At 35.2% G+C, this 544,861-nt stretch overlaps 5 protein-coding genes and 3 long non-coding RNA genes across 8 annotated transcripts; 7 read left to right on the top strand and 1 right to left on the bottom strand.

Annotated features, from left to right (window-relative positions):
• Positions 1-5,485: 5,485 nt before the first annotated feature.
• OTOGL (otogelin like) lies at positions 5,486-170,529 on the top strand. The gene is made up of 58 exons (XM_050749267.1): positions 5,486-5,619; positions 6,964-7,003; positions 8,069-8,117; positions 13,570-13,636; positions 15,767-15,865; positions 18,064-18,218; positions 25,335-25,456; positions 28,929-29,134; positions 35,113-35,240; positions 35,586-35,692; positions 41,287-41,393; positions 41,669-41,794; positions 43,066-43,174; positions 44,060-44,106; positions 44,569-44,714; positions 45,849-45,972; positions 47,200-47,377; positions 51,364-51,488; positions 54,365-54,574; positions 55,784-55,949; positions 56,598-56,672; positions 59,151-59,203; positions 60,806-60,968; positions 71,380-71,487; positions 72,246-72,384; positions 90,184-90,318; positions 96,523-96,672; positions 99,160-99,279; positions 101,981-102,097; positions 105,274-105,430; positions 106,100-106,126; positions 110,353-110,520; positions 112,205-112,483; positions 115,340-115,457; positions 118,058-118,137; positions 118,436-118,504; positions 122,704-122,777; positions 125,797-125,974; positions 126,256-126,398; positions 126,654-126,677; positions 126,769-126,861; positions 128,917-129,106; positions 132,798-133,012; positions 143,318-143,459; positions 144,380-144,565; positions 147,101-147,313; positions 147,784-147,888; positions 148,179-148,286; positions 149,615-149,716; positions 150,042-150,146; positions 150,231-150,271; positions 158,144-158,207; positions 159,146-159,324; positions 159,789-159,893; positions 162,201-162,320; positions 163,676-163,721; positions 168,706-168,785; positions 169,430-170,529. Exons 1-58 carry the CDS (start codon positions 5,541-5,543, stop codon positions 169,628-169,630), a joined length of 7,062 nt encoding a protein of 2,353 aa, XP_050605224.1. The 5' UTR covers positions 5,486-5,540; the 3' UTR covers positions 169,631-170,529.
• Positions 170,530-193,945: 23,416 nt separating this feature from the next.
• On the top strand, positions 193,946-196,649 carry LOC126931251 (uncharacterized). The gene is made up of 3 exons (XR_007717804.1): positions 193,946-194,105; positions 194,234-194,539; positions 196,390-196,649. It is a non-coding gene; the product is annotated as an uncharacterized LOC126931251 (long non-coding RNA).
• Positions 196,650-238,656: 42,007 nt separating this feature from the next.
• Positions 238,657-451,410, top strand: PTPRQ (protein tyrosine phosphatase receptor type Q). The gene is made up of 44 exons (XM_050749268.1): positions 238,657-238,748; positions 239,089-239,197; positions 239,851-240,077; positions 246,034-246,103; positions 248,018-248,217; positions 249,386-249,635; positions 251,270-251,398; positions 254,251-254,397; positions 260,430-260,602; positions 269,296-269,476; positions 270,955-271,116; positions 271,216-271,395; positions 272,003-272,110; positions 272,253-272,534; positions 282,289-282,471; positions 282,798-282,899; positions 286,532-286,652; positions 307,642-307,802; positions 308,536-308,681; positions 313,432-313,600; positions 315,220-315,510; positions 315,756-316,031; positions 316,398-316,549; positions 320,207-320,348; positions 323,111-323,380; positions 362,240-362,563; positions 378,605-378,726; positions 384,573-384,759; positions 387,950-388,194; positions 390,502-390,568; positions 394,011-394,169; positions 394,790-395,012; positions 396,706-396,779; positions 407,380-407,479; positions 410,221-410,349; positions 424,790-424,871; positions 427,953-428,043; positions 430,249-430,325; positions 440,704-440,838; positions 441,039-441,164; positions 442,342-442,490; positions 445,157-445,292; positions 450,582-450,705; positions 450,970-451,410. The coding sequence occupies exons 1-44, from the start codon at positions 238,695-238,697 to the stop codon at positions 451,005-451,007; spliced, it is 6,873 nt and encodes a 2,290-aa protein (XP_050605225.1). The 5' UTR covers positions 238,657-238,694; the 3' UTR covers positions 451,008-451,410.
• LOC126931242 (40S ribosomal protein S18-like) lies at positions 379,513-380,062 on the top strand. Its single transcript, XM_050749266.1, has one exon. The coding sequence runs from the start codon at positions 379,554-379,556 to the stop codon at positions 380,010-380,012; it is 459 nt and encodes a 152-aa protein (XP_050605223.1). The 5' UTR covers positions 379,513-379,553; the 3' UTR covers positions 380,013-380,062.
• On the bottom strand, positions 395,930-479,261 carry LOC126931248 (uncharacterized). Its single transcript, XR_007717801.1, has 4 exons — positions 479,142-479,261; positions 451,404-451,643; positions 427,483-427,560; positions 395,930-399,510 (listed from the first exon to the last, which is right to left on the bottom strand). It is a non-coding gene; the product is annotated as an uncharacterized LOC126931248 (long non-coding RNA).
• A 274-nt stretch (positions 479,262-479,535) lies between these two features.
• On the top strand, positions 479,536-481,522 carry MYF6 (myogenic factor 6). Its single transcript, XM_050749261.1, has 3 exons — positions 479,536-480,271; positions 480,561-480,651; positions 480,881-481,522. The coding sequence occupies exons 1-3, from the start codon at positions 479,753-479,755 to the stop codon at positions 480,997-480,999; spliced, it is 729 nt and encodes a 242-aa protein (XP_050605218.1). The 5' UTR covers positions 479,536-479,752; the 3' UTR covers positions 481,000-481,522.
• A 7,506-nt stretch (positions 481,523-489,028) lies between these two features.
• On the top strand, positions 489,029-491,801 carry MYF5 (myogenic factor 5). Its single transcript, XM_050749260.1, has 3 exons — positions 489,029-489,681; positions 490,476-490,551; positions 490,965-491,801. The coding sequence occupies exons 1-3, from the start codon at positions 489,181-489,183 to the stop codon at positions 491,153-491,155; spliced, it is 768 nt and encodes a 255-aa protein (XP_050605217.1). The 5' UTR covers positions 489,029-489,180; the 3' UTR covers positions 491,156-491,801.
• Positions 491,802-536,500: 44,699 nt separating this feature from the next.
• Positions 536,501-544,368, top strand: LOC126931255 (uncharacterized). Its single transcript, XR_007717808.1, has 3 exons — positions 536,501-536,543; positions 540,121-540,191; positions 543,258-544,368. It is a non-coding gene; the product is annotated as an uncharacterized LOC126931255 (long non-coding RNA).
• The last annotated feature ends 493 nt before the right edge of the window (positions 544,369-544,861 follow it).

The following is a 544,861-nucleotide window of genomic DNA, read 5'->3' on the forward strand; positions in this document are numbered from 1 at the left end:
AGGGAATTCTTGCACACACCAAAGTTTAAGAACCACCTCTGTATTCTCAGTAAAGCTGATAAGCTTATCTTGTTAGAAGAGAAGACTGAAGAAAACCTTCCAAAGGAACTAGTGTATTTTCACTGCAGCTTTTGGGAGATAATGATAACAATTTTGCATGTAACTCAGTAAGACTCTAATTCAGGCTGGGGGAAGAGGTGGTCATGTCAAGATAAAGGGGAAGCCTTTTTATGGGCTGATCAAGATTTTTTTGACTCTCAAATCTCAATGAAGGGCATAGTTCTTTCTAAGTTATGTTTTCATACTGATTTGTGCTGTGTCAAATATCATAGTAACGCCATATCTCCAAAGGCAGTTTACCATATCAATCTTGCCAATATAGGGGAAGCAGAAGATGACGGGCTAACGTTTGACACTCCAGTGGCTCTTGTCATAGACCAGATTGCCAGGGGTCTGATTTGGAAACTTGCTGTTGTATAAAGTAATCCAATCATGACATTTTGGGATTTGACAGGTTTTGTTTTATAATTTAAACAATTGGATCCAAGTATAGCATGCTTTCTTTACAAATTTACAGTTACTTAATTTGAAGAACTTCTGTTTGTAAGTAAGCTAAGTAAGTTGTAATTAAGTTGAAAAAGTAAGAAAGAAAATATATAAAGTAACCTAGAAAATAAAATCATGTAATTTTTGATGCTTGGTGGTTTAGTTTTAATAATATGGCAGATTACATGATATAAAAATCTTCTAAGTATAAAGTACTTGGAAGTACTGAATTTAACAAAATAGTCAACCATGTAAACGGTTGAGTGAGTTCACTAGGATGTAAGGAATATTACCAGAGACCAAAAACAAAACAGAAACTGGACTTGGTTTTCCTTCACTTTATGTTTGGGATTTGAATTTATACTCTGTGGTCTGTGAACCCTTAAGCTAAGAAATTAACGTGAAACTCCCTGGAGCACTTGACAGAAGTTGGTACAAAATCTTTTTTGGAGGGCAATATCCTCAACTTTGGTGGTAAAGGATTCCCATAGAAAATGCCCTGCCAGACATGGACCCCAAATTCAAAATTACAAAATCCATGAAGTCATCTATCCTAAGTGAGAGAAACAAACAACAAACAACAAGATTAGAACCACCCCTACTGCCACTAAAAAACTGAAATAACATTCTTTCTCAACAACTCTAAAATGAGTACATAAAAATTATTGAAGATATAAAGGATTTCAGAGCATGAGAAACCAACTTTATGGCATAAAATAGTGCCTTACATTAATATTTTCACTATGTGGTACAAGTGCAATGTGTTATAGTAGTTCAGAGAATGAAGACAGCTGCAGAAACTGAACTTGATGCTAAAATGTTGACAAGATAAAATTTAGTTGGAGAAACATTACTTCTTTCAAGGTATCACTTAGATATTGCAAATCAATGGCATCACAGCAAGTTGAAAAACAAATATCACTATAAAACATAACACATTAATTTCTGGGGATGAGTGTTAAATTGAAATCATGACCAACACAGATACTGTTTATGAAATATAATCATATCCTTATTCAGAAAAGGTAAGATAGATGCCACTTCTAAAATTATATGAAACATCCCAGAAATTGCCAAGCAATGCACATCCAGAAAGCATAAATAGAATACTACAAACCATCTTACAATAAGACAGTTACATTCAGAGGGGCAAACATCATCTTAAAGATATAGGATTCTATTTGCTGGCTCAATGATAACATAAATTCTGGATAAAATCTACGAACTTGAAATGTGTTAGGTTTAGTAACACAAGTAAAGAGTATTTGCATTTCACTAGCAGAACGCGATATTAAGGGAGTCAAAGGTTATCTACTTGAAATTTGTTGTCAGTTGATGAAAAATGAGTGTTGTATAAATCACCAAACAAGTTAACTTTCTTCAAAGATGATGAGCTTCATTACAAATAGACCTGTTATTATCATTGACATACCTACTATTCGATAAAAATTTTCCCATTCTTGACAGTTGTTTTAATGTGTTGGATTGAGGCCAATAGGCTGTCAGGTGTCAACTTTCTAAAGATCATATTCCATGTGGGAAAATGAGCAGTGCTTTTGTAGCAGAAAGGGAACTGTTTATTGCTTGCATTATGTAGTTGTCTCAGACTTCTTATGAACTTAATATCACTTCACAAGCTGGTGGCTGACTTACTTTTTGCCAAAGTTCCTTTGTCAGGGTGGAATGAAATATAAAAGCTGTCAATTATGTTTTGACAGTAATAATTACATGTAGCAACAGTCATAAATTGCATTTTTTGTGGCTCTGAGTCTAATCTTTTATCTAAACTCGCATCTATTGTAGCTATTTAAGGAAGTCTATTTTGCTTATTTTCACGCAGGCTACCATTTCATGTATCGAGTTCATAATGTAGTTAGTTGAAAAAGGACTTGGGATTTTTGTTACTGTTCTCTTTGCCATTGTTCATTCTCCTTTTCTAACATTTTTTCCTACTATGAGCCTGGATGGAAGAGGAGCAGAGAGAAGACATACACCAAAGCTCTATGTATAAAATAATAGCAACCCTGAAGCTTCCTCTTACAAATTCTACTATTTTTTCTTTCTTTATTTTTTGAGACACGGTCTTGCTCTGTTGCCAGGCTGGAGTGTAGTGGTGTGACCTCAGTTCCCTGCAACCTTGACCTCCTGGGCTCAAATGATCCTTCCACCTCAGCCTCCATAGTAGCTGGGACTATAGGAGCATGCTACCATGCCTAGCTAATTGTTTTGGTTTTTTTTTTTTTTTTTTTTTGTAGAGGCAGAGTTTCATCATGTTGTCCAGGCTAATCTCAAACTTCTGAACTGAAGTGCAGCCTCCCAAAGTGCTGGGACTACAGGCGTGAGCCACTGTGCCCAGCCAAATTCTACCAGACAAAACAACTTAACAGTTTTTAAATACGTATAGTTCAAAACAGAAAAATAGTCACAAAAACATCAAGTAATAGAGGCTTGCACTTTTCAACTTTATTCAGTGAAAATGACTGTGATGCTTTCGAATAACAACTTTAAAGTACTATATAAAACTTGAGATGAAAAGTTCAGAGTTACTACATGTTAATTAAGTACATAAAAATACCAAAGTTTGTATCAGAAGCACATAATTTTCACATGACTTAACATTGCTGCCTAATACCCTTTTTTACTAAGTTCTAATAGTGTTAGAAATAGCTATAATTATTATAAAAATGTTTATTTTATTGAACTATAAAATTTAACTTTGGTTTATGCTTGAGATTTTTCCATATGGCTGTTATTTTTGGATTTTTTTTTTCTTTCTTTCTTTGAGATGGAGTTTCATTCTTGTTGCCCAGGCTGGAGTGCAGTGGCGTGATCTCTGCTCACCATTAGCTCTGCCTCCTGGGTTCAAACGATTCTCCTGCCTCAGCCTCCCAAGTAGCTGGGATTGCAGGCATGCACCACCACTCCCGGTTATTTTGTTTTGTGTTTTTAGTAGAGACGGGGTTTCTCCATGTTGGTCAGGCTGGTCTCAAAACTCCTGACCTCAGGTGATCCGCCTCCCTTGGCCTCCCAAAGTGCTGAGATTACAGGCCTGAGCCACCACACCCAGCCCTGAGTTTTGGAAATTTTTAAGTCAAGCAAAAAAGTCAAACAGTTAGTAGATTAGGAAAAATAATCCTGAAGTTGATTTATAGATTTTTCGTATTGTAGGTTAAGTTATATGGGAAACTGTGAAGACAAGAGAAACTATTGTAAAATAAGGAGCAGACTTAGTAATGCATATTGGTTATGTACATTTCAGCTCTTTTCAGAAAGAGTCAATAAACATTCTGCATAAACAAAATTAATTCCCTTAATTAAAAATATTTTGTTGGGGAAAAGTATTGTCTTCTAAACAGATTTCAATCTTAGCCTTTTAATTTACTTTATAGTCACATATTCTCAAGAATCTAAAATATTTTATACTTTTGCTTGTGGTTGAGTAAATATATATTTTGGACTAATATTTAGAATGTAACTATACATAAGTTAATTATGTTAGACTTATAAGATTGTCTAATTAGTTCAAGAGTAATAGACTAGTAACCTTTCAATAAATAATATTAAATACATACTGTACTTCAATTAATTAAACCTATTAATTAAAAATTCAAAATGACTGTGAATGTGTGTGTACGTGTGTGTGTGCTGGAGGGGGGACAGGCACATAGCTACTTTATAATTTTAGTGAAATTTGTTTGTATTTTCATGCTTAAACTTTTTCCTTTATAGACAAACATCTGTTGGCTCATGGAATTAGCTATTATTTCAGCAATGGAAAGGCATTAAGGTCATCTAGAGCAAGAGTAAATGATTATCGGATTTGGAACACAAACAGGAAACTGTATAATGAACATTGGACCATGTAACATTAGTTAGGATATCAAGAATACTTAATAGAAAAGACTCAGAAGTCATTGCAGGAGAATTGTCTGGGCACAACAGGATGTTAACAACTGCTGTGCCTTTTTGTTTCATAAAGTACTTCTGTGTGGTTAGACATTCCTTACTACTGCACACCTGTCTGTTAAATGACTTTGATAATAGTGCAGTTAACTCATGGGATCTGCTGTAGAAATGTGCACCCGCTATATAAGAATGGTTTTCACTAATGTGTGGAGCTCAGATCTATAAAGTTCGTTATGACATATTAGAGCTCTTTTCTCATGCCAATGTAAGCAGTCAGTCCCTGTTGAAGAAGAGAGCTCCTAGTGCTGAAATAATAAGTCTGTTGTTTAATTGGATATTTGTCACAGAGGATGGAAAAACAGGGTGTGAAGGGAAGGTTTTCAGGGCTGGGTGAGTTACTTTATTTTCTTTTTAAAGTCAAGTATAGAATATTATGTTTTTTTAAAAATTGCTACTTATGTTGCAGAATGTTTAACAGAAATATCTGTGGGCCCATGATCATGTCAACTTAAACTATACTGTAATGGGACTTGAAAATATATGCATGTAGTTTTAGTGTACTTTTTAATTCCTAAAGCAGACTTTTAATTCTTAAAGAACATGTAGACATTCTAGGAAAGATGGACAGGGTTTTATTTCACCCTTTTTCAAAGGACAGTAATTATTTTATGAATACAATTATAAAATGCAATTAGATCAACAATTAGGAATAATGGTTATCTCTTATGGCTTCCGGAGATTTCAAGAGGTGTTTCTTTTTATTTTAATGCTGCTGTCTTGAGAAGGTAAAAAGGTTGATATAGGCTAAAAAGGCCTATGATGTGCAGGTGTGGGTGTAACTAATACGGGCTCAGGTAAGAAGCTGCCATGCATCACTAATGAGAGACTCAGCCAAAGGGTTGTCTGCAAGTTCTAAAGCTTCAGATGCTGTATGTAGTTGGAAAGCTTGGAATTCCTTTTTGAATTACTTTATTACATAGCTATATTTATTAGAATTTGAGTACACTACAACTATGCATACTTCTAAGATGCCATCATAATAAAGACCATCAATTTGGTTACATTTCAGGGAGAAAGGCTACACTGAAATGAACATTGTAAGAAAACTCAATTTAATGATACCGTGGAGTATATTCTTGCTTCATGTACTGCTGTTTTCATTACAAGGTAAGAACTCAGATTAAATGTTTATGTTAATTTATTGTATTTTTGTTTCTCTTACAATTTATACAAATAGTTTTCCCTTATAAAGCACTTTGAAGTCATTAGAATGAATTGTACTAAGTGATACTCAGATCACCTTTTAAAAAATTCTTAATAATGTAGATAATTTGGACCTTTTAGTTTTCATTTTTTGAGTCTTTGCAAAATGGCTAGTTAAAAATCATGCTTTTATTATGATATGCAATTGTATTAGAACCTTTTAGTTTTCATTTCTTGAATCTTTTTAAAATGACTGGTTAAAAATCATGCTTTTATCATGATATGCAATTGTATTAGAAGAAGCTCTGATTCTAACTTTTTTCTTCTAAATTATGATTTAAAATAATTGTCTATTTGCAATTTAAACATTTGAAATTTTATAATAAACTAAGAGCAATTGAGTACTTAAACTTTCTTCATGCCATCAACCCAAAGAATAGTAAAAAAATGTTTTAAGAATGACTAACATCTGGGGCTAAAAATTGATTTTAATTATTTTTATAGTAATTTTATTAATAAATTTTCTTGCTATTTGATTTTTTTTTTGTTATGGAAAGCTTATAGACATACACAAAATTTAAATGAAATAACACACCTTCATGTGCCCTCACCCAGGTTCCATAACTATCAGCATTTTGTGGAACTAGTTTTACGCTGTTACACATTTTTTCTTGGAGTATTTTAAATTCATGAAATACATATTATATATTTTTAATAGATAAGCACTGTATCATACCTAACAAAATGGGGAAAGGATTTATTTATTTTCAGTTGTTGATTTTTAATCCCTGTAAAGGTCTGTATGCTTTGGAGCTTGTAGACGAAATTGGAGAAATTGCTTAAGTACAAAAGACTACAGAGGTCAAAGGTGCTATTTTCCAGTTCCAGTTGTAACTGAAACCCCAAGGAGAACGACGTCACAGAATCATGAGAGCTGAGGAGACTTTACAGATAACTTGTCCAACACCATCATTTTATGGTGTGCTTGGTATTTTGTTTAAGCTTGGCATGTACTAAGTGGTAGCACTAGAACTAAAACTTGGTTCTCTGATTCCAAGACTAGAGCCTGTTCAATTGCATGGTGTCTCTGTGTAAATCCATGTATACTGCCCATTCTTTTTAGCTTATCAGTCATTCAGTGTCTCACAAGAAATGTGCTGGTCAAATCCCTCTAAAAAATGCAAAAATACCAGCAAACTTCGATCAGAATTTTAGAATTTAGGTTAAAATGTTCTTTTAAACAACTAGAACATGTAGCCAACATATTTGGATAATTTTTTTTCATTCTTATATATTTGTCTCTGGCAGAATATATCTGTGCATCATCTATATTGATGGGAACATCAAAGTGAGTATTTCTTGTTCTTTGTGTCCTCTAAAACATAAAGTTAATGGTAATAAGCAAATCTCAGCGGGCAACTAGATCTGCTTTTGAAAAAAATAAGTGAAATGTTTTACAAAAAAGCGTGAAATATACTTTAAAAAACATTTCTACAGATTAAAAATGATCTAGCATTCATTTCTTTATTTATGAAAATACTTCCTTTCCTTTTAATTACAAAGTATTTGTTTTCATTTTAATTATGAGGGGAGTCTTTGGTGGCTGTTGGTACTAAAAAGATATTACTTTCATTTCAAAGGTTTGTAATAAAAAGTTATATTCCATACTATTATCCTTTACATTATTATTAATATACATTATTGATAACAAATGTATTATGTTCATTTTTAGCAGAGTCACACAGTTTTTAATGATAAAAATAAACAATTGTTTTAGCAGTAAATAATGAAAATCATTTTTTGTACTAAACTGATCCGCTTAATAAAAAGCAGAATTCTATTCACCATTTGATTTTTTAAAAATAAAATGTTTATTGATAAATATAACACAAAAACAGAAAACATTATAAAGCAAATATATACTTTAGTGAATTATTAGCCATTTGATTTTGATAAATTACAATTTGATGTTCTTACTTACATTAATGTTAACTTGCCCTTTATGACATAGCACAGGAGAGAATTAAGTACTATGTTTGAAAAAAGGGAAGGTACAAATACTGACCTCACTAGATTTGCAAAATCATGTGGAGAAAATATTGCAAGGGTTGGTGCTACAATGTTACACTCTTTTGTTTATTTTTCTATCTCAAAGTTCCTTCCTAAAAGTCAGTTTACATCAAAGACTGGAGAAATTTGGGGACACTCCTGAATTTTGTAAAATGAGACAGCACCACCACCCAAATCTAACCCTTCCAGAAAGGGGAGGGAGGACCTTTTAAATGTTAAACCAAGAAAGACCTCTTTGATAAAGTGATGGAAATCAGGAGAAAAACACCAGCTCTCTCGGGAAAGGCTTGTTCAGGTTGCCTAGGGGCCTTTGACTATACAAGTTCTTTTTGTTTTCTTCCAGAAACGGGTTTAATGAAAATCGACAGAAAAGAGCTCTTTTAGCAGCACAGGTAGGTTATGCTTCAGGTGGAGAGAGAGGCAGAGAAATAATCCATTCTGTGTTGGACTCTGCTGTCACTTCAACAATGAGACCTTTGTGGAGGGGAATAAAATGCTAAGAACAAGATAGGAAGGAGGAGGAAGAAGCAAAGTAACCTCTATTGCTTTTCTACGACCATCAAATTCATGCTCAGGTCACATCGACTTGTTTGGAATAAAATACATTTCTTTTTGCTATTCAGCTCAGTTACCTACTAATAGACTTGAGGCATTTAATCCCATGTACTTGCCAGAAAATTAGAAGTAGTTTAAAAATTAAGCACAATATCAGTTAGGACAATGACAACAGTATAATGTACATGGAAAAAGGGGCCGAAAAAGGTGTAAATAATATGAATTAAATACTGCAAAAGGGCATCAGATACATCCTGATGTCCTGACAGAAAGTTTTTATAATGTCTGATAAATCTAAATTGTGGGTATCTCTGAATAGGTAACTTTTTTTTGGAGGGGCAGTGTAGCACTGCATTTGAGGAGACCTTCTTGCTTGGTTGCCTTCATATGAAGGATATTGGATAATTGCAATTTCTTCAAACTGGTTGGAATGCTCAAATGGATGGGCTTAAAAATATTTCTCTATAAAAGATGGATGGTAAAATACAGAATCCTAACTTAGCAAAGGCATTTCTTTGAAAAGGAATATGATTTGAGTATTTACATAGCAAGCAGCTTAAATATTCAAGGAAGTCTTTGTTAAAGGTTGAATTGCAAATAGTTTTTGTTAGCATTTTGTGATAGATGTCTGAATTTGTGTATTTTATAGTGTTAATTGAAGAGAATTAGTAGTTAAATAGAAGACAGATCTGATATGCTGTTGTGTCTGGTTAGAAGACAGAACTGATTTATTCTTATCAAGAGTAGAGACCTTTTTTTTTTGTACCAGTGTTACTGGAAAGGGGTCCTGACCCAGATCCCAAGAGAGGGTTCTTCATTCTCATGCAAGAAAGAATTTGGGGCAAGTCCACAGAGTAAAGTGAAAGCAGGTTTATTAAGAAGGTAAAGGAATAAAAGAATGGCTACTCCATAGGCAGAGCAGCAGCACAAGCTGCTTGACTGAGTATACTTGTAGTTATTTCTTAATCATATGCCAAACAAGAGATGAATTATTCATGACTTTTCCAGGAAAGGGACAGGAATTTCCCGGAAATAAGAGTTCCTCTTCCTTTTAGACTATATAGGGTAACTTCTGGATGTTGCCAGGGTATTCGTAAACTGTCATAGCATTGGTGGGAGTGTCTTTTAGCATGTTAATGCATTATAACTAGAGTATAATGAGCAGTGAGGACAACCAGAGGTTACTTTCATTGCCATCTTGGTTTTGGCAGGATTGGGCCAGCTTCTTTACTGCAGGGTCTTTATGACCTGTATCTCGTGATACTAGTCCTGCTGACCTCTTATCTCATCCTGTGACGAAGAATGCCTAACCTCTTGGGAATGCAGCCCAGCAGATCTCAGACTCATTTTACCCAGCCCCTATTCAAGGTGGAACCACTCTGGTTGGAGCGCCTCTCATACCAGAATAGGCAAAGGATTGTCTATGGAATGGAAACATATTTTTATTTTTCTTAAAAAGTGTTTTGTGTACTGATATACTTAAGTGTCAAATTGGGGTTATACTGTTGTCCATTTAGATGTTTTCAGGATTTGTATACTTTACTCCCTTTAGCAAGAATGAACAGCAGGAGACTTGTACTTCTATTTCCTAAGGCTAGAAAACGTGTCAAAATCATTTATTTTCAGAACAATTTTTAAAAGAAGAGGTTTCAACAGCGGGCAATGAGGTCATAATCTTGCACTGCACTGTTTAGAATTGGAATTTCATGTGTTACAAGGCCATTCTTATCCATAGATTCACTCTTCTGCTCTAGGAAAACAGAGCATCAATAGGTAGATAAGTGTGCAAATAATGACTCAGAAATATGTTGGCAATGAGGTGAGCAAGAAAGGGTAGGGGACGCAGACTTCTGTAAATAGTGTATTTGTGCGCTGCAATGATTTCCCATCTAAAGACTGTATTTCCCTGGGCTTCTCTCCATCCTGGGGAGGTGTAATCAGGAAGGAGGAAGGATGGGTTGTCCTCTTTTATCAGTCATGTGAATACATGCACCTACTGCCTGGGACTTTTTTGCATTTGCATTACATTCCAAAAATTCCTTTCCTGAAAGCAAGCCCTAAGACATAGACTTAGGTGCAGGTCATTTATTTGGAAGTGTACAAATAAAGGAGAAAGGAAAATGATGTGAAGAAGGGAGAAAATAAAATATGGGGTGTATTAATGAGGGGCTTTCTGCTGTAGGCAGCTGGAACTCAGTCTTATTGGAGACTTCTGAACCATGTAGAATGTGTCCTAGAAAAATTTCTAGCTTGAGGGAAGCCTCTGGAGAGCCTAAAATCTCCAGGAAGGCACTTTCTATAGTCTTTTCTGCTTGGACTCTGCCGTCAGGCAAAGGCAGAAAGAACCTAGTGCTGAAGTTGGAGGCTTTCAGTGTACACAGAAATCCAGATGAATTCCAAGGTGAATTCAGAGGTGGGCTGAGAGGATGTGAGGAGAGGCATCAACAAAGTCTGAGGGAGTCTTGGCTCTAAACACCCTTGGGAGACAGATTCCCATTTGAACCATGTCTCATTTTTCAGTTGGTATTTGTTGATGACATACCAAGGACAGTGCTAGAGATAGAAACAAGAATAGCAGTGCCTGTTACCTAGAAACTCCATCTGTTATGGAGGTAGTCTGATGAAGAAGTCATTTCTGTGCAACTGGTTCATTGAATCCAAGACAACCTCAATCATTTGCCATTATTTATATGACATAAAAAATAAATATGCTCCAATTATAAATGTAAGATGCCATTCTGACTTCAAATATGTCAATAAATAAACAAAATCTGCATGTCACACATTAGCCTTGGTGAAATGTATTATGATGTATGGGATGCTGGATAAATAGGATATTGTTGTAGCCAGAAAGGTGGTGTGCTAGGGAGTCATTCTAATTTCCATAAACAAGATGTGGATTGAGTTAGGTTAAAGGATATAGAGCGAAAAACAAATTATATACTTTTATCTTCCTCTAGTGTTATCCAGTGTTTTCAGTTTTTGCCTAATAGTAAAAACAGGTAGCATGTTTACAACTCTTTTCCTTTTTTTTTGAGACAAAGTTTCACTCTTCTTGCCCAGGCTGGAGTGCAATGGCCTGATCTCGGCTCACTGCAACCTCCGCCTCCTGGGTTCAAGCTATTCTCCTGCCTTAGCCTCCTGAGTACTGGGATTACAGGCACACAACACCAACGCTGGCTAATTTTCTGTATTTTTAGTAGAGATGGGGTTTCACCATGTTGGTCAGGCTGATCTCGAACTCCTGACCTCAGGAGATCCACCCACCTCGGCCTCCCAAAGTGCTGGGATTATAGGCGTGAGTCACCGCACCTGGCCTGCATGTTTACAACTCTTATTATGTGCCTGGCACTATTCTTGGTGTGTCATTCACATCATTTCACTGAATCCTTACAATTCTGTGAGGCAGGTACTTTTATAGACTGGGAAACTGAGGCTGAGCTGGTTGAATAATTTGTTCAAGGCGATAGGCCCTATGAGGTAGAGTAGAAGTCATTATACACTTTTAGTGAGTATCAGAGATGATTGGCTTCCATTAAAGGGATAGACATAAATCATTTCGGAGCCAAAGGAAGAAGGTTTTGGTGTCCAGTAATATCCGGGGCTGTGTCAGATTTAGGCAGCCAGAAGCAATGTGGCTGAAGAGAGAATAAGACTTGCTGTCTTGAAGGAATCGAGGTCATAGACTGTTGTTGCGTCTAACTTAGTTTGAAGGCAGAGGCAAGAACAAAAAGGGGAGATTGAACAGTGAGGATAAAACCTGGGAGTATTGAGAACAGGAGACAGTGAACTTGAGACCATTGTGTGGGGCAAAGAGTTCAGAAAGAAATCTTCGAAGAGTGAGAGAATGTGTCTTTTAGATAGCATGGACTGACATGATGGCGCGCGCCTGCAGTCTCAGCTACTCAGGAGGCTGAGGCAGGAGGATCGCTTGAGTCCAGGAGTTAAGCCCAGCCCAGGAAACTTAGCGAGACCCATCTCTTAAAAAAAAAAAAAAGATATAGCTTGGGTAGATTTTCCTGTTAAAGAAAAAAGTACTGAGATGGAACATGTCAGAATAAAACTTAACATAAGAGAGACGAGAATCTGCTGAGAAACAACTTTGTTCCTGAAGTCACATGGCTCATTTTCCCATTCTTCTTATCTTTCCCCCTTCTTCAGTTTTTCTAATATCATCTACTACTTAATTTGACAATTATTTGGCAAGTTTTGAGTGTGTTTATTCTGGTGAAATATAAGTGCTATTGGAAAGAATGTTGCCCCAGCCCATACACTCAACTGCTGTGGAGTTGGAATAATAATCCACAATCAATTAGTTTTAGTAAGCCACAACTATTTGCTACTAAGCCATATAGATCTTTTAAAAACCTTACAATTTCATCTGGATTGCTTAGATTGATTGACATAAATCTCTTTATTGCTAATTTTCTGTGTGAGGCATTATGTATGTAAGATTTACGTACATGGCTTTAATTCATTATCCTAACTATGCAACGAGGGAAGTGCCATTATTGTTCCCCTTTTACAGATGAGTAAACAGAGGCACTAAGAGGTTAGGAAACTTGCCTAAGGGTAAGTAATTACGGAGTCAGGATTCTAATCCAGCTCCGTTTGATTCAAAATTCATGCTATTTACCACTACTCTGAACTACCTTGGGCTCTATAAAAAGATATATTTAAACATTCTATGAACTTTAAAGTGTGAGTCAGCTCTTTGGAGCCTGAAGGTAACACACTGGCACCGAAACAGCAGATGCTTCTGTGGATGTTTTCTTTACCAATTGGTGTGCAGGCAGGCAGTACATCACCGTCTGTAGGTCTGTCAGCCCTACACATTTTTTTTTTCCAAACCTGTCTGCACCTGGAAGTGTCAGAGAACCGCTATTTCTGCAGGCAAAGCAGTCAATAATTCCAAAGGTTAGACTCCAACCAGGCTTCTTTCATGAGGTTGCGAGGTAGGTGGAGGGATTGGGGGCTAGGGGAAAGAGTGGGTGATGGGAAGGGGAGGGAGGATGGGAAGTGAGAACAGAACAGAGAGCAGATGAAGTAAATGACTTGTCAAAGTCATGTAAGAGGCAAAACCAAGACTTGAATGAGGTGTTCTCACCACAACCTCAGAGGCACCCTTTCTGCCTCATGGAGATGATAAGCCTCAATAACCCCAGAAAGTATAAAGTCAGCACTTTATCAATTCTGCATTTGTAGTTATTTTCTAGATGTACCAGTTTGCATGTTTGGCTTGAATTAAATAATTTAACTGTCTTGCGTTCTCATTTCTTTCTTTCAAAGTTTGAAGCTACTTCTCCGAGATACTTTTTCCATGATGCTATTAATTGGGGTGAGAGCAAAATAAAAGGTCAGTGTTTATACTTAGGTTTTCATATTTGCTTTCTCAGAAAATCCCTTTGGGGGATATATTGAATCAAGTATTTATTGTTTCCATAAACCACATGAAGGAAAGTGAGTCAGGATGGTAATAATACCTAGTAATAATTTAAGTTCACTTCTTGGAGAAATTTGAGTTGTTTCTGAGAATAACCAGGGCCAAACATTTAGACAAACCTGATAACTGCATGACCAGGGAAGATGTCACTGAATATCAGAAACTGTTTTTTTGTGTGAATCAATTACTTGATCCCTATTTTTTGTTACCAGTTCCCCATTTCCATTAAGAAGAATGCTGATGGAAGTTTGAAATTTAATTTGAGTGGTAACTATGAAATAGAAATTATCATTGTTGTGTTTAAAATAACAATGATCCTCACCAGTTTTCATTTGATACTTGTTTTCAGGAGAATAAGCAGGACTGTAAATACATTTTTGAAGGCAATACATTTGTTTATCTAAATATTTAGCATCTCTTCATCAGAAAAATGCAAGACTGTGATCTAAGATAAACGGTAAATATAGATGTGCTCCTAGTGGAAAAAACTGCTTTTAAGTTTATGAAGAACATCATTTTTTTTTAACCTGTATTTATGGACTAAGTTAAAACAGCATATTTTTTCCTCACTTAAGATATACTTGGAGATTTGTGCATTTTTAAAAGTAAAGAGACATTTTAGATCAATGGATCTTAAGGTGGAGAGGAATCATACGGGTTTTCAAATTCTTGCCTTTGGCAGAACTGTGGTCAAATGATCAATTATATAACTATCTTCTGGGAATTAAGATGTTCTCTCTTCTCCTCAAGTGTTAAATTCTTCCTGCTTGAGTTTTGCCAGTTGCCTCTTATTCTCTCCTTATTAGAGGAAATTTTTTCACTGATTCATTTGCATTTTTAAAACTCACTTAGGAGATGATGGTAAAATTAGGGTTAGAGTTCACAGTTACTTGCTTCCTCTTTTTAACATAATTTGTTGGGACAATTTTATAATTTTTCTTTCCATGAAAGAAATAATATTTTTGGTGACAGTAGTGACTTTGGCTTCTGCTTCATCAGAATTTAAGCATAGGTTTCTTTTCCTTTTTTCTTTTTTCTTTTTTTTTGGAGACGGTCTTGCTCTGTCGCCCAGGCTGGAGAGCAGTAGCATGATCTCGGCTCAATGCAACTTCTGCCTCCTGAGTTCAAGTGATTCTCCTGCCTCAGCCTCCAGAGTAGCAGGGATTACAGGTGTCCATCACCACGCCTGGCAGCATAGGTTTCAAAGAATGTGTCATTTGTAATTGAGCCTGAGGATTAATATACAAACCTCAAATGAAATGTTTAATCACTCTCTTCAAAAGCAGGAGTCTCCCTTTGAGTTTTATGCTTTGCCTGATCCCTCAAGTTAATGATAGTCCCGATTCTTTTTGTTGTTGTTGTTGAGACAGAGTCTAGCTCTGTCACCCAGGCTGGAGTGCAATGGCACAATCTCGGCTCACTGCAAACTTCACTGCCTGGGTTCAAGCGATTCTCCTGCCTCAGCCTCCCGAGTAGCTGGGACTACAGGCATGCACCACCACACCCAGCTAATTTTTGTGTTTTTAGTAGAGATGGGGTTTCACCATGTTGGCCAGGCTGGTCTCGAACTCCTGACCTAAAATGATCTGCCTGCCTTGGCTTCCCAGAGTGCTGGGATTACAGGCATGAGAGACCCTATTCTTTAATAGAGTGTTTGCTCCTGTAAGAGTAGCTGATGGGATGTGCAGCCAGCACCAAACTCCATCAACAGAATCATCTGCAGCTTGTGTATTTCTGGTTCTCATCATCTGGGACAGAGATTCCTTACATGGGAACTTGACCTTTGATTTGCTTGAAAGGGGCTAACCTTTGCCCTCAGGGTAGTTTGAGATGTGAAAGCCTGCCTTTCTTGCTTCACAGCACACATAATAAAATGAATTAGACAGAGACTTATTGGGTTTAGTTCTTTAGCTTAGCAAGGCAAGAGGCCGAGGGTTCTGTTTAAGTTAATAGTAATTACAATTTGTCCAAGCTGTATCTTGACATATTATGCTTAAAAGAAGAAATGGATGCCAGAAGATAACTTTTTCTTCTCCCTCTCAGGTTCTTGTCCTTATGAATGCCTTAATGGAGCTTTCTGTTCTAAGACTGGAACATGTGACTGTCAAATATTTCAGGCTCTTGGGACAAGATGCCAGATCAGTAAGTTTCAGAGATGCTTATGAGAGAATTATGAGATACCAAGGAAAAAATTAAGGCATAATTTACTATAATAATGTTCATCCATTGGGGGTCGTATATTACCTAGAGAGCCCACAATTCATTCTCAGTTATTTGATGTAATTTAGAAACAATGTAAAACAAAAGTACATAGGGCCACTATCCCTTCTCATTGAACTCTCTTATTGCTTCAAGTATTTTTTCCACTTTCTATACTAATAGCCTATTATTATTATTGTTATTATTATTTTTTGAGACAGAGTCTCACTCTGTCACCCAGGCTGGAGTGCAATGGCACGATCTCGGCTCACTGCAACCTCTGCCTCCCGGGTTCAAGCGATTCTCCCACCTCAGCCTCCCGAGTAGCTGGGACGACAGGCACTCGCCATCATGTCTGGCTAATTTTGGTATTTTAGTGGAGATGGAGTTTCACCATGTTGGCCAGGATTGTCTTGAACTCCTGACTTTGGGTGATCCTCTCACCTAGGCCTCCCAAAGTGCCGTGATTACTGGCATGAGCCACTGCACCCAGCCAGTAATAGCCTATTAAAACCAGGTTCTCATTCATCTCCCTTTTGCTTTATAAAACAGATTTTTTTATTTGGAGCCGGTCATTCTTTTGGACCTTTAATTAATTGGACATTTTGTATGTTAAAAAATAGTACTGAGACTTCTCCAAGGGCAGGGGCTTTTTTTTTTTTTTTTTTAATAAACCTTTTATCCACAGTGTCTAAGAAAGGATTCTATGTCAATCATAATCAATAAATATTCATTTGTTTAATCAATATTTACTGGCATCTAGATCCCAGGCTAGGCATTAGGGATACAACGGTGAATAATACAAACCTGTTCCTGTCCTCCTGGAGGCTGCAGTCTAGAGAAGGTGATAAATACGCAACAGATACACAATAATTAAACTTGTGACAGGTGCTGTAAAGTAAAGTACAAGATGCTATGAAAATATGAAGCAGAGGTGAGGCATACTGTCAGGGAAGACTGCCTGAATAATGAATAATTCCGTGTTTTTTCCTGAAAAGGCCACAGTTGTCCAAGGCTAATAAATTTAGGTGGGAATCACAAAAATACAAGATGTAAAGAGTCACCCTTATCTTTATGCACCCCGCCCCAGAGTGTATCAAAATGTTTTACACGTATTGAGTGCTCAGTGAATGTTACTGATTTTCATATTATTCTAAAGAGAAGAGTTTAGAGAACAAAAATGGAATAGAAGATTATCTACAAGGGTAAGAAAAAAAGGTAGACATGACAATAGGAGATGCAGTTGTATGATTTAAGATAAATACTGCTTGAAATTTGGCCAGTTTGAGGTCATGAATTGTTAAATTCCAGCATACCTTTTTTTTTTTTTTTTCTGGAGACAGAGTCTTAACTGTCACCCAGGCTGGAGTACAGTGGCGCCATCTTGACTCACTGCAACCATCGCCTCCTGGGTTCAAGGGATTCTTGTGTCTCAGCCTCCTGGGTACCTGGGATTACAGATGCGTGCCCCCCACCTTGCTGGCTAATGTTTTGTATTTTAGTAGAGACAGAGTTTCACCATGTTAACCAGGCTGGTCTCAAACTCTTGAGCTTAGGCAGTCCGCCCACCTTGGCTTCCTAAAATGCTAGGATTACAGGTGCAAGCCACCACTCCAGCCAAATTCCAGCATACTTTGAATGACTAATGCTCCCCACATCCAGGTCCCAGACACATAAATATGACTTTTTTTTGGTCAATGGTTATTTTTCTCTGTGGATACCATAAAAAAGCCATTTTTGAAAGACTAGAATACTCTGATGCTGCGTATGCTAATCTTTAGGACACTCAGTGGTGACATTTGTCTCTTTTCTGAGCCATCTTACTTGCTATATTACTATCACCTTTTACTGTATTATTTTCCATACTCCTTTTTTTTTCTTCTAGAATCTTTTTTTGGAAACAAAAATTCAGGAACTTTCTAACATAAATCTTCTTCACAACTACTCGGAAACCCTGTTTTATCAACTACTTTGATAGTTTTGAGAACAATTGGTAATTTTATGTTAGTTATTTCTTCCTGTGATATAGACCAAGGAAGGAAATTTGAATGAAAATTAGAATCATTTACGATGACTGACTGAACACTGCTAGAAACATGTAATTCATTTTGTCTACAAAATATTATCCTGTTTCTTTTCAGTACCAAACATGGGCAACGGCAGAGATGGGATTTGTAAAACTTGGGGACAGTATCATTTTGAAACATTTGATGGCATCTACTATTACTTCCCAGGAAACTGTTCTTACATTTTTGCAAAGGACTGTGGTGATTTGGAGCCTCGGTACACTGTATGGGTAGGTGATTGTAGGACATAATTAACTTAAAAATATTATCTCTGGAAAAGTATGTATTTTTAAAAGTACTTGGCAAATGATGCAAAATATATACTAATCATAGAATGAATACTTACTTTGAAGAGGGTTTGCATTCAGGTACCAACCGTATTACTTACGCTTCCTTCCTTCCTGATACTTCCAGTGAGATATGTCCAGCTGGTTTAATTTTTTGAAATGACACACTCAGTATGAATCAGAGGCTAACATTTATAAAATGGAGTGTATGAGTTACATAAGCACAGGCTATAGGATGGGAAGACGGACAACTAATTGCTAGGTAGTTTGATACTATATGACTGAGCTCAGAGAATTAATTCTTAGTTGCAGAATTCTTGACTCAAATGAATTCTTAGGAGACCTCTCAAAAATATAAGCTGTAGAGTGGCTCTAGTTGAATAAGGATATCAAGGACCTCTTTCCTTTGTTACCATCTTCTGAATTTCTAGGTATTTCAATCATTACCAGGAAACTGCTATTTTGTTCCATTTAAAAGCTACAGCTCTCCATAGCCAAAATATGTTTGAATCTCTGTTATGCTTTCCCTTTTTACTTATGTTGGGGCTGCCTACATTCTCCTCCTCTCTAAGGTGATACAAACATTAAAAGTAGTCCCTGAAGCTTGTTTTTTTTCCATAGGTTTTTGGGGGAACAGGTGGTGTTTGGTTACATGAATAAGTTCTTTAGTGGTGATTTCTGAGATTTTGGTGCACCCATCACCTGAGCAGTGTACATTGTACCCAATGTGTAGTCTTTTATCCCTCACCACCCTCACCACCCCCAGCCTTTCCCCTTGGTCCCCAAAGTCCATTGTATAATTCTTGTCCTTTTGCAGTCTCATAGCTTAGTTCCCACTTACGAGTGAGAACATGGATGTTTGGTTTTCCATTCCTGAGTTAGTTAACTTAAAGTAATGCTTTCCAATTCCATCCAGGTTGCTGCAAATGCCATTATTTTGTTCCTTTTTATGGCTGAGTAGTATTCCATGGTGTGTGTGTATGTGTACATATATATGTGTGTGTGTGCATGTGTATGTATATGCATGTGTATATATATGGTATATATGTGTATATATGGTATATATGTATATATCTAATATTTTCTTTATCCATTCATTGATTGATGAGCATTTGGGCTGGTTCCATATTTTTGCAGTTGTGAACTGTGCTGCTATAAACATGCATGTGCAAGTACCTTTTTTGTATAATGACTTCTTTTCTTCTGGGGAGATACCCAGGAGTAGGATTGCTGGATCAAATGGTAGATCTACTTTTAGTTCTTTAAGGAATCTCTACACTCTTTTTCATAGTAGTTGTACTAGTTTACATTCCCAACAACAGTGTAAAAGTGTTCCCTTTTCACCATATCCACACCAACATCAATTATTTTTTGATTTTTAAATTATGGTCATTCTTGTAGGAGTAAAGTGGTATCGCAGTGTGGTTTTGATTTGCTTTTCTCTGATAAATAGCGATGTTGATCGTTTTTTCATATGTTTGTTGGCCATTTGTATACCTTCTTTTGAGAATTGTCTATTCATGTCCTTAGCTCACTTTTTGATGGAATTGTTTGTTTTTTTTCTTGCTAATTTAAGTTCCTTGTAGATTCTGTATGTTAGTCCATTGTTGGACATATAGATTGCAAAGATTTTCTTCCACTCTGTGACTTGTCTGTTTATTCTGTTGATTATTTCTTTTGCTGCATAAAAGCTTTTTAGTTTAATTAAGTCTTGTCTGTTTATATTTGTTTCTGTTGTGTTTGCTTTTGGGTTCTTGGTCATGAATGCTTTGCCTAAGCCAATGTCTAGAAAGCTTTTCCAATGTTATAATCTAGAATTTTTATGGTTTCACATTTAGATTTAAGTATTTGATCCATCCATCTTGAGTAGATTTTTGTATAAGGTGAGAGATAGGATCCAGTTTCATTCTTCCACATGTGGCTAGCCAATTATCCCAGCAACATTTGTTGAATAGAGTGTCCTGTCCCCACTTTATGTTTTTGTTTGCTTTGTCAAAAATCAGTTGGCTGTAAGCATCTGGCTTTATTTCTGGGTTCTCTATTGGCCTATATGACTGTTTTAATACCAGTACCATGCTGTTTTGGCGACTATGGCTTATACTATAGTTTGAAGTCAGGTAATGTAATGCCTCGAGCTTTGTTCTTTTTGCTTAGTCTTGCTTTGGCTATGTGGGCTCTTTTTTGGTTCCATATGAATTTTAGGATTGTTTTTTCTAGTTCTGTGAAGAATGATGGTGATATTTTGATGGGAATTGCATTGAATTTGTAGATTGCTTTTGGCAGTATGGTCATTTTCACAATGTTGATTCTACCCATCGATGAGCATGGGATGTGTTTCTATTTGTTTGTGTTTCTGTGATTTCTTTCAGCAGCGTTTGGTAGTTTTCCTTGTAGAGGTCTTTCACCTCCTTGGTTAAGTATATTCCTAAGAATTTTAATGTTTTTTGCAGCTATTGTAAAAGGGGTTGAGTTCTTGATTTGATTGTCATCTTGGCCACTGTCGGTGTATAGTAGGGCTACTGATTTATACAGATTAATTTTGTATCCTGAAACTTTTAGACCCTGAAACATTTAAGGCTACAAATCTTTGTGACCCAGAAAAGAAGCACAACTCGGTGACTACAGTCAATAATATCTTAATTGTACATTTTTTAATAACTTTAAAAGTGTAATTGGATCGTTTGTAACATAAAGAATAAATGCTTGAAGGGATGCATACGTCCTTCTCCATGATGTGATTATGTAACATTGCATGCCTATATCAACACATCTCCTGTACCCCACAGATATATGTATATACACGTTCGATGTAACCACAAAAATCAAAAATCAAAAACCAAACAAAATAACAAATGTATTTAAAGTAAAAAAAAAAAAAAAAGAAATGAGATTTATTGAAAGTTAACTTATGGGGCATAAGAATAAAAATTTAGAGGTCTCTTTAAATAGGGAAGTTGGCGAAATGCATCTTCTATGCTTACAGGTCTCCTGTTCTTGGTTCTCTCATTTACTACTCCCCAACCCCTCACTTGTTTTATTGCTTGAACACCCTTTGACCATCTCTTTAAAATGTTCTTGCTCAGTGTCTCACTCTTTTGAGGACTGAGGTATCAATGAGATAACCTGTTCTTTGTTAGTAACACACAATGCTGAACTATGCTTCTGGAGTTAGTAGATATTGTTTCTGTGTGGCCTGGTTTTGAAGAGTAAAATTTGCTTTCAGATAAATACATCAATTTACTTGAAATGTCATATTTCCCCTTGATTATAAAAGCAGTTCACTTCTTTTGTAGAAAATTTGGAAAATTCAGAGAAGTCTGAAAAATGTTAGAATTATCACTTAAGAGTTACCATTGGTTAACAGCTTCATCTATTTCCTTCTCAACATTTTTCCTCTGAATTTTATACATATTTATAACATTTAAACTATAGTTTTCTGCCCTACACTTTCAATTAACATTATGTCTTCAACTTCCTTCAATGTCAAATATTCTTGATACATCCAAACACAGTTAGCTGTATTTTTTCCAACTTCTGTAATAATTAAATTTGCTTCAAATAATTTAATGATGTCCTATATTGGAAATGTAGATTTTTTTAAAATTATAATTTCAAAGGATATATTGATAAACATTATGATACAGATATCTTTATCTATACCCCCTATTATTTTTTCCACCTTTAAATTCTATTTTATTTTTATGAAAATAATATATGTGTATGGAGAAAGATTTCATCCCAGAATATACAGAAAAAATAGCCTCTGCCTTCTTTCATCTTCTACCCTAGCAGAAGTCTGGCTCTCAAGAGGCAATTACTTCAACTAATTTAGCTGTTTCTTCTAGTTTTTATCTTACACATCAAAATATGCCATTATCTCTTTATTTTTCAAAGTTAGGCCTTATTCCTTCACTTCCTATTATGGAAAATGAGAAATTATCTTAGTTATACCACCCTTCCTGCTCCTAACACACACACACACACACACACACACACACACACACACAGACACACACACACACACACACACACACACACACACACACTTCCCTTCTCTCCTCCTAACAGAGGAGGAGAGATAAATTATTTTTGGTTAAATAATTTATCTTTTTTATATTATTGTCACTATGTAAATATTGTTTAGAGCTGATCCCAATAGGTTATGATGATTTTATGTCTCTACTTGTATATTTTTCTAGAGTAAACAGTTATCCCATTTTTTCTTTGCTGCATTCTCTTTACTCCAGTCACTAATATTTTTCCTAACTCTCTCCTTCTATAAAACTCTTCAATATGGTCAGATGCATTAGGCAAGCTATCAGCTTCTCTTTTCCCTCATGAGACAACCCTTCCTCAGTTTTTCCTTCTCATCTTTTAATTCAGACTAGTTGCTTTTGAAGTCTACTGTACACCTACCACTTCGGATTTCTTTTCATCATCCTACTGGAGAATTTTATTCTTCTCTCTCCTCAGTTTTCCTCTTTCTTGGTTCCCACCAATGTCTAGTGGTCCTTTAACTTTGTTCATACTAGAGAGATAGGTTCTGAAAAGCTTATTGGATGCTCTGAATATGTGGCCAGTGTTTGTAGTGGTGATTAAGCAAAGACCCATTTCCTCTTTGTTTACTCACTCATTTTAATTGACTGAGTTGGTTCCTGGAAAGGGAAGAGACTTTCCTGGAAAGTGTGCATGGGAAGAGAAGTTTTGAAGCCTTGATTTTAATTTAAAAATCACTTTCAGAATTTTAAATCTCAATTCACTCTGATTTCTGATCATTTTGCATATAACCTTACCCAACCTCCAGAAATTTTTACCTCTTTTAATTCCCAGAGTTCTGATATTTTGTAAATATGTGAATTTCTTTTCCCATTTTTTTTTTTTTTTTTGGTGCTGGGCACTTGATGGGATTTTATATTGGAGCTCATATATTGGAGCTGTGGGGTGGAGTGATCCCTTAATTTTATCATTGATTCTTGCCTATTTTCCACCTTTTTCCTTTTCTGTTCTACATTTTGGGGTATTTCTGTCCAATTCTGAGATGTTTATTTTCCCACCTTTCTACTTCAGTTATACATTTCTCCTTTTATATTGTCAGTATTCAATTGTTTTTATTCTTTGAATTTCGTTTTTAGCAACATTTTATTCTCAGTTCAAGGATGGCGTATATCATTTTTCTCTCAGAAGATGTCAACTATGTATTTTTAAAGTTTTTGGATTTTTCTAAATTGTTTTTTATTTCTTTGATTCCCTTTCTTTTGTTTATTTGATGTCTTTCATGTCACAGACTTTCATCAAATGACTAATGATTCACGAATATTTGTTCACATTTGAGAATAAGGCTCTAAAAATGAATTGGAAACTCTGGATATATACATGGGCGCTTGTTGAACTAGTGTGAGAGTGAGCAAGGATCTTCTTGTTTCATTAGATAAGCCCCCAGATATTAGTAACTATATGTCTTTTTTTCCATTTTGTTTCCTGAAAGAAGAATCCTCCTATATCTAGTCTGGGGTCATGTGGCTGGATTCCTGGATCCTGAGAACATTTTAGGCCTACTCTTACCTCAGGCTTTTGTACTTGCTATTTCCTTTGCCTAGAATGGTATTCCAGATATCCCATATGGCTTGCTCTCTCTCATATTCCATCTTTACTAGAATTTCATCTTTGCAGCAAGGCCTTCCTTGGTCACTCACTCCAAAATTGCCCCCAGACCTTGACACATACATAGCGTATCCCCTTTCCCTGCTTAATATTTCTCCTTAATGTCATCTAACATAGTATATATTTTAGTTTCACATAGCTATATTTTCTGTTAGCTGTTTTCCTCTAATAGAATACAAGTTTCATGAGGCAGATATTTTGTCTGCTTTGTTGACTGATCTATCCCCAGAACCTAGAACAGTGCCTGGTACATAATAAATGATCAATACAATTTGCTGATTAAGCATAAAACTAATATGCATTAAATTACTACAATATTAAAACTATATTATTGAGGCTGGGCACGGTGACTGACACCTGTAATCCCAGCACTTTGGGAGAGGCCGAGGTGGGTGGATCACTTGAGGTCAGGGGTTTGAGACCAGCCTGGCTGGCTAACATAGTGAAACCCCATCTCCACCAAAAAAATATAAAAGTTAGCCGGTTTGGTGGTACACGCCTATAGCCCCAGCTACTCGGGAGGCTGAGGCATGAGAATCATTTGAAACCAGGAGGCAGAGGTTGCAGGGAGCTGAGATCACACCACTGCACTCCAGCCTGGGACAGAGAGAGACTATCTCAAACAAACAAACCCCAAAACCAAACCAAACAAAAAACCCCTATACTATTGATAATTTTTAAAATCACTTTTAGGCTTAGAAAGTTCTTTTCCACCTCTATAGTTGTAATCTCTGTTTTTTTTCAGTTATGTCATGGTTTAGACATTTATACTTTACTTTTTGGACCTTTTGAAATTAATTTTGGTATAGGGTGAAAGAATCTAAGCTTCCTCTTCTCTTTTCTTCCTTGCATTCTTTTTTTTTAAAACTAATTTTCCCGTTAATATTTTGAAAAATAATCTCTCTCTTCCCTAACGTGTCTGGCAATACATAAAAATAAAATCAATTTTATTTTTAGTGAGTTCATGGTCACTTTTCAACCTTTAAATATTGCTTTGTGTAGCGCTCCATTCGAAGCTCTGTTTTATGATTCTCTAACTGGTAAAAAATATGGACATAAAAATGACAAACGTGCTTCTTTGTGGTGCTCTACAGTTTTACTATCAGAACTAATTTCTCCCAAAGCATACCATGTACCTTGAGAATATTAACAGCCAACATGTGAAGATTCAAATCGTTCTAAAAATATGCTGATTAATTTGTATTTTAGGAAGTTAATTTTGTTGCCCAATTTCTGAGGTAAATATTTCTTTTCTCTCAGAAATCCCAAATGTAGTTATAGCGTTATAAAGTGTCATGGGACTAATGAAGCTATATGATTGTAAACATACATTGTGGTTTTAGTAACTCAAATTTGTTATTTGTTCCTATGCTTTCTTTTTGTTTTTCTCCCTTTAAGGTTCATAACAGCCCTAAATGTCTTGGTTCGGTGTATTCTTGTTATCGGTCAATCAGCTTGTTCTTTTCAAACCAAGAGGAAATTCGAATTTATGGTCATGAAATAAAAAAGAATGGAATCAGGTAGGATGTGGGAAACAGTGAAATGTCAATAACACCACAAATTAATAGAATTTCCAAACATCGCATGCTGGAAGTGAACTGTGGAGAGTAGGAAGAGAGAATTTCTTCAACAATACTCTTAAAGGTATAACATACAGACATCAAAACTTCAGAAGGCTCTGAGGCCAACCACATAGTCAGGAGTACAGTAAGTTTACCCTTCCTAATGCTGTGTGCAGAATATAAATATAATATGTTGACATGGGTGGAGATGAGAGTCTGTTTTTTTTTTTTTTGTCTGAGAGATTCAAGAGATTATCTTAAGAGTTCAACTCTTGATTCTTTTTGCCTTCTTTCTTAAATATTTTCTTCTTTATTTAAAGCAGAAACTTAAAAATCTATTTTCTTTTATTTGGAAAGGATTCTGGAAGTTCTTTCCAAGTTTGTGTGAATGGGGTTTGGGTATCACCTGAGATTTTCCATGGAAGTTCTGACAGACTGAGAGCCAACAACTGCCTGGCCTCGAATAGACCAGAGAGAAGCCCACTTCCGGTTTCCTATCTGCCAAGAACATGACATGAGAATTTGGGGGCAGGGATGTTTCCATATTTGGCAAAAGGTTTTTTTACGTTTTAACCTAGAAATACTGTGGAATAATCTACCTTCCAATCTAAATAATTATAGAGATACTCAATTTTTAATATTTCCTGGCTGGATTATGCCAGAACAAGTAAATTGTAGGCTGGAACAATTCCATTCATCATTCAGAATTCACTAACAAGTGTTTGAGCCATAGGAATACTTTCCAGCACAATGAATTTATCAACCCGTGTTGCTTTTTCTGGGTTTAGATTCCTCAAAAGGCAGCAGGTGGTAGCAGAAAGGGCAGTGGAGAGAGCACCAGGGGAGCCTTGAAACAGCCAGACAACCCAGAGCAGCTTCTCCCCCTGTCTGAGGCTTATTTTCTTGGTCAGCTGGGTTCTGTACTTCTCATTTTCTCATAAAAGAAAGTTTAGGCATTTGAGTAAGAAGATAATACAGTTACCCATGTATTTCCTAGAGCTGAATTTAAATAGCCATTTAGTATTCTCTATATGGAATCTTGGGTAATACAATGAACATTTAAAAATTTGTTATGTTTTGTAAAACAGACTTGCCATTCAGATTGATTTTCAAGAATATTCTTTATTAAAGCAGGGACATAATATTTAATTTTAACTCAGAGAAAGCATTTCTATGAGGATTTCAGATTGTGTGATGGAAAAAGGGTGATCTTATTATTATTCAGCAATATTGCTTATACAAATGCTGTTCCTGGCTTGGGGCCTAACTCATAGCAAATGCTACAGAAATATTTGCCATAATAAAATCAAATATGTGGCTCTGTGCATGAAGCTTTACTTCTCTGGATTTCAGTTCTCTCACCTGTGAAATAAGGAGTTTCAGTACAAATGAATCCCTCAATACTTTTCAGCATTCAGTTCTGCATTCATTTAGGTTTACATTTTAATATTTCCTGCCTAGGTTGCATGTTTTTCTTTGACCTATTGGATATTGTCTAGTTTAAACGATTATCTCCTGTCTCCACTAGCATCCTTCTATGTTATAAACTTCAGGATAATCACAGTTATCCACCTTTATTTTCAAAAACGGAATATTTAACTAAATTTACTGTTAAAGAGACCAAATGACCAAGTGACAAATGAAAAAAGTACGCATAATAGTACAACTATACTTCCATAAGATTAGCATTCCATTACTCGGAAATATATTTATAAACATGATTCACTTCTTTTAAGTATAGTTTTTATAAACTTACAAACTTAAAAGAAGTGGTATTTCTTTAATGTTATTTCATATTGACTTTTACTATGAATTCCTCATATTTATAATTTTTAATAAGAACGTATTATGGCAGTAGAGTCTCTTTTATCTATTCTCCAATTTAAACTTTTAGTTATTTTTCTATTTTTGTAAATAATTTTCTGTAAATAAGTATCTGTAAACAAATTTTTTGTGCAAATGGCTACAGATATTTTGAATTGTTTCTTCGGGGATTATCCCTTTGTTAATTAGTATGCTTAATTTTGTAGTTTTTGGTCCATTAAACCATGCTCTTCCTGGAAAGGAACTCACTAATTTGCAATTTTTGAGAGAAACATATGAATATACCTATTAACTACCCATATTATTTACATTATGGTATATATTTTTTGTTTGACACGGCTACCTTTTTAAAAAATATTTTTATTTTTATTTTTGAAATGGAGTCTCATTCCATTGCCCAGGCTGGAGTGCAGTGACGTGATTTCAGCTTACCACAACCTCTGCCTCCCAGGTTCAAGCGATTCTCCTGCCTCAGCCTCCCAAGTACCTGGGACTACAGACACGCGCCACCACGCCCAGCTATTTTTTTTTTTTTAAGTAGAGACTCGATTTCACTATGTTGGCCAGGCTGGTCTTGAACTCCTGACCTTGTGATCCACCCACCTTGGCCTCCCAAAGTGCTGGGATTACAGGCATGAGCCACCGAGCCCGGCTGACATGACTATCTTAATAGAAATGAGTTTTTTCCAATTTCTTCAATTATTAGTACTTACTCTTTTTGACAGTACTGATGGATGAAAGGATAATTGTGTTCTTTCAAAAGTATTCTAGGTGCTTTCAAATATTCAATTGTTTAGTTCTCTTCAGTTACCTTGTATTACCCACTTCCTTTATATGTGCATATGCTTGTGAAAAATGGAAAAATTAGACATTGTATCAGGAGCTTAAATATTTTATGTGACCCTTGTTTAAACAGGCCAAAAGGTATCCAATTAAAAAATTTTGAGTGTCACCTCTATGCAATACTGCATGATAAAGTATATTATATCCCTAATATTGTACTTTGCAGTATTAAAAATGTAAGTTATAATTCATCATCCTTTGATATTTTTTAGAAAACAATGACTCATGTCGAGGTGTCATTTTAAAGATAGAAACTTGTATTTCCTTATAGCCATGTTTAAAATAAAATTAAACAAAATCAGAACTCAAGCATCATGTTCATATATTTTGACGATTGTTCGTCCTTACTTCAAAATTGTTGAGCAGTATTTTTAGATCACTTTAAACTCTGGATAAAAAAATAATAAATACACTTAAGCTCTAAGTATTCTAAATAGGCAAGGTTATTTTCCAGATTTAACAAATTGCCAGTATTTAGCAGCTGTGTTTTTGGTTGGTTCAGAGAAGCATCTAATTGTAAGTACAAAATCTAAATCAATATAAGAAAGCAGTATCATTTTTGTTGTTTTTTTTTCAATACTGAAGTTTTCAAAAATGTTGAGATTTTCCAGAGGATGGTTGCTTTGGAGCTCTTGCTGCACAGTTTATTCAATAATTTCAAGTAATCATTTTATTTTAATTATATCTCAGTCGCTTAAAAGTATGTCATCTGTAATTGAGACTTTATCATCATTCTTAGGTAGCTTTTGTTCTGTTTTTCAAGTTTAACATTGCCTCAGACAATTGGACAGGTTTTCATCGAGAAACTAGCTGACTACGTTCTTGTGAAAACAACCTTTGGCTTTTCATTGGCTTGGGATGGGATATCTGGGATCTACCTCAAACTGTCTGAGGACCATAAAGGGAAATCATGTGGCCTATGTGGAAACTACAATGACATTCAATCTGATGATTTCATAATTCTGCAAGGTAAGTGAAGCAGAATAAATGCGTGAGTGCCTTCTAAAGCCTTCTTCTTCCCCTGACCAAGTTGTTTGTACCCAGAACACTTGTCATAGATTGGGGACAATTTGTGGCTGTCACTTGCCTGCTTTAGTGCTTTTAAGCAAAGGTTGAATAGGAAGATATTTTGGTGTAATTCTTGAAAACCATGAACTAGTTTACCTTTGCTAAATTAGCAGGAAGCACTTACTCACATAACACATTTTAATAGAGCATTTGCTTTGTGTCAGAAGGTTGGGATACCTCTGTATCTGCTGCTTTAGGAACCTGGAATACATCATTGAACAAAACCTTTCATATCTTCAAGTTTATATTCTAGTGATTCAAACCCATTTGGGTCAAATATGTCTATGTTAGGACAAAAATTATTTTTATATCCCTTCTCGATAGGAATAAATTGAATAATTGACAAATAATAGTTTTGCAAAAATAATCAAATGTGAACAGGAAAGTTGAATAGTAACTTGGAAAGGTTTTATGTACCTACTAGATCATCTATTAAATCTAAGTTATGAAACTAAAAGTAAGTAATAAGAAATAGGTTCTGTATCAATTCAGACACTAGTGTGCAATGGCAATAGAATAAGAGAATCACACACCATAATCATGACTTAGGTCCAAACAAAGAAGTGCAATAAAAAAAGAATACTGTTCTTAGTACTGGTGAACTTGGCTTTGAATCTCATTTCAACTTTTATAAGTTCTGTAATTTGAGGAAACTCATTTAATCACTTTTATGCTCAGTTTCTTCAGCTGTAAAATGGGGCTATCATAATTTGGAACTCACAGAGTCATCAGTAATAATAATAATATATCTCGATAATATTTATAACAATAGTTAGTTTGAGCACATAGCTATATTATACCCAACACTCAGAACATCCTATAAGGTGAGTAGCCTTTTCTTTCCTCTCATTTCCTCCCCTTTCTTTTCTTTTCTTCTTTTCAAGATGAGGTCTTGCTATTTCTTTTCATTAAGATGCGGTCTTGCTGTTTTGTCCAGGCTGGTCTTGAACTCCTGGGCTCAAGTCATCTGCTGGTCTCAGCCTTTCAAGTAGCTGAGACCACAGGTGCACCATTGCACCCAGCCAGTATTATTTTCTTAATTTTATGATGAGAACACAAGGTGATGTGTCCAATGTAACATAGCTTGTAACTGATACTGTCAGGGTTGGATTACAGACCTGACAGGCTCCCAATCCTATGCTTAGATAAGTTCTTGAGTAATTGCCACTGAAGCTGTAAAGTGCTATATAATACTTCTGTTTTATATTATAAAATTAATAGAGATGATTTGCCCCTATGTTGTGTTTTAAAGGATGGTGAAAGGACTACATAGAGTGTGGGCTCTGGAGTCAGACTGCATGATTCAAATTCAGCTTTATCACTTATTAAACTTTATAAGTTTAACAAAATAGTAAGAGCATATACTTCATAAGGGTCGCAAGGATTAAATGAGACAATTGGTGTAAAACACTTAGTACAGTACCTGGCACATAGATAATACTCAATACATTTAATTTAATTTATAGTCATCTCCAAGTATTTCTTCATAAGCCTATAATGGGGCTGAAATAAAAACGTTTGAAAATGTCTCTACATTGCTTTGAGAAGCCTTTATTAAAATGCAAATGTTTTGCTCAAGATAATACATCATCAGGATTAGTTTACTAGTAGCTAGAGTGGAGAGCAGGGCTCCAAAAAGTCAATTTCCTCATATGTAAAATAGAGATAATGATAATGACTCTGGGAGCTTCCCAGCCAGTAAATATTGAACGAGAAAATGTAAATGAAAGTGTTTAAAAATCTCTGAGCACAATACAAATGTATAGTACTGGGATCATCTTGAAATGGTGTTTTGCACCCAGTTGGCATTTGCAATGAGAGGGGTCACAAATTTGGAATCTTGAGACTGTATTAGGAAGTAGGGTTTTGGAGGCAGGCAGAATGAGTCAGATGGTAATTGCTGATTTCTTTTTCTTCTGTATCAAAGCTTCATGAAAAAAAAAAAAAAAAAAAAAACTTAGTCCAGTTCTCTGTGTTAGAGTTAGAAAAGATTGCTTTGGGGTAGGCCGGGTGTGGTGGCTCACACCTGTAATCTCAGCACTTTGGAAGGCTGAGGCAGGTGGATCACCTGAGGTCGGGAGTTCAAGATCAGCCCAACCAACATGGTGAAACCCTGTCTCTACTAAAAATACAAAAATTAGCTGGGGGCGTGGTGGCAGACACCTGTAATCCCAGCTACTCGGGAGGCTGAGGCAGGAGAATTGCTTGAACATGGGAGGTAGAGACTGCAGTGAGCAGAGATCATCATGCCACCGTACTCCAGCCTGGACACAGAGCAAGACTGTCTCGAAAAAAAAAAAAAAAGAAAAGGGAAAGACTGCTGCTTTGGGCAACTCCTCCTGGGATGCCCAGGGAACATGGTATGGAGGTCAGGTTAGAAAATAACATCTGCTCTTGTTAGAGGCAGGAAGACTTAGATTTGAGTTAAGGGCCAGACAGACTTATACATTCCAGATAACCTGGAACATAAAATAGTTGTTCACAGTGAGCCAACTGGGCCAGCATGCCCAAGGGTGTCAGTGGATTAGAAGTGGAGGAAGACTGGCAGTAGGCAATTGAACTGAATTATGGCTAAACTGGCAGAAGGCAAGAAGGATTCCGGAAAGTATATGGGAAAGACCTAAGGAAATATTTCAGCTACTTCACAATGTTATTTACTTCACAGTATAAGGCAGAGTAATTTTTTTAAAAACCTGACTTACAAAAAACTTTGACAAGAAACTGCCTTTCTATTTCCTCCCATAGTATAATAATGCAAGAAAATAGCTACAGATAAGCAGTATTACCTTTAGCTTTAAGAAGCCTGATATTCTCTTGAAACTCAACCTGTATTTTGCTGATTAGAAGTCTTTAGAGAAAGTGAGTTTGATTGAATGCCACTGAATGCATAGTTTCTTAATGGTGATTAAAATTGCATTTCTCTCTGCATTCCAACTCATCCTTCAGGGATGACTTCACAAAGAAATTAGACTTGTCAGAATTTCTGTACACATAGGAAGAAATATAATTTGTTGTCTAGTTGAGAATTCTGTTTCCATAATTCATGTCTACATCTAGCTATGCGACAATGTAGAAGTCCTGGTCTACTTTCTTTTTTTTTTTTCCCAGCATAATAATTAATAATGCCTCCCTTTCTCTCTCAGAAATGTCCCAATATGGACAATAAATTACTCTACTTAGAGCATATTTTATACAAAGTATTTTAATTTTAGTTTAGCAGGCTCCCGCACCACCATTAGATATGGATTTAAAAATCTCCTGATAAACAACTTTTAGGACCCTTGATGCAATATAAAATAGCTAAATACGTAGTTCAAAAGCTGCAATTAAAGTGAACTCTAAGGGATTGGCCAGGTTGTTTAGAAACATTAAAATTCGTATGTAAGCATTGAAATAAGTGGGTTTTTAGAAAATATTTTTGTGTCTTCAGACCTCTAAAAAATGTTTTGAAAGGAAATGTAACTATAAGTGTACTTAAAAAGGACATCAGTTTTTCCATTTTTAAAAAGTATATTATAGCAGGCCCATACTTTCCTCAGTGTGCAACATTTCAGTGATATCAGAGACAAAGCAGCAGGCCAGACAAATTAGAAAGCCCTCGGATTCTTTTTGTGTTTGTTTTTCTTTTTCTCTTTCTCCTCCTCCTCCTCCTCCTCCTCCTCCTCCTCCTCCTCCTCCTCCTCCTCCTCCTCTTCTTCTTCTTCTTCTTCTTCTTCTTCTTCTTCTCCTCCTCCTCCTCCTCCTCCTCCTCCTCCTCCTCCTCCTCCTCCTCCTCCTCCTCCTCCTCCTCCTCCTCCTCCTCTTCTTCTTCTTCTTCTTCTTCTTCTTCTTTCTTCTTCTTCTTTTTTTTTTTTTTTTTGAGACAGGGTCTTGCTCTGTCACCCAGGCTGGAGTGCAGTGGCGCAATCTTGGCTCACTGTAATCTCCTCCTCCTGGGTTCAAGCAAGTCTTGTGCCTCAGCCTCCTGAGTAGCTGGGATTATAGGCGTGCACCACCATGTCCGGCTAGTTTTTGTATTCTTATTAGAGATGGGGTTTCGCCACGTTGGCCAGGCCGGTCTCGCACTCCTGGCCTCCCTCCTGTGATCCACCCACCTCAACCTTCCAGAGTGCTGGGATTACAGGCGTGAGTCACTGCACCAAGCCCAAAAGCCCTAGGATTCTAATAATCTCTTTAATAAATTTCACAAATTCCCCTATATGTATTCATTCACTTATTTAGCAAATATATTTTGAGTACCTACTATATGCCAGATACTACTCTAGGGATACAACAATAGAACAGCTGAGACAAGCTCTCTTCCTTCATGTAGTATGTATTGTAATGGAAAATAAGATAAACAGAGCTAAATATAATTTTTGTGAGCAATAGCAGCCATGAAAGAATAAAAGTAGAGAAAGAAGGTAAAGAATGATGGAGCAAGTGTGTGATTGGTGCTAGTCTAGATCACATGGCAGAGAAAAGAGTACATTAAACAGAGGCCTACATCAAGTAAGGGAGGCAACAGTGAGAAGATTTTAGGAAAGAGTGGTTTTGAAGGAGGAAGAACAACAGCAAGTGTTCTGAGGTGGGAATGAGTTTGAGTGTTTGAAGAACAGCACAAAGTCAATATGACTGGAGTAGGTTGAGCAAGAAAAGGTGCAGAAGATACAGGAAGAGCAGAGCGGGGTGGGAGTAAGGGGAGAACAGGGTCCAGCTCATGCAAAGTCTGCTAGGCTATGGTAAAGTTTAAGATTTTACACCAAGAGAGCAAAGCATTCTTACATATATTAAAGTCCCTCATCTTCCCAGTGTTTGGTAACACATTATTTTTCTACTTTGAAGCTATTCAGAGAGAGTGGCAAACATTTGGCTTGAGATTTCTGACTCTAGTGGTGCAATAGATTGTCATCAGTTGTTGACTTGTGACCATGCCAATCTAGGTGGTGGAGAACTCCAACCTCAAATCTGAAGTCTGTCTTACATGGGACTTTGAGATGTCATCTTGTTTGGTTTTGCCGAGTCTTTGAGGTTTGAGATTCAGCCTTTGTCTGAATGGAGAAGGGGAAGGATTAATTTTTGCATCATTCCCTGAACTACTCAGGTAGAGAGACAACTTAAAAACTTGATTTAGAACAGAGAGCACTCTGTTACGGAGTCAGAGCACTCACTACCAAATATCTGTTTGTTGTTCATTGTTGCCCACACATTAACTCCTGAATCTTGCCTGAGATGAATGCTGGATTAGCTTCCATATTCTCAATAGGGATGTCTTTCCTGAACATGTTTCAAAACACTGTTCATCATATTTAGATGACATAGATACGCTTCGTAGTCTTCTCTTCTATTGATGTGTTTTCTAGTCTTTCATTGTCTATGTGACTGTCCTCTGAAATGTCCCAAAGAATTTGACAACTTTTTTTGTGCGGACCCTCCCCACCAAATATAACTGCAATTTTAATAAGGTTCTTACTAATATTAAATATAATGAGAGAGCTGTCTGATAATTCTTGCACTAAACTTTTATTTATGTTTTTTCATTTTATGCATATTTTTTCTCCTTTCAACAGTACTGATTGAACACTGGCGATTAACGCTTCACCAGTGTGTACACTGTACTCACTCACCTTCAGTCCTTCCCTATGTTGTTTGAATGCAGTTTCCTTTTTCTTTCCAATGGAACCAACTTTTATTTGGTACCCACATTTTTTTCAATTTGTTTTTATTATGTTAAAGTAATAAAGGTTTAGATATTAATATCTAATATCACATTGGTAATTATAAGGTTACTGAGTTTAATGTTTTGACCAGGAAGTTTGTGTTGAAGAACCATGTCTATGTTTGTGGAAAATGATATGATCACACCTGTTTGTGTGTGTGTGTGTGCTTGTGTGAAATAGAGGACTATACAGAAGACATCGCTATGTTTGCAAATAGTTGGTCGGTGCAAACTCCAGATGACACCAAATGTGTACGCACACCCTCAGATTTTCCAAATCCGTGCTCCAGTGGAATGCCAGCATTTGAGGTAAATTTGATGTGAGAAATGTGGGCATGTCAGACAGAATACATGTATATCTTATTTGTATAATTAGTTAGGCATTTTAGTGTAAACACAATGTAATTTGAAAATATTATATCAAGGAAATGTAATAGGAAATCACTTCAATTTTAGAAATAGTGAATGTTGTGAATTTCATAAATGCAGTACTCATGAAAATAATGTAGTTAGAAAATGTTGGTTAAAATGTATGAGTTACCATCTTTTTCCTTGTGAGAACTGAAAATTTTGCAAATAGATGTGTAAAAATAGTAGAAGACTATACGCATACCATGAAATATATTCTAGTGACTGGCATCTTTTTTTGCACAGGCAATCTTCTTCAAGTGTCAGATACTGTTGCAGTTTCCTTTTCTGAGCTGCCATGAGTATATTGATCCGTATTTATATATTGCCAGCTGTGTTAATGATCTTTGCAAGTAAGCAAAATGATTTGTAGTTGTAATAAAATTTTCTTTGTGCAAAAAGACGACCCACAGCCACTTCTGTTACTTAACCATTTCAACTGATCACAAAATATTATGGGAAATGTAAAACATAAACTACAAACAGCTATTAAAAGTTTGCTATATAACAGTCACAGTCTAATTTTTTTTTATTGATACATAGTAAATGTACATACTTTCAGGGTACATGTGATAATTTAATACATTCATGTAATCAAATAAAGGGAATTGAGTATCTGTCACCTTAAATAGTTTTCTTTATGCTAGGAACATTCAAATTATTATCTTCTTGCTATTTTAAAATATACAATTGATTTATGTTAACTATAGCCCCCCCCACTTATCTATCCAACACCAGGTCTTATTTCTTCCTCATGTACATCGTACCCATAACTAATCTCTTTTCATCCCCCACCTCTCTCCAACCCTTCCTGGACTCTGGTAACCACCAATCTACACTCTATCTTCATGAGATTCACTGTTTTAGTTCCCACATATGAGTGATATTTGTCTTTCTGTTTGGCTTATTTCACTTAACATAATGACCCCCAGTTTCATCCATGTTATTGCAAATTACAGAATTTCCTTCTTTTTTATTGCTGAATAATATTCCATTGTGTATATATATACCACAATGTCTTTATCCATTCATCCTCTGATGGACACAGGTTGATTCCATATTTTGTCTATTGTGAATACTTCTACAATGAACACAAGAGTGCAAATATCTCTTCCATATGTTGATTTCGTTTTTTGGGGGATATATACTCCTTAGTGGATTGCTAGATTATATATGGATGGTAGTTCTAAATGTTTTACATAACCAGCATGAACAAAATACAGTGGCTCTTAAGAATTTTTATGCCATGAATCCCTTTTGGGAGTCTAGAGAAATTTATAGATCCTTTTTAAAAACGGTGTTTGAAATGCACAAAATAAAACACATAAGATACCAAAGAAAACTAATTCTAATAAAGTAGTTATCAAAATAATAAAAAAATGAGTTTCTGATATATATGCTTTTTTTTTTGTTTTTTGTTTTTTTTTTTTTTTTTTTTTTTTTTTTTTTTTTTTGAGACGGAGTCTCGCTCTGTAGCCCAGGCTGGAGTGCAGTGGCCGGATCTCAGCTCACTTCAAGCTCCGCCTCCCGGGTTCACGCCATTCTCCGGCCTCAGCCTCCCGAGTAGCTGGGACTACAGGCGCCCGCCACCTCGCCCGGCTAGTTTTTTTTGTATTTCTTAGTAGAGACGGGGTTTCACTGTGTTAGCCAGGATGGTCTTAACACAGATTTAACTACTGCAGTTTGACATAGTGATTAGCGTAAACAGTGCTTTGTGAGTCTGCAAAAATGGAAAATGAAAATAAAAAAATATGAAAAAAGGACATATGAGACACATGGTGACAAAGTCACAGATATTGCTAAGAACATTGTGATGTGTTACCTATAGGCATAATTGAAGGAAACACTAAGTTTCCATTGGAGATTAGTGAAAATAAGCATGTAATATTTTTTCTACCTAAGGTCACAGATTCCTGCATTCTGTCTCAGGTTACGAACATCTAGGATAGGTGGTCACACAAGCAACAGATTTAATGAGACTCATCATACTGTGTTCATGGATGATAGTTCAATGTAGAACCTACCATAAATTATCCACAAAGTTTTTAAAAATTATTTTTCTTTCAAAACATTACAAGTATATGTGATTACTCATCTTGAACATTCAAGAGTATCTAAAGAAATTTTAATATGTCGGCCGGGCGCAGTGGCCCACGCCTGTAATCCCAGCACTTTGGGAGGCCGAGGCGGGTGGATCACGAGATCAGGAGATCGAGACCATCCTGGCTAACACGGTGAAACCCCGTCTCTACTAAAAATAGAGAAAATTAGCCGGGCATGGTGGCGGGGCCTGTAGTCTCAGCTACTGGGGAAGCTGAGGCAGGAGAATGGCGTGAACCCGGGAGGTGGAGCTTGCAGTGAGCTGAGATCATGCCACTGCTCTCCAGCCTGGGCAACAGAGCAGACTCTGTCTCAAAAAAAAAAAAAAAAAAAAAAAAAAAAAAAAAAAGAAAAAGAAAAAAAAAAGACATTTTTTAATATGTCTGTATATTTTATGAACCCCAAGAAGTATAAGTGATACATAGAAACTTTTAAAATACAGAACCAGACTAGTTTTTAGTTTAGTAAAACCATTTAAATGACATCTTGAGTAGCTCTTTAAGAGGTTTATAAAAGGTGAGAACAAAGAGGAAATGTTGAGGTAGTATGAAATTGTGTTATTTATAACTACTACTCTTTAATTAAATTGAAATTATTACAAAAATAATAAATATAATATTTCCCAGATACTAAACTAAGCTTATTTGTGACATCTCTTACTTTTGAATAGAGTGCAGTTATACCTAGACTTATATGTGTAGTCTCTCAATTTCAAGGATTCCTGAACTAATGCAGGAGCCTTGAAAGAGCCCCCACTCTGCCTAAAATATTGGCTAATGACCTTAGTATATATTTTTAAAAACTCTCTTCCCTATTTGGTTTCATTTTTAAGAGCTACGTGCTATAGCTCTTTTTTTTTTCTCTCTTTTTTAAGGATGCCTGTAGGTAGGCCATAGTCCTTATTTAGCCATATATATGGAATTAAAAATTGTTCTTATTCCACAGTGTCTCAGTCTCAGACTATTCTCCAATCATCTTTTCAATTGCCTTATCTTTAATATCTTTAGCACCCATTTGTCAAGTAGTCTGAGATAAAATATTGTTTTGTAGGTCCAGGAAAGTCATTCTTCATTTTTTAGTTCGGGATATTGTTTAGCTGCTTCAACAGCTAAAATGACTGTGACTTAAATTAAATAGAATGTTTATATTTCTCTTATATCCAAATCCATGCTGGTTAGTGGTCTTGGATTGGCATTGTGGCTCTGCTCCATGAGTTTTCCAGTGACTGAGTGATCTTGTTGCTACATTTTTCCTTTTGTCAAGGGTATTATTTTCAATTTCATGGCCCAAACTGCATCACCACTATCATGTCCACATTTTAGCTCTTAAAAAGGGAGGAAAAAAACCCAAAAGGACTGGCATCTTTTGATCTGGAAGTTTCATGCATGCTTCCACTTTTAACCTTGTGGCCAGAACTTGGATACATGGCCACACCTAGGTGCAAGAGAAGCTGAAAATGTTGTCTTTGGCTGGCAGCCATCTACCTGGCCAAAACTTGGATGTTCTCATACTAAAAAGAAGGGGAAACTGGAGGCAAAGATCGGTCTCTGCCACACCCACTTCATCTGAAATTTCATCATTGAGAAATTAGCATTTTTGTCTTTTGAAATTTTGATAGTTTTTAGACTTTGACTTTTGAAACTTTGATGCTTTCTCCAGGGAAAATAAAAATACTAGGATAGATAAACAACTTGTACTCGCTGAAATCAGCTGACACCTTAAGAGATACCTTTGTGGTAGAGAGACTGGGTTTAGGGGCAAAGCAGGCATGTAATACCAAAGGAAGGATATTATAATTAAGTGGACACTGATAAAGTGGAAGTGGGAAGCTGCTAGAGCCAGCATTTCACTCCCCTCAATATTTCATTCAGGGCCAGACCTATTTACATTCCTTCTTCCATTCTGTAGGAAATGAATGATTCTCTTCATTTCCTGTATTAGGGGACTGCATCCTGAGGGTCCCATACCATGAGAATGAAAACGTGAATTGGTTGAACACAGATTAATTTCCTGCTTCGGTTATGATAGTGTATTGAATTCAATTCAACACACATCTTTTGAGCATCTATTCTGAGCTGAGTATTTTTCCACCCCTTGGAGAAACAGAAAAAATTTAGACATGATCTGTGTCCTAAAAACTCATATTCTAATAGGACAGATAAACAGGTCTCTAAAAATGACACAGTGCCCTAAATGCAAAGTGCTTTGGATGCAGAGGACAGAACTATTAACTTTATCAGAAAGCGCCTACACAGGCTCCATGGAAGAGATAACGTTTGACTTGGAAACTTGCATGATACTCTACCAATCCTTGAATTATGCCCTCCTGTTTCTGCTTCTAAGAATGCCAAACCCAGCAGCAAGGAAATGATTTTAATTTTGCCATGCCAAAGCCAATTGATGTGAAAATCAAGATTCTTTAATGCCCATTTTTCTTATTAAAGTTATCATTCAAAATGGAAAAAAAAACCCTTTATTTTCCCCTTAGTAAATTATAATTTCTTTCTTGATAATAATTTCTTTCTTGCCCAATTATTGTGTGTTTTCATGAGGTGTCACATATTAATGTGCCTGTCATGATTCCTAGAATAACGTAGACAACAAATAGTGAGTATTATAGCAATAGTTGCATTGGGTTGGAAAACTAATATTCAGTTCCTTTGCTAGCTTTTAAAACCACCACTAATGTAGGAAAGAATGCACATATTGGAAGGTAAATCATAATTGTAACGTCTTTCCAGGAATTTAGCAATTTTAGCCTATACTGTTTTGAAAAGACTTTTCTTTTTTGTAGGTTTAGAATATTTTCTGAGCCTCTGGAGTTTATATGCTCAGTCCTTTTTTCCTTCTAAAGCTCAGTTAATTGGACTAGATAAGCTGCAGGACTCCCATTACAGTAGCACAGGATAAAGGCAATTCGAGATGGTGGCTTTTACAATAGTGACACTGGAAATGTTAAGCCTCATAAAATGCAACATTCTTAAGGTCATTATCTTCTAAGATATTTAACTATTCAATTTTGAGTTTGGATTGTCTTGAAAACAAGCCCTCTACCTTGGTGTAAATCTGCTTACTTGATAAGCGCCTTGTTAATCTGCTTTGGGAATTTTCAGAGCTCTAATAAGAAATTATTTTGGGGGGAAGCTGCTGAAGTGATTATAAGAAAATAATTAAATATTATTTAGTCTGGCAGTGTTATAAAAATAATTAGCTTTAGTAATTTAAATTTGAAAGAATTCAAAATCCTCTTTTAAGTCTTAAGTTAAATGCCATTTATTCAATCTTTCAAACAACCCAAATGCCCATCTATGATAGACTGGATAAAGACAATGTGGCACATATACACCATGGAATACTATGCTTTAGATTCTTATTGCAAGGACTGCTGAGGAACCATTAAAATATTTTTGAGTACTATAGCTTATTGGCATAGGTTTTATTCCAGTATGTGGACAATCAAGAGTATGATCTTTTGGAAACAGCTTTCATATTTATTGTTTTTGTTGTAATAGAATTTTATCTGTTTTAATGGGACTTATTCTAAAAGGCCTGGAATATTGTGTGTGTGAGTGAAAAAATACATACACGGATTATGGGGAAAATGGTATAATTAAAATATAAATCTTTTTCATTATAGTATTCCTTTGACTCAAAAGAAAAGTGACAAAAGTATTAAAATGCTTTGATAAAGATTATTGGTCTTTATTATTGTTATTTTTCTCTTTATTATTATTTTTATTATTATTTATGATTATTATGCACTCAGCATTTCTAGGGATCAAGACCTCAAGTATGGTTTCTGTCAATATTTCCTATGTGATTCTGGCTCTGTCTTTTCACTTTTTAGAACTGATGATGATGAAACCTATTGTCGAGCAGCCACTGAGTATGCTAGAGCCTGTTCTCATGCTGGCTACCCTATTCAAGACTGGAGAGATGACTTTCCAGCATGCAGTATGTTTTTTTATTTCCCAAGTGTTGTGTACTTTCGCCAATTTTGGGTTAACCCTAAAACTCAAAACTCACTGTACTACTAAATACTAATGAATTGCAAAGATTTGTTATTGATATATCTATGAACTTGCATACTTTTTGAAACAAGTATGCATTTTTTTGCAATTAAAAGTTATTTTTTGCAAATAGTTTTTTGTAAAAAATAAAATTATAATTTTTAAAAATAAATAGAGGCTAATAAAATTGACCTAAGTTCCCCTGTTTGCCCCTTTTAGCTGATAAATGTGATGATAGCTTTGTCCATCGGGACTGTATCAGTTGTTGTCCACCAACCTGCACATTTGAGAAGCAATGTCTTGGGAGCAATCTCCATTGTCTTGATGGATGTTACTGCCCAGATGGTAAGTGCTTCATGAAGAAACCATGTGTGCACTCATGAAAACTAGTACCCAGTGATCTAAGGATCACATCTTCGTTTTTCTGTCCTCTCGCAGGACATTAGACCTATTGCAATTTTCTGTTCTTGTAGAATTTCGTCCTTGAAGTGACGAGGAGGAATGGCTACTTTTCACTAATAAAATGCTCATTACTTTTTAAAGTTCCCAGGAAATTTGGAATCTATAGTCCTGAAGTTACCCATGAGAAATCTTTTGTTCTATCAATAGTTAATGGTATTTAACAATTTATATGACTTCACTTTTTAAAAAAGGAAAGGAAGTTTGAGAGAAAGCCTTCACATTTTTCTAGCACAAGATTTAGTATTGATATAGTTTTAACATTTGAAATGAAAATAACTTAGCAAGTGAGGGAGGTAGGATTTAAAATTAGGAATGAATCTGCTATACTGGTAACTGTTTCTAAACAATGCTGAGGATTTACTCAAACCCTTTTATTTTTACAGATTAAAAAAATAGAATCACAGAGATAAGTGATTTTCCCATTATTCTCATTAACTGAGTGAGGATTACTTGGAACCAGATCTGTTTGGCCTCTGTTCATTGTTCGGTTAGTGCTACTCAAAGTATGGCAGACAAGTCCTAGTTCGAGCTGTTTGTGACCTGTCATTAACAGGATAAGGATAAGGCATTTGCCCCAGAATGTAAACTCAAGCACCAAAATAAAGTCAGTGCTTTCTCCTACAGTCTTACCATGAAAAAGGTCAGCTGAATGAAACAGTATGCTTAGTAACATGGCTGATTTAAGTTCTGGTTCAACCTCCTTTACTTGTTGGAGAGAAGTAACAAACGCATTCCCATGGTCTTGGACATTTGAGGAGCTGTACCTAGCTCTTTATGATTCTGTATGACAGTGTAAATTTTTCTCATCATGGAATGAACAGAAACTAAACTAAAAATGTACTTTCTCCCGCCTTCTCTCCCTTCCTCCCTCAAATGCAAGGAAACACTCTTTCGTTTCCTTTATTCTGTATGGTGAACCTTGAGTTTTTGATGGCAAGTCATGGGATAAGAAAATTGAAAACTACTGAAATAGATCCTTTAAGGTAGCTACTGCCTGAGAGTCAGGTTGTCAGTAATCCCACTGAAAGTAAAGAAATTTGTATTTCCAGCACCACGAGTAGGTGTTCAACAGAAGTTAGTTGAATTTTTATATTCAAGAAATACAATTTTTATTATTTCTTTTGAAATTTTGGTGTGTATTTCTTCTCAAATAGGCCTCATAATGGACAATGGGACTTGCATCTCCTTGGAAAATTGCCCGTGCAGTTTTCATGGATTAGCTTATTCGGTTGGTTCAAAAATTGAACAAGAATGTACTGAATGGTATGTGATCAGCCAATTATTTCTGGGTACTTGGCTAGTTGACAACTTTACCATGAGAGATGTTTAAAGGAACATACTCATTACTAATTAGCTTCCCCAAATTCCAACACAAAACTTGCATTTTATTTAAACTCCTTGGGGGAAGGGAAATCTGTATTTCTTTTTATGATGTAATTCTTATCACTTACCTTGGTAATTCTATTAACATCTTATATCCACATGATGAGTCTGTTGCATTTTCTTATTTGTAATCACTAATTTGCACATACTTTTAGAACTTGATGGTGCTTCTGGGCTTCTCTGTTTCATACTGTAAAACATGACTCTCCAGGTCACCAATTTTTGGTCTGTGATTAGAAACATTTAGAATTCCATATTAAATTTGCTAACTAACACTGTTAGCAGACATGAAATCCCTGCAGGACAGTCCTAAAAGGAAACAGAGGTCTAAATGTTGTCAGATGCTTTTCCCTTTAGTGTCAGTGTATATAGCTGAAATGTAATAGGATAACTAACCACGTTCTCAGGTGCTGATTCTGTTTCCATTTTACAGGTACTCTGCTTTTGTCCTCTAAAACTCATACCTTTGTCAGGGTGGAAGGTAGAACTTGTCTGACATAAGAGGAGATCTCTTCTCTCTTTTTAATATCTGTTGATCTTCATCATAGTCAGTGATTTTTAAATATGACACACAAGAGATAATAATTTAGGTGCCAGCCAGCTCAAAATTACCAGTCAATTGAACTTTTGCAGATATGTTTTTTAAGTCAGATTATTCTGAACCTATAAACATGGTATACTTTGGTACATTAATCAATACACTGATGCAAACATTAATACAGTTTCTCTATGCCAATAAATTAACATTTTTATAATTTCTTTTAGTGTGTGTGTTGGTGGAGTTTGGAATTGCACTGAGCATGACTGTCCAGGTAATCTTTTAAAATGTTTTTATAGAGAATGTTTCAAATTTCTTTAAATTGGGGAGAAAGATAGCACTGATCTTTATGAAGACATCTCATATATACCAGGGGCTATAATAATCTGTAAATGCAGTTACTCAGAGGATACATGGAAAACTGCGCAAATGATAGCGTTGAGTGGGCAACTTTGGTAAAACTTTATTAAAATAGTGTAAATATTATAAAATCTAAAAAAGTATGTAGAATAAATATCATTTTATAAACATTAAATTAAATGGGTTAATATAATTTAGTCTAGTAAGTTTGTCAAACCAGTAAATTTTAAACAAACACAGTAGGTGTTCAAAGTTTTGATGCATGATTATTTACCCTAAGTTGATCTGCTTTTAAAGTATTAACCTAATCATATCATCCTCCTCCTTCTCCTCCTCTATCTCCACCTCCTTTTCTTTATCTTTGTTTTTTTGGTAGTTCAATGCTCAGTTGTAGGTGATTCTCACTTTACAACTTTTGATGGTCAACATTATTCTTTTATTGGCATGTGCCAATACATCCTCGTGAAAGGAACTGGAAAAGATAAATTCACTATTACTTTACAGAAAGCTCCCTGTGAGCAGGTAAGAACATTTCAAAATGACCAGAGGAATATGGATTCATTGAGTTTTACTTAAACTTCATTTCAGACTAAGAATTGTAACATGAATGGATATAGCTATTTTCTTTAAAACTGAGATGACGTTGATTATTAAGATACATCATTATTCTACATATTAGAAAGAAGCATTGATGATTATTGTATGACATACCATTGGTTATATGACGCATCTTGATCTCAAAGATATTAAGCTGTGAAAACAAGTATATCTTAGACTAAATACTATATATTTAATTGCATTTTCTTTTTAAAAAAGTAGTGTTTGTATGTACAGTTTTTTGAATATTTTATGCATGATTTTACAGTGAATCTAAGTTTTTTATTGACTTCAATCTAGCTATTTTAAAGGGATTATTTTTGACAGTTTTGAACTGGTTTCATAGCATTCTAAACAGATATGATGAATTTCTTAACATATTGGAATATTTATTTATTTAGATCTTTTCTTGAAATAGTAAGCTCATCAATAATTTCTAAATAAAGAAATCCAGGTCTTTCATTCATCTCTCTAAAGCAGGTAGTCAAAATTTTGCCAAAATATTTAAGTTTCTAGTTTTATTCTAATAGAAAATAATTATTTCCAACAAAAATTCTGAACTGCTTTATTTGCTTCTTTTCCAGTTTTATTTTTTCTATGTAATATATTAGAGTCTGAATTAACTTTCTATGTAGAAGTCTAATTCTCTTGGTTCTTTGCTTTACTAACTTTTTATGTCTAATATGCCAGTTGAATGAATTTAGAGAGATACTTTACATGCCATGGAAAACATAACTATTGGTACTTTACTGAAAGACTTCAATTTAATGTTCTAAGTAAAATGTATGTATACACATGATATATTTAATGTACTATATAAAGTTATATTTTATTAGGAATGGGGCTACATAAAACGGGTTATGTATCAACCACTTTATTATATTACTTATACTCAAGCCTTTTATATATTAGAAATTCTGATTTATATGTATTCTCTTTCTTTTTTGTTCTCTCCTCTCTCTTTCTCCCCTTCTGCCATCTCACTCTCTATCTTCCTATCTCTTTCCATGACTCTATCTCTCTCCCATTCCTTTCATTGATAATTTGATTTTTATGCAGAATCTTGGCTTGGTCTGCCTTCAGTCTATAACTCTGATTCTGGAGGATGATTTTAACAAACAAGTGACCCTTGGTAGGGGAGGACAAATTCTCACTAGTCCTAACCAAGGCTTCAACCTGAATGGTAAGAAGCAATGCTACAGATAGTGATGATAATCATGTTTATGGGACCTAGTGTTTACCTCAAGTGACCTAGACTTTGGACGGGAAGAGAGACAAGCAAGCAGCCACTTACAATAAAATGTGATAAACTCAAAGACATACATAAAGACTTTGGGAGTGTAAATGAGGTGCAGCTCACTCAGCCCTGGAGAAGGGTGTACTGAAATGGTCAGGAGTGTTTTCTGAAAGAGGTTATTGTACAATGATTGTCTCATTGAGCATTTAAGGATAAGGAATTGCCGGGTTGAAGGGGATGGGGAAAATGTTTCATGTAGATCAAGGAGGTGTCAATTTTTGCAGCATATTTAGGGAGAACCAGAACTAGATTGGTATTGCTACAGCAGAGACAGGGTAAAGGAGAATGTCTGAATGTAGGTAAGGATGAGAAAGGCGTATGGAGGAGACATTTTACATTGTGGATTTCTAGGGCATGTCCTGTTCATGCCTGCATTCCAGCATAGCTGTTAACACTCTCACTCTCAAAAATGTCCTGATTTATCTTACAAATTGCTTGCTCACACTACTCAGGTATCAGGCCAGGGAAGTTGAACTTGATATGAATCAAATATGTAATTGTCATTTTTGACCATTTTTATTTACAAAGAGGGCAATCTCATGGTTCAACCGAATAAATGGTGAGTTTTTAAGGAGGTTTTTTTTTTTTTTTTTTTTTTTTTTTTTTTTTTTTTTTTTTTAATGGTAGATGACTATGACAACAGTGTAGAAGTGACTTTGAGAGTTGCTAGACAGGAAACATGGACAACAGTTAGGACGTTATAAAAGTCATGCAAGGAATGAAGAGGAGGTCATCTAAGGCAGTAATGGTAGAGATGGAGAGAAGAAAACAGATTGAAAAAACATTTAGGACAAAAGCCTGAACTTGGTAATGAATTGGATTTCAAATGTCTAAGGACTGCCTCCTTCCTTGTGAGATGCTTGCAAACTGAAAGTATGTGTTGACCTGAAAAACTATTAAAAATGGCTGCTGAGGGAGAAAAAGAGAGGAATAGAAGGGAAAAAAGGCAGCCATGGGTGGCAAAAATTGGCCCTGAAGCACAGGCAGGAACCGCTAGCCTGCCTCCCCTGCTTCCCTTGTATCCGGGGAGGAGATTCCTGGTGGTGTACCCTAGCATTTCAGAACATCGTCTGTGAATGTCAAAGCTGATTTACATATGTTCTTTTCCTGCAGGTATTGTTGAAATTCAAACTCTGTCATCCTTATTTATACTTCTAAGAACCACATTTGGTTTAAAGATTCTGTTCGCCATAGATGGGGAAAGAATTTATATTCAGCTCACTAGTGCATGGAAAAGAAGAACATTAGGTCTGTGTGGCACTTTTAATGGGAACATAAGGGATGATTTTCTGTAAGTATGATTTCTGCATAGTTAACATAACTTGATGACTGGTCATTTAAAGGATATAAATTCATTAAAAATGTTTACTTAACTAATAATAGCTTAGCTGTCATTATGCCAAGAGATTTACATAGATCATCATATTTAAAATGTATAGCAATCTCTGATTAATATGTTTATTTTATAGATAAGGAAACTAACCAAGGCCTCAAAGTGGCAAATAAATCATTCAAGATCACTTAGCTCACATGCAGTGGAGCTGGGCTTTGGATGTAGGCAGTGTGGCTCAGCTATGCTCACTGCTCCCCACTATTCTCTTTTCTACCCCTATCAACCTTAACATATTTTATTTTTGAGACATTGCTGCCTAAAAACAAACAAACAAATAAACAACAACAAAAATAACAGCTCGATATCATTATGCATTAGTGGTAGTGAATGATACTCTATAAATATTGATAATCATTTGGTAATATTAATACTTCTAAAGCAACATTTTGTTATCTTGCTAGATATTGTGATTGTTAGTGTTTCATTGGAAGAGAAGCAATAACATATATTTGTACCCCTTGTATTAACCAGATACTTTTCACCTATGTGTGAAAAGAAGCAGTTTATAATTTAGTGTAAATGCTTTGCACACTTGTTATCATGCTAAAAGCACAATGGGAGCAATTTAAGCAGTAGGCCATGGTTCTCATCCTCAGGAGCTTTGTGTTGCAGATCAGGAGAGGATAATAACCTTTAAGAAATATGTGGAATCTAAAATAGTTGAAATCACAGAAGCAAAGTATTATAGAATGGTGTTTGCCAGGGGATAAGGGTCGGGGTGGGAGTATGGGAGGATGCTGGTCAAAGGGTACAAAGTTTCAGCTAGATAGGATGCGTAAGTTTGGGAGATGTTTTGAGATCAATTAATTATATAATGACTATAATTAATGTAACGCGTACTTGAAAATTGCTAAGAGAGTAGGTGTTAAAAGTTCTCATAACAAAAAATAAGAATGTGAGGTGATGGACATGTTCATTAGCTTGATTTAACCATTTCACAATGTATACCTTGGAACATCATGTTGTACTCTGTGAATGTACATAATTTTTTTAGCTATACCTTAATTTTAAAAATAGCTAAAAAATGAATATTTAATGTTAGGCAAGGATCAATCAACTATATATATGTATCAACTATTATATATAAAAATCAGCTATATATATAAATACTGAGGTGATTCTAAAAATTAAGTGTTGGGGTTTGTGATTATGGCTCGAAGAACAATAGAGGGTTCATTTTGGGCTGGGTAGCCAGGGGACATTTCATGGAGAAACTACTCTCCAAATACTGTTTTGTTTCTTTTTTCTTAAATTTAATTTTATTTATTTTATTATTATTTTTTTATTTTACGTTAAGTTCTGAGATACATATACTGAACGTGCAGGTTTGTTACATAGATATACATGGGCCATGGTGGTTTGCTGCACCTATCAACCTGTCATCTAGGTTTTAAGCCCCGCATGCATTAGGTATGTGTCTTAATGCTCTCCCTTCCCTATTCCATACCCACTGACAGGTCCCGGTGTGTGATACTCCCCTCCCTGTGTCCATGTGTACTCATTGTTCAGCTCCCACTTATGAGTAAGAACATGTGATGATTGGTTTTCCGTTCCTGTTATAGTTTCCTGAGGATGATGGTTTCCAGCTTCATCTATGTCCCTGCAAAAGACAAGAACTCATTCCTTTTTATGGCTGCATAGTACCACATTTTTTTTATCCAGTCTATCATTGACGGGCATTTGCATTGGTTCCAAGTCTTCGCTATTGTAAATAGTGCTGCAATAAATAGATGTGCTTTTTAAAAAACACTCTTGCACATACCCTCCTTCCTGCTTGGGTTCTCTCCTGCTCCTCATCTTTCTTGTGACCTCCCATTTATTGTTCACCCCAATTCAGACATTTTTTGCCTCAAAAAGCTGATTCATATCCCACCATACAAAGTTAAATCTGACAATGTGTTATCTATGAAACTTTATTGTTTATCTGTCTCGTTTCTTGTCTTGTTTATCTGTTAGGGCTTTGAGACTAAGAGTCATGTCCTTGGTCATTGTATTCTTAGGAACTAGCATAGAACCTCACATATAGTGGACAGTTAATTGAACTGAGGTAGAATGTTTAGTGGGGCATCATGAAGATAGTTTGGATGGGCAAGGGGAACTGGCATTTAAATTTTTTTAAATTTTAATTTCTTGTATCTTGTCTCCTTGTCTTCCTGTACCTTGTTTTTTAGGTAATTTAGTTTTTTATTTATTTGTAGGTCAAAATATTGATATCTTCACCACATTTGAGAAACAGAAACTACATTAAGTGGCTTGGCTATGTTCAGAAAAGACATTATTCCCGCTTTCTCTTCTTTATTTGTCAGAATGGGTCAGCAGTCAATATTTAAGAGATGGCAGATCTGTCTGCCTCTTTCTAAGGCACCAGTCTCTGCCACGTATAAACATTTAGGTGTGATAAGAGTGCAGGATGATATTTCAGAGTCAGAGATAACTTGTGAACAGTGTTTAGCTTTCCAACTTAAGTAGTTAAAATTCTTTCTTCACAAAGGTTAATGTGAATATGCGGGCACAGTGGAATAGAAAATATTAATTACTTGAAAACGTATTTTGTATGCCTTATTATAGTAAGTCGACTATGGTGAGCTGAAAGGTTATTTTATAAAATGAAAGACAATAAATAGGTCCACATTTTAGCTCCTATTTTTAAAATTTATTGTTTTAAGGTAAACTAAATGAAATCAGAGAGCCAAGCTCCAAGTTCCACCTGGAAACCTTGACTACAAGTATCATCCTGACCTATTTTATTGTCCTTCAGAGGAGCGGAGAGAGAAGGAAGGGGAAAGAATGAGAAGATATAAACTAGCACAAACTATGCAATTACTTTGAGTCTCAGTGTTCTTAAATAAACAAAACGAGATTTTGTACTAGGGTGTTTGTTGTGGTTCTTTACCGTTATGGGCTAGTTTGATTTTGAGGAATAGGAAAAGGAAAGAAGGACGAAACGGTGGCGACAAGGAAATGGCATGTGTTGCTCCCTTTTTTTTGTCCTCTCTCAGTCACTCTGTTGAGCAACTCCAGTGAAAATAGTTCATCTATAAGGACACTAGAGAAAGCTGAGATAATGCCTACTCTTCCACTTAGCCCTAGTGGAGGAGTTAACACAGTCAGGGTTGTGGTGTGGTCAAAAACTTCCTGCGGGAGATCTAGTTTAACCTGATTCCCTAAGAAGTTTTGACAGTGTCTGGCACATTGTCCAATAGGGGTTGTCACTTAATAAATGTTGGTTGATGAAATAATACATCGGAATGGCTGCTGGGGGTGGAATTGCAGTGTTTGTCTCCTAAACGCTGTTGTAGTTTTGAGATAGATGTTTTTCATTTGGTTTGCCCACTTCATAATGGAATCTTGACATTTCAGATCTCATAATGGAAATTGAAATATTGAACTGGATATATAGACTCTTTATATTTTGAGATATTTGTCTTTACTTTGAAAAGAATTGGGTGAAATACCCACACTAACTTCCCCACGTGCACCCTAAACCACACACACACTAAAGTTTTGGTTGTGTGAGTATGTATGGTTTAGTCAGGGAAAACTGGGTTTGAATCGTGGCTTGGATACTTATCAGCTTAGTGTAATTTAATATTTCTCTGAGCTTCTGCTTTGCTTTCTCTGTAAAATGGGGAGAAAAGATATTTTTCTTATAAGATTGAGATGAAGATTAAATAAAATCATGTATGTCTACAATTTGGTACATTGTAAAATGTCAGTAATATGGAGCTTAATACCATTGTACTTTTATTAAACTGGTAGAAAATTTCAAGCTCTAAGATTTCCTTGTACATTATGAAAAATAGTATTCTCTTATTTAAATATCTGAAGGATATGAACAAATAAATGAGAGATACATGAAGGTAAGCATTATCTTTGCTTTCTAGTTCTCCATCAGGCATGATAGAAGGTACACCACAACTTCACGCAAATGCGTGGAGAGTTTCTTCTACCTGTTTTGCACCTGTTCATGTCCCAGTGGTGGACCCCTGTAACATCAATCAACAAAACAGTAAGTTTTGCATGTAAACTTCCTTTCTGCTGTAAACTTAGGGAAAAGTTCTATGTATTACTATAATTTTATAAGATTAGATGGTGAGTTTAAATTCTGATTTTCTTCATTATGGTAAAATCAATGCCATTCCTCATGTATTTTTTTTTTTTTTTGCTTAATATTATGCCTTTACATATGTCTTTTCATGTAATCTAGGTTGTTTTTTAAGAACCTGACAAAGACTTTTATTTCCTATTTTTCATTCATAAATTTTCTTATTTTAGGTGTTTAAAAATCCCTTGTTTGCAGATGTGGACTAGCATTTGGAAGTTTTCAGAGTCTTTAAATGCTAAAGAAAAGCCTCTGGGAATCCTCTGAGAATGCTGTGATAGTCCAGGGATGTTCGATGTTAGTTATTACCATCTCATTACAAGTCCCTACTCATACCATTTATTATGGCTTTATAAGCAGGAAGCCAGTGATCCAAAGAGGCTTTGGGCCATCGAGTGGGCAACAATTTGAGATGGTCATGCTCCAGAGTTCCACTTTGTAATGACAGGACAACCCACATGCTAAGAATTTTTGACTTCATTTTTTAAAATTAAGCCCCAGCAAACCATGTTAAAGTCTAGTTCACTTTGCAATAAAAAAGATATACATGTATATATTCAGATGGAAGATATACACAAGGCACACACAAATATATAATTGTGAAAAAGTTAATGTACATGCTTAAATATTCTTATAATTTTATTTTTTCCTTTAATCATCTTGGCTAGTTCACTATTCTGATGTAGTTTTAAAAAATGCATTATTCATATTGGTTGAGCATTCATAAGAAGCCAGCAGTTTATGGATTATGTGGTGGTTATTGGGTGGATTCTGTTGATTGCCATATTGTTTTTATTATTAACACGGAATTCTGGTATGCTGGAAAGAGCACTAGATACTTTTGCTCTTTGTGCTAATTTTTTTTTTTTAATCTAAGCCAGCTTTTAAACTTGAAGAAGTTTGGTAACCTCTTTGATCATTTTTCTTATCTATAATAACAGGGCTAGACTAGAGTTTTTTAGTTTCATGAATGACTACTTTTAATCTCATTCCCATTTAACAATACCTTCCTCCATTCTGTCCCCAACTTTTAACTAATCTACTCCTCCTCCTTCAGCTACTCTTGTTTGGTTTGTTTCTTTCTTGGATTCCTCCTGGATATTATAGCAACTTTAGTTTTTATTTTTTATCAACATGTTAAAGTTGAAGTAGGGTTCAATTGATAAATTCAGTTTCCCAGTGGTCATTTTTTAGTTACCTCCTTTATTATATGCTATTTTGCTCTATTTTCTACCACTTTTCTTCCCATACCCCATGTCTTTTATATATATATGAAACTGAAATATTGAACTGGATATATAGACTATTTATATTTTGAGATATTTGTCTTTACTTTGAAAAGAATCATGTGAACTACCCACACTAACTTCCCCGCATGCACCGTAAGCCATACACATGCTATATACATGCATATATATTTGATATTAGTTTTTTTTAGCTTTACTATGAACTGTGATTTTTTAAAAACAATTTCAAATAGGTAAATTCAGGAAGATCCCCAAAGAAAGGAAAATAAATAGACAAAAGTCAATAACTCTGATTTAGATTCTAAAGGATATTTTTTTTTCATGAGGATCTTCTTTAGTTATCCTTAACTTGTCAGTGGAATATACTTTGATCTATAAATTATTAGGCCTTTTTGGTGGATTACTTTGCTCTTTCAGGATCCTTGGCATTAAGAATATATATGTAAACAGTATACCCCTATAGTTTAAGTCATTTGTTTTTATATACATATACATACTGAATGCAAAAATATCATACTTGAGCAATTACCATGTTTTCTTACCAATACTAAAATATGTATACTCAACAAAATAAGTTCAGTATAATTCCTTAGTAGTGAAACAACTGATCTCCAACAGCTTATCTAGTCTGTCAAAGACAATGACAATGAAAAGATTGATTAATTTTATCTGTTAGGAAACTGATGCAAACTAGATCCGATATATCAAGAAACCACAAACCTACCCTCTTTCAGAAAGATGGAATCTGAATTGTTTTGTCAAACTTGGTTACTTCTATAAAGGATTATATACGATAAGTCATTCTCAAGGGAAAAATCAACAGATTTCAAGAAATGATTACAGAGATGTCCTCCCTTCCTCAGGTGATTTTATAGTTATATCTCATGGCCTTTAGCATATACCCCAATCCCCAATTTCTATTCATTATTCACTTATTCATGCATTTATAGATTTATTTATCCAATATTATTGAGCTCCTAATATCTGCCTGGCATGTACACTGTGCATTGTGCAGACATTGAGTTCAATGACTATGTGGCATCTGACACATTACCATCCATTTCAGAGACTCCACTGAAATGAGATCATTCCCAATTCTTCCTAGACAATTGTGTATTACACAGAGTTGCCATAACGTCCACAATCTGGAATCACTTTATTTTGTGTGGATGTCTGGAAATAAGCCTCCCAATATGCCCCAATTCTTTATAGTAGGTTTCCTAAGATGATCCTCATGCAATAGGATGGTTGAGGCCACTGCTTCTCTCAACCCTTCAGTTACTCATGCTATTCAGGTACAATACACTATTGTTTTTCCTAAAAGACTGTTGAATATGGATTAAGTGCTGTTACCAATATTATAAAAAAACAAATAAAAACCGTATAAGCTGAAATTGTTCACTCTAGTATTAAAAGTAATATGCACTACAGTATATTTCCGAGAAAGTGAAATGCTTGGATAAATCTGGAACTTGATACTTAGGGGTAAGATCTGAACTGTTAAATAAGATGCTAATGGGGCTCTTTGTCTGTTAGTTGGGTATGCAGCACACTGTGATGTCATCCACCAGGAGCTCTTTGCTCCTTGCCACATCTATATTAGCCCTGGCCTGTACTATCAGCTCTGCCGCCATGATGCATGCAAGTGTGGAAGCTCCTGCCTGTGCAATGCTCTTGCCCACTACGCCTACCTCTGCGGCCAGCATGGTATTCCCATTGATTTCAGAGCTCAGATTTCTTTCTGTGGTGAGTACAACAGCACAGATAAAGACTATCAGATAATACCTTAGAGACCTCTATGTTTGTAATGACTGCTTTTATTTTTTAAATGAAAGGTCAATATTGCATGTAAGTTGTTTGAAATATTCTCATTATGTACAAACATGAAAAGCAAATGAAATACTTAATTTCTTAAGATCAGAGATATGTTGGATAAGACCAATAACTTTTAACTAGTTTTGTATTAAACGAAAGTATTGTAACTATGCTTTGAAATATGCAACAAATAATTTAAAACATTTGAAAAATCCTTATCATGGAAATATCATATCTAAATATTGGAAAGTATGGAAAAGATTATGTAATACAGTGACGCAGTTGACTTGTACTTAAATAGATGTTATGCAACAGGCAATTATTATCAAATTGTCGGGGCTCTAATTTTCACACTATGTTGTCTGCCATTTTCATTCATGGTACATTGTTTCCTTGTGTGTTTTATAATTTTTTTTATCAGCTAATTTTTACCAGCACCCCTCCACCCCCATTAGAATCTTTTGTGACTTAGGTTTTAGGGGTACCACTCTCTCCACCTCGTCATTCCCTCAGTGGGTTTTTCCAGTTATTCCAGGGGTATCATTGGCTGGTGTTGATGTTCATTGCTCAATTTTGGCTTTCTAAGACAAAAATAATGTAAATATGAAAGTAATGTAAATTCATATACCAAATTTGTTTAGGATATCAGTCTAGGATTTTGATTTCTTAGAGGTAACTTTTTAATCGCAGACCCAGCAGTTAAGAGAAGCTTTTCTATCATCTTTCTATACTATGAGCCAATTTCTTCTAGTCTGGGGGTTGACAAATTACAACCATTGGGTCTCCCGCATTTTTGGTAATAAAAGTTATTGAAATATAGTCATGCCCATTCGTTTGTGTGTTGTCTGTGGCTGCTTCTATACTACAAGGGCAGAGGTGAGTAGCTATGACAGAGACTATATGATCTGCAAAGCTGAAAATATTTCCATTTGGCCCTTTGCAGAAAAAGGTTTCCAACTCCTGCTTTAGTCCTTCATTTTCGCTGAGGATGATGCTCTCTGAGCATCCAAGTTAAGGGTCTCCCAATTCCTTGCCTTGTAATGGGCCAGCTTTCATTTTCTATCACAGACCTCTAAGCAGGCGTGGAATGTTTCTGTGTGCCATGGGAATCTTTCTCAAGCGATACTCCTTTGTCCTTAGCTGTGGTGTGCCAGAAGGGCATGCTGTACCATCACTGCTCCTCGTTCTGCCTCCGTTCCTGCATTTCTCTCTCTTCTCTGGAGCAATGCAATGATGACTGTGCTGAAGGCTGTAATTGTCCGGAAGGCAAATTCTATGAAGACACTCTTAACTTTTGTGTACCCATGTAAGTCACAGAAACAGGTTGGCAGCATCCTGTTTTAATCCCTTTTTCTTCTTATGGGCTAAATGAGCTTTCATGGAAGTTTTTGAAAAATTATTTCTTATCATCTTTACTTAAAACAAAACAAAACAAACAAAAAAAACCCTGCACATGTTCATCAATAGCTACAAAAAGAGCTAAGGAATCTCTGATGGTTGATCTTGAAGTGTACTCCTGCTTGTTTTTACCATAGTCAAATCAATAACAAGGTTTGTGTTTCACTGTCACATGGCAAACTTTAGTAGCAGGACTTTAATATCTCAGCACTCACAGATTTCTCAATTCACACATGAAGTAAAGCCTTTTGTCTTAGACATAGTGTTAAATGATATATCAGTTATGTTTCTCTGAATTGCATTCAGTGATTTTTCTTGTGTCTAAAACAACACAGTTTGTGAGTTGTATTTTAGAAAACAAAATCTGGAGCCACACAAACTTCACGTGTAAGCGTCTTCCGCCATTTGTGTGATAGGATTGCATGCAGTCTTGTAGAATAACGCAGACCTTAGAGTGTACCTTACAGTGACCAATGGAGAGCACAGGGTCGGCTTGAATTTTAGTGGTTTTCAAAAAAAATTATATCCTATTTAATTTGTTTTTTTTTTCTTATAGATTCCACTGCCGGTGTCATTATAGAGGCAGTGTTTATCAACCTGGAGAGCTCATCCCCACACCCTCGGGCTTATGGTAGGTTTCAATGATGGGGATTGTGTTTGACAAATGATGTATGTGCTAAAATACAATTTCTTAACCCAAACTGTAAGTTGGAATAAGACTTCTATAATTAAAAAATAAAGGTAACAATGTAATCTTTAACTATGTTATGATCATATGATTGTATATATATGTACAAACACAGATATACATAATACATGCATATCGGACATTTCAAAGTGAAATAACCAAGTTTTGTACTCATAACTGCAGAAAGGAGTTATGAATTTAAGTATTTCAGAGTGAAATGAAAGTCCTTTGATCATTTTTGGTTATTAGATAGAAGTTAGGGGTGAAGTACGTGTTTAAATACTACAGTATTACTGAAATTGCTCAAAAAAAGCAATGTTGAAATAGATTTGAAAAATGTCCTGCACAGTAGTAAGTGTGCCTCCTCCCCAGGCCCATCAATACTAGAAAGATAACACTTAATCACAGGATAACACTCATTCTGGTTATAACTTTTCTGTTGAAAATCTAGGCGTGTCCATGCAGCAGTCCATACTTACATATAATTCCTAACCTCCCCTTTTTAGTTGCCCCATTGGTGCCTACAGATAATAATAGACAGTAGATAATAACAATAATAATAATACCTAACAATTACTGTGTACCTTCTTTTGTGCTGGCACCATTCTAAATGTTTAATATTTATTATTAAAATACTTACTCATCACCATAACCCTAAGAGATAGGCGATGTTGCTTTATCCTGATTTACAGGTGAGGAGAATAGGATACAGGTGGCTAAGGACCCTGACACTAAAGCTGGGAGTTAGTCCCAGGCAACCTGGCTCTGCAGTGCTTGTCTCCTGCCTGATTGCTCTGCAGCTGATTTTTGTATTCACAACAGAATATTGATTATGTTCAATTTACCTTTATCTTTATCTCCACCTATTTTCCTCTCCACATCAAGACACAATGGCAACTAGCTTTTGGATCTTTCTGTGGTAGGCAGTACTGCTAGTCACAGTTTTCCAAGGCAGAGCTCTGGGAATCATTTTCGACTCTTTCCTCCTGCTCAAAACAGCTAATCAGTAAATACTCAGCAACTTTAGATTTTACTTGATTTTACTTTCTACGCATAGTCAAAAGCCATTTCTTCCTTTCCATCGTCACTGCTTTAGCAATCAGTGTGTCTTACTCTCTCTTCCCTGGACCTTCCTCTCTGGTGTTCTTGCCTCTAGTTTTCCCCCTCTTTCGTTCTGCCGAGGTGTCATGTCTTTTTGGATTTAACATAATTAATGTATGTAAAGTTAGCAAAAACAAAGTAACCATCTCTCCTCAATGAAAAAAAAAATCAAAATTCACTTAATATAGTGACTTTGTTAGCCATTCCTTTTTAAAAGCCCTTGTCCCAGAATAAGTATTATATGGAAGACCTGGATGTGTGATCTGAGACCTGTCTGTCTCAGTTCCTCTGTGCCAAAGTGTGAGCAAATTCAATCAGAGGTGACTCACTCAGTGGTGAATCACACCTCTGAATGTCATTCTAGTGTTCAACTATGCATAGCATATTTTTCATGTGATGTGGACTGTATATGTGCGTCAGCTTCTTCATCTGGGCTTAAATATAGAACATATGATCTGGTCCAAAGCTGAAAGAAAAACTGTATTGGAGTTATTGAGAACTGATGTGTTGTTTCCTATCATGTTATCTTCTTCAGGGATTTTCAAGGTTAATTTTTCCTATATGCGGCTCTTGGCTTCTACCCTGACTTTAGAATGTAAATTGCAAGGAAGCTATGACTCCACCCTATCTTCAATGCTGCTGCTAAAATGATTCAAAGCAACCATATGACTTTTCTGCTTAAGGTCTTCAATGGCTCACCTCGTGGTAAAATCTTAGCATCTTTTAGGAGCTAACCTCTGCCTCTTTTGACATTCTCACAGCCTGTCCCTTCCTGCATTGCACTTTGCTATGTAGAATGTGGCTTTACTTCTTCATATTTATGTGTTTCCACTGAGTGTTATAGCCTTCCTACCTTAGGTGTGCCATAACATCCATCCACTCTTCAAAACTTTTCAGACTTTACTTCCTTTGATTCCCTGTTGTTGGTTGACAACAGACTTTAAAAACATTTTTTCTTTGTTTTACTTCTATCTCTTAACATATTTCTATATTGCGTGTGTCACACTGCATACATTATTTATTTGTGTATCTTCCCCTCCTACAAGACAAATTATGTTAAGGACTATGAATTTTGGTGTTCGTATCTCCCATGCCTATCCCAATGCTCCACACTTACAGGTGTTTGATAAAAAGTGTGTTGAAATAGCGCGTTCCTGAAATCGGACCTAACCCAATAGCTTGTAAAAAATTCTGTGGGAAAAATTGCATTTGTATAATGTACTCAATCAATTCTTGTACATTAGATTGTTGTTGAAATTCAGGAAAAAAACAAAACAAAACAGATTTGGTTCCATAAATTAACTATTTATTTACTTCTAGCCAGTGTTCAAATGGGACTGTGAAATGTGATGAATTAGCAACGCCCTCTGCTGGTAAGATGTTAAAAGACGTTTTCCTGAAGGAGGATGCAGCTCTGATATCGCCTCCGCTCCTGGCAGAAGTTATCAGTCACCTCTCCTTCCCAATGTGCATGGCTATAGCCTTGGGAATGTTCTTCAACATGGTGTTCCAGTGCTTCCCAACTTTTTCCACATTGAAAATTATAATTTTAGGGCAGTCTGGGTTGAACATATAAGTCAGCTCAGGGGCAGAGCAGATCAACCCAGGGATGCTGCCTAGATACTGCCGGCCGCAGGACCACCTCAGGCATCCCAAGGACTTTAGGGATATGTATCTAGGCAACTATTGTTACTGATTTGTGGGACAGAAATTGGGAAACTCTATTCTAGACCATCACTTCTCAGATTTTAGTGTGCCCATGTGGGGATCTTGTTAAAATGTAGATTCTGATTCATTAGATCAGGGGTGATACCTGAGATTCTACATTTCTATCAGTGGCCAAGATAACATTAATACTTCTGGTTCCTGGACTGCATTATGAGTAGCAAGGCTCTGGGACTAGTAGCAATAAATTTAACATGGCATGTAAAATGACATTCACTGTCATCCCTTCAGAATGTCATTTTAAATATCTTTCCTCAGATCTTATATATTAGGACCATATGTATTATTTATTTTCATCATATAAAGAGCCTCAAATTCTCAGTTACTGTGGGCAAATTCTAGGCACATAATAAAACAACACTTGCTTTCATAGATTTTAATGGGCAGGAAGAGTGTAGGCTGATAAAAGTAATTGTGAGCTATTATTGCTTTGTTATGTACTTGAATGGCCTGGTATATATTATTATTAGAGAGCTTTGAATTACATGCCCTGAATTTACTTTACAAGGGATTCAGACAAGCCTAGGGCTTCTTTACAAGATATGTTTATGGACCACACACGTTCAGTAGCTGCAGGGCCATCCTGACTCTGCCCCATTTGATTCAGAGTGACTCCGGGTCAATGAAGGGAAGCCCAGGTGGCTAGCCTTCTCACAGAGGAACCCACAGGATTTGATCCCTCTGGCCCCACTTGAGGAAATTTATTTGATCTCTAAGAGCCCAAAAGCTTTCTGGAAGAATATAGAGCCCCTGTCCTGACTATAATTATGTCTATTTCTGCACTTCTGTGGTAGAGTGAGAACTGATACAAACAATGACTCGAGGTGAAGCGAGATTTAGAATAATCATGTGTTCATTGTAGCTTTGTAAAAGCCACAATGCTTTTACATTATGCTTAAAAATTGATAACATATGCTGAAAAATTGATAATATGTGTATGAATTAATAAAAATATCCTGTTTTTTGACTTCACAAAATTATATTCTAGTTAGTTACTGTCTTATGGAAGGCAGCTAACATTCTCAAACTCAAAATAGGGTTAGAATAAACCTATTTTGTGACTAAAGGGAATCTGGCTAGGGGATATTTTCAAGTTCCTTAAAAATCACGGAGTAAGAACATCATCTATTAATAATTGGTAAAATATTGTATGGTGAATTTTGTTTTGATGATGAGTGCGTGCCAATATGATTATTTATCTATGGAGCAGATACAAGTTAAGAACATTTTGTCTATGCTTACATCTGAAGTTCACATCTGCCCAGAGGGAAAAGAGTATTTTGACTGCAGATTTCCTGACCCTGAATTACCAGCTGGTGGTGTTAATTGTGAGACTACATGTGCAAACCTAGCCATGAACTTCACCTGCGCCCCGTCCTCACCTTGTATAAGTGGCTGTGTTTGTGCTCCAGGGTAAGCCTCTTCTTCATAATACAGAACATTCAGGATTGGCCTGAAAGCACAAGATCTCCTGAAAACATTCTTTACAGAAATAGCCAGAATTGTTGTTCTGACTAGTGGTTAACTGGGTTGGTAGCTAGAAGACTATTGTAATTATTTTGCTTGGCTCATGTGATATTGTGAAATATTATTAATAGAATACACTGAATTGAGGAGAAAACTCATATCTGGATGAAGCTGGAATTTCTCCCCGATGAAACTGCAATTTTGAGAAAGTGACACAATTAATCACTCTTCATTCAAAACACTCTTCAAGTGCATTTATAAATATTCTGTTGTGCAGTTACTGGTGTTGATGTGAAGTTGTAATAGCGATGCCAACTGTTTTATCTTAAAGAAAATAGTGTATTGAGGCTACAAAGGGCAGTGGGTAACAGTGGGAACTCTGGCTTCAGACACACCACTGCTCAAATCCCAGCTCTGACACTGTTAGTGGAGGGATTTTTCTGCAAGTTCCTTTTAAGCCTCAGTTAGGCATTGTGATATGTGGAGTGTGTGTGTGTATGTGTGTGTTTAATAAATATGAGCCACTATTTTGTGGCAGCATATCTTAATCTTATCTTCATAAATATTCTTCCATCGCAGAAATGCTTAGTATGCGTGAAAGACAAACACAGAATGTGGTGGCTATTGGCTTCCTCACAGGGACACATATAATCTGGCCTCCCTGGCCCTCCCTCTTCTGGTGATGAAATAGAGGCGGTGCAGAGGGAGTGCCATCTAAGGCAAACAGGTCACTCATTCTTCCTCAATGAACATGTTCACACAAAGGGATTCCTGGGATCAGCTCATATAAACCAGGAGCAAAGAAGAGCAAGGTCTTGTGGTTTGTTTCCCAGGAGAATTGCATTTGTCTAAATGGCCCGCATCTGGAAGAGTTTGAGGAGCCAAGTAACTTGGGACTGGCATTAATCTCTTTAGAAAGAAAGGACATAGCAGGCAGAGAAAAGAAGGTCACAAAAGAACAAGTGCCCATGGCTGGGAGAATAAAGACAGGTAGAAATTAGGCCAAAGAGCAGATAAGCAAGGAAGACATTTTAGTAAAAATGAGAAGGGAAATAAAACCTTTATTATGGTAGAATAATTAAAACCCACAACATTGCTTGATTTAGTTGATTTGATTGTGACTCTTAGGAATGCATGACTAATTAAAGCCATATCCTAATTTTGTTTTATATGCTGTGCTTAAGCTATTATCTTTTAAAATGTATTTACTGTCACCTTTGACGTTTAGTTGGACAATGATTTATTTACTGGCTAAATCTCATTATAAAAAGTTAAGGAGATTTCCTCCTACCTTCTCTGATTGTATTGAAATAAATGTGGTTAGAATTGACTTAGAGGCCTCTGATAGATTTGGAAATATTTCGTTAAGATAGCTTTCTCTTACAACGTTGTTTTTGGTAATGTGATTTGCCATGTCTTCTGTGTGACCTTGTCTAGCTCATTTTGGCACAACAGTCCAGTGTGACTTATTTCATGTGGCTCCTAACAGTGCCAGCAGTTTAGTGACTATAAAAGGACCACATAACCCTAATTGAGAAATCACTATGGATTGAAGAAATGGAAAGTAGTATAGAGGAAAAGTCAGATAGAAACAGCTTCTATGCTGGCCCTCCTTATAAGCTGAAGCACCTTACAGCAAGTTACTTAACCACTTGAAATCTCAAGTTTCTCTTTTTAAAATGGATATAACAATATATTTACTTGTTGGATGACTGAGTATGTGCTGCACATCAGTTATATAGTAAGTGCTCAGGAAATGTTTATTTCCGATCCCACTGCCCAAACCTGCTTAAAGCAGATACAAGCATACCTTTGTTTCGTTGTGTTTTGCTTTATTGCACTTCACAGGTGTTACATTTTTTACAAATTGAAGGTTTGTGGCTATCTTGCTTCAAGCAAGTCTGTTGGTGCCATTTTCCAATAGCATGTGCTTACTTGGTGTCTCTGTGTCGCATTTTGGTGATTTTTGCAGTATTTCAGAACTTTTTCATTATCATTATATCTGTTATGGTAATTCGTAAACAGTGAACTTTGATTATCATGTAATCATTTCAGGGTGCCGCAAACGGTGTCCATATAAGATGGAAAAATTAACTGATGAATGTTATGTGTGTTTCAATTGCTCCATGTTTAGGCCCTTCCACCATCTCTTTCCCTCTTCTCAGGTCTCTCTATTCCCTGAGACACAATACTGAAAGTAGGCTGGTTAATAACTCTATAATAGTCACCAAAAGTTCAAGGGAAAGGAAGAGTCACACATATGTCACCTTAAATCAAAAGCTAGAAATGATTAGATTTAGTGAGGAAGGTATATTGAAAGCTGAGATAGGCTACAAGCTAGTTCTTTTGCAACAGCCAAATTGTGAATGCAAAGGAAAAGTTCGCGAAAGAAATGAAAAGTGCTGCTGCTCCAGTGAACCCACACACGGTAAGAAAGCAAAGCAGCTAGCTGATATGAAGAAAGTTTTAGTAGTCTGGATAGATCGAATCAGCTGCAACGTTCCCTTCTGCAAAGGCTTAATCCAAAACAAGGCTTTAACTCTTTTCAATTCTCTAATGGTTGAGAGAGATGACAAAGCTGCAGAAGAAAAGTTTGAAGTCAGCAGAGGTTGGCTCATGGAGTTTAAGAAAAGAAACTATCTCCATAACATAGAAGTGCAAGTGCTGATGGAGAAGCTGCAGCAAGTTATCCAGAAGATGTAACTAAGATAATTGATGAAGGTGACTACACTAAACAATAGATTTCCAATGTATATGAAACAGATTTATATAGGAGTAAAGTGCCATCTAGGACTTTCACAGCTAGAGAGAAGGCAATGCTTGGCTTCAAAGCTTCCACGGACAGGCTGACTCTCTTGTTAGGGGCTAGGGCAGCTGGTGACTTTAAGTTGAAGCCAATGCTCATTTACCATTCAAAAAATCCTAGGGCCCTTAAGAATTATGCTAAGTCTACCCTACCTATGCTCTTGTAAATGGGAAAACAAAGCCTGGATGGCAGCACGTCTATTTACAGCATGGTTTACTGAATATTTTGAACCCACTGTTGAGACCTGATGCCTAGAAAAAAGATTCCTTTTAAAATATTACTGCTTATTGTCAGCGCACCTGGTACCTGGGAGCTCCAGTGGAGATACAGAATGATATATTAATGTTGTTTCTATGCTTGCTAACACATTTATTCTGCAGCCATTGATTAAGTAGTAATTTCAACTTTAAAGTCTTATTATTTAGGAAATACATTTCACGGGGCTATACCTGCCATAGATAGTGATTTCTCTGATGGATCTGGGAAAAGAAAATTGAAAATATTTTAGAGAGTATTCGCTATTTGAAATACCATTAAGAACATTAGTGATTCATGCGCAGAGGTCAAAATATCAACATGAACAGGAGTTTGAAAAAAGTTTATTCCAACCCTCATGGATGACTTTGAGGGTTTTAAGACGTCAGTGGAGGAAGTAACTACAGATGCGAAGGAAATAGCAAGAGAACTAGAATTAGAAGTGAAGCCTGAAGATATCACTGATTTGCTTCAATCTCATGATAAAACTTGAATGGATGAGGAGTTACTTCTTATAGATGAACAAAAAAAGTGGTTTCTTTATTTTTATTATTATAAGTCCTAGGGTACATGTGTACAACGTGCAGGTTTGATACATATGTATACATGTGCTATGTTGGTGTGCTGCACCCATTAACTTATCATTTACATTAGGTATATCTCCTAATGCTATCCCTCCCGCCTCCCCCCACCCCATGACAGGCCCTGGTGTGTGATGTTCCCCTTCCTGTGTCCAAGTGTTCTCATTGTTCAATTCCCACCTATGAGTGAGAACATGCAGTGTTTGGTTTTTTGTCCCTGCAATAGTTTGCTGTGAATTATGGTTTCCAGCTTCATCCACGTCCCTACAAAGGACATGAACTCATCCTTTTTATGGCTGCATAGTATTCCCTGGTGTATATGTGCCACATTTTCTTAATTCAGTCTATCATTGATGGACATTTGGGTTGGTTCCAAGTCTTTGCTATTGTGAATAGTGCTGCAATAAACCTACGTGTGCATGTGTCTTTATAGCAGCATGATTTATAATCCTTTGGGTATATACCCAGTAATGGGATGGTTGGGTCAAATGGTATTTCTAGTTCTAGATCCTTGAGGAATTGCCACACTGTCTTCCACAATGGTTAAACCAGTTTACAGTCCCACCAACAGTGTAAAAGTGTTCCTATTTCTCCACATCCTCTCCAGCACCTGCTGTTTCCTGACTTTTTAATGATCACTGTTCTAACTGATGTGAGATGGTGTCTCATTGTGATTTTGATTTGCATTTCTTTGATGGCCAGTGATGATGAGCATTTTTTCATGTGTCTGTTGGCTGCATAAATGTGTTCTTTTGAGAAGTGTCTTTTCATATCCTTTGCCCATTTTTGATGGGATTGTTTGTTTTTTTCTTGTAAATTTGTTTGAGTTCTTTGTAGGTTCTGGATATTAGCCCTTTGTCAGATGAGTAGATTGCAAAAATTTTCTCCCATTCTGTAGGTTGCCTGTTCACTCTGATGGTAGTTTCTTTTACTGTGCAGAAACTCTTTAGTTTAATGAGATCCCATTTGTCAATTTTGGCTTTTGTTGTCACTGCTTTTGGTGTTTTAGACATGAAGTCCTTACCCATGCCTGTGTCCTGAATGGTATTGCCTAGGTTTTCTTCTAGGGTTTTTATGGTTTTTAGGTCTAACATGTAAGTGTTCAATCCATCTTTAATTAATTTTTGTACAAGGTGTAAGGAAGAGATCTAGTTTCAGCTTTCTACATATGGCTAGCCAATTTGGCCTGCAGCATTTATTAAATAGGGAATCCTTTCCCCATTTCTTGTTTTTGTCAGGTTTGTCAAAGATGAGATGGTTTTAGATGTGTGGTATTATTTCTGAGGGCTCTGTTCTGTTCGATTGGTCTATATCTCTGTTTTGGTACCAGTACCATGCTGTTTTGGTTACTGTAGCCTTGTAGTATAGTATATATGTATATAAGTCAGGTAGCGTGATGCCTCCAGCTTTGTTCTTTTGGCTTAGGATTGTCTTGGCAATGTGGGTTCTTTTTTGGTTCCGTATGATCTTTAAAGTAAGTTTTTCCAATTCTGTGAAAAAAGTAATTGGTAGCTTGATGGGGATGGCATTGAATCTATAAATTACCTTGGGCAGTATGGCCATTTTCACAATATTGATTCTTCCTATCCATGAGCATGGAATGTTCTTCCATGTGTTTGTGTCCTCTTTTATTTTGTTGAGCAGTGGTTTGTAGTCCTCCTTGAAGAGGTCCTTTACATCCCTTGTAAGTTGGATTCCTAGGTATTTGATTCTCTTTGAAGCAATTGTGAATGGGATTTCACTCATGATTTGGCTTTCTGTTTGTCTGTTATTGGCATATAAGAATGCTTGTGATTTTTGCACATTGATTTTGTATCCTGAGACTTTGCTGAAGTTGCTTATCAGCTTGAGATTTTGGGCTGAGACAATGGGGTTTTCTAAATATACAATCATGTCATCTGCGAACAGGGACAATTTGACTTCCTCTTTTCCTAATTGAATACCCTTTATTTCTTTCTCCTGCCTGATTGTCCTGGCCAGAACTTCCAACACTATGTTGAATAGGAGTGGTAAGAGAGGGCATCCCTGTCTTGTGCCAGTTTTCAAAGGGAATGCTTCCAGTTTTTGCCCATTAAGTATGATATTGGCTGTGGGTTTGTCATAAATAGCTCTTATTATTTTGAGATATGTCCCATCAATACCTAAGTTTTTGAGAATTTTTAGCATGAAGGCTGTTGAATTTTGTCAAAGGCCTTTTCTGCATCTATTGAGAAACTCATGTGGTTTTTGTCTTTGGTTCTGTTTATATGTTGGATTATGTTTATTGATTTGCATATGTTGAACTAGCCTTGCATCCCAGGGATGAAGTCCATTTGATCATGGTGGATAAGCTTTTTGATGTGCTGCTGGATTTGGTTTGCCAGTATTTTATTGAGGATTTTTGCATCAATATTCATCAGGTATATTGGTCTAAAATTCTCTTTTTTTGTTGTGTCTCTGCCAGGCTTTGGTATCAGGATGACGTTGGCCTCATAAAATGAGTTAGGGAGGATTCCCTCTTTTTCTACTGATTGGAATAGTTTCAGAAGGAATGGTACCAGCTCCTCCTTGTACCTCTGGTAGAATTCGACTGTGAATCCATCTGGTCCTGGACTTTTTTTGGTTGGTAGGCTATTAATTATTGCCTCAATTATTGCCTGTTATTGGTCTGTTCAGGGATTCAACTTCTTCATGGTTTAGTCTTGGGAGGGTGTATGTGTCCAGGAATTTATCCATTTCTTCTAGATTTTCTAGTTTATTTGCGTAGAGGTGTTTATGGCATTCTCTGATGGTAGTTTGTATTTCTGGGGGGTCAGTGGTGATATCCCCTTTATCATTTTTTATTGCATCTATTTGATTCTTCTCTCTTTTCTTCTATATTAGTCTTGCTAGCGTCTATCAATTTTGTTGATCTTTTCAAAAAACCAGCTCCTGGATTAATTGATTTTTTGAAGGGTTTTTTGTGTCTCTATCTCCTTCAGTTCTGGTTCTGATCTTAGTTATTTCTTGTCTTCTCCTAACTTTTGAATGTGTTTGCTCTTGCTTCTCTAATTCTTTCAATCGTAACTAACGAGCAAAATAACCAGCTAACATCATAATGACAGGATCAAATTCACACATAACAATATTAACCTTAAATGTAAATGGGCTAAATGCCCAATTAAAAGACACAGACTGGCAAATTGGATAAAGAGTCAAGACCCATCAGTGTGCTGTATTCAGGAGACACATCTCACGTGCAGAGACACACATAGGCTCAAATTAAAGGGATAGAGGAAGAGCTACCATGCAAATAGAAAACAAAAAAAGGCAGGAGTTGCAATCCTTGTCTCTGATAAAACAGACTTTAAACCAACAAAGATAAAAATAGAAAAATAAGGCTATTAAATAATGGTAAAGGGATCAATTCAACAAGAAGAGCTAAGTATCTTAAATATATATGCACCCAATACAGGAGCATCCAGATTCATAAAACAAGTCCTTAAAGACCTACAAAGAGACTTAGACTCCCACACAATAATAATTGGAGACTTTAACATCCCACTGTCAACATTAGACAGATCAATGAGACAGAAAGTTAAAAAGGATATCTGGGAATAGAATTCACCTCTGCACCAAGTGGACCTAATACACATTTACAGAACTCTCCACCCCAAATCAACAGAATACACATTCTTCTCAGCACCACATCGCATTTATTCCAGAACTGACCACATAGTTGGAAGTAAAGCACTGACCACGTAGTTGGAAGTAAAGCACTCCTCATCAAATGTAAAAGAACAGAAATTATAACAAACTGTCTCCCAGACCACAGTGCAATCAAACTAGAACTCGGGATTAAGAAACTCACTCAAAACCACTCAACTACATGGAAACTGAACAGCCTGCTCCTGAATGACTACTGGGTACATAACAAAATGAAGGCAGAAATAAAGATGTTCTTTGAAACCAATGAGAACAAAGACACAACATGCCAGAATCTCTGGGACACATTTAAAGCAGTGTGTAGAGGGAAATTTATAGCACTAAATGCCCTCAAGAGAAAGCAGGAAAGATCTAAAATTGACACCCTAACATCACAATTGAAAAAGTGCTTTCTTGACTTGTGATCTATACTTGGTGAAGATGCTGTGAACATTGTTGGAATGATAATAAATCATTTAGAATATTGCATAAACTTAGTTGATAAAGCAGTGGTAGGGTTTAAGAGGACTGACTCCAATTTTGAAAGAAATTTTTAGGTAAAACACTATCAAATGCATTGCATGCTACAGAGAAATCTTTTGTGAAAGGGAGAGTCAATCAATGTGGCAAACTTCACTGTGTCTTATTTCAAGAAGTTGTCACAGATATCCCAGCCTTCAGCAACCACCACTCTGATTAGTCATCAGCCATCAACACTGAAGAAAAACTCTCCTCCAGCAAAAAGATTATGGCTCCTTGAAGGCTCAGATGACCATTGACTTTTTTTTTTTTGCAATAAAGTATTTTTAAATTAAGGTATGTATATTTTTTAGATATAATGCTATTATGCATTTAATAGGCTATAATGTAAATATAACTTTTATATGTACTAGGAAACCAAAAAATCTGTGTGACTTGCTTTATTGTGATATTAACTTTATTGCTGTGGTCTAGAACCAAATTAACAATCTCTCTGAAATACACCTATAATTTATAGTGATTTAAAGTTTTCCTTTTCCTTCTTCCAGTCTTGAGTAGTTATGAAAAACTCATCAGTCATTAATTAGCAAAGCCAGTTAAAACCATGACTTTGGCTGGTGATATAAGAATTGTGGTTCATTTTGGTGAGGTTTCCCTCACTTAAACAACTGAACAATTAAAGTTTATGAAGTGTCTAATGTTTGAGGCATTGTGTTAAGCCTTAGGAATGGGGGGTACTAAAATACATTTATTAGATAGTGATAGAATCTACCTTAGGAGATTATCACTAGGATAAGATCAGTTAGTGGCATAGTTAAAATGATTAGAATAGTACCTTGCCATAGTAAGCAGTAAAAAATATTAGTTTTGTTATTGTTCTTATTATCACTATAAGATATTTAATGAAGTACTTAACAGTTCATTGTGATAAATCCTCCAATAAAGGTTCATAAAATTGCTAAGTATAGGGAGTATGTGAAGGAGCTGGGGACATAAAAGATTGCATCGAATTGAGTCTTAAGTGATAAGTTTGCCAGACAGAACATGCGAGAAGAATTTTCCAGCAGAAGAAAAATTCAAAGCTCAGGATGCATGGCTAGAAGTTTGGGAGGGCCAGGGTGAGAGATTTTAGAATCGAGGGCATTGTTGGTCTGAAAGAAAGAAATCTAAATGAGATAATCCATCATTTATATAAATAAGTTTCTTCAGTTGTCTTCTATGTGCTACATTTTGTGTGACATGAACATTAACAAGATATTTATGGTCCTCTCAAGTGAAGCTGAAAGTCTAGTGGACAGCATATACACTGAATAAGGAATTACAGTGCTGTGTACAAAGAGCCATGAGAGAGAAAGCAGAGAGCTAAAACAACATGAGAAGTTATTTCTGTTTTAGAGAATAGGCAAGAATTCAGGGTTCCTGAATTCCATGTTAATTTTTATAATCTTGAATTTTTATATTTTAAAGCAAAATGTAAAAAAAGTTTTATACCTTATCTATTTTAGGAGCTTTTAATTTTTATTTATTTATTATTTGTTATTTAAATAATACATTATAGATTAATTCATAATAACAAATTATATAAATAATGACAACTAATTTTCAAATTTAAGGTTATTTTTATCTTTATTGTTATTTTATATATTTATTATATTTATAATTTATTACTAACAAAATTATTGTTATACTATTTATCCTTATTTTAAGTTATTAAAACTTTTAGAGAAAATTGTAAATATATTGAAATATATATTTATATTAAAGGATTTGATGTTATATGTAATATATATTTAATCTTCATAGCAAATATTTAGATAACACACCAAAATTAATTCTTCTCTGAGATTTGTTCAATTTTTATATAAAATTTTATACTTAATTATGTATTTATATTTAAATTGTATGTTAAAATATAACATTTGTATATGTTTAACTTTTATAGTCATAGACATTTTTAGACACTATTTCAGGGGATAATCTTTCAAGAAGAAAACAATACTTGAAAGAAAACCAACATTCGAAAGTTATCACATTAAATAAACAATGTGAAACACTTAATATAATGTTTTTTAGTTCCACACACACCTAAGTTAAACTCTCCTGATTTCAACTTTCAGCACTCAGAAAGAAGCTTTCGATTACTCTCTACATCATGTAACAAAAATATTAATCATTTAATAATTTACTATTTCATCAAAAAATTGTAGGCCCTACAGACTCTTTTAAGTAGCAGATATTGAAGAACGGGACTCTCACTTCCTCCATAAATTTTTTTTTCGGAATGACTCACTTTATTAGAAATTTAGGCTTCTGTCTTCTTTTCATGCACTCAGTGAATAGCAAAAAGGTCAACAATCTAGCCATTTGCCTGACATTTAGTACTGTGATATGTAAAGTACTATGTGGAAAAAGTGGGGAGAAAGACTGGATTCAACTCCTCAATAGGTTAGATAGAGTGCCTTAGACAGCTCTAATAAATATAGATGATAGTGTTAATATGCTAAGATTATTGATATTTTAAAACTGAAATCTGTAGTTCATACTAAATAGCATTTTATTCTTCATTCGGAAGAATGGCAGAACACAAAGGAAAGTGTTATGTTCCTGAAAGCTGCCCATGTATCTGGAAAGATTGGGAGTATCTCTCAGGAGAAGTGATTGCTACACCGTGTTACACCTGGTAAGGAGATCCATTTATTTCACAAATATTTTCCTAAGTAATTGTGTTAATTTCAGTCATCTTGTAGTATTTATTTAATGAGACTGACATCAGCAAAAAGTAAATCAAGCCTGAGCAAATAATTTAAAGGCTTGCAGGAGTAGGTGGACAGTTACTATCTGCAGGGAACTGTACCATTATTTTTATGCATATTTGTTCAGCCCAGAAGAAAAGTGTAAAAATACAACAATCTAAAATTTTAATAGGAAAAAATATCTCATGTTTATAAGAAAGTGCTAAATGTTACAAAGAAAAGACCATATTTAATGGAAGGTTTTCAGTGTCAAGGTAAATCAAAAGAATACCATAAAATAAAATTTGAAATATAATTTCCCTAAAGTAAGGACAAAAATTCTAAAGTCATGAGCAATGTCATGTCTAATGCATTTAAATGTACTCAAATATGGGAGACGGAATTGTGCTCTGTCAGTTACCAGCAGACCTGTATTCAGTTTTTCATTCTATCATCTACTTTCTGTGTGACCAATGCACAATTCCCAGGCTTGGTTTTGGTGTCTGATAATTTATTTAAACAAAGTGAAAAACGTATGCCTAATTCGTCAATGTAATAGGTGGTATCAGAATGAATTGGCAGTATTCGTAAGGGATATTGGCTCATGAGTTCTCTTGAATACAGACATTCCAAAGTTACTGTCACTTGAAATCACTAGTTAGAGTCAAGTTTCTTTAGAAAGGTAACTGGTGTTATTTTTTAATAGCGTTTGTCGACGAGGAATGTTCAATTGCACATATTATCCATGCCCAGCAGTGTGCACAATATATGGGGACCGGCATTATTATTCTTTTGATGGACTAGAATATGACTATATCAGTGATTGCCAGGTTTTTTTGATAAAGGTAGGTCACAGTTACACATTTTTATTTGCATTTGTGTAAAGATTTAATGTAAAAAACAAGTATGCTGCTCCCTGATATATCGAATTCATGTGTTATTTATAAAACCTATAAAACAATTATATCTTTTTTCAACTTTTATTTTAGGTTCGGGAATATGCTTGAAGGTTTGTTAATGTGGGTAAATTACATGTTGTTGGGGTTTGGTGTACAAAGGATTTCATCATGCAGGTAGTAGCATAGTACCCAATAGACAGTTTTTTGACCCTTACCCTCCTCCCATCCTCCACCCTTAAGTAGGTCCCAATGTCTATAGTTCCCCTATTTGTGTCCATATATACCCAATGTTTAGCTCCCTCTTATAAGTGAGAACATGTGGTATTTGGTTTTCTGCTCCTGTGTTAATTCACTTAGGATAATGGTCTGCAGCTGCATCCATGTTGCTGCAAAAGACATTTCTTTCTTGTGGCTGTGTAGTATTCCATGGTGTATATGTACCATATTTTATTTACCCATTCCACTGTTGATAGGCATTTAGGTTGATTCCATGATTTTGCTATTGTCAGTAGTGCTGCAATGAATGTACATGTGCATGTGTCTTTACGGTAGAACGATTTATATTCCTTTGGGTATATACACAATAGTGGGATTGCTGGGTTGAATGGTAATTCTGTTTTAAGTTTTTAAAGACATTGCCACACTGCTTTCTACAGTGGCTAAACTAATTTACATTCTCACCGGCAGTGCATAGCAGTGTGTAAGCATTCCCTTTTCTTCACAACCTTGCCAACATCTGTTGTTTTTTTGACTTTTTATTAATAGCCATTTTGACTGGTGTGAGATGATACCTTATTATGGTTTTGATTTGCATTTCTCTAATAATTAATGATGTTGAGCATTTTTTCATATGCTTGTTGGCTGCATGTATGTATTCTTTTGAGATGTGTCTCTTCATGTCCTTTGCCCATTTCTAAGGGGGTTGTTTTGTGCTTATTGATTTGTTTAAGATCCTTATAGATTCTGGTTATTAGGCCTGTGTAGGGTGCATAATTTGCAAATATTTTCTCCCATTCTGTAGTTTTTCTGTTTATTTTGTTGACATTTCTTTGGCTGTGCTGAAGCTCTTTAGTTTAATTAGGCCCCACTTGTCAATTTTTGTTTTTGTTGCAATTGCTTTAGGTGTCTTTGTTATGAAATCTTTGACAAGGCCTACATCCAGAATAGTATTCCCTAGGTGTTCTTCTAGGTTTTTTACGATCTTAGGTCTTACTTTTAAGTCTATAATCCATCTTTGGCTGATTTTTGTATTTAATGAAAGGAAAGGTTCCAGTTTCAATCTTCTGCATATGGCTAGCCGGTTATCCCAGCTGCATTTATTGAATGGGGAGTCCTTTCCTCATTGCTTATTATTGTCGGCTTTGTCAAAGATCAGATGGTTATAGGTATGTGGCTATGTTTTTAGGTTCTCTAACCTGTTCCATTGTGTCTGTTTTTGTGCCAGTACCATGCTGTTTTGGTTGTTGTAGTCTTGTAGTATAGTTTGGAATTGGGTAGTTTGATGCTTCCAGCTTTGTTCTTTTTGCTTAGGAATGGCATTGAATTTGTAGATAGCTTTGGGAAGTATGGCCATTTTAACAATATCAGTTCTTCCTACCCATGAGCATAAAATATATTTCCATTTGTTTGTGTCGTCTTGATTTCTTTCAGCAGTGTTTTGTAATTCCTGTTGTAGAGATCTTTCATTTTCCTGGTTAGCTGTATACTTAGGTATTTTTTTGTGTGTATATGGCTATTGTGAATGGAATTACAGTTCTTGATTTTACTCTCAGCTTGAACGTTATTGGTGTATAGAAATGCTGCTGAGTTTTGTACATTGGTTTTGTATCCTGAAACTTTACAGAAGTTGTTTATCAGTTATAGGAGCCTTTGGACAGAGGCTATGGGGTTTTCCAGGTGTAGAATCATATTGTCTGTAAAGAGAGATACTTTGGCTTCTTCTTCCTATTTGGATGCCTTTTATTTCTTTCTTTTGCGTGATTGCTTTGGCTAGGACTTCCAGTATTATGTTGAATAAGAGTGATGAGAGTGGGCATCCTTGTCTTGTTCCACTCTCAGTGGGATTAGGTCCAGCTTTTGCCCATTTGGAATGATGTTGGCTGTGGGTTTGTCATAGATGGCTGTTAATGTTTTGAGATATGTTCCTCTGATGCCTAACTTTTAGAGGATTTTTAATATGAAGGGATGTCGGAATTTATTCAAAGCTTTTTCCTGCATCTGTTAAGATGATCACATGGTTTTTGTTTTTAGTTCTGTTTATGTGATGAATCACATTTATTGATTTGTGTATGTTGGACCAACCTGTCATTCCAGGAATAAAGTCTACTTGATTGTGGTGGGTTAGCTTTTTGATGTGCTGCTAGATTCAGTTTGCTAGTATTTTGTTGAGGATTTTTGTGTCTATGTTAATCAGGGATGTTGGCCTGAAATTTTCTTTTTTCATTGTATCTCTGCCAGATTTTGGTATTTCTTTAACTCATTCTTAACTTTTACTATTTATAGGTAATGGGTTAGTTCTTAAACGTTCTGTGCCTCTGTTTCCTCATCTATAAAATGAGAAAAATAGCTGTGAAAGTACTTCTGAGGATTAAATAAACATATACAAAAGGCTTAGATAGTGTTTAATATAAAGTGAGTGTTCAATAAATGTTAGCCATTTTTATTGTTATTAATTTGGTTTGGTGAATATAAATATAACACATTAAACCACAACTGGGTTATACATTTTTTATGGTTATAACAATAAAAAGATATTATGCTTAATTCTAGAAATGCTATTTTGATGATATGCGTTGGTAAACTCCAGGCTTTATATATCTGATAAAATCCTTAAAATTTCTTACATTGAATGCATTTGGATTACCTGCATACTCAAATTTTAGACATTACTGATCACAGATTTACATTTCTAAATGAAAAATGTGAGCTTTAGAAAGAAGTTTCACAAGAATAAACAAAATAACATCTTTTCCTCCAGCAAACTAACCTATGAGTAATGCATTTTTTTCTGGATATGACTTTTATATTATTAGAGGTTTGTATGTGATTCTGTTATTTAAGCCTAAGTCAAGAAAACAGACTATCTTACATTTTATATTAGTTCTGTTAAATAAAAAATGAACAGTAAAATCTGTAGCTTTTTGAACTTAAGCAAGGTTCTTGCTTATGTTTTACGTCATTGGATTTTCCTGTTGGTACCTGTCTTGGCTTCCTTTATGAATGATTTTAAGTTTCTTAAAGAATAAATACCTAGCAATGGATTTGGCAGTCATGTAATTACAGAGGATGGTAAGTTGCCTGTAGGTTTTTTTTTTTTTTTTTTAATCTTGTGATGTTTGGATTATTTTTGGAGCCTAAGGAAGGCACACTAATGAATATACTTTCTCTAAGTATCCTCTTTGAACAAGCCTGTTTTAGCTAACAATTTAATATTAGAATCCTTTCATCCCCTGAGGTTTAGAGTATAAATTTAGAGACTTAGAAAAGTAGATAACAATTTAGAAATTTGAACGCATAAACAAATACACCTTTCAGGTTGATTTTATATCAAATCCTCATTTTCCTTGAGATTTAGGTGCCTCCGACACTCCTTTAAGTTACCTCCACCCTTGACTTTCTGGATATTATGAGTCTTTCAGTCTCTCTCTGGTTTCTTCTTTGTCTTGTGTTGTCTTTTCCTCTTATATAAGTCCCCACTCAGAGATGACTGATTTGGTTCCTTCAGAGCAAGGAGCAAGTTTTGCTCCTCCATGTTTCACAAGGGAGGAGCACCATGCTGGGTACATAGTTTCTCACTGAATGTTTATTGAACTGGACATCTGTTTGTGGTTCTCTACCCCTTTTTCCTGGTGCTTGATGTGTTCATCCACTTCTAAAATCTTAGCCACACCTACACACTGATGAGTTCCAAATTGATATGTACAGCTCTGCCCCTTAATTTCTTGGCTATATTTCTGACTCAAGTTCATCCTCACAATAATATACTATTTCTTTCTATTTATCTTTCTGAGACTCATATTGTTATCATATCATTGCTTCTTAAGAACTACGACTTCCAATGGCCTCCAGTGGCTTCCAATATTGTCATAAAGTCAAACCTCCTACACCAGTCTTTCCAAGGGTTCTGTCAACTCCATCCCTCATCTATGTCTTTTCTCAGTGTACTCTCTGTATCTGATTTCCTCTGCTCCCTCAAAGTCATAGTTTCAGCTCACACTTATCTGTCCTGTTCTTATATCCTATTGTGTTTATAGTCATCACATCAAAATTAAGCAGCTCATTATATTCTGATTATTTTTATGTACTAATCTAGATTGTGTATTATTTTATGTCAGAACTATGTGGTATACTTCTGGATTCTTCATGGAACTAGCACAATTATGGCTGAATTAGGAAGCTAAAAAATCACTTGTATGACTTTTTTTCAACAGTCTCCACTTGACAATAGAGACCACAAGCTTAAACATTATTTTTTAGTTCTAGCAATCTAACACTTGTGGTAAATGCATACACAAGCTTTCAATGTGAAGTTTTTAGAACAGCACTTCTTAAACCTTAGTGTGCATGCACATCACCTAGGGAAATTGTTAAAATATGAATTCTGTTTTCATAGGACTGCAGTAGGGTTTTGGGTTCTACCTTTTCTTGCCTTTTCTGTTTTTAAATTATACTTTAAGTTCTGGGATACATGTGCAGAACGTGCAGATTTGTTACATAGGTATACATGTGCCATGGTGGTTTGCTACACCCATCGACCCATCATTTAGGTTTTAAGCACCCCCACGTGTTAGGTATTTGTCTTAATGCTCTCCCTCCCTTTGCCCCCCTCACCCCCTGACAGGCCCCAGTGTTTCATGTTCCCCTCCCTGTGTCTATGTGTTCTCATTGTTCAACTCCCACTTATGAGCGAGAACGTGCAGTGTTTGGTTTTCTGTTTCTGCATTAGTTTGCTGAGAATGATGGTTTCCAGCTTCATCTATGTCCCAGCAAAGGACATGAACTCATCCTTTTTTATGGCTGCATAGTAATCCATGGTGTATATGTGCCACATTTTATTTGTCCAGTCTATCATTGATGGGCATTTGGGTTGGCTCCAAGTCTTTTCTATTGTGACTAGTGCTGCAATAAACATATGTGTGCATATGTGTTTATAGTAGAATAATTTATAAATCTTTGGGTATATACTCAGTAATGAGATTGCTGGGTCAAGCGGTATTTCTGGTTCTAGATCCTTGAGGAATAGCCACACTGTCTTCCACAATGGTTGAACTAATTTACACTCCCACCAACAGTGTAAAAGCGTTCCTATTTCTCCACATCCTCTCCAGCATCTGTTGTTTCCTGACTTTTTAATGATCACCATTCTAATTGGTGTGAGATGATATCTCATTGTGGTTTTCATTTGCATTTCTTTAATGACCAGTGATGATGAGCTTTTTTTCATATGTTTGTGGGCTGCATAAATGTCTTCTTTTGAGAAGTGTCTGTTCATATCCTTTGGCCACTTTTTGGTGGGGTTGTTTGGTTTTTTTCTTGTAAATTTGTTTAAGTTCCTTGTAGATTCTGGATATTAGACCTTTGTCAGAAGGATAGATTGCAAAAATTTTCTCCCATTTTGTAGGTTGCCTGTTCACTCTGATGGTAGTTTCTTTTGCTGTGCAGAGTTCTTGAATTTAACTAGATACCATTTGTCAATTTTAGCTTTTGTTGCCATTGCTTTTGGTGTTTTAGTCATGAAGCCTTTGTTCATGCCCATGTCCTGAATGGAATTACCTAGGTTTTCTTCTAGGGTTTTTATGGTTTTAGGTCTTATGTTTAAGTCTTTAATACATCTTGAATTAATTTTTGTATAAGGTGTAAGGAATGGGTCCAGTTTTAGTTTTCTGCATATGGCTAACCAGTTTTCCCAACACCATTTATTTAATAGGGAATCCTTTCCCTATTACTTGTTTTTTTGACAAGTAATTTTTTGCCAGATTTGTCAAAGATCAGGTGGTTGTGGATGTGTGGCATTATTTCCAAGGCCTCTGTTCTGTTCTATTGGTCTATATATCTGTTTTGGTACCAGTAGCATGCTGTTTTGGTTACTGTAGCCTTGTAGTATAGTTTGAAGTCAGATAGCATGATGCCTCTAGCTTTGTTCTTTTTGCTTAGTATTTTCTTGGCTATATGGGCTCTTTTTTGGTTCCATATGAAATTTAAAGTAGTTTTTTCTAATTTTGTGAAGAAAGTTAATGGTAGCTTGATGGGAATAGCATTGAATCTATAAATTACTTTGGGCAGTATGGCCATTTTCACAATATTGATTATTCATATCTATGAGCATGGAATCTTTTTCTATTTGTATGTGTCCTCTCTTATTTCTTTGAGCAGTGGTTTGTAGTTCTTGAAGAGGTTCTTCACATACCTTGTAAGTTGTATTTTATTTCCTAGGTATTTTATTTTCTTTGTAGCAATTATGAATGCAAGTTCACTCATAATTTGGTTCTCTGTTTTTCTATTTTTTGTGTATAAGAATGCTTGTGATTTTTGCACATTGATTTTGCATCCTGAGACTTTGCTGAAGTTACTTATCAGCTTAAGGAGTTTTTGGCTGAGATGATGGGGTTTTCTAAATATACAATTATGTCATCTGCAAACCGAGACAATTTGACGTTCTCTCTTACTATTTGAATGCCCTTTATTTCCTTCTCTTGCCTGATTGCCCTGGCCAGAACTTCCAATACTATGTTGAACAGGAATGGTGAGAGAGGGCGTCCTTGTCTTGTGCTGGTTTTCAAAGGGAATGCTTCCAGTTTTGCCCATTCAGTATGATACTGGCTATGGGTTTGTCATAAATAGCATTTATTATTTTGAGATATGTTCCATAAATACCTAAACTATTGAGTGTTTTTAGCATGAAGGGATGTTTAATTTTATTGAAGGCTTTTTCTGCAGCTATTGAAATAATCTTGTGGTTTTGTCATTGGTTCTGTTTATGTGATGGATTACATTTATTGGTTTGTGTATGTTGAACCAGCTTTGCATCTCAGGGATGAAGCCAACTTGATCGTGGTGGATAAGCTTTTTGATGTGCTGCTGGGTTCAGTTTCCCAGTATTTTATTGAGGATTTTCGCATTGATGTTCATCAGGGATGTTGGCTTGAAATTTTCTTTTTTTTGTTGTGTCTCTGCCAGGCTTTGGTATCAGGATGATGCTGGCCACATAAAATGAGTTAGGGAGGAGTCCCTCTTCTTCTTTTGTTTGGAATAGTTTCAGAAGGAATGGTACCAGCTCCTCTTTGTAACTCTGGTAGAATTGGGCTGCGAATCCATCTGGTCCTGGGCTTCTTTTTGTTGGCAGGCTATTAATTACTGCCTCAGTTTCAGAACTTGTTACTGGTCTATTCAGGGATTTGACTTCTTCCTGCTTTAGTCTTGGGAGGGTGTACGTGTCCAGGAATTTATCCATTTATTCTAGATTTTCTAGTTTATTTGGTAGAAATGTTTAAAATAGTCTCTGAAGGTAGTTTGTATTTCTGTGGGATCAGTGGTGATCTCCCCTTTATAGTTTTTTATTGTGTCTCTATGCAAATAAACTAGAAAATCTTCTCTCTTTTCTTCTTTATTAGTCTGGCTAGTGGTCTATTTTGTTAATCTTTTCAAAAAACCAGCTCCTGGATTCACTGATTTTTTGAAGGGTTTTTCGTGTCTCTGTCTCCCTGAGTTCTGCTCTGATCTTAGTTATTTCTTGACGTCTGTTAGCTTTTGAATTTGTTTGCTCTTGCTTCTCTAGTTCTTTAAATTTTGATGTTAGGGTGTCGATTGTAGATCATTCCCGCTTTCTGATGTGGACATTTAGATTTTTAGGGGCATTTATACATTTGCCTGTAAACACTGCTTTGGCTGTGTCCCAGAGATTCTGGTACGTTGTGTCTTTGTTCTCATTGGTTTCAAAGAACTTATTTATTTCTGCCTTCATTTCGTTATTTACCTAGTAGTCATTCAGGAGCAGGTTGTTTAGTTTCCATGTAGTCGTGCAGTTTTGATTGAGTTTCTTAATCCTGAGTTCTAATTTGATTGCACTGTGTTCTGAGAGACTGTTTGTTATGAATTCCTTTTTTTTTTTTTTTTTTTTTTGCATTTGCTGAGGAGTGTTTTACTTCCAATTGTGTGGTCAATTTTAGAATAAGTGTGATGTGGTGCTGAGAAGAATGTATATTCTGTTCATTTGGGGTGAAGAATTCTGTAGATGTCTATTAGGTTTGCTTGGTCCAGAGCTGAGTTCAAGTCCTGAATATCTTTGTTAATTTTCTGTCTTGTTAATATGTCTAGTATTGACAGTGGTGTGTTAAAGTCTCCCACAATTATTGTTTGGGACTCTAAATCTCTTTGTTCATCTCTAGGAACTTGCTTTATGAATCTGAGTGCTCCAGTATTGGGTGTGTATGTATTTAGGATTGTTAGCTCTTCTTGTTACATTGATCCCTTTACCATTAAGTAATAATACCCTTCTTTGTCTTTTTTGATCTTTGTTGGTTTAAAGTCTGTTTTATCAGAGATTTGGATTGCAACCCCTGCTTTTTTTTTGCTTTCCATTTGCCTGGTAAATATTCCTCCATCCCTTTATTTTGAGCCTATGTGTGTCTTTGCACATAAGATGGGTCTCCTGAATACAGCACACCGAAGGGTCTTGACTCTATCCAGTTTCCCAGTCTGTGTCTTTTAATTGGGACATTTAGTCCATTTACATTTAAAGTTAATATTGTTAGCTCTGAATTTGATCCTGTCATCATGATGCTAGCTGGTTATTTTGCACATTAGTTGATGCAGTTTCTTCATCATATGTCTTTATATTTTGGTATGTTTTTGCAGTCTGGTACCGGTTTTGCCTTTCCATATTTAGTGCTTCCTTCAGGAACTCATGTATGACAGGCCTGGTGGTGACAAAATCCCTCAGTATTTGCTTGTCTGTAAAAGATTTTAATTCTCCTTCGTGTATGAAGTTTAGTTTGGCTGGATATGAAACTCTGGGTTGAAAATTCTTTTCTTTAGGAATGTTGAATATTGCCCCCCACCCCACTCTCTTCTAGTTTGTAGGGTTTCTGCAGAGAGATCTGCTGTTAGTCTGATGGGCTTCCCTTTGTGGCTAACCCAACTTTTCTCTCTGGCTACCCTTAACAATTTTTCCTTCATTTCAACCTTGGAGAATCTGACGATTATGTATCTTGGGGTTATTCTTCTCGAAGAGTATCTTAGTGGTGTTCTCTGTATTTCTTGAATTTGAATGTTGGCCTGTCTTGCTAGGTTGGGGAAGTTCTCCTGGATAATATCCTGAAGTGTGTTTCCCAACGTGGTTCCATTCTCCCCGTCACTTTCAGCTACATCAATAAGTCATAGGCTTGGTCTTTTTTCACATAGTCCCATATTTCTTGTAGGCTTTGTTCCTTTTCATTCTTTTTTCTCTAATCTTGTCTTCATCCTTTGTTTCATTAAGTCGATAATCAATCTCGGATACCTTTCTTCTGCTTGATTCATTTGGCTGTTGATCCTTTTGTGTGCTTCACAAAGTTCTTGTGTTGTGTCTTTCAGCTTCATCAGGTCATTTATGTTCTTCTCTAAACTGGTTATTCTAGTTAGCAGTTCCTGTAACCTTTTATCAAGGTTCTTAGCTTCTTTGCTTCTTTGCATTGGGTTAGGACATACTCTTTTAGCTCTGAAGAGCTTGTTCCTAGCTACCTTCTGAAGCCTACTTCTGTCAATTCATCAAACTCATTCTCTGTCCAGTTTTGTGCCCTTTTCTGAGAGGAGCTGTGATCATTTGGAGGAGAAGCAGCATTCTGGTTTTTGGAATTTTCAGCATTTTTGTGCTGCTTTTTCCTCTTCCTCGTGGATTTATCTACCTTTGATCTTTGATGCTGATGGCCTTTGGATGGGGATTTTGTGTGGGTGTCCTTTTTGTTGATGTTGATGTTATCACTTTCTGTTTGTTAGTTTTCCATCTAACAGTCAGGGCTCTCTTCTGCAGGTCTGCTGGCGTTTCTTGGAGTTTTACTCCAGACCCTGCTTGCCTGGCCTGGGTATCACCTGTGGAGGCTGCAGAACAGCAAAGATTGCTGCCTGCTCCTTCCTCTGGAAACTTCATCCCAGAAGGGCACCCACATAATGCCAGTCAGCTCTCCTGTATGAGGTGTCTGTCGACCCCTACTAGGAAGTGTCTCTCAGTCAGGAGGCACTTGAGGAGGCAGTCTGTGTGTTAGCGGAGCTTGAGCGCTCTGCTGCAAGATCTGCTGCTCTTTTCAGAGCTGGCAGGCACAAACGTTTAAGTCTGCTGAAGCTGTGCCCACAGCTGCCCCTTCCCCCAGGTGCTCTGTTCCAGGGAGATGGAAGTTTTGTCTATCAGCCCCTGACTGTGGCTTCTGCCTTTCTTTCAGAGATGCCCAGCCCAGTGAGGAGGAATCCAGAGAGGTAGTCTGGCCACAGCTACTTTGCCATGCTGTGGTGTGTTCCGCCCAGTCTGAATTTCCCAGTGACTTTCTTAACACTGTGAGGGGAAAACCATCTACTCAAGCCTCAGTAATGGCAGATGCCCCTCCGCCAGCCAAGGTTGATCGTCATAGGTTAACTTCAGACTGCTGTGCTGGCAGCGAGAATTTCAAGCCAGTGGTTCTTAGTTTGCTGGGCTCCATGGAGGTGGGACCCGCTAAGTGAGCCCACTTGGCTTCCTGGCTTCAGACCCCTTTCCAGGGAAGTGAACAGTTTTGTCTTGCTGAGGTTCCAGGTACCTCTGGGGAATGAAAAAAAAAAAACGCCTGCAGCTAGCTTGGGGTCTGCCCAAATAGCTGCCCAGCTTTGAACTTGAAACCCAGCGCACACAAGGGAATCTCCTGGTCTGTGGGTTGCAAAAACCATGAGAAAATCGTAGTATCTGGGCTGGATAGCACAGCCCCTCATGGCTTCCCTTGGCTAGGGGAGGGAGTTCCCTGGTTCCCTGGCCCCTTGCATTTCCTGGGTGAGGCCACGCCCCACTCTGCTCCTGCTCGCCCTCTGTGGGCTGCACCCACTGTCTAACCAGTCCCAGTGAGGTGAACCAGGTAACTCAGTTGGAAATGCAGAAATCACCCACCTTCTGCTTTGGTCTCGCTGGGAGCTGCAGACCAGAGCTGTTCCTATTCTGCCATCTTGCCAAATCCCCCAGGTTCTGCCTTTTCAATAAGCTACTAGATAGTGCTGATGCTCCATGTCTATGGACCATATTTTGAGTAGTAAGAATGTAGAACATTTCACTTTCTTAACAACCTGATTTTAATTGTTTTTGAAATTATTCTCTTCTTCTGCATAGTCAAATTTAAGTTACATTCAGAACAAAGAAAGTTTCATTGACAATATAATGTCAAACATTAAATGTTCCCACTGTATATATCATTACTGTTAAAGATATTTGTTTATGGTATCATTTTAAGTAGTAAGACAAAGATTCTATGAAACTTTTTCATTTTGTATATGGAAAAAATATTTGCACATTTCTACCAAAAGCATTAAAAGTCTTATTTATGTGTCAGCATCTCTACAAACATTCTCCAATGTATGGTGGTGATCTTTGTTCACATTATTATTTCATTCATTTAATAAAACAATTTTAGAGGCCTATTAAATATAAAGCATGCCAGTAAAGACATATCTACTATGTATACTCCATGTAAAGTATATACTCCAGATTTCTCTAAGAAAATTCTAAGGTTTTGATGGTGGCGATAGTACGTTATATTTCTTATTATTCTTTCCAAGTCATTTTGCAGAATGCTGGGCATTTGGTGAACTCAGTAACTACTTATTAGTGTTTTCTCCTGTTACCCTTATTTTCTTTTGTAGTAGAGAAAACATAACATTTATCATTGTAGTTTCAAATAGTGATTGTGCAGAAAATACTTCAAGTAGAGTATTTGTCTTAACTCTGAGTCTTGGCAAGAGGAAAGTATATTCTTGTGTTTGTGTTTAATTGTAGAGAAATAATAACAACTAAGAAATAATGGACAAGGCCACAATCTAATAAAAGATGTACCATAGTTTCTTTTCAAATGATATTCTTTTTCTCTCTCTAGTTCTTCATTTCTTTTTTTTTTTTTTTTTTAATACTTAAAGTTCTAGGGTACATGTGCACAACGTGCAGGTTGTTACATATGTATACTTGTGCCATGTTGTAGTTCCTCATTTCTATGAAAGACAAATCATAACAGGACCAATTTACTTGCAAAATAAGTTTTAATTGTAATATGTATGGCTTGATTATTTGCATAAAGTACAGGAAGAATAATTATTGTTCATATAGGCTCTTTTATGTTGACTTTGTTGTAACTTTTTCATAATCTCAGGTTAGACCTTTTAAAAACCTCTTGAGGTTAGCCAAGCTAAGGATTTATCTGTGCCTGCAAATACCTATATGAATTGGATTAATTTCTCTCTTCTTGAGGTTCCAGAATAACTTGGGGTTTCTAGTCCTGTCAGAAAGTGATGTGTTTCACTTACTACAGGTCACAAACATTGTAAAGGAATTGCATAAACAAGGTGCTAGGCCAGTCTGTACAAGAGGCTTTGGTCAGCTCTATAATGTCAACTTAAATTCCCCAAAGCAGTCCAGTCATATCTGTAAATATTCCATCCTAGTCAAAGCCATGGTAAAATAACCAGCATCTCCAACTGTGTCCTGTTACAGCAGAAAATAGATTCTTATTGAACTTATGCAAATAGCTATATTGCCATACTTTAAGAATACTCACAAATAATTTTCAAATTCTGGAGAAATCAGATGTTAAGAAATATGCCTCAAATTTTGCTCACAAGAGCATGCTTTACTCAATTTATTTTAAGCCATAAATGGCTCAAAAGAAAGGTTTTCTTTTATTTTTCTTTCTTTCTTTCTTTTTTTTTTTTTTTTTTTTTGAGATGGAGTTTCACTCTTATTGCCCCTACTGGAGTGCAATGGTGCAATCTTTGCTCACCACAACCTCCACCTTCTAGGTACAAACAATTCTCCTGCCTCAACCTCCCAAGTAGCTGGGATTACAGGCATGCACCATCACGCCCAGCTAATTTTGTACTTTTAGTAAAGATGGGGTTTCTCCACGTTGGTCAGGCTAGTCTCGAATTCCTGACCTCAGGAGATCAGCCTGCCTTGGCCTCCCAAAGTGCTGGGATTACAGGCATGAGCCACCGCACCCGGCAGAATTGTTTTCTTGACTTTAGAAAACAAAACAATAAGAAGCCCAATGTTTCAAACAAAAAAGTCATAGGAAAATATTTCTGCCTTCTATTATTTCAGTCCCATGCTGTTAACTCCTGTTCTGCCCAGTATTGGGCCAGCAATCCTCACGAACACATCTGCTTTCCAATGAGAATCCCAGAAGTTTTCTCTCTAGTCTAATGACACAGTCTCCAGAATAATAAGAAACCTGCCTTCAAGAGCACCTGTCAGAGTCCTTTCCACAAACTTCCCTAAGGAAGCAAGTTGTGGACTGCAGCTGATTATAAAGTGCTTTCTGAGAAGAATCAAAGTAAAACAATAATTGTCTGTGCATGACAGAAGTCTTAGAATAGCAATGGTTAAAGGCACAATAGACAAGGAAATTTGATTACTTCTGTGGCATACAATCATTTAATGTAATAGTCATAATTATTCCTGATAACATAGATTAAGACATACAAGAATTATATGAATCTCATATAATTTTGGAACATACATTAATGACACATTCATATAAAAATAACTCAAAGAAAGTTAAACACCATTTCGTATTTGACAATGATTCTGGTATAATTTTAATGTACCAATGAAGATTAATATGTCTGTCTCGGACTTCAGGAGCCCTAATATCCAAAAAGTTAGTTTGAGGCCAAAAGACTGAATTTAGAATTTGGAAAGGTTATCAAATATCAAAGACTTAAAACACTTGATATTGCAAAATAGAGTCACAGATCACTGTAAAATTAGTCATTTATTTAATCAAAGTGATAATTCAAATATTTTAAAAAGCAATAACCTTTACTCTTTGGTAGAGAGGAGACTCAGTTTCCCAAATAATCTTAAAACTTAATATTAAGATGGTTAAAAAGGTAAATTCAATCTATCTCTCTCTTCTCTTTTTTTTGTTGCCATATACTCAAAAGGTAAATAAAAATCTTTTACTATCTCTTAATATTACACAAAAATCTTGTTCAAAAGAGAAAAACAAATTTTACCTTTACATTGTGCATTATTAACACTAAAGTTAATTTTAAAAAATACATCCAATTTTAATTAGTTTGATCACAAGGTAAGATCTTCATAAACTTTTTGTAACCTTTTACAATATTTACCATTCTTTTTTCCAACTTTTTATGTGTTCTAACAAGAACCTCATGAAGGTGTCAACTGAAGGGTGGTTTTGGCTCCAGGCAGCAGAGAGTCATGGTTGACCTGATGTCATTCTTGCAACTTGGACAATCTCTGTGGGACTGCCCTATTTTCTGCTTACTCAGGCCAGCGTGTCTGACTTTCTTTTCCATGTCTTTTCTCTACTTTTTCTTCAGTTCAGTCATCCTTTCTACTTCCTCATATGTTCAGCTTGTTTTTACCTGGTCAGCTCCCGCTGTTCCTTACATCCTTTACGTGTTTATTCACCCTCAGATCTTACTGCAAAACGTTAAAAAAAAAGTCAGTATTTTCTGGTTCAAATTTGAGAGAGAATTGAATAGAGTATAGTTCGTTTTTTCTGCCAGCATTGAAGTCTCTTTGCCCATAAATGAATGTGCTGCTTTGGGACATAAACCATGGCTGCCTGAGGCTATGGTATCAGCAGAGACTTTGTGTGGGATAATTACCCTTAAAAGGCTGGGGCTATGACAGGTGCTGAGACTGACATGTCAAGTATAATTATATACGTCCTTGAAAGGTGCTGAGTTTCTGTTTCAGAGTCATTTTGGGGCATATTCTGTATTAAAGCTTTTAGTACCTGAGAATAAAGGGTTTTGAGGAGCCCATGTGGCACATTGATATTGACCTTTTTCCTCCAGCTTTGTTATCATTATTACTGTGTTGCTTAGCAACTCTGCGGCATTATTTCTAAACCTAATATTAACTTGAAATATGTCAGAAATGGAAAGTATAGAAATGTGACTTTTAGGTATAGTGCTATTGTTTCCAATTACTGTCAGCATAACATGCTATTATAAGACAAACCATATAGATAGAATATTTCTTGACATTTCAGATTTAATATAAAGGATAAAACTAACATTGAGGCACTTTAATTAATAGTAATAAAATATAATGGCAATAGAAAGCCTTTCAATCAGCTTTTCACATCCCTTAATATAAATAACTTTTCCCAAGAGGAAGAGCAAAGCAAAACCCTAAATTATGTATTTTTACTTCTTTGAAAATTATGCAGAAAGGCAGAAAAGTATGACATTATTTTTTTTTTGAGTAGTACAATGCCATAATCATCATAATGACCCTTATTATTCCACTTTTCAAAATTTAGGCAATGCTTTGCAAAAGGATTGTTTAAAAAGCAGCAAAAGCTCCCAGCATCTATGAAGGAAAAATGGGTTACAGAGGGACACATTAATTACTCCATCAATACCATTCATTAAAAACCTATCCTCTAGTCACTATAACACTTATTAACAAGGCAGAAAGAATTTAGCCAAAATAAGAGATGAATTGAGCTAGTTTTCATATTGCCAGTGTTGTGAAAAACTAAGTGTGGAGAATTTACATCAAGAACTCTATGATCATCAGGCAAGGTGACTTACACCTCTAATCCCAGCACTTTGGGGGGCTAAAATGAATGGCTCACTTGAGCCAGTAGTTTGAGACCAGCCTGGGCAACATAGTGACACCCTGCCTCTACAAAAAAATTTTAAAAATTGGTCACGTGTAGTGGCACACACCTGTAGTCTCCCAGCTACTCAGAGGCCAAGGTGGAAGAATTGTTTGAGCCTGGAAAATTGAGGCTGCAGTGAACCATGATCATGCCACTGCACTCCAGCAGCCTGGGTGACAGGGCAAGACCTCATCTGAAAAAAAAGAAAAAAGAAAAAGAAAAAACAAACTGTATGATTGCCAATTTTTTTTTTTTTTTTTTTTTTAGACAGAGTCTCACTCTGTCACCCAGGCTGGAGTGCTGGAGTGCAGTGGCATGGTCTCAGCTTACTGCAACTTCAGCCTCCCAGGTTCAGGCAATTCTCTTGCCTCAGCCTCCCAAGTAGCTGGGACTATAGGCACGTGCCACCATGCCTAGCTAATTTTTGCATTTTTAGTAGAGACCGCGTTTTGCCATGTTGGCCAGACTGACCTCTTGAACTCCTGACCTCAAGTGATCTGCCCGCCTTGGCCTCCCAAGGTGCTGGGATTACAGGCATGAGCCACCGTGCCTGGCCTATGATTGCCAAACATTTAATGACTTTTTCTTACTATAAAAGTAAACGCTGACCCATATATCTCAAAATGGAAAAGATTCAGGAAATATGTGTGGGCCTTTGAAAACTGAACATTGAATCCAAGGAGAAATGTCACATTTCTTCCTTTCCTTTTAATGAAATCTCTACTGTCCACTATTAGTGAAAGGGCTCTTCAAACAGTAGCTTTTAACTTTGGGGGAGATTAAGACCACTTTGAAAATCTGACAAGAAGCATGTACTTTCTTCCTAGAAAAATGGCAAGATATGAATTGATGAATATGTTAGTTTTATTTAATTATTTCACATTATATACATATAACATCCCTTTGTATCTCATAAATATGTACAATTATAACTTGCCAATGAAAACTTTTAAAGAACCAGATACAAACAATATTTTAGAATGAAATTTCCAGAGTCAGTGCAACTGAAGAAACCTATCCATTCAACTGGGGGAGAAAATTAGAAACTTTGATTCTAAAGAGTGACTTAGTGGATGCAGTGGGGAGTTGCTAAGGAAAGGGTCTAACTGGAGGTGGAAGTGTGACATTTAGAGTAGAGAGACCAAATAGTGTTCCTTGAAGTTAGGGATTCCCTATCATCTAAAGTTGTCTCTCTCCTCAACCATTTCTAGACCCTTCTTAATTTCTTTATAAGTGGCATCAACACAAACAAAACAGATTAGGGATTTGAATTCTGATCCTCCTCTTATTTGGCAAAGCGACCTCAGATAATCAATTAGTCCGTCTTAACCTCAGTTTCCTCATCTGTAAAATGGAAATAATACCTAATTCAAAAAGTTTGCCTAAGAACTAAATTGGGTAAGATATGTAAAATGCAAAGTAAGCTCTCAAACAATACACATTATTTTATTTACTAACAAATACCAAAGTTTTGTAACTATTTGTGTTCTTATGTATAGACAAATAATTATTCAGCCAGAAATATCCTTTAAATAAAACCAAAGACATATATCCAATGAATATTTTTTAAGATTTCCCTAAGTGACATATTGTTTTGTTGATTATTGACAAAGAAAATGATAATGGTTAGTACATTTGAGCTATAGAAATAAAATGGTAAACTTGGCTGGAACAAAATTTTAACAGAGATATTATAGGTGTTTAAAGATTGAGGTATCCTACTATATTTCTATAAAATTCTTCACATTATTAGTTAAAAATAACTTTTTTTATAGAGGTAAGTTGTTTTTCAGGTCTAATGCAATCCATTGTCAATATTGATCTTTAAGATTTCTTAATAAAAATAACTAAAATAATATAGGTTGTATATATTTGTATTAATAAAATATTTTTGACATTTCAGAGTACAGATGATTCAGATATATCCATCATTGCCCAGAACAAGAAATGCTTTGACAACGATATTGTTTGTTCTAAAAGTGTTTTGATTTCAGTTGGGGACACTGAAATTTACCTGAATGATACTCCTTACAAACAGGTTAGTGAATTATTTCTTTCAGGATCATTTGAAGTTGTCCTGAGGATACTACAAATAGAATAGAAATGATTTGGGCTACTTCTCTCTGTAAATGGTTATGAGATCTATGTTGTTTTTTCTTTTCCATTTTGTGTGGCTTCAGTAAATTGTGCTTCACTTCTCTCTTCTTATTTCTTAACTTGCCTTCTCCATATTCCAATTCATTCCTCTTGCTTTCATTCCCATAGTTGCCATTTGGGCCCTTGCAGCCCTCACCTATTGCCTTAATTACTTCAGTGGCTTCCAGGCTAGACTCTTGGCTTCTAGTTTTAGTCTTTCCCCTCTAATTCATCCTCACATACTGCAGCATAGGTAGTTTTACTTGTATATGTTTTTTTTTTTTTTCTTTAGACAGAGTCTCACTCTGTTGCCCATACTGGAGTGCAGTGGCATGATCTCGGCTCACTGCAACCTCTGTCTCTTGGGTTCAAGCGATTCTCTTGCCTCAGCCTCCTGAGTAGCTGGGATTACAGACGCACTCCATCACTCCTGGATAATTTTTGTATTTTCAGTAGATACGAGATTTTACCATGTTGGTTAGGCTAGTCTCAAACTCCTGACCTCAGGTGATCCACCTGTCTTGGCCTCCCAAAACGCTGAGATTACAGGCATGAGCCACTACGCCCAGCCTTATATATGTACATTTTTGATGGAAATCTTAATATGTCACTCTGTGGTTCTTCAAGACTTTGAGATGCCTTCCCACTGCTCCTCCAAGGCCTTGCCAATCTGGCTGTTACCCACCTCTCCTGCCTGCTCTTTCATCACTTTCTGCTTCAAGCCCACATTCCAGAAGGTGGAGCATCTTATTAGTCCTTCATTACTATTATTGCTTCTTCCTGGATCTGTCTTTCCATTTAAATTATTCTTATGCAATATGTCTTACCATACCTCCTCCAGGGAGCTCCTCCTCATACCCTATTGGAATGTGTATCATGCTTTAATGAAACTACTTGTGAGCTTGTCTTCCCCAATTGTCTCCAAGTTCTTGTTTATTGTATCCTTGGAGCCTGCCCAATTTAGTAGAATGAATAAATTTCATTCATTCATTCATCTCGTACCTTCTTTTATAATGTTTACTGAATATCAAAACATGTGCTAATTGTTGGGACTACAATAGTGAAATAACACTGTGCTTGCCTTTAAGAAGTTTCTGCTCAGGTGACGGATACATTCAGGTAAATAAGGATGCGCAGCGTGGTGTCCTATGGTAGGAATTTATGTAGGATAATATGGGAACTGCTGGGAAGAACACCTAAAGAAACCTGGGGTGCTTAGGGTGATTGTTAAGAGCATAGACTTTAGAGTCACTCAGTAGTAACTTGGAGCCTCTGTTCCATCACCTGCTTGCTCTATAACTTTGGGCAGGTTTACTTAACCTCTCCAAGCTGCAGCTTTTCCATCTGTAAATTTGGGAAGATTTTAGAACCTACTTCTTTAGTTTGTGTGAGGATTGAAATGAAAGTATAAATTGATGGATTTGAAATGATTCTTCTTATTTCCTTTACCCTCCCTATTGTTGAAGGCTCAGAAGACATGCTGTGGAGGAAATGATTTGCACTGAGTCTTAAAGGATGATTAGGCATTAGCCAGGTGAAGAGAGGGAGTAGGGTGGCAATCAGTACAGACGAATAAACCCACTCAGTAGAGCAGAGCTGAGAGATGGAATGGCATGTTTGGATAACTGCAGGTGGTTTAGATTGGTGGAAGCACAACATATGAGACAGTGGATGGAGGGAGTGGCAAAGAGACTCAGGGAGGAGCGTCCTGATCAGCTGTCATTCAGGGAGCATGGGGTAAAGGCAATAGATGAGGGGGCTGAGTCCAGACTATGGAGGCTCTTGAATGGTGCAAGATATTTGAACCTCATTGTACAGGCAAGAAATTTCAGAGTTAGAAAGTACATGATTTAACAAATGGGCTTTAAAAACTGACCTATATTCTGAGATGTTTAGAACAGTGTTTCTCTCAGTTTGGTCTGCCAATATTCATTAAAATCAATCAATTTTTTTCTTGTAAGTGCTGGTTTTTGGTCTGACTTCAGTAATTGGAATGGCTGTTGCTGAAAACAAAATTGACATTTTCAATGGTACCTGAAATTCTTGTGCACACTAAAGTTTGAGAACAATTACCTTAAAACATAACTATGTTTCAGTCAGAAACATTGAAACTAACTGGGCAGCAATCAACCTTTGGGCAAAACAGAGTTTCTACAATCATGTTGACATGTTTTTAAAGTAATTACAGCGGTTTGTCATAACCACCAACCAGATATTCATCTATTGATGAAGGTTATTTCTAAGAAAAAAGAAGGTTATTTCTAAGAAAAGCATATATATAGTACTATATATGCTTAACTGTACATCTTGTTGAAAAAGTTATAGGGGCTATAAGATTGGCTTGAAACCAGTTCTAGGGGGTTCGACTCTCTCCTTTTTCGTTTAGTTTAATATAGGTTGGTTAAAAAAGAAACAAGAGCAAATAGTAAATGCTCTTATAAAGACAGTTTGACACATCTTTGAAGTGGTGATTGCAACTCCACCTAACTTTCAACTTCCAATTTTCACTTGTATGTAGGTGTTAATGAGTCTCCTTTATATAAATTGTATGACATAAGATTAAGAAAAGTCATAAAAACAGTTTGACCCTAAAGAAATCCCCTGCAATATTTTTTTTCTCAAACATCGAAAGTGAAAAATAAGCACTATTTATTTCATGGTAGATGGACCACCCATTCAAGGGAAGAACAAAAAATCACCTCTGTAATTTTATTATTTTATTTTATTTTATTTTTTTGAGACGGAGTCTTGCTCTGTCGCCCAGGCTGGAGTGCAGCAGCGTGATCTCGGCTCACTGCAAGCTCCGCCTCCCAGGTTCACGCCATTCTCCTGCCTCAGCCTCCTGAGTAGCTGGGACTACAGGTGCCCGCCACCTCGCCCAGCTAATTTCTTGTGTATTTAGTAGAGACTGGGTTTCACTGTGTTAGCCAGGATGGTCTCGATCTCCTGACCTTGTGATCTGCCCGCCTCGGCCTCCCAAAGTGCTGGAATTACAGGCGTGAGCCCCCATGCCCAGCCCACCTCTATTATTTTTATATATTATATATATTTATTTTATATATTATATATTTTTATTTACAATTCTAATTTTATCAAATGTATAAGATATAACTATTTTATTAATTTATTTAAGCTGTACTTTAAATATTTTAATTCTCCATATTTCTAACATATCTTGCTAAAATCACTAGAGTTTGTTTAAAGTGCTCTAATTCTCATCTGAAGTGGAGATCTCTATTTTGGACAATTCATAATACCTCACTGTTCTAATGAACAGCATTATTTATGAATCTGAAAAGTAAGGCGTATGGCAACTCCCTTTGACTACAGAGGATTTTCTTGTAGTAAACTGCCCTATCTAATGAAAATGAAGGATTTTATGTCTAAAGACAAATAGAAAAGATGTGCTTTTGTATCAGGATAACTGATGCAAAACCAAACTGAGCAAAAGAGAAACAAATCAAAGACAAGCAAGATGATAGAAAGATACTAAAGAGTGCAGTGAAAACAATAGAATTAGTTTCTGGTGGCAGAGACCGACTTGGGGGTAGGGCAAACTACGCAATTTGTTCAAAACAGGTAAAATGTTTCATTTTCTTGTTTTGTGTTCTGTCTTGATGTGTCGTGGTTTTTTTTTTTTTTTTTTTTTTTTTTTTTTTTTAAATCATCATTTAATGCCATGCTCACTCAAGCATAGGGATAGTCCTGGGGTGAGTGCACACCACACACCCTGTCAGTGCTGAGGGCCTTCCTTGCCTCATAACTCTAAGTTGGCATTTGGGTATGCATGCCTAAGTCCAAATCATCCTGCCTCTGTGTTGCAAGTAGAGCATAGCAGTGGTCTCTGGGTGGCTGCAGAGATGCAGGCATCTGAGAATCAATCCCAGGGAGGTTGGGCAGACAGCAGGAGATGTGAGCCAAGGCTTCAAGGCCCAGACACATGATTCTTTGTCTCACTGACCTTCACTGACAAAACACGGATTCACACGTAAGATCAGAATTTCAAGACGGCAATTACAGACCATTAAACCCCAAGTGGTGGCCCACATCTGAGCAAGGGACTGTCCTTGCTCAGAAGAGCATTGCGCTGTCTAAATGCCTACCAATCCGGCTCATCTTGAGGATGAAATTTCTAGTGGGGCAATCAGGGGAGGCCTCACAGAGGAGGGAGCATATGGGTCACAACTGATGGGAATGAGGCCATTACGCTAAGATCTGGAGTTCCTAGCAGGAGGAACACCAAACACAGGACTTGAGATGGGTAAAAGCTTAGGTAAATTTGAAGAACAGAAAGAGAGCCAGCATAGCTGAAGCTTAGTCAGTGAGGGTGGGGATTGGGAAGTGGAAGGAAATGAGATCAGAGAGAGCCAATCAACAACACATATGGTTATATACAATATATACTGTTCTATACAATATACCGTGTACCTATTTTAAGTATGACCTTGGTCTAGGAGACTGAAAACTCCTTATGGATGTGACTAAATTTATTTCATTTTCCCTTTGAAATATTTATTAAAAAGTCTACTGTGGTGTAGTATTTTCAAACTATGCTTTTGTTATTACTTGAAGGAGAAAAGTAACCAAAGAATTTCATATCTCCTTCACAATTTTTATTTTGCTTCTGGCTAAATTTGTCTTACTTTGATGTTAACTGTGCCTTTTTGAAGTTATTATATGAGTTAATTTCAAGGTCAGATTCAAATCAATATAGCCATGTGTTGCCCTTGCTTAATAAAGAATATTGTATATTCCTACTTTACAATAAAAGTTCTCTAACATTTCCCGATATGTTCCATCTCTCATTTCTCTCTGCTTTATCCTTTCTACTGCATAAATTATGTTCTTTTAATATACAACCATGGTCTGATACTTCCTTGTTTGAAAGCTTTTATTGACCACATTTTGCACATGTGATAATTACTCTGGATAACTTGGTTGCAAAGGTCTCAGGCTATGATCCATCATGTAATTCATGCTCTACCCTTTTGGTACTCTCCTTAGTTCTGAAAAAATCTTTGACTTTCTTGTCCCTAAGTCTTGATTCAAGCCATTTCTTTTGTTTGGAAGGATTTCTTCTCCATTCTCATTCTCAACCCCCTATACCTTGCTGTGCATATCCTCTTGCAGATCAGTTCACACCCACCCTTTGCAAGAAGCCTTCTGGAATCCCTTTAATGGTAATTCACCCCTTTCCACCCTGCTACACACATACAGTAGTTCCTCCTTGTCCATGAAGGTTAGGTCCCAAGCCCTCCAGTGGATGCCTGAAACTGTAGACAGTAGCAGCCCCAATTGCCAGCAATCAGAACATGTTTCTGTTCATGCTTTTTACCCACAAATTTAATGCCTTTTCCATCTTAACTAAGCACTTACCATGCACTGTGGCTGTTGGTTTTGCAGTTTAATGTACAGCAGCAAAACTAGCTGAATTTCTTTTCCCTTCTTCACAATTTCACAGATAGAAGATTCATTCTTACTGTAGATCTTAGCAACCACAGCATACAATTTTTTTTCTTTCTTGTTAAGTTGAGAACTTTCTCCTTTTCACTTAAAGGAAGTACTTCACAGCTTCTTTTTGCCTGAATTGGGAAGGCAATGTCTCCTACCAAACTTAATGATTCTGATTTTCAATACATTTTTAATAAAGTCAGTAGACTATTTGCATGCTATCATTAGCTACTCAGAAACATGAGCAGGACCAAATTTCTCTCTTTTGCAGGCAAGGCCATACCTTTTTTAGTTCTGTCATATTTATTCATCACAGATGTAAAATTTCTGATTTGGCGGGGATATCATTTAATGTCTTCTGTTTCCATTCCCTTGTTTTGCTCTTCCCCATATGTAACTGAAATATCTTTTCCTTTTGTCCATTTATCCATGTGGGGTCCATCTGCTAGTTTGTGTCTGGTAATCAATATTTATGTTTTTACGTATTTTGTGCAATTGTTTTGTCTTTTCTTACAGAATTCAGAAAAGGCATGACCAAGCAACAATATTAGCACATAGATAGTTGTTGGTAAATATTAACTAAGCTAATTTGATATATTTTGGTTAGAGAACCTAGTACTCACTTTATTTCTTCTCTTTTCTTTTTTTTTTAAAGAAACGATCAGGTTTTTTCCTGGAAAACAAACCTACCTACCAGCTCTGGAAGGCTGGTTACTATATAGTAGTATACTTTCCAGAGAAAGATATCACTATTCTTTGGGACAGGAAGACAACTATTCATATCAAAGTTGGGCCACAGTGGAAGGTAGGTTAACCTAAGCTCCTAGTGAGATGTAATGAATAAAATCACATTTAGTTTTTGATATTTGATGAAAATAAAATAATTAATGTTTTCCTTTAAGAACTAGGTTATATTTTCAGAATTACTAACTTATACCCTTGTGAAGAAGAACTTTACCAACTATGTACACTGTTTGTGTACAGTTCTTTTTGACTTTAACCTTGCAGTATCCACTTTTCCAAGATTACTTAAGCCAGCTTTCTTCTCTTTTTCTTCAGCTTAACTATTTGATTTGTTCATAGTGCAATTAGATTCAGTTCTTACAGTCTGCATTCCATGTTTTCCTCCACATTCTGGATTTTTTTTTTTTTTAAGTTTACGTGCAGTAAAATTATTTTTAAAATGTAAATAAAAGTTACTCTTATTGTATCCAGGTCTATGGATTTTGACAAATGCATTGTATTAGTCCGTTATAAAGAACTACCTGACACTGGGTAATTTATAAAGAAAAGAGGTTTAATTGACTCATAGTTCTGCATGGCTGGGAAGGCCTCAAGAAACTTACAATCATTGTGGAAGGCAAAGGGGAAGCAATCACCTTCTTCAAAAGGTGGCCCGAAAGACAGAAAGAGTGAGGGGGAAATGCCACTCTTTTAAACCATCAGGTCTCGTGAGAACTCCCTCACTATCACAAGAACAGCTTGGGAGAAACCACCGCCATGATTCAATCACCTCTCACCAGGTCCTTCCCTCAACATATGGGGATTGTAATTCGAGATGAGATTTGGGTGGGGACACAGAGCCAAACCATATTGTGCATGGAGCCTTATATCTGTCACAACATTTCTACGTAGAACATACCTGTCAACCTCCAAATATACTTCTTGTTGCTTCTCTTTTGTCAACCCCTACATTTGCCTCCTAACCTCAGACAACCACTGATTATATTTTCCACTGCAATAGTTTTATCTTTCTCAGATATCATATACATGGAATTGTACAATCTGTAGTCTTTTGGGTCTGGCTTCTCTGACTTGGCAAAGTATATTTAAGATTCATATAAATTGTTGTGTGAATTGTATACTGTTGAGTAGTATTCTGTTGTGTGGATGTACCACACAATTTATTTATCCATTCATGGTTGAATATCCAATCTGAGTTGTTTATAATTTTTGTCAATTTATATTTTAAATTATTTTATATGCTATTCCCTGCTAAATATTTTTATTAAATATTGTTAAGTAGTTTGCTATTTAAAATATTTCAAATTTGATTAAATATTTTGAATATTTATTTGAATATTTTGAATTCATATTTTAAAGTTGTTTGCAAAAACATTGATGTATTTTTATTAATCTATTTTACCTGAAATTGAGACTGAGACTCATGGATATAATTTTTGTCAAATTAAAGAAAATTGGAATATTAACAATATCTTCTCAAAAATACAGAAAAGATACATTTTTTAAAAAAGATTTTAATATGATGTAAAATATGATTGTATATTGAAGTTATAGTCTTTAAGTCTTAAGGAGGATAAAGCCCAAAAATCTATTCCTAGGTTTGTTGGCATCTTGAATTTCTTTGATGAACCGAAATAACCTTCAGTCATTGCTGTTTTTCTTCAACAAATATTCACTGCCATTATTCATCCAATATCCTTGTTTCCAATAAGAATAACAATGTATTTTACTGCTAGATGAAGGAGGAGAACTTGCAGTGATTTTCTAAAAGCAGTAGAACTACTCTTTAAAACCTTGAATGTAAAGATGCTGAATGCTCTCTTCAATATTGAAGAATAGAATCCATCTCTTAATGGTGAAGTTGGCTGCCTGTATCTCTAGCAAAGCAGACAATAACCATAGAATTACATCTGCCATAGCCACTTATTACCATGAGATCTCTGTTTTCTGGAATTACATCTGTTCAAAGACAGTGGCCATTACTAATAGTCGTTATCCTAAAGCTGAGGCATCAGGAAGGGGGCTGTGAAAAAACAAATGGTTAACTTGTATGTAGGCAAATCAGGTAGGCAATATGATCTATTTCAACAAGCAGGGAATATATCTGCCATTCTTCATCCTATATTCTTGTTTCCACCAAGGATGGGAATATATATAATTATGAATTATATATATATACACACACACATGAATTATGTATATACACACATGCACATTTGCATACACATACACTCCCATATGTACTGTCTTGTTTGAATTATACTTTTCCAAGTTATTTATGTCATTAGTTGTATTAATGCCAAGACACTGGTAAGTGTGGATAAATAGGACTTGAAATCGGGTAAAATATTTTTGCAAATTTAAAATAATCACTAAATATAATTAAATTGGTATGAGAAAATCCACTTCCTCAAGTTAATTTTTTTAAATGATTGCTATGAAAATTCTTAAATGTATATTTGAAATGTCTCAAAAGTTTTAATGAACATGAGTCTTTAAATGTTAAAGTGAATATAGAATATTTCCTGGTGATTTTCTCTTACTTTAGAACAAGCTATCAGGATTGTGTGGAAACTTTGACAAATGCACTTCAAATGACATGACCACATCTAATAACTTGGAAGTGAGAAATGCTCAGGTATTTGGAGATAGTTGGGCATTAGGACAGGTAAGTTACAGAAATGTACTTTAGAAGTCAACAGAAATTTTTAAGAATATTTTTTCACTAGAACATTTTATTCTTATTTAGGTAATATTATTTTACATACTATTTTCATAGTAATTTATAGCTGATAAATGTTCATATTTATCTTCTCATGTAATTTTTCTGATTACCTTATATAAAGGATGTTTTCTCCTTATTATAGATGAAGAAATTGAGGCTCAGGGAGGTTAAATGACTTGTCTAATATTATATGGCTAGAAAGTAGCAGAGGTGACATGCCAATTCATCTCTTCTCCCTCATGTTTTCCTCACCATAGCAAAATGCCTTATCAATGTATCTGCATTTTGAAGGATGGTGGAACTTTTGCCAGTTCAAAGCAATAAATAAATGAAGACAGAATTTCTTAACAGCCATGTTACTGTATTATATGAAATAAAGGGGGATGTGTGTGTATGTGTGTGGGTGGGTGGATTGTGGTCAACTACCTTTGGCGGCAGTTGGATAAATTAACTTTTACATATTTTTCTTTCAAAGGGTTTCTTGAGGCATTATAAGCCTATAAAGGAGGGACATGTTTGAAGGATTGTCTAAACTGACTGACATAATCTATATTTTTATTTATTAGTTCTCAAGGAAGTAGTGTTATATGAAACACATTTTGAAAAATTCTGAACTCAGAAAACAGAGTCAAATTGGAAATCGGTTCTATTCTTTCTTCTACTTTCTTTTTTAGCCTGTTGTTCTTTTTAACTGATAGCGGTGTTTGAAACCACAATTTCCTGATTGATTGCCATTTGGTTAGTTACTTCTCTACTTTGCCTAGTTTACTAATATGTCTAAATCTCTTTAAGGAATAAAGAGGGGATGGGGTAGAACATTTATTCCAGTCAGTAATATTTGAGTGTGGTCTAAGCTTAAGAGTACAAAAGTGTACCTTTTAATACCTAAAATATCTACTATATTGAGAGAGACAAAATCCTTTTAACTGTGGCTATCTTATATCTTGTTACCTTTAGAATTTTTTTTTAAAAAAAATTGTTTTACATTTTTGTATCTGCAAATAAATTAAGAAGTAACTATTTTAATGGTACTTAAATATTAGGAGTAGTCAAATAATTTTAAACCCCCTCAAAATAAGTTTTTTATTCACACCTGATAGACAAAGCTAAAACTCAGGTCATTTAAAAAAATTCACTATTTTTATTTAGCACTTAATATTTTCCATTACATACAGACACATAATATGGATAAATCACAGTCTCTGCCTTTAAGGAATTTAGAGTCTAGAGGTGGAAAATTTAGAGGTTAAAAAATTAACAGTCAGAACATAGTAAAGTAGTTGCTTTGATAGAAGTGCACACAAAATGGGGATTGTGATGGTCCAAGAAAGGTTTCTGGAGAAGGTACCCTGGAGGTGAATCTTACAAGATTTATAGGAGCCAAGAAAGTGAAATTTATCGGAAAGAATTTAACAGGGAAAGGAGGGAGCAGCCACCTAGAAGGCGTCAAGAGGCTGGATAGAGTATGGTTGCACAAAGTGAATTTCAAGAAGTTAATTTTGGTTGTGGTGTAGGCTGAAGTGCAAAGTATAGATCTGTAAGATACAAGGGCCAAGAGGCTCTTATAATCCAGCTAGAAATATTAAGTCAGTAGAGATTTAGAAAACTGTACAAATTTGGGAAACATTAATGATAAAAATCATCAGCATCTGCTGAAAGACTGTGTTATGAAGGATGAATTTCGAGGTTTCAAGAAGGTCTCCTACTTTCCTGGCTTCCTGGGTGGATGCTGGTGTTCCTCCCTGAGGCAGGGCAAAGAGGAGGAAATGAATGTAGATAGTCGGGGAAGGACAATGGTATAGAGGTAGGGATGGTTAGGACCTGCTGAGAGAGAAGTGACAGAGATATTTAGGTGGAAATGTTTAGTTCTGAAATTCAGGAAGGAGATGTGGGATGGACATAGGGATTGGCAGTTACTAGTATATTCAGAACGTTAAAGCCAGGACACATGTACCGAATGAGAAAAATAGAGATTTGAGAATTAAGCTTTGCAAAGAAAGCAGGGAGAAAGAGATTAGGGAACAGCAGCCAATGTAGCAAGAGGAAATCCAGCAGAAAATTGTGTCACCAAAGCCAAATGAGGAGAGACATTTAAGAAGGGTAAAGTATTAAATAGAATCAAAAGCAGCAAAAGTCAAGCAAAATGGAAGACTGAAAAATTGCCTTTATATTTAGCAATAAAGAGGTCATGGATGACCTTTTTCAGGGCAGTTTCAGGGGAGTGGATTAGGAGAGGAAGAGGCCAAATTGCTGTATGTATGGGAATTGAGTCTGCAGAGATTTGAGTACATATAACCTCTCAGATGATTTGTGACAGAAATAAAGAAGATGAAAATGAAAGAAACAGGTCATGCTCATGTAATTTTTTAAGTCATGCAAATGCTGTGTTTAAGATAATTTAAAAATCATTTATCACCACTCTATCTCTAATATTGCCATGATTTTAATATTCTTTTTAGTTGCTTTCGAAAATAATATATGCAATTAACATTGAATTGGATGTGAGCAGGTGCTTTACGCAAATCCTATCTAAAAGGATGAGAATATAGTAGGTGCAATTGTAATGAGTGAAGTCGGATAGGTTACTCTGCTTGAGAACTTATCCCTTGAAAAACTTCTTTTCTCTCTTATATTTTTTCAACAGTGTGAAAATCCAGATGAAACCATTAAACCCTGTGAGGCACATCAAAACAAATTTCCTTATGCCAAGAAAGAATGCTCCATTTTGTACAGCGATGTTTTTGCTTCTTGTCGCAATGTGGTAAATGAATACTTTAATGAACTCTCAAGTTTAAAGATGTTCTACTGTGTCTATAATACTGAGGTGAACATGACACATAACTGGGTGACCCACTGGCTTTTTAGATGTACCACCTAACTATTGTTAGGGGGACTTATGTGTTAGTTTGTTTTTCTGTACAACTGGCACATTTAGTTGATTTATTTTCTCCCTTACTCCATCTAATTTAACAGTGTACCTTTGTGCATATTTGTAATAATTTGTTCTAGTTTATGGAACATTATTTACATACATCATTTTATGATTAACAGCATAAATGTTTACTTTTCTTTAGAGAACATTGTCAAATGGGCATTCTCAACTCAAAGTACAGTTTAAAAGTATTGCTTGTAGCACATTTGAAATGGTTTTAGAAGCACATCCCAAGATGGAATGTAACTTATATAGAAATTTCACTTTCAAAGCTCCTTCCTAGCATGATTATTTTAGGTCCCAATAGAAGTTTAAGCAATACTTCAATGTATTGGTAAAAAATAGGTAATATAATATTTCTGCTGCATACAAAGCTATGTTAGTGGTCTTGAGGGAAGTCACTTGCATGACTGTTTGACTTGTGAGCTAAGATGGTTGTTTTTCTCTTGGAATGCCATTCTATTTCAAAGAACAAATGATATGTGGTTATTCAGACAGTCAGACAGGGATATTTGGCAGATATTTTCCTTCCTTCCTTCCTTCCTTCCTTCCTTCCTTCCTTCCTTCCTTCCTTCCTTCCTTCCTTCCTTCCTTCCTTCCTTCCCTCCCTCCCTCCCTCCTTCCTTTCTTCCTTCCTTCATTCCTTCTTTCTTTTTCTGATGGAGTCTTGCTCTGTCATCCAGGCTGGAGTGCAGTAGCATGATCTTGACTGACTACAACCTCTGCCTCCTCGGTTCAAGCGATTCTCCTGCCTCAGCCTCCCAAGTAGCTGGGATTATAGATGTGTGCCACCATGCTCAGCTAATTTTTGTATTTTTAGTAGAGGCGGGGTCTCATCATGTTGGCCAGGCTGCTCTGGAACTCCTGACCTCAGATGATCTGCCCACCTCTGCCCCCCAAAAGACTGGGATTACAGGCATGAGCCATTGCGCCTGGCAGATATTTTCTTGAAATGTGTGAAATGAGTCTGTGGCTTTAAGGAAACACCTGATGGTGTCTGTTGTCTTTGATAAAATTTACTTTCAAGGAAAATTAGAGTTTTGTAAAAGTTAGATCCACCCCTGCTAGCTTATAAGGTTTTTGATACTTAATGAGTTTTTTGATGATCTAGATGATGATATTAACAAACGTGACTTGTAGCTATTGTATGTAATCAAATGCATCAACATTTTGAAGATATGCACGGGTCCATAAATTTTCCACATGACCAATGCATGATGTTACAAAATCATGCAAAAGTAAAAGATCCATTCAAAGGGCAAAATATAAAAATAATTTTAACATAGCAAAGTTAAAGTTTATTGATGTGGTTTTAGATTTCACATTGCAACGGCCTTTTTGAAAATGATATTTTTTTGAATTTTGATATAGTGTCAAAGAATATCACAATTACCTGAAAAAGATATTAAAGTACTCCTTTGTTTCCAACTAAATATATGTGTGGAACCGAATTTTCTTCATCTACTTCAACGCAAACCCAAACAAGACAAAAACATTATGATAGACCAGATGAAGAAGCAGATATGAGAATCCAGCTGTGTGCTATTAAGCCACACATTAAAGAGATTTGCAAAAATGTAAAACAGTGCACTCTTTTCACTATTTCTCGGCATGTATAAGCATTTTTCACTAAAACCATGTTATTCATGTAAACATATGTCTATTGTTATTTTTAAATGTCTCATTTTTAATGTCTAATAGAGTAAATATTGGTAGATATAATCCCATAAACAAAATCTCCTTGGGGATCTCGGTGATTTTTTTAAGAGTGTAAAGGGATTCTGAGACAGAAAAGTTTGAGGGCTGCCGTATTAGAGCCACATAGGTAGACTAGAGTCTTGTTTATAGAAAGGGTTGCTTTTGAGACTTCTCATAGTTTCCAAGGATCACACCTGCTTGACAAGAAATATTGTGTCAAGTCTGGAGTCCTGAACCACGGAGCCTGCTGGTTCTTTTTCACTTGAAAAGAAAAGTTAACCCATGAACTGACCTAAAAAATAAAATACAGCTCAGTGACAGCAAACTGTGCTTCTTTTTCTTTTCTTTTCTTTCTTTTTTTATTTTTTTTTGAGATGGTGTGGCCAGTGACTTGATGTCGGCTCATTATAACCTCCACCTTTTGGGTTCAAGCGGTTCTCCTGCCTCAGTCTCCCACAGCTGGGACTACAGGACGTGCCACCATGCTCAGCTAATTTTTGTATTTTTAATAGAGACAGGGTTTTGCCATGTTGGCCAGGGTTGTCTTGAACTCCTGATCTCAAGTGATCCACCTGCTTCGGTCTCCCAAAGTGCAGGGATTACTGGCATGAGCTACAGCTCCCAGCCCCTTGCTTTTTTTTTTTTTTTTTTGAGACAGAGTCTCGCTCTGTCGCTCAGGGTGGAGTGCAATAGTGCAAGGGCGCAATCTCGGCTCAGTGCAACTTCCGCCTCCCGAGTTCAACGGATTCTCCTGCCTCAGCTTCCTGAGTCTCTTGCTCCTTTTCTAATGCATTGTCAGTATATTAAATTTTGTCAGCTACTTAAATATAATGCAAATAAAATAAATAAAGTAAATAGAATAAGTTGTTTTTAAAGATTGCTATTACCATTAATAGCCATTAGGATGTTGCATAAGCGGGGACAAAAAAGAAAGGAAAGAAGGAAGAAAGATACAAAATTATATAAGATTACAATTGGAAGCAGAAGATGCCCTTATTTTAATGCCATGTGATTACGTCAGTAATGAAAGAAGCTTCCAAAAATTAATCTGTTATATTGCCAATGTTGAAGTTTTATGTATTTATTAATCTTATTATTTCCTTTGCTAGTTCTTTGATGTGACATTTTCCTAATACATTTTTTTCTCCTTTGGGCAATAAAGAAGTTTGAAATAAAGAGAACTCTCTAGGTGGCAGTGTTAAGCTGATAATACGGAACTTTGAAAACACATAATCTTCTTTTAGAGGGTTGACTTTAAATCATAATCAGTATCTATTAAAATTAAGTAATCTTTCACCATGTTTCAGATTGATGTTACTTCTTTTGCCAAAAATTGCCATGAGGATACGTGTAACTGTAATCTTGGTGGGGACTGTGAGTGTCTGTGCACTAGTATAGCCGCGTATGCATACAAGTGTTGTCAGGAAGGAATATCAATTCATTGGAGATCATCTACTGTTTGTTGTGAGTACCCTACTTAGAACATCTTTATGTAGAGAACTGATAAATAAATACATATTAATTGTTGATTTATCTTAGAAATAATGCCAGGAAACTCATGGAAATAGAATTAAATTAAAATGATGAAATTTTATATTCCTTTGACAGTCATAAATTATAGAATACCAAAAGGACTTATAAAAAGAAATTGTGAGATAATATTTTGTTCTGTGTTTGATTGCTGTCATTGTACCATTTGAAATATAAATTATTTAAATACCATCCTTAGAGAAATTGTTTATGACTTTATTTCTTTTATGCCTATGAAGTTTCATTGTTCTGATGATAAACATATTTTTAAAAAATCACCTTGAATTTGCTTCCAGATTTGACTCTTTAAACTTTTAATTTACTTGTGTAGGTGGTAAGACATCTGAACAAACTTACAATTTGAACACTTTCAGTTGAGATTTCTAAATTGGCAGGTATATTTTCCTATTTTAAAACAATTATATGAAATTTAATTACAGCACAACACTTAAAGAATGTTCTTTGCTCAGAAAAAGTTCCTAAATAATACCATTCTATATTCTTTCACATAGTTATTGATAAATATATAGCCATATCTTGCCCACATTCAGGTAAGCGATTGGCTTCTTAAATAGTTTAATATTTTTTCTTTTTTTCTTTTAGCACTTGATTGTGAATACTACAATGAAGGTATGTGACATTCCAATTAAAAATATCACTATAGTATTCTATTAGGTGTATTTTCAGGTTAAAAGTTTTTGAACAACTTATGCTGTGAACAAATTATAAATAGTTCACAACTATATAATGCCATAAAAGCTTTTAAGTTTTAAAATTTTCAAAAATTTCTGAGTATTTGTGTTAAGATTTATTTCCTGAAAACTAAAATAGTGTGTAAATTAAGTTCTCAGAATTTAGGAGGCCCTCAGTACAGTTTTGGAATGACATGAATGAATGGATGGGTGAAGTTAGTTAATTTTTTAGATAAAAAGGATGAAAGATCTATAACAAAGGCATACCTTTACCATTATTTATAAATGTAAACATTGTTCAAATGTTTTTTACAATTTTATCTTATTTTTAAATTGAGAAATATAATTGTATATATTTATTGGGTACAATGTAGTGTTTTGATACATGTACACATTGTGGAATGATCAAATCAGGCTAATTAGCATATCCATCACCTACAATATTTACCATTTCTTTGTGGTGAGAACATTTGAAATTTTTTCTTTTAGCTCTTCATTCCTTAAAAACCAAGAAATTCTATCATTTGCAACAACATGGATGAACCTAGGGAACATTATGCTAAGTGAAATAAGTCAGGCACAGTGAGACAAATACCATATGATTTCACTTATTTGCGAAATCCAAAAAAGTTGAATTTTTAGAAGTAGAGAATGGAACTGTGGTTACCGGAGGCTAGTGGTGGGGAAGTGGACAGGGAAAGGGCAGATGTTGGTTAAAGGGCACAAAGTTTCAGCTAGATGGGAGGAATAAGTTCTGTTATCGATTACACAGTGTGGTGACTACAGTCACATTTTTCTTACGTTGTGGAAATCAAAGAAACAAAGTCTAAATGCACTGACATAAGAAATAATGTAAGGAATTTAATTTGCCATCATTGCAGGCAAAAATCATTCTTTACACATTACCAGAATGAGAACTTATTGATACAATAATAATTAAAATCTCCAGGTCTCAGCAAACATCCAGATTTGCAATAAGAAATCTGAGAGATGCTGCTGTCTAAAACTAAGGTATAGATGTAAGAAGAGACAGATAATTATGTTTTTAGTGAAAATACTTGAAGATAGCAGAATTGGAGTCTTTTTGCAAAACTATTTAATGAGGAAGGCACAGGCCTCAAAACCTAATTCAGACAAGTAAAGTGATCTAGGGAAGTATCCATTTTGTCAGTAACTGGGCAAACTCTGGATCCATGATGGATGTGTCAGTTAGAATAATAGTTATAGGAAATCTGGGCCAAGCAACCAATCTGAGGCACTTCAGGTGGCTTATTGGAGAAATGTGTCAGCTAGATAATTTCAGAGAAATAGAGATAATGATTAAAAAGAAAATTGGCATTTTTGATTTTAGTTGTATTTGTTACATTTATAGAAGTTTGATAGAGGAGGCAAATTCAACATTAAAAAATATCTGTGGTAGTTAAAGAAAATCTAACTAAAAATATGTCCTGTTCAAGATTGTGAAGAGACTGCCATACACGTACATGCATACACACACACACACACACACACAAAAACACATCAATCTTTGGATTCCATAATTAAAATGTGATTTATTGCCTATTAACAATAACAGAAGCTTTTGTTGTGTTAACTGCTTTCTCTAGATCCTATAATTTAAACTTCAAAATATGTTATTATTTTATTATCAGCATTTTGCTATTATCAACACTTTCAGAGGAAATTGAAGCAGAGAGAGATTAAATAGCTTTGCCAAATTCACTTAGCCAAAATGTGGCAAACTGGGATTTGTAAACAATTTGCTTCAGGGCCAGTGAGCATGACCTCCATGCTACATGGCCTACTGTATGGTTAATACATCCTAGTGTAGGGATGATCACCGCACATTGTCATCACAGGTTCTACATAATGTACACAGACAACACTCTGAGAAAATGCTCCAATAACTTCCTCACTCAGAGATTCCTGTCTCACCCAGTTCTGTTATGACAGTCTCCATCTGTGCCTTTGTATTTTCTGGCATTTCTTCTGCAGACTTGTGTACCCAGAAGCAGAATTTTCCATGCATATTGAATCTCTTTACCTCTTGCTACTTGCTACATTTTGCTATCTGTTAACAAGTCTGCAGTACCTCTAGTGATGGTTCATTCTTCTAATATGTTACAGAATCCTTCAAACCTGTTCTTCTAGTTTCATTTGTAATACTGTATTGATAATATCAGAGCATGAACATGGGGCATTTGGCCTTCATGAGACACTGATTGGCTCAGTGGAGTGGCAGATGAATAAATTTCCTATGATCAGAGTAATAGGGAAAGGCATCAATGTGCCAAGGGGAGTTAGAATTTGTAAAAGCAATGCAACAGTGATAGACGTTGAAGGGGAATATAAAATTGTGATGATTGTGGAGAGTGATAATGAATAGAAAATGATTTTAAATGGTTATTCTTAATTTGTTTCATCCCAAATAAATTTCACAGCCCTTGTAAATTTACCTAGTCCTTTTTGGGCATTTATAGCTGGCATATTTCTCCCTTTCTTTATTTGTTACATCCCAGACACTATGTAATAACATACTTATAAGATACTTATAATATTTAAAGCACATACATAAATAAATAATTGTGATTCTGTAGGAAGAATTCTAAAAAGTAGTAGAAGAATTCAAAGGTTATTGCTGAGATTATTTCAATAATTCTTAGCACAATGATTCTATATAATATCTTTGTGTTCATTTATACGATTTTTACTAAAAATGTAAAGCTTGCATTTGAAATGCTATTTCTGTAAGTGAGGGAGAACTTCAATTTCCTACTAAAAATTGTTACATGAGTTTTAAGTTCAGAGTAATTTTATTAGATAGGATATGCTCATTTCTGTTTTTAAAGAATCACTGCAGGAAATGATTGCTTTCAGTAGATGGTGGAATTGTACTTCTCCCTGCCTAAAATTAATGATAAGATCAATGACTTTTGTCTCCCAGTTGCTGGCGAAAATAGTCCAGAATCAAGCTACCAATTAACTAAGAGTCAATTCAAAAGCTTTAGGTTTTTATACAAACAGATTTCTCAGATGGCAATTGTCTCTTCAGGTTGCTGTATTAAGGGGCATGTGCAGCAGGGGAGAGGTTTCGTTTTGCTCTCCTTCTCCTTTCTCATTCTTATGTTGAATATTCATAAGGGTGCTTCAAGTCCTCAAGTTGTAATTGTATATACATCTTCTCCATTTTGAATTGTATCTCATTATAATTCACTTATCTTATTATTTGTATATTATTCACATATTTGTACAAATCTACATATTTATACTTTGAAGTATATTTGCATCTTGGAGGTTTGTGTCACTTTCCTCTTGTCCATGCTAGAAAGTTAGCCATTACCAGGTAGAGACTATTGCTGTAATTTTCTTTGGTCCTCATGTATTTTGGCTTATGGAGAAACACTGCATTTGTAACATTTGTAACTGTGATGGTGAGTCTCCTGCAGCCAGGTTAAGAAAAATTGTCCACTGTTTCTGCTCAGCTCCACCTTGATGTGGGGGCAAAGCTGTTTCAGGTTTCTATCTCTATACAGGGTACCAAAGTCCCTAGTGAAGCTCTTTTCCTCATCGTTTAGAAGGGTCCCCAGCTGCTCAATGTGTCCCAGATGATGGGTCAGCGAGGAGAGTACACCTGAAAATAGTGTATCCTCTCAGTCTTTTTGTTCTTCTCCTGGTCTTTATGGTGGAAATTTTGGTTCTCCTTCCCCTTTCCTAATTGGAAGACTTCTTATCCCTCCAATGCAATTATCCTTTCCCCTTTATTTAGGCCTGGTCTTAAGTCCTTAAGGGGAAGAAAGTCTTGCCTTTACATTCTTTGAATCTTTTTTCTCGTTCTTCAGCATGTGCTGAGTTAAATTGGCTTTGAGACAAAAATGAGAGAAGAGGGAAAGTAAAATACACCGAGAGCAGTAAGGTTAAACTTTTATGAAACAACCGATCACATGTATATCAACATTTTACATAACCCACAACACAAACATATACATATACATCATTATGTATATACATCATTATTTTTGAAGAATTTAGTTATTTTATTAGTGATAAATTTCTAATTGCTCAATATTTTTAAGTATTTTGTTATTAAAACATTTCTTTGAAATGACAGATTGAAATTTTAAAAATCTGTGCCAATTTATAATTCTCATATTTGTACTTAACTAGGACTTGGAGAAGGACCATATATGCTGGCAAGCTATGGGCAGAGTGGCCTTGTTCTGGGGGTCAATATGACCAGCAGAAGCGTTTTCTCTTTGCCAAGAAGCAGTGTTCATACCAATTTATTTTTTTATTTTATGATCACTCCAGGCCTTTTCAAAGAGAAGGTATCATGTAAGTATAATTGAAAATAAGAGTTTAGCTTTCCATTTACATTTTAAGATTTAGCCACTCAGTAAATATTAATTGAGAATCTAATATGTTCATGGCATTTTTAAAAAGTGCTCTAAGGGATATGAAATAAAATATAACATTGGCACAAGAGCCAGCTTTCTCTTTTGTATACAAAATAATTTCTTTGTTTATTTATTGGCATATATATGTTAGAATGACAATTGTTTGAGTTTTTGGTGTTAAATAAAATATAGCTAAAATTTTCTTAATATTAGTCACAGAACTTAGTTTGATGTTTTTGAAAAACCATCCACTGATTCTTAACACTTGAAAGGTTTTAATGCCCCCAAAAGTAAAAGTAAATTGTGAATTGATACCAAAGAAGTTCTATATGAAGAACATAAATCAGAGTGTAGACAGTCATTGTGACAGTCTGTTATTCTATTATCCTTAACTGCCTTGTCTGTCCTGGTTCCTGGACATGTCCTCAGTGCCCTGAACCTAGTCCTACTTTTACTGGTTTGCACCTGCAGGTCTGTACTGATTGTATCCACCTGGCACCTGTTCTGATTGGTGGTAGTTTCCCTTCTGATCCAGTGATGTTCAGTCTACTTGGAACCATGCATGACATGTTTTATCAGCTTAGGAATTTATTTGTTGGATGAATCATCAGACTTAACTTTCGCTTGTTCTGAGAATGCTCACAATTCTCCAGTTAGAATAAATTATTTCTTTCCTTTAAAAAGAACTCTTTTAGTTCTGAAAACACCTATCACCATCAAGTTCTAAATTATGTTGGTTACATTTTTTTCTCATATAAAAATTTATTTTATTATTCTTGGCATCTTTTGGTGCTCAGCAGAACTTAAATTTTACAACATGATAAATGCCTTTGAAACCATATTGAATTTGAGAAAACTCTTCGTTTTACAATTTGTAATAACTAATGGTTTTACTAGAAAAAAATCCAAATGATGTTTAAGAAAATCAGCCTAAAATCATCTCAATTTAAAAACCTTTATTTCATGAGTTTTACAAATATAAGGTAAATGTTCAGAGCTCTAGCTAAAAAAAGGTGATAATTCTTCAATGCTTTGTAAAGCCCAATTGCCCATTAGCCATTTGATCATCTTTTGGGAAATTGACAATAATGTTGGATAAATAGTCCCTTTTTGGTACAGTAAACTCTCTTTCAAGAACATTTGCTCATTAAAAGAGCCCAGTGATACTGAAATGCAGTTACGTCCCTAAATTGATCTATTTCTCTATTCCCTTTTTTATCATCCAATTTAGCCGTTTGTAGATTTTGTACATTTGTAAATGTTAAAGCTTGCAAACACAAATGTATGTCCAATTAATCATTCAGTTTCTTGTATAAAATTGTACATTCTGGAGTCCTCATTGACATTTATTTTTTCCCCCAAGGACAAATTATTTAAAAGACAGAAGTTACCAAAGACTGATTTTTTTTTCTTTTTAGTGATATCACTGTTATTCACTGAATTTAAAGTACTACTTTTTTTCTTCTTTCAGGCATCTCCTAATTTATTCTGAAATATTAGTGATCAGCCCTATGTTTGGCAATTGTGCAGTAGTATTTTGTTTACTTTATAAGTACATTTTGTGATACCAATGTTGATGATCTTCCTTCTTCTGAGAATCTACACTGTTCTATGTTTTACAGCATTGGCACTTGTTTCCTTGGAATCTGCTGAAAGGCCAAACTACTTTCTCTATGTCCATGACAGTGATACTCTTAGCTTGGAGCTGTGGGAGGCAAATTCAGCCTTTCATCGGAGAGCAACATTTTTCCACCATCAGGGCCTCTGGATTCCTGGTTACAGTGCATTTGAATTATACAGCAAGAAAGGCTTTTTCATCATATTCACAGGTGCTAGTGTCAAAGCATCAAAATATGATGATTCTGAAGAATTTAAACATTTAAGTAGCTTCAGCATAGAAGGTATGTTTCCTGAGATGTCCAAAAAGAGAACAAATAGGTAATTTATATTAGGCAGAATATTTATGTATTTAATTTAAAAACCATTCTTACTGTATATAAGCAGATGGTTTTATGACCTTAAGTAAGTTTCTTAACCTCTATACCCTCTAGTTTACTGAACTATAAAATTGGAGAAATAATAATACCCACTTTATAGGGTTATTGTGAGTGTTGAATAAGTTGATGTACATTGCTTAGAACAATCCTAAATAACCTGATTTATTATTATTACCCCAATTATTACTACCAGTGCTGTCTGGACATTGGAATCAGGGCCCACTCATGTGGCATTGTTGTCTAATGTTTGTATCTACTTTTTCTTTCCTAGAAGGCAAATTCTTATTAATCTGATTCTTAGTGATAAGGACAATATGTTTATCTCTGTCAGTTGGATACAGGGTATCTGTTTCCATTGACCTCTAGAAGATTTATCTAGTTCAGCAGAAGCCTAATCTTACTTCTAGAGAGCCTTTGAGGTCTATAGCTATTGAATTTTCTGAAGTGAGCTTTACTTCTTTATGCAATGTTTAAAAGTCATGCTTTATTTTCAAAATCCAGGAGGTTGATATCTATCTTGAGTCTCCCCAAGAAATTGTCTCATCCTTGTGAGCCCTCCTAAAGCAGTTCAAGAGAGCAGTTAATTTGCCTTTTCTGTTGAGGGTATATTTCTGCAAGCCCTTCTAATAATGGATTTTAAAAAGCACAAATTGAGCTTCAAAATTTTACCTATTGAATATAGTTCCTGTATACAAAGGTGCCTAAGTCTGGCAGGAGGTTTTGTGCAAACCCAGATTCCAGAATTCTGCAAGGGTTCTTACTCGGGCAACGAGCTCAGAACAAAGCAAAAGAAGTTCTAATATCTCTGCCATTTGCATTATTAGATGTGGTCCATACATTCTTTAGTGTGGTGACATACTCACAAAACAAGTCAGGCAAAGGAATTTTACTACTTACAGATAGACGGCAAGAATCAACAGAAGCCTAGGATTCATGGTGAGCCAGTCCTCTAGGCTCAGAAAAGCCCAGGGTGAACTGAATCTTGTCTGCACATGCTCCATGTTGCACTGCAGTTGAGGGACCCTGAAAGCAGTCTGCTCTGGATTTGATACTTCAGGTGCAACTGGAATCACTGAGCACACACTTTGCAGGACATCCTGTTGGGAATGGCAACAGATCCTGGATTGTTTCAGAAGATTCCTCCTTACCTCAGGATAACTCTCAGAATATTTTGCAGTTGTTTTTAGAACTGCAAGTGGGAGAGAGAAAGCAAGGAGAACCAAGGGGAGAGCTGTCCTCCTGCACTGTGCTCTTGAGAAAAGGAGCCACTGACACATCTATATAGCATTCCATAGAGTGGATGTGATTTGCTTACTTCAATTTACCTACATTTGACCTTTCCAGGCCTCTATTTCCCCTCTGCTCTAGAAATCTGTGCTCTTAGAACCAGACCTAGTAGTCCTATTTGAGGCTTAGCACGTGGCATCATCAGAATATCAGAAGTCAATCTTTGTGGGCTTCTGAAACCTAGGAAACTCCAGGAGCCTATTGTAGTCTTGGAACCAGTCCTCTTTCAGGATGCATGGGACCAGTAACTCAAGTTCAGCAATTACTTAAGTCTTTAGATACATAGATGCTTTCCAAAAAGACTTATTTTCCTTGCTATAATTTGGAATTGAATTCTGTATCCAGAGTCCAAGAAACATACCTGCCTCCTGAATTTTCTGTCTTAAGAGGTTCTCTTGTTCAGAGATATCTTTGAACTGCTACACAAGGACTTCTCTATGCTGTGGGAAGGGGAGAGTATTAGCAGACCTTGCAGGAGAAAAACTTCAATCAAGGGAGATTTTAGAACTGTATGCATGTATTTTTCAAATCCGCCCATGTATTTTGTATTCAAAAACTACTTATCTGGTACAAGGCAATGTGCTAAGTTTTGTGAGAAAAACAACAGAATATTCTTCCTAGATTTGAGTTCATGAAATGTGTTTGGTCTTGTCATTTTTCTAATTGTTTGAACTTGCCAAGTTTCTTGGCTGCTGTGAGACTCAATTTCCTCATTTATAAATTAGAAATAATATCTACTTAATAGGGTTTTTGCAGGATAAAATAGAATAATGGACGGACAATCACTTTGCAAAAAGTAAAATTCTAAACAAGTGTTTGGTATTATGATGTGAAGACAGATGAAAACCCACTACATATATATATATATATATATATATATATATATATATAAAAAGAATGCTTTGAATTTTCCTCAGCCTCCTCCAACCCCTTGCTTTTTTAAATCTTTGGAAGATAGGTGTACATCTAGATATTTAATCTGAGCATGTAATGCTTTGATCACCAAGAAATAACAGTGTTTTTTTCTTCAGTTCTGTCTTTCCTGTAGCATTGTCGTCAAAGAAGGGTCAAACCCTAGGAGGGTTCATTTAAGAAATTGTTAGTTTTTGGCCAGGCGCAGTAGTTCACACCTGTAATCCCAGCATTTTGGGAGGCCAAGGCAGATGGATCACCTGAGGTCAGGAATTCGAGACCAGCCTGGTCAATATGGCAAAACCCCATTTCTATTACAAATATAAAAATTAACTGGGCATGGTGGCGTGTGCCTGTAGTCCCAGCTACTTGGGAGGCTGAGGCACGAGAATCACTTGAACCCAGGAGGCAGAGGTTGTGGGGAGCCGAGATAGTGCCACTGTACTCAGGCCTGGATGACAGAGCAAGACTCTGTCTCAAAAAAAAAAAAAAGAAAAGAAATTATTAGTTTTCAAGCTATGTATTAAATATGCACACAATCTAAACTTTATTTTTTCCCAGAAATCCAGACAGCAGTGCCTTACAGGAGGATGTGTGAATGGAGATATGAACCTTGTGCAACACCCTGTTTTAAAACCTGTAGTGACCCTGAAGCAGTAGCATGCGAATTTCTTCCACCGTAAGTAATGTTTATCAATCAGTGATCAAAGTCCAGCCTTAGCAAATTCTGTTTTTAGTTAATTTTTTCAAGATTTAAAAACAGCCATTCTGAAGTTGTATATGTTATTAATTTCACTTAAATCAAGAAGTAGTTATTGAACGTCTACTATGTGGTAGGCAATCTTCTTGCTGCTGGGGAGACAATACTGAACAAAATAGACAAGTATTTGCCCTCATGAAGCTTCCATACTGTTGGATTGAGCAGAAAATAACCAAACAAAAATGTAAATATATAATGCAACATATTGTTATGGCGGATATGTGTTACAGAGAAAAATAAAGGAAGGTGAGGGAGACAGCATAAGGCGTGTGTGTGTGTGTGTGTGTGTGTGTGTGTGTGTGTGTGTGTGTGTGTGTTTGCTAATTAATATTGGTGGTCAGGGAAGAGCACCCTGACAAGGTAACATCTGGTCAGAGATCTAAATGTAGTGAAGGGGCTGGCCAGGTGGATATTTGGGGAAGAGTCTTTAATTTGAGAACAGTGCAAAGGTCTTGTAGTGGGAATGTGTTTTGTGTTTGAGGATCAGCAAGGAGGTAATAAGTTAGAACAAAGTGAGCAAAATGGAGAGAAGTGGGAGATGAGACCAGATGATAATAGTAGTGGGCAAATCATATAAGGCTTTGTACCTGTTGTAAGGACTTTGCCTTTTACTGTAAGACAGAAGACATGGCTGTTAATGGTTTTTTGAAAAGTATTTTACAAGGATGGCTGTGGTTTTGACTTGCATCAAACAACTGCAAAATAGTTGAGTTGCATAAAAATTGATGTTGACTCAAATAAACAATAACTAACTAGACTTTGTCTTTCAGTGATTCAGTAACTTCCATTTTTCTTTTTTCTTCCACTTCACAAAATTTAGAGGAGAATAAGAATATCATATGCTAGTTAAAAGTTTTATTACTCAACTTCATTTTATGAAACAAACAGTTATATAAGCTAAGCTGTTTATGTTTTAAAAAAATCACTTGTGAAGGAGGTATCCAGGAGATGGCTAAATGTGTTTCATTAAACCTCATTAAGACAGAAGTTAACTTTTCTTGTCTTTAAAAAGCGTTGCCTGGATTTGCCTCCAAGAACAAGGGTCTTCTGAGCAGCATTTACCTTTAGTGCCAAGTTAGTTTGTTTCCATCTGGAATGAAACGAGACCTTCAACACTTTTAGTTCAAATTCTTTACAGACGAGGCAATGGAAATGTTTTTAAAATATTTAAATATATTAGTTAAAACTGCTAGTATATTCTAGAGGCAGACGAGCAAGCCTTTTTATAGCAATATCTGTATGAATTCTCTGTAGTATGTATTAATACAATAATTAGAGTTGGTTGCACCTGAAGGATTATATTTTTTTCCTTTGATTTAGAATAAATTGAACTCTGAGCCTTTATTGGACATAGGAAAATGCCCTCTCAGTCATTATTTTGTCTCCATTCCTTTAGCAGAAAAGCATTCTCATGTTCCTTCCTGTCTTTGGCCCACAACATGGCCTCTTGAAATTTGAGACTCTTCCTTGGCTTCTGTGCTCCAAACAAGGACTGGGGATTCTTACCAAGGCCAGATATCCTAGGGCTTGAAATAGAATCTCTTCAGGCTCTTATACAACCATGTCGTTCCAGAGCACTGCCCCAGATTTGGGCACAGGTCCTAATATTCTTGAAAACTATAGCTTCTGCTCCTTCCTTTCCCTGTTCTCAAAATAACTACAACCATGTTCATCCCTTCCACCTAGAGATCACTAATATCTTTTCAGTGAGTTTAGGATTAATAACAGGCAGGGAGACCACTGAAGATGCTGTATTTGTTCTACAAACACCGTCAAGGCAAGGATAGTGTCAAAGAACATGCCAATCTGCTTGGACGTGAGGGGAGTATAAGAGTGGAAAGCAACAGTGTAATCAATACAGGTTGAAATCTCAATAAACTGGCAAGGTGCCAGGGTTTATGCCTGTAATCCCAGCACTTTGGGAGGCTGAGGCAGGCTCATTGCTTGAGCCCAGGAATTCACCATCAGCCTGGGCAACATGACGAAACCACATCTCTACAAAAAAATAGAAAAAATTAGCCAGGCATGGTGACACATGCCAGTAGTCCCAGCCACTCAGGAGGCTGAGGTGGGAAGATCACCTGGGCCCAGGAGGATGAAGCTGCAGTGAACCAAGGTCATGTCACTAACTGCAGCCTGGGTGACAGAGTGAGACCCTGTCACAAACAGCAACAACAACAACACCACCACCACCACCTTAATAAATTATTCTTGCACATTTCCACTGACTCGTGGAACATGGCCTTAGTGTGCCCCAGACATAAGTGTATGGTTCTAATATTCTGTGTTCAAGTTCTGCCTTAATCTTAATGCTATTCTCTTATCATCCTCTAGCTTGTGATTTTATAAAATGAAATATAATGGGTTGGTAGCAGATGGAGCAGTTCTTAGTGCTTGACAAGGGTATATAAAAGCATTTTAGGAAGAATATATCTTAGTTACATATGTTAAATATAGTCCTTTTTTTTTTGTTATTTCAAACTTTTTTTCACTTTGATTTACTCTTTTTCCATGTAAAGGGTTGAAGGATGCTTGCCCTACTGCCCTAAAAATATGATCCTTGATGAGGTCACCCTCAAGTGTGTTTATCCAGGAGACTGTAAGTGTGAACCTTGCTTAATTTACTCTGAAAAATGATACGCTTGCATATTTTTTCTCTGAGGCAAGTGGTTGTAAACAAGTTTTAGACAGACAACTCTCATAAGATTATTCTTCAATATCTCTTACATAGCTTTTTTTCTAATTACTTTTTAAATCATGTAGATCTTCCACTAACATCTCTCCTGTTTTCTCTTTTCCAAAACGTTTTCCTTGATGCTAAAGAGCCCTGTATGAAATATGTGGGTCTCATTTTAAGCAAATATAGTTTTAAAAAGAGCATCTTTGTTTCTTTGTAGGTATACCTGTGATTCCCACAGAACCAACATTAATGCCACCAACTAAGCCAACTGTGCCCATGTTTACAGGTATTGTTACAATTTTAGACAACAAAAGTAGCACTATGTAATTTAAGTGTTGGCACGCTTATCACAGCTGCTATTGTTAATACTATTCTATGGGCTAGGAAACCCAGCAGTCGCTTTTGCTTCATTAAGCTTATCCATTGGCTCAGCAAGCCATGTTTTCTAGAACTTCTGGCCTCAAAGGATTCTCCTGCCTGAGCCCCTCCAAGTACTGGGATTACAGGAATGAGCCACGCCGCACTGGGCTGCATGCCTCATTTTCTGAATGGTTTCTGCATTTGGTCCACCTCATTCTTTTCAGTTAGTGTAGATTCCTTGGACTTCCCTCATATCTAAAAACCTAAATTCTACTCTTAGGTTTGATTAAATCCCACCTAGATTTTCACAGTGATTAAATTGGCTCTCATGAAACATAGACACAAATCAGGGTTTTCTCTACTGCGTCCATTTCCATGTTTGAGTTCTGTCTCAGGCTCTGGAGGAGGCATTCTGGGTTCGTAACCTTGCTTTCCTCCCGCACTGTGAAACTTGCCTCAGGGAAGGATTTAATAAATCTACTCACAGCGAGGCTCGACAAACTTAAGGCATTATTCCTCAAGGTATTATAATGTAGGCCAAGTTCAGATATTTATTCTTTCAATTTATTTGACAAGCTTTAATTGAACACCAATTCTACCTGGCACTGTCCTGGCCCTCAGTGAGGAGGTATGATAAACAAGTCACAGCTCCTAGCCTAAAACTGCTGATAGACCAGAGGCTATTGCAATCTTATAACAGGGGTAAATACAAGCAGCCCACAGGAGGGCCATCATGTTTATTTTGGAGGTGTGGCGTCAGAGGTTAACTGAAGACAGGAATTGGGTAGGCTAAGAGAAGGGGGAAATATGTTCCTATTTGCAGCATGTGCAAAGTCTGGAAGTGAGAGAGAATATGTCACATGAAGGAATCTTAAGCAGGTCCAGTGTATCTTGAATGTGCAGTTTGAGGGGAATTGTGCTGCAAGATAGAGTGGAAGAGATTACCGGGGACAGGTCACAAAGGACTCATGGTAAGAAACTGGATTTTTAAAAAGGTATTAATAGCCTCACTATAACCATCGCTAGTAACACTGCTTCTCTGGTTAGCTACCATTTGAGTACTAATTATATGCCAGGTATTGGATTAAGCATTTAGCATACATTTAATCCTGAAAAGAGCCCTATGAGAGAGGTGTTACCCCTGTAGAGATGAAGAATTACTATATTGTTGTGAAATTTTAGGCATCAGTGAATTTAGTATAATTTAGAGCATGCTGTGGGAGAGGGTGGAGGTACTTCACCTACATCATTCAGTTTATAAGGGGAATAAGTCTGTGAAATAAGATTGCATGTTTTAATATCTGGGGCATAGACTGTTAATTATTCTAAGTATTGCTCTCTACTTTGAGCTCTCTTATATGCCCCAAATTAATATTCAACATATATCTCAAATGTGTAAAATGATTTATACCACCACAATCTATATGCAGAGAACACAAACTATATTTCATTACCCTCAAAGATAAGAAAAATAAAGCTATTTCTACATCTGTTTGCAGATGTCATGATCTTAGGTTATTCTAAGGGATCTGCTCAAACCTATTAGCAATATCATATGAGTTCAGCAAGGTTGCAGAATACAAGAGCAATACGCAAAAATCAATTGTATTTCTATATACTAGTCATGCACAATCTGAAAATGAAATCAAGAAAACAATTGCATTTATAGTAGTATCAAAAAATAATAAAATCCTTAGAATGTATGTAGCAAAAAAAGTATAAACTTGTACAATGAAAGCTATAAAACGTTGATAGAATAAAGAAGCTGAAGAAATTCCATATTCATGGATTGGTAGAGTTGTTAAGATAGCAATACTCCCAAATTGTATTTATAGACACAATACAATCCCTATCAAAATCCCAGCTACTTCTTTGCAGAAATTGATGTTAACCCTAAATTCATATGGAAGTACAAGGAACCTAGAACAGCCAAAACAATCTTGAAAAATAACTAATTTGGAGGACTCATACTTCCAGTTTCAAGACATACTATAAAGCTGTAGTTATCAAGACAGCTTGGCCATTGTAAATCCACACCCAGATAATGTTTGTAAGCCTTTGATGATTTTAGATAACAGTGAACTCCTTCACTGTTAGGACCACTGAACTTCCCAGTCATTATAATTTTTTGTTTTATTTTTTTTTTGAGATGGAGTCTTGCTCTGTCACTCAGGCTGGAGTGTAGTGGCATGATCTTGGCTCACTGCAACCTCCACTTCCCAAGTTCAAGAGACTTTCCTGCCTCATCCTCCCCAGTAGCTGGAACTACAGGCGTGAACCACCGTGCCTGGCTAATTTTTGTATGTTTAATAGAGACAGGGTTTCGCCATATTGGCCAGGCTGGCCTTGAACTCCTGGCCTCAAATGATCTGCTCACTTTGGCCTCCCAAAGCTCTGGGATTACAGACAAGACCCACCGCGCCTGGTCAGAAATATTAAAAGTTTTTAAAATGTCATTGTGGTATGCTGAATAATGGCCCTCCAAAAATGTCACTGCCTTAGTCCCCGAAATTTTTGAATATATGACCTTGTATGGCCATTCATGTGGCTAAATTAAGGTGCTGACTGGCTTATGCCTGGATCATGAGATGGGGAAATTATCCTGGAATATTCATGAGGCGCCAATGTAATCACAAATGTCCTTATAAGAGAGAGGCAAGAGAGTTGGAGTCAGGGAAGGTGATATGACAACAGAATCAGAGGAAATAAGGGGAAAGGAAGGAAAGGAAGAAGGGGAAGAGAGAGAGAGAGAGAGATTGATTTGCAGATTTCGTGCTGTCGTTTTGAAGTTAAAGGAAGGGACCATAAGCCAAGTCCAGGTAGTTCATAGAAGCTGGAAGAGACCAGAAAGCAGAATCTCCCTTAGAGCCTCTAGAAGGAATGCAGTCCTACTGATAGATTGATTTTAGGACTTACTGTGTTTAAAAATTAATTAATTAATTTTAAAAATTGACAAAGAAAAATTGTATATATTTATTATGTACATGTTGTTTTGAAATATGTGTGCATTGTGAAATGGCTACATTGAGCTCCAAAACGGCTAATACACTGGTGTTGTTTTAAGCCACTAAATTTGTGGTAATTTATTACAGCAGCAATAGGAAACTAATGAGGTTATTTTTAAACACTATCAACTCTGGGCACTGCAATTATGGCTGAGAATAGTTTCAGCCATTCGTTGTGGCTCTTCTGCAATCTTTCGGACTGAATATTTTAGAGATAGCTCTGATATTGGCACCTTAGAAGGTGCCTCACAGATGTGTTTACCAATCACATCTCCCATTTTCATGGGTCACCCCTAAATCACACCCATCAACTAGGGTCTCCACATGGTCCACATCAGCATTTATTCTGCTCGCAAGGAACACATTCTTAAGGTTCACCAAAATCAAGGGGTCAGCCTCGTTACTTATTTTCAAAATGTAACAAAAATTTTAACTCCTGAGGAATGGTTAGTGATACTATTAATATTTTTTTTACCTGTTCGCACAATTGTGTTGACACCATTAAGAAAGTGAAGGTGGGCCGGGCGTGGTGGCTCACACCTGTAATCCCAGCACTTTGGGAGGCCCTGGCAGGCAGATCACGAGGTCAGGAGATCGAGAGGAGGCCATCCTGGCTAACAGGGGGAAACCTCGTCTCTACTAAAAATACAAAAAATTAGCCAGGCGTGGTGGCAGGCGCCTGTAGTCCCAGCTACTTGAGAGACTGAGGTAGGAGAATGGCGTGAACCCAGGAGGCGGAGCTTGCAGTGAGCTGAGATCTCACCACTGCACTCCAGCCTGGGCGACAGAGCGAAACTCTGTCTCAAAAAAAAAAAAAAAAAAAAAAAAAGGAAAGAAAGTGAAGGGGTTTATAGAATGGTGATTAAAAGCCAAATTTCTGAAATCAGAATTCATTTCCAAGTTCAAATTCTGTCTCTGCCACTTAACAGCCTTACTTCTCTACAGCTTAGTTTGTTCATCTGTAAAATGCCGATACTATTATTACCAACACCACAGGATTCTAGAAAGGAATACGTGAAATAATCTATATAAAATTTCTTAGTACACTTTCTGTCACATATCGATTCCATACAAGATAAATACATTCCACTAATGAGGATTACCTTTTCATTTCTGACAGTTATGGAAATGATTACTCCATCAGAAATCACTGTGTTTGATATGCTAACACCAACTACAGGCTTGGAATGTGAGGTATGACTGAGCAATATCTTGCAGCTCTTTGTCATTTCCATATATCATCCACTCAAATTACTGTGTCAATGTCCAAATGCTACTAAACTTTTTTTTGGTATGTTCTCTAGTCTATCCTTGCTAACAGATAATAAGAAATATGCGTTTCATTGGAACAATTGTAACTGATAAGATATTTCTTATTAATTAGCTTCTAGTCACACTAAGAAAAACAAAATTGAAATAAGATCTTAAGTCTTAAGTGTTATTCCTTAATGAAGAGTTATCTAGTATGGATTTATCTGTGAATCAGGCATTCATAAAATATTTATTAAGCATCTACTCAATGTCAGTCACTGTGCAAGATGTTAAACATACACTGGTAAGCAGAAAAGGTAAAAGTCATTGGCTCCTAGAGCTAGTAGTTTTCTCTCCTAAGACTTGGGCAGAGATCTTCTTATTTCAAACATACCATTTGCTCTGATAAACTAATTATTTATTCAACCAATATTTATTTGGCACCATTTCTGGCCAGGCACTATTCAGATCCTATGGAAAAAATGTAAAAGTAGGCAAACATTTCTGCCTTTCCAGAGTTTACGTTCTATTGGAATTTCTGAGATAGCCCATAAGCAAAATAAATGAAGTTATATAAAATGTCAGAGGTGCTGGTCAGGAGAAAAATAATACTATTTTTAATAAGATGGTTGGAAAATCTTCACTGATAAGGCGACCTCTAAGCAAACGATGTGCAAATTTGAGAGAGTGAACCCATGTAGAGGACTGGGGCAGCAAAGTTCCAGGTAGAGGGACCAGCAAGTGCAAAGGCCTTGAGGCAAGAATGTACCTACTGTATTAAAAGAATGACAAGGAGACAAGTAATAAGAAAGGAATAAAATAGTAGACAATAAAGTAGATTATGTTAGACCTTGTGTTGTCAAGACTGTGGCTTCTGTTCTAAATGACTTGGGAAGGTGCTGTATATTTTTGAGTCAAGGAATTACACCATCTGAGTAGTTTCAAGATCATTTTGGCTGGTGTATTGTGGGTAAGGTGTAAGGAGACAATATAACTGGTTAGGAGGCTATTATAGGAATTTAGGCCAGAGATGATGATGGCCTGGTTCAGGTGATAGCAGTGAAGATGGTGAGAAGTACCTGGATCCTGGATATATTTTGAAGGTAGAGGCCACAGACCTTACCGAAAGATTAGCTGTGAAGTGTGAGTAAAAGGGAAGCCACAAAGATTCTAAAACTTTTGCTTTCAGCAACTAAAAGGGCTGGTGTCAACTAGGATGGAGAAATCATGGGAAGTGAATGTCTGGAGTGGGTATAATCATGAGTTTACTTTTGCCATGTGAAGCTTGAGATTCCTCACAGACAGCAAAAAGCTGTGGTCATACAGATTTGGTGGACATACATGGAGTATACACAGGTCATGCTAAGAAAAAATTTTGGGAATTCTCATCAGATAAATGGTATGAGACTGGGTGAGATAATAAAGGGAGTACAGATAGAGAAGTGAAAAGGGCCACTGCAACTTTCATAGGTTGAGAGAAGATGACAGACATGCAAATAATGTTAACCAGAGAAATAGGAGAAAATGTTGGAGGCTGCAGGTGATCTGAAATCTAAGGAAAAAAGTATTATAAGGAAGGTGGAGTAAAAAGCTATACTGAATGTATTAATAGGTCTGAGATGAGGTCTGAGAACTGATCATTGGATTTAGCAAGGTGAGTTGTTGGTGACCCTGTTAAAAAGAGTTTCAGTAGAGTGGTAGGTCTAAAATCCTTTGGGTGGTTTAGATGTCTGTGAGGTTTTCTTGTAATTGCTTTCATTTTTCTGGCTAAATGAAAAGCAAGGTCAATACCTGAGAAGTGATACAACTTTCACAGAGAAAATTTTGGAAAATTGGACTCTTAAATTTTGAAGTGCTCACTTAAGAGTCTTATTATTTAGAAAATTAGTAATTTCTCTTAACCTTATTGTTAAAATCAAATATTATATTGGATTGATAGAAACTGATCCAAAAGATTTAGGGAGAAGCAAATAAAAAAAGATACTTTATTAGTGTATGGTATGTAATAGGTGGTAAATAGTTGTTAATTTTTATTCTCAAATCCCTAGACATGCAGTAGAGTATTGGTCAAGAGTACAGATTCCTGAGTAACAATGCCTGGACTGAGATGCTGTCTCTACTATCTTCTATCTGTGGGACCTTGGGCAAATTACTTTAACCCCCACACTGTTTACTCATCTATAAAATAAATATGAAATAATAGTATCTACCTTACAGGGTTATGAGAATGAAATGGGTTAATTAGAAAATGTCTAGTTTAGCATTGCTATAATTATTACCATAATTTAAATGGAATGTGATTTATAAACTTTGAAACACCTACCACTTATTTATTTATTATTTGTTTACCACATTTTAGTTTTATTTATTTATGATTATTTGTTTCAAACTATGACATTTTTTGAGTTACATATAAGTTGTGAATTCTTTTATTTTTAATTTATTTATTATACACGCTGTTCTAGTGCAGTGATCTGTCACTGCAAGCTCCGCCTCCCGGGTTGATGCCTCCTGAGTAGCTATATAAATTTTTAGTATGAAATATCTCCTTTGTGATAGATTAGGCTTAAGTTGTGATTTTTAAGTTGACATTAATGGAAGTTATATTCATAGGCTAGCTTTACACAACATAATGTGAAAGGTCAGCTGTCATTTTATAAATATGCTTGCAAAAAAACTAATCTAGGGAATTTAGGAGAACATTGCTTTCCTCAGATGTTCGAATATATGGGTAATCTAATACACAATCAATATTAAGATAAGGCTTACATTAAACACATATTGAATATTATAGAAAGGGTACATCAATAAGAAGTTGTAGTGAAATTTTAATTCTTTATCTTTCAAAAGTTTTTATATTTAATAAATGTACACATGGGCAATATTAATGTGAAATTTAAAAATCAATTAAAAACATTAATTGAGAATGGAAAAAAAACCCCTAATCTTTTTTTATTAACAGCCTCAGCAATTTGATCCTGTTTATAATTGTAGCCAATACATATGCCTTAATATGGAATGGCAGTTATACAACTGGTCTCTTAATTGCCCAAAGGAGGTAAAAATGCCTGACTGTGGTTTCCGAGGAAGGCCAGTTCAAGTGAACAGTGATATCTGCTGCCCTGAGTGGGAATGTCCTTGTAAGTTTGCATTTCTTAAGTGATGATCTTTTTTTTTTTTTCCCAATCTGGAGGGAGTGTTACTTTTTTGAACCTTTCACCTCATCAAGCCATAGTTATTGTTTTTGAGTTTTCTTTATTGGATTTATGATTTTGGCTCAGAGTATATAACAGTATAGTATCATAGTATATATGTTGTCAGCCATAACAAGGCTAATTTAACAGATTTTTTTAAAAAGTGCAATTGTTACTAAAAATGCAGATAGTTAGTAGACTAAATCCACTTTCTACCATTTTTGTAGGTCGGTGTTCCATGTTGTCAGAGCTGAGCATTATTACATTTGATGGAAACAATGCAGCATTATATAGCATGGCTTCTTATATCTTAGTAAGAATTCCTGGTGAAATTATAGTTGCTCATATTGAAAAATGTTCCATGAATCAGGTGGGTCATAATTCATTTTTGCAGTCATTTTGTTATAAATCTATAGCTGATGTCTATTACAACATCAAGGATTCTCATAGGAGGAGGGACCTCAAGAACTCACTGAGATACTGAGATCGGTCTTCTGATAATGTTTCAGAAACATTTCTGAAAACCTTTCATATCAATCTATTTAGAGGCATATAATATTAATCCAAATAATGTTTTAAAAAGTCAAATAATGCATTTAAAAGTATTTTCTTTATTTTTTTCCAGAATGGAAAATCCTTAAAAAAGCTAGTGAGTATTTGCAAAGTGTTTAGTATATTCATTCTGTTTGTCACTACAATTATGTTTAACTCTGTAAAGTTTTAATTTTCTTCAAATTAAGGCTCCCTCTGGAAGAATCTCTGGACTTTGTTTTAAGAAGTTAAATGTGACAACATCCATACATAAAATAATTGTCAGTCGGTTAGCAAGAAAGGTAAGAACACTAAGTTAAAAGTTTTTATCACATTAGATGAAAATAAATTATATAAACAGTTATTTCCAATAAGAGGGAAAATTAAGCATATCAATGGAATTTAATTGTTATTATATATACTAATCATTTCATGGACAATATAAAATGTGTTTCTTAATATTATATTTTATCTCAATAATGTGCCAATTATTGCAAATATTTTCCCCTGTGAGGTTAACTGCAGGAACCATGTTAAATACACTAGCGACTGGTGAGATAATGTGATTGACCAGTCCTCTTTTTGTCAGAGTTAATATCACGTTTCAAATCAGACAGAGTGGAAAAGATATGAAGGAGAGGGATGATAATGTTGAAAAGTATAGTAGCCAAGAACACCAGAATAAAGACTGTTAAGAACAGATGGAAGGAGTGCATTTGAAGTATTGACATAATTAAGTTTTTGGTAAAAATAAGATAGCTAAAATAAGAAAAAATATGAAAAAAAAATTTAACTTTTTTGAAATAAATTGAAGAAGCACAATGCATTATAAAAAAGCAATGCATTATAAAAAAATGAAAGGAGCCTTTTGCTTTTACAGGAAAAACTCTTATCCCATATGTTTGCCAAACAGGAGTGAGTTATGAACTCAGTGTTTCACTCAGTTCTAAGTCATTCTCTCTAAAATATGAAAAAAAATGTGTACAGATTTTTCTTAATATGGCTGAGGTACTATGCACTTTCTGGAAATAATTCCACCTGTTAGCATAGGTCCATAGATTCTAGACTGAAAATAATATTAAAATGAGCCTAAAAATGTAAGAAGATATTTAAAAGGTTTAATTAAGTAAAACAAAATATATAAATAAGGTACTTTTTAAAAATGGTAGCATTTGCGTATACCTTTGAGTTTGATGAGGTTGATATACTTAAAGGAAGTGGGTGAGAAGTAAACACAAAGCTGGTCAGTGTCATTATTTGTAGCATTTGGGTGGAAGGACTTATTTTTGACCCCAGATGAACTCATCACTGGTCATTCACTGGTCAGGCACTGTATTCAGCTAATGATGAGTTATTTTTGAAAATCACTTAGTGAGAGTTTAACATGAAAAAACCACATAGGTCCTGATGTCAAGTAACATATACTTGTGCATGATTTGCATAATGTAATTATCTGCTGATTAGAAAGCAAGAGGAGGTACAGTGATAGAATTATGACCAAGATATCATAGAAATAAAAAGAAGAGTAACTTAATGTTTTATAGTTTATAGGCGAGTCGAACAGGTCTTTTTTGGAGGAGGTCACACTTAAGATAAATCTTAAAGAACAAGTAGAAAGAAGGAAGAGAAAGAGAAAGTATGTTTCAGCTCAAGGACAACAGTATGAACAAGATATAAAAATGAGAAATTGAATGGTTGGTGAGGCATAGCTTCGAGAAATTTCCTGCTAGTTATAGCTCATGGCTTCATGTCATTGCCATTATTTAAAGCACTATTTTTCAAAGTATAATCATTGGATTGCCTACATTAGTATCACCAAATACCTGTATAGACTGTCTATGCTTATTTAGTACATGCTAAAAATACAGTCTATAATCCAATGCAAACCTGGAAAGTCGAATCACTGGGAATCTTGATCTTTAACAAGCCTGACAGATGATTGTTATGAACACTGCAGCTAAGCAAACAATGATTTAGCAGATCAAGGAAAGAATCCAGATTAAGAAAAACATCCAGAAAATAACATTATTATCTTAAATTCATATTAGAAGGATGGTGTTATTAATATAAACATAAATCGAAGGAAACAGACATAAAAGCATACATAACATAAAACAGTTAAATTTAGAGGAAAAATGAAAGGCAATGACATTAGAACAAATACTGACTAGAGCAAGGCACAGCAAAGGAACAATAAAAGAACTTAAAGGTTCTGAGAAGTTGTGGCAGCAGTAAGAAATACTTTTTTAAAATTAAAAAACAGTTTACATTAAATCAGAATAAAAGAATAATCTGTATTCTCCTAATTTGTATATTTAAGTAAACATTTCTTAACAGTTGTATTTATGTTATTCTAGGTAGACGTGGATTCCATTGTTGTGCCTTTGCCATTTTCAAGTCAGGAACTGTCCATAGACGATTCTGGTTCAATGTATGTAATTACTACTCCAGCTGGACTAATCATAAAGTGGTCTCATCTTACAGGAATCATAGACATTCATTTTGGCCTCCGATTTAACTTGTCATCCTACACAGAAGGACTTTGTGGTGAGCGCTGCCCTTCAAATCTTGATTTTTGTCTGTTATTATTATTATTTTTTTTCTATTCACGCTATACCATTTTGGGCCCTGTTGCCCCATTTTTCAGATTTGAGATGTGATATTAACTTTCAGTTCCCATGTAAATACTGAAGGAAGCAATGATTTTTCCATAAATGCACTAGGAAGCAGGAAATAACACTTCAATTTGGGTATTTTATGAAAATATATGCTTACTGCTATTACTACGATGCTGTTTGTGTTTCCACTAGCTTGTCTTTATTAGGCATTAATGAAGCATCAGGCATTATTTTACATATTTTAATTCACTTAATTTTAAGATCTAGTAAGTAGATAATAGTGTTATTTCAATTTATAAGTGATACAAATGAGGTGTAGAAAGTTTAAAGGCTTGTGTATCTTTGTTTCCTCTTAATTTTTTTAAAAGTTTGAAATCAGAGAAAACTCGTTTAAGTCATCTTGAAAGAACACAATGTTCAGAATATTTGTCCTAGTTTTATTATGAAATGCAAGGCTTAGATATACCATTACATCTAGGTTTAATATTGTAATATATTATGCAGATACATAAAGAGTTTTAAGTCAAAGGAAACAAATTAGAAATATCTGTAGGTACATAATGAAATAAAAAGAGTACCGGCTCTGGTGTCTGCTAGAAAGTTGAACACAGGTTATTATCTTTACAGCTTTGTGCTCTTAAGAGAATGTCAGTTTCCTCATCTTTAAAAGGGGACAGTAATGTCTATTTTCAAGATTGTTTGGATTACATGTGAAAGTTAATGTAAACACAACACATAAATACACACAGTCAATAAATGTTGATTTAGTACAAATATATCTATTTTTAATCTCAGTAAATCTTAGTTAAACAAAAGTTTATGGATCACCTTCTGTGTGTCTGACATTACCCTTGATGCTGACAACTCAAAAATGAGTGGCTAAGTCCTTGCCCTCAACAAATTACACAAAATATCCACAGTTCCTGTTTTAAAATGTACACATTTATTGGAAATTTTTGCTAAAATGGTTTTCTTAGTTCCTCACTTGTTTACAGCATGCTAAACATAGCATAAATTTCTATGGTGACTTAAGGTTATTATTTGGAAATAAGCATTATTGAATATATACTTAATTTAGTATATATATGTACTAAATCAGTAGTTATTATTGAGTAATAACCGAGACTGAAAATGCATGTTTTCTCCTATAACTTATCACTGTTGAAGGGTATTATTTCTGTTTGATTTTTATGTTTTTTATCCTTCTCTACTATTAGCTCTTGCTTTCATGTAGACAGCCACTCTGCTAGCTGAATTCTTAACTAAGTGCTACAGAGAGAGGGCTAGGATTACCTTTTTGCTAACCAGGGCTCATTCCCTAAATTCCTTGACCTCCACAATGAGAGAAGTATGCTTAATTAAAGGGAAATCTGGGTGCTGTCAGGATCACTAGGCTGGGTGCTGGCTGAAAAGCTTCTGGTGAGTAAGACTGTTATCCAGAGTCTGAAAACTGGAGTGAGAGGCTTATATTGACATCTCATTCTACACAGCACTATGAAGTCTGGAGTGGTGACTGAAGTTGCAGTGAAAACATATTTTTACTTGCAATTGCCTTTCTCTAGAAAAGTTTAGACTTAAAAAATAGTAGCTGCTTTACAATGTAGTTCACTTAATTTTTTTAAATGTTTAATTGCACATAGTACCCTGTGTATTTACAGAAGTGAGGCATTGCAACCTTTATTCATCCTGATATATCTCCTTGGGTGTAGGGAAAAGAAAGAGAGATCGGACTGTTACTGTGTCTATATAGAAAGAAGTAGACATAAGAGTCTCCATTTTGTTCTGTATTTGAGATGCTGTTAATCTGTAACCCTACCCCCAACCCTGTCCTTGCAAGAGACATGTGCTGTGGTGACTCAAGATTAAATGGATTTGGGGCTATGCAGAGTGTGCTTTGTTAAACAAGTGCCTGAAGGCAGCATGCTTGTTAAAAGTCATCACCATTCTCTTAATCTTAAGTACCCAGGGACACATACACTGCCAAAGGTCGCAGAGACCTCTGCCTAGGAAAGCTAGGTATTGTCCAAGGTTTCTCTCCATGTGATAGTCTGATATATGGCCTCGTGGGAAGGGAAAGACCTGATCGTCCCCCAGCCTGACACCTATGAAGGGTCTGTGCTGAGGAGGACTAGTGTAAGAGGAAAGAAGGCTTCTTGGCAGTTGAGATAGAGAAAAGCATCTGTTTCCTGCCCATCCCTGGGCAATGGAACATCTCAGGCGTAAAACCCGATTGTATGTTCTGTTTACTGAGAAAGGAGAAAACCACCTTAGGGCGAAAGGTGGGACTTGCTAGCGCAATGCTGCTCTTTATGCCCTAAAAAGCTTTATGGAGATGTTTACATATGCATATCAAGGCACAGCACTTTTCCTTAAACTTATGTCACAGAGATCTTTATTCATATGTCTTACTGCTGACCTTCTCCCTACGATGATCCTATTATCCTGCCACTTCCCTTTTTCTAAGATGGTAAAGATAATGATCAATAAATACTGAGATACTGAGGGAACTCAGAGACCGGTGCCGGCGTGGGTCCTCTGTATGTTGAGCACCCATCCCCTGGGCCCACTTTTTCTTTCTCTATACTTTGTCTCTGTGTCTCATTTCTTTTCCCAAGTCTCTCATTCCACCTAACAAGAAACGCCTGGAGGTGTGGAGGGGCAGGCCACCCCTTCACTTGGGGATTAAGATTTGATGTTTGAAGAAAATCTTTATTCATATATTTTATAGCCCAGAGTCTTGGGAATTAAGAAAAATTATGTCTTAAAGTAGGATGGGATTCAGGTAAGGTATGATTATAGATCTGATCTCATTACTTTCCTGGCTCTGCACTGCATTTGATGAAGAGTAAGCTCATCCACAATTTGACTTTTCTCCAGGAAGATAGAGGCTGCAGCAGGTCAAGGCATTATAGCTATCAACAGGTCATGTTATCCCAAGGAAGGGAAATTGCCTGTGTCCTAGAATTCCCAGTTCAAGTCTTGAACTTGATCAAAGTTTTCCCTATTTGAATAAATTTATGTGCCTAGGTGACTACTACATGCTTGCTGGTTTATGCCTGGATTACCTGGAACAGTTGCTGATGCAAGGGAGTGAAGATTACCTTTATGTCAATCAGAGCCCTCACCTGGAATGATGTCCTGCACTAGGTGATGGAGCAGTGATAGCTCCTGAAAGAAAAATATTTAATATTTTCAGGCATAGTTTTCACAGGGAAGTGGAAGCCTGGGAGCAGATCACCAAATATCCATTACTGTGGGAAGTACCTTGCCAAACTCAAAAACTAGTTACTAAGTTAGAAGACGGTGGTAGTAATGGAAGAGTATAGGAGCAGAATGAATGTCTTCTTTCTTAATCTTCTCTGATCTCTTCATGTATCTTGACTTCTAGGCTTTTGATATCTTTCTTATTGGGTTATGGCAGTTAGTTGTACACGATTTTATCAAAAAATCAGAACATAATTTAAAAAGTTCTTTCGATGTAAGAGTTCAAGGATACATAAACTTGGCACCTCATACAGTAAATCATTCATTCATTTAAAATCTATTATTTAACTGATTTAGTTGTGCTGTCTACACTGGTTTAAGTTTTATTTTTTCTAATTGTCACATATTCTTTCAAGGAGTTTGCAATGAAGATCCAGATGATGATCTAAGGATGCAAAATGGCACAATTATTACAAATATGGAAGACATAGGATTATTTATTGAGAGCTGGGAAATTGAGAAATCATTTGAAGTAACAATGAGAAGACCTGTTAGGAATTGTACTGAGCATGACTGCAGCCACTGCATTGAGTTATTAAATAGAAGAATTTTCATTCCATGTCATGATAAAGTAAGTTGGAAGCAACCATAAATTATACTTTCATGTTAGATATGTTAAGAGTAAAAGCCAATACGTTACTCTTCTTGCTGTGATGTTCTACTGAAAACAAAACCCCCAACCTTCTGTCAGTATGCTTTGGAATTCAGAATCACTTATTGTTTATAGGCTTACAAGCACAGGAAGGATAATTTTATTTCTTTTCTTTATGCTTTGTTAGAAATATATCTACAGCTTTCAAAAAATGAAAATTTGTCCTATGAATAAATATCTCGAAGAGACAGAGATCAATGATGTTTGATAATCCAGTATCAAAACCAATACAGTGAGGCTTTAATCAATTCCTTGTGATCCTGGCTTCTTAGGCATATGCTTGTAATAGAATCTGTCACTCACTCAATTTACTTGGTCTTTATTAGTCTCCAACTTTCTGAGTTTAAGTGATTAGTAGGCATTTTAAATAATCTATATTGTCAAAATGATCCATCATTAAAGACAAAGGACAAATACAGTATTTTGTGAATCATTTAACTAAATTTAGTGAGCATCTAGTACATAGAAATCACTGTGTTAGATTCCTGTGATAGAAAATGAAAAGGACGCCTAGTAGGAAGTGAAGTCTGTGAGCAGATACATTAAAATATACATTATGGAGATATATAGGAGATAGGAGCCCAGGTTTAGAGAAAACTTTATGGAGTTTTAGATATTTTTTCTTTTTCTTTCTTTCTTTTTTTTTTTTTTTTTTTTTTGGATGGAGTCTCACTTTGTCACCCAGGCTGGAGTACAGTGGCACAATCTCGGCTCACTGCAACCTCCACCTCCCAGGTTCATGCCATTCTCCTACCTCAGTCTCCCAAGAAGCTGGGACTGCAGGTACATGCCACCACATTGGCTAATTTTGTATTTTTAGTGGAGACAGGGTTTCACTGTGTTAACCAGGATAGTCTCGATCCCCTGACCTCGTGATCTGCCCACTTCGGCCTACCAAAGTGCTGGGATTACAGGCATGAGCGACCATGCCCAGCCCAGAGTTTTTGATCTTTGAAGGGTTTAGAAGTATGAGTTTGCCAGGAAAGAAGAGGGAGGGATGGAGTTCCAGGCAGAGATAACAATGCAATGGCCCCTCAGTATCTGTGAGGGGTTGGTTTCAGGACCCCCACAGATATCAAAATCCTTGGACACCCAAGTCCCTTTCTAAAATACAGTATAGTATTTTCATATAGCCTGTACAATTCTCCCATATATGTTAAATCATCTCTAGATTACTTATAATACCTAATGCAAGATAAATGCTATGTGAATAGTTTTTACACTGTATTGTTTTTTACATTTTTATTATTTTTTATTCTCGTATTATTTTATTTTATTCTTGCTTTTATTTTTTTCTTGTTTCTTTATTTTATTCTTGTTTTTTACTTGATTTTTTTTTAGGGGGTTGTACTTGTCTAACCTGTATTTGAGGTTGTAATGTCACAGGCATTTGAACTGTGGGTGGAGAAGTTGATGGCCATTATGGTTTAGGCTCTGATGGCCCCAATTATTTTATTTTATCCTTGTTTTTTTACTTTCTTTTTTTGAATATTTTTGAGAGCTTCTTTGGAGGTTCTAGCAGGGGAGTGCAGCTACTCTTATACCCTTGACTGAAGGCTGGTCCTCTGTCGGGGATGGGCGTCTTTTTATGTCCGGAATTGGTGGGTTCTTGGTCTTGCTGACTTCAAGAATGATGCCGCGGACCCTCGCGGTGCGTGTTACAGTTCGTAAAGGCAGCGTGTCTGGAGCTGTTCATTCTTCCCAGTGGGTTCATGGTCTCACTGACAGAAGTGAAGCTGCAGACCTTCGCGGTGAGTGTTACAGCTCTTAAAGGCAGCGTGGACCCAAAGAGTGAGTAGCAGCAAGATTTATTGCAAAGAGCAAAAAAACAAAGTTTCCACAGTGTGGAAAGGCACCCCAGCAGGTTGCTGCTGCCTGGGTTGGGCAGCCTCCTTTTATTGCCTTACCTGGCCCCACCCACATCCTGCTCATTGGGCCATTTTACAGAGAGCTGATTGGTCCATTTTGACAGAGTGCTGATTGGTGTATTTACAAATCCTGAGCTAGACACAGAGTGCTGATTGGTGCATTTATGATCCCTTAGCTAGACATAAAAGTTCCCCAAGTCCCCACCAGACTCAGGGGCCCAGCTGGCTTCACCTAGTGGATTCTGCACCTGGGCTGCAGGTGGAGCTACCCACAAGTCCCTAGCTGGGCCTGCACTCCTCAGCCCTTGGGAGGTTGATGGGACCCAGCACTGCGAAGCAGGGGGTGGTGCTCCTCGGGGAGGGAGGCTTGGGCCTTGCGGGAGCCCACCGTTGGGGAGGTTTCGGCATGGCAGGCTGCAGGTCAGGAGCCCTGCCCCGTGGGCTGGTGGCTGAGGCCCAGCGAGAATTTGAGCGTGGCACCGGCAGTGCTGGGGGACTTGGTGCAACCTCAGCAGCTGCTGGCCCAGGTGCTAAGCCCCTCACTGCCCTGGGCCAAGTGGCACCAGCTGGCGCTCTGAGTGTGGCACCCACCGAGCCTGCGCTGGTGCCGGCGGGAAAGTGCCTGCAGGAACTTGTGCTGGCCTGTGAGCGCCATTCACAGCTCTGGTTCCCGCCCGTGCCTCTCCCTCTACACCTGCCCAGAAGCAGAGGGAGCTGGCTCCGTTCTGGGCCAGCCCAGAGAGGGGCTCCCACAGTGCAGTAGCGGGCTCAAGGGCTCCTCAAGTGCTGCCAGAGTGGATGACGAGGCCAAGGAGGTGCTGAGAGTGAGGGCTGCTAGCACATTGTCACCTCTCACTTTCAACCAAATGTGCACCTTCAGGAGGGAGGTACATGGAGCACTGAGGGAGGAAGGGTACACTTGTCTAGTAAGCCAGATCAGCCAAATCAACCCGGGCAGTCAATGGGGTGACAGATGTCGCAGCCAGATATCTCTCATGTGGGATTTTCTGAATATTTTTCATCGATGGTTGGTTGAATCTATGGATGTGGAAACCCTGGATAAGAAGAGCTGATTGTATGTGCAAGAGAAAGTATTGTTTAAAGGCCATGTGAGGAAAACATTGAAAGAGTTTGGTGCAACATCTATGAAGGGAAGAGTCAGGGAAGGAAAGCAAGGGAATTGTCAAGTCAGGAAGGAGCTCACTGTGCTGCCCTGTGCATTCCCTGAGGGAAAAGACAAAAGTATGAAGTCATGGGATAAAAATGGCATGTCTTTTTGGAGCTTCAGTTTTACATGGAGATTTGGATGCAAATAAGTTTTCAATGTTCACATTTTTTAAATGCATGCACATAAACATGAAGAAATAGCAAATACTTTAAAACTCATTGCAGTGCCACTTTAGTCTGTCTTTTTAAAGCATCATGATTTTTTTAAATTGCATTTTTAACTGGGAACTTGAAAGGTTGATTATATCAGGAAACTTTCAGCTTGACTATTCAAGGCATAATGAAGCAACACAGGATACCATTTAGTCTGTGATGGCTTCCACTTTTCTCTTAAAATCCTCCAGTATACAAAAATTAGCTGGATGTGGTGGCACACATCTGTAATCCCAGTTATTCAGGAGGCTGAGGCAGGAGAATTGCTCGAACCCAGGAGGCGGAGGCTGCAGTGAGCCGAGATTGTGCCATTGCACTCCAGCCTGGATGACAAGAGCGAAACTCCATCTCAAAAAACAAAAAGAAACAAAAGAAAAATCCTCCAGTGAATTTGACAGCAAAAAAAGAAACCTGAAATCCGAATATACAGGAGGAATTGGACACTAGCACAAGTGGCTAATCTAACAATTATAATAGATACCTTAATGCTTAAAGTGTGGGTTTTGTTTATTGTAGAAATGTAAATGGGCACCAAGTTATGTTGTGTCTTATGTTGGAAAATCTGAATCAACAATTACATAAAACTATTCCTAGGGTAACATCTAAAAATCAGTCATGCAGAATTTAAGGATAATTATTAGAATATTTTGCTTGATTGTTTATTTTTATAAATAACAAGTAATCTTGTCTCAAAAGGTTTCTTCAGAACTAGTTTTAGAATCATGTGGAAGGTCAGGCTTGTCCACCATGATCCTCATTTAACCCAACATCACTCTCTTCACTAGGAACATTTTGCTTTTGTATTTTCATAGGCTGTTCAATGATGGGATACATTTTTATAATTTTTTTAAGTATTATAGTTTGAATATCTCTTTCAACAAATGAAAGTTAGTTTGCCATTTTATCTGCTGCATAGATATAAATAAATTTAAAGAAGGTAGTGGCTATCTATAAAATATATATGAAATATATGTGTATATATATATATATTTTTTTTTTGAGGAGTCTTGCTCTGTCATCCAGGCAATGATGTCATCCAGTGCAGTGGTGTGATCTTGGCTCACTGCAGCCTCACCTTTCAGATTCAAGTGACTCTCCTACTGCAACCTCCTCCGTAGCTGGGATTACAGGCATGTGCCACCACACCTGGTTAATTTTTTGTATTTTTAATAGAGATGGAGTTTTACCACTTTGGCCAGGTTGGTCTCGAACTTCTGACCTCAAATGGTCCACCTGCCTTGGCGTCCCAAAGTGTTGGGATTACAGGTGTGAGCCATCATACCCAGACATGGCTATAATATTTTTACAGTCGGAGTTGAAAATTTATTTGTCATCATGGAAAGAAAAGATAAAAAGTAAAACCTAAATAATATAAATGGATTATTTTAACTGTAATGGTAAAGAAGAGCTCACAAAATTGGCTTATTTTGCAGATTTTTTTTCAAGAGTGACCAATTAAAAATATAAAAAAAGTTTGAGAATAAGATAAAATAATTGACTGTAGGAAGTACTAGCACTTTCAGACTCTCAAGTACTCAAAGTCTCTAGATGTGTTTCCTTGAGAAACTAAAAGAGACCTTTACAAAGCTTATGAGGATTCTATGCACAGTAGCCTGTGTCTTCAGACAATGTCTTTAGCTGCATTCTGGTCATGATGATTCAGTGATAACTCTGGCACAGTGCATACAATAGTGGAAAATGCATTTTCTTTTTACCCATATAGTTCTTGGATATTGCAAAACTGAGAAAGAGAAGACATAGTATTGCCATCATGCTGAACTTGATATTTGGCCTTGGATCTCCTCAATTCACCGCAGATTTCTTACATGGATATTTAGGGATTGAATGCAATATCAAAGTGCCCATTAAGTCATGAGATACGCAGGGTGTATTTCTTTTTCTTTCAAAGCCTGAAGTTGTAAGACATTATTTTTATTTAAAAGACACAGACTATTAAATACCAGAATGTAAAACTTGCATGACCTCAAAAAAATACTTTAAAGAAATTTTGAGTTTATAGTGACTTCTTTGGGCTGAACTCTAATCAACCTTGAGATAAAGTTTCCCTTTCTTTACCCTTTTAAAAGTTACTTTGATTGAAGTCCTGTTGCAAGAAAAAAAAGAAAGTTAAGAACTAAAAAAAAGGGAGGGTCATGGCAATTTGCTCTATAGATCTGTATGAAGGTCTGAAGAAGATGGGCTAGGCAGGTATAGTAAGGTAGCTAATTAAAAGGTCTCTGAGTAGTTCTTATTTATTTTCTTGTTTTAACCTTTTATTGTGGTAATGTTTACATATTCACAAAAGTGGTGGGAACAGTATAAGAACTTTTTGGTGTCCATCATATTAAAAAATCATTTAAAAATTGCCTCTTTTTTTCTGCCTATCTTCTTCACTCCGGCCACACCCCGCCCCTGTTGAATTCTTTTAAAGCAAGTCTACTTTGGGAAAATGATGATGGACTCTGCTGGTCGTGGGAAGCAAGTGAGGATAGCGGCATGTTCAGAAAAGAAAGATGGCATTTGGGAGACATTTGGGATATGGAATGGGCAGGATTTAAGGACCAATTAGATGTTAGTGCTAAGGGAGGGTGAGCGTTTGTAGATGACTTCAACTTTCTAGCTTAAACAAGGTAACATATCGAGATAAAGAAATTCTTGATGACTTGTTGATACTCGGTCTCTTCCATCCAAGCTATCACCAAGTCATGTTGAGTCCACTTCCAAAATATATTCAATATCCATGCATTTCTTCCCACCACCATTTGAATCCAGACAAACATCACCTCTTGCCTGGTCCAATGACAAAGCTTTATAATTCAATATTTTTAAACAGAATGTCAGATAGTTTAATAGATGCTTCTCTTGACTTACATCTTCTTTTTTTTTTTAATTATACTTTATATTCAGGGATACATGTGCAGAACATGCAGGTTTGTTATATAGGTATACATGTGCCATGGTGGTTTGCTGCACCCATCAACCCATCAACCCATCATCTACATTGGGTATTTCTCCTAATGCTATCCTTCCCCTAGTCTCCCACCCACCGACAGAGGGTGTGTGATGTTTCCCTCCCTGTGTCCACGTGTTCTTATTGTTTAACTCCTACTTATGGGTGAGAACATGTGGTATTTGGTTTTCTGTTCCTGTGTTAGTTTGCTGAGAATGATGGTTTCCATCTTTATCCATGTCCCTGCAAAAGACATGAACTCATCCTTTTTTATGGCTGCATAGTATTCCATGGTGTATATGTGTCACATTTTCTTTATCCAGTCTATTATTGATGGGCATTTGAGTTGGTTCCAAGTCTTTGCTATTATGAACAGTGCTGCAATAAACATAAGTAGAATGATTTATAATCCTTTGGGTAATACCCAGTAATGGGATTGCTGGGTCAAATGGTATTTCTGGTTCTAGATCCTTGAGAAATTGCCACGCTGTCTTCCACAATGGTTGAACTAATTTACGCTCCCACTAACAGTGTAAACGCATTCCTATTTCTCCACATCCTCTCCAGCATCTGTTGTTTCCTGACTTTTTAATGATCGCCATTCTAACTGGTGTGAGATGGTATCTCATTGTGGTTTTGTTTTACATTTCTCTAATGACTAGTAATGCTGAACTTTTTTTCACATGTTCGTTGGCCACATAAATGTCTTCTTTTGAGAATTGTCTGTTCCTATCCTTTACCCACTTTTTGATGGGGTTGTTTTTTTCTCGTAAGTTTGTTGAAGCTATTTGTAGAGTCTGGATATTAGCCCTTGGTCAGATGGATAGATTGCTAAAATTTTCTGCCATTCTGTGGGTTGCCTGTTCACTCTGATGATAGTATCTTTTTCTGTGCAGAAGCTGTTTAGTTTAATTAGATCCCATTTGTCAACTTTGGCTTTTGTTTCCATTGTTTTTGGTGTTTTAGTCATGAAGTCTTTGCCCATGACTATCCTGAATGATATTGCGTAGGTTTTCCTCTAGGGTTTTTATGGTTTTTAGATCTTACATTTAAGTCTTTAATCTATCTTGAGTTAATTTTTGTATAAGGTGTAAGGAAAGGATCCAGTTTCAGTTTTCTGCATATGGCTGGACAGTTTTCCCAACACCATATATTAAATAGGGAATCATTTCCCCATTGCTTGTTTTTGTCAGGTTTGTGAAAGATCAGATGGTTGTAGATGTGTGGCATTATTCCTGAGTCCTCTGTTCTGTTCCGTTGGTCTATGTATCTGTTTTGCTACTAGTACCATGCTGTTTTGGTTACTGTAGCCTTTTCTACCACTGAGCTTCATCCTCGTTTGCAAATCTCTACAAAGCAGGAAAAATAATATCTTAAAATTATAAACAGAATGTGTGATTTCTCTACCTAAAATCCTTCACTGTATTTCACTTAGACTACATTCCAAAGTTCTTATCAGGGCTGTCAATGTCCTCTATGATATGGCCCACCTACTTCTCCAGCCACGTCTTGTGCTACGCTCCTCTTGTTTGCTAAGCTCCAACATTGTTGCCTCCTCTCAGCTTTCTTCATATTCCAAGAGTTATTTTTTTCTGTCAAAAGGCTATACTTCTTGCTGTTTCCCCAGCTGGAATACTTTTTTCTTTCAATCCTTTCTAGCATGGTGGCTTCTCTTCATCTTACTCAAAGGCTTTGTTTTTGTAGTTATTGAGATCCACAAGCAGAGAACAGGTCTGTTTTATTTACCTTTATTCTTATGCATAGTACAGTGTCTGATATGTAGTTAGGTACCCAATAAAAGATGAAAGTGTTCATCAGTTAACAAGTAAGTAGAGGATACAGAAGAATCAGCTTTTGTGGGCTAAGTAGAGAAGGGATTTTTTTTTTTTTTTTTTTAAATTTTGGACAGATTAAGTCATGTGCATCATCAGAGTGAAAACATTGAGCAGAAACTCTGGAGCATAATTCGGGAGCTCAGAGGAGGTAAGTTGAGGCCAGAGATCAGGTCGGAAGAGTTATTAGTATATGGATTTTAAGAATAATGATAATTTATGATGTGTCAGGGTTTTTTTTTGTATATTTTCCATGTATTAGCTCATTTAATTTTCACAGCAATCTTAAGTAGTAGTAGTTGTTACTATTAACTCTACTTTACATATGAAGAAACCAAGATAGAGAAGATTTAAATGCCCCAAATGGTGATAGAAACCATGGGAATGGATGAGCTTGGGGAGAGCATTTTCAGTGACAGAACATGACCATTGAGAATGGGATCTAGTAAAACAGAATGAGAGGCAGGTAGAAGAAACAATGACCAAATAGAAGGAAAGGCAACGGAGTGTGGTACCTTTGAAGTTCAAGGAGAGAACATTTTAAGCAAGTGGACGTGCTAATGGCAATATAGGTTTCTGAGAGGTCAGGGAGGGTTTAGAATATCAGTTTCATTTCATTTGATTAAAAGGAGGCTATTAGTGACTAAAGCAAGTATTGTGTGTAAAGTAAGGTGGTTGGAAACTGAGAAGATTTCACAAAGGACATTGAAAAGAAAGTCGATTCCTAGGGTTTTTTTCTGCATCTTTAAAAATATCTAATTTTATTTTTGTATTGACAGATAAAATTGTATGTGTTTACTGTGTACAACATGATGTTTTGAAGTGTATATACATTGTGGAATGATGAAATCTAGCCAATTAACAAATGCATTACCTTATGTGATTTTCACTTTTGTGATGATAACACTTTACATCCACTCTCAGCATTTTTCAATAGTATAATATATCATTATAGTCAACATGTATGATAGATCTCTTGGACTTCTGCCCATCTAAATGAAATTCTGTACCCTTTAACAACATCTTCCCAAGCACTTCAATCCCTGGTAACTATAATTCCTTGCTCAATTCTATATGATCAACTTTTTTAGTTTTTACATGTGAGTGAGATCATGTGGTATTTGTCTTCCTGTGCCTGGCTTATTTCACTTAACATCATGTTCTCCGGGTTCATTCATGTTATCACAAATGACAGGATTTCATTCTTTTTAAAGGACAAATAATGTACCACTGTGTATATGCACCAAATTTTCTTTCTTCATTCATCCATTGGCAGACCCGCAGGTTGATTCTGTATTTTGGCCATTGTGAATAATGCTGCAGTAAACATGGATGTGCAGACATCTCTGTGACATACTGATTTCATTTCCTTTGGATATGTACCTAGTAGTAGGGTAGCTCGATTATGTAATATTACTATCTTTAATTTTTTGAGAAACCCCCATATTGTCTTCCACGATGGCTGTACTAATTTACATTCCCAACAACAGTGCGCAAGGGTTACCTTTTCCCTACAACCTCGCCAATGATCATTATTTTTATTGGATACTTTGGCCTGTATCAGAATTTGGCATCTGAATTTAGATACTTAGTATGTGCCTACTGAATAATGAGTTGAGAGAAAAGTGGAATAAATATTGTCACATGCTACATTATTTATATTTCAGGTATCTCTAGATCAAAATGGAACCTATTCTATAGGAACAAATGAGTCTCTAATTAAATTGAGGTGTGCCAAATTTTACAAATCATGTAACCAACATTGAATATTAATAAAAGTTTTGAGAAACATTTGTAACTTTATTTAATAATCAATACTGTATACCATTATAGAATGCTTTGTGAGCTTACGACTTAATCTATACTTCTTCAAACTCTTATTCAGTATATAGAAAGGGCAATCGTAGCCCACAGTGGATATTAGAAATAAATTTTTGCTTGGCTCCACATACTGTTTTCTTTCCCACCTTTATAAGAAAGATGTGTGTAGATTAGTGCACATGGTATTTGTCTTATTTAAATGTGTTTAGAGTGATGTTTAATATTAAGAATTTTTGAAAAAAGTAAGGTCTATGATGAAGTATAATGAATATTAACTTGCTACCCTTTGATTCTCCGAATAATCTTAGTCTAGCTTAGGGCTTTCAGAGAAATAAAACAATATAACTTATTTCAAAGCAAAATGTTTCTCTAGGTTTCACCGAAAGACTTTTGTGAAAAGATGTGGATCAATTATACCTATTTTTGGAACTATGAATGTGATGCACTTTCTGCATATGTGGCTCTGTGCAACAAGTTTGATATCTGTATTCAGTGGAGAAAACCTGATTACTGCTGTAAGTAACTGTTAACTGAATAATATTTTTAAATCATAAATAAATATCACTTTTGCAATCACTTCTTTCCTTCTTTTTCTTCATCACGAATGAATTTAGTAAGCATAAAATGCACAGAAGAAGCTATCACAAACACAAGTTGCATCACTCAATTTCAGAAATAAAACGATTACACATGAAGCTCCCTATGTGCCTTCTCCAGCCCTTCCCTCTCTCTTTTCCCTGAGAGGTAATCACTATTCAAGAGGGGCCTTGCTGATTCATTGGGAATGAGTGTCATCCCCAATTTCACTAGACAGTGTCAAATGGTTCTTCACTGAGATTGTACCAATTTATAACCCCACCAGCTGAGCATTCAATTTTTAATAGTATGACTTTTTACAATCATTGACAATCCACAAGGCTTTTCTAAAACATCATGTATAAACTGCTCAGCAATAGTAATTTCTTTTGACAGTGAAGGATCAAACCTAAACATAACAGCATTTTTCTTTTTTATGATTTGGTTGAGTTTTATATACTGAAAGTGTATTTCGGTTATAATTCTAAGTAGACTGTTATCTCTTCTTACTGCACAGAGCAATAATTTCATAATAGTTGATTGTATATTTATGCCAACCAGACTTGTGCTGCCTGTTGGTGATATTTATTTGTTATACATCTGATAAGTGTTTCCCACCATAACAGCTAATACTAGTAGACCCTTGGAAAATGCTTAAAAATTACAAAAAATGCAAAAAGCAAACACATTGGTGCCTTTGTTTCTGATGTATGGTTACAGAGTAAATGAAAAATGGACTTTGAAGAGACTAAAATTTGCAAAATACATTTTCTGTAAGAAATCTGACATTTCTTTCTTTTACTAGAATTTAAATAGGTTACTTTTATCATTAGCAAATTTTGTCTCCTATTCTTCAAAGCCCTGAGTTGCCCAGAGGGGAAGGAATATCAACCCTGTGTGCGACCTTGTGAAGCAAGAACATGCCTGAACCAATGGTTCTATGGACACTCTTCCTGTTTGAACTTAAGAGAAGACTGTGTGTGCAAAGATGGAACTATTCTTCACAGGCCACATTCAACCCAGTGCATTCCAGAGAAACAGTGTGGTAAGACACAAAATACAAAATGACTTTTCAGGGATCCGGCAAACAGACACAAACGTTTTTTAGATATTGCAGAGATGTGCTAACAAAGATTTATCAAAGACGGCCTGAATGTTGGAAAGGAAATGAGTTTGTCTGTAGTTTGATTTTAATATGAATTCAAGAGAAGTTAATTGTTATAAAAGCTTTAGTGGTAATGTGTTTTAATCTTTACATCTGCCTATAGTAACTGAGAAAAAGCATGGGAAGTCAAGAATTAAGAGTGTGGATTATGGACTGAACTCAAATTCAAGTTAATTCATATATTAGTGGTTCACTTTTACTCCTATGAGTCTCAGGTTATGCATCTGGAAAGTGAGAAAAATGATAGTACTTATAAGGTTAGTGTGGGGCTACGTAATTTAGTAAAAAGCATTTTGCATTTAACATGGTGCCTTGAGAAAATTAGCATGTAAGAAATGGCAGATGGTACTATTATCTGGGTGCTATGATTTGGATGTGGTTTGTCCCCACCAAAACTCATGTTGAGGTTTGATCCCCTGTGTGGCAGTGCTGGGAGATGTGGCCTAGTGGGAGGTGTCTGGATCATGGGGGCACTGCCCTCATCAATAGATTAATGCCTTCTCAAAGTTGTAAGTGATTTATTGCTCTTGTGAGACTAGATTAGTTCTAGCAGAAATGGAATCTTTCCCTCAGGTACAGATTGTTATAAAGGGAGTTTCCTCCTCACATTTGATTCATCTTCACATCTGTCCACTTCTCCTTTGACCTTCTGCCATAGTACAAGGCAGGAGAAAAACCCTCACCTGAAGTTAAGTAGATGCTGGCACCATGCACCTTGAACTTCCCAGCCAGCAGAAGTGTGACTAAATGAATCTTTTTTCTCTATAAACTACGCATTTTCAGGTGTTCTCTTAGAGCAACACAAAATGGACTAAGATACTGGAGGAACATATTTAGTATTTCTAATTTTATTTTCAAACAATGTTATTTTGATGCATTGTCTCCATGGTGGTGGCGGATGAAAAAGTGCAAAATTGAGATGATTGTAACACAGGAATTGTCAGTCATAGGCCTCTTCATTATGGTCATAAGAAAATGAATTGACTAATAATTAAAGAAAAAGGCAAGGAGGAGTGAAATGCATATATAGTTTCAGAAATAAGCTAGTGTTTGCCATTATAGAAAGTATCTGTGGAAGACTTTGAGGGTGTACAGGTGTGCTTATATTTATTGTTTAGAGATCTATGAGATTTAGTTTGATAGTAAATAGGATAAGAGTTCCCTAAAGGCTGGGGATGTGGTTGGTAACTACATTTATCATTATTATTCCTCAAAAGAACTACTAGATGGTCATATTTATCATAAAACTTTTACTTACAGATAATAGTCACTAAATAATATTTTGCCTGATTGCCTACTTTTTACTTTTAGATTTTAAAGCAGAAATATTTTGAATTTTCATATGATATAAATGTTATATGAGGTAGGGGCTACCTTGCTTTCTAATCCCACTCATTTTTAACAGGTACTATTTTCAAACTAATTTGAATTTATATTATTGAATTTGTTTAGGTTAAATAAATTATGTTAACAGGACTTAAAATGTGTCAAAAATAATAGAACATTTCATTTATAGAAGAAGACATGCAGATTTATAGATGGTGGTAAAAGGAAAGAAATTTTTTCTCTTTCTTTCTTTCTTTCTTTCTTTCTTTCTTTCTGTCTGTCTTTCTTTCTCTTTCTCTTCTTTCTTTTCTTCCTTCTTCTTTCCTTCCTTCTTCCTTCCTTTCCTTCTTTCTTTCTTTCTTTTTCTTTCTTTCTTTCTTTTTCTTTCTTTCTTTTTCTTTCTTTCTTTCTTCTTTCTTTCTTTCTTCTTTCCTTCTTCCTTCCTTCCTTCCTTCCTTCCTTCCTTCCTTCCTTCCTTCCTTCCTTCCTTCCTTCCTTCCTTCCTTCTTTCTTCCTTTTCTTTCCTTCTTTCTTTCTTTTCTTTCTTTCTTTCTTTCTTTCTTTCTTTCTTTCTTTCTTTCTTTCTTTCTTTCTCTTTCTTTCTTTTTCTTTTGAGACAGGGTCTAAACTGTTGCACAGGCTTAAGTACAGTGGTCATAGCTCACTGAGACTCAAACTCCAGGCCTCCAGTGATCCTCCCACCTTAGCTTTCTGAGTAGGCATGCCACTACACTTGGCTAATTATTTTTCTTTTTGGTAGAGACAAGGTCTTGCTCTGTTGCCCAGGCTGGTCTCAAACTCCTGGCCTGAAGCAATCCTCCCTCCTCAGCCTCCCAAAGTGCTGGGATTATGGGTATGAGCCACTGCATCTGATCAGGAACAAAATACTTTCTGTGGACTAAGTATAAACTTCCATTAAAGAAAAGTGTAAGTTAGTGGGTGATGAAAGAGAAATCTGAGAAAAATAATAGACTTGTGACATATCATCTGTGTCACTGGGCCATGTCACAGTCTGAAACCAAAACATGGTGGCATGATTTACTTTAGTGCCCAGGTTATGAGTGTTATAATACTGTTGATCTTTTTAAGCATGCACTGATAGTGAAGACCAACCTCGCACTGCTGGGGAGATTTGGAATGGGGGCATTGATGAATGCGCTCTATACAAATGTTTGGAGAATGGAAGTATTATTCCTATAGAACCTGACTGTGATGAAGAGCCCACGCCAGTTTGTGAACGTGAAGCTGAAGTTGTCATGGGCATCATTGATAAATGGACCTGCTGTTCAAAGGAAGTTTGTGGTATGTATGAAGAAGCCTTATACTCAATTGATTCCACAAAATATGTTGATACTCTTTGTGAAAAAGCAGAGCAGAGCATATATAATGCTTTGTATTTAAAAAATGTGGCATAAATGCCATTTTCTCAAAGCAAGTTTTGTTTCGTTACAATTTTGTTGAATACACATGAAAAACTGTGGCTATTCACAGTTAATAACACTCAACAAAACATGAGAAGAGAAAAGAACTGGGAATCTTTGATTTATGAATCAAGGGTGAAAGGCAATAATAGAAAAACCTCAAAGCTGCTGCATTTTCATATATGCCCATTTTGTTAGCTGAATGGGTTAATTGCAGTGTAAAAACATGCATAAAGAGAGTCGTTTCCCCTCTTTGAGTTTCCTGCTTTGAGTTGGCAGTCATTTCCCTGCTTTGAGTTGGCAGATTTCAGTTGTGTTCACTAATATTTTAACAGTTTTTCTTATTTATAGGATGTGACACGACTTTGTGTGAAACTACCATCCCAACATGTACAGATAGTCAAAAATTGATTGTTGGCCACAGTCCTCTTTCTTGCTGTCCACAGTACAAATGTGGTAAGTAATCAATATAGAAAATTAAGAGTGAGGTTCATTGTTTATTCAGAACAGTGGATTAGATTCTCATTCTTTGTGTCTCCAAGACAATGATTTATTATAAAAGATTGTGGAGTTGTCTTGCTAATGTTTTAAACCTGGTATGTATCTTTCATATATATGTATATATATATGATTAAAAACTTTAAAATAAGTTATTTATTACTAAATTCAAAGAGAGGTAAACACTATGTCATTTATTTTATCATCTCATGCTATACACATTTTCTAATATAATTGTGTTTCTGCAGAATGTGACCCATTGAAATGCCCCAGTATTTCAACACCAGAATGCAGAGAAGACCAATTCATGATTCAAGTTCAACAGGAAGAACCTTGTTGTTTTTCCCCTCTTTGTGGTGAGTATTCTAGAGATAATTTCTTAGAAGAAGAGAAAGGAATCAGGAAAAAATCTCTAATTTGATGTGAATTTTATGAGACTGTTGGTAAGCAATATTCTGATGTTATAAGAATTCAACTGAATGAGAACTGTTGTAAAGAATGACATTTTGAATGACTAGACAATCATAACAAATACCTTCCCCCATCAACAAAAACTATATACCTCAGTCCAAATATGACCAAGATTTTTAAATCAAGCTTTTTAAATAATAAGGCCAATACTTAAGTTTTTCGAAGAAAAATTTAGCACTGGCTTTCCTCGAAGAACCAACTTGAATAATGAGCTCTGCTAAGACTTTATAAGATGTCTTTAAAACTTCATGTCCTGCATATCATGTTTGAGGTATGATGATCTCAAAAAAGAATGGCAGAAACAAAGGTGACTGGAAAATGGCTGGAGCTAAATGTTCTGCCCGGTGAACTGAAGATTGAAATATAAAGAATTCTCTAATTTTTTAAAATGAATCATTATATCCATGATTCCTTGGTGATTAATGTAAGTTTCAGAAGTAATCAAAACAATTTATTAGCACCAGTTAAGATTCATTGGCTGCAAGTGGTAAAACTGATTGATTCTGGCTAGCTTTAGCACAAGCTGTTATTGGAAGAATCTGGGGAAGTAGGATCAAAATTAAGCAGAACAGTCAAGCCCTTGGAAGGAGAGAAACCAGCTGCTCTAGGTAGAGGTCACTAATGATTGAGCCAACTTTATTTTTTTCTTCACTTGATGTGTCTCTATATATGACTCAAATTCCATCGAAAGGGATTCTGATTACTCCTATGTGGGTTGTTTCTACAGAGTGGCCCGGTGATGTGAGGCACCTTTAAAGATAGTCACTCAAAAATATGTGGGTGGTGCATTTCCTCAAGGTCATTCAGAGAGTAGTTACCAAAGTTGGGAGGGCATGCTGAAACAGCCCAAAAGAACAAATGCCTACTACATTTTCATCCCTAAATGAGAGTAATCAATGGTAGTAAATTAAGAAAACATAAATATAATAAATAAACAAGTGACATTTTGATTCTAATGAGAACAAATTACCTAGGAAATCTGAATGTTCTACTTTTCTGGTAAGATGGTGTTCTATATGTCACTGTGCTTGGAAAGCATAATGCAATATACTCAGACAGTATTATTGTTTTTATGACCAAATAAGGAGATATACCTTACATTTCTTTTACTATTTTCTTAAACAAAATTGATTTATGTATGGTAATTTAAGCTCATATTATAATTCATGGTTTTTAGCTCAGCTGTGACTTTTGGTTTTTTGTTTCACCTTAGTTTGTGAATCTTGCACCAAACCTGTTCCACTATGTCATGATGGGGAATTTCTCACAGTAGATCTTAATAGCACACACTTCTGTTGTCCTCAGTATTACTGTGGTAAGTGTATATTAACTATTTTAAAATATTTAGATGTCTCCAATGTTTAAGAAGCCCAGTGCATCTTAGTTGGCTGTTACATCAGACCCTTTTTCAAAGTTTTTCACTTGATGAGCTATCCTAGCACCAGTACTCCTTTTGTACCTGTTTATATGTCAGTTGTTTTATCTTCACCAACAACACATGGCAATCTGGTGGTGGGAGAGGTAGCACTTGGGAAATATGAATCCATGCATTATTGGTTATGGCAGTGAACTAAATGGTAGGTAATAAGAAATGGCAACTCTATAAAATCCATCTTTACCCATGTAATTTTTCTTTTTAGTATGTGAGCCAAACCTTTGTCCTATGCCATTACTCACCTGTGCAGAAGATATGAATCTTGTGAAAGAAAATGTATCTGGTCAATGTTGCCCAACATGGCATTGTGGTAACTAATTTTCGTATTTTAAGTTTTCATTATAATAAGTTAATTATTTTGATCAATGTAAATATGTTGATTTTTGCCTTTTAGAATGTAACTGTGAAAACCTTGTTATGCCAACTTGTGAAGTGGTAAGAACACATATTTTGATTGACTTGTCATATTTATTTAAATCTGTTTATTTTTCCTTTGTTTCTCTCATTTCTAAAGTCTTCTCAGAGTTAAAATTATCCACATTAAATTGTACTGAAGTAGATTAAAATAATGTGCTCTGATATTAAGAAATAGTAAAATAAGTTACATTTTACTTGAGATAGGAAAGTACAATACATTAATTTTTTAACTGCTGATAGAATCTGCTAGTCTTGTATCTACTGAAGTTCACTGGTATTAAAATGAAGCAAAATATTGAAAAAAAATTATCGAGTGGTGTCTCTAATGATTCTTTAAGAAAGTGCGCTAATAATGCCTCTGTTGTAGAGAAGGGGATATAAACATGGAACTGCCTGTTTCTTCTTAAGCATTATCTGCGAATGTGCAAACCTTACAGAAATTTCAAATATTTAATTTTTAGAAATAGCAAGGATAACTCTGGTATCACTTATTTAATCCTTAAACGTATCCCATAGTTCTTTACAAGTCTTTGTTTTCTTTAACTATTTATCTTCATGATACACCGATAAGGCTTGAGAAAGGTAATATATTCCTGGCCTTATTTATTAGAGAAGACACGCTTTATTTCACAAAGCAGTTTACTTTTCTTTCCCTTCTCAAACAATGTGTACACTTAGAGAATTCATTCAGAATCTCCAGTTCAAAACTCTATTATGAAGAAGGAATGAGGTACTTTTTAAAATAACAGAACCCCTCCTAGGATGCCATGGTTTTATTTAAAAAGCATTAATCCAACATTTGCTTTAATGATGCTGTCATCTATAGTTTACAGAGAATGTTTAACTTTACAAATAACTTTCATAATAATTCTCTCATTTGATTATTTTGTGTGTACACTGTATATACATCTACACGAGAGTAGAATGATAATGCCATGTATTTCTCTAGTCCTTCACAGTTACGTAACGAATTCAGTATACTATCTTACTGAATCTTTACCAAGTCAGTACTTTAGCTCATTTTATAAGTGAGAGAGATGAAATCCAAGGGAATAAATTATTGACTGAGATTTTCAGGATTCTAACCAAGGATTGCTTTTTGTGTGTGTATGTTTGTGTATTCCCTATTCTTTCTACTCTGCCTTAACTCTTTATTTCCCTTAGAAAATGTAGCCAAGGCACAATTTGAAACAAGAATGAAAGAGAATGTGAGACTGCCTTGTTCTACCTTTCTCTTGCTGTGGCTCACTTCTCTCATTTGGAATATAAAAATAATAATACCTTATAGGCAATAAGCAAATATAATTTAAATGCTTAGTGTCTGACATATAGGAAGGGCTCAATCAGTATTAGTTACAAGTATTAGTTTTTTTGACACATTAAAACGTCAATTTCTTAATTTTTTTTTTTTTCCCTGTACAAGTCTGACCTAGCCCTTTTCTACTTTCTATCTTTTTTTCTGGGACACATAGGTTTTCTTTCTTTCTCTCTCTCTCTCTCTCTCTCTCATTTTCTCATTTTCTTTTTCTTGTCTTGTCTTGTCTTGTCTTTTCTTTCTTTCATGGAGTCTTGTTCTGTTGCCAGGCTGGAGTACAGTGGTACGATCTCTGCTCACTGCAATCTCTGCCTCCCAGGTTCAAACAATTCCCATGCCTCAGCTTCCTGTGTAGCCGGGAATACAGGCACGTGCCACCACACCCAGCTAATTTTTTGTATTTTAGTAGAGACGGGGTTTCACCATGTTGGCCAGGATGGTCTCAATCTCCTTACCTCGTGATCTGCTCACCTTGGACTCCCAAAATGCTGATTTTATGGGCGTGAGCCACCGTACCTGGCTGAGACACATAGGTTTTCTAAAGACAAACGAAGCATTATACAATCTTTGTGTTTAATTGTTTTTATTTTTTATTTACTTATTTTTAAAATTGACAAAGATTGTATATATTTATTATGTACAACATGTTAATTTAAAATATGTATACATTATGGAATAGCTAAATTGAGTTAACACATGCATTACCTCACAAAATCATTTTTTTGTGATGAGAACACAGACTCTATTCTCTTGACAATTTTTAAAAATACAATACATTGTTACTAACAATAGTCATTACATTTTACAATAGATCTCTTGAACTTATTTCTCCTATCTAACTGAAATTTTGCATCCTTTGGCCAACATGTCCTCAAACCCTACTCCCCTACCCTCAGCCCTGTTAACCACTATTCTACTCCCTACCTTCTATGAGTTCAACTTTTTTAGATTCTGCATATAAATGAGATCAGGTGGTATTTGTCTTTCTGTGCTTGGCTTATTTCATTTAACGTAAGTCCTCCAGGTTCATCCATGTTGTCTCAAATGACAGGACTTTCTTCTTTTTCAAGGCTGTATGGTATTGCATTGTGTATATATACCACAGTTTCTTTATCCATTCATCCTTTGGTGGACATTTGGGTTGATTCCATATCTTGGCTATTGTATATAGTGCTGCAGTAAACATAGGAGTGGAGATATCTCTACAATATAGTGATTTTATTTCCTTTGGATATATACCAAGTAGTGGAATTGCTAGATTATATAGTAATTATATTTTTGATTTTTTGAGGAGCATATATACTATTTTTCATAATGACTGTGCTAATTTACATTCTCAACAACAGTGTGCAGGGTTTCTTTTTGTGCATTTTCACAAACACTTGCTATTTTTTGTCTTCTTGATAATGACCATTTTAACAGGTATGAGATGATATTTCATTATGGATTTAATTTGCATTTCCCTGATTACTAATATTAAGCATTTTAAAATATACTTGTTGGGCATTTATATGTTTTCTTTTGTAAAATGCCTATTCAGGCCCTTTGCCCATTTTAAAAACCAGTTTATTTGTTTTTCTTGATATTGAGTTGTTTGAGTTTTTTATATATTTTGGATATTAACCCATTATTAGATATATAGTTTGCAAATACATTCTCTCACTCTGTAGGTTGTCTCTTCACTCTGTTGATTGTTTTCTTTGCTGTGCAGCAGCTTTTTAGCTTGCTATACTCCCATTTGTATATTTTTCTTTTGTTGTCTCTACATTTGGGTTCACAGCCAAAAAGATCATTGCCGAGACCAATATCCTGGAGCTTTTCCTCTATATTTTCTTCTAGTGGTTTTATAGTCTCAACCATTATGGTTAAGTCTTTAATCCCCTTAGAGTTAATTTTTGTGTGTTGTGTGAGATAAGGGTCTAATATAATTTGTCTGCATGTGGACATGCCATTGTTCCAGCATCATTTATTGAATAGACTATCCTTTTCCCATTGTTTGTTCTTGGTAACTTTGTCAAAAATTAATTGACCATAATGCCTGGATTGATTTCTGGGTTCTCTAATCTGTTTTATTGGTCTATGTGTCTGTTTTTATGCTGGTACCATGCTGTTTTGATTACTGTAGCTTTGTAGCACATTTTGAAGTCAGGTAGCATGATGCTGCCAGCTGTGTTCTTTTTGCTCAAGATCGCTTTGGCTATTTGGTGTCTTTTGTGGTTTCAAGCAAATTTGAGGATTGTTTTATCTATTTCTGTAAAAAATGTCACCGGAATTTTGACAAGGTTTGCATTGAATCTGTAGAGCAATTTGAGTAGTATAGATATCTCAACAATAAAATTTGGGGAGCACATTAAAACTTAATTTCTTAAATTACTTTATTATAATTGATTACAAGTTAAACGTGATGCTCAGAGTGTTAATCACATTATAGAGATCATTATAAAGAAGTTTCCAGAGATGGTGACCATCAAGAAAAACTTGGAAGAATGTGATAGGTTAAAAATAATGGATGAAAGCAGTTGAGCTATTTCAGACAGGGGCTAATAGAAACAGAAGTTGATTTACAAAGGTATGAGGTAATAGTTGTATGCTGAAGAATAATAACCATAACACCCTCTCTCTTGCCTGGAGAAAGAGCTAACTGAAGGAAGAATGAGAGATAAAAATCTACACAAATTGGTATATTTGGGGAGGGCTTTATTTTTTATTTTTATTTTCTAGAGACAGAGTCTGGCTCTGTTGCTTAGACTGAAATGCAGTGGCACAATCATAGCATCACTGAACTCCCGAGCTCAAGTGATTCTTCCACCTTGGCCTCACAAAGTGCTAGTATTACAGGTGTGAGCCACTGCACCTGGCCAAGAGGGCTTTAAAGGCAAGGCTGAGGAAAGCAGATTTGATTTATTCATTTATTATTTTCATTTATTTATTCAACCAACATTTGTTGAAGATCAGTTATGGGCAGTCATCATGCCAGACACTTGAAAAAGCACAATCCTACCCTGAGGAGTTCCGTGCAAATTTTATATGATAGGAGCTGGAAAGAGTCCTACATAGGATGAAAGTTATGATGAAAATGGTGTTTGAGGGAGATGTTTCTATTTATGCATAGCAGGATATGAGCACTAAAACATTAGTGGTCAGGAGATCAGCAAAGAGACTGGTGTAGCTGTTCATCAATGAACATCTTGGGTATTGTGAGGTTGGTGTGAATTTAGGAGGGCAAAATGAAAGACTTTGACCTTTTGTAACAAATTGAACAAATGTATTGGTTGGGAGAAGAGGGGGGAGAGAGAGAGAGATATTAAAAAACTTTAAGGTTTCAAGCCTTGCACACCAAGAGTCCAAGATTACGAGGTCCTTGAAAAACATTACGATGGCCAGTGGAGCAGCTGAGAGTAGAGGTCCTAGTATTTGACTTGTAACCAGCCTCATACAGAGCTCCCTTTTTTTTTTTTTTTTTTTTTTTTTTTTTTTTTGGCCTGGAAAAGGCAACATAGCATCTTGAGTCATTTCAATAACTTTCAATGTAACAAGAAAAACCTAACCTTTCCTCGTATGGGATTTTATACTTCCTGTGTTCTAGACCCTTTGAAGCTTTTTGGGGTAGCAGTCTCTATGTTCATTCATTAACCTTGGTCTGGTTGTGACCTTAGCTCTGTATTTTTTTTCCTAGTGGATTTCTACCCGTCTCTACTTTCTCTTTTCTTGTGCTAGATGCTGGCCCATCTAGCTTATTTCCCTCCCCAGCATTTGTGCTAGATGCTGGCCCATCTAGCTTATTTCCAACTCAACCCTCAATGTCTGAATATTAATTGTGAATCATATTTTGACATTCACTATTCCAAGCATTTTTAAATGATTATTATATTATTAGCACTGTGCTAGGCACGCAGAACATAACTAGTAGCTTTAATATCCTTGAACATCTTACCCAAATATACATAACCCTCCATCCATGATGATTTAGTTTTAACATTCATGGCTTTACACAAGCATTTATCTGACTCATTGTTCCTGAGTACTCACTCTGAATAATGGCTAATGTTTGTTTCGGTGACTAAGGTGATTTTTAAAAATATCGCGGCCGGGCGCGGTGGCTCAAGCCTGTAATCCCAGCACTTTGGGAGGCCGAGACGGGTGGATCACTAGGTCAGGAGATCCAGACCATCCTGGCTAACACGGTGAAACCCCGTCTCTACTAAAAAATACAAAAAACTAGCCGGGCGAGGTGGCGGGCGCCTGTAGTCCCAGCTACTCAGGAGGCTGAGACAAGAGAATGGCCCGAACCCGGGAGGCGGAGCTTGCAGTGAGCTGAGATCCGGCCACTACACTCCAGCCTGGGCGACAGAGCGAGACTCCGTCTCAAAAAAAAAAAAAAAAAAAAAAAAAAAATATCGCATTAGTTTATTCACATAGACAAATGTATTTCAACCTGGGCCTTTGCAATTTTTTAAAATAAAACTTTATTGAAATAAATTCACATAACATACAATACATCCATATAAAGTATACAGTTCAGTGGCCTTTAGTATATTCACTGAATTGCACAACCATCAAGACAATCAATTTTAGAAGAATTTCACCAATCCAAAAGAAACCCTGTACCTACAGCAGTCATTCCTCATTCCTTTCCAGACTCTCCAGCCCTCAGAAATCTCTACTCTACTTTCTGTCTCTCCATGTATTTCTGTTCTTGGTATTTCCTATAAAGAGAATGGTATAATATGTGGTCTTTGTGTCTGGCTCTTTTTACTTAGCATAATATTTTCAAGGTTAATCCATGTTGTTGCATGTGTCACTACTTCATTCTTTTTGTTGTTGATAATATTCCATTGTATGGATATACCTTGATATTTATCCACATAAGATATACAGATGACCAATAGCACATGAGAAGATGCTTAACATCATTAAGTATCATTTAAATACAAATCAGAACTACAGTGAGATACCACTTCACATCTCGCCCAAATATACATAACCCTCCATGTATATTAACCCATTATGTTAACTTACTAAAAAGACAAAAAATAACACATTTACAAGACTGTGGAGAAATGGAAACGCTTTTACACTACTGGTGGCAATGTAAAATGGTGCAGCTGCTTTGGAAAACACCTTGGCTATTACTCGGAAAGGTAAACATAGACTCATTATATAACACAACAATTTCACTCTTAAATATGTACTGATGAGAAATGAAAACATATGTCTACATAAAAACTTACACTTGAATGTTCATAGCAGCACTCTTCATAATAGTCCAAAGTGGAAGCCCCCTAAAGTGATTTCGCTGCAGACTTTACAGGAGAGGGACGTTCATTTGGGAGTAAAAACTACCATATTTTTTCAGGTAATATTTAGGATTGGTAGAGCAATCAAAGAGGTATTTCCTTTTGGTAAAATTGGCAACTTAGAATAAAAGCATAATTGAATATGTGGATAAGATCTCAAAGGAAATGAGCATGGAAGAGAAGGATAGAAGATTTAAGCCTAAGCTCGAGGAAACAGAGCTAACATTATGGCTTTAAGTATTAAAAAACAGGTACATATGTTACCTAAAAGAGTTAGTGTCTTTTTAAAATCTTTGGAGTAGTCATGCACTGGGAGAATTCGATTTATTATTTTTTTTAACTCCATTGTTCTAACATTTATTTCCAGTCCCATTGGAATTGTCTAATGACTAAAGTCCTAAAATATCAAATGAATTAGTGTTCATAAAACTACTTTACAACTTATAAGGCCCTATAAAAACAAAACATTATTAGCTTATGAGGGAAAATGCCTTTTATGTGAATTTATTGGCATCATTTATTTGTGTCAAGAATAAAATTCATTTTATTACTGATGTCATACGAAAATTAAATGCATCCAGGAAAAGCTGATGCTTTAAATACAATTCTTGAAACTTTAAGCCTGGTCCTGTATTTGGTGGGAAGAATCTCTGTCAGTCCTGATAGGGCAAAGTTTGTGTATCTGTCATAGTAACAATGTACTAACAGCAAAAGGCTCTATAGCACTTTCTGTGTGTCAGTCCTATTGTAAACTCTTTACATATATTGATCTATTTATTTCTCTCAACAATCCTAAGAGGCAGGCAGTATTATTATCTCCATATTGCAGATGAGAGAAGTGAGGAGCAGATTGATTAAGTAATGTGCCCTAAATCAAAAAGTTAGTAAGTTATGGAGTCAGGATTGGTGCAAAGGCAGTTCCATTCCTAAGACTGTGCTATTAACCACTATACTATACTTGTGTTGCTGTTGTATATATTATAGCAGCCTTGTGCAGATGCAGACATCAGAGTCCTAGGCTGCCTCGGTAGAGCAGGTCAAGAACATTTCCATGAAGCAAAGTTCCCAGGGTTGGCAAATGTTGTCTTTGATTGCCCTGCAGAAGCTCAGAATCAAACAATATGATTTTAAGGTGTATGACTGTGTGATAAGGGACTTATTAGATGCTATCACTGAGTATGTATGTGTGTCTATATATATATATAAATTGTTTTTTATATATGTAATATAATAATGTAATAAGCTAAATGATAAGTAATAGTAGTTTTTTTCCAATAGGGAGAATTTACTGCAATAGACCATAACTTCCAGAGTGATTGTGGATGCATACAGTATCTCTGTGGTAACTATGTCTTTTATAACTTTTAAATTATAGATGAATATCATTAGTATCTGTTTTTCACTATTAACAAGTTAAAAATCTCATTTTTGAGACACATATTATACATTTTAAGCCATTTGCCAGTATTTGAGTATAAAATGCATTATTATGTTTCAATTTCCTCTTTTGTAATATCTCTAAATGTTCTGAGAATGGAATAACAGAACAGAAATATAAATATTTTTTCAGAGGCCTCAGAGAATTTTAAAGTTGGCATTAGGCTCTTTTTAATATGTCTGTATTTAATTTAAAAATATAGACATCTAAAGAGTATGAAGTTATGCTCATTATATTATTATTATTATTAATGTATTTTTATTAAGACAGGGTCTTGCTCTGTTACCCAGGCTGGAGTATAGTGGCTCCCTCCCAGCCCACTGCAGCCTCGAACTTCTGGGCTCAAGCAATCCTTCCGCCTTAACTGCCAGAGTATCTTGTACTACAGACGTGCATCACCACACCCAGCTTTTTTTTTTTTTTTTTTTTTTTTTTTTTTGGAAATGGGGTCTTGCTATGTCGCCCAGGATGGCCTCAAACTTCTGGTCTCTAGCAATCCTCTTGCCTTGGCCTCACAAAGTGCTGGGATTATAGGTGTGAGCCACTGTGCCTGGCCAAGAACTCATATTCCAAACTTGCTATAAAATATGGATTTTGGAGGAAGTTCAATCAGTAAACAGCAGTTGATTTTACAGATAAATTTTTATTTTATGTTAAGAAATAGTGTACTACATTTTTAAGTAAATATTGGGTTACTAAAAATATGTAAATGTGAAAATCTTCATTAGTTTTGAAAAATTGGCACATCAGAATGACAACATAAACTCAAATATAAGTTCCAATGATGGATTAGTAAAAATCTCAACAGTATATTTTCTTATTGACTATTTTTTCTGTTTTAGAAAAGGATGATGTGTGTGTATTCCAAGAAGTATCAGTATTGAATCCTGGACAATCCATGATAAAATATTTGGAAGAAGACTTTTGTTATACTATAGAGTGTCTGGAAGAAAAAGATAACCATACAGGCTTTCACACTCTGAATTTTACAGTGGTGAATTGTTCAAAAAAATGTGATGTTGTAAGTATTCTTTGTAAGTTATTCTGGTGAGAGTTAATACATTCAAAAATGGCAGAGTTATGGAATTAGAAATGGTGAATACTCCATTAGTTAAAAATAAACATTGTATAGTTCTTCAATAGTCTACTATTTTGTAATGTATCTATAAAACATAGACTTTCACTTTCCTGTGCATAACCTTGAACTTCAGGAGTCTTATTATATACAGCTTGCCAGGTTGCCTTACCTGAGGTTGTTACACCTGCTTGATGAATTTGGCTGTTAGAAGTAAAGGTTAACATCTATCTCACTTCTAATATAACCATGTAAAGTCAATCATTATTGGAAGCTTCTCATATTCAACCTTAGAAATTCTTACAGTTGTCTGGAGAGAGCTAGTAGTTATGTTTGGAAGAAATAACTCTCCAGAAGTAATTCATTAAAATATTGATATGGTGTCGCTAATCTAATATCATTATATGCAGCACCAGGTATATACTCCATCCCCAAGTGATTATGATTGTTGTGGTACCTGCAAAAATGTATCCTGCAAATTCCAGATGGAAAATGGAACATCAGTTGTATACGCGGTATGTTTCATGGAGAGTAACGCTCTGTGCTATTTTCTGAAGGAGGTGTTCTTGAGTCAAAGTTTGGAAAATGTCCCCCCCACACACTGTACTGCGTACAGCAAACACAGTACACCTACATCACACAAGCCACAGTTACATTTGTTACATTTTAAAGTATCTGATCATTTATGTTGTAAAGAAAAATGCTTAACTTGTGACCCAAATTTATTTTGTCATATATCTTCACTCCTTTTTTCTAGATGTAAGGAATAGGCTTTGAGAAATGCTGATTGCAAAGGAAAGGAACAATTAATACTTTTATGTGACAGCTAATTTTCGATTTCAGATAAATTACATATTACTGTTTCCTGAATTTGAATATTTACAGATCTTTTCTAATTGAGGTTCACAGAAGACCTTAAGCTATACATAAAATTAGAATATAAAACAAGAAAGTAGTCAAGTTCATCAGAATTCTTTACTGATCTGTAAGGAATCTTCAAGCCAAAGTTTGACTACTACTACTATTATTATTATTATTTTTTGCAAATTCCAAAAATATAATTCTATCTCTTAAAGCAAATTAACAGAGGTATCAACAGATTAGCATATATATAATCTATCACAGAGATAGAATTCTTTGGAATAGACAGTTGACATTTTTCTAATCAATACATATTACGTACAAAAATACACTTGATTTGGTAAGAAAGTAGTGTCAAGGAGGAAATATATATACATATATATGTATATGTATATGTATATCTATAATACACATGTATATTTTTATTATGTTCAAATCAGTATTGGTTCCTTCACCCTTTCTTTTTAAAAATAAATACTTCATTTGGTTGCAAATGACATTTATAAATTTAACTCATGAATTTCTCAGCTTTGACTTAATTAAATATGCAAAAAAATTAGAAACACATATTTTTTTAAATGCAAAAGGAAAAATACCTGAATCCAATGAGCTTATTATGTTTAAAAATATCTAAGAGCATGTAATGTAAGGTTTCATGTCTTTAAAGTGCCTTCTCCTTTCCCAAACTGTCTTCATGACTGCTGAAAATCCTTTAAGATTATATGTATAGATTGGCCTAATACTTGATTAAACAAAAAGCCTATGTTGTACCAGGTTAAATGGTTGACTATTTAGGACATGCTTACACTTTCTTTAAATGGTTTTAAGAGTGTGACGGTTACTGTTCATCTGAAAATAACCACAAAGTGTCAACATCCTGATTCAGAACAGGGGTAGATGTTTGAATCTCCAGTAGTAGTAAGGATGGAGTGGCAATAAAAAAACCTTATGATACAAAGTGTTTACTTGCACAGAATTAAGTCAATTTGTCCAGCACCATGGAAAGTAACTTGAGATTCAAAAATGTAGCCTTCTGCATCATAGCTGGCGGCCTGGTCTGGTGTATAAATTTATCAAGAGAATGGCCTTAATTAATTTAAGGTAAAATCTATGAGAAATTGAGAAGGCCTAGAACAACACACCCTCCACCGTGGTCAATCTTCTTAAAGTAGAATAAAATGAAAAAGAGACATATTTTCCATCTCTTTTATGAATTTTCCTTTTTGCCTAAGTGATGAGGTAATGCTGACATTAACTACTTTCATTTTTTAAATGTGAGTTATAAAATAAAAATATAGATTAACAATTATTTCAGCTGACTTTTAAATAGAAATTCTGAAATCAAGAATGAAACAGTTATTATATTTAAATACTTCTTGAAAGAATAGGGATAAATTTTTAAATAATGTAAGGTATGCACAATTAGAACCACAAGCCAATAAACACTCTCATTTAAATATTTCTTTAAACTTTTTGGCGATAAGGGAGTAGAAGGAAGAATAAACACATCTCAAGAAAGGAGGTATATAAGTAATAAGATTTGTTGTTTTATAATTAGTGAGAAAATATTAGAGCAAGACCTTTGACACTTACTTAAATTAGATAATTTTGTAGTAGAAACAGATACCTATTTGCTTCTTCATTCTCTATTTATTTCACATTTACCTTGCAGTTCTAGTATGAAACCTAGCATATACAAATACACCATACATGTGTATGTATTTTTTATCATTTTAGTTAAGTATATACCATACATGTATATTTCTAATTATTTTATAATTACATACACATGCATTTCTAATCATTTTAGATAAATTTAAGGTCATTTTCAGATGGAACATTTTGTGTCACATGAAGCCTCTGCATCTTGATTTGACTTTTTATTCAATAGAGTAATATTGTACTTAAGAAATACAGCAGATTTTAATATGCTAAGTAGTAACTTTCTTTTTATTTTTTAGGAAGGGAGTACCTGGCACTATAACTGCACCACATATGAATGTATTAAAACTGATGAAGGAGCAATAATTCTGAACTACACTATGGTCTGTCCCCCTTTTAATGAGACTGAATGCAAAATGGTTTGTACTTTGTTATATCTAAGAAAATTTAGATAATTATATAATTAGAAAATTTATATAATTTAGAAAATATACATTAATATTGTCTAAGGTCATACTTACATTGTGGCTTATACATAATAGGTAATGTGTTATTTTCATGAATAAATAAAAACTCTGTTCTATTTTTCCCATTTGAAATTTTGAGTTATATACAATGTTCCAGGTAATTCTGACTATCTTTGAGTAGATACTTTGTAATCATTGGGTTTTTATCTGTAGATCCAAAGATTATTGAAAAATCATTTGATCAGCAGACTTGGCCTTCCCTTTAATATGGATTAATAAGCTAAGGAATCAGAGCTTGGGAAATTTTCTTTCTTAAACAAACAGTGAGATTTGTGATGTCATTCAACTTTAATGCATGCTGGCCTATGTGATGCTTGCCTTAGCTTTTCTGGTCACAGGCCACTGAAAAATTTAGTACAAGTCACAAGATTGCCTATTCTTAAGTTTTGCTCTATAACTTTCCCTATTCTCTCAGAGAAGAGTTTACTGGGAGAGTAGATTTGTGAACGTGATATAATTTTTATTTTGCAAGATTTTTGTAGCTTTATTTATTTAGACATAATAATTCCTAATGAAAACTAAGCTTTGTTCTGTTGTATAACGAAATAGTACAGTCTAGTCTCATTGACATTTTTTTTCAGGATGTACCTTTTCAATGATGATGGCTGGCTGGCTAGCTAGATATAACATGTACTAAAGTCACAGAATTTCTGCCCTGGAAAAAATTTGGGCATCATCATGTTTCACAGACTAATATTTATAGAGTAAATCATTCTCTTATTTCAACTGCAGTTAGCAGGTTGCTAAAGCAATTAGTAGTTCTTGTAAAAGTTTAGTCTTAGACGAGAGTCCTTCCAAGGAAGGAAACATTTTTTCATAATAAACTATTAAAGAAAAAGATGTACAATTTTAGCAGTCAGTTATATTCAGAAACTCAAGTCAAATGGAAGTGGTTTAGGTTATTTCAAGGAGTTGAAAATATATAATGGTCATTATTTAGAATAGCTATTATTATTTTGTTTCAATAAAAATATTTTGTGGCATTTAAAGTGTCCTTTTTAGTAGAATAATCCTTTTACACTGTTTTCCATAGTACCAATGTATAAATAATGTATTTTTAAGCAAACTATCTACTCTAGATTTTAAAAACAAATTCTTTTTAGTAATAGTTAAATTCCAATTATTCTTCTATAAAGACTTTGTGATATTTGATAGAAGTTTTAGAAAAGTTAGTTTTCTTGTTCTAGTATAAGAGAGCATGGATGAACACCATATTCTTGGACTTTATTCATTTTTTCTCTTTCTAGAATGAAGGGATTGTGAAGCTTTATAATGAAGGCTGTTGCAAGATCTGTAAGTGAGAGCATATTCCATGCATTTACTTGATAGATTAGTTTTAATTGCTCATAGTGAGTATGGTTTTTCTCACAAAATTCAATTCCTATGATGCAAAGAGGAAAACAAATTTTATAAAGTGTTTTTGTATCCTATGTTTTCGGTATCATATGGTTAATAATTTTATAAATTAGTCTTTAACTTCTGGAGTGTAAAGAAAGTGTTTTCATTTAGATTAATTTTAATTTAAATATTAAATTTTTATTGTGGCATATTACAAATGGTATTTCATAAGATTTCAGTGTATTTAAAATTTAAAAGTGTCTTGTGATCATATTTGTTTGCACCATGCTGAACTTACACAAACAAGTAGATTACAGTTAAAATGGCATTGTGACTCCAAAAACAACATATGGGGTGCAGTACTTTTCAAACCTGTTTGAACAAGTATATAGTTTTATACAATAAATTTGGATAATATCATTTTAGTAAATAATATTTATATCCTTTTCATAAAAGTTCTCATAGTTGTTTTCATAATTAAAGCTATCTGAATGCAATATATTTTTTATTAACTTGGATTATAAGGTTTATTTCATAGTAATTTTTTTTATGAGACAGGGTTTTGCTCTATTGCCCAAGCTGGAGTGTAGTGGCATGATCTCAGCTCGCTGCAACCTCTGCCTCCTGCGTCCACGCAATTCTCATGCCTCAGCCTCCTGAGTAGCTGGGATTACAGGCATGTGCCACCATGCCCGGCTAATTTTTATATTTTTAGTAGAGATGGGGTTTCAGTGTTGGCCAGGATGACCTCAAACTCCTGGCCTACCTCATCTTCCCAAAGTGCTAGGATTACCATTTCTTAGTAATTTTGAATATTTTTAAGGACTGAATAATTTGAATAATTTTAAGTGGGTTATCCATGAAACCACATTTAGTTTTTCTTTTAAAAGTGTTTATGAATTTATCTCAATATAAAAATATAGAAATTTTGAGAAAATTGGCATAGACAGTAATTTTAAAATTTAGAGAAGCTTTTAGGAAAGGGGCACAACAAGGTTCAATTTAATAATACCATGCTGTAACCACAGCACTTTGGGAGGCCAAGGTGAGTGGATTACGAGGTCAGAAGATCGAAACCATCATGGCCAACATGGTGAAACCCTGTCTCTACTAAAAATACAAAAATTAGCTGGACATGGCAGCACGTGCCTGTGATTCCAGCTACTTGGGTGACTGAGGCAGGAGAATCACTGAACCCGAGAGGCGGAGGTTGCAGGGAGCCAAGATCATGCCACTGCACTCCAGCCTGGTGACAGAGCTAGACTCTGTCTCCAAAAAAAAAAAAAAAAAACCAAAAACAAACAAACAAACAAAAAAAACAAAACAAAAAACCGTGGTATAGGGCCAGATTCTTAGATATGAACTGACATGCCTCTTGAGAAAGATTTCTGAACTTCTTTCATGAAAGACTAAATCCCATAAATATGTAAGACTAGTCTTATATTTTTAGATCCATAGAGTCATATTGAACAGAATATTAGAAAGTATTAAAGTGTTAATACAAATACTATATAATATATACTATCTATGTACAATATATAACATGTAATATATTATAATTTATTCCCCCCAAAATCCAATGAAATAGGTTCTGACGTTATCTTGATTTTCTGCTTGGTGGGGTTAAATAATTTGTCCAAGTCATACCTCTTATGAGTGATAATGCTAGGAATCTACTGCGGGCCTGATTTCACATCCTGCTTCTTAACTCTTCATGGTATTCTGGAACATTGCCAGGACAAGTTTTAGGAGAGGGCAGAGACTGAATGATGAGCTCTGCTGAAGTGGCAGGGCTAGAATGACTGAATTTTTATTTACATAATGTCTAAAAAGCCAAATTCAATGCACACCTACACATCGACAACAAGCAAAAAAGTCCAGCATAGGATGGCCTGACATCTAATTTGTTATTATATTAGTTTGCAGGGCTGCTGTAACAAACCAAAAAGTGGTTGAAATAGAAATTTATGGAGATTAGAACTCCAAACTGAAGATGTCAGCAGGGTTGGTTCCTTGGAGGGATTGTGAAAGAGAGTTCTGCTCCAAACCTCTTTCCTTGGCATGTAGATGGCCATCATCATGCTCACATGGTGTTTTCCCTGTATGTGTGTCTGACTCCAGATTTCCCCTTTTTACATGGACACCAGTTATACTGAATCAGCAACCCCTAATGATCTCATTTTTGCTCAATTATCCCTGCAAAGATCTTGTGTCCAAATAAGATCACATTCTAAGATACACAGGTATTTTAAAAGACACCATTCAACTCATGATAATTATATCGGGAAGACTTTTAGGGATAATATAATATCACCTAGATATTTTTAATCACTAAGGCTTTAATTATATACACACTGATTAAAAACGTTCTGTTCATTAGAAATAAGCATGGTTTCATTCAGAATTCTTTAAATCAAATATAAACTAATATGAATCAAATAGTCATTGTATCAGGAACTCAAATAATGAAATTTAACTTTAGAATATGAGGAAATTTAAGATTTCACTTTTTTTTTTTAAATCTTCTTCTTCAGAGTCTAGACTCTTCCTTAGGTATGAGATGCAGGAATAGAGTCACATGGCAATGTTAAGGCCCTGGCTTCTGTATCCCCATGTTAATTATTAGAGAAGTGAGTATATTTATGATAACTCAGGGAAGACAGGGTTATATCTCTGACTAATCATATGAATGACCAGTATTGGCTGCCACACATTGACACTCTATTAAGCACATTGCTGACACGACCACACGTAATCCTCACCACAGTTCTGGGAGACAGGTATGTTTTCCCTACAGACGAGAAATAGAAGGTTCAGAGAGAAGCTGATCACACTATTCAATAATAAATTTAGGTCTGTCCAGTATCTGGGCCCAGGGTCTTTCAACTTTGCTGAGTTCTTTGAAGTTGCAGAATAATAACAAGCCACTTCAGTTTCTCTCATCTGACGTGAAAGGACTCATAATGTAGTTTCTGCTGGCCTATTTGAAAACCCTTTTCTGCTGTCTTTGCTTTCTGAAGACCAGGCTATGTTGAAGAGATTGTGGAGGTTGGATACTATCATAGGTTGGATATTATTGAGTAAAATCTTTTACAATAAAGTTTTTGAGGAATGAATTAGAAATGCCTCTTGGTACAAACAAACTCAGCTAACAATAAATTAATGCTTCCCCGGTTTCATTTACGGAATGAATTAACTTGTTGGGTTTTTATTGGGTGCCTACATGATGAACATCTTTTTAACCACGGGGACTATAATAGTGAATGAAGCAATATCTGCATGGAGAGTGCTCATTATCAAGAAGGGGAAGAAACACCAAACTCATAAATGTATTGTAATATGTCACTTAGTGATGAGTGGTATATAGAAAAATAATGCAGAATAAAAGGAATGGAGAATGAGAGGGGCTGGGTTGCTAGCTTAAGTGGGGGCTCAGAAAATGTCTTGATGATGAGGCGTCATTTGAGTAGAGACTGAGTGTCCTTGGGAAGCCACCCAGATGGTGAAGAGTGTTCAAAGTGGAGGAAATAGCAAAATGTGGCTGTTGCACAGAAAGTGAGAGGAGGAAGGTGATAGAAAGAAGAGGGTGAGGCATCTTATAGGTCATGGTAAAGATGATTTTTTTTCCTTGACTATTCTTATTCTTGAACTTACATAAGAATGGAAGGGCTAATGAAATAATCACTGAGTGAAGGCACCATAAGGGGCAGAACAGCCTGCACTCAACCAATAGCACTGAGCCTTGAGTCATACCATGAGCAAGAGATCAGTGAAAAGAGAGAGAACCAGCATAGGAGACTGAGGAGCAATGGGTGAGACAGGATGAAAACCAAAGCAGGTGAGCTCAGGAAGCCAAGTGTGGAAGGTATATTAAGGAGGACAGAGTGATAGACTGGGTCAAATGCTGCTGAGAAGTCAAATAGGATGAGAACTGAGAGATGATCTTGAAATTTAGCAATTTGGAGGTCGTGAGTGACCTTGAGGATGGTAATTTTTCAGTCAATTTTAGCTACCCATCTCTCCTTCAAGCAGAGTAGCTTAATCTTTATCTATTTTACATGTTGAGATTGTTTTAAATAAGGATTTCATGGCTAACTGTATTTGAAAATTGGGATATAAGTTCACTCTTTTGTAAATAAGGAAACTCAGCAGGATAATTCAGTGATTTTCCTAAAGTGATAAAGCAAGTTGGAATAGAGAGAACCTTGGTTTTTGCATCTTGATTCAGGGATTACACCCACTATCACACATCATTAAATACAGATGCTTGCATGTAATAGCAAGTGATAATCCATCACACACACAGACACATATTAAGATATTATGAATGCATACAAAGTATTTTCATTTGAAATTATAGAAGACCATTTCAGAACCGTAAATTCAAGTATGACTCATCCATACATTTCAATATGGTTAAGTGATTCTATTAAAATTTTGCATTATTTTATGTTAATGTCCATTAAGATAATGTGGCTTTAAATCTCTCAATTTTTATTTTAAAATTGATGTATATATGTAGTTATGCATTAATTACATATGTGTGTATCTGCTTATACACTTTATGGTTCATTCCAAAAATTATTTTAAGCACATATATGCCACACACCGGTTGAGGTTAGCATTATTACATGTGTGGATTATTTCTGATTTCTGATTATGATAATTATTCTAAGATAATAAGATATAAAGTGGAAATCAGTAAGTGTAAAGCTTATAAGAAAATATATAGAAATCTGTAAGAAAATATAAGAAAATCTATTTAGAAGGTGAAATAAATATTGCACATAAAAATGTAAGAGGGAAATTTAAAATATCTTTCAATATTGGAATATATTTTATATAAATGCACCAATTTTCAATTGTAAATATATTAATATGTTTAAGAAATAATTTAACATGGGCCTTTGATGAATAAATGCATTTTATATTTTATCAGGCAAACGAGAAGAAAGAATATGCCAGAAAGTGATCATTAAATCGGTCATAAGGAAACAGGACTGTATAAGCCAAAGCCCTGTAAGTGGCAAAATGTCATTTGCTACATAAGTGGCACGCATCTTTTTAGAAAGTATATGTGTTACAGAACGAATAAGTTTGTAAGCCAACAAAATGCCAACACTTACAATATTTAACTGAGATTATTCCTACATTCTAATGTTGCCATATTCTGTTTGTGAAGAAGTATGAATTATTCTTAGCATAATCAACAGTTCTGAATGATGATTGCAATCCAGAGGGATAGAAATTGAATCTAAATGTATTTGACTACATGTTGTCTTCACTATGCAATTTTACTCAGCAAAAAGAGTCCTACTTCTAACTTTGTCCCTTTTAATATGACCTGCAGTATACTTGAGCCATGATATAACACAGGTTACAATAGATTATTGTGATTAACATATTCCATATATATATTTATGTCACGTTATATGTGCACATTTAATGCTTTGAATGTTATGTTGAGCATTGCCATGGAACATCCCTTTGACTTATGTGAATGACGTTTCACTTACTGTTTTTCACAATCTTCCAACATGCAGAAGCTTGAGGGTTGGAGTGATGAGGAAGAAACCTTTTCATCTGATTTTCTTAGTGAAATCAAATAATAACCAGTACTTTTAAAAGTTTAAGACTTTTTTTCTCACTGTCACTTCTTACAGATAAATGTTGCATCTTGTGACGGCAAATGCCCATCAGCTACTATATATAACATCAATATTGAAAGTCACCTAAGATTCTGCAAGTGTTGTCGTGAAAATGGAGTACGAAACTTGTCTGTGCCTCTGTATTGCTCAGGAAATGGCACTGAAATTATGTACACTCTCCAGGAACCCATAGACTGTACATGCCAGTGGAATTAAACTCTTGGGTTCCAAGAACTCTGTACAACATCATAATGTCAAATAGAGTTAACTTTTATTACTATTACTTAGGCATGTGGCAGATTTATGTTGTTTTAACAATACTGTATTTTTCAGACTTGGAATGTGGAAATTTAGCACTTAGTACAAAATATATACAGTTTCAATAGCAAAATTAAATTTATTGCCTTACTCTATTTTAGAAAATCAAATGACTGTAAGTTGTTCAGCTGAAATGCTGTTATGTATTTAATTGCAACCTGGTGCAGATACAGTATACTCTCATCAATTGGAAGGTTATTTTGCAAAATTCCTTCAATTTCACTCAATAGCTCTTTTTTTCTTAATTTACAAAGCCTGCTACAGCTATCCAAATTAAGATACCCTTTAATATGTACTCCTTAGTCTGTTAATGTGATCAGTTAAAATAGGCATCTAGATAGCAATAAAGAGTGATATGCTTAGAGACAGATAATAGATTATTTAAAACCTGAATGGTTATTAGGAAAGTCATTGTAAATTCCCCTCATTTTGCAGATGTAACAGATAACCAGAGAAGCTGTGTGACTCGTACAAATTTGTTCAGTGTAATAATATAGTAAATTCATGTTAACAGTTGGGTTAAATTCTAGGTCTCTCTTATTCCAGTACTATATCACTTTTAAAATCCTGAGCAGTATATAGTAAGAGTATATCACATAATCTTTCATTCTTAAAGAGTTTGCATTGGATAGAATTAAGTATTTTAAGTTTGACATGTTTGAAAAATGCTCCGCATACACTGTTATTCCAATAGTAAGGAACAGGGAAATATAGCATCATTTGCTAAATAGAGGAGATAGATCTTGACCTTTTTTTATATCATTAAAACTGCGATTAAGTGTGTTGTCAGTATTTAACATGTAGTTACTGTCTCATTAACATTTAATTTTGAGGATATACTTGCATACTATTGAAGTTGAGTGCTGTTTCGCTGTTAATGCTGCTGCTTTGCACTGAAGAATGAAATAAATTTATCTGAATGTATTAATAACTTTACAATGGAATGCTGCACTTTTAAAATGTGGTAGATTATTGACATTTGCAAGAAGAATGTCTTGAGGTCTTTGGAAATCCCCAAATTCTTTGCCACCTATAATTAAAAATTGTCTGAATTTTCTCCTCAGCATAAAGAAGTGAATGCCCTGCTTAGTGTAATTGTGAGTATCAAATGAAGCCAAATATCAATAAAAGAACAGTAAAATCGCATTGCAAAGCAGATACGGGGCTTCAATTAGATTAGGCTTGAACTAGATTATCTGCTTTCACATACTAATGTTTTCATTTCAAAATCATGTGTCCCCAAAATATTGCAACTTACTAAATATTTTAGATCTCTTGGGTTACTTAAATATGTGTGAAAAAATTAACATTGCATCTGCAAATCCCAGTGTTTACTGTATATGAAATTGATTTATCCTGTTTGTGCTTAATGTAAGTGTTCCTGAAATGTTAACATTTCAATATTCTCTGATTCCTGTTAACATATATATATATAAAATTAAATGTTTTTTGTTAAAATATATTAAATTTCACTTAAGAGAAAATGTTATGTATCTCAAATAGAAGTAACTAATGTATATTGTCTATGGCCTCTTTTTATTTTCATTTTCTGTAAAATATTTGTTATTAAAAATATTAAGTAATCTTTAAACCTATTTGTGGAGAAATGGGAAACATTCTCCTAGAACTTTATAAACATTCAACAAATACAACAAATATGCATTTAGGGCCTACATGTGCCAGGCACTATTATAAACTCTAGGGACACAGGCCAAACTAAACAGACACAGTCCTAACCCCCATGCTACTTAGAGTCTCCTAAGAAAGCAGGCCTTAAATAGCCATACATATGAGAGAGTCCAGAAAGAGATTCCAAAACTTATTAGAATGTGTCATATGATAAAGATGACTCTGAAATCAGTGGAAGGGTGCAAATTGGCTTTTAACAAATAGTGTTGGGACAACTAGATGGTTACTTAAAGAAAAATTTGAATTCATACATCCATTGACATTAGGATAACCTCCAAATGAATCAGAGATTTAAATGTTCAAAAACAAAAGAAGATAGGAGTTTGATAATAACACAAAATTGTAGGTATCCTAGGAAAAACCTAGCAATGTATACTAATATTAGAAGTGCTTTTTGGTTTGACCAAAAAACAATCTAGAATATAAATTCTAGTAATATAGTAATATATTGCAATCTAGAATATATATTCTAGCAATCTAGAATATATATGCTATACAAACCTGTACAAATGCAAAGTGGTATTTGTGAAGGTTATTAATTGCAGCATTGTTTATAATAGAAAAGAACCAACAATAGTTGAATAAAGTATGTTAATCCACATATGGAATACTATACATCTGTGAAAAAAGAATGAAAAAGAAATGTATATATTGGTGTGGGACGATTTCTAAAACATATTTTTAAATTGAATAAAGTATTGAAATCTAGAACAGCATATTAGAATTCTAGGTGTTGTAAATTAAAAAGGGCCCAAATAAGAAAATATAATCATATTTACATAAGAAGTAAACAATGAGCTAACAAAATTACATAAACCAATGGTGGAGGTGGATCAGGGTAGATGAAGATTGGGATGGAAACAAGACTTCTCCATGTGTATCTTAATATACATTTTGATTTTTGAATTATGAATGTATTGCATTTCAAATATTTAAATTAGATATAATACATACTAATATAAATAAATGAACAATTCTAAGTTATGATACATACTGCAAGGGAAGAGTAGAGGTTGCTGAGATAGTGACATAACAAAATCTAATTTGGATTGAGTGAGAAGTAAAGGGAGGCCTCTGAGAAAATGATGTGTAAGCTGAGACCTGAAGGATGAGTGTGAGTCAACCAATAAACCATTTCCAAGAGAAGGGAACAACTTGTATTAAGGTCTTTTGAGAGGAAAGGACAAGGGCTGACCAGGGAACTGATAGAATTTTGTTTGTTTGTTTCTTTGCTTTGAGTAATGGGGAGTGTGGCATAGAATGAGGCTGGTGAGATGAACTGGGAAGCCAAGCAATAAACAAAAAGGTTGTTATGATGCTATTGCTATAGAACAGGTGAGAAATGGCAGTGACAGTACAGATAGGAGAAACTGTACTATATAAGATACATTTCAGAGGTCAAGTCGAGGACTTGGTAGTCATTATGATACAGAAAAGTGTTCTGAGAATGCTTCTGAGTTTGATCAGCAACTGGATGAATGGAGGATAGAAACCTTGGACAGAAAGGTGAATTTTAGCTGTGGGATGGGGAATGTTTAGAATCCGTTTCTGAGCGTGTTGATATGGCTGATTAGACAACTGAGTGAAGTTATCAGAACGTGGCTATCTATTGGTTTGGTGCTCAAAAAAGTATTCACTGAAGTATTTTTAGGATTTGTTAACATATAAATTGTATGAAACTATGAGGATGAATGAAGTTATCTAGGGCAAGAGTATATAGTGAGAGGAAAACAGGATCCAACACTTGAGTCTTGAAGACTTCTTATATCTAACGGATCATATAGAAAAAGAATGGCCAGGGAAAAGGACTGAGAAAGAATAGCCATAGAGGGTGAAGTAAAGCCTGGAACCTTGATGGAGGTCATAGACCCAAGGGAATACAAGGCTATACATGGGACTGGAGTTACAGTCTGTCAAATGATGAAGAGTCACTGAATTTATAGAAAGAAGAATTGGCGTTTCTTATGGACAAACGCATAGTGAAGTGAGTTGAAAGCGGATTGGTAGGTGATAAATCGTTCTCGATACATGCCTCTCTCCACTTCTGCTCATGCAGAGATTCGCTTAGGCACATGCTCATGTTTCTGCAGCTGGTGGTGCTGGACCCGCTTCTGCTTCCACACTCATAGTAGATTCTTTCCAACAGGCTGTGGACACGGGAACAGCTTCGCACATGCGCAGCTGATCCAGTCCCCACCATGGGCCTCCTTCCTTTCCTCGGATCACTGCTCAGTCTACTTCTGCGGAGGAAGGACTCCATCCCTGCCCAGTGCCTGCCATGGGAGCTCTAGCTTCCACCACTACTTCTGGAAAGAGGCACGTGCCCTCATGAATGCCTTGATGAGCTGAGTAATGCAGCTGGAAAGAGCAGAGGAGTTAATATCCTATGGGGTGAACTCTGACCAAGGAGTGGCAGGCCCAGGAGTCAGCCAGTAAATTGCTCACCGTTGCTCCTCACTTCCGGCAATCTTTCCAAGATGTAGGGGTTCCATTTGGCCTTTCCAGGTACATCTCTGTGAGTTGTGGCCTGCTATCTAACAATCTGCCTTGTACTTGCTTTTGATCCTCTCTTACCTCATCTCACTTTCCTTAAGTTACTTCCAGTCTTCCCCACCTCAGGTTCTACTTCAGCCTCTATGGCCATTCTTTCTCAGTCCCCTTCGCTGGCCATTCACAGATCTCAGCACTGCATGTGTGTGTGTGTGTTTGTGTTGTGTGTACATACACATACGTATATACTTCCTGATAGGCTCAGAAATAAACATTAAAACTACAAGATGCAATTGTTTGGTTATTAAATCATTAAAGACTTTTACTGTATACTCTGTCATGTTGGGAGGGAGAAGAGTAAAAAACAGACTCTCATGTATTGATTGAAGAAAGTAAAAACAAAATAGCCACACAAATAATTTATTTCGAATATCTGATTATTCATTTTTGCCTTTCTCTCTGCCTCTCCTGATCTTGAACATATATTTCTGTAACTTTTAAATTTAGAAAAATTCTTATATTCTTATGCACTTTTTCTGCAGCAGAGATTTTATATGCTATACAGTAGTCCATTAAGTGAATATCACAATTGATTTAGCCAGTCTATTAAAGGATATTTAATTTGTTTCTATTTTTTTCATTTAAATAAATCCTTAAGCGTGAAGTGGAATTGAAGGATCGAATGGTATCAACATGTGAAAAATTTATTTTCCTGTTGCCAAATTTGTCTTCCACAACTGATGAATCAACTTTTGCTCCCATAAACACTATGAGTTTGTTTCCTTTATCATCAATATTATATAGTAACAGATAAACTCATTGAAATAATAAGCAAAAAATGTCAGCTCATATGATATTAGTATATGTATCTGAGCTTGCCACTGAATTCAAACCTTTTTACATACTTACTGTAGTTCTTCTTTTGTCTATTTTTCCTTTGTCTATTTTCTTACTTGGTAATTTCAAACTATGCCCTATAAGGACAAACAATTTTACAAACTTTAACTTACCTAACACTACCTTTTAAAGGTTATATTACAATGAATGTAACCTAAGAATTGCGATTCCATTTTTAAAAGTTAAATTATTAACAAAATAAAACCTGTCATTCATGTTCATTTTAACAGGTGAATCCAAATTAATTACTAATTCATCAATTCAGTGAAGCTGAAAAGGAGAAGAGACAGACAGTCTCTTGAGTTGCTATGCCTAACAGGAGAAAGGAGGTTCTTAATAGGAACTGAAAGGTTTTTGAGATTTTTTTTAGACAATTAATTATCATGCAAAGTTTTATGCTTAATGTTCACATTACACAGAAAATAACACTAAATTTTTGAAATCTAGATATTTCAACTAATTAAAATTGATATATTGAGAAGATTTGTGGTTATATTGTTGACCAAAAACAGTAAAACTGTGAAATTTAAAGAGGTTTATTCAGTTTATTCTGAGCCAATTGACTATGGCCAAGGAACAGTCTCAAGAGATCCTAAGAAAGTGTGCCCAAGGTGGTCAGATTACAGTTTGGTTTGATACAGTTTAGGGAGACAGTAGTTACAAGCAAAGACATAAATTAATACATGGGATGTATATGTGGGTTTGGCCTACAGAGGCAGAATATATTGAAGGTGGGGGCTTACAAATCATAGATAGATTCAAAGATTTCCTGATGGGCAGTTGGTTGAAAGAGTTAAGTTCTGTCTAAAGACTTGAAGTCAGTAGAAAGAAATGCTTGAGTTAATATAATGGTGGTTGTAGAGACCAAGTCCTTGTTAGGTAGATGAAACCTCCAGATTATAGCCTTCAGAGAGAGTAGATGGTAAATGTCTTCTTTCAGACCTTAAAAAAGTGTCAGGGCTGGGAGCGGCAGCTCATGTCTGTAATCCCAGCAGTTTGGGAGGCCGAGGCAGGCAGATCACAAGGTCAAGAGATCGAGACCATCCTGGCCAATATGGTGAAAACCCATCTCTACTGAAAATACAGAAATTAGCTGGGCATGGTGGCACGCCTGTAGAGGCAGGAGAATCTCTTGAATCTGGGAGGCAGAGGTAGCAGTGAGCTAAGATCACGCCACTGCGCTCCAGACTGGGCAACATAGCTAGACTCCATCTCAAAAAAATAAAATAAAAAAGTGTCACACTCTCATTTAATCTCTTGTAGATCTGGGAAAGACCTAGAAAGGGAAGGAGATTCTCTATAGATGCAAATTTACCCCACAAGAGAAGACTTTGCAGGACCATTTCACAATATGTCCAAGAAATATATTTTGGGAAAAAATTTACCTTTATTTCCTTTAGGGTCTGCTATCTGTCATGTGATGCTATACCAGACTCAGGTTGGAATTTGGTATCTTATTGCCACACAGAGTCTGTTTTATCAGTCTTATGGTCTTCATTTCAATGTTAATGCTGGTCAGTTGTACCTAAAGTCCAAAAGGGAGGAGGTATAATGAGACTTGTATGACTTCCTTTCACCTCGTGGCCAGGAATTCAGTTTTTTGGGTTTCTCTGGGGTCCCTTTGGCCCAGAGGGGTCTGTTTAGTTGGTTTAGGGGTGGCTTAGGATTTTATTTTCATTTTACAACATATAGATTCAGATAATTTCAAAATACATAATAAGTATCATTGACTAGAGGACCTGTAGCTCAAGTGGGTTCGGGTTTATATTAGTGCTAATAAACCCAGACAGGGGCTGTGAATGGTTGTACAGTTTGGGCATTGTATAAAAGTGCTTATCTTATATAAGAAAAGTAGTGCTGAATTGTAGGTCAGGCTCTTCAAGCCAAGACGTGTAACTTGACAAGGGGCTGTTTCTACCTAAAGGAAGGAATGCCTTTTTTTATTTGCATGAAGATGAAGGTACTGTCTTCTTATCAAGCCAAACACCCAAGTTTGGGGCTGCATCTTCCCAGAGGGAGGAGCCTGTTTCCTATAACTCCCGAGGTTAGAAGTGGACCAGACATTATGTGTTTTCCTAATGTATTTGAGGACGCACCACGTGGTAATTTGTACAAAAGTTAGGTACTGTTGTGTTACTAGCCTTCATTTTTTTTCTAATAAAGTCTTATAAATGGCTGTGGTGCTTGGAATATTGCTTTTTCATTGCATCCTTGCGGAGGGAAAAAAACTTACTTAGAGTTTATTCACTAACAGCTGCTAATGAGAAAGTTTTAAATGTCTAGCTAAAGATAAAATTCTATTATATTATAAAAAATATTATCTATTTTAAAAATACAGCATTTACAGAAATACAGGGATGGATTAAAAATATAAAACTATGTTTTTTATGAAAGAATATGTAATTTAATGTTTTCTGCCTTCATAACCATATGTATTTTACATCAAAATTATATTTAATTATGTCTGTCTATATTAATATTTTCTATCAAAAGCCGTATATGCATGCACATAAACACACAAACACATAAATAAGCTCAGTTTTGTAACCCAACCTAATAGTTCTATATGTGAATTAGCTATAACCCTTACTGCCAGGCCTAATGTCTCCATTACTGAATTGTTGTTTGCTTTATTTTGTGGTTGCTTGATATGTAACATCAAGTAATTTTTCTCTGGAAAGGCACATGGATTGTATATTCTAAGGTTTTATTCACAGCATAGCATGACAGCTAAGGTCTCAGATTCTCAGATCAAATAGGTATAACGTCAAATCTTTATACAATTATTTGTGACTATAAGTAAATTGAACAATTTTACACTTCATATTTTTTCAAATGTCCTATAGAAATAGTGTCAGGCTAATGAGAATAACATATGTAAAGCAGTTAGTAGAACTTTAAGCACATACAAAGGACTTGATATATATATATATCAAGTACAAGATATGTTCTTGATATATATATATATGTGCTGGGTAGAAAAATTTGAGGTTATGGTAATTTTCAAAAAAGTAGACATTGCTTCACTGTGTTTGGACATTTTAGTATTGCAAAAGAAAAGTGGTTCTAGTTGATATTTGGTTCCATTATAGTTATATTACTTATGTCTCCTAAATTGTTGCTTATTGAAATTTTCCGTCAAGGTTTGAATTCAACAATATTGTGAAAATGTGTATGGTTATGGTTCTCTATCCATTGATAGTCCTTAAGACGTTTTAAGTCTTTCAATATTCACACATCTTTTTCTAAATACATAAAATGTATTCTATTACTAGTATGTTTTATTTGATATGCTTTCATTTCAGTTAAACTTGTTTTATACTTAGGAATATTATAATTATATGTATGTTGTTTATCTTTCGTACTTTTGACATTTTCTCTCATATTTCATCTTTTTGTTCTGTATAATTATAGAGGTTTTCAAGTTTTCCTTCCACAATACCAATTTACACTTACTTTGATCAGTGTAGATTTTAATTCTGTGAATGCAGAATTTTTAGTTTCCTTGCATTAATTTTTTATCTAATGTCATTTTCATATCATCCGATTTTTTAACCGCAAGTTGTTTTATATCTGTGCTAGACTGTTTTTTCCTCTAAATATTTTTCAACATGTCTTTTGCATCCTTTAGAGAAAACCAAACTCTCCTGTACTTTGTTCCCAAATTTTCCAACATGGTGCTTACCCAAATTTGTCTGTTATTCCTCTGATGTTTTAGGATGCTGTTCTCTTTCCCTTTCTTTGCAGTAATATTCCATAGGTTATATGGCTTATTTTCATGTCATTTTGGTTGTTTATTAATGATTAGGGTATATGGATTACTCTTGGTTATAGTCTATTGCCACTTGAGGAATTGTCAACTTTTTATTCTCATATCTCCAACTATAGGGCAGGATGATAAAGTTGATTCCTATTTCGTTTTCCATATTTTAGCTAGCATTTCCTAATATTCTCAATTATACAGAGGTGGCCACTTTTCCAAACTCTATTTGTGCTTCTCCAATATCCGGAATTGTCAAAATATAAGGCAAGTTCCAGTTCCCTTCATGCACAACTACTGTTATGGGTTTTTGTTTTTCCTGATTCTTTCTAAATCTACCATGTTTGTCTCATGATGACCAACCAATAAAATACAGTGGGCTAGAATGTGTTGTTTCCTGGGAGCTATGATCTCTGAGTAAGACTAGAAAGCCAGGGAGATAGTTGGAGCGAGAGAAACTTTAGCTACTTTTAGATACATGGTTGTATAATAATGTGGTCTCTGACCAGTTCCTGTTAGGTATAGATTCCAAAACTCTGAGTTGAAGAATTGGAAATGGATATGATAGCTATCTCCTTTCATTTTTCTTGGTTGACATTTTTTCTATTTTACAGGTTTTCTTTTGAACTAAATTTTATAGTTACACAATTTTGGTTGTGATTTTTTTTTGTTTTTTTCTATTTTTCTTCAATGTTTAGAGAAACATTAGTCAGGTATGCATTAAGGAGTACTGTCATGAACACTTGAAGATACATTTGAACATTTTTCTGATATCAAAAATTTGGAAACAACTTAATTATTCTATAATTCTATTTTTTGATTATTATATAAATTGTGACATTTTTAACTTGGATTATTATGCATAATTCAAAATCATATTTTAAAAAATTATTTACTGACACAAATGTTTTGTGAAAAAACAAGAGATATATAACTGGATTGTTCCAATCTTGCTAAAAAAAGATATATATATACATTGCACAGAAAGTATCTTGGGAAGAAACACATGTGTATGTTCAACATTGGCTGGTGGTATTTTGGGTGAATTTCTATTTTTTTTTTACTTGTACGTATATTCGAAGTTACCTTCAATAAGCAAGTGTTTATTTTGTTTTGCTTTGTTTTATTTTTAAAGAGATAGTGAGGTTCTTAGAAAATAGTGATTTTGGCAGAAGGTTAAAAAACCAAAATTACTCCAAGGCATAAACTGTACTATTTAAACAATACGTAAACAATTCTCATTTGACTTTTTTTTAGTATTAGCCATTTTGAGTAATCCCAACTTCAAATAAGTATTGCTAACTTTTTGCAGAAGAGAAAAACATTGGCCAGCTGAGCAAAGGAGGCTGCGTTGTAATTTATGTGGAATTTGTAACTCGTATTTGAAGATAATAATGTTTGTTTGTATTTAAAAGAGAAACTCCCACTGGCCCTTTAAAATCTGCCAACATCATAATTGTTTTGCTTCACTTAGGAATTAGAAAACATTGAAAAAGGTCACTGCTTATATCTGTCATGGTAAAAACCTGACCATGTTCAGCAGCTTGATTTTGGCTAAAATAACATGCATATGCTGCATGTCTATGTGGCACACCAAGTTGAATTAGAACATTGTGCTTTCTCCTCATCTGTGATGAACATTTAGTTTTTAGTTTTTTTATTTTCCAGAGAACTATTGTAATTCATATAGCATACTTTTTTTTTGCACTGCAAGTCTTATCACTTGTTTTGTTTTAGAACAGCACAAATTTTGAGAATCAAATATCAACATTGTACAAAAGATCCATAAAATTGTGCAGCGGAGTCTTAAGGAAATAAGCTGACTGTAATATTAGGATAATAAATGTGTAATCAAATACATGAGAATTATTTGCTGTTATAATAAGTATATTAAAATCAACGTGTGTGTGTATGTATATGTATATATGTCTGTGTGTGTGTGTATATATACATATATATGTATATATACAACTTTTTCTTTTTTTGAGACAAGGTCTCACTTTGTAACCCAGGCTGGAGTGCAGCCTGCATGGCTCACTGCAGCCTTGAGCTCTTGGGCTCAAGCAATCCTCTCACCTCAGCCTCCTGGGCAGCTGGGACCACAGGCACATGCTACCATGCCCAGCTAATTGTTTTGTATTTTTTTGTAGAGATGAGGTTTTGCCATATTGCCCAGGTTGGTCTCAAACATCCTGGGCTCAAGCGACCTCCCCACCTTGGCCTCCAAAAGTTTTGAGACTACAGGTGTGAGCCACCATGCCTGGCCAAGTCTACATTTAGGAAATGATTTCTACCTGTAGAATAAGTACATAGGCTATATACACATATTAAGGTGTATGCTAAAAGTAGTGCCAGAATACATCTAGTTATAGTTATATTCATTTCCTTGCTCTAACAGCAGCTGGTTTAATTATGTCAAAGAAGAGGGAATTAATTACTTAATCACTAAGGAGATTCTATAACTCTTTATGTGATTAGTGGTAAGGAGATCAGCCTCTAGAACTAGACTGAGTTCAAATCCCAATGATGTTATTATATTTACTTACCCAAGGGAGGTAGTGGTTGTGGCATGAATTCATTCCAAGAGATGTACTTCAAAGAAATTGAGATAAATATTGCCTTCTAACAATAACCAAACTTAAGATAGGCAGGAGAGAATGAAATGTCTGGACTTGAGTGCATTAATCTCTGCTTCTCTTGCTCTGCCAATTTTGTTCTTTCCTACCTCATTGCAGGTTGCTCCATGGGCAACTGCAACTTTGTACATGGCCCTTTTCCTTTGAGGCAGCAACCTTTATGTATTTGCCAGCAAAAAGGAGAGAACATCTGTCTCTGAGCTCTATTTCAAAAAATCCAGTGCAATGACTGGCCAATCACAGTGACTGTGAGTGTATTACTTTTCCATTGCTGTGAAACCAATTACCACAAATTTAGTTGCTTAAAACAAAATACGTTTATGATCTCAGTTTCTATGGCTTGGGAGTTTGGATGTAGGTTAGCTGGGTTCTCTGCTCATGTCGTACAGCCTGAAACTGAGTTGCTGGCTGGTTCTGTAGTTTCATCTAAGGTTTGGAGTCCTTCCAGGCTCATTCACGTTGTTGGCAGAATTAAGTTCCTTGTGATTGTAGGACTGAGATCCCCATTTTTTTTGGTGAGATCTGTCAGCTGGGGTGCACTGTCAGCTACTAGAGGCCATGCTTATGTCCTAACCACCTGACCCTCTGACATCTTGGCAGCTGAATTCTCCAAAACCAGCAGGAGAACCCCTCTCTTGTTCTGTTGCAATAAAGTCTTATATAATGTAACTTAATCATGGAAATGACTATCCCATCACATTCACTGGTCTCACCCACCCTCACAGGAAGAGAATTATATAGAGTGTAAGTACCAGGGAGTGGGAATCTTAGGTGTCATCCTAGAATTTTGCCTATCATAGGGGCTAGAGATTTGCACTTGGACCAGCCAGAGTCATTGGCCATTCCTATGAGCTCACAGAGCTCACTTATCCTCTACTCTTCTCTTTTTCTCTGACATTTCAAAGTGTAAGGATAATGAATCTTATTCTCTGGATATAAAGCCTTTGCAGGCAGTCAGGGTTTTGCTGTCTTTTCTTTCCTGTTCATGCATCCGAGATACTTTCTTCATCAGAATTTCTCAGTAAATGTTTGCTGAACCGAATCCATTAATTAAATATGTTAAATGTGCTGATAATCTCTTTGAGAAATAAATTCCCACCTGTCCTGGCATACGCCTTAAAAAAATCTATTAGTAAAGCTATAAATGGACCATTATAGTAAAGCTATAAGTTACTTCACAACCACTACCAACTCAGACATAAAAATTCTTTTTGTTTAGTCGCAATTTTCGACATGGTATTTGAATTTTAACCCACAACAATGAATCCAAATATTTATCTTGGATTTTGACGTGAAGCCACTTTATCAAATATGCCATATTCACGCAAAGTAAATTAATTTGGATTAATTTGGTTGATTGAATATCTTTTCATATAAGAACTGTTGGAATAACTATTTTTATACTGTGTAAATGAACATGCTAGAAAAATAATACCACAAATTTTTAGGAAATTTTACATTGTAGAAAAGGCCAAGCCTAGTTATAAAACTAAAAAAAAATAAACCTTCTGGCATCACATTTAAGAAACCAAATATGGATGAAAAATGCTGCTAACCCATCTTTTATTTTCTTTCTCTTATAATTTATGCCACCAAAATAAAGCTTATGAATTTTTTAGCAACAATGGCTTTCCCTTAAATAGTGATAGAAATCTGGCTAATTTTTAAACATATTACAGCTTATGAAAGTGTTATTTTTGTGTCAAAGTTTTGAGTAAAATGTCTTCTTTAAAGGAGGACAGCAACAAAGACTTGCAAGAATAGGAAACACGATGAGATCAGGAAAAACAAAAAGCTGTACCATTATTTTTTTCCAGGTTTAAGGAAGGATGTTTTAATATTAGTCTTCAATTCTTGAGCATGATTTCATTTTAACCTTACAAAAGTTCAGTTTTACACACTCTGGAATGTGATGGATTTTGGCTTCTCTAAAGAGTAAAGCATCAAGAAAGAAAAGCCCTTATGGATATTGGAAAGAATCATATGATAGGATAGTAGTTGCCTCCGTTATTGCCTAAATGTCTTTTATCTGTGCTTCTCCATCTAAAAAATAAATTATTTTCCTTAGGAATCATGTTGAAATATCATTAAAACTCTACTTTTTTTTCTCTTGAAAGTGAAAAACCAGAATTTTCTTAAATATTTCACTTAATTTCTCTATACTTTATTTGTTAGGGCCTAATGAAAGGGTAAGGCAGGAACAAAACCACACTATTTCAAAGGACATCCTTCAGCAAGGAAAACATTTTGCTTGCTGGTTAGGGAAACCCTATTGATTAGCTTGCTACCTACTTGATTGACCTAATGGAGATACTGATGTAAACCACAGGTGATGATAATATTATGAAGGCTACTTATTTAAAATGACATTGTTTACACAGCAAATGGGAGGCAGAAGGCCATATTGAAAATACATACCCATTATTCAATTTACTTGATGGATTTTGAATTTGATCATATTTCTCAAAACCTAGAAGCTAATTCGATGGTGATAAGATCATTTTGTGGTATAATTGCCTTGACACCTTCTAATTTTATTTTTAGTTTTTTTTTTTTTTGAGACAGGATCTCACTCTGTCACGCAGGCTGGAGTGCAATGGCGTGATCATGGCTCACTGCAGCCTCAACCTCCTGGGCTCAAGTGATCCTCCCCTCTCAGCCTCCCAAGTAGTTGGGACCACAGGCACACACCACCATTTTATGTTTTGCAATTACAGAGATGGGTTTGTAGAGATGGAGTTTCCCCATGTTACCCAAGTTGGTCTCTAACTCCTGGGCTCAAGCGATTCAACTCTCTTGGCCTCTTAAAGTGCTGAAATTACAGGCATGAGCCACCATGCTTGGCTAATACCTTCTACTTTTAAAGACTCAAAGATATGCAGAATCCCCACGAATTAAAACAGATATAGTTCACACCTATAACTGTGCTTGAATCCTTGCCATCGTGGAGTTCCTAATCTAGCTGAGGACATAAATGTATAAAAAATAAATTTTTATGCTGCAGTATAAACAAAGATCTACAGGAAAACAGAGATGTAAATTTTCATGTCCTGTTACTTTATTGAGGGTACATATAAGTCAGGGTGCCAACGAGGAGAGGAGAGAGATGGGGTTGAAAAGCGATTTTGGTGAGAGGTACATTATAGACAACAAAAAGTCACAACAGGCTTTTAAGTACCCTCCATGCGTGATTATATGGTATCGTGTGTATTTCAGAAAGATCACACTGGCTAGCAGTGAGTAAGACAGACTGGCAGTATCAAACAAGGAGACATAATCCAAGTGTTAGTGTATTAGCAGTAGCTGCAGTGAACCAGTGTTGGTTGTCTTTCAGTTAAGTATTTACACTCTACTAAGCACTCTTCAAGCTTACTCTTCACCACAGCCAAATTTCCAAAGAGATGCTTAGCTAGTCAACGGAGCCACAGGATCTGCGCTGAGGTACAAACCCTTAAACATGATACATGTTTTCCAGACAGAGATAGCAAGAGTGAGAGCACACATGCATATATGTGTGTGTGTGTGTGTGAGAGAGAGAGAAATTTAAAGTTTTCAATTAAGTCTGTAACAGTGATAAAAATGAATTAATCAGCCTAGGAGGCAATTTAGGAGTGGAATCAAAGAGATTTGCAGGATAAAGTGGCACTGGGTGGTGAGAAAAGGACCTGAGGACGAAGAGGTGGTGATTTTCGTTTGGTTGTTTGGGTGAAGGATCCTTTCCTCAGGAAGAGCTGGAAAAGGAGTTTATAAATTTAGGTTTGAAAATACGGTTTTGAATCACTTGTAGGGACATCCAGATGGAGATGCCCATTTTGGAGCTATAAATACTTCTCTGAAGCCTGGAAAGACATGAAATCCAAGACGGAGTGATTGGAAATGTTGAATATGGTTGAAATCACAAAAGTGAATGAAATAGCCCACAGTCAAGGAAGGCACCACAGGTCAACTCAGTTTTTAAGCTGGCAATGTCAGAGGACGCAGTGATGCAGACTAAGCCAATGCAAGTGCCAGGCAAGGGAGATGTCAGGGAAGCTATCTCAGGGTTCAATTAACGTTGTCAAATACTGCAGACACACACACACACACATACACACGCACACACACACACAGGTTAACGAGGAGTGTGGCTTCATACAAAGCCACGTATTTGATCTTAAGCCAAACTGGACTATTCACAGCCATATAGTCGACTTCTGCTTTTTGCTTTGTTTTGTTTTTTTAAATGAGATGCCAATGTGTCCCACTCGTGTTCTCCTTCATCGCCCTTCCCTTTCCTCCCTTCCTCCATGAAGAATGCAATTCTCCTCCACATTTCAATGTTTTGGGACTTGCCTCCCACTCCTCTCCCTTCCCAAGGCTTCCTGTCTGTCTCCATGGAAACCTTCGCTTAATTAACCCAACGCAGGAGGGCATCGCTGGCCCAAATGAAAGCCGCCAGAGCAGCTGCAGCAAAAGCTGGAGCAAAGCGCGAGAAGGGGGCTAGAGGGAGGCAGGCTGCGAGGTGGGCTGTGACCCAGGAATCGTGGGCAGTTTGGGCCGCCGCACCCAGAGCAGTGCCAGCACCTCCCAGGCCAGTTGCCCCGGCACCGAAACTTGCAAAGCACAGGCGCCGCGTGGCTGCAGGTCCGGGTCCGGGTCCATATGGGGGTTAGGACGGATTGCAGAGGTGCCGCGGCACCTGCGACTTCTCAGCCTTGCATCCCGGGCAGTTTGACTTCCAGGTCTCAGTTCTTTCCTTCTTTCTCCACCAGTCTAACCATTCTTTAAACCGCAATCCTTTCTTTTATACTCTGCCTCTCTCCCCATTTCAAAAGTTGGCGCTTTTTAACTCTAAAATAGTGCGCATTAGGACAGGGGCTCTTTACACACTACCAGGGCAAACACAAAATTGAATTTGAGTGGGGGTTTGGACTTAAAGAGCGGGCATCCCGGAGCTTTCCACTTTCGCATTTTTATTATAGCACACAGCCTTCAAAATTATAGTTTATGCTTAGGTTTAGGGGGGAATTAATACCATAGCCCTAGAACACTTACATCAGGTTGCTTGGAAAAATGGAAAAGGTTAAAGCTTTGCAGTTTTGTGGAAGAGTCTGGATTTAATTATTAGGCATTTCTTTTTAACTGGGTTGCATTTTATCTGAGGTAAACACCTACTTAATAAGAACTAAAGAGGATTCTATAGGAATAAACTTGCTTTACAGTGAGCTTTCAGGAGCTTTAAAATTGATCCTTGGAAACTGTTTACTATTAAAATAGTATTTTCAGTTTTAAAAACATATAAAATACAGGGGTATTTTCTTTTTCTTTGTATCTTAAGATGAATATAAAAGTTTTTAGGTCCTCAGGGGCTCCAGGTTCCCATGAAAGGCTAGGCAAGCTTTTTAGATGAATGTATTTTTAAAACAAATTGAGTTGAAACGACTATTGAACATTGTTTCTATTTAAGTTTCAGTTTCATGTATTTTGAAATATTTTTCATGATGATGGTGTAATTTTAAAATGTGAGGAATTAGTTCCAAAGAAGCAGCAGTTGTGTAGGTGTTCTAGATTTCCATTAATTGAGGTTAAATAATTTCACACGATGCAATGTAATTTTGTGTAATTGCCTGATAATTCATTTTATTTCTAACACCTCCTTTATATTTAATTAAAGCAGTTTCTAGAAAAAAGTTATTTTGTTATTTTTTGGAAAGTACTAATGTTTCCAATTTTATTTAGTGGAAAAATTATGCAGCACTCACCTATTAATGCCTTAACATTCAATGGGATGAGTAGTCACTCTACATTGAAAAGACATGACATTAAAATGATATACATACACTCCATTTAAAGAATGTCCAATAGTTTAGTTTTGAAGCTAAGAAATACATGTTTAATTGAACTGAATACACTTTACTTTCTAGATGGAGAAATTAATTATTCTACTGCTCTGGTTACAATATGTTGTTAAGGTAAGACATTTTTGAGTGCACCCTCTTTGGAATAATTAGCTAATGGGCAAGATGTGATTGCATTGAATCTATCATTCTGGAAAATGAGGAGTATATTAAAGGGAAATAATACTAAATATCAGGTTTAGTACCTACGAATAAACATTTTCTTTGCTAGGTGTCACTCGCATATGTATTTTTATTGCTTAAAAATTGTCTTGGGGATGATCATGGAGATAAGTCAGAATTTGGGAAGAAGACAGGGTATAATAAGGCATTTCAGAGTTGTTTTTGGTAGGAATTTTGATACATATATTCTTTTGAAAGTTGAAGTGCTTTTTGTCATTGAGGGAACATCAAGGGTCTCTGATCTTGAGGTCTGTCTTACTTTGCTAATATTTTAATTACATATAGATGAAATAAGGATCTAAAATGACTTAGTGTCAAACATTTTGTACCCAAATGTATTTTCTTTGCAAATATGTTGTCAATAATGTCTGCAAAATAATTCCATTTTGTAGACATTATCACCAAGATTCACAATTGGCACTCTAGGAAGATTTGCCGTGTTTTTCTCAAGACTTTGAGTCTCTGCCTCTTCCCTGACCCGAAGGACACAATGTTTCCTAGTTACAGAGACAAGGATCTTAAATTTCCATGCTCTTATTTTACTTGCTTTACTGAAGTCATTTTCAAAATTATATTTATAAATACAGTAACTGACAGAATAATTCATGTGTAGACACTGATACTGCTGAAATGTTTTAAAATTATAATTTGATGTATTTTAGGTGTCATTTTAATAAATCTGCTTATAAAATAACAATCAAGAATGCATTTTTACTGTTTTTTACAGTTTCTTCTCTTTTCCATTTTAGATCTCAAAAAATTTTCATTATATACCAGTGAATAAACAAACAACAGAAGTTTTAATCGAATGGGATGAATTTCCTAAGGGAGGAAATCCTGAATTTTATTTTTTTAAATATCAACGTGTTAATGATTTTGCTCGAAAAGTAAGGAATCTTTTCTTGGTTCTGATAAAAAGTAAGCATAGTATAAATCTGTTATTACCAAGTGCCACATTGTAAATAGTAACCTAATAGTTCTCAGGGTTTCTTATTTTATTAATATATAAAATGTTAGCATTTTTTGAAATATCTTTAATAAGTAATTGATCAAATTAATATTTAAGTGTTTCATAGGAATGACTACTTGTCTTTTTAGAATTTATGTACCAAAGGAAAGTAATCGTTTAAAAACTGTCTTTTATGTAGAAATAAACATTTCATATATATGTTTATATTTCATATTGAAAAACTACTTTTTATTAAGGAGATATACAAAAGTCAAATTTGTAATTAATGTGCCTGGCTTAGAGATAATGTTCAATAAACATGTCTTAAGCAGATGAATCTAATTATTTGCAGGATGTAAAAAGTATTCTTGCAGACTCACAAAGACATCAGAAATTAATAATAACACTAAAGGAAAATGAAGATTATCACATCATTTTACAGTCCATGAGATATGGACAAATTTTAAGTGAAAAGTCATTTCAAATTCGTAAGTAATGTATATGTTGATCAGCTATGTCAACTTTCATTACCAGATAATTTAAATTTTACAATGATTAACAGGTATATAATGGTACTGTAAAATTATAATAGTAGTATTTTTTTATATAACGCAAATCTCAGAATTTAAAGAAAATTATAAACTAAGGTAAGAATATAGTTTTCAGTTTTGACATTTTGTGTGTACTTGTATGAATGGATAGGTAGAGTGGAGATTTTACGTGTTATCCAGATTATGTAAAAAATATAATGTGGTTCTGTAATCTAATTCATTCATTCTATGTAGAATAGAAGAAACTCCCACATAGTCTAGAAAATATTTTATGGGTAGATAATGTTCTCCCATCATGGCGAATCATGTAACTTAATATCCTTTGTGTTTCATTCAATTTTATTTGAATCTGTACTAATTATTCTCCCTGATTTTTTAGGTGGAATCTCAACTAGCAATATTAGAACAATAGCAACAAGTACGAGTGTTTCTTTTAACTGGAGTGTGCCCTCTTCCAAAGATATATCAGTGTCAATATCTTTCAATAATTCTTCACAAATTATGCAAAATAATGTTATGGTTTATGAGTGGGGTAATTTAAAACCTGCAACTTTATATGCTTTCACATTTGAATTTAGACAGTTACATTTGGATTTCATAAATATGTTTCAGAGACTGGATGTTCAAGTTGAAACAGGTATATAGACATTTGGTTCATCATTCATTATATATTTATTATATATTTTGTAGATAATTTGGCAGTTGTATTGGCCTTTTTGAAAGTGATCTAGCCAAGTATTAATCACTGCAGGCTGCATGTAAACAAATTAGCATAGTCTCCTTTTTTGACTGTATCATTCTGGTATCTGACTGATTATTGAACAAGCTGGACTTAGCGGAGTAATGGTAGAAACCAACTTTATAACTTTATTTTCTTCCCAGCACTTCCTTTAAACCCAAGTGGGTTCTCTTTTTCTTAACTCTGACAATGAGTCATACAAATTCCATAGCGTTTTAGGTTACTTTGGTGAGTCAACAAACAGTCTCATTTTCAGGTATTAAATGATCCATTGCAATATATTACAAACACACTGACCTTTCATTGTATTTAAAGCTTCTCTATTACTCATCTATGATCAGACCTGACCAAAATTAGGAAAAGTTTCGGGGAAAGGTGAATGTGTTCAATTTTGGGGGTCTTCCTAGTTTCATATCTTTCTTCCACAAGGTGGGAACAGGTAGAAGGGGACAGAATCATAGATGGCCGATGAGGGCAGGACACTCTTTGTGACAGTCTGAGAGTCCCATTTTAATATCCCCTACAGGAATAATAAAAAAGACACAACACATGCATTGTACAAGTGAAGTATAGAAACACTCAAATAGTAAGAAAAAAATACAATAAGGTAATTAAGTGTCCTTTCTCCTGTGGGGGGGAAAAAAAAGACAAAAGATCTTCAGAAGAACCTTCTCACATATTCCTACTGTGTTGACTTCAGGCACTGGTAGAATATTAACATGAACTGATGTGCAATATTTTCTCTGAACAGGCTGCTATTTTCTCCAGTCTCTCTGGTACATAATCTTGGAGAATAAAGCTAAGCAGCCATTCCAGCTTTCTTTCTGGAAGCTAAACACTTTTGAAGTCAAAGTGTTTGAGTCAAAAGTGTTTGACTGAGAGCAAAATTTTTAGCAAGCATTGTGTCTGCTACTCCAAAATAAAAAGAAACCTGAAATATGATAAAAAGTTTGCTACCAGTACAAAAGTAAGGGAAAGGAAAGGCAATCTAAAGTAAGGTTTTCCTTAGAAAGAAAAACATCTTTGTTTTTTTATTTTAATGAAGTTATAATTGGACAATAATTCTGCATAACTAATTCTTACAGCTATTTAAAAAACTATGTTAATTGGTGGTAATTTATTGCTACTTGATTAATAAACAAAGCTTTAATATTTTTATTGGTTTGAGAGTAGTATAGGGAAGGTGCACACTTAATACTATGAGGTTTTCATAATTGTATACATGTTAAGAAATATAATTATGAAATGTTATATTACTGGATTTATCTTTAACGGGATTTTTCTTTTGGTAGGATCGTGTTCACAAGGATGGGCAGCATTAAAAAATAACTGTTATAGGATTAACAATGACAGTAAGCCATGGAATATAGCCCAGCAACATTGTAAGTTATCCTTAAGTTCTGCACACCTTGTGGATATAAAAAATGAAGAGGAAAAAAATTTTGTATTTTCGTATCTCAAGTCAAACAATCAAATAATAATATGGACTGGTCTTAATGATCTGAAGGTCAGTAAATGTAAAGAAATACATATATTATGATAAATGAAACTTTATTATCCATATTCATTCATGCATTCTTTACTCATTGATTTCTTCCTTCATTAATTCAATACAGTTTCTCTTTCTATAGATACCCATTTCAATGTATTTTTGTAGGCATCTTTTTTAAAACCTAATTTCGCTTTAATTTTGGTATTCCCCAGACCATTTCTAAATTCATTTGAGTGATCTCATCCATTTCTTCACTCCATTTACCACCTAAACCAATTATTCCTAACTTCTTTATCTAGTCTACTTTCCTCTTATGAGTCCAGACATATATCTAATTTTCTTCTAATGATCCCTCTGGCACTTCTTGCAGACACTCTAACATTGCCAAGACTGAACTTGCCTTCTCCCTCTAATCAAACCTGTCTCACTTCCTTTATTTCTCACCTCTGCAAACAGTGCAATAATATGAAACCCGAAACATGAAAAGTTTTTTCCATTTTCTTCTTTTCACTCCACACATCAGGCTTGTGAAGCTCAATTTTACTAAAAGCAATACAGAAATATCTGGAGATTTTATTTAACACTAGTGAAATAAGGAATGTGTAACATTTTTCTTCAACATTCCTAGCACTTTGGAATGTCTCATGAAACTTCATTTGGTCAGCATTTTGTAGAGAAACTCAAGACCTAACACAGTAATCTCTTGCCTAGTCTGTGTTTTCTTCTTGGTGATCCATTGACTTTTATTTCCTGGCACTCAAAGATAAATCTGTTCTCCATGAGATATCCTTATCTATGGTGAACTAAGGCAGATCCTACCAATTTGATGCCAACTTTCCTGTGGAGCTTTGCATAAGCTTGGGAAAACCTCTAGGAATCTTTAATTGCATTTAAAAAGTATTCTTTTATTGAATTTTCTTCATCTTTTAGTAGGCAATGAATTACATTCTAATAAAGATTCCTTAAACCACAATTCAACTTAGACATCTCAGACTCCCTCTCAGACTCCCTCTCCCAGCATGCCAGTCTTTTAGCAAGTAGACCAGTTAATGTGTGTATGTGTGTGTGTGTATATATACATATATGTGTGTGTGTGTGTGTATACACACACATATATATGTATATTTGTTCACTACTGTTAGCATGATATATTAGGAAATTGGAGCACAGGGAGATTTGCTTGCCCATATGGACATGCATCAGATGCTACCCTTAACCACGATATTTTGAGGTTGACATCAAAGTTACCTGCTACATCATAATCCCCATGGTAGGTTCAGAAAGCAATCACTCCTTTAAGTAAATCTGTGCTGAATAAGTGCAAAATTGTTACTGGACTTCAAGGATTAAGAGTGTGTCTTATTCAGCATTCCATTCCTAGCTTCAAACTGGGATTTGGTACTCAGCAGGAACTTAATGAATGAAAGATTAATAGTCTCTTTCTTCCCTTTTAGGGCACCTGCATAGGCAACCTTCATTTACTTCTCACCTTATAGTTGTAGTAGGTGCTATCATTATTCCCATTTTATACAGGAAAATAGATCTTAGAGAGATCCTGGGGCACATAACTTACCAATGCCCATTCCAGGCCTTGAACCTGTATCTGTCTGACCAACTCTCATGTCTTAATCACTTGAAATACTGTCTCTGATCCTATGACTATTTTTAAAACTACAGCAATACATATGCAATAAAGCAGACTTTCTGAGGAAATGGGATTTCTTCGTTCTGTTAGGTGGAATTTGAATGTATTGTTTTAAAATCTCTTTAAAATGTTCAGAGGAAACAGGTCTCTTTAATTCTCACCCATGCAGCTAGGGTGGCGCTGTGCTTGATTTTGGGGATGATCTGATAACCAAAATATAGATATAGTATCTGTTTTCGTAGTGTTCATTATCTCTATAAGTATTACATTTATTTTTTAAGGAGCTGTTATGTGTTTGCTGTATTACAAACATACTCTCTAAACCTATTGACAACTATGCAAAGTAGTCATGATTATTTCCATTGCATAGGCAAGAAAATTTAGTTTCTAAGATTAGTAGTTGCCCAAGAGTAGATAGTAAGTGTCAGAAATATAATTATTATGCAGGAGTATTTTGTCAAAGCTTATACTTTTTTTAAACTACCCCTTTCAAGAAGGGTAGATATATAACAGATATTTATTACTCGTGAAAATTGGGTTGGTGAGATTCACCAAGGACATCCTTTAGCAGGAAGGTATCAACAACCTCTCCAGATGCATGCAATTTATTTGATGATTTCAAATGAAATAACTAACATTTAATGAATAATTTCTCCGTGCCTCATTGTGTTGAGCCTTTGAAGGTACTGCCTCTTTAATCATTACAACAACCTTAAGATGTAGGTTCTATTATTATACTCATTTTACAGATGAGAAAATAGCGGCTTATTGTGAGATTTGCAATATGGCTGATGAGTAAATGAAACTGAACTCTGTTTCTTGCTGCTTGCTGCTGCTTCTCCTTCTCCTTCTCCTTCTCCTTCTCCTTCTCTTTCTCTTTCTCCTTCTCCTCCTCCTCCTTCTTTTCTTCCTCCTCCTCCTTCTCTTTCTCTTTTTTCTTTTTTGACATAAGTCTTGCTCTGTCACCTAGGCTGAAGTGCAGTGACTGAAGCAGAGATTACTGCAGCCTTAAACTCCTGGGCTTAAGCCATCCTTCTGCCTCAGCCTTCCAAGTAGCTGGAACTACAGGCATGAGCCACTGGCCTGGCGCCAGCTACTTTATCATGAAGGACATCTACATAAAAATTTTAAACTGGCTGATGATTTTAAAATCTTAGAAAATTTTATAATAAAGTTATGATTAATTAAAATTTTCAAATACACATATTTGAAATGCAGTGACTGAATATATCACACTTTTCCTTTTAATTGGCTTAATTTGTTCATCTTATTACAGAAAGAAGGTCTTCTTACATGGGCAGATGGATCATCTTTTAGCCTTAAGAAAAATGAAATATTTTCTCTTTCGTTGCTATCCGAGAATGAAACACATTGCTACATTTTACAGCAAAATGCAACTGGATCAAACTATTTCTTTACAAGATTTTTCTGTTATGTTCCGTTGCCATATGTTTGTGAATATGAATGTAATTATTTTTATTATTCTTTCTTATATTCATGCAGCTTTTTATTATTTAATTTTAATTTATTTCATTATTTTCAGTATGGAATTATAATTTCTAATTAAAAATAATTATCTTTTATGTTTTTTCAGTACCTTCTCTGCAAGAAAGCTTTTTGCTTTATTTAAAGGATGTTGGAACAACTGAAGTTGTATTTAGTTGGAATAATTTGAATTTTTGGAATAATTTGAATAAGTGGATGAAATTGGGATATAAGATTATCATTAAATATTCTTTAGATTATACAGGAGAACAACGTTTTGAAAGCATACCCCCAAATACTACAGAAAAAGCAATTACCCAACTGTTTCCTGGTCATATTTATAGATTTTTACTCTTCGCAATAAATGAATGGGAGGCAAAAACTACTTTCAGTCCAATATTCACTATAGAAACGCGTAAGTTACAAGACACCTGAAAATATAATTTAAAAACTTTTTAATTCTGTCATTGGCAGATATTTTATGAGAGTCTGGTATTTTCTCATATAACTCTGGAGATACCTCTATATTTAATCATTTTAGGCTTGGTGCGGTGGCTCAAGCCTGTCATTCCAGCACTTTGGGAGGCTGAGGTGGGTGAATTGCCTGAGGTCAGGAGTTCAAGACCAGCCTGGTTAACATGGTGAAACCTCATCTGTACAAAAAATACAAAAATTAGCCAGGTATGGTGGTGCACGCTTGTAGTCCCAGCTACTTGGCAGGCTGAGGCAGGAGAATCACTTGAACCCAGGAGGCAGAGGTTGCAGTGGGCTGAGATTGTGCCACTGCACTCCAGCCTGGATGACAAATCAAGGTTCAGTGTCAAATAGTAATAATAATAATAAATTTGCAATGAATCTGTTTATGTGTGGGTTTTCTGTTAAACTACAAACCTCATGAGGACATTAACTATGTCTTAATTGTCTTATAGTACCAGCTAAACTACTGCCTACCTCATAGGGGATGATCAATAAATTTTTGTGGAGCTGAATTTCCGATATGTGCTGAGAGCAGGAAAGGGGGAGCTATGCATCCCTGCCTTTAATCGCCTTGCACTGGAGATAATTAGTAAAGAATAAAAACAGAAGCAAACAAAACTATACAGCAAAATAATAACCTAAATATCCAACCAGTGGTGCATTTAATAAATACTGACTTGAATTCATACAGTAGATGACAGGAGAAGACTCATGGAAAGGAGAGGCTTAGACTCAAACTTGAAGGAGGAAAAAGCATGTTGTGAGCAGAAGTGTAGAGATAAGAATTTGTAGAAGAAGCCTTGACTAGAAGAAGATTGACTAGAGAAGACAATTTCCTTAGGCATGAGGGTAAAATCAGTGTGGGAGGTAGATGGTGCCAGACTTGGGATTGGCAGGGGTATCTGCCTCAGATGCTTGGACTTGACCTTGGAAGCGATGGAAATTCATTAAGACTATAGTTTCTAAAAATTGTTTTACATTTTACAAAGCACTTTCAATTCATTATCTCATTCAGTCCTTGCCTTAACCCTGAGAGTAGCTATATACAAATGAGAAAACTGAACTTCCGGAATGTTAAGTAAACTGACTAGAGTAACATGCTGTGTTAAGTAACCGAGCTACACAATAACCTAGATGGTCTTATTGTAACTCCTGAGCTGTTGCTCCTGAAGAAAGAATCAAGAATGTGTTAGCACATGTATATTGAGGAGTGGGGGATGGGTATAGGTTTGAGGCCATTTGCAAGGTACAATATTAAGAAAATTAATCTGGAAGCATTAATTAGGACAATCACTGGCACTGAATGAAATGGCCAGAGTAGGGAAACATTTCTGTAAAAGGATGAATGCCTGCGTTGCAGTGATAATGAGAATGAAGGGTGAATAACAAAGTCTCTGCTCTCTAGTCTGACAAGACAGAAGAGGTAAGAGACATATATAATGCATGATCGTTGAATGCCATACATGCTGTTTTGGTGGTGAGGATAGTAAAATAATTATTGAACAATAGCGTGTGGCAAACACCGTGCCAAGTGTTTTACATTCTTCATCTCATTCAATCTTCACAAAAGCTTTATGAGGTACCTACTAATATAGTTCCCATTTTACAGTCAGAGAGGGTAGATAATTTTCTCAGGGAGTGAAACTTGAAAGTGGAAGAGCCAGGACTCAAACCCAGTTTTTGTTTCTTTTCCAAGCTAGAGTATTTGGAAATACTGAGAAGCGAGAGATTATTCTGCCAAATCACGTCACTAATACAATGTATTTTTTGGTTGTTTTTATCTCCCAGGCCCTTTGTCAGCCCAAAATTTCAGAGTTACACGTGTTACCCCAACAGAAATATTTTTACACTGGGATCCTCCAGATCCTGTATTTTTTCATCATTACCTTATCACTATTTTGGATGTTGAAAACAATACATCAGAAGAGGTGTTTGTTGAAAAATGCAACACAGCAACAATAATTAGAGACCTCAAGTCTTTTCATCATTATCTAGTATATCTATTCAGTGTAGCAGAAAGAGGAACTTTAAGTTGCTTGGAGAAACCACTTTCAGTCATTACAGGTAAGCATGGCTGCGTATTGCCTTTTACTAAAAAAATCTAAACTGATAGTTCTGTTTCTGTGCGATTTCACTGTTGTCCAATATGTCCATGTAACCTGTACACTTACCCCAAAATCTAAAATAATAAAAATAGTTAACTGCATTTTTCAAAATATTATTTTGCTGATATTTAATTATGTTGATTCTTCATAAGTACAAATACAGTTGAACATGTTTTTGAATGTTGAATCACAATTCTAAGCATGTATTCAAAAATACTAAATTTATTTAGATTTACATGAACTCTTTAAACATTATTCCAATCTGCATTTTTTTTTCTACCAAAGTCCCTAGAAAACATCTTCTTTGTCATAGCCTTGGATGGAAAATAAATTTATCTTTATTTGTCATAAGATAAACAAATTATCACATGAATATTAGTTCACCCAGTTCTTTTTAGTAACACTAGACCCAACGAAGAGGTCTGCATATTTTCATCAGTTTTACTTGGTTCTTTATTTTCTCACACAGTGTAGTGTGTTGACCTCTAGGGGGCAGTCTCATCCTAGCATTTTTGACAAATGCATTTCTATCCTCCTCTTAACCTCCACGTAGCAGTTTTTGAATCCTTGTCCAGAACATAATTGTTAATCGATTGTTTAATAATTCTATTTATTCCCTAAAATATAAGGATGTATTTTTTAAAAGATAAAACATTATCTTACAAAACAATGCATAGTGAAGCACATTTTGCCAGTACATTCTTATAAGTGTAGTGTGTATTGTGTGTGTGTATTTGACATGCTGTGTGCAAAGTTCTTTGGAATTTCAACAGCTAAAATGTAAGCACCCTAGGGCTGAGGTAGGTGGAATGGAAAACCTGTATGTGCAGAGCCATAGATTAATTAACCTTCCTATACTTATTGGGAATATTTAAGATTCTTTGAAAATAATAACAATAATAGATACAATTTAATGCTTACTAAAAGCCAGTGCTTAACATACAAGTATTCAGTACTGCAAATCCTAATAAAAATATTTTTCCAATTGGATACTAGCAGATGTTTTCTCTTCCCCAAACTTAGACAAGACGAAGTATCCTTCCATTGGCAAATGCTTGGTCGGTTGGGTCCTTTACACTTTAGGAAGGCACATTTTTAATTGACAGATGGACTAGAAGGATTTCTCACAGATTTATTAATTTTGAAGTCGACTTAAAATCTTCTAGGACATATACCTATTTATTTCATAAAAGGTACAATGTGAGTCTGCACTTTTAATTTTTTTGGGGGTCATTTGCTGTGTATATTTACTGTAAGCTGATATACCAGTGCATGTCCAGGATTTAGTAATCCAGTGTTCCTTTACTCTCTTAAGCTTGAGGAATTATTCTTTTTTTCATGCATTATTCACTCAGTGAATTATTTTTCAGTATCAGGAACTGAGCTAGGCACTAGAGATACAAAGATGAAGAAGACCTAGTCTCAGTAAGTTTATGCAGTAATGAAATGAGGCCAGTAAGTTAAGAGTGATAGTGCTGCATTATAATTGCTGTTATAGCAGTTATACTCTGGATACTATGGGAACATAGAGAGGGATCAAACTCAGGGTGTGGATGGTCATGGGTAAGTGATGGTTTTAATCATGAAGGAGTAGAAATTAGCCAGCAGGTGACAGTAGGGAGTCAGGAGGATGCTGCAAGTAGAGCAAGCGCATGCGCCTAGGCAAAGGCCAGAGAGAAGACATCTAAGCCGACCTGGGAAAGCTAGAGAAGGCGTTTTGAAGACACTGACACTTGAACATTAGGAATGACTAGAGAACAGAGGGGCATGTAGGGAGAGTCTAGAAAATGTAAGCTAGGTGCAGAATGTGAACACCCTTGATACATACTCTGGAGTATATTTTATTTGGTGACATTGAACCTTTGTGGGGTCATGGAACCTCTTGAGAATTAAAAAAAAAAAAAAAAAACTCTTTCTCATGAAAATGCAAATGTATGCACAGACGATTTTGTAAGCAAATTCAGCGCTATCGCAGACCCACCAAATCCCAGCATTTCCTCAATCTCTGCTTATATGTGGCATTTGGTAGATTATATCTAAGTCCTCCATTGTAGTAAATGTTTAAATAGATTTTTAGGTTTTGCAAGGATATATGAATAATTTTCTGAAGTTGTTTCACCCTGGAATCTTATTGGATAGTTTGTCTAATTGGATTACTCTGGCATTTTCTGATAATTTTACATAAATAATTAATTTAAACATCAGCTACAATTTTGTGAAATGAAGACATGGGATGCAGACTAAGGGTTCCACCCAGAATATTTTCCTGAGAAGTTAAAATGTGATATTAAATTGTACTGATAAAGAAGTCAACTCTAAAACAGATAAAAGTTCAAATTATAGGTTCTGCAAACTATAAAAATCATAGAGAATTCTTTAAAGATTTTTTAAGTGAAACTACTAAAAAGCTTAAAATTGCATAATTATCCTTAGAGATATGAACTAATGATTATTGTAGCTGAGAACTATTAAAAGATCAGGAAAAACATAATATAGGATAAATAAGACCATAAGGAAAGCATTTACAATTTCCAGAAAACTGTATGATAGGAAAAAAATCAGAAGGCTTGGTATTCAATAAAGAAACTGTGCAAGGAGATAAGCTGAAGTATCATCTTCAGCTATTATTATAAAATATCAAGAAGATTCTTCTGCAATGATATTATTTCTAATAAATATCATACCTTTCAAAAATCAGAAAAGTAGTATAAAGTTGGAACTATTTTATAATAAATACCAGTTCTGAAACTTTAAAGACATCTATATGTCAATGACTCATAAAGTTATGTCTCTGTATAACTTTATATAAAGTCTAGACTTTTGTCCCAAACTCCACATTCAATCATCTAACTGCCTATGCATTATCCCTCATTTGGATATCTATGAGATGTTTTACATTTAACATGCCCAAAACTGAACTCCAGGTGTTTCCACCCAAATCTGCTTTATCCACAGCCCTTCTCAGTTCATGGTAATTTTTTTCATCCAGTTGTTTAGTCAAAAGCCTTGAAGTTGTTCTTGACTCTTCTGTTTCTCTCACAACCCATTCCCAATCTGTCAGGAAATCTTGTTTGTTCTATCTTCAAAATAAATCCAGAGTCACACTATATCTCCCCACTTCCCTGAGTGCTGTTTTCATCCAGGCCACCATTCTACCTCACCTAGATTATTGGGCTGGCTCCCTGTTTCTACCACTGGCCCTCCATGTGGCCTGTTATTAATGTCATGGACCAAGTAAGTCTTAAAAAATAGGAATGATCATGCCTCTGCATATAACTCAGAAGTTGCTACCCATTTGACTTGGAGCAAATGCCTTTGAGCCCTTGCATGAACTGGCGTTCTATTAGCCTCTGACCTCATCTTATTCTCTCCTTCTTTCATTCTAGCTTTCCTTCTGCCCTTGAACACACCAGGTAAGCGCCCACTTTAGGGATTTGGCTTAGCTGTTTCTTCAGTTTTAATACTCTTCTTCCAGAAATCCATATGTCTGACTCTCTGACCTCCTTCACCTTTTTACTGAAAACCCCATCTTTTGAAAAACGTCTGCCCTGAAATCCTTTCTTCATGCCACAACTTCCTCCTTAAAGCCACCATACTCTCCATCTCCATCACCCTGGTTTACTTTTTATTTTTTCTGTAGCACTTATCACCTCTGAAGTTCTATGTAACATAGGTACTTATTTTATGTATTGTTATTATCTATTACACCTATTAGAATATGAACTCCATAAGGACAAGAATCTTTATTTTTTACCCATGTACTCTATCTGCCTAGAAGAGTACCTGGCACTTTGTAGGTGCCCATGTATATTTGATTAAAACATGAATAATCTCAATAATGGGAACATTACTCTGATGTCACTCTTAAAAGTATGAAGAATTTGCCAAAAACTTGAGGATTATATTTCTGTTTTCCCTTGACTTGTAATTTTTATGTTTAACCATTTTAATAAATTTTGCATAGTAATAAGAAGATACACTTTTCTCAAAACTGGAATACTTTCCAAGACATGGTGACATAAGAAATAGTGAAATTTACTTTGAACATTAATATTGAATTATTTTCACTCAGTAGCATGAATAATGCTAACTAATAAGCTGAGGTGTGTGTATCTATTTATTTGTTTACTTAAGGTATTAATCCATCTCAGAAAGTTTTCATAAAACCTGAAGATGTGGGAGAAGACAATATAATTCTTCAGTGGGAACCTTCACAAGATGGCCATGAGATCTACATTCAAATTAAATCCATATCAGATCCACGGGAAGTCATGAATAGATACAAGATTGATAATTTAATCCCTGGAATGACATATAGCATTGGAGTGGCCACAGTGATTAATGGAAACTTGAGTGAGTGGTAACTGTTCAACAAACTCTAAGTGACAATCAGATACTTTTCATTCTTTTTTTTTTTAAAATTTATTTATTATTATTATACTTTAAGTTGTAGGGTACATGTGCATAACGTGCAGGTTTGTTACATATGTATACTTGTGCCATGTTGCTGTGCTGCACACATCGACTCGTCATTTACATCAGGTATAACTCCCAGTGCAATCCCTCCCCCCTCCCCCCTCCCCATGATAGGCCCCGGTGTGTGATGTTCCCCTTCCTGAGTCCAAGTGATCTCATTGTTCAGTTCCCACCTATGAGTGAGAACATGCGGTGTTTGGTTTTCTGTTCTTGTGATAGTTTGCTAAGAATGATGGTTTCCAGCTGCATCCATGTCCCTACAAAGGACACAAACTCATCCTTTTTGATGGCTGCATAGTATTCCATGGTGTATATGTGCCACATTTTCTTAATCCAATCTGTCACTGATGGACATTTGGGTTGATTCCAAGTCTTTGCTATTGTGAATAGTGCTGCAATAAACATACGTGTGCATGTGTCTTTATAGCAGCATAATTTATAATCCTTTGGGTATATCCCCAGTAATGGGATGGCTGGGTCATATGGTACATCTAGTTCTAGATCCTTGAGGAATCGCCATACTGTTTTCCATAATGGTTGAACTAGTTTACAATCCCACCAACAGTGTAAAAGTGTTCCTATTTCTCCACATCCTCTCCAACACCTGTTGTTTCCTGACTTTTTAATGATCGCCATTCTAACTGGTGTGAGATGGTATCTCATTGTGGTTTTGATTTGCATTTCTCTGATGGCCAGTGATGATGAGCATTTTTTCATGTGTCTGTTGGCTGTATGAATGTCTTCTTTTGAGAAATGTCTGTTCACCTTTGCCCACTTTTTGATGGGTTTGTTTGTTTTTTTCTTGTAAATTTGTTTGAGTTCTTTGTAGGTTCTGGATATTAGCCCTTTATCAGATGAGTAGATTGCAAAAATTTTCTCCCATTCTGTAGGTTGCCTGTTCACTCTGATGGTAGTTTCTTTTGCTGTGCAGAAGCTCTTTAGTTTAATGAGATCCCATTTGTCAATTTTGGCTTTTGCTGCCGTTGCTTTTGGTGTTTTAGACATGAAGTCTTTGCCCATGCCTATGTCTTGAATGGTACTACCTAGGTTTTCCTCTAGGATTTTTATGGTATTAGGTCTAACATTTAAGTCTCTAATCCATCTTGAATTAATTTTCGTATAAGGAGTAAGGAAAGGTTCCAGTTTCAGCTTTCTACTTATGGCTAGCCAATTTTCCCAGCACCATTTATTAAATAGGGAATCCTTTCCCCATTTCTTGTTTTTCTCAGGTTTGTCAAAGATCAGATGGCTGTAGATGTGTGGTATTATCTCTGAGGACTCTGTTCTGTTCCATTGGTCTATATCTCTGTTTTGGTACCAGTACCATGCTGTTTTGGTTACTGTAGCCTTGTAGTATAGTTTGAAGTCAGGTAGCGTGATGCCTCCAGCTTTGTTCTTTTGACTTAGGATTATCTTGGAGATGCGGGCTCTTTTTTGGTTCCATATGAACTTTAAAGCAGTTTTTTCCAATTCTGTGAAGAAATACATTGGTAGCTTGATGGGGATGGCATTGAATCTATAAATTACCTTGGGCAGTATGGCCATTTTCATGATATTGATTCTTCCTATCCATGGGCATGGTATGTTCTTCCATTTGTTTGTGTCCTCTTTTATTTCACTGAGCAGTGGTTTGTAGTTCTCCTTGAAGAGGTCCTTCACATCCCTTGTAAGTTTGATTCCTAGGTATTTTATTCTCTTTGAAGCAATTGTGAATGGAAGTTCATTCCTGATTTGGCTCTCTGTTTGTCTGTTACTGGTGTATAAGAATGCTTCTGATTTTTGCACATTAATTTTGTATCCTGAGACTTTGCTGAAGTTTCTTATCAGCTTAAGGAGATTTTGGGCTGAGACAATGGGGTTTTCTAAATATACAATCATGTCATCTGCAAACAGGGACAATTTGACTTCTTCTTTTCCTAACTGAATACGCTTGATTTCTTTCTCTTGCCTGATTGCCCTAGCCAGAACTTCCAACACTATGTTGAATAGGAGTGGTGAGAGAGGGCATCCCTGTCTTGTGCCAGTTTTCAAAGGGAATTTTTCCAGTTTTTGCCCATTCAGTATGATATTGGCTGTGGGTTTGTCATAAATAGCTCTTATTATTTTGAGGTACGTTCCATCAATACCGAATTTATTGAGCGTTTTTAGCATGAAGGGCTGTTGAATTTTGTCAAAAGCCTTTTCTGCATCTATTGAGATAATCATGTGGTTCTTGTCTTTGGTTCTGTTTATATGCTGGATTCTGTTTATTGATTTGCGAATGTTGAACCAGCCTTGCATCCCAGGGATGAAGCCCACTTGATCATGGTGGATAAGCTTTTTGATGTGTTGCTGAATCCGGTTTGCCAGTATTTTATTGAGGATTTTTGTATCGATGTTCATCGGGGATATTGGTCTAAAATTCTCTTTTTTTGTTGTGTCTCTGCCAGGCTTTGGTATCAGGATGATGTTGGCCTCATAAAATGAATTAGGGAGGATTCTCTCTTTTTCTATTGATTGGAATAGTTTCAGAAGGAATGGTACCAACTCCTCCTTGTACCTCTGGTAGAATTCAGCTGTGAATCCATCTGGTCCTGGACTTTTTTTGGTTGGTAGGCTATTAATTATTGCCTCAATTTCAGAGCCTGCTATTGGTCTATTCAGGGATTCAACTTCTTCCTGGTTTAGTCTTGGAAGAGTGTAAGTGTCCAGGAAATTATCCATTTCTTCTAGATTTTCCAGTTTATTTGCGTAGAGGTGTTTATAGTATTCTCTGATGGTAGTTTGTATTTCTGTGGGGTCGGTGGTGATATCCCCTTTATCATTTTTAATTGCGTCTATTTGATTCTTCTCTCTTTTCTTCTTTATTAGTCTTGCTAGTGGTCTGTCAATTTTGTTGATCTTTTCAAAAAACCAACTCCTGGATTCATTGATTTTTTGGAGGGTTTTTTGTGTCTCTATCTCCTTCAGTTCTGCTCTGATCTTAGTTATTTCTTGCCTTCTGCTAGCTTTCGAATGTGTTTGCTCTAGCTTCTCTAGTTCTTTTAATTGCGATGTTAGAGTGTCAATTTTAGATCTTTCCTGCTTTCTCTTGTGGGCATTTAGTGCTATAAATTTCCCTCTACACACTGCTTTAAATGTGTCCCAGAGATTCTGGTATGTTGTATCTTTGTTCTCATTGGTATCGAAGAACATCTTTATTTCTGCCTTCATTTCGTTATGTACCCAGTAGTCATTCAGGAGCAGGTTGTTCAGTTTCCATGTAGTTGAGTGGTTTTGATTGAGTTTCGTAGTCCTGAGTTCTAGTTTGATTGCACTGTGGTCTGAGAGACAGTTTGTTATAATTTCTGTTCTTGTACATTTGCTGAGGAGTGCTTTACTTCCAATTACGTGGTCGATTTTGGAGTAAGTACGATGTGGTGCTGAGAAGAATGTATATTCTGTTGATTTGGGGTGGAGAGTTCTATAGATGTCTATTAGGTCTGCTTGCTGCAGAGATGAGTTCAATTCCTGGATATCCTTGTTAACTTTCTGTCTCGTTGATCTGTCTAATGTTGACAGTGGAGTGTTGAAGTCTCCCATTATTATTGTATGGGAGTCTAAGTCTCTTTGTAAGTCTCTAAGGACTTGCTTGATGAATCTGGGTGCTCCTGTATTGGGTGCATATATATTTAGGATAGTTAGCTCTTCCTGTTGAATTGATCCCTTTACCATTATGTAATGGCCTTCTTTGTCTCTTTTGATCTTTGATGGTTTAAAGTCTGTTTTATCAGAGACTAGTATTGCAACCCCCACTTTTTTTTGTTCTCCATTTGCTTGGTAAATCTTCCTCCATCCCTTTATTTTGAGCCTATGTATGTCTCTGCGTGTGAGATGGGTCTCCTGAATACAGCAGACTGATGGGTCTTGACTCTTGATCCAGTTTGCCAGTCTGTGTCTTTTTAATTGGAGCATTTAGTCCATTTACATTTAAGGTTAAGATTGTTATGTGTGAACTTGATCCTGCCATTATGATATTAACTGGTTATTTTGCTCGTTAGTTGATGCAGTTTCTTCCTAGCCTCGATGGTCTTTACATGTTGGCATGTTTTTGCAATGGCTGGTACCGGTTGTTCCTTTCCATGTTTAGTGCTTCTTTCAGGGTCTCTTGTAAGGCAGGCCTAGTGGTGACAAAATCTCTAAGCATTTGCTTATCTGTAAAGGATTTTATTTCTCCTTCACTTATGAAACTTAGTTTGGCTGGATATGAAATTCTGGGTTTAAAATTCTTTTCTTTAAGAATGTTGAATATTGGCCCCCACTCTCTTCTGGCTTGTAAAGTTTCTGCCGAGAGATCTGCTGTTAGTCTGATGGGCTTCCCTTTGTGGGTAACTCGACCTTTCTCTCTGGCTGCCCTTAAGATTTTTTCCTTCATTTCAACTTTGGTGAATCTGGCAATTATGTGTCTTGGAGTTGCTCTTCTCGAGGAGTATCTTTGTGGCGTTCTCTGTATTTTCTGGATTTGAATGTTGGCCTGCCCTATTAGGTTGGGGAAATTCTCCTGGATGATATCCTGAAGAGTGTTTTCCAACTTGGTTCCATTTTCCCCCTCACTTTCAGGCACCCCAATCAGACGTAGATTTGGTCTTTTTACATAATCCCATACTTCTTGCAGGCTTTGTTCATTTCTTTTTCTTCTTTTTTCTTTTGGTTTCTCTTCTCGCTTCATTTCATTCATTTGATCCTCAATCGCAGATACTCTTTCTTCCAGTTGATCGAGTCAGTTACTGAAGCTTGTGCATTTGTCACCTATTTCTCGTGTCATGGTTTTCATCTCTTTCATTTCGTTTAGGACCTTCTCTGCATTAATTACTCTAGCCATCAATTCTTCCACTTTTTTTTCAAGATTTTTAGTTTCTTTGCGCTGGGTACTTAATTCCTCCTTTAGCTCTGAGAAATTTGATGGACTGAAGCCTTCTTCTCTCATCTCGTCAAAGTTATTCTCCGTCCAGCTTTGATCCGTTGCTGGCGATGAGCCGCGCTCTTTTGCCGGGGGAGATGCGCTCTTATTTTTTGAATTTCCAGCTTTTCTGCCCTGCTTTTTCCCCATCTTTGTGGTTTTATCTGCCTCTGGTCTTTGATGATGGTGATGTACTGATGGGGTTTTGGTGTAGATGTCCTTCCTGTTTGATAGTTTTCCTTCTAACAGTCAGGACCCTCAGCTATAGGTCTGTTGGAGATTGCTTGAGGTCCACTCCAGACCCTGTTTGCCTGGGTATCAGCAGCAGAGGCTGCAGAAGATAGAATATTTCTGAACAGCGAGTGTACCTGTCTGATTCTTGCTTTGGAAGCTTCCTCTCAGGGGTGTACTCCACCCTGTGAGGTGTAGGGTGTCAGACTGCCCCTGGTGGGGGATGTCTCCCAGTTAGGCTACTCAGGGGTCAGGGACCCACTTGAGCAGGGAGTCTGTCCCTTCTCAGATCTCAACCTCCGTGTTGGGAGATCCACTGCTCTCTTCAAAGCTGTCAGACAGAGTCGTTTGCGTCTGCAGAGGTTTCGGCTGAGTTTGTTATTGTTTACTGTGCCCTGTCCCCAGAGGTGGAGTCTATAGAGACAGGCAGGTTTCCTTGAGCTGCTGTGAGCTCCACCCAGTTCGAGCTTCCCAGCCGCTTTGTTTACCTACTTAAGCCTCAGCAATGGCGGGCGCCCCTCCCCCAGCCTGGCTGCTGCCTTGCCGGTAGATCACAGACTGCTGTGCTAGCAATGAGGGAGGCTCCGTGGGTGTGGGACCCTCCCGGCCAGGTGTGGGATATGATCTCCTGGTGTGCCTGTTTGCTTAAAGCGCAGTATTGGGGTGGGAGTTACCCGATTTTCCAGGTGTTGTGTGTCTCAGTTCCCCTGGCTAGGAAAAGGGATTCCCTTCCCCCTTGTGCTTCCCAGGTGAGGCAATGCCTTGCCCTGCTTCAGCTCTCACTGGTCGGGCTGCAGCAGCTGACCAGCACCGATCGTCCGGCACTCCCCAGTGAGATGAACCCAGTACCTCAGTTGAAAATGCAGAAATCACCGGTCTTCTGTGTCGCTCGCGCTGGGAGTTGGAGACTGGAGCTGTTCCTATTCAGCCATCTTGCTCCGCCAGATACTTTTCATTCTTATGAGGTATTTGCTGATTTGAGGATATTGTAAAATACTCCCTGATATACCCCTCCAGTAGCTAGTTGCATCTTTTCAAGTAGATTTTGGTGTGCTTTATCTAATGGTAGCCTCCGAACCCGAAGCAATTTGCATCTTGTTTTTTTTTTTTCCTGAAAAGGCTCCATGCTTTTCTGAGGCAGCATTGCCTTGTGATTAAGAATTTGACTTCAGAGCCACAGAGCCTGGGCTCAAATCTGGGTCCCACTATTTGAGTCACTCTGGGCAATGTACTCAACCTGTTTATGCCTTAGTTTCTGTATTTGTGAAATGAAGAAAATAATAGTATGTATTTCATCAGATTATTCTAAGAACAGCTGATGTAATAAATGTAAGGACTAAGAATAGTGCCTTACACATAGTTATATGTATATAATTATTATTATATTCACAAAGACATACCCTTATATTATAGCACATTGAAAAAAATATTAACAGTATAAAAGGCTTGGAACCAAACTAAAAAATATTTCCGGCCAGGCGCGGTAGCTCTTACGCCTATAATACCAGCATTTTGGGAGACCGAAGCGGGTGGATCACCTGAGGTCAGGCGTTCAAGACCAGCCTGGTCAACAGGGTGAAACACCATCTCTACTAAAAATACAAAAATAAGCCCGGTGTGGTGATACAAATCTGTAATCCCAGCTACTGAGGAGGCTGAGGCAGGAGAATCGCTTGAACCTGGGAGGTGGAGGTTGCAGTGAGTCTAGATCAAGCCACTGCACTCCAGCCTGGGAGACAGAGTGAGACTCTGTCTCAAATAAATAAATAATGTTTCCATGTTTTTCTCAAATATGATTAATTCACTCAATAAATAATCATTGAGTAGTTATTAGAGAGGAAGAAAAAATAATATTAGTAAATTGAATAAATAAATACAATAAATATTTGTAGATTGTGATAAATACTAGGGGGGGAAAAGGAAAGTGATGTGATTGAGAGTAATTGAAAATGTCTGCTGGGTTCTACCGTAAATGGGCTGTAATGGAAGGAAGTTATATTTGAACGGAGGCCAAAGGATAAGAAGGATCTGTCATGGGTCAGGATGGAGGAAGGGTACTCCAGGCATGAACACAAGCATAAAGGATGCAAGATTCAAAAAGTTCTTAGTGCATTTGAGAACAAAAAGTGCAGTGTATGCAGTGCATCTAATTAGGAGGGAGAAAAGTAGAAATAAATTATCTTGGAAAGGTACCCAGGAGTGAGATCACATGGATCCAGTAGACTACGCTTTTGAGTTTGTTCTGAGGGAAGTGGGAACCATAGAGGGTCTTATGCAGGAGAGTGACAATCTGACCTATGTTTCAAAAAGTTCCCTCTTGCTCTGTTTAAAGAATGAATTGTGAAGAGGCAAGACTGAAAGCTGAGAAACTGGATAGGATGATATTACAGAAACCCAGGCAAAAGATTATGGTAACCAAGGGTAGGGACAGTACAGAAGGAAAGGAGGAGATATATTTTATTGTGTGGAAGTAGGAAGTCCAAGATGGGCTGCTTGTGATGCATGAAAAAAGGGAGAAACTTAGGCTTTTAATTTGAGCAATTTGGGTGCTTGGTGATGACACTGAAGAAGAGAAAATTATTGGACCTTACAGGCATTCTAGCTAACCATACAGGCAGTCTGATTGAAAAAAAAATTGATCCAAAAAATTATGCAATGATAATATCCACACTCAACCAGGGCTATACCTTCCTATTTTACCATCCAAAGACTAAAACTAAATTTATGTGTGGAACTTCCAGGCTTAAATTTCTAAGAAAACTACCTAAAGATAATTATAATAAGAAGCAGTTATAAAAGAGAAAACTAAGAAAGAGATGTTACCAAGAAGAATTATTTCATGCCTATGAAACAACCCTCTAAATGATTATTGGCATAGCAGAAGGACTAAACTGTGAAGATGGAAAATGGTTTTTCTTCTTAGTTCATGTTTTAGCAGTCTGAGGTTAGAGAATGTCCCCATGTCATCCCGGGGTCTGTTTTCTTTCTCAAAAACTTAAGACATTTAATATGTTATTTCTAAATTTCCTTCCAGGTCAAAACCAAAAGCCTCATAATTCTTTGCCTCTAGGGTACTTAGCATATTTCATCCATCTGCCATGTAAAATGTAAACTTGTTTTGCCTCTCTTTCTAGAGCTCTTGTTCAGCTCCTTATCTCCAGCCTAAATAGAGTTCCTAGCTCTATGTAATTCAATTATTTGTTTGTCAAGCTGGTATTCAACATGGATGCAGAAACACATATTAACATATGCAAATCCTAAGAATGATAATAGCATTCTGGGGTTTGAAATTAGGACAGAGATCTTGCCAATGCTCTCATGTGATATGTAATTCCCAGCACAATATCTCTGGTCATTCAGGGCTTCTGTAATTCATTTCCAAAATTTTCCCCATCATGGTCCTAGTCTACTCTCTAGGACATCAGAAAGCAAACCCACTCTGAGGTTCACATGACAGGCTGCAAATGTTTAGAGACATCCATAAGGTGTCCCTGGTTCCTATGTCTTCTTTCCTTCTGACTAATTATCTTTAGTTCCTTCAAGCACTCCACTATTTCTCGTGGGTGTTCTATGCAGTTTGTAGGCTTGCTATCAGATTTAGCATCACCAGATTATTTATCAGGCATCGTTGTTATTGCTTCAAACATCCTAAAGCAAATATTAACCTGTCCCAAGGTGCATAGAAACAAGTTTTTTGGCATACATTCATTCAACAGATATTTATTGTTACATGTAATTTACCACATTGTATTTATCTCTCTGCCATATACTTTGAAATAGCCAAGCAAGAGAGGCATTTGCCTTTTATGGGCATGTAGAAGAAAATATAATTTACACATACTTTTTTTCCCTTTCCCCTTTGCAACTTATCTGTCTGTGCCTCTCTCTAATTTGTCCTGAACATAACCAGCAGAATTTGATCTCTAGCTATGATTGTGCACCTGAACCATCAAATGTTCCCTTGGGAAGAAGGCAGCGCTTATGAGCGCAGACCATGGAACCAAATTGCCTGGGTTTGTATTCCAGCTCCATGGTTTAGCCGCTTCTTACATCCTTTGCAAAGTCACTCAGGCTCTTTGGTCCTCAGCTTCTTTCTCTCTAAAATGGGAATAATAATAATAATCTTATCCATTTTATGAAGGTAATGTAATTTAAGGACTTGGTGCCTGGCACCAAATAAGTGCTATAAGAGTGTTTGTTGTGATTTTTATTTCTCAATAGGAGTGGAGTGGTGGCCTTGGGGAGCTATGGCCATGCACAGTGGGAAGTAAAGCCATTTCAGCAGTCTGCGTGATCTTTCTTTGTTGGAGGAATTAACTATACCCAGGTTTTCTTGAGGGAGAAAGAGCTATTGGAGAGCTGGTGTTTGAATTTCCCTTTTTCCCCTCTTGACATAGGAGAATACATTTTATGATAGGAGCATCCCTCAGACTTTGTTCTACCTTGCCTATAATAAAAGCCTTTGAAATTGGCCTAGTTCAGTTCACCTCATATTGAAAAAAAAATCTTAAGTAGCCCCTGATCTTACCATTTCTTTTGATAAAGCTTTTGCAGGACAACGGATCAGGATAGAAATCACAGTCCAGAGGTAGAAACTTGCCGAAAGTCCCCAGTATGTGGCAATATGTTTCTTTTATTCTTTTTTTTTTTCGTGAAATCTTTTCTCATATGATTTTTCCAGATCAGGATATAACTTTTAAGACAAGACAGAACTCTGTCCTATTCTACACCTTTCCAGCTTTGGTGACTATAGTGTCATGCATTACACAGTTTGACTTATTTTCTAGGACAGGTGGAAATGATGGAAAACCCCATGTTTACCCACTAGAGGGGATGACGCTGATTTTTATATACTTTTAGAACCTACACTAGACCATGCCTATTTAAAGTCTCCTCTCTTTTTTAGAAAATGTTTTCAGTGCCCAACAACATGGAAATGAATTGGCTCTATGACTATACTCATCACTCATTTACCATCCCAAGATCTTTTAATTCCTGCTTAAGCCACACTTGGAAGCTTTCATAGATCATTGTCCACAGATCCAGATGTATTAGATGTGTGTGGGATGTTACTCTTGTCTGGGGAATGTCATAGTAACTGTAAGACCTTTGTAACTGAAGGGGGCTGTGCAGAGTTTAAAGAGAAAACCCACAGAAGATATTAGTGATGATGGAAAAATAAAAGTTAACATAATGTAACTGGAGAAGGAAAACTATGATAAAAGTGCCTTGAAACCCAGTAGTACACCATATGGAATTGGTTATGGTTCATTTATTGAACATTTCCTCATCACCAGCAAGAATGGAAAAGGCAAAAAAATTGCAAGTTGCAGCTCACAAAAATGTGTAGAGCTATTGCACTGATTTTATGTTCTGGAATTCTCATTATAGGTGTGTGTGGACATTCTTTCATAAAGTACTGGCTCTGGGTAAAGTAGCAGAATAACATTATCAAATATTTAACAGTAACTTGGAACAACTTCCATTGTATCAAACCAGATGTCGCAAATAAAACTGAAAAGGAAAGGCCATCTAATTATGCTCTGGAGGGAAAAAATTCATTTTCAGATTGTATATTTTAGGAGAAGATATCTGCTTGGGAGAAATGCAGGCTTAAGGAAATACTGGATGCTATCCCCATCACCCACAAATCGTACTGAAATTAAAATTGACCTGAGAAAGAAATAATGTGACTAGAAATTATCTCAAATTTTAAATCTGCTTTAAATAGCACAGTAGAGAATTGAGGTACAATCAAAATCTTTAGCAGAGGTCAAGGAGAGTGTAAAATGTAAATGAATCCTTCCTCCAAACTGTTGCCAAAAATGTGTTTCTAAAAATGAAATTACATGCCTGCTCAAAATCCCTGTTGCCTCCAGGATACAGTCTGACCTCCATAGCATGGCATGCAAAGCCCCTTACAGATGCATTCAGTCTCAGAGGTGGCCCTTGTATGCCCAGTCTCATTCCTCCCATGCAGTCCGTCTTTCAGCCACCCAAAGTGCCTGCTGCATGCCTGACACTACTCTAAGTACTTTATATATGAATGCAATTTCTTATGTAATCAAAACAGTGACTCTGCAATGTAGATACTAGTCTCCTTCCCATTTTAGAGAAGAAGACCAAGGCAGAGTGGCTAAGTAACTTGCCAAAGAATATCCTGCTATTAAAGAGCTAAAAGAACTTGGTATTCTTGAACACATGACAATGCCCTTTTTGGTTTCTATGCCTTGCCCCTGATTATCTTTTTTTTTTCCTGGAATTCCTTCATTACTCCCCTTTCCCCTTCACACATACTGTTTCTGGTATACTTGTACTCTTTCAAGACTCAGATAAAACATCGTTAACTCTGGAAAGCCTTCCCCAATTATCTCTGCTAAAATTGGTGATTTCCTCCTCTGTTCTAAGCAAGTTTTTGTTCATGTCACTAGCTCAGGTCTGACTATTTGAGATTCTAGTTAATAACCTACGAATCTCTTTCCTGAGATTTGAGAACTCTTTGAAAGCAAGAACCTGGCCTTATTTACTTTATTTGAGCACTAATCCTTGTATATAGGTTCTCAAAAACATTTACTTAATGAATAGATTAAAAGGTAAAACATAATGAAAAAATCTCAGATTTGTGTTTCTTGTGATTGTTACTGATAATCAGTAAATAAAAGTTAATTATGTACTTTCAATTTCATGTATGTATAACCTGTCAGAATATCTACCTTATTTCTCTGTCTAATGCTAACATAGTAGACATAAGTTTAATGCATAAACATTTATATTCTCACAAATTCTGGAACATGCTAGATAAAATGCAGAGAAATATGATTGACGTTTAAAAAAGTACTAATTATAAATCTCGTTTTTATCTTTCAGAGCCCAAACCAGTCTGGATTGTTATCCCCTGTGAAAGGTGTAGTACCTCTGTAATCTTATTTGTTCAAATGCCCGACGTTGGAGTGTTTGATGGAATACGTATTGTAATGGAAGGAGGGGCAAACGTGACCATGGCTTTACACCATGGTAATAAAATAACTGTTGACAATTTAGCCCCAGACACAGAATATAATTTCTTTGTTTCCATTATCAGTGGGACTAAATTAAGTGATATGTATTATGTGCCTGCAGTAAAAACATGTAAGTATTTTAAGACTTGGAAAGCTTTTTCTTGATTTCAATTTTGTGTACCATTTCAAATGAGGAGTCTATACTTAGTTTAATGTAATCATTTTCAAGGATCTTTTAAGGTAATTTTAAATGCCTTACTATTCAGCCAGATCTTTCATTGCCTGTATACAGGTAGAGCTAAATCTATGGAAAGTTGAAACTCTCTGAAGAATTTTTTTATCTGTCCTTTCACAAAAAGAAATGCTTGCATTTAAACCAGAACTTTAAATGACTTAATCAAAGAGCAAGGAATGTGACTAATTTTAAGCCAATTATGAGAATAAAATTTTATTTTTTGAGCCTAGGAGACCTGATAATATCTTAGAGCACATGATCTAAGACTGTGCTTGCTATTCCCCATACTGACATTTGTCTGGAAAAAAGTGTATATTTTCCTAAGCTTTTTGAATATTTAAAATTAATGTTTGTTCATGATTTGGCTCTCTATTTGTCTGTTGTTGGTGTATAAGAATGCTTGTGATTTTTGCACATTGATTTTGTATCCTGAGACTTTGTTGAAGTTGCTTATCAGCTTAAGGAGTTTTTGGGTGGAGATGATGATTCACAATTGCTTCAAAGATAATAAAATACCTAGGAATCCAACTTACAAGGGATGTGAAGGACCTCCTCAAGGAGAACTACAAAACACTGCTCAGTGAAATAAAGGAGGACACAAACAAATGGAAGAACATACCATGCCCATGGATAGGAAGAATCAATATCATGAAAATGGCCATACTGCCCAAGGTAATTTATAGATTCAATGCCATCCCCATCAAGCTACCAATGACTTTCTTCACAGAATTGGAAAAAACTGCTTTAAAGTTCATATGGAACCAAAAAAGAACCCGCATTGCCAAGACAATCCTAAGGCAAAAGAACAAAGCTGGAGGCATCACACTACCTGACTTCAAACTACTACAAGGCTACAGTAACCAAAACAGCATGGTACTGGTACCAAAACAGAGATCTAGACCAATGGAACAGAACAGAGTCCTCAGAAATAATACCACACATCTACAGCCATCTGATCTTTGACAAACCTGAGAAAAACAAGAAATGGGGAAAGGATTCCCTATTTAATAAATGGTGCTGGGAAAATTGGCTAGCCATAAGCAGAAAGCTGAAACTGGATCCTTTCCTTACTCCTTATACGAAAATTAATTCAAGATGGATTAGAGACTTAAATGTTAGACCTAATACCATAAAAACCCTAGAAGAAAACCTAGGTAATACGATTCAGGACATAGGCATGGGTAAGGACTTCATGTCTAAAACACCGAAAGCAATGGCAGCAAAAGCCAAAATTGACAAATGGGATCTAATTAAACTAAAGAGCTTCTGCACAGCAAAAGAAACTACCATCAGAGTGAACAGGCCACCTACAGAATGGGAGAAAATTTTTGCAATCTACTCATCTGACAAAGGTCTAATATCCAGAACCTACAAAGAACTCAAGCAAATTTACAAGAAAAAAACAACCCCATCAAAAAGTGGGCAAAGGATATGAGCAGACATTTCTCAAAAGAAGACATTTATACAGCCAATAGACACATGAGAACATGCTCATCATCACTAGCCATCAGAGAAATGCAAATCAAAACCACAATGAGATACCATCTCACACCAGTTAGAATGGCAATCATCAAAAAGTCAGGAAACAACAGGTGCTGGAGAGGATGTGGGGAAATAGGAACACTTTTACACTGTTGGTGGGACTGTAAACTAGTTCAACCATTGTGGAAGACAGTGTGGCGATTCCTTATGGATCTAGAACTAGAAATACCATTTGAACCAGCCATCCCATTACTGGGTATATACCCAAAGAATTATAAATCATGCTGCTGTAAAGACACATGCACATGTATGTTTATTACAGCACTATTCACAATAGCAAAGACTTGGAATCAACCCAAATGTCCATCAGTGACAGACTGGATTAAGAAAATGTGGCACATATACAGCATGGAATACTATGTGGCCATAAAAAAGGATGAGTTCGTGTCCTTTGTAGGGACATGGATGCAGCTGGAAACCATCATTCTTAGCAAACTATCACAAGAACAGAAAACCAAACACCGCATGTTCTCACTATAGGTGGGGATTGAACAGTGAGATCACTTGGACACAGGAAGGGGAACATCACACATCGGGGCCTATTGTGGGGTGGGGGCAGGGGGGAGGGATAGCATTAGGAGATATATCTAACATAAATGACGAGTTAATGGGTGCAACACACCAACATGGCACATGTATACATAGGTAACAAACCTGCACGTTGTGCACTTGTGCCGTAGAACTTAAAGTATAATAATAATAAAAAAATTAATGTTTGTTATTATATATGTGTGCTGGGTGTTTATTTATATGAATAGTTGCATTTTTAGATTCATATTGTTTTATCTTCTCTTTAAATCACTTACAAATTCTGCGTATATTAATATTGAACATTTGGAACGCATACAATTTATCTAAAATATCCATCCGGTATATGTCGAAATTAATGATGAAGAGTAATAAATGCCATACCAACCAAAATCACATGGAGTCCTAAAAACATAATTCTGACTTATAACATGTCCAGTTACCTTATTATTTGCTCTTCCTGTCTCTATGTATATCCATCTAGGTCACGAGGCTGCCATGTATCTTTGCTCCCACAAATTGTAACCTTTCCATTTCTGTTTAAATTCAACTTGTCTACAAAATACTCCCAAACTGATGTCAGAAATCACATTATTTTGACAGCATTTTAGCATATTTATAATCATTTCAAAACCTATTTATATTTTATTTTTGCTTTCAATTTCTATGTACTTTTTATATCTGTATTCTCTGCCTGTCTTCATTACTTTATAAATCATTATGGGCTACAGTCTTTGTATTTGGCAGTTCTTGTCTTTAAACAAAATTACTACCTGATTATCTAAATACATCAATACTGTGATATCAATGAGCAAAATAAATCAATATATAAGATGATAGTTTAAAGCTGCCATTTTCCCCATCTTCTGAAATAATTCTTTCCTTATGCTAGATTAAATCTTTAAAATGGGAAAAATAAACATTAACACTCATCAGATACAATTTATTTTTAGCTTCAGCAAATATTTGATACAAAGGGGATACTTTCACTTCCTTATCTAAAATTCATATTTCTTTCTCTGTTGTCGTTTCAGCTTATGTTAATAGTTTTAATCTCTTTTTGTTTTCTTGAATATTATGTGTTTTCTTCAGTGAATTTGTTCCTATGCAGTTTTTTGCTACAGCATCAAAATTAGCTGTATGTGATGGTATTTACAATGGCTTTCAGTATTGGAACTGATTACCGTATTTTACAAACTGTCATTGAATCTGTAAACAACTATTTTTAATTAGGATAGAAGCATAGATTAATTAATAAACTATTGTTCTTTTTGTCATTATGTTTTTTATTCACTTTTAAGAGATAAGTTAAAAAAAATTAGGAAATTTCCAAGAGGAATTTAAGTTTGTTGTGTGTTTGGATAGGTCTGGAAGCACAACTGAATATCCATGAAGGCAAAGTTACAGACTCTTCTATAGAAATTCTCTGGAATCGAGCTGCTGGGAATTTCCAGCATTATGAAATCACATGCATAAACTATGCTGCTGCTTTCATGGTATGTTATAAAGAGCTCTTGGAGGAATTAAACTTGAATCTTTCATGCTGAAACCAACATTACTGCATTCTTACATTGTATAGTAGTGAAACTAAATAATTCCTAATTGTGTTCAATTGTGGAGTTTTTCTTAAACACATACTTGATAATGTATTCTTTTGGATTGATAGGTTCAGAAGGTTGTTCAAGAAACAGCAATATTCTCTAACCTGGATCCTGCCACAGTGTACACCTTTTCAATTCGGACTGAAAAAGAAGGTTTTAAAGACATTTCTGCTAACATAAAAGACATACAGACAGGTAAGCCTATGTAGGCACCTTAGGAGTTTCTTTCATGTTCAGATATTTCCTTGGTCCTTTAAGGGAAGGTTAGTAAGTAGTTCATTCCTCCCAGGTTTTCTTTATGGGCAGTGTCTCTTGTATCTTTTTCTTTTTCCTTAGTATGAGTTATCACAACATCCTTTTAAGTATGTATTGTCAGATGGTAGCATTGCTAACTGCTTATTGTCTGGCCAGAGTTTCCATTTGTGATGTAATTACCCCATTTTCCATTAGGCAGATAATGAAGTGCCACATTGCCAGTGTAAACATTTTATTCCCGAAGGCAGATGGTGATCTATCCCATGGTAATCATATGAAATAAAGGATGACTGGGAAAGATGCATGCAAATGTATAAGGTGTCGTATCTAGTAAAGTAAAATTGTCAAGTATTCTACTAAACTATTTTAGTTATTCTTGACATTGATGCAATGGGTACATTGATTTATATTTTTAGAACCTGTCCATGTCTGGTATTCTTTTACTGTAATAAGAAAGAATGAGATTGAGAGAGAATATCTTCACAATTTGATTCTTTTCTCATATATGGGAGAATTTTAAAGAGAAAACAATACGCCCATTATACACTATTTAATTTAACTTTTTTTCCCTCAGGAAAGAAGGGAGGCATTTCATATTCAGATTGCAATTAACTTTCCTGCTAATTAGACTTGGCACTCTTTGGTATTTAATTAGGATGAGTCCTAAAAATAATTAAATATTTCTGAAATCAGTGATTACACAAGACTAAGGTATGATCTACTTCCTGCATATTAGAGGCCAGGGACATTTTGAGTTCAATGCTACTGGGACACATTTTGTGCCCTTAAAACACACATGTATTTTATTTCAAAGTTTAAAATAATTCTGGCTGTTTTAAAACAATACTTTTAACTTCTCATATCTAGCAGGTAGAATAAAAGGAAGCCATTATCCTCAGCAAACTAACACAGGAACAGAAAACCAAACAGCGCATGTTCTCACTTATAAGTGGGAGGTGAACAATCAGCACACATGGAGACAGGGAGGGGAACAACACACACTAGGGCTGTCACGGAGGTGGGGCAGGGAGAGCATCAGGATAAATACTTATACTTGTGGGGCTTGATACCTAGGTGATGGATTGATAGGTGCAGCAAACCACCATGACACATGTTTACCTATGTAACAAACCTGCACGTCCTGCACGTGTATCCTGGAACTTAAAATTAAATTAAATCAAATTACATTTTAACAAAAAGGAGTGCCTCGGTTATCCTCAGGGTTTGCATAGAGTCAATTCCTGAGAGCAGTTCAGGGCTGGCAGGTGCTTTGTGCTATAGAAAATGTTCTCTTACTGTCTGTTTCAAATGATATAGCCCCAAGTGCAGCTGAATTTATGAAACATAGCAGAACCCTAAGTGCAGTAACTGTTAGCTGGCCTTCAGCTAGAAGTCTTCTGGATGGTTACATTGTTTCCATATCCAGTGAAAGCTTGATGAAAGAAGAAGTTCTGCCCTCCACTAAGAGGTATGAAAATATTGAAAAGAAATTATATCCAGTTAACATGGAACACAAATTAACATCTTATATATGTTTTTAGAAAGCTCTCTTAATGGGATAATACAAACAGAAATGAGAAAATTTTGCAAGATAATTTTTGGACTACAATGTGATCAGAATAACTAGGTCTGACATATTGTAACAAATTATTTCTGAAAATAAATAATGAATTCAGAATATTATCATATGTATGATACATTATTTTTTACTTAAAATTTCTCTGTAAGAAGATATGATTTTTGATTAACCATTTGTGCCTAAGCATAGCAAATTATTTCCATGATAGATATTTTAAAAATGAAACATATACAAATTTTTCTGCAGGTGAGAAAATGGAGTTCTCCAAATGTGTTCGAGCTAAATGTTTTAATATGTCACTTTTCTTTAACCTGTAGCACATTCACATTTAAGAGCCTTTCTCCAGGGACTGAATTTTTAATTGGTATTATGACTAACAAGGGACTGAAAAGAAGCCATCCTACTGTCCTCATGGTTAGCACTTGTAAGTTCATTTTATATTTAATTAACTTTTCATGGGTAAAAAGAAGAGAGACATAGTTGTATTTAAGGACAATGCCTAATTAGAAATGAATGACTAGAAAGTGGTTTATATATGCTGGAAGAGAAGGAGCACTGCATTTACATCGAGAATGCCTGAGATATATTCCTGCCTCTATCACTTATTAATTATGTGACCTTAGGCAAGACAACTATGTTCTCACTTAGGAAATGAGAATAATTATTCCTGCCTAGGTAAAATAACCTGTTACTAAAGTGAAATGTGAAACTCTTCATGAAAGTGTAAAGTACTTTAAAACCCTAAGGTATTATTGGCATGAAATAATATTTTTCTAGTACTTGGACTATATTAACATTTTATGAAAATAAACTTGGGGCATGAAAAAATATAGACTTTTTAAATTAAAAAAATACTGTCTTTTTGATTGAATTATTTGGGTTCTGTTTGCCTCTTCTGACCTTATTAGCATAACTTGACTTACATGCTTGCTCTGAACATGTGTAGCTATTTCAGAAAGTCCTTTCACTTGTGGGGACGAGTCCTATGAAAGTATGCTCAAGTACCAAGGTCCTCTTAGTTATGAGAAGAGGCTCGATTGCAGAAGTTGCAATGTAAAGGAAGGGAAGCACTTAAAATGCAGCAATGGTCAAATCAATTCTGTGAAAATAAACTAAAAAATTGAGGTATGATTATACACCAGCATGGTATTATGTGCTTCAGTAACTGCATCAAATCTCTGCAGGCTACCCAAAATGTAGGTTAAGGCTCAGAGGTGTTCATAACTCATTGTTGAAGGTGAGATTTTATCCCAGGCATCTAAAACTGATATGACCCTGCTGACTCTCATAAAGACCATTCAAAGAAACATCAGATATAGATGAGAAAAGTTTTCAGTTTTTTAAAAAAGATAGCTCATTATTATATATCAGTGAAAGCTTAGTTGCTGCTTAGATTTGGGTGTTGTCATTCTCATTGTCAGCATCATCACCATGGCCATCATCACATTGATTGCATCACATTGAGAGCCTCTATCAGGTACTCTGCTAAGCATTTTCTATGCTTTATATCACTTCATTCTGAATGACAACCTTTATTCTACAGATCATAATGAGATGTATATTTTGTACATGTTTTTCAAATGAAGAAGCAACAGAGCCTTAGAGAATTTCAGTCACTTATACAAGATGATAGAAATTTGAACTCACATTTCTCTGACATCAAATTCTGACTTTGTAATCCTTGTGCTTCAGTGGAAAGGCCACTATGTTATAGGAAAGACTAACTCTACCCATTCTAGCTCTGTGACTTTGTGAAAATCATATTCCGTTTGCACTGCAAGTTCCTTATTTCTAACCTGAGGTTAATAATAATACTTTCCATTGTTCATGATGTTGTTGCCTTTTTGACTATGTTTTCTTAAACAAGGCTGGTAACCTTTCTTTAATGTCTCCCGTATTGCAATCTGTCTTTTGTCTTCTATTATATATTATTGATATTTTTATCTTTTTAGTTACCTTTGTTTATTTGCAAGTCCTCTCAAGTCAATTTGGAAGTAGATGGAATATTAATAAATGTACAAAATAGAGTTAAAATATATTATGGGACAATAAATTAATTCCAATTGTAAGGGAATTGCATTATAGAAACAGAATATAAAGGAGTATGAGTCAGTGATTCAGGTTAAATCTACCACAGGGATGAATTCTAATAAACTTAAATCAGTATGTAAGTAGGGGCAAAAAAATTCAAAATTTGAATTTTTAAGGTGAAATTATTTTAATAAAATGTTAACATTACATTTCTTCTAGCAAAGGAAGGCAATACAATAGTTTAATTTGCAATATAGGTTTGAAATAGAGGCATGTTGCCAATTTGGAAAATAAGCTTCTAGAACTATCTCAGGTAAAGTGGTTACAGAGAAAAGGAATTTGTGAACTTAAAGAGGGGAGATATATTTCTTTATTCAGTATATAAATTACAAGTAAACAATATCAATTGTAAGAACTTAAAGTTGAATTCTGCTGTGAGAAAAATAAATGGGAAAATCCATAATTTTATTATTGGAAAAGGCTTTCCAGAAATTCTTTTTTCTCTTTCCTTGTAGAGATAGAGAGCTTAGACTTGGGGTAAATAGCTTGCACATGGTCACTTAGTGCTAAAATTGACTGGATAAGCCTAGGTTTTATGTCTCATATCTACTACTCTTCAAAGTCAAGGTTATTGGTTCAGCCTAAATAATTTAGTGGTAGAAATGTCTTTTAAAAGATGTCCTGGTGTCTTATTTCATTTCTTTAGATCCAGACTCATCAGATTTGCTAATTTTGGGGCAAGAAGGAAACACGGTATGTTTGTCTTGGAAACTACCAGAAGGAGGGTTTGACAAGTTTCAGGTAAATAACACTGATGCTCTCATACCATCTTGATGTTTATCCAGGTCTTTATTTCACTCCTTCTTTTTGTCATTCATTTTACATTAATGGTTTTAGAAATTATTGTGCCACTTCGTTAATGTAGGATTTCTCCCCCACGTAATTCTTGTATTTACTTCTTTAAAAGTACAGAGTTGTTATGGAAAGTATTTAAATGTGTGTAAAACTGACACTTGATTTTCGAGGAGTTGGTTTTTTGGTGGACATAAACAAGTACATACGTAGTTACGTAGTACCAAGAAAGTGAATAAAGGAGTGGTGGTGCTGGAGGATAATGCTCCTGTGACAGCATTGGCTGGCACAAAGACTCCAGAATTCACAGCCACGTGATTTGCCACATGCTCTTTCTGTCCCATCCTAGAGATTTAATTGGATGGAGACTTTTAGCCTAGACAGTAGAAGACTTTTAGCCTAAATAGCACTTTCCAACTGTCTGTTATTCATCAGGTAAATATGTACATTTTCACTGCCTTTTTGTTAATAATGTAATCTGGCAGTGGGCATGAGGACAAATTATACCCGTTCTATATCTTATGGTTTGCAAATGGAAATGCTTCTAGTATACCATTATTGCTTGGTAGTCTGTGGGGGCAATCAATGTTTCCAGTGGTAGGAGATGGTAACTTTAGTTCAAATAACAGAAAACAACCTAAAATAGTTTAAGCAATAAAGAAAAAAAAATATTAATGCAAGAGTCCCTTATGAAGACCAGTAGAACTGGATGTTGGAAAGAATTGGAATCAGTTATTTTAAGGTCATTGAGAACCCAGGGATTATTTTCTTTTTGTCTGGTTACTTCTTTCTGCTTATTGGCCTTATTGTTTTTTTTTTTCCCTGAAGACCAACGTTTTCTGCTGAGCAATTCATGTGGTGAATAGAAGAATGCCATATACAATTTCCAAGCACAAATGGGCACCAAGAAAGATAATTTCTCCCTAAATTCCCAAAGAAGGGAATGTAATTATCTCAGGTTGGAATAGAAAGCCAATCCAGATCCAGTGAAACAAAACAAATGGAGTTGGTCTCTTTATTGTTATGCTTAAGATTTGAAGAAATAAGCAACAAGAAGACTTTTTTTTTTAAATGAATGAGGGTATTATGTATGCCTATAGACTTAGTTGAATGATTTTGAGAACAAAAATAATTTTATTAATTTAACAAATTCAACATGCAAATTCAAAAAATTCATTCCTTCAACAATTTCTTGTCCTTGTGGTATATTCTAGAGAACTAGAGGAGGTTAGATCAAGCCTCTGAATATCTTTAGCCTTGGGAAGAGCAGATAACTCTCTTTCCCTGAAACCAAAAGGAAGGGGTCCTATGTGTTAAAGATCTGATTGATTCATCAATGTAAATTTCAAAAGGGAACAATCTTAAACAAATACCGTCTTCAGTCACCAAGTATTATCAATTCTACTACTGCGGTGTAAATTCCATTTGTCTCTGCAGGGTCCTCAGAACACCAAACTCTCTAAACATTCTCTAGCAATGTAAAATAATGGCGTCTGTGCAGCATGTAAGATCATTAAAGTCTATGTTATAGAGAACGTAAGGACACACATACCTTAAATTTTTAACAGATTCACATATATTAACTTCAATCAATTTTGTTGTTTTCAGGAGAAGAAAAATTCAATTTTTTTTCAGGAGAAGAATTTAGCTCTTAGTGATATACTTGCGTGTAATATTCTGGTAATAAATTTGAAAATATAAGTTTCTTTACAAAACAGATATCCTATTTTGTTTTGCCCAGCATTCTGACAGTTCAAAAGATAAGGACAAACTGTGAAATTCATTTGAACACCAAATATGTATTCTAGTGAGTAATTCCCTGAAAGTATTAGATTGCCGGCTTTCTTTTCATGAATGATGGGAGTGCAGAGATTTATATCCTTTAAAAGAATCTCAGAACTGGCTGGGCATGGTGGCTTATGCCTGTAATCTCTACACTTTGGGAGGCTGAGGCAGGCAGATCACTTGAGGTCAGGAGTTCAAGACCAGCCTGACTAACATGGTGAAACCCCATCTCTACAAAAATACAAAAAAACCCAAAAAAACAAACAAAAAAAACCCCCAAATTAACCAGGCATGGTAGCACGTGCCTGTAATCCCAGCTACTCAGGAGGCTGAGGCAGGAGAATCGCTTGAACCTGGGAGGAGGAGGTTGCAGTGAGCCTAAATCATGCCACTGTACTCCAGTCTGGGCCTGGGAAACAAAAGCAAAACTCCGTCTCAAAAAAAAGAAAAAAAAAAACTCAGAACTGTAATGGAACTGAAGGTATAGTCTATTCCAAGCATGAAAATAAACGTTGGCATGCATATTTAAGACCCAAAAGGATTCATTGTGAATTTAGAAAACATCAGGCAGTTGACACAGAATATTTATGAAAGTTTGCCGTTTTCTTTCTTATACCTTTCAGCTGTTTTTTATGAACCCTGAGTATATTTTTATTATAGGCAGCACTGTCCAACAGAAATAAAGTATTAAGTGAACCACAAAAGTGAACCATATGCACAGTTTAAAATTTCTAGTAGAAATATTTTAAAAAGTAAAAAAGTAAAATTAATTTTAGTAATATATTTTATTTTACCTCAATGTATTCAAAATCTTAACATGTAACCAGTATAAAAAGCATTAATGAGATATTTTTACATCACTTTTTCATACGAATTCTCCAAAATCTAGTGTCTGTTTTACACTTAGAACACATCTCAATTGAGGCTAAACACATTTTAAACACTCAATAGACACAGATAGCAAGTGGCTATCATATTGGACAGCTTAGTTACAGAGAGTGACTATTGTCATCTGGATTAAATGATAAAGTGAAAGAATGGCAAAAATTGGCCCATCAGTGTCCGGCTGAAATCCCATTTCTTCCCAGATGCCTCTCTGATCCCATCTGCAGGGAGTGACATTTTCTTACACAGAGTGTTTTATGAAACTTTCCTTTAACTTTTTCTGTGTTACTTTTAACATGCTGTCTTTGATTGTTATTATTGATGCACAAGTGCTAACATCCCTATGCCATTTCCTTGAGGAATCTTTTAGCTTTCCTTAAGAGTGGAGTTCCAAAGTTACTATGTACTGAATAAAGCAGTACTTCCTTTTATTTGTCCACAGTTTCTTCCTTCCAGACCTCAGTGGTAGCCTTCTAATGCGAGGCAGTCTTATATACATGTGCACGTTCAGTTTGTCTGTAATTTTACAAGGTGTGGTAGGCAGTATAGTGCAATGACCCTGGAATTCCTTGCTTTAAATTCTGACTTCACTCCCTACTCTGAGACCTTGGGCAAATCTTTATCCTCTTTGGTTCTATTCCTTCATCTAACAAATGAAGATTATTTTTATTACTCTACGAAATTACTGTGAGAATTCAATAAGATAATGCACTTTGCAAATGCCCTGACATGCGAATTCCCTGTAGTCAGATGTTTTGTCTACTTTGGTCACTGTTATATACTATTACTGAGACCTATGTCTGAGGCATAGCAGGAATCAATAAATGTTTTGGTGAATGAAAGGTAAAATTTGTAGTTTTCCTTTGTTCTTCAATCACTTGCTCAGCTGTCTTTGATTCCTCCTATCACTTATCCATCAATCTCTCAGCTATTTTAGCCATTTCTACCTCTGAAACAGCTTCTGAATGTGTTCACTTTTCTATCTCCTCTGCACTTCTCTTGTCATGGTCACTATCCTTTCTTTTTTACTTTTACTTTTTCTTCTTTTTGTTTCTTTGTTTGTTTTTTTGTTTTTTGAGACAGTCTCACTCTGTCACCCAGACTGGAGTGCAGTGGTGCCATCTCGGCTCACTGCAACCTCCCCACCTCCCAGGTTCAAGCGATTCTCCTGCCTCAGCCTCCCGGGTACCTGGGACTACAGGAACGCGCCACCACACCTGGCTAATTTTTTTGTATTTTTAGTAGAGACGGGGTTTCACTATGTTGGCCAGGCTGGTCTCGAACTCCTGACCTTGTGATCTGCACGCCTCAGCCTCCCAAAGTGCTGGGATTACGGGCATGAGCCACCACGCCCGGTCCACAGTCACTATCCTTTCTTACCAAGACCAGCAGCCTAGATGATGAATGATAGCATTTCTTCTCTTAACTGGTTTCTCTATTTCCACTTGTGATTTCCTTACAATTCATATAACATTGGTTGAATATCCTCTAGTGGATTTCCATTGCTCTTCAAATAAAATCTACACTTGCCATGGTTTCCAAGATCTCACCTGATTGGATTTTTGTCTAACTATCCAGCTCACTCAGTTACTATGTGTTAATCGTATATATCTCTCTCCTCCTCAAACATGCCAAGCACACCCACCCTACATGGTTTTAATGCTTGACATTCCCATTGCACGGGCATCTTGCCTCCAGTTTTGGTTAACCTTTTTCTGTCACTGAGTTCTCAGCTCGAATATAATCTCCCTATATCCTTCCCTGATTACCAAATCTAAATAAAATCCCTCTTAGTAGTCACGCTATTCTTTAGCTGAGTTATCACATTCATTTGTTTATTTAGTTGCTTGTTATCAGGTGCCACCAGAGAAATGTAACTTTCCTACAATGAGAAGCCCTTTCTGTATTATTTACACCGTATCTCTAGTACCTAGAATAATGCTAACCCCCTTTAATAGATGTTCAATAGATGATGAGTAAATAACAGTTTATATACCTAGTGTTTCCATATATGCTTGGAGTGATTATGGAGGGAATATATCAATACTGAATATAGTTATCAGGAAAGGGTGGAACTTGAGATGACCTTTTAATAACAGGTAAGATTCATGCTCATGGAAAAGAGGTGAGGATACTCTACACTAGCAAGGTCACAAAGTCAGGGATTAGTATTCTATTTGTCATTTATAAATGTCATCCAATGATAGGGGCATCCTGAATAATAAATCACTCATGAAAAATTCCATCCTTTCCAGAATGATTCAATTCATTCCTATATTCACTATAGGTATTCTGTAATGAAAAGCCTAAGCATTTTTAATATTAATTGTAAAAGATTTATGTTTCTTAACCTTTTCTGTTTGTTCTAATTCTTATATCTTAAGGCAAATGTCAAATGGAATGATCTTCTGTGGGGTTAACTGAGGCCATAAATTCATTTGTTGTCAGTTAAATATATAACCATACAATTACTTTTTACTCTATTTGGGCACATTTTTTTCAGAGATATAAATTATGTATGTTACTACGTGAAACTGATTTGAAGGTAACATATTAATCTTTAAGGTTCAGAATATTATTATTGAACACATTATATCACTAATGGTTATCTGATTCTTTCTTGGTCAATTAGATTATTTGTTAAATTTTAATGAATTAGGTAACAGTATCCTGGTTGCTTAGCGAAGTGCACTTGGATAATTGGGATCATTTCTCTAATCATTTAAAATTAATCATCACATGCCTCCAAACTATGCTTTAAAAGTGGAAATAAAGCACAAATTGAATTTCTATTAGGCATGTGTATTCTACATAATTTTTAGAGGGGATAATCATCTATTTTTTGAATTACATTTAAAAAAATTAGTCAAATACTTTTATCATTAGATCACTACAGTTTCTTTTTCTTCTACCCTTTGGTAATGTCTTAATGTGACTGTGCCTGAACTTAGCACTTTATTAAGATTATATTCTACTATAATTGCATGACATTTTCTCCTACCATCCTTTTTCATACCAGAAGTTCTCAGCATTCTACTCACTACATATGTTAGACAAGTAAGGTAATTATCAGTGACACCTTATGAATCAATAAGCAATGGTATGCTTCTAGACCTCAGGATTATCTTCTTCATTAATGAAGCACTTTTCCCACAAGACAGTGATAACTATGTCTGCTTAGGAAATTTGTTTGACTTCTACCACATAATAGCTGTTTTTCAAAGCATAATAAAGTTTAAATAACTTATAAAATTGACATATCTTTCTTTGCATTCTACAAACATGAAGTATGGAATAAAGAAGAATAAAAATTGTTATAAGTAGCTTTTAATGAATTAAAAAAACTCCAGGTTATTGGAATTATCAGATTACACCACTGAAAATTTCTAAAGGCAATGCTCACTCTCAGAGTTTTAATGAATAATATGTAGACTTGGCTTAGGTTATGATGAAAGATGGACCAGAATGTAGTGTAAATTTATCATTTATTCACTAATCTATACAACAAGAACTTGAAGTGCCTTTTCTATTTCAGGTGTCTATTATTGTAGTTCTCTCTCCTGTTGTTTTTTACTACTCCCCTGACTATACTGACTGGCTTTCACTGACATCTGTTTGACAGTTCTTCAAACACTGGCTGTCTCCTGAGGCACATATGTGAGTTTTCTGGAGAACCTTGGGGGTTATTTCTATTGCCTATTTCCTTGACTTGGCAGACCCAGCTTGGGTTCAACATTTGTAACTCCTATTAGCGCCTTCCTCTGGCATCACATCTCACTGGTTTTTGCTGCTAGGTCTTCTTGCACAGTGACCAGCCTTCTTGGGTTGGGTAATGGTAAGATGATCCAAGACTGATCACTCTCAGTGGTCATACTTGACCCATGGGAGACTCTGGCATTTTTGTTCAGGCAAAGGTGGGTGTACAAATTGCTCCACAGCAACATTTTCTTTGTTCTGCTTTCTCTTTCTATTTCCCCTTTGCTCTGCTACGTAAGGAATAAGGGAAGAGCAGGAAGTCTGCTGCCTAAGTATCTGTCCAATTGAGAGATGTCAATCCCTCTAGCAGGCACTCTAGATGTATGGTAGTGATACACATGGGCCCCTCCTCATTTAGCTGGAGTCAGAATGTGTGCAGAAGCAACCTATTTACCATTCTGTGGGCAGCCACGGAAAAGCCATGATATTCTCTGCTAGGCCAGAAACTTGGGACTCCATTGATTTTTTTCTTTCTCTTCCTATAGTCTTCTGTTTACATGGAGTTGAGAGAGTAGGTAGTAGGTACTATCCATAATGATTAGCTATCTCTAAAATACATTTTTACATTTTTTTTTGTTTCAGGTGTGCAGAAGAGTAAGTCCTACTCATTATGTAATATATCTATTATATGCGTATACACTTAAAAATCAGTATATGTGTTTGTATGTGTGTATATACATGTGAACTTTAAAAACAGATGGAGTCTATTGGTCTTTTAGTGCATAAACTTCTAAGACAATCGACTATGCTTATTACTCTGTGAACTTCACTGAGTTATTCTGCCTCTACTAGCCTAAAATTATTCCTTAGTGAACACAGGAAGGATCACAACCTCTACCTTGTAGTAGTAATTATGGTAAATATGATTATTACAGAGTTAGTGCTTTTTAAACTTTGGAAAATATAAATTTACTTTTCTCTTTCTCTAGATATCCTACTGCATGCCATCCAGAAAGGAAAAGCTGATTAAGGTCATTGTTTATGGCGACAAAGCCAAAGTAAAAATAATGACTCTGGGCATGGACTACATGTTTCAAATGAAGACAGTTAAAGACAAAGATTACAGTGTATCTGTAATGAAAAAAGTGACTACAAGTAAGGAAGATCATAAATAGCATTTAGTTTTATAGTCCTGTAACACTTGAAAGTATTTTGGCTAAGCATGATTATAGTTGTTTTAAGACACAAAAGCTGATAAATAATGATGATCTTAATGTGATTAAGAGAACTCAAAAATATGTGAACTTATAAAAGTATTTGTATATCTAGATATACTGAGAGTGACACAGAGTTTTTAAAAATAATCTGAAGCCAAAAGTACGCATATATGTTTGTATGTACATATTGTTATATATGTTACATACATGGAATATCTATGTATACACATGTATATATATTATGCCCTAATAATATAAACACAATTCATTTTCTACTGACCTGAGGGTTGATAAACAGAGTACTTCTGTTTTCTCTTTCCTGAAGTTTGTAGATTTATTGTAAATTGGTTTTGTAATGTTTCTGGGTGAGGTGGAATAATAATATTAGTTATCAACAGTTCTCGTGAAAATTTGTGAGGTTGCCTCTCAGTGGAGACTAAATGATAATGCAAGGAGCAACATTTAGTTCCATTGATGAACAGATTAAAAATGCAGCAATATAGGAATGCTAAAAACTTTGATGTAAACAAAAAGAGCCACATTTGGAAAAGCCCTTACTCCTAGCCCTCACACCCTCTATAACTTATTCTCTTTCATCTTCTTTGGCATCTAGCTATCTGCTTGGTGGTAGCTAACAAAATTCTGATTATGTTATATAAGGATATTTATGGCTATAAGAGACACAAAGCTAAAGGAATGTCTTTATTACGAGTGATTTATGATTGACTAAGGAAAGATATTTGGGAACTAGAGAGAATATTGTTGTGTCACTTAAATTAAAACCCATATGTAATATCTTATTTTTCTGTTTGCAGAGATAAACATATAGAACATTATACATGAAAAAAAGAGAAAAGAAAAAGAAAAAAAAGAACATTATACATGAGTAAATTAAAGGACTGTTACATAGATATTTAAATTATAATATTCATAATTGCTCTATTTTTACTAATATATGTGTAATTTCTATTTACATATAATTTACCTTTTCATTAGAACCATCTAGGATTTGTGGCTTAACCTTGAAAGCTGTGAATACTTCTTCAAATTTAATGTGGAATACAACAAAGACCAATTTCACTCATTATAAGATTTATATATCAAATAGAACATTTGCATTTCCCTCTTATTTGGGAAATGGTGACTGAGCACACAGTTACAGGTGTGACTCATGGTGTAATATATAACATAATGGTAGACAGAATAAGAGGCAACCTTGGAGGATCTGGCATGTTTACCAGGGTTGTTGCAGGTATGCAAATTATCTTTGATATTTAAGAAATTCACATTTCTGTTATATATTGTATTGTTCAAGGTAAAATTTCAGTGGAGTTTTTTGAAATTTGAAAACTTACAGTCTATAGACTATTTCAGAGGATAAAAGTACACATTTTAGTGGGCTGTTCTGCAGATTTTTTTTTTTTTTTATAAGACGGAGTTTTGCTCTTGTTGCCCAGGCTGGAGTGCAATGACGTGATCTCGGCTCACTGCAACCTCTGCCTCCTGGATTCAAGAAATTCTTCTGCCTCAGGCTCCTGAGTAGCTAGATTATAGGCACACACTACCTCGCCTGGCTAATTTTTGTATTTTTAGTAGAGACGGGGTTTCACCATGTTGGTCGGGCTGGTCTCAAATTCCTGACCTCAGGTGATCCACCCACCTCGGCCTCTCAAAGTGCTGGGATTACAGGCATGAACCACTGCACCTGGCCTGTTCTGCAGATTTTTGAGATGACATGTGAAATATAAATTGAATAAAACATTATTTGACACATAGTGATCAATAAATGAGGTTAATATTATATTCAGTTTCACACTGAATTAGAGATCTAGCTAGTGGAATTATGTGGTGTATTTGGGGATCATCTATTCTCCTAAAAATGTGTTCTTTGTCTTTGGCATCCTAATATGTGTTATACACATGAAAAAGCATAGTCTTATGACAGCCACAGGATAGTAAAGAATACAAGCATAGAAACACATGTAGGATAAGTCAATGCAACAGGTGAAGCAATGGAAGTATGTCCAAACTTACTGTAGTTACACAGAAGAGGGAAAGATTAGCTCTATGGCCTCGATGGAGAAAGCTCTTTGGGGCTGGTAATGTCTGTAAAAGGATTAGGAATTTGCTAATCAGACTAGAGAGGATATGGAGTGTGTGAAAAGGAGGACTCCCAGAGTTAGGGAACAGCCCATGCAAAATTATGGAGGTGTAAATGAATATGATGTATTTTTGGAACTATAAGCAATTCAATATTGAAAGACTTTGTTTTTTAATATGTAAAGAGAATAAAATCCTATCCTGAGTAATTTAGAGAGTAATTTTTAAATCCAAAGGAAGCTATGAAGCCTATGAATATTTTAAATTTTTCAAAAAAGTACAAGATTGCAAGAGTAACACATGAGAATTACTCTTAAGTGATCTTGAAGGCTATGGATTGGGCAAATGACCCAGAGGTCGCAGACATATGGTGATAATTCAGGGTATGGGTATTTATTATTTTGCTGTCAACATTTTCTTAGTTTCTTATTTTTGCTGTAGCAAATTATAACAACTCAAATGTATTATCTCATAGTTCTATAGGTCATAAGTCCAACATACTTCTCTCTGGTTGAATCAAGGTACTAGTAGGGCCGTGTTCCTTTTTGTAGATTCCAGGAGAGAATAATTTCCTTGCTCATTCAAGTAGTTTGCAGAATTCAATTCCCTGTGGTTGTAGAACTGAGGTAATTATTTCCATGGTGGCTGTCAGCTGACAGCTGTTTCCAGATTTTAGATGATGCCTCATTCTTTGACTTGTGATCCTCTTCCAACATCCAACAAAGGAGGGTCCACTGCCACTTGGGCTTCAAATTTCCCCTTTCCCCCCATCATATGTGACTCTTCTGCCTTCCTCTTTTACTTTTATGGGCTGGTATGATTAGATTGGGCCTATCTGGATAATCCAGGTTGATCTCTGTTTATGGTTTATAATCTTAGTTCCATCTGCAAGGTGCCTTTTGCCATGTAACACAACATATTCACCATTCCAGGGTTTAGCATTTGGGCATCTTTTGTGGGGGTTGGCCTTATGCTGCTTAACACATACACTATTATCCTCCCAAATGTGATATATATGTGATAATGCAAAACAAGGAATGAGTTTAGAATTCATGTACCAGCTTTACTCCAGGATTTGGCACTTGTTAGCTAAGTACTACTGGGCAAGTTACCTGATGTCTTTGGGTATCAAGTTTCTGAGAAATTTAAATTAGATGACCTCTGAGATTCTTTTTGACTTTTAAAAGAGTCAAACACTTTGTACATTTTTGTTCTATTTATACAGATAACCTATGACTTACAATGCTTTAACTTACTATTTTTCTACTTTACAATGATGCAGAAGCAATATGCATTCAGTACACTCCTCGACTTACATAAGGGTTACATCCAATAAACCCATCACAAGTGGAAAATATCGCATCAATTGTGATGGGTTTATCAGGATATAACCACACTGTAAGTTGAGGAGTATCTGTCTATATTAATAGATACTATATACCTTATCTATTTCTAAAAACCAAATATGTTAAATCATGTGTCAAATGTCTTCTTCTACAGAGTATTATGATAGGTAAAGTATACAATCAAATACACTAAAATGGGACCCATTCTAGAAGTTTTAGTCTGTGGCAGCATTTCTCAGCCTTACCACTATTGACATTTTGGACTGAGTGATTCTCCTTTGTGAGGATATGTCTTGTTAATTAGAGAATGTTTAGCAGCATCCCTGGCCTCTACTCACTAGATGCTAGTAGGATCCTCCCAATTGAGCCAACCAAAATTTTTGTTAGAAAATTGCTACAAGTCCCCTATGTGGCAAATCACAACTAGTGGTAAACGCAGATATGTTTGGTTAGATACAAAGATCAAATAGATCATTGAGCAAAGATTGAAGAAAAAAATATGAAAAATTATTTTGTTTATACACAGGTAAAGGAAAGAGTACAGTTAGTGTGAGTGACAGAATTTGCTCACTTAGAGAAAATTTTGTCAGAGGAAAAAGTAACCAAGGTCGTATCAATATCAGGAAAGTTTCATAAAAGATACAGAATTTTGTTTTCATTTTACTTAAAGAAAAGAGCACTTTATAAAATAGTAGGAACTTGATGTTCTGGTTGCATAGTGCGGTTTAGGTGATGGTTTTGAGATATTGCAGGTAAGTAATTGAAGTCCCTGTTAAAACAGTACGGTGACTTAAGAGATGAGTATAATAAGAGGAAATGGGAAAAGATGGTAATCTGGGTTGCCTGGTGGTGGTCTCCAGAGCAGAAGGACATTTTGCTGTCCTAATTTTTATAAATAGAAGAGTGATAATGATGGAGCAATGCTTGGGGATCCATTTTGAGCAAAGCACTGAGTGGATATGAGGAGGGGGCTAAGCTAAGAAATGAAGAACAGGTAACATGAAGGTTTAACTAAGAGATGACCAGGGCTTTTAGAGAAAAATAGTAGAAATAGCAATAGACTATTAATCATAGCTTACATTTGTACTTAGTTCTTATTATCTTCTAAGCACTTCACATGTATTAACTTATTTTATTCTCACAACAAGGTGTGAGGTGTTATTATCCCCATATAGATGAGGCCGGTGAGGTATGGAGATGTTAAGTATTTTGCCTAAAGTCTTGTTTACAAGGCAGAGTCAGGATTTGAACCCAGCAATCCAACTCTAGGGCCTGTGCCCAGTGTCTGTATTAAAAATTGATTTTTACACCCTGGTGGCATCTGATATAATGCTGACTTTTTAGAGGATGTTTATTTTATTTATAATTTATTCCTAGCCTATTTCTTAAATATGAGGAAGCTACAGGCACTTGATAAGTATACATTGCCCTGGCATGGGACATATTTAGATTGAATCCCTTAAGCCAAAATTAGAAGTCCTTCAAATAATAATCTTAGGCTTGAAAGAAAAATTGTAGATCATCCAATTTTGCAGTTGAATCTATTCTAAAATATTAATTAATTCATTTAGGATTTTAAAACCTGCTGTTATTTATAAGCCACTTTGTGAAAGTTAGAGGAGCACACAGTTTTCATAGTGATTGAAAACTTGAGACTTTGTCTCTGGGTCTAAATCTTGGCTCTACCATTTACCTATTAGCTATGAGACTTGGTGGAATACTTAAATTCTTTGTTCCTCACTTTTTAAATGTCAATAGTAGTATTCATGGTGTTGTTGCAAGTGTTACATAAAACAATATATGAAAGTGCTTAGCACAGTGCAAAGTGTGTCATAAGCTTAAGTAGGAGTTAGTTCTTTTTATTTTGTAAATCTACTGTTTGTATATCTCATTATCTGTAATAGCATATATTATGTCCAACCTATAATGTAATCACAGAAAAATTAAAAAGTGAATTTCAAAACTTATCAGATACAGTGTTAGTGCAGAGAAAATATAAAGTTAACAATGATGATGAAACTTTTAAAGTCTTAGTAATTTATTTTAAAATATCTGCCCGTTGTACTCTTTAGCTTTCTTGATACCATTTTGATAGGTCTGACTCTTTTTGAATGTTCTGAGATATGTAAGATTTTGTTTATATTGGACGTCTTCCCAACTCTGTTGAGCTGTTTCCTTTACAGACACAGACCATCGGATCTTATTTCTCAGCTTCTTAAAATAAAATTTAGGTAAATTCACTGCAATGCCAAGGGAAAAGTTAAGAGATGCTATAGTTAGAGCTGTACTGTCCAATATATGGTGTTTGGCAGCATGTGGCTATTTAACCTTGGAATATGGCCAGTCCAAATTCAGAGGTATCGTAAGTTTAAAATGTATATGAAATTTCAAAGAGTTAGTATGAAAAAAATAATGTAACCACCTCAATAATTTTATTATAATTATATGTGAAATAATGCTTTTGATATATTGGGTTAAATAAAATATATTATTAAAATTAATCTTACATGTTTCTGTTTACTATTTAAATGTGGCTACTAGAAAATTCAAAATTGCATGTGTGGCTCACTTGGTAGTTTTATTGGACAGTGGTGGTTTAGAGACTCACAAGATATATTAGCATATCTGAGGCTTTAAAATATCCTACAATAAAGAAAGCTGCTTAACTTAAAAAGAACTTACTTGACAAAGTGGTTTGATTACAGAACATCTCTTAAGCTCTAATGATACAGGGTTCTGAGGATTCATTTTTAGGAAATTAAAGTCTGGAAGAAACATGTAATTAAACCTAGAATTCCTTTTGCCAGCCCTAATTAAGTTGAATATGAAATGATTTTTTTTCCTCTTAAAACTCCAAACATTTCCACTTCACAATGTTATTTTTATTGGTTAGTAAAAATTAGGTTGAGAATAGTATTTTTGTTTTTTAGTTTCTTATCTTTTGAGAGATTAAATTCCATGGAGAATAAATTATATCTTTGTTATGGAGTCTATTTTCAATTAATTGAATCTTCTAGCTCTTAACCAGAAAGCGGCACTCTTCCATAATGATTTAAGCGTTGCTGTAGATCTTCCACCTTTTTCTGAGGACAAGCTTCCCTCCTCTCAGCCTAGAGTACCATGATTTCCTACTAATTAGCTTCCTGCTCCCATTTTTACCTTGCTCTAATTTATAGCCCATATTACAAAATTATATTTTTAAACAAAAAACAAGCCCCATGGCTTTCCTGCTTAAAATTCTTTGGTGGCTTCCCACTGAATTTAGTTTAAAAACCCTAAAATCTCTAGTATGACCTACATGATCATCAGTCTGTTCCCCTTTCTTATTTGATCCCAGAATCTCTGGCTTTCCTCAGTTACTCCTATTCTTTTTCATTTCCAGGGCTTCCATACACTTTGCTATTTGGAAAGGCCTTTACCAAACCCTTGTGAAGATTCCAGGCCTTCCCTCTTGATCAGATTGGCAATTGTCCAGACCAATATATTCTTCCTTCTCTTGGTGAGACACCGTTCATTCGTAGGCAAGGGTTGTTCAGTCCAGGAAACCACATCCTGTTTCACCGCCATCCCAGTAACTAGTGCTTCACTTCTCACATCTTCCTTTTTCTTCCAAAGTCTTATTCCATGTCTTCATTAGTTTCTTGTCTAATACTTCATAGATACTAGTTACTGTCTGGGGTCCCTGAAACAATAGTATTAAACCCTCACGCAAATCAGTAAATGTGAGTAGCAGTTGGTTAGATAGATCAATCATGGTAGATTTTTGTCTATTTTAATGTAGCAGATAGGAGAATCAAGATTTTTTTCTCTCAAGCTTGAGAATACAGAAGGCATAGGTCTGATTTACCTTGGAAAAAATGTCAGCAGCTAAAAAGAAATTCTACCCAACACAGGCTGGGTATTTCTCTGATTTTTTGCCTTGGGTTTACAGTATTCTTAGAGTTACCAGAAGAATAGTGGACAATTAGCGGTTGATGCCAAGAGAATGTTTGGAACTCTGAGAATGTTGGGGTGGACATTAATCAATTGATATAAGCTTTGGGTATGCAGGACAGCGTTATGTTATAATCATTAGAAGAACTTTCAAAAGAGATAAAGAAAAACTATTTCAGAAACATTCTTCCCCAAAACACCAAGAAAACGACCTATTATGTTAATATTTCTGTTATATGCAATGTGCCCTGTTAGTTTTGTTAGAAAATGTATATTTCATTATATACATTTTCAAATCGTTTCTGGTAGTGGGGTTTTAAAATGATAAATGAGGTTCAAAATTAATTCCAGCCTCCTTTCGTTTAGAAACAGTGTTAGCTTGAGTCTGCATCAGACATGTTTTACATGCCTGGCTTCATAATCTTTCTTCCTCCCCCTATATTGTTTGTCTGGAATCTGCACTAAAGATAAGGCAGAGTGCATACCTGACTCATGGCAACCAATCAGAAGAACTTTATTGGAAAACTCCCTTCAAGGAGGTACAGGCAGCATAAACAAAAGTTTTGAAAAAGTCGAAGCAAAGGTAGAAAAATATGGTTGAAATGGCTATAACAATTGGTACTTGTTTTAAAACTATATTTCATTTCTGATATGAAACCTTATCTTTTCTTTTAAAGAAACACCTAACAAAATATTTATCAGATCAGCACCGTAGAAAAGGGAAAAAGACATTAAAAATTTAAAAAAAGATAAAATAACAAATATTTATCAGAAATGCTAACCCTTTAAAAAATCTGGAAAATTTTGGTTATATATTTTTCCAATTATTTTCTGTTTGGTAAATTTCCAAGTAATTGGATAAACAGTTTATATTTACTTTGTTTTAAAATGATTCAAATTTTCAATTAGAGCATAGGCTTTCAAAAACAATCTGGTCAACCAGCAGATTTTAGTAAATAAGAAAGATTTTAGAAACAAAATTAATTGTTATATTATTTATGATAGTTATACCTAAAACCTAGGTGTTGTTAAATGTTTACATGTCTAACACCCAAATATAGTTAGAGATCATTTATTGTACTCAGTGATTTATAACAACATGATTATTTTGGAACTTGAACCTATACTATTGCTTTACATTTTTTTGAAACTTTGGGAGAATAATTTTATTTTAAACCTCTATTTTTCAATATCAGAACTAGAACAACCTGAGAAACTTAGAGCCTTCAATATTTCCACACATTCCTTATCTCTGCACTGGAGCCTACCCTCTGGTCATGTGGAAAGGTATCAAGTGGATCTTGTTCCTGACAGTGGCTTTGTTACTATCAGAGATCTTGGAGGTGGAGAATATCAGGTATAGTTTTCATTATTGTACTTGCCGAGTCTACTTGTATTTATATTTTGCTCCCAATAGGAAAGTTCTTTATTTTATGAAACCTATCTACCACAAAAACTTACTGCTGGTTGGGTTTTTGAAAGCATAAGTTGAAGACAAAAACGTTGATGTCAAACTGATGAGTGTAAGTTTCAGCATCGGTGGACTGTTACCTTAGCAACATCTATGCTGCTTTTTTTTCTTTTTTAAGTTCACCCTGAACCTACAGCCAGTCATCCAAGGGTTCATGAATAGTTTAACAAAGAAAGGCAGAGCTATTGAGTAATACAGGCTCATTAATTGTGTACTTGCCAGAAGGATCTGTCTTTAAATCATTAATGCAGGCAACATTTCTCTCTAGAGCCATCAATGTGATTCTACTGCCTGAAAAATGTAATAAAGATGGATTTTCTTATCATTTTTATTTTACTTTTTATTGGGACTTCAGAGACACAGGTATTTTGTATACACTCTTTAAAAACAAGGGCTAAGCCATTGGCTGTAGATTTCTCAAGACTTGAATAGTTGTTCCTTGTGACAGTGAACTAGGATAGATAGAAATGCTGACTTAGGCTGTGATAACACAGTATGTTTTATAAGTTTTTATTTTAAAGTTATTTGGTAAAAAGTTATATAACAAATCTGTATTTTACAATAGTATGGAACTTATTGTGATGTTATAAACAGTGCAGAGTTATATAGGGAAGTGTTAATTTTTGTTACAGTGATATATTTATTTTAGCTTTCTTGCTTTCCAGAAAGAATTTTAATGCAACATTTGTTTGTGGTGTTCTAGGTTGATGTTTCCAATGTTGTTCCTGGTACTAGGTACGATATAACCATCTCTTCAGTTTTTACAACATACAGCTCACCTGTTAGTAGAACAGTGACAACAAATGTAACAAGTGAGTATATGTTTTAAATTACTTTATAAGTAAAGTATGTGGAGTCAGTATAATTCTACTGGATGGAAATACTTATATTGGCAACATGTACATTAAATTCATGAAAACAGTATAGAATAATTAAGGCAAAATGGAAACTTAAGAAAGTGATCTGCTTAGAACCTGCATTCTGCTGTTTCTTCAGCTTCCTTTACTTTCAAAGTGCAAAGATAATTACTCTATACTTGTTTGTGAAATAGATCAGAGAGACTGTTAATGCTAACATTTAAATAATACAGAACCATGAAAATAAACTGGTTACATTTGCTCAGGAAGGATTATTCCGTTTGTAAGACTGTTTCGTGTTTTCTTAGTTTTTCTGTGTAAGCCTTGCATTAAGTGAATTTCTTTTAAAAATGATTTGGCATCAAAAGTATATTTGGCATGTAGTATTTAGTAGCATTCCATTTTTCACATTCTTATAAAATAATGTGTTTGGTATTCCCCATAGTATTTTTTTTTTTTTTTAAATAGTAACAGAGCTGTCGGGAGTATAAACTCATATTGCTCTTTGGAAATTTCAAATTTTACATTTGTAAATACTGTTATTATGTGTTTTTGTGAAAATGCAACAATTATTTGACCTTTTAACAAAGTGGGTTTTTAACAAATAGAACCAGGGCCTCCAGTCTTCCTAGCCGGGGAAAGAGTTGGATCTGCTGGGATTCTTCTGTCTTGGAATACACCACCTAACCCAAATGGAAGGATTATGTCTTACATTGTCAAATATAAGGAAGTTTGTCCATGGATGCAAACAGTATATACACAAGTCAGAGCAAAGCCAGACAGTCTGGAAGTTCTTCTTACTAATCTTAATCCTGGAACAACATATGAAATTAAGGTAATTATTTTGTATGTGAATACTTAGTGTTCAAACATTTCATTCATTTTAAAAGTGTAGGAGGTTTTTCCCACCTTGTCAAGCCTTTACAGCTGAATACAGTCCATGACTGACAAACAATGTTCAGAATCATGGCCTCACATCCACCTGGGATTTTAACACTTGGTAAAATGTTATCGTCTCTTTTCATTTCAATTTTTATGCATATTTGTATATTACCTATTTCATTTTTTCTATGAATATTTTTGCATATATTTATATACGTGTATGAATATAATACAATACTCTAGAAAATAAAAATTATGTAAAGTTAAAGAAGGAAAAGTTAAATGCAAACAAGAGGCCAGGGTAGTTTGAATGCAGGTATGTAAACCACAGGATGTTACACAGTTATTAAAAATTGACTTACAAGTTTTATTCTCCAATTTTCTAGAAACCAAAGTAAAAAGGGCAATAAATCTGTTATACAATTTACGTATGAAAATTGTATAATAGTTGCATAGAGGAGCTCAATTTTTTTTTTCTTTTTTTTTTGTTGTTTTTTTTTTGTTTGTTTTTGGTGCTTTAGATTGGAGAGAAAGTCTTCGTTGAAGGATTAATAGCTGCAGGACTGGATTTTGTAAACTTCTTTCCATAACAGCTAAGGGTAAAATAATAAAACCAAACTTAGTAAAAATAATTTTGCCAGGTTTTGAGAGATTGTGGTCTAAGAACATGGCCTTGATCTATATATAAAATTTAGACTCCAAAGAAATGTCTTTTTTTAAAAATTATTTTTGATTCAGGGCGCATGTGCGCAGGTTTGTTACATGGGTATGTATAATGGTGGGGTTTGGGCTTCTAATATACCTGTCACTCAAATAGTAAACATTGTACCCAACAGGTAATTTTTCAATCCTCACCCTCTCCCACCCTCTCCATTTTTGAAATCCTGTGTTTACTATTTCCATTGTTATGACCATGTGTACTCATAGCTCCCACTTGTAAGTGAGAATATGTGGTATTTGACTTTCTATTTTTGAGTTATTTCACTTAGGATATGTTCTCCAGCTCCATCCATGTTGCTGCAAAGGACATGATTTTATTTTTTTATGCCTGCATAGTATTTCATGGTGTATATATACCACATTTTTTTTTTTTTTTTTTACCCAATCAACCATTGATAGATACTTAGGTTGATTCCATGACCTTGCTATTGTGAATAATGCTATGATAAACATGGGTGATGGTGTCTTTGTGATACAATGATTTCTTTTCCTCTGGATAGATACATAGTAGTGAGATTGCTGGGTTGAATGCGGTAGATCCATTTTTAGGTCTTTGAGAAATCTCCATATTGCTTCTCATAGAGGTTACATTTCTAGCAACAGTGTATTAGTGTTCCCTTTTCTCTGCATCCAAACTGCCATCTGTTTTTTTGACTTTTTAATAATAGCTATTGTGACTGGTATAAGATGATGTCTCATTGTGGTTTTAATTTACATTTCTTTGATAATTCCTAATGTTGAGCATTTTTTTATATACTTATTGGCCACTTGTATGTCTTCTTTTGAGAAATATCTGTTTATGTTTTTTGTCCACTTCTTAATGGGGTTTTTCTCCTTGTTGTATTGTTTGCATTCCTTGTAGATTCTGGATATCTGTCCTTTGTTGGAGGCATAATTTGCAAATATTTTTTCCTGTTCTGTAGGTTGTCTGTTTACTCTGTTAATTATTTCCTTTGCTGTGCAGAAACTTTTTAGTTTAATTCAGTCCTATTTAAGTCCATTTTAGTTTTTATTGCAATCGCTTTTGATGTCTCCATCATAAATTATTTGCCTAGTCCAATATCCAGAAGAGTTTTACCTAGTTTTTATTACTAGGATTTTTATAGTTTCAGGTTTCATATTTAAGTCCTTAATCCAGAATGTGTTAATTTTTGTATATGGTGAGAGCTAAGGATCCAGTTTCATTCTTTTGGATATGGCCAGCTAGTTTCCCCAGCTGCATTTATTGAACAGAATATCCTTTCCCCATTGTTTATTTTTGTCAACTTTGTCAAAAATCAGTTGGTTGTAGGTATGTGGCTTTATTTCTGGGTTTTATATTCTCTTGCACTAATGTGTATGTGTATTTTTGTGTCAGTACTGTGCTATTTTAGTTACTATAGCTTTGTAGTGTAATTTGGAGTCAAGTAATGTGATGCCTCCAGATTTGTTCTTTTTGCTTAGGATTGCTTTCACTATTTGGGCTCTTGTTTGGTTTCATATGAACTTTAGGATTGCTGTTCTAATTCTGTGAAAAATGACGTTGCTAATTTCATAAGAACTGTGTTGAATCTGTAGATTTCTTTGGGCGGTATGGTATGATGATTCTTCCAATCCATGAGCATGGTATGTTTTTCCATTTGTTTGTGTCACCTCTAATTTATTTCATGAATGTTTTGTAGTTCTCCTTGTAAAGATTTTTACCTCCTTTGTAAAATGTATTCCTAGATATTTTATTTTTTTGTGGCTATTGTAAATGGGATTGAATTCTTGATTTCATTCTCAGCCTGAATGTTATTGGTGTATAGAAATTCTACTTATTTTTGCACACTGAATTTGTATCCCAAAACTTTATTGAAGTCGTTCATCAAGTCTAGGATTATTATTTTGGAGTAGTCGTTAGAGTTTTCTAGATTTTGCACACTGAATTTGTATCCCAAAACTTTATTGAAGTCGTTCATCAAGTCTAGGATTATTATTTTGGAGTAGTCGTTAGAGTTTTCTAGATATACAATTATGTCATCAGTGAACAAAGATAGTATGGCTTCCTGTTTTCCAATTTGGATGCCTTTTATTTCTTTCTCTTGCTTGATTGCTCTTGCTAGGCCCTCCAGTGGGAGTGTTCAATAGGAGAGGTGAGGGTAAACATCCTACTTTCCTTCCATTTCTTAGGGGGAATGCTTTAAACTTTTCTCCATTCAATATCATGTTGACTGTGGGTTTGTCATATATGGCTCTTATTATTTTGATATATGTTCCTTTGATGCCTACTTTGTTGAGGGTTTTTATCATGAAGGATATTGAATTTTATCAAATGCTTTTCCTGCATCTGTTGAGATAATCATATGGCTAACAGGGTTGGGAGAAAAATACTGAAGAAAAAATCTTTAAGTTTAATAAAAAGGTAGAATATTTTTACTTACAAGACTTATAAAGGCTAAATTTAAACTTATTTTATTTTCCAAAAAATAGGTAAACTAAAGCTTTTAAAAACAGATAACTTCGGCCGGGTGCAGTGCCTCATGCCTGTAATCCTAGCACTTTGGGAGGCCAAGGCAGGCGGATCACCTGAGGAGTTCAAGATCAGCCTGGCCAATATGGTGAAATCCCATCTCTACTCAAAATACGAAAAATTAGCCGGGTATGGTGGCGAGTGCCTATAATCCCAGCTACTCGGGAGGCTGAGGCAGGAGAATCACTTGAACCCGGGAGGTGAAGAGTTGCAGCGAGCTGAGATCGTGTCATTGAACTCCAGCCTGGACAACAAGAACAAAATGCCGCCAAACAAAACAAAACAAACAAACAGAAAAACAAATAGCTTTTGTTATCTTTGCACATTGTACTTTATAAAGTGTCTTTATAAAGTATCTTTTATACTTTATGAAATAGATAACTTTGGTTAATTATTTAAAAAAACTTTAGCTTAGTGACATTTTTCAAAAATAAATTAAGTTTAAATTAAATAATTTAGCCTTTACAACTGAAATACTTCATTTTTAAATAAAACTTATAGTTAGCTTTTCATTTTTCTTCCAACCTTGTTGTATTTACATGTCTGTTGTTGACATTTTGGATATTGGTTTGAACATTTCTAAAGAGCCACTTTTGCTAAGAATCATGAACTCAATGTAGTTACTTTCAACAAATATTTGTTGAACATTTACTATCTCTTTTGCATTTACAAAAAATGTTTAGTCCTTTACATAGTTGGGGTTTTTGTTTTGTTTTGTTTTGTTTGTTTGCTTGTTTGTTTTTGAGACGGAGTCTCACTCTGTCGCCCAGGCTGCAGTGCAGTGGCGCGATCTCGACTCACTGCAAGCTCCGCCTCCCGGGTTCACGCCATTCTCCTGCCTCAGTCTCCCGAGTGACTGGGACTACAGGCGCGCGCCACCACGCCCGACTAATTTTTTTGTATGTTTTTTAGTAGAGATGAGGTTTCACCGTGTTAGCCAGGATGGTCTGGATCTCCTGACCTCGTGATCCGCCCGCCTCTGTCTCCCAAAGTGCTGGGATTACAGGCATGAGCCACCGCGCCCAGCCGTCCTTTACATAGTTAATATGCGAAATTTAACATCGTCTTACTTGAATGCTACAGAAAGATGAGCTTATAAAAAGCAGTGCTAAATTAGGCCACAGGAAAATGCTTCCAGTTAAGGGATATGTATGACATTTCCAAGGGATAATAAAGAGTAAAGATATCTTCTGAATCTTTCCTAAATATAACATCAATATCTTCTTTGAGCTTTGAAAATAATTAAATATAGAGAAGGAAATATATAAAACCTGTGTAAATATGTGATTTTATACAAATGAGACGCTCTTCCTAGAGGATAAGAAATATTGGGAGAGATTTTGCCAGGAAGTTTTTTCTTACTGGAAGTATGCCTATTTGCAAAATTAAAGAACACGATCAGAACTGGAAAGCAAATACTAATAGTATGATTCCCACAGTGAGAAAAGAAAAAAAAAAAGTTCATACCTATGTAGAAGTCAAAATAAAAGATTTGTGATGACTATTTTATGAAGAAAACATAACTTAAAGAATAGGCAACCTTTTTCTAACTGACATCTGAGTATTATATAATATAGGTATTTTCTGTCAACATGCACACGTTCAGATTAATTAACATGTCAATATATGCTATTGAGGATAATTAAAAATTTTTAATGTGCTATAAGAAACTATTGCTCATAGGAAGGTGATTTAGTCAGCCTAGTTCTGCTTAGATCTATTTTTACTGAGTTTGAATTTTTATTCCTTTGAATTCTCTTATTTAAGATCTATTGGGAAGCCCTTACTCTCCGTTTCATCTTACACTTTATACATCATTCTTGTGACCTTTACTCTGTTCAAATAAATGTTAGCCATTGTAGAATTCCAAAGGGTATTTGGTATGGTAAATTTGATGTCTTTAGTATAAGTAATGTTACGGAAAAAATCCTGTTAAGTATTTTACATGTGCTATTTCATTTAGTCCTCAGCACAATCCTACAACATAGATACATTGTTATTCCCATTTTAAAGACAAGAAAAATGTTACTTACAACGTTAGGTAAATTACTCAAAGCTACTATCTGGGAATTGATAGAACTACAGTTAAAACAAGGTTATGATTCCAGTCATGGCATTCGCAAAAGCTTGAGTCTTATTCTCATTAATGACATTTTTCTCTTTCTATTCTAATCTATTGGAAGAGATTATTCAAATCAATTTTTTTATCTTTAAAATTCTAGAATTCTTAGTTTAAATTATTAATTAAACCTACTTATTTTTAAAACAGTTTTTTTGAGTATTTATTTGCCTGATTAGATTGTGAACTCTAAATTAAGGTACCATGTACATGGCCTCTTGCATTTGTTACAGAAATAATTGTAGTGTCTTTTATGTAGTGGATATAGTAGAGAAATACTGAGCTTTCAAAATAAACCCAACAGCTGCTGGATTCTTGCTCTACCATTTATTCCTGTGTGACCTTGGGCAAGGTATTTGACCTCTCTCAGCCAGTTTTCTCATCTATGAAATTTTGACAATAATACTTTATATGTTGATTATCTAGATATCTTCATCTTTACCTTCTTCCTTGAGAGTATTAAAAAAGCATCTTTGGCATTTATCTTATGGATAAGTCAATTTTTTTTTTTTTTTAATTTTAGATTCTGTTTTTTCAGGGAGTAAAATGTTTGAACACAATCCTTTTGGTCTGTTCTAGGTTGCTGCTGAAAACAGTGCTGGCATTGGAGTGTTTAGTGATCCATTTCTCTTCCAAACTGCAGAAAGTGGTAATTTTCCTGTCATTTATTTTAACTTGATTTAGTCATGAGTTTGTCACTTAAGATAATAAAGAACATAAATAAAAGCTGACAGTAAAATACATACAATTCTCAGTAGCATGGCCACTCAGTTTTAGAGTTCTTTCAGAGAGCTAAGTTATTCATTAAAATATGTATTATTCTTTCTGATTATACGAGTAGTAATTGTTATCTTACAAAACTTTGAAAAAACAAGAATAAAAAATGAAAATTATCCACAGACTTATCATATAAAAAACTCTTTTATCATTTTGATGCATTTCTGGCTTGTCTATTTCCCCCATTAAGATATATTATATGACTATACATTAATGAAAAGTTTGTGCTATGTATGGACGTTTATATTCTGACTTTTCTTTTTAACATTAAGTCATAAGCAGGTTATAAGACTTTTGGAAACATGGATTTTAATAGTTATTATATTATTCTGTAACATGCAGCCATTACCAAACCAATTTAAGATACCTCCATTCTTTGGGAGGCTGAGGTGGGTAGATCACGAGGTCAGAAGATCAAGACCATCCTGGCTAACATGGTGAAACCCCGTCTCTACTAAAAATACAAAAATTAGCTGGGCGTGGTGGTGTGCACTTGTAGTCCCAGCTACTCGGGAGGCTGAGGCAGGAGAATGGCGTGAACCTGGGGGCGGAGCTTGCAGTGAGCCAACATCGTGCCACAGCGCCACTGCACTCCAGCCTGGGTGACACACTAAGACTCTCCCCCCTCCCTCCCCGCCACACACAAAAAAATTCCTCCATTCTTCCAGGGGCATAGAGGAAAAATCCTCATGTCACCTGTGGCTCTTTTCTCTCACAGTACACATATAATCTATCAGTAAATCTTACCAGCACAATCATCAAAGTGTATTCTGACTCTCACCCTCATTGCTAACATCCTGTCCAACATTATTCCCAATAATTGTTGCATTGTATTTTATTTTTATTGGAATGCAACTGTTCTAAAGTCCCTTAATTCCTACCTTATAAGTCTATATTCATATAGACCTCCTTCCAAAGATCTAACTTTCTTATGTAATTTATGTGGCTATTATTTATAAATTATATTCTAGCATTCTTTTGTACAATGTAAACCCAAACTTTAGTTATTTGGCATCTTAATACTAGGCATCTTTATTATCACTTTTTTTTTAATCTCAGACATTTTGTTTCATTTTGATTTCTTTCAAAAGTGACTTGTCGTGTTTGTTTTATATTCTGAAGGATCTTGGTTTTTTACTCTATCAGTTTTACATACTTTACCATGAGGTTAATGGAAATAATTTCTCCTAATTCTAGCTTCATATTGGCTTCATGCCAACTCAGATAGAACTCAGATTATTATTATTACTCTATATAATTAATAATTGATAGAAAAGCATAATGAAATTCTGAAGAAAGCTGATTTTGAAAATTTAAAATACAATAATCACAACCAATTGGAGGGTATCCACTTGATATTAGGCACTAGACATTTATAAACATTCCAGAAATGTGCTTTTTGGTGAAAATGGTTGGATAATTGATTCAGTTTGCTACTTTTTTCATATCTAATGAAATTACATTATTCCAAAATAGTTAAAGAAGTAAGAAATTTATCCCAACTTATTTGTATGTTCATAACTATTGATTGAATTTTTTTCATATTTATTTGAAACATTTCATCAATGCATGTATTAGCCCAGTTATCCTAAGGTAAAGTTGATTTGCCCCAACTCCAGTTTTTTTATTTTAGGCAAAGTTCAGTTAAATATATTTATAAAAATCTTACACAAATAGATTTTCTGCAATGTATTATATATTTAATTTCATGTACCATGAAATTATATAAATGTAATTCTAAGTTTTATAACAAGGTGTTTTCCTTCCCAATCTTTCTCTTCCCCAGCTCCAGGAAAAGTGGTGAATCTCACAGTTGAGGCCTACAACTCTTCAGCAGTTAACCTGATTTGGTATTTACCTCGGCAACCAAATGGCAAAATTACCAGCTTCAAGATTAGTGTCAAGCATGCCAGAAGTGGGATAGTAGTGAAAGATGTCTCAATCAGAGTAGAGGATATTTTGACTGGAAAATTGCCAGAATGCAATGTAAGTACCACAGAACACTTTCTATGTCTCGAAAAATCTTAGATAAGCTTATATTTTCACATTTCTAGCATCTAGATATTACATTTTTACCAAAGTTTTACTAGTTATTTGATTAGTTATGGTATCATGTTATACACAAAGTTTTATTAGTTATTTGATTACTTAGAATATCATGTTACACAATTGGCCTTATTCAGGCAGAATACAGGAATGGTTTGAGAACTCAAGAGTGAGAGATTAAAATCATTTAGGGAATTGTGAAAAGACTTCATGAAAGGAGTAACATTTGTGATACACCATGGAGCAAGGACAGATAGAGATTGTGTGATGGTGGCATTCCCAGTAGAGGATACTTTATAAAGCCCTGAGGTGGAAAAGTATGAGATATAATTGTAGAAAATATTTTACTTCCGTGTGACAGGAGGGAAGAGTACATGTAGGGTAATCGTCGAAGTTAAATTTGCAGAAGTAGATTGTCATTGTTGTGCATATCTTGGGTAAATAATTTGTTGTTACTCTGGTCATTGATGATAAACCTCATAATAGTAATGCTTTATTATAGAATAAGTATCGTAATTTTTAATTATAAGATAAGCATAATAATGCTTTTCCTAAAATCATTTTAGTAATCTTTGTGTTATTATTAATGAAAACACAGTCAAACAGTTATTTTTGTTGTAAATACTTTAAAAAGTCTAAAAATCTTCCTTTTCAAATTATGATATATTTCTAATACTTGCACACACCTAACATATGAGCTAGTGGCATACTAGTACTTTTTGGGACTTACGAGAAAAAAAAGATCATTAACAATAAGAAGGTGGCATTTGAACATACACAAGAGTAAAATTATTTCAGCTCTTTGGCTCTTACACTGTTAACGTGAAGCTTAAAAATTCTTACAAATGATTTTGCTGTAGTTTTACCTTTATTTTAAGCCACTTGAAATTCTATTCATAAAGGTTAAGGTATAAGGAATACAATAAATATGTTCTCTTCTAAAACTACAGACATAAATGGGTACAATTAAAATCTAGCAAATTTGTCTATAACTTGCATGTTATGTTTGTATAGCATAAAAGAAAAAGAAATGAATTACATGTTCTTATTCTCATGTCCACCAAGAGATACAGCATTATTTCTCTATTGATATTATTTTATTTACTAGGAGAATAGTGAATCTTTTTTATGGAGTACAGCCAGCCCTTCTCCAACCCTTGGTAGAGTTACACCTCCATCGCGTACCACATATTCATCAAGCACGTTGACACAGAATAAGATCAGCTCTGTGTGGAAAGAGCCTATCAGTTTTATAGTGACACACTTGAGACCTTATACAACATATCTTTTTGAAGTTTCGGCTGTTACAACTGAAGCAGGTTATATTGATAGTACGATTGTCAGAACACCAGAATCAGGTATGGTTCACTTTTTGTAGATAAAAAGATTTAAATGATTTAGAGAATAATGTTTTATTTATATACATATTTCTTTTTAATTTTTACCTTTCAGCAACTTTTTCCCCTAATAATATACCACAGGCATCCCATCAGGGGTTTCTTCAAATTTCTATACCCTTTTATATTATAGCACAAAATAAGTATTTAAAAGGAGAAAGAAGATTTGCAAGAAACAATTCTTGAGCTGCTGACCCTGATCTTCATATAAGCTTTTGTCATTTTATAATCTCAGCATTTTTTTTGTAATCACCTTTGCCATTCTAAATGATTTAGAATCATCTACACCTTCTCTCACTGTTATTGCCATTACCAAAAGCAAAAATACCTGCACTAGCAGAATGAGTATGTGATTCACATTTTGGTATCAGATACGAGCAGTAGCTAAAATATATACCCACTTAAATCCCATTTGCACTGCAGTTTCCTCATCTGAAAAATAGAGACAGTAATAGTACCTTCCTTAGGGTGCCAGGGTTAAAATTAAATGAGAATAATTAGATATTATTATTACCACTAAATTTTATGAGAATGTATTTTCGGAATGGTATTCATACATTTAATTATAGTACTATATCAGTATTCATGTAAATATATGTATTTATATATTTCATATATTTATAAAATTTCATGGATATTGATATAGTCCCATAATACATGAGGTATTTATTATATGCATAATACATAGTTGACGTATTAGATATATCGTAATGTAGTATCAGGCATTAGGTTGTAATTGCCAATTTCTGAGGTTATTGAAAATTATTGGTAGAGTAATTTCACTAAAGCATTTTTTTCTAATAACATAGCTGTTGGCTTCTGTTATTTTTCATTTCATATAAGTTTGAAGTTTTTTTGTTGATTTAAATAACCTTCTTTGAATTATACCATTTTCTTCTTTCATACTCTTTACTTTTTATACAATAAAAAATGATTTCATAAGGGTCATACAAGGAGAAATTTGGTAGATAATAATTTTGTTTTGAAAAATATTTGGAATTGTTTTATTTCAATTAAAAGAAAGAATAAACATCTATGAAAAATAGAGTAATTTAAAATGTCATTATTCTTTTCATATGTTACCAATGTTACATTTGAATCCTCCAACTGTAGGGTATAAATTTCTTCTTAGAACAAATACAAATATTGATAGAAAAAGTAAAAATTATTGCTAATAATTTTTGAGGCTTATTTTCTTGAAACTTCTACCTGTGTTAATAAGAGAGAAAATGTTTATCAAGCCAGATATCCAGACTTTGTGGAACACAATATATATGCAGGTATAAATGTTTCAAGATAATGTAGCACTGACAATAAATATATTACAATGAATATTAGAATGAAACTGGCACAGTGCAATAATATACAGTATTAAATAAAGTAGTAATTGTTAAAAATAAGTTTATCTGATGATCCAGCATGTGTTATTCACAATTTTCAATTATATTCCATTTTTTTTAAGTTAAAAAACTCTTTGCTTTCAAGTGTGATATTTTATTTTCCTTCTTTGCCTTTGTGTTTTATTATGTGTATTTAATAGGGTGCACTTTAATTTTAAATATATATTATGTATTTATTTTCTATGATTATTTTAGTGCCTGAAGGACCACCACAAAACTGCGTAACAGGCAACATCACAGGAAAGTCCTTTTCAATTATATGGGACCCACCAACTATAGTAACAGGGAAATTTAGTTATAGAGTTGAATTATATGGACCATCAGGTAAGCCTTAATTGGTTTTGTGTTTGCCTTTTGGTGTGAGAATAATAAAATATGTTACCAATATCAAACTCTTTTTAAAAGTATCAGACTCTTTTTAAAAGACCCTGATGTTGAAACAAACAATAGGAAAGTCATAAAGAAAGTGAGGTCCTTTGATTTTTTAATTCAAAACCATAAATGAGTATAAGAATGACAAAACACTATTCATATTCCACATTTCATGTGATGCATGTGAAAAACTAGAGATAACTCCTCAAGAAAAAAGTGTTAGTGGAGATATACATCTTCAAATATTTGAACAAGAAGGCCTTGGCTTACATTCATGAAGAACAATGGACTTTGACTATATTAAATTAGATTTCTATTCACTGCTAGGAGCCTAGTTTTTAATCATTAGAAAGAGCTCTCTAAAAATAACATGGAAAATCTCTGTATCTTCTGCTCTATTTTCCTGTGGACCTAAAACTGCTTTAAAAAAGGAAGCCTATTAAAATTTTAGGCAGCTTTATAAAGTGGCAAGTTCTCCATCTTTGTAAGCAAGCAGGACCTGGGCATCCACTTGCCAGAGATATTTTGAGAGGTTCGAATATTATATCATTAGAAGTGAATTATGTAAAGTCTAAAATTCTCTCCTGATTGAGATCCTATGGTTCTATGAAAGAAGTTTAATTCTAACAGTGATGAAATAACATAAAGCCACATATTATCATTTATTTGGGGGCATTGAAAAAGATACAAAGTTTCAACTCATTTTATTTTGCAATTTCTATGGTATGAATCACTGATCACCATCATGAGTAACTTTTATCTTTCATCCCTAAGTAACTTATGCTCTTAAAATTCTGAAATACTTTTACTCTGTAAAAAAAGATAATTCCCTCCACCCACCCATCCAATACACAGAAACAGACATGGATACACAGCTCCATCTTTTCTATCTGACAATATTGTTCAATACTTGGCTGAAGTACTCTTTCATTTGTGAGACTGGCTGATAAATCAAGTGAGAGACATTTAGCAATAATTGCATTTAGCCTAATGGGAGTGATCATGTGCTTCCAGTATGGTGGAACATGTGGGGTAAATACCTAACTAATTAGTTTAAGAGCGAATGGAAGAAGATCACTGGAACAGTGGGTATTAATGGAAATGAGGAAAATAAGGAAAATATTAATGATATAAGAAAAACGAGAATTACTGGAAAGGTATCTGTGTGAGTAGAAGGTGAGATCTTTTGCTCAAATGTAGCCATTGGTTTGAGATAAGAATACAGATAATTTGTCCATACTAATAGATGATTTGTCCATAATTTGTTCTTATAGGCTGTAAGGCAGAGTATATGGGTATAGATGCTGGTAAATATATAGTTGTGTTGGTGGGAGCCTGTGGCAAATGTTTTCTAATTGGTTTACTTTTTTCAGTGTAGTGGGAAGCAAGACCCATTAGTTGGGAGTGAAGATAGGGCAGAAAGTATTAGAGGTCTGAGCAGAGAAGAGTAAGTGTAAAATAATCATCTAGAAGAGTAGAGTGATTGGACCATTGACTATGTAAGTTGAGTAAGATTCCAGGCACCATGTAGGGCTCATTTGAGGTTTGGCTACAAATAAAGTGATATCAATTAATGGTTTTGTGCTGTAAACCAGCTCCCTTCAACTAGAGAAGGGCAAGGGAATTGGAGGCCTGTGTAAGGCAGTGATTATAATTGAAATTGACACTGAAGCTGGGTAAAGAGTGGAAATCAAGTGGTGAGGGGCCAAATAAAAGAAAACAAAAATAAAATACGTGATTAAATCAATGGATTGTTGATTTCAGTGGATTTAAAGAATTATCAGTTCAGGATTACAGAGGAAGTGTAAAGGACATAGGCAAAAGTGGTTAGAAAAAGTTGCGTGAAATTGAGATTCTTAATGATACAGAGTAATTGATGATAGTAGTGTCTAAGTTATGATCTTGAGGGAGTGGCTGAAATTCTGGAAAACTAGATTATTTAAGGAAATATCTAAGTAATTTAAGGATTATCTCTCAGGATATTAAAATCAGCACAAATTAAGATGGTAGCCTTGAACCAAAGCTGGACCATGAAAGTAAATGAGAGTAAATGACCCTCAGGTTAGTAGATTATGACAACTGTGAGGGCTAGTGGATGTCACTGGTAATATAGTATTTAAAGCTGTGGGCTTTTATAAGGAGAGACAGAGGATAGTGAATAAAGTGGAGCAATGAGGAACAAGAACAACACTACACCTAAAGGCCTGGTTACTTGAGAGCTGTGGGGTGAAAACAGACTGCCACCATTTGGATTGGCTGCAGGGGAACAAAAGCAGTGTTCTTAGGAAAAAGCCAGTTTGTAGTTAGAGCAAGAAGGTAAAGGAATCATTTAAAGCAAAGTCGAAGATTTAAAGAATGGTGCTGACAGACTAAGGAATTTTGTTCAGAAGCTAAACTAGAAATATTTTATAAATATATGCTCTTATAAAAGATAATGAAATTATTTAGCATTTTAATTGAATAAATTTGAGTATAAAATCTGGTCACTTTTGGAATCGATAAAATTTGATGCTTCCCTTTTCAATATGTCAAAAACAACCTGGTAATTCAAAAGGACTTTATGATTTAATAAAAGTAATTTTAAGCACTGGAACATTTTCATGTTCTTTCATTTATTTTCGTTAAATTGATATCAATGTACTACTAAGCCACATGTTTAAAATATATCCAGTTTTGATATTATAATAACAAATTTTAGTGCGTAGGTTAACACTTGAATTGTTGTCCTTGGCTCTGTACTTAAATGTGAACATGATTGCATGCTTGATAAAAAATAATCCACAGCTGTCTTCCACTTTTTGCAGGTCGCATTTTGGATAACAGCACGAAAGACCTTAAGTTTGCATTCACTAACCTAACACCATTTACGATGTATGATGTCTATGTTGCGGCTGAAACCAATGCAGGGACTGGGCCCAAGTCAAATCTTTCAGTATTCACTCCACCAGATGGTAAGAACAGGGAATGAGTGATATATTTTTGGTATGCTTATGAACTTCATGAACTGGTAAAACATGATATTAGAAGCAATTTGTTTTATATTTACTTAAATCATATTTTTCCTTATTAAATTACTACCTAATTCATTCTGATGTGTGTTCTCCAGAACATTAAACTCATAGCATGCTTCACCATAAAAGGAACCCAAGATCAGGTAAGGTTAGGAAATACCATACATAGTATTGGCCAGTTAGAGATTCACAATAAAATTTAGCAAAACCTCAAGAAGTCATAAGGTAAACAAACACATTTAGTATGGTTTGACTACATTTTAAAATGTGGAATCTATTTTTTCTCACAGAGCTAGTGTTTAGAGGAATTCCTATATTCCCAATGCTTTCAACAAAATGTGTTTATAATCAAAACGGGATTCTAAGCAAGTGAAGATTCTGAGTGGATGCATGATACAGATTTACCAGTATTTACTGAAATTATGAAAAGAGTATTTTTCCTCAAGAAACTTCCTTCCTATACTTTAAAAAAATTGTTTCCATACTATTTCACAACATACCTTTCTGGCCCACACTGAACTTGCTAAATGCCTTCATTTCTATTTAGGGATTGTAATTATGGAGAAAAATAACAGTAACTTCTTATAACACATTAACACTTGGAAAAGTTTCCAGACTTTGTTTGTGTGGAAGCTAACAGACAGTAACTTATAAATGAAATGTACACATGTACACACACACACACACACACACACAGGTCATACATTCATCATTCAAGCATTTGACCATTAGAGGGCAGTAACTATTAGGAAATGTTGTACTTCTCCCCTTTAAAGAAATAATCATTGATATTTTGTTGAAAGAACATAAAAGTTACGTTTTATCTATTTCAGATGAAAATTCTGACATATATATAGTTTTAGTATACATATAAGAAAGTTATACATACTCATAAGGAAAATGTTATTTTTTTGTATTAAAATTTTACCATTGTGTTTCTATCAGAAGAATCTTAGCATTGTGTAGCTTCTCCCTTAAATCTTAAGTTTTCCTTCATCTCCACCTAAAAGCTGCTCTTAAGCATTTCCTAGGAAGCTAGACAGATTTACAGATACTATCAAATAAAGCAGAGCCCTCGATTTTGGTCTTAATAGAGTTTTCTCAACCAACTCAATGTACCCACTGATTTCTATTCTTGTTATACAATTAAGTAAATCCTGAACTACTGTCTTCTTTCAAGACCAGCTGATTTTGGTGCTTCCACACAGAATCCACAACTCAATAAACGTATTTTTTTATTGTCATCATTCTTGGACTACAGCCTTTGATAAAAATGGGGAAATAGATAGTGCATATGCCGTGTACAATGCAATGTTATTTGTCTTGGATTATTTTAAAATTTACTTGCCTTAATTTCTACATTTTTTATCCAGAAAAAAAGTAGAATCTTAAGGTCATCGTTAAGTATATTTCACAAGGCCTATTTTTCACACCAAATCATTTTAAGTCGATGACTCCATTAGCCTGTATAAAAAGCAATTTGTCCTGTGTTTCGTTCTGTTATCTTCCTGAGTCACTCCTCCTGTAGACCACACACTGGTGGGTCTTAGAGGGGCCTCCTGGCAACTGGTGGGTTCCACCAAAGGCAGGGTTGGCATGGTTCTTATATCCTCATGCCAGCCTTCATCCATAGAGTTCTCTGGGGATAGTTCAGCCTCGGGAGCTGCTTCAATGGAATACTCTGTCAAATGCAGTAAATGTAGCTTTCTTCTTCTGACACCACTAATTAATCCTGGTTCCAGTATTTAAAACTTTGAAATACATGGATCTTTAAACTATATGAGAACAATGTGATAACTTGTTAGAACTATCTACTTTCAATTTAAAAATGATTTCTTAATTTTATATTATCCTTTTCATTAATACAACAGGGTTTTTAGTATTCTAATTAAAGTTACTTATTTTCTTCTCCATATTTAAACCAGTCTATCATCTATTTAAAAAATAATTAGGACTAGCTTGCTTCTTTTAAATTACCTTTTAAAACAATTGGTGCTCTTATAAATACTCATAGAAAAATGTTGCATTGACCTCTTATAGAGAATGTTATGTGCTATTACATTACAGTGGAGTTTTCATTACCCCTGGGGATGTTATGGTCCATAGTCTACTTTGAAAGAAAATCAGCATCCTATTATTTTAGTAGTTCTCTTATATATTTCCTAAGCCTTCTATATGTCTCTTAATATTTTGATGAGTAGATTTCTACATAGGCATGAAAATAAATGATTTTGGAAAACAAGATAATAATCTCCAAAGCTATAAAATGTCATAGAGTTGCCTATTCCAAAATCAGATAATGCTGACAAATGTAACATAGGCAACAACATTCTTCTAACTTGTGTGAGGGGTAAAAAAAATAAGCAAACTGTGATGCTTCAATATTGTCTAATAACTTTTCTGTCAGGGTAGTTTAGCATGACCATTTCTTAAAAGCAGACAAATTTCTGAGATTCTTGTTTACTCCCTCTTAAACAGACTATGGCAGTGTAGACGTTTGTCCTCAGTGACTTAAACTTGTTACTTTCTGCAAAGAGTAGTAAAATCTTTGTAGGAAAATAACTGAGAGCCTGCCAACTTTGTGTTTTCAGGATTTGCAGTGGCTTTAATTTTACTACTTGCTTTTCAAAATACACTTGTAAAGAAAGTTTAATTTGCTAGATAATGGCAAAAATGATCTTAATGTATTTTCTTTTACCTCAATGCTATTTGTCTCTGTTTCATTTCTTCTCATAGTTTTTCATTTGAATACCTCAAATCATTTGGAATATATTTTAATAAATCATATATTACTGTGTTTCTAATGTATTAGTAAAATTTATAAATATATTAACTCAAGAATGATTCTTAGGTAGTCCATGTATGTAACACCTTCAAAATTAAAATTATTTTGCCCTTATCTAGAAAATTCATCATTGAGCAGCATTAATTTTGAAGTTGGAAACAAATGGTATTGGGGTAAAGAAAATATAAGATTTTTTGGTCAGATGTCTAACTTATTTCTCATTTGATTGTAAAATTTGTAAATATATTGGCTTGAGAATGGCTTGTAGGTATTTCCTGTGGATAACACCTTCAAAATTGATGCTGAACCATGAATAATTGCCTTGCGTGTTTGATTATCTTTAGTTAATTTTGTATCATATTAAAGTCTTCTCTAGTTTCCTCATAAGAATTTGTGGTCTAACAGATCAAGTGTCTTTTTAAAGACAAGATACTATGCTATCTACTCCATTTCCTTTATCCCCTAAGCTTAAATAGGAAAACAAAGATAAGTTTATAGTCATTCTTTTTATGCAAGTTTGAGGTATATTTTAAGGTAATATAGAACCACTTAATCTTTACTTGGATTGTAATTTTTGACATTAAGTATCATGGGGCAATACTTACTAAGAAAGTAAGTATTTAATATATGGAATATACAGAAATATATATTCTAATTAAAAGATAAATAGTGTCTGCTACTACTCTTGGGTTTCACTAGCAAAATAAGAGACAGTAAAATATATATATTTTTCTGCTGTCCTGCATAATATTTGATATCTAACACATTAGTGTGTTGCATTGACTTGAACTGATCATTTCACTTATTTTTCAATAGGCAGGGTTTAGTTGCCTGATTAATATGATCAATGTAGTCATTAGCTGGTTTTTTTTTTTTCAGTGGAGATTCTACATCAGTTCAAAATAAATGGAAAAAATGCCAGATCTCTTCTGTGACTTAAGTTATGCAATACTGGCTATTGTTTTGTCTACATAAAAACTGTAAAATAAAATTTTAAAGAAAGATGGAATGAGAGCTTTGCTGTTTAAATAGCCATGTTATTTTACACCACCCAATTATTTGAAAAGTTTCTCCACCCTTGAAAAATGCATATTGGTAAATTGCATGTTGATAAATAAGATGATACAAACATGAGCTCTAGGTACAATATATTTTAGTGAAATAAAACTCATACTAGAGGTGACTTGTGCAAAGGGCTTTATCTGTCTTATTCCTTCCTCTGTCCTCAAGTGCCTAGAACAGTGATCATATGATCAATGCTCAGTGTGTTGAATGACAAATGAATGGCCCAGTGATTGTCACGATATCTAGGGAGTCTTTACTGGTTACTTCATGAAGACAAAGGAAAAAACTCAATCTAAGGGGTGAAAACTTTGTATAGTTATAGTTACTATGAAGCCAACTTAAGCATAATTATATTTCCTCATTATAAATAACATATATGGGAGTTGTAAAATTATTTTTCAATTCCTTTCTGTTGTCTTAAAAAGAAAGGTGGTCATTTTTCCTTTGTTCCCTTTTAAGACTATATGCCTGTCTTCTAACTAGAATTTGCTAAACCTGTACCACTGCCAGATAGCTTGGGGAAATTAATTTAAAGTGTAACAACAATCTGATCATAAGGGATCATAATTTTATGTCATTTTCTCTTTCTTAAAAGTTTTAGAAATTTGAGAAATTTTCTTGAACTCTGTTCCTTATAGTAACCTGTATAGTAATAGGAAAGCTATAATGACACCCATTTTATAGATAAGGAAAGTAGAGGTTGGAGGGATGAATGAGCTATTCATAACCACAAGTTGAACTGTAAATAAAAATGGTCAAAAGCCAGGGGATGTTTATTTTTTGCCCATTACTCCTGTGAAACTGGGAAGTTCCCTAGATGTCACTCTTGGTGACTTTACAACTAGAATTTGCTTTAAGTTTTTTTTATTGCATTTTATTTTAAACCAATTATTGGTTTGTTCCTATTTTTCTTTACTATTGTAATGAATAAGGGCCCCTGAAATTTGAAAATAACATGATTATTTTTAAAATATCAGAAAAAATCAATCAACTCTTCAAACAATTTCATGTAATAAATTAAAACGCAATCTAATTTAACTTACCAACTATATTTCATTGCATTCAGAGTCTTCTGAATATTATTTTTCAATCTGTTGTTATAATTTTTATGAAACCATCAAGATTTCAACTGGGCATTAATCATCTCCAAATAGGCATATTCTCAAGAAAATTATTTTCATTAATTAATTTGTTTCAGACAAATGTTATGACTTTTATTTTGGAAAATTATTCTGTTATTCTGCTCCTTACTTACATTTCAAGAACAATGTTTAGAAATTTAGTTTTAAATATCCATGTATTTAAAGACATTTAATTAAAAAAATTTATTAAACTTTAAGTTCTAGGGTGCATGTGCAGAACGTGTAGGTTTGTTACATAGGTATACATGTGCCATGGTGGTTTGCTGCACCTATCAACCCGTCATCTACATTAGGTATTTCTCCTAATACTATCCCTCCCCTACCCCCCACCCATCAACAGGCCCCAGTGTGTGATGATCCCCTCCCTGTGTCCATGTGTTCTCATTGTTCATCTCCCTCTTATGAGTGAGAACATGTGGTGTTTGGTTTTTTTGTTCTTGTGTTAGTTTGCTGAGAATGATGATTTCCACCTTCATCCATGTCCCTGCAAAGGATGTGAACTCATCCTTTTTTAAAGACATATTTAATTTTTAACAAAATAAATTGTTTTTGTCTATTTATTTATTTATTTATTTTGACGGAGTCTTGCTCTTTCTCCCAGGCTGGAGTGCAGTGGTGTGATCTCCACTCACTGTAACCTCTGCCTCTTGGGTTCAAGCAATTCTCCTGCCTCAGCCTCCCGAGTAGCTGGGAATACAGGCACGCACCACCATGCCCGGCTAATTTTTGTATTTTTTAGTAGAGATGAAGTTTCACCATGTTGGTCAGGCTGGTCTTGAACTCCTGATCTCAGGTGATTGGCCTCCCTTGGCCTCCCAAAGTGCCGGGATTACAGGCGTGAGCCACCGCACCCAATCTCGTCTATTTTCTAATAAAATTGTTATATATCTTAAATTGTGAGCTAAGAATGTAGGCACTTTTTTCACTTGAAAAAATATTTTTAAATTCCCCCTTTTTTCTTTTCTTTCTTTCTTTCTTAGTTCCAGGGGCAGTGTTTGATTTACAACTTGCAGAGGTAGAAGCCACGCAAGTAAGAATTACTTGGAAGAAACCACGACAACCAAATGGAATTATTAACCAATACCGAGTGAAAGTGCTAGTTCCAGAGACAGGAATAATTTTGGAAAATACTTTGCTCAGAGGAAATAATGAGGTATTGCATTTTTATTTCACTTATTGGCGAGCCCTTTCTACTTGGTTCTGGCTCTGATACCTTTGAAGATTTGCTAGCACCCACATATAAAATATGTGACAACTTACTAGTACAAAGTAAAGTAAATTTGGGGCATGTTGATAATCTAGTTAGATCATATTTCATTTTAGGTCATATATTATCAGTTAAGTGCTATTATTCATTTTCATCATATGAAAAATGTTAATTGTGCAATTAAACAGGACTAAAGGTATTTTCATAAGTTAATATTATTATTCTAAATTAGTTAATGAATTGTTTGGAAACTCCTGTTATGATTTAAGTACTCCTTTAAAGGCTGTGCTTGCAACTTGGAACAGTTGCCAGTGAAGGGCACAGTAATTTTAGTAGCAGTTGTTGACAAATGATTCTGTTCTCTTTGGTCTTGGGAAGCTAAATTTATCAGAGTTGCCTCTTTTTAAAAAAGAAAAAAATTACCTTTGATTAAGAAATCACATTACTAAATAAAATAAATTTAAGTCATTTCCTAGATTTTGAATAAGAGGACCAGGATCTTTAGGCAATGTGTTTGCTTCTATTCACACTGGAAGTCTTATTTTTTTCCTTTTGTTTCTGTTAGGAAGTACAGGCAACACTGATTTTTCTTACACTGTCTTTGTTCACCTCACCTCACCAACTGTTCACCTGTGAGACCCTTTCGGCCTCCAGGCTAGTCATGTCCAGATACTGGCTGCTCCCTGGGGCACTCAAAGAATAAACATTCTTAGGACCAGTGCAGCAATCACTGGGCCTTAAAGACAAACATGATAGTTATTCAGCCCCTGGCATCTGCTGTTTTGTTTCAGAGTTGCTGCTGCTTCTACCTGTGCTGTTATTTTTCCCCACACGTGCCTTCATTCTATTTCTAGTCCCAGCCTTCCTCTATTTCTGGCACTTACCTGTGCGTGACAGTTGACCTTACCATGTGCTCAATGCATTCTGGCCACCCAGGACTTACCACTCCAAGTTGCTCACCACCTTCAACCCAGGGTTAAATTTTAATCCTATGTTGATTCCTTTCCTCTGTGCAAAAGATGTTGAATTATGCTTTCTGTGATACTCTAGTTGACAACTCAGGCAAAGGGCAAAAGCTTAACCCTTTGCTCCTGCTGAGAAGGTCTTAAATTAGATACTGAGCTTTCTTAGTACTAGATGACAGGTTTCCCACTTCTGCTAATGACATCTATTGAATGGGCGGCCACACCTGTTTTTCTATTAGGCTAAGAGGTTCTAGAAAGGCTTTTTTTGTGTGTGTTTCTGTCTCTATTTGGTCTGCAATTCTCGTCTCATAGTAGAGAGCACATGAGTTTGGAGACATACAAATTTGGATTTGAATTATGATTTTGTCTCTCACTGGGCTATATAGCAAGTGGTTAAGAGTGTAAACCAGGTTTAAACTCTAGTTCTGCCATTACTAACTGTTTAACCCCAGGAAAGTTGGCCTCAGCTCTCTGAACATCAGTTTCTTCTTCTATAAGATAGTGATTATAAGTCCCTATAACAAAGGGTTAATAATGAGGATTTAATGGGTTCATGTATGTAAAGAGCTTAGAACTGTACCTGGCATGTAGTAAGTGCTGTGCTAAATAATTGTGACCTATTGTGATCATTAATCTTGGCATAGGATCATCCACTTTAGTTGCTTCCCGATATTACTTCCCTTATCCTCTCTTAATGAAAGGAGACATTATACTTCTCTTTATTTCTCTGATTATATCTTTCTTTACTAGATCAGACTCATTTCTGATATTTCTACTTCCCCGTGTAACTGGTGTTTGGGTTTACCTTTCAGGAGATTGATGTGGGGAGACAGATATGACAGAAGCTTTAAATCCAAATGGCCCTGGGTTCTTGGCCTCGCTCTGCCATATTCTACGCCTATGTCCTTGGACAAATCAACTTTTGGAGACTTGTTGCCTTCATTTTTATAATAGGGCTTATATAGCCACCTTACAGGGTTGGGAGTAAATGACATAAGAAATACAACTTTTGGCTTAGTGTGTTCTTCGTTTGTTATTCCTTTCTTTGACCTTGGTACCTCTCTCAGGATAAGGACTCTCTCTTCTCATTTCTATTATCTTCTGAAAAAGTAGCCTCATTCTGCAACTCAAGAACTCTTTAAATCCTTGAAGTCTTATTAGAAGTCACCAGTGACCTCCCCAGTGTCCAATACAAGGATTAAATATTTTTAACCACCCTTGTGTTCTTATCTCCTTCAAAATCCATCCCTCTGTCCCCCCACTTTTCAGCTTTTGGCACTATTTGTTCCTTAATATTTTCTGCACTTTTGTATACTGTGACATTGTAATCCTTTGGCTTTGCACAATTAAAAATGAAGATAGTTCAAAAAGTTAACTGTTTTCTAACATTTTAGTAAAGATGTTCTACAGAGCTTTGGTTTCAGCCATCTCATAACATTTTCTTTTGATGACCTAACAATTTCAATCACTGCTTCCTATTTGTCTGACTCTTATGCGTTTCTTTCTACTCTGATCCTTCTCTCTGACACTCTGGATTCCTAATTGCAGCCATTTGTGGGAAGGTTCTGCCAGGCTCATTACATCTAAATTATTTTCTCCCCATAAAATGAAACAGGAATCTTATTTGAGATAATAGGGCCTGGTTCATGATGGGAAGGAAGATGTGACATGGGAATGAGGACAGAGATATTGGGACAGAGACAGTGACCTGTGCAGGTTCCCACAGGACACCCATAAGGTCTGTCCAGGCAATTACTAGTTTCAGTGTGTCAAGAGTAAGGCCTAAAGAGAGGCTGACTTGTAGCCTTGGTACCTGGGTTTAGAATTTTCTAATCCCTCTGACTGTACGTAACACAGATCTCAGACCTGAAGATCATTGTCTAAGAAACCATGGTACAGAAGACTTTGAGAGTGAGCATTTATGGCATTTATATACGTCTGATATTTGTCTTTTTGGATAATGGAACCGTTATTCTCTCTGTCATGAAGGCTTGAAACCTTGGAGTCACTTCTGACTTAGATCCTACTTAGCATTCAATAGCCACTTAATGTTAAGATCAGTTATTTCTACGTCCAGAATGTGACCTGCATATGTCTTTATTTTATTTCTGTATCTCCCACTTCAGCTCAGGATTGCATAGTCCCTTGCCTGGACTACTGTTATCTCACTATATTAGTTTTCCATTGTTCCATAACAATTTTCCACAAACTTAGCAGCTTAAAACAATTTGTACTTATAATCGCACAGTTTCTTTGGGTCAGATATCTCGGTACAGCTTAGATTGGTTCTCCTCTTAGAGTCTCATAAGGCTGCAAGTAAGAAACTAGCTGAGCTGTGTTCTCATCTGGAGGCTTGACTAGGGAAGAATCCACTTGCAGCCTTATTCAGGTTTTGGCAGATTTTATTTCCTTTTGGCTTTAGAACTAAGGGCCCTGGATTCTGCTGGCTCTTGGCTGGAGACTCCTCTTAGTGCCTTACAGTTTTTTTTTTTTTTTTTCCATGTGGCCTTTTTCAACATGGCCATTTACTTCATCAAGCCAGTAAGAAGGGTCTATATAATGTGATCATGGGAGAGACATGTTATGCCCTTTGCTTTGTTCTATTGGTTAGATACAAATCATAGGTCCCAACTCACTCAAGAAGAGGAGATTTTACAAAGCAGGAACAACAGGAGGTGGGTATAATGGGTATCTGCCTGAGAGGCCATGCACTACACTCCCCCAGCCTACTATTTTATATTTTAAGCACCTATTAGAATAATCCTTCTGGATTTAAGTATATTATTTACATTATGAAAGTAACCTAATAAGAATTGAGAACAGATGACGAAGGTATATATGTATTTAAGTAACCTAAGTCTTCACTATCATTGCAAAAAATCAATAGATTCTAAAATAAATGAGTGTTAACAGAGCAGCATATGCATATTATTGAGTATTTTAAAAGTAAACACCGTAAGAAGTGAAAACAGGAGTGGTTTAAAGTGTTGCTTCTGGGAAGTAAGAGGTAGGGAAGGTACAAACAGGGAATAGTCATTTTCATTATAAACCCTTCATCATCCTTTTTTTTTTTTTGTAGCCATGTACATATATCATGATTATTAAACTTAAAAATATAATATAACCTTCCTATGCTAGGCATGATTTGATCTCATTACCCTTATTGAGTTTTTTATTCCAGTGACTCCCATGATCTATTTGTTTCTGAATAAATATGGATTATTTAAATAAGCTGAAATATGTATAAAATTTTACTTTTAATATTTAAACAAATATTTGAAAATTACATTAGCAAAATGAGTCTCAGGGTTTGAGATATTTTATTTCAACTTCCACACGTACATATGAATCTGATCTATAACATTCCTAATAAATGATGTGAATCCAACCTCTGCTAAAATATTTTATCAACTATTATAGGATATCTACCACTGCAAAAGTAGCTCCTATCCTATAAGCTTTGAAGTATTCTTTGTTATGGTCCCACAAGGATCTATTTCTTAAGTAATCATGAGGTTTTAGGCACTCTGTTAGACACAGAAACCCATAGATGAATGAGAAACGATGCTGTTTTTACTTTGAACTGAAATATTAGTCTTTTAATTTTCATCAGTTGGTCCTAACTCTCCTCTCTAGACCAATATAGTAGATTATAGTGGCTATGAACATGAGCTTTGGAACCAGGAAAAATGTTCCAATCCTACCTTGGCTGTCACCAGTTTTGTGAACTTGAACAGATGACTGTAAAATGGAGATAAAAATAATCTATCTCTTTGGGGTACAATAAAGCAAGTTCAAATGAATAAAAGTGTTTAACACTCTGTAACACACAGAAGCTTAAAACGTTAGCCTTTGCAGTGACAACAATAATAAACAATGATTTAACTCTTTCTCATCGAAGATAGTGGTCAGAGTTTTCCAAAGACTTAATATCCTTAGTTTTTGTTAGTCATGGCTTCTAGGTCCCTTATATCATGGATTATATTCCTGTGCATATTTTCTAGTTTGTCAAGGATCCTCTTACTCAACTGAACACAATATTCTGTATGTAGTTTGAAGGGAGCCAAATTGAGCATAATTATTTTCTCCTTCGATGTAAATTTCTTCCTTCTTTCAAAATAGTGAAATAAAAAACGATCATTTCATTGGGAGCCTCATTCCACTGAGACTGAAGTCTAAAAAACCCTGAAGTCATTTCCATGGACTGCTCTTTGCTTGAACTTCAGTCAGATCCCATCCAGTACTTGTTCTATTAGAAACCTGAGACATTTTTCTCCAATAGACATATTGCTGTCTAGTATTACAGACTTCTGAGATTCATATAGATGCATCTTTTCATCCAACGTATTCCTTGAGAATATCAATGTTTGTCACTGGTGAACGTAAGAAGAAAGTCTTGTGCTAAATGCTTGGCTGGTTGCTAGGAATGAGGCTAAGGACAGAACCCAAAAGTAGTTTAGCAATGCCTTGAGATAAGTTTATTTTATTCAGCATTAGGAACATAAACATAGTCAAGACTTAAAGATTTGCTCACCTGAATAATGTGTTGAACAATACGGCGTCCTTTAGAAGATTTCCAAGCATACGCTGATTAAAACATTTTCTTTTTACCACTTCTTGATAACAGCACAAATCATGTTATAGTGTACATTAACATATAGAAGCATTTCTTAAGAATAAGTCAAACATTTCATTAATTCAATTCAGCAGACCTCCAGTGACCCTAAACTGATAGATATAATTTTTTAGAAAATAAAATCACATTCACTATGATGAAGATTATTACATGTAAAATCAAGTTGGTTTATTCAGGTGGATTAGGAATTTAACTCTGAAGACTCTTAATTCTTTCACATAAATTCCAAGAATTCCTGGGCAGCATATGCAAGGCCTTTCATGTTGACAAATTGTGACATTCCCTAACTCAATGGTTCTCAACCAGGGGCAATTTTGCTCTCCAAGAGACATTTGTTAATCTTTGAAGACATGTTCATTGTCACAGCTAAGGTAGGTGGGGGCCAGGGAAGCTGCTACACATCCTACAATGTACAGGACAGCCCCGCAACAGAAAAATATCTAATTCAGAATGTCAGTAGTAGCAGTGAGTTGGGAATTTTTAGGTGTTGCAATGGACGTTTTTCCCTCCTATTTCTCTCATTTCTACTGCTGCTTCTCTCTGCCCCTTCCCACTACTCTCTTAAATCCAAATTTTTTCCTAACATTTTTGCTTTTAATATTATTACTTTTTTATCATTAGGAAAACTTGACTAACGTCTAGCCTAATGTCTTTTCTTAAGAGGTTAAGTGTGAGAAATATTCGCAACAGGACACACTTAGTGATAACATTCTGGGTTATTACAAAGCCAATGTTCAAATCATTGCCCAAGTTATGGAGGATTTTTCTAATGTCAGAATATCAGAATTTGGGAGTCATTCACATAGTCAAAAGCATTCAGGTCAACTCTCACTTTGAAATGGCAGTTTGTCAGCAGAGATGCTTAACATATGTAATTGATGGGATGCTATGCTTTATCCCTCAATAATTTGTCTGGCATGGGATAGAAAATATTGAGAGATTTAATGCAAAACCATGGTTGAGGGGGAAATTCTTTGTACTACCTCACTATAGTTCATTCTATAGTGCTTTGTATACAGTAGATTTTCAAAGGGTGACTGATTGATAGTGGAAACAGCTGTGTGGTTTGGGCATAAAGTATTGACTGCAACACCAGAGCTTCTCTGAGTTATGTGTTTGTGATTCCTGCCCTCCCTAATTTCCCCGTGGAGGCAGCGCTGAAGTGAGCTGTTGTAAGATAGAAGACCTTTACTTTGTCCTCTACAAGGACATAGGAACAAACCCATATAGAGTTCCCTATCCATAGCTCTTTATCACAACTTTTAAAAAGTAGTTTTTATGGGAAACCTGCTGCTTTTCATGACAACACTTTTCTGGGTAGAGTTGTAATGAGATTTAGACAATTACGTTTTGTAAATATTCAGAGGACTGAAAATTTTTTGACTCATTTCTCCATTCTTTTATCTTTCAGAAGAGTTAATATTTAAGTAACTTGCCTTTGTAGATAGTTAACTGAAATGCCATGCAATTTCTTGCTTTACTGAACCTTTTCCTGAGCACCTACTTTCATTTTTTGGAAACTATTAAGTGTTTTGATGTTCCTAAGGCCTAGAAAACCTGTTTTTGGCTCTCTGAGTGAAGACAACTCCAACACATGTAAGATAATTAAAAGACAGATATACCAAAACTTATAAACAACTGAAACCTATATTATGAATTAATTGTTATAAACTCTGAGGGTAAAAGAGCATGGAATTGATAAGGAATAGAATATTTTTTTTTTAAAAAATGTGTTTTGGAGGTAAGTTTTGAAGCAGAAGTTAAAAAAATTAGCACAAGACAGTAGATTTTTCAGCATATTCTTTTTTCAAAAGTATTTTATTTTGGAAAATTTCAAACAGGTTTAAAAGTAGAGAAAAGAGTCTAATAAGCCTCCATATACCTGCCACCTGGATTCAGTAATCATCAATAGGCTGCCATTCTTGCCTCGGGTTTTTAAATAAATTCCAGACTTAACATCATTTTGTTCCTATATATCTAAGCACGAATTTCTAAAAACCATGGACATTTTCACCCATAAAATAATGCCATGACCACAATGAACAAAATTACTAATACCATCCTGGTATCATTTAATACCTAGAACACATTCAGATTTCCTTGATTATCTTCACATCCTGTGTTGATTAGGTATGTTCTAATTAGACTCCAAAGAAAGTCCACACATTGTACTTGGTTAAGTCCCTTAAAGCAACATTTTCTTTGATTAATGTGTACTCTTATTTCCAAAGTCAACATTCTACACAAATATCCAATATTATTTGGTCAAAACACCTTTTCCCCATTTTGTTTCAATCAATTATGCTAGTGGGGAGGGAGAAATAAGAATCATCTTGTTAGCTAAATAAAAACCTCTACCGTATTCGTCCATAATCTGTTCCTGATGTTTTCACCTCAGTATTTGCCATTTTGGTGAACTTGACATGTGTGAATTACATTATAGGATCTAGGAACAATTGCAGTTACTTTAAATATTCCTTAGGTCCAGAGTCTTGACAGGTATGCCATGAATCCTGTGTGAAAACTATTAATATTACCATGCAGTTTTATTCTGGTATGTAACTTCACTCTATTATAAACTATTATCATTGATGTATATCAAGCAGGCATGTAGACCTCTCATGTATGGTATACAAATGAGGACAGGTAATTAGAGAAGCAAAACACATTCTAATACATCAGTATGCCTAGAACACTTACCATTTGGGGGTGAGAAGTTAAAATATCTCAGTCATGAAACCTTTGCATGAGGACATCTTATCTTACCATAAAGAAACTAACTCAAGTCAGAACAAAATCTGCTCCTTCCCAATATACAATATACTAGGAAATACAATGGTCACAATGTGCTACAATGATGCAGAGTATTAGTAGCCAGAGAATGAAATTTTGGAATCTAAAGAAGACAGTGGTCATGGAAATGTGTTATCTTTTATAACAGCATGATTCCAAAGTGACAAGTTTTTAAAACTAATACTTGATTTAAGTCATGAAGTATAACTGTCACAGTCTTTTAAAATATCTACTTTTAATTACAGTATATAAATGACCCCATGGCTCCAGAAATTGTGAACATAGTAGAGCCAATGATAGGATTATATGAGGGTTCAGCAGAGATGTCATCTGACCTTCACTCACTTGCTACATTTATATATAACAATCATCCAGATAATAACTTTCCTGCAAGGAATAGAGCTGAAGACCAGACTTCACCACTTGGTAGGTAGAATTTTGATTTTCTATAAACTGCATTTAAGCCACCGGTGCTAGCTAGCACAGAAATGAACCTTAGTGTAGAGTTCAGCCATGTTATTAATGGTTGTTGGGCTGGAGTCAATTTTTTTTTTTTTTTAGCTGTCGGAAAACCTCATGCAACAAATGGAAATGCCACACAGGCAGAAGCTGGCCCCTCCTAACCCATTTGACCTTCCTCCTGGAGAAAGTAGCACCCTAGAGTCTCCGGCCAAGCTGCATAGACAATCAGTTATTACAGTTGCCAAAGCAGGTGTGATGGGAAGGGATTAACATATCTTCAAATCATTTACAGGCCTCACACTCCCTACAGCTTTTGACTAATAGGTTTTCAAATGTCACTAAAGGTAAATAGGTCAGAAAGTTACAACTCTAGTGCATGGTGTGATAAACAGGTGTAGGTGACCCCAACGATGTGGTGATGTCATTAGTGTATACACTTGCTCTTCAGTGTCAGTGGCTCTTACAGTTTCTAAACAGAGAATGTCATATATGGCAAATTAAAAATACTCACCTGACACATATTCTCTTTCTACCTTTTCTAAAATGTTAAATGAGAAGAATATTTTATTTTATTACCTTTTCTCTGATTTGGTATTTGTCCCATTCAAAATTAAAAGTGTTATTCTATTTATGGTAGAATTAGTAAAAAAAAAAATCACATTACATTGAATAGATGTTTATATTTCACTTACTGATCCATCTTTCTTGTGCAAAGATGACTGGAGGGTAACACTGAAAATTAAGAGTCCCAAGATTTCTGATGCAGATGTTCCCTTAAAAACTTAAAGTTTGACCTAATTGCTACTAAAGAGTTTTAGAAGCACAAATTCTAAATAAAGCAAAAATCTAACATTTGAAATCCTTCTGGGATGTTTATTTATCAGTTATCCAAGCATGCTTGCTTTAAAGAATTATTTGGTTTACTGAATGTGTGGCTGTATGGTGAAATTTGAGTCCAAATAAAACTATTTATTTAACTCTTCTACTAAAACCAGGTATTGATTTATAATATCTCAATTATGTATTTCTTTAACTCTTCTACTAAAACCTGGTATTGATTTATAATATTTCAATTATATATTATTGCCTACTCTTTCTTTTCAGAAAACATTCCTAACCAGTCTCTTTAATAAAGTTATGTTTTCTTAAAAACACTAATGTAATGTTTCAGAGTAATGTGTAAAAACTAGCAAAATTATCAGCACAAAGTGTTTGTGGTTATTATTGGGAGGTACTCAGAAATTCATAGTAATATTCAATACAATCTCTAAAATTAATATTTTTATGTTTACTATTATTACACATCTACTTTTAATAGAGATGTGCATGGAGAGATTAAAGAATAAGGAGAAGTCAGGTTTAAGATTTTACAGTCTAAGGAAAAAATAATTTTGATTGTGAAGCCAAACATCTTTTTTTCTCTTTTTTCTGAATTCAAACAGTAACTACAAGGAATCAGTATATTACTGACATTGCAGCTGAACAGCTGTCTTATGTTATCAGGAGACTTGTACCTTTCACTGAGCACATGATTAGTGTATCTGCTTTCACCATCATGGGAGAAGGACCACCAACAGTTCTCAATGTTAGGACACGTGAGCAAGGTAAGGATGTATTTCCTTTGAAACAATTACCTGCAAATATTGCTGTTGTACACTGTGATACTTTTTCTTTTCATTCATATGTTCATTCTTCTTTTTAAGTGCCAAGCTCCATTAAAGTTATAAACTATAAAAATATTAGTTCTTCATCTATTTTGTTATATTGGGATCCTCCAGAATATCCCAATGGAAAAATAACTCACTATACGATTTATGCAATGGAACTGGATACAAACAGAGCATTCCAGATAACTACTATAGATAACAGCTTTCTCATAACAGGTAGAAAACAACATTTTATTGTTGTTGTTTGTTTTACATTTCTATTCTGGTGGAAAATATGCCCATTTCCCTGTGCCTTATATACTACAGAGCACATGCTATGTCAATTCATATTTTGTTGTTTTGTGTCGCCATGGATATCTTTTTAAAATACCTGCATACATAACTCGATTAAATGTGTTTTTCTTTAACTAGATTTACCCACAAAGAAGTAAAAAGCATCAGATCACAAGCCTCATAGAAATTTACTTAACTTAAGAAATACTGTATCTGGTATATCAAAATAACTCATTATTGAAGACTAAAATGTACGACTGCAAAAATCAGCTGAAGTAATTCAGCTGATATGGTATTTGGCCAAGTCAACTATACCCCCTGCAGTGTGCCAAAAAGTTACTTTTTCAACTTTAAATTGTTGCCTTAATATTTCAGGAAAGAATTTGAAATGACCAACATGGAAAGGCCTATAAGCCCACGAATTTGAGGAGACTGCAATTATTTGGCTAGTTCCCCGTATAAATTATTCTTACTGGTCTTATATTAAATGACACCAATCCCAAGAATATTATTTTAAGGACATTAAACAGTTTGTCTATTGTCCTTATAGGGTTAAAGAAATACACAAAATACAAAATGAGAGTGGCAGCCTCAACCCACGTTGGAGAAAGTTCTTTGTCTGAAGAAAATGACATCTTTGTGAGAACTCTCGAAGATGGTAAGAATATCAGTTGCGGTTTTAATTTTTTTTTAAAGTGATTGTACATGCTCACTGCCTTCACTTCATGCCACCTCTAGGGTCTAAAGCAACAAGCATCAATAAAAATATAGGTACTAAAAATTTTCTTTTCTTCCCCTAGAACCGGAATCATCACCTCAAGATGTTGACGTAATTGATGTTACCGCAAATGAAATAAGGTTGAAGTGGTCACCACCTGAAAAGCCCAATGGGATCATTACTGCTTATGAAGTGCTATATAAAAATAGAGACACTTCATATATGAAGAACACATCAACAACAGACATAATATTAAGGAACTTAAGACCTTTCACCCTCTATAACATTTCTGTAAGATCTTATACCAGATTTGGTCATGGCAATCAGATATCTTCTTTACTTTCTGTAAGGACTTCGGAGACTGGTGAGCTTTGTTTTGCTTTGTTTGTTTAATAATACATAGTGATATGGTAAGCATAGCTGATAGTTGCCATGTTGCTTACATTTTACGTAACCTAAAATCCCTCATTAGTTTGTTTTGTATAATCCAGAAATTAATTTTCTATTTCAGGCAAAAGTGCAGGAAAAGGTTTATTGTACAAATTTTTAAAGTCTGATTTATATAAGGGAACTACTAATCAAAATCTATGAATTTTCAAATGAAAAGACCTTAAGAAGCCAAGGATTCTTTCAATGTACCTATAAATTTTAGGTTGAGGGAGGCCGAGACGGGCGGATCACGAGGTCAGGAGATCGAGACCATCCTGGCTAACCCGGTGAAACCCCGTCTCTACTAAAAAAATACAAAAAACTAGCCGGGCGAGATGGCGGTCGCCTGTAGTCCCAGCTACTCGGGAGGCTGAGGCAGGAGAATGGCGTAAACCCGGGAGGCGGAGCTTGCAGTGAGCTGAGATCCGGCCACTGCACTCCAGCCCGGGCGACAGAGCGAGACTCCGTCTCAAACAAACAAACAAAAATTTTAGGTTGAATGGCTACTTGCTTTCAAATTAGGTAAAAGCGAGACATACTCATAGGAATAGATTCTTAGATTATAATGAGGTATGTATATAGATAGTATATAGATAGATGTATATAGATGCAGAGTGGGAGCACAAAAATGGCATGCCTGGAGAAGACTTATGGAGGAGACAGCATTTGGCCTGGATCTTAATGAGGAGGGTGGAATGGGCAGAAGAATGTTATAGAGCAGAGGTCCCCAACCTTTTTGGCCCTGGGGACTAGTTTCATGGAAAACAATTTTTCCCTGGACTAGGGAGGGAAGTGGGGTTGGTTTCAGGATGATTCAAGAACATTACATTTATTGTGCACTTTATTTCTATTATTATTACAGCATAACATATCAAGAAATAATTATACAACTCACCATAATGTAGAATCAGTGGGAGCCCTGAGCTTGTTTTCCTGCAACTAGATAGTCCTATCTGGGGGGTAATGGGAGACAGTGACAGATCATCCCGCATTAAATTCTCATAAGAAGCACACAACATAGATCCCTTGCGTGGGCAATTCACAATAGGGTTTGCATTTCTATGAAAATCTAATGTCGACACTGATCTGACAAGAGGCAGAGCTCAGGCAGTAATTCAGGCAATAGGGAGTGGCTGTAAATACAGAAGCTTTATGACGCTCACCTGCTATGTGGCCCAGTTCCTAACAAGTCACCGGCTGGTACTAGTCCGTGGCCCTGGGATTGGGGATCCCTGTTATAGAGGTTGCTGGATAGGTTGAGAGAAGATATCCCATCTAAAGGAAGTAATGCAAGCAAGGAATTACTTGTGTTTTAGTTTCGGTGAAACTAGAGGAAGACAGTTTGTCTGATAATCTTATTTTATTGTTTATATTGTGTTACAATTATGTATTGGTGGCATAACTATTAGGCCAATTCTGCAATGTATTCTGAGAATTAATAACTAAATGTAAAGTTACTATTTTATTTGTACATTTAAAACAATAAATATTTACTGACTAGCTACTGGTGGGACCACATTAAATTACCATTTTTATAGGTCACAAATGGCCAAATATCAGCAATTTCATATAGTTCAGCCAGATACTATATATGAATTTCTGTCTTGACCTTGAGGATCTAGAAATCTAGTAAAGTAGCTTACTTTTATAGAAAAGTATCCTGTTGAGACTCTTCACAGAAATGAACACAATGAGATGATACAAAAGAGCCCATAGATAATGGCAGTAGTTGAAATTGCAGGAATAAGAAGGTAATGAAAGGAGCATTTTACGTTATCAAGAGCTTTGAAGTGACAATTGATATTAATCCATATATTGGCATGTTTCACTGCTTTTATAGGTATTGTACCTAAAATAAGTATTTTTGAGAAAAATGTCTGATCTTTAATGACTCAGTTTTATTTTGCAGTGGGTCAAGGAAATGAAACAAGCATATTTTTAGCACCTATTAAGTGTCACGGGCCTGCTAATGGGTTTCACAGAAATTGTCTTGAAAAAATTCTAAACTAAAGCAGTACATTATTGTTATCTTCACGGAAAACTGAATCTAATGAAAAATGGAGGGTTTGAGAGGTTCATTCATTCAAAAAATATTTATAATATACCAGTCCCTCCTGGGGATAAAGCAGTGTAGAAGAAAAGGATTTCCTTCCCTCCTTAAGTTTTATTAGTTGGTGGGTGTTTAATTGCCTAATGGCACCAGCTGGAAAGTGATGAGCTGGAATTAGAGTCCAAAGCTATCTGACGTAAAACCCATTTCCCTTTCACAGCACATGCTGTTTTGGAAGTAATCAACAAAGCTGGTAAATTATAAACTATATCTAAGATCTCTCTGTGCATTGTTACACTGATATTTTGTTGTTAGGCTTCTGCCCAGCATGGGGAAGAAAGTAATAACTTTGAAAGATTCTATTGTGATATGAAAGAATAACCATTTTTATGAATGCTTATAAAGTATTTCGTTTAAGTGGCCACAGCATCAGGAACACCTTATTTTAATGATGAATTATAAAGCAATTTTTTTTTGTTTTCTGATTATTACATGCACATAATCTTTTAGTATTGAAAATGTAATTTTATTTTCTGTTTTATTTCTGTTTGTATGAGTTTAATTTGAAGAAAGGGACAATAAACTTTAAGTGAATACAAATTTTGAGATTTAGTTTAAAATGAGAATTTTCATTTTGGAAAGTATCTTAGAAAACATGCAGAACCCTTTAATTTTTAGGTAAGGAGACCTAGGACAATTTGGGTAAAAGGACTCATAAGTTATAGTACTTGGGGCTTGACTATAGGCCTCCTGACCCCCATTACAGGCCTCACTTAATAGAATCCGGAGATGGCTAAAAAAATAAAGAGAAGAGGAAACCAATATATCCCATGGCTCCCTAGCCAAGTCTAACAGTAAGAGTACAGGGTTTAATGCCTATCTTCCTGATATCTGGTTCTCTGTCCTAAGTTAGGGTAGTCTCAAGGTCTGTGCATTTTCCACCTGGATGAAAATGGAAGACAATGGAATCTACATTAGTGACTTTTCCTAGATTATGTTTGTTGCTATTAAACCACCCACTTTAGCTCCTTTGGCAAAAGAGGAAGCTAGAATGCTAAGTAGGGTCTCAAATGTCATTTGAAGCAAGATGAGCTCAAGAGCAACTATTTTTCTGTGTTTAGGCTCAAAATAATCTTATTAAATACAGTAATTATACCTTCTATTCATGTAAAAAATATGGGCCCACTCTTCAATATTGTTTCATGAGAAATTGAGTGATGTGTTAACTCAGTGATGTGTTAATATTACTAATTAAAAATGGGAATAAAGTATTTGGTTAAACGTCTTATCTTTTTAAGAGAAATAGAGTTTACTAATGCTTGGAAGTAAAACACCAGGAAAAATCAATACAAGATTGATTCTGTGTGTGTGTGTGTGTGTGTGTGTGTGTGTGTGTTTTAATCAAAGACTGTGCAGTTTTCCAACAAGCTTAAGATTTGCTTTTATTTTCTCATAGGGTGTAATAATCATAAATACAACTGTGAGAAGTTCCCATACAAATTACTCTTTTGATGATCTATACATATTCCCTTTCCTTTTTAAGACATAACCGTCTTTACAGTAAGCCTTTAACAAAACACCTTGTCTGATTCGCTGCAACAACCATGAGTGGATAATAACTTAGATGTTGACCAAAATTTTGTGTAGAACCCCATAAATTTATTTGTATTAATTAATTACATTTTAAAATTTGTCTGCATACATTAAAGCTATCTATGCCAAACAATAGTCTTTTGGCAGATTCAAGATAACTTCCCCTTTTTTTACTATCATCATGGACTATGTATTTTTTTGTTTTGGAATTTTAATAGGTTCAGCTTATTCCAATTGATTATAATCATTCCTTTGTGTTCATCAGTTATCTACTTTATAAAATATTTCTACAACTGGGGGACACTCTGTGCTATTTCAGAAAATTCTAAGTGTGTCAATCACTCTTCAAAATCAGTAAGTCATTGAGTCTGTCTTGCTTTATCTACCTGACTATCCAGCACTAGTTATTCCCTAAGGGTAAATGAATAAAAATACAAAAGAGATCAGCCTTGGGTCAGGAATGCATATTTGCACACTGACTACTGGTGGTAGGCAGACAACTGTGGAGGGAAAACTTAAATCTAATGCGAAATTTTCAAAATCGGAAGTTACACTGAGCTATAAAATTCAAGCATAGCATCACAAATTCCCTTTTTGTAATTAAAGAGTTTTTCAACCCAATCTTGTATCTATTCCTTACCTGTGAGTTTCTTATTTTTAATATATTCTATATCGTATTAAATATATTTATTCATTCACTGAACAGCTTTTATGGATTCCATATTATGTTCTACCACTGTATTAGATAGTGTAGCTGTAGCAGTAAACAAGACATGATCTGTCTCTACCTTTCTAAAACTTGACACTAGACAATTAGAAAATTAGAAATTAGAAAACAAATCAGTAAACAAATTTGTGATTTTTAGTAGTTGTAAGTTTTGCTAAGTGAAAAATATCAAGGATAGAAGAGAGAAAGAGTAGTGAGTGGGCTATTTGAGATGGAGCACTGAGGAAAGGCCACACTGAGAGATTAATTTGCCCAGTGATATTAATGAGGTGCAGGATTAAATGAGACAACGATAAGGATGAAAAGTGTTCCAGAGGAAGAATAGCAATTGCCAGCTTCTTGTAGAGGAAAAAAACTGTGGAGTTGGGGCAGAGCAGGGCATTTCTGTCACTTGAACAGTGTGAGTTGGGGTAGAGAATTCACAGATGAGGCGAGAGGCAGAGGTGGATCATGAGATTCTTGGTTGCCATTGTAGGAAATTTGCAGTTTAATTTTAATGAGGAGCTTTTGAATAATTATGAAATAGGAACATTATATGGGTTACAGTTTTCACAGATTGCTGCTGAATATGCTGGATGTTGAAGTAAAGAGAAAAATCAAGATGAACTAGTAGATTGTTGGTCTGAGTATCTGGGTGAGTGGTAGTGCCATTTACTTAGACGGGGAAGTCCAGGGAAGAGGTCAATACGGAGAACATCCAGGAGTTCTGTTTGGAACATGTTTCAAATATCCAAGTGCCATTATGAAGGCAGTTAGATAAATAAGTTTAAAGCTCAGGGAAAAGATCCAGAGCTGCATATACAATTTGGAGCCTCACTGTATCTTTGATATTCAATCAAGGGATGAGGATAAAGTCACATCACTGGACAATAGGGGGAGATGTTAAGAAGCTTACAGCTATGTCCTGGGTAATACGACACATAGACTTTGACAAGAAGAAGAGCTAATCAAGGACAAAGCAGAAGTCACTGGATATAGAAGGAAAACCAGAAGAAGATAGTGTCTTCAAAGCCAAGTGAATAAAGATTTTCAAGTAGAAGGAGTTTATTCCCTATGTCAAATCCTGCTGACAAGTAAAGTAAGATGGGGCATACAATTGATTAGTGCTTTGGCAAGAATGGAGGTCATTGGTGACTTCACAGGAGTAGGTTTTACAGGAAAAAAATGGAGAAAAACAAAGTGAGATTAACAGAGTATGACAGGCAAAAAAAAAAAATGTAGAAAATGAGGAATGGCAAATTTTGAGGAATTTTGATATGAAGTGGAGAGTAGACTTGAGTAATAGCTGAAGGAGCAAGTGCAATCAAAAGAAGACTTTTTAAACACCAGAATGTATATTACAGTGTATGTGTGTTCACATGTGTATCTGACTAACTTCAAGTGTAAAGTCTCTGAATAGGCAGAAGGAATGAAATCCAGTGCAGACGTGGAGGGATGGAGCTTGGAAAGGAGGAAAGAGGGAAGGCAGTTAAGGGAAAATTTGAAGTCGGATGATAATGTAGCTCTCTTCTCAGTGTTTTTATTTTTGCAATGGAATGAGAAGCAAGTTTATTAGCTTCAAATAAAGAGAGTGAGGGCTTATCAGAGGTTTGTGAAGAGAGAATATGGTGAAAACATACTTTAAAGAGTGGGAGACTGAATTAACTAAAACATTAGCTATCAGGAAATGAAAAGGATCCATTTGAGATTTGAGGTTATAAATTTAAGTGGAACTAGTCAGCATAGAATGGTGTTTTACTCTGTAAAACACTATTTAATAGCTGAAAAAAATGCAATTTTCAGTTATTATATTGGGCATGTGAAGCTAGCAGAGTTTTGTTTAATTCCAATTATAATTTGCCAGGAAAGTAAAATAAAAACAGAAGGAAGTGATGGATATAGCTAAGAAGTGATCACAGTGACTATGGACTCTAGCCTGAGCATGTAGGGAAATGAAGGCATAACAGAGGTAATGCACAGTAAAGATTTGATGAGGGTCAGAGAATTGTTGGATTCAAAATATAAGAGTCAGTAAGCTTGAAAGATAGGAGTCAGTTGTCAAAGAGAGGAATATTGGTAGTTATTGTTAATGACAAAGTCTTGGGTGTTTCCATGAAAGCCAGTGAAGTGTAGTGGGGTAAACTTAGGTGGGGGGAAATATTTTTGGAATTATAGAGATAAAGAAATACACAGTCCAGGGAAGTGGATAGATCATTTGCATGGATATTGACCTCTCTGAGTCATAGGGAAGAAGTCAGTCATCAAAGTGATAGCATCTTTGAGATGTTCAGAGAAGTGACAGAGGTATTACCAGTTGTCTGTCTTAAAGAGGGGTAGCATGTGATGGTATCTAACAGAATGGGGCTTCAATGGATCTGTTGTTCTTCAGGAAGGAAAAAGGAGCAATAAATGCAACTACCCAACTCCTACGCCCTATGGTTAGTGGGACTATGGGAAAAAAACAAACATGATACCCAAGAGGGCTAAACTGTAGTGGCATTTCTCAGCAGGTCCAAGATTTCACTTAGAGCCAAAAGTTAAGAAAGCATTCAGGGTAGATGTTGAGGATTTTTCTCAATGCAATGTGTTGGCCTGGGAAAACACTAGAGAACATTTAGCGTGTTTAGAATAGAAAGGATAGTGGAATTATATTGCTACATCAAACTATGCATTGAATTGCAATCATCTCAAAGTTTTAAAAATATCAATATTTTAAAATTACTTTTTCCTATTAAGTGTGCCTTGACACCATAACCCAATAACTGGTAACAATCGAGGGGAGGGACACTGTATCTACACTTTTAAGGCTTCTGAATTTTATTTATCTACTAAATTTACTATTAGTACTTTTTATATCCATTCAATTTAGAATACTAATAAAAAAGTTCAGTTTCTTTCATTTGAAAGAAAAGAGTCTTATAACAGGACTCTTGAATGGCAATAATATTTACCTATTTAGTTTATATTGTTTAACCCTCCAAGTTAATTATTTATGTTATTGTTCTATGTACTCAATTTTTAAACCATTATCTTGGCCACTCTGATCTTTCATCTGTGGTAAATAGTTTTCTACCTAAAGTACGTTGTCTACAATTTCATTTACTGAGGATGTGTTGATGGCATTATCCCTCAGGGTTTTTTTTTTTTATTGTCTGAATATGTTTTTAGTTTGCTACTGTTTATTTTTCTGGGTATAGAATTCCAGTTGTATTTCAGCTGATGTTGATTGTTGGTCTAATTGTTATTACTATGTAGATGATTTGTTTTCTTTCTGGTACTGTTAAGATGTTTTCTTCTTTGGTATTCTGTATTTTCACAATGATATGTCTAAATATGGTTTTAAAAAATTCTGCTTGGGATTTACTGAAATTATTTGATCTGATGTTTGGTATCTTTGAATAATTTTGATGAGCCCCAGCCATTATCCCTTTAAATATTTCTTCTTTATTTTCTCTATTATCTTAAACCCCCTGCAGATATCATCTATGTCTCAACTGCCATTTTGTATTTTCCATAACTGTTTTCTTTGATCTACATTCTTGATAATTTCTTCAATACTATCATCCTTTTCACTAAAGTTCTCTTCTTCTTTATCTAATCTGCTCTTTAATACCTCAAGGGAATTTTAATTTTAGTTATTTGGTTCTGTTCTAGAAGATCTATCTTGTTCTCCTTCAAACTTGCTTGGTTATTTAATATTATTTACCATTATTTAAATAATTCTTTGCTCATATTTTAAAATATGTTTGATTTCTTGAAACATATTAAACATTTCTATTTTATTTCAATATCTGGAATCTCAAAATCTGACTACTGTGTATGTGTATGTGTTTTTTCTTTTCTTTGCTGACTTTCACTATTGATATCTGATTTGCTTGTGTGTTTAGTGATTTTATCCGTGAGCTCATACTCTTTGAAACTTTAGCTGTGAGAAATTTATGTGGGTTGTGTTGAAGTTGAGTTCCTCCAGCAAGTATTTTTATTTACTTCTAGTTGTTTAGGAGTAATAGCAGCTCAGGACTACAGTTTTATTTTAATTTAAATTCTGAAGTAGAGGTTTCTTCAGGGTACGTATAGGTATCATGGATTTAGTCAACATATGATCATGGGGACAGGCTTATAAATCCAAAACAGCATAATTTTTATTTCTTTTCTATCTCTCACCCAGAGGAGTGGCAAGAGAGAAAAAAGGTTTCCTTTCTGTCCTCTCTGCATGGCAGGTTTATTTCTCACTTCCTGTTCCTTGAGAATGAATGCATCACATTGCACAAGACCAGGAGTTACCATTCACATAGACTTCTATGGCACATGCAGAAGACTCTAAAGTATCCCCTAGAATTGTTCAATATAATAACACTGGTTACAGTTGCATTCTTTTGGGATTTCAGGTCTTTCTGCAGAGATATGGCTCATCCTTCAGCTGGCCCCAGGACTTTATAGTCTTTCTCTGACACACTACACAGATGTTACTATACAAATGCAGAGGCACTAGAATTAACCAATCTACTGCAAGGCAAAACTGGCTTTAGTACCAGCTTCCTTCTCAGGATTTCTGTCTTTGCATTTTGTTTGCTTGTTTGTTTTTCTGTGACTTCTTTTGGCCAGTCACCACTGGATTCTAACTTTCTTTTCAGCACCAGAATTTCTTAAAGAAAATTTATCTTAATGTTATGCAGAGTTTTAGTTATTTTAAGTAAGATATTCACTCAATTTAGGGTATCTGCTCCAATATTTTATCGGAATTGGAATCTTGTATATAGTTTTGGGCTCAAATTTACATGGAAAACCATTTTATGTATAATGTATTCCATATAAAAATGTTAGATACAGAAAACCAGTGTTTTACTTAATGATATCCCATATTCTTGGGAGGTAGTTTTGCTGCCAGGTCATAATATGCAGTCTCACATCTAGGAAGGACTCCTTGCCTTGTCATAGACCCTGTTGTCGACCAAAACTAACCTACTGATCTTTTTTTATATTATCATTAATGAGGAGTAGAATCAAGTTTTAAGTGTTTTAAAATTCTCTTTCTTGTATCTGTGTGTTCTTCAGTACAAGATAGGTTCCTATAGTTCCAAGTATTTTAGTAAACGTATCATCTTATGACTATTATTCTGTGGAATCATAGTAGTATTTTCTTTTGAATGAAAATTTTTCTTATACAGTTGTAAGTCCTATAATTTATTTATACCTTACTTCATTCAGGATGTTTATTACCATTGCATTCTAGTGAACGTTCACATGTAAATAACCTAGTGCGCTTCAGTGACAATTTCAGCAGAATAGATTTTTCGAATGGAATTGTTTTATGTATCTATATTTTTTTGTTTCTTTCAGTGCCTGATAGTGCACCAGAAAATATCACTTACAAAAATATTTCTTCTGGAGAGATTGAGCTATCATTCCTGCCCCCAAGTAGTCCCAATGGAATCATACAAAAATATACAATTTATCTCAAGAGAAGTAATGGAAATGAGGAAAGAACTATAAATACAACCTCTTTAACCCAAAACATTAAAGGTAAAAGAACAAATCTAATATTGGATATTTGCATTTATAACGACAGAGTAACCACAAATATTAGCTTAATGTTAATAGTTTGAGATTATTTTCATGCAGGGTATTACAGTTTTGTCTTTTTGGTTAAATAAGCTAGGAGTTTATTGCAAGTCACATGAAAGAATACTGTAGATCCGTCCTTTTCCACTTTATCCTATATCATTTTGTCTTCATAAATAAGAACTACTGTTGCCAAAGAATGACATTTTCACTTAGTTTTTATTTTTGGAAGATTGTATTGAGAGCCATTTCATAGTTTGCCTCTTACCTATTTTATTTCTATTTAGGACTGAAGAAATATACCCAATATATGATTGAGGTGTCTGCTAGTACACTCAAAGGTGAAGGAGTTCGGAGTGCTCCCATAAGTATACTGACTGAGGAAGATGGTAAATATAATAGTGGATATTGATATACTTTGATTCTATAATATTTCGAGAAACACATATATAGAATGAAACAATGTAAAAACTCCTCTAGTCATGGGTATCAGTTGTGTACCATACCAGCGTTATACAGCGATTTCATTGTCATGGTATAAAATAAGCTAGCAATGTTAGATTTACATTCAGTGAAATCAGGCATAAAATGCTTTTTATTTTTCTAAAGTCATCAGTACTCTGTAAAAAACAGTCAGTCATGTTTTTCCATGGACATTTTTAAGGCTAAAAATTTGATTTGAACATTAACTGATATATGTCATGACTGTGTTTTTCAACTTTTACATTTTTAAGAATAGACATTAACATGAGCTTTGAAGCAGATTATGTTTATGTAAATGTTCAGCACTTTTTTATGATATTAAGGATTAGCTTGATAATGAGATCAGGCTATTGTACAGGTTCCCTATATAATTGGACAAGATGCTATTCCCCAATGTTAGTAGCTTTCATGTTGAATATTTAAACATACCTTTCCCTAACCCAAATAAAATCAGCTTTACTACTGAGGCCACTTTACATTGATACCTTACCAAGTTAGACATATATTATGCTAAGAAAATAACTTTTGAAAGATACATTTGGGATTAGGTTTTGCATTTTATATTTTATACATTGCATATTTAGAGAATATTATTTTTTTTTTCTGTAAAAGGAATTTCTGTTTCCATGAAGGGTAGGCCTGGAAGTATCATACGTGTTTGTGGAGTATCTTTTTTTTTTGTCTTTCTTTCTGTCAAGTTTCCCTATCTTAAAGCTAGGCCATAGCCTATGAATTTTAAGAGTCTAGAATCATTCACCAGGACAGAATGTGCATTAGACACTGCTAGGAAGGGAGACTTTTCCCAGCATTGCTCTCTTTCTTTTTAAAAGAATAAAGTCTCCACATCCCTCTTCTCTTTTTGCAGGTCTCTCCATGTTTTAACCTCTACCAAAGAATTTCACCAAAGCATCTTGGCTAGGGCTCTCTGGGTTGCCCCAGTTTCTAAGTGTGATGCCTCCGTGGGTCAGTTTTCCATAGTCATTGTATCTTCTTACTATGCTTGCTTTTCCATCACATTTACCTGCCAAAATTCCATTTTTTTTTCATAAATAGATTCTCCTTGCTCTCAAAGTTAAAATTATCTTAATAAAAAAATCCTTCCAAGTAAGTCAATGGTTAAAAACTGGGGAAGAAAGTTAGTGCTCCTTTCTATCTTATATATACTTAAGATAATATTAGTAAAAAATTTACCAATGTCTTTCTGAAAATAATACCCACTTCTATGTAACTAATCTAATCAAAAGGTCCTAATGGCAAGAATTTGAGATCTTATATGATGGAATGAGACCAGTAGTGAACATATATTTTGAGCAGGCAGAGCTTTTACCACTCAAGTCAATAATTCCAAAGTATGTTGTGTATCTGAATTACCTGGGCCGTTAAAAATATGCTTCCTCAAGGTAAAGTTCCATCTAAATTCTTGGCCAAGTCATATAATTTCTAAGGAATAGGATAAAGAACAAGGCTCCCTTGTTGAAAAATTGCAGAAAATCGAGAATGGATAAAGATCTGAGAAAATTTGCCTATTTGGGAATTAGGAACTCTTTGCCCTCATGCAGCTCGTGGTTAGCACAAGAGACCTAAATTTGACAAATGTGTGAACAAATAATTTTTATGATTTTAATTACTGGCATAAATGTTTCCCCAAATTATTCACCAGGACAAAAGAAGGACCTAAGCTACTCTGGGATGTGAGGTAAAGTTAAGCTGTGGAAGTTATGTCAAAGCTGTGACATGAAGATGAATAAAAAAGGAGGGCGAGAAATTGGAAAGATCATGCCAGGCAGAGGAGCGATAGACTGTGAAGTTCCTTTCTCAGCTACCTTGCAATGCTCTGAGATGACAAATTGAATGCACTGCAAAAGTTCTAATTTTTCTAGTTTCAATTTTGTTAGATTATATTTTAGAATACATATGACAAAACATTTTAGAATACATATGCCAAAGTGATTAAAACTTAGTCTGCTACAGTGGGTGTGCACTGATTTTTTTTTTGGATAGACATGTTAATTACATTTACTTAGCAATAAAATGTTTTACATTAAAAATAAAATATTCAGAGATCTACTGAAGGTTAGCTTTTAAAGGCACCAACCTTTATCTGGTATTCCACATAAGCATCTTAGAGCATGTTAGAAATGGTTAGTTGCAACATATTAGTTTCTAAGTTACTGCATTTTTTATTGAAGTCCTTTTTGTAAACAATAAACAGATTTTACAAGGATGCTAGGAGAAATATTTATAGGTTTTTGTTTTGACAAACGAAAGAGAATTTTCAGAGATAATTCTTATCTTGGGAAACAGACATCTTTCATTGATGCATACATTCTTGTGATAACTATTATTTGATAGCAACATTATTGTAGTGCCAGTGAAAATAACCAAATGAAAATACCAAATACAGCTATCACTATTATTCCTTATAACTTGTCTCATAAACTTTCTGCTGCTCAATAAAATTATTTGGAAAATTATTGTTAGTAAAATAATGAAAACATGCACACATGGGAACACGTACGACTGTAGCTGAGATTATTCAGAGAAGTAAAAAAGAAAAAAAATGAAGTCAGGCAGGATTCTGTCCAAATTGTTGGAAATAGTGATCTGTACATGGACTGTATTTCAATTGCCATTGTTTAAAGATGTAAACAAATTTTCAGAATTTCTATTAGCTACCTATGAATTCACATTCCGTGCATCACTGTAACAATGAACCAAATTTTAGTGTTTTCCTTTTTTACATGCAAAAAGTTGTATTCTATTATTCTAAGACATTACTGTGGTGTTACACAGCAGCTGAGAAATGCCATTCTAAATGTTTTACCTAAATGGAAGTATAAAGTTGGCTAACTATTTTGCAGTAATGTTTTTTTTACCACTTATTCAATGCCAAATAGCAAATGTATTTGTATTTTACACTATTATAGCAGAGTTGTAAGTAGATTCTGCATTATTTTCTTATTTATGTGCTACATTGGTATTTCCTTTGTAAACCAATTTTGAAGACTGAGTGAACAGAGTTTGATATTATTTTACTTTTTAATGACACAACAGAGATTGAGGAATGTAGTTTTCATTTGTGAGGTCAGTCATTTTAACTGCTTTCCCAATGTTATGCTTATCACTTTCCCAACTTCTTGGATGTGTGATTTTTTTCCCACCTCTTTTTATTGTCTAGGGACCCCTTTTATTGTGTATTTATTCACCCTCAATAAAGTTTTTATTTTTATTAGAGGATGACAGTTGACCAAGATGTACTTGAACAGTAGGTGAGTCACTGTGACATACCCCTTGTTCTACTTTCTCATGAAATATTTTTTTCCATTGAATCACAGAAACAGATGTTCTAATACCACCATGCAAAATCTTCCTTTATCATCTCATTTTGAAAATAAACAGTCTCTCGTGCTTCTGGAGAAAAGCACTGAACCTAATTCCTTTACCAGAAAGTTTATAATAAAAATTGTGTGTATTTCCATGTTAACTTTTTCTTATATATGTTTAATAAAATACATTATTCTATACCCTAACTTTTCAGCTCCTGATTCTCCCCCTCAAGACTTCTCTGTAAAACAGTTGTCTGGTGTCACGGTGAAGTTGTCATGGCAACCACCTCTGGAGCCAAATGGAATTATCCTTTATTACACAGTTTATGTCTGGTAATAATTTTTTTTTTTTGGAAATAGTTCTGAGAACAGATATTAATCTGTAACATAATAGGAATGCAGTTTTGAGATTTCAGAATGTGGTGCTAGAAACCTGATTATTAATAGGCTAGTTAATATGTTTTTATTAAGAAATAAGTTTTTCCCCTTTTATGTAGTGAGTCAATCATAGTCAAATGAAATAATTTTGCAATTAAAACAAAAAATTATGTGTTATGCATAATTATACTAAATTTCTACTCTTAAAAGTCATTGACAAGTCAACTTGTATAAATGTGAGCATATAATTTTAAACTTCTGAAGTTTTACACAAGTACTCTCATGTCACCATCTTTCAAGCGTCCCTTGAGCAGAGTAATTTTAGTAAACATTTTAAACATTTTAAATAGCTATTTTAAAGAAATCTGTTATTTTTAAACATTTTAAATAGCTATTTTTAAAGAAATCTGTTATTTAAGGTCAATTTTTTATTGAAATGTAAACAATGTATTTTATTTCTGATCACCATTACCCTGATTACCTGTTTATCCTTCAATTGTGAAAAAGATGAAATCCTACATTGTATCTCATGTCAGTTAACATGCTTATACTACTTCATGAGAACTTTGTAGATTGAAATCTTCACTTTGATGTAATGTAAATCCTCTTGAGATTCACCAGTTAGGTAATACATTACCTAGTGTATTTCATATATTTCAACTCAGAAAATACAATTTACACAATACTTCATAAAACATAGCCATTTCCTTTTATATTTCTGAATTGGAAGGACCAGCATTGAGGGAGATGCTATGGTGTTTTGAAGAAGTCTCCTCTTCCTTTTCCTAAATTAAGATTTTTCTTTCCTAATTCCCCTTTAACCCCTTTGCATATTTCTCTTTAAGACTATATATATATTTTTTACTTTGTTGCCTGATTCCTAGTGACTTTGCCTAGTCATGATGAAACTGGGAGTGTCATGACTCCCAGTTAGTGAAAAGGAAACAGTGGGAAGAAGGTAACCATTCCTTTTCATTACCCTATTTATTTATTCACTCATTCATTCATTGAACAATATTGATAGAATACCTATATACTGATGAACAAGACTCACATAAGACCCTTGCCCTCAAGGATCTTGTATCTCTTACACTCCAAAGAGATAACTGGATTTTATACCCATAAACAAGCAAACAAGGGAACGTTGGGGGAAGGAGGTCTACTTTTGTTGGGATGCTTCAGGAAGTTCTCTTTGAAAAAGTGGCATTGAGCTGTGATCCAGTTGACAAGAAAGATTTTCTTGCCATGTAAAAATCTACAGGGCAGAACTTTCAAGAAGGAGGGAATATCAACTGCACAAACTCTGTGGGGAAACACAACTGGTCACTCTGAAGACCAGAGAGGAGGTCAATGTTGCTAGGGATTAGAGAACCAGAGGAGGGTAACAGTGGGGGCAGGAGATAAAGTTCAGGAGTCAAGCCATGGTAAGGATTTTGTTTTCATTCTAACTATAAAGGGAGTTCATAGATAATTTAAATCACTTTAGATTCCTTACAGAGAATGAACTGTCAGGGACAAAAATATTAGCAGGGATGCTAGGCTATTTTAGTAGTCTGGGAAAGAGATGGTAGTGACAATGGAGGGGAGAAGTGGGCAACTTTGAGCTACATTTGGGAAGAAAAACTAACAGGACTTGGTGATGGATTGGCTGTGCAGATAAGAAAAAGAGAAGAATCAAAAATGACTTCTAGATTTTTGAATCAAGTGTGATTACTACTAGAATATGATGCCATTTACTAAGTTAGAAAGAAAAATTAAATGAAACAGATTAATTAAGCGAGAATCAAGATTTTTCTGGCGGGAATTTTCAGCCCTGCATTATGAGAATAACTGTGTTCTTGTATGCAGTGATCATGCTTCCCTTCCTTGAGCTTCCGGGTATTTTTAGCATAATGCATAGCACACCTAGACAGAAACACATGTGGTGGGATAGCATTTTAAGGGATGCTGTTTACCCAGTTTTTCTTTCTCTGGGTATGAACTCCCATGTCAATGGGAGCCTCCTATTCTAGGAACTTAACTATAACTTTAGTTGTCTATTTATAATTCCAAAATGTCTAAAGGTATCAGGATTTGTTAGGAATAAGTAATGACAATGTACATTACATCACCTCTTAAGAATATAGCATGGCTCAAATTTTATATGCAACAATTCTGATGTCATATAGAACATGACCTTTTATTTTCTGTAACTGGTTCTTTTTGCTTTTTGCAGTGATGCTGGGGTTGATGAAAGCACTGATTTTAGATAACCCATTCATTTATCATTCCCTCTGGGTTTAATTCAGTCTCTTTTGGGTAAATATTCAATCAATTCAAAGTTTAACTCTTCAATTGTACTTTTTCTCTCATCCGTCAAGAGGTATCCTTATCTCGTTTTCTGAGGTAGTCTGGGTACAGGGGAAGCCCATTGAAAATGGGGTGAGGTAATCTCAAATCCGTAATATTGAAACAGAAAAAGTTCCCTTGTCCTGCTCGCAGCGCGTGCAACGGGGGCGTGGCTCAATTCTCTGGTGCCCCGCTGCTCAAACCTCTAGGGGGAGCATGCAGACGGGCAGGTTGTGGGGCTCCGACCCCATGGCAGGGTCTAAGGGTGAATGTTTTCAGCTGAAACCCCAGTGGGCCTGTGTTACAGTATGCTCTTTTAGTTTAGCCATCCGTAGGCGGCTTGTGTTAGCTCAGTTAGACCCCGTGCCTTATCGCAAGGACAGAGGGTTTTCTTGCCTTGGAGTACCACAACTGGATCACACGGGGCTTGGAGAATGAGTGCACGATGTATTGAGTGGCGATAATTCTCAGCAAGGCAGGGAGCCAGAAGGGAAATGGAGTGGGAAGATGGTTTTCCCCTGGAGTCGGGTCACTCAGCAGCGCACTGTCCTTCGTCCTCACCCGCCAAACTGTGCGTTGTTCCGCTGGTTGATGGCCTGCTGGCCTGCGGCGTCTGTCAGTGTGTGCTGTTAGTCCGCTGTGTTCCTCTCGATGTCCAGCCGCTGTGTCTTCCGCCGACGTGTTCCTGTCAACGTCCAGCCGCTTGTGTGTATCCCCGTTAGGGTCTTGGGATTTTTATAGGCACAGGATAGGGGCGTGGTGGGCCAGGGTGGTGTTGGGAAATGCAACATTTAGGCGGGAAAACAGAAATGCCTGTCTTCATCTAGGTCCCTGGGCACAAGCCCGGGGTGGAGCCCTAGCCAGGGACCTGCCCTTCTCTACCCAGCACTTCCCTGCCCCTCTCCCATATCAATATTGTGAGACACCTCACCTGACCTTTTAATGGAATCATTCTGGCACAAACTTGCAGTCACCGCTTGTAGTTTCAAGGTTCCTATTTTCTGTTTTATCCTTGGTCCAGCCTCAAGGCTTATTCTAGTCCCCTGGTTCCCTAACACGTCTGTGTTGAACCTCGGGTAGCTAGATACTCCCAGCTGATTTCTCTGCACCAATCTACAGTGTGAAGGATTTGAGAAGGTTACCTCCACACCCTTCTCTAGCTCTGGATGATCTGCTAGAGGAGCCCTTACATCTTGCTCCACACAGAGATTTTCTAAGCGGCTTGTCATATTTATCTCCATCCTGAGAAAAAAGAAGAAGGCTTCTTTACACTGGGATTTCCCTCCCAAATCTATTCAGGTGTTGTCACCACTCAACCCTTACCCTAAGATCTTGGGACACTCCAGTGTGATGTCTTTGCCCTTTTATTTCTCTCACTCTTTTTTCGTAGTGCAAAATTTTTCCTTTTACCTTTCTTTCTTTTGACAGATGGAAATTTCCTTCTTCCGTGTACTCTTTTCTTTCTACACTTCAAGGGTCTTAATTTAATTATAACTACTTAATTATAAAACTCTGGTCTCAATCCAGGGTTGGCTCTTGATGTGTAAATGGAATGTAGAAAACACTTTTCCCTCAGTAAAACTTGGCTTTATTTTACACACACACACACACACACACACACTCTCTCTCTCTCTCCCACTCTCCCTCTCTCTGCTTTAAAATCTACTTTGTTCATTGCTGTATTTAGAAGAGACTATTACCTGACAGATAATTGAAACAATGTTTGTTCGATGGACGAATGAATGAAGAGTATGTTTTAAGTTAGAAACTGTGTATATATAAAATATATATTATATATATAAATATATAAAATATATAAATATTATACATAATATTTCATATATAATACATTATACAATATACATATATGTACATATACATTATATATATTATATTAAATTATGTATTATATAATTATTACATATAATAATTATATTATATATAATTATTGTATTTTTTTCTCATTGCATTTCTGCAATAAGAATAGTGATGCTTTTTCAGATAATGGATGACTCAGTGGAATAGAGTGAGATTACATAAAGAACAAAAAAGGTGAAAGACCTTAACATATTCAAGAATATTATCTATAATATATATGTGTGTCTATATATATATAAATGATAATTAAATATACACAGATATATATTTAAATTTTCAGCATCATCTTACTAAGATGCTTGCTGGAAGCTTTATGCTTTAGTATCTTACTAACATACTTAGTTGGAAATAGCCCTGTAAGGTATAGTAAGTGTAGCGAAGGGAATGGTCATAATTCTGGATTCTTTCATTAGTGATCACTAATCTTTTTGGGGGACTCTTACCATAATCGGTTTTATTATGGGGAGAAGAGGCAGGTATCATAATGTAATACACATGGATTTTCAGTCAGTGAGACATGGGTTTGAATCTTGGCTCTGTCACTCAATTATCTTTGGTTCCTATAAAGTACTTAATAAATGGTAGCTATCATTGTTAGCAGGATTCCTGCTTCAGGAGTCCATAGTTCTCTCATAATTCTCAGTTTACATTATTTCAGTTGATCCAATAATTACCAAATTCTTATAAAGACATTTATTTCAATATTTCCTTTTTTGAGGGTGGAGGGGGTCTTGCTGTGTTGCCCAGGCTGGAGTGCAATGGCACCATCTTGGCTCACTGCAACCTCTGCCTCCTGGGTTCAAGTGATTCTCCTCCCTCAGGCTCCCGAGTAGCTGGGATTACAGGTGCCCATTACCACACTTAGCTTTTTTCACCAGAGACGGGGTTTCGCCATGTTGGCCAGACTGGTCTTAAACTCCTGACCTCAGGTGATCCTCCTGCCTCAGCTTTCCAAAATACTGGGATTACAGGCGTGAGCCACTGCATCTGGCTGAATATTTCTCTTTTTTTGAGTGTGTCTTCAAAATGCAGACTGCCTATTATATTTGTTATATTGGGTAACTTTTTTCTTTATCATTAATATTTCTTGGCAAAATAACTCATGAGGATTAATGCGTAACCATTTTATATCCATTATTATATGAGTCACACTTGGTTTGTAGATAGTGTGTTCAGAAATCTGTTTTAATCTGTTGCATTTTAAAATGATTTTTCCTTCTGAAGTTTGCTTTGCAAAATAACTTTTATCATCCATCCAGATGGTAAACTAGCATTTTTTCCCCTGCAGTTATTGATAAATAACACATACTTTAAAAATGGCACACAGTCCTTAAATTCCTAAGGCAACCACCATTAAATAAATGGATTTCTACTGAAGTGCTGTAAGCTTATTCTTTTAATATGTTTTGAATTGAGGCATGATGTTCTAGTAGAACTTATTTATTTACTGTTTTCTTGAATTCAACTTGGAATTGTTTAGCGCTTTTACTTCTAGATGTGTCAGTAAAATTTAACAGTAGTTTTCTTCTTTCTTTAGGAAACTTCTAAGAGAATATACCCTCTATAGCTAAAAGACTGAGGACTGAAAGTGATGCTTAAAATTCTAACATATACAAATCTTCCACTCTGAAATGTTTCTCAATTTTCTTAGTAGTAATTACGAGAGGTAATTCTGAAACAGTCAGTCTGACAAATGTTTATTAAACCCTGTGGGGAGATATATAACATACAGCACCTTAAAACGATTGAAGACTTATTGCAGATAAGATATGTGAAATAATTGAAAAACACTTGCCAAAGAATATGTTAGGAAGTCAAAATAATTCTAATGCAGCTCTTTATTAAATATCACTGGTCAAATAATTCCCCCAGTAACATAAAACTTACCTTTGTAAATGGACTTCTGAATCCTAAAAAGGTATACCTACTCTAGTTTCTTCAAGTTTTCTGAAAGACTTTCACCGTGTTACAAATGACCTCATGGTTACTGCATATAATATAGATCAATAATCAAAATGTGAAGGGGGCCATTTCAGATTTTCTGAAGTTATATCCACTTTGGAGTGAAAGTGGTAAAGATAGATTTGTGAATTAGGAGAGCATCTCAGTGGAGGCAGTGTATGAAGGCAGCAGGAATGACTGTCAAGAGTTTGACAAGTAGCATTATAGACATGGAATACTGAGGCTATGTTGGGAAGATGAAAGAAAGAAATACAGATAGATGGAGTGGTAGAGCACATGAATGCTTTTTGGGGCTTAATAGTGGGATGACCAATGTTCTGACCAATGTTCTCCCTCAGCTGTTTCCTGATAGTCATTTTCTGAATCACTTGGAAGCTTGAGTGCCAAGGTCAAGCCCATGGCCACTCATGCTTTGCAAGTGGATCATAAATTTAGAATTGATTGTCAGTGTTAAAAAAAATGAGTAGATCTCTTGTAAAACTTCAATTTCCTTTGTCCCTTATAAAAATCAGAACACTTTTGCCATATTTCCTGTAGAAAAAATCAGCAGAGTTGAATGGTGACTGTCTTTTATTTGAAGCATTTGCTTAGTTGTTTACCGTGGTTCCCATCACACCCTCTTATTTCATTTTAACTTAAAGAAAATTTTGTAGGTACATAGTAGGTTTATATATTTATGGGGCACATGAAATACTTTGATACAAGCATGTAACAAGTAATAATAACATCATGGAAAATGGGGTATCCATCCCCTTAAGCATTTGTCCTTCATGTTATAAACAATCTAATTATACTTTTAGTTATTTTATAATGTACAATTAAATTATTATTTATTATAGTCACCCTGTTGCACTATCAAATACTAGGTCATATTCATTCTTTCTATTTTTTTTTACCCATTAACCATCCCCACTTTCCCCATCCCTCCTCACTACCCTTCCCAGCTTCTGGTAACCACCCTTCTACTCTCCTATCTCCGTAAGTTCAATTGTTTTGATATTTAGCATCCACAAATAAATGAGCACATATGAAATTTGTCTTTTGTGCCTGACTTATTTCACTTAACACAATGACCATGATGGTATCTCATTCTTTTTTATTGCTGCATAGTATTCCATTGTGTATAGATGTACCACAGTTTCTTTATTGAGTCATCTGTTGATGGGCATTTTGGTTGCTTCCAAATCCTGGCTGTTGTGAAGAGTACTGCAACAAACATGTAAGTGCAGATATCTCTTTCATATACTGATTTCCTTTCTTTTGGCTATATACCCAGCAGTGGGATTGCTAGATTTTACATTAGCTCTATTTTTAGTTTTTTGAGGAACCTCCCAAATGTTCTCCATAGTGATTTTACTAATTTGCATTCCCGTCAACAGTGTACAAGGGTTCCCTTTTCTTCACATTTTCTCCAGCATTTGTTATTGCCTGTCTTTTGGATAAGAGCTATTTTAACTGGGGTAAGATGGTGTCTCACTGTAGTTTTGATTTGCATTTCTCTGGTGATCAGTGATGTTGAGCACCTTTTCATATGCCCCCTTGACATCTGTCTGTCGTCTTTTGAGACATGTCTATTCAAATATTTTGTCCATTTTTGATTGGATTATTAGTTTTTTTCCTGTAGAGTTGTTTGAGCTCCTTATACATTCTGGCTATTAATCCCTTGTCAGATTGATAGTTTGCAAATGTTTTCTCCTATTCTTTGGGTTGTCTCTTCTCTTTGTTGGTTGTTTTCTTTGCTGTATAGAAGCTCTTTAACTTGTTGTGATCCCATTTGTCCATTTTTGCTTTGGTTGCCTATGCTTGTGGGGTATTGCTCAAGAAATTTTCACCCAGATCAATATCCTGGAGATTTTGCCCAGTGTTTTCATGCAATAGTTTCATCGTTTGAGGCCTTAGATTTAAGTATTTAATCCATTTTGATTTAATTTCTGTATATGGTGGAAGATGGAGGTCAAGTTTCATTCTTCTGCATATGGATATCCAGTTTTCCCAGCACCATTTATTGAAGAGACTGTCCTTCCTCCAATGTATGTTTTTGGCATCTTTATCGAGAATGACTTCATTGTAGTATGTGAACTTGTTTCTGGGTTCTCTATTCTGTTCCATTGGTCTATGTGTCTGTTTTTATGCCAGTACCATGCTATTTTGGTTACTATAACTCTGTAGTGTAATTTGAAGTCAGACAATGTGATTTCTCCAGTTTTGTTCTCTTTGCTTAGGATAGCTTTGTTATGCTGGGTCTTTCATGGTTCTATATAAAGTTTAGGATATTTTTTCTATTTCTGTGAAAAATGTCTTTGATATTTTGACAGAGATTGCATTGCATCTGTAGATTGCTTTGGGTAGTATGGATAGGATATTTTAATAATATTGATTCTTCCACCCCATGACATTGAATAGCTTTCCATTTTTTGGTGTCCACTTCACGTTTTTTCATTAATGTTTTATAGTTTTTATTATAGAGAACTTTCACTTCTTGCCACCAAACCTTATTTTAAACCAAACTTTTTAGTCATTTATTTTGCCTGTCTGAATCTTGAGTTATTAACTGTTGAATTAGGCAGTCTTCTCATCAGGTTTTTGAAATGCAGAACACTGAGAGAGATTGTGATTTCTTTGCATGTCAGACTTGGGGAACAAAATGTCTCAGAAAGTGGAAGGAACTGAATCAAGAATAGTGCTATTAACTTAAAAATCTCACAATATAAAAATTTAGAAAAGAGACTTTATTTCTTTTAAAAGATCACAGCCTGCAAGGTGGCCATCTCTCAGACTGGGAAGTGTGCCTCCAGCAAAGACTGCAGATAGGCACTCTGAAGGAGGAGGGATCGGGGTAGGAGCTTTATGCTGAAAGGGTTACCTAAATATACATATTCAAACTGCTACAGAAGGAGCTATGAATATTCAGGAAGGTGGTCCTGACGCATGTGTATTAAACAAACATGTATGTAACAAATGATCCATATTCACTTTGGGGTGGAGATTTCACATTTAAATGTGTTACAATTAGACCCTATACATCAAAGGATGTTTTCAGTACACAAAGTCATTCAAGTGCACAGCCTCTGTAAATTAGCCAGAACCAGTCCATGGTCAGTGGTCTTATCAGGAGAAAGTTACTGAAATCAGTATCTTGTCCAATCAAAGCTGTAATTATGGCTTGTGGAACAGGGGTTCAGTTAGTCTCTGTCTGGTGGTGAGCTACAATTGTTTTAACATTGCTTATCTTGAGGCCAGTGCTTGTTTAACTGCTAGAGAAAAATAAAAACCTATGGCAGTTAGAGCATAGTTTAAGTGTGTGTTTTGGGTGGGGACTGGGGGTGCGGATACATGACTTAACCCTTGCCTGACATGGCCATATGTTGTGTTTATAATTTGGTATCTTACTATCACAAAGCGTGTGTTCTCTCAGCCTCGTGGTCTCTATTTGATATGGTTTGGTTGTGTCCCCACCCAAATCTCATCTCATGTTGAATTGTAGCTCCCATAATTTCCACATGTTGTTGGAGTAACCGGTAGGAGATAATTTAATCCCGGTAGCAGTTTCCCCCATATTTTCTCATGGTCGTGAATAAGTCTCACCAGACCATCCTCTCTTGCCTGCCGCCCTAAGACATGCCTTTTGCCTGCCACCATGATTGTGAGGCTGCCTCAGCCACGTCGAACTGTGAGTCCATTAAACCTCTTTTTCTTTATAAATTACCAGTCTTGGGTATGTCTTTATCAGCAGCATGAAAACGGACTATTGCACAATTTTAGCATTAATTTAGGTCAGCTGTTGTGTCTAACAGTAAACGGTGAGGGGTATACTGAGGTGTGCCTGACCTCCCATCCTGTCATGGCCAGAAACTCCATTTTTTTGGGTTCAGTTGGTTGACAGGCTTAGGATTTTATTTTTAGTTTATAGTGTACTAGTTACCATTTTGAGACAAATGTTTCTTACATATTTTTCTTTTTTTCAAAAATACCACAAAGAAAAGACTGTTATTCTCATTTTATAGTTGTGGAAATATTCTTGATGAGATTAAGGACAAAGATAAGGTTACAGAGCTAAGGATGACAGAATCAGAATTCACACCCAGATCTGTGTTACTCTCAAATTGTGCTTTTACCACACCAGTAGGAATATGTGTTATAATTGGCCTTTATTCTAAAAATAAAACAGTGCATTTATAGGATTATAGAAGTCTGAATTTGATAACAGCATGTGTGAAAAATATTTAGGGAGTTTAAGTAAGCTTATTGCATCAACTCATATGGTATATTTCTACCAAAAAATTATTGGCTTAATATTGGTCTGTGTGCATTGATGGACTGTATCTATTATGATAGAATGATAATTACACTGTTTCATGAATCAAACCAGTTGGATTACTGGTTAGTACAGTTTGAATAGACAGAGTAGAGCTTGTTCAGGGAGAAGTGATGAAGATGGTGGAAATCCTCAGAATCAAGGCATATGCGGAACTATTGAAAGAAGGGAACAGGTCAAGATTAATAATAGTCAAGATTTTTTTAGTTTCAAGTACTGGATTCATCCTAAATTGGCATTAGCAAAAATGGGAAAATATTGATACATATAGCTGAAATGTCCTGATAATGTTATCAGGTGTGGTTAACAGCAAGAAGCTTGGCGTGGTCAACAATGAGATGGCCTTTGTGTCTTGTGTATAATGGCACAGGAGAAAAGTGGGAGTAGATAAAACTGGAGAGGTGGTTAGGCCATATACATTGAGTCTTGAAGCCAATCAATAAGAAGTTTGAATTTTATTGTGAGTGCAATGGAAAGCCCGTGGAATGTTTTCTCCGGGAGTGTGATCATACATCTTTGGGTACATGGTTTAAATAAAATTTTAAAATTCTGTGTAATACTAACAGTCATGTTCTCTCTCTCTCTGTCACTCTCAGGTCTCTCATTGTGTGTGTGCGTGTGTGTGTGTGCACGCGCGTGCAAGCACGCACACGCACGCGCATGTGGTGCTATTTATAAGAAATCAGTTTAGTTTTCTGTTCTTGCGATAGTTTGCTGAGAATAATGGTTTCCAGCTGCATCCATGTCCCTACAAAGGACATGAACGCATCCTTTTTTATGGCTGCATAGTATTCCATGGTGTATATGTGGCACATTTTCTTAATCCAGTCTGTCACTGATGGACATTTGGGTTGATTCCAAGTCTTTGCTATTGTGAATTGTACCGCAATAAACATGCGTGTGCATATGTCTTTATAGCAGCATGATTTATAATCCTTTGGGTATATACCCAGTAATGGGATGGCTGGGTCATATGGTACTTCTTAGTTCTAGATCCTTGAGGAATCGCCATACTGTTTTCCATAATGGTTGAACTAGTTTACAATCCCACCAACAGTGTAAAAGTGTTCCTATTTCTCCACATCCTCTCCAGCACCTGTTGTTTCCTGACTTTTTAATGATTGCCATTCTAACTGGTGTGAGATGGTATCTCATTGTGGTTTTGATTTGCATTTCTAACAGAAAACCAAACACCGCATGTTCTCACTCATAGGTGGGAACTGAACAATGAGATCACTTGGACTCGGGAAGGGGAACATCACACACTGGAGCCTATCATGGGGAAGGGGAGGGGAGAGGGATTGCATTGGGAGTTATACCTGATGTGAATGACGAGTTGATGGGTGCTGACGAGTTGATGGGTGCAGCACACCAGCATGGCACAAGTATACATATGTAACAAACCTGCACGTTATGCACATGTACCCTAGAACTTAAAGTATAATAATAAAAAAAAAGAAATCAGTTTATTACTGAATTGCCTTAGTTCTCCCTTCTTAAATAATGTGGATACTATAAAGAAAACAATGGGAGTATACTAGTGGTTATTATTATAATACATACTTGACCTACTGAAAAGCTCAGTTCCCTTTCTATAATTCCCATAACATTTCTATTTTCTTGTTTAATAAGGGTCTTCTTGCGAGTTGGTAAGGTCTAGTGTAGGGACTGTACTTTATTACAAGTCATTAGCTCAGTGCCTTGCATATAGTAAGTATTCTAAACAGTTTTTAAAAGAGAACATGAACAATCTAGAGAAGAAACCACATGTACGTATTTCAGCATGTTTGAGGTCAATTTTAATTTAACCTCTCTAATGCTCTGGATTTCCACAGTTCTATGCCCCATCCTATCTGTGCCTTCTCTGGTATATGGATCTCCACATAAAAATCAAAATCTATGGAGACAGGGTATGAACTGGAACCCAGAATTGGCCATCTCAGAGAAGCAGGTGTTTACAGAAAGGAACACTGCAGAGAGACTAGATTCGGGAGCTAAATCTTTGGTTGGAGGAAACTAAGTTAGAGAACTAGTTCCGTATATTGGAATTCCAGAAACTTTCAGAAGAGTCGGTTGGACATATTAGTCCAAAGACTATTAGTGTGGTTTTTGTATGGTGAATAGAATTATGTGGGTATAGAATTGGAAAGTGATAAGAATTTCCACAAAAAAAAATATATATAGTAAGGTGAAGGTGATTTCACAGACAATTAAGATCAAATGTATAATATATATGGCTTTCTGTAGCTTCTGCTTGATCAAAGGCCAGAATAGCAAATTTAAAGGTTTACCCATCCTTCAAGTCTCCCATAAGCAACACTTTCCACAGCTTTTTAGAGTAACTGAAGAACAGACAGTTTGAAATTATGTTCTTTGGGGAGAGCCAAGAGTAGCAATATTCTAAATTTTAGTAAGACAAGTACCATGTGTTTAAAATTTTTTTATTTTTATTTTTATTATACTTTATGTTCTAGGGTACATGTGCACAATATGCAGGTTTGTTACATATGTATACATGTGCCATGTTGATGTGCTGCACCCATTAACTCGTCATTTACATTAGGTATATCTTCTAATGCTATCCCTCCCCACTCCCCCCACCCCACGACACGGCCCGGTGTGTGATGTTCCCCTTCCTGTGTCCAAGTGTTCTCATTGTTCAATTCCCACCTATGAGTGAGAACATGCGGTGTTTGGTTTTTTGTCCTTACGATAGTTTGCTGAGAATGATGGCTTCCAGCTTCATCCATGTCCCTACAAAGGACATTAACTCATCTTTTTTTATGGCTGCATAGTATTCCATCGTGTATATCTGCCACATTTAAAGCAGGGGCTAACGTTAATATTATTTGGTTAAATTTAAGAGTCCTAACCAGAGCTTTGTCTAAGAAATGAAAAGTAATGAGTTTTTATTTTTTTAAAGCCTTATTATGAGAAATTAATGTGGTGATCAGGTATTTTAAACTATTGAAGAAATAAATGAAAGAAAATGTCTTTAATAACGTGGAAGGGCACTGATTTACTGAAAAAAAAATATTTAAGTAATTTTTCCAACCTTTAGAGCTTTAGGATTATAAATTAAAAGCCTCTACTAAGAGGCAATCTACCACTGATTATATTTTAAAGCTTGCTGTACATTAAGCACTTTGCATCACCTTAGCTTTTTCAAAAAATCATTTTTGTTTCTACAACACTTGGCAAACTTTCAGTAAAAAGGCCATCTTCTTATTTCTTGACCAAACGTATTAAAAGACACTTTCATTTATAAAATTAATTTTATGATTATATTTATAGAACTCATAACTTTTTAAAATTTCCAGTAGAAAAATGTTTTGAAAAATATTTATACTCTGTAAACCCTATCAAGTAATTGTTGACCTTGTATTCATTTGAACACAATTTAATTTAGGTCAAAGTTATTTAATTCATTATTATACTATACTGTTATTGTTCACAAAAATTGACTGTTTTCTAAATAAAAATTGTGTTCTAATATTTAATTCATGATGCTTTAAAGTATTAAATATTATGCTTTGCTCTCCCTTTGTAGAAACTTGATAAGTTCTCAAGCAGACAGGGAAGAAAACATGAATAATTATTCCCATATTATAATTAATAATCATATATAATTCATAAATTCCATACTTACAGAAACTAAATTAAAAATTTACAACAGAGAAAAGCAAAACTAATAAGTAATTTAAAATATAGAGTTAAAAAAGAAATGGGGAGATGATCTAGATAAAGAAGAAAAAGCAAATTTAATGTAATGTTAGGAATGAAAAAGGAGACATAACTACAGATAACTTAAAAATTAAGAGATATCTTTAATTTCAGCCCTTTGGGTGGCCAAGGTGGGCAGATGGCTTGATCCCAGGAGTTTGAGACCAGCCTGGGCACCATAACTACAGATACCTAAAAATTAAGAAATATCTGTCATCCCAGCACTTTGAGAGGCCAAGGTGGGCAGATGACTTGAACCCAGGAGTTTGAGACCAGCCTGGGCACCATGGTGAGACCCCATCTCTAGAAAAAATAACCAGGTGTGGTAACATATGCCTGTAGTCCCAGCTATTCAGGAGGCTGAGATGGGAGGATCACCTGAGCCTGGGGTTGGGGCCATCGACGCTGAAGTGAGCTATGATCGCACCACCGCACTCCAGCCTGGGTCACAGAGTGAGACCCTGTCTCAAAAATAAATAAATAAATAAGTGGACATTTAAAATAACCTTATGACGATAAATTTCAAACGGATGAAATCATAAACTTCTGGTAAGATATAACTTATACACTTTGTAAAAGAAAATGAAAAAATCTGAATAGTTTATAAGCTTTAAAGGAGAGAAATGGGTAGTTAATAATTGTGTATTCCTCCAATAGCCCATTTTCTTAAGTATTTTGCTCAAATTCTGGAGCCCTAACGGGATGATAACTATGTGGCTATAAACCCATTGAAGCCAGAGGTTGTGTCTTTGTCACCTTCATATTTCCATCACAAAGTATAATAACTTATATTTTAGGCCCTCAATAAATATTTGTTGAAGTAATGAAAGAAAGAAGTCTTTCATTACTTTAATGTAAGTCTACATTTAAAAGTCTTGTTTTTTTTTTTTTTTTTGTTTTTTTTTTTTTTTTTTTTTTTTCTGAGACGGAGTCTCGCTCTGTCTCCCAGGCTGGAGTGCAGTGGCCGGATCTCAGCTCACTGCAAGCTCCGCCTCCCGGGTTCACGCCATTCTCCTGCCTCAGCCTCCCGAGTAGCTGGGACTACAGGCGCCCGCCACCTCGCCCGGCTAGTTTTTTTTTTTTTTTTTTTTTTTTTTTTTGTATTTTTTAGTAGAGACGGGGTTTCACCGGGTTAGCCAGGATGGTCTCGATCTCCTGACCTCGTGATCCGCCCGTCTCGGCCTCCCAAAGTGCTGGGATTACAGGCTTGAGCCACTGCGCCCGGCCCTGTTTTTTTTTTTTCTAATCTCACTAACCTTTGAGCACCCCTGGGAAGTCATTTTACATATTTTTGATCAGTTTCCTCTCCTGTTGTCCTTGGAAATTTTCTCAAATCATCTCTATTTTCAAGCCCTTTACTAAATCTCACTCACCTCATTCAAAGCAGACAAACCCAGCTTCCATTCTAAACTTAAAATTGAGGTGACTATCTCAAAAATTTGACTACTTCAAATTCCTGCTTCCAGAATCCATCAACTCACATCCATTCTCAGAATATGAAATCTCTCTTTCAGTTCAAGTGCAATCCTTCCTCCTGCCTTCTGGATCCTAATTCCTTGTGTCTGCTCTAAAGCTATCTATGGATTATTAGTGTATGATTCCTCAGCTTCAAACTCATTCTCTTCAGTGGCTTTTTCCTTTAATCTTTTAAAGGTATCTTTCCTACCAAACGCAAACAAGGAAAACAAAGCCAAACCAACCCAAACCAAGTTAGCCAGTCAACCAAATGATGACAATAAGAACAATAACAACAAATGAATACCTACTTTGACTCAGACTGTCTCTGAGATGCTGGAACAGCTTTAGTAATGTGTAACTGTTTATGCCTTGCTAGTTTGGGGTTATTTAATACACAATCACTAACCCACTGATGCTATCAAGTTGTATAGAGTAATTATGCTAAAGTACAACATACAAGAGTAGTTTCCTTATATAATGGGAAAATTAATGAACATCACTGCTTCATATGAGGAAAAAAATAATCTAATAGTCAAGTGAGTGAGTGCTCACATTCTTCATTTCAGGGAGTTATATTTAGTGAGTGAAGGGATTAATCTAGGACATTTAAATAATAACTGATTAAAGTTTTGAAAATAAATTCACAAAAATGAACAGGGATGGATATATCATATGGTAGATTATGCACGGAACAAAATATCAAATGATAAAGATTAAAATTAAAACTATGACTTTTCAAAGGGTCTCAAACCTTGGCTAGAGAACCATACATATTCATACTTATGGAAACAGAGAAATTTATTTACTGTAGTTTGGGTATTCAGGATTTCTTCATAGACAATCATTGCCTAGCATGGACTTGGTGTTGTAAGAGACAAACAAAGAAACTGGTAAAGCAAAGAAATTGCTCTTTTGATCTAGAATTTCTTTTATGCCCTAGATGTCAAAATGTGGTATGTCTTTTGAGAAAAAATTGTAAATTAATTAGGAAATAACTTCATCTTAGAGACTATTTATCCCAGTTGAAGACTTTTTGTTGGTGTTACTCATGAGTAAAGACAGAACAACTACAGCTTACACTTTTACAGAATAATTTCAAAGTAATTAAATTTTTTTTCATTTCCTAAATTTGAAAAAGCTTTGAAACCTATTCAAAATTAGGCTTAGAGTTAAATAAGTAAAATCATTTTACTGAGGACTTCCCTCAGGTTTCATCTCAGTTTGAAAATAGTCACTGGTTGAGAGATTTGGCCAGTGTTGAAAGGTAATATATTTTAGATAACAACTATTGTGTAACATTTATATGCCCTCCCTTTGTACACAGTTTATGACTTTGGATATGTAAGAGTTAGACCTGCTTTGTCCTGTAGGCCTCCTCTCTTCTTCTCCCACCTCCCTCAACTCCCTATCCTACTCTCAAACTTTACAAACTAGCTTTCTAGTGAACAATTTCCTGGATCTTTGGGGCCATGCCTTATTCTCTTTTTTTTATACTTTGGTCACAACTAAGTTATTTGCTCATTGCTTTCTTTGTTCTTTACTTTTAGCTACTAAGGGAAAAAAGTTTATTGTCCTTGTCCTTAAGGAAGTCATACTGTTATTAGCAAATTGTTTTAGAATTATTTACTGCTTTATCTCTCTATTTTGAGGATAGGGGCTGTATGTTACTCATATTGATGCCTAAAGTAGTGCCTGACACAAAGTAGATGCTAATTACATTTTGTTGGATTTTGTTGAATATTGATTTTGTACATATCATCTCTAAATTCAGAAGGTGTGAAAGTTAACTTTGCTTGCGCTGTCTAATAAATGGTGTCTAAAGAGCGCAGACTAATAATGTTTTTCATTTTAAAGACTAAAATAAAATATTAAAAACCCATAAATAAGTTTTTTTTTGATTGTTTGTTTTAATGGATCACAAATGACCAACAAACATGTAAGAAGACATTCTGTCTCACTCACAGCCAGGAATGGCTAACTAAAATCTACCTAAAAATCTACTAAAATCTAACTATATTAATAATATCCAGAGATTTATGTGAGTTTGCCAAAATGGGTATTCTCACACATTGTTAGTATGATTCTAAATAATTATAATTATTATAACTTAAAATTTGATACAGTAATCATTTTGGAGTAGTAATCTTAAAATTTTAAAAATCATTCAAACCATTTGACTCACAAAACACACAATTTGTATACTGGTGTAGTGTTGCATGCATGTAGTCCCAGCTACTCTGAAGGAAGGCTGAGGTGGTAGGATGCTGTGGGCCCAGGATTCAAGTCCAGCCTGGGCAACATAACAAGACCTTGTCTCTAAAAAAAAAAAATTAAATTAAAAAAGTTAAAAAAATTTAAATTAAAAAAAGTTTAAAAAGAATCACACAATTTTATAGGTAGAAATAAAAGTACTATTATGAAAAGATACTTCTTTAAGGATAACTACAGCATCGTTGCTACTAATAGCTAAAGAAATAAAAAAAGAGAAAAAGCCTAAAAGTTAATTCATAGAATGGCTAAATAACTATGATATATCCAAATTATGCAACTACAAAAACATTATGATATAGATCATTGGTGTTAACACAATAAGAGAAAAAATCAAGATATAGAACATATACTTTTATAAATGTAAATAAAACATTATAATGGAACACATAATAATTCTAATATAATATTTTTAAGCTAATAAGAATAAAACAGATTTTAAAACTAAGCCAGCTAAAAGCAAGGGTAACAACTTATAGCAGTGTCAAAGATGAATTTCCTACACAAGGTTCGTTCAAAGGGAGTGAACCCTTTGAGCTTCTGGACTGCTCAGAAGACTGCTCCTCTGAGATCAGAGAGCTCACACCTCAGCACAGAGATTTATATGTTATCTCCAATTCGGTAACAGCTACTAGGAAAATGGAGTTCGAGCCTTGGTGATAGTTCACTTCTGTCTCCTTTCTCTTTCTTTTAGTTATCAGTTTTATAGCAAATAATCTGTTACATATTTGATCTATTCTGAATTGTTTTAACTAATATGCTACCATATTTTTCTAACTTATTTATTAAAATATCAGCCACAATTCTAAACTACAAAAGAAAAATAAACAAACCTCAAGCAGACGAGACATCTGAAAAATTTTTGTTAGCTTAATTTTGTCCCTTGGGAGTAAACCAGGCTAGATGTTGAAACTATATATATGCAAACTGAAGTGAACTATTATGTTTTGATTAACATCATTTATAACAACTAGCTTCTTTTTATTAAAATATCTATTTGAGATAAAATTTATTTTTGATATCCATTTCCAGGTAATTGCCTTGATTCTGCATTATCTATGGAACATAAATTGAGTTTTTTACAGTTGGTAGATACTTACGTACAAGATTTTGCTGTGAATATCAGGGCAAGGTAGCAGAAACCATTGAAATACATTAATGAAAATAATTTTTTAAATTGATATAATGCAATTACATTACTTTAGCTAATAGCATAGCTTTATTTTATTTTATTTTATTATTTATTCTTTAAGACACAGTCTTGCTCTGTTGCTCAGGCTGGAGTGCAGTGGCATGATATCTGCTCACTTCAGCCTGCGCCTCCTGGGCTCAAGCAATTCTCGTGCCTCAGCCTCCTGAAAGCTGGGACCACAGATGTGCCCACCATGTAGGGCTAATTTTTGTATTTTTAGTGGAGACAGGGTTTTGTCATGTTGCCCAGGCTGGCCTCAAATTCCTGGTCTCAAGTGATCCAACCGCCTTGGCTTCCCAAAGTGCCGGCATTACAGGTGTGAGCCACCACGCTCGTCCTAATTGCATAGTTTTAGACACCCATATTGGATTAGCTCTTCTGTAGTGTCCTGATGACCTGTGACCAGTGGTAAGAGTATGGAATTGGGTAGTTTCTATGACAAGGAATCTTTTCTGGCGGCTAATAGCCACAGTATCAAGAGTTTTTAAAACCACTCTCCTCTGGTCTCAATGGAGTCAAAGAAAGCTCTCCTGACTGCTTCTGAAAAAGGATGTCAAATGAAACTGTTTCAAATTGCTGAATAGCCTGGCTAATCCTGCCTGTCTCCAATCACAGGCTCTGAATCCATATTTTTCTCACCGTGGTAAGCTTTCCAACTATTTTTCAGATAACAAAACTTATATTTGGAATAATTTTGTGCTTCTGTGGTAGTAAAACCATGACTGAAATGTATCTCTGTGGAAACCCTTAATTCACTTAAAATCTATTATTCCTCCTAATGATTCAAGGCTTCAAATATTTCAATGGTAAAGAAAGAACATTTTCTATTCAGAGGGAATATTCATTTACTTCTTCAGTGCTTTGTGTGTCTAAAGAAGAAAAATATGAGATTACATGAGACACATACTTTTTCAGTGTTACTGATCATATTCCCTTATCTAAATTCTTTAATAACTAACTTTATTATATAAATCTTAAAACAACGCACATTTTTCAGCACCAGTATACACATATTCATTTTTTGGTTTTAGATATTAATCTATACCCAATTCAGACTGTGGAAACTGAACTAACATGACTGAAATAAAATAGTGTTATATTTTGTTCTTTAGACTCTTTTTTCCCCTCCTGAGATTTTGATATGTGCTTGGAGAGTTTTGAGTCAATATTTATTTGATTTGTTTTCTTTTCTGGAGTGATATTTTAAATACTTTAAAGATTTTGATTGAGAGGTGTGAGCTATATTTTCTTCTTTCCTGTATGATATACATACATTGTTTTCAATCTCATTTCTATTAAGTAATTATAGGAGAGCCCACAACATTGTTATTTTACATGTCACTATTTAGATATTTGTTATTTATTTATTTGTGTTGGCCTGAAGTAAGTGTCACTTTTGTACAATATTTGAAAGATAGATTTATTTTATAAATTAATAGTTTAAGATTTTACCAGCATTTGAAATTAACAAATATTTGGACAACGAAAACATCAGTATGAAAGGGAATACTGTAATTACTTTAGTACATAGTATTCCTGAATATCCATTAAAATTGATCCAAGCAAACTCTAATTATGAACATCATATTAACATTTGATCTAATTACTGAATATAATTAAAAGCAAAATAAGCTAATTTACTAAAGTATTCTGAAATTGACTGTTTTCAGTATTTCAGGATAACCAACATCTTTATTCTATTAATCTAGATGAATAAATTTCCATATATTAATGTTGTTTACTTTTAATGTTAGTGTGCTCAAAAAGTATATGTTGACTTTTAAAATTCAATTATACAGATAATATTCTTTTTATCTCAGGAATAGATCATCATTAAAAACTATTAATGTCACTGAAACATCATTGGAGTTGTCGGATTTGGATTATAATGTTGAATACAGTGCCTATGTAACAGCTAGCACCAGATTTGGTGATGGGAAAACAAGAAGCAATATCATTAGCTTTCAAACACCAGAGGGAGGTGAGTTAAGGATGTATGCCAATTAAAAGAATGTTCTTTTTCTTTTTAAAAAAATATCCTACTCAGAAAAAAATTCAAATATCAAAATGTATGACGAAGCCTAATATTCATTATCAATTGGATGAAAAATTGTATTTTGATCACTTTTTAGCTGTGTGATGTTAGGAAAATTAATCTCTGTGTGCCTCAATTTCCCATTGGTAATGTGGAAACAGTATCATTCTACTTCACAGGGTTCTTATGGAGATTACATAAGTTTTTATGTTTAAAAGCCCTTAGCACAGAACTTACTTGACAAATAGAATTTTATGTGTTTATTAAATGAAACAACATAAAATGCATGAATCATTTGTCTATGACTTTTATTATTCAATATACAAATTTTAAGTTATATTAGAATTTCAAATTATGTACTCTGTATTGGAAACCTGTTGTAACAGTTTTCTCATATCCAGAGCAGTGGACAGGTTTTCGAAAGGGGATAGTATTTTATGAGTAAGAAATCCATCTGTCTTCAGCTTGAATACGCCTATAATAAAGTATTAGAGGGGTGACCCAATGCGTTTTTTTGGATTTCATTTCTGACATCTAAATAGATGTTATTTCTAATTCAAGCTTTTTTGAAAAACAATTTTTACCACTTTAATTTATAAACTGTAGGTAAAATTCAGGCCATTTCAGACATTACTTGTAGCCACAAATACAGTAATTTGTTCAATTATTTGTTTTATAGCACCAAGTGATCCTCCCAAAGATGTTTATTATGTAAACCTCAGTTCTTCATCAATAATTCTTTTCTGGACACCTCCTTCAAAACCTAATGGGATTATACAATATTACTCTGTTTATTACAGAAATACTTCAGGTACTTTTATACAGGTAAGAACTGAATTTTCCCCTAGTTCTTTATTAACATCCTTAAGTTTTATTAATAATATAGACTTGTCACAGTGAAAGAAATTATTCACCTTACATTGATAATTATGCACAGATGTATTTTATAAAACTCCCATTGACATAAAAAATGTGCTATAGAAAATGTCAGATACATTTAATCTCTCTTTACACACACACACACACACACAGACACACACTTCTATATAAGCTTCACATGTATTACCGACAGTGAATCTGCCACCTACTTAAAATTCTGTTTATAAAGATGGCCCTCAATTACACTTCCTCCAACAAGTGTTCTCTAAAGTGCTGATGGTATCATTTATCCTCAAAGTTATTTATTAGCTAAGTTTTTTTCATTTGTTGGTATACGATATAAATAGTTTTAGTGTTTGAATGTGTTTGTGTGTTTTTCTTTAATTTAAAAAAATGTTTTTGATTGTTAGCAGGAAGGGTTATTATAAAAATAGTGTAATAGTAGTTATTGTTTAATATCAGATGTAATGAAGACCACTCAGAATGTGGTTATTTGTCATAGATAAGGTTCTAGGCTTGCACAGTTTGTAGATGAGCACTCTCTAGGATGTGAATGATGATGGCTATGAAAATAGCTAAAATGCCTTTACTTTGAAGAAATATTTCCAGTTTTCAGCAGGATTATGTTATTTCTCCAAATTAGGTGTTTCACAGAACTTTAATATATAAAAAGGATAACTAGAGTGATTATGATTGAATCAAAGATGCAGAGAGCTGGAATATAATTTGAAAGACACGAATTTAAAAGAAATGCTGCAATGTGCAGAATACATCACTTAGTGGTAGAAATTATTGACTGCATGTTTGTGACTTAGGTGATTCTTAATTCTTTCTATCCTTTTAAGTAAAAGAAGAAGAAAGAGAAGTCTTACAAATCCTGAGTTGCCTAATCCCATTTGTGACTGACAGCCCAAGTTTAGTCACTAGTTAGTTCTCCTGAGTAATGTCCTCTGGAATTAAGTGCAGCTTTAGTGCAGCTATAGTGCAATGTAGGCTAATGAAGAGGGCAAGAGCAGAACTTTGCAAGCTATCTCAGGACTAACCTAGCAGGGAGAAAGACAAAGTCCAAAAGGTGGTTTAGTGTTTACATTCTGTTCTATAAGAGTAGGGTTGTATAAGTCTGTCTATCTAAAACTTGATGCAAAGAGAAAACTACCTTATAAAAGACATGTAGATATAGTTACAGATATAATAAAAGACATGTAGATAGAGTTATAAATGTAATTGTAAATCAAGATTTTTAAACAAATGCCTTAAGAGCAGAAGGAGAAAGGAAGGTCCAGTTTTCTACTCTGTAGTCACACAGTTTTTGCTTTTTGTTTCGTTCTCTGTAGGGAAGAGAAATGGGACCTAGAGAGGCAATTTATTTTTTACCAAAATGTTGTTTACAATTGTAACAATATGTCATTATACCAATAGAAGGTATTCAAATTGGAGATTTTCCTTCTTTTATACATCTAAAAAACGTTGCACAATTGTTCCAGTAGTTCTAAATTTTAGCAACCATTTTGTCTCTGTACAATTTACTTACGGCTTCTTTGTGATTTATATTTTGGTTCTCTTTGTCCATATCTAAATAATATAGTGTAAGTATCAAACTATGGTTCCAACATGATCTTCTAAACCTACTTCTTCAAACCTGGCTGTGTAATATGATATAATTTGCAATTCATCTGCCTTAGAACATGTTATCTTTTATTAAATAATCTTAAGAATGCTTTTAAGTGTGACAGCTGCAAGAGGGCACAGGCTAATGATGTTAAAACATTTCAGAAGTATAGTCTCATATTGCTTGAAGTTTATCCATGCTTTAACTTATTCCTAAAGTTAATGTTAAAAATAGCATCAATATCTTCACTACCTAATTTTCTATTTTGAATTAGTAGAAGAAATCCTCAAAATGAAAATTATATAGCAGAATAGGTGTATACCTTTTTATTTGTTCCCTATCATCTTTCCCCTTCTTACAGAACTTTGTAGAATACGTCATGCATGGCATATCATGTTCTGCCTCCTATTGCCAATAACTGTTGCTTCTCTTAGTTCCCTTATGCCATGACAAGCATCTTGTAGAAAAAGAATTGTGTAATATTTATCTTTTCATCTCCTAAAGTCTTCTGAAACTACATCATACATAGGTTTAATGCTCAATACATATTTTAATTGAAAGATTATAAAAATATTATAATAGACCAACATCATTTTTAGTACATAGTCATAATTTTGGAGTCCTTGAGTATGTAGCAAAGCCATCTTTCCTTCTTCTTATCTTGGAGAATTTAACCTCTTTGCTACTATTTGGCAATCCATATTGTTCTTCCTTCAGTTATTGCACATTGTATTTTGTACAGCATGTTAACTTTTCTACTTTACAATTTTTACCCATTTATGTTTCCTTAGTGTGCCTGACTTAATGTCTTCTATTTTAAAATGGGCTTGGCGCGATGGCTCACGCCTGTAATCCCAGCACTTTAGGAGACCGAGGTGGGCGGATCACAAGGTCAGGAGATCGAGACCATCCTGGCTAACACGGCGCAACCCTATCTCTACTAAAAATACAAAAAATTAGCCGGGCGTCACCGGTGGCGGGCGGCTATAGACTCAGCTACTCGGGAGGCTGAGACAGGAGAATGGCGTAAACCTGGGAGGCGGAGCTTGCAGTGAGATCGCGCCACTGCACTCCAACCTGGGCGACAGAGCGAGACTCCGTATCAAAAAAAAAAAAAAAAAAAAAAAAAAAAAAAAGTATTAACATAGCTTTTTGATGTAAATTTTAATTTTTGTTATAGAATTTATTCTGATTACCTATGACCTTGATGACTAATACATAACAAATTATCTGAATCACCCAGAAGTCATTCCTGCTGAGTGTGTGACTTAATGTGCATAGACATGTAACAAATTTGTAACATTAGATCAATTATCCAGATGATTATTTTACTCATCTGTTTATTTTTGCACAAAAATGTCTTTTGGCACAAATTATCTAATTAAGGCTTTTTTTGTTGTTTATATAAATATAGTCAGAAGGTATTTAGTGAAACCTTTTCAAATTTGACCAATCAGCTAATATAAAACATTTTTGGGGGGGGCGGGGTACGGAGTCTTGCTCTGCACCCAGGCTGGAGTGCAGTGGGGCGATCTCGGCTCACTACAAGCTCTGCCTTCAGGATTCCCGCCATTCTGCTGCCTCAGCCTCCTGAGTAGCTGGGACTACAGGCGCCTGCCACCTCGCCCGCCTAATTTTTTGTATTTTTAGTACAGAGGGGTTTCACCGTGTTAGCCAGGATGGTCTTGATCTCCTGACCTCGTGATCCGCCTACCTCAGCCTCTCAAAGTGCTGGGATTACAGGCGTGAGCCTCCACGCCCAGCCTATGTTAATACTTTTAAGTGGTGCTTTATATAAGCCAGTTGTTCCATGTGTAAAGTAGATGTATTGGAAGGTATTAAAGTTCATGGATCGTATTTTGTGTGAGTTTGCTATATTACTTTAACTTGTCTATTTCTACGTAAATCACCACAAAATTGAAGTAAATCTTTTATTGCACTATATTTTCCCCTGAATACTGGCAAAAGAACCATAAATTTTTGCTAAATTTAATTTGTTGATAAATTTCAGAGCCATTCTTACTATACGTTTAGTAAAATTGCTTATCCTATGTTATTAATTTAAATGAAACTAATTACTTTTTTTTATTGTGTGCTAGACATGGTATTAATGGCTTTTGTGCTTCATGTCATCTAATCCTTAAAAGTTATCTGTGAAGTGGAGATGATTATTTCCATTTTACAGTTGAAGGGAGAAAAGCTTTGAGATTAGATGATTTATCCAGGGATACCCTGCCAGAATTTGAATGCAGTTCTGTAGGACTTAAATGGCTTCATGTGGATTGGAATGATTCAGATTACTCTGTGCAGATGGAAATTATAAAATTATTCATACTGATTACCTATATGTTTAAGTCTCCTTTTATTTTAGAATTAATTTTATTTGGCTATGTGTTTTACTTTTAAAATTTGATAGGAAAAAAATGATTGCATAAATACCCTAATAATTTTTTTCAAGCCTTGGGGGAAAATGTAACTGGGAGTCAGGCTAGAGAATTTAAAACTTTCTCTTACTCTACACGTCAGAGAGTACATCAATCTGCCATCCCTTTGCTACAGCTGTGAGAAGCAAAGTCTGAAAAGAAATGTGAAAGTCTGAAAACCCACTAAATGTGAATAATAATAGCTATTCGAGTTCATAGAAAGAGGGCAAACACATTCGAAATTCCTTCATCACAAATGGAAAGAAACAAAATTAAAAGTTTTATAATACTCCCAAACTTGTTTAATATTAGCCGATGCTTTGAAAATTACTTGAATGTTTTTATAAGGAAAGTGACCCTGATCAGCACAGTTGTAGCATTTCCATTTGGCCACTTGACCTTCTTCATTGTTGGCTTGGAGTTTTTACTCATTGCTATTTGTGAATTGGTTTTGCAATAAAAACTACCATCTATTTCTCTGTTAGTACAAACATATTTCCAGTTTAATTGTTGCGATAAAAAATGTTCTATGTTGATTTTCCTAAAACAATTAATATATTAAAATGATGAGACAATCAATTCATGGATAACAATTATTTTGAAATGTTCATGCATACTAAAAAAATACATTCTGAACAATGAAAGCAATGTGTTTATTTTTCAGAATTTTACACTCCGTGAAGTAACCAATGACTTTGACAATATGACTGTATCCACAATTATAGATAAACTGGCAATATTCAGCTACTATACATTTTGGTTAACAGCAAGTACTTCAGTTGGAAATGGGAATAAAAGCAGTGACATAGTTGAAGTATACACAGATCAAGACAGTATGTAAACAAAAAACACTTATTAATCTTTAATAGGATTAATTTAAAACTTATTATTTTAGGAACTTTTCCTTTGGTTTGAATTTGTAATAAAATCTTTTATTTAGACACATTCATTACAGGAGTTTGAAAATGCAATTAATATTTTTATAAAACTATTGCAGTAATAGCCTCTTCTGTTCAAGAAAACTGCCAACTTTCATTCATGAAAATTCTGTTCTTTTTATTGCTTCAAAAGATGTCATGGCCATCCAATTATGGGCACAAAAAGTACTGCATACATGGATGAATTTTCCAGTCGTTAATTTACTTATTCATTTTCTTCAAGGACTTAAAAAGTCTCTAGCAACTTGTTTTCTTTTCAGACTTTGAATCTACATGGGACTCTGCAGCACTTCTGTTCTCACTGGGTTTGTGACTAATATATCCAGAATATTTTTTAACTCCAGAAGTTTCTCGTATGCATCTTCTGAAGAATCCTATTTATCCTGAGTATTCAAAAAACTATAATGATTGAAGCTCTTGATTTTTTTATGTTTCAATTTTCAGAATACAGTGATAAGCAGATCATTACCTATTTTTCTTGTAGTTGTTTCTGTCATCCATTTGCTTATTTATTTTCAAAGATTAATCCCTTATTGAGAAATGGTAGTGACCTAAACTTCTGGAGTAAAACTCCATGTTTACTCTCTGAAAGCTGTAAATTGACAGATTCCTTAAGCATGAGAAATGAATGCTTGATTTGTTTTTGGAAAAATCTTTTGAATTGTTGACAAGTTGTTCAACATAAAAATAAATGATAAATGTGGGAAAATATGTATTTGGGGGTCTAGCAAAAATGTTATATTGTAATATATGATCAATACCATTTCAGGCATTCTTTAAATGTAGATCTCCCCCAGGATTTTTGCCAACCTATAACATTTTATCACTTATAATTTCTACCCCATGGATAATAAGCACTTACTATGCACTACTCCAGGTGGATGTCAAATGTAAATCAATAGAGTTTAATGTCACAATACAACTTATATCTGAGAATTGGAACTTGTGTGTAAGTAGAGTAACTTTTTAACATACAAATTTGAGTTGGTAGTCTGGTGACTGGAGACATTTTGAGACTGGATATTGGGAAAGCTTTTAGTATTGATTCTTCTGACTACCCACATGACCTTGGAGAAGTCACTTAATGGCTCTGAGCTTTAGTTTCCTCATATGTACAACAGGGTAATATTTAGAAGAAATAAGCTAAACGATGGTTTAGATAATATAAATTATCAAAATATTTAAATAAAGCAGTATACCTGCATATATTATGCACACACACGCACACGCGCACACACACACAATTTCCACATAGTAGGAAAGAAGAGCCAAGAAAATATTATAGAAACAATTCCCATACATATTAAAGATGACAGAGTTTATTTTGAATGATTTTTAAAATAATTTTTTAGAAGATATTTTATAATAGGTGAATGTTTACCACATCTGCATTTAAATAATTTAAGAGCTGATGATGTAATAGTTGCCATTTCAACAATTATACTCAGTTTGTGAATTTAGATTCTGTTTAGGGTAACTGATGATTTTTGTATTTTGCCCATTACCTATCATAGTACCTGAAGGGCTTGTTGGAAACCTGACTTACGAATCCATTTCGTCAACTGCAATAAATGTAAGCTGGGTCCCACCAGCTCAACCAAACGGTCTAGTCTTCTACTATGTTTCACTGATCTTACAGCAGACTCCTCGCCACGTGAGACCAACTGTAGTTACATATGAGAGAAGCATATATTTTGATAATCTGGAAAAATACACTGATTATATATTAAAAATTACTCCATCAACAGAAAAGGGATTCTCTGATACCTATACTGCCCAGCTATACATCAAAACTGAAGAAGATGGTAGGCTAGACCCTTTTATTGCCTATTAAGCAGATTGTTGTTGTTCTTTTCATTTACATTGCTTTCTCATAGGTAACAGTCTTCAATTATATTGCTTCTGTTTGATCTCAAGTAATTAGCCTTTCAATAAACATAATGTGTCTTAAAATAATCTGCTAAGAAAATCAAATCCCATTATGATTGAATCCTCTTTGTTAATGCTGATTCACTTTTGTTTCATTTGATATTCTCTTTTTCTTTTATAGTCCCAGAAACTTCACCAATAATCAACACTTTTAAAAACCTTTCCTCCACCTCAGTTCTCTTATCATGGGATCCCCCAGTAAAGCCAAATGGTGCAATAATAAGTTATGATTTAAGTTTACAAGGACCAAGTGAAAATTATTCTTTCATTACTTCTGATAATTACATAATATTGGAAGAGCTTTCACCATTTACATTATATAGCTTTTTTGCTGCTGCAAGAACTATAAAAGGACTTGGTCCTTCCAGTATTCTTTTCTTTTACACAGATGAGTCAGGTAAGCCGGAATCCCCATTTCTTCAAACAATTTCACTGTTGCAGCACCTGCTCTCTCTTTTTAAGGAACAGCATGGAATATGGAAGGATATCTGATTGTCTATTTGTAACAGCCTTACCATTATATTTACTTTGTTGAATTTTTTTTTTCAATTTGAGCTTCAGAATTTCCTGTTCTGTTTAAAGCTACTTTGGAACTACTGTGTCCAAATACAGATTATAATTAATTATGATATTTATTTCTGAAATTAAAATATGATACTTTTATAAATCTTTTCAAACTAATATCTTCAGGAAAGTAAGTCACAGTGCTATTTTTATGTTAAAAGTTTTATGAATGTAAGTTTCATCATGTGTTTTCCTACAGTGCCTTTAGCACCTCCACAAAATTTGACTTTAATCAACTGTACTTCAGACTTTGTATGGCTGAAATGGAGCCCAAGTCCTCTTCCAGGTGGTATTGTTAAAGTATATAGTTTTAAAATTCATGAACATGAAACTGACACTACATATTATAAGGTACGTTGATTATAACAGTATATGTTTATTTTTAAAAATCAGAAATTGAATTAAAATCTTTTGACATAGGAGGAAAATGGACTACTAAATTAAACAGTGACTATTTTTTTAAACTTATTTCCTACAATTTAAGGATGCTTATGGAAAACACAAGAAGCATTTGCCAGATATATAAGCTGAATATTTCATAGAGCAATGTGCTTAGATTTGTAACTTCTAGATATCTACAATTTAAGAAGCAGTTGCATCATTTTGTTAATGCTGGAAATGTATAGTAATTTTTTTCTGGCTTACAAATATAAAATGTATTTCTATCTGTTGTTAACAGCAGTACCAAGGGAATCTTTTTAGCCTTTTGGAAAGGTATTCATATTTATTCTGGACTTCTGGTCATCTTTCCCGATAGCATATGATCCTACACTAATTGGTCTTTTAAGATATATCCTTATTTTTTTATTTTCAAGAGTAATTCATTTGCAACACTAACCACATTTTCCCTCTTCCATTTTTGCCATTCAGAATTAGTGAAAAGTATCCACAGAACTGATGTAACAAAGAGTCTCAAATATATGTCCGTGATTTCTAGCATTTAATTGCCAAAATGTAATTAACAAGCATTTATTTAAGAAAATTTTCATATTTTTTTCCTCAAAGGCAAATAAAGTCCTGGAATGTTCTTATTTAGTTTACAGCAAGAAGAGTGCAAAAAATCTACGTAAACATTTTACTCAATATTATGAGTATTACAATTTATGACTATGGTAAATCATTGTTATAGCATATGTAGCTTACAAATTGAATAGTAAAAATGAAAAGCAGGCATTAATTTTATGTCATCAGGAACAATGACTTTCTTTCTGGAAACCAAGATATTACTTTAAAACTTGATAGTCTGAGTATAATTTGAATCATATTACCCCATAAATGTGAAATTTGTTTCCCAGAAGTGTGAAATTACATTAAATGACATGAAGCCTCTTGCCCTTTAATATCTATCCCTGGTTTAATCTTAACATTTTTCCATTTTTTATTTGCTTTGTCTGTATGGGTCACTGGGAGATAGATATCAAAAGGGAAAAAAGAATCCTTTTCTTAGAGTAATCGCATCCCTAGGACAATTGTGTATGTGTATTAGAGTGTGGTTGTCTACATATGGATCTTATCTCCTCAGAATGGTGATCTCTAACATAGACTGTCTTAGCATAGTGGTGAAGCAAGGGCTCTGACTTCAAATTACCTGGCTCAGATTCTGCCTTTGAGACTTATTGTGCTTCAATAGGGACATTGCTTACTTCTTAATGCAAAATGGGAGTTACAAAGATGTGTACATTCGAAATTGAGGATTACAAAGGAAAGTCTACACATAGAGCATTTCAAACAATTCCAAGCATGTGATAAACATGTTGCTATTGTTGCTGTAATTGTACACAGTTTTTAAAAGAACAAAAAAATCTGTCCAACATTGTAACAGCACTAAGCATGGAATGACAATATGCCATTATGTGAACATGAGAATAATTTATATTCTAAGATTTGGAAACAGATTTTCTCAATAGAAGCACATCTTTAATATTTCACAAGCAACAAAAATACCATCTTTATACCATTAAGTATTAAATATATCGTTTGGGATGGGCAGTCGTTTTGTGTTTTAAAATCTGCTACCTCATGTTACTCTTTTTTACATCTTTTTACATCTATTGTCTCATTTATCAATTTTCATAATCTTATTTGCTTTCAAATTCCTTTAAATATACTCTCATGCCATCTTTTTCCCTGTCTCAGCATCTAGTTACTATATCTGCTTTCCTCTTTCTGTTTAGCTTTCTCCCCTAGTGTGTTCTATTTTCCTTTCTCTTTCATCTACCCTGATATCCTGACAGCATCAATTTACATTATTTTATCTGTTTTTCTATTCTTTTTCTTCTTTCAAGTTATGTGTGCATTTGTGGAGGTAGAATAATGCTACAACCACTTCAAATGTTGCTGCTATCCCAGTCTATCCACTGTGGTCCACGGATAGTGAAATCTATAGGTGACTTGGGTCACTCACACATACTGAAAGAAATTATTTATTTAGTACAAAGTTCTATCAAAATATGTTTGTAAGTATTTATCACTCATGTTTCCCTTTTTGACAACATACGCTTGTGTAAATCTGTTCACTATCCCATAAACTACTCTCTTATTATTATGTCCTCTTGAGTTCAGTTGTTTCTCTGGTTATTAGCTCTTCCTAACCAAAATCATAATTTGCTTGTTTTGTGTTTATTTTTTTCTCATCCAGAAATCGTATATTTCTCTAGTTAATATAAAATTTCTTTGATGGCAGGGACCATGCCTTATATGTGTCTATAATCTCAGAATATCTAATATATGTTTTGTAAATAGTAAGCAGGAAAGAATGACTGAAATAGATTAGGTAAGCCCCTAAAGTAAGTCAGTGAATTCCTAGAGATTATTTTAAAATATGATTCTAATTGTAAATTTCCCAATAATTAATATTCTTGTTAAAATTTCTGTTACTGTGGTGTTTAATAAATAATCAAAATGGTTTATATTTTGTCAGATATAACGTAAGAGTCCTATGTTTATATCACATAACAGATTATCTTCTCCGTCCATGAGGATAACTGATTAATCTTAACTGCTTTCTTGGTCAGGACAATTATCTTTGAATGAAAACTTTGTACTTAATGATAATTTTTTCTATGAGAAAGCATATTCCTCCTTGGGCAACTATGATACTCTTTTGTTCCTTTTCTCATGTCTCTAAAAACAGTATCAAATTAGAAATTTAGGAATTGGCTGGGAAAACTCCCAATTTAAGCTTCATGGAAGCAGATATTTTAAAATTATTATTCACTGCTGTTTTGTCAGTGTCTACATACAGTAGCTGAAGAATAAATACATTGACACAGGAATGCTGTGGGTATTAAAAATGAATTTAGATGACTTCAGAAAAATCACATCTCCGACCACCACAAGTTGGTTTTAAATTGCAGACTGTAATTATAGCAAATTTTTAAAAAATGAGTATATAATTCCAAGTAAAAATTATGAAAACAAAACACTCTAGTTTTCTAAAAAGTCAATTGTAGGCCAGGTGCAGTGGCTCACACCTATAATCCCAGCACTTTGGGAGGCCGAGGTGGGCGGATCACCTCAGGCCAGGAGTTCAAGATCAGCCTGGCCAACATGACTAAACTCCATCTCTACTAAAAAATACAAAAATTAGCTGGGCATGGTGGCACGCGCCTGTAATTCCAGCTACTTGGGAGGCTGAGGCAGGGAGAATTGCTTGAACCTGGGAGGTGGAGGTTGCAGCAAGCACAGATCATGCCACTGTACTCCAGCCTGGGCAACAAAAAGAGACTCTGTCAAGAAAAAAAACAAAACAAAACAAAAAAAGTCTAAAAAAGGCAATTATGAGGTTCTTCAGGGAAAAGTGGGTGCCCAGTTCATCCTTGTATCATAAACTGAGCACACTCTATGGCACAAAATAAATGCTGGTATTTGTTTTATTATAATTTAAAATATCCAAGCTTATTAATCTGTAAGTTAAATATAAAAGGAATAACTTCAATGAAAATATTCCAGTGATGAACAATTTTTTGACAATGGATTGGGACTAATAATTTTTTTTCTGCTTTTCAGAATATATCAGGTTTTCAAACTGAAGCCAAACTTGTTGGACTAGAACCAGTCAGCACCTACTCTATCAGTGTATCTGCTTTCACCAGAGTTGGAAATGGCAATCAATTTAGTAATGTAGTAAAATTCACAACCAAAGAATCAGGTTAGATACACTTTTTGGGCCTAAAATGTTTCACTTTATATTTAACACCTTTCCTTTCCTTTTCTCAGTTTATATGATAAAGTATCATTACTTAAGAGTCTACTCAAAGGGAAATTGCGTTTCAGTGATTTACGTTTAGTCTTGGTCTTGTGTGAAATCATATGCTGTATGTGTGTTTATGCATACATTTTTACACATAGTTTTTCCTTTTGAACAGAAGAAGTTGAAATAAAAAAGTAGTTTGGGAACAAAATAGCCTTCTAGATATCTGTGAAAATTACCTAATTCTTGGAACTGTTTTGAGATAGCTGGGGAAAAAAGGGGAAATGAACTAGCAGTCACTTTTAACAGGCTGATTTATATTTTTATGAAACAGTATCTATAATTTTCTTTTAAGAAGATGAGTTGTGACATTTGGAGAGCATGAGTCATTGCATAAGCCCCCTATGTTCCCATCATCCCATCTTTACCATGTGGATGACACTGAAATATCAGTGGCCTAATTCATCAACAGCTTACCTGCTGTGTCACACATGTGGTACACATGACATATCTTGCCTTTGTGTGCACACTGAGTAGTTTTTATTCACGACTATTTAATGATGGCTTAGTAATGTACTTTTCCTTTTCTCAACTGGACAACACCTTTAAAAGCACCTCTTTTTATCTTATTTTATTTTTTTAACTTCTGTCAATGTTTATTGAATGAGCACAAGATCCCATTCTAGTCATTTCTCCTTATCAGCTCTGGATGCACTTCCTGGTATGTTAGTGAATCTCTAAATTGAAACTGTAGACCACTGACTACTAAATTAATCATTTTTGTATAAATTTATGACTACCTGAGACTGCTTTTCATAGCATTCCTGTAAGAGAGGCAAAATAAATAGCATTTATAGTGGATAAAAGTACATGCTGTGAAGTCATTATCTGGATTTGAATTTGAGCCCCATGACCTTCTAGTTGTATAATCTTGGCAAAGGCTCATGACTCTGTGAGCCTCTGTATCCTTAATTGCAAAGAAGCACACATTAGCAGTAGCCATCTCATAATGTTGTTGTCAAACGTATTTGAAAAAATACACATAAAGCACTTCATAGAGTGTTGGACACACAGTAAATGCCCACTTCATAGAGTGCTGGACACACAGTAAATGCCCTCTAAATATTACTGTTGCCCCCATTCCCATGTTACAGATGAAGAAGCCATGATTCAGGCATATTAGATGAAAAGGACCTTGAGAAAATTAGTGAAGAACCTGTCTAGAATATTGGCCTTCTGACTTCTAGTGACAAGTGGACATGACTGTAGGAAATGCATGTTGTAAACGAGTGATAGAATATAAAAATGTTCAACCCATAAATAAAAAATATTTTAATAATATTTGTACATGAGAGCAGTAACAATTGAGGCTAATCTTGTAGAAAATGCTCTGTAAACCAATAAATATTTTTATCAGCAAGATAAAATTGTACCCCAACATTCTATACTCTGATTATTTAAATAAATAAAATTTTCACCTTTAAGAGTTTTAATATAACTGGTTTTTTTTTTTGAGGTTCAAAAAATCAGGAAAATAGATATTCACAAAATCCAGATTTAGAAACTAAAGTTCAACAAATTGTCAACTCTCTTATGTTAACTTTAAAAATGTTATATGATTCTGAAAACAAGGAGTGAATAGTTAATAACATTTAATTGCCATATCCCTTGATCAGCCCAGAAATTATCTTAAAAAAATTTTTAATGCCACACATTCCCTAAGTATTCTCCTTTAGTACTGGTGTCTTTATCTTACAGAGGAAGAAAAGTTTATAACAGCTCAGTTTAGATCCAGGTAGAGCAGTGTAGGCAGGTCAGGGATCACCTGAGTATTCTTTAAAACACTATATTTTGCATAATGGCAGCAAGTTATTTTCTTTCAATTTTCATTGTTTGTAATCCACAAATTGACCATGTCCCAATTTTTCTTCTAGCATTATCTTTTACTGTGACAAGAAAATTTATTCTACTAATACCACCATTAGGGTACATTGGCTAATTGGACATTTCTGTGGGAAGCAACCAGTCTCTCTAATGTGCAGTCACTTTGGTGGGCTAGGGTATTGTTCCTTAACCAGGCCTTCCAGATACAGAGGACCTCTGAGAAATTGGGTTACTTTCAAGTAAATTCAGAGAAGCTCTAGAAAATAAGACTAAGATTCCTTAAATCTTCCTTCCAACGATGTCTACAAAAGGTACTTAAAGATGAGATCCTCAAGATTCTTTCAAAGAAGACATCCGAGTAAAAACCAGTACCTTTAAATTAGTTAGGGGTTTCCAAGTACTGTGAAGCCCAGATTTGTCACATCAGGGAGGCACCTGTATCTGTGTTTTGCATAAAAATGTTCCATAATAAAGTATTGCTAAGATTCTTCCTTTCCAAGTAAGAGAGCAGTTATCAAACACCGCCTGGGCCTGGACTTGAGGCTACACATTTGCTTCTGAGCTTTCGAGGATGTGATTGGTGCTTGGAGCTGGAAGATATTTAGTGACTGGTTCAATATTGTAAGGATTAATACAATAGCATAAAAAGCAAGTCAACAGCCTTTTGATTCAGTCTATGTTAATGACTTTTTAAGCACACATTGAAAATTTGATATATTAAATATTTTTCTAGTTGCACTTCTAAACACAGTTGTATCTAGTGATCACATAATTCAATCAATTATCTACTTACATGTGTATACACTTTAACTTGCGGTATATGTTTATCTCTTAAGTTCCAGATGTCGTGCAGAATATGCAGTGCATGGCAACTAGCTGGCAGTCAGTTTTAGTGAAATGGGATCCACCCAAAAAGGCAAATGGAATAATAACACAATATATGATAACAGTTGAAAAGAATTCTACAAAAGTCTCTCCCCAAGATCACATGTACACTTTCATAAAGCTTCTTGCCGCTACCTCATATGTCTTTAAAGTAAGAGCTTCAACCTCAGCCGGTGAAGGTGATGAAAGCACATGCCATGTCAGCACACTACCTGAAACAGGTAACTAACGTGAAACAGGTAACTAACATGAAACGTTTAACTATTTGGGGATTGTGTCAATACCACCTGCAATCTTTATAGCATACTTATCTAATCATATAAAGCACATATTAAAAAATACATCACAGGCTTTTTATCCCATGTGTTGCTTGAGTACCAGCTGTGTACTACATTGACCCTTCTCCAAAACATTGGGAGATTGAAGGGAGGAAAAAAAAGAGAGAGGATCCGCTTTACTGTATTTCCACAAATATAAAACCCCAACTTAATGAATTATGTTTTATCATGATTTAAAAGAAAAAATAAACATGTAAACCTTTCATGTATATCTTTTTTTGTCTTATTTGTTTTTATGGAATTCTAGATGTTTTCCTGAACTATATGGTTGCAGTATCAGACTCAGTTTCATCTATTTTCTCCCCTTTATATCAATCTTTATCTTTCATGTTATTTGAATAAAATATCCAGGTCATTAAGCTTTAGTCCACAAGAAGAAATTCTCATCTTCCCTAGCAGTGCTCTATCCTATGTCATAATATCCTTCATCCTATTTTCTTCCATATTCTACCTGCTTATATTAGAGTCTGTTTCTTTCCTGATAACACCACTTCCCTGGTTGCATGTCCTAATGGGCACTGTAGATACTGGCAATAATTGTTAACTTCTGGCACTTCCAGACCCTTTATCTTGGAAACATCTTTCAACCCGTCTTGAGGCTGTAAACCTAGAACATCAAGATATAGTGTGCCTTCTCTCTGATTTCAGCATCTAACTCAGCATCCTTTCCTTCTCCTTCTTCCAGTGCAACATTTTTTTCAAACTACGGTGTTTCCCTTTCCAGGATGGAATAGTTACATTTCAACAACACCATCTCTTGCTCCTTAGATCTCATACCATGTCATTGTGACTTATCCTCCAGGAAGATTCCTCACTCTGGGAAGACCCCATTATTTGTTTTTTCCAAGATGCTGGCTGGTAAATATTTCTAGGAAAAAGTAGAAATGATTCTACTTTTTTCATCTGTAAATTCATCATCCTTAATTGTCCCAGCTTCTCCACAATCTTCTATGTATCCCTTGTTTATACTCTATAGGAAATATGTTCATAGGAATACTCTCTATTCCATATGCAAATTGTTCTCTTTCTGAACCTAGTCTGTTCCCCCATCATCCATATTTATTTTTATTTTACTAATACTATCAAATATCTTGATAGGCCCTCCTTCCATCAAAATTTATTCATGTCTTTATTTATGCCTTCCAGATACCTTCTCTTAGGATGTCCTTGCCTTCCTCTTTTAGGGATCTAGTTGTTCATTTTCATTTTAATCTTATGTCTTCTCTAGAACATTACTCCCGTCAATTTATTCGCATCTCTCCTGCATTTATCCTCTCTCTCTTTCTCTTGCACATTCATCCAAATTGTTGAAAAATTTCAACTGAAGACCTAGTTGGAGTATCAACTCCAAATATATTTGAAATGGAATTTGTGTTGCATGAAATCACTGTCTTTTTCTTAGTTTTCTATGCCTGTTCTTGACAATCCATTGGACCCCAAGCCTCATAGTTTTATAAAATTCCTTACTCCATCTCTTCTACATACAATCAGGTCTTATCAATTCAATTTCCATCATGGCTCTGCAATTTGCCCCTTCTCTTCCTTGACCACCACCATTGTATATCAGAGGGACCTTGTTGCTTCCTGTAATAACACCCTAAACAGCCTTATCACCCACACTACTTTACCCATAAGTCTCATCTTTTCACCTACTCACTTAATTGAATCGATTCTAACATACAAATAGACCATTTATGCATTGGCAGATGAAATGTATTATCTGAACAATAAAGGTTAGACATGTCAAGTTGGGTACCTGAAGCACAGAAGTAATAATGAAAGGCACCATGTGTAGGAGATTGGTTAGAATACTGCAAATATTTTACTCATTCTCATTCTCTAGAAAATATCCTAGAATCCATTGCTAATTAGAATTTGGCTTCTCTCTAGCTTTTTATTCTTCTATCCTTTTATTGTATCTTCTCGTATAGCTGATGTCTCCAGCCAAACTTCATTTATTTAGCATGCTATTTCACTATTTCAGTATCTTAACTTAGAAAACATTTATTAAACATCTACTATGAACTAAAAATTGACTAGATTCTCTTCTTTAAACATACCCAACCCTTTTTCATCATCAGATTGCTTTGCTTCCCTTAGCCGTATTATTGTTTTCCCTTTCTATGACACATAAAATTTTATTCATTTTTAAAAGCCCAGCTTAAATGTGCCTTCTTTATTAAAGCCTTTAATGGCATTTCTGGACTTCATCCCAGACTTGCTGACTCATAGCCTCAATGAGTGAAGCTTAAGAATCCATGCACTTAAGAATCTCTCTAGGTAATTCTGATATTCTGTGTGTATCGGAGAGTACTGGAGTAGATTACCAGGAACTTTTGAGGACAGGCAAACAGTGTCAGAAAGGTCCATCAAGGGGTGACATGTGTTTTCCCAGTGGGTGGCCAGCACATCATTGCTATGTGGAGTCTGTGGGAAGAAAAAATGTTCAAATCCAGGTAGGTGGTCTGCATCAGGGTGGTCTAGCACCAGGTAAAATAGTCTTGATCATTGGGCAGGAGCTGAGTCTTTGAGAACTGGCAAATAAAATGCAGGACAATATATCTGAAATAAATGAGAGATTCAGGAACAAGGCAGGAGATACTAGGTTGGTGCAAAAGTAACTGCAGTTTTTGCCATTAAAAGTAAGATTGAGTACACTGGTACTCAAAGTGACAGCTTAGACACAGGAATGAAGCAGGAATTCAGTTAGTAGAACTGTGACACATGATCCAAATCGCAATGTGCACCTGATGTAGGGCCACCTGAATTTAAGGTCCAGGTCTTTGTAAAATAATAATAATAATAATAATAGAAATTTGAATTCCATCTTAACTCAGGATTAAAAGGCAACCTATGTGGAGATTGAAGGGATTCTAAATCAAATAATTAAGTAGTTATTAAACTACTGTACTATGAACTTTCCTACTACTGAGGACCATTGCTTCTCAAAGCTTGAATTCTGCATCAGAATGTGCAGCACTGTGGCATGATTCTAGACTTATGGAATCAGAATTTGGGAATTAGGACCTAGATCTTCATTTAAACAAGACATGTGAATAATACAGTGCTGAATTTGGGAACCACTCATTTTCACTGTAAACTCTTTGCTTGTAGGAACCATGTCTTATTTGTCTTTGTTTTACTCACAGTTCCTAGCAGAAAGCCTTGGGCATTGGAAGCATTCAAATGTTTGTAGAAGAAAGAAATGAATTGCTTTCTTCTAAAATTCATTATTTTTCATAGGTGTTTTTACTCCATTGCAATATATTATTTCCACATTCCCATCAGGCAAAATCATAAATATTTTCTCCCATGTAAATATAAACATTCTTTAAATTAAGAAGAGTCATTTATATAAAGCATGAGTATTAACTGCTGCTTCAGAAATATTTTGATTTCATATCTTTAAAATTGTTTTGCATCTAGTATGTAATTATATTTATGATTACAGTATTTATTAGGTAATTAATTTGATTTTATATGATTCACATGAATTATTTGTTGATAAGAGGTAAGAGCTGGGAATTTATTGTTCAGATTGGAAACAGATTTACAGCCTGTTGCATACTTCTAATTTATGTGGTCTAAGATTAGTCACAGTGCATAGCCAGCTCTGAGTCACTGACTCCATACTTATTTTTGACATAAAGTGAAATCAAATTTGGCTCACTCTCTCACTGCCTAGTGTCTGACCTTAACATTCCTTCCAGGGATTATTGGGTATTTTTTAAATGTAAATTTGGTCAAATCTGGATGCAGCCAAACGTGTATCATAACGATTGAATTTATGAGGAGATTAGTGTTTGGTGTCTAAGCTGGTTCCCTTGTCACAGTCAGATATGTTGGAACAGGGCAGTAAAGATGAAGGTCCCCAAACTTGGTTCTACATTTTAACAGCATTTTATGCCCAAATATATCATATATACCAATAAAAATAATACAGCAAGTCCATGTGCATGCGGTATTTAACTTTTAGAACCTTGAATTGATTCAAAATGCTCTTATTCATTTTACTATCAAAACTTAGCATAACATGGATGGAAGTGGAGGACATTATGTTAAGTGAAATAAGTCAGGCACAGAAAGACAAACTTCACATGTTCTCACTCATTTGTGGCAGCCAAAAACTAAAACAATTGAACTCATGGAGATAGAGTGTAGAATGATGGTTTCCAGAGCCTGGAAAAGTAGGAGGGGCAGGGGGGTAGGAAAAGCGGGAATGGTTAAGGGTACAAAAACATAGAATGAATAAGGTCTAGTATTTGATAGTACAACAGAGTGACCAGTCAATAATTTCTTTTACATTAAAAAATAACTAAAATAGTATGATTGGAATTTTTGTAACACAACGAAATGATAAATGCTTGAGGTGATGGATACCTCATTTACCCTGATGTGATTATTATACATTGCACTCCTGTATCAAAATATCTTGTGTACCCTGTAAATACATACACCTAGTATGTACCCATAAAAATTTAAGATTTAAAATTAAAAAACAGTTACAAATCTAGTAAATGTTTGGATTTAATATTTGGTTTTAAAAACTTGGTCTTTTGTGGAAGATAATTTTATAATTTGTGTTTATCCAGAGCTCTTCCAAGCTCCATAATTTAGAATCAAAAGAGAAAAATAAGGTACTTCCCTCAGATGCAAAAACTTAATTTAGGGAAAGTAAAATGTGTATTTGTGGTTTTTAGGGGTGTTCTTTTCTGCAGTGATTTCTTTATTAGCTTTTTGTCCAATGGAAGATAACAGGCATATGCAGTGATCCAGTGGAAATCCACTGAGCTTGCAAATATATTAATGCTACAGTATGATTGACTTGGAATGTATTCAATTTAATTATCATCATCATCATCATCATCATTTTAGAGACAATATCTCACTGTGTCACTCAGTCTGGAGTGCAGCGGCTTTATCTCAGCTCACTGTAGCCTCAACCTGCTGGGCTCAAGTGATCCTCCTACCTCAGCCTCCTGAGTAGCTAGGACTACAGGTTTGCACCACCATGCCCAGCTAATTTTATTTGTTTGTTTGTTTGAGACAGGGTCTCATTCTCTTGCCCAGGCTGGAGTGAAGTGGTGCTATCTTGACTCACTGCAGCCTCCACCTCCCAGATTCAAGCAATTCTCGTGCCTCGGGCCTCCCAAGTAGCTAAGATCATAGGTGTGCGCCACCACACCTGACTAATTTTTGTATTTTTAGTAGAGACAGGGTTTCACCATGTGGGCCAGTCTGGGTATCGAACTCCTGACTTCATGTGATCTGCCTGCATCGGCCTTCCAAAGTGCTGGGATTACAGGCATGAGCCATGGCTCCCAGCCTGGCCAGCTAATTTTTTATTTATTTTTGTAGAGAGTCTCACTATGTTGCCCAGACTGGTCTCAAACTCCTGGTTCAAGCAATCTTTCTGCTTCAGTCTCCCAAAGTGTTGGGATTACAGGCATGAGCCACACACCCAACCTAGCTTATTTGTTAAATAAAATACTTATATATTTTATAAGAATTTATAAAATTCTTATATACCATTTAATAGATTAAATGTGGGCAATAAAAGTGCTGTCCTTCTATGGCTACAAATTGGTGCACTAAATCAAAAGTTCACTTTTCCTTTGTATCCTACTTACATAACTTTCCTCATCCATCTCCTGAATTACGATTTGAAATAAAGGATGCAGGAAAGTTGCATGATTCTGATTGCTCTCAAACAAGTGAATTAAAACATTCAACTTACCAGTGGGTAATCACTAAAAGCACAAAAGACATTATAGTTGCCTATCACAAATCAGAGGGAAATAACTATTAGTGTATCCAATTGAAATTCAGGTGTTTTGTACAATATCTTTTATATAGACTTAATTATTAAATATAAAATTTTTCTTAAGAGTCAACATCAGATGAGGAATGTCTTTTTCCACTTCTTGTAGTGCAGTGGACAGTTGACCAATATATACTTATTTACTGCTTGCTATGTTCAGGTTCTAGGTGTGGGGTTCAAGACCCAAGTTTGAGTGCCAGGTGGCATTGGGGGTCTTTGCCCTGCACATCCAAATAACTCCATTATTGTAATAAAAACATATTTGATATGTATAAAACAAACAAAAACCTACATATTATGTTGGTCAATTTTGTGGCTTGAAGTTTTTTTTTTTTTTTTTTTTTTTTTTTGAGACAGAGTCTTGCTCTGTTGTCCAGGCTGGAGTGCAGTGGCACAATCTCAGCTCACTGCAATCTCCACTTCCCGGGTTCAAGCTATTCTCATGCCTCAGCCTCCTGAGTAGCTGGGACTACAGGCCTGTGCCACTACGCCCAGCTAATTTTTTGTGTTTTTGGTAGACATGGGGTTTTGCCATGTTGGCCAAGCTGGGTTTGAACTCCTGACCTGAGGTGATCTGCTCACCTCAGCCTCTCAAAGTGCTGGGATTACAGGTATGAGCCACCATGCCTGGCCTTGAATATTTGATTAAATAAATATACAGGAGAAAAATATTTTATTGAGGCTTTTTTGAAGTGTGAAATATGAATTGGATGTTGCTTATTGATAGTTTCAAAATTGCTTTCTATGAGAAGTTAAGAACCAGTAACCTAATTGGAAAAGGATGATATGGCACATATTTGTCTTGAACCTTGACTTTCGTAGACAAATACACTAATGTTTACTTAGATCATCTGATACAGATCAATAAAAGTCAAGTTTTCTAAATGTTCTTTTTGGTTTATCAGTATGCTATGAGAAAATGCCAATTCTACATATCAAAGAACATTCCTCATTTATTGGAAATATCTTGGATGGTGAGGTTAAGGAAATCAGAGGAGACCGTGGGTTGACTAAAGCACTCATGAATAGTGATGCCCTCACTATTCATGAAAATAGTGAAACTAGTAGAGGAGAGTAAATAAGAATTTCAAGATACAGCAAGAGAAAACACACAGTGGAGAAATGAATGCAATACAAGGGGTCAGGCTGAGATGGAAGCTTGACTAGAGAGGAGGGTATTTTATTAGAAGGAGTGGGAACAGGAAGGTTGAATAACTGCAGTGGACCCCTACTTTCTCTGCTCTTAGTTTGGTGTGACTGTCCCAGAAGTTTGAATCTGGTATAATAGAAAAGCAGGAACTTGTTCTAAATTCTCACATAAGTAATTCTAAAAACAATGATTATTTTTGGCCATTTTCCTGAACACTGCAGAAATCTCTTTAGATGAAGGATTTGTTCATTACATATTTACTGAGCCTCCTAAGTAATAAATAAAATCTCCAGTCATTTCAATGGCCCATAAAGCCCTTCTTTTTAATCCAGTATTTTCTTCCCTAGTTATCTGTCACTTCCCTTATCTTGAAATGTATCCTCAAATGCTACCTCTTCCAAAAGGATTTCTGACTAATTTGCGATTGAATGTCCTTCCTCCCAGCTAGAATTTTCCATACTCCTTTCCTGCTTTACTTTTCTCTTTTGGATATTATATGTACCATTATCTGTGGGTCTGTTCTCACTACAATATAGGTTGCATGGGGACAGAGATTTTTCTTTGTTCAAACCTATTTCCAGTGTCCAGAAAAGCATCTGGCATACAGTGATAATAAGTATATTATAAATGAATGAGTCAATCAATGCACAGGCCAAGAAGAGTGATAGGCATACAGCAAACACCAAGTATGTGTATGTTGGGTGTCTTAAGTAGAAACTTGCAGTCACAAAACTATTTTTAAACAATTATGTATTTAAACATGAGAAAGGCATGTCTTGATGAATATATTTTCTAATTAAACATTTTAAAGATAGTTGTAGATTCAAATGTAGTTATGAGAAATAATACAGAGAAATCCTGCATGTCCTTTATCCATTTTCTTCCAGTGGTAACATCTCTCAAGTAGTAACATCTTGCAAAACTGTACACAAAGAGTATATCAGACGGAGAACATTTCCATCAGAATAATCCCTCATGTTGCCTTTTCATAGACCCAATTCCCGCCCATCATCCTGGCATCTCTCCTCATTCTGAACCTTTGGAAACCACTAATCTGTTCTCTGTTTTCTATAATTTTGTCATTTTAGCAATGTTATATAAGTGGAATTATAAAGTATATAACCTTTTTTACACAGAAAAAGACATTCAACCAAGTTTTTTTGAGTAGCAATCTTTTTCTTTTTCTTTTCTTTTCTTCGTTTTTGGAGACAGAGTCTTGCTCTGTCATCCAGTCTGGAGTGCAGTGGTGCGATTTCGACTCACTATAACCTCCACCTCCTGGGTTCAATTGATTCTTCTGCCTCAGCCTCCCGAGTAGGTGGGACTATAGGCGCATCCTACCACACCCGGCTAATTTTGTGTTTTTAGTAGAGACAAGGTTTCACCACGTTGGCCAGGCTGGTCTTGAACTCCTGAGCTCAGGCAATCTGCCCACCTTGGCCTCCCAAAGTGCTGGGATGACCCACTGTGCCTGACTTTTTTTTTTTTTTTTTTTGGTATGGATGCACCACAGTTCCCTTAACCATTCACTGGTTGAAGGACATGTGGGTTGTGTCCATTTGTGGCTATTAGAAATAAAGCTGCTATAAACACAAGTGCACAATTTTTGCAGGACCATAAATTTTCCTATGTCTAGGATACATATTGAGGAGCACATTGCTCAGTCACATGGTAGTTGCATGTTAAGTTTTCTTTAAGAAACTGACAAACAGTTTTCCGAAGGAATTGTACCCCTTTAAATTCACTCCAACAATGTATGAGCCATCTAGTTTCACACATACGTGTGTAATGATATATCATTCTGGTTTTAACGTGTGTATGGCTAACATTCAATAGCTAACTGAATGTATTTTTCATGTACTTATGTACCATCTGTGTATCCTCTTCCATAAAATGGCTATTCATTCCTTTTGCCCATTTCCTCATTGGATTCTTTTGTTTTATTGTTGAGTTTGGGAAAATTTTTAATATATTCTAGTTACTTGTTTTTGTTAGATACATGGTTTGCAAATGTTTTCTCCCAGGCTATAGCTCGTCTTTCCTTTTTTATTATTATTATTGTTATTATACTTTAAGTTCTAGGGTACATGTGCATAACGTGCAGGTTTGTTACATATGTATACTTGTGCCATGTTGCTGTGCTGCACCCATCAACTCGTCAGCACCCATCAACTCGTCATTTACATCAGGTATAACTCCCAATGCAAACCCTCCCTCCTCCCCCCTCCCCCCTCCCCATGATAGGCCCCGGTGTGTGACGTTCCCCTTTCCGAGTCCAAGTGATCTCTTGTTCACCTATGAGTGAGAACATGCGGTGTTTGGTTTTCTGTTCTTGTGATAGTTTGCTAAGAATGATGGTTTCCAGCTGCATCCATGTCCCTACAAAGGACACAAACTCATCCTTTTTGATGGCTGCATAGTATTCCATGGTGTATATGTGCCACATTTTCTTAATCCAGTCTGTCACTGATGGACATTTGGGTTGATTGTCTTGCTCTGTCACCCAGGCTGGAGGGCTGGAGTGCAGTGGTGCAATCACAGCTCACCACAACCTCCGCCTCCGGGGTTCAAGCAGTTCTCCTGCCTCAGCCTCCTGAGTAGCTGAGACTACAGGCATGTGCCACCAAGCCCAGCTCATTTTTTGTATTTTTAGTAGAGACAGGGATTTTCAGTGTTACCCAGGATGGTCTCGATCTCCTGGTCTCGTGATCTGCCCGCCTCGGCCTCCCAAAGTGCTGGGATTACAGACGTGAGCCATTGCACCTGGCCTGTAGCTTGTCTTTTCATCCTGTTAGTAGGGTCCTTAACAGAGCAAAACTTTTTAATTTTGATGATGTCTTATTTATCCATTTTTTCTTTTATGGATTGTGTCTATGGATGTCTAATTGCTCTAGTACCACTTGTTGAAAGACCTATCTCTCCTTCATTGAATTGCTTTTTCTTTGAAGCTTAGTATGTTGCTAGTTAATACTGTTATAATGAAAATGTACAAAGAATAATGTTCCAATTTAAGTTAGACTTAAGTTAATGATATTCATTAATAAGGACTCTTCAGATATAAATATTCCAGAATATCTCTTAGCTTTCTAATCAAAACAACCATCAGTGAATATCACCTTACTTTGGAAGGTATTGATATACATTGGAATTAAATTTAGTTTTTCCAAATAACCCCTAATTTGAGAAATATATTCTATCTTGAAACTAAAATAATTTAATACAACTGTATTTTCTTCCCTCCCCTCCCCTCTGTCTCTCTCCACATTTTGTAAAATGTGGTCCTGAATAAGTCACAATATAAAAATAAATGTACACTTAACTTCCACTTCCTCTAACCACAGGCTACTTTCTGTTCCTCAGCCTTGGGAACAAGGTGAAAAACAGTTAGTAAGCAATTTGGGCAGGGCGTTGCCAAAACAAGATTCAAGCAGCCACATGTGGACACCTCTTAAAAGAATTTGGGGAAATGAGACCAAAGAAGCCAGGTCTGATTTTTAGTGACAATAACAAATGTGAAGTGACTCCTCCCAAGTAAGAGTGCCGCTGGGATGTGGCCCAGTCACATGCTTACCTAAGCTATGCTTCCCAGAAAACCCTGATGCTCTGCTCCAGGAGCGATCTTTTTCCTTTAGAGATTCAGTGTCTTGGGAGCTCTTTGAATTTGTCAAAGAAATAGCAGAGATTCCCTGTGGGTATTTTAAGGCTTGGAGTCAAGGTATTTTTCTGACACAGCTGAGCAAAGTCCATGTATCAAATGATCTGTTTCTAGTTTGTTTAAATTATTCACATCATTTGTAGACCTAACATGGCAAACCTTCATTATTTAATCATAATAACATCTACTACCCATACTAACTTATGATTCATTTTCTGTGCCTGGAAATAGTCTCTGCTCAACAGTAATACCTGGATGCAAAACAATCCAATGTTATATGGCCACAAAATTTTAATGATCTTCCAAAGAATCCACTGTTATATGGCCATAAAATATTAAGGATCTTCAAAAGACCAAGAACACATTTTAGAGCTGTTGCACAGAAATTCACAACCAGAATCCCCAAAATTAAAAAAAAAAATTGCACAATACAAATAGTAGTTAAAACACATGTACATATAACACAGATACTCTTACCCATACATCTTTTATGAAAATGTGTTTGGTGAAACTGTTCATTTGTTAAGAGCCACGGAAGTCATATTTTGCTAAATAGCTGCTCCAGCTACATTTCTCTTTGGAAAATGTATCACTATAGGATACCCTGTTGATTGCGTTAGATAAAAGAAAAATATGTTGTGATAACCGAAAAGTTTCAAGGGCTTTCAAGTTGTGTAAAAATGGACCTGTGGACAAGGTTAATTGTCTCAGGATGCAAAATTGGAGCTCAAATATTATATCAAATTATTGCAAAAAGTATACCACACCTATCTCTTGAGGTCAAATCTGGTACCCAGAAATGGAGAAAAGCCTCAAGAAACATTGCTGGTTGGCCCTCTGCCACATGACTGTATGATCTGATTACATGTAAGTTTCACAAAAGAGTCATATTTCTCTGCTAGTTTGATGTTGAGAATTTGCTCATACACTTCCCTAATTTTATCTTCTTGGTCCTTTGAGAAACACATAGTATCCCAACTTGTCAGAGAAGAAATGTGAGCTGGTCCTTCTTTATCCAGGAGAGACCTGAAAAATTCGGTGGTGAGAGTACTGCAGAGTGAGGCTGATTTTCCAAAGCACCAGCTTTGTTCTGCTTAAGAACAATTTACAATGGTCTCCACTGCTGGTAATGATTATCTTCTTTTACGTTCTGAAAAATCTGCTCTGGCTAGAAGGTGCTGCTCACTGCAAGCTGGGATGGGCTTCAGTGGAGAAGGTAGGGTCTATATCTGAAGCAGAGGTGGCAGGATTACCAAGACTAGGGCCAGGCAGAAGGCACAGTGCCCTAGCGTTCGGAAAACCATGGCTTGGCAGTGCCACCTCCATCTCCATGGTTCACTCCAGGGTCACCCACTGGTCATGCCATGCTGTTGAGGGGCAGAGACCTGGAGCAGACACTGATATGACTGCCTGCACAGTCACTGGCTTCTCGGTGGTATTCAAAAGCCAAGTCATTTTCCCATAGCTCATTGAGTTTAAGGAACTTTTTGGAGATTGCTTGAGATTCTCTACATAGACAATCATGCCATTTGTTAAAAGGGTCAGTTTTATTTCTTCCTTTCTCATCTGTATGCATTTCGTTTTTTCTGTCTTAGTGCACTGACTAGATATTTAGCTCTATGTTGAATAAGAGCAGTGAAAAGGGATACCCTTGCCTTGTTCCTGATGTTGGGAGAAAACATTCAATTCTTTCACCATTGCTTGTGATGTTAGCTGTAGGTTCCTCTTTATCAAGTTGAGGAAATTACCCTTTACTTGTATTTTTCTGAGAATTTTTATCTTAAATAGGGGTTAAATTTTGTCAAATGCTTTTCTTTTGCACTGATAATGTTCATGCAGTTTTTCATGTTTGGCCTATTAATAAGGTGGATTACATGGATTGATTTTCTAATATTGAACCAGCCTTGAGGTTCTTACACGGCTTGGCCATGATGTGTTTGTTCCTACCCCACTTGGTGTTGATGTATGTGTATATATAACTGATTTCTATTTGATGGTATTTTGTTAAGGATTTTGCATCTATATTTATGAAAAATGCTAGTCAGTAGTTTGCTTCTTTGCACTGCCTTTATCTAGTTACTGTATAAGAGTAATACTAGCTTCATGAAATGAATGTCTTCTAGTTTCTGAAACGGATTATGTATAAATGGTATTCATTATTCTTTAAATAATTGGGAGAATTCTCCAGTGAAACTATCTGAACTTAGAGATATCTTTTTTGAGAATTTTAAAATTACACTTTTATGCTCTCAGGATGCAAAGTTTGAGCTGAAATGTACTATCAAACAAGTTAGAAAAAGTAGCACTTCTAGATAATTCATAGATTGCAAAGGAAATCTTAAGATAATTTTTTTATTATACTTTAAGTTCTAGGGTACATGTGCACAACGTGCAGGTTTGTTACATATGTATACATGTGCCATGTTGGTGTGCTGCACCCATTAACTTGTCATTTACATTTGTTATATCTCCTAATGCTATCCCTCCCCAATCTCCCCACCCCACAATAGGCCCCGTGTGTGAAGTTCCCCTTCCTGTGTCCAAGTGTTGTCATTGTTCAATTCCCACCTATGAGTGAGAACATGCGGTCTTTGGTTTTTTGTCCTTGCGATAGTTTGCTGAGAATGATGGTTTCCAGCTTCATCCATGTCCCTACAAAGGACATGAACTCATCCTTTTTTATGGCTGCATAGTATTCCATGGTGTATATGTGCCACATTTTCTTAATCTAGTCTATCATTGATGGACATTTGGGTTGGTTCCAAGACTTTGCTATTGTGAATAGTGCCGCAGTAAACATACGTGTGCATGTGTCTTTACAGCAGCATGATTTATAATCCTTTGGGTATATACCCAGTAATGGGATGGCTGGGTCAAATGGTATTTCTAGTTCTAGATCCTTGAGGAATTGCCACACTATCTTCCACAGTGTTCGAGCTAGTTCACAGTCCCACCAACAGTGTAAAAGTGTTCCTATTTCTCCACATCCTCTCCAGTACCTGTTGTTTCCTGACTTTTTAATAATCGCCATTCTAACTGGTGTGAGATGGTATCTCATTGTGGTTTTGATTTGCATTTCTCTGATGGCCGGTGATGATGGGCATTTTTTCATGTGTCTGTTGCCTGCATAAATGTTTTCTTTAAGATAATTTTTTAAATACATCAAACTGAATATGCTAAAATATATTGAATTGAAATGAAAATTCAACATACCAAAATTTGTGAGACTCAGTGAAAAGACAGAAATTTATAGCACTAAGTGAATATATTAAAAAAGAGAAAATAGACCAATAATCTAAGTTCCCGCCACAAAAGAAAGCCTAGAGGAAGAAAAGGCAGAGAATCCAAAGCATGCAGAAAGAAGGGAATAATAAAAAGCAGAAATCAATGAAATTGAAAACAGAAATACAGTAGGAAAAATCAATGAAACAAGAAGCTTGTTATTTGAGAAAAGAAATAAAATTGACAAATCTCTAGCAAGCCTGACAAAGAAAAAAAGAGAGAATTCAAGAATGAAACAAATGCAGACACTGCAGACAGAAAAAATAAGAGAATACTACAGACAACTCTACACAGTTAAATTTCATATATGAGATGAAATGTAATGATTCTCCAAGAAACACACCTACTATACTATACTCCCTAATATGAAATAGGTAATTTGAATATTTTGAATAGTTGAATAAAATTAATACTATAAATATTAAAGACATTAAGTGTATAATGGTTTCTTTCTTTCTTTGGGCTGCTATAATACCAGAAACTGGATGACCTATAAACAACAAAACTTTATTTCTTACAGTCTGGAAGCTGGAAAGCCCAACATCAGGGCACCAGCAGATTCAGTGCTTGGTGAGGGCCCATTTTCGGGTTCATAGATGGTTCCTTCTTGTTGTGTCCTCATATGGTGGAAGGGAAGAGGCAGCGCTCTGCAGCCTCTTTCATAAGGGCCCTAATCCCACTCATGTCACCTCCCAAAGGCCTCATATCCTAATATCATCACACTAGCGTCTAGGTTTCAACATATGAATTTTGGGGTGATGCAAATTTTTAGACCAAAACAGTTTCCTTTTATACCACTCTAGTAGAGAAAGGGAGGAGTACGTCTCTGTTATTGCCAGGTAGGGCTAGAAATCCAGGTTTCCCACTTGGGCTTTGTTATACCCAAAGAGGGGATTTCTCCTTACTGCTGGGTTAGCTTGGGAGTTTTGGCTCCCCACTAAGCCTCCACTGGGATTACCCTGGTTGGAAGGAGTAGTGATACCTTATTACTGCTCTCCACATGTTTCTCACTGACATTATGGTGGAAGGGACTTATTACCACTGGAGAGGGTGAAAATCTTGGCTCCCTATTTTGCCATCTCTGACATCACTGTGTCTCGTATGGTTCGGTGCCTCATTACTGCCTAGAGAGGGAAGAAGACTAGGCTCTGTATTCAACATTTGTCAGTATGGGAAAGAATGAGATCATAGTTTCTTTCTGTGCTTTTTTATTTTTATTTTTTGAGTAGACTAGCAGTTATTGTCTGAAAATTTTCTGTCTTGCTAGACTGCACTGTGTGTGTGTGTGTGTGTGTGTGTGTGTGTGTGTGGTGTGTTTAATTTTTAGCTAGAGAGAGCAGATTTTTATGGGGGCTTTTTTTGTTCAGTTGGTAGGTATTTCCACATTGCTGGCATCTAGGATATATGTGGCAAAAAGAAAACCCAAGGAATTCACCACTATGTTATTACTTGAGTCCTGGACTCTAGCTGGTCTACCTTCTTAACTCCACTTTTCAGTCTCCTTTCATTTATTGTGAATTTAATGATTTTTAAGTATATAGTGGGAGGAGTGGGAAGAGCACATCTACTTCATCTTCCTTGAAGCAGAAGTTCATCCATGGGTATATTTTGAATATCAAGGATGATACTTTTTATCCATCTATTCAAGATCAAGTTATTAAACACATATTAAGTGCTGTGGTAGAAAGTATTGGGATGACTGTAATGAAGTCAACATATTTCTTGTGCTATTAAAGTTTAGAATTATATAATTTTAGACCTTCATTGAATCTCATAGATAACTTCATTTAGTCATTTCATTTTGCAGACATAGGAAATGAAGCACACAGCTTAAGTATTTGTTGAGTTTTCTACAGCTAATTATTTGCAAAACTGTTATTAGTACAGAATTCTTTCCACCATATTGTCTCCCCTACCTTAGAAATTCAATACATCATTGTGTTCATTGGAATTACAGGAGTTTTCTTCCATTATTTCACAATGTCTAAGTAGAGACATTATGAAGTAGGTAAATTTACTTTCATTATAAAAATTTCTTCATTAACATGTATAGATACATTTATAATGTGAGTATATACATACTTTTGTCCAAAAATGGATTCAAAATTCATAGAAAAGCTAAATTTCTATGATCAAATCCATGCTTAGTCTATAAAACTAAAAATATTGTGAGTTAATGTAATAAGATCTGTAAAATACTGAGGCCATTATGGGAAATGTTTAAAGTTCCTAGACTCATATCACATTTTTTATCTTGGATCAGTTCCAGAAGTGTAATGTTTGCTGTTTTGAAATTGTCTTAGGTATCAAATTCCAAATTATAAATTTAAAAGTTTTTTTAAACGTAATTCCTTTTATAAAAAATGAATTTGGGTTACTCTGCATAATTCTCCTCGACTCCATTGATGCTTTAATATCTCTCATTAAGTGGACTCCAGGCAGCCACTCTTTGCTTTATCCAAGCTCCAGCTAAAGCCAGCTGTTCTTTGAGCAGTGTTTTTATTAACGTATTTAGGAACTGGCGCATATCTTATTACTCTATTTTCCATTCCTGTCCTATGCAGCTGTAGTCGATACTTTTCATAACAGCCTTTACATATCATTCTCCTCCCCTATTTTTTTTTCTTATTCTCTTTTACTTCCCTTTTTAAGTAAATTAAACATGTGTGTGCATGCAAAAGCCCTCTTCTTTCTTTCTGGTAACTATATTATGTGAAAGCTTCAGGAATGTGCCTGTTGTTTGTCTGAGATTATAAACATCATGAAAAAACTTTTACTAACGGTGTAAACATTCAGAAATGTAGAATACATGAATTTTAATAATAGCAAAATTTCTTCAATGTTGCATTTAAGAAATTAATTTGGACTTAATTTAAAATCAATGCAATGTAAATACAAAGAAAAGGATTTGAACAGATAGAAGACTGTACAAAATACTACTAACCTCTACTTACTGAATTTCAAATATTGTAAGTTTCATGGTATATGAAAATACAAGTTTGAGGAGGGAGCTATTTTATAAATATCAGGCATGCATAAGTTGCAGCCACTATAAGATTAAACACTTTCAAAATTCAAATAAAGTAAAAGTAGCATTTTTTAGTATATTAATAAGTTATTGCAATTTGAATTTTCACTACCTACTCACTGCAACCTTGAATAAATTACCCATTGGTTCTATGCCTAGATACCTTTTTAGGAAGAACTACTATTTTAAAAGCAACTTATATTAGAAATATAATAAATATTATTCCATATGAATTGCAATAAGGAAATCTTTACTTATTAAAATATACATTAAAAATTAATAGCCCAGGCCAGGCGTGGTGGCTCACTTCTGTAATCCCAGCACTTTGTGAGGCCAAGGCAGGTGGATCACTTGAAGTCAGGAGTTTGACATCAGGCTGGGCAGCATGGCAAAACCCTGTCTCTACTAAAAATACAAAAGTTAGCCGGGCATTGTAGCAGGTGCTTGTAGTCCCAGCTACTTGGGAGGCTAAGGCAGGAGAATTGCTTGAACCCAGGAGGTGGAGGTTGCAGTGCCAAGATTGCACCGCTGCAGTCCAGCCTGGGGGACAGAGCGAGACTCCATCTCAAAAAAAAAAAAAAAAAAATTAATAGCCAAATAGGTTCATTACTAATTAAATTAACACTATTTTTGTGTTTTTATTTTTATTTTTTGAGACAGGATCTCACTCTGTCACACAGGCTCGATATGCAGTGGCACCATCACAGCTCACTGCAGCTTTAACCTTTTGGGCTCAAGTGATCATTCTGCCTCAGTCTCCCGAGTAGCTGGGACTACAGGTACATGCCACCACACCTGGCTAATTTTTTCAATTTTTGCTGAGAAAATATCTCACTGTGTTGCCTGGGCTGGTCTCAAACCCCTGAGCTCAACCAATCTTCCTGCCTTGGCCTCACAAAGTGCTGGGATTACAGGCATGAGACACTGTGACTAGCCTACTTTTATATTTTTTAAAAATCAAGATCACATTTTGTAATTTTTTAACACACTACATTAATGATATTTGTTGTTCATGAGAAGTCTAGCATTTTTAAACTTTGGACTTGAAATTTAAAACAAAATTTGCATTTAGGTTGTTATCAAAGAAATAGTTAACGGTGTAAGACACCTTAAAGGTTCTGTGTGCACCTTAAAAGCTAAATAGGATGCTGTTCTCAGAAGCACTATTAGGAAGTTTGACTGCAGATTAAACAGGTACCAAACAATAGTTGGAAGTAGTTGGTGACATACTTGGGTTAATCAGTGCTAAGACTTCCTTTCTAGTATGGATATATGAGAAATATAGTAAAGCCCATAATTGTTTGTCTATTAAAACTCTACATTTATAAAATATTATCTAGAAAGTACAAGTGTCTAGTACTTTTAATTTCTATATACATGCGTAACCTGTGACTTGTTTTGAGTATTATTCATACATTTTTATGGGAAAGCTTTTTTCATGCTTTTAATATTTTCTACTTATGGGAAATGTATATACAGCGACATGTACAGAACTTGTGTACAATTCAATGAGTTTTGACAAGGGCATACACCCGTGTAACCACCATTCAGTCAACATATAGAGCATTTCCTTCCCCCATAGAAAGTTCCCTTTTACACCCATTCTTGAAGGCAACTGCTGTCCCTGATTTCAATCAACATAGATTAGTTTCACTTGTTCTTAAGCTATATGCATTCTCTTACACTAGGCGGCCTGTTTCAACATAACTGTTGTTACAGTTTTTAAAATTTGTTCTGTTAGTGTTGAGTCATCTTCCATCGCATGAATATGCTATTATTAGTGTGTCTGCTTTCTTTTGATGGACATATGGATTGTTTCTAACTATTAGGAATGAAACTGCTATAGATATTTTTGTACAAATCTAATTACTGGATCATCGGGTAGGTACGTGTTTAATTGTTCAAGAAACTGACGGTTGTCTAAAGTAGCTGTACTGTATGAAATACATACCTAACAGCACTGAATGAGAGTTCTAATTACATATCATTCTCAGCAGAATTTGGTGTTATCATAATATGAGCCCTGTGAGGTGACATAAAAAATATATATTTAATTGTAACTTTAATTTGCATTTTTCTGATGATTCATTTTGTTGGATACTTTCGTATTATTGTTGGCCATTCATATACAGGCAGTCTTTGCTTTACATAGTAGTATAGGAATAAAAAATGATTATAGAAACTGAATTTGTGCAAAGTAATCTTAATAATCAATGTAGAAAATTATGATTGTTTTGTGATCTTCAAAAATTTTTGTTACAATATTAAAAACTCCAAGTGTCAATTATGAATGTATGTGAAAATAAAAAAATATTTATTTAGTATACTAATTTAAAACATTAGAAAGAGAATTTTTTTTTATTATTATTATACTTTAAGTTCTAGGGTACATGTGCACAACGTGCAGGTTTGTTACATATGTATACTTGTGCCATGTTGCTGTGCTGCACCCATCAACTCGTCAGCACCCAACAACTCGTCATTTACATCAGGTATAACTCCCAATGCAATCCCTCCCCCCTCCCCCCTCCCCATGATAGGCCCCAGTGTGTGATGTCCCCCTTCCCGAGTCCAAGTGATCTCATTGTTCAGTTCCCACCTATGAGTGAGAACATGCGGTGTTTGGTTTTCTGTTCTTGTGATAGTTTGCTAAGAATGATGGTTTCCAGCTGCATCCATGTCCCTACAAAGGACACAAACTCATCCTTTTTGATGGCTGCATAGTATTCCATGGTGTATATGTGCCACATTTTCTTAATCCAGTCTGTCACTGATGGACATTTGGGTTGATTCCAAGTCTTTGCTATTGTGAATAGTGCCGCAATGAACATACGTGTGCATGTGTCTTTATAGCATCATGATTTATAATCCTTTGGGTATATATGCAGTAATGGGATGGCGGGGTCATATGGTACATCTAGTTCTAGATCCTTGAGGAATCACCATACTGTTTTCCATAATGGTTGAACTAGTTTACAATCCCACCAACAGTGTAAAAGTGTTCCTATTTCTCCACATCCTCTCCAGCACCTGTTGTTTCCTGACTTTTTAATGATTGCCATTCTAACTGGTGTGAGATGGTATCTCATTGTGGTTTTGATTTGCATTTCTCTGATGGCCAGTGATGATGAGCATTTTTTCATGTGTCTGTTGGCTGTATGAATGTCTTCTTTTGAGAAATGTCTGTTCCTATCCTTTGCCCACTTTTTGATGGGGTTGTTTGTTTTTTTCTTGTAAATTTGTTTGAGTTCTTTGTAGGTTCTGGATATTAGCCCTTTGTCAGATGAGTAGATTGCAAAAATTTTCTCCCATTCTGTAGGTTGCCTGTTCACTCTGATGGTAGTTTCTTTTGCTGTGCAGAGGCTTTTTAGTTTAATTAGATCCCATTTGTCAATTTTGGCTTTTGCTGCCGTTGCTTTTGGTGATTTAGACATGAAGTCTTTGCCCATGCCTATGTCCTGAATGGTACTACCTAGGTTTTCTTCTAGGGTTTTTATGGTATTAGGTCTAACATTTAAGTCTCTAATCCATCTTGAATTAATTTTCGTATAAGGAGTAAGGAAAGGATCCAGTTTCAGCTTTCTACTTATGGCTAGCCAGTTTTCCCAGCACCATTTATTAAACAGGGAATCCTTTCCCCCTTTCTTGTTTCTCTCAGGTTTGTCAAAGATCAGATGGCTGTAGATGTGTGGTATTATTTCTGAGGGCTCTGTTCTGTTCCATTGGTCTATATCTCGAAACAGAATTTTTTAAATAAAAACTTATCAAGAATGTTTTTTTCTCATTGTTTAGCTTATGTTACAGAGAGGGCCTCTTTTCATGTTTCAGTTAATTGTTATACTCCTTTCAAACTTTAGATCAGTTTTCAATATTTTATCCTTTGCACTTTCAATATTGTCAAATATCTGCAAGAGTTCTCTTACTGTGAATTTTTTTTGCTGTCTTTTACTTCCTTCAGGACATCATCCTTCATCCAATTCATCAAAACCACTTGCTTTAATTTCTGTCCATGTTTGTCTTCAGTAAGTTGTCTTGGCTGCATATGTCAAGTTGCTTGAACAGCAGTGTTAACATTCCCATGGTCCAGCTGTTTGTTCTAAAACTCCGTTTGTTATGTTCAAATTTCATTTCAAGCACTCTCACTTTCGTTGCTCTGCTACCATCTTTGTTAGCCAATATGTGTCACATGAGTTCATTGCTGTGAGACAAGGAGGCAGCATAACTACACAATTTTCTGCCTGTGCATAAACTGAAGAACAAATGCACAATGACCAATCAATGACAGATTTTGAACAAAGTGATGTGACTTGTCACTGATTATAATGTGCATCTGTTATTTATGTAATGTTTTTATGGATGAAAGAGCTAGAAGCAAAGTTTTCATATTATAAAACTTCTCATAGCCAATATATGATAGTAACAAATTCAAACCCTATTTTGAGAAGACAGGTATTACTTAACTAAATCATAGTAACAAAAATTCAAGCATATTGGAATGTGCAAAGGACGGATGTATCTCTTTTAGGGAAGTTTCTGTTCAAGTCTTTACTGCATTTTTCTCCTGAACTGTTTGTCTTTTTAGTATTGAGTTATAGGAGTTCTTTATATGTTTTGGATACAATTCTTTTTTTTTTTTTTTTTTTTACTTTTTAAAAAATTTGATTTTTTTAAAATTTAAGTTCTGGGATACATGTGCAGAAGATGCAAGTTTGTTACATAGGTATATGCATGCCGTGGTAGTTTGCTGCACACATCAAACCGTCATATACCTTAGGTATTTCTCCTAATACTATGCCTCCCCTAGCCCCCGACCCCCTGACAGGCCCTGGTGTGTGATATTCCCCTCCCTGTGTCCATGTGTTCTAATTGTTCACCTCCCACTTATGAGTGAAAACAGGTGATATTTGGTTTTCTGTTCCTGTGTTAGTTTGCTGAGAATGATGGTTTCCAGCTTCATCCATGTCCCTGCAAAAGGATATGAACTCATTCTTTTTTATGGCTGCATAGTATTCCATAGTGTATATGTGCCACATTTTCTTTATCCAGTCTATCATTGATGTGCATTTGGGTTGTTTCCAAGTCTTGGCTATTGTGAACAGTGCTGCGGTAAACATACATATGCATGTGTCTTCATAGTAGAATGATTTATAATCCTTTGGGTATATACCCAGTAATGGGATTGCTGGGTCAAATGGTATTTCTGGTTCTAGATTCTTGAGGAATCGCCACACTGTCTTCCACAATAGTTGAACTAATTTACACTCCTACATTGTAAAAGTGTTCCTATTTATCCACATCCTCTCCAGCATCTCTTGTTTCCTGACTTTTTAATGATTGCCATTCTAACTGGCTTGAGATGGTATCTCATTGTAGTTTGATTTGCATTTCTCTAATGACCAGTGATGATGAGCTTTTTTTCATATGTTTATTGGCTGTATAAATGTCTTCTTTTGAGAAATGTCTGTTCATATCCTTTGCCCACTTTTTGATGGGGTTGTTTGTTTGTTTTTTTCTTGTGAATTTGTTTAAGTTCCTTGTAGATTCTGGGTATTAGACTTTTGTCAGGTGGATAGATTGCAAAGATTTTCTCTCATTCTGTAGGTTGCCCATTCACTCTGATGATACTTTCCTTTGCTGTGCAGAAGCTCTTTAGTTTAACTGTATCCCATTTGTCAATTTTGGCTTTTGTTGCCATTGCTTTTGGTGTTTTAGTCATGAAGTCTTTGCCCATGCCTATGTCCTGAATGGTACTGCATAAGGTTTTCTTCTAGGGTTTTTATGGTTTTAGGTTTTACATTTAAGTCTTTAATCCATCTTGAGTTAATTTTTGTATAAGGTGTAAGGAAGGGATCCAGTTTCAGTTTTCTGCATATGGCTAGACAGTTTTCCCAACACCATTTATTAAACAGGGAATCCTTTCCCCATTGCTTGTTTTTGTCATTTTTGTCAAAGATCAGATGGTTTTATATGTGTGGCTTTATTTCTGAGGCCTCTGTTCTGTTCCATTAGTCTATATATCTGTTTTGGTACCAGTACCATGCTGTTTTGGTTACTGTAGCCTTGCAGTATAGTTTGAAGCCAGGTACCATGATGCCTCGAGGTTCGTTCTTTTTGCTAAAGTTTGTCTTTGCTATGTGGGCTCTTTTTTGGTTCCATATGAAATTTAAAGTAGTTTTTTTCTAATTCTGTGAAGAAAGTCAATGGTAACTTAATGAGGAATAGCATTGAATCTATAAATTATGGAGCCTCATTCTGTCACCCAGGCTGGGGTGCAATGACGTGATCTTGGCTCAGTGCAACCTCCACCTCCTGGGTTCAAGTGATTCTCCTGCCTCAGCCTCCTGAGTACCTGGGATTACAGGCATGTGCCACCACATCTGGCTAATTTTTATATTTTTAGTAGAGACAGGGTTTCACCATGTTGGTGAGGATGGTCTCGAACTCCTGACCTCATAATCTGCTGGCGTTGGCCTCCCAAAGTGCTGGGATTACAGGCGTAAGCCACCGCACCCAGCCTACAATTCCTTATTAGAGATATATATAACAAATATTATCTTCCAGTCAATAGCTTGACTTTTTGTTTTCTGAATGGCACCTGTGCATAATCAGATGATTTTAATTTTGATGAAATCTAAACAGCAACTCTTAATCTCACGTCAGTACATTTTGTGCCCTAATTCAAGATTGTGAAAATAATATAGTGGGTTTGATTATAGAAATGTTATAGTTTTAACTTATACAATTATATTTTTGATTCATCTTGAATTGTGGGTGTGTAGTAGGAGAAGTGATTCAAAGTTCATTTTTTCATACATTTATCAAAACATTTAATAACTATTTTAAAGATACTTTTATTTCCCCATTTGAATTGCCTTGAAAGTTTTTGTCAATCACTTGACCCTATGTGCTTGAATTTATTTTTGGAATGTATTTTCTTCTATTGATTTATTTATCTATTATTGTAATAAAATCACACTGTGTTGATAAATGTAGCTTTGTTTTAAGTCTTGAAATCATTTTGTGTAAGTTCTACAAATGCGTTCTTTTTTTAAAATTCTTTTGGCTATTTTTGGTCTTTGCATGTCCATATACACTTTTAAATTATAATGATCTTATTAATTTTTACAAAAATGCCTGTGGCATTTTCACTGGGATTGCATCAGATCTATAATACATCTATACATGGGGAGAACTGACATCTCAGCAATGAGTTATTAATGAATATGTTACTATTTCTCCATTTTTTAAATTATTTATTTCTTTCAATGATGTTTTGTGGTTTTAAGCAAATGAGTTTTGCACATCTTTTGTTAAAATTATTTGCATGTATTTAATTTTTAATGTTATTCTAAATATAATTGATTTTCGTCATTAGTTTGTTGCAAAATACAGAAATACAATCCATTTTTATATTGGCATTGTATCCTATGACCTTGCTAAATTTACTTCTTAGTTCTAAAAGGTTAAAAAATTTTTAAATAATATTCTATATTAAAATTATTGTGTCTTCTAAAATTAAAAGTTTCTTTCTTTCTTTCTTTCTTTCTTTCTTTCTTTCTTTCGTTCTTTCGTTCTTTCGTTCTTTCGTTCTTTCGTTCTTTCTTTCTTAACTCCATGACTTTTTGTGTTTGTTTTGCCTTATAGCACTGGCTTGACTCTCCAGTACAGTGTTAAACAGAAGTGATAAAAGCCAATATCCTTGTGTTGTTCCCAATTTCAGGGAGAAGGATTAGTTTTTCATCATTTTATATGATATTGGCTGTAGACTTTCTGTAGATACCCTTTTTTAAATTGAGGAAGATTCTTTCATTTATAGTTGGCTATGAGTATTTATTGTGAATGGGTGTTAGATTTTGCCACTTGATTCTGAATTTAAGGCAATAATTTGCTTTTTCTTTTCTATTCTCTTACTGTGACAAGTTACATGGTTTATTTTTGAATGTTAAATGAAATTTACATTCCTGAGATAAAACACACTTGTTCAGATGCGTTATCCTACTATATATGACTGGATTTGATTTAGTAACATTTTGCTTAGGATTGTTGTATTTTTGTTCAGGATAGGTATTGGTCTATAATTTTTTTTTATTGTAACATTTTTTTCTCAGATATTTACATCAAAATTATACTACCCTAATGTCAGTGGTTGGGAAATGTTCTTTCCTCTTTTATTTTCACAGTTATTATTTCATCCTAAAATCTTTGATAGAATTCACTAGTGAAACCATCTGAACCTGGAGTTTTCTATTGTGGCAGATTTTCTATTACTTTGACTTCTTTAATAAATATAGAATTACTTATGTTTTCTTTTTAAAAATTTTTACTTTAGGGCCGGTCGCGCCTATAATCCCAGCGCCTGTAATCCCAACGCTTTGGGAGGACGAGACGGGCGAACACAGTGAAACCTTGTCTCTACTGAAAATACAAAAAAATAGCCAGGCGTGGCGGTGAGCGCCTGTAGTCCCAGCTAAGCGGGAGGCTGAGGCAGGAGAATGGCGTGAACCCGGGAGGCAGAGCTTGCAGTGAGCCGAGATCGTGCCACTGCACTCCAGCCTGGGCGACAGAGCAAGACTCTGTCTCAAAAAAAAAAAAAAAAAAAGAAAGAAAAAGAAAAAAAAATTAAGTTCAGGGATTCATGTACAGAATGTGCAGGTTTGTTACATAGGTATACATGTGCCATGGTGGTTTGCTGTACCTATTAACCCATCGTAATTTCTGTATCATTTTATATAAGTTATGTTTCCAAGAAACTTGACCATTTTATTTAAAATGTTCAATTAATTGGCTCAAGGTTTTTTTGTAATCTGCAGTGATATTCCTGGTTTAATTCATGATGTGAATTATGTTTTCTTTCTTTTTATACATCTTAATGTTTATGAAATTTATAAATTTTCCCAAAGAACCAACTTCTATATTAATTAATGTTCTCTGTTGTTTGTATGTTTTCCATTACATCGATTTCTGATGATTATGATTTTCTTGCTTCTAAATATTTTGCCATAATGTTCTATGTATTAGTTCCATGTGGTTAATAGTGTTTTGCAAAACATCTGTATCATTACCACTTTTTTTCCCTAATCATTCTAACAAGTATTGAGAAGGAAATGATAAAATATTTAACTACGACTGTGGGTGTTTTTCTTTCAGTTCTGTCCAGGTTTGCTTCATGTAGTTTCAGTTAAAAAGAAAGTTTTTACTAAAAACATGCATATTTGTAATTGTTATATTTTCCCAATTAACTGATCCTTTGATCATTCTAAACTATCCCTTTAAATTTGGGGACACTCCTTGTATTAAGGCTTTTTTGTCTGATATTAATATAACACATGTTCTTTTGTTCGTGGTTTGCATCATACATCTTTTTCTCTTCTTACTTTTGAATTATTTGTATTGTATTTAAAATGTGTCTGGTGGACAGCAAAGTACATCTCTTGTGAACAACATATAATCAGGTCTTTAATCTTGTCTGACAACCTCTGACTTTTAAATGAAGTATTTAATTCATTTAGATTTAAACTTAGTATTAATTTAGTTGACTTTGGATCAACTATTTTTTCTTTGTTTTCTATATATCCTATCACTTATTTTTTAGTTCCTCTGTTCTTGCTTTCTTTCTTGCCTTCTACTAGGTTAAGTATATATTTTTAGCATTATATTTTAATTCTTCTACTTGACTTTTAGCTATGTTTCTTTGTATTATTATTTTTAGTGGCTTCTCAAGGGACTACAACATGATTCCTTGACTTATTATATCTACTTAATTTATGTAACTGGAAATAAAATACATGAATTTTGCAAAAGTATTCCCATGTACTTCCCTGTAGTTTCTGCTGTTATTGTTATATTTGTTGTACTTACTGTTAATAGATGTCGAGTTATTATATATGTCAGCTATATATATTTGTGTGTGTGTGTGTGCACACACTCGGTTTTTCAGCTGTTGCTTTTTACTGTGCTCCTTGGATTCTCCATCATGTACATATAATTAAAATATTAGGCAAGGATTTATGGGGAGTTTAGTTCCAAACTTTGGGTCTAACTCCTCTGTTTCCAACTACTTTAGCAGCCTCATTCTTTATTTTCTGACACCTCAAGCCAATAACTGTGTTTTTTTCCTTTTCCAGTTCATACATGTTATCTGCAGAAGAGTTTGATACAAGTTATCACCAGATCAGAGTTCCCCAAGCTGGAATTTTTTTTTTTTTTTTACATTTTTAGCTGCTTTTGCAAAATTTTTGTGCTAAATATGAATCTGAGCTGCTTTCAAGATTTTTATAAAAATATCTAGTCACACTGAACACTTTAGTGTATAATAGCCTTAATGACATTTGGTGATGGGTAGATAGAAGAGGAGTTTACACTGCAATAATACATATGGCTTTAAATTGATTATTAGACATTTTTGTTCTTAAAAATCTTTTGAGCCAAGTGTGTTGGCTCACACCTGTAATCACAGAGCTTTGGAAGGCTGAGGTGGAAGGATCTCTTGAGCCCAGGAGTTTGAGAATAGCCTTGGCAATGTAGCGAGATCCCATTAGTACAAAAAATTAAAAAAAAAAAATAGCCTAGAGTGGTGGTGTGTGCCTGTAGTTCCAGCTACTCAGGGGGCTGAGGTGGAGGATTGCTTAAGCCCAGATATTTAAGGTTATACTGAGCTATGATGGTACCACTGCACTCTAGCCTGGGCAACAGATTGGCACCCTCACACCTGTAATCCCAGCACTTTGGGAGGCCAAGGAGGGCAGATCACAAGGTCAGGATTTCGAGACCAGCCTGCCAACATGGTGAAAACCCGTCTCTACTAAAAATACAAAATTAGCTGGGTGCGGTGGCACATGCTTGTAATTCCAGCTGCTCAGGAGGCTGAGGTGGGAGAATTGGTTAAAATCAGGAGGCGGAGGTTGCAGTGAGCCGAGATCGCACCATTGCACTCCAGCCTGGGCGATGACAGTGAAACTCCATCTCAAAGAAAAAGAAAAGAAAATCTCGGCAATCAGAGAGTTTTCTGTTTGTTGCTTTCTACCACTGAAGTCCATGTCCCCAACCTCACACCGCCCTTTGAGCCTTTCTTCTCTATTGTTTCTCCTTCCATCTCTTCCTTCTCTCTTGCTTTCTCTTATGGGGTCCCTGAGCAATCCCAATTCTTTATTCTTTCTTATGGATATTTTCTCAAAGCTTAGATTCAGCACTCCTTGTGTATATTTTAATCAATAAAGTTTTTCTGTACAGTCACAGGGTTTTTTTTTTTCTTTTCTTTTCTTTTCGAGATGTAGTCTTGCTCTGTTGCCCAGACGGGGGAGTGCAGTGGTGCAATCTCGGCTCACTGCAACCTCCACCTACTGGGTTCAAATGATTCTCCTGCCTCAGCTTCCTGAGTAGCTGGGCCTACAGGCGTGTGCCACCACACCCAGCTAATTTTTGTGTTTTTGGTAAAGATGGGGTTTCACCATGTTGGCTAGGCTAGTCTCAAATTCCTGACCTAGGGTGATCCTGCCGCACCTCCAAAAGTGTTGGAATTACAGGCATGAGCCACCGTGTCTGACCAGCCACAGTTTTTAGAAAAAAAAAAAAAGATGTTTTAAGTAGCATTCAATTATATTCAACATTTGGTGGAACCTGTGTTTTTGAAATCTGTCCATCCATCCATCCATCGATCCATCCATCTGTTGATTTGTTCACTGATTCACATTTTTGCTAAACAAGTACTTATGATACATCAATGTATGTTAGGCATTATATGCTTATCTGTTTCTTCTGACCTTTTTTTTCGTATTCTACTTCATTGTACATTAACTATTGATATAGACTCAATTCTTCATTTCTGGTGTTTTGATAATATGAGTACTCCTTTCAAATGTTCATTCACTCTCATGATTTCAGTTACTTATAGATACAGATATTCTCCCAAATTCCTTTACCTGGCCCAGTATGCTAACACAAACCTCTCCTGTGATAACTCTATTTATCCTGCTAATAAGATATGAAGCTAAAATTTTATTTCCTCACACTCATTCTTGGGTAAATCTCCACAAGCCGGTGTGTCTTTCTAATTTCTTCGTCACTCTCAATGGTTCAGTTTAGTCTCCAGGTGTTATAGGAGTGGTCTCAATAGATAATTAAGTCGGCTTTCTGATTAGTCTTCTAAGAACTATTTCAGATAAACTATGTAAAATCAAAGTGTCATTTTTAATAAATATTCTCACGAGATGACTTACTGAATGCAGCTGTCAAAACTAATGAATTTATAAATCAAGCCAGCTCATTTTGCCTTTGTATTAGTATGTTCTCACCCTGCTATGAAGAAATACCTGAGACTGGGTAATTTATAATGGAAAGAGATTTAATTGACTCACAGTTCAGCATGGCTGGGAGGGCCTCAGGAAATTTACAATCATGGCAAAAAGGGAATCAAACACCTCCTTCTTCACATGGCCAGCAGCAAGGAAAAGTATAAATGCCCATTGGAGGGGGAAGCCCCTTATAAAACTATCAGATCTCATGAGAACTAACTCACTATCATGAGAACAGGATGGGGGAAACCACCCCCATGATTCAATTATCTCTACCTGATCCGTCCCATGACACATGGGGATTACGGGAACTACAATTCAAGATGAGATTTGGGTGGGGACACAACCAAACCATATTAGCCTCCAAACAGAATATGTATAACTATATGTGTAACTAGTTTTCCTTGTAGTGGTCTCTAAAAAATGACTTTTTCTTCAGAAGTTTTATTGAGAAATTTTTTAAAGGTAAGTGTTTCACAATACATAGTTTAAAGACTAAAATTATAGCTATGTTTTATATTTGGGGCCCCAACTGTCCAACTATACATGCATGGGAGCACATATAAAACAATTTTAAAATATCATACTCCTATTTTATGCAAATTGAATATATTTATATTATAAGACTAATTTGGCACATTAGTATGAATGGGTCAGTCCATATTCTCAGCTTTGTAGTAGCAAGCACTCAAAATCATGTTTATGTTACATAACTTGATAAGTACTCCAAAATTTATCTGGATTAAGCCAGGCTACCAGAGAGAGGTGCACATGAATGGTATACTTACAATCTCTGAAGAAATAGTTTTAATAAAACATATTTGAGAATTATTCCACCTATGTATTCAGAGTGACATTGTAAAAATGGGAAAAATTAAACATACTTAGTATTTACTGTGTATGGATGTCGTTGAGGACATTGCTTATTAAATTGTACTCTCTTTATGGTTTTTTTCAGAAGAAATGTATCTTTGGTTTCAGTACCAGAGATTATTGTATTTTTGTTCATTTAATTTATCTTTATTTGTGGTAACAAATATTTACAATCTTGCTTTTCCCTTTGTTTTATTTATTTGTTATAAAGAGTCAAATTTATAATTTACTTCTAGGAAGTCTACAGTGTGTATTTTGTCAGTTAACCTAACTCTTGAGTTCATTCCTTTTGTTTTACCCTATTTTCTCTGTGCTCAATGTATCATCACATCCTGTCAATATTTCTTTGAATTTGTCTTTAGCTCTATTCCTAATTATTTTTAACCTACCAGATCATTATAATCTACATTGTGCTTTATATGTAAAATATCGAACAAGTTTTTATCAAACTTGCCTATTCCCCATAACAAGTGATATGAAGGCTCAGACTTTTCTTTAAGTTTATATGTCACTAATTAATTTCTGTCAGTTGTTTCTGTATCACCTACTGCAGTCACCTAAACTGCTTTCAAACTTTCACTGCCTTTCAATAACACCATACCTGATAATCCCCCACACTTTTTTTCTTACTACTGCCTTAGTTAGACTATTTTCCTTCAGCCTAAGATTCTTCCCAGCCCTTGACAAACATTTTGTTGCCACTTACATATCTCTCCCCATACTCAACCCACTTGAACCTTTTTTCTTTCACATCTTTACTAATCCTCAGTTGTCCCTTTGATTTAGAGCTCCCAGATCTTCTTCTTTGTCCTGTTGCCTTTACCTCTTTGTAGTTATTTCTATTAACTAAAATATTTTTCATCAATATATGAAAAGATGCTTATACCTTGACTTGTAACCAGCCCACATCGTTCAATGTGAATGTTCAATAAATGCTATTGATTAAATTCAAGCTAGTGTAAAATTTATATCTGGTATGCTGAAATTTGCTTTGAACTTAACTTTGACGGTATTTCCATTTTTATATTGATCCACACTATGTTAGTGTTAGCAAATTTTACTTTTATTTGTGTATGTTTAAATTATCTGTTTGCATGTTGTGTTTCTAAAAGGATACTAGATTATTTAAAATTTCTAGAGACAAAAATATTCTTAATAAACTTGGGAAGACTAGGTTGATAATTTTGTATGTTTTATAAATATAATTCACAAATATAACTTTTCAGACATCTGTTTTACTTAAAAGAGAGTACATCTGTTCCTGAAAAATAAAAATATATAGTCATAAATAAAGAATTTAAACTTGGTCATCCAAGTTAGTGTACTTATCCAGGTCAATGAGAAGTCAATACAAAACTAACTACCTTCACAATCCTATCAGGAGAGTTTGGCAATTTCTAATAATTGATATTCAGAAGTTTACAGAATAATTACATTTTATGCACATTTTCATCTTCTAAGTAGAATTTACTAGTCACTAAAAACTCTCATGCATTTAAACATATAACAAATCTTGCTTATTTAGATCTACAGACCCTAATTTCAACCATGATGAAAGTATTTTAGTGATAAGAATAATTTATGAATAGAAATGTAATTTACTGAATACCTTGGCAGTTAATGTTGATCGCTTCATCACAGTTCAGTCATGTTTAGAAAATCTAAGCAAGCTGTGTGATTACTCCAGGAAGCATGGAATGATGTGTTCAAATTAGTACCATCTGTGGATAGAAAAAGTTTGAGGTTTTTAGTCATTCTTAAAGAATGGAAATCTGATTCTCCATGCTGAAATGAGTGTAATCCTTTTTGTATCTGTAATTCAATAGGGCAGTTGCCTTGAAATAGTCTAGTTCAGCACACAGTTCATCAAAGAGAAGATACTGGATATAAATGAAGGTTACTGCTGGTCACTTATGAATACTTCTGAGGTAGACTTGTTTAAAAAAATTCTACAAGTTATACAATATATTTCACCTCAGAGCAGACTCATTTCTGGTTTGTCTTTCTAAGCACATTTGAGTGAAAATGTGGACTAGATTTTGTACCGCATGAAAACAGAAGGCTGTTTCAATGAATCATCATTTATTTCCACAGTCAACAAACACTTATTGAGTGCCAGTATGTTCCAGTGTCCCATCACTGTGCCTGTCACATAATAGGAGACTGAAATTGTCATTATGTTTCCATAGCCAGGTTACAAATAACTCTTGCCTGGATTTTGTGGTTTTTCTTTATAAGACCTTTCCTTCTCTGAAAACTTAATTGGAGAATACTAGAGTCTGTGAATGAATATTGATCTGCTGAAAATTTTTACTATGTAGCAAAATATGCTAGTAACAAACACCAGCTATCCTAAAATCTGAACATTGGAGGAAAAAATAGTTGGTCATAGAGGCATGGGCATCTAGTCATCCCTCCAGATGGGATTAGGAAAGGGCAGCCTCCTCTGCCTTCTCTAGTTCATTAGCTAGTGAATATTTCCCTCCTACTTCCAGTAATTCAGCAAACTCTAGGAGAGAAAATTGAAACATGGGAAAGGTGACTGGTGGTAGAGCTAAAAATAAATAAATAAATAAATAAATACATAAATAAATAAATAAAAGAAGGAAAGTATTTGGACCCTGATTCTCATGAGGAAAGAGTAGACTGTAAGATTTTAATGAAAAGAAAAGTCGACATAAAACTTTTCAAGGCCAGGTGCCATGGTGCATACTTGTGATCCCAGCACTTTGGGAGGTTGAGGTGGACGGATCAGTTGAGCCCAGGAGTTCAAGACCAGCCTAGGAAACATGGTGAAACTCCATCTCTACAAAAAGTACGAAATTAGCTGGGTGTGATGGCGCACACCTGTGTTTCCAGCCACCCGAGAGACTGGGTTGGGAGGATCATATGAGCCTGGGAGGTTGAGGCTGCAATGAGCCGTGACTGTGCCTCTGCATTCCAGCCTGAGCAACAGGGTAAGACTCTGTCTCAAGAAAAAAAAAAAAAAGTAAAAATTTCTGCATAGTAAAAACTATCAGCAAAATAAAAAGATAACAGATTTGGAGAATATGTCTTCATCAAGTATCACAAGAAGGTTATAGTAAAGCCTTAAATAAATAAATAGCAAAGCCTTCCACCCAATAGAAAAAAAAGTAGGAAAAAATACAAATGATAGTTTATAGAAAAGGAATTTAAAGGGAGAGAAGTGCAATAAGTTTCACAGTGAATTATATTTTTTCCTTTCTGAAACTTTTATTGCATACTCTGTTGGCAAGTGTGTTGGGAACAGGCACTCTTATGCATGTTGACAGGCGTAGGTATTGGTAAAACCTTTCTGGAGTGTTATTTAGCAATGTCTACCAATGCTACAAATATGCATATGTTTTACCTAGCAATGATTATCCTACAGATTTACTCACACATATGTGTGGAATATGAAAGCATAGGCTTATATATTACAGCTTGTTTGTTGCAAATATTGGACACAGCTTAATATCATTTCACAGGGGCTGGTAAAATCAAATTCGATATATCCATTTCAATGTGCTTACTCCATACAACTCCAAACACTAAAGAAAAAGCCAAAACATATCCAAAGCATATATATAGTGACCCTAAATCCCAATTCCCAGGGCAGTCTGGGTTTATGCTTGTTGTGCTGGCATTTCATTCAATAGACATTGCCTTTTACTCTCAAAAGTGACCTGTCTGTATAACAAATAATTTTCTGCAATGGAGTGAATGTTTGTATCACCCCCAGAATCATATGTTGAGGTCCCAACTCCCTGTGTGATGCTATTAGGAGGTGAGGCCTTTTAGAGGTAATTAGGTCATGAGGGTAGAACCCTCATGAATGGGATTAGTACTCTTATAAGAAGACTGCAGAGAACTCTTTTGCCCTCTTTCTGCTATACAAGGACACAATAAGAAGCCAGCAGTCTGGAGTCAAGAGGCTGGTTCTCACCAGAGACCCGCCATGCTGGCACCCTGATCTCTGAATTTCAGTTCCAGAATGATGAGAAATAAATTTCTGTTGTTTGTAAATCACTCAGTCTATAGTAACTTGCTACAGCAGCTGAAACTAAGACAGTCACTCTAGGTATATTCTTTGGAAGTGAGAGAAGGGACTGGGAGGAGGAAGAGAGTGGGATATGAGGTTAGATGGAAAGAAAGGGAAGCCTGCACTCCAGTCTGGGTCACAGAGTGAGACTTTGTCAAAAAATAAAAATAAAAAAAACTTTTCAAGTATCCCACTGTACTTCAGATAAACCTAAAAGTCATACATTTGGTTTAAGGACTTAGTGTAATGTGATTCCACCTACATTGCCTACTTCGTCTCTTCCCATTCATCTCCTTGTAGACCCAACAGCCTTCTTTAAGTGTTTTCAATGTGTGACACTCTCTTCTTCTTCAGGGTCTTAACACCTTCACACATCCTGATTTTTTTTTATCTGTGAAGCTTCTTCTTATCCTTCAGGTCTCTAATTAAATTATCCTTCATCAGGAAAGCTAAATAAAGTCCCCTGTTATACCCTTGATTCATTTGCTCATACATTCAAAAAATATTTATTGAATCACCATTTTGTTTAATTCAGTAGTGTAGACTCTTAGAGACAAGATCCGATATGTACATTGACATTTTATGTGTATATAACCTACAAATAAATATATCTTTTGCAGCGATTTTTCAATATTTTTATTGAGATGGATATGGAAGCAAAATCTCAATCTTTTATGGGATGGGTTTATAGTGCAGAGCTAAGATTTATAGGAAAGTAAGTATCAGTTCAAAATAATGCAGGCTATACAAACTAATAGAGCTATCTGAAAATAAATTTTAAAATAAACTCCCCTTGAGATGTTGAGTTTCCCCTTGCTCTCTATATGTAAGCAGAGACTGGGTAAGTAGTGATCGCTCATTTTGTAATCACTTAATGATTGTATTGATCTTCTATTGCTGTGTAACAAATTGTCACAAACTTACTGGCTTAAAACCATACCCATTTATTAGCTCATAGTTCTATAGGTCAGAAGTCCAGGCATGCTGTGCCTAGGTTCTCTACTTATTCTCACAAGCTGAAGTCAAGTTGTCAGTCAACATTTTCTTGTGTAACTCAGGATCCTCTCCCAAGTTCATGTGGTTGTGGTAGAATTTAGTTCCTTGCAGTCATAGGACTGACAGCCCCTTCCCTGGAGGGCTTTTAGCTAAGGGCTTCTCTCAGCTCCTAAATATTTTGTGTTCCTTATCATGTGGCTCCCTCCTTCTTGAAAGCCAGCAATAGAGAAATTTTTGTGCACTGAATCCATCTCTTTAAAGCTTTGACTTCCTTTTCTGAAAATGGCCAAAAATACTATTCTCCTTTTAGAGGGCTCAGGTTATAAGGTCATGTCCACGGGATAGCTCTCTATTTTAAAGTAAAATGATTAAGATTCTTAGTTACAGCAGCAACATAGCTTTCCGTCTGGACCTAGATCAGTGTTTGGCTGAGTAAGTGGAAGAATCTGTTTGTACAGGGACCAGGAATCTTGCGGGATATCTGCAGACACAAAGGTCAGACAAAGAGACAAGATGACCAAGATGATCTCTCAATTCCAAATTCTGAGATTATGTGATTTTCTCATTTATTTGTGTGTTCTTATGGATTCAGTTGCCAAATATATATCTTAAAAACTGAATTCTGTCCTGTTGCTATCATCTAATTTCTTCTTTCCTGGACAAATCAAGTAGTCTCTGAATTTCTCCCTTTTCCTGTTTTGCAATTACCAGACTAGACTTAATAAAATGTACCTCTGGACATACTGTGACATTTTTTATAGCTTTCCATTGCCTGACAAGCTATCTATAGTTTCCTCTGACACAGTAAGTCCCCAAGCTATTGTGCAGTCCTTCTGTTTGTTATTGCCGACATGAATTACAAGCTGCAGTTTAACTCATCTTAGCTCATATCACCCTCTCTTCTATGATCTCCACTTTTACAATCAGTGAAATTCCATCTCTCGTGCCATCTCTTCTCTAAAAACATTTTCTGAACACCCAAGTCAATCAAACGCATCTGATTTATGTTAGAATATTTTGAAAATGTATCTTATGTTCAGATGATCTGAGTTCAAATTTAGTGACTGAGGGATTTGAAAAAATTATGAAAATTCTACTTTTTAGCCAATTCTAAAACTTCTTCCTCTATAAATGTACATTTTTTTCCCTAAAGATAGTGTTTTCTCTAATTGCTTTTCTTCATGATAGATAAAGGTAAAACAGAATTTGTGGTAAGTAGTGTGCCAAGTGGTCTATCTTACTGCTACTTTTAAGGTTAATGTTCAATTAAATGTAGTAAGATTTGATAATAAATATTAACATTTAAAAATAAAGTAATTGAATCTTATCATAAGACTTTAATCTACTAACTATCTTCCACGGCTTTATACCTTCTCTTCCAGTTTTGGTTAAAAAAAAAAATATATATATATATATATATATACTTATATATAAATCAAGCATCTATCTAGTATTTGATATCATCTCCTTCTGGGTATCTGAGAGGAATTTCAAAGTTAACCTACTCAAAAAAAATTGTTAATCTTCCTCCCCAAAGCTTACCCCTCTTGCAGTCACCCACATCTTGATTAATAGTGACTTCATCTTTTTATTTGCTCAATCCAAAAACCTTAGGGCATTTTTTATTCCTCTCTTTCTCTGTTATTTCACATGCCACACATCAGCAAACCTTGCCAGCTCTCCTTCACATTATATTCAAGAGTTGAATGTTTCTTTTTGCTTCTGCCGCTACTACCATGGACCAGGCCACCGTGATCTCTTGTGTTGACATTGCATTTGCCTGCTAATTACTCTCCTTGTTTCCAGCCTTGTTACCCTTTAGTCTGTTCTCAACACAGTAGCTAGAGTGATTCTGTGAAAGAGAGAGGCTGCCACTTCTCTGCTCAAATGAAAGCCATGGCAATGTCCTCTAGTGTCACACACTGGTAGCTTCTACCGGTCACTCAGGACTTCTTGTTACTCTCCAAATATATCAGCCATGCCTGCAACTATACAGTTTCCTCTGCTTCAAATTTCTCTTTCTGAAATATTCACATGGCTAGGTCCCCTGCCTACATATGGAACTTAGTATCTTCTAATCCCTTCTCTGATTGCCTAATTTAAATTTTCAGTATCCCTGAAACTCTCCTTCTTCCTATTCTTCTTTTTCTCCATAACACTGATCATCATCCAAAACACTACAGTTGGCCCTCTGAATCCGTGTGTTCTGCATCTGTGGATTCAATCAACTACAGATGGAAAATATACAAAACCAAAATGTGTCTGTACCCAACGTGCCCAGAGTTTTATTTCTTGGCATTAATCTCTAAATAGTACAACAGCTATTTATAGAGCATTTACATTGTGTTAGGTGTTATAAATGACCTAAGATTATTTGAATTATATGAGAAGATGTGTGTAGTTTATATGTAGATACTACACCATTTTATATAAGGAACTTGAACATCTTCTGATTTTGTTCTCCATGGAAGGTCTGGGAGCCAGTACCCTGTGGATACAAAAGGTGACTATGTACAATGCTTATTGATACTTTTATTGTTTATAGCACCCCGAATTTAAATTTTGCAGGGACAGGAAGTTTTGTCTGTTTTGTTCCGTGTATTTTCAGCACCTACAATTCTACCTGTACATATTAGATGCTCTTAGATATTTATTGACTGTTGAATTAATATATCTTTAGAGATCAATGAGCCTTCTAAATGTTTATTAATTTTCTTTTTTTAAAATGTGAATATTAACATACAGTTTGCAGTAATTATGTAATTTTCACATGTCATCATTTAGATTCTCTTTATCTCCATCTTCTTAATAAAGGTCCTTGAAGATATACAAAGAAAGGCATGGTTGAGAAGAGTTCCAATACCACTTAATTGATTGCTCTTTCATATTTCTAACCGTAACATGCTTATATTACTTGCCCAATAATCTGTCTCTTGAAAACAGGACATGAGCTTTATTGTATCCTCAATCCCTAACACCAGGCTCAGAGCCTGACACATGGTATGCATTTGGCAAACCAATAGTTAGTATGAAAGCAAATAAATGACTCCAAGTAGGACCATGTGTTAATTCTAAATATACCTGAGATAAAATAAAAAATAGATGAATTATATACATTAAAAACTGTCAGTAATATTGTTTATTTAAAATTGTTTTATAATCAACATTTACTAGATATAAGATGTGTTTGTGTTTATTTAGACATTTAAATACACAAATATCTTCCCTTGGTACTGAATATTACAAACTCAAACCATACCTAGGGAAGTCCTTAGGATGACATGAGCATATGGTTTTCCTTTGTAACAGTGAAGTAGTTCTATTTGAAGCCAAAGTTTGTTTATATAAGCCACTTATGATTGAATTTGGAAGCAAAATTAAGAATTAATAAATTACAATTATTTTGCCCTCTACCCTTTTAAAATGATGGTCCTGGAAGCATCACTCTAAGGTTCTTCTCATTAAGTGTGGGAATAATTAATCTAAATGCTATAGTAATTTGACAGATCTCTACTAGCTGCTCCATAATAGAATTCTATTCTTTCTTCTGTTTACAAAGTGTTTGGTAATTGTAACTGCTTTTAATTTTTCCCTTTAATTTTTAGTTCCCAGTGTTCCCACAAATATTGCTTTTTCTGATGTACAGTCAACTAGTGCAACATTGACATGGATAAGACCTGACACTATCCTTGGCTACTTTCAAAATTACAAAATTACCACTCAGCTTCGTGCTCAAAAATGCAGAGAATGGGAATCCGAAGAATGTGTTGAATATCAAAAAATTCAATACCTCTATGAAGCTAACTTAACTGAAGAAACAGTATATGGATTAAAGAAATTTAGATGGTATAGATTCCAAGTGGCTGCCAGCACCAGTGCTGGCTATGGCAATGCTTCAAATTGGATTTCTACGCAAACTCTGCCTGGCCGTGAGTATTGTCCTGACATATACATATTGATTTCTGTTATATTCTGTATCTGTCTATATATTATGCTTTATACTTAATCTAATTGTGTATAAAATCACTGAACATAGAAATAACTGAGGACACTACCATATATAACAACATGTTTATTTTTAATTTAGTTGAAACCCAAAGAGAAATTCAATGTTAGTCATTATTAGGGCTTTTCTCAAACTCCCAAAGTTGTGCCAACGTCCTAGAATCTCATATTGCAACAGTGCATTGTGAGAAGCTTCTCTGATGCTCTACCATTAAGCCATACTGATTATCATCTAATGCCCTTGACCCAGGCCCACATTCTTTTTTACATATTTGGAGGCTCTGCTGCTTTTAAGCCCAACTTTACGACGTTTTCAGTGACTTCAAACTTACACACAAACACGTGTGACCACAATAACCCTGACTGATCTGTCTGCAAGTAGTTTTTCAGCTTGTATTTTTCAACTGCACAAAATTCTGAGGCAAAGAATTATCAAGCGTTCAACTCCTAGCTTGAGATAGGAAGAAGAAAAAAATACAGAGAAGAAACACAAATACTCGAAATTATTTTGCCATCTATACATCTTTCAGGACTTTAAATTCTTTTCCATACAAACCATCAATGTATAAGTAAAGATTGCTCTTGCAACGTAGGTTTGTTGTTTATAGTTAACTGTTTGTCCTGCTTGCTTGGAGAATATAATTAACCATAATTAAGTAAATAAATTTATATTCCTTATCCTGAACTCTGTCTACATAGAATTGTGATGGTTTCTATGCAACATAAATAAGTTGCAAATCAAGTCCTGCAAGCCAGAGCTCTGGGGAATGGCTGCATTCTCTGAAATGCCATTTCTGCCCCAGCCCTCCAGAGCAAATTTCAGGTTTGCCAGGCCACCCATCCCATATAAGCCCTTCAGATATAGACCTTATGTTATCATCTTCCTATCTTGACTGAGGCTCTTAAAAGATGATCCCTTTCAAATCCAAATCACATGTTCTTAAACATTTTTGATACTTATTAGCATAGTAATATACCTACACACACACAGACATAGATTTTCAGTGACAAATACCATGTTAGCACTTATAGATATAGATAGTGAAATAAACTTTGATCTAGAGGGCTTTATTTTCTAGGCCACCAATTGTGTCTCTTGTTATAATTTCCCAGAGTATCTGGCATAATGTTTGTAATAGTAAATGTTCAACAAATGTCTGTTAATATAATTCAACATTTGAGGTAGAATCCTGACAACTCAGCCTTTGACACAATTGTCCAACCTTTTCTCTTTTTGGTACTTTGACACTTGGTTTCTGTAAGGTCTGCCCTTCTGTTTTTTCTCCTACCTTCTTGGTAGTTCCTTCTTAGTCCTCTTTGCTGAATTATTCTCAGCAAATAATTGTATTTTAACTGTAAGCATTGGAGAGATGAGAGAGCTATACTTGGCCCTTTTTTCTTCTTTATCAACACACAACCCCAAGGAGATTTTACCCTAACTGCTCTTATTCTGGTCTATAGCTTTAAAGTCTACTTACATCTCGATTATTCTCAAATACTATATCCAGTCCTGAATGCTGCCTAGATCTCCAGATCAGTATATCTGCCTGATCAACTAATCACTGGGCTTGTGTGTTGAATATACTTCTCTAAATTATCATGATCAAATACCAAACCTTCTCATATCATTATTTATCTGTTTGCAGAAAATGAAAATCCAGGCACTGTTCTTTTCCTCCTCAATCTTGCCCATGATTCATTTCAACCACACTATCTAACCCAATTCCTCCATTTGCATTACTATTACATTAGTCCAACTCTTCATTACTGCTCCCACATCACTAGCCTAACTAGCCTCTTACACTGCCAGACTGGTCTTTTTCAACCTAAAGCAGATGATGTCACTTTCTTGCTTAAAACTAACCAACGAATTCCCATGGCTCTTAGAATAAATTTTGCATTTCTTATCATGGTTAACAAGCCCTATATGACTTGGCTCTTACCTTAAACTTTAACATTATTTATAGCCATGTTCCCCCTTACCATTGTCTTCCACTCATACTAGACTTTTTTTTTTTTTTTGCTTACACAAAATAAATTCTTAGAATTTGCACCTTTGCGTTCCCTGTTTCTTTTGACCAAAATGTTCTTCCACCTCCTTCTTCACATGAGCAGCTTCTTATAACATAGATCTCTACTTAAATGATCTCTGCTCAGAATGAATTTCCCTGACCACTCAATCTAAAAATAGTTAAAATAGTCATGCAGTAATCTTATATAATATCATGTTATTTTAATGAATATTTATAATTACATGATCATTTTTATTTGCTTCTGTTTAAGGTCTGCCTTGATCATTACTATTGCTTTTTTTTGTGATAAGATCTCATTCTTTCACACAGGCTGGAGTGCAGGGGCATGATCACAGCTTACCGCAGCCTTGACCTCCTGGACTCAAGTAATCCTCCCACCTCAGCCTTCCAAGTAGCTGAGACTACAGGCACATGCCACTGTGACTGGCTAAATTTTTTTAAATTTTTTTGATATAGATGAGGTCTCACTATGTTGCCCAAGCTGGTCTTGAACTCTTGGGCTCAAGTGATCCTCCTGCCCTGGCCTCCCAAAGTGCTGAGATTACAAGCATGAGCCACCATCCCACCCATATTTTCTTGTTGTCTAGAATAGTTCCCAGTACCAGGAAATACTCTATAAATATTCCCTGAATGAGAGAAATTTGATTGAATAAGTTCCAGTGGGTAGGACAAAAAAGATTGTTTTCCAGTGCAGGTGATGACAAGGATGATGATGCTATCACAAAGATAGCAAAAATATGGAAAAAATTCAGTTTACTTTGGGGTTAGTCAGTAGGTATGGTTATTTTGAACCTGATGATTTTGTCAAGAAATAACTATTCTAATATAACTAGAAAACAGAAATAAATAAATGCCCAGAGATTGGAACCAAACACATCAGTAGCCTAGATCTGACTTGTGGACAGCTGATTTGTAACCTTTGATTAAAATATGCCTGTGCCTTTGTGCCTGCTGCCACTAAGAGTTCCCATTCTGAGTATCTCACTGAGGAGTACCTGCTTCTAATTACCACCCTGAGCCAGGAAGTGAACTTTTTAAATGCACAGTCCCTTGCAGGCACACTTGACACTATTATACAAGATGTTTAATTAGCATAAACCAACATATAACATGATCAGTTCAGAAGTTGGTAAATGAAACTGAAAAGTTGGATTTCTAAATAATCCTACATTCTCAAGTCTTTCCACTTGGATATCATTATTTCCACCCCATTTCCTCCACTTCTTACCACCTTTTAAGTTCTATGGCCATATTTTATTTCCAGGGGACACACAAAAAATGGACTTTCTACCACTGTGATTAGGAGAGAAAGATGAAAAGATTTATATTTTTCTATTCTGTGATAACAAACATATGATTGTATTCTCAAAACTCACAGCTTTTCAACTAAGTAGTCACATATGGGTGAGAATAATTGTTTAAGTTTTGACAATTAGTTGGTTACTCTTCTTTTACTTTCAAGAATGGAGGAAATGTTTGCTTCCAATGGAATAGAAGACATTTTTCTAATGATAAATATTGTACATTTGAATTTCTGAATTTCATAAGCATACATCAAAATAAAAGTTCTATTTATTATATTAAGTCAGGAAGAGATAATTTGAGATTATATTTGATACAAAAGACAAAAATACACTGCATATTTTATTGCCACATCATATATATGGTGAAATAACGTAAGAATAAAAGAAATTAGAACAGTTAAGCAACAAAAGTCTTGAAGAGCAATAATCCTTTTATTATTAAAAATAAGGCATTCATAGATGTTGCTTCTGCATAACAAAGATGAAAATATAATGGCCATTTTGCAAACTCAAAAAATAATTTGGATGAAGAAAATCAATAAGTTTTGTATTATGTATAATTGACTCAAAAATGTGGCATGGATCATGTGGTGGCTCATGCCTGTGATCCCAGCACTTTGGGAGGCGATGTGGGCAGATTGTTTGAGGTCAGGAATTTGAAACCAGCCTTTCCAACATGGTGAAACCCTGTCTCTTCTAAAAATACAAAAAAAAATTAACTGGACATGGTGGTGTGCACCTATAATCCCAGCTACTTGGGAGGCTGAGGCTGGAGAATCGCTTGAACCCGGGAGGTGGAGCTTGCAACGAGCCAAGATTGCGCCACTGCACAGTAGCCTGGGTGACAAAGTCAGACACCGTCTCAAAAATAAAATAAAAATGCGGTATGTTGTTTAATGATATAAGATAAAACAATAACTCTTTCTCTGAATTAGAGAAAAGACTAAACAACAATATAAAATAGCACAAAATAACTATCTCAGAGAACTGCATTTTATCCTAATGACATAAAATCGTACTCAAGCACTTACTAATATAACATCTTGTCAAAACCTGGATCTTCTCGATAAAGAGTTATTGATTAATGGGTAGTTTGAAATCAAATTGTTTAAAATTTGAGTAACTCAAATAAAAGACCACCTAGTTTTAATAATAAATATTATAAAAGTTTCTACAATGGATTATATAATCAGAAAACATGTTATCATTAACTATCTGAGCCCATAACGAAGAGCATCAGAATGGAAGATCAGGGAGAAAAGTCAGAATGCAAGCTGAGATTTAAATTGGATTACCCTGTGAATCTGAATGTACACCTGTAAAACAGAATAAATAAGGGAAACAACGTTCAACCAACTCAAGCTAACCATTCTTTCTCTCACATGCTCTTACCTAGATCATTGAAGCCAAATTGCTTTTGTCCTCAACTAATCCGTATAATAGCCATAATTCTACTGCATGCTCAGAGTGTATAGATACAAATATAAGCATGAAATTTTTAAAAAATGGCAGAAATATTTAACTTGAAACATTATAGTCTTGAAAATTATTTTACTCATCTACTTTTCTGATTATCCTTAAAGTCAAAAGCAATTTGAGTGGTGTGTATATATGTGGTGGTGATGTAAAGTCAAAAGCTGTTAAATGTCTCTGTGGTGCACAATAGATACTTAATGCTGAGGAAATGTACAACTTTAAAGGAGTGTGGGTGTGAAATTAGTACGGAACGAAATGGGAGTCTCGTAATGTGCATCTCCTATAGACCACCAAGACTGGAAGACAGCAAGAAAGGAAAATTCCTGGGGTAACACTTAGGTTGTGAAAACCACAGGATACCATACTCATGAGGAATTTTAACTACCCAAACATCTGTTAGGTTAAAAAAAAGATTCAACAAAACATGCCTCATCAAAGAAGTTTCTAAGGAATGCAACTTTATGATCTAAAAAAGAAGAAAAACTAAATAGAGGGCAAAGTACAATTTAACATTATTTAAAATTAGAAATAATGTGTTACTGTATGTTTGGTTGTTTTCCTTAGTTTCTTCTAAACTGTGTAATGCACTTATGTGATAAATGTTATAGTAACAGAGATAGAAATTATCCTTTTTATAAAGAAGCAATTATATCATGTTAATAAGTGATTTTAGCCATAAATAAATAGGAATCTATAATTCAAGACATTTAGAAGTTCATTTGGTGGCAGTGCAGTATTAAAATGGGCTCCATCTTGCTACCACTAGAGAAAATAAATATCATTTATTCTAGACATGATGGTTGCACTTCTGCAAAATTAGTTAGATGCTGTTGAAAGTCTTCTAAATTAGTTGCGCAGGACTCCCTAATGGGTAATTCAAGACAACTTCTCTGTCCTCTAGGCCTGAATATTGAAGTTATTGGTATAACCACTTAGATTCCCATAGACATCTCAAATTCCATATTGCCACCTTCTCTTGCAAGTCTTTTCCTTTCTATGTGTTCCGTGTCTCAGTTTACCACACCATTATTCATCTAGTTCTTCAAACTAGTTACCTAGAAATCATTTTTAGTTCTTTTTACCTACTCTCATCCCCCACAAGGCAAAACCTGAGTCCTACTGTATTTACCTTCTAAATATCTCTTGTATTTGTTTATTTTTCTTTTCAAGTGTCTCTAAATCCAGACTTTTACATTTATCTCTTAGATGATTACAAAAGAGATTAACTAGTCTTTCTGCTCTCATTTTCTACCATTCATCTGAACTCAGCATTTCAATACACCTGCCTGACCATGATGTTCCTCTGCTGAAAATCTTTGATCATTTTCTATTTGCCTGCATGTTAAAACTATGCCCATTAGTAAGCTCTACAAGGTCACTTATGATTTGGTTTATATTTCTTATACAGGCACTATTCTTTCTCCTTTATGGTCCAGAATCTTTGCTGTTCTTTCTTATTGTCCTTTCTTTCCTCCTCTTCTGGTGACCAGCTATCTTTTTGCTATGTTTTTAAGTATCTCTTTTGAGAAGCCTTTCAGAAATCCTTATTTCCAGTCCCACCTCCCAAAACTTGTTTCTCAACAAGTGAGCATATTGCATCATAGTTATTTCTCTCTCTTTCTTTTGTGGGACTTTGAGTTCCTTAAAAGCAGAAATAGCCAGCTGAGCATGTCTTATGTACCTTTCTGTCCCCTGTGCCTACTTTTAATCTAAGACTTTTTATGAATATGGAAGAAAGGCATTTGACTTTATTGTTAAAGTAGTACAGTGTCAAAATTCTCCGTATTTTAAAATAGTTCATACTGATTTTTTTCAGTTTTTTTGGTCTAAATCTTGTCTTTCAAATACTTGCATTGTTACTGCCAAAATCAAAATTCTCCTGGCCAGTTGCTTTTCATGTTTGATATATTCAGCTTCTTTTATTTCACAAAACCAGTCTATTTTATATTGTTGATCATTTTGTGACTTTTCTTTTCATTAATTAACATAAGAAATATAAATAATTGCATATATGAAATATTCCTATTACATATAAAAATATGAATTATTGCATATAGGAAAGAAATAATTATTGCATTTAGGAATATTTCAAACAGTGAAGGAAAATAATAAATGCCCAATTCAGGATAGATTGGAGAAGCATTAAAAATATCTAAATGATTAACTGAGATAATGAGCTGGTGATAAATATGTATAGTGAGACAGAATTATAATAGGTTGATGGTCCATGAAAGAACAAAGAGGAAGAACGATGTTTAAATTTGGAGTGCTAAGTGTGATTACAAAGAAGAGATATATGGGTGAAATCATAATTTAAAGGAAATCATAGAAAGCATATAATATTAAAGTAATAAAGCATTCAACTATATATCTGATGTCAAAAGACCTTATGCTAGGTTATGATGCAAATATTCTAGAATTAAAATAAAAATACTTGTTTTGAAATCCTATTTACATAAGCAAGTGGAAAGTTGTAGCAAAATCACTAAAAATCAAACAGAGAAAAGTGTAAGGATTATCACTGTTTTTTTTTTTTTTTAATCATCAATATTTTAGAAAGTCTGCTTTTCATAAAGGAAAAAGGGGAGGAAATTTTCTCCCCATTTATAGCTTAGCTGTATTTTATCTTTTTAAACTTCAAATGAATTCTCCTATTTTCTCTGGGATCTCAAACTAAATTTCATGTTGAATCGAATTAACTTTTATGCTTCTGAGAATCTTCTTTCTGTTCATTCAGCAAGAAGCGTAAAGTAGGTGTAATGCATTGTGAATTTTTGTCTTTAACCTCAATTCTAAGTTCTAGCTCAGCATTAGGCCCTAGGTCAGCAAAATTTCAGCTCCCATTTCTTCTGCGTTTACTAAGAAAGTAGAGAAAATTCTGATTTAACTATGAAAATTCCAAATTATAGAAAAATCCTAGGATTACTATGTATGGAGTCTTGGTCACTTTTTGTTCATGCCTAGTAAATAAAATGAGAGCCCTAGGCTGCACAGTGAAGAATATTAGCAATGACTTACCTTATTGGGTGTTCGCTATGTGCTGGTACTATTCTAGGTATTTAAAACATTAATTCATTCATAAGTCTTTATTTCTAGCACAGAGTCTGCACTCTTAGATCTTGACTAGGACTTGAGCAAAGCCTCAGGGTTGTAGACAAGTACCAAGAGATGGAGAGGTACTAGCTAATATCACATAGAGAAGCTATCCAACTGCCCAATCATCTCCCAAGACAAATTGAGTGAGAATTTTGACACACACCTCAAAATTATACTTTTGAGGTTTCTGAAACCCTTGGTTTTTATTTTTCTTTAATGATATCCTAGATATTTTTTTACCCCAATTATGCCTGCATACAAATGAATATGAGAAGAAAATAGCAACATTTATCCTGGTCCTAAGACTCCATTATGGTGATGGCCTTACCTGAATTATTCCAGGTTGTTCCAATGCAGAGCTTCATGGTAGCATGAAAGCGGTGATATTTTATGCTCTAATGGAACATGCTGACCTGTTATTATTCTAGAAACTTTGAGATGGGAGGAAGTGAGTAGGGAGAACCCTCTTCATAGTTTATCCAGAATTAAAATAGAATGAAAGGTAGGAGGAGACCAGTCTGTGGAGAATTTGATGGCTTGATACATGTTTCCATGTTGATTACCAGCCCCCAAACTTCCTTTATATCTGCTTCCCTAGTCTTCACAGAAGGAATAATTCAATTCCCTTTTTCCACCCCTATTTCTAAGAGTTGTAATCATTGGTCATCTCATCTGAAGAGCAGTGTCACTATTTCTTCAAATGGCATGTTGACATTATAGAGCAGTGGTTCTTAAACTTGAACTACAATCATTACAACCACCTGGAGGACTGAGCCCCACACTCACGGTTTCTGATTCAGTAAGTCTGGGGTAGTGCCTCAGAAACTGCTTTTCTATGGCTTCCCCAGTGATGTTGATGCTGCTCGCCTGGAGACACATTTTGAGGACCACTGTTGTAAAAAGTTGTTTTATAAACATGATGCTATTCTCACAAAATACATGTTATCTGATTCTAAAGTAATAGTAATTATTATAGTATTTTCATTCTTACCTGGCATGGCCAGTATTGAAACTGAGAGGGTTTTTTTTGTATTTTGTATTTTTTTCCAACTTAAGCCAGTCTGAAATTAGTCAGAAAATAACTCACTTAAGCATCAGATAAAATATCATACAGTGAGGTCTAATACTATGAACATCCATGAATCATTCTTAGTACTCATGAATCTAATCTGACAAATTCTTGGGCTTGCTGTATTTGTAACACCATTATACTATACCCTCTGCAGCACCACCTTGCTGTTAGGAAATCTAATTAGAAAACACAATTAACATCTTATAAAATGACAGGAAATATTTCCTACACCAACAGTGGTGTTGCATTTTGGTCAGCAAAATCCCTGGGCTCTAGGAAAACATCCAAACTACAAAAGCATAGCCAGTTATCAAAGTGTTTTAACCAGTGGACAGGAATATGTCCTGAGATACTCTTGCGGTGTGGAAATATAATGAATCCAATTGCAGAGCTACTTCAGGGCGCTTGATGCCCTGAATTGCTTAAGACACAGGAATCCACCAGCCTGTTGGATTTCTTCTAATCCTGAGAGACATCTAACACTCAGTGTTAATTTGTCCAGATGTGCTGAGTCAAAGTCGACTTGTAGTCCTTGAAGTTGTTAATATTTGTGTAGCTGAGAAACAACAGAGCCCTTCATTTAGTGATGACAGTCACTAGAAATCTGGTGGCCTAATGTACTAAATCCTGAAACTAAAACACCCTGGATGGTAGGCCCTTTTAGTAAACTTTTTATACTGAACTTAAATTCAAACAGTTGTGCAGATAATTTAAATTGCAGCTATGTAGAGCCAAAGTTTCCTGTTTTGTGAGTTGCTGTCAAACCATTTATTCATTTATGTTTATTCTTTTAGAAAAGTCATCATAACGAAGTACATTAAAAACCACAGAGTATTTTCTAGAATATTTTCCACTATTAAGTTACACTTACAGGGATCTGCAGATTGCAAAGTTACAAATAAGTCTTTGAATGTGCTTATTCTAAAATTATAGTATTAGGCACACTAAAACTTGTAGGTTCTTAATCAAAGTGGCATGGATGGGGGCATTCAAACTTTCATATGGACTAGGCAAAATGATGGTCTATCCAGACTCACCTTTCAGCTAACACACTTAGCATCAAGACACAGATGGATGGGAAAGATGACCCTGACCCACGTAAGACCCACATTCCTGTGCAAGGATAGAAGCATGATAATCAGGAAATGATGGTTGTTAGTTACAGAAAATGCATTATGGTGAAAACCAGGGGGAAAGTGCTTATGAGAGGAAGTGATTGGATTATGGAGAATGAGAGAATAAGGATAGATCATTCCTACTGAGTAAATTGCTGTGATTTATAACAGAAAGGGTAGAGTGATATCTTGGCCCATTACTGACTAGATTCATTTCACAAACAATCCTAAATCAGAATGTGACAGTATATGGGGAGACAAACAAAATCTCCGAAAGATGCTTATAAGTTACTAAGCTTTTAAACTGGCATATTTTCAACTCCTCATACCTTTGCCACCATAAGCTCCCTTTATTTTTGTAGTTGACATTCATAAATGTAATTTTGTAGCCACCCTTATGTGACACTAGTAGTAGTTTACTATATGCTGTGATAACAGAGAAAATGCTGGATGTATTTTATTATATGTTTTGAGAATTTTGTTAAATTTCATAAGAAAAATACCTAAAATAATTTGTATATGTATATAAGTATATTATAATATTGTACAATACTAAAATAATTAGATACTGTTTTATAATAGATGGACATAAATATTTCTCTTAAATTACCTGTGAATTAATCAAACAATTATCTTTCATTGGTCCAGACAGGTGAAACATATCTTGTTATATATTATATATTTTTATATATATATATTCAGTTATATAAGTTTACTTTTATTTTTTATTTTGGATTTAGGAGCTCTAATCCTTCAAGAATACAAGTTGGCAAAATACATGCTGAAAGAAATTTTTGACAAAGGATTCAACACAGGAAACTTGTGTAACAAGACAGGCACTTTTATCGAGAACTTTATTGAAAATGCAAACATTGTTTAGAGTGATTGTTTCTTTTAAAAAAGGAAGAAAGAAGGGAAAACGATTTTGGGAAAAGTTCAAGAAATGACTTTAAAGCATAGCTCAGCAAGGGGCTAAATACCTTGCTTTTTTATAATCATTGATCAGTGCAAGGAACTTAAAATATTTAGTAGTATAGGTGATTATATGTGTTGTCATGAATGATCTTTGAATGTCACTTTCCTCTTAGCTCTGCTTGGGGTCACACACTCCCTGATGAGGGCTTTGATTGCTAGTATTAAAGGAATGATTGCAGCGTTGACGTTTTATTGTGAAAGAAGAGAAGTTGAAAGTAAAGCATTATATTGCTTTCTGAGCTGGCATACAGACATACTCACAAGCCAAAGTTTCCTTGGGAAATGGTTTTGTACTTTGTCCTCAATTGAGACCTGAGGAAGCCATTATAGAGCAGAGATACAGAATTTTTTCCAGATACAAGCTACCGCAGAAAAATCTCACAACTTTCTTAGCCGCAGAAAATCCTCCATAAATTTTTCATGATGTCTGGGCAACAATAATGTGCCACTCTACTTGCTTGCTAGAATGAGTTAGGTTGAAAAGTATAGCTCCAACAGTATCGAGTAGTATATGTTACAGAGGTACATGAATCAAATAGATTTTGGAGATGACCTTTCCTTTTTGATGTAATTAATTTTAGCCCATGTTTCTGGTATGAGTTAGATATCAAGGATCACAATCTATCACAGCCCCTTCTACTTCATGGTGTTTGTCTTTTTGTTCACAATAGCCATACTTACAAAGGAAGACATTAACGCTGGTCTTAGTGGCCTTACATTATCTGGCCCCCATTTCCTCTCAGATTCTCATTCCAACTCACCGGGCTTCAGCTTCACTGTGGTCCTTGTTATTCTTCGGACATACCAGCCGAAATCCTGCCTCAGGGTCTTCACACGGGCCATTCTCCTCCTGGACACCCTTCCTCCAAACAGTATTCTCTCACCTCCTTCAAATATTTGTTTAAATGTTATCTGTTTAGTGAGGCATGTGCTGACCACTATATTTAAAATAGTAACACCCTTAAGCATCCTCATTCCCATGACCTTGTCTCATTTTTCATCATGGTACATAAGACTTCCTAACATGGTATATAATTTACTTGTGTATTATATATTCATTTATTTATATTTTTCTAATATATACTATTTGTCTCTCAATTGCATTAAAATAGAAGTTCCATGGTCTTTGTCTCTTTGGTTCTCTTCTCTATTCCCAGCACTTCCAAAGTGCCTGGCATATCATAGGTGTTCAGTAAACTGTTACTAAATGAAAAAGGTTAAACAGTAGAAGCTTTATGGATGGATCAAAAGCTACCTTGATCACCTGTATGGGATTTTTGTCCTCCTAGTGCCTAGCACATAGTAATTGCTTAATAAATATTTATTCATTAAATGAATGCATAAGTTTATTCTCAAAGCCAACTAAACATTTGGTTATAATAAAGACAAGGGGACTCTAAAATATTTTCCTGTTTTATACCACTTGAAATGTGTGGCCGGTCAGAAAATCGTTTCTCTCCACACTGGTTCTTACAGAGCTGGAAGTCAAATTTTGCAAAAAACATTAATAATAAAGGAGCCTTAATACATTTATTCATAGCTCATATCCCATCCCCTTTTATAGAGTCAGAGGCAGAAAAGAGGCCATTGAAACCCACAAAGCATCTTATATTTATATTTTTCAAAGCAATTAATTATGCTGATGGTGGGAGACCTCTTATAGCTCTCATCTGTTATGTATAATTACCTAAATGAATTAGGCTACAATTTGAGGCGGTTTTCCTAGGATCATAAGCTAGCAGTAAAAAGAATGAAAATGTCTGTTTATGCAGGGTATGTGTATGATTCCTTGATACCTTAGTTGTTGGAGAAACTGTGTACCCAATTCTGTCTTTATCATTAGTACCTCTTAGCTCATCAAACCCCTGAATCCTGGAGCATCCTTTCTTCACCCTCTCCCCTGGATGTTTTCTTGGCAATATGAAACTGGATCTTTGAGTAAGGGGTGTCAATGTTTAGATTATTGCACAGTTTTCAGAAGTACAAATAGGAAGAGTATCTTTGTCACTCCAAAGGTATTTGTTCACTGAAACTTCCTAAAATGTATTTTCTAGATTCCTGTATGGTTACAGTCAAGCACTATTATTAAAATATGTCAATGCTATTATTAAAATATTTTTGGATTGAGTTGTGCACCTAAATTCCATAGACGTAATGTTATATGCCTAAGAAATATATTCTAAATATCAATTACTTATTCATAGTTTAAAGATTGTCACCACTATTAATCTCTTAGTCTGTTTTGTGTTGCTATAACAAAGTATCAGAGACTTGGTAATTTGTAAGAACAGACATTTGTTTTCTCATAGTTCTGGAAGCTGGGAGGTCCAAGATGAAGGTGCAGACAGATTTGCTTATCTGGTGAGGGTTACACCCTCTGGAGGGGAGGAACGCATGTCCTCACACAGTGGAAAGCAGAAGGGCAAGCTATCCAAATGCTTCATGAAGCCTCTCTTATAAGGACCTTAATCCCATTCACCATGGGAGGCATTCTCATGATGTACTCACCTCTTATAGGCCCCACCTCTTCATACCATCCCATTGGCCGTTGCATTTCAACATCTAAATTTTGGAGGGGACACGTTCAAATGATAGTAACATCTTATACCTATCTGGTATTTAAATAAACCTTTTGACTCTCTTCAGAACGTGTGATTCACTTGAACGAGATACACTACCCATATTTATACCATCCCAACTTTTATCTGCAATTTAAAAACAAGGACAAAAACTTTCTCCATTCTGATCCTATTTGCCTCATTTCAAGCTCATCTTTCCATTTGCCAGGTAGGCATCTCAGACTTCTGTAGGTTCTCAAACTCAACAAATACAAATCCAAATTTATCATCTCCTACCATAGTCTTACCCCACCAAAATCAGTGTATGTTCCTGAATGAGATGGTGTGAACTGTCAAAATTCACCAATATTAATGCATGAATTAGCTTCTACTACTTTCTCTATCTCAATTTGCACCCACATCAAATTATTCCCTGAGTTCTTTTTATTAATCTTTCTACAGTGACTCTAGGTTTCATCTCCTCCTATCTATCCCTTCTGTCACTATTCCTATTTGGGATCTCATGTCTTACTTGGCTTTTTGGAAAGAGCTTATCTACACTCAGTGTGCTTCAGATAACTTTTTCATCGCTACCTGAGTTGTCTTCCTAAATCAATGGAAAAATAATTCCTTTCTCAGAAACCTCAGTGGAATCCCACTATTTAAAGATTAAACTCCAAATTCTTTTACATAACAATGAAGTACTCTCTAGCTTAATTCCTAAATTACTGCTTGGGCTTGTTCATTTTTATTCCTTCATAGATGCTGGTCTCTCTGTAATAGTTCTGTTTCTTGGATTTAGGGATTCTGAATCTTTTTTTGTACCGTGAATCCTTTTGGAAATCTGGTGAAGTTTATTGACTCCTTCCTAGAATAATATTTTTTTACTTGTAAATAATAACATTACCAAGATAAGCAATTCTACATCAATACAACTCCATCTGTCTGTGGATCCTGTTGTTTATGTCTTTGTGACTTTTCTATGATCCTCCCCTTATCATAGAAGTGCCCCTAACCCTGCTGTATCCTTCACATCTATCAAGGCCTAGTGCAATTCCCACCTTCACAGTGCGTCTTTACCTTGCAACCCTGCCCCATCTGTATCATCACTTTGCTCTCTCATTGTAGATTATATTTATAGTTATTTATTTCTATTTATCCCTTATCTTTATCTTTTATGATATCTTGATAATTGACGACAATGTGGCAAATACTGAACTAGTCACTTTTACATACTTTGTTTTCATAATTCCTTTTAAAGCACTATAAAATATTCATATGATGGGCAAACTGAGGTTCAAACATTTTGGTGTTTGACCAAGATCATACAACTTGTATTCTTGCTAGATTATGAATTATTTGAGGAAAGGAATATTTTATCTTCCAGATTATATCTTCTAAGGATCTGTGGGATAATACTTTCTCAATAATGTTTGCCCATATGTATTTAAAAATTGAAAATACTGGGAAATACTTATCTCCCAATATTTAATATCATTAGAACTGACTAGGGGCCTCGAAAGAACAGAGGTGTGTGCAGCAGTGTTCTTACGTTAATGTCTGTGTGAAATTAACTGTGGCTAAATCTTTCCCTGCATACTATTATCTCTCCTAATTCCTAGTGGCTTCACAGACTGAAATTGTACACATAAGGATTTTAAACAGAAACATTTTTAAAATATTGTCTCTTGTTTTGCATTACTGAAAAAATAACGAAGTAGAACAAATTAAGAAAGTAGAACAAATTAAAGAATTTAATTGGAATCATGAGGAATTCAAGAAATATTTGAAGATTGCATTTCTAATAATAGATCAGAACAATTGAATAACGCTTTCGTATTCTCCACCCTCAGCAAAAACAATAAAATCAACTCAATTTACATTTGTAAAACAATATATGTATACTTTCATTATACCAGTTTTAATTTTCAACTGTGCTTCTCTATCTCTCTGTAGTCAAATACTACATTTCTGCAAGGGTTTTCTTAAAACAGCATTGCTAGGTTAACTGTTTTAAAAGAAAAATATTTATTTGTTTAAAAATGTTTACTTTAGCAATAGTAATGCTTTCCTTTCAAAGTATTATTTCAAGTTTCAAAATAATGTACTTATGATTTTAATTAATTAAGTTTTCATGTGGAAGTTGTTCACGTAGAGTAACTAATTTTAAATAATTGGATCTTTTTATTTGGTAATGCCTTTAGCACTCTGTGAAGTATAAATTAATGTAAAATTAATTCATTATGACTATCCATTTTTCATGGTCTTTTCTATTATTATACTGTAGCAAGTGCTAATTCTAATGTAGCGAGATAATTGATTTTCTATTGTCATAGCTCCAGATGGTCCTCCTGAAAATGTTCATGTAGTAGCAACATCACCTTTCAGCATCAGCATAAGCTGGAGTGAACCTGCTGTCATTACTGGACCAACATATTATCTGATTGATGTCAAATCGGTAAGGCATGTCTTACCTTCTGTAAAAGTCAGTATAAAATTGTTAATAATACAAGATTTGGAACCAGACTATTTGAATTTGAATTTTGGCTCTGTTAGATACTAGGAAAATTACTTTACTGTTTGTGTTTCAATGTCTATATCTGTAAAGTAAAGATTAATAATAGTAAACAGGGTATGAGGACTGAATCAGTTAACATGCATAAAGAACTTGGAACGTTACCTGACACATGATAAATGCTCAATAAATATAAAATATTAGTAACACTATTATTATATTTATTATCAGCATATAGAATATATATATCGTATGTATACATACACACATACAAGTGGTTGAATTGGTAGTAATACAAAGATCTGGTTTACATACAGTAGAAAGTGATTCATAATACAAAATGAGAAGAAAGAAGGCATTAGGAGAAATATCTTCTAGATGAAATAACATCAGAACTAAGTCTTGAAAAATAAGTGAAGCAGAACATAAAAGGTAAATGGGAATAGGGGTATAAAAAAGTAAGCCTCATTCAAGAAAAATCAAGTCTTTTGGCAATCCCAGGTCATAGCATTTAAAAAAAAAGTTCTAAGAGATGAGGCTAGATCTGGAGGCCGACTATATAACAAGTTACAGAGTTAGGGTTTTATGTTAAGGGCAGTGGGGTGCCAGTTGGTGATACAGATTTCTACTGTGTAGGATAGGTATGGTTGCAGTGTAGAGGACAGATTTAGAGCAGTATGGGGGTGCAAAATCAGGCAAGGAGACAGGAAACTCTAAAAGGGCAAGGAGCTTCCACAGGAGGCCTACACGCCGCCGCTTGTGCTGCCACCATGTCTCTAGTGATCCCTGAAAAGTTCCAGCATATTTTGCGAGTACTCAACACCAACATCTATGGGCAGCGGAAAATAGCCTTTGCCATCACTGCCATTAAGGGTGTGGGCCGAAGATATGCTCATGTGGTGTTGAGGAAAGCAGACATTGACCTCACCAAGAGGGCGGGAGAACTCACTGAGGATGAGGTGGAACGTGTGATCACCATTATGCAGAATCCACGCCAGTACAAGATCCCAGACTGGTTCTTGAACAGACAGAAGGATGTAAAGGATGGAAAATATAGCCAGGTCCTAGCCAATGGTCTGGACAACAAGCTCCATGAAGACCTGGAGCGACTGAAGAAGATTCGGGCCCATAGAGGGCTGCGCCACTTCTGGGGCCTTGGTGTCCGAGGCCAGCACACCAAGACCACTGGCCGCCGTGGCCGCACCGTGGGTGTGTCCAAGAAGAAATAAATCTGTAGGCCTTGTCTGTTAATAAATAGTTTATATACAAAAAAAAAAAAGGGCAAGGAAAGAGAACAGAGGAAATGTAACAAGAAAACAGAATGAAAAATAATCTAAATCTATAGAATTTGGTGAAAAATCAACTAACTCATGATGGTGAGTGAGTAGGATAATTAAGGATGATTGTAAGTTATATGACATAAGATTATGAGGAGGAACAGATCTGTAGAGGAAAAGAATGAGTTCAGTATTAGACACACTGAGTTTGAAATATGTGGCAGTCCTCCAGGTCAATACACACATTGGCAGTATTAAATATGGATCTGGAGCTCAGGAGAGAAATTCTGGATTTGCAAATTTGGGAAATGTTAGTATTTAGAAGATAGTCAAAATTATAGGAGTGAATGAGATTCACTATGGAATGTGCAAAGATGACAACCCAAAGATAGCATCCTGGGGAATATCAATACTTAAATAAGAGGCCACTGAAGAGACGGAATGGGAGTAGACAGTCATTTAGACGGAAATCCAGGCATGAAAGTCAAACCCTGTATGTAAGATAGGATGCTCAATGATGTCGATAATGCAGAACTATTAGCCAGAATAAAGATTGGAAGTATTTCCTTTGCACCCTGCTTGGGTTTTGCTGAGCCCGTTGGACACAGTTTTCTAATAGCATCTTATGCATTAAATTGGATAACATCGTGATTTCTCCTCCTTTCTCTCTACCTCTGTCTCTTGTCCAACTTTAACATTTTATTATGTCTTTGTAGTATTCCTTAAAAGGAGATATAATACTTCTATCTCAAAAGACCTGTCATCATTAAAATAAAATTTGAAGAATTATTGATATATTTGTTCTCCAATTCAGTCTCTATTTTCTGTTCCTTTTGTAGAGCATATTTGTGAAGATTTTAGTATGTAATTAGCCAAAAATAATTAGCATGAATGATGAATGTCCTGGGAATATGCATTAAAAACAAATTATAAAATGATAAAGCTTTATTCTGTCAAATGAAAGGCACTTTATTAACGAAAATAGTTCTCCCTTGGAAATTCTGCTTAAAGGAAGAAAAAAAACATATTAAGAAATGATTTTGTAATCTCATTCTTGTAGCTTTCTTGCTGAGTTTCAAAGTGAGCAAGGGAAAGAGAGTAGAATGGGAAGATAACGAATATTTTAATTGCTTATTTTATACAAGTTACATGTTCGTCTCTTCCTATGCATTATCTTATTGCATGTTGTTTAGCAATATTTTGATGTACACATTATTACCTTCATTTTGCAAAAAAGAAATCTGAAGCACAGAGACGGTGAATAACTTCTCACAGAGCGAAGACTTGGCTAAAACTATCAGATTGACAATGGCTTGACAGGAGAAAGGGAAGGCCATTAAATAGAAAATAAAATTTGCCAACATAAATATAGCCTTACCGAAACTCCTTTAGATCAACAATAGCAAGAACAGATTCAGACAGAACCTAGTAATTCACAGTTTCTTTAGGATTCTTGGAATTAAGTAGAGGCATTTCCTTCCTTCTTTCCTTCCTTCCTTCCTTCCTTCCTTCCTTCCTTCCTTCCTTCCTTCCTTCCTTCCTTCCTTCCTTCCTTCCTTCCTTCCTCCCTCCCTCCCTCCCTCTCTCCCTTACTTCCTTCCTTCCTCACACATTTTAAAACACTTCCAATGTGCCAGAACTGTGCTAGACGCTGGATATGTAGAGGTGAACAACTCTGATAAAGCATGTCTGCAGCTCATTTCATTAATATGTAATTATCAACATTCAAGAATCATTGGTTCCCAGACTAAGGAAGAATACATAGCGTTGCACTTGGAACTTATTGTGCAGCCTGTCTTCTACAAAATACTAGCCACACAGATAAAACTCTTAACTTTAAAAGTGTAAACAAAAGTTGTCATTCTTAAAGATATATTATAAGAAAACTTTATAAAATGTAAATATCATCCTAGATGATTCTGCTGGAAATTAATGCATTTATGGTCATTTTCATTGTTCCTTTTATTCTTTCACTGAACAAATTGTTATGAGTAGCTTCTGTTCATCAAGACAAGGATGAAAAACATAAAGCTCTGCTGTCAAGTAGCTCACACCCTAGCGGTACAAACTGAAATAGAAACAGCTAATTATAGAGTTTGAGGTATGAAGTTTTGCGGGGAATATAAGCTAACAAAGTAATTAAAGTTCCCGTTATGGGGGGCATAGAAGATAAAGGAGACTTCATACAACACGTTAAATATATTCTGGGACTTGATGAATGAATAGGGGTACACCAGATGGGAAAGGGTAGAGGCAGGGTAGGAAGAGAAGAAAAAATAGGAAGTGGGGCAGGAAGAGGAGAAACAGAGTCTAATTGCTGATAATGTATATAAAGTCACACTTCAAAAATGATGAAAGACTTTTATAATAATAGATTATCAAGTACAATATGAGCAAACAAACTTGGAATTGATTGAAGGAAAATGAGTCAAAAAGACGTGATTTCAGTCCTGGGTAAGTGGACAAGTAGTAGTTAACAACAACAAAGGTGTAGTAGGTTTAATAAAGAAAGGTAATAATGATCTTTTTTACTGCCACATTTGAGGACTGAGAATTCCTTTCAGATTTTGTTAAATATTTTTAAAGATATAATATATGCATGCCATGTCATATTTTTATGGCTTGATATTTGTTATCTATTGTTTTAATGGAAGGCATTGGAAGAATAATAATTTATAAATAGTTAAATTTGTAAGATCAAACCCAGTGACCTTGTGGAAGTGTAGAATGCTATGGACTCTTGAAGGACCTGGACTCAAATCCTACCTCTGCTTCTAAGTAATCCTGAGGAGGTCACCTCACCTCTATAAAATCAGAATTCAAATAGCTATAATAGACAAGTGACATGAACCAGTAGTCAAAGTGAAGCCAACTGAGTGGGATTCCAATGAGCGGGACCCAGGCCCCTTTACAGAGGTCAACAGTTCCCGTCTCCACACCTCTCAATAATATTTTTTTCAGCATGAAATTAAGCCCAGTCTTAAGGGAAATTCCAAAAAGCGTATGTTTATGTGATATTTAAATGTTAACAACTAGTTAAATACACATTTTCTGCCAGTGGCATATATTCCTGATCAATAGGATTCCTGTGCTGATTTGTTTTTCTTCCATTTTCGAGAAGTGGGGCATTTCTGTCCACTGCTCTGTCTTAAGGTGGGGATGATCTATTTGACTGTATGCAACAATGGTATTATTTATATCATCCTTTTACTATGTTTCTTTTTTCTTTTATAGCAACATCTTTTTTAAAAAATTGAGTTAATTTTATTTATATTACCTCAGAAAACATCTCTATAAATGAGTTTCCAGGACAACATTTACAATATAGTTATACCATATGCAAATCAATAAGTGTGTTTCATATTATCAATAAAATATGTTCTTAGCAAAGAGCATTAAAAGAATACATTGAACCAACCAAACAAACAAATAAAAAATATTTCAAAGTCATGAGGGAGGGTCAAGTTGAAAGTGGACTTAGAAGTGTTCACTGTGTATAAAACCTGGTTTTAAGTGTTTCAATTAAGGTACCTGAGAGTAGTATGTATGATAGGATTTTGAATTTTCTCATGGTTGTCTGGGAAAAACCCTTCTACTTAGTGCTAGCAAGTTTAGCTATGCTTAATATCTGGAGTGAATAGGCCAGAACCTCCATAAAGGACAGACTATGTTTGAACAAATCATATAGCTACATTTCATATGCCTAAAGACACTCATGTATGCACATTAATAATTATGACATCCATGATTAATTATTATCCAGTGCTATGCATAGTGCTAAATCAGGGTTTTTCAAACTGCAGCCATCATCAGCATTTTTAAATAAGCTGTAATAAAATTAAAAAGAGCAGAAGATATCAAAGTGTACTTCAGAAAGATGGTGTATTTCTGAAAAATGTATTACAGTCATAAGATACATATATATTTTATATCTGTCAGTCTTATCTTCTGAATTATGTTACAAAGAGTGTTTCCTTTTGTGGGTAATGGTGAAAAAAATATTGAAATCTATGTGCCAGCTACTTTAGACCTGTCCTTTTAAAATCTCAATGAAACACTGTAAATAGATGTTATTAGCCCAATTTTACAGGCATTGAAAGACTAGACTGTGTATGTGGTTTCTCAAATGCTACAGGAGCTATAAGTGGCCAGTCTGGGATTTGAACCCTGTGTGATTAGGTACTAAAACCTCTATGCTTTCTTCTACAAAATATTGGAGTCAAAAGTAGAGTTTCATTGACTGCAAAGATGATTTTTGCTTATTTATTTAATGGGTTGGTTAATCGTGGTTGTCTGGTTGGGCTTTTTTCTTTTACTTTCAACTACTAAGATAATTAATAATTAGTAAACTGTTATAATAGCACTTTAGACTTCCCAGGGCAGTCTGATTGTAAAATAAATAAATTAAAATTTGGCTAGATAAATACAGCTCATGTAGCTTTGTATTATTATGTTTTAGTGACTTAGATCTCAAGTGCTGCTTCCTTCATTTTTACTTATATTTTCCTATAGGTAGATAATGATGAATTTAATATATCCTTCATCAAGTCAAATGAAGAAAATAAAACCATAGAAATTAAAGATTTAGAAACATTCACAAGGTATTCTGTAGTGATCACTGCATTTACTGGGAACATTAGTGCTGCATATGTAGAAGGGAAGTCAAGTGCTGAAGTGATTGTTACTACTTTAGAATCAGGTAAGGAGAATTTCTCAACCTTGCTAAAAATTGACTGAGATTTAGCTGGCTTTCTTACAGTTCCTCACACTCCACCAAAAAATATATGTGTTATGAGAAGTTTTTAAAGCATATAAACAAAAAATTAGTGACTCTCTGCAACTGACAAAAAGGAAGCTTTCTATTTATATTTTTGAGGTAAAGAGGAGTTACGTAGAATATGCAATCCTTGTAAATACAGAAACAGATTAAAGGTATCCAGTTATGTTTCTTTGCACTTATTTAATCTGCTAGTTGTTTCAGAAATTCAGTAAGCTTGCCTTAAGAGATAATATTTCCAACTGTCTATATCCAATAACACTGCAACTGAAATTTTATTTCAATTACTTCTGTCCGATTATTTGAGTGAATATTAAATTTGTAATACTTTGTGAGTATTAAATAATCTGGAATTCAAAAGTAGAATCCAGCTCACATTTATCACAGCTGTTGTCTTCACTTAGTCAAGTAATATATGTCTTATTATATAACTCTTTGATAAATGTCAGAATCTATACAGATTTCCTCCAGTTCTTATGAACAGGGTCTGAATGAATAATAAGACTGTAACCAATAACAAATAAATTTGGAAAGTCAACATCCCAGAACTTGCTTGCCCCATCCTCCTTCAGACTCCTGATGTTCTTTGCCACCAGATATATCACTGGAAAGAGCAGATGAAGGGATATGTTGCTATAGTTTATTTGTTGCTATCTGTAAGGTAAGTATAGGAGGTAAATTTTTTTTACAGCTAGTTTTTTCATTACATTATATTCTCTATGCATTTTGTCTGTAAAGTTATGGTTCTAAATTAAAAGGTAAATTTTATCATCAGCATCCTAAAGTTCCATTTGTTCCTCTTTGGCTGCCAAGTATCACAGGTATCTATTTTCTGATTATGCCTTTTACTTCTCAATCCCTCCTACCTGTGAGGAAAGATATGATGAAAGTACTCACATTTATACAAAAAAACATTGTCAAACCTTAATGTGCTATCTGTTTCAAGGATATCACAATTTAATACATTTTTACTAAATCTCTAAGAGTAGGATTTTACATGTATAACCAAAAATTTGAGGGGTAGGAAGTTTTTTACAACATTGAGAGAATTTCTTTGCTTATCTAACTTAAAATCACATCCTAAATTTAGAGAAATATCTCATAAGAAAATACATTTATGATACAGCATAAAAACATATAGCAACAAATGCAAAAATATCTCTCTTGAACCAGCTTAACCTTTATTTTAGCTTTGCGTTTTTCCATGTAAAATGAAATATTTGGCACAATAGCATATTTATCTGCTTCTCTTTTATTCTTTGCTGTTCATTTATTTACATTTTTTGCAAGATAATAAAGCTTGAACATCTGAACTGTTGACAGCCAAATATTACATTTCTTCATGGAAATTCTTTACTTAGTATAGAAGACTATAACTATTTCAAGTTGATCAAAATAGATAGATATAGTCATTCAATCGGTCACTTACATAAAGAACACTAATTATGTTATGCACCAAGAAGTAGCTCCTATATTCATAAAATAACTTTTATCCTCATGCATATTTTAATAATGTATTGATGCTTAGCTTGTCATATGTTAAGCTGTTATTTATCTAAAATAAGCTAAAATATTTATACTATAGAAAGAACTCTTAAAACCCAGCAATTAAAAAAAAATCCAATTAGAAAATTCGCAGACTTGGGAGGCCAAGGGGGGCGGATCACGAGGTCAGAAGATGGAGACCATTCTGGCTAACACGGTGAAACCCCGTCCCTACTACAAATACAAAAAATTAGCCGGGCGAGGTGGCAGGCGCCTGTAGTCCCAGCTACTCGGGAGGCTGAGGCAGGAGAATGGCGTGAACCAGGAGGCAGAGCTTGCAGAGAGCCGAGATCGTGCTACTGCACTCCAGCCTGGGCGACAGAGCGAGACTCCGTCTCAAAAAAAAAAAAAAAAAAAAAAAAAAAGAGAGAGAGAGAGAAAAGAAAAAAGCACATGACAACATTAGGAAAATGCAAGTTAAAACCACAATAAGAGATTATTGTCTAGGTACTGGAACAGATAAGATAATTTAAAATATGGCCATGATACCCAGTACAGCAAGGATACAGAAAGACCGAACCTCTCATACATTGCTAGTAGGAATGTAAAATGGAATAGCCACAATGGAAAATAATTTTGCAGCCACTTATGAAGCTGAACATGAAATTACTGTGTGACCCAGCAGTCACACTCTTGGGCACTGATCACAGAGAATTGAAAAATTATGCTCACACAAACATCGGTCATCAAAGTTGATTGCAGTTTTATTAGTAATAATGAAAACTGGAAACAACCCAAATGTTTTTCCATGGTTAAACAAAGTCTGCTATGTCCACAAAATGGAACATTACTCAGCAATAAAAACAAGAATGTACTATTAATACATATAGTATACCCCTTGATGGACCTCAAGGTCGTTATGCTATTGTCATTTTCAAAATGACAAAACTATACAGAGGAAGAATTATTAGTGTTGTGAGGAAGCATATGCTGCAAATAAAAGAGGATACTAGGAGAGAGTTTCTTTAGGGTGATGTAATAGTTTTGTATCTTGTTTATGGTGGTGGTTACAGGAATCTATACAAAAGACAAAATTGCATAAAAGTATAGACAAAAGCATGGAAAGTGGTGAAATTGGGATAATGTCTGTAGTATGCACAGCATTGTCAATACTGTCAATATTAGTTTCCTGGTTTAATATTAAACTCCGGTTACATAAGATGTTACCAATGGGGAAAACTGGGAGAAAGTTAAATGGGACTGTATGTCCTGTTTTTGCTACTTCTTTTGACTCTAAACTGTCACACCATTGCATTCCAGTCAGGGTGACAGAAGGAGACCCTGTCTCAAAAACAAACAAACAAAAGATTAAAATGTTATAGAAACATATTGTGCATAAAAATAAGTGCATATAAAACAAACAAACTGGATCACCATTATGGTTGCTGTGAATTACAGATGTCAATAATTCTATGATGCATCAGTCACTTTGCTAGTTTTCGTAGTTTGTATAGTTTAATTTGTGGAATACCCTTTAAAAAGAGAAGTTCAAAGCAAATACATTTATGTGGAGATAAAAAGGAATAGAATTTTTTAAAAAAATTAATTGTTAAATATTTTATTTTAGCCCCAAAGGACCCACCTAACAACATGACATTTCAGAAGATACCAGATGAAGTTACAAAATTTCAATTAACGTTCCTTCCTCCTTCTCAACCTAATGGAAATATCCAAGTATATCAAGCTCTGGTTTACCGAGATGATGATCCTACTGCTGTCCAGATTCACAACCTCAGTATTATACAGAAAACCAACACATTCGTCATTGCAATGTTAGAAGGACTAAAAGGTGGACATACATACAATATCAGTGTAAGAATCCGTAGCTTCAGTTAATTTCCCAAATGACAATGTCAGTTTATGAACTTGGCGTTTAAAAATATTGCAGTTTGTATATACATTTCCCATATCTTTTTGTGAGATTGTTTGACATCTCAACAAAAATAAGTTTTGAGAACTGAAATTACTTATTTTCTGTTATAATACAAGCACTATGAAATTAAAATATGTAAATAACCGAGAAGTTTGCACAATAATAGTAGAAACTCGGAAATAAAAGAGAAAGAAAATGCACATTAACAGTAAAAGAGCAGTGATATATAAAGAGGTAACTCTGCCAAAAAAAGAAGCTATGTGTGATTATAAATTCAAAATGGAAAAGCAAATTTTAAGGGTGAAAGAAAGAAATAATTGTTTACATGTTTGAAATTATCATGCATTTTAACCAAGTATTACTAAAAGCTAATAGCATTTTATATCTTAATTCTAAATTACCTAAATTTAGACATAAATGTATTCATATACATACACAGAGACATATACACATACAATTTGTTTTATTCTTTGCCTACTTTTAGATCATCTTGAAATTTTCAAATAAAATTATATGGTTCAGAAAAATCATCTTCTAAGAAACAGAATTTACTCTAAATCTTCAAGTAGTTTAGTAATCTGCCTACCAACTTTTTATTAATATCAATGTAATTAGCAGGTCATTGATAATAATTTGCATATGTATGTATGTATAAAATGAATATATTTACTACTTCTCTCAGTCACTTTGAATTTATATCTTTATAAAATCTTGTTGGGATTCTTTTTGCATGTCACATTACATGGTTTACCATTGTGAAAGATTGATTAGAGGGAAGATGATGACTAAGAGAATTAAGTAACCTGGGTTCAAATACTGGCTTCTGTGCCTGGGCAGCTTTATCAAATCTGAGCCCCAGATTCCTTATGTGAAAACTTGGTAATTGGAATAATAATTTATTTTATAGAATATTTGTGAGGATTAAATATTTCTAGTTATGGTAGGTAGTGAAAGGTATGTATATTTTGGCTATCGTAAGAGAGAAAATAGGAACCAAAAATGTGCAACTAATTAATAATTTTAAAAAATCCCTAAAAATCCTGTTTGCAGAGTGCAATCTGCAGTATCCTTAACACCTTGAAGTTTGTTAGGATGTATAACTTTAGCACCTGTACTGACCTACTGAAACAAAATCTGCATATTTGCATTTAACAAGGTTTGCAAATGACTTCTTTGCACACTGCAATTTCAGAGGCATTGCCCAAACTTTTCACTTATTATTTCACTTAAATGTTAGTTTCTACCATAAAGAAATAAAAATAACGGACCATACTATAACATATGTTTTTTATTTTTAATATTTTTTTTGAGTTTACAAACTCAATTATTTTCTCTAGGCATTTTTAAGCCACATTTTATGGTCTTGGTTTATTTATCATATCTACCATATCATGTATATTATAATATTAATTCAATAAAAACATTTTTAAAGTATCTAGAGTATGGAAGGGTGGGCCACTAATGTATAAAACAAATTAAGTAATTCCCATAAACATTTTATATACTGAATTGGGTTTATCAGGTACAATGAAATAAGCCAAGAACATAGTCTTTGTTTAATACAGCAAGATAAAGTGAAGAAAATAAGATTCTGTGTCTACAGCTTCCTTAGCACAAAGTTAATTGAAAGGATTTCGTTTGTGTAAATCACCCTCTGTGTATACAAACAGAAATGTTTTATGTGCATATGCTGCATTATGCAGGTTATAGCGTCAGATACTTTGGGGCAGGGGTGAAGAAGGGCATAAAGGCCATCTTTCAGGGGAATGATTTAATACAGGAAAACTGGGAGGCTGAAGGAATAGGATTTCATCTCAGAGAGGGAAAAAAAGAGGATCTTGAATATGGATTTAAAGGAGGCCAGAGTTACCTAGCTACAGAGAGAAGGAACAGATGTTAGAGTAGATGACAGGAGAGCGTAGATCTAGTGGCTGTAGTGCTCTGTTCTTCCTATGTTCACATTAAAACCATAGTCGGTCCAGGTCTCAGTGATAGGGCTGTTTAGATCACTCAGCCTTTGTTCTCAGCGTTTAGTACTAGAACATCAATTTTAAGACATACTCCATTGTTAATGTTCTTCCTACACATATTATATTCAAGTGCAAGAAAATATAATTAATAGACTGTATGTAGTTGTTTTTTAAAGAATCATTTAAAATTACATGTAACTGTAATCAGTTATATATATATATAAATACATACATAAGCATAACATGAAAATAGTAACAAATGTTTCTTTGTTTCAGATTTACGCAGTCAATAGTGCTGGTGCAGGTCCAAAGGTTCCGATGAGAATAACCATGGATATCAAAGGTACATACATGAGCTACCTTCCTATGAAGTGCTATTAATCAGTGATTATAATTTAAATTCCATACTTGAAATAAGGATGTAGACAAGTCTTTAAGTGATAAATATGCATATATTAAGCATATATTAAGTAGTAATATGTGGTTATTAAAGCTATAGTTAAAAATGTTTCAATAATGATGTGAATTGCCATGTTAAAGGGAATGTCTTTATTTTATTTCTTTAATATATTTTATATTTCTAAGTTTAAATTTTTAAAGACAAATTTTATAGTCTGTTATTTTATGTTTCTTTAAATGTTATTGAAAAGAAAGTGTGTTTAAATTGCCTAACATTAGACCTTGACTAGGTCTAATTAGATTATTACATTGTTTCACTGATTTTTATTTTGGAAGTGAGATTCTTTCAGTTAATCAAATAGTGTTTTTTGAACTACCATGTAGTTGGTTTATGATTCTGACTGTAAAGCAAGTCTATCAGTTCATGATTCTGGCAAGTATCTTTCATAGAAAATATAACTAAAAATTGGGTCCCCCTTTCAAAAAAACCAAAAAATATGAAACCCAAAAAAGATGATTAAGCGAAATTTAGAGCCATTCAAATGATCACGGTGCCCTTTCTTCCTGAGAGTGAAAACCAGCAGGTAATAATTGTGCCATCTCTCTAAAAATGTGTAATAAAACCTTCAGGGAGGTTTCAAAAACTGAAGTGGATGAACTTTTAGTAGAATTCTACCTGATATGTCTCTTTCTAAAGCAAAAAGTAACTTTTTTCAGTCTTTGGCAAATACAGCAGAGCACCATGATTAAAAGTGACAGCATTAGGCTGGGTCTAGGATCAAACTGCTGGATTGAATCATGGATTAGCCACTTGATATCTGTTTGAATTTGAGAAAGTTTCTTAACCTCTACAGGCCTGCAAAATGGAGATAATACTAGTTCCTATCTCAAAGTTCATTGTGAAGATTAAAAGAGAATCTGAAGAAACCCTTAAGACCCCTGCCTGGAAACTTGTACTATTAAGAATAAAAAATATTCCGTGTTAGATGAAACTGATAAATTTTATCGTTTTATCAATGGATTATTTATATAATTGTGATACTCTTTATAAGTGTTTGATTTAAATTGATAAATTATGTACTTTGGAAGATGTACAAATGCATAAGGTCTTTAAAAACATCAATTATTTCACAAAATGACTTCACAAAGAATAGCATGAGTCGTACCTTCTTAATTTCTCTTTGTTGTTCAGTGGCAGACATGTAGGTGTGCAGATAGCAATACATGCATCACTTTTATGGTTTAGTAAAACTTCCCATTTCAGATGCTTTTCCCATCCCCGTGCCAGGTTGGTTAATCTTGACTTTTACTCCTTACCTAAGGCAGGGAGACTTATGACTTCTAGTCTGGAGAAGATATATGAACATAGTCTTAGTGATGGGGTCCTAGAGAAATTATTTTTTCTCTACTAATACACATTATTTTATTAACAATGTGGAATATTCCATTGGTAGTAGTCTCATGAAATTTGCATTTGATAGGTAATATGAAGTCATATGGTAATGTCCAATGCTGGATTCCTCTAACTGGAAATCTTTGCCTGGGTACTCCCCAGTGACCTGGCTGAGAGTCTCAGAGCTACCTGAAACCTGAGCCTCTTCCTACTGAATCCTGCCTTTCATCTTCCCTTTTACGGGTGTCATACCTGCGATCTGTGGCCCTTACTCCTTCCCTCTGTCCCTTAATTCTTCACAGATAATTCCCCCAAGAAACCTCTTACACATCCAGTCTCATTTTAACCTTTATTTGTCTTAGTACTCAAACTGATACATTTGAGTATCAATTGAGTAAGAAATTTGCATTTGAATCTGATGCTCAAAAAAGAGTGAACTATAGAACTGAGTCAAAAAAATTGATTCAAATGTTGGTATTTGTCTTTGATAACTATGTGACATAAGCTCTTTTCCCTATATACAAAATGAAAACAATATTGCTAATCCTGTGGGATTATTGAGAAGCTTTAAAAAAGAGAGTCTTGGCCGGGCGCGGTGGCTCAAGCCTGTAATCCCAGCACTTTGGGAGGCTGAGGCGGGCGGATCACGAGGTCAGGAGATCGAGACCATCCTGGCTAACACGGTGAAACCCCGTCTCTACTAAAAATACAAAAAACTAGCCGGGCGCGGTGGCGGGCGCCTGTAGTCCCAGCTACTCGGGAGGCTGAGGCAGGAGAATGGCGTAAACCCGGGAGGCGGAGCTTGCAGTGAGCTGAGATCCAGCCACTGCACTCCAGCCTGGGTGACAGAGCAAGACTCCGTCTCAAAAAAAAAAAAAAAAAAAAAAAAAAAAAAAAAAAAAAAAAAAAAAAAAAAAAAAAAGAGAGTCTTAAAAAATATGGAAATTGAAATTTGGTTAAGTAACTTACTGATGCTCAAGCACTACACACACACACACACACACACACACACAGAGTGAACTGTAAGACCAAATGAAACAAGCAGAGCTTCTTTACATATAGTTTGGAGATATTTGTATGCATTGATGATAAATTATGAATTATCATGGCTCTTCTAGAAGTTATTCTGGTAATCTGTTAAGATTAAAAGTACATGTATCTTTTGTTGTAGAAATTCTTCTCGTAGAAATCTATTTCATAGAAACAAAAGGATAAGTAAATAAAGCTCAATGTAAAACAAGGCTAATTATTGTAGCACATGTGTAAAAACTGGAGGAAAAGTGAATTCCTATCACCAGATGAATGGTTGAATAAATATGATGCAGCGACACCATGATATGTAATAATAGTCGTTAAGAAGAATGAGTTAGCGCTGTACCTGGTCACTTGGAAACACTTAACCAAGTTATATTTAAGCAAAAAAGCAGTATGAGGGGTAATTATAATACATACTAGAGCCCCATTAAAAAAAGCAAACAGTGAGAAGAGTGTATTGTGCATGACTATTTATCTATTTTGATATGATTATGTGAACATGGAAGAAAATATGGGAAACTATCAGCTAGATGTTTAGCATGGATTAACTGTGGGAGGGGTGCTGGTATGACTAGAACAGAAATTAGTGAACCAGCTAAAAGAAGCAAAAGAAACTACACTAAAATTATAGTAATTAGTAAATATGTTTATGCATTTATAAAAAATATATATGAGTGAGAGCATATATAAATTGAATTTTTAATATGCAAAGAGGAGTCAGGTGCCTGAAAATCACACCTGGGCTCTATTATCTCAGGAAAGTCTCAAATACATAATTATGCTTTCAGGAGATAATAATTGCTAAATGTCTGCTCTCTCCAAGCACAACTCTGTATAATTTGTTATTTATGTTTGTCATCACTTTATCGGTAAATTATCTGCATGAAAGGGAAAGGGTTTTTCTTTTACTGATGAAGCAAAAACATCAATTGTAGTGACATTTCTTCTTTGTTTATAGCTCCAGCACGACCAAAATCCAAACCAACCCCTATTTATGATGCCACAGGAAAACTGCTTGTGACTTCAACAACAATTACAATCAGAATGCCAATATGTTATTACAGTGATGATCATGGACCAATAAAAAATGTACAAGTGCTTGTGACAGAAACAGGAGGTATCATCAAATGTCAGTTCATCTTTTTAAATCGTGGAGTGTAAATTGCTGAGTGCTAAAAAGAATGTAGTTCAAATTAAGATTGACTGCCAGTTATCACACACCTCTTGAGATTAATAGATTGTCAATATTGTTATTAGCGATACCAATCATTTCTTTGTAAGTAAACAAATAAGTCATTTATTTATTTTATGTATAAAACTTTTATAAATGTCATTTATTTATACCAATGATTTATTTATTCTTATTTACCTAGCAAGGAAAGGCACAGTTAAAATATGTGATTTATTAGTTCCATATACTAGTAGACAAACATGTTTTGACTTTGGTAAGATGGAATCTTCATAGCTTCTTTGGAGGTGTGAACAAGTTAGTTACTCTTGATTGAGGGATGTTCTTTCTCTACCTGATAAATCATCCTTTATAACAATTCCTGTAGATTCCCATGTAACAGAGAAGAACAGGGTTACCTGCCTATCAAGGTGGATCACTTGAATCATCTCTGGTGACTGATGTTGCATCCAGATTCCCCTTATGAAATTATAAAAACACTATTTATAAATGTAAAAATATATTCACATGTTATTTGTAATTATTATTCTCTTTATTTCTGAAAATAGCTCAGCATGATGGAAATGTAACAAAGTGGTATGATGCATATTTTAATAAAGCAAGGCCATATTTCACAAATGAAGGCTTTCCTAACCCTCCATGTACAGAAGGAAAGACAAAGTTTAGTGGCAATGAAGAAATCTACATCATAGGGGCTGATAATGCCTGCATGATTCCCGGCAATGAAGACAAAATTTGCAATGGACCACTGAAACCAAAAAAGCAATACTTGTAAGTATAGGTTGTATCTACCATGCATTCTGTTAGCAAGCTAGTTAGTAACTTTCATCCATCCACCTGTCCTTCCATCTTTCCAATAAGCACTGGATGCCCACCATGTATAGTGACCTGATTTTTTCCAGCACTAGGAATAGAAAGATAAACCAAAAATTATTCTTACATTCCATAAACATACAGTATTATAGGGGAAACAGGCAACCCTAAGAGTAATTATGATTTGATAAGTTATATAAGGACATTGTGAAAAATGTACTACTGGAGAACATAGGTATATAGGAGAATTTGATTCTTTCTGTAGAGGACAGTGTGACTAATGTGTTTTTCACTTATTATTTTGCCATGCATGCTGATGTACAGGATTTTTGAAACACTATCCTATCCTTTGATTTAACAGTGGCTTCCCTTTATGTCACTCATAACAATAACTCTCTACTTTTTATCTCATCAAACATCTGAATGAGTGATAGAAATATTTAATACTGCCTTTAATATTTAGCTATTTATAGCCCCTAAAAACCTAACATTTTAAAATCAATTTGATATTTTGTCTGTATTAAATTATTTGCCAAATTGATTATTTTTCTTTTGAATTGATTGTATTATTTTTGTATCATAAGACTACAATTTTTAAAAGAATCATCTTAACCTTATGTGATTTTCAAAATATAATTTTTACTAGTAGTTTTAAAAATGCAGGTGCTTTCATTTGTGCCTGTTAGTTAAAACATTATCAAATTCATTACAAATGTCCTAAGCCAAGTTAACATTGGAAAAATTAGAGAAATTAGGCAAATAAAAATAATGCTTTATCATCTGGATTAAATACAATTACTTTGGTTCAAATTCTAGGTTATTGCCTGAATATCTATTACATATATGATAATTTTAAAAATGATATACCACCAAGTATCATGTTTATTCATATTTATAGTTTATTTATTTTGCATATTTGTTCCCGAAACAGATTCTTCATATAACAAATAAAATCATAAGAATTTTATAATGGTAGAAGTTAAATCATGTATTGCAATGTATTGGTTTTATGTTTTTAAATGCCCTTATGCCTTTATTTTTAAATTAAGTAAATTTCAATTGTCTCTGAGGATTTGAGCATCTTTTTGTAATTTTTAAGCTTGATCTTCTCCTGTATCCTTTATTTCAAATGCTATGGAAGCATAAAAGTATACAGATGCAACTGTGCACACACAGAAATAACAAACATTGTTCCTGATGTGTTTACATGTGAACAAGACAAGTTCTATATCATCATTCTAATCTGATTCACTAGCGTTTGCTAAAGTGATTGAGGTATAACAGTTATTATGCCTTTTATTTATAAATTATGTTAGTGGAACATCCTTCACAGATATCAGATCATTCCATCTAAAGAAATCCATGAAGGAGGTGATCTGCTTCAGTTGTTTAAGCTGCTAACTGTTCACAAGTTTACCTAATTTTTAGCCCCTGCCTCAACAAATTCATTGGGTCAAAGTACGAGATAATTATTTGTCTCATATGAATATAGCATGTATTTCTCCTGATGATGATTCCATTCAAAATTTTCATCTTGTAAATTCATTTTATTTTGAATAAAATATATAGTTTTTGTAATTATTTCTTGAGTTATTCCTAGGAAAAATCACATGATATGCAAAGTGTTGATTTTTCTTTTTTTATTTTATAGATTTAAATTTAGAGCTACAAATGTTATGGGACAATTTACTGACTCTGATTATTCTGACCCTGTTAAGACTTTAGGTAAGACATATTTTGAAGTTTAATTTATAATCTCAACATATTTATCAAAGTTGGAACATTTATTAGTAAATGATTAATCCATGTCTAGATGTTCTTAAATGCAAACTCATTTAAATCTTAATTAGCCTCTCTAATAATATTTGTGGGTTTTTAAAATTTTTTATTTTAGGTTTAGGAGTACCTGTGAAGGTTTGTTACATAAATATGTGTCATGGGGGTTTTCTGTACATATTTTTACATCACCCAGGTATTAAGCCCAGCACCCAATGGTTATCTTTTCGCTTTTCTCCCTCCTCTCACCCTCCAGCCTCAAGTAGACGCCAGCGTCTGTTATTTCCTTCTTTGTGTTCTTAAGTTCTTATCATTTAGCTCCCACTTATAAGTGATAATGTATGGTATCTGGCTTTGTGTTCCTGCATTAGTTTGTAAGGATTATAGCCTCTAGCTCAATCCATGTTCCCACAAAAGATATGATCTTGTTCTTTTTATGGCTGCATAATACTCCACGGTGCATATGTACCAAGACACCTGCACACTGTTCACTGCAGCAGTGTTCACAATAGCAAAGACATGGAATCAACCTAAATGCTCATTAATGACAGACTGGATGAAGAAAATCTAAAAGTATTTGTAATCTTCCTTTAAAAGGTGGATGTTCCATACATTCTTATCTGGACATTGGTTTTGTCAGGGTATTGGTTCTATGCTGAGATAACTAACATTATACCAAATAAATATTTATTTGGTTCTTTTAATATACAATCTTAAATATAAAGCATTTTTACCTATATATGCTTGTGGAAAATTTCCTTAAATAACCCTAAAAACTATACTCTTACAAGTCCTTTTTAAAATATTTATTTTAAACAACTCTTTCATGAGTTTCTTTCACTTATACCCATCTAAATCAAGCTTACATAACACAAGAATACGGTTTAGTCAGATATATATATATATATATAAAATCGTCGTCTCATTATCACCATTGCCATAGTCCTATCTAACATTAAATATTCTGTGCCTGACACCCTTCTAGCTCTTTGCACATATTAACTGGAGAACTCATCTCAACTATCTTTTAAGTTAGGTCAGTGCTTCTCAGAGTGGTTTTATAACCCAGGGGATATTTGGCAATGTCTGGAACCATTCTTGGTTGCCATAACAGAATGGTAGTGATGGTGGTGCATGCTACCGGCATCTAGTGGGCAAAGATTAGGAATGCTGCTAAATTTCCACAATGCACAGAACAGCCCATAATGTCAGTGCTCCTGAGGATGAGAAACTCTGACTTAAGCCCTAATGTTGACTCCGTTTTACAGATGAGGAAAACAACGCTCAGATTCTTTCAGTATTTAAGTGGCTAGGCCAGGATTCCAACATTACAGAACAGGATTTCATAACACTACATTACAAACACGGGATTTAGACCTGCGTTCAAATCTTGGCTCTGTCACTTGAGAAAATAATTTAATTTCTATATATCTGAGTTTCCTTTGTTGGGAAAATATTGATAAGAGTATTATCCTTGAGGAGTTGTTGAAGTTTTGCATTAAACAACATATATAAAGATATTAATATTTTATAGTTAGTAAATTTTTTAAGTTTAATAGCTTTTTGGGGTAGATTATAATAACATATTTCAGAAGTATTTTTATTTAGGAGAAATTATTTCTCTAGCATTTAACTGAGAGGATCACAACATTCTACATCATTTGCACCAGGCCCTCTAAAGCTCCAATTTATTTGTCTGTAATACCTTAAAGAACTGTGTGAACAGGGTATTTCTGGGGCACCACTTGAGAATGTGGGACTTTGTGTGCTGCTCAGGACCTGGAGAGCTGTTGCTCAGTGTATCTTGAACTGCTGATAGACTTCAGTGAGAGTTATGACAGGAGAAAGACAGATTGTCCCAACATTTTTCGCCAGAAATTCTCATCAGGTTATGGAAATACTAATTGTACAAAAAGCCAGCCTCCACAGCCTCTACATACAATCAAGGAAATTTTGCATCTTGAAGAAATAAAAAAGGGGCATGTAGTTTGCTACGTAGATGTCTGTAGAGAAATAAAAAATAAAGTTCTTTGGCTAAAATGCTTTTTTACCAAATAATTTCATCATTTTAAAGCTAGCTGATTAGTCTTGTGGTTTTGAAATTGTATCAAGTGTTTCTTCATTTGATAGGTGAGTCTATCACACTCTGATGCCACCACAGTAAAATAAATGTCTTCTTGTCATCAACATAATTTCCTATAGGTTACAGCATTCAGAAGTCATTACTCTAGCTAAGTAGTGATCCTGGTGCATTTGCCAGTGGAAGGTAAAAGACCTAGACAAGACAGATAACTCATGTGTATTAGGAGATAATATTTTATAGGAGCAGTGCTGAAAGGAGCTAGCCTTGCTGTGTTGTATGACGTTCTCTTTCATCAGCTTACTGGTTTCATACAGATTTTTCATGGGAAGGCAACATGTCCAGTCAGTTATCTGAGAGGCAAAGTTTAGACATTCAGGGTAATAGAAATGAGAAAGAAAAGCCGTAAAAGGGGGAAGCCCCAAGGATCAGGAACCACAGGGCACAGGAGCATGATTCCTTAGATTCTGCTAAATGGCTTCTCTCTGCCCAATGATGGCCTCATCCAGCACTACAGGTAATCTCAAGGAGCTCCTCAGTAATAGTCTTCTCTTTCTTCTTTCCACTCACAGTCAAGGTGGTGGAATACAACCGTTAATCCTGGAATGTAGCAGAAATACACAGTCAGGTTTCTGATTCCTTCTTTGGAATTATAACCACTGCCACCCCAATCATCTAGGTATGAATCTTGGTGTGCTGTGGTAACAGAAGGAGTCCACAGTGAGTAAAAGATGTGTAATAAAGGACAGAGCACAGGATCCTACGAAGACTAGGGAAGGAGGGACTGATGAAACGTAGACTGGACACAATACATAGAAAGGCATTGGGCTGCTGGGGGATAGTGACAAGGAAGGGTCCTATGTATCTATTATCAAATTACTTGGAGTTCAGTATATTATTTGTAGACCAGTGGCATAATGACAGTCTTTTAGGTTGCTCCTTAGAGTGATCTTCCAGGGACTCTCTCCTGAGATACAGCAGCTTTGTTAATTGGCCTTTACCCTACAATGGTTATTCTGGATTGACCACATGGAGTTCTGCTATTTGGATAGTCATTTATAGCGAGTAAGACAGTGACAAGTGGAAACAGAGGAACTTCCTTGGTTTGTAATTGTTAGTTGTGGTGAAATGAGAATGCAACCACTGGAGCAGAATTCCTCAATGACTAGCAAAGTAGCCCAGCCATTTCTCTGGTTAATGGATTTAACACCATCAATTACTGTTGTCATATTTGCTTTCTACCAGACCATTGAGTGCCGTGGTTCTATGGAGATTAGAGTCACTTTGATAGGTCAAGCAACAAATAACATCCCCTAGAAGTGGTCCTGGTCCATTTGACATTAATAGAAGGCTGTAGATCAGGAGTATCCAATCTTTTGGCTTTTCTGGGCCACGTTGAAAGAAGAAGAATTGTCTTGGGCTACATATAAAATATGTCAACACTAACAATAGCTGATGAACCAAAAAAAAAAAAACAAAATTGTACAACCATGTCTTAATGTTTAAAGAAAGTTTTAGAATTTCTGTTGGCCCACATCTAAAGTTGTCCTGGGCCAAATGCAGCCCATGAGCTGCGAGTTGGACAAGCTCACCACAGATTCAAAAGAGTTTTTAGTAAAAGAACTTTGCAAGGGAAGAAACTCTAGAAGAACTCAAAGAGAAAACAAAGTTTATCAGTTCTCCAGTGGTCAGTGGTAAGAATGGTTTCATGGTTGTGAGAACAGAGGCAGGCAAATAATAAAGTGCATTCATATAATACCCCTAGTGTCATCAGAAGATGAGAAAGGGTAATTGAGTCCTTTTTTCTCTCAAATATGTCATGTGTTGGGATATATGAATCATTTGCGGCAGGTTAGGAACTCAAACATTCCTAATAAGCCTGCTGAAGACATATGTGTGCATGTAATCCCAGACTACAGAGAGAGAAGTCTAGGTCCCATCAAGGTCATCCACCCACCAGGGGATAAGCATTCATTCACTGGTATTTTGCACACCACAGGCAGTGAGCACTAAGCCGAGTTGCCTGTCTGTTGAAACTTTAGGATTTAAGAGCTTTTGCAAGGCTCTGTTTCCACAGACCATTGTAGTGGTAATTACGCCTCTCAGAGACATCATTATTTGGAGTTTAAAATTAGGGGCAAAAGAATCACCATAGACTGATAACCTTAAAAATGCTTAAGTTTAGTGAAAGGGGCTAATGAAAGTACAAGTGAGAGGGGGCCAGGCAGAGCTTCACTGGATGGATAAGTACGAGACTGTGGAAGAGCAGTTTGCATTTAGGGAAACCTTTCCGGTCTGTAGGGATAAACAGGGAAGATAACATATGCATTATTTTAATACTAAATAAACACTTGAAACTTATTTGATTTTGTTTTTACTCAAGATTGAGTATTGGCATTTTTATTATCAAAATTCACAAAAACCACTTTTAAAGTTTTTGAAGAAATCTTCCCGAGGCACTTCACTGTATAGAAAGTGCTTGTAGGCAATGTTTTGATTACAAGGTTTAATTATAGAGGAATCCTGTGATTTGAAAACCAGACACCCATTTCTGTACCTTACAGGGCTCTCATTAAAGCTGAACATGATGAAATCTTAAACCCCATGGCAAAGGCACTCTGTGATTGTTTTCTTTTGTCATAACACTTCTCATTTAATTACTATGCTAACAATGAAAAGTTCCAATGTGCTCACTTAGATTCAGAAATAGGGAGTTGCTATGTGTCTTTTGCATCCAAGGGATTACTTCCCTAAAGTCACCAGAGGAACAGAGGAAGGTTGTATTTTGTTAACGAGACAGTGGTAATGTGGTAGTGAACCTCACAGACTATGCAGTCAAGACAGACATATTTCAGGCAGGCTTAGTTTATATATTGAATTCATGAGATTGTGGGTTAATTACTTAACCAATTATTTTCAAGTTCTGAAATCTTATTTCTAAAATGAGAATACTAATACCCACTTCAGAAGCTAACGAGGAGATTAAGCCAGATGAATAAAATGGATGAATAAATATGAAATGTTTGTTAATAAAAATACCTGTCATTGTTTATGTACCAAGTCTTTACGGGGTTTTCCATATAAACTCATGCATCTTCACTGTAACTCTGTAACAAGAACTCCTATTTACATATCGCCAATTTCTAGGTAAGAAATTTGAAGCATTGTGGTTTTTAGTAACTTCACTAAGGTTTTTAACCATCCCAAAGGTGGTAGCAGAACCTGCTTTCAGACCCAGGCAGCATGACCCCAGTCAGTGCTGTACTTGCAACCATTGCACACACTATCTGCAAATCACTAAGTCCCCAAGTAGCCCCCAGTTCTTTACCATGGGTGATGTTTCTGCTCCCACATCCTATCTTTGCTTACCATTTTCTCTTCTTGATATTTTTAATTATTTCTAGCTGCTCTCTTTTCTCACACTTTGTCTTGGCTCTTGAGGTTAGTGTTCACAGGTAAGCATGTGTTGTTTTTGTGTGCAAAGATATGTTTTACTTTTATTTTTTTTAACACTGAATAATGTGACTTTTCTCACACCCTAGCAAACACTTTATTAGCTACTTTTAAATTTTTTCCTGTCTGTATGGATGAAAATGAGTTCATTCCTATAGGGTGTTTTAATCTATATGTTTAAAATTTTATTGAATATTGACAGATTACACATGTATATATTTATGGGGAACAGAGTGATGCCATGATATATGTATACCATGTGCAAATATATATTTATGAGGAACAGAGTGATGGCATGATATATGTATACCATGTGCAATTATTGAATCCAGTTAATTAACAAATCCATCACCTCAAGCACTTATCATTTATTCCTCCTATCTAACTCTATTTCTTGAATTATGGAATTGAGTAACTTTTAGTAAATTATTTGCCTTGTGTTTGAATATCCTATGTGACTAGCACTGGGTCAAAAGAGAAGATGAACTCCTTATACTTCAGTCCTGTTATAAGAACTCATTTTTTCTAATAATAATAATAATAATAAAGAAGGAGGAGGAGGAGGAGGAGAAGGAAAAGGAGAAGGAGGAAAAGATTTTCCATTTTATGTGCACCTTTGTATTGAGCCAGGCATTGTACTATGAGCTTTACATCTCATTGAATTCAAGCTTCTCCTTAGAGAATAGGCTTAAAAACGGACTTAAAAAGTTGGATACATATGCTGAATTTAAATAATGATAACTTCAGTCAGAAGATAATACTTATGAAAAATTAGTGCTTTAGAATTATGATTTGCCAAATTATAGTAGTACAATTTATTATGTAAACAGAACAGTTTAATGTGATTTGTCACAGGATTTTAAGTCTAGTCAGAAATGACTTGCGCCTATTACAAAAAGAATCATGTTTATATTTTTAAGTAAAAGAATTCCATTTTCTATTAAAGGATTCGGAGAAGTGACATCATTCTGTACTGTTAATGCTCTGTGGGTCCATGCATAGCAGTGAATCAGAAAGTGTACTTGATAATCAGGGAACATTTTGTCCTCTCTCAGTGACACTTTTGTAATTCATGTGCCCAAAGGATTACATATTGTTTATTAATATATTATATGTCATTTCCTCATTTGGCCAGTGCTTTGAAATGGTAATCTAATCTAAAAAAATTTTTCGTGTGGTCTATGAGAACATTTTTTTCCCACTGAGTTCTAAGACCCAGTGATTCATTATTACCTAATAAAGAGGATTCTTTATTCATTTTCATGCCTCCTTTCCCAAGCATATCCAATTAGAGTCACCATGTGAAAATTCATAAATCAAACCATTCGTATTTTAATGTATAAAAAAGTGTATCTAAAATACTTTATAGATACATGCTGCTTTCTCATTTTTAAAATTTAGCTGGAGATTCTAGCAGACAATGAAGTGCTGATAACTATTTATTCAAATCCACCACGCAGGATAGCCACAAGAACTCTTTTCATATTGGTAACATTTCATAAGTACCAATACAGGACAAAAAGATATAGCATTAATACTTGCCTATTTTACAGATAGGTAACCTATTTTGTCACTTGACTGTAATTCTTTGTGCAGTAAAATTATAAATCATCATGTAACTTAAAATTGATTACAATTTTAATTAGTAGCTGTGCTTAAAAGAAATTATTAATAATTTTTATATTCTTATTTGGTTCAATGCCTGATCTTCAAACGTGAACATTTTTAATGTTTTTCAAAATCAAAATATTTGTTCATTAGTAAATTTAGCAAATATTTATTTAACATTTACTATGTGCACAGTACATGTCTCAGAACGTGGAATAGTTTTGTATAAAACAAAAACTCCTGTACTCAAAGGGGCTTACATTCTGGAGGGAAGGACAGAGAATAAACAGTAAGAAAAATAAATAAGTTATTTATATGTTAAAAGAAGATAAAGTTATGGAGGAAAAAAAGTAGAACAGAGGGAAGGAGGAGTGCAGGGGGAGGCAGAAAGTGCAGGGAGTTGTGTCCTTCAATTTTAAATAGGGTGCTGTGTTAGTCTGCTCAATCTGCCATCACAAGATGTCATACATGGGGTGTGTTAAACAATTGAAGTTTATTTCCTCACAGTTCCGAAGGCTAGAAATCTAGGATCAAGGTTCCTGCCCATTTGGTATCAGGTGAGGGCTCTCTTTCTGGCTTACAGATGGTTGCCTTCTTACAGTGTCCTCACATGGCCCTTCCTTAGTGCATGAATGGAGATAGAGAGAATATGGTAGGGGGAGGAGGAGGAGAAAGGAGTGAGTCACACACACACACACACACAGAGAGAGAGAGAGAGAGAGATGGAGAGCAAACTGTGTCTCTTCTTATAAGTTACTAATCCTATCAGATCAGGGCCCCACCCTATGACCTCATTTAACTTTAATTACTTTCTTACTCCAAATGCAGCCACACTGGGGATTCGGGCTTCAACATATTAATTTGGGGGAAGCACATGTATTCAGCATGTATAGCATTCACTATAACAGATGGTCATCGAGAATGTATTTCAGCAAACCTTTAAAGGAAATGAAGTGGCTACCCAGAAAGATATACAAGGGATACACACCTTTGCAGGCAGAGGAAGAAGCTACTGCAAAAGCCCTGTGTCAAGAATGGCTTTGTGTTATTCATCATTAAGGAGGCTAATCTGGCCCCCTAGGAGTGAGCAAGCAAGGTGGGGACTGGAAGGGAAATCAGAGGGGTAACAGGGGACCAGACAGTTAATGAGGGACCAGATCACACAGGCCACTGAAAGGATATGGGCTTTTCTCGGTGAGAGATGAGGAGGATTTTAAGCAGAGAAATAATATTTTAAAAGGATTGTCCTTGCTTGTATATTGAAAATAGGCGGAATAAGGACAAAGGTCGATACAGGGAGACTTGCTAAGTTTTTAGTTCTGCAAGACAGGATGGTGGCCTAGATCAGGTTATTAGCAGCAAAGGTGGAGCAAAGTGAATGGAACATACATAAAAGTAGAAAAAATAGTGTCACGAACCCCCAAATACCTACTAACTAGATTTAATAATAATTAACATTTTGCCACATTTGTTTTATTTAGGCATTTGTTCTCTTATTTCTGAAGTAAAGTAAGTCACAGAACGCATATTCCACTCCTAAATACTTTAGTATGTTTCTCTAATAAGTACATTTTTATTATATTGCTGTGGTTAAACTTAGTAAGTTATCAGTATTATTTAAGCTACTTGTATATACGTTTTCAAATCACCCTTTGATTTTTTTATTTATAGTTAATTTATTTGAATCAGGATCCAAATAAGAATTTGCACATTATCTTTGATTGTTCTGTTTCTTCTATTTTTTTTAAAGAGCCTTCTTTTCTCCTTTCTTTTCCCCCTATGTCATAGACTCACTGAAGAAATCAGGTAAGTTGTCACGTAGGAAGTCCCATATTCTGGATCTGTCTGGTTGTTTTCTCTTGATGTCCTTTAATTTTTTTTCTTTCTGCCACTTTCTTGTAAATTAGAAATAAGAACTAAAGGTTTGAGTATTCACAGTCAATATTACTGTCAGAAGTACATTATAGGTCTTGCTGACTAGATCAAAATACCTTCCATCAGGAAGTGTAGAATATCTGATTGTTAAACATGATGCTAAAATTGATCAGTAGGCTTGGTGGCAGCAACAGCATGATACTCCATTGAAAAGTTGGTTTTGACCACTTACAACCAGCAAATAATCTATACAGTGATATTTTGTCATGCTATAAATGTCCAATTCCCCATTAACTTTCCTCCTAATCATTTTAGAATACATTTATGTTTGTTACCTGAATCAACTATTTCATTAGAAATACTGATTATTTTTAATTTTATCTCTCCTTTATCAGTTATTCAACAAAATTCTCTTCTAATAATGAGCTTTATCTCCTTAACGAGGGCTATTTTTAAAAAGTCATAAAATACAGTTCAGATAAGAAAGGCAGAAAAATATACATTTCAATTACAAATTAATCAAGAATATTTAGGCCAAGGAGATGGTCTAGTTATAGCCAGAGTTTACAAATTAGTATTTTTTTTAACTATTGAGTACTAGGATTGATAACTGGGTGATGAAATAATCTGTGCAACAAACCCCTGTGACACGAGTTTATCTATATAACAAACATTCACATGTGGCCTCCGAATCTAAGATAAAAGTTTTTTTAAAATCAGTATTTTTGTTATTTTTATTTCTTTTATTAAATATTATTATTTTTTATTTCCAATCAGTTTCCATTTTTATTCAATATAAGGCTTAAGTTCTTCCCTCTTTGGCCAGTAGGAGCCCCTTCAGGAGGATCCTTTGTTCCTTTTATACCAGTAGCCTTTTGTTAGCTTCCTAGATCTCTAGCACCATTATATGTCTTGAATTGGTTTCATTCCTTACTCCCACTTTGCAATTACCATCTTTCCAAGGTTACATGGTTTCTTTGGTGAAAGGTACAAATATGTTGAAGATAGAGCCTATGGGATTTCCTCACATGTTTTGAATGTATTCCATGAAAGAGAGTCAAAGATGACTCCAGGGTTTTGGCCTTAGCAACTACGGTAATGGAGTGTCCATCAACTGAGAGGTGGGAGGATACAGGGGAAAGGAGGGAAGTGTACATGTTCAATTTTGGACATATCGATTTTAACATTTTAAGTATACTTCAAAATAAAGACGTCTGGTAGACAGTTAGATATGTAAGTCTGAAGTCTGGTAGATAAAAACTAAGCAGTCATCATCACATAAATGAAATTAAAACTGGGAGACTAGATGGGCTCACATTGGGAGTGAGTTTAGATAGAAAAAACAAGAGGACCCAGGACAGAGCCCCAAAGTTAAAAAATCTAGGAGAAGAGGAACAAACAATTTGCTACGTTTTACTAGTATTCTTCAGCAAAGAATATTTTCTTATGCCAAGATAATGCTTTTTGGTAGTTTGGGATCCAAGATAGGATTCCATAATAATATGTAATGATCATGTTATCCCTCTTCTCCAGGGGAAGGACTTTCAGAAAGAACCGTAGAGATCATTCTTTCTGTCACTTTGTGTATCCTTTCAATAATTCTCCTTGGAACAGCTATTTTTGCATTTGCAAGGTAAGATTTATTTGTGCTTATATTCCAGGATGCTTTATGGGCATTATATCAGTCATAGTCCAATCAGGAGACAGAAGCCACAACAATTACTTGAATGGGAAACATTTTTATTTTTAATATTTTTAATAGACAGATAAAAATGTATTTATCATGTACAATATGATACTTTAAAGTGTGTATGCATTGTTGATTCACTAAATCTAGCCATAAAAAGAAAGAAATCCTGCTATTTGAAAACATTTAATATAAAGAACTGTTAACTAGCAGAAATGGCTAACTAATAAAGAGAGTAAAAGAGAAATCTTAGAGTCCAGAAGTAGCAAGCACAACAAAGCAGCTACTCTCTTTAACTTGAGGGAGAGAGGACAGTAACAACCAGAACTGAAAGAAGTTATCTCCCACGACTTACATGGAATCGCTACTGCGAGCACATGCAACCTATCTACTCTCTTTAACTTGAGGGAGAGAGGACAGTAAACAACTAGAACTGAAAGAAGTTGTCTCCCAAGACTTACATGGAATCGCTACTGCGAGCACATGCAACCTATCACCTACCAGTGAGCAAAGAAATATGACAGAGGGAAGGGGCTGGAGCTGTTCCGTAGAAGCTACCCATCATTATTAGATGGTAGGCAGGTTGGAATTGGTAATAGAAGCATCCCATTCTTGCTGAATGGTGTAGGTGAATCGTTCACGAATGGCATGGGCAGAACATTCACTTCAGAGGCAACAACAGCTCATCCAAGTGAGCTGCTGGGCTCTCGCAATGAATAACAATAATGCAGGACTGGGTCCACAAGGGCAGTGTTTTCCTCTTGCTACTGCCTCTCAGGGTCACTCTAGTGCCCTCTATTGACAAAACCTCACATTCGGTTGGCTGGCAAAAGAGAAATGTAGGTTCCAGCTCCAATATCAAAGAGCACAGCAAACAAGAGGAGGTTTGGAGATGTGAGACAACAAGGTGAAAACACAAAAGCAGAAGCTTTCAGGCCATCTACATCTTTTAAAGTAATTTATAACTCTGATAGGTTTAATTTAAAATGTCTCAATCAGGTCTAAATATTAAAGTTTATACAGAAAGAGATCTTTTTTACACTTAGAACAACACTTGTAAAATGTGCAGCTTCCTTATATGGTAGACCCTCTTGTCAGGCTTACTTTCTGAACATGCCTGTGTTGAATTTTCCAAGTGTATCTTTCCATTCTCAGCATCAGCATTCTAATTCCCTTATTATTCACAAGGCCTCATTGGAAATCTTACTTCTGACCTCAAAATCTAGCTTAATAAGGCAGATTGCCAAGTTAAAGTGATGTTATATTTGTAAAATAAACTTTCTACCAATTTCCTAAATAGTTCAACAGACCATTTTTATTTCAGCTGAAGAGTGTAGTTCTGTATTCTAAATGCTATGTATTATGGTTCATCTAGACGCTCTTAAAGCATAATTTTAATAGATAATTTGAAAGGCTCTTGAAAAAGATATTTTCTCTATACCACATACTGTTGGCAGATTTAGCCAGAAGACAGTAAGAGAGTTATCATTCTAGGCACTTTGAATGCTATACTGTGTAAAATATGGGCCTTGTCCCTAAGGAGTATGGACTGGCCACATTTATATAATTTCCCTGTTGTAAACTCTTCTCTGACTTCTCCTTTCTCTACAAGATGAACTCCTTATGTGAGCAGGAAATGGTCCTCCTTATTCCCTACAACTTCCCTACTCACTAGCTAAAGGGATCTATTCTCACTTGAACATTCCTTGGGCTTTTATACATTCTGCTTTTGTTCAGTCAACCTGAAATGTGCTTCCTCCTCCTTCTCATCCTGGAACATCCAAGTCAAATTCTTCTTCTTTACCTCCTCTAAGTAATAATAACTGTAACTTATGTAACTAATCAGGCACTGTCTTATGAGTTGTAATTTGAATCTTTTTTCTCTTTTTATGTTTTTTCTGCATTTAAATCTGGCCTCTCAACTAAATTGTAATGTCCTTGAGGGTAGAACACATGTTTTATACTTTCTATATCATCCTTGATACCGAACTCTTAATAAATACTAAATATTTGAAATGTGAAAGGTAGAATAGCTAAACATTACTTTGTAATATACCATACTGTGTCATGGAGAAATAAGCATGTAAAGGGCTTAAGATGAAAAGAATTTGATTTGATTCTCAGATTCATGTGACTTTTATTTTTGAACGTAAACTTTCTGATTATAAAGATAATATCTACTCACAATACTTTTATAAAAATTCAATAAGATGATTTGAAAATAATTTTTAAGTATTTTCATGCATGTAAAAATATTTCATATATGTGAAAACAATGGGGCATTATCTGTTAGCACTAGTATTGATAGCATTGAGCTATTTTCACTTTGGCATAGTTCCTTTATGTGACAAATCAATGAGGTAGCTAGAGAGAAGAGAAACAAGATCACAGCATAAGTCTTCTTGGCTCTATATTTAAATGTACCAATGACTCAGGGCTTCATCAACTAATCATTTGGAACTCCATCCCAATAACTTATTAGAAAAAAAAAAAGAAAGTAGAATAGGTTCTATGGAATTAAAACAAGAAAAAGAAGTCGAGTAGCTATAAATTTGTAACATGTTCAGAGAGGTGATTTTAACAAAGAAATTATTTGACTAAATGTCTTTACTTAAAAAGAAAACTAAACCTAATTTTATATACTTTCTATGAAACTCCCTTGTTGGACTTTACTCCACTTATTTTAGGATTCGACAGAAGCAAAAAGAAGGTGGCACATACTCTCCTCGGGATGCAGAAATTACTGACACTAAATTCAAGCTGGATCAGCTCATCACAGTGGCAGACCTGGAACTGAAGGACGAGAGATTAACGCGGTGAGCACACTCCTGTGGGCGAACTGTGGTCCAGAGGGCCTGGAGCCATGACCCTATTCTGACCTATGCTTGTTGGAAGTGTTTGTGGGGCTCTAATTTACACAGGTCACAGAGATCTTCTTTCAAAGAGTGACCTCCGTCTTCTACACACTTCTCACTGGTGTTCGGAGAATCACTTAATCTTCCTTATATTTTGAGTTAAATATGAACTTCGGACTATAATGTTGAATCAGGATTATTTTCCTGAGACAAATATTTTTCCACATTAAACCTTTGACATTATGTTTAATAATTCATTTCATATGATAGATTTTTACATGAAACTTTTCTGGAAGTGTCCACATTTTCAATCACAGGTTTAAATTAATTAAATTTATAACGACTTGATATTATTTATATCCATTTTTATAAAAGCTTTTTGATAACTGTTTCAGTATAAAAGTACATAAAAGTCTAAGTTGTATATGATATCATTTTTAAATGTCTTTGTATTTAAAAATTAAATATAAAGTAAAAAATTACCTTCAGAAGGAAAAGTAAAAACCTGTACTAAATATGTTTCACTGGTACCTATTGGAAATAATAAAGTACACAATTTTAAAGAAAAAAAATTATAAATCCTTTTAAAAGCATTGTAAATTATTCAAAATGTTAGCACATTATGAAAACTTGTCTATTAAGATAATTCGTCAAATTCTTAATGAAAACTACCATCAGGCTATTTTAGCAAGTTTGCATTTTTATAAGATTCAATAATATGTAATGCTTATAAGCACAAAGTAATTGTTACCAAGTACTTGCTCAGCTCTGTTAAAATTTAAAAAATTATTAATTTTGAAAATATGGCATCAAAGGTCTTGGACTCTAAAAGAATTATTCATTTGTAGTTGTCACTTATTAAAGTTGGTCTTTATCTAATAGATGGACTTTGCAAGTACATTGCCAGCATTTCTAAAAATATCTAATACGTGCTATAGAGGAAAGTGTCATCTGATAAGCAAAGTCCTTCCAAATGCTACAAAATGAAGGTTATTCAGTGTTATCACTAAATTGCAAGGAAATGTGTTTTCTTGGATATGACAGCTGACTTTTTAAACATTCAGATGTTGCTCTTTACGTTTGTCCTATCCAAAAATGGATAGTACTCCAAAGATTTAAGTGTCAGATGATTGCAAGTTATCCAAGACATAGTTTTCTATATAAGAAATATTATGTATAAAATATCAAATATGTAAAAAGAATCAATAACAGATTCCCAGGGTAACTCACCTAAGTGAAACCATATCATAGGAACACAAGCACTGCTACTACTAGATTGTGTCTCAGTCCTTAAGGAATCATTCTGCATCATCAAAGAAAGTTTTTCCTCCTTTCCTCGTATGGGCCAAATGAATTTTAGTGGTATCCTCCTAGCCTCTTTCCTGCACTCCATCCTTAGTTCCTTTTGCCCCTCCTCAGGCCTGTGTGGCCCATCCCTTTATTCTACACCTGAAAATGTATGAGGGAAAAAATTCAAATCTCTCAGTGCAATTAATTTTAGCTATTTGAACAATACAGTTGAATCTGTTCATACTAAAATGTAAACTTTTAAGACCGCTCCCCTACCCAACACTGGTAGGCATTTGCATTTTGTGAAAAGAGTACTTAGTAGCCCCTGAAAAAATCCTTAATAAGTATATCTTCAGGAAATATAATGAAATGAAAAAGCACTGTTTCTGTTTATGATGTCATGTTTTTAAACACTCAATATTGGAGAAAGTATTATTTATCAACAAGGTTACATTCTAGGCAGACTGTGGTGAGATTCAATCCCCTAAGCACTATGTATTTTCACAGCTTGCCCCTTTCTCTACTTCTGAACACTAAATACAGCCATCATAAAAAATTAGAAAAGGCCAGGTTTGGTAGCTCATGCCTGTAATCCCAGCACTTTGGGAGGCCGAGGAGGGTGGATAACCTGAGGTCAGGAGATTGAAACCAGCCTGGCTAGCATGGTGAAACCCCATCTCTATTAAAAATATAAAATTAGCCCAGCATGGTGGCACGTGCCTGTAGTCCCAGCTATTCAGGAGGCTGAAGCAGAAGAATCGCTTGAACCAGGAACTGCAGGTTGCAGTGAGCTGAGATTGCACCACTGCACTCCAGTCTGGGTGACAGAGCGAGACTCCATCCCAAAAAAAGGGAAAAAAAAGTAGGTTTTTTTGTTTTGTTTTGTTTTGTTTTGTTTTTATTTTTGTTTTTTTTGCAATGACTGTCATGGCAGCTACAGAAAAGTTTCAGATCATGGAAAAGGTGGGCAATGAATGTATAGATTGTTTACTATTGGTTATTTGTAATTCAGGGTCTACTTTATTTGACCTTCATTCTTCATTATTTATTTTTCCACTTCTGTGTTTATTTATTGACATATTGCATTATTTGTAAAAGGGTTTAAAAGTGAAATAATATTTCAGATAATTTTTATTTTGTTACACACAGAGAATTAGTATATATTACCCATAATAATAGCAAAATTGGAAATATTAGTTTCCATGCTTTTCACTTTTTCACTTGTTTGTTGTGATTCTAGTATTCACAGTTGTTTGTAATTCTAATGGCACATAATAACATGCTTTGCTGAACTTATTACAGAAATGCATTAAAGTAACAATTAAGTGATTTGGGCATTAATTCTTCAGTACAGAGATCTGTGTCCAGCTTTACTATTTATGCAATATTTTTATGTTCATAAAGTCACTAAGACAATGGACAATAAGACTGGAAAAAATAACAAATATAATTAGCTGCATGTACATACACCTGGGTTCTGTCATTTGGTGAAGCTCTAAAGCTCTTCACCTGTTTTGAGGTGTTTGAAGATCTAAATCCATTCAAAGTCAATCAGAGACTGATGGTAGATTCTAGGAGTCAGAACCAAGAAGTTTGATTTAGCTCCCTAAATTGTTGGCAGACTTCTACCACATGTCTTTGTTATCTGCAGGAAGGAACTTCTATAATTTCTCTTAAATCTACCCAGCTAATAGGCTGGGCGTGGCGGCTCATGCCTATAATCTCAGCACTTTGGGAGGCCTAGGTGGGTGGATCACCTGAGGTCAGGATTTTGAGACCAGCCGGCCCAACATGGCAAAACCCCATCTGTACTAAAAATACAAAAATTAGCCTGGCGTGGTGGCACATGCCTGTAATCCCAGCTACTCATGAGGCTGAGGCAGGAGAATCACTTGAACCCAGGAGGTTGGAAGTGGCAGTGAGCCAAGATCGCACCATTGCACTCCAGCCCGGGCAACAAGAGTGAAAGTCCGTCATAAACAAAACAAAACAAAACAAAACAAAACAAAACAAAACAAAACAAAAACTACCCAGCTAACATATGCTCTCTTTACTTGATTCTTAGGCATGTCCTTTTTATTCCAGCCAGCTAAATTTTTCATGCAAAATTGAGCTCATAATTTTTCTCAGTCCTGTATGTTTTCCCATGTCCAAAAGATAAATGATAAAAGAAGAATCTGTAATCAATAATTAAAATAATAATTTTAGGAAGTTATTGACTAGGCAAAAATAAAACAAAAAACAAACATGGTGCTTGTGCTAAGTCCTTCCAAGGATTTATGGTTTCATATTTTAGAAATTATTAACTGTTTTATACTCTCTGCCTGTATATTTACATTTTAAAGCCAATTCTGTAATTTTTGTTACTTGTAAATTCTCATTATTTAATTATGTTCCACTTTGTTTCGCAAAACTTTTAAAAATGCCTTCTCTCACTCTATACTATTTCTTCCCAAGCGAGAGCAGAAGTCAAATAAAGATGTAGTGCTCTTTAATTCCATGAAAAAAATTCAAGGATGTAACAAAATAATATTTTAAATTCTCAACTGGAATAATTATATTATGCACAAAAATTATTCACATTTTATGTTTAAGTTTAGGTAACACAAACTATAATTCTTAGGAAGAATATTTAACATTTTGGGCTCATCTGTTTCACACTTACCAAATTAGGAAATGATCCTTGTGTTTTGTTATTTAATAAACACACAGAACAACATTTTGTGATGGCTCCTGCAAAATACCACCACTTAGTTCATTGAAGTTAGGTTTCTTAGAGCTCTTATTGGCAAGATCAGCAGACACAGACATGCACAGGTAAGACACAGACCTGTATCACTGAGACTGACTCACTTTGTGGATTGCCTTTAACTAGTTTAACTGTAAAATGATTACCTTCCCATGAGAGCCACATCACTTATAATTAAATAACTCAACAGAATTTTCATCAGCTAAAAAGGCTATTTGCTAAATAAGTTTAATTTTTACTATCTTCTTTCCACATTTAAGTCATGGAAGTTTTGTTTCTTATGCAGACTAAATCAGAAAAGAATAGTAAAACAATATTAATCAATGTCACTGATATTCTTACTTGACAAAAACTCAGTTTCTTTATTCCTCAATTTTTTTTTCAAAAATTTTACGCACCACTTCATACTAATTACCCTGCCTATTTTAGTTGAGTGAATGTAATGGCACATTATTTTAAGCCTCAAAGCCCAATCCAATAATCACGAATAGAATTAAAATTCCCAACAAAATAAAGCAAACACTCTAATGAGTTGGAAATATTTCTATTTTAAAAGAAATCTTCTTCAATAATTTTCTTTCTTCAATAACTTTAGAAGTGTACATGTTGAATGTTTGTTAAATATACGGTTATGTCTTCAGAAAGATTACTGCTTAAAAAAAATTCTACATGCATACTTTGTAAACTGTAAACCAGAATACCTTTGGTATTGTTATTATCATGATTTATATTTGTAAAATTGAATACTACCCCAGTCTACTTTCATATATAGAATTTGCTAACAAAATAATAGCTACTGTTTATCAGCAACTCCTGTGTTAAACTCTGCATGTAGGGATTTCACTTAACTCTTTCAACCCTTAGTGGTAGGTACTCCTATCCCCATTTTACAGATGGATTTAAAAAATGATGATAGGACTGCTTTATGTAAATGTCTAAGGTCATACAGTTAATAAGCAGGAGAGCTACAAGCTAGCCCAGGTCTGTCTCTGAGGTATCAAGATACACGTGTGTGTGTGTGTGTGTATGTGTGTAACTTAGAAGCATACTACAGAATATTAATGTAAACTTTCTTAAATAGACAAAAACCCATGGAATTCTTCCTCAGCAGCATTTTCTATGATGAGAATGAGTGTAAAGAAAGAGGTGCCTCTTTGGATTTCTTTGTTGTCTCATGATATGAAGCAAAGAAGTGATGGCATTTTAGTGTTGACTCAAACTTGCAGAAACTGGAAAACTTTTAGTAGTGCAATTTTTATTTTGGGTTCAATAATGACTCATAATTTTTGACTGATATATGAAATCCTAATAGTTTGCATTTTAAGTGTCATCATTCTTTGACAAATTGTGGTCCTATATTTTACTTCTATTCTAAACTTAAACTATCTTTGCAAACAATGGCAAAAATTTGTGAATTCAGAATACAAGAAATGTTCTATACTTAGAATGAAGTTGGAGATACTTAATGCTCATGTTCTTGTAATAACAAATCAAAAATAATTCAGTGTGTTTGTATACTAAATAAATAATGAATCTTTACTTCCAGATACTCTTCATTTTTCTTTAGACGCAAGGAGATTTTTGTCATCCAGTAAGTTACTGTGGTAATGCAGAACTCTGCTGTGATTATTTTAATCTTGTCATGTGGTGTGCTCTATATTTTAAAATACATAATATTGAACATCTTTTTGCTTAATGCACTGTTTTTTCCAAAGCTCCCCCAAAAAGCTATACTTTCTACTTACAACATGTCCTTTATAATATTGCATGCTATTGATAATGGTCAAGTTAATCTTATCAAAATGCACATTGACTCATAATGTGCATGTCCTGAGAATTTGCAGTGTTCCCATGTTGTGTTAGGTTTGATAGCAAATTAAGTTTGCACCTAGACTCCTATACAGGCTTCTCATTCTGTTATTAGCATGACACAAGAACTGAGTTCCACATCTGATGGATGGAAACTATATTTACATTTCATACAAGCTCATTTCTGCAACTCTAGGTGGTTAACCTGTCAGGACCAATACAATGACATTTCTTGTTCCCTGACTCTCTGGTGCATACACAGAATGGCATATTTCATGGAAACGTTATTTCTGCACTGACCAATGGGTAGCCAACTGTGCATGCTTCCAGGCACTCCCCTGATGCTCAGAAATGCCATTTGTATACTAGCACAAACATTGTTTGTTACATTCTGAGTAGCATAAAAGAATATCAGCACTAGCAGGGACCTCAATAACTGATTGAGTGCCCTAAACATAATAAATTTCTTCATGCAAAGAATGAAGGAATATGAATGGAGGAATATGAATGGAGGCAGAGAATAAAAAGGCATTTGATTTCAAAATCACACGCCTTACTAAAGAAGAGTCTTGTCTTCATGAGCTATAAGGCTGAATGGGGCCAAAGCTCCTGATAGTCTGTTTAACCATGAATAGTACTCTGCATTATTAAAATCAGGAAGCCTGGTCTGTTTCTACTCTAATCACATTTAGCATTTGGGAATCATAAGTAACCTTGTTTTAACTTCAGATTAACTAGTTACCAAGTTCCCATTGACAGAATTAAAATACTTTCATGAAAATACATTTCCTTCAGAGGACTTGCTTGATGGGATTCAAACATTTGTCAAAGTAAGACGCTGTTAAACTAAAGATTTAATTGATCACATTACACATAAAATATCAATTTTCAACCAGCACTCAAAGTTAACCTCTGGGCCATTCCAGACTCAGAGGTAGTTTGGTTGAGCAACTCTGCTAAATGTCTTTCTTCATCATCATAAAATAGAATCCTTTTCCTATTCCTTTTCTTCTTCTCTCTTTCTCGCTCTCTCTTGCTCTCTCTCTCTCTCTCACTCTCGCTCTCTCTCTCTCACTCACTCCTTCCCTATTTTCTTTCTCTTCTTTCTTTTCTCTTCTCTTTCTTTCTTTCTTTTCTTTCTTTTTCTTTTCTTTCTCTCTTTCTTTCTCTTTCTTTCTTTCCTTCTTTCTTTCTTTCCTTCTTTCTTTCTTTTCTTTTCTTTCTTTCTTTCCTTGCTTCTTTCATTCTTTTTTTCTTGCTTTCCTCTCTCTAACACCAAATTTTCTTTCCTAGAATCAGTGAATAGTACCCTGCTCAGTCAGAGCCCTTACCCTGACAGAGCTAAACTTAATCTGAGAGCTAAACTAACTTGTGTTAGTCAGAACCTTTATAGAACACCTCTACATACATTATACCATTTAAAGTAGATCTGTCTTGTTCCAAATCTAGTTTTCTGAGGTTGCTTCTAACACCTAACAGAGAAATGTTATTGCCTGCCTGCCATCCTGGCTAACAGACAGTAAGGCCTTCTTTTTAGCTGGTGTAATGTCTTCTGGTGTCTCCTATTCATTGAGTCCTTACTCAGAGCCCGATTCGTCTCTTCACGCAGCTTTGATCAGTCTCTTTCTCCTCTCTATCTACAAATTCTACCCTGTTGCCCCTGATGTAGCTAAACAATGCCCATGGTTTTCATCTAGAATACATGGATGACAAAAGAAGACTTTTGGCAAGAACTTTTTTTTCAAATGTGCTGGTGTGGAAAGGCTTAGTAATAAGGAAAATTCAACTTCTGCCACACTGGGGATCATACATCTGAGCTCTTTGACATCAGCAAGAATATCGCATTCGCTTCTCATCTAAAAGACCATTTCATCTTGATTAAATAAAAATAAATAATAATTGAGTATCTCTCAAGTGCTAAGTACTGTTTTAGGCACTGGGAATAGTGTGATGAGAAAGGAAGAAACATTGCCTCCAAAGAGATATCCTTCAAATTTAATGCTTCTTTTAAACTGATTCATCCTACACATACGAGAAGACATGTTGAGAAAGTAATACATATCATTTACTATTAATTGTCTTCCTGATTTAAAAAAAGTATTACATGGCCAGGCGTGGTGGCTCATGCCTGTAATCCCAGCACTTTGGGAGGTCGAGGTGGGTGGATCCCCTGAGGTCAGGAGTTCCAGACCAGCCTGGCCAACATGGCAAAAACCTGTCTCTACTAAAAATACAAAAATTAGCCGGGCATAGTGGCAGGTGCCTGTAATCTCAGCTACTCCGGAGGCTGAGGCAGGAGAATCGCTTGAACCCGGGAGGCAGAGGTTGCAGTGAGCCAAGGTTACACCATTGCACTCCAGCCTGGGCAACAAGAGTGAAACTCCATCTCAAAAAATAAATAAATACATACATAAATAAATACATAAAAAGTATTCTATTACTCGCTTATGGTATGTTTCTCTTATAAAGTTTTAGAGTCAACTATATAGGACCAGCCATGGGTTAGGATATTTTAAATTTATATTGAGCACCACAGAAACATCAATGATTTGGTAAAAGAATGAAGAAGGACGTGAAAGAGCATTATTTTCAAACCCAGAATAAAGAAGAATAATAGGAAATAACAAAAATTGAGGCACCTCTAAAAGCATTAAAGTAGATGCTTTGGATAAGCAATAGAATACTGTAGAAGTAGATGTAATTTATGTGTTATTAGTGACTTGATGAAATATACAAACTGAAAACTCACACTCAGTATCATACAACACTTGGAAATATTAATATTTTACTGGACAAATAGATTCTTCACAAATTTAATCTAAGTAGCAAGTACATGCTATGTGATACAAATGCATATTTTCACATCAATTGACAAATTTGAGATTCTTTTATTTTTAACTTAACATCACTGGTTAAGTAGAAAAAAAGTTTCTCACTTTGTCCCATACCACTGATAATGCTGGTTGAAGCTGCTCAACTATAGGCTATCATCTGTGGCTCTCTATTAGGACTATATTTTAATTCCCTATAGATTTCAACTAATTGACCTTGAGGGAAAGCTGAGTCTCTGTGACAATATGGTCTTCAATCACCACTGCCAACATAAATAAATGCTTCCCTTCTAGATCCATCAAGAGTAATCTGAGTGGAATTTAAGTTTTTGATAGGCTTTAAAGAAATGAGTCCAGACGTGAAATAAGACCCTTTTCAACCAAAAGATATAGAATTTAAGACAGTTAAGATTCATGTAATAAAAAGTGTTTAGCCCTTTCTATTGGAAATTAGTCAGTTATCTTATTGAAATCTGGACTGTTCCCAAATTGATTTATCCAGTAATGAACTGAATATAGTCTGACTATATTCAGTCAGACTCACTATCATAAGTGAATGAGAATATCCTACCAGTCTAAAAATACTTTCCATTTAACAGATTTTTAAAGTTTTTAAAATGTTAATATAAAGTTTTCTATTTGAGTATGTTTGAGTATCTCCTTGGATCACTTCATTCAAAACTAGCACTCCTGAAATAGCATTGTTGATTTTCATGCACACCAATTTCTGTGAGTTTTTAGTGCTTATTTAAGCAAACAGTTTTACCTATTAGGAATTTAATTATCCCTCATCAGTGATAAGTTACTGCATTTTCCTTATAGTATGTCCCATTTTCTTTTCTAATTCTCTCTATAAATTATTCAAGTTAATATTTTTATATAAACATTAAAGTTTAAAACCTCACAGAAAAATACAATTTAGAATGTAGCCAATACCTGAGCGATAAATACACCTGTACAACATGAAGCTAAGAACCAAAGCAATGATAAGTATACTATAGACAACAATGAGGAAGGAAATATCTAACTTTTACTTAAAATAGTCAGGTAGTTGATCTCAAAGTGTCTTCTCAATTTGAGCATTCCTGATAGGTATTTGAAGATTTCAACTCACAAATGATTGTGACGTAAGTACAGACTAGAAAATTACATAAAAACTGGACTACTAGAAACTTTATTTCTTATCTTACATAAACATAAATGCGAAGAACAGATTCTAAAAAGTAATTGGATTTAGATAAAAAAGAATGATACAAAAGAAAATAAAGCCAAAACAGATTCCACCTCTCTTTCTCTTAAAGTCTGTGCCTATTTATTTATCACTTGAGTAGGCAAGAGCAATTTTATTGTTCATTTATCTAACTTCCTAACAAAGTGCACCTGTTAATTTATAATGTTAGGTTATCTAATATGGCTTTTGCTTAGACTCATATGCTTTTTGTTGATAAATCTATTGATTATACATATTTAAAACTTTGAGTTAGGACCTCTTGAGAAGTCTTAGTTTCTTAATAATTTAGTGGGAAATGTATTCAATTCAGATATTCTCTCACAATAAAACCAGAATATTCATGTTTTGCTTTCTGTGTATCTTAATCTGAATTCATCCACAATTTTATATTTGATATGATTTATTTAATGTTTACTATGAATAATGTTATGGGGGACATCTAGTAAGCCAAGTTGTAATCCTGCCCCAGCCCTGAAGTATATATGAACCCAAATGCTTGTATCCTTAATGCAGGGACTTAAATAGCCATAATACAACATAGAAGATGATTTGTCCTTGGAAATTCGATTTTACAGGGAAATGAAATTATTTTCTTCTTAGTAAAACAGAGTAAGATCGATAGGGTATTTAACATTTGAATCATGTATTAAAGAATAAGTAAAATTTCCATTGTAGGAAGAATGCCTGGAATGGCATAAAATTGAGAGGGAGGGATATATAGAGAATATCTGGAGTGCAAAAAGGATGCATGAAGAGGAGTTACAAGGAATAATGTCAGAAATGTGAGCATGGTTAGAAATGTTTTACATGATTACATGAAAACTTAATTATTATGGTCATTGTATTAGAGATTTGTTTGGGATCTTGAATTGAGAGCTAGAAATCCAGACTTGGATTTCAAATCTAGATATTTGTGACAACTATATTTTAGCACAATCTAGTCTATCCATCTTTGAGTACAATTAAGAGAATATTCTTTTGGAAATAATGGAAAAAATCCCTTCCTTATATCAGTATCAATTATACAGCAGCATGGATAGGAGCAGCATGAGATATACAAAATAAACTAAGAATAATAGTTATCATACTAATGATAGTAACCAGTAATTATGTATTGCTTACTGAAGCCAAAGACCTTTAAATATATGAACTTAATTTACATATGTTTCCCAAACTAGGAAACTGAGGCACAGAAAAATTAAGTATTGCACATGATAACATAACTGGTAATTGTTCGAGCAGGTATTTGAAACCAATAAAGGCATCATATTTTATAAAAGGCAAGAATTCACAAATATCCACCCAAATCCAATATAGCCCATTATGGTTTAAAATATCTTTAGGTGGACATCATGAAACGCACATCATTATTATCCCCCTTGAGGGGTGAGGGAGCTGGGTATTTATCCCCCAACTCTGGTTAGTCATTGGTTGATGGATGTTTCTTGGGACATTTACTCTCCGATGCTTCTAGCCTGTATGCAGGAAACACTCAGGGGAGAATGGCAGGTCCTTGTAGTGGGAAACTATCTCCTTGCATGGGAATGTTGAGTGCCCAGGTGATATTAGTTAGGCACCAATGGCATCTGTACGAACTTTTAAAAATCTGAGTTTCATAGCACTTACTAAATTTACAATGATGTATTTCTGACAAAAAAAAAAGAATCTTTAGGGAGAGATTTTAAATGCAAAATGAATTAAGAATAGTGAAACAGCAACTTTTGGTAGAGTTTTTCACTGAAAAGACATGGACTTAAAACAAAAAATGTATATTTATTCAATTAATCATAACTTCTGAAATGAAGAATAGACATGATTAAAGAAAGAAGAGCAATAATATGAATAATATTTTGCTTTAGCTATTTCTTGCTCACTTGTTCTTTAATGTGATTATTCACATTTAATGTCTCTTAGGGATTTCACAAATGTATACCGATTCTTCAAATGGTTTATTGATGTTTTCCCAGAAACTAACATCTACTTTAAATTCCAGTTATCCCAGTAAAAATGCTTTTGCAGTACCAGCTCAAATAATCCTCTAGGAAAAATGAATCTCTCTGCGATAGGATGGCAGTCTCACTATCCTTATATAGGTGGACCACTAGCCTGTCACTAAATCAGATACAGTGTGCTTAAATTTTACCAATCACAATGGAATAATATTTGCTGTTATTGTGAAAGTTATCTCCACAAAGCTCAAGAGTTTCTATGTCCATGTGGTAGCAGGGAAATAGACCTTGGTAATCAAAGCATCTCGGTCATATATATCTTAAGTTCAGTTGATCAGAATTTGCCCAACACAACCCTCTATTCTTTCCTATTTCTGAAGAACAAGGTAGCATAGAAGCATTGGATAAGTTATCTTAAGGAAGCTAGGTAGTATGTGTGGATGTAGCCTGTAGTTTATCTTTCTTTCTTGCTGGTCTTTGCTGAGGGGTAATTATTTTCAACAAAGATTGATTGTTGCTTCAGTCCCCACTGCATCTGTTACTGTGTCAGAGACATTTCCAGGGCCTCCAATATTCAGACATTCCACTTTCCCTTCCCCAAATCAAAGATTCTTCTCATTTGGTAGCCCTTTCAGCCAGCTCCATATCCATGTAGAGTCAGGAATTCTTTCTTGCTTTCTTTAAATCACTCTAGGGTATTGTGGGGCACTCTTAAGCTTATCCACCAAGACTCTTTGCTTAGTTACTGCTACTCTGTCACTTAGATGCCCTGTTTGGTAATGGAATAGTCTACCACTTTATGTTTACTCTGAGAAGCTGGAAGATACAATATCTCTTTCTGTTTGGGGGCACCCATCATTAACTGAGAATTCTAACATTCCACTTTGTAATACCTGCTCCAGCACCCCCATATTTTTCAACAATTCCTGTATTGTCATGAAATATACTTCCTTTTTACTCATGTTTTCTTCATTGAACACACTTCTTTTTGACCATTTTCATATTTATGATGCTATGTTTTTCAAACCAATTTTTTTCTTTTATTCATCCTTTACTTCAAAAAAAAAAATACCTTCTTACAAATATTTTTCAGTTAAAGAATATAGTAAAATCCCTAATATTATTCTAAATTTAAAACTTTGAAATATTCATATGTTCCTTAGTTCATTTCATTATATTTTGTGCCTTTTGTGTTTTTTGCAGTGCTAATTTGTTGTGCATGACATAAGTGTTATTAATGATACACCCCTCTCTAAGTTTGTGTGTGTATAGCCTACTTAGCCGTTAAAATTATTTCTCTTTTTACAGAGTTTAAATAATTTGGCCAATGATCTGTCACAAAAGATAGGTCTAAAATAATGGAAATAATTATAATTTGTTGTTGCTGTGTATTTATCCAAACTCACTCATGAAACAATACTTAGCCAATGTGATGTCATGTTTTATGGATTCATTCTGTCGGGTTCAGCACTTTCTATATATAAAGGAAATATTTTTAAAATCCACATTAACTCTTTTAGACCACTAAATACCATGCAATATTTTAAAAAATGATCTATTTTTAATGTAGTATCCTAAATGCCTAACATTTTCAGGCATTTATAATGACATTTATAATAACAATAACAACTTTTTAGCTTGAGAAAGAAGGTAAATTATTTGACATGTTTGAGTCCAAATGATATAATTTCAAAAAAGAAATAAAATTTAAAATAATGATCACATATTAGTTAAAAGCATAGCACATTTTATATTATTGATTTATTATAATTTTCTGACTTTAATCTACACTTCTTTCAGAATTAGCTGTCCACTCTGACTCACAGTGCATTTAACACAATCTCTATTGCAGGTTACTTAGTTATAGAAAATCCATCAAGTAAGTTTGTTAAATATTTTTTTCTTCTTTTTGAATATCAAAGTTGGATGCACTGACTCAGTAGAACCTTACTGTGTGATTCACTTTTTGTATGTTTGTTGGAAAAACCTCCAAGCTGGATATAAATCATAAAAGCATGACTAATTGCATGGTAACTGGAGAAATGCTTTCTCTCTCTCTGGGGTGAAGCCTGCATGTCTGTATTTTAGCTTGGGAAGTAACACGGGGATATTTAAACTCCTTGGGGTTTGAAAACCATGTCATTATGAGAATGAGGTCATTGCAATATTTTATATCTTCTAAAACCTTGTAATGTATAAAATGTTTTCTGTCTGACAAAGAGGTATTATGTGCTTTAGGATTCAATGATAACTTTATGCTCTTACATTTACTTGAAAAACGTTCTTCATTAAAATGCTAAATCCTTTATTGAATGTCACTAAAAAATTGAAGGAATTTTGTACCATGAATACAAAGAAAGTGAGCTTAAAGAGGAAAAGTTAATTTTATAAATATAACAGAGTGACTTTAAAAAGCTGTGTTGTTTGTGGTTTTGGGGATGTCCATTGTTCTTTTACTTGTTAACAGTGAAGCCAGTGCCAATGCTAACGTGAACAAATATAATCTAACATGACCCTATTCTATACCCTTCTTTACTTGGAGGCCAATAAGCAAGAAATCCTTCCTGCAACATGTTGAAGAGCTTTGCACAAACAACAACCTAAAGTTTCAAGAAGAATTTTCGGTATGTTACTAGCAGTTGTCACAACATTGCAAGACCTCCAGTCGTTTCATGTGTCACATTTCATGTCCATTTTAAGCATGCAAGGCCATGAAGGACTCTGGCCTTGATAATCAATACCCAATTACCAGGCTGATTGTTTTGATAGTAATGTTACACTGGGCAGCCTCTGGTGCAACCTGATCAGAATTATTCACCTACTGTGTCAGGAAAAGGTGCTCTTCTTCAGACCTCCCCTGTATTGGCAGCATGACCTTGTCTCTTCTCTGCCCTTTCATCCAGATGTAGATGCAAATATAGAATGATACATTCATTAGGTTTTGTGTGTGTGTTCAAGATTTAGGTCATACTATACATGTAGTTTTATATTTAAGTAATTATTTTACATTTAGACACTAAATTATTTCATTTTACGTTTACCTACTTGGATTACATTAGTGATATAGATGAATGTGAGACCAGAACTTGATGCTTCCAGAAACTATAAGAAAATTATTTCTAGAACTGCCTAAAAATTTTTTAGAAACCATATAAACAATGTCCACGTTTTACAGGGGTCTTTTTAAAGTTACCATGGAATAAGTGCCATATCATATAATGAAAATGTTTAAAATTAAGAATTTGTCACTTTAAATCTACTTAAAAGTTGGGAATAGTTTCATTGTTTTTAACATTTTGTATATCTATAAAATTGAAATTATTTAAAAACATAAGGTAGATATCAAATCTGCAAGCTACTTTAAGACTTATAAGCATCTTTTCTAACTTAGGTGATTATTTTGTTATTAAGAAAGACAGATTTCTAAATGCACCAAAAACATTACTTCTATTTTATTTTTCTCCATGAAATTCCCAGTGTGTGAACTTCTGAAACAAAGACTAAAACAATTAGATTAAATAATTCAGAATTACAATATTTCAGTCACTTAGGGAATAATAACAAAAATGAGAAAAGATTAATGGTATTTCCTGCAGCCTTTTGGTTATGCTTCTTAAGAAATATTGGTCTGGACTTAACAAAATCAATGGTGCCATAAAATTCTTCCTAGGCTTTAGACAGCAAGAATTCTCAATTTTTCAGGAGCAAAAGTGTAATTTCACTAGAGTAAGAGCGAATATAATTACATTATGCATGACCAAGTAGATAAAAAGTTTTATTAGCAATAACATTTTCATGTATATTATATGAGAAAGTTTCTAGTTTAACTGTTTTGAAGACCATAGTTTTAAGAACTTTTTAAAAATTGTGTCTTGTCTAGTGCTTTGTTAAGAATTTCTAAAGCAAATTATTAAATTATTATGTTTTAATAAATACATTTTGGTGCATATATTTGATAAACTTTTTAACTCTGGACATATTCACTGACATCTTAAATATTTATAAGTTCCTACTATGTGATAGACATTGTATTTGGCACATTGATATATATTAAATCAGCACTTACCAGCTAAGTGACTTTGGGCAAATTTCTTAAACTCTCTGTGCCTCAATATCTTCATTTGTAAAATGATAATATCTACTTTATTAAATTATGAATATAAAATGATTGAATATAAGTAATACTAAGAACAGTAGCTGGCACAAGTATTAGCTATTATGATGATAAATTCTACCATAAAGAAGCTCATATTATGGTAAGAACTGCAGATGTATAAAAATTACAAATTTACTGTATCATGATGGAGATATGTATAAAGATTGAGGATCAAATCTGTTTGTATATCAACCAGAAAAGATTTCATAAAAAAGGTGACTTTAAAGATGAACTTTAGGATGAGCAGAAGTCTAATGAGAAGGTAAAGGAAAAAAGGTGTTCCAGAGAGAGGAAAAGGATAGGAATGCAAAAACAGTCGAACTCATCTCGGGTACCAATGAAAAGAGATAGAGCTAAATAGGGAGAATTGTGGCCTTGTGCACCCTGGTAAGGATAAGACTGCCCAGTGTAACATTACCATCCAAACAATCAACCTGGTGTTTGTGCATTGCTTACCAAAGCCAGAGCTGCTTAAGTCTAGAAATGGAAACTTTTCTGTGAAATAATTATAAAATATAAGTGCTCTTTCAGTCCATTTAAACTCACCTTTTTTCTCCTTTCTTTATGTATTTCCAAAACTTTGACATGAGGAAGCTGTTCTAGGACTCCTTACTGGGTTAAAAAGTTTTTGTAAGCCTTTGGTGCCAACATATCAGAATTCAGATCTTACGCCATTCCTGTCCCTTAATACATACCCATATGTAAACAACTGTCCAGATTTTAATTTTGGGAAAAAATAAGAAAGGGAAACTTATCTAATTAAAAGAAATAATTTATACTGATGTTGAAAAATTGTTAACACACATATGTTTAGTGCTTTTTATGGAATTTGGTAAGTTGAGATTTCTAAAATGGAAAACTATAAATTTCATACATGTAAATTTTCAGCTCAACAAAATAATGAACATATTTTCTTACACCAGACTTTTTAATGATGCTTGCTTTGCCAAGAGCAAGGTAGGTAAATAATATCATAAATTTTCATCAAATGTCAATAATAGATCTTCTTGACCCTTCATCTACATCTGATAATTCTTAATCGCACCTTTGCATTCCATTATTGATTTAACAATGCTTACTGAGAGCAGAAATTGACCTCTGGCATCTTCTCAAACTGACCAATGTTGTACCAATTAATAGGCATGAAATCACACTGCCTGAGAAGAAAAAACAAAAAATAAATCATTGAAATCCCTCTTCCTACTAAGTAGACATTAAAATATTAAACAATGGTGTGTACCCGATGAAACCATTAGTAACATATGTAAAATGGTCACTAACATGGTTGCCACATCTTAAGGCTTCCCAATGTGCAAAGAAATTATCTCAGAAAGAGCAATAGCCCAACTGAGCAACTTTATTCAGGGTATTTTTGGTGAAAGCCTAGGGAAACTCATTACTGTTAACTTGATCTCATTTCCACAGTTATGATAAGTGCTTTTAATTTACAAATTAAAAAAAAGTTTAGAACAAATAACTGTCTTTTAATAAGTGAAATTTCTTGTTTATCTCTGATAAATGTAAACTTTGCAATAACTTTATTTTACAGGAATTACCAAAATTTCTTCAGGATCTTTCTTCAACTGATGCTGATCTGCCTTGGAATAGAGCAAAAAACCGCTTCCCAAACATAAAACCATGTATGTGCATTTGTTGGTTTTGGTTTAACTAGGAAGTATTTTTAAATGCCTACCATCTTAACTTTTTTTGTTGTTTCCTTATTTTATTTTATATTGACTGAATTATAATAATGTATTTTATTGGCAGTGACTATAAAATTATATTTCTTTTGCTTTGTTCATATTTAACTAAAGTTAGTATACATGGTTTTCCGTTTGTTCACACAAGTTCACTTATGCAGGTGCAAGAAACTGTAGACCTAATAGTTTCTTAGCTTTGTAATTTAACCCAAGTAATGAACCTGTTTAACATCTTCCGACAGACCTAGCATCAAATGCAAAGGCAATATTCTCACTTAGCTTTGTGCATTAGTTTCCCTTATGAGCATAGCAGTGTTTTCCTATGGAACATTAAAAAATGCGTTGTAAAATATTCATTGAAGATCAGAGTAAATGTGCACTTACATGAATTCGTTTTACAAATGAGGCCAAATTGTGCTTCACCATGGTAAATACAGGTTCATTTTTCAATCAATAAGAAAAGAAACAGTGTTATTTTCTTCAAGAGGGTTATACAAAATCTGTGTTATAATGACACCTTATAGCTGAGGTAACCGAGGAGCAGAGAAGCTAAGCAATTTACCCAAGGCCATATGTATGGGAGGCGGATCATCTGGAATTCAGACCCAATCCTGCTTACCCATTTTGCCTCCTTGAAAACAAACAGACAACCCATCAAAACAATTAAGCAGTGGATATTTCGTGTCATTTCCATGTTTAGTTAAAATTATTACTGAATGTTTCAATTATAATATAAAGTTGGTAAACTTTCTCAGGAAAAATAATTTCTGACATTTTTCTTTGAAGAAAAGTAACGAGTACAGGGTATCTAATTTTACTAGCTCTTAAAATATTCTAAAAAGTAGTAATTAGAAATTTGAAAGAAAGAATAGGCAGATAAATTAATGGAAAAGAATGAATGGTCTAGAAATAGACCTAACTACCTAGAAAACAAAGTGGTGTTCCGAATTAGGGAGAAAAGATGAAATGTTAAAAAATTGATACTATTTGCTGTTCCAACGACAACAGATAAACAATAAAAGATATATCTATACCTCATTCCTAAAAAAAAAAAAAAAAAAAAAGTCAGAATGGGTCAAAGATTGAAATGCTTAAAATGAGAAAAATCCATGAAATTTTCAGAAAAAAGCCATCATTTGTAAAAGTAATAATAATTTGTAATGACAAACAACTTTGACAAAGGGTACAAAATCCTGAAGTCATAGAGAAAAATAATAAGAAATTTGATTGAATAATAATATAAATTTTTGTATGGTAAAATTGATAGACAAAGTCAAGGACAAGTGACAAACTAAGAAGAAAATTTTAATTCATATGACGAAAGGCTCTATGTAGCCTTCTGTTTTAGCATACTTTTTTAAAATAAAAATGAGAAAATGTGAAAGGCAGTTAATAGAAAAGGCATGAAAATGGTTAATAAACATAAGCAAAGAAATTCAGTTTCACTTGTATTTAAGGAAATCAAAATAAATATTATGATACATCAATTTGTATTTGTCAAAAGAACATAAGATGTTTAATAATACCTTGTGATAGTTAAAGAGGAAACAAAATTTTTCAAACACTTTGGTTCAGAGTATGATTTGTTAGAGAACAATTTAGAAATGTTTTTCAAAATTTGGAATGCATATATATAATCTAAAAATTTTACTGCTGGTAATATATTCTACAAGTTTACTTCCTACATATACACAAAAATTTCAGTTATGTCTATTCAGCATTTTATAATTGTGGCTCATTTAAATAATAATAAAAGGTTAAATAACTATGTTATATTCAAACAGTGAAATACTGTATAGCTTTTTAAAATAATGAACTACATATCTTTGTTTATGCTGATATGGAAAGACACAGGTAAATTAAAAAAATGATTTGCAGAACAGATTGTATATCCATTTGTAGCTAAAGAAAATTAGAATACAAAGAATATGTATAGAAAATTCTAGAAATATATACAAGGACATATTAATAGTCATTGTCTCTGGGTGGTAGAAGTATGGGAGAATAAATAACTTTTTTAAATTTGCCGCCATCTGTGAAATTGGAATGTTATATTATGAACTCCTTTGTGTTACTTTTATAATAAAAAAAAGTAGTAACAATTTAAAAAGCCAATTAGCATTTATTCCTTATATTTTCTTCTAGATAATAACAACAGAGTAAAGCTGATAGCTGACGCTAGTGTTCCAGGTTCGGATTATATTAATGCCAGCTATATTTCTGTAAGTTACTATTTTTATATGTTTTATAATTGTATAAAACATAATTACTGACATTGTGTTATCTTTCCAATAGATGGGGATATGGATATGCCTAATAGAGATACTAAATTATCAAAAAATATTTCACCAGTACATGGCAGATGTTCAACTTCAGGCTACACATCCCTGGTCTTTCCACTAATTCGTATGCTTTGTTAATGTATTCTCCATAGACAATGAAGTTTGCCAGTCTCTGTGAATTTAAAATTATTAAATGGACAGTTATGTCTATATAATATGAAAATCTGTTCTGCAGCTCTTCCCTTCTAGATCTACAGTCCTTCAAGTGGGTGACAATGCCATCACCATCATAGGTACATTGAAACCTTATATGCACTCAAGACCTCCACTTGGTTTGCACATTCATGGAATCTTAAAGAAGGAAATGCCCTTAATTTGACCATTCACCTTGGAACTCTAAAAAATTCCCGTCAGTCTCTCCTGGCATTGATTCATCCACTTCTTTCTAAGGCAGATGATTCTATCTCTGAACAACTCTGTTTTACAGTTGTTGGATTTTTTTAACCAAGTTATGTACCTTTACATTCTTACCCACTGACTTAAATTCTAATGCATAGCAAGCTTAACCATCTCCATTATGGTGAATCTACAAATACATGAAGATTTCCTCTGCTGCCCACACTCTCCATAGGCTTTTTCTTATCCATAGGTCTTCTCACCCATGCCCGCTATTTCCTTCAGCTCTATTAGGGCTCTTGTTACATGACGTTCCACCCTTTCTCCAACATTAAACATACTTGTGCTGTGTCCCATTCCCTCCAAGCCTTTGTCAAGGAGGGAAAAAACGAATTAGTACTAAATCTGATTTTGACTGATAATTAATCTAAAATTACAATCATATATTGGGTCCTATTGTCAAATGAGTGAATAAGGGGAGAATTTAAGACTTTAAGACTTTTTAACCAGAAAAGTGAAGGAAAGTTTGGAGGAGCTAAGGTATTCTTTAAATTTCATTCTATTTTTTATGTTAGAACTTTAAATCTGTATTTAAAGAATGACATAAATTTACTATTATGGTAACATTTTATTCATGTATCAAATGATTGATTCCCTTAAAAATGTAATTCAAAATATAAACATTTTGGTGAAATCTTATGCTTACAATTTCCATTGTAATCTAAACTCTACAGCATGTTAAAGTTTTACTTGGATTTACAAAATGATGCATATATGCGTTTAGATATTTAAATGTAATCACTACTCTAATAATCAAATGCCATCAAGCAGGGCAAGGACAACTGGTTGTATCAGTGACCTATAGCTATGTATCATTTTTTATTCACCAACAAGTAGATACAAATCAACAGCTCATATTGCCTAATGTTCCATAAGGGATGCCAGTACAGGATGTGAATATGATGAAGAATGAAACCAGACAATTTTAGTAGGTGTAGCTGAACCATACAGATTATGTAAGCAAAGTAATTTTCACAAATCCCCAGTGTCCCCTTTAAATATGATAGGTTGTCAGCATACAGCTATGAGCAAATGGTAACGTTGTATTAGCAATAAACTAGGAAGGCTGAAGATATATATTCTGCTGTAATCAAGTGATGTTGTAATATAATAAATCTTACAACAAAGTCACTATGACCCAATGTAATGATATGCATAATCATTGCTGAGCTGCATGATAAGCAGGCTTATATGGAAGGCACTTTACAAAAAGGCAGATTTCCATACTGGGGCTGGAAGTGTACTGTAGCACTCAGAGAAATCTCCTTTGCTTGGGATGTCAAGAACAGATGGGAATAGATGTAGCGATGACATTGTAGTGGCCCTCACTTTCCACCTACATATTCATACAGTCGTCACCTCAGAAACAATGTCTGGTATCTCAATTTCCCCCTACTCCCAAAATTTATTCGACAGCACTTCCAACTGAAAGTTCATGAACACTTTTCCTAGGAGCAAAAGACAGAGGCCATCTATGAATGGGTTCTCAGTCTCAATTTCTTTGGAATCTATGGTAAAGGAAAGAGAACTATGGAGGGAGGTAGGAAAGAAAGCAAAATAACTAGTGTTCAGATAGAAACAGGAAAAACTGAAGTCTGGGGAAGAGACAGAGGAGGACCAGCATATGGGCTGAGGGATGTGTGTTAAGACTGGGACACTCTAGCCCAGGGTTTATAACTAGGTTAACATGCCAGTGTGTGTTTTCTTCTGCCCTTGGCCATTCTTGAGAATGGTGCTCCCAGAGTTAGGACTTGGAAAGGCTGGAAGATTTTGATGAAGGATAGACTGTGAAAGAGGTAGGAAGAAGTGATATTGCAGCACCATAATCTGCCACCAACTGTACAAATGAGTTTAGAAATGTTTTCAAGAGGGTCAAAAGTGAAAATATTATGATTTTAGGTATAAGAGGGAGGCTTATAATTAATTTTGAGGAAGGCTCCTCAAAATTCTCTCTCCTGTCAACTTGAGATGTGTGCAATTACTTTAACTTAATGACAACTTTTAACACAACTAGAGATTAAAGGCTATCATGCAAATGGTTGCAGTAACATTAGAAACATCAGATTTGTTCCTATGTTGATAGAGTATTTTAATCCTGAAGGATATTGTGTCCCTGAAAAACTGAAATGTGTATACATAAATATATTTGTATATATGTATATACAGTTATATTTTATATGTATATATTTGTATATGTTTATAACATATAAACATATATACATTTTATATGTATGTGTCTAGATATGTATATGCATGTATATAAATTCTCCCACTATTCACTCCTTTAGCAATAGGACCCAATATATTATAATTTTGGAATAATTATCAAACAATATAGAATATGGTGATATATTTGTATATGCCCATACATATACATTTGTATATAAACATATACATATATGTGTATATGTGTACACATATCTGTACACATACACACATATACATATAGGCATATACAAATATATCACCATCAATGCCCAACACATTTTCTTTAGCATAATAAAGTAATTGAGGGTGTTTGCTGGAGTAAATATAAACTGCACATTTTACATTTTTTTCCCCCAGAGCTTATATGGGTAAATAAAGAAAACCTGTTCAAGAACATTGATAAGCACTAAGATGTCATTATCTCCTGTATAATATGGATAAACTTTAACCTAAAAAATCTACATTTACACTTCAAAATTTTCAAAGCAATTTCACATTCCTTATTTTACAAATAGTCTTCAAAATGACTCCCTGAGGTGTGCAAGAAAATAATTATTATCTCTAATTTATAATTAGGAAACTGAAGATTAGCTAATTTAAGCAGTCTGCTCTACAGGGTACACTATTAGAAAGGACTAAAGTCAAAACGAGTGTTCTAGTCTCTAGGCCAATACGTTGTTTTCATTATTCATACTTAACTGCCTTCTTCTATCCAAATTTAATGAAATACCTTATCTTCACTAAACTTAATGTTAGAATTATTGAGAAAGTATGCAGATCATCATTTAGGTTTGCCATCCAACATTCACAATAGTTAAATCTCAAAGGAAGAAAAATAGGATTGGTTTGACCTTCTCCATCTCATATGCTATTCTAAAACTAATTATATCTGCATATACAAATTCACTGGCTATAATTGAATAACTGCTGTATGAGATTAGAATAAAGCATAAAAATACTGATTTGGAAGCAGCATTTAAATTACTTTTTTAGCATGTAGTTCTCCAATACCTGAGATGTGGTAGGCACTTAATAATTGTTGAGTTTATAAAAAGGAGGATTATATTTAGGTGGGTAAATACATATGCTTCAGAGTTCAAATGGACCTGAGTTCAAATTCCTCCTCTGCATTTTTGTAGCTAAATGACCTGAAATTTTCTGAGTGAAGTTTCTACACTGATAAAGCAGGAAAAATAGTCAACCCTCCTTTATTCATTGCTACTAAATCATATTTCAATTATTCACTGAATCACATATTGGAAGCACTTAAAAATGCATGTTATTTTTATTGTTGTTGATGTTTCGTGGTAGTAGATTCTACATTTTCCTGGCTGATAATCCAGAGGAAAATCTCTGTGCTAATTTAAGGACTGCAATGAAAAGTACCATCCATGGGTAAAGGTCATAATGAAAGTTGACATGTGGAATGAAATTTACACTTCGTTCCATGTATCACAGTGCTTTAAAAACCGGCAAACTCTATATTCCAATTAAAGGGCAAAAGTCCAGGCAAGAAGTTTCCTCTCAGAAAAGTCAAAAGTTTGCACACACATATTCAAAGGTAGAAGCAAAAATAGTAAACAGAATTGACATACTTTCTTCATTTTCATAAGATACAATGGAAATATCTCCAAAACACCTTTGGGTAAACATTTTACCTGGTGCTTTACCATTTTCTGAAATAAATTGGCCTTTACAGGAAGAGAGCTTAAATGTGTCTTAGCTTCTTTACATGAAAATCAAGGGGGAAATGTGACCATATAAAGATATACTTAAATAACAGATGATACATATACATATGTATTAAAAAGAAATATAAAATAATATTTCAAATCCTGGAAAACTGAGATCATATAATGTTAATTTTATAAACAAGTGGTAACAAGATTGTATAGGAATAATCCCAATTATTTATATATGTGTATATATATAATATTATATAGTATAATATTTAGAATATAATATGTGATATATTATTTATATTACTCTGTGTGGAACCTACTCCTCCCTTACAGGTACTGGCTCTCTGGCCTTGCTCACTAGTGGGTCTGCATTCCCTCCCATATGTACTCAGCACAGAGAAGGATCAAGTTGCCTCAGTCCTCAGTGCCACCTCCATATCATTCTCTATCCCTCTGCCCTAAAATTACCAGCTTGAATTCATGCTGTCAAGCATAGGACACACTATTGCTCTTTTTGGAAGTTAATTACCATCCCCTAAGTCACTGTCTCTCATTTCTTGAAGATTTCACTCCAGTACCACTGCTCTTCTCTCTTCACTACTTCTGTCATAATTATTGATGATGTCAAAATTCATATAAAAGATTGACCCATAGCCCTGCCCATCACTTTCTGGACCTCTTCTCTTGCAGTGACTTGCCTTCCACGTGACCTCATCACTTTCTGCCATGTTCACAACCTAGACCTTTTCACCACCAAGAATTGTAGCCTCTCCACAATCTTGATTGTTGTTATCTCACTATCTGTCCAAATCATTCTTTCCAGATCACTGGACTCTGACAATTCTTCAACACTGCTCTGACCTACAGCCCTTTGATTCTATCAAATTTTCCATTTTTCCTAACCCAATCAAGACTTCATTTTTTTTCTTGCTCATCTTGAATTGCATGCCTATTTGTTTCCTTTCCTGTATTGTATATATTCTCAACTCTCAAATTTATCTCTTATAGTCTCAATCTTTTGATAAATCCCCAAACTTTGTTAAATAAAACCCTCCATGGATTCTTCTCTGTGTTACTGGATGTGTATTGCAGAAAAATTCATGATCACGCCAAAATAGCTCACTTTAAACTCATGGCCACTAACCTCAAAAACACAGCCTCCTAATCTATTCAACCTCTCTTTCTTCTGGGAGATTCTTTCTCCTTCTTCTTTCTCCTCTGGCCTCTAACACTATGTTCCTCACTTTCACCTACATCTGATGGCCTTGTTTATATTTCAATGATAAAACAAAAGCAATTAAAAGAGAACATCCACAAGGTCCTCTACCTGTCTGCATCTGTGTCCATATACTCTTTCTCCTGTGGCTGCATATGAACTGTCCTAGCCCCTGATAACAGCCAACCCTTTCACTTGGACACTACATGACCTCTCCCTTTGCCTCTCAAGAACATGGGTGGAGGAATTTTCTCTTCTGCATCATCAATTTTTCTCTTTTAGCAGCTAAACAAATCTATTGTAATTTCTTACATCATAAAAATGTCTTGATATTACAGGTCTTTCCCTACTTCTCTATTGTTCTGTGTTTTATTTACATTATAACCCCTTGAAGAATTGTCAACACTTACTATCTTCAATTCCCTTCTCTTATCTCTTCAGCACCCTCAAATAAGACTTGGATACTAAGCAAGCACAACGCCGAACCAGCTATTTTCAAGGTCAACAATTAACTACTCAGAAAACTAGCTTCAAGTCTCAGTCTGCAATTTATTTGACCTTTCAGCAGCTCTGACTCATTCATCTTAGTCTCATCGGTTCTATCTCATCTTCTAGACCTGCAAACGAAATAATTTAGAGCTCAATACTTGAATTCACTGTCTCCTTCCAAACTCATTTTCTTGGTGATTGTAAGAGTCAGGGTTCTCTAGAGGGACAGAACTAATAGGATAGATGTATATATGAAGGGTCATTTATTAAGGAATGTTGACTCAACAATCACAAGGTGAAGTCCCAAAATAGGCCGTCTGCAAGCTGAGGAGCAAGGAAACCATTCCAAGTTCCAAAATCTCAAAAGTAGGGAAGCTGATAGTGCAGCCTTCAGTCTGTGGCCAGAGGGCCATGGCAAATTACTGGTGCAAGTCCCAGAGTCCAAAAGCTGAAGTACATGGAGTCTGATGTTCTAGGGCAGGAAGCACCCAGCATTTCCCAGTCCACTGACTCAAATGTTAATCTCCCTTGGCAATACACTCACAGACACACCCAGACACAGTACTTTGTGTTCTTCAATCCAATCAAGTTGATACTCAGTATTAACCATCACAGTGATGTCATCCAATTTTCACAAATTTAAGTAAGAGATATGAGCTGACTACTTTCAAATTTATGTCTCTAATGTGGACTTTTCCTGAATTCTAAAGTCATATATCTAATTGCCTTTGTGGCATTCCTACTTGAATATCTAATAGTGATTTCAAACGTACTATGTCCAATGTGAGTTTTTTATTTTCCCTGTAAATCTGTTCATACTAAAACCTCAAAAGCACAGGCAGTGAAAGCAAAAATAGAAAAATGGGATTATATCAAACTAAAAATCATATGCACGGCAAAGGAAACAATCAACAGAATGAAAAGACAATCTGCAAAATGGGAGAAAATATTTACAAACTATTCATCAACAAGTGATTCATATCCAAAATATACCAGGAACTCAACTCAATAGCAGAAAAAAATCCAATTTAAAAATGGCAAATGAGCTGAATGAACATCTCTCAAAAGAAGACATACAAATGGCCAACAGGCACAGGAAAGAATGCTCAACATCACTAATCATCAAGGAAATACAAATCAAAACCGCAATGAAATCCCATCTCTCCCCATTTAGAATGGTTATTATCAAAAAGTCAAAAAATAACAAATGCCAGCAAGAATGCAGAGAAAGTGGAATTACTATATACTATTATGCACTATTTAGTTTTCCTCCGAAAACTAAAATACAACCATCATTATGACCCAGCAGTCCCACTACTGGGTATATATCCAAAGGAAAGAAAATCAGTATGTCAAAGAGATATCTATGCTTATGCAATAACTGCTGCAGCACTATTCACAATAGCAAAGATAAAGTATCAACCTAAGTATTCATCAACAGATGAACGAATAAAGAAAATATGCTATATATACACAATGAAATACTATGTAGCCATGTAAAAGAATGAAATCCTGTCATTTGTGGCAACATGGATGAACTTGGAGAACATTACGATAATTCAAATAAGCCAGGAACAGAAAAATAAATACCACATGTTCCCACTTATGCAGAGGCTGAAAAAATTGATCTCGTGAAAGTAGAGAGTAGAATAGTGGTTAAAAGCTGGGAAGGGGAAGAGGCGAGAATAAGAGATTGGTTAATGAATACAAAATTACAGCTAGATAGGAGAAATAAATTCTAGTGTCTATAGCTCTGTAGTGTGACTATAATAAACCACAATTTATGGTATATTTTCAAATAGCTACAAGAGCAGATTTTGGATGTTCCCAACACAAAGAAATGATAAATGTTTAAGGAGATGGATATGCTTGTTACCCTGACTTGACTATTACACATTGTATACATGTATCAAAATTGTCACACTGTATTTCATAAAAATGTGCAATTATTATATGTCAAAATAATAGGAAAATATGATTAAAAACTCCTCATCCTGGAGTCTTCCCCATCTTCCTTTGGAGTCATTATTAATTTCTGTTTCTCTCATACCTCATATCAAATCTATTAGCAAATTCGGTTGGTTTTGCCTTCAGAATGTATCCATATCTGATCACTTCTCACTATCTCCATTGATATCACCCATGCTACCAATATTTCTTGGCTGAATTGTTACAAGAACCCTCTAACTATTCTCCCTCCTTTCACCTTTTAAACTCCCAAAGGTTGGTCTATGGAAGCCCACGTGAAACTGTTAAACCATATACTATGTTCAAAACCTTTCAGTGACTTTCTGTATCATTCAGAGTAAAAACCAAAGTCTTATAATTACCTTTTAGGACCTAAAGCACCACTTATCCTCCCTGCTTTTACTGGTCATTATCTGTTACTCCTCCCCCTCATTTACTCTATACCAGGCACCTGCTGTTCTTAGAACATTCCTGACACCCTTCTCCTTTAAGGTGGTTGGACTTGATTTTCCTTCTACCCACAATTGTTTTCCCCCAAATACTGCAAGCCTCACTTCCTTCCTTCTTCAAAACTTTCTTCATATATCACCAGTGATATGTGAAGTTTGGAGATGAGCTTGGAGAACATTATGATAAGTGAAATAAGCCAGGAACAGAAAAATAAATATCGCATGTTCTCATGAGGTATTTATTTTTTCTGAATAATCTATTTCTGAACAACTATTTTCTGAAAAGCCTATTTTCTGAAAACTTTCTCTCATAGCCCTTACCACTTTTATAAATTCTATGTAATTTGCATATTTAATATACATTAATAGACAGTGTCTATTTTTCCTAGTGATAAAATAAATGAGGGTAGGAATTTCAGTGTCTTTGGTCAGTGATGAAACCCCAGCTCCTAAAATAGTGTCTGGAATGTAATAGTCACTCACAAATATTGATTGAGTGGAGAATGTGCATATTTAAAAAGTCTGTAAAGAAATCAACCAAAATGTTAATGGTCCTTCACTCTGGATAGCGGGATTATAGGTGAATTCTACTTTCTATTATATATTTTTCTAAATTTTCAAAATATTCTACATTCAACATATATTATTTTTAATAAGAAAAGATCCCTTACACATGAACTACATATTTAGGTCTTTCAGCTGAGACTGGAAAGACAGAAATGCTGTAGTATACTGTGTATTTAAGAGACTCAAGATTTTCCACAAGCAAATGTGCCTGACTTGCACTGCAATTTGGGAAAATCACCTAAAGTGCCTCCTCATTATTTTTTAAAGTAAAATAAACTTGCTGGATTACATTCTAGAGTCCCTGGAAAATTTAAATATATGTTATTTTTTGTATTACTGTTCTCTGACTACTGAGACAATTTCAATGTAAAAAAGTGAATTTTACCTTTTATTCCCCATTCCTGGAAGCATCTTCCTGTTTGAAATAGATGTCATTCCATTACTACTTTTTCACTTATACATTACCTTTCTTGAAAAGAAATCCACAGATACTGTTCACAATTATATAAACTCAAGTGTCATGCTTTTATGTTCCAGGTAAATAGACCAAGTTTCAGAGCAACTTGATAAATATCCACAAGGATGTCATAATAGATTTAAGACAGATCTCATGTCCTATGAGTTTACTATGTTAGTGAAATGAACCTTCATATTACCATGTATTTCTTGGGTCAGAATTCCAGACAGTAAATGCCACTAGACTAATGACTAATGCCACAGTTTAAGTAGATAAGTAATTTCTTAGAGGAAGAGTATACATATATCTACACAACCAATAAATATATGGCAATAATATCATGGAGTGGGTTTAGAGAGCTGATTCTGGGCTTAACCTGCCTTCGCAGGGTTGAGATCTTGGCAAGTTACTTCACCTTTCTAAGCCTCAATATCTTCATCTATAAAATGTGCATAATATTAGTACTAATTCACAATGTTTTTGTAAGAATATTGAATATAAGATGCTTAGCAAACTGCCTGCTATGAAGACTCAGACTTAAGACCTTTATTAAGTTATGTTATTATTGTAACTATTATTATTATGTCGTCCCTAATGTGTTATTCAAAAGTTAGATATAAATTTTGAGAACCATTTGTTGTGTAGTATATCAGATTGTGAGGATAAATTTAGACGCTAGAAACTTTGATTATTTAAGATTATCTAGTATTTACGACATTCTAAAATATTAGGTAATTTTACAACCAGCATTTGTTTCATGCTTTGAAAACTAAAACACTATATCTATGAACACAGTGATGCAATGTTTCTCATTATATCCTTCTAGGGCTATTTATGTCCAAACGAATTTATTGCTACTCAAGGTCCACTACCAGGAACAGTTGGAGATTTTTGGAGAATGGTGTGGGAAACCAGAGCAAAAACATTAGTAATGCTAACACAGTGTTTTGAAAAAGGAAGGGTAAGTTATTTGAAAATGTTTTCACAAATGTTGTTTTACAATTGTGTTAACATATGTGTGACTATTTCACCTAATACTGTGAGTCATCAATAACCTGGACATCTATAAAGTAATTTTAACTTAGTCGTAATAACTGTGATATACATATATATATCAATATAACAATGACTGTTATGACTGATGATTTTCTCTGAATGCAGATCAGATGCCATCAGTATTGGCCAGAGGACAACAAGCCAGTTACCGTGTTTGGAGATATAGTGATTACAAAGCTAATGGAGGATGTTCAAATAGATTGGACTATCAGGGATCTGAAAATTGAAAGGGTAAAAAAAGGGGGGGACAAGGGAACCTGATATAAAATATGAAGGATCTAAATGTCTAAAATAAAATTGATTTCTAGAACTATCCCTTTCAAGGACACCTGTGTATTCAACAATGCTTTTGTACTGTCTTCTGAACAGAATTTTGAATCGATATCCAACTTTAGTATCAATGTCACAGTATTTGTTCCAGATCACTCTAGTTAAAGTCTGTATTAACCAATTAGCATCACATTCTTAGGTTGACAAGAGCAGAAGGAGAGAAAATGCCGAGATCACCAGCTTTATTTTATTTAATGAAGAAACTGTAATATTTGACTTGAGACAGCAATTTCCCAAGTCACTCATCTCCTGAATCCTAATAATTTGATTTTCTTTCTTTTTTTTTTTTTTTTTTTTTTTTTTTTTTTTTTGACATGGAGCCTCACTCTGTCTCCCGGCTGGAGTGCAAAATGGTGCAATCTCGGCTCACTGCAAGCTCTGCCTCCCGGGTTCACGCCATTCTCCTGCCTCAGCCTCCCAAGTAGCTGGGACTACAGGCGCCCGCTACCATGCCCGGCTAATTTTTTGTATTTTTAGTAGAGATGGGGTTTCACCTTGTTAGCCAAGATGGTCTCGATCTCCTGACCTCATGATCCACCCTCCTGGGCCTCCCAAAGTGCTGGGATTACAGGCATGAGCCACTGCACCCTGCCAATAATTTGATTTTCTATTTAATCTGCAGCCAATATAGAAAAGGTAGTATGGGATCTCACTTTATCAGTTTATATAAATCCCTATACACACAGAAGATGATATAAGGATCTTTATACTTTTCACATAACAGATACTCAATACCTGTGTATGGAATAATTTGTGAAAATGTTCATTTAAGCTTTGGGTCAAAATTGTTTCAATACCTGTTATCCTGAGTGTGACAAAATAGCATGCTATGTTTGAATATTAATGTTCTATATTAAGATTTATTTCCAAGCTTTCTTATTGTTTTCATTCATACTGAAAGGCAATTCTCTATTGTAACAGTAAAAATCTTTCTTATAGGAAATAATGAAAACATTTTCTTTCGTTTGGTAAACAGTCATTTTTAAAAGATCACCTTCAAAAACTGGGACAATTGCCTTCAGCCTTCGTTGTGGAACTTAAATAGTTTTGTCATTCATTAATCCGTCCCTTTGTCTAGCATGGGGATTGCATGACTGTTCAACAGTGTAACTTTACTGCCTGGCCAGAGCATGGGGTTCCTGAGAATAGTGCCGCTCTAATTCACTTTGTGAAGCTGGTTCGAGCAAGCAGAGCACATGACACCACACCTATGATTGTTCACTGCAGGTAAGAAAGCGATATTTTTAGAAACATCTATTAAACGCCAGAAATGGCCTTTGAACCCATTGGTCTTTTTATTATTATAATTCTATTGGTTATTTTTTATAAAATGGTCATGTAAATTTCTTCCAGCTTGCCATCTTCAGAGGTATCACATTTAGCATTTCTGGACACATTGGTATGATTTATGTTTTCTGACATGATAGATCTAAATCAGTCTTGGCTTGAGTCTCTTTCACACATAAAGTTTGGAGATTAGAGGAAAATGTAGCATGAATTCTACTTAAATGAGATACTCAGAATGGGTAAATAAATAGAGGCAGAAAGTAGAGTTGTGGTTACTAGTGAGGAGAGAGATGAAAAATTATCTAATACCTTCTATTTGGGATGATGAAAAGTTCTGGAAATATATAGTGTTGATATTTGCATAACACTGAGAATGTACTTAATGCCACTGAATTGTACATGTAAAATGGGCAAATTGGTAGATTCTCTGTTATTCATCTTTCACCACAATAAAAATATTTTTAAGTAAAAATAACTTTTAATTTTTTTAACAGGAGTGTACTATAATTAATGTGGTTAAATACTGTATGTAAGAAAAGATAAATTCATTCAGTTTTTAAACTTTTATTTTAAAAAATTCAATATGTAGTTTAAATGATTATAAATTTTCTATAAATTCCTGGATTTTTAAAATCATAAGACTAATACATAAATGCTTGCTCATTATAAAATATATGAACAATGCTTGTATTTATAAAACATGAGAACAAAAAGCAAAAGCCTCATTTTTACCTTCTCAATTTCAAATCCCTTCATATAGGTAAAAAGCTTAATATAATAGTATATACTAAAAACAGTACAACGATTTGCTTCTACAGTCAGTGATTAATTTTATGCTGGCATCATTGATGAGTAAAACCTTTGATGGGCAGTAACTGCCTTCAGTTTCTCCGTATCATGCAAATACACTGCCATGGGCACTAAAAGAAAAGTACTTTCTCCTTTTTAGCCTCAAAAAGAGTAGAGTCTCCTCCTTCGTGATTTAAATAGATAAGAGATAAGAAGAAGGTATATTCATATTGTTGACTATCTTTAAATATCATTTGAAAACCATCTACTAAATATTTATCTCCAACTCCAACTTCTCACCTTGACTTCAGACTTCTACATTTAGCTTCCAATTCAACTTGACAGCCTGAATGACTAAAAAGTTCTAGAAATTTGATGTGGACAAAACAGAACTCTTAACTCAATCTCCAAATTCACCCCTGCTCAGTTGTCCCTATCTTGGTAAAAAGCAAGTCCCTTCTGTTTGAGCCAGAAGCTCTGGAGTCATTCTTGATTCTGCTTCCTCTCACATTCCACATCTAACCCACCAGCAAATACTTTCATCTCTGGCTACCCCTCACTCATCACTGTATCACCTCCCTGGTGTCCCCTGATTTTTGAACATTCAAAAATGCTCCCACTTCAGGTCTGTTCTCATTTTGCTGCTTCTGGCTACCATGATCCTCTCCCAGATACCCACAGGGTGTGCACCCTAACCTTATGCGAGTTTCTTTTCAAATATTACATTAGCAGAGAAGGTTTCTCTGCTGACCCTATCCTACCCTATCACCCTCTATCTCCTTAACCTGATTCATCTTTTTTTCAGTATGGGACTCCTTACCACCAGGCACGTTCTTTGTCTGTTTATTTATGTGTCGTTTTCCTCTAGACTATAAACTCTGTAAGTGCAGGGACTTTACATTGTCCACTGCTATGACCCAGGTGCCCAGAACAGTGTTTGACACTCAAAATATATTTGACAATTCAATTGCTGTGTGGCATGTATGTATACATGTTACTATAATCAGTTTTATGTTGTAGGCTCACAATTTCTTAGGTCAAATCATAGGAAATTGCCAATATTTGAATGTTTCTTACTACAGAACTACAAAAATGGCAGTTTCATGTGGTTCAAAGTAATATTTATAAGACTAGATGACCTTTCAAAAAAAGTTTTTAGATTAACTTCCTCTATTAACCATTTAATTTCCTAGGAATCTTGTCTTTCTGATAATAGGAATTTCTGAATTGACCTTGTGAGGTTTATCAGTTAACAGTTTCTGTGAAGCACGTGCCTGTCTTTGAGTATTAATATAAGTTTTTAAATAGAAATAGTTTTTCAATTTTATTATCTATAGGAGGCAAAATAAATTCTTGAGAAAGAAAGTGAAAAGGACAATTGCAAGACTATTTTTCAAAATGAAGCAAAGAAAATGCTATATGAGCTAAATATTTGACATTTGCAACGTTTAGCATTTCTGCTGGTAACTGAATATTCGGTCAATACAGAGTCTCTGGTATTAAGAATTTTCAGTGATTTTAAAAAATCTCTATACTTCAACAACACCCCCTAAAATATTAAGAAATAAGAGGTTAAGCTCCACTGATTAAAGAAAGAGAAACTCAAATATTTGATAGCATATTAATGATAATCATCTTGCCTTGTTTAAATAGTCTTGGTAACCATTAAAAATCCAAAGAAATTCCAAAGAAAACCTGCCTCCAAATAAGAGAAGAAACTGTTAGGATTTATTGCTATCATAGCTCATTATCTTTATCCCCATCAAAATGAACAACACTTTACTGAGTAATTTTCATGTAATTTACTCTTCCTGTAGTGCTGGAGTTGGAAGAACTGGAGTTTTTATTGCTCTGGACCATTTAACACAACATATAAATGACCATGATTTTGTGGATATATATGGACTAGTAGCTGAACTGAGAAGTGAAAGAATGTGCATGGTGCAGAATCTGGTAAGATCTCTAAACCTGCACTGCATTCTAACGTTCTAGAATTTGTGGCAGCAATCTGTATGGACATGGGCTTGAAGCTGTATTTGCATGGTGGATGCAAACACCCTCTTTTCCCACATTATAAGCCTTTAGGGGAGGTCTTCGGGAGGGCAGCTGACGGAGTTTATAGGAGAACTAATGCCCACGTGCCATAGTCACCCTGCAACATTGTTACTGATGGCTCATCTTAACTTGTTATACTGATAGGCATGTAGGAAATAACCTATAAAATTGATTTATCTTTATCGTTTAGCAACTTTGGGATCTCTGGAAATGAACTCAAATCAATATCTTTTCAATATCATTATCTTTTGAAAAGTTATAACTGGGAAAACAGTTTAAAATATTGACTGTAATGAAGTTTTATAGATTTGACTTCTCCATATGTATCCCTATTGCATACCAGTACTAATAATGATTATTGTAGCAGGCTATCAACTATTAACTGGGAGTTTTTTGTTTGTTGTTTTGGTTTGTAGGCAAAAAAATTTACAAAATATATCCAATTTTTATTTTAAAAAATCACACAGTACTATGGTAATGAAGCTAAAAAGCCTCTATTGAGTGTCTGCTGGGTTCCAGGTGCTATACTAGACCCTTCACATGTATTATCTTATTTAATCTTTATTAAATTAATTTCTTTATTTGTAAGGCAAGGCCAGTAAAACCAACCAACAGACTAAATATTACTGGCTCTGCTTCACAAACAGGGAAGCACATATTCCAAGAAGTTAAGTGATATTCCAAGATAATATTACCGAAAAGTGCCAGAGCCAAAATTCAAACCCTAGTCTGTATAACTACAATATACACAATATTCCTATCTATAGCTTTGGATTGGAATTTGTATGCTATACAAATAGAGATTTTCTTGCAGTAAATACGCAGGCCTGCTGTAACAGTATTTTCCAGGTTACATTCTAGAAAACAGAAGTGGTATCAAAGTAGTTAAAGATTTCAGAAAAAGAGTTCTCTGTTAAAATAAGTATGAGAAAGTAATTAAACTGATTTTTAAACACCTAAATGTTTAGGGCCTTAATGCTAATTTCACTGACAATTACAAAGACGGAGCTGTATGGACAACTTTTCTTAAACTTTGATTGTAGAACTCTTCAACACTTTTTGATCCAAACCTGTAATACTATGTCATGGAACATTAATCCTCCTTGGAAGATGCTGTTCTAGACCAGAGATATCCAAACTTTTTGGACAAGTGTCCCTTTTAGGAAAGATGTTTGAGCTTCCACTCTAATGCAGATATATTTACCTTTAAATGTAGACTGTTTAATTATGTAAATTATAAACATAAATAAAATGAGAAATTGAAAAGCATGAGATAAATATTGAATAAGCAATATTTTCAAAACCTTGCTAATTGCTAAGGCTTCTTATTATCATTAGGTATTTTCAATAAATAAAATATACACTTAGGACAAAGCATTTCTCTTTTGATAGTTGTTTTAAGTATATATTTTAAGTTTTTATGCTTTTTAAAAAAGCTGGTCTAGCTTTTTGTCAGGTCTGATTACCTTGCTGTTATTTTTACCTCCTAGTATGGCTACAGGAGTATTCCAGGAGTATGATGAATGTGTCAGCCTTGCCAATTTTTTGACATCCATTTGGGCTTGCATGATAAATATTATCTTTAATCCACAGTCTCTTTGTAGTAATCTTCCGTAGCTACTTCAATTCTGTGATAATTAGTTAGGTGAACTAGGTAATATAATGCATATACATTCCCTCATATATTGAGTTACCAAAAGAGTTAAATGTCACTCTTCCCGCAGGATACTTCAGAAATGGAATATTATACATGACCAGGGCCAGCTTCATGGGTATGCAACATGGGTAGTTTCACAGGTCCTCACACTCAAAAGGGCCCTGAAATTGGTTTAATGTTTGCTGTCACTATTTTGAAAATCTTAAAATTACATTTTGAGACAGGAACTTCATATTTTGTAATGGAACTTTACATTTTGCATTCTCTCTAATCCAAGTTGGGCTAACAAATTAGGTAGCTCATCTTAAGGGGTCTTATGAAGGCTCTAATATCAATCCAACTATTAATCGTTATTAAAATTCAATTTCCTTCTCTTTTTTAGTTAAAAATAAAGATAAATAGAAAGCTAACATTTTCCTCCCATGTCCCCAGGTGTACACATACACACTGGGATCAGTGCTCTCAATGAAATTAAGGGTTCGCTCTCTTGGGTAGGATAGAGGATGGAACTGATGGTTTCCTTCTAGTGTCTAGAGTCAATCTTCAAACAGTAAAAGTAGAAAAAACTTCTATGCTCTACAACTTTGTAGAATTGAATTCTGTAAAGAGTGTCTTCAAGAATGTCTATTAATAATTTTACCCAAGTTAGTACTCAAAATGTTATAAACTTCATACATTATTCTGTTTAACCAGCCATAACAAATTGTCACAGCTTGGGATGGGGATTTGAGAGTGGGGCAGGGATTCGAAAGGGAAGGTTTTTGAAGTCAGAGAATTAAATTCATAATACAGCTCTGCTAATTGTTGGCTCTGTGACTTTGTTTAATTAGCCTCTCTGAACTATTTCTCTTTTGTAAAATAGCCCTGTTACACTTTTCACAAACTTATTAAATAAGAGAAAGTTTGTAAATCACCAACATGGTGCCCAGCAGGCAGTAAATGTCCAGTAAGATTCTCTCCTCGCTGAAAATCAGGTACCCGGAAGCCCTCTTTGATCTGTCTTAGTTCCCAGAAGTTAGACTCTTCACTGTTTTTTCCCTGTGGTGACAAACAGAAAAATGACCACACTTCACCTCCAGTGCTTACAAACCAGCATTGCCTTGCACAAGAGCAGTTTATTTTCTTCTGCACTCCAGAGTGATTGCAGTTTCTATGAGGAATGTTCCTGTCTTAGCACATACTACAGCAGCAACTTCAGCAATATACTGCCACTAAAAGGCACTGAGGGGCATGGCCCTTACCCAGGAGAAAGCTTTGATTTCTTTCCCTCAAAAAACAATGCACTGGGCACTGGGCGCAGTAGCTTATGCCTGTAATCCCAGCACTTTGGGAGGCCGAGGTGGGTGGATCACCAGAGGTCAGGAGTTGGAGACCAGCCTGACCAACATGGCAAAACCCTGTCTCTACTAAAAATACAAAATCAGCTGGGCATGGTGGTGCATGCCTATAATCCCAGCTACTCCGGAGGCTGAGACAGGAGAACAGGAGAATCGCTTGAAACCGGGAGGCAGAGGTTGCAGTGAGCCAAGATTGTGCCATTGCACTCCAACCTGAGCAACAGAGCGAGACTCTGTTGCAAACAACAACAACAAAACCAACAACAATACATTGTGGCCCCAGGAAATTTGAAAAGCCTTTCTGAGAGAACTCTCTGTAGTGAGCTAATATCCTAAGATACTTTTAGTGCCTCAAGTAAATGGAAATTTACTGGTGTAAACTCATAGAGGGGAAGAAAAAAAAGTTAACATTTTGGGTGTCCAGTTTTTTGTGGGGCATTTTACATATGTTAAATTCTTTAAGTCTTACAATACAGGATTTATGACACACACTCCCACCCCCAGGTGAGGAAATTGTGCATCAGAAGAGTTTAATTCTTAAGGTAATATGGCTCTCTAGGGCAGAAACTGGGATTAAACATTTTTCATAACAGTATGCTGTTTTCTTGGCAGTAACACATAATGGCAGAGGGACCTTGGAACCTGTAGGACTGTCTCACAGAGCTCAGCCTCCTCTGCTGGCAAAGTTTACACCTATCATTCTTTCCAGTGGAGAAGATGAAATCAGGACAGTCAGAAGTTTCACATATCAAATGTGACTTCAAATTCAAATGTGTTTTTTAATGCTAGAACTCATAAATTTAAATGATTTCCAGAAAGATTATACTGTGTCAACATATTTCTGCCAATAATGTAATTCATTGTTTCGTGTATGTTTGAAAACACACTCTTGGAATTACCTTGAGAAGTAACTTACTAGCAATTTCAACAGAAATTTTATTGCTTTATAACAACACTTCATTTCTTACCAAATTGAATTCTATAAACTTGATCATCCACCTCATTTACAAAGCTTGACACCTAATGACATTTGAATTTTCTTTAAATTACATCTGTCCTTAAATGGTAAAGATTGCCTAGCTGTGAAAATTAAATGAGACTAAGTGAACAAACACTTATTATGCAACTACTATGTGCCAGACACTATTATAGGTAATCAGAATATAGCGGTGAATATGACAGAGTTCTGCTCCCATAAAACTGACGCTCCAGTAATGAGATGTTCACGGAAACATTTTGTAATCCACAAAGAAATAGATATTCCTAATAACGATTAGCAATTTCTGAAGACAATTTCAATAGAGGAGTTCCAAAAGGGTTTGAAGTATAGTAGCAATAGATATTAATATAACCTATGAGGCCGATCACTTTTGAGAATGTTCTATTTAAATCATTGTCAATTTGATTATATGTCTTAAACATTTGATGATACTCCTTTAAAGTCAGATATGTTAGGTACAAATGAGGGTGATTTGAAATATACATTTTTTTTTTTTTAGCTTTAACTACTTTTGGTAAGGTCTAAGCTCAGAGATGCTAGTAGGTTATTGAATTATATTGAAAACATTTAAAGGATCCAAATGGTACTGAATTTAGCCCAAACATTCCAATGCAATGTTAGAAGTCCTTGTCCACTACCTGGATGTTTGGGTATTTCAATGATCCATTGCCTTGTATTTACAAAGCAGGACCAAATACTTGACCTTAAGTAGGCCACATATCCAGGTGACTAACAGATTTGTTAAACATATTTTAAATGCACTGATGGCATATAGATATACTCACTCACAGATTTCAAAAGTAAATTTAGCATTTATATTCCAAAAGTCATTCTAACAAGAAAACTGTAAGATAATTTACTCAATTAGATCTAATAGAAAGAAGGAAACTCATAAACAAATTTAAGTAATACAATTTTCTACTTCTTATAATCACAGTAACAGAATATATTAACACTTGGTGTTTAGTGACAAGTGTTAGAAAAAAACATGAAGCTTCAAGAGACCACAGGAATTTAGAAAGCCTCATATTTGAAATGGTAGAAAATCATATATATACCATGATAAGTTCTGTGTCTATAACTTAGCTATTTATTTGATGAATTCAGTACTGCTTTTAGCTTTAACAATATAACTCTCTGTATAAAACTCTTCATCAATCTATTTGTTTACCCACTCTGTCTTTGGTGTCTAGGCACAGTATATCTTTTTACACCAGTGCATTCTGGATCTCTTATCGAATAAGGGAAGTAATCAGCCCATCTGTTTTGTTAACTATTCAGCACTTCAGAAGATGGACTCTTTGGACGCTATGGAAGGTAAACAGAAACAACAATATGTACCCAACTTACTAGTTTACCACCTACAGTAGGAACATAAATTTCAGAATAACCGTATGTTAAAAATGTTTAAGAAGCTAGATTAGGGCACAGATCAGTTTTTTTTTTTTTCTTTAACTTCTCTCTAATGCAAATTGGGCTAATAATACCTTTTCCGTCTACATTATATTTTTATCATGAAACATTTAAATTTTGAACTGTTAACTTCAATACTCTCTTGTAACATGTTACTTTCTGTTATAGGTGATGTTGAGCTTGAATGGGAAGAAACCACTATGTAAATATTCAGACCAAAGGATACAATTGGAAGAGATTTTTAAATCACAGGGGCCAAAGTTACCCCCTTATTCTTCTGAATTGAAATGTGCAAACTTAAAGAAATATCTATGCTTCCCTCACTGTGCCTTTCTAAATGGACTGAACATTTTAAGACTAGTTCTAGAAAATAGCTAATACAGAATAATTATTTGTTTTGTACAGAATAAATATTATGTATTTTAAATGCTTAAGAAAAGACATCCCATATGTTTTTGAAGTCCTGCATATTTTGGAATAAGCCAAATAGAAAATTATTATTATATTAGCATTAATGTTTCATTGTGAAATTTCCCTATGTATTGGATTTAATTTTGAACAAAAGTTGTAAATGTTGATTCAGTAGTGTTGTTTTGGCTTACATGGTGTTGACGTTTCTTGTGGATAATTTCCAGGACTGTCATAATGATCTGTACTTCCATGTACGCCCCTGTTTTGAGTCCTCTGTTTTATGAGTGCTGAGATATCATCTCATGATCCCGAACAGCTGAACAGTAACCCCCTGACACTGCAGGGATTACTTAGCCTTTATACAACACACAGTAGCTCTTCAGGGACACTTAGGGCTATTTAATTTGCATTGTGATCTTCAGTTTGAGAACCTAAAAAGAAAAATTAAAAGTGCAACACATGAAGTTACCGAGTACTATTCTAGCCAACACACATTTGTAAACTTTCAGACACAAGTTTTACCCCTGTATTGTATATTCAAATATATAGTTAAATGTATCAGTGTATTTGCCCATTAGATATAGTCAACCTAATATTAACAATTCTGAAGTGTTTCTTCAGCAAAAATGTATCAAAAGAGTAATAAAAACACTACGTGTGCTTCAAGCTTGTAAACCAATGATGTGCTGCTGTGGTGCCAACAGAGACTTCCAAATGGATTATGTTAAATGGCTGTCATTTCATTTCCCGAGGTTGATTTTGAGCGGTATACTTGGTGGAACTGAAAACAAAGAAATTAACCATGTGTAGCAAATTCGAGGTTTCTTTAAAGAAAATATTTCAGCCTCCATCTTATTAAATAGTGACAATGTGGTAAGTTTTGAATTATATGAAATTATTTTGTAATAGATTTCAATTAAGAGTAATAAAAATAAATAGTATTAATTATTCTCTTCTATGATAAGAATTATATCTTATGCTTATTTCCACTGGAATATACATATAAGAAATGTTATGGCCAATAAAATTGAATTTTGATGAATTATCTTGCAGCATGATTTCAGAAGTTCCTATGTAAATAAAAGTTTGATTTTGTATATCCTATTAAGACATAATAATTATACTAATTCTCATATATAATATCTAAAATAAAGATATACATACAAGTATGATATGACAATTTATGTAATATAATATAAATAATTAAGATAAAATTATTTCTTAAGACATCCATAAGTAATTTTAATGTGGGATTTACTATTCAAGAAATTAAAGCCCTTAGTCTCACAGTCTCTAGAAAAATGTAAAATTTACTTCCTTTTTTTTTTCAGGACAAGGAAGTACAAATAAATACAATCCACTACTGTTCCAGCCAATAAGTTTATAGAAAGTTAGCAAAAACAATAAAAAATGATGAGAACTCTCAAAGATTCAAGTTGAGATTATACATTCTTTAGTTTCCTTTATGTCAATTATTGAAAATATACGGCAAGCCAGTATGGGGTTTGTATTCATTAAAGACAGATAACATAGCCTGTGTTTGATACACTAAAAAGGTTACTTTTTAGTGTATCAAATGATTTTAAAACATAGTTCAATCTACAGGCCAGTCCACTTTCTATTATATCTGCATAAATCAGATGTGTAGAAGATAGAGTTTGGCCCGTGTATATATGCATATGTATATGCATAAAACATAATTTGAATATTAAGTCTCCTCTAACCATGCTTATCAAACTTTAATGTTTATATGAAGTACCTAGTGATTATGTTAAAACGCAGATTCTGCTTCAGTAAAAATAGAATAGTCCTGAGAGTCATTTCTAGCAAGTACTTGAGTTATAATATTGCTGCCTAATTTCAGGATATATGTTGAATAATGTATGTATCTCTAAAAAACATTAGTCAGGATCAGAACAATTTTAGATCTACCTAAAATTACTTAAAACATGTTTTTTAAAGATTTGGCTTCATTATAAAAAAAATTGTAACAAAGCATTTATAAAATATGCATAGCTAGCTATATCAAGACACTAAAATTAAGTTGAAATCCAGACATTAATGATACCTAAATTTTCTTTAAATGATATTGTGAAAGGGCCAATTTACACCCAGGTTCTATAGGTGGGTACTAAGTGCTAATTAATATAATGAAGAACGTCTGTAACATTTTTAGATCCGATTTGTCAAAATACATTGAAGCACATGTACAATAAATGAGCAACATGTGTTTCATATGAACCAAATGAAACTGGAGCCTCTCAGAATGGTTTGCCAGAGACAAGAGCAGCTGTGGGTATCACCTCTACTTTCATTCTGCTTTAAAATGCGTCGTTTTCTTCTTTCAGTTTATAGGTGAAATGTATAATAAGTCTTTTGCAGAAAAACGAATTAAACCTTGACCTCTTCGTAAAGGAGATGGTGATTCATTCCACATATTGTAGCAAACACTAGATTTTAAAATGAAATTTAAGTTCAGCAAAGTCTTCTATAAATCAAGCCGCTATTCTGATAATCATGTCCATTTTCATTAGCCAACTTTTAGAAAACTCAGTCAAAAATTGTAAGAAACTTGGGGCACAATGATTTGAAATTCTCAACTGAATTATATTTAAAAGTAAAAATATGAAAAAAGTTTATAAAGCATAATCTTGGCGAAAACAGCTTGTCTTCTTAGGACACGTAATATTTCATGGTAAATGACTCTATAAATATGGATAGAGTTTCCACGTAGAATCAGGACAGTACACCCACTAGCTCATGGAGATGTTCTGAGGAACAGATTAGATTACATATAGGAAAATGTTTTGAAAATTACAGTGAACTTTACAAACTTAGAATAATCTTTTACTAAGACTGGTCAATGTGTAATGTTTATCAAAAAGATAATGCATCCCATTGTAAGATTATATTGTACTTTGTGGGTATTAGTGTCATATTTGTACGTCCGTTTCACATGCACAGACTGAAGAAAAAATTATGGCAGATATATTGACTTCTGGTAAGTAAGACTATTGATACTTTACTAAACAAAATATTTAGTGCTTGTTCAATGAATTTTGATTATATGGACAGGTACACAAATAATATAAAATATAATTTGGAAAACAAGTAAAGAAAATTTTCATTTCAGAAGATTTAACTGGACATTCTAAATCAGTATCTGTGATATTGTCCTCTGAAAATAAAACTCATTTAATAGGTTAAAAAAAAAGCATTATTTTCTGTTAACAAGATGACGTTTCTAAAGTCACAGCCTTAAATTATTTTAATTTCACTAACAGTATTATTGGATTGAGAAGTCATTTTAGTAAATTATAAACTTTTTAGAGTACTTTTAAATCCATCATCCCTATTAATCCTTACAAAATCCTTTAAGATCGGCAGGGTCCTGTATTACAGGAAAGATAACAAAAGCTTAATTGCTGTGCCTGAAACCACAGTTATTAGTAAAAGTTGAAGCTGAAGTTAAAACTGAGTTTCTGTGGCTCCCAAAAACTACTCTTTCCATAACGTTATGCCAGTCTTTCCGTAAGTCAAATGACATGCTTAGAATAGTATAAAATGCTCGTGATAAAGAAAGGTCCTAATCATCATATGTCCCAATTCCCTATTAGCCAGTTAGAGATTTTCTGCTAATCATATGAAAATAAGTAACAGAAACCACAGACAATTTTAGAGGTAAATAAGCTCTTAGAACAAATTTAAGTGAGTAAAAATAATTATTGATGAATACAGTAATATTAAAGAAGTTTAAAAAGTAAAAAAATTAAAATATTAAAAATGAAAGAAAAAAGAACATTGGAATTTATAGAATTATGAAAATAAAGCTAAAAAAAGAGAAGAGGTTGTTAAAGTCAAAACAGCTCCATAGCATTTCTTTATATATTTATATATATATATGTAATATGTGTGTATGTATATACAATCAAATACTATCAAGTCCTTTACCCTACTAATAATCAAAAGAAGAGGGAAGAGTAAGAAAAGGAGAGAAGGAAGAGGACAAAAAGGAGAACTAGAATATATAAAAGAAAGATTCTGTAATTGAATATTTGCACCTTTAAGGCATACCTGGCACTGTGCTGGAATCGTAACCTGAGTTGGCATGTTATCTAATTCAAACTTCACCTATGAGATCAACTCCATTAAAAGGGTAGGCAATGGAAGCATGGAGGGATGATGAAGATTGCCCAAATTCTCTCAGAGAGTAATTGGTAGTCTGGAATTCAAATCCAGGTCTATCTGGCTAGAGTTCAAGTTCCTTTCACAGGTATGACCATCCTTATTTTATGTTCAAAAGAAGCACGCAGAAGCCTGGGAATAAACAGGCCTCAAGAAGACAGTTTTTTTAATCCTATTTTGCTCTCACCTCCATTTCAAAACTTTTTAACATGTACATGGACTATAGGGAATTTGGACATGTGAAAACAGCCTACTTGGGTGAACTTTCAGATTAATTAGTCTTTCTATTGTTCATTCTTTTTCGTTCTTTCCCTTATTAATTCATCCGCTATAATTAAATTTGTATAAGCAAGTATTTTTAAAATCTGTGGCCAAATTGGATGGGTATCCATCTGTATTTACTAATTTTGTGATTTTCGGCAAAAAGCAATAACCAGTTTGTACCTCAATTTCCTCATTCCTAATATGGAGATAATTATAAAAGCTACCTCACATGTTTGTAGAGCAGTCTTAGTACAGAGTAAACACTCAATGAGGTTTAGATTGTAATACACATAATGATAATGAAGCGGCATCATTTGTCTGAGGTAATAGCCAAGGTCCGTTGTCTCACACCAAGGAAATAAGGAAGCTGACACACCAGAGTGAGGTTAAGAGCGGAAGTTTAATAAGCAAAAGAAAGAGAAAAGCTCTGTTGCTACAGAGAGGGGCCCCAGAGAAAGCAGGTTGCCACTTCTGAGGTGACGTGCAGGTTTTATAGATGAGCTTGAGGAGGCGGTGTTTGATTTACATAGGGCACAAAAGATTGGTCGGACCAGGTGTGCTATTTGCATAGAAAGTGAAAATCTGGCCATTCATACTCTAATCTTTTATTATGCAGATGAGTTCTCTACCTGGCTGACGCCAGGTTGCCTGCTTCTTTTACTGTACATGTGGTGACAAAGAAAAGGGAAAATGGACCCTCCATGTTGAACATACCTGGCCCCCAGGTAGCCTTAATCTATTGGAACAAATACTGACATTCACCCGTGCAAGCTTCCAGCTTGCTTATCTATGTCTGCAGCTCGAATTTTCAGGCTGCTCCTCGTTAGAAAAGAAATAATTTGGGGGCTGCTTTTTATTAAAAGGGAAACCTTGCCAAGGACTCTTTTACCCTCCCTATCTGCCTAAATAATTTCTTTCTAGCTCTTGTATCAATAATGATAACAGTTATGATGCTTTTTCTGTAAGAATTCAAATATGCCAAAAATGTGACATATTGATTCACATAGCCACTTGAAAAATATATAGAATACAGAATTATAATCATAATGATTAGCTTCAAATTAGCCTAATGGGAATAGAGGGAATTATTCCTTAGTTTTTAGCGGAATTTCACATTCAACATTTTTCTTTTAACTTTAAAAAAGGAAAAGAAAGTAAATATGATTATTGACTTTGAGGCATTTCCAACCTGATTCCTTATTATATAAACTGAATTTTTCTAAAATTTCATCTTTATAATATTCAAGTAAAGTTTTTCCAGGCAAACATAATATTTTTAAAGAAGTACAGCACTTTGAAATTTAAATGAAATAAAATTTCGTGTATTTTTCTATATATTAATTTCAAACCCATATAGCTCTTGGCTAAAAAAAAAGATAATTACAGTTTTAAGTAAAAATAAATGATTGAATAAATGATAAATATAACCTCAAAATACTGAAATATACCAAAGAAATTTAATGTATTTATTACAAATTAGACATACCTGTAAAATAATAGAAGTTTTAGATCAAGAAGACAAATTAATGATATAAAAATAAAGTTAATGAATTAGAAAATCTACACATATGAATTAATATTTCTCTAGGGAGAGAAATTCTTATACCCTAGAAAAAGAACACATATTCTTTTGACGTTCTCATGGATCAGTCGCAAAGAATGACTCCTTCCTGTATCACAAAGAAAGTTGAAAATAATTTCAGACTCAGTATCATACATAGTCATTTATCTGACTATAAGACAGTTAAGTAAAACATTTACAAAAAAAATTTTAAGCTATATTTGAAACTAAATTAATACATATCTAAATATCACACAGATTAATATGAAGGATCTCAATGAAAATTATATAACAGAACTGAATGACATCAAAGCACCTTTTATAAAATTTTGATAAAGTTACATAAAGATAAGCTTAGAGGCCTAAAATATATATCCTCAAATATAAACATAGTAAACATTTACTTGAGAAGCTGGAAAAAGTACAACAGAGAAAATCTAATGAAATAATGAGATCTCATTTGTGACCACATTATGTGTGAGTTATCCACTGACAGACAGAGAGGATACTTATGTGCATGAAACATTTTTGGAGAAAATTTGGACCTGAAGGACAGAACAAAACACCCTTTTAAATGGAGCAATAGACCACATTAGTAGGGTTCAAGACTATGTTATAAAACTATCAATTCAATCAACTTCTAAATTGATTGAATCAATTTCTAAATTCAAAACTTCAGAAAATTCTTAAATGAAATGTGAGTGGAGAACAACACCTGGGCTTTCAACAGAAACCCTACAGAAGCTTCAGTAAACTAGACTCTCCCAACAAAACTTTTTAAAAAAAGTTTTGAAACATCAAATTAAACTACATTACAGAAAAAAAAAAAATCCCAGCCCTTCTAAAATTAAACCAAGTAAATACATTCAACAATGTAATATTCACAATATGCAATATTCAGTTAAAAATTACTAGGCAGGAAAAAGCAACCCCTAACCAGGAGAAGGATCCATTATTAGAAACACACATATAAATAAAAATGGATATAATTAGCAGACAAGAACTTTTAATATAGCTATTAAAATATGTTAACGGGGAAAGAAATATAAATATTACTGGAAACTACAAACAATTAAAATAAACTTCTAAAGCTAAAACCCATAATAGCTGATGTCAGAATGCTACTGGATGCAATTAAAAGCAAATTAGACACAGGAGAAGAAAAAAATCAGCACTTAAAGAATGGGCAATGATCTAAACTGAAGCATAGAGACAAAACAGGCTGAAAAAAAAATAAAGATTCTCAGTGACCTGTGAGATTAATTCACATAGTATATCATAAGTGTATCATATCATAGCATAGCATATCATAAATTACAGAACTGGGGCCGAGGAGGGCAGAAAAAATATTTGAAGAAATAATGTCCAAATATTTCTATTTTAAAAATATAAATCTATAGATTCAAGAATCTCAAAGAAATCTAAGCAGATAAGTGCACATGCATGCATACACACTATTATTCTCACTTCTGTACCCACAATAATTTCTGCATAACACACACACACACACAACTATACCAAGGCATATAATAATCAATTACTTGCATAATCAAGGCAAGTCATTGACAAAGATAAAAATTTTAAAGGCAACCAAGAAAAGAGATACCTGTTCTGGGGATGACAAAAGAAAATATTCTGGCTACTATTCAGAAACAGTGCAAACCAACTGAAAATAGAATGACACATTCAAAGTGCTGAAAGCACTTCCTCAAACTGACCAAAAGCAATTATGAAAAAAGCTGGAGTTAATATTATGCTCAATGGTGAAACACTGAAGGTTTTCACCCTAACATCAAGAAAAAGGCAAGGATGCGTGCTCTCACAACTTGTATTCAACATTCTACTGGTGTTTCTAGCCATTACGATAAAGCAAGAAAAAGAATTTAATGGAATATATTGTGTAGAGGAAGAAATAAAACTGTTTATGTGAGTAAAGAAAAATATATCACGTATGAGAAAAATCTTAAGAAGTCTACAAAAAAAGCTACTAGATATAACAAGTAGCTTTAAAAAAAAGAGTCACAGGATATAAGGTCAAAATACAAAAATCTATTTCTACTCACTAGTAAGGAACAACTGGAATATTGCTGTCAAAAATACCATTAACAATAACATCCGGGGGAAGGGAGAGCATCAAGATAAATAACTAATGCATGAGGGACTTAATACCTGGGTAATGGGTTGCTTGGTGCAGCAAACCACCATGGCACACACGTATGTATGTAACAAACCTGCATGTCCTCAGGGTATCCCAGAACTTAAAATTAAATTAAATTAAATTAAATTTTAAAAATAGCATCCACTAACATGAAAAGCTTCAGATACATTTAACAAAATATGTGCAAGATCAATATACTTAAAAGACACTAAACATTAATGACGGGAATTAAGATTAAAATAAATTTCTCTAAAATTCATTTTCATAAACTCAAAACTCAATATTGTTAAGATGTTAATTCTCTTCATATTGATTTATACATTTGGTGAAATCTCAATAAAAATTCCATAGGGCTTTTTAAAAGAAATTGATGAACTAGTTTTATAGTTTATATGGTGCAAAAGACCTATAATGACTAAACAATTTAAAATAGAACAAAGTTGAAAGATTTACACTATAGCTCTGTAGATTCATTTAGAGAAAAAAATGTCCAAAAATAAACTTGCACACAGATGGTAAAGTGGTTTTCAACGAAGATGATAAGATAATTCAGCAGGGAATATGTAGTCTTTCCAAAAATAGTATTGGAACAACTAGATGTCTATATGAAAAATCATGAATCTTCACCTTTACACCAATACACACAAAGATTAAATTGAAATGGATCTCAGACCTAAATGTAAAGGCTAAAACTATAAAGCTTATGTGGGGATAAAAGTAAGAAAAATTCTTCATGAACTTTCAATAAGCGAAGATTTCTTAGAATATAAACAAAAATAAAACATCAAGGAAAAACTTGATAAATTGTCCTTTATCAAAGTATAACTTCTTGCTCTTCAAAGGACACTGTTAAGAAAATAAGGCCAGGTATGGTGTCTCATGCCTATAATCCCAGCACTTTGGGAGGCCAAGGTGAGAGGGTCAGTTGAGCCCAGGAATTCGAGACCAGCATGGGCAACACAGGGAAACCCCATCTCAAAAAAAATTTGAAAATCAAGAAGGTGTGATGGCACATGCCTGTGGTCCCAGCTACTGGGGAGGCTGAGGTGGGAGGATTGCTTCTTGAGCCCAGGAGGTCAAGGCTACAGTGAACTGTGATCATGCCATTGCACTCCAGCCTGAACAACTGAGACTCTGTCTCTAAATAAATAAATAAATAAATAAATAAATAAATAAATAAAATGAAAAGTCAAGCCACAGACTGGAAGAATAGGAGGAAATATTCACAATACATGTAATAGGATACAAGTCCTGGTACTTATATCCAGTATATATGTATATTTACAAAGTATAACACACACACACACACACACACACCCACCCACCCCGATAGGCAATATGTCAAATGATATTTAGCACGAATACAAAAGATGTTCAATACCATTAGTTATCAAGGAAATGCAAATTAAAATCATGAGATACCATTACACACCCAATGGGATGATTAAAATTAAAATTACCAAAATATCAGGTCATCTTGGTAAGGATTTGGAGCTGGAACTGGAAGTATAAAATGGTACAATCCATTTGGAAAACAGTTTGGCACTTCCTCATAAAGTTAAACATACTACCATTATTACCATACTACCCAACATTACCACTCCTAGTCATGTATCTAAGAGAAATTAAAATGTACTTTCAGAAAAGAAGTTGTATTAATGTTCTTAACAGCTTTATTCACAACGGACAAAAATAGAGGGTCCAAATGGCAATCAACAGGAGTGGATATACAAGTTGTGGTCTATTTGAGCAATGCAATACAAATTGGCAATAAAATAGGAATAAACTGCTAATACACACAAGAGCAGGGAGAATTCTGTAAAACAAACGCTGAGTGAAAGAAGACAGACACAAAAGAGTACCTACTCTACAAATCCATTCTACGAAGTTCTGGAATAGTTCAAACTGACCCATAGTGATAGAAACTGAATAAATGATGACTACTTGGGGTATGGTATAAGTGGGGAATTGACTTTAATTCCCAAAGGGAACATTTTGGGAATGATGAAAGTGTTCTCTATCTTGAATGGAGTGCTGTTTACACAGGCATATTCACGTGTAAAATGCCTTAACTTGTATACATACAATGACTGCATTTTATTTTATATATACTATAAACCAATACAATTTACTAAACAGAAAGATAATGAAAAATAGTTTTGAGATATTTATATGCCATTTATATAATGTTTTAAAAATACAACAGGTAGTACATTTTTTTGTGGATGCATCCATGTTAGTACAGACATAAAATCATGGGATGAATGGGAATGTAAAAATTCACATCAGAATCCTGGTTTCCCCTGGCAAGGGAGGGATGCAGGTATGGAGACAGATTGTGATGGAATCAGATTGGTATACACGAGGGCTTCCAATGCATTTGTAAATTTTTGTTTTAAAATTTGAAGCCTATCTGTCAACATTGTCAGATTGGCTAAAATTAAGTAATGAGTAAAATATTTATTATCTTATGCTTTATAGTTTTTTGTTTGATGAATTTTATAATTAAAAACACAGGTAATTTTAAACTTTAATAATTTATTAAAATAAATGACATAAAGTGTTTATGGATGATTTTCACAATAATAATAATTCAAGCTCTCCTGCTTGAATGAGTACAACACTGAGAAAAATATTTACTTACTTTTGTTGTATGCTTTCTCCATTCCCAAAGCACTAACAATCAGTCTTTTAAACATTAAAAATAAAACTTGATATGCTCCAAGTTCTTCCCAAAGAATTCATTATGCTCCTATTCACTTAGTATTTATAACCCAGTGAACTGCCATGAAAAATATGATGAATTCACTTGCTGGACTCTGCCACTGGAACAGAGTTAGTTTCATCAATCTGAGTGTACTACATTCAGAAATTTGGTAAATAGTAATAGGATGAGCACTGACTCCTGGGCTATTAAATCAGAAGTTTTACCTACTTATGTGTTAAAGATTATACTTAAAATTGTGATATGAATAACTGTGATACTCATAAAATTGTTATAATTTTATTTACTGTAATTAATAATAACCTTATTTATTGAATCATTACCACTTGCCAGGCACTCTTCTAAGGACTTTACAAATATTAATTCATTAACCTCATGACAATTCTTGGATAATAGTACTAGGTGCTATTATCTGCCTTTTACAGATAGGGAAACCAAAGGAAAAAGAGGTTAAATAAACTGCCCTAGATTATACATTAAGTAAATAAAAGAGCCTAGACTTGAACACAGGAAGTCTGGCTTCAGAGCCTGTAGTGTTTGCCACCATATCCTGCTATGTTACATGGAGACCACTAGATATATGATAATATCTCTAATCTTATTTATGTGGCCATAGAAATACACATTAATTCTATGCCCTTTCTCAAGAAGAGAAGCTTCTGGATAGTATCTATAATAGCTATTTTATGCAAATTAAGTTATTCATGTCACATAGTCAGTGATAGTGCCAGCCTTTTTATTTGGGTATCTAGTACTATATTCTTTCTCTTATTCACTACTTCATCCAATATACATTTGGTCCAAACCAAATTGTATGGCTTGTTTTCTCCAACTCTACACTTCGTTGCCAGATTTAAATCTAAAGCTCTGAAACTCTGAGATTTAAATCTAAATCTCAGCTCTGATCATTTCACTGATCTGTTCAGTAGCCCTTCATTGACTATTGAATTAAACTCACGTTTTAAAAATACCTTTCCACAGTATTCCTTTTTTTTTTTCCTAGAACTAAACCAAATTAGAATATTTGCTGCTTACTAAAACACATCCTACATGTTCCCAAATACCATGCTTTGGCTCCTACATTTCCCTAAATAACTAATACCTTTCTTAGAACTGAATTCTGAAGACATTTTTGCAGGTTCTTATCCACTGGCATTCTCCATTTACTAGATTGTCAACTACTTGTGAACAAGGACTAAGTTATTCTCATAATTTTATCCATGTAACACTTAGATAACATCTTACTCATGACAGAAACTCAAACAAATATGTTCAATTGACAATTTGCCTTAGTAGAAGTAAAATAATGTCCATGTGACAGTGTATTTTCTTACCGATTTACGCATGCTAAAATATCTTTGCAGTCAGGGAACAAACAAACACTTCTAGATCAAAGACAAATGAAGGTGAAAGAGCAGGGAAAACTGGCATACAGTGATTAATGTATCATTTGCTCAGGATTATCAGTTATCCGGAATGTAACTGGGAACTTGATAGTGTGTAAAGAGCCTTTAAACAACTGAAGCCAACAAAAAAGAATTCTGTATAATTGGGCAACTTATTAAAAAGTAGTTCATCAACAGTCTTTTTTTCTTACATTATAAATACTTCAACAAACTTGGTTTTCCAGATCACGGCAATCCAGAAACAGCAAAATTGATGGCTTATATCCTTACTTTGTGTGTGCGCGCACACACACACACACACCTACTTATTAATAACACATATACCTTCAAAAACTAAAAATTTGGAACCATTTATTGAAATCCAACATATATTAATAGCCACTGGATATAATAAAAATAAATAGTACAACACCAGCCTCTGCATCTTTAAGAAAACTTTTTTTTCTCTTTCAATTACATTATGTTTATTGTTTAAGGAGACAGAAATGGGTTTGACATATTCTTTAAAAGATCCCATTAAAACTTATTAGACTGAAAAGGTAGGGTAAGACAGTTTCAGAAGCAGCTGGAACAAGATATCCCACAGGGCTGAAGCAGGTGGTAGAGATGCAGAGGCAGATCTGGATTCAGTTGCCAACGTGCACATGCATGGAGGCAGACACCAGGTCCAGAGAGTACAGTAATGAGCAACAGGTGGTGAACCCAGCTAGGACACATGAGAGTAGACTAGCAAGAGGTAGCATATCATAACAGGCAGGTGAAGCAAGGCTAAAGAGAATCCAGGAACTGGCACTATGCAGGTCCAAGTGGCAGGGAAGCAGGCCAGCAGGGAGCAAGATGCTACTTGCCAGCTAGACTCAGTGGTGGCTCACTTCCTCAGGGTGATATGTAAAGTAGAAACCCAGATGGGTTTCAATGACCCCTCATATCCTGCATATGAATATATATATATATATACACACACACACATACACACACACATATACACACACACACATATATATACACACACACGTATATATAAAAATATCATTTACAGTGCCTAAAAGTACTAAATAAATAGAAACTCAGTGAGTATATGAATGAATTTTTCAATGTTTTAAGTAATTTAGAGTACTAGAGAGATTTTAGAGGCAGAGAATCATCAAAATCAGGTACAAAAATGTATTACCACTAATCTAACCAAAGCAGTAATAAGGTAAACAAAAATAACAGAAGTCAAAATTCCCATTATTTGATACAAAAATGTTGCATACCTAGAAGATACAGACACATAGACTGAAAAAGATATATAAGTAATAAGAAATTCTCTAATGCAGGTGACTGCAAAATAAATATACAAAAATCATAAGCAGTCAATTAACGTGAGTGAAAGATAAAATGGGAAAAATTAGTTCACTGACAATGTCCAAACTATTATAAAATATTGAGAGGCTAAACTTATGGTGCATTTCTAAAGAAAACGATAAAACAGGGAAATGCAAAATAGATTTTTTTAAGTAAGAGAGGCCTATTATAAAGAACATCATTCTTCTAAGTTACTTCATAGGTTTAGTATGCCAGTTTAAATGTCTTAATAGCATTTAATTGCTTCAATTTGGGAAAAAAAAAAAAAACATGCTAAGTTCATCTGGAAGAATAAATGAGAAATGGGTTTCAAAATTCAGAAAATAAAAGTGATGAAAAGAGAACTGCTCTTTCATGTATTAAAATGGTTTATTATCTGAACAAGTTAAAAGTATATTATTGAGATAAGAAGCAACCAAGACCTCAGTGAAACACACAGGTATTTCCTACACAGTCTGTGTTATAAGATTTTAATAGTAAGGAAATATCACCCACCAATGGAAAAAAAACATAAGTTATTAAGTAGATGATGGTAGGGAACTAAATGATGGTAGGCAAGGAAAATAATGGAATCATGTAAGATATAACCTCATCACCAGTAACCAAAATGGATTACAGAGAAAATTAATCTTAGTATGTCCCAAGGCCTTGTTTCCCTTTAAAGTCCATAAATAATTTCACCCTTCTCAGGATAATTATTGTCCAATGAATCCTCCAACCCCAAAAGTAGACATTTACCTTTTTCTCCACAATTTTTAAGAATTCAAAGAAGTGTATCAAGAAACTAAACTTAAAGTGTAAGTCAATAGACTACTTTGAGTAGCCTTACTTCCTGGTACAACAAATTTAATAAAAGTAGCATATAATATAATCTGTTATAATTAGGAAGGACTTGTTAAAATGAAATAAAATGAAGACTACGTTTGAAAAATTTCTAAGCAGACAAACCCAGTTAGGCTTGAAAGTAACCTTAATCTTGCTTGGACTGCAAACATAAGCAAAACGAGTTGGGCCATTTATTGTAAATGCCAGAATCATTAAAAAAAAAATTAAGTTCAACAAATCAAAAGCTGCCAGCAATGGAACAGATGAAATAGAGCAACTATATAAGTGTAACTACTCAAATATTTTCAATTTCTTGCTTCCACATTCACGCTATAAAAGCCTTCCACTTGGATTTCTTCAGTAGAGCTCAAGACGTCCTTCAGTTTGGTGTTTCCCCAATTTATGTATCATTGTTTGCCCAAATAAACTCTAAAATTTGTATAATGTCTCAGTTTATCTTTTAACAGACCTTATTTGTATAACTGAATTTCCCAGGCAATTGAAGCTTATTATTGGGAGCTAGCTACCTGGTTTCCTGCTCCAACATCCTCATCTCTATATTTTAGAAGCAACTCAATCTAACCAGAAAGCTCAGCCTCACTCCGGAAAGAACTTAGTCCTTATCAAGGAAAATATTATATTCCTTCAGTATTCTTAGATCAACATCAAGAGAATCTTGCTGTAAATGTAGTGCATGCCTTGTTTCCCAGTCCTAGAAACTCAGATTCGGTCTCATTCACCAGATGCACTTCTTCTACTTGTGCCTAAATTACTGATTTTATTTTATTGTCTCAAATATTTATTTTATTTTATCATTACAAAATACAAAATTATTATAGAATTTGTACAAATGACAGAAAAATCTAAAAAGTAAAATGATATTATATCATGTTAAACTCTAGTACCTAAGGGTAACTCTTATTAACAATTTGGAGTGATGTTTCCAATTCTTTTTTTACTAGTCATGGTCACTAAAAGAAATGCAAGATTTCATGAAGATACCTAGTGAGATAATTAGGGGATTTATGGCATTGGTTAGAAGTATGACTATTTTGCTTTTAAGGTCTGGGCTTGAATTAAATGAAATTTATAAGAAACAATTAAATAAGTGAATCCATTCAAAAATTGGCTAAGTTAACTCAGTTGAAAGAAATGGCTTGTTTTGCTGAGCTTTTCATGATTATGAGTTCTTTTCTAAGACAATGAATTGCTATTTTTAAAAATGTTACATTAGTCTTTTTTTTTCAATTTCCTTAATTTGTTTTTGAAATAGTACTTCATTTGTTATGGGAAAATATAAAGAAATATGTTACCTACTTACTTTAATGGAGTGTATGCATACCGACTACAATCTAACTCTACCAAACAGGAACTTATTACTTGATTTTTAAACAATATGCCACATAATCTAGCAGTAGACATTATAGTGATATAGAATACTTTGTACTTTAGTTCTCATAGTATATCAAGGTAGGTGATTATACACCAAGAAAAGGTCCCTATGTTAACTTCTAAAGCAAATAAAATTACATTTGAGAGATGTTTATGCGAATTTAATTCCAATAAAGAATTATCTATAAAACAACAATATGTGAGGCCAACTGATTTATCCTAGCATTTCTTTTCTGTATGTTTGTTTTCACTTTAAATGCACAATATGAAGATTTGGGGCTGATATTAACTCTCTTAGGGATATTGTGAACAAAGAGTCAATACATCCGAAGAACTTTAAATAATAACTGGCTCATAGTTAGTACTCAATACATACTGGTGTTTGTCATCTCTATCATCGTAAGAGAATTTGGATTTTACAGTAATTGAATTAAAGTTTTTTTCCTCTTGACACTGTATTCTGGAACCCATGTTTTAAAGTAGAACTTTATGAAAGAAAAGGAGTTGTATTACATACAGTGGCCAAAGTGATTTATAATTTAAATGATACTTATTTCTACTAATGTAAAATCATTTAACTGCGTATTTGAAGGTAAATTTATGCTTACTAAAAGCCAAGATTCATTCCCATTTGAAATAAAAATAATTTCAGATTGGAAATCTCATTAATCTTCCTTTCACATCATATGTTAGAATTAGAGAAGGGTTTTTAATCACTTGCTAGCTTTTCTTTTATCTAACTTAACTGTATCTGTCAATCATTGAACATAAAATAGGTGTTGGGCATTGTGCTAGGCCAAAAGTTCTCAGCCGTGGCTGCAAGTTTTAATCATTTTCCATTTCCCAGGTTATTCTATTGTGCATCCAGGTTTAAGAACCATTAGGCTGGACACATTTAATCTCATCGGAATCCCTACTAGCATATACAGAAACATTCTGGCTCGGTTGGGCTGCAGTGGATCTTGGGAATCCAAATTTTAACAAGTTCCCCCAGGGTTTCTGATACAATTGATCATAGGATTATTACTTAATAAAGCTTGAGTCCTGATTATGTCAATCGCACTACATAGGCTAATGTGATCATTTCACAGGCCTGTCATAAATGAGTTACCCAGTATGTAACACTTAAGATACCATTTTTTAAAAATGAAGATGTACTGGACTAAAAAGGTTTTACAAAATTATTTTAAGGTAAACTAAAATATTTTTATTACCACAAATCAATGGCTTTGTAAAGAAAAAAATGTGAAGGATACAAAAAGAAGAGGTAAGGATTAGTTTTCCGTGTGGGATTCCATACTGCTCTGACTACCTTCAGGTTCCCATCAGACTCTGAACCAGCAAGGTTTGGGAGCTGACAAGGTAGCAACACAGATTAGCTTCTGATGACTGTTTTGAAGAGTGAGCCAAGGTAAATAACCACATGTCTTGAGACCCTCACACTTATGAGGCCAGCTAGATGAAATAATGACTTATTGACACAGAGACCAAGGACATTAAAGTTGCCCAGGTACTCAGGAGCAACGTCACTAGGAACAAGTAGCCCACCACTGCTTTTAAAATACACAGTCAATAAATAATCACACTCATCTATATAACCATAGCATGAAGGTCTGACTGGTGTACTAAAATTTGGTTGTGACAGCTAGACTTGTGTCTAAAGCTTAGCAATTTTAGCTACAGAAAAAAAGTCTTGTTACAAAATGTATTTATAGTAGAGAACTTCTGGTCCCATAGAGGTTTCAGGAACTTCTACCAAAACAAAAGTTTTGGCGGAACTACTTTCAAAGAGAGTAAATGAGCATTATGTCTTGCACTTGCACTGATTTAAATACGCATCTTTTGGGCAAAACACCAATAAAATTTAAGCAAATAACTAAATAGAGATAAAAATGTAAAATTCTAAGAATAAAAAATGCCATTTCAAGACATTCTCATAGATGATAGAAGATTTTGACAATTATTACTTTCACTCATTCACTCACAAAAAATTACATAGTGTCTATTTTAGAACAGAGAGTTTCCTGCAATCTATATTGATTATTACATATTTTCTGCCCTATGTAATCGGTGATATGAACAATAAGCACTACAAGGCAATGTGATAAGTGTTAGGATATATGTAAGCATAAAATCAGATACTACAATCAATACAAGCTATGAAAAGTGAATATAGTTTGGTGATCCCCTCTCCACAAATAGTCTCCTTATGAATATTTCCTTACAGACTGAATTTTGAAATAGAAGAACGTAGGAAACAACATCAGGAACTGCCAAACTTTCTGTGACTTATGTGCTAACTTTTCTATCAAATTTTATTCCCAAAGAAGCAGATCATTAAAAAGGAGATGTACTTTACCCTAAAGCCTTCTGTGTCAACCCAATATTTTAAGCATTTTAAATAATTCCCGAGTATTCATTTATTTTGAAAACTCTGTGATTTATTTTTAAAAAGTTGATTTTGATAGAAGTCTAGTGGTAATTCTGAACTCAGAATGGCTTCACAATCCCACTTTCCCCCTTATAGCTTTTCCCTCTCTCCCACACCCTCTCCCTCTTCCTCCTTCTTTCTTCTCTTATTCTCTCATTCTGTTTCTATCTTTCTCCATTATTTGTCTTTAATAGACTATTCAAAGTCCCAGAGTCCCAGAGCTTTATAAAGGTCTTGCTCTGCACTTCTGAAGGTACATCTAAATTACTGCACCCTCAGAAAAATTTCATGCTAACCTTATAAGATTTTATAAGATCGTACTTCATTTTTCCCTGTGTCTGAGGTTATTGCTATGATGATGTACTTATAAAACTCTTTAAGTAACTTACCACTGCCAAAAATAGTATTACAATATTATCATATATCCAAAAGCTGATTTTAATAATCACTTTGATCTTCAAAAGATAACTTATTCCATTTAGAAGTCTGGGATTTTCTTCAAAGTCGGAAAAAAATAAGCTTTTTGGTGAATTGACATGGATAAGATTAAAGAAAAATTTCTGCTATTAGAGATTTAGAAACTATTTAGAATACCAAATCCTCAAAGAAGTAAAAATAAAGTATGGAAACATAAGAAGTCTAGGTATTTTAGAATCATATACTTAAGATTAAAGAATTAATATCTGGAAAAGACTTCTTTCTTTTTAAAAAGCAGCATATGTTCTTAGTGCTACTGCATCATAACATAATTCAAAATCTAAAAGACTAAAGCACATTAATGAATCTGAACAAAATAGTAAAAGAATATCGAAACAATCAAGCATCACTTATTACACATATCATTTTTAAACATAGCAACCACAAAACAATTGCTGTCTTTTGGCAAGCCTCAAATATAAATTTTTCCAGGAACAGCACAACAGACTGGTAAAGTGCAAAGCAGCTCTTGATTCTTGCATTCTTTCTTTGTGATGTGATGTTTCTCACTAACCCCAAACAAAATTGACACAAGAAAAGAACGTATTGTGCCATGGAGAAATCATACCACTGCACGGTCCAACTTTATTTTATTACAAAACAAATATTAGACACATCTGCAGCCATTCCTGATATTATTAAGTTTTAGGCCCTTTAATCCTCAAAATGAGGGTGCTTTTTGATCACAAATAAAAATTTGTAAAGTCGAACATATTTCACAAAGGAATAAATAGTCATTATCTGTTGCCTGTGATCTGTTAGTGCTTCCAGTCATGACTGTGAAACGAGTGTACTCACACATGTGTGCATGCACGCCTACTAATAGAAAAAAAAATATTTTCTCTAAGCAACTTAGAACCAGGAATCTACTGGATTTACTCAGGTCAGGTGTGTGAAAAGATTCAGGTTAGGAAAGGAGGCATTGGCATGAATTTATTGCTGTCATGACCATTAAGTCTTGATAGAAAGAACTAATTGATTTTGCTCTTTTCACTTAAGAGGTCGAGCTGAAGTTCCCTTTTATGAGACTGGGTAATAGAACAAGTGGCAAACTGAACTAAGGACTTTGTGACATATATTAGAACTCTGGTGTTATTTGGTTCTCTGAACACAGAAGGAATGTCCAACAAAGAGCCATATCAGAAAAGTATGTAAAATCTTAAATTGCTACAACAGCTGAGCGAAGAGAATAGTTCTATTGAAAGAAAATTAATGAACAAGTGTCAAAATGGACAGTTGGTGTCAATTCCTAGAGGATTTGGAAGTGAGAAGTGGAGTTGAGGAAACCATGTTAATAAGCACTTGTTTGCATGACAAGAACGTTGTACCTCACCAAATATCCATCATAGGAGTCATGCTTGTCACAGTTCACGTTAAAGTGTTTCACAGAAAAGAATGCTTTACTATGGGCCATGAAAGTACCTTGTTTTATTGATCTTCAACAGCATATGATCATCTATTTTCTTGGAAACAAATTTAGAAAGGAATTCTACCCTCAGCTTATGTGGTAATTCTTGGACCAAACTGTGCCCATCATTTCGAGAAAGAAAAGACCCATTCGAGCCTAAGCTAACTTATTTCTAAGTGAGTTTAAAATATGTTAACAAAGCAAGATGTTTTGTTTTAGCCTCTTTCAGTAGTAATCCCATTTAAAACAAATTATCTCTATTCTGTCAACTAATAAGTAGTAGTAAGTTTTTTTAAAATTTTTGATTATTAAGTCTCACTAAAAGCATAATTAACACAAATTGAAAATTTCAAGTGTATTCCCTCTTTATCTTAGGAATACTTTATATGAAAGGTATTTATTAATAAAGACTTTCTTTATAAATGGCTTATATAAAATAATTTGTTAAACTTCAATATAATTTATATTAATAAGCAAAATATAGCAAAAATAATTATATTGAAATGTAATTTGTTTCAGCATATCTAATTAATAGGAGACTAAGAAAACAAAATTGCTCTTCTAAAAGATCCTAAATGCCTTTTTCTGTGTCTTCCTATGTAGAAATAGATAAGATCAGCATTTGTTTTTATTTTTCTCTTTATCAACCCCATTTACATTTAGCCTTCTCACTGGTTAGACACCTCAATAATTTCAAGTGAGCATAATATCCTCAAAACATGTGATGTTCAATTGGAAAAGACTCTCCTATCAATAAGAGTTAGATATGGCTAGTTGTTCAGAGGATCTGTGTATTGGTTCTAGTCACCTTCTACCTGCTAAGATCCCTTGGTCGCTCTCAACCCTAGTCCTTGTAACTACTATAAGTGGAGCAGACTAATTGGGAAAAAGAGAAGGACAGGACATAAGAGCATTGTGTAACTTAGTATTTGGAAAATGTGGTCTCTCCACATTTACCCTATAATAGTGCACTAAATTATTCCATCTTTTTCCTTTTGCTTCTCACTATGTGGTTTTAAAATAATGAATCAGGCCATGTGTTTTGAGTATCTTCATTGAACATCTATTTTGTGACCTCTGAGACAGGCTACCTGTGCATAGTAGTGTACATGGAAAATACTACTGTGTCATCATTTGCTAATGGAACAATATGTAGGTCCAAATCTCAGCCATCAGCTACCAACATGCCTCTTTTGGACATGTGACTGAAAACAAAACAAAACAAAACAAAACTGAAACAAAAAAACAGAAGTTACCCTGAAGTTTCCCAAATAAACACACAAAGCTCCTCTAAGGTAGGTAGCTCCTAGAAGACTATTCTTTTGGTCACTGTAAGGAGATTCTGAAGAAAAGCTTCTTTTTAATTATATGAATCACTGCCATATGAATCAGGTTTAAGTATATAGCACGCAATATTGGGCAAACAGATTAACTTATCTTTGCTTTGCTTTCTGTATTTTTAAAATGAAATCAATTATATTATATACTTGGTAAAATATTGCGAAGATGTAATAAGATCATTTACTTAAAGTACTTCAACATATAAGGGCCTGCAACTTATTTTTTTTTTCAGAGTTGAATAATGGCTACAATTTTACAAAATAAAAAAATACATATATTACTACTTTTTATTCTTTTCTTTTTAAAAGCACCATTTTTAAGCTACAAAAGCAGCTTAAATCTTGCAATAGCTTATACTGAAATACAAGAAAGTGAAAAAAAATATTTAAATGGTTTAATAAAAAGGCCATACTAATATTGTAAAATTACACAGCCAGTCTTTTCTAATATGACAACACTTAGCCCGAATCACATAAAATCAGGGAAGATAAAATTTAATATGATTAATTTTATATGACCAGTGACATGTTGAACTTGTAATGCCTATACTTTTAAAAGCTCCAGATCATATGCAATTTAAACACATTATAACTTTCGATCACTCACTAACCTAAAAACTAACATGTATTATCCACAGATAAAAATGTCTGGACTTTCAAAAAAAGCATGAGATGTGTATGTATATCTGATTAAACAACTTTTTTCTTCCAAACTGGTAGGGAAACTTTATGGAATAAATGTGTTTGTACAGTGGTGGCTATTTGTCACGGTAGACCCTGACACAGGCATTAAAGCATCAAACATTTTGGGCAATATGTCATAACCAGCCAGTTGGAGGGCAGTAACAAAATACTTGGCTAACCATACTATACTAGAGACATTTGTTTATCTTAGCAAGCTGGTAACACCAAGCACCACTATAATTGGGGTCATCTGAATATCATGATTCATTGTGTTTTTAAAAGAATTAAACATCATAGGAAAAATCATTCCATATATTTTGGATTTTGAACACCTAAAATATTAGTTGTATTAGCATCATAAAAATGTTTATATAATATTTTCATTTAAAAAGGTGATATATATGTAATATTATATTGTACTTATATTCAAATAAAAAGTAATATAAAATTTACATTGTATGATATGACTTATGTAAAATTTTGTTCATATAGAAAACAAAAAAGGAGGGTTTGACTTATTGAAGTGACAAGGCATGGATGATTTTTTTTCCTTCAATCATAGCTGAAATTATACTAATTTGTATTGAATGTTGTTTATGTGCTAGATACTGTATATTGGATTTTCTTGACATTGTTTAAACCTTTAAAACAATGTTAAAAAGAAATGTTATTTCCATTTTACAGACTAATTAATTAAAGCTTAGAAAAGTTATAAAACATGTCCAATGTCAAACGATTAGCAAGTAGTAGAGCTGGGCCTAGAACTTTGTCTAACATCAAACCCCATATTTATAATCACAGTAATTTTTTAAATAAAAAGTCTATACTTTGTATATCCTGCACTCTGTACATTGTTCTTATTTATGAATAGATGTAGGTCAGTTTCTATGGACTTTTTCTGGGAAACAGAGTGACAAACTCATTCTGACTTGACCAGGATTTCCCCAGTTTTAAAAAAGGGCTGAAAATCTGGCCTCCTGGGTACCCGGTTAGTCCTAAGCAAACCTATGCCAGTTGGCCCCTCACCAGGAAGGAATACTTAACCTGGAAAACATTCTAATGGTTTCCAAATTTTGACCTTACATTCAGAAATCTGAATAAAATAGGGGGGAGGGGGTGCAGAATTACGAAGAAGGCTTCATTTTTTGCACTGAGGAATATGTGTTTCTCAGGGAGAAAAACATTCATTGTCACCTTCCCTGGAAATTATGCCTGAGAATTAAGAAATGAACAGCAGCCTTCTTAAGTGTCGTTTTGCAGCTAGTACATGACTGAATACAGATTTTTGGAATCAGGAGTGAGAGCAAAGAGCAAAAATGTGTTTCTTGAACTATCTGAAGAGCAGCCTCGTTGGTTCCCCCTTCGCTTGTTCTAGACTCATTTCCTTCCTGCTGTTTTTAAAAGGGTGCTCCATGGTGGGCCTGGAAACTGAAGTCCTTCCTAATCTAGGTCCAGCCCCATTTCTACGCGGAACTTCTCACTGCCACTTACTGGAGATTGCAGAAGATTCGCCTTTAATATCTTTCCTCTTCCTCTGCTTGGTTTATGCCCCTCCCCCAGGTCCTCAGAAGTGACTCAAATGTTCTGTAGGTCTAAGTGCAAAACTATTTTTACCACAGCGTTTGGGAATCTCTGGGCACAAACTGTCTGCCGATTAGGTAAATTACAGGTGCAGGAGCTCATGTTACTCATTTAGCTGCCACAAATTGAAAGCACTAATCTGCCTCTTCTGAGTTTTGCCTTTCAGTCAGCAGGCTCCTCCTTTACCTTCTATTCTTTATGGCTACTCTCTGCCCTTGCTGGGTGACCCTTCGCCCTGAGGGCTAGCCTGCCTTCTGTTCACTCTCTTTCTCTCCTGTCTTTCTTCTCTCTCTCCTTTCTTCTATCCCCTTTTCTTTCTTCTATTTTTCATAGTTGAAAGAGTATAATCATCATCTATCTGGCTCTCAGTTCTGCTTTTTCAGCTATGGCTGAAACTGCTTTCTTTAAACCTGATTATGTAGCCAAATCCCCCAGCGGTCACCCACACAAATCTCTTCCCTAGTCTCTGACAGTCATCTGCGTCTCTGTGTCTATTTCTTCCTTGAGCTTCTTCTGACTGTCACCATCATCCTGATACTTTCCAAAGGCTTTTCGAAAAGCTTGAACTTTGTTCCCTAGAAATACCACCACAATACCTCAGGAACTTCTGTTCCCAAACCATCCTTTTCTCAAGCTTCCTGTTCAGGAGTGACTTTATTGTTACACACTCTTAGAGAACTACATTCCTTTCTTTCCTAACTCGGTTATTCATTTGTGTGACTTTTAATTAGTATCTTTGTCCCCCAGTAAACTGGAAATTTAATGAGGGTGTAAATACATTAAGCTCTGTTACTAGAGTGACTAGTTTCAGTATTTTCACCTTGATTAACACAAATCCCCAAGTTTATCAGAAACATCTTTCTTAACAAATCTAGGTTATTTTTCAATGAATTCACTATGATTCTTTCCATCGGAGGCCTTACAAATTGAGTAGGAGAATTAATATTTGTTGAGTGCATATTCCATGCCATGGGCTCAACATATATCATTTAATTTAGTGTGAAAAGAAAGCTATGATATGTGTAATGTATATGCTTTTTGATCTCTAATAAAACTGTGGCTAGAAACACATACTTAAGAATGGCTAGAACACAGATTCTGTCTTTCCCCAAAGGTCTCTTCTTTTTCTACTATATACGCAACCCTTCCAAAGGCTCATAGCTAAAATTCACTGACGTGGACTAGCCATAATACTTTCCTTCCCACTTCTTTCCACAGAAAAGAATTGGGAGACACTCAGGCTTTTTTTCTTTCTTTCTTTCTTTCTTTTTTTAGATGATGGGAAAAAATCATTTGCAAATGAATAAGCATGAAGTAAGAACACCAGGGTGGTAAACTACATGAAAACTTCCCATTCTATCACTAACCTAGTTTCAGATTTTATGATGAATGAAGTCTAGTCCCCTTGGAGTGATTTTATTAATGATAATATTATTATTCCCCTATTATCACTTACTTTGTCCATAGTTTAAAAAATATTTGGACTATTTAAAGCTTGGAGGATTGCAGTTTATATAAACCTGACTTGACCACTTGTCAAGGTCTGTGTCTCCAAGTTCTACTGAGAAGTAATATAATTGCAATTACAGGCATCTCATATTTTGTAAACAGTTTGAGTTCCAAGAGTTCACTAGTTAGAAGTTTGGAATCAGTGCGTATTTTCCCATTGACCTAATATAATAAAGGGTGGTTATTTCCCAAGCTGGCATTTCCTTGTTTTCTCCTCCAACCTCCTTCCCTCAACCCCCAAAACAACAACAAAAAAGGAGAAAAAATCTGTTTAAACCAAGGTGAACACTCACACTAATTTTGCTGGTCTGAGGTCTACAGCATGTTGGAAAAGGGGATTTATAATTTAATAAGGAACAATTCAACAGGTGAAGGTTGACTTTATACCTTGCCTAAGAAGTTGCTCTTGATCTGCACCCCAAAGCTTTATGTACTTTAAAAAAAAAAGTAATTCTCTTTCTACATTTTTAAACTGGCTCTTTTTCCAGTGGTGACACATGAATGAAAGAAACAGAAAAAGGAAAAGGCGAACTTTCATATTTTTTAGCAGGTTCATGATGTGCAGGCTCTCTAATATCTATCTGATACCACTTAAAATCAGTGGCGAGTCTAAGAATGGTAATGTCTTAAACATTATTTCTTTATCCAGGCTTCAAAATTGCTTAGTAGTGATATTTTTCTTCTCTCATTTTTCTCTGAACATACTAATTCCAATAATAAAAGGACTTTCAGAGAGGATGCTACATTTTTGAGGTGGGTTTCACGTTTTTGAAAACTTAATTTTTATAGCGTCCTGTGAATATGGACATCTTTTGTCATCATACCAATGTTATGAATGAAACATCTGAGGATTTGAGATAGTAGGGTTCATTAAATCCTCACGGGCCCCAAAAGACTATAATCTAGGCCTTCCCCATCCCAATTCCAAGGCTATTTCTCCCATTTGGTCTGTTAATTTAACTCACTTCTTTAGATTCAGACTCCATGAGAAGAGACAATTTTTTTAATGCTTTATTCTTAGCATCCAGGACACTATTTGGCACTTAGTAGGTACCCAATAAATGCTGAATTTAAAAAAAATCAGTCATTTTTATCTTAATGATCTTAATGATTTTTATCATCATAATCTTAGTTAACTTTTCAAATTATCTTCACATTAACAAAAGACAACATAAAGTGTGGTTGAGAGCAAAAGCTAATTTTCTATAATAGATGTTAGATTATACCCTGAGTTGCTGAAACTTTCAATCTGCAGTTTTAATTGCTGACTTGAGCAACCAAGAAACTGGTGAAAATAGAAAAAAAAGGTCACAGAAGAAGTATTGGCCTCTTGTAACTTTCTCTCTGCTTCCTACCATTCCAAAAATCTAAGAATATTTATTAAACTTGATAAGGAGTAAAAACAGCCAAAAATATCAAACCTTAACATCCCAGTCTGTGGCTCAATAGAAAGTGTGAAGAATCATCTTCTAGAATAGGCCACTTGATTAATAATTTCTAAATTACCTGACTGTTGATTTCCTGCATTATCTTTACTCTATTCATTTTTTAAAATAAAGTCATAAAGAACACAACTTATAATCACTACTGCTTGGGGTAGAGCAATAAGATTTTATGTTTCCATGTAGTTTTTCAGGCACTGACTATAAAGACCAAAACCAAGGTTGACTGTCATCCCAAAGGCCAGTTACAGGCAGGAAGTCCTTCCAGAGCTCTAGGAGGAAAGGTGAAAGGAAAGGAAAGAACAGCAAAAGAGACGGAGGGAAGAAAAAAAAAAAAAAAAAAAACCTCTCCAACAGCTATGCTTTATTTCATCCACAGGAACAGGTCTTTGCCCTAACATGGCTTTATACTATAAATGATAACTACTGTTGTTCATCAAGCAGCTATGTGCTACGTGCTTCACATGCATGGTATCATTTGATTAAATCCTCACCAATCCTTACTGTAAGGAAACCACTATCATCTTGAAGACATCAGGATCTAGTACTTACCCATGGATATATACATAGAAATTAACCTTGCTAGGACTTGATAGTTCTTTGGAATCTAGGGCCCCTGCACTTCACCTTCATATTGTACTGTCTCCCGAAGAACAATACATGTTTTATGGACCATGCGCAAGCTGCAATGTAAAAAATGCTGTTTCCTTGCTCATGCCTTGGTTGCTAACCTTTCTCACTTAAATCCCATCAAACAACTTATTTGGAGTCAATGGATAGTAAGAATGCAAAAGAAAAAATGGTGAGCACACAGTGTTCAGCACTGGAATCATAAAAGAGGCACCTTGGAAGGGGCCACAAGTAAATGTTGAAATATCAAGTAGCTGTGAGTCTTGTTTTCACTAAACCTATTTTTAAGGAGGACTTATTACATGTATTGCAACCCCATCCTCTATCCCACTCCCTACCACATATGTAATACTGCTCCACAAATGGAAGGGTACAGAATTCAAATCCTGATTGCCCCTCTGCCCAAAGGAAAAAAAAAAAAAAAAAGATAGTCAAGGACAGTCTCTATGGAAGGACCCAGAGAATCATTTCATCCAGTATCATGGGATGTGAGAACCCTTCAGCCACCCCCTCCATTTCCCAAATCATCTTGCAGCCTTAGTAAAAGAGAGGAAAGAGATTTACCTGCTTCTATTGAGGCTGAAGCCTGAAAGTCATGTATAACCTTTGAAGGACTGTAATGGTTTTAATCACAGGAATAGCATCTTTTTGAGAGGCAGGAGAGAGAAAGGAGCTGAAACACTCTGCAAATATTAACCCGGCTATTTTGGAGCAACGGCTATTGCCTTTGAAATCTTTCATCATGGGTCTATACTTAGAATTCAGATGAGCACAGGGGGAGGGGAGTGGGGCAATGTTAATCCCCAGTTGTTTTGAAGTTGTCCTGTAAGCAGGTTAGTATCTAAACTGCCCCAAATGGAAGCGTTCAATGCTTTGTTTAAATTATGTGATTCTCTCTGTGTAACCTGGTCTGCACATAGATGGTCAGAATACTCTGGGAGGTGACACTTCTCAGTTTTCTTTCAAACTAGATGTTCTAGAGAGCACTAGCTGCAATCACATTGGGAGACTGATGCTCCATGACAGCTAAAAGTTGGATTGAGTTTCAGGAGCTACTATATATAAAGCTGGGTCGACTTATGTCACTGCACTAATTAAATGCCATCTGGGTGGTTCCTCTGGGTTTTTGAGTCCATCACCCAGTTCAGATCGAGTCAGAGGCCAAGGAGGAGAACATGATGATGGACCTTTTTGAAACTGGCTCCTATTTTTTCTACTTGGATGGGGAAAATGTTACTCTGCAGCCATTAGAAGTGGCAGAAGGCTCTCCTTTGTACCCAGGGAGTGATGGTACCCTGTCCCCCTGCCAGGACCAAATGCCCCCGGAAGCGGGGAGCGACAGCAGCGGAGAGGAACATGTCCTGGCGCCCCCGGGCCTGCAGCCTCCACACTGCCCCGGCCAGTGTCTGATCTGGGCTTGCAAGACCTGCAAGAGAAAATCTGCCCCCACGGACCGGCGAAAGGCCGCCACCCTGCGCGAAAGGAGGAGGCTAAAGAAAATTAACGAGGCCTTCGAGGCACTGAAGCGGCGGACTGTGGCCAACCCCAACCAGAGGCTGCCCAAGGTGGAGATTCTGCGGAGTGCCATCAGCTATATTGAGCGGCTGCAGGACCTGCTGCACAGGCTGGATCAGCAGGAGAAAATGCAGGAGCTGGGGGTGGACCCCTTCAGCTACAGACCCAAGCAAGAAAACGTAAGCCTAGATGCTGCCGGGGCAGGGAAATGCAAAGGCTAATTAAACGCCTTCCTCGGGGCCTTAACCTCCAGCTGCTTGGTCTTTTTTCCCTTCCCCCTTTCTCGCCCGCCCCTCCCGCTCCGTCTCTAATGAACCCCCAGTGGCCCAAGAAGACCGGGTGCTTGCAATAGGCAGGAAATGCGTACCCCGCCCGAGGAAGCAGGAAAGCCGCCCCCCCACCACGCAACCCCACCCCCGGAACCGATGTTTCTTTCCTAATCTGCTGCTGCTTTGGTTTTCTCTCCAGTTTGAGGGTGCGGATTTCCTGCGCACCTGCAGCTCCCAGTGGCCAAGTGTTTCCGATCATTCCAGGGGGCTCGTGATAACTGCTAAAGAAGGTAAAGTAAAAGAAAGGGCTCTGGGCCGCACCAGAGAAAATCCGGGAGGTGGATAGGATGCTCGGGCCGAGAGGGCTCGAAGCGACAGCAGGGACGCACCCTGCGAAAAGGGCGCTCTTTGCTCGCAGGGACCAGGCCTTTCTGCGCAGCCAAAGCGGCCTCGCGCGGGGCGCGGAGCTGCTTCGTTTTCCTTCTTTGGGTGCTATGTTTGTGTGTTTTTTGCACTTAGGAGGAGCAAGTATTGATTCGTCAGCCTCGAGTAGCCTTCGATGCCTTTCTTCCATCGTGGACAGTATTTCCTCGGAGGAACGCAAACTCCCCTGCGTGGAGGAGGTGGTGGAGAAGTAACTGGACCGGCGCTTGAGACCTTCTCCACGCAGCAGGAAGATCCCACCAACGCTTCCTGGCCTAATCCCTTAGATTAGGTCACATTATATTAACATTTAGGAACCTAGACCGAAAAGTTGGTGAAAGAGAAGGAGACACATTCACAAAGAAACATTGCGAAAACTGTTGTCAGGCTCAAATGAAAAAGCCTTTCGGCCTTGGGCTTTTATTTTATTTTATTTTTTTTATTTTGGAACCTCGAGTGGCTTAGGTCTAGCCTCCTTATTTTGTTTTTGTTTGGTTGATTTTATAATATATTAACTTTTATTACGGTGATCCTTTTGTGCCATGTTCAAAAAAAGTTCATTCCTGTCTAAAGTGGGAACGTTGCATTTAATGTTAGGGGTATTTAATGGTTTTTTGTAAATAGTTTAGCACTTTCATTTTTTATGTAAACCTAAAATATATTTTAAATGTGGAATGATGTATATAAAATGTGCGAGGATCCTAGTATTGTAATATTAAAAAGAAGTTTCTATATGAACAAAGTTGGTCCTAGTTTGATGGAACTGGAAAAATATGTTTGGAGGCATGTATACAAAAATAAAGAGGAGCCATATTTTAATTTAGACACCACACAAGCCCATTTATTTGGGTGTTTTCTTACAGGCCAATTGAAAGGGAGGAAATTTGGCTTTCCTTAGTCTGAATTAAACTGGATACTTTTCTATCTGTCGTAGACCTCACACTTGTCATTGGAAGTGAATAGTGCCCAGAAGAAAAATGTCATTTTCCTTTTGTCAGCATCTTTTTCCGTCTGTTTTTACACTCCTCTACCTGAAGAACTGGGTGAGATTTACTTACCCAAAGTTAACAATGGAATTCTCAATCTAGGAAAACATGGTTGCAAGAAATTACCACACCAAAACTGTGCTCATTTCCCGAAAAGATCTTCAGCGGATTGACCCCCAAATTGCCGTCCCTCTTATTCTTCCCAGGTCGCTCTTATCCTGAAGTGTGGCTCTGGAGTTCCCGGGTCTGCACTGGCCTCAGGGCCGGATCTCGGGGCCTCCTCCCCAGTTTTCTTGAACTAGACTGGTCCCTAGCAGACTGGAATATCCTCAAGGCCTCGTTTGGCTTGGGTTTGTTTTCCACACACAAAAGATAAAAGAAATGGGCAATCTGTCTCTGGAGGTGGGGTGGGCTCCTTTGAAGGGAGGGCTGCTTAGAGTGAGGGAAGGTTTCAATGGTTGAGGACAAAAGACAACAACAACACACATGCAACCTCTTAGCCGGGCCAAACAGCAAAGCCCCAGAGAGGCTAGAAGCCCCAGGAGCTCCTCACCATGCGGATTTTACAACGTGTGCCAGGTTTGTTTATCCTGTAACCGTAGGAAGAAATGACCACCAAGAAACACAGTGGGAAGTGAGGCAGAGGAGAGGAGGAAGCCATTTCTTTTGAATTGCAACTTCTCTCTTAGATTCTGTAGGTGGCACCTTCACTCCCTTCCCCTACCCCTGAACTTCTACCTTTCCTCCTCCCCCCGAACAGCTAGTCATCAGTTAGCAGATGTGAAAATCAAATCGGATTCAGTATTTCCCAGCCCACCGTTTCCTTCCTAACCCTCCAGAGGCTGGACCTTCTTGTTGCGCAGACAGCACCACAGACAGCGCCCCCTGCAGGTACAGAGCTGTATCTTGCCCCTTTTTCCTCTCAGAAAGGAAGGCCTCTTCCTGGGGATAATAATAGTCACTGTGTTTTCTGAGTATATGGGAAATTCAGATTTCTTCTAATATACATTTGAAATGCAGAAAGGTTCATAGTGGAAGCTGACATTGACATACAATCTCTTTTAAAGTTTTGGGAGAGGCAGGTGGGAGATTTAGCGGATGCAAACTGCTGAGCCTGTGTGGGGTTGACTACCTAGATGGAATCCAGGCTGCCACTGTCTAGGCCTAGTCACTGCTCATTCTTAGTCCCGTTTTCTCCTGAGGTTGTGAAGATTCACTGAGATAACACATGTGAAGTGCTTAGCCAAAATGGCACAAAATAAACACTAGATGCCAGCTCTCTTCTTCATTAGTCAATTCAAAGACCCTTTTCTTCCACCAAAAGTCATAGTTTCTTCAGCCTTTCTTTGATCTGGCTGGGGAAAGTATTTACAACAATGAGAACAAAAGCAACATAAATGAGCCATTCTTAGTATTTAAATATTAACTCATAATCCTACAACAGATGAGAGAGGTACTGCTATTACTTTTACTTTAAAGAACATCCGTGGAACAGAGTTTCCTGCACTTGGTTAAGTACTGCATAGAGCCAGGATTCAGAGCCAGTCAATTATCAATGGATTCAAGCCTGTGTTCTTAACCATCATGTTCTGTGAAAGAGATGCCTTGGCACATTGGCAATTTCTTTCCTCTTTTTTTTTTTTTTTTTTTTTTTTTTCTGTTTAAGGGGTGATGTGTCCCCTGTTGCCCAGGCTTGAACTCCTGGGTTCAAGTGATCCTCCAGCCTCAGCCTTTCAGGTAGCTGGGACTACAGGCCCATTCCACTGGGCCCAGCTTGCCTTGGGAAATTAATAAGCAACATCTTACGGTCTGGGGAAAAATATGGCTCTCCTTGACATTTGTTTTCCAAAAGCTCTTTCTCAAGAGTGGCTAGCTAGTGAACTCCAAATTAGACCAGTAAGTTAAAAAAGTAAGTGGTAAAGCATTTCAAATTATCCAACCAAAACATGTGTGAATATGTCTGGGTAGTGTCTATGCTCATTAATTATGCTTATTAGATACCCATCATTTTCTCCCTGAGAATCAATAGGGTTTTTCCCTAAATTGTATATCTGTACACTTCTATTTTTAAAATTCAAATTTATTATGCAACACAAATAAAATAATGTAACTGATTAAGTGAACTCATTTAATTTATAATTTAGCATATACTTATAGTAAGATCTGTGTTATAAATGGCTCTACGGCAGAATGCTTTTATTAATTCATGGACTTTACTTGTTGATGGATTTTATTCAGTCTTTGCAAGCCAAATCCTTTCTATCTCTCTTAGCTGGGTAACTTGAGAAATTGTTTGGAATAAGTTTGCCTATGGAAGTCTCTTCATTAAATAGAGCAAATATTTCCCAAAGACTTCATGTGACCTCCACTGCTACAGATGACATGTTAGGCTTTCCAATGAAATCCTTGGTGTGTTTGCAATTAAAATGTTTTTGTTTGATATTAATGATGATAATCTTTACTGAGGCCAAAGCCAAAATAAACAGGGCTGTGGAAGCAGAAAATCAAGACATAATAACTTGGTAAAGATAAGCAATTTGGGATTAAATTCAAGCCTCTTTCCAGAGGCAGGTATAAAGCTATCAAGTACAAAATAGTGAGCGATTTTCTTTATTATATTACTACAGAAATGATTTGCAGAAAATCAAATGTCGGCTTTCATACTAATTTTAATACCTGGATCACTGAATTCCAAGCCTGAACACTGGAAATCCCCTTATGTCTAACAGTCTTATTTATTTTTCTCCAAACTATTGCGTATGTTTTGGGGGTGGAGGGAATGCTGGAATTTATGGTTCACAACTACTTCTGAAACTAGCAGAGAAATCTTGGGATGCTGAAAGTGACCTCTATCCTTATTAAGACTTTTTTTTTTTTTTTACTAAAGTTAGTTTACCCAGTTGTTTTTATCTTCTAGTAATATTTTATCCCATTTCATCATTTCAAATCACTCTCCCACAACACCATAGCTGAAATTTTTTTTAACATTTTTGTTTAAACTTTGAATATCTAATTGCCGAATCCAATGCACTGATAAATTATCAATAACATAGTATTTTCTCAAAGAGCCAAACCACCAAGCTATTTCTCTGACAAGCCCCTCCAGTCACTCTCTTAAACTATTAAACTTATAAAAGATGATCCTCCATCGTAGACGTTTCACTCTGAAAAAAGCAAATTTTTTGCAAGCCTAGTTCAGAGTCACTCTGAGATGGAATGGCTATGCCATGTGCTGCAACAAAGGTAACGCTGTAAGAACTGGCTACTTTCTGTACTCTCAAGGCTGCTAAATGTCCTTACTTAGGCCTTTGATCTCTCCTGGAAGTCCTCTAATTCAAGCAGAGGCCAATGTCTTCCTCAGCTGTCTTCACAAATTCTTCCAGCAGCTCTGGCAGGTACTAATGTGTTTACTTAGGTGTGCCTGATTCCCAGAGCTAATAGCAGTTTGCAATTGTTTAGCACATTGTGAAGTCATCTATAATACAAAAAATATCAAGAATAATTCCCTTAGTACAGGAGTTGATAAGGATCTGCAGGTAGGGGCAGAAGTGAAATGGAACGGATGTATCCTTCTATATGTATTTGTTTTCCCTCTCTAAGAAAAGCATAGAGAATTTTCAATAATGCAGAAAGCCTAGGGTGGGCAAAATTTACTAGAAGAGGAAGGTATGAGAATCATTTTGCTGGTGTGGTCTGTCCATCACTATTAATGTGTTGCCAAAATGCTTAAACTAACACAGATTTCACTTAAAAAAAAGAGAAAAAAGTTGATGTTACTTAAAGGTCATTGCAATTAGAACCTGGTTATAATTCTAAATTATAAGAAAATCAAATGTATTTATTTTTTTCAGAATATAAAATGAAAAAAAAAATCTACTTCACCAGAGCCTTTGTGGGTATCCATTTATAGCACCAGAGGTGACTGGGTTTTCTTCCCCTCATCTACCCACTGTTAGACTTTCCTAGCAGACAGTGTTGGAGTGTCATTTCTAACAACCTGCTTACATATGAAATAAATGTGCGTTTTCTGCGCATGCAAGAAATTCACCTCTCTGCAGAAATAGTGGAAAACTTATTTTGATTCTTTGTGTAAGGAGCAAAAGCCAATCTAGTCCCATTTTGAGTACAAAAGGGTGCCCTGAGTAGATCTTTTTAGAGCCATTTTTAAAACTTTTTACATGCTTCCCTGGCCAACGCATTTAAAAAAAAAAAAAAGTTTTTCTCTATGTTGCTCACCCAGTTCTTTATTTTTCCCCTTCCAGGTCTCCCCTGAGAAAAGAGCAGGGCGACCGCTCCTGAATCGGGACGCCTTGGCCATCTTTGTGGTGCTGATTGCCTACCTTCTTAGCATATTGCTTCTCTCTCTCTTTCTCTCTCTCTCTCTCTTTCTTCTCTCGCCCCTGACAGCGTTTTAAAAGTTTTGTCTTATTTCTTTTTACTTTGGTGCTCTGAGATCCTATTTTCAGCACTTGGGTCCCAAGGGCTCTCAACTCCGGACCCTGTTCTCCTGCTAGCAAGTCCCATTAAGCCGCCGGGCGCTTGTGTTTTCTCGGCTTCTTTAGTTCCAGTTGCTCGCGGCACTCTGGTAACTTTGTTTTGAGATCACCTTACCAAAGACAGCTTTAACCTCTGAGAACTGCCCTTACTGACAGAGGGTCCTGAGTGACAGCGTCTTCCCAGGCACGGGAACCAGGGAAAGATGTTGAGTAGCCAGCTTTTGTAAGTTTATGCTCTGGAGCGCTAAGGAAGCGCACGGAGCCTAAATTAATTGAAGAAGAAAACGAACAAAATCACCTCTAGGAGTAGGAGCTGTGATGACAGGATGCCTAGTTTCCAATCCTGTGTGACCTTGGGGCAAATAACCTAGTACCTGGAGCTCGGGTTTACTTTCTTTCTACAATGGGTCCAATAATAGCCCCCACAGGGTGGTTTGGAGTATTAATTGTTAGGTTAATCTATGGAAAGGGTTGAGAACAGTGCGCGGCAAATAGAAAATTCTCAATAATTGTTAGTTAAAAATATTTCACGCTGAGGGGCTTGAGTACAAATCACAGTAAGTGCTTTCAGAAATTAGCTGAACGATGAGCAGAAGCGTAACCTCTAACTTTCACTCAGACTTTAAAGACCAAGTTTATTTGTGTCCAAATCACAAGTCTGAGCTCATTTGTGGACTCCACAGCCAAAAAATAAAAAATAAAACAGTGGTCATATGGCTGCTGATAGAAACTGTGGGACTTGGCTGAGAATTCCCGGGGGAGGATATCTACCCACTATTGTATTTCAGAGGTAGCAATGTGCTTTGCATTTGCTGTGCATTTGAATGTTTCCACCAGCGTGGATGGCATCTTAGATTCCACCTGGGTTCTTCTTGAACTTGCCTCTTTTTATCTGGCGTAGCCCTGGATACCGTATTCATTTCAAAGGTAGCGACTTGTTAATAGCACTAAAAAAGGTGCAGATGGATTTCCCACTGGTCAGATGATTAAGCAGCCCATTGGTGTGAGAGGGAGCCTGATTTTCAGGAGAGATCTTTGTCTTAGAAATGACAGGACAGAAGAGAGGAGACAGCAATGATGTGGCTAGCAAACCTTAGTGACTGACAGTGTCACTCTCCCACTTCTGGTTTTCAAGGTCTTCACTTTAGAGAGAAGATCTCACCCTGAAAAGGTTGATACTTCTCTGGCCCCTAAAGATGCTGGATGAACCAGGTTGCTTTAAGAAAATAATTCTGAAAAAAAAAAAAAAAAAAAAAGTACAAAGTTCCATTCACTGAAAGAAATAGTGATGATAATAATAATAACAATATTAGGAAGGAAGACTCCCTCCTCTTCCCAATAACTTTGGAGCCACAATATTTATTGAACTGGGTGACCCTAGGTTGAGTTGAGAACACTCTGGCTTCTTTTAACTGGGCCACAAGACCTAGTCCAAAACCCCAGACTAATTGTGTAGACCTTAAGTAATTGCTTTTCCTAAATATAAACAGCGCCTCCCAACCCAAGTAACCTGAAAGTGGATTAAGGGTGGAGGAGGATTGGTAAAAGCTGAGTAATAGATTCATTCTCACTTAAATGACAACCCTCCCCTCTTGCCTTCTATCCATCGAAGTTCCAAAGACCCTGCTGTGATTGCTTTTCTGGAAGGCTTTTGTCACTGAAGTGTGTGAAGTTACTCCTGGTTTGAGGAGTTGGAAATTTTACACGAGTCAAGGATTGCAGTGGCAGCAGCTGGGACGCATCTGTAACGGTGTTAGTTTGCCTGAAAGCAGAAAATTAGCAACCCCAAAGCCCAGCTTGGCTGTTTAGTCTGTAGAAATGACAGGGCGGAGCAGAAAGAGAGGGAGAAAAGAGACTCGCCCCCTGGAAAGGGAGTTTGCCATCGAAAACTGGGCTTCTATTGGAAATCTCAGAGACACTTTCAATGCAGGTCTTTGGCCTGCTCAGGATCTAGGGAGCGCCTGGCACAAAGGAGAAGGTGTTCAGCAAATACTGTGCAGAAGGGCAAAAGGAAGGAAGAAAGGACGGGAGGAATGTTCCTGGTCACCTGGCCCTCCTGTGCCCCACCTCCTTTTAGATGAGCAGACATACAGGGAGAACTCAGAGCAAGCCCCCTCATGGGAAAATAAACCTCCCTCCCTACCCTCAATAAGGTAGAGCCTAGAATAAATGACAATCAGAGCAAAATTTTACTCATCTGAAGCTATACAAAACAGATTTTAAAAGGCAAACCATATATTCACTTCAAGTTTGAAAATGCCACTTCAAGTTTTTAGCAACCATTATTCAATCCAATGGCTGGAAAAAATTTTCGAGATCATCGAAGTTCATGAAAAAGAGAAACAAACACCTCCAAATCAGGTGATTCCTCATGCCCAGGACTGGGAGGGCAGGTCAGCTCTTGGTGCCAGTGAAAGGGATTTCTATTTATTGTCACTATTTTAAAATATGTGTGCAATTGCAAAAAGTTGGACTGCCTTCGTTACTTTTGTGTGGAACACTCCTTAAGTAATCCCTTGTTTTAGCTTATCTAGAGAGTGCAAATGAGCAGGTTGGGGACCCACTCCCGCCCCAGCAGAAATGCAGTAAAACCATTAGAGTCAAAAGGGGCAGTACACAGCGGATTGTCTCTAGAGCAAAGGCGGAGGTTTGTCCAGACAGCCCCTGCGGGGGTTGCGGTGGGATATGCTAATAGTGCCTGGCCACTGGGGCCGGCCTCCCTCCCGAAAGAATATATAAAGAACCCCAACCCCAGCTTGTCGACCCAGGCCAACAGGCGTCTGCCCTTGTTAATTACCGGAGCCAGAGACCAGGGAGCTCCGCCCGGGATCCGCCCGTCGGCAGAGGCGCCAGGCTCCGGTTTCTCCCTATCCCTCTCGCTGCCATCCAGGTGCACCGCCTGCCTCTCTGCAGGATGGATGTGATGGATGGCTGCCAGTTCTCACCTTCTGAGTACTTCTACGACGGCTCCTGCATCCCGTCCCCCGAGGGTGAATTTGGGGACGAGTTTGTGCCGCGAGTGGCTACCTTCGGAGCGCACAAAGCAGAGCTGCAGGGCTCAGACGAGGACGAGCACGTGCGAGCGCCTACCGGCCACCACCAGGCTGGTCACTGCCTCATGTGGGCCTGCAAAGCCTGCAAGAGGAAGTCCACCACCATGGATCGGCGGAAGGCAGCCACCATGCGCGAGAGGAGGCGCCTGAAGAAGGTCAACCAGGCTTTCGAAACCCTCAAGAGGTGCACCACGACCAACCCCAACCAGAGGCTGCCCAAGGTGGAGATCCTCAGGAATGCCATCCGCTACATCGAGAGCCTACAGGAGTTGCTGAGAGAGCAGGTGGAGAACTACTATAGCCTGCCGGGACAGAGCTGCTCAGAGCCCACCAGCCCTACCTCCAACTGTTCTGATGGCATGGTAAGCAATAGATCTGGTACCTAGCTAGGCTACCCTAATCTTTTCTGAAGTCCTTACACCTCATTTAACCAGGTGTAGCGGGGAGAGTGGGGTGGAGGCAGATGCTGAGTTGCTTTAAAATAAGAGAGGGGTCCACATTTAGAAAGACTCCCCAAACCGCTGCTGAACGAGATTTTAGTTTGACTTTCTAGCAGGTTCTAGGTGTACACTGTAATCGAGGGTTGACATGGGAGATAGGTGGCTGTGAATGATCACTCACATGTTTTCTCCATTCCTGAATTTATTTTCAAAATATGCCATCTGTGGATCATGCGCTACACTAATATGTAAAGGCACCGTTTATAACTTAATGAGGAAATGGAAAGAAATACCCACATGACCCCAGTTCCTGCTCCAATGAGGCCTGGCTGAAAGATGTTGATGCATTCTTTGTAGAGGGCGTTTGCTCCAAGGCTGCCAGGTTTTAATGTGTTTTTGTCCTGGGAAAGTGTTCTTTCCCTGAATTAGTGTGGCTTTCTTCTACTCCAATCCATTTTGCATGGTTAACCCAATGCACATTGCTGCTGAATTCCACCCCCTCTTCCCTTTGCTGCTGCCCTCTTCTTCTTCAAGCACAGAGATTGACCTCAGTGCCCTGGGAATTTGGAGAGGGCTAGCTCTTCCTAAATCAAGGCAGTGAAGGTGATTGACAGTGTTCGGTTACAGAGCTGGTGGGCAAGCACAGCCTCACCGTTGGTCAGAACATCTTTTGCCAAGACCTGAAAACAAACTTTGTTGTGTGTCTTGTATTATAGCCCGAATGTAACAGTCCTGTCTGGTCCAGAAAACGCAGCACTTTTGACAGCATCTACTGTTCTGATGTATCAAATGGTAAGAATTGATAACTTCACAGGAGTTTAAAGACCGGTTCATTCTGACAATTCAGCCTATAAAATTCTGTTCTTCCTGACAGTACTGGGGAAGGGAATGGAAGTGATGGTTCTTACAGGGAGGCTTTGGCAAAGCAAAATAAACACATCTTCTGCTCCAAATCCCCCTAGCAGACACGCACACACACATGCACACACACTGTCGCTTGAAATATTATCAGGGGGCTTCCCCACTCCGCACCTCTACCCCTCAGGAATTGCCAGATATTTGCTGCAAATTTCTATGTTAGGGTTTCTGTGACCACCTGACCTCTGGGTGTCAGAGGAGCTGACCCACAGTTTAAGGAGCAACATAAGCAAGTCTGTCTATCTTGGGCTAATTATTTTTTAATGCTTTTCTCCTTGTATCCTTAGTATATGCCACAGATAAAAACTCCTTATCCAGCTTGGATTGCTTATCCAACATAGTGGACCGGATCACCTCCTCAGAGCAACCTGGGTTGCCTCTCCAGGATCCGGAGTCTCTCTCTCCAGTTGCCAGCACCGATTCACAGCCTGCAACTCCAGGGGCTTCTAGTTCCAGGCTTATTTATCATGTGCTATGAACTAATTTTCTGGTCTATATCACTTCTTCCAGGAGGGCCTAATACACAGAAAGAAGAAGGCTTCAAAAAGTCCCAAACCAAGACAACATGTATATAAAGATTTCTTTTCAGTTGTAAATTTGTAAAGATTACCTTGCCACTTTATAAGAAAGTGTATTTAACTAAAAAGTCATCATTGCAAATAATACTTTCTTCTTCTTTATTCTTCTTTGCTTTAGATATTAATACATAGTTCCAATAATAGTATTTCTGATAGGGGGCAATTCATTGAGGATAGCTTGTTGCAATGCTATATATATATATATATATACACACATGTATATGTGTATATATATATATAAAAAATCTTGCTCATCAAAATGTCTCTGGTGTTTAGAGCTTTATTTTTTTCTTTAAAACATTAAGGTAGCTGAGAATCAGTTAAATGGAATTTTAAATATATTTAACTATTTCTTTTCTCTTTAATCCTTTAGTTATATTGTATTAAATAAAAATATAACAATACTGCCTAATGTATATATTTTGATCTTTTCTTGTAAGAAATGTATCTTTTAAATGTAAGCACAAAATAGTACTTTGTGGATAATTTCAAGATATAAGAAATTTTGGAAATTCCACCATAAATAAAATTTTTTACTACAAGAAATATTTTGGCTCATGATCTTTTAAAAGAACACTCCTAATGGAATTACTATTCATTGACATGAAATCTTTACGTGTGGGCTGAAAATTCTTAAACAGTTGGCTTTTCAGATAAATCTGAATATTTATCATTTTCATTAACCCAGTTTAGGTCCTGTTGATGTCACAAATGAAAATATCATATTTTCTTTTAAATATATTTCAAGTGAGCCTGCTAAATGAAACTTTTCCTTTATCTTAGAACTGTACCATATACTATCAAGTCATTTGTGTGTGAAGGGAAGATAGAGGTTATTCAGGACAATAACACATGCTTTTTAAAAAAAGACTATACAATATTACATCATATTAATACCTATAGTACAATAGAAGGCGTGAGTTAAGTCATATTTACTTTTTCTACCTGCCTGAAAATATCTTGATAATATATACTAATATTGTCAATAAAATATTTAAAGGTACTAGGTTGATTTATATGGCCAGAGTGCCAACATAAGAAAACTTACACAAATTATACTGAAGTGAGACAGATTGAGTTGTCTTCCTCTTTTTTACAGCCTTTTAAATTTTATTGTATTAATCATATCATGTATGCGTGTGTGTGCATGTGTGTATGTAAAACAGACGTATCTCGTATTCATCACCCTAAATCTCCTCTAGAAAGAACTGGTATGAAAAAATTGAACAATTAAGTGGAAAATTAGGTTGAGACAATGATTGGGATAATTCTCACAGGTTTATCATTGAGAGAGATTTTAAAAAGAGATCCTTAAAGTATCTAAAGTAGCTGTTCGCAGAGAACAAATATTGATAACTGTTTAATCCTCTTATATTTACGTTAGTTTAAAATTCCTAACGATTTGTGGTTACATATATTAATTTTTAAAAAGCATGTAGACTCTTTACTAGAGCTTGGCAATGCCACTGTTCTCAGAAAGCTTTCTCTTTCTCTCTGATGTGATTTGCTCATGCTTATGCAGTCATGAAGCTTAAAGGAATGGGAATCATTCCATAAGGGAGGGATAAGGGCTGAGTTAAAAAATATAATGGCCAATGTCACTCTGTTAGCATCATGGTCTGACAGGGGACACTGACTTTTAGCCCACAGATATAAGTCTTTACTCATGATTTGAGAGTGTGAGGATTTTACATGAAGAGAATTCAAGAGGGCATGATAGAGATTTGTGTATATTTCCAACATAAGTCTGGGTTATTCACTTTTGTTAGAAACTGTGCTAGGTATATTTTCTCCTTTTGATACTTCTACGGAGACACTGGAGATGTGTTGTTTTTAATAGAATCAGACAGGAAAAAAATTCAAATATTGGTTTAGTTTTTTAAACTTCAATTTTTAAGCACATTACCATATTTTGTTTCATTTAATATAATTAAGCAGAAATATGAAATTTTGGGTTCAAGTGAACGAAAATTAAACTTTTTCATATCAAATCTCAATTGCTTTAAAACTTTGCAAGCATACCTAATTCTCAATGAATATGATAATGATAATTCAAAGTAGTTAGAACCTTTTTGGTGGTCTGGATGTAATACAAAGGGTGCTCAATGTACGATTTAAAACAATATTCTCCATTCCATGTTACTCAGTTAATCTCATTTTCAATGTACTAACATTGGGGACTGACGTCTGCCCAGCACAACAGAGCATTTGCAGTCATGCATACTTCTTTTTAGACAAGGGACCTTTGGAAATTGGTTTTCCAGTGGTTCAGATCCAGAAAAGTCTTCTTTTCTTTTAAAAAGTAGGGAGAAAAAAGAAATGGAACTCACAAAAGATTGAAGTAAGGATGGAATTTTGTCATCTGTAAATCTCCTGCAGTGAACAGTTGGGTTTCTGAGTTTGTATTAGCCCACTTCACCTCAGCTAGTGGAAAACATGCAGCAAACCAAGTCGGATTTCTAAGAGCAACTAGGACAATGTTCCCTTCCCCATCTGCAAGCGTACAGGGAAGAGGTTTTCAGGAAGCGAGAGTCAAAAGAGTCTTCTTTCCTCTCATGGCTGCAAAATACATGTTTCCTGAGTTATATATGAAAACCGCATCCAGGGAAGTTACAGAAATTTGTATGTGCTATGTGGATGCAAGTTGTTATATATACCCAGATGTGGTGTCTCAATTGTCCTTATTTTCTTCTCCTTTGAAAGATGCAAGTTAGATAAAATTAGCCATATTATACCCATAAATTCCCCTTTAAGATGGCATTCTTAGGAATACTTAATCTGAGAGTGGTATTTCCTGAAATTCTCTCTTTGGGGTTATAACAGTTACTAGATTAAACTGGTCATTTAATTCTCTGACTTGCAGAAGTGGTATTTCTGGAAATGATATTACAGTATGGCTATTTGTAACTTCAGAAAAACCCTGCTTGAATGGCAAAGTACTCCTGAAAATATCACCACTGAATGTTACTACATTGTCACAAAAAGCACAGGATATCACATTTATTTCTTTTAAGAATTTTAATTGTATATATTTTAGTTGACTAGTGAGTTGGTTTATGATAAAAATTATAAATAGTGAACGCTAAAATTATTGTAAGGTCAAAATATTATAAAAATAATCCTCTGTAAAGGGGAAAATAGCCAAATCTTATCTCTACTTACGTTACAAATTCACTTCATTACAGATTAATCAGAAAATAGTGATACAACAGCAACTGGTAAATATTGAGTGCTGTGCTTATCATTATGCAAATAAGAAAACTAAGGTTTAAGGAGTTTAATAATTGGCCCAAGACATATCTGATTATTTGGGCTTCTTTACAACACGTGTTCCAGGAGGCTCAGGCAGAAGTTAGAAGACTTCTTATGATGTAGCACTGGAAGTGACAGAACATTTTTCCTACTACATTCTTCTGGTCAAGCAAGTTACTAAGACCAGCCCAGAACCCAAAAGAAGCAAATTAAACTCTATTTTTCAAGGAAGGAAATAGTAGTAAATTTGCATACATAGTTAATACTACCACGATGACTAGTATACACTTGCTGTCTCTATTTCCTCACCTTTTATCCATTTCATTGACTGTAATCAGGCTTCTGCCTTTATGACTGTCCATGATCACTGATAACCTTTAAACCAGTGGACTGTTCCAGTCCTGAGTGAAGCTTATCCCTATAGGTGAGACGTCTTCCCTGATCTTCAGTCCTATTTATCCAACTGTCTTCTTAAAGTCTCTCATAAGTCTCAATGGCACCTCCAACTCAACGTATTCCAAATTAAACTCATCATTTTTCCCTTCTCTCCCTACTTCTAAACCTGGCTCACCTACAGTGTTGACTCTCTCCATGAATGACCTTACCAGTTATTTAAACATGAAATTTAGGACATATTCCTGATATCTCCATCTCTCTTACTCTCTTGTCCAATTAATTACGAAAGCCTATGAATTTACTCTTTACCCTTAATTCAAACTATGGCTATCTCATTTCAGGGATATCATAAGATCCTGTTAACCTGTCCCTCCATAATTAAATCTTCCACTTCTGGTGATGGCATCCATATTTTTCTGTGGAAATTGTTCCTTTCCTCTTTTCAGGTCGTGTTGTTCAGGTGGGATTCACAGTACCACCTGGCTCTAGAAGTGAGCAAGTCATTCTTCTCTGACCTTGACTATATCCTCTTCCTTGACTATAGTTATTGTTTCATGGATTCACGTGTGACCCAAGTTGTTCAGTAATTCTCAGTCCTGGGATATTTGTTGGAACTACAGAGAAAAGGAGGTTCTGTTTCTGCTGGGGTAATAATATATGAGATTTTTTTATCTTATATATCAGGCTGCCAGCTGTCATCTCACGCCCAAAAAAGTAGATCCTGCCTAAAAATAAAGCAACACAGTAGAAAGCAGAGCTGTGGTGCAGATATTCCTGAAAACATCATTGAGCATCCAGATCCCCAAATGCCTGAATATCTGCTCTTGGCTACACTTTACAATGTAGGAGCCGACACATGGTCTTTTTTCTTAAACCAGTATGAGTGGGAATTTTGTTAACTGAAACAGAAATAATCTTGTATAATACCACTCTTTGATCTCTTCTGCCTATTGCAGCTAGAGAAATTGTCTCAGAATATTCATCTGATTATGTCAACCATTCCATTTTCCCTCCCAGCTTATTGCACGTAGGGTAACAAAATAGCATACTCTAACATGACCCTCAAAGTTTTGTGTGTCAGTCTCCTATCCACCTCTCAAACAAAATAGCAGACTCTAACATGACCCTCAAACATGTGTGTCAGTCTCCTATCCACCTCTCTAGCATTAGCTCTTTCTTGTCAAGTGTCTACTCTTTCCATTCCAGCCACAGAAGTGACTTTGATCAGTCATCATACTCCCTTTTGCCAAAGAGGTTTTATACCATTATCTCTGACTGAAACCTCTTCTCCCCTCTACTTCACCTGGTCAATACCCACTCATCTTTTAAACTGCAGCTTAGGCATCAATTCTAAGGCAAGTTTTCCCTGAACTCTCATACAGTATCAGGTACTCTTAGTCTATGCTCTGAAAGTACCATGTATCTTTTCTCTGTGTTATGTCTCATCATTGAAATTATGTATTAATTTTTGTGATGATTAACATTTGTTCCCTCCTCTATGAAAGCAACAAGACCTGTTCTTTCCCAACCCTGTTGTCCCCTGGTTATAGTAGGAAATATTTACAGTTGTGCATGCATACATATAATATATATATATGTATATGCTATCCAGGATAGATTGTGTGTGTATATACACATGTGTGTATGTATATATATAAAATAAATGAATTGACATTTCTGAAGCATTTGTTGTGGTGGAATGTACCCTCTTTTTTCAAAATCTTCATAGGATTTCTTAACATCATTTTCCATTTTTCTACTGGTTCTCTTAGTTTTCTGTTTCATGTTAATTTCTTGCACTGACTTCTCTTACTCTGGCTAATTGTTATGTTTATTTCTTAGGTTTTTTATGTGGACACCTCTCTTTTTGGTCTGCTGTAGTCCTTTCAATTCCCATAGCTTCACCTCCTCTCTGTCTTTTATTGTAGAGATGTTTCTACTATTGCCTCATTCATACTCTCTTCTTAAGGAAGCTACCCCACATGCAGCTTCTGTTTGGCCTGACTGGTCTTTTTAATAACAGTTAATCAGTGAAGAATAGGCACCTGACCTGAGGACAACAAATATATAGACTAAGCAATATTTATGAACTGCATAGTTTAATTCAAATATATGCTTTGAGATAAGTAGACTCTTTTTTTTCACAAACAGAGAAATAAATCACCAGTTAACAATGAGACTTAAATTGAAAAGTCACAATATGGATGGGCCTAGAGAGATTAGGATGGGTCATACACAGGCTGAAATTACAGGGGAATAGAAGAGGCCAGTGGAGAGTAGTGTAAGGTATATTCAGCGACAGAATAAGGCATAGTACCTACTAAGTGCCTACTGTTGTCCTACTGAGGCCTTGGGTAAAAGCTGAGGTTAAATCCCAGCTTTACCACTAACTAGCTAAGGGAAGTTAGGTAAGTTGCTTAAATTCTCAAAAACTGTTTCTCATTTATAAATGTGGATAATATAAAATAATAGAGTATAAATCACAGGAATTGTGAATATTGTATGAGATAAAACATATAAAATGCTTAGCCAAGGGACTAATACATAACAAATATTTATCAAACAGTAATTCAAAAAAGAAAACATAATGGTTGAGACTTAGAATAAAGACTCACAAACTTCTCATGTGGGACTCTTTGAAACTATCTTGATTCTCAAAATATCTTCCAGCTTTAGTAGCTATGGGCTCAAGTGGTTCCTTTTATTACTCCTCATGTCTCCTATATATGAAATAGCTTGAGTGGATCTGCAACTAAAAAAAATCACATTAAAACAGCTTCCAAATGCTAATCTGCAGGTTTCTCTACAGAGGGCTGTTCATATTTTTAAATGGCCAACTAAACATTTCCCCCTTGATGTCAATCTCAGTACGGACAGAACTGAATTCATCTTATTCTACACATTTTATTTCATCGTGTGGCATCATTTGATGAAAGTTTTGGAATTATTTTAGATTCCTCCCTTTCCTCAAAGCAATTAATTTAGTTTGCTGGGAACATAAGGCAAAAGGGAATTGTAGAGGTAATAGTAGTACTAGCAATAGAAACAAAACTGTATTTCTTCAGGAAGCATGATTTTTCACACTGTAAAATTTATAAAATCAGGCTGGGTTTTATGGTTTTTGCCTACATTTAATGAAATAGAACTTCTTTTTTAGGCAAAAAATTGTTTCAAGTTGAACCTCTTATGATCAATGGGATTTTAGAGTCAAGGAAATGTGGTGTTAAGAAAATAAATTTATAAAGCACAGTTATTAAAATTTTCTTTTTTTTACTGGAAACTGGGTTTGACAAGTATTATTAATGTTGATCACTGGTTGATTAGAAAACTACCCTCATGCATAGAGTGACTACTATGACCTGTAAGTGTTTTTGGGTCTGATATGCATTATACATAAACAAGCATAAAAACAGCTCAAGGAATTGGGTATGAGTGACTCCAGGCTATTGCAGAGTAAGGGGTTACACATAGAAAGTGTGTGTAACATGATCAGTTTACAAGTGGGGTTCTTATAACTCTCCTATTACAGCTCTATGCAGCCACCAAAGTTCAGTGGAAACCTGAGGCAAGGCAAATATTTTGGGCAAATAACTAAGATTTTATGATGGGTGTTTTAGTATTCTGGTATTTTGGAATAAGGAGAGAATAGAGTCAGAAGGACTAATTAAGAGGATTAAGAGTAAGAAGGACTAATTAAGAGCCCATACATAAGGTGATGTTCTACATCCCTCGCTGAGTTGTACAACACAAGGCGGGTACTCAATGAAAGTTGATGACTGATTGAACCACTGAGGTTCTGTCTGCCTGATGCCAGACATCTGGATATAAAGATTAAAATCCAGTCATCCAGATGTTAAGGTTACATGATATGTCACCATCAAACATTTAGAAACTTTTAACTGATTGACTGCCTTTTTCACTTTTCATCCAGATAAATTGCATTGAGTTAACTCAGCTTGAGCATGTACCAATTATTGTTTTTTTTTTTCTTTTAACTAGGGAATGGTTAATCAGGTTGGCAATGCAGATGAGTCACTAAAAAAGGAATGGTGGTATAACAAACAGGTAAGTATGAAAATAAGCAAGAACAAGTAAATAATGAAGAAAGTGAAAGCTTCATCTTATCAGAGATGCACTTTAATGACTTTATTGTGGCTTCTTTCAGATAAAAAATTTCCATTGGGTTGGATGTTTCAACTTTACAGCATTACACTTTTCTATGTAACTATTGTTTTTTCACACCAAAGCTAACTCTGAAAATATTTCACAGACAATTAAATGTTAACACTTTCCTTCTGTTAGCACTTCGTGTGCTCAGTTAAAATGTGATACAAAAAGTGAAGAACTGTAATCGCATATTCAGGTCACTGAAAGTAAATATGATTCTCCTAAAGAACTATATTGTATGAATAATGTGTTTTAAGAATCCCAATTTTGGCCGGGCGCGGTGGCTCAAGCCTGTAATCCCAGCACTTTGGGAGGCCGAGACGGGCGGATCACAAGGTCAGGAGATCGAGACCATCCTGGCTAACACAGTGAAACCCCGCCTCTACTAAAAAAATACAAAAAACTAGCCGGGCAAGGTGGCGGGCGCCTGTAGTCCCAGCTACTTGGGAGGCTGAGGCAGGAGAATGGCGTAAACCCGGGGGGCGGAGCTTGCAGTGAGCTGAGATCCGGCCACTGCACTCCAGCCTGGGCGACAGAGCGAGACTCCGTCTCAAAAAAAAAAAAAAAAAAAAAAAAAAAAAAAAAAAAAAAAAAAAGAATCCCAATTTTGATAAAACCATAATGTTATAATCAAGTAATGGTGATAACAGAAAATAAACACTTTTTTTTTTTAATTGAGATGAGGTCTCACCCTGTCACCCAGGCTGGAGTGCAGTGGCATGATCATGGCTCACTGCAGCCTCCACCTCCTGCACTCAAGCGATCCTCCCACCTCAGCCTCCTGAGTAGCTGAGACCACAGGACCATGTCACCATGCCCGGCTAATATCTTTGTTTTTGAAAAATGAATCTCCAAATTAAAGTATATATAATTTGAAAATAAGATCATTAATTTATCATTGAAGATAATGCTTTTTATTCAAACCAATTGTATGTCCAGATGTTAAACTGACTTGTTAAGTGAAAGTTCAAGTAAAACAACTAACTGGTTGTTTTGTATACATGATGATAAAGAGATTGACTGTTTGGGGGTTGGATTTTTTTTTTTCTTGAAGAAATTTCCGATTTTTAAAGTTATTCTTTAGAATCATTTGTTTGTTTTTTTATTATCTGAATAGGGATAATCAGAGCTGGGAAGATGAGCTATCTACACAGGGAAGCGACAAGGAGAATTGTGATGATTTCTTGGGCCACTAAACCCAAAACTCCATTGACTTTAGTTAGTAACACGTTTTGGAAGGAGAATTAGCTTATGGCTAAAGAATATTAAGAGTGGTTTTATTTGTTTGCTTTTTTTTCCTATTAGTTTATGCATTCCCTGAATGCAGAACGGGTCCCTCAATCCCTAATACTTTGTCTTGATTCAGACACAAAAAGGGTATAAAATAAATGTTTATTGAATAAATTTTTGTATTCTCATATCAATTTATACATGAGTAAAATCTCTATAGGAGGAATTTAAATTTCTTTCCATATATACATGTAGATCAGAAAAGCCATCCTGTTTTAAATGCTATAATTTCTTTCAGAAAGACAGGATATATGATATGAGTAGTCCGATACAAATTTAGAATCATTTCAACATAAAAAATGAGTATCTTCTGCAAGGACAGCATAATTACAATCACAGGCTTAATAATAGAGTTAGAAATAGTTGCATTAAAAAGTCTGCCAACAATTGAATGGCAGAAGTAATTTTTTAATAAAGTTACATAAGGAATTTTGAAAGTCTTTCAGGCTTGCTAAGTTGGAAGGATAAATGGTCTTTAACATTGACATATTGCCAACTCAGGGCATCTAAAAGCCCTTTTCAAATTACATATAAACAAAAATCATTTCACCCACCTCTGGGCTGGAATGTGACAGCTGGTTAAAATAAGCATAGCAACACTACACAACAATGTCAAACAGGATGAATGGCTTAACTAATCAAAAATAGAGCATCAAAGTAAAATTGCTCAAATTAGATTTCTGGCCAGGACAGAAAGGTTAACTGTTCTGTACTGTTATAAAGTCTTTAGGATCCTTGATGACTGCAGGATTCAAGTCAGTATTGCCAATCAAATTCAAGATGTGATTTGACAACTTAAGAGTTTTTTAATATCACACTGGGGACTTTTTATGGTCTTTTGATCCAACATGAAGAATCTAGAAAGCAATACATATGATAGCTAAGAGAATAAGCTTTGAAGAGTGATCCTGGTCAAGTCGCAAGTTCCTGTTTTATAAATTGACCAATCTACTTTCCCTCCTGTACGTAGAGTCCTCAATACCTACCTTCTCAAGATGGTTTTAGGCTGAGTTATACATAATATGTACCATGCTCTGAAATCAGTCCCTAGTACAGAGAATGCACGCCATACTTGGATCTGATTGTCTTTAATCTATTAATGAACAGCAGAATTCATATAAAATGCTAAGGGAAGGAGTTGTGAGAAATATTTCCCATATACCAAATTATTCTTAATCTAGGGATCTAAAAAACTGTTGACTCAGCTGATAGTCTGGTTTAATTTAAGATGCTTGAGCAATAGTGATAGACTAACTACCATAGCCAGAAGTTGTTCAGGCAGAACTAGAGAAAACATAAACATACGAATTTTCCTTTTTTTTTTGTTCCTGCCTAGCAATAAATACTTAATCAAAATTCAAAAATGAATAGTTTCAAACTGTTTAACAAACACTAGGATTTCCAAGCAGATATTAATGTTCATATGGAAACTTATAGATTGCTCTATTATACAAGTTACTTAAATAAATTACCTAAAATCATTATTCATTTTATTTTGACTAATTTAAAGTTTTAATAAAATCTTATTTTAACATCAGAGATTATATCTTCTTTATCCCATCTACCTTCTGAACTTCTATCTTTATTTTTTTAGTTATAAACTAAAGACTCTGTAATTTTAAAATGTTTTCACAATAAAAACTTAACTCTGGAATATTAGTAAATATGGGAGCATGTAATACCTAAGTATTACTAAAACTATTTTCTAGTGACTCTTAGAGAAAAATAGTCAAGTTATATTCTGAAATCATGTGCTAGTGACTAGTATAAGTGTTCTACAATCACAGTATTCCTCAATCCATCTAGGTTCAAATGCCTACTCCAGCATAGGTGACAAGATCATTTTTAATTCTTGCTACAGTGTGGTAGGCAAAGCCATCCTTTTTAAAACCAACACGCAACAAAACAGAGTGCTGCATCAAGACTTCTTACTCACTGAAGTTAAAATACGTAGGATTGTAACTGTTAGTCTAGTCCTCTCCGGAGGTTAATTCTTAAAATTATGGCTATTAAGTTTCATGTGTTATATTTACTGTGGCACTTGGAAACATTTGACAACGGGTTGAGCATCTCCGGTATGTCCATTCTAGGTTTGCTCAATGAGCCACATCACTTGCTGATAAGTTATACGAAAGACTTCTATTTTTATGGGGTATTCTTTATCACTTTATGTATTTGCTTCCAGTAAATGTTCAGTGAAAAGTAATGACATTCTATAGGATTCTGCAAATTCTATCATGTAACACTTGTACTATTTATTACCAGTTATCAACATATAAAGATAGACAGTACACATTTGGATGAGGGAATTATAGATATATTAATAATTGCCCCACTGTTTTTTATTTTTTATTTTTTTCCGAGTTTTCTAAATGGGTATTTTAATAATGGAAACAAAACAGTTTCACTGAAACTTATATAAACTCTCCTTATATGAACATTTTCCAATCTGTAATTTCCTTTTCAGTTAGTTAACCTTTGAAAGCAGCCCTAATGTTCCACGTGTTGTTTGCATATGGGTACATTGAATCTCATTAGATTTGACGGAAAGACAGAAGGATAACTTGGGGTAGAAGAGAGAGATATAGAGTGTGGACATTGGGATGCTTACCAGATGTACTAAAATCCCACTGAGATCATACAGAACCCTGGCAAAAAGCTTTGTGAAAGCTAATTGGAGTGTATCTCTTTCCCCAATGCCCCCGTGATCACTCAGACCACCCCCTATAGATTTGTTCTTCCACAAAGGTACTACTTATACTCAGGCAATCTCTGACAAAGACCATGCTAATTTAAAGATAGAAAAATATTAATTTAAATCACAGAACTTATTCCAAGTCTATTTTAAGGTCAAGAATAGATACTGATAATTGTGACAATAACTCTGCTTTTCACGAGCCTTCCAGTGGAGCTATTAGTTTTAGTTTACTGCAGTATAATAGCTTACCTTAACCCCCTTTCCAGAATTTGTATTACTTTTTGCAATTATACAATGTCTCACTTACATATTCAAAAATCTAGTCAAAATTTAAATGTGGGCTTATTATCTAGTCTTTTTTTTTTTTTTTTTTTTTTTTCAGTGAACAGAGACATCTCCTCCTGAAAAAATAAACAGATACTTTAAGTAATTTGGAGAACACGTAAGAAGTTCTAGGAAAATACTAGTCTTTTCTGAAGGCTAGCAATGAATCACTTGTTAATTTTCATAATATTCACACACAAAAAAGATATACACTTAGTGTGAATTTTTCTAATAGATTTACAGAAAAATTCTTTCTAATGAAAATGATGAGACTGGGCATGGGAGCTCATGTCTGTAATCCCAGCACTTTGGGAAGCCGAAGCAGGCAGATCACTTGAGTCCAGGAGTTCGAGACCAGCCTGGGCAACATGGCAAAACCCTGTCTCTGCCAAAAAATACAAAAAATTAGCCAGGCATGGTGGCACACACCTGTAGTCCCAGCTACTTAGGAGGCTGAGGCTGGAGGATCACTTGAGCCTGGACTGTTGAGGCTAGAGTGAGCCAAGGTCATGCCTCTGCACTGCAGCCTGCTGGGTGACAACGTAAGACCCTGTTGAAAAAAAGGAGAAGAAGAGGAAGAAGAGGAAGAAGAGGAAAGAGAAGAAGGAGAAGAGGAAGAAGAGGAAGAAGAGGAAGAGGAAGAAGAGAAAGAAGAAGAAGAAGATCAAAAACAGAAGCTCAATGAATAAAATGTTTTGGTGGGACCCTGCTAAGGTAGAAAATTAGAATATAGGAAATTGTTGGGAAGGAGATTTTGTGGCTTCCATAGAAAATCTGGCCAGAGGAGAAAAAGAGACAGAGAGGTTACTTGGAATACATTTCTCCATCTACCTTCCCTCTCCCTCCAAATCATTTTCTATGTTTTTGCTCTTGTTTTTATTACAGTGGCATATACCTTCATATTTCAAATATCCTCCCAGAGAATTCTGAATCCCAAATAACCGTGAGTAATGCCTGTAATGTTTGCCTTCTAAAGGATTTAAGCTAGGCTGCATAGTTTATAGCTGATAAACTGGGAGTCAATCTTTCACTGCAATGATGTATTCACTGCACTAAGAACCATTTCCATTGTAAATTAATTCTTGAAATGTTGGGTCATAAATGTCATCAGTATCATTACCTAGTCCACTCCCAGAAGCAGCAACTCTCAGTTTGCTGCAGGTGCTGGCTTCTAAAAGGAAGGTGCTCCAAACAAAACGCATTAAACCATGACTCCATTCTTAAGGGCAACTCCTTTCAAATGCCTTTTTACTTTATGCTGCTTGGCAGAGAGATTAATGGATGCCATTTCTGATACGCAACTGGCTTCAGGGTTTTTCCTGTACCCTTTCAGAAAGAGATACTCTTGAGTGCTTTTTAACAAATATATTTCCCAAATGTTCCTTCTTTAGAAGGCTACTCTAAATTTAGTCAGAATTCAACTTCTTGTGCCTCTGCTTAGAATCAGTGGGCCTAAAATATAACGATTTATGCCTTTATTGACTCATCAGTGTGTAGAGAACTTACTAGGAATTACGTGAAGGATAACAATCAACAAAACAGGACTGCCCTTGAGGAACTTAGATTTCTGTAGAGTGAGAAATAATCCTACCCTGAAGAATCAAGGAAGAAATAATAAGCGAAAACAATTTCAGGTATCAGCTACTTAGGGCTCCTCACATATTTTGAGATGTTAACTAAAGTTTGAAGTAAGTTTATTCACAGTTTGTTGTTTTCTGGGGAACAAATGTTCTTGAGGAAATCAGAACAACATGAAAATATACATTCTGAACATATTTCTTTTGAAGAGTACAAAATTGGAATATTGATTCCACAACTACTATGCATAATGGAAAGGAATTTTTAAAGTAGTTCATCTGTTTTTAGACGTTCCCTTATTTTCAAACTTCCCAGATTAATTTAACAGAGTATGTGTGAGATAGCCCTAAAACTCAGCATGCATCAATCAGGTGAAAAACCTTAGGTTCAGCAAAAGAAAACTGTTGTTTCTATTACCCATCTTCTGATTTTGTAGTCAGGAAAAATTTGAAAGAAGTGTCCTGCTCCTTAAAAAAGTCAGCAGGGATATGTGAAAAGCCATTCAACTGGAAGCAGATGTCTCATAAAATAATTCTAACTGGTGCTCAATTAGTTTAAGGCAGGGGTGGAGAACTGTTGCCCCTCAACTCCTGATAAGTATTTATATTCCTAGAGCCAGAAGGACATTAAATGCACTGCCTTGTGTTAATAACAAGTATTTACTGAGCATATACCTTGAGATAGTCACTGCAATTATCTCCAGACCTGCATTGTTTTACAGGTTATGGAAACCAAGGCTCAGATAAATTAGGGAATCACCACAAATCTGAAATAAGTAGTAACAAACATATCATGCCATCTCGCTACACTGTAATCATTTTAGATTTCAAATAAGAAATGAAAACTTTAAAAATCCATATGTCAAATTTTAAAACTAAAACTACCTGTATAAGTAATTTAGGGGATAAGGCAAAGATTTAAATAGATATTGGAAAACCTTAGAACTGAATGTTTAGTATATTAAAATTTATAAGATACAAACTGCCGGCCAGGTGAGGTGGCTCATGACTGTAACCCCAACACTTTGGGAGGCTGAGGCGGGCAGATCAACTGAGATTGGGAGTTCCAGACCAACCTGACCAACATAGAGAAACCCCATCTCTACTAAGAATACAAAATTAGCTGGGCGTGGTGGCCCATGCTTTTAATCTCAGCTACTCGGGAGACTGAGGCAGGAGAATCACTTGAACCTGGGAGGTGGAGGTTGCAATAAGCCAAGATCGTGCCATTGCACTTCAGACTGGGCAACAAGAGTGAAACTCTATCAAAAAAAAAAAAAAGAAAGAAATACAAGCTGCCAAATATCATATTGGAAAACAATGCTAAAATTTAATTAACTATTCGTCCAAATTAAGAAATTATAAAAATAACTAACAAAAAATTACCAAAAAAATAAAAATTACAATAGAATAAAAATAATAAAATATAAAATATAGAATAGATAAGCCTTTATTAATCAAGATAAAGTGGAAGAGGTCACAAACATTTTAAGGAATGAGAAAGCTGACAGTTTTGAATGTTATTGTGGTTTTAAAAATGAGATTAATATGCAAAAAGGCATGAAACATAAAATTATATACAATATAGATAATTTCCTAAAACAATATAACTTTTAAAAACAGATAAGAAAGAACTAGCAAACTGTAATAGTCTTATATCTTTAACAAAATTAAATCTATAGTTACAAATATCCTAATAAAGAAAGTACCACATCCAGATAGTTTTAAGGACAAATTCTACTAAACCTTCAGTATTACATATTCTTTTTTTTTTTTTTTTTTTTTTTTTTTTTTTTGTCTGAGACAGAGTCTCGCTCTGTCGCCAAGGCTGGAGCGCAGTGGTGTGATCTAGGCTCACTGCAACCTCCGCCTCCCAGGTTCAAGTGATTCTCCTTCCTCAGCCTCCTGAGTAGCTGGGATTATAGGCACCTGCCACCCTGCCCGGCTAATTTTTGTATTTTTTAGTAGAGGCAGGGTTTCGCCATATTGGCCAGGCTGGTCTTGAACTTCTAATTTCAGGTGATCCATCTGCCTTGGCCTCCCAAATTGCTGGGATTACAGAGGATAGCCACCGTACCTGGCCTATATATTCTTTTACTTAATATCAAAAGGTTGGGCATTCTTAACTTGTATTATACAGTTGTGAGATAATAGCAGTACGAGAGAAAAAAAAGATCACAGCAAGCAATTCTTATTTATGAACATAGAGACAAAATCCTAAACAAATATTAGCAAACTAAATTCAAGTTGGATTTGTCTCAAATAAGCAATATTTTTTACATTTACAAAAATTTATTAATATAATTTGAAACATAGAGATTAAAGTAGAAAAAATCAAATGATCATTTCAATAGATGGAGAGGAACATTTTGCATAGAAATGATTTGAAAATTAGCAAAGCGGACATTAAAAACACCTTCTTTATCTTGATAAAGATATCTACAAAAAACTCAAGAACAGACATCATATTTAATAGTAGATAGTAGATCTTCAGGAGCATTCTCTTTTATATTAAAGAAAGAAGCTTGTCTACCAGCACTGCTTTTCTTCATAGCTGTATTTGATGTTCAGCCATAGAAGCCAGGTAAGGAAAAGAAATGGTATAAGAATTAGAAAACAAGAAACAAAATGGCCTTTATTTGCAGAAATACAATTGGCTGTGTAAAAAAACTTAGATATTAACCAAATGATTAGCGCTAATAAGAGTAAACAGCTGGTTAAATGTCAGATCTGTATCTGAAAATTAATTGCATTTCTATACGCACACAATAAAAATGTAATGTTCCCATTTACAAAAGGAACAAAAAGTAAAAAAAAAACACCTAAGAATAAAGCTAATAAAAGTATTCCTGACATTTTTGGAGAAAATTATAAAACTTTATTGAAAGAAATTCAGGAATATCTAAATAAAAATCAAGCTATACCATATCCATAAATAGAAAAATGTGAGGCTGGGCGCAGTGGCTCACACTTATAATCCCAGCACTTTGGGAGGCTGAGACTTGTGGATCACTTGAGATCAGGAGTTCGAGACCAGCCTCACCAACATGGCAAAGCCCTGTCTCTACTAAAAATACAATAATTAGCTGGACATAGTGGCAGGCACCTGTAATCCCAGCTACTTTGGAGGCTGAGGCATGAGAATCGTTTAAATCCGGAAGGCGGAGATTGCAAGATCATGTCATTACACTCCAGCCTGAGCAACAGAATAAGACCCCTGTTCGTACTCTTTTTTCTTTTTTAAATCACATTTACTCTCTAAATTCTATACAATTTCATTAGGGAATATGATGAACCAACTCTAACATTTATAGGAAATATTAGAATTAGTTCATCATATTCAGAGACAAAAGATAGGTTTCCTTGTTCTACAAGAGTTGCTATAAGAGATACAGTAATTAGACAGTTTGACATTGGTTATGTGACAAATAGACCAGTAGGGCAGAAGAAAACAATAGAACACCTCAAAATAAATAGGACCACCTCTATGTGGACACTTTATTACAATGATGGCATTTCAAGTTCAATGGTAAAATTATAGGTCTTCAATAAATTATGCCTCGATGTTTTATTTTTGGAGGAAAAGGGAAGGGAGGAGAAGGGAAAGGATATTTTATTATTGGAGGAAAAGGGAAGGCAAGAGAAGGGAAAGGAATGGAAAGGAAGGGGAGGGAAGGGAAGGGAGGAAGAAAGGAAAAGACAAGAAAAGTTCTACCTCCAAGTAGAATATAAATGTGAAAAACAAAACTTTTTAAAGAAAATATAGAAGATGTTCAGGTGGTAACAGATTCTTACATAAGACATAAAGTAGAAAAAAATGATAAATTCTTCCACATTATAAACTTTAAGTTATGTTCATCAAAAGATGTAATTTTTAAAAGTGAAAATACAGTGACAAGAAGGAAAAGAGAAGAAGATATTTACAATACATAACCAAAAAAGAATTGTATTTTATATATGTTTATTACATATATATAATCTTTTCAAATCAAAAATAAGAAAGTAAACAAATTTTAAAAATAGGTAAAATATATAACACAGAAAATCACAAAAGAAGAAACTTGAATGGCCAATAACATGTAGAAAGTTAGTCAGTTTTAGCCAGGTGCAGTGGCTCAAGTCTGTAATCCCAGCACTTTGGGAGGCCGAGGTGGGCAGATTGCTTGAGCCCAGGAATTTGAGACCAGCCTGGGCAACATAGCGAGACCCTGTCTCTATCTACTACATTTTATAATAATAAAAGAAAAAAAAAAGGAAAGTTTCTCAACCCCACTTGAAATTAAGAAATTACAAATCAAAACTACAATTGGTTATTATTTTATGCATACTAGACTGGCAAAAATTAGTCTGTGACTACTATGCAATGTATGCATGCAGCAAAATTGCATTTGTATCCCATAAATTTATACAAAAAAGTAACTGACAACCTCAAGTGTTGGTAAGGATGTGGACTAATGGAAACTCTTCTACATTTATTTGGAGGATGAATTGGCACAACCATTTGAGAGAATAATTTGGCTTTAACTAGTAATTTTGATGATGCACATAGCCTATGAAAAACCAGTTTTATTCCTAATTATACAAACCCTTGGGCAGAGGTCTTTAGACTGAGCTGCCTATATCTCAAAGTACACAAAAGCATTCCCAGTGTATGAAATGACAGTTTTAAATTAATAAACTTTTAGATCTCCAGTTTCCACATAGATGCTTTCCTAAATTTGGTGTGCACAATAACATACCTGAAGAAGCTTTTCATGTGTTCATTTCCATCTCCCCTCTCACAAAAATCTTTCTCTTATTTTATAAGTCAAAGGCATCTTCTCACACATCCTGAAATTTACTATATAATACATCAACCCCAGGTGTAAAAATCTCTGGGGTGTCAAATAATGAAACAACTTAAAATGTTGGTAAATACATAAGGAAAGTGAATAACTTTATTAATATATGTGTATTTATATTAGGAAAGTGAATAACTTCTATCTAGCTTTGTCATGTCAGAAGGTTTCTAATAATTTGCTTTTATTTAATTTAACAGAGAACTGAATCAAGGTATTTGCTAATAGTTAATTAAAATGTCTTATCATAAATCACTAAGTGATTTTGACATATAACTCAGAAACAGTTCAATGAATTGAACGTTATTAATCCAAAAATCATCTTCCATTCATATTTACTTAGTAATGTGAAAAAGATTTGTTAGTGCTTATTTTTATGGGAAGAAAATTAGAATTGATCTAGACCCTGTCTTATTCTAGCTGTAAGTAATAGTCATCCTTGGATACATGAATTGTCTGGGAGGCCTCCACTTTCCCCCCTAAAAAGCCCTTTGTATTTTATTAAGAGGCATTTCCAATATAAATTTTACTCTAGGTTTAAGAATTATCAAAATGTATAATACATTAATTGTTTACTATTACTGTATTTATTATACTATATATAGTATATAGTATAGTATTTATTATACTTATATATTTACTTATAAATATATACTTATATATTTATTATATTATATTATAAATATACTGTATTATATAATAAATATACTGTATTTATTATACTATTAACTGTAAAACCATAACTTAATTCTGAATAAATTTTTTAACACTTAGTATTTTATAGTCAGAGGAAGTTCTATTTTTGAAATATAAATTACATGTGTACTTTTTGTTTAAGAGACAGGATCTTACTCTGCTGCCCAGGCTGGAGTACAGTGGCATGATCATGGCTCACTGCAGCCTTGAACTTCTGGGCTCAAGTGGTGCTCTCTCCTCAGCCTTCCAAGTAGAAAGGACTACAGGTGTGCACCACTATGAATGGCTGATTTTTTAATTTTTAGTTTGCAGAGATGAGAGCTCCCTATGTTGTCCAGGTTGATCTCAAACTCCTGGGCTCAAGTGACCCTCCCATCTCAGTCTCCGAAAGCGCTGGGATTACAGGTGTGAGCCACTGCGCCCAGCCTATATGTACTTTCGTTGTAGGTAGTTATCAGAGTGAGATCAATAAAAGAAGTTGAATCATAAAAATTGATCACATGAGATGATGTGGGTAAAACAAATGGAAATACAGTTTGAGAGATAAGGGATATATTCTAAAGTTAATGTATTTTGAGTGGAATCAAAATACAAATATCAGGCTATATGATGTGTACTAAGAATATTATTTCTTGAAAATGTTATTTCAATTATATACATGTGTGTTTATGTGTGTGAGTATGGGTGGATCTGTGTATGCATATTGAATCATGATGTAAAAATAGTTTTTCATTTAAGGAGCAGCAAAAATCGCCTTGACCCAGGTGACTCTGATGCAGCAATCCACATTTTGAGAAACAATTACCTGGGGGCAGTAAGGGTGAAGGAGAAAATATCTAAGGCTTTGGCTTTCAAACACTACATTTTAATGTATATTAACTATATATGTATATAAGTATAAAATTATTTAAGAACTTGAAATACATAATAGGGAATCCAGACCTTAATGCCTGAGAAGGAATCAGTAGCAAAGTATACAGTTTTAGGAAGCTGGGCAGTAGAGACCATATTCAATAGCCAGAAGAACACTGAACTTTTAAAATGAACTCCAAGAAAAGAAACAAAACACATGCAAATTCCACAGTAGTATGAGTTAGCTTGCTGGGGAGAGAATGCCTACCTGCTAAAGCAAATAGATCTGGCCCATATGAAAGCAGAGACAGGAGGGTTGGGGCTGAAATTAGGGAGACTCAGGCTACAAACAACTGATAAAAATCTATCCCTTCACGTCTTACATTACAAACTTGGCACCCCTAGAGGTAGAGTCCAAAGTGGGGATTCATATACAAGTGGTTTATTGAAGTGTTCCCAAACAAATGTAATATGGAAGTGAGCAAATCAGAACAGGGAAGGGGAAGAAGCCGAGCAAGGGTTCAATTTCAGACAAAGCTCCAGTGTCAAGCTGATCCCATGGGATCTCTGGAGTGCAAATTATAGTTGACTCTTGAACAATGTAGGGAATACGGTACCAATCCTCCCACCCCATGAAACTGAACATTTGTAAAACTTTCGACTCCTCCACAACATAACTACTAAAGCCTGCTGTTGACTGGAAGCCATATCGATAACATAAACAGTCGATTGACACATATTTTGGATGTTATAAGTATTGTATACTTTATTCTTACAATAAAGTAAGCTAGAGAAAAGAAAATGTTTTTTAAGAAAATTATAAAGAAGATAGAATATATTTACTATTCATTAAGTGGGAGTGGGATCATCATAAAGGTCTTCATTCTCATCATCTTCATATTAAGTAGGCTGAAGGGGAAGAGAAAGGGGAGGGGTTGGTCCTGCTGTCTCAGCGGCGGCAAAGGTGGAGGCGGTGCCCGAGGAGGAGGAGGTGGAAGGGGAGGCAAGAAAGACAGGCACACTCGGTGTACCTTTTATTGAAAAAAAATCCACGTGCTGCTCAAAGGTCAACTGTATATTTCAGAATGTGTCCTTACTAAGGGCAAAGGAACTGGGTTTTCATGCTTGAGCATCAAGCCAAAATCATTGGCTAAAGGATCCCCTGGCGGGATGTGACCTCCCGGAATTGCTCTCTGCGCTTGTAGACAAAGTGGCTGTAGCCAAGGTCAGTTTTCTGTGTGGAAACAGGGAACACAGACCCTGGGGATGGGCACACAGAAAAGAAAAGATCAAAGGGGTCTGAGGGGAACTGCATAGAACACAACAGCATCCACTATCCTTTAAAATAGTTTTCTCTCAAGAGGATGTTTTTGCAATAGAAAGAGCCAGTTAGGGTAAAGTGAGTTTGATAGGAAAATTTCCAGGGGCTCCTAGGACATTTAAAAAATAAAATCAGTCCCTTTCACTCAATAAAATTACTTTTTAAAAAATTGAAGCTAGAACTGGAGCTGAAGTATTTAGGGTTTTAGTATTCTAGTTTGCTTCATTTTCTTTCCCAGTATAGGAATGGAATAACTTTGGCATGCCAGTAATATTACATAAGTATAATTTAATTAAATTGTACTTTATTAGCTATTAGGTACTGTTTGGCATAATTCAGAGGGTAAGGGGAGCATATGGGAAGGATATATTTCTTGAATCAAGACTGAGACCACGCCATGACGATTCTGCCAGCGTGCTGACTCTATCTCTAGCTACGGAAGAGGAAGACATCCAGGAAACGTCTTAATAATAGAACACGTTGACACATAGAAGGAAACAACACACACCAGGGCATTTTGGAGGGTGAGGGGTAGGAGGACATAGAGGATCAGGAAAAATAACTAAAGGATACTGGACTTAATACCTGGGTGATGAAATAATCTGTGCAACAAACCCCCATGACACAAGTTTACCTACATAACAAATCTTCACTTGTATTCCTGAGCTTAAAAGTTTAAAAAATTAGTTATAAAAATGAAATAAATAAATGCAATAAAGAGGAGGATAAAAGCAATAGTGGATATTAAACAAAATAATGTTCGATTAAAAGGTCTCAAGCTTATTTTCTTTGGAATCAGCAACTATAAGTTTAGTGATAAAAGTTGGTCCTTCCTATCACATATCAGCTAGATATACTTTCATTTGAAAGTAACAAAACTCAACCTATAATGGTTAAATAAGTATGACGTAGTGGTTAAGCATAGATTTTGTAGATTCAAATCTTAGCTAGTAAACTTGAGCAAATTACAGATTTTTTTTAAGTATTCTCATCTAACAAAAATGAATATCATAATAGTATCTACTTTAATATCTACTTTATATTTAGTTATGAGAATTACAATTACTACATGTAATGTATCTGAACTGTATGTATATATATGTAAGAGAGTACCTGGATTGTAGTAATACATGGGTAATACATGGTTAAAATTTGTTTTAGTTAAGAATGACACAAAAATAATTTTATTGTTCTGAATTTCTGTTAATCTCTAGAAATAGTCGCCAAAGAAGACAGAATCTGTTTCTCTCCCAGACAACCCAGGATTTATTTGTACAAGAGTGAGAAATTAATTCTGTGCCTATTCATTTATAGCAGTGGGACACTACACATTTTCTTTATATTCTGCACCTTGTTTAAAACAAAATGCAGACATATTTCCATATAAGCATATATAGGCCTCTAAGTGTTTTAAAAAATAGTATAGCATTTTATCACATGACTATACCATCATTTATTTTACTTGGCCCACAGTGACAAACATATAGTTTATTCACAACCAACACTGCAATGAATATTCTTGTATGTGGATCTTTGGATATTTATGTGAAAATATTTAGAAGGTAAAATTAAGAGAGAAAGCATTTGACGTGGCCATACTCTATGTAGACCACAACAGTAAAGATTAAGAGATTCAGGAAGATGAAAAAACGGAGGAAAGTGTTAAAATTAGACATTTAAATATATCCCACATGATTTAGAACACTCTGTAGTTAAATTTAACTAAATGTGTGTTAAAAACTGGGATTGAATAGTTTTAATTTAAATATTTAAAGTTAAATTTAAATGCACGGTCAGAAATCCACTGTCAACCAGTTCTGTATGTGTATACAGTGCTTTCCGTCAGTTTTTTAGAGATAAGCTCCTAAATATGAGCAGACAAGCAAGAATCAGCAGATGCACAATGAAAAAAGCCAAAATAAATAGAAGACAAAATTTTGGAGGACATAGAAACTATGCAGAGAGAAAAAAAACTTCAAAAATGTACAAAAATATTCTCAGATTCAATCAACAAATATTTCATAACCTGCTCTGTGTTAGGCACTAGGAATTCACCATTAAGTGAAAGAGAGAAAAAAGTTCAGCCCTCATGATGCTTAGAAATTATTGCATCATAAAAGAAGAAAAAATCCTATGAATAAAGAGATTTGGAAAGCAAAAAGGAGCTCATGGGAATTAAAAATATGATAACAATGAAACAATCAAAAGAAGGATTGAACAATAAAGTTTAAAGAAAATAGAAGAGAGAAAATAGCAGAGAAAAGATCAGACATTTTATTGGACTGGGACAGGCAGTTTAACATAAACATAATAGTAATTCTAAAAAAGAAAAACAACAACAACAACAACAACAACAACAAAAAAAAAACAGAGAAAAGGAATAATTCAAAAAGTTCCAAATCATTCTTTAAAATTCCCCGGTAATAAAAATACAGAATTTTTCAGATCGAATCAATCTATTGAATGCCCATGAATATTGACCCAAACAAAATAACATCAGAATGCAATTTCAGAAAATTAAGACAAATAGAAGATTCTAAAATGTCCCAGAGAGAATAACATAGATTTTACATACCTAATCAACATCAGAAAGACAACAGACATCTCAAGAATAATGCAAAAAGGCAGAAGACAGCAAAGTAACACTCTCAGAATTCTGAGTGGAAATTATATTTCCCATCTAGACTTTCTTCTATTAACTGTGAAGGTGGAATAAGGACATTTTAAATAGATATGTACAATTTCAAAATTTATGTCTGTGCAATCTGTCTTTTAGAAAGTTACTGGAGGATGTGCTTTGTTGGTAGGAAGGGTTTACAAAGAACAAGTTGTAAGATCCATGAAACAGGAAATCAAACACAGGGAAAGCCTTTCTAAATCAAACACAGGAAAGGGAGACTTCAAGGGGACGGCTGTTCAGGTGGATAATCTGATTGGAGCAAAACAAAATTCTGCACAAAGAACATCTTCAGGAAGATAAAACTAAAGAATACCTTCTGCTTTTAGATGTATTGAGAAGACATTAACTAAACGTGGGAGAGTTAGGAGAAAAATGAATGATGAACAAACACAAAATCCACACGACAACCAAAACAAAAATTAATTCTACAGAAAATAAAAAGTGCACGAAAGGAAGAATAATTCACATTCTACAGCGATGTTCTGAGTAGGACTTACAGAATTGAAAAACTGGGAGTAATCTGGGGACGGGGCTGACATTATAGGCCAGTTACTAGATTTTATTTGCTTTTCTTTTTTAAAATTTGACTTCATTTTAGATTAAGGGGGTATATGTGTATGTTTGTTATGTGAGTATATTTTGTACTGCTGGGATTTGGGCTTCTAAAGTATGCATTACCCAAATAGTGAGCATTGTACCCACAGGTAATTTTTCATCCCTTGCCATGCCTCCTCACCTTTTGGAGTCCCCAGTGTCTATTATTTCCAACTTTATGTTCATGTGTCCTCATCGTTTAGCTCCTACTTGTAAGTGAGAACATGTGACTCTAGCCAAAGATTTTGTCTTTGAATTTTAATTCAGGTGTTTGAGATTAGTTCTTCTTCTCTCTGATACATTGGAAAGAGCACTGGATTAGGAGTTATGACTTGCTTTGACAAATAAAATGTGGTGTAAGTGATATTGTACATGTTCCTGAACCTAGTACTCAAGAAATCTTACAGCTATTATCTTTTCCTCCTTGTACCCCTGAGACTATCATGCCGTAAAGAATCTCAACCAAGTCTTCTTGAGGATAAAAGATTACCTAGACAGAAGGACCCAGCCATCGCAGTTGCCCCAACTGGGCACAAGCTCCAGCTGGCAACCAGTAGAAAACAGCCACAGAAAGAAGTTCAAGTGAAACCAACAAAAGAGCTGCCCACCAACCTACAGAATTGGGAAAAACAGTAAAACTGTTGTAAGTTACCAAATTTTGATGTGTTGAGCTACTACATTTGGCAGCACAATACTATGTAGCAAAAAGATGATTGATACAGTATATAGCTGTTCATTTATTTCTTTCAGTTCAGTAGCATCCCTTCTCTCCTCAGCCCGGTTTTATCAGTAGACACTAATATTACTAGCTGCTCCTTTTCCGAAGATGCTTTAAGTATTTCCATCAATAGATCTGGGTTTTTTTTTTCTTTTGGTTTGATTTCATACACTTTTCTAACAAATATTTATTACGTATTATGGGTCAAGCTCTTTATACGTAAGATCTTGGTCTCTGGCTTCACCTCTTAGCATTACCACATTCCATCCCTAATTGCAATCCTTCAGTTGTAACATTTGTCTCACCCCTCCTAGTCTTGAAGACACTATTCTGTCTCTGAAACAATATTCCTTCCTTAACTGCCTGACAACTGCTTACCTAGACACATTGCAATTTTGCTATTCCCTTACAAAGTTTAAAATTTGCAATGTGGGATCCCAGTTATAAGGTTTGATTATTTCTTATTCGGCATATTCAAAATGCCTTTATTTTCATCTCCCTCTGGAATCTGCTTGATACTGTGGTTCTGCACTAATTGACAGACCCTCCATTTTCTCCTGGGCACAAGCGTAATGGCTGCTGTTCCTGCTTTTTGTGTATTATTTTTCATAGTTGTGAAACCAGCATGCTGATGAACAATTTCAAATGTTCTTCACATTTGTTCAGCTGCAGAATCACCTTCAGCAAATTCATGAATTGACACTGCTGTTAAACAGAAGCTAGAGCTCCAGGACCCAGTGAAGACTAATCCTTCTCATGTCCCAAAGACTTTGTCTTCCTGAAGGATTTAAATGTCCCAGATCTTTCTTGCTTCATATTTGTTATATTCTTTGTTTATTTACTTTTGATATGCTCCTACTTCTTTGAGAAAACTTCGGTCCAACTTGAACATTTTACCTGATTCTTAAGTTGTTCCCTTTCCTACTTCGTACAGGTAGAACTAACAGTATCTGCTGGATTTGAGTGTCTTGTTTTTCCTTTCTGGCTCAGACTTTATATTTATTACATATTCTTTTAGAGTTTGTCTTGTCTGCATCCATCATAGACAGAAACATCAGGTTTATGGAACTGCTTAAAGATTCCACTATTCAAATAAAAGTCTTCACCTTTTTTTCCCCAAGTTGGATAATCTTCCAACAGACAAACATTCAGATCAGGCAGGGCTCTATTATAGCTCTGCCCAGCTTCCCTTAGTATGTCATATCTTGTCCATGCCTTTCCATGCATTCAGAATATCAAAACTTCCTGGAACATCTTTTTTCAAGGCATGGGCAATCTCCACAAGCCTGTCAATGGTAACTTTCACCTTGAAAGTCAGCCAAGTAATTTTTGAGTTTCTGCATTTATCTTCCTGGCTTTTCTTTCTCAAATAGATCCAAATTTTCTATATTAAAACAGATTGATATAGCTGTCCTATTCTTCAAAGGGTTTTCCGGTGTGCTCACTTTGACTCTGCAGCTTTCCTTGAACCACTAACTGTGTGGTTCAAAGCCAGTAATTTCCTGGATCCTGCTCTTTGTGAAGCAGTAATTTTGACCTGCTCTTTGAGATCTTGCTTCTCTTCCTCTATTAGAAGTTATTGTACCCTAACTACCCTTTGTGAAAACCCAAATAATTCTTCTATTTCATATAATCTCTTTAAAAGAAAGGAGACATGGAAGCATTTCATTTTGCTTTTTTAAAAAAAAATCCACTCATCATGACCTTGAAGATCTAATATCATTATCCCTTATATATCTGTCTAGAATGTCTTCTATGATTTTAAATTATGAATTTTTTTCTCTTCTTCAAGTTGAATTAATTGCCCTCCTTTATTTATTTTTATTCTTCCCTTACTCCCTTCTAAATGTATGACTGAAACCTATTTTCTCAAACCATTCCTTGGTTTCTTGTTAACTATGACTCCAAGAAACATACAGAGGTCAGGACAGATGTCTTTAATTACTTCCGTGACCTTTTATTTTGTAAAAGTCTTATTGAGTTGTTTCTCTACCTCCAACCAATAAGAAGATACATACTGTATTTAGCAAGGGAGCATATAATAATTTTTCATAATTACCAAAATTGACCATTCTAACATGAATAAAGTCACAGTTTAGGCTTCTAAAATTTAAGTCAAAACTTGTGTAGTAAACAAAGCCATAGCCATTTTGAGACCATGTGGCGGTGGTAGTAGGCTGGAGGCAATGGGTACATGTAAGAACATAAGGACAAAGCCCATGAGTCAAAGATGTTAGCTATTCCTTTATCAAGAATGCAGCTGGATACTACAAAAGGAAGCATGGAATTTCAGGCAGCTGATCTGGCACCGCCTGTAAACAGTGCCTGGCACTAATAACTTAAAGTTTGAAATTCACTAGTGAAGTCCATTCGGAAACACAACAGTCTGTGTAGTTCAAAGTCCCAATCTGAAAGCCTGGCTGAAAAACACAGCATAAGCAACAGATATTTTTCTCCCTACCCATGTTCAGAAAGAACGAATCAATTTTTCTGTCTCACTTGCAATGCCAAGGCAGAATGCAGCTGACAGTCAAGCTACAGCAGCTTGCGTTGCAGAACCCAAGCAGCCGACATCTGCCAAGGCCATTATGGCATTATGGGCCATTTTTGCTAAGATAGAATCAATTGCATGAAGATAAAGCTACTCTAAGCTGTGGTGACATGCCAGTGTCAAAATCCCTCATCGCTTTGCACTCCACAAAACTCCAAATCCTAAAGCTGCTCTCTTAAATCATGCCAGTTTAATGTCAACTACACAACCTTAAAAGAATGCTATGGAGTACAGTTTTGACTATCACCTAGGTTTCAAAACTGAGCACTGGGGCCAGGTGTGGTGGCCCATGTAATCCCAGAACTTTAGGAGGCCAAGGCAGGAGGATTGCTTGAGCTCGAGTTCAAGACTAGCCTGGACAGCAGAGGAAGATCCCGTCTCTAGCAAAATAATAGTAATCATAATAATAAAGTGAGCCAGGAGTGGTGGCATGTTCCTGTAGTCCAGCTACTTTGGAGGCTGCAGTGGGAGAATTTCTTGAGCCTAGGCGACTGAGGCTACCATGAGCCATGATCATCCAGCCTGGGCAACGGAGAGAGATCTCGTCTCTGAAACAAAAAAAAAAACTCAATTAATGAGCTGCTACCAAAACGCCAACATATTACAAGTTAATATGTTACCAGAAGCCTAAGAGTAGACCATCATATATTCTCTGAAGGCAAGCCAATCCCAAAGTAAAGCCAATCCCAAAGTATGTGCTGGGCCACACATGCTCAGTTCTTGCCTCCTTCTTATGGAAGAGGAGGTAAGTCACTCCTTCCTTATAAGAGGCCTGGAATTTTATTCTGGGACTGTCACATTATACTACTAGTTCTCAACCAGGGAAAATTTCACCCCCCAGGAGACATTTGGCAATGTCTAGAGAAATTTTTGGTTGTCAAAATTGGAGAGGTGTTACTGGATCTAGTGGGCAAGAGACGGGAATGCTGCTAACCATCCTACAATGCACAGGAAAGCAACAACAGCAAAGAATGATGAGACCCAATATGTCTGTGGTGGCAAGGCTGAGAAACATGACCATACTGAAATACTGTATAAGAGTTGGGAAATAGCGTTTCTCCCTAACGCTAGATTTACCATCTCACCAAAACTACATGCTAGAGGGTAGAGAGGACACTCCATGAGGATATGAGTGCTAACAAGAAGGGAAAGGTGCTAGAAAACAAAATGATCAACGTCCTCTTCAAAATATATGTATATGTGTGTTGTGTCTGTACTTGGAAGTATTAAGAGTAACTGTTTACATGGCAACATTTTAGATATTTTGATTCTAATATCCATTTTTGTATTTATATTTTAACTTTTTAATAAGGATTAATATTTCTATAGTGATACATTTAAAAAGTAAATTGTTTTCTTTACTTGAGACTTTTACCCAAGTCAAGGGAAAGAGAATGTATCATAGGAAATGATTCTGAGTCTCAAAGACATTAGGGAGCATGTGTCTCCTGGTTGCCAATATTGCGAAAAGGTACTGTTCAAATTCTGACAGCCCTGTTGAGAATAAAGAAGAATTTCTTACAATTATTAATATTTTTCAAGAGACAGTAGAATTCTCACTGCTTTGCAGAATATAAGGGAGCATATGACTCTGCAAATTCTTCATCACAAGTTTCCTGGTGCCTGTATTCTCCTCTTTTGTGTAGTGTAACAAGGGAAGACAGAGTTGCTTGACTCTTACCATATTATTAACTCTAAATCACATCTGAAATAGGAGCTCTGCAGGGAGGGTTTAGGTAACGACACATCAAAGAAAGAACACAACCTAAAAATATTTGGTTTAAAATCTCATTCTCAATGTGCCAAGTATTATTTTCCTTGACATACTTTTTTGCCTGCCTTTGCAAAACCATAATTAGAGTAACCTCCCACTCATATTCAACGGAGAAAAAAGAGGATTTTGTGACCCAGCTGACAAATTACAGAAATTGAGAAAAATCCAGTTCAAAGAACTCTAGAATAATAAAATTTTAGAGTAAAAAGAAAGCTGTGGTCATCCATATTAACTTCCCTATTCATAGGAACACAGAAACTGAGACCCCCAAAATTGAGTTACAATTTTTGGTGAAGATCACAAAGCATGTTCATTGAAAAACCAGATACAGATACCCCGACTCCTGGACCAATTCTTTTCCATTCTGTGATAATGTCTCATCTATTGCATTATCCTTTCATCAAATATTTATTGACTATCCATTACAGGCCCTTGGGAAATTCAAAAATAAAGCAGAGAACTCTTATTGGTCTAATAGTTTGAATAAAGGGAAAGACTTGCGTATAGACAATTAGAAGAACAGACATTAAGTAATACATGCATTAAAAAATAAAATCAGGCCAGACAAGGTGGCTAATACCTATAATCCCAGCACTTTGGGAGGCCGAGGTCGGTGGATCACCTGAGGTCAGGAGTTTGAGACCAGCCTGGACAACATGGTGAAACCCCATATCTACTAAAAATACAAAAAATAGCAGAGCGTAGTGGCACACACCTGTAGTCCCAGCTACTCGGGAGGCTGAGGCAGGAGAATCACTTGAACCCAGGAGACTGAGATTTCAGTGAGCACACCACTGCACTCCAGCCTGGGTGACAGAGCGAGACTCCATCTCAAAAACTAACTAACTAAATAAATATAAAATCAGAGGAATGAAACTTAAACTCCTATAGAAACTAGACAGGTAATATAAACAAGTAAAAGAGACTGTGTGCAATTTTTTAAATTAGTGAGGTTTGGGGCAAACAAGGAAATCCAAGGAGGGTGCAACGTCAGCTCTGGCTAATTATCACCAGGAAATAATTAGGTTCCTTTGTTTTTTTGTTTTTGTTTTTGTTATTGTTTTTTACCAAGATAAACTGAGAATCTCAATGTATATGTAAACTGGTCATGTTTTTAAACCTTCCCAATTGTGCATATGTATTGTGGGGAAAGGGAGAAGTGATAGAAGAGAGGAAAAGGATAGAATATAACGGTGATGAAAGGCTTTGAGGCTGAGATGAGTGTCAAGGTAGAATGTCGAATGTTATGCAGGTTGTTGCTAACCTTGTCTTGGCAATCCCTCTCCCTGTTATATTCCATTTTACTTTTGTTTCAGTATGATTTAACTAATGAGCTATCTATTTTGGATGTCTTTTCATTTTCTCAATAACTGGCCTACTTTCTGACGCTCACAGGCTTCCTAAATACCCTGGGTACTAGCACTTGCATTTGTCTTACAGATTGAGATGTGAAACATCTATGCAGCTTTTGTGCCATCACTTTGAACCTTAGGCGGGCAGTGAATCTCTTTTGTGACAGGCTTATATTGAAACTATCGAACAGATGGGAGTTGGCTGGAAATCATAAAGAACAGAGAGAAATCAGCCATGAATTACGATTGCCAAGAAATCCTCCAAAGTTATTTTGTATTAACTAGCATGGAATATACTAGAAGACACAGAATACTGAAAGAATAATGGAGTTCATTGTCTTCTCCAAGGAGTAGAGAAAGCTTTTTGATAGATTCTAAGCACCTGTTTCTTTCTCCTAAGACCGAAGTAGATGATGATTTCCTTTCAGACATGGAGTGACTGAGGAGAGGGTGGGGAAATGGTTGGTACTCGGGTCCTTTTACCGCCCACAATGAAAGTTGCTGCACCACTAAAATATGCAGTGTTGTGCAGTGGTAGAACCAGATGGAAAACATAGATTCTATCCTTGAAGGTAGTAAAAATACAATATGTGTAGGAATAAATGCTATTTCAACAATCTATCAATGCAACAGGAGAGAGAAATTATAGTAGTGTTAAATCAAGGTAAGAAAATCAAAGAGTAATTTGTCATGGATGGTGATTCTGTTTATCAATGGAGAAACCACACAACCATGGAGATAAACATGTCCTGAGTACTTGTAATATACTGGGTGTTGTCCATCTGCTGGGATTCACCAGGTAAGTAATGTAGTTCCCAGCATATGCCATGCTCTATTTTAGCCTCTCAGCCTTATAAGTGCTATCTCTTCTTTCTAAAATGTGATTACCTTCTACTCATTCTTCAGATCTCAGCTTAAATTATTTCTTCCCTAAGAAGCTTTTCCTGACCCTGCAAGTCTGGATTAAGAGCTCTTCCTATGCACTCTCATAAAAGCCTGTGCACATCTCTATCATTGTCTTGGCCTTCCTGTCTCTTTATCTAGACTGTAACCTCAAGGTGGAGTTGTATTCAGTTTTATGGCCTCAATGTTTTGCACAGTGCTTGGCATAGTACATATACTCAATGAATGTTTGTTGCATGAGTGAGTGAATAAATGAATTTATAAATGGATGGATGAATGAATAAAATATAATCCAGAGTGCAGAGACAACCCACAGAATGGGAGAAAATATTTGCAAACTACCTTTCTGATAAAGGATTAATAACTGGAATATATAAGAAGCTTAAACAACCCTATAGGAAAAAGTCTAATAATCCAATAAAAAAATGGGCAAAAGATTTGAATTGACAGTTTTCAAAAGAAGACATACAAGTGGAAAACAGGCATATGAAAAGTTGCTCAACATCACTGATCATCAGAGAAATGCAAATCAAAACTACAATGAGATGTCGTCTCACCCCAGTTAAAATGTCTTATATCCAAAATACAGGCAATAACAAATGCTGGTGAGGATGTAGAGAAAAGGAACCCTTGTACACTGTTGGTGGAAATGTAAATTAGTACAACCACTATGAAGAACAGTTTGGAGTTCCCCCAAAAAATCTAAAAATTGAGCTACCATTTGATCCAGCAATCCCACTGCTGGGTATATACCCAAAATAAAGGAAATCAGTATGTGGAAGAGATACCAGCACTCCTATGTTTGTTGCAGCACAGTTTATAATAGCTAAGACTTGGAAGCAACCTAAGTGTCCATCAACAGATTAATGGATAAAGAAAACGTGGTACATATACACCATGGAGTACTATTGAGCCATAAAAAAGAATGACATCCAGTCATTTGCAACAACATGGATGGAAGCGGAGGTCATTACGTTAAGTAAAATAAGCCACGCACAGAAAGACAAACATCGCATGGTCTCACTTATTTGTGGGATCTAAAAATCAAAACGATTTAACTCATGGATGTAGAGAATAGAAGAATGGTTACCAGAAGCTGGGAAGGGTAATGAGAGGCTGACGGAGAGGTAGGAATGATTAATGGGTACATAAAAAATAGAAAGAATGAATAAGACCTACCATTTGATAGCATAACAGGGTGACTTTAGTCAATAATAACTTAATTGTACAGTTAAAAATAACCAAAAGAGTATAATTGGATTGTTTTTAACACACAGGATAAATGTTTGAGGGGATGAATATCCCATTCTCCATGATGTGCTTAGTTTACATTGCATGTCTATATCAAAATATCCCATGCACCCCATAAATATAGACACCTACCATGCACCCACAAAAGTTTTTTAAAAATCCATTAGAATCAGAGTTCAACCCCTTGGATGAAGTCAGTTAGTTTCAGAGATAGAACTGTAAGTGTTTCAGGCTGTACTATCAAGATACTTGTTAGTTTTAGATAGATTCGTTTTGAGAACTAATAAACATTCACTGAAATATATGTATATACACACACATATGTACATATATATACACACACACACATATATATATGTATAAAATCCAGAATGGAATATAGAGGGAGTGACTTACTTGCCTAAAGGAACGAGGAAAGACTTTACAGAGAAAATGAAAATATTTGTTGGGATTGTAAAGATTTCTTGAGAGTCCTAGTTCCTGCCATATACTTTTCTAGGTAGCAGCATTACAGTTCACAAAAAACCAATAGTCTGAGTTTACAGAGCAGGGTTAGAGAGCTTATGAACTAATACATATATACATACATACATACATAAAGGTATGTATACATTTTACATTTTAGGTAATGATTAGTGCTATGATAAAAATACAACAGTATTATATGACAGATTATGAATAAAGGTTAAAAAAGGTACAACTTCTCCAGGGTTTAGCTTAACCAAAACTCCTTAAAATTTTATTAACAGATTCTGATCAACTCTCCAGCTTTCCACTTACTCAAAGCTGTCCTGTGGAAGGCACATTGCTCAGATTGGGCAAAATCTTGAGTCTTTTGCTGTTCCTTCTCCTCTCTACTTTGAACTTCCTGCCCTTTTCTACTCCACACTCAACAAGACTCCTTCCTTCTACTCATTTAGGCCTAAAATCAAACTACAAGTTTCTTAGCAAACAGCTTGTGTTTTTTTGTCTCCCTAGCCAAATGATCAAATAAGTATTTAAGGAAATAAATAAGAAAGTAGGGTGTTTTGTTTGGACTTAGTGTATAAAGAATGGATTGTTGGTGTGGGGGTATTAGCATACACAGAGGCAAAAATGTCCTTCTCCTGGATAGTAAACATAATAGTGAGCAAATGCTGTCTACACAGATATTTGATAAATCATTGGCTAGGCTGAGACGAATGGCAGTCCAAAATTCTGTAAGCCTACATAACCAATAATCAAGAAACATGAATAGCAGTTAACCCAGAATACACACTGCAATCTTAAAATTTCTAGTGGAAGCACTGAAGTGTCAACAGAGTTGTCAAAATTTTTTCTTTGATTAAATGTGAGCATATTCAATTCAAGCATTTTATAATTCATGCCCACAGGCATTGTGACTATGCTCTATAAAATCCCAAAATCCATTATAAAAACTACGGATGCTTAATGAGTCAAATTCCACCTACATTTACTGCTTCGTAAGCTGTGCTCTTCCAATTGTAATGTATAGGTTTTAGTTACTCAGACTAACAGCAAGTCATATTTGTTGTGTAAAACATCACTGAGCATGAATTATAATATCCATTATTCTAGCTTCTGCATCATTAAGGCAAAAATCCAGTTTCATGGTAAATTTAACCACTAAATGCAGAACTTCTTAATACAACTTGTTGCTTCTAACTTAGATTTTGTAAGTGAAAAAATCAGAACTTAAAGAAATCTGCCCTGTCCCACTAGAATCCAATGACAAATCCTTTCAATCCTATTCAATTTATTGATTCTCTCAATTATACAATTACTATGTAATTACCATGTATTACTATGTAATAAGACATTGCACTAATTTCTGGGATGCAATGAAATTTACTCTCTAATTAGCAAGATTTTAATCAAATAAGAATTATACAAATAGAAGTAAAATGACAAGTGGTGCAATGATTACAAACTGTCTTACAAGCACATGACAGGTGCCCTGATATAGTTGGAGCATTAAGAATGGCTTCCCTGAGGAAGAAATAAATGATCTGAGATTGAAGGGAATTAATTGGCTGGATGGAGGGTAGCTGGAGAGTAGGGGTGGAGAACAGAGTTCCTAGCAGAGAGAATTGCATACAAAGTTCCTGCACTAAACATGGGTTCAATCAAAAAGACCAGTGTGGATGAAGGATTGTTCTGAGAAGAAACTGGGGAGATGGGTTGAGGCCAGACCTTGCAAGATTCAAATGGTCACTTTAGATATTTTGGTCTTTATATTAACAAGAAGTCCTTGAAGAATCTGAAGCAGAGTAATGAAATATAGTTATGCATAAGTCATATTTGAAATAAATTTTTGTAAAGGATGCCTCATTTTATATTTTAATAAGAATAAATAAAAATCTGTTCACTGTGCCTAAGATGGTATACAAGTTTTCCTATCAAATTGTTCTTTGGCTTGTAAACATATATTTCTCAATAGTTGAAGTTGTGAACATTTTTTCTCCATTTTTGAATAAGCAAGAGGCACTTAACTTAGCGAAGATAAACACCTGCTGTACCTGAAAGACATAATTATATTTTTAAAAAGTAAAGGAGTTCTGGAATACATTTATGAAGAGTAATATAACTCATAAAAACATTATATAATTACAAATGTAATGGTTTATGTAACTTTGGGCCTAAACAATAAGACTGAAGTTGATGTGACTAAAAACCAGTAGAATGGGTGACTCCAGAGTACCCAGTTTCCCTAATTATTATATGGATTCACATTGATTCCCTGCATCCTTGAGAGTGTGCAGAGCTGTTGCAAATCGCCATGTGCAGACCAATAGGCAACTCCTACCCTTGATGAAGACCTTGGCTGTGCAGACCAATAGGCAACTCCTACCCTTGATGAAGACCTTGGCAAAGACATCTGCAAATAAGACCATGAGACACACTGACCAGTAGTGAGCAGTCGCTGAGCTAGTGAGACTGTTAATCCCTAGATATATAGTATGTGCCTTCCATCCCCACCTGAGGCTCTTGCTTACTCACAGATGTCCTTTCGCTTGTTGGTTTGGTTCGGTGTGTGTATGTGTGTCCCCTCAAAATAAGTACAGAGCCTTCAGCTTGCTGGGGAAATTGAGAAGTTAAAGCTACTTAATGCATGTCATGTTTATCAAAAAATATATATATATATGCCAGGTGCAGTGGCTAACGCCTGTAATCCCAACACTTTGGGAGGCCTAGGTGGGAGGATCACTTGAGGTCAGGAGTTGGAGACCAGCCTGACCAACATGGTGAAACCCCATTTCTACTAAAAATACAAAAATTAGCTGGGCGTGGTGGTGGGTGCCTGTAATCCCAGCTATTAGGGAGGCTGAGGCAAGAGAATTGCCTGGACCCAGGAGGTGAAGGCTGAGCTGAGATCGTGCCACTGCACTCCAGCCTGGGCGACAGCACGAGACTGTCTCAAAAACAAAGAAAAAAAAGTTCAGCTACTGCCAGTGCTCACTTGATTTTACATGAACACACACTTTGAGGCTGAAGCAAATCTAACTGATTTTCAATGTGAAAATAAAATGTAAAAAACATTCTTGGAGTTATTTCTAAACAGAACTTGTCTCTAATCCTAATATAACAGAAATGTATATAATCATCGGTATTTAATAATTGGACAAACTTTGAGCGTAAGATTAGGACTATAATCCGTGGGTTATCTTGAGGTAAATGTTGCAGCTGCAAGGCCTCTGGCGAGTATTCTTGAGGCAAACGGGAAATGTATTTACGAACAACTTGCGTCTATGTACAATTTCTCTTGGCATTGTGGGAAATGTGTTTATGTACTAATTTGTGTATGTGTACAATGTCTCCTGGTATTGCCAACTCATTAACACCCCAAACCTAGGTCCTTGTTTTTACCTAATGTGTATTTCCATAAACTAAAACAGTAAAGCTTTTAAAAAATCTCTATTAGACTAGATGGAGAATTAAATTTGGAAACTTCTTCTACTGTGTTTCCTCACCTACCTGATCTACAGATGTTAGCATGACTTAGGCATCAGTTCTTGGTGCCTTCCCTTATATTAAATATACTTACTCTCTTAGTGAACTAATTCAATTTCATAGCTTTAAATATTTTCAAGTGTTGAATACTTCCAAAGTTATATCACTGACCTAGATTTCTCCCTCTGAACTCTAGACTCATAAAGCCAATGGTCTGATCAACCACTCTACTTAGACGTTTAAAAGGCATCTCAAACCATATAGACAAACCTGAATTACATTTCTTCTCCAAAACTGCTTCTTTTGCAGTCTCCTCCCATCAGTAAATGACAATTTATTATTTCAGTTGCTCAGAACAAAAACTTCTGAATCTTTTAAAATTCTCTTTATTTCATACTGTTGTGATTTATCAAAAAAATTGCTTGTCTCCACATTCTAAATATATATCTCAAATAAATACATCAAAAGTCAAATAACTTCCTACCACCTCCACTGCTATCATGTTGGTTTTAGCTACCATTTTCTCACAAGACTGCTGCAAGACTCTAAAATAGTCTCCTTACTTCTACCTTGCTTATTTTCAACACAGTAATATGAAAGATCATGATGAAACGCATATCTAATCATGTTATTCCTCTACTCAAATACTTAAATGGTTTCTCATCTAATTCAATCTGAAAGCTAAATTTCTTCAAGTGATACATTAATACAAAGCCCTAGAAATGCTTTTCCATATTTCTTCTCTAATCTCAGCTGTCCTATTCTTTACTTCACTCTACTCTAACCATGTTTGCCTCCTTGCTGTTTCTTGAACATATGTGTACATTCTTCCCTTAGGTTTCTAATTTATCCTTTCTGTATTTGAAATGTTTTTCCTCCAAATACTCATGTGGCTCACACTCTCATGTCCTTTGGGTCTTAACTTAAATGTCACCTTCTTAGAACACAAGAGTATTCCCTGACCATTCTCAATCCATACACACTTCTTACATTTTTTTTCTGCTTAATTTTTTTTCTGTAACTGGTACCATGTAACATAATTTACACTTTGTTTATTTATCTGATTATCTGTTTCTACCCCTAAAATGTAAGTTCCTAAGAGACTTGAATTTGTGTCCATTTTATTTTCTCTTATTATCTCCATGGCCTACAAAATTGTCTGACAATTAGTTGGTACTCGATAAATACATGTTGAACAAAAGAATTCATGTTCATGGCATGATGAATAAAAGTGTAGTAAATACCTAGTGAATAACTAGACAGCAGGTAAAATAACTAGATATTCAAACAGCATCATAGGCCAATATTAAGATTCAATGTTCAGGGAAATAAAGTAAAATGAAGAGTATAATTTTTGCATAGTAATATATATTCTATTTTAAAATCCATCATACTGAAGCAAAATCATATTTCTTGCAAGTACATCTAATTATATAAATAAGCAGAGTGAGAGGAGAAAAGAATGTTCATGGGCAGTGCAGGGAAAAAATAATATAAAGTAAGAGGGAAACATTGCATGGACTGATGAAGATAGAGTGCCATGAGCTGAGAAACATGAGTAATCTAACTCTTAACACCCAGGGTCCCAAAATAACCACACACTCAAACAAGAATCACTCTTGCTGCAGTGTGGAGACTTATAGGAGAGCAAAAGTCAATCTAGAATGACCAGATATTAATCCATTGCAATCATCCAAGTAATATGTGGGGGTACAATGGTATGAACCTAGAAATTAGTAACAGGAGAAATCATGGAATATTAACAAGTATGTGGAAATTAAACAACATGCTCCTGAACAACTACTAGGTCAAAGAAGCAAGTAAAGGGGAAATTTAAAAATATACTGAGATAAATGAAAATGAAAACACAAAATACCAAAACTTATGAGATGCAGTAACAGCCATTTTAAGAGAGAAGTTTATACCAATAAATGCCTGCATCAAAAATAGAGGGAAAAAAATAAGAAAGATCTCAAATAAACAACCTAACATTACATGTCGAGGAAGTAGACAAAGAAGAACAAACTAAGCCTAAAATTAGCAGAAGGAAGAAAATAACAAAGATCAGAACAGAAATAAATGAAATAGAGATTAGAACAATAGAAAAGATAAACAAAACAAAGACTTGATTTTTTGAAAAGCTAAACAAAATGAACAAATTCTTCATTAGATTAGGGAAGAAGAGAGAAGACTCAAATTTTAAAAAATCAGAAATGAAAGAAGAGATGTTATAACTGATAACACAGAAATACAAAGGATCATAAGAAATTACTATAGGCAATTACATGCCATCAAATTGGACAAACTTGAAGAAATAGATAAATTCCTAGAAATTTGTAACATACCAAGACTGAGTCATGAAAAATTTGGAAATGCGAATAGATCAGTAATGAGTAAGGAGATTGAATCAGTAATTTAAAATCCTCCATCAAAGAAAAGCCCACAACTATATGGCTTTGCAGTTGAATTCTACCAAATATTTAAGGAAGAACTAATACCAATCCTTTTCAAACTGTTCCAAAAATTGAAGAGGAGGGACTACTTTCCAACTCATTTTATAAGGCTAGTATTACACTAATACCCCAGACAAAGACCTCACAATGAAAGAGAGAAAATTAAAGACCAATTACTCTGATGAACATAGCTGAAAAATCCTCAACAAAATATTGGCAAACCATATTCAACAGTACATTAAAAGATTCATTCACCATGACCAAGTGGGTTTTATTCCTGGGATGAAAAGTTGGTTTAACATATAGAAATCAATAAATACAATTCACCGCATTATGAGAATAAAGGAAAAAGATCACATGATTATCTCAAGTGATGAAGAAAAAGCATTTGACAAGAAAATAAATAACCCTAATTAAAAATGAGCAAAGGACTTGAGTAGACATTTTTCAAGGGAAGACACAGAAATGGCCAACAGACATATTTTTAAGTGCTCTACATCTCTAGTCATCAAAGTCAGTGTGGCTTTATTTTGCAAAATAAAATCACAATGAGATAAAACCTCAGACTGTTAGATTGACTACTATAAAGAATATGAAAGATAACAAGTGTTGGTGAGGACGTGGATAAGAGGAAGCCCTTATACCCTATTGGTGGTATTGTAAATTAATATAGCCATTTTGAAAAATAGTATGAAAGTTCCTCAAAAATCTGAAAAATAGAATTACCATACAGCCAAGCAATCTCACTACTATTCACAATAGCCAAGATATGGAAGCAACCTAAATGTCCATCAACAAATGAATGGATTAAAAATGTGCGAGATATATATATATACACACACACACATATATATACACACACACACACGAGATATATATATATATACACACACACAATGGAATACTATTCAGCCTTTTAAAAAAAAACACACAAAATTTTGTCACTTGCGACAATGTAGATGAACCTAGAGGGCATTAAGCTAAATGAAATAATCTAAACACAGAGAAACAAACACCACACATGGTGTCACTTACACAAGGAATCTAAAAAAGTTGAACTCACAGAAGTAAAGAGTAGAACAATGGTTACTAGACATGGGGGGTTGGGAGTAAATAGGGATAGGGGAGGCACTGATCAACAGGTAAGGGGGTACAGTTAAATAGAAGGAATAATTTCTGGCATTCTATTGGATAGTAAGTTGACTATAGTTATTAATAATATATTGTATGTTTCAAAATAGCTGAAAGAGAGAATGTTAGGCCGGGCGCGGTGGCTCAAGCCTGTAATCCCAGCACTTTGGGAGGCCGAGACGGGCGGATCACGAGGTCATGAGATCAAGACCATCCGGGCTAACACGGTGAAACCCCGTCTCTACTAAAAATACAAAAAATTAGCCGGGCGTGGTGGCGGGCGCCTGTAGTCCCAGCTACTCGGGAGGCTGAGGCAGGAGAATGGTGTAAACCCGGGAGGCGGAGCTTGCAGTGAGCTGAGATCCGGCCACTGTACTCCAGCCTGGGTGACAGCGCGAGACTCCATCTCAAAAAAAAAAAAAAAAAAAAAAAAGAGAGAATGTTAAATGTTCTCACCACAAAAAATGGTAAATATTTGTGTTGATGTATGTGCTAATTACTGATTTGATCATTCCACAATGTATATGTATTTTGAAATATCACATTGTGTCCCATAAATATATACAATTATTATTTGACAGTTGAAAATAAAATAAAATAGAATTTTACACTGGAAAAAACAAAGATAGGGTAGTAGATTGGATTAGGATAACAGTAAAGAGACCAAGGAATTTATTGGAAAGACTGTGTGATTGATTGACTATCGGATGAGAGAAAGAAAAGAAAGGTTACGAAATAATTCCCAAGTTTCTGATTCTAATGTTATTATTCACTGAAATAGGGAATGTTAGCGTAGGAATTTCATCATCATTTTTGTTCTGGTTGTATATTTATAACTGTGATCATCTAAATGAAATTCAATCAGATAGTAGTATTCAATATTTCAGTAGGTTCAAGAATTGCATTTTATGGGATCTACATTATATTTTCTGTTTAATTTCAACCTCAGATAATAAGATGAATTGAATTGAGTCTTGTTAGCACTTTAGATTATGGGTAATTACTAGATTAAACATACTCCTTAAAGCTTTAGGGTTCAGAAGTTTGTGCTTTTCAAAGCAAATTGCTTAAACAACTGAGGTAGTGGGAAACAAAGAGACTAGAGTCTGATAACACAAAACAAAACTCATAGCAATTTTCTGTTGTTGACTGAGGTCAGTTTAGTTGAAGCGTCCTGCAAGAAATAAAAACATATTTAAAATAAAATTTTTAAAAATGAGTATCTCAAAGTATCATAATTAATCTCTCCTATTGTTGTTTTAGACATTTTTGTACCTTTATTATAGCATTTATCACATTCTACAGAAGATTGTAATTATTGCTGTTACATCTTTGTGTCTCCTACCCAATTATAACCACTTACTGGGCAAAGACAGTGTCTTTTTTTTTTCCCCATTTGCAACTCACACACTGTTTATATCTCACTCAGTATATGTTTGCTGAATTTACTGGTCTTTTAAATTATCAATTTTAACTTCTGCTGAGGCAATTTTTTAATAGGCTGGATCCAAACCAGTTTTCCTGAGAACTAATACAAATGTGAACTTATATTTGATGAACTGGATTGTTAGGGCAAGAAAAAACCCTTTTCTTTCCTACCCATCTTAGGCTTATTGGATGGAGTCTTGTAAATTAGACTGACAAAAGACAGATTGTCAAAAGAAAAACACACTAATTTATTTACTGTAAGTTTCACATGACACAGGAGCCTTCCTAAAGAAATAAAGACCTGAAGAGACTGTTAATATTGCATGGTTTTATGCTAGGTGTGATGAAGAGTGGAGAGTCGTGGGAAAATTTGATAGCACAAAGAGATACCATAGGAGAAAGGGCTAAGTGTTGTAAAGTGGGGTCACTTAGCAAAGTCTGTTCTTTCAGATTCCTCCTGGCAACTCTCCATCTTCAGGGATCAGGATGCTTTCCTCCAGGTACAGGGAGTGCACCTCTCACATGAGGGTCTCATGACCTGCTGAAGGGGAAGCTCAGAGTGTCCTTCTTGCACCTGCTGTTTCTCAGATTCCTTCTGTTTAAAATTGTCAGTATGCCAAGGCAGTATATTTTGGGGTAGTGCTTTCTGAATCTTGTCTATCCTGAAGCATAGGAAAACTACTGACTTGCCTCTGAAGCGACATTCAAAGAATTTGCTATTTTCTTTTCTACCTTTTATTGTTTCCTATTCTTCTTATTGTTATTGTTCTGGCCCAGTTATACCCAAGGGGTGATATGATGGTTGTGTTTCACCATCTACTCCTGGTATTTGAAGAGTAACTTCTAGACAAGAAATGGTGATAGAACCGAGGTTTGCATTTTGCCAATCTTATGTAAAAGGGGAAAACAAGTAAGAACAGTACTCAATAAATCATCTCAAATGTTTCTCAGTTCCTCTCTACACATTACTCTTTCCTCCTTCCCACCTATTTAATTAGTCAGCAAATATTTATGGAGTTTTTTAGGAAGTGGGGGCACATGGATGAATAAAACAGATTAAAATCTCTGCCCTTGTGAAATTTATAATTCAGAAGAGGGAAACAGATAGTGAAAAATAAGGAGCACAGAAGAGAGAAAGGGAAGGGCTGGTTCAGGGGGCAGATACAGACACAGATATTCATGTTGGAAGCTAATAAATACTGACGGACAAAGGAAAATATTAAATAAAATAAATAGGGTAGGCCATACTGTGAAAACAAGATCCAAACGAAGTGCTGAAGGATCTGCAGGAATTAGCCCAGCAGTTGTCTCGAAGGAAGTATCCTAAGCAGAGAGAAGGCTAGCTCAAATGTCCTAAGGTAGACATACCCAATGTTCCTGAGAAACAGCTCAGAGGCCAATGTGGTTGGAGGGGAGTGAGCTAAGTGGGGCTCGTAGGACACGTGGCAGAGGAGTAAAAGAGAGATAGATCACAGAAAGCCTTGAAGTCTCTTAAAAGAATCTTTGTTTTTACTCTAAAGGGTCATTACAGCGTTCTGAGCAGAGGAGTGACACAGTCTGGCTTATGGTTTTAAAGGAGTTGCTTTAAAGACAACAACTCCTTTTGGGGACAGGCTGCTGTGTTGAGGATAGATTGGGGCGGGGCGGGGGCAGGGGGGACCTGGAATCAGGAAGACCAGCAGGAAGTTGTCATGGTGATTCAGGTGGGAGATGATGGCAAGGACCGAAATGACAGCAATGGAAGCAGTGCAAAGTGCGCAGCTACTGTTTATACCTTGAAGGTTGAGTCAACAGAATTTCCCAAGAGACTGGATGTGGGTGTGAGAGAACGCGTGAAGTAGGAGAATCACTCCACTGTGTATTGCTTAAACAAGGGGCAGGGTGGAGTGGCCACAAATTAAGATGGGGGTGCTCCCTGAATGTGGGGGCAAGTGGTCAGGAGTTCAGTTTTGAATGTACCAGGTTTGACACGTGTATTCATCATCTGAGATTGTACCTTCATACTTCTTAGTTGAGAAGGAGCTTGGAAATCACAGTAAATATGGTATTTGTCTGCCTAATCAATATAAATGTGGTATTTGTCTGCCTGATCAATATTCTTTCCTTACAAATTAAGAGGTTCATTTGTAAAAACAATTCAATGAATTGCACAGGGCTACACAGCATAACAATTGTCATGCACAGTTGTTCTTTTGAAGTACTTCAGGGCATTAAATCATAGCCAAGTTCAGAATCCTCTGGCCTGTTTAACTGAAAACCTTCCAGGTTAATAATTCCAGTCGCTGAAGAAGGGGCTTTAAAAAAAACCTCCCTTGTGCCGGTGCATGGTGGCTCACACCTGTAATCTCAGCACTTTGGGAGGCCAAGGTGGGCAGATCACTTGAGGTCAGGAGTTCGAGACCATTCTGGACAATATGGTCTCTACTAAAAATACAAACCCTGTCTCTACTAAACATGGTCTCTGCTAAAAGTAGAAACCCCATCTCTACTAAAAATACAAAAAATAGGCAGGTGTGGTAGCTCATGCCTGTAATCCCAGTTACTGGGGAGGCTGAGGCAGGAGAATCACTTTCTGAAGCCAGGAGGTGAAGGTTGCAGTAAGCCGAGATAGCACCACTCTACTCCAGCCTGGGTGACAGAGTCAGACTCTGTTTCAAAAATAATAATAATTATAATTATTTTTAAAAAAGAAAAAATTGCAAACCTCCCTTGTAATGAAGACATGCAACTAACGTTCATTAAGAGGTCACATCATTCCGGACACACTCTCTGACTTAAGGGTCACAACAGCCTTATGAGTTAGGTTCCATAACTATTTTCCCCATTTTACAAAAGAGGTAAAGAAATTATAGAGAGGTTAAGTGATTTGTTAATGAAGTAGTAAAGCTGAGATTTAAACCCAGCATTCTGAGCCTAAAGTTCTGCACTAGACCTTTACTCTTTCACGAAAGTATTCAAGCCCTATAAAAATGCTGTCAGTGCTTGGAAGGGCAATTTTGAAAGCTGGTCACTATGTCACAATTATATATGTATATGTATATGTGTATGTATATATTTGGCACTCCAGGAGGATGAAGGTGGGTTTATAGAAGTGTGTAAGAGTTAAAAACTGGGGAACGGAGATTACTAACACGCCGATTTCAAAGATGAATTTTCTAACTTAAATCTACTGAAGACTCTATCCTCTGGGGAAGGCATGTTTAAATAAAACCAAGGAAGGTTTTTTTATAGCATGAAGTGATTCCTTTAAATGAAATTAAGTATATAACATGTTGGTCTTGTTCTTTAAGAATAATTTGTTTAAAATTGTCTATAATCAAGAATTTTATAAAACGATTGTATTGATTTTATAATTGATAGACTGGCGTTTACTTTAAAATGTGCCAGTGAGTAAAGTGAGTCTTTACTGGCATTTACACACTAAGTTAAACTGAAAACCAACTTGTTTTTTTCAGCTTGCTTTGCTGTGACTAAAGAGAACTTCTAAGGAAGCCTGTGTCCATAGATTGTCATAATAGCTCGCAACCTTTACTTTCTTTAGATGTGTCAAGTAATTCTAGGGAGTAGACAGTAAATTGGCACAGCTTTCCTTTAAGTAGGACTTGTTTGCCTTCAAAGAGGGGAGACATTGCCTCCTCCAAGTAATAGAGGAACGAGAAAACCTTTAAGTATAGTCAGATGGAAAATGGCTGAAATGTTTTGTTTTAACATATGCCTTCTGGTATTTTTTATTTTCAAAATTTAAAAAAAAAATGTGTTTTTCATTTTATTTGTGGTAATTAACGCTCTTCATTTGTTTTCCTTTTGTGGTTTTTGACTTTTTCATTTGATTGAAGAGCCTTTCTTTCAAGGGATTTGTCTGCTCCCTGGTGGTCAGATAAAAAATTGCACCTTCAAGTGTTCAAACGGTTTTTTTTTTCCCCAGACAACCTTAAAAAAAAAATCTTTCAAATTGGCATTCCGAAGTGTGTTACCTCACATTTTATCAGCAGGTGGATCCTGCATTAAGTTAAATTATTGTTTCCTTAATCCAACTGAGACTCCAAATGTTCCTTTTACTATAACATGTATACAAAGAAATTTCAATATGCTTACTTTCTAGTGTACTCAGCTGTAGTCTGGAAGGCCAGTTGTTAGGGAAAAAGAAGGAGGAAAGCAAGATTAAAAATTATTCCTGGAAATGTGCGAGCAAATGTGCTGCAGTGGAAAGAACAAAGTTTTCTTCTTCCTCTTTGTTTTTTTCTCTTCACACACACACACAAACACCCTACAAGGAAAAAGATAAGTTTGCCTAGAAACCTACAAGGAAAAAGATAAGTTTGCCTAGAAACCTACTGCTTCAGTTTTCCTCTCTACTTTTCCCCTTCTGCCTTTTAATTAAGTCTCCAAGCCCATGAAAAATGTATGGACACCTGGACTGGTGTGTATATCCCAGCACTTTGTGAGGCCTAGGCAGGATGATTGCCTGGTCCAGGAGTTCAAAACAAGCCTGGGCAATATAGTGAGACGCTGTTTCTACAAAGAAAAACTTTAAAATTAGCCAGGTGTGGTAGCCCGTGCCTATATACCCAGTTACTCAGGAGGCTGTAATTGTGTGGTGAAGGATGTATTAATTAATTTGTGGTAATTATTATACAATGTATGTGTATCTCAAATTATCATGTTGTATACATGAATATATACAATTTTCATTTGTCAGTTATACCTTTAAAAAGCTGAGGAGGAAAAGGTAAGGCATTTTAATGTAATCTGTCAAGACTGTTTTCCACTATGATTGGTTTTCCTTCAAACTCCCCCTTAGAATGGCCTTGGGCATTATGACTTTGGAACAAGGAGAAGTTGTGTTGAAGATATTTCCATTTTAATTGTAATTTAGAAAAACAGTTTGAAAAATTTCAATAAAATGATAGATAAATTATAGATTCTTGATGTAGATACATGTGAAAGATATTCTTTTGCCATTTTAAAATGTATTTACTAAAGAACCAAAACTCAAATTCAGATTAATGAAATATGAAAAGAAAAACCACAAGAATAAATGATAAAATCAATAGAAATTACTCTGATAAAAAGAAGTACGTTGTAACAACCACAATGAAATCAGATCATGTCCAAAAGAATAACTCATTAAGAGGAAAATATAAGTTTGAATGGGAGTAATGAGTAGGCTCTTGGATTGACAGACAATGCAATCAAAAGGAAGAGTTGCACATACACAAAGTGGAAAAAATGTAAATATCTTGCCAATTTAACAAGAAATACTGACTGAAGAAAACACACAAACTCGTAATACATCCCAACTACAGTGAGGACATCAATAACAAAGTGTTTAAAAAAATCATCATTTCCAAGAGAATTCACATTAAATTGATAATATTGTGCAAAATTGCCCTCAGAACCTATGACTCATATGAACAGAACTTAATATGCCAGGCACGGTGGCTCATACCTGTAATCCCAGCACTTTGGGATGCCAAGGCAGGCAGATCCTTTGAGCCCAGTAGTTCGAGACCAGCCTGGACAACATGGTGAAACTCTGTTTCTACAAAAAATACAAAAATTAGTGGGGCATTGTGGTGCATGCCTGTAGTCCCAGCTACTTGGGGTGAGGGCCTGAGGTGCGAGCAACGCTTGAGCTTGGGAGGTCAAGGCTGCACTGAGCTGTTATCATGCCACTGCACTCCAGCCGGGCAACAGAGCAGGACTCTGTCTCAAAAACAAACAAAAATCTTGGCAGAGAGTTTCCCAAATTAACCACAATCCTAAAAATTTAATTTGATACCCCAAACAATAAGTAATGAAATTATAATAAATTTTTCTAAACTACCAAATTAAAAAAAATTTTGATCAGTCTAGAGGAAAGACTGAATTATCTTTCTGTTCTCTCTATGGAAAATATTATAAAATCAATGTCATATCAAGAGGCAATTCAGAGTATACAGCAAAAATACACATGTTAGAAAAAAGTATTATGGCATTTTTAAGGTCGTTAATAAGTGCCATTGTGCAGTATTTCTGGATTTTTTTATTTGTCAACTTCTGAAAATTTCGAATTTCTTGTGATTTCTCTTCTCATTCTAAATAAATACATTTACATCTTCATAATTTTTCTTAAAAAACTTATTTTCTGCCTCTCTCCAAATAAGCTTCATGCCCCCAAAACCAAAATCTATTCCTATACACACCTCCACTGTAACTCTTAGCAATTGTGAGTCCCTTCTCAATACTTACAAAGCGTGGTCACAGATATACACATTCACACACACACTGTCAGTTGCGATTCAATCTCATCTAAGAATAAAGTCTGTGTAATGGCTTTGCATTTGATTAACTAAAAGGCCACTCTCTTAACATTCCATCTCCAGGGCGAATCAATGTCTGTATCTCTAATGTAAGAGACCTGCTTACAGCTTTTAAACTTGCTACTCTTCAAGTCTTTACCACAACCATCCTGGAAAGGGGGAAAACAAAAAAACAAAAAAACAACAAAATCTAAACAACCTAATAGCCTCAGTTTCATCTAAGACCCCTCTTCTCAGTTTTCATTCAATTTACAGTGCTTTCTGGGCTGCACTGAAATGAGATGTTAGTATTTCTCAAGATGTAAGTATTGCTTGTTAAAAATAATAATAATTATAATCATCATCATCATCATCATCATCATCCAGGTGCTGTTAGTACCAGGGACACTGGACAAGAAAGATAAGCAAGCCACTGCTCTCTGATTTCTACATAGCAGGTTTGTATTTTGTGACAAAGGTAGCCTGTATTATTTTCTGTGCCCAGAAATTTCTAATGGGAATATGTATGATAATGACATCTTTCATACTGTGATGTTGAAACTATCTCCACGGAGTTGACAAGAATTGCATGTCGAGTTCTGGACAGAAATATAATTAAGCATTAATCAGGCTGCACTCTGGCCCACTTCCTTGTTGTTAAAAGTCATGTAACACTATATACTGGCCATTTGCATGCTCATTGTTCCATAGATAGAATTTCTGACATTAGGGTCACTGGCTGTTTAAGAATTGATTTGCATGCCCACTGTTCCCATAGGGAGGATGTCTGACATGAGGGTCATAGACTGTTTAAGAAATAATTTGCATCCCCATTGTTCCTACAGACAGGATCTCTGTCATTAGAGTCATAAGGCTTTTGTTTAAGACTTTTGTTAAATTTTGTAAAATTTCTCATTTCTTGTGATTTCTATTCTTATTCTAAATAATTTATATCTTTGCAATCTTTGCAGACTTTACTTCTGCTTCACTCAAGATTATTTTTCAGATCCCAAATTCCAGCAACCAGTTTGAAGACCCCCACAGAAGAATGAGATCAGCAGAATACACCTCATTCATCCCCCTATCCCATGACTTCACTGTGCACTCTGGCACCAATCAACAATCTCCACACTTCAGTTCACTCCAAAACCCTTAAAAATGTTATCCTCAAATTCTTCAGGGAGATGGATTTGAAGCTCCCTACCATCTCCTTGTTCAGTGACCCTGCAATTAAATCTCTTTCTCTGCTGTAATTCAGTGTCTTGGTGTATTGACCTGCTGTATGCATCAGGCAATGAGCCTATTACAGCTAGAGTAGTCTATCCAATATGAAATAGGAAATAAAATTCTGTTAATGCCATATTGAATATTATCCCGGCCTTAAAAGTATATTTGAAATGAGAATTGTAAATCCAAAAGCTTGTTTAAGTACAATAGGCAAATTTTATTGGAACCTATAAATATGACGGACCTCTATTTATTGGCCTGTCCAGTTTCTTTAGAAGGTTGGAAAAAGTAAACCTTTCCCTTAGAGTTTTGTATGCTCCTCTCGGTCCTGAATTAGGTATTTATCTAAATAGTATAGAATTCGTGTTTGTAATTCAGGAGGTAAAGAAGAGTATTAAGGGGACTTGGTTTAGTTTTAGACCTAGGAAATACTACTGCAAGCACTTCGATGTGCTAGATGTCCTGCAGTTGGTGGCTTGTGTTGATACTGGCAATGAACCATATTATTGACTAGTTTTTCTTTGTACAGGCAATGAGAAGGATTAGCATATTGGCTTAATCAATTTTTAATGAAGGAGATATATACTAATGACCAAATATTTGATACTGCTGTTGCAGAAGACCAAAATTTAAATTTTTGAAAGGACAGCATTGTTAGGAGAACTACTTTGAGAATTGGATTTTCTGTGTAATCCTTTGTTCCCATCTTCTAATTGTCCCCTGACTTTCTTCTTTAGTCTAGGATATGGATGAATAATTAAACGAAGAAATATTTCAGATTCTTGTGTGTATGGATTTTATACATAGCATTCAAGCACTGCTGATTTATCATGAATCGATTGTATTTTACTTGTGAGCTCAGTCTTTGATCATTTGCTCTTTTGGCTAACTAGCAAGATTAAGTGATTTGTCCTAAATCATGCTCTAAGAATTAAGACTTCATTAATAATGCACTAAGAATTATATACATGCTACAGAAAGCAATCTTAGAGATTCTGTATTTGTCAAGACTCCTGACTGCATGTGACTTAACATGAATCAGTTTATTGGCCCCCTAATGACTACACTGTGGGAATGGTAGAGTGGAGAGATATAGAGATTCTCTTTCTCCACATAAACCAAAGAAATGTAGAATTTAAGACTTTGTGTTTCTAACACTGTAGGAGAGAACTGTTCATTCAGAGCTCTTAATATTTTAGAAACTAGAGATTAATTTAGTAAAAATGACTAGGTCATCAATGTCCTATTTGTTTGAATTGTAAAAAGATGCCTCCAGGCAGAAGGATTGAAAAAAAAAAAAAAAAAAAAAAAACGCTCTCTAGGCAGATGAATTACGAAAGACAAAAGGCATCTCTTTGGGTAAATAAACAATGAAAATCTAAAAAACAAAGCACTCTTTAACAGGCCGGGCGCGGTGGCTCAAGCCTGTAATCCCAGCACTTTGGGAGGCCGAGACGGGAGGATCATGAGGTCAGGAGATCGAGACCATCCTGGATAACCCAGTGAAACCCCGTCTCTACTAAAAAATACAAAAAAAAATTAGCCGGGCGAGGTGGCGGGCGCCTGTAGTCCCAGCTACGCGGGAGGCTGAGGCAGGAGAATGGCGTGAACCCGGGAGGCGGAGCTTGCAGTGAGCTGAGATCCGGCCACTGTACTCCAGCCTGGGCGACAGAGCCAGACTCGGTCTCAAAAAAAAAACAAAAAAAAAACCAAAAAAAACAATAAACAACCCAAGTCTAACAAACCAGCCTCCCGTTTACCCTCTTGGCTGGATTTGTGAAAAAAGTACGATCTGCAAAATCATACAATTGATTTTAGAGAGTTCATTGGATTTTTCTGATTCTTGAATAAAGTATTACACTGAACGCTTTTTTTGGTGTTGGAGGGTAGTATCTGCCAGGTTCACAATGAAGTCATTAATTTTATTATTACATCTCTCGCACCACCACTTCCCACCTTGGCAACTATAGTGTACCACGTGACCACAAATTCTTGGTCACCGTGGATTGGACACCGGACCTAAGTTGGGCCAATCAGAATTACTTCCAGGCAATTTGCGATTGTCACTGAAAGAAACTGTAATCCTCCTTAGAGGTGCCGCAGTGTGGGCGGCTTCCATGCACAACATGCAACATTTAAAAACCCAGTATAGGCAAAGAAAGAATGAAGCAGACAGAGGGAAGGGTGGAGAGGAGCTACATAGGGCGGAGATGACCCTCTGCTCTTCTGAAGGCCTTTGGGGTCTGATACATACTCCTGTGTCCCAGTTATAAATTCTTCTTTTCTTCTTTGCCTAGGTTAAAATGTTGCATTTATAATTCCCATTTCAGAAAGACTGAAAGCCAGAGTTTATTCTATTAGATTCCAAGATATCAAGGAAGAGGAAAAGGGAAGAGTCCCAGGCACTATTAAACCACAGCTACAGTCACTGCCATTTGAAACTTCCCACCAAACAACTTCACTATTCTGATTTACTTTCAACTCCCAGGGTGAGTTAGTATTAGGCGGAAGTACCTATCATCCATGATAATCCACCAGCCCTGGGGATTTAGAAGGGAAAGGATGGAGGTCTCTGTGCTTGAGGCTTGGCTGATAGCTGAGCAGGGCTCCAGCTCACCTTCATCTCACTCCTGTGGATACCTGCACTAGGGGCCTGAGCATTCTTGCAGATCTCTGCAGAGGAGGCTGCCCTTAGGTGTTATTAAGGTGTGAAAGCAGCAAGAAAGAGCAGAATTAAACTGCTTTTCTCTAATGTATCCTTTTACAGCCCAGTGTGTTTTGCCCTAGGCTAGCCTTTTCTTCTCCTTTCACCCTCCACATGCCAGTCCAAGACAGCCTTTCTTCTCACAGGAATTACTGTGTTATTATTTCTTAAATTTTTTTTTTCTTTTCGATGGCTTTTCTAGAGGAAACCTAACAGTGTGGGTTTATCAACCATTTTGGCAAGACTCTGAAGTCTACTGAACAGATTTTTAAATAAAAATTATGAACAAAGAAAGTCTAGTAAATTTACTAATAGAAAAACTGACTATGCCTTGTAGGAATTTTTGTGTGTGTGTGACATTCCATTGTGTACCTGCCAGAGAAGAAAACAAGTGGGACCTGTTACTCAAGTTGTTCAATTTTAAAGCAGGTCCGTTGTTATGATTGGACTTTATTCACATACAAGCACTTGCACAAGGATGACATAAAGTGAGGATATAGTAGAGTGATTACATGTAATGGGTGTACTGAAGAGTCTCTACACCTTGGGGTATAAACAATGTTTTGGGGTTTTTTTTGTTTGTTTTTCTCCCATCATTTTCAGCAGTGTTTTCTTGCATTTCTCCTTGCAAGCCTTTTAAACAATATCATCTACAATTTTCTGGTTGCTTATGATTATCAAAATTAAAACCAGTTCCATTTTTTAACACTGCAACATTTTTATATTTGATCTAAAGTTCTTCTTACCCCAAACATACTTAGTCCGTCCTGCTCAGTGTTGCCCATAGAATGTTTTTGGTCTATGAATGATTTGCTAGTGGTCAGAGGCAAATTAAGTATTTAGATATACTTATATTAATTTGACTTTTATGTAACATCCAATCCCATATAAGCACCTTCTTAAACTCCGATGCCCTATCACATGGACCCAGTGGTACTGCTGAAGCTCTCTTCCATACATCCTGATAATCACAGGAAATCGGGATGTAGTGGAGATTTTTTTCCCATCATCTTCCCAAGCACCACATTTCCTTCAAGCTCTGTTGGTACAGAACCTGCAGAAGTCTTCCCTAACTTAGTGTCTTGCTCATGTGTGCCCCCACACCTTGAAGGGCAGATCTCAAAGCTCTCTGAAAAGCCCTCATGACATTCAGCTACAGAAACAATAGCACCTTTGAAGAACTCAAGATTACTGCCG

This window comes from Macaca thibetana, chromosome 11 (assembly GCF_024542745.1).
Source record: "Macaca thibetana thibetana isolate TM-01 chromosome 11, ASM2454274v1, whole genome shotgun sequence".
Classification (NCBI taxonomy): Eukaryota; Metazoa; Chordata; class Mammalia; order Primates; family Cercopithecidae; genus Macaca; species Macaca thibetana.

Excerpts from the sequence above, each read along its gene's own strand:
- OTOGL (XM_050749267.1), top strand. The coding sequence starts at position 5,541 with ATGAACATTGTAAGAAAACTCAATTTAATGATACCGTGGAGTATATTC. Across the intron at positions 56,673-59,150 it reads CCCACACCCTCGGGCTTATG|CCAGTGTTCAAATGGGACTG; the intron begins GTAGGTTTCAAT and ends ATTTACTTCTAG. Across the intron at positions 72,385-90,183 it reads GCCAGGTTTTTTTGATAAAG|AGTACAGATGATTCAGATAT; the intron begins GTAGGTCACAGT and ends TTGACATTTCAG.
- PTPRQ (XM_050749268.1), top strand. The coding sequence starts at position 238,695 with ATGGATTTTCTTATCATTTTTATTTTACTTTTTATTGGGACTTCAGAG. Across the intron at positions 313,601-315,219 it reads AGTATACACAGATCAAGACA|TACCTGAAGGGCTTGTTGGA; the intron begins GTATGTAAACAA and ends TACCTATCATAG. Across the intron at positions 442,491-445,156 it reads CCTATGATTGTTCACTGCAG|TGCTGGAGTTGGAAGAACTG; the intron begins GTAAGAAAGCGA and ends CTCTTCCTGTAG.
- LOC126931242 (XM_050749266.1), top strand. The coding sequence starts at position 379,554 with ATGTCTCTAGTGATCCCTGAAAAGTTCCAGCATATTTTGCGAGTACTC.
- MYF6 (XM_050749261.1), top strand. The coding sequence starts at position 479,753 with ATGATGATGGACCTTTTTGAAACTGGCTCCTATTTTTTCTACTTGGAT. Across the intron at positions 480,272-480,560 it reads ACAGACCCAAGCAAGAAAAC|TTTGAGGGTGCGGATTTCCT; the intron begins GTAAGCCTAGAT and ends TTTTCTCTCCAG. Across the intron at positions 480,652-480,880 it reads CGTGATAACTGCTAAAGAAG|GAGGAGCAAGTATTGATTCG; the intron begins GTAAAGTAAAAG and ends TTTTGCACTTAG.
- MYF5 (XM_050749260.1), top strand. The coding sequence starts at position 489,181 with ATGGATGTGATGGATGGCTGCCAGTTCTCACCTTCTGAGTACTTCTAC. Across the intron at positions 489,682-490,475 it reads CCAACTGTTCTGATGGCATG|CCCGAATGTAACAGTCCTGT; the intron begins GTAAGCAATAGA and ends CTTGTATTATAG. Across the intron at positions 490,552-490,964 it reads CTGTTCTGATGTATCAAATG|TATATGCCACAGATAAAAAC; the intron begins GTAAGAATTGAT and ends TTGTATCCTTAG.